The sequence below is a fragment of the Podarcis melisellensis genome, assembly GCF_964234715.1.
Source record: "Podarcis melisellensis genome assembly, chromosome: 7".
Taxonomy (NCBI): Eukaryota; Metazoa; Chordata; class Lepidosauria; order Squamata; family Lacertidae; genus Podarcis; species Podarcis melisellensis.
In genome coordinates this window covers 76,528,980-76,959,645 of record NC_138539.1, presented here as the reverse complement: position 1 = coordinate 76,959,645, position 430,666 = coordinate 76,528,980, and the positions used below count along the sequence as shown (strand labels likewise).

Sequence of the window (430,666 nt, the reverse complement as noted above, 5' to 3'; positions counted from 1 at the left end):
ATTGATTGATTGATTGATTGATTGATTGATTGATTTATGAATGAAGAATGAGCGGAGAACTGTTTACTGACAGAGAAACCCTGAAAAGTTTGTTTACCAAAGTCTGAATCCCATTTGGCAGAGAATCTGGGCTGTTTCGCATGAGTTTTATTATTACTTATCTATTTCTTTTATTAAATGTCTATCCCGCCCTACCTCACAAAGGAACTCAGGGCAGAAAACAACAAGCAACAAAAGAATGACAAAAGTACAAAAGCTTAAGTTTTTAGAGCTACCAGAGTAAACATCCTAAATGACCACTAGAGTGGGTGTTTGAGAAGTAAATATCTGAGAGCCTTTCTGGCAAGTCTAGGACTTCCTGAGCCAGAGACAGCTTCTATTCACATACACAGCAATATACTTTGCTCTTTATATCAAGCGTAATCCTTGGAAAAAGTGGAACCATCATCCCATAACTGTTTTTTGTTGGGGGGTGGGGATTAGAAACTTGCCTGGGCGGGGTAGGAAGAAAGAAAGTCAATCAGTTGGAAGTCCGCTTCCTGGATGCTTGCAGCTGCCTGCCGAATCACGAGATGTAAAGAGCCCTGGGACTCCTTTAAGAGGGAATTGAGCCACACCTCCACATTACCTTCTGCCATGACGGGCTTTTCCAGCTCAATTGTCTCACCTTCCCGAGAGGAGATTGAAAGGATCCGATCATAAACCTGAAAATTATACACCTTGTGTGACAAAGTTGCACGGAACCAGGGATAGCAATTGTACCCTTCCTGATGTTGTTGGAAGAAGAAGAAGAAGAAGAAGAAGAAGAAGAAGAAGAAGAAGAAGAAGAAGAAGAAGAAACAACAACAACAACAACAACACAGGCGTACCTTGGATCTCAAACGCCTTGGCTCCCGAACAAATCGGCTCCTGGATGATCGAAATCCAGAAGTGAGTGTTCCGGTTTTCAAATTATTTTCGGAAGCCGAACATCTGGCACGGCTTCCAATTGGCTGCAGGAGCTTCCTGCAGCCAATTGGAAGCAGCGCTTTGGTTTTGGAAGTCAAATGGACTTCCGGAATGGATTCTGTTCAACTTCCAAGATACGACTGTAATACTAACAACAATAATTTATAATATATATTTCGTGGAGCTTGGGTTGGCATGTAACAGTATCCATTCCAGCTTTGTGGGAAGGGAAGAGGAGTAGAAGGGATGGGTCCTGATATTCAAAAGGAAATAAAAATCAGTCAGTGCTGTTTTGTGCTCTGCATGACCTGAAAAGCCAACCCCCCTTTTCTAGCCTAAGCTCAACAGAGGAGCGAGAACACAGGTGAGACCTGAGCAGCCAGGTAAGTGCTTTCATTAGGTTCCAAGATGGCTTCCTGTATTTTGGGTCCTCTGAGGTTAGGGCAGGGTGTATAAAGGACTGGCAAGTGCCCAGGAATTCAGATAACCACCGCTTCCTTTCTAAGAATTATGTTACCAGTTATGCAAACCTTTTCATGAAATTTCACAGACTTGATGTTATCAAAGACATTGAGCAAGTGGGCCTGTATTGTGTGAGAATCTGAAGCCTGGCCCAGGATTTCCAGCAGAGCAGGGTCTGACACAAAGAAGAAACGTGGAAATGAAAGCCGCTTTTTCTCCAGGTACCTGAATTTGAACAAAAACAGAATGAGCGTGGTGGTGAGTGGTGCAACACAGCTCTTGCCTGCCAAACTTCATCATAGCCTCTCACAGACCCAGATCTTCTCCTTACCCATTATAGACTTCCCTGTTAATGGCAGACAGTGAGTCTCACCTTGCTCCTAGGGACTTAAAATGCTTTCATCTTGCTGCCTGGTATTACAGACCATTTGCAACATGAACTAATGAAGGCTGCTGATCCCCAAGACATGCTTAATTTAAATGACGAAGAGATAGCAAGAGAAAGCCAGAGCCACTCCGCAGGAAGATGAAGAGGCAGGCAAGAAGGGATGTGGAGGTTGAGACAGCACAGCGAAGGAAAGCCCTTCCCTGTCAGACAGAAACACAGGTGGGATTCAGTTGCATAGTGGCAAATTCAGGTTGTACACTTAAAGTAGATTTGGCACTGTTATGCAGTGGCGTAGCGTGGGTTGTCAGCACCCGGGGCAAGGTGAGTAATTTGCACCCCCTAACCCATGGATTTGCGCCCCCTAACCCCCAGATGTTGCGCCCGGTGCGGCTGGCCCCCCCCTGCACCCCCCCATGCTACACCACTGCTCTTATGCAACAACCCTGCTTCACAAAAACAAAACAGCAAGCATTTTGCTGTAAGAAAAGTGATGAAGAAATGCAGTAGAAAGTGTGGGAATAGCTGTTTGATACAACATTGCAAGTCCCCCGCAAACATGCGAGAAGGAAAGCTCAGATAATCAGTCTGTGTTATATAATCTCCTTGCTAACTTTCTTTGAGCAGTTCAATAAACAGATGATCCAGAAGCAACTGCTATCTTGCTTCGCAGAGATTGCTGTGAATTAAGTTTTTTCTCTTAACTGTGACATAATTGCCTCAGTTTCTAGTTCTGACCATGATAATATCGACAGTTGCAGGCCTGGTCTTTTTCCGCCACTGAAGGGAACGGCAAGCAGTGGCAAATCCTAGTGGAATGCAAGCAATAAGCAGGTTTCAATTTCCTCTGTTGTAACTGATTGCCCAGAGCTGAAGGGTTTCTCTATAAGCAGCCTCACCCTGTAAGAGACTTTTGACAAATTTCCAGCTGATCCAACAAATGAGGCAGGAGCTGTCCCATGGTTTCATCTCCAACACAGCACTGGACCACATTGGGTATTTCGTGGGCTCGCGTCATAATCTTCACCCACGATTTGTCAATGTTGGAGAAACGCTTTGCTTCCTGTTTTAAGGAACAAACAAGGGAGGCATCAGTTTAGCTTCTCATGCTATTCTCTTGCGGCCACACTAAGTCCATGTTCAGGGGTGTGTTATGTTGCAAGGGACAATCCTTTTAAATACTCAAATTGCCCTGAACACATCTGCCGATTCCATCAGACAAAACAAAGACATTTACCTTGGGAAGCTGTTTGGCAATGTCTCCGCCTACAAAGACAGCCTCTAAATAGATCCAGAGATTCTGCACTGTCATCCAATTCTCAATGATATCAGTAGTGTTAGAGAGGTACTGTACCCACTTTTGTATTTGAGCTTTGAATGGTGTGTTGTACCTGAAATAAATGCATGCGTTTAGGCAGATTATTAAATATGATCACATAAATAACTTATCAGACGAGAAAAGGGGTCTTCCATATTACCTGTTACTCATTAGGGAACCCAAAATCATCAAGCTGTCCTCCATGCTTGCAATGGTTTCGGACGTGCTGTCTCCCCTCAAGAGCAGCTCCCCGCGAGTTTTAAAGTTAGCAAAAGTAAATGTTTTGTTGTCCCACTCTGCAATCACTTGTTTCAGCTTCTGTTCAATGTCTCTCTCCTTTACTGCACTGATGCAGATATCCTATCAAATCAATCAACATTTTTTTGCATAGAATTTAACAGCTTGTCATAGCATCACCCAATACAGCAGGACTTACCAATGAGCTCATCTCAGTACTGCCAGCATTATTCATACCTCAATTTCCTCTTTGTATTTCAACAAAGGTGCTTCCATGATGTTTCTCAGTTTGAACGACTCATTTTCAACATCGAAACTGTGATCAGTGAGATCGGTGATGCGCTTCCAGTGACGAGCCATCATGGCTTTATTGGACATCAGATCAAGCAAAGGGCAACATTCATTGAAGTCGTCAATTGTTTTCTTAAGGTCCAGAAATGCTTGCCACTCCTTCAAAGCTCGAGGCAGCTTGCGGCACCTAGAGACACACACAACAACCACCCAATATTTTAACATGATTTCAAATATTTCCACGGTGCAATTCAAACATTATGGTCCACAACTCCCATCATCCCTAGCTAGGACCACCAGGGGACAGGGATGATGGGAGCTGTAGTCCAAAAACAGCTGGAGACCCAAGTTTGAGAAACACTGACTCAGACAGAAACCCCACTGGGTTCAAATTCTTCCTAGCCTGCAATCCCATACAAATTTACCTGGAAATAAATCCCTCTGAATTCAATGGGACTTTTTCAATAATAATAATAATAATTTATTTATATCCCTCCCTCCCTAGCCGAAGCCGGGCTCAGAGCGGCTAACAACAATAAAATGATACAGCATTCTAAAACCATTTCATTATAAAATTAATTCAAATCAGATTCATGGCAACCAATTGGGCTACAGTTCTGTGAGGATTGCCAAAGGGGGGAGTCAGGCTGTGCCCTGGCCAAAGGCTGGTGGAACATCTCTGTCTTGCAGGCCCTGCGGAAAGATGTCAAATCCCGCAGGGCCCTAGTCTCTTGTGACAGAGCGTTCCACCAGATCAGAGCCACAGTTGAAAAAGCCCTGGCTCTGGTTGAGGCCAGCCTAACCTCTCTGTGGCCCGGGACGTCCAAGATGTTTTTGTTTGAAGACCATAAGTTCCTCTGTGGGACATACCAGGAGAGGCAGTCCCGTAGGTACGAGGGTCCTAGGCCATATAGGGCTTTAAAGGTTAAAACCAGCACCTTAAACCTGATCCTCTACTCCACCGGGAGCCAGTGCAGCTGGTATAGCATTGGGTGAATGTGATCCAGCAGCGAGGACCCCGTAAGGAGTCTCACCGCAGCATTCTGCAACCGCTGGAGTTTCTGGGTCAGTCTCAAGGGCAGCCCCACGTAGAGCGAGTTACAATAATCCAGTCTGGAGGTGACCGTTGTGTGGATTACAGTGGCTAGGTCAGGGTGAGAGAGTAAGGAGCCAACTGCTTAGCTTGGCGGAGATGAAAAAATGCCGCCTTTGTTATAGCTGCAATCTGCCCCTCCATGGAAAGGGAGGTGTCGAAGATTACACCCAAACTCTTAAAATAGCACTGGCAAAGAGGTATGACAACAATGTGGTGGGGACATCTCAAGAAACGTGTCTGCGTAAGGAGCACTGATACCACAAGACCCAACTTGAAGAACCCTTTATCGATAGCAGGGAAAGGGAAGGGGAACTCCAGCTCCCAATAGCCCCAGTCACACTGCCAGTGGTCAGAGATTATGGGAGTCATAATCTCTGGAAGGCTCCAGGTTCCATGCCCTCCTCCGCCAATAAGAAAATCCAGTTTATGGTTCTCTTAAGAAGAGGTAGCACAATCAATTTTCCTGTTTGTACTAAAGGCGCATCTGCTTCTCACATTAGGAAACAGTCACAACACCTTTATAATTATCAGAAGTGTTGAACACTTAATCGGAGAGCAACACCTCGAAAGATGAAAATGAAATTGGTGACAGATTCTGCCTGGCGAGTCAAGGACTAAAGAAGATTAAGTAAAAAAAACAATCAACTGAGGCTCAATGTTTGTTCCATTGCTCTTTCGGAGATTTAGCTGTAAGCAGCTAAATATTAGCACCAAATTTGAAGGAGTAAACAACATGGCCCATGTTTAATGCTCAATGCAGTTTTCTCACCTGTTCTGAAACTCAAGGAGTTCATTATTGATCTTCTCAATGTTCACTTCTGACCAGAGGATATCATAATAGCCATTTACTGTTTCAATGATATTGTTGTACAGGCTATAAAGCTTCTGCAACAAGTTCAGCTGCTTCTTTATTTCCAGAAGCTGAGGGTACTGCGTCACAGGCAAACCAAAAAGCTCTTCGCCCCCAGTGTAGGTGATGTATTTCCGATAAAGGTTATCAAATCGGTTCTGGAGTTTAAAATCACATTTGATCATACGGTGCTTGAAATTGCGAGAAATAAAACGAACACAGCTCAAAGAGGCCACTTATCTAAAATAGGAATAGTTAGCAGCTAAGGGAAGCAAGAGGTGTAAAATGGAATGGAGAAAGGACTCTGCAGCAGAGCTAAATTCTGCATGTGGAAGATCTCACGTTCAACCCTGGACAACCTCAGTTACAACTGGAAAAGATCCTGAAAGTCTCTGCCAATCATTGTAAACTTCTGACCTAGGAGAAGGTGGGTTCTTCTGAATTTGTCACAGGTTTAGTCTTCCTTCCTTGCACTAAAAATTCCTCTAAGTTCCCAAGAACATGCTAGTTTTAAGACACGCTGAAAATCAAGCCAATTTAGTTCAGGGCTGGTCACCACTGGGGGAGGAAGTGGGGTGCGGTGGGTGTGGTCCGTCCTGGGTGTCATCCCTGAGGGGGGACGACATTGCCGCGCCGCCGCCACCCCACCCCCGGGATGCTCGCCACGGATGGTACTTGCCGCAGGTGCCAGAGCAGCTAGCTTATGGATAGGCCAACTAAGGCCCAGGGGCTGGATCCGGCCCAATTGCCTTCTAAATCTGGCCTGCAGACAGTCCAGGAATCAGTGTGTCCAATGTGTCTTGGCTATCTAAAATGATGGAAGACTTTCATATTGCCGAACTAACAGGGATGATAAGAGCAGATATGGTACAAAAAGTGAATAAGGAGTGGGCTACCTTTAAGGAATGCATCAAAAGCTATGTGGAAAAAGTAGAACTTTTGACAGATACTGAGTGAATCCAGAAAACGATTAGAGTTAAGAGAGAAGAAGAGATTAAAGAAATAAGAAATGTGTTTAAGCCAATTGGAAAAATAAAGCAGCGTAACAAGAACGGCTGGAAGTCAAGTCACTTTGTGGGTGTCCGTGTGGAGGTATGTTGATATGTATAGAATAGGCAGGGGCGAATGAAGACGCTGTGACACCCGGGGCGGGGCGTCGCTACGTAGGGCGCATGTGCGGCGTCGCAACATACGATGCATGTGGCGTACGTAGCGACACCCCACATGCGCTGTACATAGCAGTTTGCCGGCGGCGCCACTCCAGTGCCATACAGACAGTGCTGGGATCCTCTGCTCATGGCTGCAGCCGCAAACGGAGGATCCTCACACTGCCACGGGGTGCCTTCTTGTCACCCCCCATACCCAGACATGGCACCCGGGTGGCACCGCCCCACCCCCGTTCGACGTCACTGAGTATAGGTAGGTGTTATATAGAGTGCTGTAGCTATGCGGGTGGCACTGTGGGTACACGATATTATTATTGGTAGGTATTATATAGAGTGCTGTAGGTACGCGGGTGGCACTGTGGGTTAAACCACAGAGCCTAGGACCACAGAAGGTCGGTGGTTCGAATCCCCACAACGGGGTGAGCTCCCGTTGCTTGGTCCCTGCTCCTGCCAACCTAGCAGTTCAAAAGCACATCAAAGTGCAAGTAGATAAATAGGTACCGCTCCGGCGGGAAGGTAAACGGCGTTTCCGTGCGCTGCTCTGGTTTGCCAGAAGCGGCTTAGTCATGCTGGCCACATGACCCAGAAGCTGTACGCCGGCTCCCTCAGCCAATAAAGCGAGATGAGCGCCGCAACCCCAGAGTCGGCCACGACTGGACCTAATGGTCAGGGGTCCCTTTACCTTTACCTAGGTATGCTTTATGTTATGAAAATAAGATATTGTGTTGTGTACATGTACTGTGTAAATGTAAATGTATGTGTTCTATATGTTAATAAAATATTTTAATAATAATAATAATAATAAAGATAGGGGCTAAAAGGTCAAAGAATACCTGGAACATGATGAGTCTGTCACTAGCTTCCTGAGGTTCAATACCAGTCACCATAGGACCATTCTGGAAGAGAGAATTGACATATCCTATAAATAAAAGTCCCATACATTTGTATACCTTTCAGAAAAAATACATATCATTCTTTGTTTTAAGAACCTCTCCATTCTGCCACCCCATTCTGTCGACGTCATAATTTTTTTTAAAAAAAAAAGTTTAGTAAATTTCAGATAATCTGTAGAACTGTTGAAAGATTATTAGCTTTATTTCCCTTGTCACATGTAGACAACTGCTTCAAAAGCTCCCAGATTTGATAGTGGAGTGGAAAAATCAAGATTTCCCTCAGTAAAAGTAATTATCTCTTTTCCCCACCCCAGGACACCCTCCTGCATTCCCCAAGGATGTCAGTCCCATAGATTAAGCTCTGGGCACATGGATCAAACTTGAAACCTGTACAGAATGGAGCTACAGGGTACTACAATAACAGTGAGTTACAGAGTGATGTTGGGAAAGATTGAGGGCACAAGGAGAAGGGGACGACAGAGGACGAGATGGCTGGATAGTTTGACCAAACTGCGGGAGGCAGTGGAAGACAGGAGTGCCTGGTGTGCTCTGATCCATGGGGTCACGAGGAGTCGGACACGACTAAACGACTAAACAACAACAACACTTACAGAAAGCTGGTTCGCACATACAATGGTGCCTTATATGAGGGAATGCATCCCTATAAATTGAACACTCCAACCAGTATGTTCGACGCCACTTCTAACACAAAGCTTTGCAACAGAGTTGGTTCACATATTTAGCTACAAGTCACCAATTGCACAGTAACCAGGTGTACAATACAGTGGTACCTCTGTTTTTGAACAGCTTAGTCTCTGAGCAACTCGGAACTCGAACGCTGCAAACCCGAAAGTAGGTGTTCCGGTTTTCGAACTTTGCCTCAGAAGCCGAATGTGCTCCTGAGCTTTTTACTGTTGTGCAGCTAATTTGAGTCCCCCCCCCCCCATGGTAATTAAGGCTTTTTTCCGCCCGTTTTTACCCTTGCGCAGCTAATTTAAGTCCCCCCCCCCATCGTAATTAAAGCCTTCCATTTCTGATTGCAGTGTTCTGAGGTGATATTTGGTGCTTTTGTTTCTGCTAAAAAAAAATGTGTTTTTGTTTCTGTGGCTTTTTCATTTTTGTGACTGTGGCCTGCATTTCGTTTTATGGGATTCTTGACTTGTGACTTCGTTTTTGTAACTTGTTTTTGTGACTGGAACCCAGTTCGGCTACTGACTGATTGGTTGTGTGACTGTGGAAATGGATAAAAGCCCCCCACCCAAACAATGACTATCACCACTACAGATAAGGGGGGGGGTTAATTTTTATCGTCTACAATACTGTGTTATTTATTTAATATTACAGAACATTGATTATTGCTTTCATTTTATGGATCAGTGATCTTGTTAGATAGTAAAATTAATGTTAAATAGCTGTTTTAGGGGTTGTTTTTAAAAGTCTGGAACGGATTAATCCATTTTGCATTACTTTCTATGGGAAAGTGCACCTTGGTTTTGGAATGCTTTGGTTTTGGAATGGACTTCCAGAATGGATTAAGTTTGAGAACCAAGGTACCACTATATACTATATGCATGCATATATGAACCAACCCTTATCTAAAATCAGGAGTGGGGAGTCTTTAGTCCTCCTGATATTGCTTGACTGCAAGTCCCATCATCTTTGACCTTGCTGGCAGGAGCTAATGGAAATTTGAGTCAAACAACATCAGAATGCCCACAGGTTTCGCACCTCTATCTTAGAACCATCTGACAATGTTAACCCTTCCCAAAGGCTTAAGAAAGGACACAACCCTATTGCATGACTTTGGAATACCTTCCCTATTAGAAACTTCCAGAGCCTGACCTGGAGATAAAAACATTTATATAGTTATAGTTTTGTTTGTCGGCTGACGTTGGCCTTTTAAGACAATGCTGTTTATGTATGGAACTGTTTAAATGTGTGTGAGTGCTTTGTTTTGTTACAAACTGCTTTTCCATAGGGATGAAAAGGCAGGTTGTACATTTTAAACACACACTATCAATTAGAGAAGGCTGCTTCGTTGCAACCCATTAAAAAGAAGGCACCCAAAGACCAAAAGAACCTAGCCAACCTTTTACCTGAAGTCTAGCTATTTTCAGTCCATAATCCAATCCCCTTAATGGAAATTGGTTTATCAACACCCATACTTGTTCTGTATAAAAAACAACAACAGCCTGAGATTATTCTTCAAGACAGAACATAGAATTGTGGAGCTCGAAGGGACTCCAGGAGGATGTATTCAACTAAAATATACTTTCAGTGTTTAACACTTGACGCCTTTTCAGGCAGCTTCCCAAAAAATCTATACCTTACAAATAACAAAATGATATCCCACCCCCCCACCCCAGTTTACTATGATCCTTCACCTTCTCATAATCCAAGTAGTACTGATCGCAGTCTTCCACAAATATCTCCACCGTGCTTATGAGCTCCCCTCTGAATTTGGGTTGCAAGGCTACTAATTCATTCTGCACTTCGTTTCCTCGAACCAGTACTTTCTCCCAGGTATAACGCAACGTATCCACCTTTTCCATCTCTTCCTTTGCCACCAAGAGCTCATACTTGTTTAACATTGCATAGGACTCCTGCCGGGACAAAAGGTGGTTATCTATGACCATCAAAAATAAATAAATCTGCATGTAAGTATGTACATAATGAAACATTCTTTGGGGAACTCAAGATCAAAAATGTAGCAGGTGGTCCTGCTAAAGATGCAAAGGAGCTAGGCTGGTGGAACAGGTAACTTAAAATTGACGGTGACATGGAATTTTAATTAGCTGTGCTTCTAGTTCGTCAAGATGGCACCAGGGATGCAATGGAAATCTAAGAATTTCAGTTCTGAGAGTGAATCGTATTTACAGCTACAGATATGTGCCCCAGAGGTACCAGGTTGCCCCCAGGATTGAGGGGGCCCGGAGCTCAGTGCGTGCACCTGATGTCACATGAGCCATACATAATTAAACCACCTCTCCCTCTATCAAGAACAATTTTCTGTTTATGATGAATGATGGGCATATGTAAAAATAAGAAGATATCCATGCCAAATGAATAGAGATATATAAATGGGCTTAGTACAGCTTAATATTGGTGTTGGTGCTGACCTTTAAAGCCCTAAATGGCCTTGGTCCAGTATATCTGAAGGAGCATCTCCACCCCCATCATTCTACCTGGACACTGAGGTCCAGCGCTGAGGGCCTTCTGGCGGTTCCCTCACTGCAAAAAGCCAGGTTACAGGGAACCAGGCAGAGGGCCTTCTCGGTAGTAGCACCCACCCTGTAGAACGCTCCCCCCCCCCATCAGATGTCAAGGAAATAAACAACTATCTGACTTTTAGAAGACATCTGAAGGCAGCCCTGTTTAGGGAAGCTTTTAAAGTTTGATGCATTACTGTATTTTAATATTTTGTTGGAAGCCGCCCAGAGTGGCTGGGGAAGCCCAGCCAGATGGGTGGGGTATAAATAATAAATTATTATTATATAATATCTCCATTTGCACAAGCAAGCAAAATAACCAGATAGTCTTCCATTAATGATAATTTCTCATTTCACTCAAATTGGGAAACAAGGGTCAATGGTTTCAGGACAAGGCAGAATAGTGTTCTAAACCCACTAACCATAGTTCCCCATTTGGGCGATATGGGACACTATAGTTTATGGTAGAGTGCTTGGTTTGTTTGCTTCGTCATGCAAAGGGAGGAACAAATGGAGTATGTAGACTGTCAAAGGCTTCTTAATATATGATTGTCTGAACACTAATGCTAGGAGGATCTGAAAGGATCTGCAAGAAATCAGAAAAACCTGCCTGTCAGGGAACTGCCATCAGTACTGGAGGGAGAGCGCAAAAGCCAGAGGGATTCCAGAGAGCGTCCAGGGATCGGGAGAAGCAGCCCATCTTCTGGGGAAGAGAATCAGCGTAGCACCAGTGGAGAAGGGGGGCAGGTGGGGGAAGTGGCGAGGCGGTCCCATGACTCCTTGCCTGGGACCAGCGGGGAGAGTAGGGGTCCTCCGTTGCCCATGCCCTCCCTGCGCAGAAGGCTTTTGCGCAGACAGGGTAGGCGGAGACTAGGCGTCAAAGAGCTTCTTTGCTGGAAGAAGTTTAAGAAACTCCCACTCATGGATTCTGCCAGCAACTGAGTCAGCCACGGGAACCCAGCCAGGTGTTTGCACCCAGCCAGGGAAATAGGTGCCTGCTTACGCACGAGCAACCCCTTAGAAACCATTACACTGCCCTTGCAAAAATTGCATATCCTCTCTTTTTTCTAGAGAAATGCACAAAGAATTCAATGTCGCTTTTCATCATCCACCAAAGCAAGGAACATTTTGCACAACCTGACATGTCACTAAGCAGTTAAATAGTGACGAAGGAAAAATCACTAACATATCATGTGAAACACTGTTGACCAAAATGATTTCAAGCCATCCTTTCGATGGACCCTGTACTACTGTGTTAGTTGAAGCGATAATGAGCCCCATCATAAACATACAATAGCAGATTAAGCCGTGGAGAAATATATAAAATACCTAATTTGTTTGTAAAATGGAGGGGAGGTATAAAGGAGTCCATAACTTTGCATCAACATCAGGTATGGGGAGGAAAATTGGTTTGATCAGCATTTAAATTTAATTTGTTTTTTTATGTGACATTTTATTATTTCGATGTTGTTAGCTGCCTTGAAATTTCACTAGGAGAAAAAGGCAGGATATTAAATTGCATTGGGGGGCTATATAAAATAAACAAAAGAGCACAGCAGACTGTGATAGGACCCTGAGTTGTGGGCCAGGATGGGGCAGCAGGGAACAGACACAATTCAGCACCAAAGATCACATCAGGAAATGGGTACAGGATCCCTTCCCAACTACCTCAATTGGTCCCACTTGGAAGTCTATGGGGATCTGTTGCTCTCGGATCTCTTTTAAGGCAGCCATTGCTATCCTTATGTCATCCAAGTCTTTAATCGGACGGTTCAGTTTCTTGCTGATTTCCTCTACAAAGGTAAATATGTTTTCCATCTCTGTCCTGTACTTCTTGTTACAGTGACGTCCAAACGCAACCATCCAAGCCTTGGTTTCTGTTGTTAGGGCCAATTTCAGATCCGCTGAGGGAACAAAAAATCATTCAGTGACAGCTAGCTAAGGAAGTAGTGACATACCCCTTCCTGAATCCACCCCTCCTCCTTTTTCCATTCCATGAATTTGGAGAGAAGGGACCAAAAACAAAATAGCTTTTATAATGCATTGTAATAATACAGTCATGGGAAGCGGGTGGCGCTGTGGGTTAAACCACAGAGCCTAGGACTTGCCAATCAGAAGGTCGGCGGTTCAAATCCCCACGACGGGGTGAGCTCCCGTTGCTCACAGCAGCCAATCAGAAGCCGTGCTTTGGTTTCCAAATATTTTGGAAGTCAAATAGACTTCCGGAACGGATTCCATTTGACTTCCAAGGTACGACTATACATTCATTAGAACCAATAGGTAGAGCAAAAGGAGTGACATTTACAACACAAATGCTATATATGAGTTCAATGGGATTTACTCTCGGGGAGGTGTGTGATGGATTGCACCCTTTTTGTTTTAAGCAAGATTCACAAATGCAAGGGAGACTAGCATGAATTTGATGGCATTTGAATATTAAATCACCATACCAGTAAATAGCGCAACTGTTCCCACGCATATGTATTCAGGCTCAGAGTTAATTTCGAGTTCCAAGTCTCTGTAATATAGAATTTGGGATTCAAATTCAGAGAGCAGAGGGCTTCCTTTGATGAAGTTTTCAATGGTTTCCTCTTTCTCTCTCTGCCAGATGTGATGGTAACATCTGAAGCGCTCCAAGGCTGCAAGGACTTCCTGAAACATTAACAAGTCACAAAGTAAGGCGGCTGAATAAGCCAGCTCCACTACAATGTTTTACCTGGTTCCTAGGAAAAATGTGCAGGAAGAGTTAAGATTAGAATGAAAACAAACCCAAAGAAGTTGTGAACCTTCAAAAAGGAGTATATTTAATTCTGATCAAAAGAAAGACTTTGCAAAAGAGGACTCAAAATTCAATATTACAATAATTCAAAATAATAAGAAATTGATATCTAAAACATATAATCTTTATTATATATAAAAAACATATAAAATTATTATCTCTTACTGGACTGGGAATTGATGGATGAAGAAGTGAAAGAAACAATGATTAAATGGGCCCAAGATGTCGGACATACTACTTATCTAGAGCAATGGGAGAAACTCTGGCGAGAAGATATTCGATTTACCGCCTCATACACAATCAAAGGAAATTTTGTTAAGATGTTCCACAGGTGGTATCTAACACTAGCTAGGTTGGCAAAGATATATAAACTGAAATCCAACATTTGTTGGAGATGTGGTAAAGAAACAAGAACAATAATACATATGTGGTGGAGGTGTGAGGAAATTAAGAAATTCTGGACAGTAATACATGAAGAATTAAAGAAGATGCTGAAATATCAGTAATTAAAATACTTAAAATAATTAAAATAATTAAAATATATCTCCTTGGATTGATGGGGAAAAGATACCACAGGGGCGGGGAGAATCTTCTTATATGCAAGCACAGTAGCTAGAGTAGTGATTGCTGCTAAATGGAAATCACAAACTCTACCTTCAAGGGAGGAATGGATTTGTAAATTAAATGTATACTTAGCTTTGGCAAAACTAACAGCTACTATAAGGAATCAATCAAATCAAAAATAAAAAAGGAGTGGAAATGTTTTGATGAATATATGGAAAAATATTGCTCAAAAAAAGATATGCTAATATGCCTAGATGAAAATGTAAAGTATCTGAGCGAATGTAAGTTAGTAAGGAAGGACAATAAGTATACATAGATGAACTGAGAAGCCTGCGGAATGCAAGATAAATGTAACAGCCCTTCCGTTCCTGGTGTGGTACAGAAAAGGCCTTCAGGCATGTACTGAGATAAAGCTCTTGATAGGGTGTTTTCCTTCACAATGTAAGGAAGGTCACAAAGCCAAAAGCAAAAGTACCGTATTTTTTGCTCTATAAGTCTCACTTTTTCCCTCCTAAAAAGTAATGGGAAATGTATGTGTGTCTTATGGAGTGAATGCAGGCTGCACAGCTATCCCAGAAGCCAGAACAGGAAGAGGGATTGCTGCTTTCACTGAGATTCAGAATATTTTTTTTCTTGTTTTCCTCCTCCAAAAACTAGGTGCGTCTTATGGTCTGGTGCGTCTTATAGAGCGAAAAATACGGTAGTTAAGCACCTATAGCCAATGAGATTTATTTGTTGTTATTTCCCCCATTTTGGTGACTGTGGAATTCTGCTAGCTCAGAAGGCTGCCCAGGTCAGACATGATCCTGCAATAGTTGCGTTCTGCCACCCTCTCGTCATGGAAATTCTACTCAATATTGATGCAGAGCACATTCCAACATATAGTAAAAACTTAAATATGTGGCAGGATTCCCAAAAAATAGACCAGAGGAAATTGTATTTAATCCAGTAGAGCTTTACTGGTACTGATGGCAAATGAGCACAATGGTAACAAATCTAATTCAATCAGGATTGGCACTGTCCGTAAGAAATCCATTTGCAGCAGACTTAACTTAAACTTACAATAACTTATAACAAAGCTGAAACTTAACACTAAGCATACTATATACAGAACACACCAGAAGGAAAGAGATAGGAAGAGTGAAAACTTCTGGCCTTGCAATTATAGTCAGCATGACATTGACAGAAGAGATAACAGGAAGAAGAAGAAGAAGAAGAAGAAGAAGAAGAAGAAGAAGAAGAAGAAGAAGAAGAAGAAGAAGAAGAATAGGAGGAGGAGGAGGAGTTTGGATTTGATATCCCGCCTTTCACTCCCCTTCAGGAGTCTCAAAGCGGCTAACATTCTCCTTTCCCTTCCTCCCCCACAACAAACACTCTGTGAGGTGAGTGGGGCTGAGAGACTTCAGAGAAGTGTGACTGGTCCAAGGTCACCCAGCAGCTGCATGTGGAAGAGCGGAGACACGAACTTGGTTCCCCAGATTACGAGACTACCACTCTTAACCACTACACCACACTGGCTCAGCATCTCTGAAGATATAACCCAAACATCATGAACCTTCTGCTTGTTTCTTTCACACAGAGAAGCTTCCAGAACCCTCTTAAATTAATTAGAATAGGAAAGATCTCTACACATTAAATCAATACTTTCTGCACTAAGAAATTAAAACTGACACTCTTAACAATGCTTTGCAGTCCCATTTTTCCACTGACTTCCGCCAATTCCTTCCTCCTCCTCCTCTTCCTCTTGCTTTCCATGTACTTTCCTCCCCATCCCTTTCTGTGACTCTTTTCTCTTCCCAATTTGGTTACTTCCTTTTCATCAGCCGCCTCACTTAAAGATCCCCTCTACACATTTACTTACCCTTTTGGTGGAGTTGATAGATGTGCTAAGAACGGACATCAGCTTAATTATTTCCTTATTCTCTGAAATGCTTTTGTAGTAGTTCTTGTTTTGGACAGAAGAAGGCAAGATCAGAGAGGCTGTATCTGAAGCAGTGTCTTGAGCAGGGAACAGTTGTAATCATCACATTAATACATTAGGCCTCAGAGACAAAATCACAAATCTCAAAACACATCTTCATTATATATTGTGCTGACCATTCTAAAAACTTAAGAGAGCCTAAAATTACATACTGATAGCTTTGCAGTATATTGATGCTAAGTTAAGTAATAGGATCTTGGTTCAATTGCTTCCTTGAGAGCATTTCAATCTTCTCCTGGCGATTCTGCTATCTTATTTATTTGTTAAATATGGATTCCAAATAAGGTCTCTTGACAATTATTTATTTTTTTACATTGACAAGCTACACCTCACTTCAGGCTTTGAGGGACTCCATACGTTATAGAATGTGGCAAAAAAAAATACACATGGGGACTAGTGCATCTGTTTTTGCTGATGTTTTAACATGCAAAAATCATCCTGAGTTGCATACATCAGCCTGCTTGCAGGATCCTGCTCATGAATTCCTCCAAAAATTATGTAGAACCCTTGTAAACTTCACTTGCTTTAGGAGATCTAAGTTACCATGAATGTTCCTTAAGTTTTAATAACAATTTTTAAAGTACGGATTTCTGCCAGTATATCTAATAAAGGCAAGATTCATACAGAATCGCTGCAAAGTATTACCAAGGATATTTCCAACTTCAGTTTGTTTCATTTCAGTCTCAGAATCGCTGTCTCCTTCATTTCGCAAAGCAGCCATTTTACTTTCTAGCATCTTTTGCTGTGCAAAAACAATGGGGAGAGGGAGATTATGTGGTACCCAGACCTGAATGTATGTTATCAGGAAAGTTATCAGAAACACAGAGGCGCCATACCTTGGATAGCCTCTCCTTGCTCCACTGGCCAACTCCTTTCATGACGCTTACAATGCAGTCCACAGCCTTGTTGAGAGTTTGCTGTACTTCCTCAAGTGTGGGCATCATAGCAAAATTTGGAATGGAAAGGATAACGCTAGCCTTAAAGATGGGCTGAGCACTCTGTCTCTGCTTGGAGGCACTCTCCTTATCTAAAAAGAAAGGCAAGTGTCAGGCTTCAGGGAATCAGTTTTCTCCCCCATGGCAGTAGATAAGCAGAACAAAGGAAAAGGAGTCTTCTTACCAGTTAGAAACTATAATAATCATAGCGAGAGAACAAAGAACACATCTCCTAGTAATGGCGGTGCTCCCAATTAAGGACTCCACCCCCTTCTGTCCCTATTAATCTACATCACTTCTCTATCTCGTAATCTGAGTTTATACCCTCTGTGATTTCTGTTCTGCCACTTTCTGAGCTCTTCTCGACTTTGGGGAGGGCGGTGGAGGAATGCTGTCTAGAGACTGTGAATCTGTTAACCCTCTCCCTTCCAGTTTTTCGCCTCCTAGCTGTTCCCCATCCACTATTTCCCAGCTTCTGCCTTCTGAACTATGTCCCTCTGCAAACCACTGTTCCAAATCTATACTGTCCTCCTGCTCCTGGCAAGATTCAAGATCCAGATCAGGAACAGGGGGAGGGAGAGGCTCCCAACATTCCTCCTCAGTGCAGCACTCTGCAGCACAGTCCCTGACAGCAAGACAGACAAACCATTATTAATTCAGGACAGTCTGCTGAAGAAAAATAAGAATCTCCCAGGTGTCAAGACTTCAGGGAACCCTATCCCTCCCCCAGGGGCAGCCAAAAATGCTGATAAATACAAAGAGTCCTTACTACATAATTTATTCAGTATTCACAGAGAGGGAGAAAAAATGTAGCCTCTCAATGATGGTGTTGCTCCAAGTAAAGTCCCACTCCCCTATGTCTCCCTTATTTGACATCACTCCTGCATCGGTTAATCTGAGCTTTCTGCCTCTGAGCTCTCTGTTCTAATACCCTCAATGCCCATCTGGTCTTGGGATAGCGGGGGCAGGAATTTTTCCCAAGGACACTGATTCTGTCAGCTGGCTCTCCCCTGGTGCTTCTCCTTCTTCCTGCTCTCGCCTTCCAGTATTCCCCAGCTTCTGCCCTCTGCAGCCTCTGAACTATGCCCTTCCACAAGCCACTGTTCTAAATCTATACTATCTTTCTGTTCTCGGGAAGGTTCAGGAGAAGGGGGCGGCCCCCACCATTCCTCTTCAGTCCAGTCCCTGACGCAGATGACTTGGTGACACTCCAAAAGTGTTTCCACTGGAGGTGCCCATGGTTCTGGTTTGGCTTGGGGTGCTGAACTAAAAAAAGAACGGTTCCTAGTAAATCTTTATATGATTTAGCAAAGACAGACCCTGCACACATGGTCCCATTATTCCAGCTCATGTTAGCCATGTAGCCTGAAGAGGAGATGACCACCATAACAATCTGACAGTGGATATTAGATGTGCGGCAGAAGCACACTCAACACCCACCCAATCCTCAGCCCTATAGACATTCCCAAGGCGTGCCTTCACTAGAACAAATCTGTATTGCTGGCGTATGCTAGGATTTGCAGCACTTGCGTTGTGGCCCACACACAGTGTCTCAGTGTGCTGGCAAACAAGGTTGCGTGTGGTGTCCATGCTGAGAGAGCATAAGTCTGTTCGACGCCATATCGTCTCTGATGAAACAGCAGCATTCTGTCAACGCAGACATCTAGGATTATTTAACCATGCTCCTCATCAAAACCCACAGCGGTTCATAAAGAAAGCACTAGCATGTATTTTCAATGCACTGCAGAACTTCAAAGCACCTTCGTCCCCAATCTGTCTGCATTCTTTCCTCCTTTTGCATGAAAGAGCAATATTCAGGAAGCTACAGTCCACCTCCATTAGCATCGGAGGAAGTTATCCCACTGACGTCAAGGGGAAGCAGATTGTGTGCCCTGGGACTCCTATCTGCTCTGTTTGATTGCTAAAGTCTCCTTTGTGCATAGACTTTGCTGTAGCACACAAGTCGGTGGGGAGACGCAGAGGATGGAATAATCAGCCTCAATGCTAAAAATTAGGACTTGTCCAGGAGGTAAGTCCATTGCCGGTTCTGGACAGGGTCATACCTCTGCCCCGTAGTAGACCCAGTCCTGTATCCTGTTGACCAGGGATGCTTGACTTCTGTTGAAAATGTCTCATGGAGCATTATTGACTGGTAACAAGTAACAGCATTTGCAAATAACAGCATGCAGCCTGTCCTGTATCCCCTAAGGCAGTGTTTCCCAACCTTGTGCCTCCAGCTGTTTTTGGACTACAATTCCCATCATCCCTTGCCACTGGTCTTGCTAGTCAGGGATGATGGGAGTTGTAGTTCAAAAACAGCTGGAGGCACAAGGTTGGGAAACACTGCCCTAAGGCAGGCTTCCTCAAATTTAGCCCTCCAGATGTTTTTGGCCTACAACTCCCATAATCCCTAGCTAGCAGGACCAGTGGTCAGGGATGGTGTGGATTGTAGTCTTAAAACATCTGGAGGGCCAAGTTTGAGGAAGCCTGCCCTAAGGTGACCTGCTGCCCTTGGGGGACAGTGAAATACAGTATGTTAGGGAAAATATTCAGCTGCCAGCCTAATGAGCTTTTCAACATGGAATTGGGAAGCAAGGCAACAGCTAGCCCTTTGCCTCAGGTGGCAAAATGTCTTGAGCTGGCCTTGGCTGATCTGGCAAAGCTTTAAACAAGACAAATATTGAACCACCCAACTGTGCAGTCTCACCTAAGACCACCAACAGCCAGTTCCATCAACAACAGCTTGTAAGAAGATGGGATGTTTGAAATTTTAACCGTGGTTTTGCTATGCCCAGCTGTTTCTGCTGAGCATGGCACGAGACTTACCTAAGAAGCTGAACATAGAAGAGGCTTGGATGCGCCTCCGCATGGCCTCCAGGGTGTTGCGAGTAACTTTCAGAAGAGCGTCCACGTTGCGGTGGTTGAAATGGGACAGCAGCTCTTGGGCTTCTTCCTCTAGCATTTCCATTTCCCTCTTCTTTTTCTTGGTCAAGGGGGAAGACAAGCCTGCTGACATCTGGCTAGCTGTGTGCGAGGATGCTAAGGGGTCTGATGGCCCGTCCTCCTCCGCTCCTGGGAACAGTAATCAGTGGAGTTAAGTCAGTAGCCTTCTGAGCAGCCAGTCCTTAATCTTGACTGTGTTGCACAGCAAAGGTGCCTGAGTCCCCAGTCGCACAGAAAGTTCTGTGTCAATATGAATAGAAACTTTATGCAGACCTTCCCTGTGCAACAAAGGGAGGGGGGAAGCACTCACAATGAAGTTGGGACTAGGCTTGCACATGCATCCATCCCCCTTAGAGATATTTTGTGTTCATCTGAACATGCCTTCTGTCTGTCTGTCTGTCTGTCTGTTTCTCTCACTTTTTCTTGTTGTCAACCACTTATGTAATTAGCCAGTTAATATGAGTCAGAACTGAGATACCCCATGTTATACAATGGATTGTTCATAATGGCTCTTAACGGTACTGTGATGCTTCAGGAGCACAGACAATCCACACACAAAATTGACCAGGTACAGAATTGCCTGAGAGCCTCAACTTTCCTTTCTCTTTTTAAGAACAATTTTTTTAGAACTTTTGTTTGCAGATATAGGCCTGAAAGTGTATGAGCAATGCCTAGTTCAGTTTCAGACAGGAATCACTACAGTGGTACCTCAGGTTACATACGCTTCAGGTTACAGACTCCGCTAACCCAGAAATAGTGCTTCAGGTTAAGAACTTTGCTTCAGGATGAGAACAGAAATCGTGCTCGGCGGTGCAGCTGCAACAGGAGGCCCCATTAGCTAAAGGGGTGCTTCAGGTTAAGTACGGACCTCCAGAACAAATTAAGTACTTAACCTGAGGTATCACTGTATTTCTTTTTCTCTTTTTAAAAGTTAGTACTATTATTTTCATTAAACATTACAAAGAGCAACTACAACTGCAAAGAATTATTTCAGTTACTAGCTTGTACAAAACACAGCACAGTACAACAAGGAAATTATCCATCAATGTCATATTATGAGCACTCTGCTCTCGTGCATTTTCTGAAATCTCAGTGCCGAATTTCTCTGCATGGGGTGCCCACCTGTCAAAATCTCTTTTGCTCTGATCTTAAAAGGCAAGTGGGAGGAAGCTTGCGCATACACTTTTGGTGGGTCCCCCACCCCATTAAGATCGGAGCAAGATCGGGGACTTAAAAAGGAAGGTGGGAGACTGGCAAAGGTGTATGCAAGTCTGCTCCCATTTGTCTTTTAAGTCCTTTTCCCTCTGAACTTCAGGGAGAGGAGACTTGCAAAAGCCTTTCTGAGTCTCTACCCTCACCCGTTTAAGACTCACATGCTTCTCCTGCAAATGGCAGTGACAACAATAAGGTAGGGGGTAACCTTTCTACCGACCACCGACCACCCACTTTCAAAAGAAATATTTGAAACCTCTTGTGTAATGTTTTTGTGAAGCATTTTACAGCAGCTTCCACAGCCCCATTTCAGCTGAAGAGACTGCAGGAGCTGCCTTAAAGCGCTTCACAAAAGTGCTGTTTGAAGCAGCTAGCACGCTTCTCCAATTCAGCTGAAATCCTGCTGCCTTGGCTATGCAATCCTCTTCTCTGCTGGGAATAGGGCATGCAGTGAATGCCCCATCCTCTCACCCCTCAGCTGACATCACTGGTGACATCAGCTGATGGGTGTGTGGGCGTGGTTGGAGGGGAAATAGCCTTGCAGGCCAAGTTAGAACACGTGGATGGCCAAGACTGGCCCACAAGCCAGAAATTTCCCATACCTGAAATAGACTATGAGTTAACATATGGTGGAATGCCAGTCCTTACCTTCATGCATTTCCTCACTGCTGCTTCCACCCAGAAACTTATTGCCAGAATCCCCTCTGATTTGCCCCTCTGTGTCCAGTAACATGTTGATAAGCTCATTTGCTGCTTCCTCCACCAATGAGCTTTTCAGGTGCAAAGTGCATGCTCCCTTCGTACAGAGTTCCTGCAAAAATGCCAATATCATTTAGATTTAATTTTTTTCTTTTTTTCTTTTTAAAACCTTCTTTTTTATTTTGACAAAATAATAATAATAAACAAATAAGAATAAATATATGCACCCCACCACCGAGACCATTCCGTTGTAACTATCCAACCTCGCAAAATTTCAACACCTCTTGCGATGGTTTGACCCCTTTCCGTTTTAACAGTACAAATTCTACAAACACCTTCCATATTTCCTCAAAATCATTTCTCCTGCATATCCCCTGTCTTATCTTAATGGCACATGTTAATTTATCATTAATTGAAGGAAAGCCTTGCTTCTGCACATGACTGTGGCCTGATGGGAAGTCTTGCTTCTAAGCTTTGCTTCTGCATATGATGCTGCACAAACCGTTCTAAGCTGAAACATTCCTAGAATGTTCAGTTCACATTGAGTTCGTACTCTGACCTGTTCTTAATGCATAGTGGACCACATCTACGGATGACTATTATATCAATCACTAGTAAAAGTTTAATAAGGAGGTTTACATGCCTGTCTTGTTCTGTGCTCCCTTTCCCAGCCTTTAATCTATCGGTCATTAATGCCTATATGCAACCCTTTGCTTTGTACTTGTGTTAACCAATCAGGAACAATCACGTATGTGGCAATGCTGTAATATTCAATAAAAGGGACTCCCCGAGACATGCTCGAGAGATGCCTCCCATATGACACCTGCTACTTGTCTGTCGTTATTTCAACCCAACAATTAATAGCCATATCCCACACCCCTTTATACCATTCTTCCATTTTATATTCACCTAGCCCCTTCCACTTCCTAGCTATCATAATTCATGCAGCTGTCAATAAATTAGGTTTAATTCTGGCTTAGCAATGCTAGCAACAAGACAGCTGTGTATGTAGTTCTCTTGAGTTACATAAACACACGGAAAGGAGCCAACAGTCTTTGTTGCATTTTTTTGTCTCATCGTTGCTCCAAGGATCTCAGGGAAGCATACATGGGACCACACAGACATGTCTGCTGTCACCATCCATTTCATCTTCCCAACAGCCCTGTGAAGCAGAGTGGCTTGAAAGATAGTGACTGGCCCAGGGTCACCCAATGAGATCTGCATAGCTGAGCAGGAATGATTTTGAACCCGAGTCTCCCAATTCCCAGGCTGGTATTCCTGCACCACACTCACTGTGACTATGTCATTTCAGCAGAAACAAACAGGCCAGTCTTCAGAAGGCATCTGCTCAGCTCTGATGAGGCAACATTCCAGGGTGAGCATTTCTGCCCCTGCTGGCTGGTCCCCTCTCAATCTTTATTCCTACCCTCAAGGCTCACTGTCCTTCCAGTCTCCTTACCTTCTCCTGTCTCATTCTCTTGTCCTTATACCCACCACCTGATTTCTTTATCTCCTTGGATAGCTCCATAGGTTACAGCATGATCCTGATAATGTCAAGGTTGCAGGTTTGATCCCCGTATGGGATAGCTACATTGCAGGGGGTTGGGCCAGTTGATCCCCAGTTTCCCTCCCAGCTCTACAAGTCTACGATTCTATAAAACACCTGCTTCAAGTGGATACCTCACAGTTCTTAGTAGCCCACAACTCCACTGCTTTTCTACGGTATCAGTACATGGCCGTCTATAGCACTTTGTTGTATTTAGAGCATAACAAACCATTCTTCCACTTATTTCCATTATCTCTACAACTTTTGGTGGCACTAGCTCTAGAGAGAAGCCCTGTACTGCTAGGGTGTTCCTGCCGACCCTCTCTTTTCCTCTTCTCGCCTGCTACTTTTCCAACAATATGCTATCGTGACGAGAACGACACAAGTAGCCCCTGTCCTTGCACAGTGCTATGGTCCATTTCAATGCTGCCTGCATGAAATGGAGAGACAGGCCATTGTGACCACATGATGATGCTTGCCTGAACGGGAGGGGCTAACCACTGTGATGTCATGCAAGTGCTGCTCACCTGAGAGGCAGACACTGGTCTCTATGCCCACCAGCAAATTGGGTACCAGCAACCTTACATGCCTTCAATCAGTAGAGAGCAGACTTGGGACTAACAGATACCCAGGAGAAGATATATTTTGTGGTTTCCCACTAAACAGCTAAGGTCTGCCCCTTCCTCTGGTTCGCTCGCTCTGTTCTCCCCCTCTCTTGGGATGCAGTTGGCGCTGTGGTCTAAACCACTTAGCCTCTTGGGCTTGCTGATCGGAAGGTCAGCAGTTTGGATACCCACAACGGGGTGAGCTCCCGTTGCTCAGTCCCAGCTCCTGCCAACCTAGCATGCCAGTGCAAGTAGAGAAATAGGTATCACTGTGACGGGAAGGTAAACTGCCTTTTCACGTGCTCTGGTTTCCGTCATGGTGTCCCGTTGTGCCAGAAGTGGTTTAGTCATGCTGGCCACATGACCTGGAAAGCTGTCTGTGGACAAATGCCGACTCCCTCGGCCTGAAAACGAGATGAGCACCACACCCCATAGTTGCCTTTGACTGGACTAAACTGCCCAGGGGTCCTTTACCTTACCCCTCTCTTGCACAAGGATGCCATGAAACTAGCTCCGATCATGTGGCTTTTGAATCCAAAGACATCATTTTAAATATGAAGTAACTGTAAGTAAAGAATCTTTTTAATTTATTTTTTACCAGTGGGAACTCTGTGTATTTTATTTTTCCTTTTATTCTTCCTCAAGAATGAGACAGAACAGGGGCAAGCACGAGTAGCTCCAGCATCAAAACTTTTTAACTCTGCTGTCTACATATATAAACTATAAGGCAACCAAATTTATTACTAAAACCCAAGATTTACTTGAATGAGAAAGGTGTCATTTGTACCCTAGATCAGACAGAAGTTTCATAACTTTCTTACTATCCCATTCTCCTCTCTTCAAGCAGGAAGGAACTACCATTCCCACCATGATTTATAGGACATACGTAAGAGGCCTGCTTTTTGCAGCTGGCGACCAGTGATGCATCTCTGTGCTTTGTTCACCTGCTGCCTGACAGTCTGTTCTCCAATATGTGGAAGCCACACTTTGAGGATGAGAAAGCAGCAGAGAGTCAACTTGAAAAAGGTGTCATATAGATGTCAGGGTGCTATCAGCGGTTCCCAGCTGGTTGCCCGGGGAAGTATAAAAAAAAGTTTCTTACAGTCCTTTTTCATTTCAGTCTTCACAGAGAGAGGCTATAGAACCCAGCCTCTTTAACAATAGCATTGTCCCGAGTGAATCTCCACCCCCCTTCTCTTCCACTTCCTCATTCAGCGTCATCATCACCTCCTCTACGGGTGCTGCTACGTGCTCTCTGTCTTTGAGCTCTTTGCTCTCCTACTTTTAAGGCTCGCCGGGTTCTGGGAGATGGAGGGTCTGGAATGCTTTCTAGGGTCAACATGTCAGCCAGCTGCTGCTCCGGCTCTGCCTAATCTTCCTCTCCCATTATTCCCCAACTTCCCCCCTCATCTGCCTCTGAGCTGTGACCTCCCTCAAACCCCTGTTGTAAATCTATACTGTCTTCCTCTTCCTCCTCCCTGGAAGGGTCAGGATGGGGAGGCAGTCTCCACCATTCCTCTTCTACCCAGTTCTTGACAATTAGTTTTCTTTATCAGTGGAAGCAGGTTTTCAGATTATATGCAGCTCTTCTTCAGGCTTTGATTATGAGAGCAAAAAATAAACATCCAATAGTCTAGATAGAAACAACTGGGTAGTCAGGCTGATGGTTACTTGGCTGCAGAAGTTTACTGGCCATTGCTGTTGGCCCGGAGATAGTCTAGGAGGCTGAATTCAAACATGCCATTCTGATGTCATGTGTGATGTCACAAAGGGGATATGCTTTAAGTCTTGGTAAAGCCAGAAACAGTTATGTCAGAGCCACCCGTCTGGTCCCAGCTCACAAGAGACCCAATTCCAATCCGGTTTATTTACAGAAAGTCTTTATTGAAGATCATGGTTGCGTTTACATTCCGTCTTTGTGACTCTACGTCTGTACCGTTAGATCGCTGAAGTACCCTCTGAATCTGTCCCGCCTCGGCACCAATTTAAGAGGCTTGTGCTGGACCACCTCTTCCTCTCCTTCCTTTTCCGCAGGGTCTTTCTGCCCCCCTGGGTTCCCCCTCGCCGGGACTCGCCCGAGGCTGAATCCTCTGACGCCTCCGCCCCCCTCCTTCTCGCTTTGGGGCCGGGCTCCTCCCCAGGGCTCTTCTCACTTCCGCGCGCCTCTACATTTGAACTTGGCGCGCGTACGTTGCTTCTGACCTTTCTCTCGACCGCTACACTGCTCCCGGTGCTACTCTCCACCCCTTCCGGCTGAGCGTCCTGCTCCGATTTTCTCCCCCTGTCTCCTTCACGCTCTGCTCCCTCTGACACCCTGGTAACTCCACCCCCTTCACTCCGTTCCGGCTGAGAAGCTGGCTCCTGTGTCCTACTCCTACTGAGGCTTCTCCCTTCGCTCCCCTGTTCCTCCCTGCTTCCCCCTTGGTCCCCCTTTGGTCTGACCAGGGGGGCTCCCTTCTGGGAGTCTTCTGACTCACTGGACAAACTCATGGACGATCTTTGGTCATCGTCATCCTCCTCCTCATCTCTCTGGGATTCTTCCCCCTCGCTCTCTGTCTCCTCCCCCATCTGCTCTTCTCTCCCTGAAACCCTGACAAGTTAACAGTCAGACTGCATCTCAGCCCTGTCAAGATGGATCTCCATAATAGGTGATGAATAGTTTTATTTGGGGGATATATTAACTTTTACTATTGGGAGAAAGTTTTACATTGGTTTACCAGCTTGTGGCCTATCAAGTTGAGGCCAATAGATATACATTCACAGCCCTGTACCCATCAAATAATCAACTATATGTGTGACTTTGGGACTGATTCATACAACCACATTTCCTTTATCCACTCTATAGCAGCTTTTTCTCTGTATTTGAAAAAATAACAAAGGAGAAGATAAGGAACCAGGAATAAGATTTGGATGAGTATGGTGAGGATCTAAGCTTTACATCTGAGGGGGCTAGGAAGATAGTTTTGTGGTCCAACATAGGAATGATGGGAGCTTCATATTATTGAATTCCTGTTCCACAAAGAAGAAGTCTTTGAACTCTTTGCTCTCCTACTTTTAAGGCTCGCCGGATTCTGGGACAAGTAGGGTCTGGAATGCTTTCTAGTGACAATGTGTCAGCCAGCTGCTTCTCCGCTCTGGCTGGTCTTCCTCTCCCACTATTCCCCAATTTCCCCCCTCATCTGCCTCTGAACTACTACCTCCATCAACCCCCTGTTGTAAATCTATACTGTCTTCCTCTTCCTCCTCCCTGGAAGGGTCAGGATGGGGAGGCAGTCTCCACCATTCCTCCTCCTCTGTCCAGCCCCTGACAATAGAGAACAATGGGAAACTAAAGTTAATTTTTACTATATTTTTGATTTTGGGGGAGTAGATAAAAGCCGGATGAGAATCATAATTGTAAAAACTAAAAGAAAGGTAAAAAAAAGAAGACTAAATTAAAATGTTAAGTCCTGTATACCCTTATATTCTCCATAATGACCACTTTTGGAATAAATTTTAGAAGCAGGAAAAACCTAGGGGTAGAATATGATTTTCAACATGCAAATCAAGTATAAAATTAGGTAATTGGCATCTTCATACCCACACCGAAATCAGCTGAACGTTTTTTATTGCACACTTATATTTCACTACAAAAAAAAATCCTTCCAGTAGCACCTTAAAGACCAACTAAGTTAGTTCTTGGTATGAGCTCATACCAAGAACTAACTTAGTTGGTCTTTAAGGTGCTACTGGAAGGAATTTTTTTTGTTTATATTTCACTATAAAGCCACCTCTTTGAGTCCCTGTCTAGGGAAAAGGTGGGACATTAACAACAACAACAACAAATTTCAATGGCCTGCAATCATTTTTTACTATGAGTATCTGCATGAATCCAAAATAACCTAGCTCTGTTCAGAAGGAACCTATGACTCCATGATCACTGCAGATGGTGTCAGCAGTCAGAAAATTAAAAGACGCCTGCTTCTTGAAAGAAAAACAATGACAAACCTAGACAGCATCTTAAAAAGCAGAGACATCACCCTGCCGACAAAGGTCCATATAGTTAAAACTATGGTTTTCCCAGTCGTGATGTATGGAAGTGAGAGCTGGACCAAAAAGAAGGCTGATCGCCGAAGAATTGGTGCTTTTGAATTATGGTGCTGGAGGAAACTCTTGAGAGTCCCATGGACTGCAAGAAGATCAAACCTATCCATTCTGAAGGAAATCAGCCCTGAGTGCTGACTGGAAGGACAGATCCTGAAGCTGAGGCTCCAATACTTTGGCCACCTCATGAGAAGAGAAGACTCCCTGGAAAAGACCCTGATGTTGGGAAAGATTGAAGGCACTAGGAGAAGGGGACGACAGAGGATGAGATGGTTGGACAATGTTCTTGTAGCTACTAACATGAGTCTGACCAAACTGCAGGAGGCAGTGGAAGACGAGTGCCTGGTGTGCTCTGGTTCATGGGGTCATGAAGAGTCGGACACGACTAAATGATTAAACTGTCAGGAGCTCATCCTATACTCAAGTAGGACCCTGGCAGAGACACATGCCCGCTGGCATGTTCTCTCCTTCCTGGTCGTTCGTTCGGGAGCTTCAAAAGCTTTCTTCTGCCCGAACATCACAGCACCTGATGCTAACAGACATCAGCACACTTAGGGATTCACAGAGTCTTCACAGCTTGTGTAACAGACCTCAGCAACTCAGCATTTTGGCTAATCTACTTTATTTACATATAAACACACACAGAGCACTGCAACATGGCTGCCTCTCTCTCTAGCATCAAACAGCAAAGAGAAAAAGAACAAAGGACAATAGACCCACTTCACGGAACACAGTAACACAAACATCCTGTCTCCGTCACTTCCCACTCTATGGAGTCAAAACATACACCGTCATGTGATAGACAAAAATCCCATGACTGCAATAATGGAGCAGGAATTCTAACAACAAACAACAATGACTCTGCAGTTTTATCTGAGGCCATAGTTCCGCACCTGATCTGTTACACCATACTGCAGGTAGGCATTCATGTGATTTGTAGACTTTATCATGCAAACAGTCCCTTTTTAAATGCATTTATGCATTTATGAATGCAAACCCCATTCATAAAACTAGAAGTAAGGAGGTGAGGTCTAATCTAGTCTTCTCCCTGACGCTTATTTTCTATGTGCAGGGAAATGTGTGTGTATATGTAAGGACATGCAATAATGCAAGCAGCTGAAAGCGGTGCAGCTCAGGCACAGGTTTAATTCCTCAGTGAAGGCTAGGTGTACATGATGACTATACCTTTGTCATGTGAAGGAATTGCTCGCAGGTCTGCGGATCGTCTTCAGGGAGATTGCAAAGGGGCACAGTGCTCATTTCTTGAAGAACAGCATTGATACGAAATTCTATTAGGTCATTTACTCGATCAAGCATCAGCTCAAGGTCAGCTTTAAGGGCAAGGAAGAGAATGAATATAGTTAGGCCAAGTACTTTCAGAAGCCACTTTCCCCTCCCTTTTAAGCATGAATGGACTGATGTGTTAGGAAATTCTTAAAACCATCATTATGGGGTTTAACGTAACAGCCAACTGAGAGGGCAGAGAGGGTTTTTCATCATCAAAATCTTGAAGAGGACAGTTGAAAAATATAAATTTTTTTTATAAAAGTATGGAAATGGTTTATTGAATATTTACAAACAAACTGTAAATAGATAAGAACATTGGCAGGATTGTTGTAATAACCCACAGTTTTATAAGAGTCTATATTTAAAGTAGATGAATAAATGAGTAAGTAAAGTTAATTTGGAATATGCAGAAGATATTAAAAATAAATTTAAGGAACCGCAGAAAGAGGGGAAAGGAAGTAGAGTTTTGAAATGTTGAAATGATTGTAAAATTATTGAAATGTATAAAATTAAATAAATAAATGTATAAATAAAAAATGTTTAGAAGAAAAATATAAAAACCAATCACTTTTTAAGAGTTTCAGAAGTGAAACAAAACTGCACACAGGCTGAGAATTAGACTTGGGACTCAGCTACACGGCTGCAAATACAGCGATGGAAGTGTATTGTAAGTGTATTATACAATTGTGACACTAGATGGCGGTGGTGAGCTAATGGTAAATTCCACATGTATTTTAAAAAACGTTTTTAAAAAGCATTTTCACAGTGTTTTTCACATATGTGTAGAATCAGCCATAGAATGGGTGACACTACAAGATGTGGAATGGCTGATGCTGCCAGACAGCAAAGCAATATGGGGAAGGTATGATTTGAAGAATGGAAATAGCAGGCAATGGATCAGGTCTTTAATCTATTCCTTACCTCTTTTCCCTACACACACACACACACACACACACACACACACACACACAGCTTTTCTCTGCAAATAAGATGCTTTCTTTATTGTTTTACAATGGTTTGGTCAACAACTGGTGTTCCCAGCCCCATGTCTTCTCCTAAATATCTAGTTTGGCTTTAAAAATAAAAAACCTATCACACTCTGTATCGTTATAATTTCCACTCATAAGTAAGAATAACTGAATGAGTAATCCAAAGAAATAGTGATAAGCTTCCTGAACTCCTTCCTGGAGTTCAAGATCTTTATCCTGGCACTAGAGAAGACAACAAAGATCAAACGAAAGAACAATTGTACAATAAGTCTAGCTGACCAAACACTCATTTCTTCTTAATGTCATTTAACACACCAATGAACGTCTGCTTTGCACCTAACAGTATACAGTAAGTCTGCAACTTACGTACATTTAACATGTGTGCATTCAGCAAAAAAAAAATCAATTACCGGTAATTTAAAAGGGTGGAAAGGAAAAATGACTTTGGCAATCTCACCCGCCATTGAACCTGATGGGTTTTGACTATACATGATTATGGCTTTGGGTGCGATCCCCAGAACATAACCCCTGTGTAATTTGCAGGCTGTACCACCAAGACCGAACAGATCACATGCAGAGTTTGAACCACAGTCCTGATCATTAACAAGGCACTGAATTTGTGTGCTTATTGGTTATAAGGGTCTTATTCCTAATGATAAGACTTACCAAGCTTATCCAAAATATTCTCTAAGTACTTCTCAATATTCAGGGATGTCCAGGTCAGTGTGGTCAAACCAGGCTGGATCGCATCATCCACTTTCGCCAAATGAGGAGCCATTAGCACATGAAGGGGAGTTTGGATTTTTGATTTCACTCTCTTGTACTCTGCCAGCATCATCTAAAATGAGGCCCAGGAAGAATTGTAAACATGCAGCATGAGGATGGCACTCAAAGGTACCAGCATCCCTTATGATACCCCCCAAAAATCTCAGTATGTGTGTTATTCCCACTGGTGGGTCATGTCCTCCCCATTTCATGCGGCCACCATTTTGTGTTATGCAGTACACCCTACGGCAGCCATTTTGTATTATGGCACACCCCACAGCAGCCATTTTGTGATAGGCACCCACAACACACTCTCAATATTCCAAATGTGCCTGCCGACCCAAAAAAAACCTTTATCCACCTTATATTGTCAAGTTCTACTCTACAGATTAAAGACATACTTGGACTATGCTCAACTGACTGGGTCACAAGTTGTCCATCAACCATGTATTGTGGCCTGGCAAGATAATTTATAACCATCTTATTTTTGCTGTCCTGGAAAAAGCCACTGTTGGGACTCAGCTACATTAGTAAAAATAAAACATTATAAATGTGTTACAACACTGTGACAACAGATGGCACTGTAGAGCTGAAATTAGAACTCTATGAAATTTTCCATTGTGAGCTTTAAAACCATTTTTTTTCAGAGCATTTTCAGGGTGTTTTTTATAGTTGTGCAGATACAGACTTTGTAAGCCATCTATATCTGACAGGGTGGGTCACAATATGTTAAGACCTGGTTTAAAGGCTATCAGGATGCAAAGAATATGACAATTTGCAAGGATACTCTTTTATTTTATTTTTTAAAATGTGGGGTCAGTTTTGCTGTAGTTCATCTCATCATTATACTTGATAAGCCTCCAAGTTTACTGGAGGGAACACCTAATCAAATTTAGTGACATATGAGGATATAGTTTGAGTTCCTAACTTGTAGTTTTATAAATCATTTAATGTGACAACACGAATAGAAGTTATGAATATTGCAGTTGTTGTATAAGGGATTATTATTACGACTGGAATGTAATGGAAATTAATAAGATTTTGGAACGCAGAAATAAAGCAAATAATCAAGCCATCAATTCTAGCACCTTATCTAAATTATGTAATTCAGTATTTGAACTATTGGTATTAATAATTGAATTATAAATTGGTATTGTTATAATGAGGCTGTTATTGGATTGTAATTGAAAACTAATAAAAATTATTATCAAAAAGAAAAAGAAAACTTTAGTGAGATATAGATAAATTCATTAGGAAAGACTACATAGCAATTTAAACAAGACAGGATTTCAACCTCCTGGCACATCCAGGAGATCCTTAAAAAACTGTTTTATCCCTAAAGAGTCATATGTAAGCAGCGCATGAAGTAAACTAAAAAGACTGCACAAGGATAGTTTATCCTGGGACATCAGTTATCTTCTTAAACCAGCGAGATGACTTAACCATAGATGCAACAGTTAGGTGGAAGAAATCCAAGAATACCTGCAGCTTATTGAAGTTCTGTTTGTAGGAGTCACGTTTCTGTTGAAGTGCAACGGCAAAGGGTGGAATGTCTAGTCCCATGCGTGACATGCACTCTGTTTCCCTTATTAAGGTGAGGATCTCGGGGTCAAAATTGACAAATATTTCTCCTGGCTCTGGAGCTTTCACCAATAACGAGGCCTGAAGCCCGGCTCTAGCTAGGTGGACCTGCAGACAAGAAATGTTACAGACATTACTGTCATCAAGAGGAGCTCACATCTGGCTTTGTCCAAAACTATCACCTTACACCAGAGGTTTTCAACCTTTTTGGGTCCACAGCTCCCTTGACCAACTGCATTCTTCCTGAGGCAGCCCTGTGGGGCTCAGGAGCCGGCAGCCCCTCACCCTTTTTTGAGCACCCTCCCTTGTGGGCTCAGCCTACTCTCCACTCCCCTCTCCTTGGGAGTCTTCCGGGCAGCCGCAATTGCCACCCCAGTCTCTAAACTGCCCCAGCCCCACCCCAAAGAGTGGTGCCTCCTCCCACGACCCCACAGGGGCCTGGGAAGCATTCCCTGGCCAGCCCCAGAGACACTATTTACCTGAGGAGCTTGTAGCCAGGGCTGGTGCAACAAACAGCTGTGCAAGCCTTTGGGAGGCAGAGATGCCAGAGGGCATCAGAGGAAGGGAGGGAAGGAAAGGGGGACAGAGGCCTGTGTTGCCCGTGGCTCCCCTGACCATCATTCAAGGCACCCCAAGGTGTCATGGCTGACTGGTTGAAAACCACTGCCGTGCACAAAAGAAGGGGCAGCCCAATCTAACCATCTGAGCAACTGGGATGCAACCAATCTCAGAATCCTGCTCTTCTAACTATCTGGAAGATTTCCATAGACTTTTGATTGCTATAGACTGGCTTGAGGATGAAGTTAGAAGACCCAACTAGTTGATGCCTTTTACGCTTTGCACTGGAGGAAGCCATCCTGCGTGGAAAATACAGCCCCGGAAGCCCTTTTCAGTAGCTTGGAACCGCCCAAAAAAACCCTAGAAGAATCCTTCATGCCCATGGGTGGGATTCAATGCTGTGCTCTTCCAATTGTTCTGTCTGCGCAAGAGTTTCAGATTGCCAGATGGAATGATTCCCCTCTCCTCCACCCGTGTGCTGCTATAGGGGTTTTCCCAACACACACACCCAAGTCAATTTATGGGGCCGTAGGGGAGGCGAGGGGGGAAACCCCATTGGGCAAGCAGAAGTCCTTGCATTGCAATTCCACCAATGGGGCTCATTAGGTGAATCCCACCCCAAGTCATGAAGCGGAGGCAACATCTCAGCAAGCTACCGGGCAGTTCTGTAGCTCTATGGTTCTAGCAAACTGCAGTTCAACATTCACATCCAGCAAGGTTGGAGAATAAATGGCGCTTGCTACACTTCATGGCGGGACGTGGATGGTGCTGTGGGTTAAACCACAGAACCTAGGACTTGCCGATCAGAAGGTTGGTGATTCAAATCCCCACAATGGGGTGAGCTCCCGTTGCTCGGTCCCAGCTCCTGCCAACCTAGCAGTTCAAAAGCACACCAGTGGAAGTAGATAGATAGGTACCACTCCGGCAGTAAGGTAAACGGCATTTCCGTGCACTGCTCTGGTTCGCCAGAAGCGGCTTAGTCATGCTGGCCACATGACCCGGACGCTGTATGCTGGCTCCCTCTGCCATTAAAGTGAGATGAGTGTCACAACCCCAGAGTCAGCCATGACGGGACCTAATGATCAGGGGTCCCTTTACCTTTACTTTATACTTCATGGCTACACGACAAGCCCAGCTCTGAACCACTGTTGATCTTGGTTCTCTCCCACAGTTCCTGAAGCAAGGAACCCTATTTCTGTGCTAGCTGTGCACATTCTCACATGCTTTATACTCAGAAACCTTTCACTGAATAACCCATGTGAACATGGGGGGGGGGGAATTATACTGAGTCAGAACACTGGTCCATCTAATCTTATACAGTTTCATCTCACTGATCATGGCTCTTCAAGACCTAAACCAGGAGTCTCTCTGTCCTGCTATCTGAGAACCTTTTAACTCAAGATATAAAAGACTGAACCTTCCACAAGCAAAGTTTATATTACATCACTGAATCCTGGCAGCAATAAACCCACCCAGATTAGTAAACAATCTAATATACTCATTTCTGCTGAGCATTTCACTCAATATAACACATTTTGTGTACGATTTTCATTAATCTACACATTAATGTGCCCACTTATGTCCACTAGACATTAATATGCCCATTGTTGTACATGCTACTCAGCTGAAGAACCGCATTGCAAAATTCAGAGAAGTGTAAATTTAAAGGGGACAACTGTCTTTCAGTTCATGTAGTGTTTCAAAAAGTGTGAATTGCGTCAGCTTGCCTTAAACAGGAACTCAAATTTCTCCCCATCTCTAGCATCAATTCATGCCACTTGAATTCTACTACGAAAACAACAAGGATGCCATCTTACCTGTTGAAGCCACGCCCTGTGGTAGACAACCTCAAACTCCAGAAGGACTTTGGCCACCCTGTTGTAGTTGCGGATTATGGACTTGGCTTCTGCTGTCTGCAGAACGAGGGGGTGCTTCTGGAAGAGATCCATGGGTTCCTGGATCCTGTGGAACAGCTGCCGAGCCCACAAGATCTTACCAGCCACGGGAGGAAGGTTGCGCCCCAGTGGTGGGTCGTTCTTTTGCTTGGAGTACAGCTTAGAGACCATCTCAATGTCGTGACCATAGTTTTGAAGGATTATCTTGTATTTCTCATCAATGCCAAGGTTAGGAATTCCTAGTCTGCAAAGAGAAAGCATCACCGTCCGGAGAGGTTTGTGAAGACGGAGTTCGTTCATCGGTTTCTCTTCATAGAATCATCGGACAAGGTTGCGTACCAAGGCACTGTCTTGCCAAATACAAGGTGGTTCTTACACCATCAAAACTTAACACAAGAAGGAGGGAGTGGGAAGGAACAGAGCCAAGAAGGGTAACCATGTTAGAATCACTACCTCCTAGTGATTCTTCCAATTGGTCTTCTAGTTGGGTTTTCCCATACTGGCACCCGAGCCACAAAATTCCCAGGAGAACAATAAAACTCACTGACATGAAGTATTTTGGTTTATGGCTTCAATTAGGCAACAAGTTTATTTATTACAGGTGTGAGCGGTTTGGCTTTGGCATTGGGGTGAAGCTAGGCTATATCTTGACTCTTGCCCATCTGCAATGAGTCCACCTAAGGGTAAACTACCAATAGGGGGCACCCTATGACTTATATCACATAGGGGCACCCCAAGGAGACCCCATAGGGGCTGTGACATGGCCCTAGCCCATGTCCAGGCTTCAGACAGAATTCACACCCCGAATCCCTTTAATGGGATACCCTTACTGAGGAGGGGCAGGCAAAGGCTACAACCTCCCCTCCATCCAAACAAAGGCTTAAAAAAGCTAAAGGACCCCTGACAGTTAAGTCCAGTTGCAGACGACTCTGGGGTTGCAGCGCTCATCTCACTTTACAGGCCATGGGAGCTGGCGTTTGTCCGCAGACAGTTTTTCCGGGTCATGTGGCCAGCATGACTAAGCCGCTTCCGGCGCAACAGAACACCAAAACCAGAGCAGCACATGGAAACACTGTTTACCTTCCCACCAGAGCGGTACCTATTTATCTTTTGGCATGCTTTTGAACTGCTAGCTTGGCAGGAGCTGGGACTGAGGAACGGGAGGTCACCCCGTCGCGGGGATTTGAACTGCCAACCTTAAGATTGGCAAGTCCAAGAGGCTCAGTGGTTTAGACCACAGCGCCACCCGCGTCCCCAAAAACAAAGGCTTACCCAGTGCCTACCTGCCACTCGAGCCCAACGCCCACCCTGAAAGCTGATTGGCTGAGGAAGTCCCACAGGGCGCAGACCCTAACAACAATAACAAGAGGCAGCATCCTTCTGCCCCCTTGGCCAGTAAACCAATGAGACCCGGCTGCCTGGCCACAATGCTGCCTACCGGGAACAGTGAGCGAACTTCACAAAACAAGTCTTATCAGTGGAAGCCCTACCTGAGGACTTTGGCTTGCAATGGGACTTTCCTTCCTCTCCATCCCTATGAACCCCCCAAAATTGACTCCAGGGGGCACAGGAGAACCCTCAGAACAGCTTACAGGGCAAGGAGGGGGTCATTCCCTCTGGCAAGCTGAAATGTTTGGGTAGACAGGACATTTGTCCTGGCATGACATTGCATTCCACCTACAGAGTTGGAAGGGACCACAAAGGCCATCTAAACTCTAGATGATAAACCCATACGCCATGGGAATTCATGTTCTTTTATCTGTGAGCAGCACCTTGAAAAAAATAACTCAATAATAAAGGATGAAAGGGTTACAGAAGTACTGGTAGTTTCACATTAAATGATTATAGGTAATCATCTTTACCTTTCGAACTTTGTCAGCATACTAAGGGCTCTTTCGGTGTTTGTGATCTTTTCAAAGGTAATATCCATAAATGCCTGTAATTGTTGCTGCAGGAGGAAAATATGAGGATGGAAGATGTTTATTAATTATATTCTAAATTAACTATCACAACCAAAGGGCCGCCTCTTTTCATATGAACCTACCCAGACCCTGAGATTATCTTCTGAGGCCCTCCTTCATGTGCCTCCTCCTTGAGGGGTCCAGAGGGTGGTAACATGAGAATGGGCCTTCTCTGCATTGGCTCCCAATCTGTGAAATGCTCTCCTCAGGGACGTTTGCCTGGTGCCTTCATTACAGTGGTGCCTCGCAAGACGAAAAGAATCCGTTCCGCGAGTCTCTTCGTCTTGCGGTTTTTTTGTCTTGCAAAGCAAGCCCATTAGCGGATTAGCGGATTAGCGCTATTAGCGGCTTAGCGGGCTTCGCGGATCAGCTGATAAGCGGCTTAGCGGCTTAGCGGATCAGCTGTTAAGCGGCTTAGCGGATCAGCTGTTAAGCGGCTTAGCGGCTTAGCGACTTAGCGGATCAGCTGGTAAGCGGCTTGGCGGCTTGGGGAAAAGGGGGGAGGGGAAAAACCCCGCAGGAACTCGCAAGACATTTTCGTCTTGCGAAGCAAGCCCATAGGAAATTCGTTTTGCGAAGCACCTCCAAAATGGAAAACCCTTTCATCTAGCGGGTTTTCCGTCTTGCGAGGCATTCGTCTTGTGGGGCACCACTGTATACACCTTTAGGCGCCAAGCAAAAACGCTCTTTTTTAACTAGGCCTTTAACTGATTTGATTGACTTCCTAGGCCCTTTTAAAATGTGGGGGTTTGGGGGCGGTTATTGGGTTGTTGTTTTTATTTTGATTATGTATTTTGTGGTTTTGTATTTTGATTTTGTTCTATGAACCGCCCTGAGAGCTCCAGGTGTAGGGCAGAATAATAATAATAAAAGTAGTAGTAGCAGTTAGGTAGAGATGTAACCGGGTATTTATTCTCAGTGACAAGGGTGATCAAGAAAAAAAATTGTGAGTATCAAACTTACATGAAGATCATCTGTTTGCTTGCAGAACTCTTCATAGTCTTGATCAAAATCAGTTTTCCTCTGATCTAAAAAATTGTACTGCTTTTTCTTCATGGTGGCAACAATACTCTAAATATAATTGGGAGTGAATATTGTTACAAAGGTGTATTAATCTCATCAGCATATGACTAAACATTTACTTTTTCTTCCGCCAATAAATCTTTCACATGGGGGTGAGGGGACCTACACAGCTTATATTTACAATAGTGTAGCTGATAATGCTAAAACGCAGGCAGCATTCATTAACTGGATAATAAAGTTTTGCACACAAAAAAGGCTCAACCCAATGAGTTCTCATTTAAAAGCCACATTTATTTCAAGGAAAATAAATACTCAAACATGCAAAAATGTGCAACACTTCTGTAGAACACACTCTGGTGCAATTATTTATTTTGACAAAGGATATATAGAAGTAGAAACATAGGAGTTGAAACACAACGTCCCAGTGTTATTTCCTTTCATTCAAAGGCCTCCAGGGAGAAGCAAAAAAGTCGTATTCATAACCACAAATCACAGCATTAAAAACCCTGGCGCAAGTTACCTCCCATTGCTCCTGCATTGCCGTGGTCTGTACAAATGAAAGTACAATAAGATGTCTTACTACATTAATAGTCAGCAACTGTAAGGGGGTGAGAGGTCTCTAACGGATTTCTCGACAACTTTGGCAAACTACAATTCCCAGGATTCTCGGGCAAAACCTATTACTGTTCAGCTGGTTGAAGACCAATATAAAATGTGCAGCAAGCGAAACACTGGATTTGGGTCTAAAAACCCCTCTTTGGGTCTTGTTCTCCCTCGGGTGGTGAACTATGCAATGCATCATGTTTTACTATGGGAGGAAATGACTGAGAGCCCCTTTATACAAATAATAACCAATTCCCATGTGAAAATCGGCCAGAGCAGTGTTCCACAGCACCCTGAGGTGCTTTGAATGATGGTCAGGGGTGCTGTGGGCAACACTGGCCTCTGCCCCTCTTTCTTCCCTCCCCTCCTCTGATGCTATAGCTGTCAACTTACAGATGTGAAAATAAGGGACCAGCAGCCTCAAAAATAAGGGATCAGCAGCCAAAATAAGGGATTTTCCAAGCACAGTTATGTTCAGCTTTTAGCCCCTCCAAGCCAAAGGCAGAAAGCCCAGCCAGCAGCCAAACGAAGCCTCAAGCGGTGGTTCCCACAGCGCAGCAACCCGGCAAAGGGGATGCAGCAAGGAAAACCACCGTCACCTCTCCGCTAGGAAGCACTGAGCAAAGGCAAGTCCTCAGGCAACACGGCCGATTTGATCAGCACAAGGCATGCAAGCTCTACCCCCCCAGTCATTCTTAGACTCCTTATTGGGTGAGCAACGCAGCCAAGCAACACAGTTGGAGCCTCCCTCCTCCCTGGCCAGCAGGGAGGGAGGGAGGGAGAGGAGCTGCTTCCTTTGAAACCTGGGAAATTTAAGGGACATCATCAATAAGGGACAGCAGCGGGACATGTGCTGGGATAAGGGAGTTTCCCACCAAATAAGGGACAGTTGACAGCTATGTCTCTTGTGTTTCTGCCTCCCAAAGGCTTCCACTGTGGTTTGTTGCAGTGGCAGCCCTGGCTACAATGTGCTCCCCAAGTGAATGGTGCCTCTGGGGCTGGCCAGAGGGTGTTGGTTGCCAGCCCTCGCTGCTGGGAATGGACAGACAAGTGGGAGGCTGGGCAAGGAGGCTGACCTTTCTTGTGCTTGCTGTGTGCATGGCCTACCTGGCATCCAGTGCCCGGTGCTGAAGGGGAGCCTTTCCACCATGCAGGCAGGGCAGTGCCCACCGCTGCCTCCCCAATCTTTGGCCAGTCTCTGTCAGGCTGCTAAGGCCCAGGCCCTTGTGGGGCAGTGGGGGGGCACCTCTCTTTGGGGCAGACCAGGGTAGTGGCGGCTGCTGCCCAAAGGACTCCCAAGGAGAGGGGAGAGGAGAGGAGGCCGAGGGAACCCCCCCCCCCAAGGGGAGGGTGTTCAGGAAGGGGCAAGGGGCCACCGGCCCTGCAGGCAAGGGGGGACATAACTGGGCTCCTGAGCTCCACATTGGTGCCTCAGAAAGAATGCAGTTGGTCAAGGGAGCTGTGGACCCAAAAAGGTTGAAAGCCTCTGGACCAGAAGCAAGAGCTCATGCCTAGCATTAGGGAATTAATGCATGGAGAAATTTAGACAGGCTTGGTGCCAGCTTTTGGCATACTTAGGCAAGTGCTTGGGTGCAGCGGTCCTGTCATGAGCATGACAGTGGCAGAAAGCTGGAAAATATGGCTCTATGACACAAACGTCCTGGGCTTGGAGGACTCGAAACCCAGCATGATGATCAAGGAGAATCAGGTGGAAGTGAGGCTAGAAAGGCCTTCCCTTATCCTAACAGCATGCTCTATCTAATCGCCTTGACAAAATGCGACCTTATCCTAAAATGCATTTTTTCTTAAATTCTGTCCCTTAAGTTGTACACCTGAGGATCTCCAGGTTTGTAGGTAGGGACAGTGCTTTGGGGAGGGGATGCTGATGACAAGAATAATAATAATGTGCCAGTACTCGAATGTTGATGAAAATGCAGTAGGTGCCAGCACAAAATGGCTGCCTTGGGCAGCGATACAAAGAGCTGGCTGTAGTGTAGGAGAGAGCGAGAGAGAAATGAGGTTGGGCTCAACTAAAGGTAAAGGTAAAGGGACCCCTGACCGTTAGGTCCAGTCGCGGACGACTCTGGGGTTGCGGTGCTCATCTCGCTTTACTAGCTGAGGCAGCCGGCATACAGCTTCTGGGTCATGTGGCCAGCATGACTAAGCCGCCTTCTGTTGAACCAGAGCAGCGAATGGAAATGCCATTTACCTTCCCGCCGGAGCGGTACCTATTTATCTACTTGAACTTTGACGTGCTTTTGAACTGCTAGGTTGGCAGGAGCAGGGACCGAGCAACGGGAACTCACCCCATCACGGGGATTTGAACCGCGGACCTTAAGATCGGCAAGCCCTAGGCTCCGTGGTTTAACCCACAGTGCCACCGTGTCCAACTATAGATGACTAAATCCATTTAGGCTGGCATTCTGCATACCTGGTATTTAGTGGCCATCACTTCTAGTCCTTCCATCTTGGAGTCTTGCAAAACTGAGTAGGTTGTGATGGTATCGAAGATGTGCATAATCTTAAGTAGGCGGCGGTGAAAGGTTTCAAATTTTCCAAAGATATACATCTCACTGAAATCGAACTGGCGCTCGGATGGACTCTGTTCCAGTTTTTGTTTGGTCTTGTGGAAACAGTTCTGGTACTCCTTAAGAACGTGAGCCAGGAAATAAATAAATAGATGGATAAATGGAATTGGGCACCATGACAAAAATGACATGCTTGTTTACGACACACATGATCAGCAGTATACTAGGCTGCTTTGATACACTGACTTTAGGTATTTCTTTGCGTAAGTCAGAGAGGCTCAGAAAAAGATATATCTCTTGATGAAACTACAGTGGTACCTCGGATTAAGACCTTAATTCATTCTGGAGGTCGGTTCTTAACCTGAAACTGTTCTTAACCTGAGGTACCACTTTAGCTAATAGGACCTCCCACTGTCGCCGCGCCATCACCGCATGATTTCTGTTCTCATCCTGAAGCAAAGTTCTTAACCCGAGGTACTATTTCTGGGTTAGCAGAGTCTGTAACTCCTCTGAGCCCCCACCCCACATTTTAAACTATTCTTATTCTTATTAGGTTTGTATTCTGCCTTTTATCCAAAGATCCCAACATTAAAAGAACATAATTTATGCAGCATAATAATAAAAGCATGATACAGAGTATTATAATAGCATAATAATAAAATAATCCTAATAACAGCCTTCGCCCCCACATTTAACAGGCCAGACTATTTAATATCCAAAGTCTTGAAGAAAAAGGAATGTGTTCACCTGGCACCTAAAGACAGACAGGCAATGATGGAACCAAGCGGGTCTCTCCAGGGAGAGCATAATGAATAAGGAATGATTTAAAAATAGTGGGGAAATGTCAGATAGCCTTGAGGACTGCAGTACTCTCTACACCCACTTTAACCCTTCAGCCACACCCACTTTGACATGTGACCCACGCAGGGTCAACCATGGCTCATTGTAACGGTTAGCTACCCTGTCTTATACCACGTTATAAGGTTACCTGCTTAAGTCGTATAGCAGCCTGTATTTTTTCCAGAACTACATCTTGCGGCTGATCCCAGATGGTTGCAGTGTTATTATTGGTGATATAAGCTTTGCAGGCAGTTATCATTTGATTTGTAACCTACAGGTAAAACAAGAAGCTTAGTAGTCTCAGTCAGCTTTTTTGTGAAATCAACAACTGTTGTTTTGGCTTGATCCAGGCCATGCATTTCGCTTAGTGTAAAAAGCATTCCATCCCCGGCTGCTCAGAAATATAAGGCTCTATCCCCAGAAAATCTGGAGGGTCTTGAAGTCATAATGATAAGGGAGGAGCCAGCCACTGGATACATCCCTCCCCCTGGTGCTTTCATGAGCTCCCTTGATGCCTCCCCAAACTACTAGGACAAAAAGAACACACAACAAGAGACATTTCACATGATAAGCATAGTGTGAAGCCATATCCAAAAAAATACATCTAGCTTCAGTAGGCTACAATGAAATAACATACAAGCTATTGAAAATTAGGTCTAAGAGATTTATCAGTGACTCAACGGATCTCCATCCCAAAATTGAACGGATCCTAATTTTGGCAACTTAGCTTTCTACTTTGCATCTTTTCGCATTATTTGTTCATATGCTATATTTTCTATTGAAAGAAAGCTCATTTATCCAGTCATATGATTAACTATGGCTGTGTTTGCACATAACCCTAGGCCACGGTTGCTTTAACCATAGTTTGTTCAAGAAACCATGAGTTGTTTCACAGAAAAGCAAACAAGCCGTAGCTTGTTTCTCAAAGTTTGGTTTCTTTTCCGGATGCTTTTGCCTTGTGCATCTGTATGCAAGACTGTTCGGTTCAGATATAATGCCATTGTTAAAACAAGTGATGTTCAATAACCAAGAGCAAGCCATGGTTTCACATCATGATGTGTTGCCGGAAAACAAACCATGGTTTAGGCATTCAAATCACATACACTTTTGCTAAACAAACCGTGGTTTAGCATTCTAAGTCTTTTAATTGTTCACAATAGCCAAACTTCAGTTCCCAAGAAAAAGGAAATAATTCAGCACAGTCTTTGTACCTACTTTCACAAACAAAGACGTTATCTTCTCTGAGGTGTTATAATAGCGTGATATACTGTGGATCATTTTGATAGCATGTATGAGTCCTGGAATAGCATCTACCATCGTCACCTGAAATGCCAACATGTCAGTAAGTGCAAATTCTTGTGTGTGTCATTTGGCCAAAGTGATCACTTAATAATATTATTCAACATGGACCAAGAGAGGTATCATTTTGAAGACACAATGCCACATGCTGTTAAAAATATAAGGTTAATAAGCAAAAAAATGTAATGTTTGTCTGCATTGTGTATGAAAAGATTTTGCAACGAGAAGTTTGCATTAGGCAGTAGGTTAAACACTAGGTAAATTTAACAAGGAGAAACTGGAGATTTTCCATTTCACTGAGTATGATACTGTAACTGATTACTAATTTCTGGAGGTGAAACTTGAGAACTCAGCATCACAGCAGGAGAAAAAGCCAGCAGCTGCAGCAGTAGGAACTTAGCTTGTTGAACAAGTAATAATAATAATAATAATAATAATAATAATAATAATAATAATAATTTATTTATACCCCGCCCATCTGGCTGAGCTTCCCCAGCCACTCTGGGCGGCTTCCAAAAAAAATATTAAAATACTGTAATACATCAAACAAGTTACTTCGGTTCTCTCTCTGGGAGCAGAGAGAGGCAATTATTGAACTGAATTAAGCACTTAAATAAGACTGGAATCCATTACTAGTATGTTTAAGAGCAATGTTTTACTTTGCATTTTTTTAAAGTTTATTTGTAACTATTGTAAGACTGTTTTCAGTAAAGCTTTGAAACCCATTCTTGTGGACAACAAATTCATTTTTCTACTCTGCACAAGGTCTAGATCAGGGATTTAGTTAGCAGTGATTCTATTTGCAAACAGTTTAATTAAATGTTAGGATTCACTATCATTCGCTTGTGGCCTGGAAACTCCTTTGCTATATCTTTATAACACTGATTTGTTTTTTAAAAAACTTACAGGGTCACTGTTGTATAGAGGGTCACAACATTTCTCAAGCGTATACAGATACTTCACATTATCTTTTGCTTCATTTGCTGCATCTGTGATCCGAGTGTCCAGCTCTCGCCAACTCTTTGAAAATTAAAATGCAAAAAATATACTTTAATTCAGAGAATTTCTGAAATGCTTTTGCCCTCAACAAAGAATGAACAGAAATCTCAGGTCAAAGAACCACAATAGCTCACCCTGTGAAAGCAATAAGAAGCTGATTCAGACCAGCCTCCCTCAATTTAATTCTTTTCACCTCTTTTGAACTACAATCCCCATCATCTGCAACTATTGGCCATGCAAGCTGAGACTGATAGGACTTGTAGTCCAATCCATGCGGATGGCACCAGGTTCAGGAAAGCTGCTCTTATCAACATATATTTACCCCTTACCTATGCTGCAGGTCAATTAGGTATAATTAGGGGTGTAATTTATTAGGCATATAATAAGGCCGAGGGTAAGGGACATGGGTGGTGCTGTGGGTTAAACCACAGAGCCTAGGGCTTGCCGATCAGAAGGTCAGCGGTTTGAATCCCTGCGACAGGGTGAGCTCCCATTGCTCAGTCCCTCCTCCTGCCAACCTAGCAGTTCGAAAGCACGTCAAAGTTCAAGTAGATAAATAGGTACCACTCTGGCGGGAAGGTAAACAGCGTTTCCGTGTGCTGCTCTGGTTTGCCAGAAGCGGCTTAGTCATGCTGGCCACATGACCCACAAGTTGTACACTGGTTCCCTCAGCCAATAAAGTGAGTTGAGCGCTGCAACCCCAGAGTCGTCAGCGACTGGACCTAATGGTCAGGGGTCCCTTTATTTTTACCTTTAAGGCCAAGGATATATCATTCATTTTATTATATCAAAGTATATATCAAGCATAAGGAACATTTAAGAAGCAAGTTAAAGCCTTTGTTTTTCAACAGGCATAATTTCCTGTGCTAATCTTCATGAATTGTACAGCAGTTTTATATACAGTGGTACCTCAGGTTACAGACGCTTCAGGTTACAGACCCTGCTAACCCAGAAATAGTACCTCGGGTTAAGAACTTTGCTTCAGGATGAGAACAGAAATCATGCGGCAGCAGCAGGAGGCTAAAGTGGTACCTCAGGTTAAGAACAGTTTCAGGTTAAGAACCTCCGGAACAAATTAAGTACTTAACCCAAGGTACCACTGTATATTTGTAGTAGTGCAATTGTTCTGTTACTGGAATGTTGTACATTATACTATCAGCTCTTTTACATTTTATAAGCTGAGCTGAAAGGCTCTCCCCTTGTGTTACTATATATACGTGTTATTTTTTTTATTGTTCTAGTCCTGAAATGTACATTTTATTACGAGCTGCCCTATGGGCTAACCCCAATTGAAAGGCTCAGTGTGTGTTGCTATATACAAGTATTAATTTTATAGTATTTTATTGTTCTGTTTATGGAACATGGCACATTTTATTATAAGCTGCCTTGTGAGCTTATTGGGTGGAAAGTCTCTCTCTGTATGTGTGTTTGGAAACAGGTATCGCCTTTAAAGAAAAAGGAACGGGGTTCTAAAGCTTATGAACACACCAGCAATTAACCAGCAGACTTACCTTCAGAAGTTTTGATTTAGCAGCCGTAAGCACTCCGAGCACAGCCTTCACATCTGAGGTCTTCAGCTGGTCCACCAGGTAATTAAACTTGGACAGACGTTTCTTCCAGTGATCCAGCTCTGCTCGTGGCCCCAGATCATCTGCTTCCTTCCGCAGCTGGCTATTTTCCGCAATGACCTACAAAGTCACACAGGGGGTTATTACCAGGCAAATATGGGAAAGCTAATTGCTCTCAGTGGACTGTGTGCAACCTGCTGGGCTTTCAGTGTTAACATCTTGAATCTGGTTGGATGCTGAGTCTTAATGCTAAGCAAGCTAGGAAGAAATTTACTTGAGAAATGCACTTTTCTCCTAATGAATTTCCATTAAAACTTCTGTCAGAAAGATACAAGCAGTCAGCAGTCAGCAAGGCCCTTAGTATCATAATGATGAATTATAGGTTTGGTTTTTTAATAATAATCATCACAATGTATAGTAAATTATTCAAACCTGGAATGCTGTGCCCAATTCTGGATACCACAATTTAAGAAGGATGTTGAAAAGCTGGAATGTGTGCAGAGGAGAGCAACCAAGATGATAAAAGGTCTGGAAACCAAGCCTTAGGAGGAACAGTTGAAGGAACTGGGTATGTTTAGCCTGGAAAACAGGAGACTAAGAGGAGCTATGATAGCCATCCTCAAATATCTTAAAGGGCTGTCACATGGAAGATGGGGCAAGCTTGCTTTCTCGTGCTCTGGAAGGTAGGACTCAAACCAATGGCTTCAAGTTACAAGAAAGAAGATTCTGACTCAACAAGAAGAACTGTCCGACAGAGACTCTCCTCCCTGGAAGAGAGGGGAGTGGTTGTGGGCGGAAGCCCGAGCTCCGCCTCTAGCAGGGGGCATTAGCCCCCGGCCTCCCACTCACCTGGCTGGCGCCCACGCCCATCGGCAGGCACCCAACCAGGTGCCTCCGAGGGGGCGTGTACAGCAGCCTAAATGCTGCGGCGCCAGCCCCTCCTCGGCCTCACTCTTCGTCGTCCCGTCGCGAGTCACCCACCCTCCACTCCCTTTGAGCTCAGGGTCTTAGTTTTTCTTGGCCTTGCTATGGACCTTAGGTTGGTCGTCCTGGTTGTCCGGGGGGCCTGGTAGGAATTTTTCCATTTGGCATTAGGATTTTTGGTTTTTTCGCCTACCTCGTAGCAATCGTCACAACTTTTGTGGTATTGGTGGGTAGGTTAGGCATTGGAATAATGTGGTGTGGTGTGCCTCGAAGGGCTAGGTGTGGCCATCGCCTATGCCTTCAATTTTTGGGTATTCCGTTAAAGGAATCTGGTGGTCGTGTATTCTGTCCGATGCCTGCTTGGCGGGAGGCCATGGCACGACCCTCGGTGACATCAGGGGAAAGCCTATAGTTGGATTAGGATCAACAGGCTCCACCTACTGGTGAATAAACCCCCCTTGTTTTAGACTCACCCCTCTCTGAGGGGGTGGAGTCAGCTGATGTAATCCAATGCCTAAGCCAATACCTTTTCACTTGCTGTAATCAATAAAGTTGTGGCCTTTTCTTGCCCATTAACCTTATATCACGTGTCCTTGTGTATTCATTCCACATTGCGGGGGTTGGGTCCTCGAACCACAACAAGAGCTTTTTGACAATGGAACAGTCTCCCCTGGAAAGTTATGGAGTCTCCTTCCTTAGAGGTTTTTAGTAGATGTTGGTTGGCCGTCTGTTGTGGATGCTTTAGCCGAGATTCCTACATTAAGTATATCTAAGGAGCGTCTCCACTCCCATCATTCTACCCAGACACTGAGGTCCAATGCCAGGGGCCTTCTGGCGGTTCCCTCGCTGTGAGAAACCAAGTTGCAGGGAACCAGGCAGAGGGCCTTCTCGGTAGTGGCACCCGCCCTGTGGAACGCCCTCCCACCAGATGTCAAAGAGAAGAACAACTACCAGACTTTTAGAAGACATCTGAAGGCAGCCCTGTTTAGGGAAACTTTTAATGTTTAATGCATTACTGAATTTTAATATTTTGTTGGAAGCCGCCCAGAGTGGCTGGGTATAAATCATAACTTTATTATTATTATTATTGTTGTTGTTGTTGTTGTTGTTGTTGTTGTTGTTGATGACCCTTGGGGTCTCTTCCAATTTTACAGTTGTAGGATTCTTCGATTCATCGAAACATCACCTGTTCAATTTGCTTAATCCACACTTTCATGCAGGCCTCTATCCGTTCCAGAGTCTCCGTACTATTTGATGCCACCAGGTAGTCTGCAGGTCCCTTGAGCGTTTTCAGATCATACGTTTCACACTTCTTCAGATTCACCTAAGCAATATTTTAACCAGTTATTTTTGTTCCATGTATACGTTCAGTAACCCATTCACCCAAGGAATTGTGGCTGTGCACAGACTCACCCCAAGGCTATTGTCTCTGCAAAACGTAAGACCCAGTCACTTTGAACTTCACACTGCCCTGCTCTAGACTTCAGCTGAATAAGGTGAGGTAAAGGTAAAGCACCCCTGGACGGTTAAGTCCAGTCAAAGATGACAATGGGATGTGGCGCTCATCTCGCTTTCAGGCCAAGGGAGTCAGTGTTTGTCCACAGACAGCTTTCTGGTTCGTGTGGCCAGCATGACTAAACTGCTTCTGGCACAATGGAACACCATGACGGAAGCCAGAGCGCACCAAAACACCATGTACCTTCCTGCCACAGTGGTACCCATTTATCTACTTGTGCTGATGTGCTAGCTTGGCAGGAGCTGGGACAGAACAACAGGAGCTCACCCCGTCACGGCGATTCGAACCACGACCTTCAGATCGGCAAGCCCAAGAGGCTCAGCGGTTTAGAACACAGTCACCCGCTGAATAAACTGCATTAGCAGCATACCTCTGCTGCAGAATAACAATGGGCTGTTGCCCACCTGACCTGCTTATGAGCTTCCCTGAGGCATTTGGCTGGCCACTGCAGAAACAGGATGCTGGACCAGACAGGCCTTTAGTCTGATGCCACAGGGCTGTTCTGACATTCTTAGAATATAATTTTCAAATGATGCTCCCAGTAAATGCTGGGAATGGACACTCAAGAAACCTTGGGAGCTTGTCCATTACTTAATTCAAAGAGTACAATACCATTGGTGCATACTTCACAACTATGTACTGTTTTAATAATAATAATAAATAATTTTGTTATTTATATCCCGCCCTCCCCAGCCGAGGCCAGGCTCAGGGTGGCTAACAACAATAAAATAATACAACATTCTAAAATCATTTCATTAAAAAATTACTTCAAATCAAATTGATGGCAACCACTGGGCTAGAGTTCTGTGAAGATTGCCAAAGGAGGGAGTCAGGCTGTGCCCTGGCCAAAGGCTTAGCGGAACAGCTTTGTCTTACAGTCCCTGCAGAAAGATGTCAAGTAAAGTCCCACAGGGCCCTAATCTCTTGTGGCGGAGCATTCCACCAGATCGGAGCCACAGCCAAAAAAGCCCTGGCTCTGGTTGAGGCCAGCCTAACCTCTCTGTGGCCTGGGACCTCCAAGATGTTTTTGTTTGAAGATCGTAAGTTCCTCTGTGGGACATACCAGGAGAGGCGGTCCTGTAGGTACGAGGGTCCTAGGCCATATAGGGCTTTAAAGGTTAAAACCAGCACCTTAAACCTGATCCTGTACTCCAATGGGAGCCAGTGCAGCTGGTACAGCACCGGGTGAATGTGATCTTGCAGCGAGGACCCCGTAAGGAGTCTCGCTGCGGCATTCTGCACCTGCTGGAGTTTCTGGGTCAGTCTCAAGGGCAGCCCCACGTAAAGCGAGTTACAATAATCCAGTCTGGAGGTGACCATCGTGTGGATCACAGTGGCTAGGTCAGGGCAAGAGAGGTAAGGAGCCAACTGCTTAGCTTGACGGAGATGAAAAATGCCGCCTTTGTTATAGCTGCAATCTGCGCCTCCATGGAGAGGGAGGTGTCAAAGATTACACCGAAACTCTTAACGGACAGTGCTGGCACTAATTGCGCCCCCACAAGAGATGGGAGTTGCCCCCTCAATCCCATATCGTCGCGGCCCAGCCAAAGGACCTCTGTCTTCGAAGGATTTAACTTCACCCGGCTCCCACATAACCATCCAGCTACAGCTTCCAAACATCTGATCAGTGTGTCTGGGGCCGAGTCAGGATGGCCATCCATCAACAGATAGAGTTGGGTGTCATCAGCATACTGATGGCAACCCAACCCAAAACTCCAGACAAGCTGGGCGAGGGGGCGCATAAATACCTATGCACCTTGCTCAGCTAATATTCTTCTAATACAAAAAGAAGAAAGACTACCTTCTCCATCAGGCTCTGCTGAGCCCCGGAAAGAACACTAACAAATCCCTCTAGAGAAGCAATGAAGTCCTGCTTGATGTTAGCCCCTTTCTGTGGTCCACTCGACTCTCCCCAGCCGTAGTTCATTGTCTTCAGAGCTGGGATGAAGATATCAGACAGCAACTGCTGGACACTATTCAGTAAACCCCCATGAGCCGTATCCATCATGTTGAAAGCCACTTCCTGCCAACAAAACAACACATCACATTGTTAGCTTGGGGCTTATTATACTACTGAAAAGAACACTGAGGACTGGAGCCTTGAATGTGGAGATCAAGCATGCAATCCCAGTCTGTTTTGCTTGATAAATGGCAAAGTGCAAATCAAACTCGAGGTGGACACAGGGCAGTTCCCCTACAGGCAATCATAAGTGCTCATGAATGCGACTAAAAAGCGGGACATACTCACTCGATTAATATTTTCCACAGTGATTGGTTTGGATGGGTTAGTTCTGATGAAGAAAACGCATATGCCAGTTAAAGCGACATCCTTGCCTTCTGTCACAAATAATTTAGGCCCTTTGCTCTTAGCCGAGTGAGGGATAGCTGCCGTAGAGCCTCCATGTCCTAGAAAATTTCAAGGTGGGGGGACAGTATCAGTGCAACCAACTGAACACTATGCTCTGGTTATTTCCTGCTTGGACTACTGCAATGCGCTGTACATGGGGCTACCTTTGAAGGTGACCCAGAAACTACAACTAATCCAGAATGCAGCAGCTAGACTGGTGACTGGGAGTGGCTGCCAGGACCACATAACACTGGTCCTGAAAAACCTACACTGGCTCCCAGTACGTTTCCGAGCACAATTCAAAGTGTTGGTGCTGATCTTTAAAGCCCTAAACGGCCTCGGTCCAGTATACCTGAAGGAGCGTCTCCACCTCCATCATTCTGCCTGGACACTGAGGTCCAGCACTGAGGGCCTTCTGGCGGTTCCCTCGCTGCAAGAAGCCAAGTTGCAGGGAACCAAGCAGAAGGCCTTCTCGGTAGTGGCACCCGCCCAGTGGAATACCCTCCCACCAGATGTCAAAGAGAACAGCAACTACCAGACTTTTAGAAGACATCTGAAGGCAGCCCTGTTTAGGGAAGCTTTTAATGTTTAATAGGCTATTGTATTTTAGTGTATTGTTGGAAGCCGCCCAGAGTTCCAGGAAGGAGATGGGGGGGAAGTCTCTTGATTCAGAGCAATCTCTAGATATGGATATGCATTTGGATTGTTGTAAATTTATATTTATATTTGTAAAATCAAATAAAAATGATTTCAAAAAAAATAAAATAACCTTTTAAAGAGCACATACTGTGTGTGTAAAGAGCTGGTGGGTTGTATCTTTGACTGCTGGGCAATACTTTCCCTACCTGTTTCCGTTGCTTCCATCTCTTGATAGTAGAACATGACGTGACGAAAGCCACCAGCAATGAAGAATTTATCAATACGCTCTATCTGTTAAAAGTTCACCATTTGTAGTTAACAGTTTAAAGTTAAATGTATATCAGTGCCTTGCTATGAGAAATAGCAAGAGCTAAACATGTCCATGTGCCAGAATATTTGCATACACTTGCAAAGAGTATGGAAATCAGGTCTTTCAACAACCTGCACATGCTTTCAACACCTTGGGGGCCTATCTGCTCTTTCCAGCCATGGGTCTGTGCTTAAAAGTTCTGTGCCCAAGCATTGCATTTTATTTTATTTGCACCAGAGCTTTCTCTGCAAAAACCCACTCTCTAGTGCTTCATCGGAGCAAACATCATGTTTCCCACAAATTGCCGTTTCCTCTGATTGAGCTTTAAAGAGCGGGTTTTCACAGGGAAAGCTATGAGGTGAAAAAGAGCAGAGAAAAGGTTAGTGGAGCCATGGAGCAAGCTGATCAGGCGCCTGGGGTGACACACGTGCCCTGCGCACAGGGTTGCGGCCAGCCGCCCATGGGGTGGGGCAGGCCAGGGCAGGATGTTCCGCAGGGCCAGTGGCGTAGCGTGGGTTGTCAGCACCCGGGGTAAGGCAAGTAATTTGCACCCCCTAACCCGTGGATTTGTGCCCCCTAACCCTAACCCCCAGATGTTGCACCAGGTCTGGCAGGCCCCCCCTGCACCACGCTACACCACTGCGCAGGGCCTCTGAGGAGTCTGCCTGGCTCCTCCCACTCAGCTGCCCTGCAGGTGGCAGGCGGACCATTTGAGGCAGTGTGCCTGCGGGCTCCCAAGCCACCATGTCACTCCCAGGAGAGACGTGTGGCTCGGGCACACTGCAAGCCCTGCAGTGACTGCCGCCCGGCATTTTGTCACCCTCCTCAATGGTGACACCCAGGGCGGACTGCCCCCATGCGCCCCCCTTCCTCCACCCCTGTGTGAACAAGCCCTGATAGTGTAGTTGAGCCTGCTGAAGTCTTAAGCTCATTCCAGGCACAACTAACTGCACATGGGTCAACGTTGCCCGATGGTGTGTGACCAGGAAATAATTGAGGAGGTCTGAGTTGCACTTCCCTGTGCTCTTGTGTGCTCTCATGGGAAGGAATCGTACCACAGGATCTCACAAGGAGAAGAAGACCTTAAAAGAGTGGTTCTCAACCTGTAGGTCCCCAGATGTTGTTGGACTGCAACTCCCATCATCCCTGAGCTCTGGCCTTGCTAGCTAGGGGTGTTGGGAGTTGTAGTTCAACAACATCTGGGGACCCACAGGTTGAGAAAGGCTGCCTTAAAAAGGTCTTGCCCACAAGGGTTTGGGACTGTTTTGACACCCAGGCTTCCCACTCACCCTTGGGTAAGGCCCTCACTGAGCTACTCAGGTCACGGGTTGATAGGATGTCAGAGACTGGCTGGATGAGGAAGAGCGGTGGGAGCCACCTGCCCAAGATGGCGACTTGGACCCCAGATCATGGTGGTGGAACTCTGAGGTGTGCTAGAAGCAGAAGGTTTGAGCAATCAAGGGCGTCAGGAGAAGGGCCTTCCAGGACAGGATTAGAGGCTGAAAGTCACAGTGTGACTGGCGACTCAGACAGAGAGCAGTCAGACGTTGCCCTTGCTACACAACACCAGGGCAGCCCCAGTTCCTGCTGGCTCTCTTGCCAGACAGGCCCACAGGGAGAGCCCACCGAACTCAACACAGCCTTCGTCTACTCAGGAGGAATCCAAAATGAGGGGCTAGAGAGGGAAGGGTAGGGCTAGTGGTCAATTTTAGCAATGTCCCAGTTAAATTAATACAAGCCGGAGGACTCTGCTGTGTTATTTTCTGCTAATAAAAAGCTAATTGCCATTTCATGCTTCCAGTTCCTTCCTGCCTTGTGGATGACCTGGGCTCGCTTGACAATCTCTCAACCTCAATTGGCACCTTAGAAATTATGGATTTTTGAGAGTGGTGCAGAAGAGTATTAATCCAAACTCCCCTTAAATATAACAAAGCCACAGCCCCAAGGAGCCTCAGTTGGCCTCGGGTAGCCAAGGTGTCTGGCTGGCTACAGCGAGCCATCCCTCTTGGAAACGGCTCTGTAGCTTTGTAACATCCTCACACTCACAATGTGATTTGTACCGAGGCATAAACTGCCGTCCTGGAATCCTAATAGGATGAAGGGTGATCTATAAATATTTTAAATTATGTTCCTGACTCACTAGGATCATCCGTTTCCAGGAAGATGACCCAGAACTGAGCAGGAGGAGAGGAGGAATGCTAAATCATCAGCAGAAGCAATAAACTGGCGTACAAAACATCTGGAGGGATTTTTCGAAAACCATTTTGCTCCATTTACAGTGAAGCGAGTGAACATTTGGCGCACACCAACTTGCATGTTCTTAAATGCATCCACAATCAACATGGCATTAAATCCGTTCCGCTCCCAGCAGGTTTCTGCCTTCTGAAGCTACATCCATTAGCCTACCTGATTTCCTTCAAGGATTGCATCTTCCACTTCAGCCTTCTCTAAATCCACGCAGGAAGCAACAATCGACAGGATATAATCATGCCTGCCATCCAGGTGAGCACGCTTGGCCTCTTTTTCCTCCTTCAGCTTTTGCTGGAAGGACAAAATTCCCATTAGTACCTTAGAGGGAACTTAGCGTTTCTTTCCAGGCCCTGCATTAGAAGCTCAAAAATTCCCGATGCTTGAAACTCCATGTGGTATTCTTGGGGGAGGGGGAAATCTCACTGTTCACTGGGTAGGGCTGCAGTCATATGTAAGTTCCTTCGGATTCATTCAACGGGAACTTTCCCCCAAGTATAAACGTGTTATGTTATGTACTGAAGTTCTCACCCTGGGCAAGCAGAGGGATACTGTGGATAGTTTTCACTCAGGTCCACATATGTAAATAAAGGATTGAAAGTGACGTTCAGTGATTGGACAGTTACAGAAAGTGGTTACTGTTGCGTTGTAGTGGAGCTCTATATAAGCAGGCTGGCTGAACCCTTCAGTTCTGTTCTGTTCTGTGAATAAACAAGAGCTGTTTGAAGAATCGCTGTGTCGTCTGATATGTTCACCCACAACTTAACACGTTATATGAAAGGCTGCCTCTGAAGACGGTTCAGAAACTTCAGCTAGTGCAGAATTCAGCAACCAAGTTGCTCACCGGAGCAAGATGGTTTGAGCATATTACACCGATCCTGGTCCGACTGCACTGGCTACCAATTAGTTTCCGGGCCCAATTCAAAGTGCTGGTTTTGACCTATAAAGCCTTAAATAGCTTAGGACCGCAAGGACCGCCTCTTTCCATATGAACCTACCCAGAACCTGAGATCATCTTCTGAGGCCCTTCTTCATGTGCCTCCTCTTTGAGAGGTCCGGAGGGTGGCAACACGAGAACAGGCCTTTTCTGCAGTGGCCCCCATCTGTGAAATGCTCTCTCCAGGGAAGTTCGCCTGGCGCCTTCATTATATACATTTAGGTGCCAGGCAAAAACGTTCCTTTTTAACCAGGCCTTTGGTTGATCTTTTAAAACGTGGCTTTTTTCGTGGGGCGGGGTGTTATTGGGTTGTTGTTTTTATTCTGATGTTGTGATCTTTTCTGTGAACCGCCCTGAGACCTCTGAGTATAGATCGGTATATAAACTCAATTAATCATCATCATCATCATCACATCATGTATAGAATTGGGCTCTGAAGCTGTCAAGGGAGTTAGGAATGCAGATGGACTCCAAATCCCCAGTGGCGGAGGAAGGGGGTTGTCCGCCCCGGGTTTCATCCCTGAGGGGGGTGACATTGCCGTGCTGCCGCCCCCGGGACACTCACTACAGGCAGCACACCCATGGGATGCTTGACGCTCACTGTGGGCAGCAGCCCCCTGGGACGCTCAACATGGGCGGCACCCCCTACGGCAGCTAGCCCCGCCCCCATGGTGGCTAGTCATGCCCCTGCAGGAGGCTAGCCCCACCCCTGGGTACACAGCATGTGCGCCGCACCAGGTGCTTGAGCAGCTAGCTCCGCCTCTGCAAATTTCATCAGCCCCAGCCAGTATGGCCAATGGTCAGAGGTGATGTGAGTTGTAGTCCAACTACCTCATGGTGCAATGAATCAGTGTGTCCGGCTGTTAACCGGAAGGTTGGTGGTTCGAGCCCACCCAGGGACAGCTGTGGGTAGGATTCCTGTATTTGTATTCCTGCAACCCTACGATTCTATACATCTGGAGGGCCACATAGGCTTTGCCACGTACCCACAGGAAGGGATTGGTTAGGCACTGTTTTCCTGACAGCTGAGCGGACAGAATGATTTCTTCGTTTATTTCCAACCGATTCCAAAACGCCTGCTTCTCAAAATGAGATCTAAGCGGGCTTTCGATTGTCGCCCAAATGAGCCATGCATCATTTGACTTCCTGAAAAGGTCCTCGCCATGAGGTTGGAAAACAAAAGCCAATCATTTGATAAAAGCAACCTGAAAGATGGAGAGATCTCATTTCACCCGGGCAGCAAATTGCCTTCGATCGTTTGACAATAGCAGCAGCAGCTGCCAGAGCTGCTAAGCAACAGGTTACCCAAGCTGCCACAAACAAAACATTACAAAGGGGGTGTGCCAGTCTCTAGTCTCAGGCTATCGTTTTCAGTCGTGGTCCAAGCTTCAGAAAGCCAATAGGGGTGACGCAGGGGGGTGTCTTTGCATTCAGAAAAACATGAGAAAGGATATCACATTTAAGAACTAACATACAGTTCCCCTCAGTGGCTGGCAGGAATCCTGTCAAAGCCCACAATCAGCAACATGAAAACAACAAAATTCTCTGTAGTTTTTTGGGTTTGCATTTAGTTACCATGGCTAATAGACCTATTTCACTTATAACAAAAGGAAGGGGGGGCTGCAACTCGCCAATGAAGGTACTGAGACAAAAAGCAATCCATCATGAAATAAATAAGACTGCAATATCAGCTCATGAATCACAAGATACGGTATTATAAGGATTCCAATATACACAGCTCACTCCATCATCTACGTTAAGTGTCTGAAAACAAGCCGTCATTCCATATCTAAAGACCTTCTAGAAGACACGGCGGTCTTTACGGCGGGAATTTTTCCCATTCAAAATACATAAATCATCAGAGCCCATAATGGGGGGAAGTTTAATTCATGAGGTAATAATAAAAAATTATGCACTAATAATGATCTGTCACTCTTCTCCAAGAAAAGGATTTTAAAAAATAAATAAGAGAAAGAGAAGAAGCTTCACGCAAGAAAACAACCATTTATCTGTTCTCCAGGAACTTTTTACCTCATGTTATAACAAGAAGGTTCTAAGCAATCCTGTGCTTTCTCTGTGTGTGCAATCATTTATCATCTTTATCGTTTTGAATCAATAAAATGGTTGTTTTGGGGTGTGGAAGGGTATCCTTTTGGATTCTGGATGTAGAAGGGGAGATTTAGGACTAAGAGGCCCAAAAGAGCATCCCTACCTTTTGCGATGCCCATCCCCCACCCCAGCTACTGTTTTTTGAAGAATAGGGGAGAAAATCACATGCCCATACTTCCACTTGCAGCTCATCCAGACCTGTGCTTTCCCCCAGGAAAACCCAATCTTTACTGCTGAATTGGAGCAAACACCAACTGGGTTTTCTGCATATTGACTCTGATTTAGCGCATGTTTTCTTCAATTATTATTTTTATTTGGACCATTTATATATCGCTTGTAGTTAAAGAAAACTCTTAAGTGGTTTACAGCATAGGTCTTAAATACCTTAAATAAATAGCAAATACCAAAACTAAAAAAGAGAGAATTTCTACGTTCTATAAAACTTAACTAAATAGAGCATCAAAATAAACATGGCCACATAAAAATCAGCTGCAAAAAAAAAAAAATGCTAGGAAAATCCATAGTAAAATCCAAGCATTCTCTAAAGATCAGGAAGCAAAATAATTAAAAATGAAAATGAGCTTAAAAGTATAAATTTCACCTTTTTAAAAAACAAAACCTGAGTCACAATGAAGCAAAAGAAAATCAAATCATTCTTCTCCACCACTATACGTCAATCAATCATCCAATTAAATGCTGATTATTCAGCATTCATCCCCATTTACTCTACTGTACTTTTCAGCACATTCCCCCCTCACTTTCCTTACTGCAAAGGATTCAGGGAGGGAAGTAGGTTTGTTGCCCAAGAGCACCGAATCCACTTGCATTGCACAACCAGAATCGGCTGGTATGCAATTCCCATCTGCAAAACAGCGAGGGTCTCTGGTGCTTACCTTCAAAACTCTGCTGATGCTTTGTTTCCAAAGTTGTCTCTTCCCACTTCTGAACATTTTGCTAGCTAAAGTTCACTAACAGTTAATCGGAAGCCAACATTTGCTTTGTTGCTCCAAGTCCCTTAGTCGAAACTTTTGGGGCACGAGGATCTCTGGCTAAGATTAGGTGCCTTGAAAATTGGTTTACATTCCTGAATGTGGCCAATGTTCACAGAGCCTGGCCCACCCAGAAAAGCCAGCAGGAGCTCTAGAACTCAGGAGTTTGAGCTGCTGAGACAAGCCCAACGTAGGTGTGGTGTTGTTATGGTAGTGTTGACTTCTGAAACTACACCACCAAATTTGCATAGCAATCTTAGCTGTCCCTGTTCCAGTCCTCTCTTTTCTAACCACACTTCATCTTTGGTCTTGTTTGCTCTATGGATCTTGGGCAAACACTTTCCCTTCTCTCTCTCTCTTTCTTTCTTTCTTTCTTTCTTTCTTTCTTTCTTTCTTTCTTTCTTTCTTTCTTATGCTCTGTGAGGCAAGACAGGTGAATGGCTGTCAAAAGATGTCAGACCTTACACTGGATTTAATTAATACAGCCACAAACAGAAGCCCAGTCTCTGACTCAGAGCTCCATGAGCATTACTACGATCTCTGGCCATCTGCACTGCCCTGAAATCTAATATGGTGAAATGTGGTAGATAGTTGTTTTTAACCAAGGAATAGTTCAGTCTTTCTTTTTTTAGGGGCGTTGCTCAGTCGTAGAGTCTCTGCTTTGCCTAAAGTAAGTCCCTTGTTCAATACATGGAATCTCTAGGGAGGGCTATCTCCACTTCGAGGACAATTCAAAGTGTTGGTGCTGACCTTTAAAGCCCTAAATGGCCTCAGCCCAGTATACCTGAAGGAGCATCTCCACCCCCATCATTCTGCCCAGACACTGAGGTCCAGTGCCGAGGGCCTTCTGGCGGTTCCCTCACTGTGAGAAGCCAAGTTACGGAGAACCAGGCAGAGGGCCTTCTCAGTAGTGGCACCTGCCCTGTGGAACGCCCTCCCACCAGATGTCAAAGAGAACAACAACTACCAGACTTTTAGAAGACATCTGAAGGCAGCCCTGTTTAGGGAAGCTTTTAATGTTTAATAGATTAATGTATTTTAATATTCTATTGAAAGCCGCTCAGAGTGGCTGGGGAAACCCAGCCAGATGGGTGGGGTATAAATAATAATAATAATAATAATAATAATAATAATAATAATAATAATAATAATAATAATTCCTTTTCTCAAGATGGATTCTTCCCTCAGATTCTCGTTTCTCAGTCTGTTGCTTACCCTGCATCATCTCATCTCTGGCCAGATGCCTCCCTGACCCGTTAGTTAGTTAGTTAGTTAGTTAGTTAGTTAGTTAGTCAGTTAGTTAATTTGTATCTCAGGGTGGTTCACAGCATAAAAATACAAAATGCAAATGCAAATATCCCCACATCCTGGGACTTCAGCCTGCCTCACAAAGCTATTCCCATTCCTAGTGACTGTGTGAAGTTTAAATACCAGTCAAACTGACAACTCTCTATCCTCACGGGAGATGGACATGAAACATTGACAGGTTTGTTCCCTGAGCTGTTGTAAGGTTTATCAATGTTATGTGCCATCAAGCCAGCTTAACTGATCAGTGTCAGAGAAGCGAATGGCCTTGATGCATTTTGGGGGGACGAATTCTACGTTTCCTGTGTTCAGAGACTACTTTTGCAAACACGGAAAAGACAGAGCCAATAGCCCTTAAGTTTGGATATAAAATTAAATTGGTTCATGCTGTGCAGTGCTGTGATAATATTGTGCCAGGACGAACAGCTCATTGCAGCTAAAACCAGCTTTCGCTTTAAAACACACAGCCAGCAGGATGCCACCTACAAAGCTATGAGAAGGCACTTGAAAAGGGGTGAGTTTCTCTTGCCCTGCAAAATGCAGAAAAGCAATACTGTGGTGCCCCCCAGTGGCAAATACATTGTATTATGTAAGCTGCAGTATAAAGAAACAATTCAAACACAGTTTAAGAAAATGATTTAATATTCCTTTGTGACATGAAGATTACAGCTTAAGCTTTCCATGAAAGTCAACAAGACTGTGCCAACACAAGAAAAAATCCTTGCGCCCAGATATGTGGTGAAACATTCAGAATTTTTGCGCCTGGGCATATAGAATAGGTAAGTTGAAATAGCAGGCTGGGTGTAAACAACATCATACCATGGTAGTCCTGATCTTTCTCTAGGGACAAGATGCATCAAACTCCCATTTTATGCCCAGTTTAGAATCTCTCCCTCATTATAACTGGGAGAGCATATGGATTCTTCTTCTTTAAGACTGGAAATCAAGTCACACTCTCTGGTTAATTAATTGATCTAGATATCTAGATTCATCACACTCTTGTCTCAAGGAGCTCAGAGCTATCTCCCACCCCCACCCTCACAAAAACTCTGTGAGGTAGGTTAGACCAAGAATTGGTGGCTGGCTCGACGTCACCTAGTAAGCTTTGTGGCTGAGTGTGGGTTCAAACCCAAATGTCCTGGGTCTACTACTATTAATCCTTCCCTGACTTTGACTCCAGTTTATGTTCCTGCTGGTTTTCAGCATCGTCTCTCAACTCTTATATGATTCCGAGCAGAAGAATTGCACTGAGGGCCATATGCTTGCTGAGTAATAAAAATTGTGGCCTCCTTCTCTCTCTCTAATTGAACTTATATATGTTCAGTTGCAAGGATGTCATGGGAGATTTCAACAATGGGCAAGATTCAAGGATTGTGGACATGATGGGTGTGGACCTCTGATAACATTTGTGACAGGATTTAAGAGTACTTATTGATTATTTCTTTAGGGTGGGATTCAGCTAATAAGTCCTGTCAGCAGAAGCCCTGTGCAAGGGCTTAAACATCCAGCCTACCTTCCTTAACTAAAGGCAAATTGAAATTTAATGCCTTGAAAGCCATTCTTCTTTTTCTTCTTTGGCAATCACTCGTAGCCAAGTAAGATTACCTTCCATGAACATGGTCTTAACAGTGAGTCCGTAAGTGACTGTGGAGGCTAATTCTGGATCCAAAACCCTAAAATGTATTTTATATAATTGACTTTTTATCTGTATTTCTATTCTTTATGCATCATATTTTTTTTTATTGCTATGGCCAATGACTGATGCAAATAAAGATTCATTCATTCATTCTGCATCCACACGTCCTTCCACAGTGGGGGCATAGGTTTCTGGGCAGGAGTTGATCAAGGTGGTAAAGGTAAAGGGACCCCTGACCATTAGGTCCAGTCGTGACTGACTCTGGGGTTGCGGCGCTCATCTCGCTTTATTGGCCGAGGGAGCTGGCGTACAGCTTCCGGGTCATGTGGCCAGCATGAATAAGCCGCTTCTGGCAAAACAGAGCAGCACATGGAAACGCCGTTTACCTTCCCGCTGGAGTGGTACCTATTTATCTACTTGCACTTTGACGTGCTTTTGAACTGCTAGGTTGGCAGGAGCAGGGACTGAGCAACAGGAGCTCACCCCATCGCAGGGATTTGAACCGCCGACCTTCTGATCAGCAACTCTTAGGCTCTGTGGTTTAACGCACAGTGCCACCCGCATCAAGGTGAGGGTTTGCCAAATGTGCCTTCCTCTTAACATGTTTTTCCCTTTCGTCTTGAATTTGAGTATCTTCAAAACCCAAGAAACCTTTAGTAAAGACTGTTCTCCAAATGGAGCACTCACAGGCCAGTGTTTCCCAGTTGTCTGTATTTATGCTACATTTTTAAAGATTTGCCTTGGGAGAGTCTTTAAACCTCTTTTGTTGACACCAGCATTAAGCTTTCCATTTTTAAGTTTGGAATAGAGTAGTTGCTTTGGAAAATGATCATCAGGCATCCACACAACATGACCAGTCCAACGAAGTTGATGTTGAAGTCATCGCTTTGACAATGGTGATCTTTGCTTCTTCCAGTACACTGGCATTAGTTGCCTGTCTTCCCAAGTGATGTGTAACATTTTTCAGAGACACTGTTGATGGAAACTTTTGAGGAATTGGAGATGATGTTTATAAGTTGTCCATGTTTCACAAGCATACAGTAAGGTTGGTAGCACAATAGCTTTGTAAACAAGCATACTGATTTCCCTGTGAGTGTCCCGGTCCTCAAACACTCTGCACTGCAATCGGGAGAAAGCTGCAATCGCAGAGCTCAGGCGATACTGGGTTACTCCGATGAAAATAGGAAAATCCTATTCCACACCCTCCAACGTTTCTCTGATGAAAATAGGGACATCCTACCATACCCTCCAACATCTCTCCGATGAAGATAGGGACATCCTAAGAAAAAGCGAGACATTCCAGGATCAAATCATAAACCAGGATGGCTTCTGTAAATTTGGAACTGTCCCTGGAAAATAGGGACACTTGAGGGGTCTGGAAGGCCCACCTAAAAGAAAACAAGGAGACAAATGTGCCTCCCTCCAACTCTATGAGTCTATGGCTGGCAGATCCACATCAATGGTGCCATCACTGAAAAGGCCCTGTCTCTCGTGCCTGCCAATCTGATTGTGCCTGCTGGTGGCTTGCTAGCAAGCCCTCTGCAGTGGATCATAAGCCCCAGGCAGGTTCACATGGAGGCAAGTGGCACTTCAGACAAGCTCCTTGCAAACTATCTGGGGCTTTAAAAGGCCAACGTTGGCCTTTTAAATTGAGCTCACAAGCAGTCAGGCAACCAGTGCAACTGATACAGAATGACTGTATCATTAATTATTTCATATGTTCCAAGGTTCAGCCATGGGACTGAATATCAGTTTCTGGGCTGAGCCCAGGCACAGATTCATAGCTGTTTCATCCGTGGTTTGTACTGGAGCTGATCTGAGCTTTCTCAAAAATAAAAAGCTCCCATATTTTAAAAAGAAGAAATGCAGTTTCAAGGAGGAAAAAAGTGAAGCCACAGGATCGACAGTATCTGCAAGAGGTCCTCCCCATTCCACTCCTACTTTTACCAGTGGCCTTATATTTCATAGAATTGTAGAGTTGGAAGGTACCCTGTGGATCATCTAATCCAACCCCCACAATGCAGGAATCTGCAGCTGTCCTGTACGAGGATTGAACCTGCAACCTTGGAGTTATCAGCACTACGCTCTAACAAACTGAGCTATCCAGCCTTCCACTATTTAACAAATGTTTCTCCACCGGCACCTGGAAATAATGTGGAATAGGTCAAATACAGGATAGACTTTTACAGGCTGGAAGCTAGCACACTGAAACGAGATCACAGTTAGCCAGGGAAACAGGGGGTACTTCAGAGCTCAACAGACCTCAGTGACATGAAAGTGAATGCCAGTAACAGATAATAATACATGTACCCTGGTCCAGTCGTGGCCGACTCTGGGGTTGCGGCGCTCATCTCGCTTTATTGGCCGAGGGAGCCGGCGTACAGCTTCCGGGTCATGTGGCCAGCATGACTAAGCCGCTTCTGACGAACCAGAACAGCACATGAAAACGCCGTTTACCTTCCCACTGGAGCAGTACCTATTTATCTATTTGCACTTTGACTTGCTTTCGAACTGCTAGGTTGGCAGGAGCTGGGACAGAGCAACGGGAGCTCACCCTGTCATGGGGATTCAAACAGCTAACCTTCTGATCGGCAAGCCCTAGGCTCTGTGGTTTAACCCACAGCGCCACCCGCGTCCCTTGCACCCTGGTTTACAGTAGTGGATAATGCACGTTGCCACCGGCAGACCTGATAATGAAATTGATTTGCACTCTGCATTCTTTTTTTATGAGCAATTGACTGACATTAGCTTAACAAGGGTGGCTTTTAATTAGAGGCTGTCGACAACTAGAGTTTCATGGCCATATTGCCAGATGCAACTCTAAATTTAAGAGGGCAGGTGGTCTTGTATGAAGAAGTGCTCAACAAACTGGGGGGGGGGAGAGAGTTGGATTTCTTGGGAGACTATTTCTGGGCTCACTCGTTAAGTGCAGTAGAACTTGCTCAGGGAAGAAAGAAAATACAGTGGACCCTCCAAATCTAGAGGTGCCACTTCTGCACACACACACGGCGCAATAGAGCGTTTCTGCACATGCGTGCACGGTGAAACCCGGAAGTATACACTTCCGGGTTTGCCACGTTTGCAACCCAAAAGTTATGTTACCCAAAGGTAACATTACCTGAGGATCCACTTTAACTTAATGCATTGCAAGGCAGCTCAGTGGCCTGACTGGCACCTTTTTTGTCCTTCAGATCTCTCCTCAAAACCCATTTTCCTTAAAGCATTTGTTTTTAACTCCTTAGACCCAGTTCAGGTACCTTTTGACCACCATGGAATCACTCCCCTGTGAGAAACCCCTGGGCATCTTTTGCAACTCAGACAAGATAATGCAGTGCTTTGAACCAACGTCTTCCCCATGGTGAGTGTGTTGTAATATACAGGTACTGAATCACACTTGCGTGCATGAAAGGGTTAATGAGCCCTGAGCTGAAATTACTAGAGTGGGTGCGGCTTAGCAGGCTCTCAGCATCCTCTGATCCCCAGACCTTCTTAGTCTCTTTCTCTGTGTGTTTCCTGGAACAAGCAAAGGAGCCATGCAGCCGTGGCTCCCTGTAAGTGAAATGAACCTCTACAAAATGAGATTTTATAGCCTGCACCTTTGCTAACCGAAAGATTGCACAATCCTTTTTGTAAGGAAATTAAGCACTTATTTTTTAACCTGTTTGGAACCTTTCTTCTTCTACTTTGTTTTACTGCCAAGGGATGGAGATTGTTTGATAAAACTTCTGGAAGCCCTGAGTTAAAATTAAAAAAAGCCTCACTTATTTAAAAAGCAAAGCAGCTGTGATTTATTCTAGCCTAAGTATTTCATGGCAAACTTTTGTTTAAAGGTGGATGAGGGCAGATGCGAATCTAATCAAGTTTTAATGTGCTTGCTGCAATCACCCTTGTGTTTAAGCCTGCAATGCGAGAGGTAGAGATCTCTCTTCCAAGCCTCTCTCTCCAGCAGAATGGACATGTGGCTCCTGTGACTTACATTATAGCAGCAACTCAAAAAAGGTTTGCCAAAGCGTCTTGTTTTGTTTCAGTGACCAAGGACAGGAAACCTTCAGCTAGAATAATTAGCAAATTGCTGACCCAGTCTGAGCCCTTAGAAGGTGGTAGGTTCATAACCAATCTCACCTAATGACTATCCTGCTCCCATAGTCAATTGCATAGGAGCCAAGAAAACACCTCAGTGAGGTCTTGGTTCTCATTCCAAACTACAGCAAGGACTAAATATAATGCTGAACTACAACTCCCATCAGCCCCTGCAGGCATGGCCAATGGCCAAAGATGATGGGGGTTGTAGTTCGGCAACATCCTCTTCTCACAGTAGCCAACTAGATGCCAACACTTCAGCATCCCAAGTCATGTGACACTCCCATAATCTTCAAACCACCATAAGTGCAATTTTACTCTCTTCCTTTTGGAATTATAGGACTTTGTGTCATGGAAATCTACTCAATATTGATCCAGACTAGATTCCAATATATAATAAGCATGATTCCCCCAAAAAAGACCAGAGGCAATTAATATTTCATCCAGCAGAGCTTTACCGCTACTGAAGGCAAATGAGCATAATGGTCACAAATCTAATACATTCAGGATTGGCACTGTCCATAAGAAATCCAGTTGCGGCAGACTTAAACTTACAGTAACTTACAGTAAGTCTAAACCTTAACACTATAGCATATTATGTATAGAATGCCACACCAGAAGGAAAAGAGTTAGAAAGAGAAAGCTCCTTCTGGCCCTACTTTTATAATCAGCATGACCTTCACAGAAAGAGATAAGAGAACCAGTTTAAACCAGCTGTACTCAGCTTCTCTGAAGGAATAACCCAAACAACATCAAGTTTCTTTCACACAGAGAAGCTTCCAGAGCCCTCTTGAATTAATTAGAACAGGAAAGATCTCTACACATCAGATCAATACTTTCTATACTAAGAAATGCAAACTGACACTTTGACCCCAGAAACCACAAAAAGCCACCTCACTTTTAGCCTGTATTGTCGATGCAACGCACTACCACTGCAGCACAGAGACCTGCTTTTGAGTCACCCATTTTTTCTGGTTTTGCTATCTGTACTGCCCATCCTATGCTCAAGTTTGAGGATCAAATCTTAGGGTGGAGCAGTCCCTTATCCTTGGAGTATATGACCAACCAAAACACATATTAATTCCTTACAGCTCAGACAAGGCTTCCTTAACTTATTTCCACACTCAACATTTGTACACTTAAGTTTAAATTCCTCCTTCTCCTCAATGACCCTATTGTTTCATCTGCATCGTATTGCAATTGTAGCACTGAGGCCTGTGACAGAAGAGGTAGCAGTAGGTGTAAGGAAACCTCAATGTTGCTGGAAATAAACTAAAATTGGAAAGGGAAAATCCCTAATGAGGGAAGCAGCCCCCCCCCCAAAAAAAGAAAACAAAACACAGAGAAAACTGTATGTGCTCAGTGCCCACAGAGTATTGATGAGGTGGGAGTAGAAAATCAGATGGGGAAGTGGGCACAAAGTTGTATGAGGGGACATTGCTAGTTGATAGTGCAGTCCTATACATGGCCACTGGTCCCATAACCTCCTGGCAAATAGAAGGGGAAGAAATGGAGGCAGTGAGAGATTTTACTTTCTTGGGCTCCATGATCACTGCAGATGGTGACAGCAGCCATGAAATTAAAAGACTCCTGCTTCTTGGGAGAAAAGCAATGACAAACCTAGACAGCATCTTAAAAAGCAGAGACATCACCTTGCCAACAAAGGTCTGTATAGCAAAAGCTATGGTTTTCCCAGTAGTGATGTATGGAAGTGAGATCTGGACCATAAAAAAGGCTGATCGCCGAAGAATTGATGCTTTTGAATTATGGTGCTGGAGGAGACTATGGACTGCAAGAAGATCAAACCTATCCATTCTGAAGGAAATCAGCTCTGAGTGCTCACTGGAAGGACAGATCGTGAAGCTGAGGCTCCAATACTTTGGAAACCTCATGAGAAGAGAAGACTCCCTGGAAAAGACCCTGATGTTGGGAAAGATGGAGGGCAGAAGGAGAAGGGGACAACAGAGGATGAGATGGTTGGACAGTGTTCTCAAAGCTACCAGCATGAGTTTGACCAAACTGCGGGAGGCAGTGGAAGGCAGGAGTGCCTGGCGTGCTCTGGTCCACGGGGTCACGAAGAGTCGGACACGACTAAACGACTAAACAACAACAACAAATACATGTCTCCTCTGAGGTAAGCGCTATTGATTGTAATGGGACATTATCCAGGTATGTGCAGCCTAAAACGCTAAACAGAAGCACTCAAACATTTTGTTGCATATGCCACTTGTGTGGGTGTAAAACTTATTTGGCCAAAATGCTCCTTCACATTACAGGTGGCTGAATCTTTGCATAAACAGTGCAAGAGAGGCCCGAGGCTCAAAGATCATTTTGCTTTGTCAACTATTAACCAGACTTGTTAACCTGCCTGCACTTCCTCCAGAGAACTCGGCAATAATTTTCTCCGATAGCTTGGTTTAACGCAGGGGTCAGCAACCTTTTTCAGCCATGGGCTGGTCTACCGTCCCTCAGACCATGTGGTGGGCCAGACTATATTTTTTTGGGGGGGGGAGGAATGAACGAATTCCTATGCCCCACAAATAACCCAGAGATGCATTTTAAATAAAAAAGCACACATTCTACTCATGTAGAAACACCAGGCAGGCCCCACAAATAACCCAGAAATGCATTTTAAATAAATGGACACATTCTACTCATGTAAAAGCACACTTATTCGCGGACCGGATTGAGAAGGCGATTGGGCCTTATCCAGCCCACAGGCCTTTGGTTGCCTACCCCTGGGCTAACGGATACGAGCTGGCTTTGCACCCAGCAAGTTTCATCACCAAGAATCCAACACTCCAGCCGCCACACAATAGCAGCATCCCCTTTTCACAACTCTGGCACATAAGCATGTGAGAGGGGGAGGGAGGGAGAGGGAGGGAGAGACAGAGGGAGAAAGAGCATGCCACAGTTTACCATCTGCATGCCCAGATCTTCTAACATTAGAAGCTCTGGATTCATCATCTACGGTAACTATTGTGTCTGCTTGATCCCTTTTAACCAAGCAGTCCACATCCAAATTACATCGTCCTTACAATAGCTGGGTCAGGGCCAAAGAAAGCGGGCTCTTAAATGAGCAAGAAGCTGTTCTCGAAAGTAAATAATGTGCACACATATTCAGAGGTATTTGGCAACATCTAGCAGTCCCATTGGCAGAAAAGGGTTGCTAGCCAGAAAATTGGCAAAGGAGATTGGAAACCACCAGCTCTGTCCCAATATCCAGAATGATGTACTAGGGATAGTTGGAGAACAGCCTTTACCAAAGGTGTCATGGGCTTTGAAGACACTCAAACTCAGAACGCAAGGGAGAACAAGGAAGGCACGCTTGGCAAATCCACACCGTGATCAAATCCCGCCCGGGAACCTATGTCCCCACTGTGGAAGGATGTGTTGATCCAGAATTGGCCTTGACAGTCACTTACGGACTCATTGTTAAAACCGTGTTTAGAGAAGATAATCTTACTCGGCTACAAGTGATCGCCAAAGAAGAAGAAGACTAGGGATAGTACACAGCTCAACTATAGAAATCTGTGTGTTTTTTTAAAAAAAATGGTTCTTCTTCTGCTTTTAAGTAGCCACAGACAACCTCTATCAAATGGATTTGTGGGAGGGGGCTTTCAAATCCCAAAGTATTATTTGCAAGCAAGTTTAAGAGATAGCGCCTCTCATTTTAAAAACCAAGCACTGTTTAAAAATTAGAGCCAGTAGAGTGGTCAGGTTATTGGAACAGGGTTGGAGAGTGCCAGATTCACAGAATCAGAGAATTGTAGAGTTGGAAGGGAACCCTGAGGATCATCTAGTCTAACCCCCTGCAATGCAGGAATATGCAGCTGTCCATACGGAAATTGAACCTGCAACCTTCGCATTATCAGCTTCATGCTCTGAACAACTGAGCTATCCAATTGGCAAAGAAGAGATCCTTTAGGGATTGAAACCCACAAGGCAAACACCACAGAACAGTTGCCTTACCACTGAGCCACAGCAGCAATCAATGGGAGTTCCTTCAGATGACCAACTTACTGAGCATTAATCCTGATTTGTTTGCACCAAGCTTATGCAGTGGTTAGACTACATCTGGTCTTCACTCAGCATTTATTTTGTTTGTGGGGTAATCATATAACAATGTGCATTCATCCTGTTTAAATTGCAGGGTGTTTACACATCCTTCCACAAATAATTTGTTCATTCCACACTTTTCAGTACATTTCCCCTTTACTTTCCTAACTGCAAAAAGTCCATGTTGTGTGTGTGATACTAGTTTTAACTTGCACTAGGGCAACAAAGCACTTTATTCCATAACTGTTAGCTGCACAAATCTAAACTTCTGGCATGGGCTTCAGGCCTTTCCACAAAATACTTGGCAGTCTTGAGGCAATCTGGGGCCCTTGATCTAGTCACTCACTCATTCTCAGCTTGACCTAACTCAAAAGATTATTGTGATGCTTAAAAATAAAAATAAGAAGTGGGGTGGAGGGAGAGAGTAAGGGCTGCTGTCTTGAGCTAACAGGGTTTCCCAAACTTGGGTCGCCAGCTCCTTTTTGGGACTATAACTCTCATAATCCCTAGCTAGCATGACCAGGGGTCAGGGGCGATGTCCAAAAACAGCTGGAGACATAAGTTTGGGAAACCCTAAACTAGAAACTAGGAAGTGGGTGGCGCTGTGGGTTAAACCACTGAGCCTTGGGCTTTCCAGTCAGAAGGTTGGCGGTTTGAATCCCCGCGACGGGGTGGGCTCCCGTTGCTCGGTCCCTGCTCCTGCCAACCTAGCAGTTCAAAAGCACACCAGTGCAAGTAGATAAATAGGTACCGCTCCAGCGGGAAGATAAACGGCATTTCCATGCGCTGCTCTGGTTTGCCAGAGGTGGCTTAGTCATGCTGGCCACATGAACCGGAAGCTGCACACCGGCTCCCTCGGCCAATAAAGCGAGATGAGTGCCGCAACCCCAGAATCAGCCACGACTGGACCTAATGCTCAGGGCTCCCTTTACCTTTAAGCTAGAAGAAAGGTTAGATACAGAAATGAATACACTAAACTCTAAACTCCCCAAAGTTCCTATAAGCAGTTGGGAAAGATATGGCACACAGCAGAGGTAATCACCCTCAGGGAAATAGAGTGATCAAATTTCAAGGTGCTCTTGCGCTCAAAACAGGTCAGAGCTTCTCCTTACACGTTTCTGGGCAGATTGTGTGCAATACAGCATATGGGACTCTTCCCCACCCGACATTGCCCGAAGGCAGTCAATATTCTTCAACCACCTTCTCAAATGCCCGTTTCTTTCTTTGCATGTTGTTTCCCAAGTTCCCGGCCTCCCGCCCCCCACCTCCTTCCTTGTGAGTACATTTCGTAGCGAGGCAAAGTTTGTTCTCGCGCAGCAAAACAGCACCAACTCCGAAGAGGTATGGGGAGAAGGAGTTTCTGCGGGTGCAGCTTCTGGCGCCCTGGAATGTCAAGCAGCTGCAAAAATAAAAATTAAAAAAAAAACCTCTTTCCCAGTTCTAATAACAAGAAGAAATCCCTACCCTACACGTCCACAGTTGCAGATTGCCACCCGGGAGGAGGGAGCTGTATCCCCAGAAATCCCCTCTTTTTGCATGCTTTGTTAAAGACCCCGGAACAAACTCGGCTAGGAGATCCGGGCGCAGAAGCAGCTTCCCCGCCCCTGCGTCTCCAGGGTCCCCCTGGAAGGATCTCCTTCGCGCAGCAAAAGCATCCCGGAGAGCAAGGAAGGACCAGCGCGAAGATTCTCACCTGCATCTCTTTGATGTTCTCCATCGGCGCGATGGGCTGAGTCGGTCTGGGATGCTGCGCTTGGGAGCCCAACTTGCTCGCGGCGGTGGCGGCGGCGGCCGACGCTTGGCGACCCCCTTCCCCCTTCTCCATCTCCGGCCTTGGAGAGAGAGAGCGCAAAGCGCCTCCTGCCGCTGCCCACTTGGCTGAAGCGCCAGCTACCCGGGCCTGTTTGCTGCCGCTGCTGTTTCCATGGTGAGCCTTGAATCCTCAGACACTTTGCAAGGCTGCTGCTGCTGCTGCTGCCGCTCTTTCTTGCTTCTCCCCCAACCCGCTTTTTTTGGCCTGCCTCTGAGGTGCCCCTTCCAGAAACATTCCTAGTGAATCCTCAAAAAAGGCCTGTCTATCAAGTGCAACCTTCTTTTTTAAACGCTGCTTGCACACACACACCCCAACAAAAACATGCAACCTTTCTCGATTTCTTATTACCCCTTATTATCCCTCTGAGCTTTTTCTCTCCCCATCAGGTTGCTAGAGAACATACAGCCTGGAAAATGGCCTGTTCTACCAAGTGTATCCATGTGTTCTATAGATGATAGATTGGATAGATGATAGATGATAGATAGATAGATAGATAGATAGATAGATAGATAGATGATAGATAGGTGATAGATAGATAAATGATAGATAGATAGATGATAGATAGATATAGATAGATAGATAGATAGATAGATAGATGATAGATAAATAGATAGATGATAGATAGATAGATGATAGATAGATAGATAGATAGATATAGATAGATATAGATAGATGATAGATAGATAGATAGATGATAGATAGATAGATAGATAGATAGATAGATAGATAGATAGATAGATGATAGATAGATATAGATAGATAGATGATAGATAGATAGATAGATAGATAGATAGATATAGATAGATAGATAGATAGATAGATAGATAGATAGATAGATAGATAGATATAGATAGATAGATAGATAGATGATAGATAGATAGATGATAGATAGATAGATGATAGATAGATGATAGATAGATAGATAGATAGATAGATGATAGATAGATAGATATAGATGATAGATAGATAGATAGATAGATAGATGATAGATAGATAGATAGATGATAGATAGATAGATAGATAGATAGATGATAGATAGATGATAGAAATAATAATAATAATTATAATTTATTTATACCCTGCCCAGCTGGCTGGGCTTCCCCAGCCACTCTGGGCAGCTTCCAAAAAAATATTAAAATACTGTAATACATCAAACATTAAAAGCTTCCCTAAACAGAGCTGCCTTCAGATGTCTTCTAAAAGTCTGGTAGTTGTTGTTCTCTTTGACATCTGATGGGGGGAGTTCCACAGGGTGGGTGCCACTACCGAGAAGGTCCTCTGCCTGGTTCCCTGTAACTTGGCTTCTTGCAGTGAGGGAACCGCCAGAAGGCCCTCAGAGCTGGACCTCGGTGTCCGGGCAGAACAATGGGGGTGGAGACACTCCTTCAGATATACTATATCTATATCTATATAGATAGATGATAGATGATCGATAGATAGATAGATAGATAGATAGATAGATAGATAGATAGCTGGATAGATAATTTTTATTAAATTTTCTGTTTTTTCACTATTTCAAATACTCATTTTACATCCTTAGGCTGTCAAGAACTTCCCTTCTTCTCTTTCCATGGTTCATTTTACATACCTTAAATCTCTGCATATTTTACAAAAACTGTACCATTCAGTAGTCCATTATTGCATCCATCAAAACTTATTTACACTGTTTAATTCATCTTAATGCTGCCAGCATTTTCAGCTGTGCACAATTATTTCCCATATATATTCAATAAACGTCACCCAATCTTCTTTAAACGTATGTTCTTCTTGTTCTCTTATGCTGTATTGTGAAGTCTGCAAGTTCTGCATATTCTGTCAACTTATACCAAGTGCATCCATTGCTTCGTCCACAGATTTGCAAGAATTCCAGCTATGCGCGTGCAACATTTTCATGCTGCTTCTGGCCACCACTACAGCCCACCCCATTACAAATTTGCTTAGCAACATCAATGAGATTTCAAAGTCCTGACCAACCCTTAGGAAGCTGCAGGTAGAGGCTTTGAAAGCGACCTACCCCCCACCCCCAGCTCTCCATGTACCTTCTGGCCTGGAACTGGAAATACAATCCAGCCGAGTAAAACTTTTCATTGATTTGTTGGGATCAAAAGCGTGTGTTTCAGTCTCCTGTTTTTTAAATCAATGCACACTTCATTGGGTTCTTCACTTTTCCCAGAAGGAAGGTGTGAGCCACAGAGTAGGAAGAAAGAGACAGGGAACTTGCATACCTCCTTTGGAAATCATAACATGCAAGATTCTTCAAAGCGCTGTCACCAGACTAAACAGAAAGCAGCATTGAAAAAGAAGATTAGAAGACTCTGGAATTTAATCCTTCTCTCCTAACTTTTTTCATTTTGGCAGGATGAGGGTCCACATTGATTTGCTGAAGAACGAACACACAAACGCACACCACAGGCACTAGGATTCGTGTGCAGTGCAGAGGATTTGCTGATGTGTTCCAGGCCACATTTTCAGGTCCTATGACTGATAACTTAACTGCCCCAGGGTAGATCTCTCCCTGTCAAGTGGCAAAACTGTGCATCAGGTGGAGATGTCTAATAGTCCAGCTAAGGAGCACCTTACATCTGATGATATATTGTGCCATAATAAATATATACTAGCCATCTATCGTATTATTAATTATTATTAATATATTATGCCATAAGAAATGTGTTTAATATAAAAAGGATAAAATAAAATCATTAATTTAGAAAAAGTTTAAAAAAATACAATTTAAAACCTTTTTTATAAAAAGATCAACAATTGTCAGTAAAGCATGAGACTCTTAATCTCAGGATTGTGGGTTTGAGCCCTCCTTGGACAAAAAGATTCCTGCACTTGCAGGAGTTTGGACTAGATAACCCTTGTGGTCCTTCAAACTCCACAATGCTATTATTCTAATAAGCTAAAAACCAGATGAGCACTAGTGTAAACATTCTACATGTCTTCGGTACCAGGCTATTTTGTGCCCTGGAAAAAGCTAGCTACTTGCACACACACACACACACACACACACACACCAACACACACACACACACACACCAACACACACACCAACATTTGCTAATTTCAATTTTCAAAAACAGGTGTCTTGTGGGGGGGAATGAAAAGGACAAAACTTGAGACCACTGCATTTATTTTAAATTGCAAGAATAAGTAATGCAATTTGTAATGTTTGATTAGCTTTCTCAAATACATAACAAAATGTTTTAGTGCACCAATCGTTTTGAATAGCCTTGTGAATGGTGATGTTAAAATCTAAGTTTCTTAAAAGTTTTAATTTCAGGGACATCAAAATCTCACTTTGTGTGCCTTTTCCTTTGCAATTCCTTCAGTTCAAGCGCTGTTGCTTGGGCATGTTAAAGATCTGTTGAACCAATGTGGGGGGAAACTAGTTGCTTTCAGACAATACTTAGCAGCATCTTTAACTACAAAGTTTAAAGAGTGTACATTGCAGGGTCCCAAGAAGGAAAGTGGGTTTATGTCCAGGGCTCTCTTTTGTACACCACTCGAATTCAACTATGGGGTACAGAGCTCATCTCTGCTTTCAGGCCGAGGGAGACGGTGTTTGTCCACAGACAATTTCTGAGTTATGTGACCAGCATGACTAAACCACTTCTGGCACAACGGGACACTGGCACAACAGAGTGCACAGAAACGCCATTTACCTTCCCGTCACAGCGGTACCTATTTATCTACTTGCATTGGTGTGTTTTCGAACTGCTGGGTTGGCAGGACCTGGGACAGAGCAATGGGAACTTACCCCATGACGGGGATTCAAACTGCTGACTTTCTGATTAGCAAGCCCAAGAGGCTCAGTGGTTTAGACCACAGTTCCACCCGCCTCCCTCTCCTCTAGCCTGATAGAATGGTTGCAGTAGATGGCAATGACAACGTAGACAATTTCAGCTCCAGGGAAGGTCTATGCTTTGCAGCCTGCAGTGATACATCAGGCATTTGTCAGCACCTGTCAATCCCAGTGCAAGCTCACTGAGGAAAACTAAGCCCTCTCCCTCCAAAAATCATCTCTTTGCCCTTCTGTTACAACAAGCATTGACACATCCGACACAGTAGCTCGGTGTTTCAAGGCAAGCTTCGGAGTCTCTGAAGGCAAGTTCACGCTACCTAGCAAACATTTGGGGATCCCTAAATTGTGCCTCTTAAAAGCCTGGTTCTCAGGTCCATCTAGAATGGCAACAGAGCCTATGTGTTTTTAAAAAGCAGTGTTACAGGAGAAACTCTTAATTTCAGAGACTTTGCAGAATAACCACTAGAGGGAGAAGATCCCAGCAGGAGAGCAATCTGTCGCTATGTCACAATTCAACACCACAGTTCCTGATTTAGTAGCAATAGTAGCCCTTTTCTGCTGTTCTTTCAATGGGGGGGGGCAGGATTTGACTCACTGCTGCCTTTCCTGTGTTCATTGCAGGAAAGGAATAGAACCTACTTGTATACAACATGCTTAAAAAGGTAAAGGTAAAGGGACCCCTGTAAACAGGATGCTAGATCATAAACAATTGAGCACCACTAAACTAGATAGAATTAGGAGGACAAGTGAGATTGAGAAAACATAAACCTTTCGGAGAATTATTAGACTGTAAATTAAGTTTGTGGGACATAAGAATGTAAACAAGATGACAAATTGCTGGTAAAAATTTATAAGGATGAAAGTGGGAGCGGGAGACGTGAGGGAGTCCAAAGAAGTTGTGAAAATATGTTATGATATATGTTATACTGTGTGTTATCTATGTACCCATATTGAAAACCTTAATAAATATTTTTTTTTTTAAAAAAAAAAAAAGGTAAAGGGACCCCTGACCGTTAGGTCCAGTAGCGGATGACTCTGGGATTGCGGCACTCATCTCGCTCTATAGGCTGAGGGAGCCGGCGTACAGCTTCCGGGTCATGTGGCCAGCATGACTAAGCCGCTTCTGGCGAACCAGAGCAGCACACAGAAATGCGGTTTACCTTCCCACCGGAGCGGTACCTATTTATCTACTTGCACTTTGACGTGCTTTTGAACTGCTAGGTTGGCAGGAGCAGGGACCGAGCAATGGGAGCTCACCCTGTCGCGGGGATTCAAACTGCTGACCTTCTGGTCGGCAAGTCCTAGGCTCTGTGGTTTAACCCACAGCACCACCCGCATCCCTTCTTTCAGTTTAATAATAAGTTGTAATTCAGCAACTTCTCTTTCAAGTCTATTTCTGAAATTCTTTTGTAATAAAACAGCTGCTTTGAGATCTTGTATTGAATGTCCTGGGAGACTGAAGTGTTCTCCTGGTTTCTCTGTCTTGTGATTCCTGGTGTCAGATTTATTTTCATTTATCCTTCTGAGAAATAGCCTACCCCACCCTCCCACTATATATAAGGGTCTGGTGACTTCTGTTTCAGAGTATCTGAGTCCATGCACACAAAAGCTCATACCCAGAACAAACTTAGTTGGTCTCTGAGGTGCTACTGGACAATTTTTTTTTTTATTTCAACTGCGTCAGACCAACACAGCTACCTACCTGAAAGTATAAGGCAGAATCAGATGGAAGACATCTGTCTGGAGATTATTGTACTTGGCCCAATTGAGGAGTAAAAGGTCTTGAGCACTGTTTTAAGGCGATGCCACAAACTCTTAAGTATCATCGATGAGCCGAGGGGATGGTCCTGCCTTTGTTGCTTCCCTGATGTCTCTTGACAAAGAAGGCATGCCGTTAATGGCAGTCATGTTAAACAAGAACGGGCCTGGAGAAGCGAAAGCTTCTCTGAAATGGAGCTCATAAACTGCTAATTTGCTTCATGGTTTCCCCCATATTCTGCATGACATTAACACCGCGTGGAAGCTGCCAAGAGAAACCAGTGCTCAATAGCTACTCAAGCCTTTTTGAATTATAAATATATCAGTTCGTTTTTCAAATTGGACTGAGCTCATCCGGAAGGAATGAGACTCTTCTGCCTGGTCCAACACTGCCCTCAAGAGGCATTTCCTCACCCTTATACCGTTTGGAATTTAAAGCTGTTCTGCTCAGATGTTTCTGGGGAAGGCTGCTCAGGGATGGGTGTTAGATGGATGCAGTCGCTTTGAGAGCAGTTGTTGTTGTTGTTGTTAATTAAATTTGTATACCGCCCTTCATCCGAAGATCACAGAGCGATTCACATCCTAGAGACACAAAAATATATATTAAAACTGTTACCGGAAAAATCCGAGGGCTCCCTTGGACAAAAAGTAAAGACACCAACCGGAGTAAATTAAAGCAAATCAGCAGCCTGTAGGCTTGGTCTTTATTGAAGAAAGACTGTCGCGACAGGGTGTTCCCCTCACTTGCAGGTGAGAGGAAAGACACAGAAAAATGGTGTGCAAGGTCTTATAAAAACTTTTGGAATTCCCATCCTGTAAGTCAAGCCCACCCCCAGAAACATCATGCATACATTACAGAAAGGAGGGGTTGAGGGAGGGGTGGTGGTGGTAACCTGAGTGTCCTGTCACATGGCTGGTTCCCTTCTCTCCCCCTCCCCATGAGTCACTTCCAGGAGACAAAGGGGAGTTGGCAGTTTCCTGCCCCCAGAGGGAGGATCTGATAATTGTCCTTTGTTTCAGTGTGTGAGTGTGTGTGTGAAGTTTGTACAAACTGGATGATGGGGGGGGGGTTCCTGCTACAAAACAAAAACAAACCAATAGCTTCCCTCATATTCCTCTGCCCCTGTATGATTCATCCTAAAAATGAAATGATACTACCTATTTTTATTTATTTATTATGTGGGCCTTTGCCTGCCTTAGCCTCCTGGAGAGCCCTGCCCGCTGCTCCCTATGCCTCAGAGCCCGCCATGTTTGTGGAGACAAGATACCTCTGGCTTTGGTGATGGGTCCTGATGCTCTGGTTCCTGTGAGCTGACCCCCATCCCCTCGTCATCCTCCATCGCCCCATGAATACTTCCTACACCAGCTTCTCCTTCTCAATCCCCAGATTGCCCCAGTGTGCTCCAATCCTAGCCAGGATGCTCTTCCTCCTCCCCATTGTCCTGCCAGTTTGTGACATAAGCCATGGTTTAGTGTTATAGGAACAAGTGTGCACACGCCTTGGCCCCATGCGCTGCCTCCTCTCGTTCTTAAAACACATAAGGATGAGATTGAAAGCTTTTGTTTCCACCTTAGAACTAAGCCCTTTCCCCTGTGAATTGTGAGCTCTGGAAACAGTGGCTTGTCATAATTAACAAACCAGGGTGTCAAACTATGATGTGATCCTGATCTGTTTTGGCTACAAAACAAACCACAGTTCCCTGAGTCTGGATATCACAGGGAACAATGGTTAGTTCTAAAGTTGGATGTTTTTGGTCTCCTCTTTACACAAATAAAGGGGATGGGGGGATTCATAATGCCAAGACTCATACTGCACAGAGGTCAGCAAACGTTTTCAGCAGGGGGCCGGTCCACTATTCCTCAGACCTTGTAGGGGGCCAGACTATATTTTGAAAAAATAATAATTATGCAGGAGCACCACGAGCCCCAGTGGCTGCTTACAATACGATAATGTTTATTGTCATTGTCCCATACAGAACAACGAAATTGAAAAAATCTACATCAGATATTCAAAAATCAACAAGCCTGCTATCCCAGCTATCCCAGCCTGGTTAACCCCCTAAAAACTCTGATAACCCATAATTAAATACAATATTTAATTATTGCTAGAGACTACCACAGAGACTACCTTACACTGCGTTTAAAACAAAAATCACATTTGGATAAAAACTGTTTCTCAGGCAGCTAGTCCTAGTCTTTAGAACCCTGTACCTTCTTCCAGAAGGCAGGAGCTGAAGGAGATTATTTCCAGGGTCTTGCGAGCGGCAGGGGCTGGCGGCGGTGGAGGGACAATGAACGGCGCACGAAAGGGCTCCGGAGAGGGGCTGCTTAAAATGGCGGCCGCTTGAGCACTGCTGTTGCTGGCACCAACAAAGCCCAGCCCCCTTCCTCCTCTAGGCAGGGCGGGGAGAAGCCAGGAGGAGGGAGGGAGGGAGGGAGGGAGGGAGAACATGCCGGCTGGCCATCCACACAGTGATTCCCAGACCATCCGCAGGCCGGATCCAGAAGGCAATTGGGCCTGATCCGGCCTGCAGGCCTTAGTTTGCCTACCCATGTGCTAAACCATGTTATGCGTCAACCACAGCCTAAGGAGTTCTATGCAGTTGATGGGTTGTTCATTAAACTACAAATAAGCTTGCTCACACCCACATAGTTTAGCATAATACTGGCTCTTGAAGAGTTGCACTCCTGCCAACAAAAGTGGGTAGCAAAATCACATCAATATGCATCCTCAGCCTTTATGCAAGGCACGGCTTCCCAATTCTAATAATATAACTTAGCAAATTCCTATATGGCCTATGACTGGAACTGTTTGAGCTCCCTCCTTCCATCTAGAATGGAAGTAGCTGTTAGTAGCTGGTATACAGACATATTAAATGATGTATTCTATTTCTTTGCTATGTGTTTTATGCTGTTGGGAGATAAGCCAGTTTGCTTGATCCTCATGTGATACTGAAGTACTGGCTTATTTAAGAGATAGACCAGGTACTTTTCCCCTTTCTTTTTGTGTGTTTGGTACATTGCAAAAGGCGGGTGGTGCTAACATGAAATAATTTGATGGAACAATTGCAACAGTATGCTTAAAAAAACAGAAAAAAGCAGCAACTGGTTGTTGTACCTGCGATGAAGGTTTGAGCATCCTGAAAAAGATTCCTGTGGGACATTAACTCTTTAGACATACTGTGGGAAACTGATTATTAAATGGTGAAAACAGACAATGCACTATTTTGACAAGTAATTTCCTCCAGCAATCCCAGAACATCCATACAGCTTAGATAAGAATGCTACGTTTCAGGCAGAAAGGACAGAATGATTGCTCCCGTATTCTTCATAACAAGGCAATCTGCAGTAGAATATCCACTCAACGACTGGAGCAATGCACCATGTTGGAGAGTCCATCACATGCCCCACATTTGCCACATTGAGGGCAAGGCACTTTTCAGAGTGAAAAACAAGGTGTCTTAATGTGACTACATTTCAAGTACAGTTGCAACATTTCTATTATTACCGTATTTTTCGCCCCATAAGACACACTTTTTTCCTCTTAAAATCTAGGGGAAATGTCTGAGCAAATGTGTGGTCCCTGGGGCACGGGGTGGACCTGGGCTTCCCTCGACAGCCCTGACAAGCTCTGGGAGCAGTGGGAAGGCTGCACACAGCCTTTCCGCTGCTCAGTGACGTAGCGTGGGTTGTCAGCACCCGGGGCAAGGCAAGTAATTTGCGCCCCCTAACCCATGGATTTTAGCACTCGAGCCAGGTAGGGGCAGAGAGCTGTGAGTGCAAGTTGCGCCCGGTGCGGCCGACCCCCCTGCACCCCCCACGCTACGCCACTGCCGCTGCTACCCGACCTGCTCTTTGGGGCTGGCAGTGGCTTTCATGGGGCTGGCAGTGAGGGAAGCTCGGCTTTCCCCACCACCAGCCCCACAAGCGAAAGGAACCTGAAGCTATCTGGAGAGTGACCCCTCTCGCTCTCCAGATAACCACCTGAAGCCTCTGGAGCGCGGTGGGAGCTCCAGAGGCTTTGGGATGCCTTCTGCTGAAGCCTGGAGAGCGAGAGGGGTAGGTGCGCACCGACCCCTCTCACTCTCCAGGCTTCAAAGATAGCTGCCTGAAGCCTCCGGAGCGCAGCGGGAGCTCCCGCTGCACTCTGGAGGCTTCGGGTTCCTTTCGCTGAAGGGTAGGTGCCCCTTCAGCTAAGGCACAGTGCCCTTCCAGCTAAGCAGGAGGAGAAATGGAAGGGGCTCCGTTTCTCCTGCCGCTTCGCTGAAGGGGCGCTGAGCAGAGAGGGGGAGATTTTTTTTTTCTTGTTCACCCCCTCTAAAACAAGGTGCGTCCTATGGTCAGGTGCATCCTATAGAGCGAAAAATATGGTAAATTCTAGCAAAGGGTCCATTGGGGACCAACTCTGCATATTGCAGATACTGTGTTTTCTTGGGGAGGGAGAGGTGATTATTAAATAGCATTCAGAAAGGGAAAGACAAGGATATGTGGCTGCCAACCAGTCTTTCCACTCCTCCTGTGCCTTGAACAGTGGCTCTATACAAGGTCCAGCTCCAATGTCCCTCCTTTCGCTTGTCTGTCACAGAGCTTATTACCAGGCCACAGGAGCCTGCCTGGAAGGAGGGAACCATCAGCCCCACAGAGACAAGGCCAGAGGAGAATTCTGTTTGGTTCACATTTTGAAGCAAACTGACCTAATTCACACCTCCCAGATGAAGACACGGATAAGAACATAATTATCCTCCAGATTTCACACGTCTCCAAATTTTGTGATGCAATTCTCAGCTCAAAAACATATCCAAATTGCCTGTTACATGCCGTACTGTTTTTGTTAAAACGAATAAAACGTTGCCTTTTTTTAATCAAAGAAAAAAACATGCAAAAATGTGTTGTTGTTTTTAAAAAGCATTTTTTTAGGATAAAATAAGGCTAGAAATGAATACACTGAAATAGAATGTGCAAATAATAATTGCTGTGTGCGTTTTCATAATCTGCAGGCAGGATAGAAGGAACTTATAAATGAATATATGTGGAATTGGTATGCAGACAAAGAAACCTGGAAACTGTAGTTTCCATTCGTGTACCTCCACCTTCGCACCTAGTTTCGCATTGTGAACTGAGGAATCATTGATTGCGTGTTCAGACCCAGAGACCTCCCCCCTAAATAAAATCACACATGACTCAAATTTTAGTTTTGGTTTTTGGCAGAATTTAGGCCACAACTTTGTTGATTACAGAATGTGAGTGGTTGCATAAGCTCTGGTTCAACTAGCTCCCTGCACCCTTGCAGGTAGTGCTGACCCAGAGCTCTATCATAGGTCAGCCAAGGGTGAACACCTGGGTAGGCGAAAAGCCAAGAATAGACTATGTTCACCACCCAGATGCCCCCCTGGACTCAGGCACGGGCACAACCCCCTCTCAGGGGTTGACCAAACCCAGTTGAGTACCTGGATTCCTTTAACGGAATACCCTTCACATAGGGATGGCGAGACCACTCTCCCATCCCTATCACACGAACCAGTGCCTATCCGCCACATGAGCACCGCACTCACCACCAACTACTCACACCTGAAACCAATCCCTTAACCCCACTGACACAGAGGTCAGCCACAAATCATTCCCAATTACAGACAGATGAACCCCATCAAGCCTGTAAAGGGACGCATCACAGAAGGTAATGTCCGGGTGACGGATCACCAGAACCTTCTTGGCCACTTTGTTCTGGACGCGCCTCCATCTCTACGCCTCTTCGCCCTGCGTTTGGAGCGATGACTCCTCTGCCGCTTGCCACCAGATGAAGGGACTCTAGGCACTAGGAGATCCTCCTCAGAAGACTGGACACTGAGTGCCTCCCTCAAAGGTACAGACCGAACCTGCACAGAACTAAAAATATGTGAGGAGCTTGGCTGGGAGAAAATTCCCCCTCCCACAAGCTGTGCTGGCTGAGGCCCTGAGCTCCCAGAACCTGGGGGTGCTGACTGCGAATGAGGTAGCCTTGACCGAAAGGTCTGCTGTACCAAAGCACCCATACTCCTAGGATGACCCCTAGGACTCTATGGGACTTGGATTCTGGAAGGCTGAAATTGGGAGAGCAAGGCTCCAAAAGGGTCATAAACGTCACTCCCTTCGCTCACATCTGAAGGACCATGAGCCCCAAAAGCAGTAGAAGACATGGAGGGGCCCGGCTGAGCGTCAGGCTGCCTCCCAAATTGTTGGGCCAACAACTCAAGTTCTGAATTGAACCTAGTCATGGCAGCAGGGTCTGAACCAATATAGCCATAATTGCACTCAAGTGATCCAGCGTAAGCTGAGGGACCGCAGGGGCCGGCGCTGAACGCAGTGACTGAGACAGGCCTCTAATCAGCCTCTTAGAAGGGAGAGCAGGACTGGGATTCCTTTTAATAGGCATCGCGATCCCTTCCTTACCGGGTGGGGGTGTACTAAATCAACGTTCACACAACAGGACCCAGGCCATTAAGATGGCGCTCCCGTCAAAACAAGATGGCGCTCCCATCAAAACTAGGCAGGGACGAACCTGTCCTTGCAAAAGGAACCCAAAATGGCGGCTGGAAGAAAAGAAGGCGGATTTCCCACCCTTAAACAATACCCAACCAGGCTTATTCAAAAGGGAACACACAGAAGTCGATATTGCAAGGAGAGGGAACTCTCAATGCAGCGAAACTACTCAAAGCGCTTAACGAAAGTGCCCAGAGAGCGACAATCGCAAATTGCCCAAAGTTGCGTTAACTAAAAATCCCAAAGCTGCAGCCGCAGCCAAAGACACCAGCTGCTGCAAGGAGAGCTGAGTAGGTAAAGATCAACAGGCAGCGGCAAGCTCCGCAACCGGGAGTGCTCAGGGACTGGAGCCCCTGTGGGGCAAAGCCCCATTAGAAGGAAGGGAGGAGAAGGAAGGGGGGAAGAGGACAACTCAAAAAAGGGGAAGAATAAAGAAAGCAGTAGTGAAAAGGGGGAAACAACAGAAAGAAATCACCAAGCCGATCCGTCTCTCGGCTGCACAGAGAACACGCTGTTAGCTTGTTCCAAATGCACGAGCCAAAAGAGGAAGCTCTGGGTCTCATGCATGGGTATATATAGGTCCCTCGATCCGTTTAGACTGCACCTCATTGGCTGGATTGAACCCAACATTGAGGAACCTACCAATCGGGTGTTGTGGCTGACCTATCCAACCCACCCACAACACAGGGGGTCAGTCTCCAGGTCTCACTGCAACATGTGCCCTCTTTTTTGCTCATAATCATTGCTTAGTTTGTCTTGGGTAACCTATATAGGGTATCTTTTCGTTCATCTAGGTGTTGTGCAACTTAAAAGCTACGTCTTACGATTCCAAGGCTATAAGGAGTCTGTATGAAGTCACCATGGTTGCCTTTCTCCCTTTCACAGCTGGTCTTTCTGAATAATGTGTAGCTAAATATTCCTCTTAACACCCCAAGTCTGTATGACTCTTTCTATAAGGGTGAAACCTTGGAAGGCTGGAATTCCATTATCTGAGGATGCTTAGCCGAGAGAACAAACCCAAGCTTGATTGTCAGATGACTGAGCCCCTCCAGTCAGCGACAGCATTTTGACAAGAAGAACTACATAACCACGTGGTTTAATTTTTGTGGCGCCTGGAAGCTTATGAAAAAAGAAATGTACATATTCATCATGCGGATGATGACTGTTCTGCTAGGTTAGGAAGCAGAAGTGAAATCGCCGTGTGCTTCCAATTTTACCTGATCAGAGATTATATTCAAGAATTTTAAAATTCTGGCCGCTTTGCTGTTGCATTCCAGTGTTGAGTGTATAACCAAAGAGGCAAATTAAAAATGAATTGGAGCTTTCAGTTCCCCCTCCTGTGTAGCTATCCCAGGTGAATTCAAGTGGAAAAATGAATAAACCTCTATTTAATGAATGCTGATCTAGCATGGAACGCTTTAGCAGTCTGGTGCCATTGGATGTTCGGATTTCTTTCCTATCCGCCACCCGCCCATGGGTTATACAAGAGCCAGTCTGCTGAGGTTCTCAAAACATTGCTTTGAAACCACAGCAGCTGCTTGACCTGAACATCCAATCCTACAGTGAATATTGTAAAGAAACAGACACGCACCGCTTCCTCTGGGAACACTGAACACTGAAGGGAGTCATTGAAGACTTCCTCGCCAGAGTGGTGCTTTGTATTTGGCAGATTCAGATAGGAATGGAACGTTAGAGACCCAAACGGTAGACATGGTTATAGCCCTATTCATGTAGTACACATCTAAGTCGACCTTCAGGTTACAGGTTGGGAATTGGTTCCTCTACATTAGAGAAGCCCTGCAAGTAGAAAAGGAGCACAGCAGGGAGACTGCTGTCTGACATGCTCACTCCCTGTAATTAGGCTCCTTTTATTTCATCTTGGTTTCCTTAGAATTCTCTTGTTGTTGTTGTTTAGTCGTTTAGTCGTGTCCGACTCTTCGTGACCCCATGGACCAGAGCATGCCAGGCACTCCTGTCTTCCACTGCCTCCCTCAGACTCATGCTGGTAGCTTCGAGAACACTGTCCAACCATCTCATCCTCTGTCTTCCCTTTCTCCTTGTGCCCTCAATCTTTCCCAACATCAGGGTCTTTTCCAGGGAGTCTTCTCTTCTCATGAGGTGGCCCAAGTATTGGAGCCTCAGCTTCAGGATCTGTCCTTCCAGTGAGCACTTCAGAATGGATAGGTTTGATCTTCTTGCAGTCCAGGGGACTCTCAAGTCTCCTCCAGCACCATAATTCAAAAGCATCAATTCTTCGGCGATCAGCCTTCTTTATGGAGAATTCTCTTAATTTGGTTAAAAATAAGCTGATTTATTCCCCCTTGAGAAGTACACAATGGGGCAAAGTTGAATCACTCACATCATTCGGGGGCATGTACAGAGTTCCAGCCAAACTGAGCTACTCGGTAACACAATTCGCTCTGGGAAGCAGCCTCTCTGTAATGAGTAGATCATGTCTCTCAATTCCCCAGAACGTGACGATAAAGCAGTGATCATTTGGACAAGATTGTCAGACGCTAGGCTCTCTGCCATAGCGTAGAGGCACAGATGACACATCAGTGTAATGACAAGAATTCACAGTAGACAACAAGAGGTTCTGCTAGAGGTTATATGGCAGGGAGTGAGGTCTTTGTAAATCTGGGTTTGAAATTACACTCCACTGGGTAAGACCGAACCAGTAAGACTGCAAATTCAGAACTGTAGCTGAAACAAATTAAACAGTTTGTCGAAGCACAAATGCTTGGTACAGAGACAGTGGAGGAATTACAGTGTGACTAAATAATCTATCATTTCTATTATCTCTATTTTATTAAATAGGCATTTGAGTTACAATGTTGAGTCACACGCTATGATTTCTCTACTGTATCTGCATTGAGCTTTCGGCTTCGATAAACTGTTTAATTTGTTCCAGTTACAATTTTGAATTTGTGATCTCTCTCGCTGGTTCAGCTTTGCCCGTTTTGCAGTGTAATTTCAAACCCAAATACACACAAACCCAAAATACAGACTCAGGGTGGGTGGGCAAACCCCTGGAAATATACAGTTGGAGGCATGCAGATACCATGAGGTTGGGACAGAGACAAACAACACCATTTCAGTCACATCCCTACCAAACATGTGGACCAGAAAAACCCCTCAAATCCTACTGAGGTGTTTATCATATACTTATCTTATAATTAATTCCTAAATTTATATGCCACTTGATTGTTGTTGTTGTTTTAAAAACAAACAAACCTCAAAGTGTGTTAGAAAAGGGTAAAACAATAAAAAGTTAGAACAGAATTTTAAAACTCTTAAAGATGCATTGGTTTGAAATACCTGCAAAAGTCTCTACCTATTTTTTATATTTTTATTTATACTTTTTAAATTTATACATTTCATTAGTTTTGCAATCATAATTTGACTTCCTTCCCCCTCTTTCTGCGGTTCCTTCAATTTATTTTTTAATATCTTTTGCATGGAGTACCTGGCGTGCTCTGGTCCATGGGGTCACGAAGAGTCGGACATGACTAAACGACTAAACAACAACAACAATGACATCTTTTGCATATCCAAATTAACTTAATTTGCTCATTTATCCATCTTCTTTAAATATATACTGCAGGTTATTGCATACAATTTATCTGAAAATATTCAATAAACCATTTCCATTCTTTTATAAAAAGTATGTTATCTTGATTTCTTATTCTCCCAGTAAGTTTCGCCATTTCTGCATATTCCACAAGTTTTTGTATCCATTCTTCGTTTGCTTGGACTTCTGCTTCTTTCCAAAGGTGGTTCCTACCTACCCTCACACATGATGCAACTAGAGGTGAACCAAATTGGGATGGAAGTGAGGAGGCATCTGATTAAAAAAGTAGCTTGCTGAAAAATGTGGCCCTCAATTTGGGGGAGGGCAGGCTGTGAAACAGGACAAACATCTGCATCCAATCAGATTGAGGACAAGAAACACTGCCCTCAGTCTGATTGGCTTTTGTCACCATGATATCATGAGTCGTCCATCTCAGTGGTGGCTGAAGCCTATTGGGAGAAGGTGGAAAGCACTGATAGGAAGACCAACAGAAGCTGTCACCAGATCCATCTAATTCTAGTTTTGTCCCCATCTGTCTCTCTGCTGAGTTACAAGAGGGGAATGATGAGGCTAAAGAGAAGAAAGTTGATATGTAATTCCACTTCCTGGGCTGGTTGTAAGAAGGCAGGCTGAGGGCAGAGTTGAGATTGGTGGGGCAGTGCCCCATTCTCCTTAATGGGGTAGCCTCCACTGCTACAACTAGCTCGAAATTCCAAAATTAATGGTCTAATCCAATGGTAGTAAAGGTAAAGGTAAAGGGACCCCTGACCATTAGGTCCAGTCATGACCGACTCTGGGGTTGCAGCACTCATCTCGCTTTATTGGCCAAGGGAGCCGGAGTACAGCTTCCAGGTCATGAGGCCAACATGACTAAGCTGCTTCTGGCGAACCAGAGCAGCGCACGGAAATGCCATTTACCTTCCCACCGGAGCGGTACCTATTTATGTACTTGCACTTTGATGTGCTTTCGAACTGCTAGGTGGGCAGGAGCTGGGACTGAGCAACGGGAGCTCACCCCGTCGCGGAGATTCGAACTGCCGACCTTCTGATCAGCAAGTCCTAGGCTCTGTGGTTTAACCCACAGCGCCACCCACGCTCAATCCAATGGTGTTGGTGTTTTAAACAGCACACAAAAATAACCTTGCACCCAAGATGCATTTTTTTCTTTATTGCAGCTAACACCAGCTTGGCCACAATGGTGGGTTGTCTATTTGTGCCCTCGGGGAGCTGTATTCATCAACTGTACATGAGAATCAAGGCATTTTAGCAGATGGGGCTGTCTGAAGATATCCAGGAGGTTGCATGTGCACCAAATGTGGATGAATTCTGGCAGGACTCCTGCCAGAATTGGCCAAACAGCTGCCCAGTCTTAATTTACATGCTGGTGCTTTCATCAAACCCAGGGAGAGTCGCAAACACGACGGAAAATTATTCCTGAAAAGCAGAGGAGAAACTGTCAATTTGTAAGATCAGGGTTAGCAGTAGTGTAGCATCTTTTCATAAACTGTTTTACAGGATATACATGTCAAGTTCATATATAATCTGTTCTTCAATATGAAAAAGCAACGAGATGGCTACATTAAATTAAAAGCCCACACATTTGTTGACATGTCTTCTTGTGCCAATAATGAATAAAAGTAAGCAAATTCCCAAGTGATTCATTATTGCCTTCCATCTTTTGACTTAATATGGAGGCAATTTCAACAGGATGGCATTCAGGGAGTTTAAATTTCAGCATTTTATGTAGTTTACCGTGCAATATTATGCATATTTTCTCCGACGTCGACTGAATTCACTGAGACTTCTTTCCAGTTGTGCGTAGGACTGCAGCATTATTCTGGTCATGTAGGAAATAAATTCCTTAACATGAATGATATAAATTATATACAAAATAAAGTCAGGATAGCTACAGGAGATTGTGATTAGAGCAACAAAAATATGAGTGGATCTCAAGGATTCTTTATCACTGTTAACCTAAGAATGCTGGGTCAGACCAATGGTTCATCTAACAGGGTAGGCAACCTAAGATCCGGGGGCTGGATCCGACCGAATCGCCTTCTAAATCCGACCTGCAGATGGTCCAGGAATCAGCGTGTTTTTACATGAGTAGAATGTGTGATTTTACTTAAAATGCATCTCTGGGTTATTTGCGGGGGGAAAGGAATTCATTTCCCCCTCCCAAAATATAGTCCGGCCCACCACATGGTCTGAGGGACGGTGGACCAGCCCATGGCTGAAAAAGGTTGCTGACCCCTGATCTAACCAACATCCTGTTTCTTAGAATGACCAGCCAGATGTTTTTGAAAAGTCCATTAACAGCTTTCTCTGCTGTTTGTTCCCCATCAACCAGCATTCAGAGATGGTCTACCTCCATACATGGCTATTCAGTTTAGCCAACATGGCCAAAACCTGTCACAACATGAATTTATCTTCTGTAAAGCCATAAACCGGCAGCCAATCAGTACATGATAATAATAATAATAATGTATTTATTATTTATACCCCACCCATCAGGCTGAGTTTCCCCAGCCACTCTGGGCAGCTCCCAATCAAGTGTTAAAAACAGTACAGCATTAAATATTAAAAACTTCCCTGAACAGGGCTGCCTTCAGGTAGGATAGCTGCTTATTTCCTTCACATCTGAAGGGTGTTCCACAGGGTGGGTGCCACTACCAAGAAGGCCCTCTGCCTGGTTCACATATTTGGACAGTGAATTCTGGGCATCAATTACATCTTCGTGGGAGGGGGGATGTACTTTTTCCCATCAGTTCTGAATCTACTTTCCAATATATCTCATTTGGGTGACCCTACGTTGTAGGGTTATAAGGGGAGAAAAATGTTTCTAGTAACTTTCTCACATTCACATCATTATGAGTGCCTGCTATGTACCAGTTTATTCATCCCTTTTTCTAAACTAAAACAGGTGGAGACAAGAGAGCGATCAAAACTGTCTCCCATCCTGGACTACCTCTACCTCTGTTTTATCCCAAGTGTTTAACAAATTACTAATCAAGAGCATGTACTTCTAATACTTTATTTATAAAAAAAGTATTACAGTAGTATCTCGGGTTGCATGTGCTTCAGATTACATACGCTTCAGGTTACAGACTCCACTAACCCAGAAATTATTACCTCAGGTTAAGAACTTTGCTTCAGGATGAGAACAGAAATCGTGCTCCAGCGGCGTGGCAGCAGCAGGAGGCCCCATTAGCTAAAGTGGTGCTTCAGGTTAAGAACAGTTTCAGGTTAAGTACGGACCTCCGGAACGAATTAAGTACTTAACCCGAGGTACCACTGTAATTTAAAATATCAGCTGGAACGGCTGGAAGTCAAGTCACTTGGTGGGTGTCCTTGTGGGGTAGGTGTGTAGGTATGTTGATATGTATAGTATAGGTAGATATTATATAGAGTAATGTAGGTGTGTTTTATGTTATGAAAATAAGGTAGTGTGTTGTGTATGTGTATTGTGTAAATGTATATGTTTGTGTTTTATATGTTTAAAAAAATAAAAAAATAAAAATCAGAACAGTTTGTTTGTGTGTTTTGCTACATTCATATACCACCTTTATCTTCTAAGGATCTCAAGGTTGCTCTCCTCCTCCCTATTTCATCCTCACAAAAACCCTGTGAGGTAGGTTAGGCTAAGAGGTGGTGATTGGCCCAACGTTACATAGTGAGCTTCATGGCTGAGATGGGATTTGAACCCTGATCTCCCAGGTCCTCTAGTCCAGCATTCTATCCATTAAGCCACGCATTGTTGTTGTTTAGTTGTTTGGTCATGTCCGACTCTTTGTGACCCCATGGACCAGAGCACACCAGGCACTCCTGTCTTCCACTGCCTCCCACAGTTTGGTCAAACTCATGCTGGTAGCTTTGAGAACACTGTCCAGCCATCTCATCCTCTGTCACCCCTTCTCCTTGTGCCCTCCATCTTTCCCAACATCAGGGTCTTTTCCAGGGAGTCTTCTCTTCTCATGAGGTGGCCCAAGTATTGGAGCCTCAGCTTCATGCATAAACCCATACAATTAAAAAAAACCCATATAGACATTTTATATTGCAAACATACATTCCACTTATTCTAAGTAAGGTTTGTAAATTAACAAAAGTCATTGTTCAGTTTCTACATCGGTCTTTTGACTTATCATGTGCTCATTCCATTATCCCATTGTAAGGCAGTCTCATAGTACAGTTCAGTATCTGGCATAGCCAAACCTTCTTTTCTAGCATTTAGCGTAGCATCACTTACCCTTCCGATTTTCCTAGGAAGAGCTTAACAAAAACCTGCCTGGACAGGCTTTTATACTTGAACAAGTTAGCAGAGGTAAAGAAACTTGTTCCGCAGGCTTCTTGCCAGCCTAAAGTAAGTGATATAGCTTGTTAAGAGCAGCTATGTGGAATCTATGCATTTCTGCTTGGTAGAGTTCGGTCCTTGTGGGATTCATTATTCATTGCTTTCTGCTGGTAAAATTGTCACCGTCCCACTGAAATTATGCATTCCATTTTGTAGATCGGGGGGTGGGGGGTTGAGTATAGTAATTTAATTCACTGAAATTGTAAACGCTTGTATGCATTACTATGTGTTTAAATTTGATTGGTCGGTAACGAAATTATTATTATTACTATTATTATTGTTCAGTTATGCTTTATTATACTTTCTTACAGCTGTACAACATAAACTAAAATTCATTGTTACCAATAAATTAATACATTTTAAAAAAACACAAAAAACAAACAAACAAAAACATTTTGACAATCAATTTTCTTCCAAAGAACGGAATTCTAGAGTTCTCGTGCAGGCTGCCGCCCCAAGCCTCGCGCACCTGTCGGGACCTCCCGCCGGGCGCGCGAGGCTTGCGGACACTCACCGGGGCTGCAGGCTGCTGCCCGCAAGCCTTGTGAGCCCACAGGAACTCCCACCGGGCTTGCAAGGCTTGTGGACAGCTTCCTGAAGCCTGGAGAGCGAGAGGGGTCAGTGCGCACCGATGCCTCTCACTCTTCAGGCTTCAGCGAAAGCCTGCATTCACCCCATAGGACGCACACACATTTCCCCTTCATTTTTGGAGGGGAAAAAGTGCATCCTATGGGGCGAAAAATACGGTACCTACTTTAAATATATACTCTTAGGAAACTGCAGGTTATTACAATATTTTTATCTGCAATTTATCTGTAACTATTCAATCAACCATTTCCATTCTTTTATTAAAAGTTTGTTATCTTGATTTCTTATTCTTCCTGTAAGTTTCAACATTTCTGCATGTTCCATAAGTTTTTGTATCCATTCTTCCTTTGTTGGGACTCCTGCTTCTTTCCACTTTGGGGCAAGTAACATTCTTGCTGCTGTAGTAGCACACATAAATTTCTATACAATTTAGGTAGTTCTGCCCTTATAATTCCCAAAAGAAAAGCTTCTGGGGTTTTTTGTTTTTAAGAAAAAACAAAAGCTATTTTGAACATCCCTTTCAATTCATTGTATATGATTTTGGCAAGGTTTATTTTTGAACCGTTATTGTTCTGGTAAATGAAGGGTGGAGAATTGGATCTGGCCGAAGACTGGATTTGTAACACCCCCATGGACCAACTTTGACAGATGAAAGCAGCCATTACAATCAGCTCCTCTGAAGTCCACCTGCAGGCATGGTGTGATGGCCTGGGATTCGGACTCAGAGGCTGAACCTGAGGGATCCCAGCCTGCACAGGATTCCCTGCCTCCAGAACCAGCTGAGCCGGGGCTGGGGCATGAGCCTGAAGGGTCCTCACCTGTGCTGGATCCTCAGGTGCAGTCTTCAGCTGAGTCTGCTTTGGCTCCTGAGGGGATGGAGGACCCATTGCCTGCAGGTGCTCCACTCTCAGCCCCATCAGAGGAAGCTGAGGTTGCCTCTGGGTCTGGTAACCCTCCAGCCTCTCCTGAGCTGCAGAGGCTCAGGGCAGAGAGGCGAAAGGAACTAAGTTCCCGCAGGAGGAGTGCTCGCCTCCAGGTCAGGAGAGGCGAGTCACCAGAGGATCGGGGCGCCCTATGCCTCGGGGCAGATAAAAGCCGGCCAGCCCCAGTCCCAAGTTGCGGGAGCAACATTGTTGGTGGCTAGTTCCTGTCTGAGCTCCTGACCCACCTTGGCTTCCTGCTTGCATGCCTGTTCCTGACTTCACCTGACTCCCTGCCCCGCATCCAGCTTCAGCTACTACGGACTGCCTCCATGTTGTGCCTTTGACCATGGACCGGACTTGGACCTTGCCTCAGGTAACCCACGGGACCAGCACATGTGCTTTGGATTCAAACTGCACCTGCAAATGGACAAAGCAGAACTTGTTGACAGCGCAGATCAGCTGACTGGCGCTGGCAGTGAGCTCCCTTGGCTGCAATGGAGAATTCCAAATGGGCAGCTCCTTGGTGCAGCCGATACAAGTGGAGCTTGCTATTGAGGAGCCCCATTTTGTTTGTTTGCATGCGTGGGTGGTATGAATCCAAGCCACCACTGCAAAGGGATTTGCTGTAATTAAGTTGGGAGTTACTTAATACAGCTCATCCTTGCATGTCGAGGTCCCCAAGCCACCCCCTAAATAAATCACAATTCACACAGAAATTTTTGCTTAAGGTTTTTGTTTTTTTATATATATTTTTATTAGTTTTTACACATATTAATAACAATACAAGACAAACACAAACATCAAAAACAAACAACAAAAATTGACTTCCCCATGCCTTCCCTTCGCCACATCCTTGTTTTACCATTTTTCGAGCAACTCATCAATCAGTCTTTAGTTAAGTCCCTTTTAAATTTCCTTGAAGTTTAAGATTTACAGCTGTAGTTCTTTGTTTCATACCCCTTAACATCTTATCAGTCCACAATTTTACAGTAATTTTTTAGATATGTTTTAAATTTCCCCCAGTCCTCTTCCACTGTCTCTTTCCTCTGGTCACGGATTCTGCCGGTCATCTCTGCCAGTCCCATATATTCCATCACCTTCGATTGCCATTCTTCCAGAGTAGGTAATTCTTGCATCTTCCAATACTTTGCCAACAGGATTCTTGCTGCCGTGGTTGCATACATAAAGAATGTCTTATCCTTCTTTGATACCAATTGGCCGACCATGCCCAAGAGAAAAGCCTCCGGTTTCTTTACAAATGTCCACTTAAGGACTTTCTTAATTTCATTATAGATCATTTCCCAGTAGGCCTTAATCTTTGGGCAGGTCCACCAAAGATGGTAAAAGGTACCTTCAGCCTCATTACATTTCCAACATTTGTTATTGGGCAGATGGTAAATCTTTGCAAGTTTGACTGGGGTCATGTACCACCTATAGATCATTTTCATTATATTCTCTTTCAGGGCATTACATGCCGTAAATTTAACACCGGTGGTCCATAACTGTTCCCAGTCGTCAAACATAATGTCATGACCAATATCCTGTGCCCATTTAATCATAGCTGATTTCACTGTTTCATCCTGTGTATTCCATTTCAGCAGCAAATTATACATTTTAGATAGGTTTTTAGTATTGGATTCTAACAATTCTGTTTCTAACTTTGACCTCTCCTTCTGAAAACCAAGTTTCCTGTCCTGCTTAAACATCTCATTTATCTGACGGTAGTGTAACCAATCTCGAACTTTATGCTTTAGCTTCTCAAAACTTTGTAGCTTCAGTCTTTCGCCATCATATTCTAAAATTTCACAATACTTAGGCCAATTAGAGTCCATGTTAATTTTTTTCACTGCTTTCGCTTCCATTGGTGACAACCACCTAGGGGTTTTAGTTTCCAATAAATCCTTATATCTATTCCAAACATTGTACAATGCTTTCCTGACAATATGGTTCTTAAAACTTTTATACACCTTTACCTTGTCATACCACAAATATGCATGCCAACCAAAACTATTGTCATATCCTTCCAGATCAAGAATGTCTGTGTCTTCAAGAAGTAGCCATTGCTTCAACCAGCAAAAGGCTGCTGATTCATAATAAAGTCTTAAGTCTGGCAGGGCAAAGCCCCCTCTATCTTTTGCATCGGTTAAGATCTTAAATTTTATTCTGGGCTTTTTGCCCTGCCAGACAAATTTAGATATATCTTTCTGCCACCTCTTGAAACAGTCCATTTTGTCTAGAATCTGTAGCGTCTGAAATAAAAACAACATTCTTGGCAATACATTCATCTTGATAACAGCAATTCGGCCTAACAAGGAAAGTTTCAGCCTAGACCATATGTCTAAATCTTTCTTAACTTCTGTCCAACATTTTTCATAGTTGTCTTTAAATAAGTTCACATTTTTTGATGTCAGATTTACCCCCAGGTACTTAACCTTTTTTTCTATTTCCAACCCAGTTTCACTTTGAAACCTATCTTTCTCCTCTTTTGTTAGATTTTTTTCCAGCACCTTTGTTTTCTGTTTGTTCAATTTAAATCCTGCGACCTGGCCAAATATCTCCATTAATTCTAAAACTCTTTTGGTACTAGCTTCTGGCTGTTGCAAAGTTAGCACCAAATCATCTGCAAATGCCCTTAACTTATATTGTTTAGATCCGACCTGTATTCCTTTTACCAGCTGGTCCTTCCTAATCATGTTTAATAAAACCTCCAGGACCGATATAAACAGTAAAGGGGATATAGGGCATCCCTGTCGTGTACCTTTCTCTATTGGTATCTCATCCATTACCACATTGTTCACAATTAATTTCGCTCTTTGTTCAGAATATATTGCACCTATACCGTTTTCAAACCCTTGACCTACCCCCATCCCTTGGAGATTCTTCTTCATAAATTTCCAAGAAATGTTGTCAAAGGCCTTCTCCGCGTCCACAAAGATCAGAACTGCCTTCCTATTAATGTCCACCTCTAGCATCTCCAAAATATCTATAATGTTCCTCACATTTTCTGACATATGTCTCCCTGGGAGAAAGCCTGTTTGGTTCTTATGAATCTCCTCCATCAGAACTCTCTTAAATCTTTTTGCTAAAACATCTGCAAAGATTTTATAATCCACATTCAAGAGTGATATAGGGCGGTAGTTTTTAACTTGATGTTTCTCAGTTTCTGTCTTCGGTATAAGTGAGATAAATGCGTCTTTCCACGATTCAGGAGCCTTTTTCCCCTCTAGTATCTGGTTGCATACTTCCTTCAATGGCTGTATTAGCCATTCTTTAAGATCTTTGTAATATTTTGCAGTCAAACCATCTGGTCCTGGTGATTTCCCCAATTTCGTATTCTGGATGGCACCCTCTATTTCTTGTTCTGTAATTTTTTCATTCAAAATCCTTTTATTTTGTTCTGAAATCTTTGATAGTCCATATTTTTTGACAAATTCTTCTATTTCTTGTTCATTTGTAGGCCCTTGTGCATAAAGTTTTTTGAAGAAACTTTGAAAACAGTTGCTTATTTCATTTGGTTTGTTGATAATTTTCCCATCTATTTCCAGGGTTTTTGGCATAATTTTGGCCACAACTTTATTAAAATACATAATGTGAGTGGTTGCTTAGGCATTGGTTACGACTATCTGTCCCCCCCGACTGGGGACAGAACTGACTTCTGGATTCCAGCAAAAGCTAGTAAGGGAAAACAATACTGGGGAGAGAATGGGGCTGGGCACCATACCATCACCCCTCCCTGCAAGCTCCCAGGGGCTTGCACGGTCCTAGCCCCTTGCCGGGGATACGGAGAAAAGTATGGCAAACCCCTGGATTCCTTTAACGGAATTCCCTTGCAGCAGCAGGATTGGAGGGGCAGGCACAGCCAACCCTTACCCCTCCACCAACCAATTTATAACCAATGCCTAACCGCAACCTTACAAGTAGTGACAATTTGCTACGCAGTAGGCAAAAACCAAATGGCACCAGCCAATCTGCCAAATGGACAAAATTCCTACCAGGCCCCTGCCCCCAAAGCAGGCGACCCCATGACAGGCATAGCAAGGTCAAACGCAAAAGCCCTAAATTAGGGAGGGTGGGCGGGCGATCTGATGCACGCAGCAAAAGAGACTGAAAAAACTGTGTGCCAAGAATATAAAACCCTCAGGCCATCCCTCTAAATGGTAACATCAAAATCTCCCCATCAACCCAAATTGGCCCGATCACAATCATGGCCATCCAAACAGTCCTGCCCAGTAACCAAGGGGGGGGGTGTCCTGTTAGACCCCACTGCAACACGTGCTCTTCTTGAAGAAGACGCTTTGTATGATCACTGACTAGTGCTGACAGCAAGCTCCCTTGGCTGTGGTAGGGAACTTCCAGTTGGGGAATTCCTGAATGCAATCAATTCCAGTGAGGCTGATTGGTGCTACTGCAAAGTGATGCTTACAAAGGAACCAGACAGGCCAAATTTGTGGGCCAAATTCGTACTCTTGTTGGGCTCACCAGTTAGCGGTTCCTTACCCCTGCAGTATATATTTAAAAAGGGGGAGGGTAAAAGTGATTTCTCCTTTGAAATTGGCACAGGACACAGTATTGCAGCGAGTATAAAATAAAGGAAGGGGGAATTAGCAGCAGAACAAATATAAATTTGCATTATGTGGACCACATCTTTAAAGTATGGCATGAGAAACAACATTGTACATATGAGCAGGAAAGCTCCAAAACCACAAGGTGGTGTTCTCAATGTTCTGTGGCAAGCTGGTCCATCAATCTGAAAAGTTCTTAAATCAGAAGCAGAAATGGAGCGAGTACCGGCAGTGGATTCAGTTCTGTTTCCCCACTGAAAAGGCACAGCAGGTAACCACAGGAAATCTGTTGTGCATCTCTCTCCATAGCTACACCCAGACAATGTTCCTCTTAATGTTGCATGAGATCATCTACAAATAAAAATGTAGTAAGGCTGCCATATGGTCTGGCTCTCTATATGCAACATAATAAATTAAGATTTGCTTTTGTTCTTTTTTTAAGTACAATTTTACAGCTTGAACAATGAAGACTGAAGAGACCTGTGTTCTGGAAAGCTGAATTTGTGTGAGAGAGACATAAACAGTATAAGCTAAACAAGCTATAGTTTGGGCCCCACTCACTTGGGGGGCCCAAAAGATTTAAAGGGGGGGACTGGATGTACATTTCCAAAATAGAAGATAAAAAAAAAACCTACATACAGCAACAGTGTTTTGTGTTGTGTAGGCTCCTATGATGTACGTAATGGGCCCCGCCTGCTAGCCTGCTCCCTAAAATATCACTGGTTTGCTCATTTCTATATATAGGGTGCTTACATTCTGCATGGACTAGTTGCATGGCAACATGTGCAAATGGCTTTAGATACCTATTGGGTCCATAAATTCCATCTAGCATATATTCAACACAAAAACCAACGACAATTTGTTGTTGACAAAGGACAGCTGGACATATAAAGCGTCCCATTACCTTCAGTAGCTATGGGCCTCATCAAACCTAAATCTGGCCCTGACATGGGCCAGCTACAGTTATCTCTTGCCTTCAGGCTGTCAACAGTTGCAAAATGCTTTCTCTGGTAACTCCCATGGATGTAACACAGTTTATCAGATCTTTATATAATTGATTTAATGTGTCATTCCTCAATACAAGTACCTTATACAGGGTATAAAATTGGGAGCTGCTCCCTTACGGCCTGCTGCAACACCAATGAGAGGTGCTTAAGGTAAAGGGTAAAGGGACCCCTGACCATTAGGTCCAGTCATGGCCGACTCTGGGGTTGTGGCGCTCATCTCGCTTTATTGGCCGAGGGAGCCGGCGTACAGCTTCTGGGTCATGTGGCCAGCATGACAAAGCCGCTTCTGGCGAACCAGAGCAGCACACAGAAACGCCGTTTACCTTCCCTCTGGAGCGGTACCTATTTATCTACTTGCACTTTGATGTGCTTTTGAACTGCTAGGTTGGCAGGAGCAGGGACTGAACAACAGGAGATCACCTCGTCGCGGGGATTTGAACCGCCGACCTTCTGATCAGTAAGTCCTAGGCTCTGTGGTTTAACCCACAGCGCCACCCGTGCCCCCATGAGAGGAGCTTACTTTGAACCAAATAATAAAGACATGTTGTACCCTCAAGAAAAAATACTCAAGAGAATCTCTAAAGATCAGCTTGTAAACAGACACATGCGAGGACCAATAATACATTCTCAAACCCTGTGATAATAATTCTAGCGAAAGAACATATAGGTGACCATTTCCACCATAGTCCCATTATAAGGGCAACCAGTGCTTTTTTTCTGGGGGGACACAGGGCTACACATACCCCTAAACATTTTTATGAATCTTTGTACTTTTGTCCATTTACTGTATTTATTTTCCCCCATTTGAGCTATAAAATGGTGCTTTTCTTGAGTCAAAATGAGAGTACCCCTAAACATTTTTAAAGGGAAAAAAAGCTGTGAGAACAACATCTGAAGGAACTCCAGCAGCAAATCTACAACCTAGAAGGTTTGAAGTTAAACCATTAAAATGGGCCAATATTTAGGTACGGATTAAAAAACATTGAGACATGTATTCAAGAGTAGACCCAAGCCACCCCCTGTGACTGCCATATATGACCCATTGGTTAATGTGTTTAGCTTCTGCAAATCCCTTGTTTTAATTTTCTCTTTAGCTATACAGTGGTACCTCGGGTTAAGTACTTAATTCGTTCCGGAGGTCCGTTCTTAACCTGAAACTGTTCTTAACCTGAAGCACCACTTTAGCTAATGGGGCCTCCTGCTGCTGCCACGCCGCCGGAGCACGATTTCTGTTCTCATCCTGAAGCAAAGTTCTTAAGGTAATAATTTCTGGGGTTATAATTTATTTATTTATAATTATCTGAGGTAATAATTTCTGGGTTAGCGGAGTCTGTAATCTGAAGTGTGTGTAACCTGAAGCGTATGTAACCCGAGGTACCACTGTACATTTAGCTTGCTTCAAATCCACCGACACAAACAAAAGGAAAAGGAAGCAAGGCATTTCTCCCTGTTAACTCTTTTACATGTAGACACTTAAGAGCCTTCCAACTCCCAGTGACTTGGAGGCGGCAGGAGAACAAATTCAGAGCCAATAATTAAGATATATCTGGGCCAAATAAACTTATATATGGATAAACGTATTTATATGTATACACTTATTTAGGCAGATAAATAGAACCCTCCTCTGTACCCAGCTCAGACCTGCCCTTGTGGTGATAGTTTCAAGAAAATATTGGAAAGGATTCGGGTATTCCACCTTACCTCTTCCTTCCAAGTCCCTATAGCACTGTTCTCCTTGCTATCACTGAAACACAGTGCTAAACACTAGGTTTCATATCCAATCTCTCAGTGGTTATCATAATTCCCTGTTTTGCTGTCTTTGCATCTCATGTCAGATCTCATGAGAAAGACCACCACAAGTGACCAGGACAGAACAACCCAGCATTGCCTTTTATAGGCTAAAGTCTTGTGATTCCTTTCTTTTTTTTATTTATACTTTTTCTTAAATTTCTGTTTTACATTCTAGAATATTCACGTAAACACCCTTAAAATATCAGTGACTTCCCTTCCTCTCTTTCCATGGTTCAGTTTGCACAACATAAATCCCTGCATATTTTGTACAGACCATTCGGTAGTCCATTATAACATCCATCAAAACTTATTTACACTGCTGAATTTATCTTAATGCTGCCCATGTTTTCAAATATACGCAGTTTTCCTCCACATATTCAATAAACATTTTCCAACCTTCTTTAAAAGTATGTTCTTCTTGTTCTCTAATTCTATATGTTTGATCCATAAACTGCGCATATTCCATCAGTTTCAGTTGCCATTCTTCTTTAGTTGGGACTTCGTTCATTTTCCAGAAGTCTTGTCATTCTTAAGATCCCATTTTTAAAATGCCAGGCTTTTCTCAGCCCTTTATCCTTCAGATGGAGGCCTCTGGTAGAAGCCTTTAGGTGCCATCGTCACAGAAGATTTCAAGGGACCAGAACACCCCCTTCTATATTTAAGTCACCAATTACTTCCCTGTGAACAAAAACTTCCCACCATAAAATGAGAGGCCCTAGCCATAAATTGGGCCTTTCGTTCCCTGCATTATTCTCCATTTAGTTGCTGACCACACCCCTCCTTCAATGGAGGAAAGATGCAAACCCCCACATTACTTGGTGGTATTTGTCATTGCAGCTCTATACTTTTACAATTGCCCATCAGAAAGGCTCACAACCAGCCCACTCCACTTGTCAAGGATCTTGGGATGACACTTTCCTGGCAGAGAACCAACACGGCCTGATGTCCCTCTTGTGTGAAGTGGTACCTTGGCGTACGCTGGCAACAGATAAACAGGCTGCCCCAATGTTGTCTCTGCTGAAGTTCCCTTGAGCTGGATGCGAGTTTGGCTGCTGCCCAACAGCAGGGGAGCCAGTTGTTTGACTGGCTGCTACGCCAACCCAGGAGCTAGGAAGGAACCCAGCTGCTCAGTATTGAAGAAGGGGCAGGGTTGCCAAAAAAGCGCAGCTGAATGCAAACAGGAAGCAGAGTTAAAGGAAGCAGTAGAGGACAGGTCTAAGGAATGCGGGTGGCACTGTGGTCTAAACCACTGAGCCTCTTGGGCTGGACGATCGGAAGGTTGGTGGTTCAAATCCCTGACAGAGTGAGCTCCTGTTGCTCTGTTCCAGCTCCTGCCAACCTAGCAGTTCAAAAGCATACCAGTGCAAGTAGATATATAGGTACCACTGTGACGGGAGGTTAAATGGTGTTTTCGTGCACTCTGGCTTCCATCGCGATGTTCTGTTGCGCCAGAAGCAGTTTAGTCATGCTGGCCACATTAGCCGGAAAGCTGTCTGTGGACAAATGCCAGCTCCCTTGGCCTGAAAGCGAAATGAGCGCCACAACCCCATAGTCATTTTTGACTGGATGTAACCATCCGGGGTCCTTGACTTTTCCCCCCCAAAGGACAGCCACCCGCCCAAGCAGAATGGGGAGAGAAGGAAGGGAATAAGAGAGTCACTGAGCCAGGAGCAGAAGAGGCAGTCTTGGGTGAAAGGGAGCTCAACATAAAATGCAAGAGGAAGGATGGAAAGATTAGAAAGAAGCAAACAGGGCTTAAGCTACCCTGCTTAGGACCACAAGCAAGGCACTCACCTGTTGCTGGAATTGTAGGAGGCTCCTCCCCATCTTAAGTACATAGGAGGCAGATGGGATACCTGCAGAGCCTGTGCAGAAAAGGGACGATGACTGGATGCAACGCCTCCTCAGGCAGTTAGTCCAACTTCCCATATGGACAACTTCCTCTGCAACACTTACAGGAAGCTGGATTAACTGCATGTGTTGTGGTAGGTGGCCCCTTCTCTGCACAGGCTTTGTCCACCATGGTCACTGAATGCTTGGATGCACCTCTGTTTGCTGACCACTTTGCAACAGCCAACATCTAATGCAGGCATAGGCAAACTTGGCCCTCCAGATGTTTTGAGACTACAATTTCCATCATCCCTGACCACTGGTCCTGTTAGCTAGGGATAGTGGGATTTGTAGTCCCAAAAACATCTGGAAGGCCAGGTTTGCCTATGCCTGATCTAACGAATTGTCCAATGATGAATTCTACAAGTCATGCAACTGGTTCTAATGCAGGAAATACGCTTGATGAGCTTTCTTGCCAATTTAAATTGCAACCTTCGCTGCCCCAATCTTGGTTGGAAGAAGAGCAGGGAAGGGGCTTCTGTTGTCCTCCTGATAGACTGCAGCCATCATCACTGACCCATTGGTCATGCTAAAATTGTAGAGTTGGGAGGGAGGGACCGGGAGCGTCATATAATCCAAACTGTGCAATACAGGAATCTTTTGCCCAAGGTGGGGCTTGAACTGAGAACCCTCAGATTAAGAATCTCATGCTCTACTGGCTGAGCTATCCACAGGGCTAATGGAAGTTGGAGTCCAACAACATCTGGGTGGCCCCAACTTCCGCATCCCAGTGTACAGATGTAAACACTCCCTTAAAAAAGCCACCGGACCTTTAAGGTGAAATAAATCAGATTAGCAAAGTGGGGGTTTTGGGGGGCCAGCAAACTGTGTAGATGACCTTTTAAGACTGATAAAAAGAGAATTGGGTTAATAAATTTTGGGAAGATTTCCGGCAAGCTGTCATCACTCCGCAGGTGGCACAATTTGTTAAGGCCGCTGTCGCTCCTCTCAGACTTTGCCAGCAAGTAGCTTGTCACTCTCTTTAATCTGCTTTACTTGAGGCTGTGATTTTTGCATTTCGTGTTAATGGCCCGTTGGCAGTAATAAACGAACTGCTACTTACTCCCATAATTGTAATTGCACACGTTGACAACTGATTCGAGCATCTTCCTCCAACGAGGCTCCTGCTAATAATGAAAGGTTAGAAAGCGGGGGAGGCTGCGAACACTTTCACCTTCCAACGCTCCTCACTGCTCTCGGCTTTAAGAGTTTCACTTCTTCCATGAAGGAAAGGGCACTTGACCTGCGGCTTCGCTTTATGAGCTCCCCTTTGAGGGGGTGGGGGAGGAACCACACCTTCCAATGGCCTCCCCAAGAGAGAGGGCGCGCTCTGCTCCCCACCCCCCTGCCATCAAGGCGCATTAAATGCATACTCCGGCGCCGAGGCATTAAAGGGGATTTCCCCGCTTGCACATAATGCACACCCCCCCGGGCCAATAGCAAAATGATCTTTCGCTCCGCGCCCCAACTGCCTCTTTCCTGTGCAGCCTCGCCGAGCGCGCACGGAGCTGCCCGGAACTTCCCGACAGGCTGCCGCTCCCCTCCCTCCCTCCTGCCCCGCTCCGAGGCTGCTTTCTCTCTTCCCCCAGCCAACCCCCGGCTTCCCTGGGCGGGGAATCGCCTCTCTTCCTTCCTTCGCTGTCCCCACCCACCTTTTGCAATGGCAAGCAAGATGGAGGAGCGGGGCGGCTTCGGCGCCCTCCCAGGGCGCTGTTGTTAAAAAAGCGCAGCTGCTCCCCAAAGGCTGCGGCGCCCTTGCTGCCCCCCCCAGCGCGCCCCGCTGCCCCCCTCTTCCCGGATTGCATGCCTCCCTCCCCACCCTCTCCCCCCATGCGCCCTCCCTCCCCTCCTTCCTGCAATTGTCTCTGCTTCTCCTCCCCCCCTATCCTGCATGCACCCATTGCTTAGGCACGCGCTCTCTGGAGAGGCTCTGCCAGAGCTGTGATCCCTCCACGCGCGCGCCCGCGCGCCTCCATCTATTATTGCGATCCTTTGGCTGCCGCCGGTGCAACCGGATCGATCCATCCACCCATCCAGCTGCCCCTTTCTTTTCTCCCCCCCCCCTCATTTCCCCCCTCCTCTCCCCCTCCCTCCATGCGCCATCGTCATTGCCAGCGCCGCCGCCGCGTTTCTTGGATGGATTTCTTCTTCCTGGGTGGTGGTTTTGCTGGAAGGTGAAGCCGGCGACCCGGGCCCCCCCCCCGAGGTTTTAGATCTCCTCTTCTTCCTCCTCGGACCCCCCAGCTCCTGGCTGCTGTCAGCGATCCAGGCCGAGAAAGGAGCGAGGAGCCCGGTCAGCGTGGCGGTGCCAGCGCGCTCGGGTCCGGAGGAGCCACCGACCGCGTCTCGCAGCCATGAGCGGCTCCACCGCCGCCTCCTCCACCAGCGGCAACGCGGCCGGCGAAGGGGCGGAGGACGCCGCCAAGGATTCCGCGGACATCGCGGCTTTCTTCCGATCGGGTGAGCGCTCCGCTTGGCCGGAGGGGAAAGGCGGTCTGGCGTTGGGGAGGAGAGGGTTGGCCTTTCCAAGGAGTTTGGAGAAGGAAGCGAGGGGGAAATCTCGGTCGTTCCGATTTGATTTCCCCCGTCCGGTGGTTTTGTGCGCTTTGGAGTGTCGCTGCTTTCCTTGCCCAAGAGCTAAAAAAAAGGGGGGAGGGGGGAGATATCAATCCTTGCTTCGGCAAGCCTCATATTTTTGCAGGATTTCTATGGCCGTGCGTTGAAAAAGGCCAAGTGTTCCCGGACCAGCCATATGTACCGCTGTATGCGTTTTACAGGGTCTCTTTAATATTTGGTCTTTGGATCTGGCTGTCAACTCCAAAGCCCCGATATAGATTCTCTTTTAGCCAGTCGGGGTACCTTATGTGCCCCATTCTTCAGAGCAGCCTCACCTCCTTTAAAGACTAGATTTCCCCTCCTTGATAAAGTCAATAGACTACAGAAGGCCAAGACTATCTGTGGACTGTAGCATGTGTCTGGGTGTCATAATCCACAGCCTTTGTCACTGTTTCTAGACAGCTGCTGTAACCAAGGAATGGCACCCAGCCGCAACCCCATCTTTCCCTTCCTCCATGGGGGGGGGGGGGAAACCGAGCATTTGTTTTCTTGTCTAGCTTTTGGCTCCAGCTCTGGGTGTGTGTTTATTTCTATTAAAATGAAAAGCTTCTCTCTCTCCATCTCTGCCTGCCTGCCTTTGCGGTTCGAATGCAAGTCTTGGAAGCGCAGGGTGTAAATAATCTACAGAGAGGCTAAGATAGAGTTGGCTTTGTTTGTCTGTTTTTTTTCTTTTCTGGGGAGCTGCATTTTAATTTTTAATACAAATTTGGCCTAAGGAGTGGACAGTTCGATTGTCTTTGTGCATTGATTTTGGTAGATGGTCGGATTTCGGGGGGGGGGGGAGCTGTTGGCAGAGGAAGACATGCATCTTGCATAGTTAAGCTGTAAGGGAAATACTTTGACACAAGGCAGGTGCTGGGAGCCTCTCCTTACATGGTCACTCCAGCTGTTGCCCAAACCTCCTTGTATCCTGTTACCCTAGGGTGGTAAAACTTTTATTATTATTATTATTCTCGTTATGGAGTGCTTGAGATGGGGTAATGGCTGCAGCTGGGAAACAGAATGGATAAGGCGCAGAAGGCAGGCGATTCCTCCAAAACAGAGCTTTTCCACAAACCCTACAAGTGCAGAAAGGTAACCTGTACATTAATGATGCCTGCCCTGTGTGTGAAACTGCCATGTTGCAAGGCTCCCAATGAATCCATTGCATATGGCCACAGGGACTGTGTGATTTGTATAAGACAGGAAGGGGTGGGAAAGGAGTAGTTAGTTGGGCCTGTATGTTTCTGGGCTTGCAGCTGAACTGAAAAACCGCTTTCTCCCCTTGGAAAATGGGGTGGGGTGGTTGTTGGGTCATATATGCAAGTCACAGACATCCCTTTGCTTCTGGAGCAAACGTACCCGGTTATGACAAATCCAAGTAAAAACGAGGAGGCTCTGTGGAATCAGGTGGGGAGGGATATCTCTGGAAGGAGGGAGGGAAAAGGCATGGGGTTGTCCCATCCAATGCCTGCCTGCTGTTTGGGGGGGGGCAGGGGGAGGAGGCTGAAGGGGAAGCCCAGCAGAAAGGCCCCCTTTAACGGCTTGCCTGTCAGACTTCTCCCGAACACTGCTTTAGACAGAAGCTCTCGCTTTGGGTTTTCCTCCCTCCTGCCAGAATTTGTTTGGTTCCTCCTCCTCCTCTGCTGCTGATATGCTGCTCAGCACCATCCTTCCAAGGAGGTGGGGAAGATAGGGCAGCGGGCTTCTTCGCTTGCCTAATCTGGATGCCTTTAAAAGGACCGAGCCTAGGAAGTGGGGATAGGTTGAGAGAAAGAGAAGAAATGCAGACTCATCTCTGGAGAACCGAAGGGGCGTCTGAGTTAGGTAGGTATTTTGCCTCTATTAGTGAAGGAGTAGACCATGAATGCTTGGAATAAGTGTTCGTTTGCTAGCGTTTGCCCTATTTGACGGAGAACTGGGGCAGTGGCGGGGGGAGGCATATGGAGAAAGGAAGGATGAAAACTGTCAGTTGTTGGGTCTCCTCTTTATTCTCCCACTCCCCGAGTTGGTTATAGTCAGGGAACTTGTATACAAGGGTGATCACAAGCTTCTCGGCTCACAGTCCCTTAATCTGGTCCAGATATGATCCTGGAGGGTGGTGGCTGTGTGGACAGGTGGCTGCTTTTCTCGTGAGCTTTCTTCTTGTTGTTGTTGGAAATGGGCTCCCAGGATAGACTGCATGGATCATGTTCCTCAGGAACCCATAATCCCTGTTGGACATCACTGCCGTGGTTATATTGTCTCGCAGTGCTGAGTTGCAGGGAGACCCATTCATTCTGCATGGCTTCAAGGGTGAGTGTTTTGCTTTCCTGGGCATTTCTGGCGTCATGGGAATTGGGTGAGTTGCTGCCCAATTGAGGCTGCTTTCCTCTAGGTTTGATCTGTGCTGCGTGACAAAGATGTTCTGGTGTGTGCCCGTTGCGAGACATAAGTGATTTTTTTACTGTTGAAAAGATTTTCTGCACTGGGGTTATGTCAGAGCATTCTGGCTTCTCTTCAAGACAGGCTTTCAAATTCGTCGGCAAAATTTGCTGGCCTTCATACCTGTCTATAGATACTTGTTTGGGGCTGTATCCACTGTCCTGGGGATAAGACTGTTGAATTCAGCAGGATTTGAAACCTGACAAAGGCAACATATGATTTCCCTGCCCTGGGCTACCTTGAGTTGATTCTTCTTGCCTCAGAGAAGGGACTACAGTATTTGCAAACCTTGTTCAGAATGTGTTATCCCATGGTGGTTCTGCTTCAGGTTTTACGTGATTTCTGATTCACCTGTGTTGTTACCCACTTTGAGCCATTCTGCAGTGAAAGCATCCCTGAGAATATTGGTAGTGAGAAGACTGGGAGAATTGGAAAGGCTGTTAAACAATAAACACAGGAGCTAATCATTGACAAATCCTTCTCTTTAGAATCCACTTAGATCAGGCATGCAGAGACACACACCGACTTGGCCTGTGTGTTAGATTTAATCCCACCTAAATCATGTTTTGGGACGCGGGTGGCACTGTGGGTTAAACCACAGAGCCTAGGACTTGCCGATCTGTAGGTCGGCGGTTCAAATCCCTGCAATGGGGTGAGCTCCCGTTGCTCAGTCCCTGCTCCTGCCAGCCTAGCAGTTCGAAAGCACGTCAAAGTGCAAGTAGATAAATAGGTACCGCTCCGGCGGGAAGGTAAACAGCATTTCTGTGCATTGGTCTGGTTCGCCAGAAGCGGCTTAGTCATGCTGGCCACATGACCCGGAAGCTGTATGCCGGCTCCCTCGGCCAATAAAGCAAGATGATCACTGCAACCCCAGAGTCGGTCATGACTGGACTTAATGGTCAGGGTCCCTTTACCTTTACCTAAATCATGTTTTATTTTTTTTATTTTATTTTTTGTGAAAGACCTGATTTGGCTTTCTTTGTGTCGATTAGCCATTGACTTTGGCAAATTGGGAAAGGCATTCAAATAAATACACGTCTCTGTAGGAAAGTCCTGGTGGTATGGGTAATAATAGACAATGAATGGGGTGGAAAGTGCAGCAATAGGAAACAAAAAGGGGGGGGGACTGGGAAGAACAGGGATGGGTGGATGGAATACCATTATGGCGTTTCAAGCATGCAAGTAGGAGTTTGGGCGGGCACCATGACTGGTCTTCCAGGACCGGCAAAGAGGGAGGGGGCTTTGATTTTGGAATGGTGCAGCTGCTATGGAAGAGTATCTCTGAGTCATTGGGATGGGTGAACTTTTTATGGCGTGGAATGTATTAACTGTGGACTGCTGGTTGCTTCCACTGGACAAACAAATCAAAATAGGTCCTCGGAGCCTCGATGCTGAGGCCTGGAGGTGCTGTTGAATAGCTTGAGGACCTATTAAGATAAAGCCTGAAATGGAATGTGGTGGGGCTGGGATGCTGTACAGTGGCTGGTTTGGTGCAGTTAATAATGGTACATCACTCCCATGATGTTTGCTTGTTGCAGGAAGTGGGGAGAATCCAAAAAAGCAACTAAAATCATGCTTTAAAAAATAAAAAAATCAGATGGCTGTGTTGCATATTGGAGGTAGGAATGCCTCATTCCGCCTGTAATATAGGAATGACCTTTATATTTAGCCTTAAAATGTTGGTCTCTTGAGCTATAGGAACTACAGACTTTGTGACCAAACTATATGAGATGCTCTCTGATTAGGTTTCCATAAATGTTCTGGGGAAGGTGGAAAATCCTCAAAATTGGATTCTTGGGGAGAAGGGGTTTCTGACTTCCTTTGCCCCCTACCCAGTCTGTCTCCAGGGTTAGAAACTCAGCTATATAAGCTGGGTGCCAAATGGATCCTTAAACTAAAACAGAATGCCAAGCTGCCGTTTTGGGGCCAGGTGGCTCGAAAGTTGTCTTTTTCAGTTCGACTTTTGGGTTCCTGAAATTCATTTAATGTTAGCTGCTCTGAGCCTGGCTTCGGCTGGGGAGGGCGGGATATAAATAAAAATTATTATTATTATTATTATTATTCCAATTGTGCAAATAAAATATAATGGATAGAATTCCACAGGGTGTGTCGCTAGTGTGTGGAAACAGTCAAGATCTAAGGATTTCCAGGCATGCACCTCCAGATGGTGTAGATGTCAGGCCTCACGCCCAGGCATCTTCACTTGGTCGCAAACGGCCAATAGGTAAGGTAAAGGGACCCCTGACCATTAGGTCCAGTCATGGCCGACTCCAGGGTTGCAGCGCTCATCTCGCTTTATTGGCTGAGGGAGCCGGCGCACAGCTTCCGGGTCATGTGGCCAGCATGACTAAGTCGCTTCTGGCGAACCAGAGCAGCGCACGGAAACGGCGTTTACCTTCCCGCCGGAGTGGTACCTATTTATCTAGTTGCACTTTGAACTGCTGGGTTGGCAGGAGCAGGGACCGAGCAACGGGAGCTCACCCCGTCGCGGGGATTCGAACCTCCGACCTTCTGATCAGCAAGTCCTAGGCTCTGTGGTCTAACCCACAGCGCCACCCGCGTCCCTTTAAATGGACAGGTGCAAAATGCGCCTGTCGAATTTCGAGCATGGTTTGCTGCCTGTGGGAAGCATGTGTGATTTTCCCAGCTGGGCAAATAGCAGATTTGGCATTGTGGAGGTGGGCAATTTATTGATCAGGATAGTGGCACGAGTGGAAAAGGAATAGCTCCCCTTCTTCCCAGTGCCACAGCCCTGGTCCAGCGTGGCTGCTTTGTATAGATCAGAGCTCTGATCTCAGTTCATCTCCGTTAGCTTTCCAGTAGTAGGCCGTGGTACCTCAAAAGGAAAGAAGCACTTCAAAGCAATGCAGTGCTTCCTGCTTTCTTGGAAAGAGTAGACGTATTTCTCAGCATGCTGTAACTTGGGTGGAAATGTTTCCTTAATGCTTGAAATAACAGGCACAGTAACACTTTTGGCCCAATCCGATACGCACACTTTGAATGGATGTTGTTGCGCTTGTGGGCTTAATACTTTGGCATGCGCGCCGTTCCTGCCACTTTCAATTTCCTTATTTTTATTGGCAGAGATCAATATTGGTAGCATGATACTGCCCTCCGTATTAAAAAGGCGGCGCGAGGGCCTTTCATGCATTGACTTTTCAAGCCTCATATACACTGCTGTGATGTAAGCGGGACCAGGAGAAGCGAAGACTTCCTGTGCTCTCGTTCTCCCCTCGTTCTCTCTCGTTCCCTGCAATTATATAACTGGGCCCACTCGGTTTGATGTGCAGTATAGCACTTCGTGGTCTACATTTTTTAAATGCCTCCTAAAAATAGAGGGAAGGGATGACTTTGAAACAAACTAGATCGAGGAAGTTGTGTAACGCTCAGAGTTCTTTTGCTATTTCAGTGGGTAATTTGAACTACTTTGAAAGCAGGGTTTTCCCCCTCTTGGGGAGCCACATTCTCTTGCGGGGTAATCTATTTGGGGCCGCATGCTGGCTGCGGTCAGAGCTGCTCCCATTTCTCTCCCCCATTTCTCTCCCTTTTCTTCCCCAACTCTTTTGGTTGCACACAGAAGGTCAGAGGTTTGAACTGAGAGTTTGCGGAGAGCTTTGTCCTTCAGTCCATTTCTGTTTTGCTTCCTTTCCACCTTCCTTGTTTCCCTCTGGTTTTTCCTCACCTGCATGAAAACAGGCCATTTTAACGGAATTAGTATATTTTTATTAAACCTTTTAAAAAAACAAACAAACCTAAAATGCCCAAACTTTTGAAATACACAGTGCATTTCAACTCTTGTTTGGATTCTTGATTCCTGGATATAAAAGTAAATATTTGCCCGGACACTTTCTAAGCCACTAGCAATCCAACTTCCTACATTCAGATAACATTAACTTGTCTCAAATAAATCCTGCATATTGCTGAGAATTCCAGTATGCCCAGTTGGATTGAGTTGCAGCTGGTTCAGAAATAACACCAGACCATAGTGCTGTGTGGAAAAAGCAACCAAAAAATCCTGGACTCCTCTTCTCAGGCATAGTAATGATTCCCTATCTCTTTTCCTGTAAAAAAAAAAAAAACAGCTATAAGTAAAGTCAGAAATTAAATTGCTATAACAAATGGGGAAAAAACCCACTATGTAAAAATCAGATTTGTTTTGGTTTTTTTCCTCTCTGGCGCCATTTGGTGTTGCATGTTTGTAGCACATTCGAAACGTTGTGTGTGGGGTTTTTAATATACATATAACTAATGTAGCTGAGTCCCTGGTTTTAAGGCAAAACACAGTTTACTGTTTCATCCAACCCAACAACCTACAGTTTGTACTTCTGCAAACCATAGTCTGCTAGTTTGGATAAAATGGTAAAGTATGCTTTGCCTTAATCCTGGTGTGTGAAACCAAGGCTTCCTGACTGCTGATTCACAGAACACAGAACCATGGTTTGACATTGCACCAGAGTTCTTTGGTTTCACTGTCTTTCTGTCCTAGTCTTAAGGTGGGGCATGCCAGGAGCACAACTTCTCATTTTTATGGCTTGATATCTTTTCAGATAAGAGAGAGAGAATGAGAGAGAGACTACCAACAGACAGAAAAGTAAGAATAGAGAGAGGAAAAGGGCAAAAATGTATGGCAAAAATGGTCCAATCTTTCAGGCTGGGGTTAAACGTGGATCTAGGAAAGTTTAGATATGTATTACATTTGTATACCACCCTTCCTTAGTCTCAGGGCAGTTCACAACAAAATAAAACACAAAATGAATAATAAAAATAAGAGCAAAACACCCCGCAGCCGACACATTTCAAAGGACCTAGAATGTTGTTCAGCCAAATACCTGGTTGAAGAGGAACATTTTCACCTGGTGCCTAAAAATATAAATAATGAAGGTGCCAGGTGAGCCTCCCTGAGGAGAACATTCCACAGGCGGGGAGTCACCACAGAAAAGGCCTGTTCTTGTGTTGCCACCTTCTGGACCTCACGGAGGAGGTGCATGAAGAAGGGCCTCAGAAGATGATCTGAGAGTCCAGGTAGGTTCATATGGAAAGAGGCGGTCCATGCGATATTGCAGTCCTGAGCCATTTAAAGCTTTATAGACCAAAACCAGCACTTTGAATTGTGCCCAGAAACTCAATGGTAGCCAGTGCAGTTGGACCAGGATTGGTGTAATATGCTCAAACCGTCTTGCTCTGGTGAGAAACCTAGCTGCTGAATTCTGCAGTAACTGAAGTTTCCAAACAGTCTTCCGAGGCAGCCCTAAGTATAACGAGTTGCAGTAATCTAACCTTGAGGTTACCAGAGCATAGACTACAATAGTTAAGCTATCTCTGTTCGTATAGGGGTGTAGCTGGGCCACTAGCCAAAGCTGATGAAAGGCACTGCAGGCCACTGAGGCCACCTGAGCCTCAAGTGACCGCAAAGGATCCAGGATTATCCTCAAGCTATGAACCTGCTCCTTTAGATGAAGGATAACCCCATTAAGAACACGCAATCTCCCAACCATCCGGTCTGGTTCTAATATGTAGAATAGCAGAGTCTGGGACGATTCCTACGGAGAGAGATGGTCCTTGAGGAATAATAATAATAATAATAATAATAATAATAATAATAATAATAATAATAATTTATTATTTATACCCCGCCCATCTGGCTGGGTTTCCCCAGCCACTCTGGGCAGCTTCCAACAGAACATTAAAATACAATAGTCTCTTAAACATTAAAAGCTTCCCTAAACAGGGCTGCCTTCAGATGTCTTCTAAAAGTCTGGTAGTTGTTTTTCTCTTTGACATCTGGTGGGAGGGCGTTCTACAGGACAGGTGCCACTACCGAGAAGGCCTTCTGCCTGGTTCTCTGTAACTTGGCTTCTTGCAGTGAGGGAACTGCCAGAAGGCCCTCGGCACTGGATCTCAGTGTCCGGGCAGAATTGCGGCCCTGAGCCATTTAAGACTTTATGGGTCAACACCAGCACATTGAATTGGGTCCAAAAACTAATTGGCAGCCAGTGCAGTTGAAGACTGCTACTCAAGATACACACAACATTTGTCTGAGGTTACTTGTTGCAGGCGAAGTTCGGTGGTTCTGTGCAAAGCTAAATATACTTCTTGGGTCATTTGCAGTCTTCCAGATGAGTAAGCTTCTGAGAAACATTGGGGTTCCCAGAAACTTTGAAAGCCACTGCTTGTGAATGGAGCCAACATGCCTTCTGATCAAGGAAGGAAAACCTTTGGTCTTCGTTTTTTCCTAGGTTATTTCCCCAGGACATCAGTTCTGTGGCCAGATACTGGCATTCTTTTTTGCTATTTCAGAAACTGTTATTTCTTGTTCACCCTTCATTTCTCATCTTGGTTATCATCATCATCATCATTTTTAATTTGTATACCATCTTTCTATCTTACAGCGGTTTACAAGCTGAAGAAACAAAAAATGTACATCTTACAACAATCTAATGCAATACAAAAATGTGATAATAAAACATAACTTTAAAATAGGCAACCAACAACAAAAAAGTAACATTCAACAATCCTTAGAATAGTATAAAATAATAATATCAACATATAAAAGGTAAACAGAAATCCACTCAACAGTTACAATAAATAATATCTAAACTGTAGTCAATAAAACAACGGCAAGCCACAGTACATAAAACAATACAATATACATTGAGAAGCAGAGACTAGAGGGTAGACTAAGGCAGGTGGAAGGAGGCCTTGCCTGATGGAGTCTCTTCCCTCATGATTCTGTTTTTTTGGGGGGGGGGATGACTTCCTTCCTCAATATAACCTTTTGTCCGCAATTCTGCACTTTGTCCTGCTCACCATGAGATGCTGCTATTAACTGTTAATATTACAGTGGTACCTCGGGTTACAGACGCTTCAGGTTACAGACACTTCAGGTTACAGATTCCACTAACCCAGAAATAGGACCTCGGGTTAAGAACTTTGCTTCAGGATGAGAACAGAAATTGTGCGGCGGCAGCAGGAGGCCCCATTAGCTAAAGTGGTATCTCAGGTTAAGAACGGACCTCCAAAACGAATTAAGTGCTTAACAAATTAAGTGCTTTACCAGAGGTAAAGGTAAAGGGACCCCTGACCATTAGGTCCAGTCGCGGACGACTCTGGGGTTGCGGCGCTCATTTCGCTTTATTGGCCGAGGGAGCCGGCGTACACCTTCCGGGTCATGTGGCCAGCATGACTAAGCCGCTTCTGGAGAACCAGAGCAGCGCACGGAAACGCCGTTTACCTTCCCGCTGGAGCGATACCTATTTATCTACTTGCACTTTGACGTGCTTTCGAACTGCTAGGTTGGCAGGAGCTGGGACTGAGCAACGGGAGCTCACCCCATCGTGGGGATTCAAACTGCCGACCTTCTGATCGACAAGTCCTAGGGTCTGTGGTTTAACCCACAGTGCTACCCATGTCCCATTAACCAGAGGTACCACTGTATTATTAGTTAATAATAGTTTAATAGCTGTCCTCCACCCTAACTTCCAAGGGTAGGTTACAACAATTTAAAGAATACAACACAAAAAATGGTTTAAAACAAATTACAATCACAAGAATAGGGTGGGTTCTAAACATTTATATTTCAAGTCTTTTTGGGTAAAGAAGTGTGTGTGTCACTCTCATGTCACTTCCCTCTTTTATTCTAATCACTGGCATCCAGTTTTGTTTTGTTTTCTTCAGTTTACATGGTTGCGCCCTGCCTTTTAGAAATTCCCCACAAAGCAGCATTCTCGCATTCTTTGATTCAGCTCCCCTTTGATTTCTCATTAGGTTTCAGTTTTGACTGTGGCTCTTTTCTTGTTAAGGCAAAGATCTCATGTTCCACATCCTTTTTTCTCTGGCCTCTTCCTGTGCCTAGAATGGTTGTTCTGAACATATTTTCCCGTATTTAAAAATGACGTTTCCAATTTATCCAAATCGAATCTTTTTGAACATGTCACCCTTGATACTGCTAAGAAATTAAAATTACCAGGATGTCATAGATCCACTCTGCCATCAAATTCCACTGTTGAATATTAATACAGTACATCATTTTGCAATCTGCTGATTTATTCCCTTCTAAACTACAAATGGAATTTTCTACTTGGGCCAAAAAAGCAGAAATTAACCCGCCCAAATAAGAAATGCAACCAACACGTTATCTGCCGTTCACTATGATATTCCTGTCCTTGCAACTCTTCTGAGCTTTTGAGCCTTTTTGGAGATAAAGGGTGGGCTTTTAGTCACAGGACAACTTGGCGCTTGGTTACATGAATTCTAGGGGACGCGGGTGGTGCTGTGGGTTAAACCACAGAGTCTAGGACTTGCCGATCAGAAGGTCGGTTGTTCGAATCCCCGCAACGGGGTAAGCTCCTGTTGCTCAGTCCCAGCTCCTGCCAACGTAGCAGTTTGAAAGCATGTCAAAGTGCAAGTAGATAAATAGGTACCTCTCCGGCGGGAAGGTAAACGGCATTTCCGTGCACTGCTCTGGTTCTCCAGAAGCGGCTTAGTCATGCTGGCCACATGATCCGGAAGCTGTACGCCGGCTCCCTCGGCCAATAAAGTGAGATGAGCGTAGCAGCCCTAGAGTCCGCAACTGGACCTAATGGTCAGGGGTCCCTTTACCTTACTTGAATTCTAGAAGAGATTTCAAAATCAGGAAATTCTGAGAAGGTTAGAGTAGGGTGCCATATGTCATGCTAGAGTTCTTCCTAGCACGTTATAACGAAAGGCTGCAGGTGTGTGAATAATGCTGGAATCTTTCTTGAATGTGCAGGGAATTTTTTTTGTATATCAATGGACATTCTAATGGGATGTGCTAAGTGCAACCAAAAACGATAATTCTCAAGAAAGAAGTGTCCACGAAATGTCACACTAGTGCGAACAAATTGGGGATTTCTAGTAAATGGTAAGAAACCAAAACTGCTGTTGAACAAGTCTTGAGAGATTTGAGGTGGTGGAGCAATTATTTTGATCAATCGCAGCTTCATGAACCATGGTTTATGTAGTGGGAGACAAGCATCAGGACCAAGTGCTTCTCACATGATCCTCCACCTCATGTCCTGGAACTTTATCCCTGACTTTTATTAATCCAGGGTTGCTGTTACTATCTGAACTGTGAATTATTGCTTAATCTTGGGTAGCAAACCAGGATAAGTCAGCCGATATGCGAGTGAAGGAGAAGAGCACTTGAACCCAAAATTTGTTCCTAGCTTCAGGAACGACACTTAATTGTTTTGTCAACGCAGACAAAACACATACCGGGGAACTAATTGGTTTGTGAAGCTGGGAAAGATCACCCAGACGATACCAACATGTGATTTTGTAAGAAAACTCTGGCAAGAATTGGGATGCGGCTGTGTTAGACCTGTGAAGGCAGCCCCAAGTGTACCACCCTAAACTATGGAGGAAGGGTGGAACAAAAAAGCAGTGCCATTAATCTGGAGTGTAAATAAGGTCACTGGGCACCTTGTAATTTTACTTTTCCAATTCCTGAAGTGAGGAGAAGCCGCCATCTTGCGGGATTTCTGTCCTCCAAGGCTACGCTTCTCATGAGTAGAGCCAGATTGTCACCTGAACGGGCTCTTTGTGGCAAAAGGGATGGGTTGGGAGAGGAGCTATGGGAAAGCATAGCCTTCTTTTTATGAGCCCAGTCATGTGACTGTTACATCACCATGTGGAGTTTTGAGCCTAGCCATGTGGCTGTTGCATCACAAGAGGAGTGGGTGGGGCTACAGCAGGTTGAGTTTTTCAGCCATCTTTCTCTAGCCTAGTGAGCACTTGGTCACTTGCTTACATTGGGGTGAAGTACCCCCATGTGATTCACCACTCCAGCAAAGGACCAGGGCTACTGCTGACCTGATACTCGGGGAAGACACCAAGGAACCATGTACTTCAATGAGGGGTACATGCTTTTTAGGCTCAATTGCGGACATCTCTGTTTAAAGGCACTCTGGAAGTGGGAATGGGCAGAATCTGTTCCTGAAACCTTGGAGGACTGCTTCCATTCATAATAGGGTAGTACTAGGTTAGGTGGGTCATTGGTTGAAACTCTACGTAGATCAGCTGCTTGCATGCTTGGTTTGCAGTCATCTTGCGCAACTAGAGAATGTGAGTATTGCATAGTTTATTTCTAACCTCTCTTTTTCTTCTTCAAGGAAAGGCTTGGATAGCTTTTTGAAATAATTCTAAATGGTTCTTCATCCCAACAGATTCCCTCAGTGGTGAACAATAATAAGTATTCAGTAGAAGCAAAATGTGATTCATCATAAAACAATAAAAGCTAAAAGGCAGCAGCAAAAAACAAGCACTGTGTGCAAGACAAATGGAGCACCTTTAAAATGCCCGAGTAAGCAAGAAAATCTTAACCTGGCATCTAAAATATTGTAATATTTTTGCCAGTTGAGCCTCCAATGGGAGAGTGTTCTAGAGTTGAGGTTCCATCTCAGGAAAGGTCCTCTCCTTTTTGGGAACGTATTGCAGTTCAGCAAGCGATGGAACCTGGGGAAAGGCCTTAGCTGAACATCTTAATGCATGAGCAGGACAAACATGGGATGAACTATATGGATCCCAAGCTGATTAGGACATTAAAGTGAATGATTAACACTTTGAATTGCTCCTGGAAGCAGATTTGCACCCAGATTAATTCTTTGAGAATTGGGGCTACACAGCCCCATCTATGCACAGGAACATTTGGATGGACTGAAGCTTTTAAGCCATCTTCAAGGGCAGCCCCAAGTGTATTACATTACAGTAGTCCAACTGAGTGGGCACCAGAGCATGGCTCACCATAGTTTAGCAATCCCTACCCAGGAAATATAAGCGTACACAACTGTTCAGTTCTGTCGGTGACTGTTGGTTACAATAGTCCCAAACAAATACTGTACTTTTCTGTCTATAAGGTTTTTTCCTTCAAAAATCATGAGGTTTTTTCCTTCAAAAATCATGCTAAAAATTGGGGGTAGTCTTATACATGGGTGGTGCATTGGGGGACGTGGAATTGGTGGCTGCAACGAGTCAGAGAATGTTATTGGTGGTTGCATCAAGGGGCTGGTGTTGATTGTATTATTATTATTATTATTATTATTATTATTATTATTTATTATGTTACCTTACGAGCTTCTCAAGGAAATCTTAGCAAGGCGCTCTATCTAGAGTCATACAGTGGGAATTAGTGTTTGATTCAGCAAGGAAATTCTAAGTTCTAAACAGAAATCTAAAGCCAGTTCTTTTTGTGTAACTTTTATTATTTAGAAAGCTTGAGGTGCTTTCCCCCATCCCTAATTAAAACAGGGGTTGGTGTGCGAGTCAGAACTGCGAGGGGCAAAATATAAAAATAAAATGGTGCTTCTGTTAATGCTTCTGAAACGACAAGTTGTGTTTTACCAGAAATCTCCTGCAGAGAATTATTAGCACTTCATTTTTATATTTCTGGGAAGTGTATATCTGTGTGGATGCCTTCCAAAAACATTAACTCTTTAGGAAGAAAAACCTGTTGTGGTTTTCATTACCAATATGGGAAGACATTTTGGATCTTCAGAGCAGAGCTTGGGCCTGTTTCTTACTGTGAGGGGTTGCCACGGTGAGAAGGAGGGTGCTAGGCTAGTTGTTGTGATCCATCTGGCTCTTAATGTTCATCCGCATCCTGGTTCTGGTCTTGTATGTCTTCTTCAGCCTGAAAGTTCTCACATCCCAGAATGTTCCTCCACATGGAAAATTGCTTCTTGCTTTTTCTTCAGGTGTCTGCAGAGGGTTCCTCCTGGGTGGGAGAGCTGTCCAGAGAACAGGGGCCATAACAAAGACCCGCTTCCATGTTGCTTCTAGATGGGCACAGTTAGCAGAATCTCCTTTAATGATCTGGGTGACCACAAAGGTGTCTCTTGGGGAAGGTGGTCCCACTCAATCACCTGGTTCCAAGTTGTTCGTGTGTGTTATTAGCAAGAGATGGAAAGAAGATAAAGTCCCGTCCGGAGAAGAATGGCAGATTAAGTTGATGGATTATGCCGAAATGGCAAAAATGACCGGAAGAATCAGAAATCAGGAAGACTAAAATTTTAATAAATGATAAATTATTTCCCCATTCTCTATCTTAAAAACCATTGTAAACAGTTAAAATTGTCAGTAGAATTGGAATAACACTTGAAGTTTAATGGTGGATTTTGGATATAATGATGTAAAAGATTTGGATTATTATAAAAGATGCAGGAGGAAATGACTAACAATAGGACCCACAAATGGGAGGAGGGAAGTCCAGGAGATCCTTTGGAATCTTGTTTTTATGTTGTATGTTGAAGATGTGATTGTAAAACTAATTTGAAAAGCCACTGCATTCTGAACTAGCTCTAGCTTCCAAACCATGCTCAAGAGTTCATTACACTATTCCAGTTGCAAAGTTCTCAGTGTGTGACCACAGTCACTAAGCTCTCTCTGTCCAAGAAAGGGCGGTTGATGTGTCAACCAAAGGTGACCATCTATTCTCCTTTCCTAATGACAATAGTGGAACCTGGAGAACGCCCCCCCTCCCCAAAGTATGGTCATCGGGAAGCTCTCTAGCTCATTTCTTTGTGTGCAGAAGTTCCAGGTCCAATCTCCTTCATTTCTAGGTATCAATTGAGGTCACGCATAGCGGTTTGGGATTCCGATGTTACAAGTAGAACTGGTTGTCATCAGTGCAACGTTCGAAATTCTCCAGGCACATTTTGCACTTAGCCACTTGCGACCAAGTGAAAGATGCACGGTGTCTGACTCCGTCTCCACCATCTGGGGATCGTTGGATGCTGACTGTTTTCACACATTAGCAATGCATCCTGTAGAATTCTACCCATTATGTTTTATCTGCACAATCAGAATGAATTTCAGGAACCAAAAAGTATTGAAAAATATGATTTTCGAGTCGTCCGGCCCCAAAATGGCAACCAGGCATTCCATTTTGGTGATTGCAACCCTGATTTAAGGAGCCATTTGGCGCCTAGCTTATATACCTGAGTTTCTTGCCCTGCATCATTATACAGTGAAACCTTGGTTCTCAAGCTTAATCCATTCCAGGAGTCTGTTCCAAAACTAAGGCATGCTTTCCCATAGAAAGTAATGCAAAACGGATCAATCCGTTCCAGACTTTTAAAAAGAACCCCTAAAACAGCAATTTAGCATGAATTTTACCATCTAATGAAACCGTTGAGCCATAAAATGAAAGCAATAATCAGTTCACTGCACTATAAAATAAATAAGGCAGTATTGTAGATGGTAAAAATAAAAATTGTTATTTTTTCTTACCTGCACTGATGATAGTCATTGTTTGGATGGGGGGCTTTTATCCATTTCTTCAGTCACACAATCAAATCAATCAGTAGCTGAACTGGGTTCCACACAGTCACACACAAAAAAATTAACCAAAAAAGTCTCAAAAACAAAAGCGCAAAATAAATAGCAAAAACAAAAGCGCCAAACTTAATCCGTTCCGGAAGTCCGTTTGACTTCCGAAATGTTCGAAAACCAAGGAGCAGCTTCCGATTGGTGCAGGCGCCCCGGAAACAATAGCCGACAGCTGCATTGGACATTCAGCTTCCGAAAAACGGAGTTTTCGGTGTTTGGGAACCAAGGCGTTTGAGAACCAAGGTACCACTGTACTCCAAATTTTCTAATGACAGCTCCCTGCATCTTAATATTAGATAGCATCTGAGTTACAACAATGCAATACCTTTAACAGCCGTACTGTACCATCAAGGTTTGTATTGGCTCCAGTTATCCCTCTTTGCCGGTCCCCCATCCCTCTTTCCTTGAGAAGGATGGGGAAATTGGCAGTCAACCCATTGCAAGTCAGAACTAAAATTTAGGAGGGGTTTAGGCTCAGTTTATAATGGGACCTCCCACTTCCAAAATTTGCCATCATCTGTACTGGCAACTGTTTTCTTATTTTCCCCACATGATAACGTCTAGTTTGAGTCTTTCCTATGGATACTTTGCTTACTGGCAAGTGACCCAATCAAAAGCATTGTGAAAATGAAGGATTCTGTTGCATATTGTACCGTTTTTCTCAATGGGATGCAAAAAGAAGAAAGTGTTGTTGTTGTTGTTTAGTCGTTTAGTCGTGTCCGACTCTTCGTGACCCCATGGACCAGAGCATGCCAGGCACTCCTGTCTTCCACTGCCTCCCGCAGTTTGGTCCAACTCATGCTGGTAGCTTCGAGAACACTGTCCAACCATCTCATCCTCTGTCATCCCCTTCTCCTTGTGCCCTCCATCTTTCCCAACATCAGGGTCTTTTCCAGGGAGTCTTCTCTTCTCATGAGGTGGCCAAATATTGGAGCCTCAGCTTCAGGACCTGTCCTTCCAGTGAGCACTCAGGGCTGATTTCCTTAAGAATGGAGAGGTTTGATCTTCTTGCAGTCCATGGGACTCTCAAGAGTCTCCTCCAGCACCATAATTCAAAAGCTTAAAGGTACCCATGCCCGTATGTGTCAGTCTTGACAGACTCTAGGGTTGTGCGCTCATCTCACTCTAGAGGCCCGGAGCCAGCGCTGTCCGCAGACACTTCCGGGTCACGTGGCCAGCGTGACAAAGCTGCATCCGGCGAACCGGCACCAGAGCAGCACACGGAAACGCCGTTTACCTTCCCCGCTATAAAGCGGTACCTATTTATCTACTTGCACTTAAGGGTTCTTTCGAACTGCTAGGTGGGCAGGAGCTGGGACCGAAAGACAGGAGCTCACCCCGCCGCGGGGATTCGAACCGCCGACCATGCGATCGGCAAGCCCTAGGCACTGAGGTTTTACCCACAGCGCCACCCGCGTCCCTTAATTCAAAAGCTTAAGGGCCCTCAATTTTTGCCCTCCCTGCCCAGCCTGTTTTCTCTGAAGCATAGGTAGGGAGTTCTCTGACGCAGCAAAACTTGAAGTTCTAAATGGAAGTAGGTAGGAAGAAGGACTGTGATTCAGTTTGCTCCAGCCCCTGGAAAGCTGAATCACTTTGTTCAGGAAAAATGCTGCATGACTAGGAAGTGATTCATAGTGCTGGTGACTTCCTTGCAGCTCTGGTTTGGATGCTCACTGTTATAGAAGGAGAAAAGGGGGGACTGGAAGGGGAGGAAAACCTGGGTTGAAAAAGAGACTCCAGTTTGCACCTTTAGACTGCACGAGCTATTCTGTTTTTTTGTTGCTGGGGGAAGTGGGCAACGCTTTCTTTCCCACGGGGGTGGAAATGAGTCAGTGCACCCAGGTAGGGAACATGCAAGCTGACTTTTGGCTAGTGGGAGTGTATCTGCGACACCAGCCCACCTTTCAATAATATGAGTGTCTTAAGAACTGTGATTTTTCCAGACCAGATGGCTTTTTGGGTTGGGCTTTTATTATTACACGTGTTTCAGGCTTTCTTTCTTTTTTAGTGTTTGTGCTAGGTTAGGGTGGGTCTTAAATTCCACTAGCTGCAGTGCTTTTGTTCTAGGAAAAAATGGTGGTGGTGCTGTGGTCTAAACCACTGAGCCTCTTGGGCTTGCCGATCAGAAGGTCGGCAGTTTGAAACCCTGTGATGGAGTGAGCTCTCGTTGCTCTGTCCCAGTTTGAAAGCACACCAGTGCAAGCAGATAAATAGGTACTGCTGTGGCGGGAAGATAAATGGTGTTTCTGTGTGCTCTGGCTTCCGTCATGGTGTTCCTTTGTGCCAGAAGCGGTTTAGTCATGCTGGCCACATGACCCGGAAAGCTGTCTGCGGACAAACGCCGGCTCCCTCGGCCTGAAAGCGAGATGAGCGCTGCATACCTTTAGTCACCTTTGACCGGACTTAACTGTCCACGGATCCTACCTTTACCTTTTACCCTTGAGTACCCCCAGAAAAAAACCACTGCAGCAAACACTCTGTGAGGTGAGTGAGGCTGAGAGACTTCAGAGAAGTGTGACTAGCCCAAGGTCACCCAGCAGCTGCATGTGGAGGAGCAGAGACGTGAACCCAGTTCACCAGACTACGAGTCCATCGCTCTTAACCACTATGCCATGCTTGGCCTGGTTGTTGGGTCCTGCTCGCTCCATTACGTGATTGTGATAACTTGAGGAGATAATGACTGAAGCTCCTTGTAGAAAGGGCAGGTTAGGAACAGGATACATTGGTACGTGTGCGTTTGTCTGCTGCCCTTTTTGCATGCGACGAAAATGTCAGCATTTGGTCTGACTAAGAGGAACATAATGTATGTCTGGCTTTAATCTGGTCGCTCATGTCAGAAAGCAATTTCTTCACCAGGTTGGCTGCAGATAGGAGCAAACTACTGTCCTGGGTCCATGAATTAAAGAGTCTGGCTCCAACTATAAAAGGGCGGTGTGGGGAAAACAAAATAGTTTCATAGCTCCTACAGCTAAGTGCCTACTCAGTCGCTTTGACCATGGAGGTGGAAAAGCCAGGTGAGATGTGGTCCAGGAACGAGCCCCTTTGCCTGCCTAAGGGCAGGTCTTGTTCTCTTCACCCCTTTAGGGGAAGTGTTGAGGTAGAACTCCCTACAGTGATGAGCTTTCTAGGATCTCTTCCTGATATATTGATCCGCTGTGGGTGGGAAGACTGTTACTTGCCATGAGCTCTTCCCTGATGTCTGGAGAGGAGAGTGCTGTTGCACTTGAGTCCTGTTAATGGACTTCCCGTAGTCATCTAATTGTCCTCTGTGAACTCAGGATGGGCCACTTTTCTGATCTGTCAAGCAGTTCTTACATTCCACTTTGCAGCAAGAGACATGGAGGGCTCCAGATTCGAGGTGCTGATCTTCCTAGGACAGAACCCTTCCATCCTTGATTTCATGTCCCTTCTGGACCACACAGGGGCCTGTGAATGTCCTCAATCAGCTTGCTACTGGTGAATATGTCTTTTAATCTGGCGAGATGAGCTCTGTGCAACATTGGGCAGGGCTAGGCGATTTCTGGTTTTCAACATTGCGATCTATCACCAGCTAAACATCGCGATACACTGATATATCACAATGTTTGAAATAAGGATGGAGCTATGTAGACGCATTGTCTGGCTTCCTGATTCGCGATATATTGCCAGGTCAGGAATTTCGAAACCGATATCAGGATATGGACTTCAGACCAGTTTTGGGCGATATATTGGTGTATCGCCCAGGCCTAACATTGGGCAGAGTTCTTGTCCTCAAGACTTTGGAGAAAGGCAGGGGATCTTCCTTCCAAAATAGCAATGAAGTAGTGAGGGAGTTTCTAGATCTCAGCATGGCATCTAGGGGGAAGACTTTGTCCCCTTCTCAAGTGGTGGGGGGGAGGTGGCAGGCTTCGTGATGAGCGTAAGTTTTAGCGGACTACCAGGGCCAGCAACTCATTCTCCATACAGTAAGACAAATCTGTGTTCAGGAAGCTCAGACCCAAGAGAAGGTAGGTCCCTGGAGATTTAACTCCCCTACAGGGATCAGTCTGTCTCAGTGTGAGAAATCTTCTTTCCCTGCCACAGTGTGTGGAAAGGTTTTCGCCGGGTAAAACATACCATTTAGGCTTGAGGAATGAAAATAGCTACTAAGGTTTAAAAGGAGACGAGGATTCCTTGAACTTCAGCTGTTAGCTCTGATTGCTGTCCTTTGCTTGTTATGTGGTTCAGAGCGCACAAATGGACTGAGGAATGTAGAACGAAAGCATTAAAGGCATTGGGGGAGGAGCTTCTGGAAAGATTAATATAATAATATTATTAATAATAATCCCACAACCCACCCACTTGCCTGTTAGATGTCCGGGAGAATACCTACAGCAAGCAAAAGGATTATGGAAGATGGGCAGTGTTTTACCGTGAGATGAAAGGTTTAAAGAGATAAGATTCTGAAGCGACCGGCCTTGTTTATCCAGGCTAGTCCCTATTAAGTTGCAAGCCCATCCATTAGTGCGATATGTCCAGTAAAGACAACTGTATGGGAAGAATGTCTCGGATGCTTAGTGTGCAGTTTAGGAGACAATATAGCTTTTGTGTGTTAATGGCTTTCGGAACTGGCTTGCCAAATAGCTACACGACTAGAGATGAGAGTGTCTGGGGGAATAAAACAAAAAGAATACCAGGATGCTTGTGTGTGAGAGAGAGAGAGAGGGAGGAGGGGGCATGCCTGTCTGCTTTCTCTGCTTACCCCTACCTCGCGAACCAGTGTTTGTAGAAATTATTTCACGTCACGGAGAAAAGAACCTTTTTTCTGGAACATGACTAATCTCCAGGCTTACAATGTGTTTTTAATGCACTCACCATTTATGTATGGAATACAGTGGTACCTCGGGTTACATACGCTTCAGGTTACAGACTTCGCTAACCCAGAAATATTACCTCGGGTTAAGAACTTTGCTTCAGGATGAGAACAGAAATCATGCTCTGGTGGCGCGGTGGCAGCAGGAGGCCCCATTAGCTAAAGTGGTGCTTGAGGTTAAGAACAGTTTCAGGTTAAGAACGGACCTCCGGAATGAATTAAGTACTTAACCCAAGGTACCACTGTAAGTTTTAGATACTAAAACATTACTTTCCTTTGTTATTGAAATGTTGAGTGTCTGGTGCTTGCTGTGTGGTTTTGCTCCTGAATCTATAAAGTCCCATATACACCGACGTAGTAGCAGTCATACAGAACAGGCACCGAATGCTACAGGTTTGTGACTGGGGCTGCAATCGTAGCCCGACCTACCTGGGAATAAACCCCATAGAAATCAGTGAGACCCACTTCTGAACAGCTGTGGCAAGGAGTAAGACTTGTGCTGTAAGCTTAGTCTTGCTGTAAAATAGTCCTTTTTTCTTAATTTGATGTGAGCAACTCCCTGGCATATGGGGCAGGGGTGTGTGTATGTCAGACTTGGTACATCTCTCTCCCATTTACCCCAATGGCATTATGACTAGAAGGTAGATCCCATTTTTTATTCTCTACCTTGAAACGGGCAAAGCCGTTGGGTTCCCCTTTTGAAATGGTTTCTGTACTTTCCTGAGATATTTCCCTATTTCTAGAAAATGTATTTCTTGTTTCAGTATTCTTTAGTAGCTAACCAGTTCTTTAAAAATGCCCACTCATCCTGCACCTGGCTTCCTCCTAAGGAACTAGAAACGTGGCACATCATTTGAAATGAAATACACCATCTTCTTAAGCTCCTTAGCGTAGCTTAATTTTGACAAAAGCTATTTATGTATGACCTTACTGCCCCCTTTTTATTCCGGAGGGAGGGAACTAGAAAATAATGGCTTTCCCATGTCTTCTGGGACAGATTTGCCCTGTTATCTATTGACTCGCACTGTTTGGCCGTGTAAAAACTAGACTAATACTGTGATTTTCACCTTCCTGAAGTTACTTCATCTTTGTGAACAAACAGAAAATCCTGGGAATTTTCTACCCCATTCCCAGTTCTGAACCACAGTAAGGAGAATGTGATCCAGATTCTTGGTATGTTCCCAGTTGATGTCAAGGAGAGACACTTGAGGATTCTTTTTGGACCCCATTCAGTTATTTTTGGCTTGTAGTTTTGCTGCTTCTAATCAGATCAGAATCCAAACTTCTGTTGTGTTTTAAAAAATGGAGGGGGTGAAGCATGCATACTCTCATCTATATTTTATGTGCTTTGTGGGTGAGGTACATAAACGCTATCTGGAAACTGAATTACCTTCTTTAGGTTACTTTGACATGCCAGTCTGGATTTAGCTGGTATTAAAACTGCATGGGGAGGTGGGGGAACATTATGGCTGCGTGGCAACACAACATCAACTGTGGTTTAGTGTTAACATGAACAAGCCTAAGGCTTAGGTGCTCCTCCATTCCTCTAGTTTGCCCACAACAAGGATATTGAAAGCTTTTGTGTCTACTTTTAATTAACTTCAATTCTGTGTTATGTCCAAACGTAGACAAAACTGTGGTTAGTATTTGCTTATGGCTTACTGAAACAAGCCAACTTCAAACTAGGATCTACAGAGTTTGGCTTGTTTTAACAAACCCTTGTTAATATTAACCACAGTTTAGGGTGTAACAGTAAACTGTGGTCAAATGAAAACACCACTTGTGGTTCCACCAGAAGAACAGAGAGGGTGGAGAGCACACAAGCCAGAGACATAACATGAAACAGCAGCTTAGCATCACATTCGAATCGGGTGATTGAGAAGACTTGTGCTGGAACAAAAGTTCCCCTAACAGTAATCTGTATCTTGGATTATGACTTTGGCCTGCCTACATAAATGGAGCATCATATGAAAAAAACTGTTCCTGTACCACTTCAGAATGCAGATGTAGGATGTATATTTAAAAACTGCTTTATGGAAGAAGCAGACAACAACAGTTTCCTTATGGATATTTATATTCTGTAAATGGCCCTGTAAGCTACAACTTAAATTTCCTAAGTGGGTGTGTGGTGGGAGGAGGAAATTTAAGAAATTGGTGAGGGAACAGGAAATGAGCAACTTCACTTACACCATATTGAGATTTGTTGAGTTTGGGGAATGAATTTCAGAAGTGAAGCCCTGCAGGCCTGGGATCTGAAGGTAAAGAGTATTAGAAGTTTCCAACCAGAAATGTATCACCAATCCTTTGATTGCCTTGTTAGCATGGAACGAACGCCATTCGTGATTGCTGTTTTGCGATAATTTTTTCACAAAGTGGTTATGTGCCGATTGCGATTATCGTCACTTTTGTTTATATGTGTAAAGTGGTACCTTGGGTTAAGTACTTACTGTAATTTGTTCTGGAGGTTCATACTTAAACTGAAACTGTTCCTAACCTGAAGCACCACTTTAGCTAATGGGGCCTGCTGCCGCGCCGCTGGAGCACACTTTCTGTTCTCATCCTGAAGCAAAGTTCTTAACCCAAGGTAATATTTCTGGGTTAGTGGAGTCTGTAACCTGAAGCGTATGTAACCTGAAGCGTATGTAACCTGAGGTACCACTGTACTGGCCTTCGTACGAGAGGAAATACTGAGGCGTTCTTCTCAAGACGTTCCATGTTCTGACTTAGTACATTTATTTAATTACTGTTTCGTCTAACTCAATAGCCTGAAACCTGAGGTTTTGAGGGTGGTTCTTCCTGTTCACTGATGCTATTGCTTACTGGTTTGTATGAAAAAGACCATTATCTGCCTTCCTCTGAAGATTTTGGCTGATTTCATCATGGCTGAGGACTGTTGTATTCTTTCATTTCCTTTTGGGCGTTGGGAGCGTTAGTTTGTTATCCAGCTTTGCCCAAACAAACCTTGTGCGTTGCTAAAAATAGGACACTCCGGGTGCCAACTTTCTCTTTGAGTCATGTCCTACACAGGTCATTCAAAAGAGGGAAGCTTGTGTGAGAGAGAAAGGGAGCAGCTGCAACTGTAGACTAATGACTTTGACATCGTTCTTGAACGCCTAAGTGTAAATGGTGTGCATCTGTTGGGTGTGGCCCTATTTTTGTAATCATTCATTGATTTAGTTATAAAAGGTAAAGGTAAAGGACCCCTTGGCGGTTATGTCCAGTCAAAGGTGACTATGGGGTTGCAGTGCTCATCTCACTTTCAGGCTGAGGGAGCCGGCGTTTGTCCACAGACAGCTTTCTGGGTCATGTGGCTAAACCGCTTCTGGTGGAATGGAACACTGTGATGGAAACCAGAGTGCACAGAAACGCTGTTTACCTTCCCGCCACAGCGGTACCTATTTATCTACTTGCACTGGTGTGCTTTCGAACTGCTGGGTTTGCAGGATCTGGGACAGAGCAACGGGAGCTCACCCCTTCATGGGGATTCAAACCGCCAACCTTCTGATTGATAAACCCAAGAGGCTTAGTGGTTTAGACCACAGCGCCCCCCTTTTCCCATGTGTGTGATAAATAGGTACTGCTGCGGCGGGAAGGTAAATAGAGTTTCTGTGCACTGTGGCTTCCGTCACGGTGTTCTGTTGCGCCAGAAGCAGTTTAGTCCTGCCGGCCACATGACCCAAAAAGCTGTCTGTGGACAAACGCCGGTTCCTTAGGCTTGAAAGCAAGATGAGCGCTGCAACCCCATAGTCGCCTTTAACTGGACTTAACCGTCCAGGGGGTCCTTTATTTAGTTATATACCTCGACATCAAGGAGATAGGATGTTGTGGTCACAAATGCCCATTGCTGGATCTGGATGCTGGCCTTTTAGATCAAGAGGCAATTGTTCTTTCAATGGACTCTTAGAAGTGGGTACATTAGCTGTAGATCAGGGGTCAGCAACCTTTTTCAGCCATGGACCGGTCCACCGTCCCTCAGACCATGTGGTGGACTGGACTATACCGTATTTTTTGCTCCATAAGGCTCACTTTTTCCCTCCTAAAAAGTAAGGGGAAATCTGTGTGTGTCTTATGGAGCGAATGCAGGCTGCGCAGCTATCCCAGAAGGCAGAACAGCAAGAGGGATTGCTGCTTTCACTGCGCAGCGATCCCTCTTGCTGTTCTGGCTTCTGAGATTCAGAATATTATTTTTCTTGTTCTCCTCCTCCAAAAGCTAGGTGCGTCTTGTGGTCTGGTGCGTCTTATAGAGCGAAAAATACGGTATTTTGAAAAAAACTAATGAATGAATTCCTGTGCCCCACAAATAACCCAGAGATGCATTTTAAATAAAAGCACACATTCTACCCATGTAAAAACACGTTGATTCCTGGACTGTCCACAGGCTGGATTGAGAAGGCAATTGGGCCGCATCCAGCCCCCAGGCCTTAGGTTGCCTACCCCTGCTGTAGATTATTTGTCGTTAAAGTGGCATCCTGGGGTCACTTGCAGAGAATCCCCACACTAACAGCACAATGATCCACATTTGTCTTTATTGCACACCTGGGACAGCAATAGTACACCTTTGCTGGGAGCAACCAGTGCTCATCATCTGCAGCCCAAGCTTCCTCGGAATACATTTTAAACCTTATAAACCTTTGCGGGGCAGAAGCATCTGTTCCCCACCGAGGTTCTTCTTCTGCACCTTTCACTTCAGTGCTGTTCTCATCAATCTTCCCCTCACAGTTTTGCTTTCAGCCCTTCTGCTGGCTGGCAGGATAGGTGGACATGGGGTCATGTAAACCTCACAAAGTGTGTGCCATCCAATTCTTTCCTGTGGGGTAGCTTCAGATATGAGGGTCAGCACCATAAACCCCTGGCTAACAGTTTAATTAGATTAACTCGCTTTGATCACTCAACCGGGGGTGAGTTTTAATTAGCTTTCAATCCTCTGTGTGTGCAGTTGTTTTGCTGTTCCCACACAATTTGTCTGTCTTGCCCTGTTTCTTGCCCACTTAATTCTCTGATGCAGATTGTCAAACCAGTTCTGCATTAAATCCATTTTTTCTCTTAACACCATGTGCCTACTGTTCTGTTTTTACTGGAATGGTTTTACTTGTTCCTTTAGCTGTATTTTTTATTATTATTAATTACTGTACAGTGGTACCTCAGGTTACCTACGCTTCAGGTTACATACGCTTCAGGTTACACACTCTGGTAACGTAGAAATAGTGCTTCAGGTTAAGAACTTTGCTTCAGGATAAGAACAGAAATCGGGCTCCGGCGGTGCGGCGGCAGCAGGAGGCCCCATTAGCTAAAGTGGTGTTTCAGGTTAAGAACAGTTTCAGGTTAAGTACAGACCTCTGGAAAGAATTAAGTACTTAACCCGAGGTACCACAGTATTATATTATTGCAACCTGCCCTGAGACATGATGATGAAAGGCAGAAAAAGACATCTTATCTATCCATAAATAGGTAGCTTTAAAACTACATTCTCTCCTTTCCAGGCTATCTGTTTTGCAATGGAAACTTTGGAGGCTGACTTACCTATGTTACTGAATGGGCTTGAAAAAAGGCCGCAGGGAAAGGAATTGGGAGAAAGAGTTTTTGTAATGTACTGAACTTGCTGTGACAGCAAAAAACCCACTTCTGAGAGTACGTATGGGAGAAGCGGAAGATGGGACAATTCCATCCTGACTGAGAAGACAACATTTAAATGGGACATCTTCTTTGTTCCCTTCATGCCTTCTCTCAGCCATCACAAAATATGGTGATGGCCCCAAATTAGATGGCTTTAAAACAGGATTAAACAGTTTCATGGAGGATGATATTGTCAATAACAACAAGTTCCTCTTGAGGCTGAGAAGCAGTATGCCTTCAAATTCCAGTTGCTACAGAGCAGGAAAGTGCTATTGTGACCATATCCTGAGACACCTTATGGGTCACTATGGGGTGCTGGGCTAAAGAATATCTCATCTGATCAAGCAGACCTGCTATGTTGCAGCATGGTGACTGAGGTTTTAGTTCTGTTGATTCCTGATTAGAAGCAGTGGGTTCAGTTGTCTTCTGAGACTTAGGTTGGAGCGAACGGGTTTGAATTTTTTATTGTTATTATTAAAAAAAGTTGGCGTGATAAAAAATATTAGCTTTGGTGTTTAACTCTTAGAATCATAGAATTGTGGAGCTGGAAGGGACCCTGAGGTTCATAGAGTCCAGGGGTGAGCAAGCTTTTTCAGCAGGGGGCCGGTCCACTGTCTCTCAGACCTTGTGGGAGGCTGGGCTATATTTTGAAGAAAAAAAATGAACGAATTCCTATGCCCCACAAATAACCCAGAGATGCATTTTAAATAAAAGCACACATTCTGATCATGTAAAAAAACCAGGCAGGCCCCACAAATAACCAAGAGATGCATTTTAAATAAAAGGACACATTCTACTCACGTAAAAACATGCGGATTCCCAGAGCATCCATGGGCCGGATTTAGAAGGTGTTTGCAGTGGCGTAGCGTAGGTTGTCAGCACCCGGGGCAAGGCAAGTTATTTGTGCCCCCTAACCCGTGGATTTGCGCCCCCTAACCCCCAGATGTTGCGCCCGGTGCGGCCGACCCCCCCTGCACCCCCCACGCTACGCCACTGGGTGATTGGGCCGGATCTGGCCCACGGGCCTTAGTTTGCCTGATCTAGTCCCAACCCCCACAGTGCAAGAATATGCAGCTAGCCCATACGGGGATCGAACACACGAACGTGTGGTGCTACTAGCACCACACTCTAACCAAGTGAGCTCAAAGCACTTGGTATTCACTTCAGCCATCCTTAAAACAGCCCTGCAAAGTAGGTCGCTGTTATTCTCAGGAGACTGAATAGAGGGATGAGATTGAATGATGGCTTGCTTGGCATCACCTGGTGGCCCAGAAGATGCCTCCTTCTATCCCTTTTTTTTGAAAATATTTTACAAAAACTAAATCATTCAGTACAGTGGTACCTCTAGTTACGAACTTATTTCGTTCTGGAGGTCTGTTCTTAACCTGAAACTGTTCTTAACAAGAGACGTGCTTTCGCTAATGGGGCCTCTTGCTGCCGCTGCGCCGCCGGCACACGATTTCCATTCTCATCCTGGGGCAAAGTTCTCAACTCGAGGGAACTCTTCCAGGTTAGGGGAATTTGTAACCTGAAGCGTTTGTAACTCGAGGTACCACTGTATTGTATTATTGCATCCATCAAAACTTGTTTACACTGTTGGATTTATCTTAATGCTGCCAGCGTTTTCAGCTGTACACAATTGTTTCCCATATATTCAATAAACATTTTCCAATCTTCTCTAAACGTGTGTTGTTCTTGTTCTCTTATTCTATATGTTAAGTCTGTGAATTGTGCATATTCTGTCAACTTAAGTTGCCATTCTTCTTTGGTTGGGACTTGGCTCATTTTCCATTTTTGGGCTAACAAAACACAGGGCACAGTAGTAGCATACATAAACAACCTTTTTTGGCACCTGGGGATTTCAGTCTGAATTATCCCCAACAGAAAGGACTCTGGGTGGTTTTTTTTTTGGGGGGGGGGGAGTACTTTTAAACATTTTCCAGAAGACTCTTATTCCTTCTGCGGTTCAAAGAAACAGCACTCCCAATCTTTCCATACTGTGCTCCAGGGTGGAAATACTTATTTATTTATATCACCCTTCCTCTCACAGAGGGGTAGGTTGGGTCATGCAGTAAAAAAACCCCAGTTGCAGTGGTACCTCAGGTTACATACGCTTTTGGTTACAGACTCCGCTAACGCAGAAATATTACCTTGGGTTAAGAACTTTGCTTCAGGATGAGAACAGAAATCGTGTGGCGGCGGCACGGCGGCAGCAGGAGGCCCCATTAGCTAAAGCGGTGCTTCAGGTTAAGAACAGTTTCAGGTTAAGAACAGACCTTCAGAACGAATTAAGTTCTTAACCCGAGGTACCACTGTACGGTGAAACATAATAATAAAGAAATCCATTGCAGCAACTAAGCTAACAGTAATATTTCAAACCCTGTGTGTGTGTGTGTGTGTGTGTGTGTGTGTGTGTGTGTATACCCGTATTTTTCGCTTTATAAGACGCACCAGACCACAAGATGCACCTAGTTTTTGGAGGAGGAAAACAAGAAAAAAATATTCTGAATCTCAGAAGCCAGAACAGCAAGAGGGATCGCAGCGCAGCGAAAGCAGCAATCCCTCTTGCTGTTCTGGCTTCTGGGATAGCTGTGCAGCCTGCATTCGCTCCATAAGACGCACACACATTTCCCCTTCCTTTTTAGGAGGGGAAAAGTGAGTCTTATAGAGCAAAAAATACGGTCGGGGTGTGTGTGTGTGTGTGTGTGTGTGCGCGCGCATGTGTGTACACACACACACACATATATACACACACACTGTTCTGGAGGTTCCTGCAACCCTCTGGAGTAGATTTAGGGAGGTTGTAGGAAGGGAGATCTGTTATGCATGCTGAAATATTGCATTGGTGGAACATCTTGGTTGAATACCACCCATGAGAGACAGTTTTTCTTGCTGGGGGAAGAAATGGCTGATCTGGAACCCCAGACACCTTTCAGAAAACCCTGGCTTACTCCTTTAATTCACAGCTGGGTTCTTAAATCATAAGATGAGAATATCAGTGAAGGCCCTAACCCACCAACGGTCCATTTCTGTGGTGAGGAGGAACTGCATCCATGCACTGAAAGCTTGCCCTTAACTTGTATTTCTCAACCAAACGTGAGGCAGAATCTTTCCTTACGACCTCTGGAACTTGAAGCAGAAGTGAATTCCGAAAAGGCTCATTTGCTGCCTCTAAAACGGCCGCCTTCGTACACTTTGACCTGTCGCCTGACTTCTGAGTCTTGTGTTTTGGGGAATGGGTGGAGGCAAATGACGTTGGGCTTGCCGTTCGATAAATAGAAGTATTGAGACCCGGCCAAAACACGGGTCATAAGGGAAGTACTGAATCAGAAGCTCATTTCTAAATAAGGCGTCTGTTTTTAAAAACACAAACCTTTTGCCTCCCGTATCTGCTGCTCCCTGAATGGCTGAATTGCTCGTTTTTATACATGAGTAAAGTGTGACTGGTGCTGTGAATCATCATTTGTTAACTCTCCATATCTGGTCTGTGTTGAAACTTTGCTTGTAAAGACCTAGAGAAAGTCTTTGTGCCCGAGATTAAAAAACAAAAATCAAGCCCATGCTCAAAACTCTCCCTGTTTTGAGTTGGTGAAAGAATCTTTCTTTTCGCAAAATCCTCTGAATCAATAATTGCTTATTTGCCTTGCTTCTGCTCTTCCTCATAAAGACGCATTGTCTGTTTGGCATTTAGTGAAATAATCAATGCTGGGTATGTTTGAGTATCTCCAACGAGGCGGCACAATTTGACGAACAGCCGTAAGGAAAACGGAAATATCAAACTTTCGGCGTAGCATTGCTCTGAAAAGGGTAGATTTTGATAATAACAATGAAAGGAAGTGTGCTTGTGTATGCATGTTTAGACTCCATTGTCCGTTGGTGGCGTTCAGTGAAGTCGGTGGGTTCTGAAACTTTTTGGGAAGACAGCAGCATTGCGTCCAAGGGGAGATCTTGAGTCTCAGACTTTTCTTTCGTGGAAGCACCTCCCACGAGTCAATGAGACAAATCAGGTTCTACGAGGGATGGGAACCTTTTTGACTTGAGGGCCATGTTCCTTCATGCACCCATTTCTGTGGTGCATTGTGGCCAGAGGCAAAGAGTGGGTTGAGCAACAGATGCAACTCCTCCTTTAGGTGACTTTCCAGCTATGCAGGAGTCAGATATTTCTACAGAGAGACACATCTCTCCTTGCCCTTATCCAGGCAAGCTAGAAACATGTTTGCGGTTCAGGGATGCATTCCTGGCAGGCAAAAAACACTTGAGGGCGGGTAGCAGGGCTGATGAGTATTGTTATTATTTTCACTGTTGCATTATCTCGTTATTTCCTCCAGGAAGTTCAAAGTGGTGTGTAGGGTGTCTTCCTCCCCATGTTTTCTTCACAACAGCCCTGTGAGGTCGGTTGGGCTGAGAGACAGCGATTGGCCCAAGGTCACCCCAGTGAGGGATGTGGGAATTTGAACCCATGTCTCTCATGTTTCTAGTCTAGTACCACCCAGTTTGTGTTATCTCTGAGGAGATGGACCCACTGACTTGGAGGGTTTCCTCCCCTCTTCATAGTAAAGGTTCTGTGTGTGTTTGTGTACGAATGCAACAAAAACTAGGTTAAGATGGGTAAATGTTAAATTGTAGGTTTAAAGGTGATGCAATGAGATATGGGCTGCTTTTATGAATTGCACAACTAATATCTTCAGTATCTCTTTGTTAGGTATAACGGACACTAATCGGTTGGTGTCTGATTTGTAATCAGTGTTACCATGTACTTGGGTTTAATTTCTTTGGAAGAACTTGTATTAATTCATCTTGTATTTTTATGCTGAGATCTGCGGATGAAAATATCATTTAATACATAATAATATCTCATTTAATATAATGAAGATGATATAAATGGTAGTAAAATGCTTGGGCCCTGATCCCGGTGAAGTCAAGCTCCTGTCAGCAGCAATGAGACTTGAATTATTTTTATTTTTTAAAACAAATTTTATATATACCACTTGATGGTAGGTAAGACAACCTCTAAGGAGTTTAAAATATATTAAATGCGTACTGCTGATGCTTAAAGCTGCACGCTAGGCAGCAGAAGGACGCGGGTGGCGCTGTGGTCTAAACCACTGAGCCTCCTGGGCTTGCCGATTGGAAGGTTGGCGGTTCGAATCCCCATGATGGGGTGAGCTCCTGTTGCTCTGTTCCATCTCCTGCCAACCTAGCAGTTTGAAAGCAAACCAGTGCGAGTAGATATAGAGATACCGCCCTGGTGGGAAAGTAAAAGGCATTTCGTTGCAGTCTTGCTTCTGTCACGGTATCTCGTTGCGCCAGAAGCAGTTTAGTCATGCTGACCACATGACCGGAAAGCTGCCTGTGGACAAACGCCGGCTCCCTTGGCCTGAAAGCGAGATGAGCACCGCAACCCCATAGTCGCCTTTGACTGGACTTAACCATCCAGGGGTCCTTTACCTTTATTTTTATAAAAAAAAACCCACAAACAAACAAAACCTGCTAGGCAATGTGCTTCTTCAACCCTGAAGCATTTTCTAAACGTCTCGTTTCCCATGTTTTATTGTAAGCCTTTGAGTTATCTGGATTCACCTTTTCTGTGCTCCTAGGTTTGTGATACACAAGCAGTTGGCACCCTAATGCATTCCTGAAATATCTTGGTGTAACCAAGGAAGCTGGATGGGTTGTCAGCCGCTTAATTGTGTGTTGAGTAGCTTTTGCCCATTGCCAAAGGTCTTTGGCTGCAATCCTAGATGCACTTACTTGGGGGTAAGTCCCACTGAAGTCAATGATGCTTCCTTCTGGGTAAGCATACCTAAGGTAGTCCTACATTACTTAACAGCAGTCGGGAACTAAAAAGGGGTGGGGGAGAGAACAGGATACTTGCATCATTTGGACCGATGGCACTCCTTCTGAGAAGCTATTCCAAAATCAAAAGCAATCTGAAAAACAATTTGGGTGTAGCCAAAGCTGAGAGGAATGAGTTAACCTGTTCCAAATCAGGAGGTCTCTATAATATTCTGAGCCAATCAAGGCTGCTGATCAATGAAAGGTGGCAATTTTTTCTTCAACAGGAAACATTGCATTTTCACTTGACGCTGCTGTGCTGGCTTTTGCACACGTGACTCCTAGTAGCAAGAAAATTGCATAGCTTGGCATTTTCTAAGGATTCGCATTAGTAATTGCCCCCGATTCGTAATTGCACTGCAATTCACTGGCTCAATTGATTGTAAACACACTAAAAACAATACTTCCCCACATCCCAGTTGCCAGTATAGCACCTTGCCTTACAGGAAAAAAATGCCTGAGGGGTGTGCACTGAAAAATTACTCCCATTTAAAATTTCTGAGTTGAGCATATGTAAGAATTTTGTTCGAGGAAAGTAAATCTATCTTATATGTAACATAGATTGACTTCAAAACTGCTTCCTCCACCTCCCCCCTCCATTTAACTGTTGTACAGTGTTAGGTTGCCTTTGATATCACGGAATCAAGGTTTGAAGCTGGTTCCAAATCGTGATTGATTGATCGATTGATTGTACTGCCCTTCATCACAAGATTTCGGGCTGAAGTCAACAGTTGTGTTGGCAGAGTGACCCTCCCTGAGGCACAAGCCTAGGCACTGTGTCTGGAGGTCCTGGACTGCCCAGATGACAACACCCCGTTCCAAGCCTCGCTGATGTGGTCCACAGGAAAGCAGAACAACACGTTTGGCACCTGCTTGGCCACAGGAGTTGGCGGAAGGAGACATACAAGGTGCCTTCCAACCGTCTTAGATATTCTGCTTTGGATTTCTGTAGGGTTTACTTCTTCTCCTTTTCTTCTCCCAAACATATCCCTTGCAAAGCAACAGAGATTTAGGGTCAGAGTTTTCCTTCTCTTAGATGGGCTGCCTTCCCAGGTTGCTGCACCTTACTTTCCTATACAGCATGTGCAGAAACTACCTTTGTGACCCACAAATGGTCCTGTCCACTCAATCCGCCAGAGCCTGTCTTTGTATGCAGAGCGAGTCCCTAACTTGGCTATCCTGTCCTGGTTTAGCTGCCCGGTTGAAGCCATTCCTGCGCTGTGGCCGCTGTCACATGCTGACAGCTTCTAGGAGCCTCAGATGAAAGTTGAATGCAGACTGTGGACCAAAGCTGGACAAAGTACCCCAGATGGAGAACGACATGTCCCCCACCAGATTTAGTATCCCCCTTCTTCTTTCTTTCTTTGGCAATCACTTGTAGCCGAGTAAGATTGTCTTCCATGAACACGGTCTTAACAGTGAGTCCGTAAGTGACTGTGGTCACTTCTGGATCCACACGTCCTTCCACAGTGGGGACATAGGTTTCTGGGCAGGAGTTGATCAAAGTGAGGGTTTGCCAAGCGTGCCTTCCTCTTAACACATTTCTCCCTTTTGTCCTGAGTTCAAGCATCTTCAAAACCCATGACACCTTTGGTAAAGGCTGTTCTCCAATTGGAGCGCTCGCAGGCCAGTGTTTCCCAGTTGTCGACGTTTATACTACATTTTTTAGATTTGCCTTCAGAGAGTCTTTAAACCTCTTTTGTTGACCACCAGCATTACGCTTTCCATTTTTAAGCTCGGAATAGAGTAGTTGCTTTGGAAGGCGATAAATAATCAGGCATCCGCACAACATGATCAGTTCAACGAAGTTGATGTTGAAGAATCATTGCTTCGGCACTAGTGATCTTTGCTTCTTCCAGTACACTGGCATTAGTTTGCCTGTCTTCCCAAGTGATGGAATCTTTTGAGGAGTTGGAGATGGCGTTTTTAAGTGGTCCATGTTTCACAAGCATATAGTAAGTAAGAAACGGCTGGTTATCCTATTCCATTAGAACAGTTTCCTGCTTTGCATGGATACATAAAAGATAGGAGTGAGTCTAATAATCTGAAAGTGGCTGCTCAGCTCTTAACAGGTGGCACTATAATATCTGTATTGCGAGAGATTCTGTATAATGCGCCGGTTACTTAGGAACTGGGATATTGCTTCTGTGATTGTGTAAACTAGCTTAGAGAACATGCTGGAGAAGAAAAACAATTGTTTTTGGTAGCGTACTCCTGCTGGACTGCCGTTAGCTCTGGGAAAGGCTAATTGCAGGAGCAAGAAGGCTTCCATGGGAAACGATATTCTTTTAGGTATGTATTCTGGACCTGAAGTGTTTAGACCTTCAGTTGAGCAAGGCTGTCACACCACCACATTTCAAATATTCTTCGACACAGAGCACATTGCAGTTATTTAATTTAGAGGTAACCAAAGGCATGTCTCACTGTGGCCAAGTCTGATCTTCTTAGCAGTGGGTTTATTTAGATGCTGGACCTAAGCATCTCTGGCCATAACTTCTACTGGAGTATCCAAGAGCACTCCCAGACCAGAAACGTTTAATTTTGAGGGGAACACAATGACATACAAGACAGGCTGAACCTCTGCTTCCAGATCAGTTGACGGCCTTTGTTCTTCCTGATTAGGCTTCGTTTTGTTAGTCTTCGACCAGTCTATTTTTGCTTCCCAGAACTGATTCAGAATATCAGCAGCTTTTATGAAACTGAGAGAGAAAGCCTTGTTGGGTGTATTCATGGGAGAAGGTCACGTCCATTTATAACAGCTGCACTGGCTTCCAGTAGGTTTCTGGACACAATTCATTAAAGACCTAAAATGCTTTGAGCCCAAAGTAGCTAAAGGACCAGCTCCTCCCATATAACCCTGCCTACTTTTTAAGACCTGCAGAGCAGGGTTTCCTCCACATCCCATGATTTGGGGAGACACAGCTGGCTGGGGCACTAGAGAAGACCTTCTTTGAGGCAAATTGATTTGGTCCCCTTTCTTGGCATTATATTTGCTTCCCTCACCAACACACCAACCTGTCAGTGCACGTTCTCCAGACAGATGACAAATGCTGGGGTTTGGTGCTTTGTTTTTGAAAGTTGAATATTACTTGCCTCACCGGGCTTTGATTCTCCACCACCACCACCCCACCCCACCACAAACACATACATAGGCTTTCTTATGAGAAACAGGTCACTTAGTCAGTGCTTCCTGGTCAAATAAAACAATGTTGTGACACAGAAACTGGCTTCATGATGACGCCAGTTCCACAACCGTAGCAGAAACACTGCTTTGAACCTGTTTGTGATGTCTTTATGATGCTGCAACGAATACACCTGGTTTTCAAACTTTCTGTAGTGTCTCATATGCTAAGGACCCCCTCAAGCATTGCAGGGGATTCTGGGCAATTCAGACACATATCATGTGGCAAATTGGCCAGGCTTAGGCCTCTTGGTGGCCTTGTGTGAGGATGAGCACACACAGTTCTTCCTGCCATATTTGCATTGCAGATTTTCAGTGGTGGGCAATGTTTCTTTTTTATAATTTTTTATTGTTTTCTGTTTTACTATTTAAAATACGGTACTCTTTTTATATCCTTAAGATATCAACGACTTCCCTTCTCTTTCCATGGTTCATTTTACATATCACAAATCCCTGCATATTTCACAAAAACTTGAACTGGTGGAGGTGGAGTGTTTGCTGCAACTTCTCCATAGGGCCCAGAACTGGAAATAGCTGCCCAGACACTAGGTTGGTGCATGTAGCCACCCAGAGCTATAGAAACAACTGTGGTGTCTTTGACCATAAAGAGTTAACTATCTGCCGTGTGCATTCCTTAGCTTCAATGCTTCAGGTGAAATACCTGAATTTCTGTGCTTGGAAGTTCAAGTTAATAAGGAAGCTGAGCCACTGCTGCAAAGGAGGTGAAAACGTCTATTCTAGTACAAATGTTTTACTAGGAAGAAAGAGGGGGGGGGGAATGCTTTCGGATACCAAATACTCCAGTAGAAAGCGCCACTTGATGACTTTATTTCCTTAACTTGGTGTAGGCTGAGATTTCAGAAATTGCCTTTGAAATCTGGTGAGAATATGCTTCTGTGTAATAACAAAAATGTCCTCCAATTGCTTCCTCTTGCATGCTCTGTAACCTATCATTACCAGAAAAAAATAGTTTTTTTTTTTACTGGTCAAGCTCATCTGTCTGTAGTTAGGCGGAGAAATCTGTACGCCATAGATGAGTCATTTTCAGCACTGACTCAGATCCTTTTCTCGACTCTTTTGGAAGGAGATGCTCACTTCAAAACCTTCTGGAACTGAAGGCTTGCCTGCCGCGTTTGCCTCTTAATAATGTGCCATGTGAGCAGAATCCGCTTCTCTTCCTGAACAGGCCTCTAGGGATAGGGAGTGGAGCTCCCTCTCCCCTGAAGCCAAAATGGGCAAGGATTGCTTTGGGTCAGTTGTACTGCTTTGCATTGCATTTTCTTTAGGTAAGAGCAGGGGTCGGCAAGGTTTACCTCGCCTGGGCCGGTTCACTCCAGCGCAGACGCCTCTGTGGGCTGGATCGCACGCGTGCCCCCAATTTCCGGCGCCCTCGCAGTCGTGATTTCTGGTGCCTGCGGAAACAAGTCCCTGCGCTATGCTGTGCCATTTTAGTGCAATGCATGGGGACACGCCAAGCAGGTGGCTCGGTTTGGGGGGCGGCTCGTGGGCCGGTTAAACAACCCCCGTGGGCCGCTTTTGGCCCTTGGGCCTTAGGTTGCCGACCCCTGGGTAAGAGCATAAGGAACCCCCCCCCACACACTGATTCAGTAGTGGTGAGGTGTTGTTGTTGCTGTTGTTGTTTAATCGTTTAGTCATGTCCGACTCTTCGTGACCCCATGGACCAGAGCATGCCAGGCACTCCTGTCTTCCACTGCCTCCCGCAGTTTGGTCAAACTCATGTTCATAGCTTCGAGAACACTGTCCAACCATCTCGTCCTCTGTCCTCCCCTTCTCCTTGTGCCCTCCATCTTCCCCAACATCAGGGTCTTTTCCAGGGAGTCTTCTCTTCTCATGAGGTGGCCAGAGTCTTGGAGCCTCAGCTTCAGGATCTGTCCTTCCAGTGAGCACTCAGGGCTGATTTCCTTAAGAATGGATAGGTTTGATCTTCTTGCAGTCCATGGGGCTCTCAAGAGTCTCCTCCAGCACCATAATTCAAAAGCATCAATTCTTCGGCGATCAGCCTTCTTTATGGTCCAGCTCTCACTTCCATACCTCACTACTGGGAAAACCATAGCTTTAGCTATACGGACCTTTGTTGGCAAGGTGATGTCTCTGCTTTTTAAGATGCTGCCTAGGTTTGTCATTGCTTTTCTCCCAAGACACAGGCGTCTTTTAATTTCGTGGCTGCTGTCACCATCTGCAGTAATCATGGAGCCCAAGAAAATAAAGCACCCGCAAAAGTGTTCCATGAAGCTGCCACCCTATTTAAATGTTGCTTGCTGTGGGTGCTGGGCTACTTGCTTCTGCACCGGTGGAATATGCTCCTGTGACCCAGGCAGTCTGCATGCTGCGCCGTTTGTGTTGGACAGAGCCTCTTAAAGTCTTAATAAGACACTAGCTGTGGGAAACAGCTATAGGATTAAGTTCTTTCTGCATTTGGGCTCCATCTGCACGAAGCATTCAAAACAGCATCGTACCACTTTAAATGGTCGTGGCTCCCCCCGCTGCCGAGTACCCTGGGAACTGTAGTTTGTTAAGGGCGCTTAGGGTTGTTAGGAGACCTCTGTTCCCCTCACAGAGCTAAAATTCCCAGATTTCCCAGAGGGATTTATTGTTACACCACTCTGGGAACTGTAGCTTTGTGAGGGGAACGGGGGTTTGCTAATAACTCTCACCTAGTTCCCCTACCCGCTTACCAGGCAGGTGGGGTATAAATCATAAAACTGTTAGAATTATTATAATTTTTATTTTGCCTTCTTGGGGCATTTGGGACTCTGCTCAGATAATGAACGGAGGAAGTCTATAAGGTAATCTTGGCGGTTTTGCTACTTGCCTTCTCTTATTCCTTCAGTAAAAATGACTTAGTACCAAATGTTTAACTTTCTCCCCTGTCCAGGCTTTGTTTTAAAACGAGCTGCTTAAACCAATGTGTGTGTGGTTGTTGGTTTTTTATAGTACAGGTCCAACCAGTCTGAACCTTCCTGTTTTATGTAGCATTTTAAGGATTGTGTAGCTTAAGATCCAAATTGTTCTGAAATTGGCAACTGCCTGGCGCCCAGGCCTTACTGGGAGGGGAGTCTGCCAATTTCCTGCAAGTACCTTATAGCAAAGTCTCCTACGTTTACTGTAAATCACTCTAACGCTTGCTTTTAGAAGCTGTTTTGCCTAACATGAAGCTGCATGTGGGGAATATATATATATATATATATATATATATATATATATATATATATGCGCTTTGCAACTAATGCAGGTCCACTTGAGACCACGTGGAGATCTCTGAATACCACTTTGGTGACTAGGGAAAGCAAAATGTCACTTAGAGAAGGATCTGAAATATTTTCCTTGAATTAGTTTTATTCTGGATTGTTTTGTTTGATTTTTTTTCTCTTTATGTGTTGCAAACTGCTTTGGGATTTGTTCTTTAAAATATAAAGCGGTATAAAGATGGAATCTAATAATAATAATAATAATAATAATAATAATAATAATATCAGGGAAAGGGGAACAGTGTCTAGACCAGTGTTTCCCAACCTTGTGCCTCCAGATGTTTTTGGCCTACAACTCCCATCATCCCTAGCTAGCAAGACCAGTGGTCAGGGATGATGGGAATTGTAGTTCAAAAACAGCTGGAGGCACAAGGTTGGGAAACACTGGTCTAGACCATGGGTAGGCAAACTAAGGCCCTGCGGCCGGATCCAGCCCAATCGCCTTCTAAATCCGGCCCACGGACGGTCTGGGAATCAGCATGTTTTTATATGAGTAGAATGTGTGCTTTTATTTAAAATGCATCTCTGGGTTATTTGTGGGGCATAGGAATTCGTTCATTATTTTTTCCAAAATATAGTCCGACCCACCACAAAGTCTGAGGGACTGTGGACCGGCCCCCCGCTGAAAAAGTTTGCTGACCCCTGGTCTAGACTTGCCATTGTGGCGACTGCAGCCCAAGTTTAAGGTGCCATTTGGTGATTAGATTTTATGTCTTGAGTTTCTAACCGCGTGTGTTGGTGTGGCGCTGAATAAAGCATGTACTGTTGGCATGCCGCGGGTAGATAAACACTGACCAGAACTCTTTTCCAAAGCAGTAATATTAATGATAACCGAAAGTTTTAGCTTAAGGCAAAGCATTAACAGCAGACCAACCAGTGGGTAAAATGTTTGCATGCATAGCCCTCTTTAAGTTCAGCGCACACAAATTAAACCTAAGCGAGTTTATTTCTAGCATGTTGGTTAGCATTCTTAATTCCTGCAATTCAGTGCTTCTGTCGGTAGCCCCTCTTTCTGCTAAGATATACCGTATTTTTCGCTCTATAAGACGCACCAGACCATAAGACGCACCTAGTTTTTGGAGGAGGAAAAAAAAGGGGGGGGGAATCTGAATCTCAGAAGCCAGAACAGCAAGAGGGATCACTGCACAGTGAAAGCAGCAATCCCTCTTGCTATTCTGGCTTCTGGGATAGCTGCGCAGCCTTCATTCGCTCCATAAGACGCACACACATTTCCCCTTACTTTTTAGGAGGGGAAAAGTGAGTCTTATGGAGCAAAAAATACGGTATTTGCAGCCCTTTCACTACCCCTGTCTGGGACCTTTCCCTATAGCAGTACTGGCCATGTCCTGTCGTTAGCTGTGAACAGTTGCAGCTTGGTATTACCAGGGGATTAAAAGCAATCATTGCCAAAGCCTATTTGGTAGCAAATCCAGTCAAAGCAACTGTTGAGCAAGCTGACGTCCTCACAGGGTCTGGGAGGAAGATGTCCAAGCAGACGTCGTGCGCCGGGCTATGGGTGTCGTGAAGACCCCAATCTTTAACGCACAGCCATGGTGGAAGAAATACTGTATCTTCAAGATCTGCTGTTTCAGGAAGAAAGCAAGACAGAAAGAAGGGGAGGTAATTTAAGTTCAGCAAGAATTGGCTTTGGCTAGCCAGACGTTTGGCGCTGACCTAGTTTGTGCTTGCATTGAAGCAGTGAATTCCTAGAACCTGAAGCTGCCCTTGTCTTCCCTTTTTAAGAAGGGACCGTTTTGTTTTAGCAGTGAGCTTCAGGGTCTATAAGCAAGTATATTGATTTTTTTTTTAATTAAAAACCCCGTTTTTAAAGTTGTTGCTTTGATTATGCTTGAGATTTAGCCCTGTACTCAGCTGTTGCGTTTAGCTTCGTGTGTGTGTGTGAATGCTAATTAGCATTAAAGGGCTTGGTATAATTTCCTCTCTCTTAGAAATATGTGACTCTCTTTTTTTTTACCAAATGGAAGCCAAAGAAAATGGAGGGTTGGTGATACTCGAAGAATGGCAGGCTGGTTTGTTGGTTAATAGTCATGTAGCTTGCTGAACCTATAAATGTATTTAGTGTTTCATCATTTATTCAGTTGCAGCCTAGGATCCATTGTCTTGGTGATTTTCTGCAGGTGATTTTATAATATACCAAATAGCAATGGTTCATTCCTATATGCTGTATAGAACATGCTCTATATATTATAACAACCTTATTATTAATTGAACAGTGATTCATTTTGATGAGCTGTTTTAAAAAATATATAGTGCTGTCAATGTACAGGTCGTTTTGTTGAGTACCACAAGCCAAAACCCCATTGAGTTTCCAATTTAAGTGTTGACAAATGGAGGGGGGGCAAATGAATAAATGCCTACATCATTTCCAGTTTGGTGCAGGGTATTTGTGTGTGTAACTGTAGAGACCATACAAAGCTTTGTTGTTAAAAACGTAGAAAAAAGAGAACCCTGGCCCGGTGACGGCATTTGGTTCGGCCTAAGAGGTGTCAATGCGCGTCTAATTTTAGAAGATGGTGGCAGCATTCTTACTTGACACTGTTTCCTGGTAACCTTTTTGTTGATCCTTTCGAAAGGCATCTGAGAAGGAAAGTTACGCGAGAAAATGCCTGGTATGTGACCTCATTTTCCATTTCTGTTTCCAGATGTAACACTGTAGAGTCTCTTGAAAAAATAATAATAACGGGACTCTGGTCGTGTGATGGAAATGGCTACAGGTTTAATAATCTGATATTGCAGGCAGAAAAGAGCTAGGAAGTAATCAAGCCTATAAATGGCTTTTTTCGGGGGCTGGCATGATATGTGCTTCATCTTTGCCATCTGATAACCTTCTATGGATATTAAAAGCATAGGTCTGAGAAAGAGTAATACAAATGTGATCTTTGTTGGAGTGGCCACTTATGCCGGAAAATTCCCAGCCAAGGAGACTCTTGGAAGATGAAAATGCTGAATAAAAATATTGACTTTGCCACTAGGCTGCATTAATGCGATTTACTTTTTAATCTTTTCATTTTGAGTCCCGGCCTTAATACATATTATAACATGCAAAACTGCAGTCGGGATTCCTGTGCTAAATATTACTGGCATCAGATGCTGTGCGAAATTTCTGCGGCTTTCACAGTCAGGTCCTCGTCTTTTTCATGCGTGTGTTCCTGCCTATCGACTGATCTTTAGCAGCTCTCCGCTCTTCTTTACTGTCTCATTATGCAAATATTTTCAACTGAACATAGATCTTCAGACAGATTCCCCCCCTTCCTTTCCCACCTTCCTTTATGCATCTGTATCTAGGCCAAGCATTGTTGGACTCCAACTCCCATTAGCTGTAACCAGCATGGCGAATATTCAGAGATGTGTGCTAAAAAGCAAAACAAAACATGCCACTGCTGGTTAGGAGGAATTAAAACTATTTCCTCGTCTAGAAGAAGGAATCAACTTGAAGATGCACCACACACTTGTAGGTGGCGACAAAACAGAGCTATGCTTCCGTGCTTGTGGTCAAATGTTACCATGATTGGAGTAACCTCAGGGCTTTCCTGATAGTCTCCAAAGTGATTGCTTGAAAAGCAAGCTCAGGTGGAGGATTCAAACGTGTTTTAATGATAATTCAGCTGCTCCTGTTAAATGCTTAGCAAGCAGCAGCTGCTTACAGGCCCTGCCCATTGTTTGATACAGGGCAAGGCTTTCTCTTTATGTTGACTATCGGTGCAGCCCAGCAGCACGGTTTGCAAGCATTTGTTTACCTGGTAGAAGGTGAGGAGTTTGCTAAGTGATGTGTGTGCAACTGTTGTATCCTGCTTTGGAAAGTGTACTTCGAACTTTATACTTTTCAGTTTGCCCCACCCCTTGCTGCAAAGCCACAGGCTCATATTGGTGATCTCAACCTGTTGGTTTTTAATGTTGCTTACTGTTGTGTTGTGATTAAGAAGCTGTATGCATCTGTACAGACACAGCAAATGAATTTGGGGGCATTGGCTAGTACTTTGCATCGGGATTTGAAGTTCAATGGGACCACCAGGCCTTTTTAGTGAGCGCTCGTCTCTTTCCTCTCATATGGACGGCATATTTGGGGGTCCTTTGAGTGATGATTTAACCTGCTTCCTTTCTGTTCCGACGTTGGGGGGGGGGCAAGAGGTGTGAATTTTGCTTCTCTTTGTGCTATTACAGTGGTACCTTGGGTTACGAGCTTAGTTCGTTCCGGAGGTCCGTTCTTAACCTGAAACCGTTCTTAACCTGAGGCGCGCGTTCTCTAATGGGGGCCTCCCGCTGCCACACGATTTCTGTTCTCCTCCTGGGGTTAAGTGTTCTTAACCTGAGGTACTACTTCTGGGTTAGCGGAGTTGGTAACCCAAAGTGTTTGTAACCCGAGGTACCACTGTTTTACACTTGACGGTAGCGTGCATATTTTGCTATAGTGAATTGGCTCTGCAATTTTGTGTTGTTGTGGATTAATGGCATCTGATCTTACACAGTGTCCTTAACTTTTCTATTCTGAGTCTTTTTCCATTGACAAAAAGGAAGGCCAGAGGTCAGGTTAAAGCAGCCATCGTATACAGTGCCCCAGACATTAGCAGTAGTATTGACACATAGCTTATGTTTGGTTCTGGACCATGTCCCCAATGTCTTGATTGTTGCTTTCCTTTTCCTCCTCTCCGATTGTTGGACATTTAGGTAGCTAGGTAGTTTTCCTTTTCATATGACCTGGCAGTTCAGCCTGGCTATAGTCATTCCGATGAGCAGGCATAGCTGCCAAAACTTCTTGTCTTGCCATAGTCCTATAGCATCACTGTGCAGTTTACCTGTTGCTTGGTAATGTTAGCTGTTGCCTCTTTTGAGTTAGGTCCACAATCCACTCTCTTTTATTGTGGGTAGAAGTACAGTGGTTCAGCAGTTTCCAGGTATTTGTATACTTTTGGAATTAGACATCTGCTTCCATTGTTTATGATCAAAGTTGTACTCTAGTCTTTTTTAAAAACATAAACAATAGCTCCTTATAGTAGGTCTGGTCTCCATTTTCACTGTAGTACAATTGCCAATAGCTTCCAGTATGGATGAGAGATGCTTTGGGCTGCATCCATTTATGACAACTTAATGGTCAACATCTTAAAAAGCAGAGACATCACCTTGCCAACAAAGGTCTGTATAGTTAAAGCTATGGTTTTCCCAGTAGTGATGTATGGAAGTGAGAGCTGGACCATAAAGAAGGCTGATCGCCGAAGAATTGATGCTTTTGAATTATGGTGCTGGAGGAGACTCTTGAGAGTCCCATGGACTGCAAGAAGATCCAAGCTCTCCATTCTGAAGGAAATCAGCCCTGAGTGCTCACTGGAAGGACAGATCCTGAAGCTGAGGCTCCAATACTTTGGCCACCTCATGAGCAGAGAAGACTCCCTGGAAAAGACCCTGATGTTGGGAAAGATTGAGGGCACAAGGAGAAGGGGACGACAAAGGACGAGATGGCTGGACAGTGTTCTCGAATCTACCAACATGATTTGACCAAACTGCGGGAGGCAGTGGAAGACAGGAGTGCCTGGCATGCTCTGGTCCATGGGGTCACGAAGAGCCGGACACAACTAAACAACAACAAGAGTTGGAACGGACCCTGGGGGTCATCTAGTCCAACCCCCCAGTGTTGCAGGAATCCGCATGTAACTCACAGGCTCCGCCACTGAGCAAAGTCCCCCATTGAAACACAAACAAGAGTGAATAAGTCTCGCTACTCACTGCTGCATTGGTCCTAAATGGATTCCATTTGGGAGACGTACCAACATAGGCAAACATTTGAGTTTGTTGGGTATGGGGCTCCCCAACAAGGCACCCTTTTCCTTCAGGATGTGACAAACATTTTTGCTTGGTTTGGGATCAGATTGCATTGCCTAAAAGGAAGGATTAAAAGAAGCTTTTTTAAGCAGTGCTGTACAAGTGAAAAATATGTTACCTTGGCACTATAGCAATGATTATTAGCTTGGTTAGGAGTTAGTATCAGGGTGCTTTTGAGCCCCAGAGAGAGTTCCTGGATTATCAGTTAACAGGAAAGAAAGCTTATGCAAGTTCCTGTGTGGCAGGTGGTATGGGATGGATTTCCCCCCTTAAAGTAAGGTGAAAAGATGCTCTTCTCAGACAGGAGTAATAAGCAAGCTCAGAAGAAGTTTTCTGCCCTTTCCAAGAGACGTTTTCAGCAGTCTTTCTTCCTGTTAAATGTTAATCCAGTGCCCCCAACAGACTGTGAACTTTCTGTGGGAACAAACCTAACCTCCTTCCTGGCTTTTGCGTGTTCCCCTTTTCTTCTCCGATGCTGCTGTGAGGAGGAGCTCAGCTGTTTCTCCCTCCATTTTTGATTAACCACAGTTTGTCCGAACCCAGAGAAACCATGGTTCACCTTAACTGCTGTTAGCGGAGACACGCTTATGAAACTGGCTTGTTTTCATGATGATTACCCACCGGTTGCGGCGCACCAAACTGCGCTTAATCTAAAGGAGGTGCTTCTGGTCTCCCTGGAGCCCTTTTAGAAGATGAAGAGGGGAACAGTTGAGCCTGGGATGGAGGCTCCATCGTTGTAATGCTGAACTATGGTTTAACATTTGCATCTGAAGGAAGCTGCCAGTGGGAGGCTTAGGGGTGGGGAGGGGAATATGGTTACAAAGCATTAGAATAGTAGGAAGCAAGCAGTGTTAGAAACTCAGGTGTAAAGCTAGAGGGCACATGGGTCCTTAAAACAAGGTCACAGTCACCAATACGGAATGTCTAGTTGCTGTTTTTGGGCAAGATTGTTTTCAAGTCTTATTTTTCAAAGGATGGACTGACTGCGATCGATTCTGAGTTAAACATCTGGCTAGCTCCGATGACAACCTTGAGCTAGGTTAAGAACTTTGAGAACTTAAGGAAGAAAAGTCACTTTATCCAGGGAGAGTCCACACAAATATTAGCCTATTCCTACCTCTTAATGGTAGGACACAGGTGGTGCTGTGGGTTAAACCCACAGTGCCTAGAACTTGCTGATCAGAAGGTCGGCGGTTCGAATCCCCGCGACGGGGTGAGCTTGGCCCCTACTCCTTCCGGTCCTCCTCTCTTGGTCAACGCCAGCTACCTGCTTCCAACAGCATGAACCAAGACATCCTTTGAACATAAAGAGAATCAGAGTTTCTCAGTTTTCTGAGAATTTTAGAAGGCCATATCCTCTCAGCACTAGTTTTGAATTTACAGAGTAGTAGCATAGTGAAATGCCCCGAGATGTAATGGGACGCAGGTGGTGCTACCGTCTAAACCACCAAGCCTCTTGGGCTTGCAGATCAGAAGATCGGCAGTTCGAATCCCCGCCATGGGGTGAGCTCCCGTTGCTCGGTCCCAGCTCCTGCCCACCTAGCAGTTCGAAAGCACATCAAAGTGCAAGTAGATAAATAGGTACCGCTCTGGCGGGAAGGTAAACGGCGTTTCCATGCGCTGCTGTGGTTCGCCAGAAGTGGCTAAGTCATGCTGGTCGCATGACCCGAAAGCTGTACGCCGGTTCCCTCTTGCAATAAAGCGAGATGAGCTCCGCAGCCCCAGAGTCGGTCACGACCGGACCTAATGGTCAGGGGTCTCTTTACCTTTACCTCTTAATGGCTCCACAGACCATTCAAAACGTAGGAATATTCTTCACAACTGTGAGCAAGGTATTGGGGTGGGGTGGGGATAAGTGACGACAAGCTGCAACAATTAACTACAGTGGCACCTCAGGTGAAGTACTTAATTCGTTCTGGAGGTCTGTTCTTAACCTGAAACTGTTCTTAACCTGAAGCACCACTTTAGCTAATGGGGCCTCCTGCTGCCGCCGTGCCGCCGGAGCACGATTTCTGTTCTCAACCTGAAGCAAAGTTCTTAACCCGAGGTACTATTTCTGGGTTAGCGGAGTCTGTAACCTGAAGCGTATGTAGCCCCAGGTACCACTGTATAACGTTCCCGGCTTCTGCTCAGGCCGCACAGAAGCAGCATTTTGGTTCCCGAAATGCATTCTGATAAAATATAGCTGATAGACTTCTACAGGATGTGTTGCTTGTGTGTGAAAACAGTCAAGATCCAGTGATTCCCAGGCATGCACCTCTAGATGCTGGAGACATCAGGTACCATTCTGGCACCTGGGCATCTTGGTCGCAGGTGGCCGATAGTCAGGTGTAAAAAGCGCCTGGCTAATTTCAAACACCATTAGGAGCTGATAATTTACAAAGTAATTTACAAAGCTGACAGTTGTGGCTGTCCTCACTTATAGTCAGGGCTGCTGTGGCTTTCCTCCCTCTCTTTGCTGTGGAGCGGGTCATTCACATATTTTTAGAAGAGAGCTATATTTCTATCTATCGATCTGTTATTATAGCTGTAACTCTTGACCTAGTGCCTAGCAGACAAAGGTCTCCAGACATTTATGGTTGCTGATGATAACCTAAGAGGTACAAACAGAGGCAAAACGGTGTGAAAGTTTTGCAGTAGGAATGGTTCATAACGCCTGTGTGTGTGTGTGTGGTGCATTCACTCGTGAATAACGCAGGAAAATGCACACAGACTATTTCATCTCCAGACAGTGCTTTGCGTAGCAGAGGTGGATCTTAAGAAACTAGCACAGACCATGCAGACCTTATAAGAGCCACATGGTTAAACAAAAGGTAAGCGCTGCATTTTTATACTGATGAGAGGGCTGATTTGTGTGTTCTCTGAGCAGGGAGCTGGCTACAGCCGGCTGAATTCAGGCAGGCAGCAAGAGCTTGGAAAAAATGGGTGTTCCCTTAGTGTGGCTTATGTCACTAGTGTTCGCCACTGGACAGAGCGCTGACTTAATAGGCAAAGCACAATGTGAGTGAAGCAGCTGGCTGGGCTGAGCAACAAAGGGAGTTGCCACCAGTTTTTGTGTGTGTGTTTTTTTAATGCACATCTGGGGAAAAGAGTGTTTAGTGCAGTGGAGTTGCCTCGCCCTTAGGAAGGAAATTTGTTTTTTTGCTTTTAATGACAAATGGAAAAGGGAGTGACCTTCCTGTCCTCCGTTTACAAAACCCCACCCTTTGAATTTGTCCAGAAATCAGGTTGCCGTCCCAATTTTGCTTTGAGTTTAATGCCATCTGTGGCTTCTTGCTTGAGGTTTTTAAAAGCAGGTTTCATCAGATTGCTTTGTTTGGGGTGGGAGAGGGAAAAACAGGTGTGTGTTTTTTTTGTGAGCTGAGTTCTTTCTGACATCTGGAAGCCCACGTAAAAAGAGGGGGATCAGGGCAAGGTGGAGATCTCTCTCTTTATTTTATTTTGTGACATTTTCAGCTCCAAAGGTAGGAGGAGGCAGGTGATAACTGCAGGAGCAGAAAGAGGCAAAGCATCTCCATCTGGCTGGGTGCTTTTGGTTTGAGCGTATTCACTGGCTCAGCTCTGCAAAGCGATGATGTAATCCGTTCTGCTGCAAGCGCTGCTGACTGTGGGTAGATGTTCTGTTGCTGCATTTTGCACGGATACCCGTGGCATTGTGCTGCTTCATTATCCAGAGTGGTTTCTGAGCTATCGTAAAAGGCGGCAGGTAGATTTTTGCCCCTTTCCCTTTGGAGTTTTGAATGATCTCCAGCATTGCGTTGCCTCTGAATTCTAGCAGGGCTGTGTTTGCTTATTAGAGAGGCGAGGGTTATCCCATGTCCTCACAACTTGGAATCTTTGGGACATCTGCCTGGGGAATGGATACTGCCCTTATCCTCGGCTTTAGGGTGAGGCGGGGGAAGAAAGATGGGTTGCTCATAGCAACCACTTGCCTACATAAAAAGTGCATTTTTTTTCTCTTTTGTGTGTAGCTCATTTTTCTTGGGATCTGAAAACATGTCACATATGGGTTTACTGCAGGAAAATCATGGATTTTTTAAAAAAAATTGCAATAAAAATGTGTTTTTCTTTTAACCAATGCATTTTTTATGGGGATTCAGATGGTGCCTTTTGAGATAGGGATATTGGGGTGGTAATTTTCCAGGAGTGGTTTGAAAGGAATTCTGCAGTTTAGCACCAAACCTTTGTGCACAAATGCACAGCAACCAAAACTCTCCAAATCGGAGCGGAGGGAAGCAAAAAACTGATAAGAAGGAAGATGAGCTAGCGCAAAATGAGCAAATTGGGGGAAGAGTTCAAGCATCAAATTGGGTTTCTTTAGAATTGAAATCGGGGTGGAGGGCTCCTTAACACAGTTACATGATTGTGCTTCTCTTACTCAGTTTTGCAATTGCTCTTAACCATTCTCAATATCACTTTCAGTAGGGTGGGTTTTTCCTAAAGCATTATATGGGGGAGTTGGCGTTTCTCCAGCAGAGCTGGCACACTGACTTAGAATCAAAGAGTTGGACCTGAGGGTCATCTAGTCCAACCCTCTGCAATGCATGCATTTCAGCACATGGTCTCCCATCCAATTTGAAACCATACCGGACCCTGCTTAGCTTTGCAAACGTGCTAGCGGTTTTATCGCTGCACCGCTTTTGGTGGTTTTATAAAAATCTGACAATGCTTCAACCTTCCCCTAGTCAAAAAAAGACAGGATGCTTTCCTTTGGCCCTTATGACAGAAATAAGTTTTTAATTGTTTGGACAGTGTCTGGTGAAACTTCATAAGCAGGGAGCGGCATGGCCAGCAAGCTTTCTAGTGATTGGAGAATGAGATGTTATTGTCCACCTTAGGACTTAAAGGTAAAGGTACCCCTGCCCGTACGGGCCAGTCTTGACAGACTCTGGGGTTTTGCGCCCATCTCACTTAAGAGGCCAGGGACCAGCGCTGTCCGGAGACACTTCCGGGTCACGTGGCCAGCATGACAAAGCTGCATCTGGCGAGCCAGCGCAGCACACAGAAACGCCGTTTACCTTCCCGCCAGTAAGCGGTCCCTATTTATCTACTTGCACCCGGGGGTGCTTTCAAACTGCTAGGTTGGCAGGCGCTGGGACCGAGCAACGGGAGCTCACCCCGCCACGGGGATTCGAACCGCCGACCTTTCGATCGGCAAGCCCTAGGCGCTGAGGCTTTTACCCACAGCGCCACCCGCGTCCCATCACCTTAGGACTTAGAGACGTATAAAAGAAAATCACAAAAACTAGGAGGGTAGTAATTTACACTATTCATTGTTGCAGAACTGCACTCTTCTTGGTGTGGAATTCCAGGAGCACACAGCCCTGATGATTGGGAAAGGATTGCCAGTTATGTAGCTGGAGGTCACATAAGAAACATTTATAGTTAGAATTTGAACTCATGAATTTATGAAGTGTGGTGTTTATAATTATCTGGGTTGCTGTGTTTTGAAGTTGGAGCAAACATGGACCCCTGACACCTGATTCATCCCCTTCAGATGCTCCAAAATTTTAGTTATGTGTCAAGTAGGATTTAACTTGTTCACCCAAGACCCAGTCCCTTGCACTATTCTCCACAAAAATTTCACCTAGAACTATAACTCCACTTCTTCAATATCCCGTAATCTTTGACCTGTTGATGTGTTTGCAATTTCTTTTTTTTAAATAATATTTTTATTAAATTTTCAACAAAAACAAACACAACAACCACCACAAACAAAGAAAAATATACACAAAAACAATATCAAATCCATAAAATGAGATTCTCTTGGACTTCCCTCTCCCCTATTGTTAATCATTTCCTCCTGCATCTTTTATGATAATCCAAAATCCTTTACCTCTCCATTGTGTCCAAAATTCACTATCAAACTACAAAATTCACCATTTTCAAGTGGACCACCCGGGATTGCTGGCTGCCAGGACTCTTGCAATGATTGCTGGGCTGGGTGGACCTTAATCTGACCCGTTGAGGAACTCTTTATCATGGTAACAAAGAAAGCATGTGAAGGAACATTTAACACTGATTACCGTATTTTTCGCTCTATAACACGCACCCGACCATAACACGCACATAGTTTTTAGAGGAGGAAAATCTGTAGGCACGCCACCCGTAGGCATTCCCTCCATAACACACACAGACATTTCCCCTTACTTTCTAGGAGGAAAAAAGTGAGTGTTACGGTGCAAAAAATACTGTAGTTGTGCCTTCAGTACTTCGTTGTTGTTGACATCCATCAGTCTTAAGAGGGTGCCTCCAAGGGTGAGGTCAAACCACTAGATTGGCAGTACTGAAGTGACCTTCCATGGTACGCAAGGCTGATCAGTGTGTCTGGAGGTCCTGGGATGCCCAGATGGCAAGGTCCTTCTCTCTGCCTCGCTGATGTGGTCCGCAGGAAAGCAGAACAACATGTTTGGCCCCTGCTTGGCTGCAGGAGTTGCCAGAAGGGGGCATGGGGGCATCGTATTAGGGATTCCACTCTGGATTTGTGTATGATTTACTCCCTATCTTCTCCGGAAGATATCCTACAAGGCGACAGAGGTTTACTTTACTACTAAGGGATAAGAAAATAAGAAGAAAAGGTAAAAAGGTAAAGGACCCCTGGCCGGTTAAGTCCAGTCAAAGGCAACTATGGGGTTGTGGTGCTCATCTCGCTTTCAGGCCAAGGGAGCCAGTGTTTGTCCACAGACAGCTTTACAGACCACGTGGCCAGCAGGACTAAACCACCTCTAGTGCAACAGGACACCATGACGGAAACCACAACGCACAGAAATGGTGTTTACCTTCCTGCTGCAGCGCTACCTATTTATCTACTTGCACTGGTGTGCTTTCAAACTGCTAGGTTGGCAGGAGCAGGGACTGAGCAACGGGAGCTCACCCTGTCACAGGGATTCGAACCGCCGACCTTCTGATCAGCAAGCCCAAGAGGCTCAGTGGTTTAGATGGTAGCGTCCCATTACATCTTGGGGTATTTCACTATGCTACTGCTCTGTAAATTCAAAACTAGTGCTGAGAGGATATGGCCTTCTAAAATTCTCAGAAAACTGAGAAACTCTGATTCTCTTTATGTTCAAAGGAACTCTGTCTTGGTTCATATGTTGGAAGAAGGTAGCTGGCGTTGACCAAGAGAGGAGGATCGGAAGGAGTAGGGGCCATTCTCATTGTTTCCCTTGCCCATATTTAGATGAAATTAAGACTATTAGGATGCGGGTGGCACTGTGGGTTAAACCACAGAGCCTAGGACTTGCCGATCAGAAGGTCACGGTTCCAATCCCTGCGACGGGGTGAGCTCCCATTGTTCGGTCCCTGCTCCTGCCCACCTAGCAGTTTGAAAGCACGTCAAAGTGCAAGTAGATAAATAGGTACCGCTCCAGCGGGAAGGTAAACGGCGTTTCCGTGCGCTGCTCTGGTTCACCAGAAGTGGCTTAGCCATGCTGGCCACATGACCTGGAAGCTGTACGCTGACTCCCTTGGCTAGTAAAGCGAGATGAGCGCTGCAACCCCAGAGTCGTTTGTGACTGGACCTAATGGCCAGGGGTCGCTTTACCTTGTAAGACTATTATAACTGGATCTAGTTTGCTGGATCCAGATTTCTCCACCTTCTTACCTGGTAAAATGGGAGCTGCAGTTTCGCTGATTATTATCCAGGGGATGACTGACAATCCTCAAAAGTTTGGTAGGGGCTTGAAAGAGAACAATTTTTTTAAATTGCCAAGATTTTCTGGTAAATGTCAAATGCATTGGTAGTTTCTGGGGGTTTGACGGTGAAAAGGACTGACTGCAAAACTGAGGAGTGGGCTGGCTCTATTTTTGGGTGGGTGGCTTCCCCCCCCCCAACCCTCCCTCTAATCCGTCTGTGGCCCACCAACCTGTTTTCCAGCTAAGGTAATATTTAAAAGGCTCTGTGTATCTACTTCATAGTGGGTGGAATTTTGTGTGCCTTTTATACAATCTGGAACCAAATGATCTCATCCTAGTCAGATGCTGCATTACGAGAAAGCATGCTTTTATCCTGACTTTCAGATGAGCTAGGATTATTTTAAATATTATGCTTGGTGGGGTTTTTTGTTGTTGCTTTTGGCAGTAGTGGTCTCCTTGGCTTTTTTTTTCCTCAAGAAGAGTTGGAATGCATCCCAAGTTTGGATTGACTTGCATGTTACGTTACGTTAATTTGTTTGAGGTCGAGATGGCATCATTCACTCAGATGGCACAGTTTAGTCTTGGTTTTCTCTTGTATAAATCACGAATTTGGAATGACTGACTCTCTGCAGCGATGCTCCTTAGGAAGGAAAGTGGGCAATAAATCAGCATTTGGGGCCGTTCTGTGGACTTATCTTTACATTGTGGCGATTACAGTAATTGACTGATAACAGGAAAGTGTGATGCTGTGGTCCCAGTGCTACTGGTAAGCTGAGCATTTCCTCTCGCTAAAGCAAGCAGGTTTGCAACTTCAAAACTCCTAATGTTGATCTGGCCATTGCTGATTGGTTTGCACAGCCAGCAAGCTAGAAATAATATAAAGGGCAATATGGCGGCATACTCAACTGCTAGAAACTACAGTCCTTTGATATCAAAGTGGGGAGGAGATTCACAGGAACTGCGTGTACCAGGCTTCCTCACACTTGGCCCTCCAGATGTTTTTGGCCTACAACTCCCATGATCCCTAGCTAGCAGGACCAGTGGTCAGGGGTAATGGGAATTGTGGAGGGCCAAGTTTGAGGAACCCTGTCGTGTATGGTGCAATATCCTCATTGCACATAAATAAGAACACCATGCATTTAGACAATGCATATTCAGCTCCAGGAAAAGCAGAATGTATAATTTTTTAAGCACAGTGGGGTAATTTTACATCCTCACTTTGCATAATCCTGGTTTTGGTAGCTCTGGGGAGATGCAAGGAACTGTGCCAAGATGCTTGCCTCTTCCCTCCACCCTTCCATGTGTGTTTCATCCTAAAGTTTTTGTATTTTGCTCCATTTGTAAAGCGGGCACGTATGTGCTGTGCCATTGGCTCTTGCTTAAATATGGTGGGTCAGTCAAGACCAGAGTCAGATGGGAAGTGAAGATTCTGTCCATAACAGAATCTTCATCCGAACCAGCAGCCTATTGGAGCTAGCGATTCTTTGCAGATTCAACCTTGCTGCTGAATATAAACCTGGCTAGTTCTGATTAAGAGACATCTTGTTAACAGCTGCCTAAAGGTTATCTCCTCCACCCTATCCCTTTGGCTCTCCAACTTTGACTCCAATTCTTGTGTGGAGCCAGGGCAGCCGTCCCAAGTTGCCATCTCTCTCTTTTTGCTTAGGAAAGCTTGCCTTGCCTGTAGATTCCTGTCCCCCTTGTTGATTCTTCCTTTCCTGCTATCACTGCTACTTTCTCTTCCCTGCTGGCCACACCTAGTCTCCTTCTAGTCAAGCTTGTGGCTATGTGTTGAATACAAGTTGTGTAATAGTCACACTGAGTACTAGTAAATGGAACTATATATGGCAGCAGGAATGCAGGCTCCTGGAGGTTTTTGTCATCAGAAAAAAACTGCTTCAACCCAACCTAACAATATGCTGGACTAACTTTGAGCCTGATCCTCAAAGTGTGATACTGATAGCTACTTGTATGCAAACTAAGTTGCTGCGCTTCTGTGGCTTTTGTGACTCTTGAAGGAGTTTGGGCTGTAGTATCAAAGTTCAAACACCAGTTACACCATCACCACTTTATGTCCTCTAAGAGTCTAGGTAGCTGAAATTGTTTAAAGAGTTTGGGGAATAAAGGCAGCCAAGCAAATTAAAACTTTTTTTAAAAAACAGAGAAATTAACTGATTAAGAAATCCAATTAATCATATTTTCCAATCCCTTGTCCCCGATGTTCCTTCTCCGCCGCATCACCATCAAAAATGAAGATGGGAAAAAAAGGCTGGGGAAAAAAAAGACTTTTCTGGCATGAGTATTCCAGAGTTGGTTTCTGTTAGGGCTGGTTAACAGGCAGAAGACGACTTTGGGTGCCCCAAGAAAATTTGCAGTGGTTATTTGTCCTTCCCTTTTTCAAGTTTTAAATTACTGTACTTTTCCGTGTATACATACTTTTTAAATAAAAAAGTATGTTAAAAATTTGGGGTCGTCTTATACATGGATTGTCAGTGGCTACTTGGTGTGCTATTGGTGACTTTGTCAAGGTCTTGTGTTGATTGGCTGTCGCTGCGGCAATAGGGCGGGCGATTGGTGGCTTCTGCCGGCGCGGGGACAGACGATAGGTGGGTTTTGAGACATGTATCAGTGGCAGTGTAGGTCAGGCTGGTGAGCGATTTTTGGCAATCCCCCCTAAAAACCCTCAACAAATCTGGGCCACCCCTGCAAGAAAAAGCTCAACAATGCTGAGCAATCTCCCCCTATTTTCTTAATTTGGAGTCCCCCCCCAAATAGGGGGGGGGTTTATACACGGCGACGTGTTATACAAGGAAAAATACGGTAAATCGTTCAAATTCAACCGAGCATATCGGATCCAGTCCATACCATCTACTCTCAAGAGTATGTTATTGAAAATGCACCGACAGAGCACCCAGGATGGTGATCTGTATGGCTATCTCTATGTAGCTTCTTTGGAGTGGTTGGACATTTACCAGAGAAGGTTGTAAGGTGGGGGTATGAGTTCAGTCCCAGATCCAGAGTGGTGAGTAAAATTAGGAAGTGCTTAACTGGAGTTCGCAAGAAGCCCCTGCAAAGATCTCATAGAATCCATCCATGATAAATTGGAAAAAAATGTTTAAAAGTACTTTTCCAAAAAAACTGCACCAACCCAGAGTCCTTTTCATTGGGGCTAATTCAGACTGAAATTTCCAGGTGCCAAAGAAGGTTATTTATGTATGTTATTACTGCGGCCCATGTTTTGTTAGCCCAGAATGGAAAACAAGCAAGGTCCCAACTAAAGAAGAACATTGGCAACTTAAGCTGACAGAATATGCGCAGCTTGCAGACTTAACATACAGAATAATTCTCATGGGGATCTGGTGGCCACTATGAGAACAGGGTGCTGGACCACTAGGCTCTTTTGGGTGTTTTTGTTTTATTGTGAAGTGGGGACACTGCCCTCCATTAGGGCATCACTGTCAAGATGCTCAGTGAACTGATACAAAAATAGGGCATGACTTTTCTAGATGGTTCAATAAATTCAGTATTTGGTGAAACTCCCAAGTATTGTTCTTAAAGGCTTTCTCCTAGTCTTCTTCTTAGGTTAGTCTTGTTTCATACCATTATTGCAGCTTGTAAAGGTAAAGGACCCCTGGATGGTTAAGTCCTGTCAAAGGCGACTATGGGGTTGTGGTGCTCATCTCGCTTTCAGGCCGAGGGAGCCGGCGTTTGTCCACAGACAGCTTTTCGGATCATGTAGCATGAGTAAACCACTTCTAGTGCAACGGAACACCACAACGGAAGCCAGAGCACACAGAAACGCCGTTTACCTTCCCGCCACAGCACTACCTATTTGTCTACTTGCACTGGTGTGCTTTCGAACTGCTAGGTTGGCAGGAGCTGGGACCAAGCAACGGGAGCTCACTCCGTCACGGGGATTGGAACTGCCAACCTTCCAATCCGCAAGCCCCAGGCTCAGTGGTTTAGACCACAGCGCCACTCACACTTATACCCAACAGTGAACTGATTAGGGTTGCCAGATTTCTAGAAGTAAAATGGAGCTTTTGGGGGGAAATGAAATTCAAAGTTGTTGAACTTTTTTAAGGAAAAAATTCTGGATGTATGGCAACCCCTGTACTGATGGGATATTAAGAATTACAGTGTTAGTGGCTCACCTCTGAAAGGTACATCGGATTAGCATTGATTTCATATATCTAAAGGAGATTATAGCTTTATAGATCTTAACCTTTTCCTTTTAGTTGTCTGAAAAGCTTTGAAGACCACCACAGATGGGTTAAATATTTTTGCTGATAGTTTTAGTTGCTATGGCGTGGCTGCACATGCATGGGTGCCGCATTCATTCACATAAAACAACAACAGGAGATTCATCTATGTAGGTGAAGGATGTATGCTTGAGTTTGGCCACTGAAATACTTCATTAGCGGAACGGAAATGTTAGTTCATTGATTATATTTCTATCCTGGTTTTTGCAGGTGGGCAGCGAGTTTGCCTCTCAGAACGGCTTATGACAATCCAAGCGCTAAAATGCATCTTAAAAAATTATAAAATACCCAACAGTAGTAGCAAATCAACAGTAATAAAAGAGGAAAGATTGGGATCTGACTGGTTTAAAACAGTGGAGATAAATGTTCATCTGCTGTGAGTTCTTGGACATCACAGAATGGTTTCTCTGCTTTTTCAGGCTTGGCTTCTTAGGGGATCCTCATTTTGAGCATCGGCTCATCTGTCTTTCAGCGGAAGTGACTAGTATTTCAGAGAGTTGAGTGTAGCACCCTTGAAGTACACCTGGCTTGAGAGCAGTACATGTGAGTCTAGGAGTCTTGGTTGACCACAAACTTGACATGAGCCAACAGTGTGACGCGGCAGCTAAAAAAGCCCATGCAATTCTGAGCTGCATCAATAGGAGTATAGCATCTAGATCAAGGGAAGTAATAGTGCCACTGTATTCTGCTCTGGTCAGACCTCACCTGGAGTACTGTGTCCAGTTCTGGGCACCACAGTTCAAGAAGGACACTGACAAACTGGAACGTGTCCAGAGGAGGGCAACCAAAATGGTCAAAGGCCTGGAAACGATGCCTTATGAGGAACGGCTAAGGGAGCTGGGCATGTTTAGCCTGGAGAAGAGGAGGTTAAGGGGTGATATGATAGCCATGTTCAAATATATAAAAGGATGTCACATAGAGGAGGGAGAAAGGTTGTTTTCTGCTGCTCCAGAGAAGCGGACACGGAGCAATGGATCCAAACAACAAGAAAGAAGATTCCACCTAAACATTAGGAAGAACTTCCTGACAGTAAGAGCTGTTTGACAGTGGAATTTGCTGCCAAGGAGTGTGGTGGAGTCTCCTTCTTTGGAGGTCTTTAAGCAGAGGCTTGACAACCATATGTCAGGAGTGCTCTGATAGTGTTTCCTGCTTGGCAGGGGGTTGGACTTGATGGCCCTTCTGGTCTCTTCCAACTCTATGATTCTATGATTCTAAGTATAGCTTCTCAATTGCAATTGCACCTTTCTTCTCTGAAATAGAGATTTGACATGAGATGTGATGAGTAAGTTTTAGAAATGAGTCCTTGGAAAGTGCATGCAGTCATACCTCAGGTTAAAGACGCTTCAGGTTGAGCTTTTTCAGGTTGCGTCCTGTGGCGACTCGGAAGTAACGGAACGGGTTACTTCCGGGTTTCGCCGCTCATGCTTGCGCAGACGCTCAAAATGATGCCATGCGCAGAAGCAGCAAATCGTGACACGCGCAGACACGGGTTGCATTCTGCTCAGGTTGCAAATGGGGCTCCGGAACGGATCCCGTTTGCAACCAGAGGTACCACTGTAGTTCAAAAAGCAGCCAGACCCCTGAAATGGAGGGTAGAGGAAAAGCCCATGCACAGTTGTTGTTGTTGTTTTTAAAAAAAACAAAACAAAACCAGAGGCCAGTCCATCTAGTGTAGGCATAGGCAAACTCGGCCCACCAGATGTTTTGGGACTACAGCTCCCATCATCCCTGACCGCTGGTCCTGTTAGCTAGGGATGATGGGAGTTGTAGTCCCAAAACATCTGGAGGGCCGACTTTGCCTATGCCCGATCTAGTGCCTAGAGTGGATTGCTGCTTCCCTGCTCTTTTTGTTCCTCCAAACTTTGGGCTTGGGAGGACAGTTTTGCAGGTGATGGAACTTGAAAGAGGAGAAGCCAGCCAAAGGGGTGAAAAACAAACAGGATATATGCTATAATATTGTATGGGAGCAGAACAAAAACATCTGTAAAGTGATGGGCAAGGAGATTATCCATGCTTCCTCCAGGTGCTTCCCTGTGCTCAAATCCTCCTGAGATGGCAAGGCAAATGGACAAAAGAATTATTATTTTCTTGGACTTTTATGTCCAATAACATTACTGTTGTGATATATGGACACAGTGTGTAGAGCGAAGCTTAGAGGGCAGTTTATTCCATTTTCACGACTTTTCCCCAGCCTAGCTGTTAAGTTCCTCGTTGTATTTGAGGTTTCACGTGACGTAAAAGCCACTTCTGGAACTGTAGTGCTCATTTCCTTGTTACTTGCTTCCAGAAGCAACCCATTTGCAAATAGTACAGACATGCGTGCTAAACATATTCCACTGTAGTTGCAGATAAAATGTGGAAATTGGAATAAACTGGCATGTGAATGCAGCCTTAGAAAATACTGGCTGGAGAGGCTGCACTGCATTGTAGGACTCTCTTAGCCAAATCTTTTGCAGGATGCTTAAGGAACTATTATACCTGCATTTAATGGTAGATAAGAATGTCGTACTAGAATGTTGAAATTGCTTATAGAGAACAGATATGGGTGTATGAAGGAATACTTTTTGTGATTTTTAAAAATGTACGTGATGTTCAAGGTTATATGCATTGAACAGCTCAGGACCGCAATACCTCCTCTTTCCATATGAACCTACCTGGACCCTGAGATCATCTTCTGTGTGTGCCTCCTTTGTGTGCCTCCTCCTCAAGAGGTCCAGTGGGTGGCAACAAGAGAACGGGGCCTTCTCTGCAGTGGCTCCCCGTCTGTGGAATGTTCCCCCAGGGAAGTTCGCCTGGTGCCTTCATTATACACCTTTAGGCGCCAAGCAAAAACATTCCTTTTTAACCAGGCCTTTGGTTGATCTGATTGACATCCTATGCCCTTTTAAAATATGTTTTTTTTGTGAGGAGGGGCTATTGGGTTGTTGTTTTTATTTTGATTGTATATTTTGTGGTTTTATATTCTGATTTTGTTCTGGGAACCGCCCTGAGACCTCCCCTCCTTGGGTATAGGATGGTATATAAATTCAATAAATAATAATAAAATGGTAACGAAGTGGGGACGAAGTATCAAATAAGATCAAACAAAGTTTGGATCGTTTACGGGGGGCGTGTTGCCTAAAAGTATTATTCCTTGCCTACAGTGGGGTTTATTATCTTGGCTATTTATAGCGGAGAGTTTGTTATCTGTGACATTTGTGGTTTGCGAGGATAAACAGAAAAGAAGCATTGCAAAAATGGGCTGTTCTCGCCACACTCGTGAAGCAAATTAGTTGTTTCATTGTTCCTGCGGAAATCTTGTGGCCCTGTTAAATTCAGGCTTGTCAAAGCATAAACGACGGTGCTTTGTTAGGTCAGGTAGGAACGACGTGAAGCCCAGTTTGTGAATCGATACGGTTCAAGCGTCTGCACGGAATAATGAGAGAATAATTTCCCTCCCGTGTGCTGCGTGCAGGCGGGATTCAAATAAGGGAGCTCTTTCTGAGCTCCCCAGCTCGGATCTCGGCTGCGCTGCCTTGCTCTCTTGCAAATCCGGCGAATACTGCAGGCATTGCAGTGGCAGCAGGGGCTGCAGACTGCCCTGATTTTGAAAAGATGACATCATCTCTATTAATGTGCGGTGCTGAGGTTGCTGGAGGGAGGGATGCCGAGCCAGTGTGTGAGTAGAGATGGATGCAGATATTTATGGATCTGTACACGCATGCAGCAATTTTCAGAAACCCTCCTTGTTCAGACCTCAGCTATAGATGTTCTGGGGTTATTTACTTTAAAAAAAAACAACCTTGTAAATGGCTGGTGCTTGGCGTGAATTTCATGGCACACTTAGAGGGGGGAAAGAGGCACAATTTGTTTCTGGGTAAAGAACCAACAATGAAATGCGGACTACTTTATTTGGTAATTGTTCCTGCTCACCTGGGCTGGAATCCATGCTGGAGGGAATCATTTTAAGGCAACCTTTTAAAAGACATGGAGTGTTGATATATTTATTTTATTGTTGGAATTTAATGAAAGGGCATCCACAAAACCACCCCCTCCTTTCCCCTTCAGCATGTGTAGGACATGTTAATTTGGCCATAAATGGGTATTCTTGTATTTTATTAAGGCATTCCTCCAGAGTTGGCAGATACTGATTTCTTTGGATATCTGGAATAAACGAGCTATATATTTAAAAAGGGGTGGATGGGGACCGGGACTTGCATGCTTTTACCAAATGTAAAAAGCTGGTCAGAAGAATTGCCCACAAAAATGCAAGTATGGAAAAGCTGCTCCCTCTCAGAACAAAGGAAGCTGAGAGGGGGAATGGAATTAACAGGTAACACTGAGAGTAATGCAGAAGGGAGGAGAGAGGTGTGTAGATTTAAAGCTCGTTGGTTTGCAACTCCAGATAGTTGGGTGGAAGGTCTGAAGGCTAGGGGATGGTGCAGATGAAGCATTTGTGTGTGTCCCCCCCCCCCAATGATTTTCAAAGTATTTCCAGCGGAAAAGTCTGAAATTCTTTTGTGTGTTGCATAAACGTATGTCATTCTGGGGTACAGTGGTACCTCGGGTTAAGAACTTAATCCGTTCTGGAGGTCCTTTCTTAACCTGAAACTGTTCTTAGCCTGAGGTACTGTGGGTTAAACCACAGAGCCTAGGGCTTGCCGATCAGAAGGTCGGCGGTTCGAATCCCCGCGACAGGGTGAGCTCCCGTTGCTCGGTCCCTGCTCCTACCAACCTAGCAGTTTGAAAGCACGTCAAAGTGCAAGTAGATAAATAGGTACCGCTCTGGCGGGAAGGTAAACAGCGTTTCTGGGTGCTGCTCTGGTTTGCCAGAAGCGGCTTAGTCATGCTGGCCACATGACCCGGAAGCTGTACGCTGGCTCCCTCGGCCAATAAAGTGAGATGAGCGCTGCAACCCCAGAGTCGGTCACGCCTGGATCTAATGGTCAGGGGTCCCTTTACGTTTTACCTGTACATGTGGGAACCTCCCAGGCTCCTTTGCTCACCATTTCAGGGCACCTGGAATGTGAGAGGCAACGCCTCATAAAAGATATTACACGGTGCAGGATTATTCGTGAACAGCAGCTTCATACAAAGTCAGTCTGGATGGATCAATTTTAAATCATCGGCAATTTCCATCCGCTTCTCGCATTTCCAAACTCATACATTATTCCAACAAGCATGAGTACTAATTGGCCGCTAGAAGAGTTGAAAACTATTTTCTTGCAGCTAAATAAAGCATGGGTAGCTACCAAGGAGCATAATTCGGAACATCTGGCCGTGTTGCCCGTTTCCCTTTTGTGCCTTGGAATGAATGTGTGTTGGAATTGATGAATTGATATAGAATGATGCTGTTGCTATGCAAGCACTCGCCCCATCATGGGTGAGGCCTTGTGCAGGGCTCAGGCCGGCAGCTATAAGACAGCCGAGCTTTGATGTTGCTTTGACGGAGCAGCAGTCCTCTCCTTGTTGCCAGCTCCACCTTTACTGAAAGGTGTCCCTTCAGTTAGAGGAGCCCAGCTTGCTCCAGCAGTCATGTATGTTAACAGAGTGAGGGAGATCCTGGTGGCAGTGGGGCTTCTAAGATGGAGTTCTCTGAGGGATGGCAGTGTGACATCCTTGGGCCAGAGGGGTGCACTAATATCATAGGCTCAACTCGCAGATGTGGCCGCCGAGATCATATAACACTGGTCCTGAAAGATCTTCATTGGCTCCCAGTAGGTTTCCAAGCACAATTCAAAGTGCTGACTTTCAAAGCCCTAAACAGCCTCGGCCTAGTATACCTTTAAAAAAAAAAAATTAATTTTCCAACACAATTATACATTTTTATCCAAATTTTAACAAAATAACCTCGGCCTAGTATACCTGAAGGAGCGTCTCCACCCCCATCGCTCAGCCCGGACACTGAGGTCCAGCTCTGAGGGCCTTCTGAATGTTCCCTCCCTGCGAGAAGTGAGGTTACAGGGAACCAGGCAGAGGGCCTTCTTGGTAGTGGCGCCCGCCCTGTGGAACGCCCTCCCATCAGATGTCAAGGAAAGAAACAACTACAGTGGTACCTCTAGTTGCGTTCCGCTCTTGTTACGAACTTTCAGCTTACGAACACAGCAAACCTAGAAGTGTTTACTTCCTGGTTTGCCACGCACACATGTGCAGAAGCGATCTGCACGCTTCGTGCATGCGCAGAAGCGCTCGGTTGTGCCGCACACATGCACGGAAGAGGTGCTCTAGTTGCGGACTTTTTGGGGTGTGAATGGCACTCCAAAACGGAATAAGTCCACAACTAGAGGTACCAGTGTACTTGGCTTTTAGAAGACATCTGAAGGCAGCCCTGTTTAGGGAAGTTTTTAATGTTTGATATTTTATTGTGTTTTTAATACTCCGTTGGCAGCTGCCCAGAGTGGCTGGGGAGGCCCAGCCAGATGGGAGGGGTATAAATAATTCATCATCATCATCATCATCATCATCATCATCATCATCATCGGGATTGCCCCCATTAGTCCTTAGTTTCATTCCCTGAAGAAAGGCAGTCTGCTTCCAGGATCATGACATGCACATTAGCTTACAAAATAGGTGAACTGTACAACCTTACCACCAAACAAATTAACAAGCAAGCAGAGGTTTTAAAAAGCAAATTACACAACAGAAGATTGAAGGCGATGGGATTGCACTCTCCTCGCCTTCCCTGGCTTTAGTTTATCCTGCCAGCCGTAACCAGCACTGTTTGTTTACGGAAGTAAATGTGAGATTAAGAGGTTGTGTTTTGCCATTCTATAGGTATCTAAGGACACTAAGCAAGATCACTTACTCGCACACTAAAGGACCGAAAGTTTGCATGAGGAAAGGCTGTTGGTTAACTGGGCAGTATAATGTGCCTGTCGTGAAAAATAAAATGTCCACGTTGTTTTGGATAATGATTTTAATCAATTATCTGCACTTTCTGGAAACAGTTGAAGACATTTTGTTCTGACAAGCTTACCCAGCTGGATAAAAGAGTTTTTACCACCAGGGTTTTAGTCTTGCTTTAAATATACTTGTGTTTTAACTGTTATTAATTATCTTACCTGTAAATTGCATTGAAAAGGTGATTTATAAGGGAATTAATAAATGTAATTATAATAATAAATAACAATTTTGCAGCCTACCCTGAAGAGTGTCACACTGTCTTCGTTGGTGTTTAGCTCCTATTAAGTGTGTTTTTGGATTGCAGCCTAAATATTTGCAGCACAATGATAAATACGTGGCAATACTTATTGTGTCATACTTATAGTGCTTGACCTCTCGGCTCATATTTTGGACCTGTTTATGTTCTCTTACGGGCTTTTAACTCAAATATATGTGAGAGGATAATGGACTCAGATTTAAGATTTTATAACTGCAGTTGTTAGAGTATGCTTTTTTGCATGTAGATGACATTTAAACTAAGCTGGTTTTTTAAAAATCTGATTTTAGGGCTGCTGTTCTACTACAGCTGCATTGAATAGGGTAGAGTTTTTCATGGGGAACTGTCCAATAAGCAGTCTTCTTCGCTCTCCGCAGTGTAATATGAAATGGTACAATCCATAAAAAAGCTATACCATGAAATGCTATAGTCCCAGAAACTTTTGTCTTTGTTGAATATGTATAGCTCAGTTCTCTTCTGGGAAACGCATATTGATTTTAAAGCCAAATAACCTCCATTTTATTTATTTCTTCAGGATTTCGTAAAAATGATGAAATGAAAGCTATGGAAGTCCTGCCAATCTTGAAGGAGAAAGTTGCATACCTGTCAGGTAAGGCGATGCATTTTGTGTACAACCCTGATCTGTATTTCATGGATATTTATTCAGTGCTCACCAGCAACACAATGTTGTCCATTTTTACTCAGCAGTCAGGCTCAGTTGGGTTAGTTGAATTTACCTGCATGGGAACGTGTGTTGGGCTTGCAGTCTAGGACATCCTATCTAACAAATATTATTTGTCTTTCTTTGTTTTGAGGTAGGGGGTGCATTCCAAATACTCATTTAAGAGTGGATCACTCCTGCATAAAATTGCTCAGGAATTTTTAACTTAAAAAAAGGATATATATTTTTTGTTTCTCCCGATATATATACTCCATAGAGCTACCTCTGAGAATGTCCATTTGGGGTAGCCATTAGGGTTTTAGACTGGAACCTGGGAGACCAGGGTTTGAATCCCCACTCAGCCACTGGGTGACCCAGAGCTTGTCTGGGTATCTCAGCCTAACCCTATGGGGAAACACCATCTTGAGCTCCTTAGAGGAAAAGAAGGGTGTAAATGTAATGAACTGTTCTTCATTCCTCTGAATCTTCTCTTTTTAAGAGAGGTTAATAGGACAGTCTCTTCTGTATTCATTTGTTGCCTTGGGCTTATTAATCCAAGAGCCAGGTGAGACATCCTAAACAGTTTCTGATGGGTTTGCCTTACTGGTAAAAAAGAAAGAAAAAGGTTAAGGACCCTTGGAAAGTTAAAGTCCAGTCAAAGGTGACTACGGGGTTGCGATGCTCATCTTGCTTCCAGGCCGAGTGAGCCAGCGTTTGTCCACAGAGAGCTTTCTGGGTCATGTGGCCAGCATGACTAAACCGCTTCTGGCACAACAGGACACCGTGATGGAAACCAGAGCTCACGGAAACGCTGTTTACCTTCCCACCACAGCAGTACCTATTTATCTACTTGCACTGGTGTGCTTTCGAACTGCTAGGTTGCCAGGAGCTGGGACAGAGCAACGGGAGCTCACCCTGTTGCGGGGATTCGAACCGCCGACCTTCTGATCAGCAAGGTTCAGTGGTTTACACCACAGCACCACCCACGTCTACCTGAAGCTGTTATGACATTTCAAAACAGGCTAGTTTCTAAATCTGTGGAAGAGCGGGAACTGAAAGCCAGCTGGTGAAAGAATCGGACCCTAAACATCGAAATGAGCTTTCTACGGCCCCATACGTCGCTAGGTAGCTTTCCAGAGAGCAGCATGCAATGTGCTTTAATGGTTTGCGGCTGTTAAATAGACTACGTCTGTGACATTCTTTCAAGTTTAAACACTTTAAAAGCTGTTGGGATTATCGTGGAGCAGTCTTTTTGCCCACAATCCCTAAGCAACTGACTACTTAAAAGGATGTGTTCTGCCTCCCAGCTCTGTTTGGTTTAGCGGTGTGAAATTGCAGAATGCAAAAAAAAGGGTTTTAACTCTGTCCTATCGCCGCGGCCCAGATTTGCTTGAAAAACCCACTTGCTGGGCTCAAAACAGCACCCTCCCCTTTGACGCATCCCAACAAAAAATAAATGCGAATTCTGCTTATATTATATTATTGTGCTTATAGGAATACATTTAGCGCTGTATAATGCTTTTCAAACTTGGAAATATCTGGTTTGGGTCTCATCTTAGCCATAAGTAGCCTGAGGAAAATTCCAAATCTGAGTTATGAGGATAATTATTCTGATTAGAGACATGAAGCTCCTTTTTTGAAAGGGGGGGATGCAAAAAATAAATAAATAGGGAACCCCCCCTTCCCCTAAAAACTGAAAAATGTTGGACTATGACATATGAAAGGGTAGAGAAGCTTGTTTCAGTCTGGGCAAGCCTTCAGTTGTATTATTATTATTATTATTATTATTATTATTATTATTATTATTATTATTATTACTGCCCTTCATCTGAGAATAACAGGGTGGCAGGGTGGTTTACAATAATACACAACAAAGTAACAAAACCAGTAAGACCCTGCCACACACACAATTTAAAAGGACATAGATTGTGTCAATAGCCAAAGGCCTGAGACAAGAGGAGTCCTAGAAATCCATGATTAATATAACAAATCTGAAGAAGGAGAAACTGAACGATAGCTGAGGAAAGGGGACTGATAATATTTCATGTAGTATTCATTGAGTCTTGGTGTCCCCCCTTTCTTCGCAGCTCTTTTTATGGAAATAAGTGCTTTATTTCTGCTTGACACTTAGCTCATGGTGCCCAAGGTTAGTAAGGGTCACGTGTTCCATGTTCTGCCACCGTGAGCAACGGCCCCGACACGAGTTACCACCTTTTAGTGGAGGAGAAACAATAGAGAAGATTTCTGAGATCCCAAATTCAAGCATGATTTATCTGACCGTTGCGCAAGAGCCCAGAAAAGCACTGACGCCGTAAGTCAAGACACACACACTCCCTCCCAACCCCATAACTGTACTTGGGGGGGAACTCAGAACCTTCAAAGTGCTACATGATCAAAGTTAGCTCCATACCCCAAGTTTGCGGCTGGCAGTGGGGTATCCGATTTGTAGACATTTTGAGTGTTAGGAATATGGTTCCGTCTTTCTCGGTTTCTAAAAGTCAAGGTGGCGTATAATAGCCATTTTTGTTGACCTTTGTTTTACTCCAGACACTGCTTGTGTGTTGGTTAGGACAAGCCTAGACTTGTATGGGCCCTCAAAGTGTGAGATAGAAATTTCTCTATAAATAAGTCAGTCAATCAGTCTTATACCAGTGAACTATTCCCAAATCAAGCGGAGCTCTCAAATCAGCCTACACACACACACACACACACACACACACACACAGAGTTGTACCTCAGAAGTCGAACGGAATCCGTTCCGGGAGTTCATTCGACTTCCAAAACATTCTGAAACCAAGGTGTGACTTCCAATTGGCTGCAGTACCTCGTTGGACATTCGGGTTTCAAAGAACGTTTGCAAACCGGAACACTCACTTCTGGGTTTGCGACAGTCGGAAGCCAAAACGTTCGACTCCCAAGGCGTTCAGGATCCAAGATACGACTGTACAGCCTAGGCTTTAGTCAGGGTAGTTTATGGTTAGCAGAAGATACGCGCCCTAGATTCCATGTTACATCTTTCACCAAGATGGACCTCGATTTCTTACTCAAAATGCCTCCTTTTGCTAGAGATCTTCTGTAGCTGCGTAAGAGGCAGCCTACCTGCCTTTTATGTCAGCCGGTGAAAGTATATGGAGCTAGAACCATTTTTCTCTTATTGTTTCTTGGGCTGCAGTTCTGTGGTTCTTTTGTTCATTGTCCTAGGTTAAACAAGACTGTGTTTTCTCATCCAGGAGAGTCTGACTAAGCTCAACTCGCCCTAGGTGTAAGTCTTTCTCTGCTAAGCCAAGTTAACAGAGCAGCTGGGTAGTTAGACTTTGGAAGTTTAAAGTTTCGCTTTGTTATCCTGGTAGTGCCTCTCATGATATATGAGTCCAACAATTCTTTAACCCCTGTAAGTGTTGGTATCTATTGACAATGTGTCCCTCCTGTGTTAGAATATCTTTAGATTTGGCAATAAAGCTGGAATAACTGAGCACCCATCTAATCTGGGCTTCTACATGACCCCTGGAGACCCCAATGGGTTCTTTCTGTTGTGTTTCAGGGCAGAGGTGTTGTTGCCCTGTGTGTAAAACTGGGTGACACCATTTTTTCTTGGTTTACTGTACCCCAGAAATGTGTGAATCCTAATCAGAGATGACTGTCAAAGATTAGTGCTGGAGAGAGATCAATATCTTATTGGGTTTGGGTTCATTAACGGTTGCACATTCCTTTTCTCCCACCACCAAACCCACATTCCTGGAGATTATAATTTTGCAATAGTGTTAAAATAAAGAAGAAAAATACCCTTTCCCCCTTTTTTTTAAAAAAGGCTGTGTAACAGTATAGATAGGTTTGTTTAATTTAAAACATTTATTATGAGCTTTTCATTGCAAATACAACTCCTGAGCAGGTTACAAATGAAAGCAGTTTAGTACCTGGATACAGGTACTAAAAAGCAAGGCAGGTGGTTAAGAAACCAGCTGAAATAAACCTCAGCGATGGCACCAAAGTCCACAAACTGCTGTGTTGAATAAGCAGGCCGTCATCTGGTTTCGAAAGGCTAAAGTAGTGGGTGAGTCTCCATGGCAAATCTCTACAAATAGCATGGATGTGCCATAATTGATTGGCTAATTTAACTAGAGTGAGCTGGAAAATTGTCCTGGGGGAGATAAGAAAAACAGGTAAAGTTGCGCAGTTGTGGGAGGAGTTGAAACTGATGAGATTGCTTTTTGTGCCTTTGCTCCACTGCAGTAAGTCCAACAAAAATTGTCTTCTGGCATTGCTTCTAAGTCATGGGTCGGCAACCTAAGGCCCATGGGCCAAAGGGGCCCACAGGGGTTGTTTAACCGGCCCCCGAGCCTCCCCCGAACCAAGCCGCCTGCTCGGCGAGCCCCCACCCGCTGTGCTAAACCAGCGCAGTGACTCGCTTCCGCGGTGCTGAAAATCGCGCATGCGCTGACACTGAAAATCGTGTCTATGCAGACACTGGAAATTGCGCACGCATGATCCGGCCCACAGAGGGATCTCCGCTGGAGTTAATGGGCCTAGGCGAGGTAAACCTTGCTGACCCCTGTTTTAAGTGGTATAGTAATACTGATGTTAGTGATGGATGCCTCTACTTCCCCATAATTGGATCTTAAGTTAAGCACGTAGCATCACCAGGAATGCAAATACTCCCCTGGACGTAAAGGAAATAGTCAAAGCAGTGGCCACAGACTTTCCATGTCAGGTTTGGCACATGTCCTTTGTCCTTTCTCAAAAGGGGGCCAAGGTAGGAGATGAAGGAATGTCTGATGAGGTCATAGCCAGTTCTGGCTCCATCTCATTTCTCACACTGTGCATGCAGCTGACTCCGCCATGTGTTCATTGCTGCTCAGTGTTTTGCTGTCTTTTGCAAATGCCTCAGCTTCTATCTCTTGTAGCCTTCAAGAGCCCCAGTAATGGAGGCAGAAGGCGCATGATATAGTTGCTGCTGTGAAGCTAAGGTTTCCGGGATCTGGCCAGTGTCTGCATGGAAGACTAACTGGGAACTCCATGCAGCCTTCTCTATAAAGTCCTTGGAAGTAGGGATAGGGTTGTTGGTTTTCTGGCTTTGAAGAACAATCCTGGTCTGCATGTTTTTGTAGTGGTCATGTTGCTCCAATGAGTAGCTTTCTGTTCTTGGCCTTTCCAAGTGGTATGAGAGGCATTGTAGAGTGTTATTAGGAGTACCAGTAATTGTATCTATCAGTGTAAGTGTGCAAAGTGGTTTATAGACTCCCAGTTAGCTTGCCGTCGAGACTGGCCAGTGGGGATGGGAGGGAGAGATGGAGGGAGCAACAGAGGGGTGTGGTCAGGGACTGGCTGGACAATGAGAAATTGTAGGAGTAGCCACCCTAGGGAAGCTTCAGAAGACGACACGGTGGGACAGATCAGAGGATGAAGCGGGGGCAGAATGGCTGGATGCTGAACAAGTAACAGGCTCGAGTGAGAGAGAGGAAGAAGAGGCAGAAAACACTGCAGACGTAGGACAGGTAGCTGAGGAGGAGGCTGAGGCTGCAACAAATTCACAGGAGCCTGCCAGTCCTACTGTACTCCTCTCCGCTCCCCTCTTGTCTCCGGGAAGTCGGAGACTTTTGCATGTAGCAGAACGACGAGCACAGAGGTCTCAGTGCCCCCTCCCCGTAGGAGTTTTAAGACTGCAAGGAAAACAGCCGGACAGGGAGGAGACTTAGGGGAAAGTGGGAGGCTGGATTGTCAGTTCTGGCACCTGCTTGCCGTAGGTTTCTTTGTATTCTGTTTCCTTGAATAAGGAATCAACTTTACTGCTCTTCTTTTAGTCTCCATTCTAACCTGCAGCTCACAGGTGTGAGCAATAGATAGTGTCGGCATTGGGAGTGGAAGATCTGGGTTCAAATCTCCATTTAACCTTCCAAGCTTATTGGTACAAGGTCCCAGGGTATGGTTTGAAGGCACATGAGGCCACCACCTTGCTAAAAACTAAGAAAATTGTAGTCTGATCCGTGGCTGGATGGGTCACTGCCTGAGAATCACATCTACGCTGCCTTTGGTTCCATGATGGAAGGAAGGCCAGATACAAATGCAATAAAATAAAGCACAAAATAAATGTTCTGGGTTGTTTGGGGGAATTAACAAAGGGTTGCTCTCTGAATGCTTCTCGAGTCCTGGGACAAAGGCTGGAATGCCAATGTGATCAGGTAAATATTAAATATTTACTTCCAGCATGTTCAACATGGTTCTTGTAGACCTGAAAACAAGACCTTTTGTAAACTGCTTGTCCCCTGGTGGTGTGTGTGTGTTTTTGTTTTCAGCAAGATCTTAAAACATATTGGCAACATCTTTTTATTGAGCCAAAGCCACGCTTGTAGAAATGAACATGTGTAGAATCCCGTGCTGTCTTCTCAAATGCGTACTGTCAGATTTCATCCCTCCCCTGGGCAGAATCTCTTATCGCCAGTGCACACCGCAGCCTGCAGTTGGCACTCAATATGTTTCTTTTTCAGGTGGAAGAGATAAGCGCGGAGGCCCCATTCTAACATTTCCAGCTCGCAGCAACCATGATAGAATACGACAAGAGGACCTTAGGAGGCTCATTTCATACCTAGCTTGTATTCCTAGGTAAGGGCATCTTCCCTGTATTATGATTTGAAGGTGTGCTACTTTGCCTCGCTGTGTCAAAACACTTTAAAAGGGAGTCCTGTGTGGGTTCATACCAAGTTCATGTTCCTCTAACCTTCCAGTTGTTTGAGGAGATGTAACTCAGCAACCAGGCATGCCGCTCTGCAGAATTCAGAATGCTCTCAAAGAAGAAGCAGATCGCCATAAAGTTGGAGTAAGGTTGTTTTTCTGCACCATCTCGCCCTGAGCGATCGAGGCTGCAATTAACGACGACAACAACAGCAAATGCATTATTCCAAGAGGGTTGCCCTTAACCAGGAGTGCAAAGTGAATTGTGGCGTGCAGCCAAAGTCTGAATCACTCTTGCTGCATTTGCTAGTGTTTTTCAGGTTGCAAGACTAGTTTATACAACTTGTGATAAATTCAGATGATAAAAACAAACCTATCCTTGGACTGTACCACTTCCTGCAGCGGGTTTGTGGTAGGGGGCACTTGTCTCTGTGCACGCGTATGAACATTATTCCACATTTACACACAGAATGAAAACAGCATGTCAGGGAAAGAGTTCACCCTAGTCATCTCTTTGACGTAATTTTCCCTGAGGGGTGGGAGAGTGTGTGTGTCTGCTGCCTGAAGTGGCAGAGTCCGGGAAAAGCTTTACCACTCGATTCTGTGGATTTATAACCTATTCTGAATTTATGAGCTTTCTGGCAAAGGAAGAAACCAGTGTTCCAAGGAACAAGGGAGAAAGTGGCTTTTTGCGAACCGTAGCTTCTTGAGGACCAGCCTTGTTGAGAGTTATTTGTGACTTTGGCCAGTTTCGGTGCTTTGGCAAAGTGGCAACACTTAAAAGATGTTTTTCCTGGTTCACACTAGGCCGAAGCTGCTGCTGCTGCTTTTTTAAAACTGCCAGTTTCACAGCGGGAGGACATTTTGTTGAACCGACTATTAATTCCAGAGTAAAGTTTGCACCTTATAAATGGTACTGAACATGACTCTGCAAGACTGCTCTTCAACCCAGAAATAGCTCACATCTGAGCTGGCTGCCTCTCCTTCAGTCGGTCAGAATAATATTGAGTGAAGTGTAAATTTCCTCCTTAGGGCCAGCTGGCCTTACTGTATCTGGTTATGCTTTCAGAGCTTTCCAAAAGACTTGGCGTGGACCGAATGCTAGGCTGACTTTAGGCACTGGTAGCATTTAGGCACTGGTAGTCAAGCACACAGCTCTTTGTTTTTTCTTTTGTTTTTTCTTGGACAATGGGCAAGTCAGCAAGGCACCTTTGTGAAGGAGAGGGCATTGTGGGTGCATAATGGCTGACGAACATTAGAGAGTAGTTTTTGTCAGCATTGGAAACTTGGGCAGCTGGTTTAGCCGCTCATTTGGAGGCAGCTGATAGCTGCTAACTCGAATGGCTTTAAAACAGGGTTAGGGAGATTCATAGGATTAGGCCAGCTCCTGTAAGAACAAGATGCTGGACTAGATGGGCCATTGGCCTGATCCAGTAGATTCATCCTAAATTGTTGCATACTCAGGATGAGGTCCACTTGCACAACCAGACCTCCCTGCCTCCTTCCCCTCTGCCCCCCCTCCACCCCCTGAATCTGCTCTTGAGGGCTGGAGGGGGAACTCAGAACAGGATTAGCAGGGCACTTGGATAAGAAAGGGAGGGGGAAGCCCTGCTAGACTAGTGGAAACCCCTGCGTTGGATACAACCCACCCCTCCGCCTGCACGCCTTTTTAATGCTAAAAAGTAGAGCATTAACATCGTTGCTGCTTCTTTGGCGATCATTCATAGCAGAGTAAGATTGTCTTCCATGAACACAGTCTTAACAGTAAGTCCATAAGTGACTGTGGAGGTCAATTCTGGATCCACACGTCCTTCCACAGTGGGGACATAGGTTTCCAGGTAGGAGGGTTTGCCAAGCGTGCCTTCCTCTTAGCACGTTTCTCCCTTTCGTCCTGAGTTTGAGTGTCTTCAAAGCCCGTGAGACCTTTGGTAAAGACTGTTCTCCAACTGGAGCGCTCGCAGGCCCGTGTTTCCCAGTTCTTGGTTTTTATACTACATTTTTTTAGATTTGCCTTGAGAGAGTCTTTAAATCTCTTTTGTTGACCGCCAGCATTGCGCTTTCCATTTTTAACTTCGGAGAAGAGTAGTTGCTTTGCAGCTCTGCCTTGACTGATCTTTAAAGGAGGAACATCAACCACGAAGCCAAGGCCCTATAGCAGATGGCTGAGAGAGTTGAAGCAGTAGCAAAAGTCTGTGGAAACAGCTTGCGAGGCTGCCTCTTCCTCCCGAATTCTTCACCCAACCAATATAACATGGAGGGGTGATGCAGAGGGAGGAAGGCACGAGAAAGCAAGACCTTGTTGACTGCAAGCATACTTAGTGGTACCCCACTAAGGGAGCATGGGGAATATGAGTGCTGTCACCCTGGCCTAGGGGACGAAACGTTGCAGTGTATTTTCAGCCCTCGCAATCCCAGAGGAGAGATAAATAGGTTTTCAAGGAACTAGGACAGTCCATCAACAGACAATTAGTTTTTTGTTTTCTGAATCTCCCTAGGCTGAGTGTCATCAACATTCTGAAGTCAATAGGTCCTTGTTAGACTATGTAGGAAGTGTTTAAATAAGAGGGCATCTTAACAAAACAGAACTATTGTCTCACTGATATCTGGCTCTGTGACGCTACGGTTGCTTCTGTGCTGACTTTTAAATGAACTGTTAAAATTTTACTGAAACCTGTGTTGTGCTTTATCCACTAGTGCAGGAGCACTCCAATAATAGAGGTAAACTAGGCAGGTGCCTGGGGAATCGTAGAGTCATAGAATTGTAGAGTTGGAAGGGACCCCAAGGGTCATCTAGTCCAACCCCCTGCAATGCTGAAATCTAAACTAAAGCATCCAAGACATATGGCCGTCCAGCTATGAATACCTGTTGCATACGTTCAGATGTTCTGCGGAAAGAGGGAAGAGAGTGTGCCTGAATGTTTGAGGAGATGCACTGAGATATCTTGGCATCTGATTGCCTGGTTGATGTACATTATGTGTAAAATGTTCATTCATCTAGGGCTGGCCGTGCACTAGTGCTTAATCCTACCAGGTTGTGTAAAATTCCGGTGAGATGTCCTCCTTCTGCAGGTGAAGCTCCCACCGAGTTGACGGATGGGAACGAGAGTAGAATTGGCAGGCAGAGTAGCCAGGTTGGCACCTGGGAACCATTCCTGCCTCTATTAACTGTTGTCTTGTTTGCTTTCTAGTGAAGAAGTATGTAAACGAGGTTTCACCGTTATTGTAGATATGCGTGGATCTAAATGGGACTCTATTAAGCCACTTTTGAAGATCTTGCAGGAATCCTTTCCCTGTTGCATTCATGTTGCACTGATAATCAAGCCAGACAACTTTTGGCAGAAACAGCGGACTAACTTCGGCAGCTCCAAGTTTGAATTTGAGGTAAACTTCTCAAAAACCAACGTTGGGTGCCCAAAGTGCTGCAGGGAAACCCGCCATTTGAACAATGTTTTGGGAAATGTTGTAAAAACTAGCATTTGGCACATTAAAGCCTTCCATTTCAACGTCGCTGAGGAAACTTACGGAGCATAAACTCCTGTACTCCTCCATTGATGCTCAAGAGGGCAGGTGGGAAAAATAACCCCAAATGGCAAAACAAACTAGAAATAATTCCTCAGTGGCCCTGGGAATGCTGGCTGTGTCAGCGATGACTGTGTCAGCAATGATGCCCATCATAGCTGTCATCGGTCCCTTATTTGGCGAGAAACTCCTTTATCCCAGCGCCGTGTCCCGCTGCTGTCCCTTATTGATGATGTCCCTTAAATTTTGTGCGTTTCAAAGGAAGCAGCTACTCCCCCTCCCTCCCTGCCAGCCAGGGAAGACGGAGGCTCCAACTGTGTTGCTTGGCTGCATTGCTCACCCAATAAGGAGTCTAAGAACGACTGGGGGTGGAGCTTGCATGCCTTGTGCCGATCAAATCAGCCGCGTTGCCGGGGGACTCACCTTTGCTCAGCGCTTCCCAGCGGAGAGGTGATGGTGGTTTTCCTCGCTGCATCCCCTTTGCCGGATTGCTGCGCTGTGGGAACCGCCGCTTGAGGCTTCGTTTGGCTGCTGGCTGGGTTTTCTGCCCTTGGCTCGGAGGGGCTCAGAAGGTGAACATACTAGTGCTTGGAAAATCCCTTATTTTGGCTGCTGATCCCTTATTTTCGAGGCCGCTGGTCCCTTATTTTCAAATCTGTAAGTTGACAGCTATGATGCCCATATGTTGCTCACACGTGGAAGGAACCAATGAGCTCAGGTTGCTATGGACACATAGCAAAACTCCCTCTGCACCAACACATACTTATGACATCATAATGCCCACCAGACCATCAGTTTCAGTGGCCCAGCCATGCCAAAGCTTAGGTGATCCCTACAGGCAGAGGTTCAGATCTCTTTACATGGTTAATCACTGTGATTTGGGGGCACAACACAGCTCCCCCATAGCTCCCCGGAGTTTCGTTTAATGGATCTGTACAGTTTCCGGCGCTTTAAATGTATCTTGTCGTGTGGTTAACCTTTAACCGTTGCTGCTTTTCAGACCAACATGGTGTCTCTGGAAGGCCTTACCAAAGTTGTCGACCCTTCTCAGTTAACTCCCGAATTTGACGGCTGCTTGGAATATAACCACGAGGAATGGATAGAAATCAGAGTTGCCTTTGAGGATTACATTAGCAATGCCACACACATGCTCTCCAGGCTGGAGGAGCTGCAGGACATATTGGCCAAAAAGGACTTGCCTCAGGACTTGGAGGCGGCTCGGAGTATGATTGAAGAGCACTCTCAGCTGAAGAAGAAGGTCATCAAAGCGCCCATTGAGGACCTGGACTTGGAAGGGCAGAAGTTGTTGCAGAGGATACAGAGCAGCGAGACCTTCCCCAAAAAGAACTCTGGGTCTGGAAACGCGGATCTGCAGAACCTCTTGCCCAAAGTGTCCACCATGTTAGACAGGTTGCACTCGACGCGACAGCATCTTCACCAGATGTGGCACGTGCGGAAGGTGAAACTGGACCAATGCTTTCAGCTCAGGCTTTTTGAACAAGATGCAGAAAAGGTAAAATGGCGGCAGGGGGTGGGGGTGTTTCTTGGCCAACTTCTTAAGTTGATGGGACACGGGTGGTACTGTGGGTTAAACCCACAGTGCCTAGGACTTGTCGGGGTTCGAATCCCCACGACGAGGTGAGCTCCCGTTGCTCAGTCCCTTCTCCTGCTGACCTAGCAGTTCGAGAGCATGTCAAAGTGCAAGTAGATAAATAGGTACCGCTCTGGCGGGAAGGTAAACAGCGTTTCTGTGCACTGCTCTGGTTCGCCAGATGCGGCTTAGTCATGTTGGCCACAAGACCCGGAAGCTGTACGCCGGCTCCCTCGGCCAATAAAGCAAGATGAGCGCCACAACCCCAGAGTTGGCCACGACTGGACCTAATGGTCAGGGGTCCCTGTACCTTTATGTCTCAGCACCCAGTGGCACTGTGGGGGTCCGCAGGGTTCTTTTCCAAGGAAGGGGCCAAGTAAACCAGTCAAAGGATACTTTCTCAGAATAGAAATGTGAAGGAGAATGTCTGTACATTTTGCCTCGCATCTCAGGTTCTACAAATGCTAGAAACTTTCTGCTTTTAAAAAATGAAACCTGGGATTGGTGGATTTTGGTTCATCAGGAAACGGAAGAGAGCTGTCCCCTGTGTACTCCTCACCCTGCAAATACCCATTGATTGCTCTGTGCAGTGGACAGCTGTTGGAACACCCGGTACGGCTGGATGTGTTCCCCTTTAAGAGCCTTGGACTTAGTGTCTGTGTGACCGCTCAGGCTTGAGGAGGAGCTCGCTGCCCCTGTATGGAGCCAGTGTGATGTTGCCCAGAGCATAAATTGGTCCTTTAAGTCATGCTAAAATGGAATTCTGAATGCTTATATTTTTTAAAAAGGTAGGGGGGCAATTGGCAAGTGTAAACTAGCTTCCAGTTTTCATAGGCGTGAAGCCTCAAGCCTCACTATAGTCGTTGAGACCTTTCCATGCTTAATTTTGGATTGGCCCTCTTAGACTGCCGTCATGCACTTTGGGATGTAAGTCCAGCTGAACTCTGCATGCTTCAACTTCCAGATAAAACACACACATAGGATCTGCCCCTAGCTAACCGTGGCGTTGTGCAGTTTCATGTTGGTGGCCTCTTTTTTCCAATTCCGTAATGACTTATTTAGTGGGACGCGGGTGGCGCTGTGGATTAAACCACAGAGCCTAGGACTTGACAATCAGAAGGTCAGCGGTTCGAATCCCCGCAACGGCGTGAGCTCCCGTTGTTCAGTCCCTGCTCCTGCCAACCTAGCAGTTCAAAAGCACTTCAAAGTGCAAGTAGATAAATAGGTACCGCTCCAGCGGGAAGGTAAATGGCGTTTCCATGCGCTGCTCTGGTTTGCCAGAAGCGGCTTAGTCATGCTGGCCACATGACCCAGAAGCTGTACGCCGGCTCCCTCGGCCAATGAAGTGAGATGAGCGCCGCAACCCCAGAGTCGGTCACGACTGGACCTAATGGTCAGGGGTCCTTTTACCTTTACCTAATGACTTATTTAATGCAGACACATCTATGATTTAGGCAAATTAATCGTAACAACTGGGATTTGAGAGAGATGCTTTACGTGCTCACACTGCTTTTCAGCGCAGATCGGCTTTCGAAACAAATAACAGTTAAAATCTGGCACGCAACAAACAAAATCCTAATAAAACAGCAAGCCTCTCAATGCAGTAATTGTGGTTTACATCCCATGACCCCAGACTCCTGGTTCTAGTTTTTACCAATTTCTTTTAACTCAACTCCTCTTTCACTAGAAGGGTTGGGGGTATGCAGGCAACTGCAAGCAACACCTTTGACCTGAGTCTTGAGAGAATAAACGAACCAGAGGTCATGCCCTTTCCCTAGTTTGCTCCTAAAGTGACGACCACATAGGTTGTTGCTCCTTTGGGGTGGGGTGACCTGCCACCCTTGGTGGGCCCAGTGTAAATAACCTCTCTGGAAGTAATTGCAGAAGCAGATGTTACTTACAGCAGGGGTGGGGTAGGGCAGGCCTTCTCTTCTGCCATGATATTTGCTCATAGTAGACCACATAAGCGGCACACAAGACACTACCGAACCATTCTACGTTCTAAAACTTACATTAAAAATCCAAAACTCAAGAGGACAATGTACAAGATCTACTACAGAAGCCACAAGCAGAAAACTCATTCAAGGTAAAGGTAAAGGTACCCCTGCCCGTACGGGCCAGTCTTGACAGACTCTGGGGTTGTGCGCCCATCTCACTTAAGAGGCCAGGGGCCAGCGCTGTCCGGAGACACTTCCGGGTCACGTGGCCAGCGTGACAAAGCTGCATCTGGCGAGCCAGAGCCGCACACGGAAACGCCGTTTACCTTCCCGCTGGTAAGCGGTCCCTATTTATCTACTTGCACCCGGAGGTGCTAGGTTGGCAGGCGCTGGGACCGAGCAGCGGGAGCACACCCCGCTGCAGGGATTCGAACCGCCAACCTTTCGATCTGCAAGTCCTAGGCACTGAGGCTTTAACCCACAGCGCCACCTGCGTCCCGAAAACTCATTCAAATTGTGTCCAAAAGGAAGATTCAGTCTTTAAAGTTCCTTTAGCCAGGCTCCTGTAGATATCAATAAAGGTAAGTTTGATCAAACGAAGCATCGGCTATGTTGTGCTCAAGGGTTAGATATCAATGAAGATAAGTTTGATCAAACGAAGTGTTGGTGATGTTACGCACAAGAATTAGACAGGGTGCCGGCGTTTGTCAACTGTTTCACCCATGAAGAGTCTCGGGCTTCTTCAGTAAATTCTCTCTTATGGTTTTGATATATTTATAAACATTCAACTTCATATGATAAGTTCTTTCTTGACTTAAGCATTTATTCATTTACATAAACTGGCAGTAGATATCACCACAGCATCAACGCTGTAGTGTTCTGGATTTTCATGCCACTTAAGTTGTAAGTGTCAGCGCTGCTTGTCGCCGGAATGATGTACGGATTATTTAGTAAGAACGTACGGACCACCCTGCTTGTCACAGGAACAGTTCAAAGATGGAGTTAACTCTTTATTAGCAAAAACACGGTCTCTGCAGACTTGGCTGAGTGTCAGGCCTAATGAGCAGAGCAGCTCATTCCCATTGATGATCTTCCATGAAAATCACTTGCCAAGACTGAAAGGCCCCATCTCCTCGGGGCTTTCCGCAAGCAAGCGGAGACTGTGCCTGTAGGCAGCCAACCTCCCCTCCACCCTTTTCACGCCTCTCCTGGTTCTAGGTTCATTTTGCCTTCCTGACTCATCTCTGCCTCTTGGCCTCCCTCCTCCTAGTCTCCTGCTTCCACTTCTGCCTCTGATTCTGAACATCTCTCTGCCATAGACTCTCCCCGCTCACTGAGCCCTGTTACCTCTTCAGCTTCTGATACCTCTTCTTTCCAGTCCTCTGACCACTCATGGTTGTCCCACCGCCAATCCCCGGGCTCTGAACCTTCTTCCCTTGGTGGTTCCTCAGCTGGTTCCTCCTTCCTCTGCTTCCAACCAGTCCATGACACTGTCGGATCTGGCCAGGGACCAACCAGATGCCCATGGAGAAACAGAACCTAAGCACTACATGCTCCCCATGTGCAACTCTGCAACTGGTTTCATCGCTAGTAGCCATTGATTTATGTCTCCCTGTGCCAGGCTGCGTGGGTACAACTTCTGCGCTGTTACTGAACATATGTAGTCAAGGATGAGTCTAGACCCCCCTAATCTATCTTGATTCCCACCATGGCTGTGCAAGAGGCATTTCACTAATCAAATAGATCCCAAGTAAGTTGTAGATTAAATAAAAGCCCACGTATATTTGACAATGACTCCAGTTTAATATTGAAACATGGAATTGCGCTAAGCTTTATTGCTTTATGTTGCAGGGTTACAACTACATAGGGATGGTATCAAGGGTTTATAATAGCCCCCAAGAGTAATTCCAGTGGGGCCTTACTCATACCTTACTCATACATTTTATCTTCCAACTAAATGGTACCTAGAGACAGAAATTAAAAACATGAATAATGCGCATATTTCAATTTTTATTACAAAAAAGTAGGTATTGTGGAATGAATGGGGTCATTTGGACCTCAAGTCATTTAGACATGTAGTTTTTAATTGCGCGTTTTCTTTCTGTTGCAATGGGGGTGTAAATGCTCACAGTGCGCTCTCCTTAGCGAAACCCTCAAATTTAGGAGGAAGCCAAACGATTGGCTTCTTTCACCGTAAAGTGTGCATACACCTCAGATGCTTGGGAGGGTTTTAAAAGGTTAAAGCTGAATATTGTTCAGAGCTCAGGCCTGCTTTTCTAAGGACCAGTTCCAAAATCAGAAAGCCACCTCTCTCTTATCTGTATGCAATTGGCGAGCCTCTGAGGTTAGAACCCTGGACATTTTCACTTTGCTTCTGCTGCAGTTAAAACGATGACTGGCAGGGGATTTCCTTTTGCAGAACGCTACGAAGCTATAACACTTCCTTTGGGCTCTTCCTGCAAAGAGAGTAGAGTTGAGAAGCTCCAGGTGTACTCATACCTGTTTTGCAGCCGAACCCGCGGGGAGAGCTTTTCCTCTTTTAGAATATGCACATCCATCTAGCCCTTCCGCCCAGCCAGTGAACTCCCCCCAAGATTTAGGGCTCAACAGGGGCTGGGAAGCAGCATATGGAAATAAGAGATTCGTCCTCTCTGCCAATGACAACAGGAGATGATAACAGGAATCGGAGCCAATTCTGACATCATATTTTTCCCCCTCTAGCTGAGTACCCGTGGAGGATTAACTATGAGAAAAGAAAGTTGCTAGAATGGAAAATGCATGTGGATTTTACTGTTTTTATCCTAAACGAAAGCATGTGTATATACAGTGGTATTTATATCGAAGTTTTGCTTACTAGTTCGGACACACTTCATTAAGTTGGGGATGCGAGGGCCTGATTCAGTGCCTGTCCGCCCCGAGCAAATTGTTCCTGCCAATTGAGTGCCATCCGTTTTTGCAGTGGTTAAAAGCAGGGGGAAATTAAGTAGACACCGTACAGAGGTGGGTGGAGTACAGCGCAAATTATATGCAAATCACAGGGAATCGGAGAACACCCTCTTCCGCCCAGATCTCTCGGCTGATCTGCACAGATCACCTCAGGAAGGGGGGGGGACAGTGTGCCTGGCCTGTGTGTGTATGACAGAGATCCTTTTTCGGTCTACGCATACATTTCAAGTTTTGTCCGTAAGCTTCTTTCACAGGTGTTTAAGCCATCTGCAGGACCAGAGTGGTGATGAATAATAAAGCATGACTAAAGACCAACATTGGCAAAGGAATGAGACAGATTCTTTCACACAGGGGGTGAGGAATCTTCTGACAACTGGTCTTTCAACGTTTTCCTACCTTCCATGTAGCTATAGATAGGCTCTGGCGATCAAGACATACATACATACATACATATATATATATATATATATATATATATATATATATATATATATATATATAATTTTATTTATTTGGTTTTTCATATTAAAGTTTTACCATCACATATCCAATATACATCATAAAAAGAGGATTCCAGAGAATCTCCTGGACTTCCCTCCTTTGACGGTCCTAATGTTAGTTATTTCCTCCTGCATCTTGTATAATAATCCAAATATTTTACATCTCCATTCTATCCAGAATTCACCATTAAATTACAAGTGTTATTCCAATCCTACTAACGATTCTGTTTACAATGATTTTTAAGATAAATTATAAATTTCCCCCATTCCTTATTAAAAATTTGGTCTTCCTGATTTCTGATTCTTCCAGTCATTTCAGCCATTTTGGCATAATCTATCAACTTGATCTGCCATTCTTCTCTGGTCGGGACTTTATCTTCTTTCCATCTCTGGGCCAATAACATCCACGCAGCGCCTAAAATTCCTAAAAGAAAGGCTTCAGGTTTTGGTTTATGTTTTAGAAAAAGTTATTTTAAACATTTTTTTTCAATTCATTACACATCGTTTCCCAAAATACTTTTACAACCTTACATGTCCACCACATATGATAAAAGGAGCCTTCTTTTTCCTTACATTTCCAGCATATATTTGACCCTGTTTTATACATTTTTGCTGGTTTACCGGGAGTTATATACCAACGGTACATCATTTTCATATAGTTTTCTTTCAACGTACAGTGGTACCTTGGTTATCAAATTTAATCCATTCCGGAAGTCCATTCCAAAACCAAGGTGTGTTTTCCCATAGAAAGTATTGCAAAATGGATTAATCCGTTCCAGACTTCTAAAAACAACACCTAAAACAGCAATTTAACATTAATTTTACTATCTCATAAGACCATTGACCCATAAAATGAAAGCAATAAACAATGTACTGCAGTCACACAATCAGTAGCTGAACTGGGTTCCACACAGTCACAAAACAAAACAAAAAGAGCCGCTTAAACAAAAACACAAAATAAATAGCAAAAACAGACAGACCTCAGCTTAACACTCAAAATGGAAGCATAACACTCAAAACGGAGCATGTTCGACTTCCGAAGAAAGTTCGCAGACCTGAACACTTACTTTCGGGTTTGCAGTGTTTGAGTTCCAAGTTGCTTAAGTACCAAGGCGTTTGAGAACCAAGGTACCACCGTATAACATGCTGTAAATTTTAAATCTCAATTCCGTAACTTATTCCGTGCTGTAAGTCCAACCCTCTTAAATGCATGGGCTGCAGATCTGTTTAGAATCGAAGATCAGATTGCAAGCCTTCTCTCTGAAGTGCTACGTTTTTGTGACGTGAGGGCACTTGCAGGCAGAGTCTTTGCTATGCGAACCTTCTTTCTGGTATAGGCCTTGCCTAAAGACTCTACCATCTTAGAGCTGGCTGAGATGTCATAACATCTAGGAACACTGAGAGCATGATGGCACCATGATAACTCCACACGTTTGCAAGCAAAGTGCCGTAGTGATCATGCCAGTGGGGTTGGGGAGGAAAATTCACGAAAGAAAGCATCGCTTGGCAAGTGTTGTCTTTTCCGTTCAGGGATGTAGACTTGCTGTGCGGAAATGAGGCCCTTTCTAGACCGGCTTTAGAAAGAGCGCTAATTAGTTATGGATTAAGCATCAACATTGCTCACTTCAGGTGAGATGGAGTGGTAAATCTCAAACCCAGATAAGGGATCTGTATCAGAGAGTTTTTGTGTTAGCCTGCTTGTTGCTAAACCATACCAAAAAAAAGAAATCAGACAAATAACATTGGAGTTTTGTAGTGGAGCTCCAAAGCATAGTGAAGGGGAAGAGCCGGCCGAGACAATATAATTGGATGTTTTATAGAACTCTATAAAATTGCAGCTGTGCCATCTAAAGCGCACTACTGACAAAGAAGCAAATGTAATTCATTGACTAATAAATAATTGCATCTTTTTACACAGACTGTGTTTATTCTCTCCCCCACCCTCCACCCCCATTTCTAACTAGCTGTGCCACTGTTTCACATGGGATTATCTCCCTCACTTATAGCCAGCCTATACAATAAAAGGCTAAAAGCCAAATTAAAACAAAGATTAATGCCTAAGATGGATGCGCACGCACAGGGAATCGTAAGGTTGGCTTGTTAAGCGGAAGCGTCAGTCTCAAATTTTCGCAGGAAGCGGAGTGCATGGAGCTTAGACGTATCTAAAAATCACGATTTGATGCCCTGAAGATTTCACTTCAGATCTGCAAACTTCTTTATTTTTATTTTTTTAAAAAAACCTGGTGAACTCTGAAATGCCGTGAAGTAGATTATTAAAAAATCTAAATTGAAAATTTCTCAAGGGCTCTCTTGAAGCCAGTCTTCCATGCATGCTGTTTGTTAAATTACTCTTCTTTAACGCAGGCAGGAAGAAATGATGTTTTGTGACTGAAGGAAATAGCTAACCCGTTCCTTGCCAAACTGTACCAATTGATTAAGAAGGGGTTTTTTGGTGGGGAAGATAGGGCTAAATAGGCCTTCCAATTTTGCCTGCTGCAGAAGGCACAATGAAATACTCGAAGGAAGTAACTGATGCCCAAAGAGTGCAAACTATTAACGATGGCGGTGCGAGGGGACCATTTGTGCTTGGGTTTCAAGCAGCGAAATGTCTCGGGCCTGCATCTGTGCTGGTAGCGAACATATTGCTCCCCATTAATTAGAGCCGAAATGTTTAATCAAGCTTAGCTGGGCCAGCTCTGTTGCTGGGGGTGGTTGCCAAACGCCACCGGAAGCCAAGTTGGCCCAGAAATTTCTGTGTTGTTTTTTTTCCGTCCGCCATTGCTGCTCCCCGCTTTTCCACGGCGGATGGAATTGGGAGTGAGCACGGAGCTCAGCCAGGCTGGCTTTGTTTTTCTGCCAGTCCTAGGGGCTCCTGGCTGCCAGGCAAGGATGCAGCTGCCTTAGGTTTTCTGTAGGTAGTGCCACAAGCGCTCACCTTCCAGCTCCCCAGTCTCCCGAGTTTGCACCATTCACAGATGTACAAAATAAAACGAGGGTAGGTTTCTTCCTTTGTGAACGCTCCATTCCCTGGTATCTGGACCAGACATCAAGAAACAAGCTGGTTGGCTAACCCTTGTGATGTCGCCAAGAAACCCCTCTTCTGCCCCCCTCCAACCCTCTACATAATATTGTTTTTTAGCAAGACGACAACTTGCATGGACACTCTCTTAAAAAGCCCAGAGCAGACGGCCTGTCCAAAGCATGTCGGAAGAGGCAAGACTGACAGCTGTAGCCATGCTCGGTTTGATGTACGCTGGTCTGTCATCTCAGCTGCAAAACTAGTAAATGGACGTGCTGTGACCGGTCCTTTTTATTTTGCAGCTTGTCTTCCCTCCGTATCTCAAAATGCGGAGAACTGGATGTAGCATTCCAGCTGTACTTTAACTACTGCAGTTTCGAGTGGTCCGTGTGAACTTTCATACTGTGTTCATTAGCAATTACTTGTTGTGGCCCTTTCAATGTACACAGTTGCCTCACAGTCCTTACGACATTTATTTCTGTGCTGGCCTCTGAGATGTCTTAGAAATGTTATATCCAGTGCAACTGAGGCCTCCTTTGCTTTTCGAATAGTTCTGATGACTGCTGCTGCTATTATCCTGAGTTAACCTAGTCCTTGTTGGTAGTATTCCTGCATCATTGGTTCGGTCACTGTGCATTTGTTTAATGTCCTTCTCCCTGCCTCTCTTTTTGCTGTAGGTTTTTTTATTTTTATTTTACATTAATCTCTTCTTTCACTCAGTTTTCAGCCCAATTTTCCAGTTTATTAAGAATCCTTTGGACCCTGTCCTAACCCTCAGTTGTGATAATGGCATTTCTTCCCAGCTTTGCGGAGCGCTTGGGGAGCGCGTGTATGCTCCCTTTCAAACCAGAGAATTTGAAATGTTGGAACAGGATAGACACCCCTAAGGCCCACCCTAATGCTTGCCCCTGTTGTTTTAGTCCATTGTTGAGCAAGTTGAGGAGTGTGGTATCCACCAAATAATATGGCCTTCTTCATTGTGTTTCTCTGTTTTTACTTGTGCTTTGCAAATAGGTACACAATGGACATTACTAGTAGTCCAAACAATGTCTACTTGCTTCACTAGTCAGTCCTATCATTTACCATTTGGGGCATGTCGATGGCCGAAAAGAGCCGACTCATTTCTTTGCAAAAGCTTGTCCCAGCTGGTTGCCTGGGGGCAGTTCTTCCTCGCCACAGGGGACTAGGCAATTGGTTATTTACAAGCCCGGCTGGCAGAACTCTGTGCTTAAAGCTTTGCTAATTTGGAAAGTCTTTGCTTGTAAACATGCAAAATATGTTGTTGTTGTTTAACCTGGTGCCCTGTCCTGTGATGAGCGTTAATTCCCCTTTTCTTTTAGATGTTTGACTGGATCACACACAACAAAGGCCTGTTTCTGAACAGCTACACAGAGATTGGAGCCAGCCACCCTCATGCCATGGAGCTCCAGACACAGCACAATCATTTTGCTATGAACTGTATGGTAAGAATATTGGAACTTGCAACGGCACTTTGTATTTGGCAAACATCTTGTATTTCACAGTGCAGAGAAAGTCTGACCCCAGGTGCTGGCCCTGTCAGTATGCAGTGTGCTGGAGAGGAAAGAACAGAATCCAATCTAAATAAACAAGGTAGGAGAAGAGAAGGGAGGAAGAGAGACTGAGAGCAACAGAGTTGCTTCGGGTTTTGCAGAACTATTACAGCTGCCATGGTAGCAACTTGCAGGCGACATGCGAACAGGTCCCCCTACCCAGAGGGCCTGTAATCTTCTTATTCAGTGGAGGCAGGGAGTAAACCGAGAGAAAAATAACTTTGTACATTACGGCATGAGGACTAGGGAATTGTGCCCAAGGCTAGTGAGTCACGCTGCATAGAAGTAGCCAGATTATAACGTATATGGACTCCTTCCAAATTCAGCGAAAGTTGGAGGCCTCATTCCTGTGTATGTGTGCTTTTGCCACAGGGATTGTGAATGGCTGTGCAGCGATAGATTAGCTAATAGTAATAATTCCGTAAGTTGCGAAACTCCGCTGAAACAGCTCAGCTTTCAGGAACTGTGGTCCAGGCTGTCATTTTTAAATGAGGGTAGGTAAATTAGAGCCTGATGGAGTTTTGTTTGCACTCAAGAGAATGGGGACAACTACATCACACACAGACACACAAACACACACCCTGATTATATGAAGGCACATGACAGTGTTACATGGATAAAACGAAACCAATCCTAATTTGATCCATGTTTGAACAGGGGCCAGCAGTGATAGAAGAGACATTGGCAGTTCTAAAAAACAGTTTGAAATGAACTAATATACCAGTAAGCTAGGATTTGCTAAAGCTTTTGTGGTTTGGGTTTGTCCTTGCTTGCATTGCTTTTGGTTTCAGATTAGGGATTCGAATGCGGCCTATTTTGACATCGTTTTCTAACGTCTTAATGATAGCGGTTCGTTGCAGAGGCCTGCATGGGCTTGCCTTTTATCAAAAGGCACTAATTACTGAAGTTAATTAGCAATTTGGACAGTCTGAGCCAAGGATAGGGATTGAGATCGAGATGGAAACAAATGCTGACATGTCTGAAGAGTTCGTTCTAGGTGAGGGTTATGCAAAAGCCGAGCATTCTGCTTGTGTTTCTGGCTTGACATTCAGCCCTTAGGAGTCCAGTGAATAGAGGGGCCAAGCAGTCACTTGCCCAGAAATGTTGTCACTAACAAATCGCAGAGCAGGAGTATTCATCAGTCCAGCAGGCCATAGTGAACTATCTGTGAACCAGTGAAGGCAGTGAATGTCCTGTGTGAGTGTCTGGAGGTGCTTGGAGGATGGATGGTGGCTAACAGATTGAGGTTGAATCCTGACAAGATAGAAGTACTGTTTTGGGGGGACGGGGCAGGCGGGTGTGGGGGACTCCCTGGTCCTGAATGGGGTAACGGTGCCCCTGAAGGACCAGGTGCGCAGCCTGGGAGTCATTTTGGACTCACAGCTGTCCATGGAGGCGCAGGTTAATTCAGTGTCCAGGGCGGCTGTCTACCAGCTCCATCTGGTACACAGGCTGAGGCCCTACCTGCCCGCGGACTGTCTTGCCAGAGTGGTCCATGCTCTGGTTATCTCCTGCTTGGACTACTGCAATGCGCGCTATGTGGGGCTACCTTTGAAGGTGGCCCGGAAACTGCAATTAATCCAAAATGCAGCAGCTAGACTGGTGATTGAGAGTGGCCACCGGGACCACATAACACCAGTCCTGAGAGATCTGCATTGGCTCCCAGTATGTTTCCGAGCACAATTCAAACTGTTGGTGCTGACCTTTAAAGCCCTAAACAGCCTCGGTCCAGTATAACTGAAGGAGCGTCTCCACCCCCATAGTTCAGCCCAGACACTGAGGTCCAGCGGCGGGGGCCGTCTGGCGGTTCCCTCACTGCAAGAAATGAGGTTACAGGGAACTAGGCAGAGGGCCTTCTCAGTAGTGGTGCCCACCCTGTGGAATGCCCTCCCACCAGATGTCAAGGAAATAAGCAGCTATCTATTTTAAAAAGACATCTGAAGGCAACCCTGTTTAGGGCAGTTTTTAATATTTAAGGCTGTATTGTTTTTAACACTCGATTGGGAGCCGCCCAGAGTGGCTGGGGAAACTCAGCCAGATGTGTGGGGTATAAATAATATAGTATTATTATTATTATTATTATTATTATTATTATCATCATCATCATCATCATCTCCCAGGCTGCGCACTTGGATTCAGCTAACCAGTCCTATCAGCAGAAGCACTGCTCAAGGACTTTCACTTACACAATGAAGCTTCCCCCCCCCAGTCACACACACACACACACTTGGTGCTGCCCCTGAAATTGGCTCTCAGTGAGTGGCAGGAGAATGCCCTAGAACAGCATGCAAAGCAATGGGAGGGACATGTCATCTGGCAAACAGGAATGCTTGCACAGGTGGCACAATTGAAAGAGTGAGGCATTGAAATGGACCCAGTAGTCTGGGATGCAGCTCTGCCCTGAGAGTGAGGAGGAAGTTCTGTTCAGAAAGCCCTAAAAACGGGACTCCTTTGCTTTGAATAATAATAATAATAATAATAATAATAATAATAATAATAATAATATAATATACTGTAGATAGTTCAGGTCCACATATGCAAATAAGGGATTGAAAGTGACGTTCAGTGATTGGATAGTTACAGAAAATGGTTACTGTTACGTTGTACTGGAGCTCTATATAAGCAGGCTGGCTGAACCCTTCAGTTCAGTACTGTTCTGGCCTGTGAATAAACAAGAGCTGTTTGAAGAAGCGCTGTGTCGTCTGATATGTTCACCCACAACTTAACAAATAATAATAATAATAATTTTTATTTCTACCCCGCCCTCCCCAGCCAAGGCCGGGCTCAGGGCAGCTAACAAGCAATAATAAAAACAAGTTGAATGAATACAACTTAAAAACAAGATTAAAATACAACATTAAAATATTGAAATATTAAAATGCAGCCTCATCACAGGAGGAGAAAGAAAAAAGAAAGAAAGAAAGAAAGAAAGAGGGGGAGGGAATCAAATTGGCTCCAAGCCAAAGGCCAGGCAGAACAACTCTGTCTTACAGGCCCTGCGGAAAGAAATCAGATCCTGCAGGGCCCTGGTCTCATGAGGCAGAGCGTTCCACCTGGCCGGAGCCAGTGTTGAAAAGGTCCTGGCTCTGGTTGAAGCCAATCTAACTTCTTTAGGGCCCGGGACCACTAGGGTGTTGCTATTTATGGACCTTGAGGCTCTCCATGGGGCATATTGGGAGAGGCGGTCCCGTAGGTACGAGGGTCCTAGGCCGTGAAGGGCTTTAAAGTTCAAAACCAGCACCTTAAATCTGACCCTGGTGGGTTTATATAGTATCGGTCTATAAGGTGGTGTTGTGGCCGATAGTTGGTAGCCTCCTTGGATTTGAGTGGAAATGCTAAGGTAAAATCTCACATCCTAGCAATCTTATTTGGATACAGCATGAAGCAATGAGGTCAGATAAGGTAAAAAATATATATAGTCCAAGAATAGGCAGTAAGAAGTTCTCCCTGACCCCTGCTAAAGTCCCTCCCAGCTCTTCTGAAGGCTTAAGGTTTCTTTTTCTTTCTTTTTAAAAGTTCTAAGGTTCCCTTTTAATTCACAAACCCGTCAGGCTGATTTAATAAGCTGTTTTTAAGCCCTCCCAGAGTTCCGTTTGAGGCCGCAGCAAACAAAAGTCACAGTGTTAATAGAAATCTGTGTAAATGAGATCAGTCCAAGGTACAGGGTGATTTTGCTGTTTCTGCAATGTGCTTTACTTGATCAAATAAAAGTAGGCTTTTGCTCGAGAGAGAGGTGCTCATTTTTCTGCCCTGCTTTGAAAACATGTCGCGGCAAAGGGCTTGGAGACAGCAGTGCTGGCAGGATGGCATTTCGCTGTTGCTTTCCAGAAAACAACAGGGGGTGCTGAAATTGGGAGCAGTCAGTTGCATCAGTCCCTGATGGAGTAGCGAATGCTGCTTACCTGCTAAGTGCACACACCCCTTTCTTCCTGTTTTTAAAAGGGAATATAGGAAGCTGTGAATTCTGCCAGAAGCCTTGGAGTTAAGAGGGGCTGTCTTGTGGTATGGCTAATGGCTAGAAAAGAAACCTTCTCCAACCTAGTGCCCTTGCTGGCTGAAGCTGATAGGAGTTGTTCTCCAAAACACCTAGAAAGCACCAGTTTGCTAACTTTTAGCTACCTAAACTGGTGCTTTCTAGGTGTTTTGATGCCACTAAAATGTATAGAAAAAGAGAAAGAAAATGTTGGAAATGTAAAAAAAGAAGATGGGGATTATTTTCATATGTGGTGGACCTGTGACAAGGTTAAAAAAAAATTGGGAATCAATTTATAAGGAACTCAAAAAAATATTTAAGTATACTTTCCCCAGAAGACCGGAAGTGTGTCTATTAGGTTTAGTAGGAATGGAAATCAAAATGGGAGACCAAAATTTGTTCATGTATGCTACGGCTGCCGCAAGAACCCTGCTGGCCCAAAAATGGAAAACACAAGACATACCAACCATCCAGGAGAGGCAGGTGAAGTTGACAGAATACGCAGAACTTGCCAAATTGTCAGGGAGGATGCGGGACCAGGAAGACCAAAGATACCAAAATAATTGGAGTAAATTTATTGAATATTTAAAGGAGAATTGTAAAGAGGTCAAGACACTAGCAGGATTGACAGAATACCTTCAATGTATAATAGTACTATTGTGAGAATGATGTGCGTGATAGAAAGGGGTTAAATATATCAGTTGCAAGGAGGGAGGGGAGTTGCGACTCGGCAGAGTCAAAGGGAATATAAGGCATTAATATGGTTTGTTGGAAAAGAATATGTAAGGAACACAATAAAAATTTACTTGGAAAAAAAATATAGAAAGCACCAGTTTGTGGAGCCTGCAATCTTAGTCCATGGTGTTCTCTGAAGAATACTTCTCATGAGGGATTGCTGCCCATTTGACGTTCCCATTCCCCATAGCCCTTGCGTTTCGCCGGGCTTTGGGAAGGAAGTATGGTGTCTTGGACAGTATCCCAGAGTCCTCCTTCCTTCCCAAAGCCTAGTTAGCACTTGCCCAACTTGAGGAAGGAGATGGGAGGGCTCTAGGACCCTGCCAAAGCCTCGTGCTACCTTCCCAAAGTGTGGTACCTCATTTATCCAGCTTTGGGAAGGCAGCATGGGGGCTGGGGAATTTCATGCCAAGGTGACAACCCTTGTGGTTCAGTGGGTAGCTAGGGAGCAGCAGTAAGCCATGTTTTCCTCTGTTGTAATTAATTTGCGTTTAATGAAAGTTTAGATTTAATATTGCCCGTGCAAGCTCTGAATATTGCACCATCCGAATATTTAGCATCCTTCCAGCCTACTTGCTTGTATTTAAAAAAATAATAATAATAATGGATGTTCGGAGTTTCCCGGGATGTCAAATTCAGGATACTGAATTCTGAACTTACACAAAATGTGCATGGCCCTGGTTATCACAGTATAAGGATACGAGCGAAAAGCTGGTTTGCAACGCGATAGACTCTTACTTTCTCAGAGAGGTCTGCAGCATGCTTGGCATTCTAATAATAATAATAATAATAATAATAATGTATTATTTATACCCCGCCCATCTGGCTGAATAGTAGTAGTCCAAGCAGGAGATAACTAGAGATAACCACTCTGGCAAGACAGTCCACAGGCAGGTAGGGTCTCAGCCTGCATACCAGATGGAGCTGGTAGACAGCCACCCTGGGCACAGAATTGACCTGCGCCTCCATGGACAGCTGTGAGTCCAAAATGACTCCCAGGCTGCGCACCTGGTCCTTCAGGGGCACCGTTACCCCATTCAGGACCAGGGAGTCCCCCACACCTGCCCACACCCTGTCCCCCAAAGCAATACTTCTGTCTTGTCAGGATTCAACCTCAATCTGTTAGTCGCCATCCATCCTCCAACCGCCTCCAGGCACTCACACAGGACCTTCACCGCCTTCACTGGTTCAGATTTAAAAGAGAGGTAGAGCTGGTATCATCTGCATACTGATGAACACCCGGCCCAGACCCCCTGATGATCTCTCCCAGCAGCTTCATATAGATATTAAAAAGCATGGGGGAGAGGACGGAACCCTGAGGCGCCCCACAAGTGAGAGCCCAGGGGTCTGAACACTCATCCCCCCCTACCACTTTCTGGACACGGCCCAGGACAAAGGAGCGGGACCACTGTATAATGTGTTTTTGTCCTTGTCTAATGTGTTTCGTTTCCTCTCTTTCCAGAATGTGTATGTAAACATAAACCGCATCATGTCTGTAGCCAACCGTTTGGTGGAATCCGGTCACTATGCCTCGCAGCAAATCAAGCAGATTGCTAGCCAGTTGGAGCAGGAATGGAAAGCGTTTGCTGCAGCACTGGATGAACGAAGTACCTTATTGGACATGTCGGCCATTTTCCACCAGAAATCGGAGCAGGTCAGTAATTCCGCACAGCGGCGACAGCAGACTGAGCATGCACGGTCTCATTTAATCTGGAAATGGGTTTTGCCTCTCATGAGCCCCAGTTTGTATGTTTGCCTCTTAAAGGGGCTTTGGGACAGGGCAAGTTCCTGGTTTCTTGTTTCTTTGAGAATAATTTTTATTAGTTTTCAATTACATCCTAATAATAGCCTCATTATAACAATGCCAACTGATAATGCAATTGTTAATACCAATAATTCAAATACTAAATTATAAGATTTAGATAAGGTGCCCCCCCCACGAGCTAGAATTGATGGCTTGATTATTTGATTTATTTCTGTGTTCCAAAATTTCCATTACATTTCAGTCATAATAATAATCCCTTACACAACAACTGCAGTATTCATAACTTCTGTTTGTGTTGACACATTACATGATTTATAAAACTATAAGTGAGGAGCTCAAACTATATCCTTGTTCTTCCTCTGTGTCGCAATTATCTTGTCCGTGGTGTTTCCTCCTGTCGTTGTAAGATGTTATGTCTTTCTTTCCCCCGGTTGTTGCTGTTATCCGTCATGCCTTGGGCGAAGCTGATATCCCATTGTTGTTCCAGTTCTTCTGTTGTTCCTCAACCTGCTCCAAGTCCGTTTGACTTGAGATCCTTGCTTTGGACAAGGGACGAGGGCCATCGCTCCTCAACACATCCTCACTGTAGCCGTAACACCTCCTATATTTTGCCAGAAGGAACAAGGAAATCCTCGTCTTGATTTTGGTTTTTCTTCTTCCCTCCAGCAAAACACACACAAGCTGCATAGGTCTGCCCGGTCGTCCTCAAAGCATGGGCAAGTAGAGGGATCTCATGGCAAGCCTGCCTGTAACTGCTTTGGGAATTGGTGGTCACTGCAAGCTACAAATAGGGACGCGGGTGGCGCTGTGGGTTAAACCACAGAGCGTAGGACTTGCCGATCAGAAAGTCAGCGGTTCGAATCCCCGCGACGGGGTGAGCTCCCATTGCTCGGTCCCTGCTCCTGCCAACCTAGCAGTTTGAAAGTACGTCAAAGTGCAAGTAGATAAATAGGTACTGCTCTGGCGGGAAGGTAAACGGCGTTTCCGTGCGCTGCTCTGGTTCGCCAGATGCAGCTTAGTCATGCTGGCCACATGACCCGGAAGCTGTACGCCGGCTCCCTCGGCCAATAAAGCAAGATGAGCGCCACAACCCCAGAGTCGGTCACGACTGGACCTAATGGTCAGGGGTCTCTTTACCTTTACAAGCTACAAATAAGCTTCTTTTTTTTTAATGTGATGCCTTGTTAAGAGGCAAACGTACAACGTGGTCTTGGAACTCACCTGCTGGTGAGTAAAAAAGCATAAGCAAAAGCAGTTGTTTGTGCCAATAAAGTTCCAGCATCTTGAATGGCATCGTGATAGTTCCACCGTCTACATTATCCATCAAACGTTTTGCAAGGATTGTAGAGGATAACTAGAAAGCTGAGGACGCTGAATGCAAGATTAAAATTAAAAGTTTAACCTGAGGCAAGCGTTTGACTAGGGTCTCTAGCTGCAGGCGTTCTCGGCTATTTAAAGTAACAGTTCTAAGTTATGCGTAGCCACAAGTGAATTAAAAACCTGATTTAGTGAGAAGCAGGCATAAATGTTCCTCTTATCCCCTGGAGGGCTGTCTCTATAAGTAGAGCGTGTCTTCCTTAAGGGAATGAGCTGCTCACTTGCAAACTCGGCTTTGAGTTGCCCGTCAGTTTTGTTTCTGTTATAGTTAGTGGTGTTACTTAATTGTCCTTTTATTTAGCTAAACGAAAGAGTGAAATATACGGAACGGCTCTCTTTGACTTGCTGCGGCTGAAGTTTTGTATTTGACTCTCTAGATGTGATTTTTTAAAAATTCCATTTTACAATTAAGATTAACATTCAAATGAAAATCATAATCATACACTTATAAGATTCCCTGAATCTTTGGGCTTCCCTTTGCCCCTCCCTGGGTTCCATTGTAAGTATTTTTTCAACTGCGTTGAATAATGTTCTCCATTTATCAGTTAACTTTCATTTTTATCACAGTTCTTGTTACGTTACAAGTGTTGTTAAAATCCTGCCAATGTTTTTAATTGTTTATGGTGTTCTTTAAGGAAACTTATAAATTTCCCCCATTCTGTATTAAATTTGTTGTCTTCTTGATTTTTGATCTTCCCGGTCATTTTTGCCGTTTTAGCATAGTCCATCATCTTTATCAGCCATTCTTCTCTGGTAGGGACTTTGTCTTCCTTCCATCTCCAGGCCAAAAGTAACCTCGCAGCTGTTGTTGCATACATAAATAGTCTTTTCTGCTCCTTTGCTATTTCTGCACCTAAAATTCCTAACAAAAAGGCTTCTGGTATTTTCACAAAAGGTTATTTTAAATATCTTTTTAAATTCATTTTAAATTATTTCCCTGAATGCTTTAGTGATCTTGCACGTCCACCACATATGAAAGAAGGTGCCTTCCTTCTCTTTACACTTCCAACACGTGTTTGTAGCAGTTCTATACATTTTTGCTAGTTTAGTAGGAGTGATTAAGCCCATCAAACAGCGAAGAGAACTATATGAAATATTGCAGAAAAGATTTATGAGACTGGATTTTAAGCTATGGGTTATTAGAAGTAATAGTTAGGATAACAAATGGAACCGGGTTGATTTTGCTTGTGGTGGAGCAGTGGCTAATAAGAGATGGAAGACCTAGATTCAAATCTTTCCTCACCTAAAGGAAAGCCCTGAGCAGGTACACTATCTCTTGCAGAGAGAACTGAGGTCCTGAGTTCAGATATCACAACCTGCACAGGGCTGCTGTATGGGGATGGTGATAAATGCTAAGTATTTGGGGAGGGGTCATAGCTTAGAATACACGCTTTGCATGCAAAAACCCAGTTCCTGGGGTCTTTAGCAGAAAAGCTGACCAGACTGGGAAAGAGAGAGACCTTGAAGACAGCTGCCAGTTGGGATAGATGGTATTAGACTGGACCCAATGGCAGGTTCTTCATCTTACATCCTCAAGGGGTTTAGTGCTTACCTACATTGTGAGTTCAGATATTGCCAATGGGTTCGGTCTACCAGGAGGCAGGTTCCTCCGTAAAGCCAGTCAATTTCCCCTCCTTCTGCTGGAGATAGTTGAGGGTTTTATGATCGTGTTTGCTTCCCAGCTCTGGGCCACGATTACTGTATTTTTCGCTCTATAGGACACACTTTTCCCCCTCCAAAAATTAAGGGGAAATGTGTGTGCACCCTATGGAGTGAATGCAGGTTCTTTGGCTTCAGCAATAGCAACCCAAAGCCTCCAAAGTGCAAAGGGAGCGCTCCCTCCGTGCTCTGGAGGCTTCGCATTGCTTTTGCTGAAGTCTGGAGAGTGAGGGGGTTGGTGCGCACCAACCCCTCTCACTCTCCAGGCTTCAGGGATAGCAGCCTGAAGCCTTTGGAGCGTAGCGCGAGTTCCCGCTACGTTCTGGAGGCCTCAGGTTCCTTTCGCTGAAGCCAGGAGAGTCTTGCTCTCCCGGCTTCAGCTAAAGGAACCCAAAGCCTGCGGAGCGCAGCGAGAACTCGCGCTGCTCTCTGAAGGCTTCAGGGATGGCTGCCTGAAGCCTTCAGAGAGCAGCGCGAGTTCCCGCTGCGCTCCGCAGGCTTTGGGTTCAGCAAAAGGAACCGGAGGCCTGCGGAACGCAGTGGGAATTTGAAAGGAACCTAAAAGGAATTCGAAAGGAACCTGAAGCCTCCGGAGCCCAGCAGGAACTCCCGCTGCACTCCAGAGGCTTTGGGTGAATGCGCCTTGACCGCACCTTGTTTTAGAGGGGGAGAACAAGAAAAAAAATTCTCCCCCTCTCTGCGCAGCGCCCCTTCAGCGAAGCGGCAGAAGAAATGGAAGGGGCTCCGTTTCTCCTGTACTGAAGGGGTACTTTTTTCTTGTTCTTCCCCTCTAAAACAAGTGCATCCGATGGTCGGGTGCGTCCTAAAGAGCGAAAAATACGGTACTTGGCTACTGCTGCTGCTTTTTAGTAGATCTTACTAGATTAAAATAACACCATAAGGAATTTGGGTGACAGGAATGCATGCCACTTAGGCCTATCAGGGATGCATATGATGGTCTGCATATAGCAGGGGTCAGCAAACTTTTTCAGTAGGGGGCCGGTCCACTGTCCCTCAGACCTTGTGGGGGGCCGGACTATATTTTTTGGGGGGAAATGAACAGATTCCTATGCCCCACAAATAACCCAGAGATACATTTTAAATAAAAGCACACATTCTACTCATGTAGAAACACGCTGATTCCCAGACCGTGCACGGGCCAGACTTAGAAGGCGATTGGGCCGGATCTGGCCCCTGGGCCTTAGTTTGCCTACGCATGGCATACAGCCTTATTTCTCATTCCCAGTTTGCATTATAGTGCTTACCTTAAGTTCTCCCATTACTAATGCCAGTTTGAGCATGCTTCTGTTTCACAAGAAAAAGTTGGCATTGCGTAATTTCAGAACAAAAAGGGTGCATCGCTTGCAGCCAACTTGCTATTGGACGATGCGTCTACGGTCCCCCAAGTGCACCTGGTCGTTGTGGCATAGGTGCCCAAATAATTAAGAGGGAGAGACTTTCTATTTTCTTTCAGTGTTCTCTGTGTAAACTTGAGGAGAAATAAAAATAGAACATGTAGGCGGAGTCTGGGACTAATTGAATTAGCCTTATTAATGCATCGTTCTGCTGTGTGCTTAATTGTAGTGCTTTCGCCACAGGAAAACAGGCTACGAATTATAAGCTAACACCATGACTCTGTATGTTAGGGAGCATGTTAACAGTGAGGATGATCGGGCTGCCTGATCCGACAGGATTTTCTGCTGCCAGAAATTGCAGCTGAACCCTTTAAAGATTTTTGGATGCATTTAGAACTGTCCTGTTTCGCATGTCAATTGAGGTTTGGCTTCGGATTGTTTTAGTGCTTCCATATGTGTTTGTTTCCTCTCTCAAGCCCCTCCACAGCTTAACAAAAGAGCTCTCATTTTACTCAAGCGATGTCCCCCCCCCTTTCTTTTACAACTGTCTCTCCGTTGCAGAGGATAGCAAAATAAACGTGTAATTCTTCTTACTTCTTTTTTTCTGAAGGCATCCTATTCTTTGATCTGGATTAAGCAAGGGCAGAAACGAATCTGAATTCATGCTAGTAGCTAGCCGAAGAGGTTCCTAAGGCATTCCTGCTATTCCTCATAGACTTCAGCATTTTCTGGATAGAAGAGCACGGGGTTTTAAAGGCAGGCGGATAACAAGCTTGCCTTCAGGAGGGCTAGTTTGCTCCTTGATTCACCCTTGTTTGTCTCATGTTATGCACGAAGCCTAATGCAATCTCTCAATTTACGTTCTGGTGCAAATAACTAGGATTTTCTTTCCTTCCAGTACATGAGTAACGTGGATTCCTGGTGCAAGGCCTGTGGAGAGGTAGATCTCCCCTCAGAACTTCAGGACTTGGAGGACTCCATCCATCACCACCAAGGAATATATGAGCACATTACTCTGGCATATTCTGAGGTAGGTAACACCGCTGCCCCTATCTTTAAGTGGATTGTTTGTCGGACTTAATCTGATGCAAGGACTGCTTCACACATTTTACTTTTTAGCACCGAAAAGCAGCAGTTATAATAACAGTTATAAAGGCATAAGCTTGTGGGGACTGGCGACTCCTTCATTAGATACGTGTAGTGTTATCTTCAGTCGACGGCACGCACACGTGAAAACAGAGGTACTCGAGGCAGAGGAGAAGTAATATGTCCGCTGTTTACTTCTCTTGTACAGTGGTACCTCGGGTTAAGAACTTAATTCGTTCTGGAGGTCCGTTCTCAACCTGAAACTGTTCTTAGAGGTACCACTTTAGCTAATGGGGCCTCCCGCTGCTGCAGCGCCGCCAGAGCACAGTTTCTGTTCTCATCCTGAAGCAAAGTTCTTAACCTGAGATACTATTTCTGGGTTAGCAGAGTCTGTAACCTGAAGCGTATGTAACCTGAGGTACCACTGTATATGCAGGCAGTGACCATAGGTATTGTTTCAGCCTTCATTAGCATGAAATACTGGTTTGCTCTTGGTTGATATTAAGAGTGGGTTTTTGTTAACGCCGTTTCCTGTTTTGCAACTGTTGATTCATTTTCTTGAAATGTTATTAACTTTTATTCCGCATGTCACTGTGCTGCATTGAGCATGGTTCTATCATTATCATTATCATGGTTATTATTCATTTCTATACCACTTTATATTTTTAAGAAAAATCTCAAAGCGGTTTACAGCACATTAAAACATCAATAAAACAATCCAGAATTAAACTTCACTAAAGAAAGTAAAATATGAAGCATACAGGTTCAAAGCAACATAATGAACAGGAAACTAAAATATTAAAGATTTCGAAATAAAATGTTACAAAGGAGGTCAACTACAGAATACATATTTAACACAAACATGGTTCTATCAGCGTACAAATAGACTCATGATATTAATAATAAATACAAACGTGTTAGAGTAAGGTTACCAGATTTTTTTCAACTTTTCAACTTCAGTGGATTTTGTTTGGGGACTGATTTGTAAATCTGGGGACTGCCGTCTGATAACCTTACGTTGGAGAGTATTCTGCTGCTTTTGCTACGACAGATTAACCCCGCTTTTCTTCTGGAAATGTTTACGCTTTTTAAGTGTACACAAAGATGCTTTAAGTGTACAGTTTCAACTGTGCAGTGCAAATGTCAGGCCTACAGTTTGCAAACGTGTGCGATACGAATTTGCTGATTTGGGAAGGAGCTAGGATTGGCTGCAGCTCCCTGTTGAGAGTGCATCTGTAGCAAAGCCAGATTTGCTTCTGTGTGAAAGGCCCTAAGGGCTGAATACTACTAGGGACATTTCATGCTGTTTTTCTGTGGGCTGTGTGCAAGCATAATGCCATTAATTAATTTGACTTGTTGCCTCATGGATGCAGCATTGATTTGATCATTCGGTTTGGGCCTTACAACAAATGCTGGCTTTGTTTCACGTTATCTTGGCGGGGAGGAGGTGCTATAGTTGTTAGATATATTGTTAGATCAATAAAACAGCTGACCTGTGAATTTCACTGCATTTGTTGAGGTGATGGGTGCACTCAGTCTTTACCCAGGTTCCCTTCCTTGCTAGCGGATGTTGCTGTTGTTATTACTGTCAAAAATAGATAGATAGATAGATAGATAGATAGATAGATAGATAGATAGATAGATAGTTTCCCACTCTTCACCATAAGGTCCTAGGGCAGATAGAAGCAACGAAAACAGTACTAATTCCAGGTGGGTCACAAATACTTTTCAGCTGTCAAAGGCAAGGGTAAAGAGATATGAAGAAAGCAGAATGATGATGCTAAATGAACCTCTGTAGGCAGTAAATTTCACAATTTGGGGGATACCTGAAAGAACCCTCCTTCTGGGCTGCCCCTCCTTGAACTTCTGAGATTGGTGGAGATATGAGGACAGCTTCTTCTGCTGAGCTTCACAGCTAGGATGGCCTGTAGGAAAATCAATTGGTCTTTTGGGGAAATGTAAGTCTTTTCACTCTTCCTGGCAGCCTTCAGTCCCCTTCCCCCTGCCGCCCCTTACAATGTGCTCCACCTTTACACTTGGAAAGCTTTCCATTCTGTGCTTTTTCTTTGCTAGCTCTTGACTACAGAACATTCTTTGCATTTTTCTCTTCCCTCCACACCCAACTGCTTTTTCCTAAACCTTCACAGTAATTGCTGTGGAAGCCTGAGAAGAGGCAAGTAGAATGATAGTTTTGTTCACGAATTGGGTAGTTGTGAAGTGTCCCTGATCCTCTTTACCAACTTCAGACACCCGCCAGCTTATTAGTGTCCCTCAATATAGTTTGACAGTGATAACCTTGAAGACTTGTTTTAGTAAAGTATTGGCCTTGTTCTGTATACTGGCCAGAGGAGGCATAGATCTAACCTCACTTGCTTATCCTTTGAGGTTGAAATGTTCCCGTCAATTTCTTTCAGTCTCCATCTTGCCTGCCTTTCGATTAACTTCAGTGTGTGGGCAGGAACACTAAAACAAGTATTTTCTGTGCTTCAATTCTCCAACCGTTATATTAAGCAAACAAACCTGTGAGAAAACAAAAATAATGTGTCTAACATCCACCCTTATACCCAAGAGATCCAGAGCAGGAGAAAAGCAGTTTCTGTTTATCAAGAGTCAGTCAGATTGTTGGTAAATACAAATGTGACATTTCACATTCTTGTGGGATAACGGCTCATCATGACTCCACCTGTTCTCAAAAAGCAAAAAAATGCACCTAAACCTGAAGGAAGGTGGGCCTTGGCCTTCCTCAACTCCAGCCCATTTACTGCCTCCTTAAATTTGTCTTAGTCCTTGCTTCTTGCGAGTTAGTAATGTGACCTCTCACATTACTATCTGCATGCAGCAAAGGGAGTTAGGTGGGAGTTTGCAATCTGCTCCCGATCTCAGAACTCCTGGAGGCTTTGAAGAGTAGGGAGAGAATTGGCATCTGAAGGTGCACCAAAAATAATCCCTCGTTTTGCTCAGTCAGTCGTTGCCATCTGTAGCTGAAATATGAACGCTGCACCTTTGACTCAGAGCTATCTTGGCAGAGAGGAAAAAGGACACTTCTTCTAACAGTGCATGTTGATACAAACTGAAGTCATTTCCCCCCCTCTAGAGGAGGCAGCCAACACCTTAAATGAGCCCCGTGGCCACTTTTTCTCTACTAGAGTCAAATGATGGAGACGCAGGAAGGAATTCAGTGTTGCACTAAATCAGGCTTCCTCAACCTCGGCCCTCAAGATGTTTTCGGCCTACAACTCCCATGATCCCTTGCTAGCAGGACCAGTGGTCAGGGATGATGGGGATTGTAGTCTCAAAACATCTGGAGGGCCGAGTTTGAGGAAGTCTGCACTGAATAAACATACGTTCCTTCAATGCAAGCATTTCTTATTGACCTCCCCGCCCCATGTTATGTTCTGGGGGTCCTCCCAACCCCCTAGAACAAATTGGGGTGGCAGAAGAGGGGAGAAAACCCCACTGCTTTTGTGAAAACCATTGTAGTGGCTCCTTCTGGCAGAACTACTTATTTGAACCTGGCCCTCAAAATCCCAGCCTTTTGGGTGAACCAGTTGCTGTTCCTTCACCCCCAGTGCCAGAGATTAAATCATAGCTTTCCTATAGTTTCGGTACATAAATGCGCTGTGTGCCGACGGCTATATGTGGGGGTTTCCAGCAGTTGCTGTCCAAGAAGCAGCTCTCTGTAGTAAGCTTTCACAGCAAGAAGACGCTCTAGGGCAAGAGTGTGGAAACCTTATGTCCCCCGTGAGCCAACTCTGACAAGTGGGTTGTTGCCCCGAGTAAGTAATGAGGTTTCTTAAGAACCTACCCAATACAGTTACAAAAGAATAAAAGTTTCCTCAAGGAGAGTATGTAGCTTTGTGTCCCTTTAAGGTTCCTGACTAATGCGGAAAAAACAACAATGAAGAGAGATGAGGCGAGGGAGCAGGATTGGGGAGGCAATGGAAGGGCGATAATAAAAATAATAATTTTATTATTTGTACCCCACCCATCTTGACTGGGTTGCCCCATCCAATCTGGGTAGCTTCTAACAGATATAAAAACATAATAAAACGTCAAACATTAAAAACTTCCCTGGACAGGGCTGGCTTTAGATGCCTTTTTAAAGTTGTATAGTTATTTATCTGATGGGAGGGCGTTCTAAAGGGCGGGTGCCACTACCAAGAAGGCCCTCTGCCTGATTTCCTGGGATCTCGCTTCTTGCAGTGAGGGAACCAGAAAACCCTCAGAGCTGGATCTCAGTGTCCGGACTGAACGACTGGGTTGGAGATGCTTCTTCAGGTTTACAAGTTTGATTGGGGTTGGAATGATCTTCCCTCATGAGGACTGAACAATGAGGTCTCTTGGGGACAAATAATTCAAGACTTAGATTCCTGAGGGGGAAGGGCTATCTGAGGCGATAGGTGAATTTGAATCTGGCCACTCATAGGGAAAGGGGATTTTCCAGATGCACTGAGTCACACAAGGTATGGCAATCCAATTTCCCCCAATCACAGATAGAGAGGGTGGTCTTAGAGAGCCAGAGGCAAGAGCCATGAACCAATTATAGTAGTGGACCCGACATTTGTACCATCCTTGGAACTTCAGTGCCGAATGCAAAATGGCGGCCTCTGTGTACAAGACAGATGAAGAACACTTAAGAGATGCAAGCGGCTGCTGAGCAGTTCACTGTTAAGGCAAAGTCACTTAGAAGGGAATGTTTTCACCTCCGAAGCCGCCATTATTTTATTGCAGTTCTTTTTAATGCAGAGACAAAGGAGCGAAATAAAATCTGTACTAATTGTGCACCGCATCTCCTGGCTGCTAGATTTATATTTAAAAGCAAAACAGATATGCTGTGCTTTTTAGCTGGATAAATATCACATGCAGCATCTTTAAAATAATAAAGTGAGAGTCTTGTGAAAGGTGGGAAGCGTCAAGTCTCTAAAAATGTTTTCAAACGAAAACCCAGGATATTTCTGAAATATGGTGGTGTCGACATCTTGCCATATGGGCTGGTTAGCAGCTAACCTGTATTGAGGACACTGTTTTTCAACTTGGCATTGGCAGAAAGGCCAGAAATGTAAGCTCTGCCCACTCATTCACACCTACGCAAGCCCAGGCCCAGGCGAAGGGCTTTTTAATCCCATCTCTCTGTGTGTCTACAGCAAAAGCAGTTTGGGCAGAGCTCTCCCCTTAATCCACACATCAACTGCTATGGGCTTGAACCTAGGAATGGGTAGCACATTGTGTGTAATTGGGGGCAAAAAGATGCTACCAAGGTGCTTAATTGAGCTGGCACTCTTGAGTATGCTCTTGATCATTTAGCTTCCTTCAAGAGTAGATGAACCAAGAGAGAGAAGGCTTTGACAAATGCACAGGTGCTAGTGAACCCTGGCATATCTTAACTATCCTCATTAATATCAGGCACACTTTCCCTCTGTATCTGAGAGGGGGAAGAGCTCCAGATATACGCAAATACCCGACTCGGCACTCTTTATCAGTTTCCCTACTGCTAACAGGACATCGATTAGCCCTGGTGTGAAACTTTGAATTGGCAGTCCCACACAAATCAGGCTACAGTGGTACCTCAGGTTAAGTACTTAATTCGTTCCGGAGGTCCGTACTTAACCTGAAACTGTTCTTAAGCTGAAGCACCACTTTAGCTAATGGGGCCTCCCACTGCTGCTGCGCCACCAGAGCCCGATTTCTGTTCTTATCCTGAAGCAAAGTTCTTAACCTGAAGCACTATTTCTGGGTTAGCAGTGTGTGTAATCTGAAGCGTATGTAACTCGAGGTATCACTGTATATCATTTCAGCAGGCAGGAGGCAATTACGATGGCTGAGGGTGTAAAAAATAAAATTAAACATGGGAGAATGGCTATGGTCCACATCTTCCCCATGCCATTCCTTGCACCTTTAACAACATGGTGCCCTCCAGATATTCTGGACCGGGGTCAGCAACCTTTTTCAGCAGGGGGCGAGTCTACCGTCCCTCAGACCATGTGGTGGGGCGGACTATACGGGGAGGGGGATGAACAAATTCCTATGCCCCACAAATAACCCAGAGATGCATTTTAAATAAAAGGACACATTCTACTCATGTAAAAACATGCTGATTCCCGGACCGTCCGCGGGCCGGATTGAGAAGGCGATTGGGCTGCATCCGGCCTCCAGCCTTAGGTTGCCTACCCCTGTTCTTGACTACAGTTCACTGTATCTTAACACCTTTTTTTATTGTGCATGAACATTCAGACATTTATATCACCTAGCTACAGTTTTTAGTGCTATTATCCAGTAATAGACTGTAATTTCTCTCAGTATTAAACAGCTATTTGACATTGCTCTTTCAGTCATGTTAATTTGGGAGGATTTCCCCCCAATTAAAAACAAAAACTCCCAAGAGATACGAACATTGCGTTGAAAAACCAATTCTTTAATCTGTTAGAATGTGTTTCAATAGGGAGGGAAGTAAGCAAGCTTGTACAGTCAGGATACAGAGTCGGTTATTGTCATTGGCGTGAAGCGAGAAAGAAATTAGACCCCATTTCTACATAATGTAAAAAGGAGCTATGAAGATTAAGGCAACCATGTTTTTTTCCTTGTGTTCAATAAACTTTAATAAATTGTAACTAAAAGATGTGTTCACTCAAGCATCAGATTGATCACTGAGTGAAAAATTACTGCTGCCACCACTGTCATACTTCATATTTGGCTGTTCTTTGAAGATAGATGGGCAAAGGAACAAGGTTTACTGAAGACTTTCCATTCTTCAGACAAAGCCACTGCAAGCACTCAACCCGATGAGGCTGGAATTCTCAGCTAAGCAAAATGCATTCAGTTAGTCAAGCTAGATGCCGATAAAACTTTTCAATGAAATCAGTTTAGAGCAGACTTAGTTCCTGTATGGCTTCAGAATTCAGATAGAGGCAATCTTGATTCTTGACATTCATTGCCAATTGTGTCTTAACGCCCAGGCCTTAAAAGCCCACCACGCAGTCAAAAGCCTCCAGGTGCCTGTAGCAACTTCTGTTTTTGGGAGGTGTTCGTCAGCTAGAAGGCCTCATTTTTGTGCCTCCTCTCTACTTTTTGTGTGCTGTTTCTCATCTGTGATGCTGCATCTAAACCGCAGCCTGCCTGTTGCTTCTCAGACTTAAATATTATGTATTGAATGTAAAGTATTGACTTGCTGAAACTAAGGCCCCTTCTGCGCTGTAGATTTAAAACACTATTATTGCACGACTTTGAACAATTTTGGCTTCCCCCAAAGAATCATGGGAACTGTAGTTTATTTTAGGGTCCTGAGAGTTGTTAGGAGAGGCCTGTTCCTCTCACAGATCTACAATTCCCAGAGTGGTTCGACAATTGGTACCTCTTCCCAGGGAACTCTGGGAATTGTGAGTGGAATAGGAGTCTTAGAAAGGGCCTGACTCTTCCACTGTATCTACACCCACCCCTCTACTTTTGGATCCGCTTCAATAGTAGATGAGATAATTAAATATGACCATTACCTTTTAACAAATTATTTAAAAATGTCTATAAAATCATTTGTAAGAGGAACGCTATAGGATGATAACCATATTTCGTGTTCCGTAAAGGGGGGGGGGGAACCCTGCAGTTATTTAAAAAAAAAAATCAGCAAAAGTAAGGTGACAAAGCTATTTGTGTTTGAAAAGCTCTGGGTTTTTAATGGTGCCTGCTTTTATACAACTGTACTCAAGAGACCATATGTTGTTGCTGCTAGTTAAATTTGTATACCTCCCTATACTCACCGGTTTCAGGGTGGTTACAACATAAAATCACAATATAAAAACACAAAATACATAATAAAAACAACCCAGTGCCCCACCCCATACTCCATAGACCTTCCCCTGCAGCTTGGGGAATCTTTGAGAGCAGGAATGGGGAACCGGTTGTGGTAACAACAACTATGATTATTATTTATTCATTTATTCATTCATTTATTTATACATACCCTGCCCATCTAGCTGGGTTTCCCCAGCCACTCTGGGCGGTTTCCAACAGAATATTAAAAAAACGATAAAACACCGAACATTAAAAACTTCCCTAAACAAGGCTGCCTGTTATTACTATTACTGTTATTACTATTATTATTTAATATCTTACCTGCCCTTCACCCTAAGGGCCCAAGCAGGATTGCAATGCTTTAAAACCCAACATTTAGACAACTTACAATCACAAAAATAGAGTGGGTCCTAAGATGATGATATTATTATTATCATCATATTCATCATCATCCAGACATTGTTGGACTATAACTCTCATCGTCGGGAGTTGTAGTTCGGCATCACCTGGAGGGTTGGGTCACAGGTTTCTCCACCCCTGCTCCGGAAGAAGAATTTATTGTAGTGAATGGGACTGTGGCTGAAAGAGAAAAGCTGTGCTCCCCTCCTTTGAGCATAGTCGCCTTTTAATTCCATCCATAATAAGTAACGCCATGCTTCCTGTTCTTGGTGGAGGTATTCTCCTTCATGGTTAGATGGGTAAGCAACTGTGAAATTCTAGTGCCACATCCTGGAAATTTGCGTAGCCTGCAGGTGAGCTCTTAAATTCTTGTCTCGCTGAACAGGTGAGCCAAGACGGGAAGTCGCTGCTCGACAAGCTGCAACGGCCTTTGACTCCTGGAAGTTCAGACTCCTTAACCGCTTCCGCGAACTACTCCAAGGCGGTGCACCATGCCCTAGATGTTATTCACGAAGTGCTGCATCACCAGAGACAGCTGGAGAACATCTGGCAGCATCGAAAGGTCCGCCTGCATCAGCGGCTGCAGCTGTGTGTCTTCCAACAGGATGTTCAGCAGGTCAGTTCGTGGCTCCTAGGGTCGGGAGATGTTCTGTTGCAGATGCTTGCAAGGGGTTTTTATTTTTATTTTTTACACAACCACCCGTCTCCTATACGTTGCCTTTGACTAAGAAAAGAATTGGGGGAAAATTAGAGTTCTCAGCCAGTGTGCTTCGGATCCCCTTTCAGTTAGCCAAGGGCGCTAGATGCAATTAAAATGATTATTGGGGGCGTGGGTGGCGCTGTGGTCTAAACCACTGAGCCTCTTGGCCTTGCCGATCAGAAGGCCGGTGGTTCAAATCCCCGTGACGGGGTGAGCTTCCGTTGCTCTGTCTCAGCTCCTGCCAACCTAGCAGTTCGAAAGCACACCAGTGCAAGTAGATAAATAGGTACCGCTGCAGCAGGAAGGTAAACGGTGTTTCCGTGAGCTCTGGTTTCCATCACGGTGTCTCGTTGCAGCAGAAGTGGTTTAGTCATGCTGGACACATGACCCAGAAAACTGTCTGTGGACAAATGCTGGCTCCCTTGGCCTGAAAGCGAGATAAGCGCCACAACCCCATAGTCACCTTTGACTGGACTTAATTGCCCAGGGGTCCTTTACCTTTTACCTAAAATGATTACTGACGGTTTATTGAAAACTAAGCTAAAATTGGAAACCAAGGCCGAGAACAAATATTAAATTTCCAGTTGAGAAGAGAGAATATTACTGCACACTGTTGATGGTTGGGGATATTTGGCACTCTCTATACAGTAAGCCATTAGTGCAGAAAATAAAATGGCGGCCGATTCTGGCTGAGTGTTTCGAGGCCTACAATCTGAGAATCTTGTGCATCCTCATCGTACTTTCATATTGCAGAACATGCACATGAATACTATACTTTCCAAGTTGTGTGCAGATTCAGCGGCAAGGCATGTATGATGAAGGCAGATTTGGTTTATATTTAATGGAAATTGTAAAAACAAAGAACAAGTGTACACCTTGGCTTCCACAGAAGGCCTCGCGTTCCTCCTCTCCCCAAACCTTTCTCAGAGCAAGTAACTAAATTTTGTGTGGAAAATTCCAAGCACGCTCGGTTGAAGGAAACCGGGATACTTCCAAAAGGAGGGTGCATATTAAAGGACTGAGCTTAAACTTTCAGTGAGGAGACAGTTGATTCCCAGCCAGGTGACGAAAGAAAAGCCTAGCCAGGTGTTATGTACTGAAGTTCTCACCCTGGGCCAGCAGGGGGATAGTGCAGATAGTTATGCAAATGAAGGATCGAAAGTGACGTTCAGTGATTGGATAGTTTGTATGCAAATGAAGGATCGAAAGTGACGTTCAGTGATTGGCTAGTTACAGAAAATGGTTACTGTTGCATTCTAGTGGAGCTCTATATAAGCAGGCTGACTGAGCTCCTCAGTTCAGTTCTGTTCCAGCTTACAAATAAAGAGCTGCTTTGGAAGAATCGCTGTGTCGTCTGATATGTTCGCCCACAACTTAACACCAGGTATCTTGCATTTGGGTGAAGGGGGAGATCACACGCAGAAACACACCTCTGTTCGCTTTTGGTGATGTGGTGGCAGTAGAAACTCTCTACCTCTCAACGCAAGTTAGTGGAATAAATAGGAAGATGGCATGGACAGGACATGTTTGACTGTTAAGTAAAAGACTTGAGCGTCAGCCACCAGAGCTGGACTGACAGAGGAAGAAGCAGGACTTTGAGAACCTGTCACTGCGTCGTCCTTACCAGCCAATCTCCCAGGACCTTCCAGCCTCTTCAAAGTAAGTGAGGCATGTCTAGGGCTCTCGGTGGAGTATGGAGGGGAAGTCCCTATCATGCTTGTCAGGCAGCTTCAAAAGATCCCTGTAGGGACCTATTCCCCAAGATCATTTGTTGGCGCCATGCAGCCTCTGACAATTATAAAAATGACTAAGGTGACCCACTAACCTGAAATGCCTTCTTTCCTTGTTCCTTCCCCAAGCCTCACTGGCTTTCGTTTACATCAGGAGCCCATGCTGTATCTATTCCCTTCTCCCACATTCTCACCTGCATTTCCTACTGGTGGATTAAAAGGGGGGTGGGGAGAGGAGGAAAGGAAACGGTTTTATTTTGTCACCAAATTGACAGGTGTAATTTTGAAAGTGGCACTGCTGTCATATCGTTTGATCTGCACATACCAGTTTGTTGAAAGCAGCGGTTGCCTGTCATCTGCATCAGTGACTATCAGATGAATTAGGGTGGCTTTGAATCCATCAAAAATTGACCTCCCGAGGAATGCAGAGACCCAGAGTGATTTCACTGTTTGGGCAAAAGCGTCATCTGTTGTAATGTTTTGCCACTTTCTGCTCCCATGTCTACCCTACATGAATTCCCTAGGTGTGAGAGTTTCATATCCTCCTTAAATACACATACACACACACCACTTGAGCAATTTTTATCTGGCCTGATAGCTCACCAAATTTTAATCAAGTTTGCCTTACATTCTCACCAACTGCAAATAGGTTGCATCTTCTCAGCATGTAGGATTTAGCAGAAATGATAAGTTCTTCCAGATCTAGCTTTCAAGCACCGTATCTTTTCATCCTACAGCCAGGGACCTGTAAAGTAAAAAAATCATGAAACAGTATACAAAATAGTTGAAGCTTAAATTGTACGTGATGAACAGGCTTTATTTTGCAATGGGTTTTTCTGTTGCCTGGTCCCTAAGCAAATGATGTCATCTGGCTCCATGTTGTTGGAGAGCGAATGTGGCTTAGAAAACTAAATATAAGTTCCAATAGCTATTCAGGAAGCTGCTGAAAATGCTCATAGCAAGGATATTTAAAGGTAAAGGTACCCCTGCCCGTACGGGCCAGTCTTGCCAGACTCTAGGGTTGTGCGCTCATCTCACTCTATAGGCCGGGAGCCAGCTCTGTCCGCAGACACTTCCGGGTCATGTGGCCAGCGTGACAAGCTGCATCTGGCGAGCCAATGCAGCACACGGAACGCCATTTACCTTCCCGCTGGTAAGCGGTCCCTATTTATCTACTTGCACCCGGAGGTGCTTTCGAACTGCTAGGTTGGCAGGCGCTGGGACCGAACGACGGGAGCGCACCCCGCCGCGGGGATTCGAAACGCCGACCATGCGATCGGCAAGTCCTAGGCGCTGTGGTTTTACCCATAGCGCCACCCGCGTCCTAAGGATATATACACACTCATAAAAACTACCTCTGTTTCTTTTGAAGCAATGGGGAATTCTTAGGTGGAAGGATTTTGGGGCAGACCAGGGAGACCTGCTGCTAATATCTTAACAGTGTTGATTAGTTAGGAAATTCTGGTTAAGAAAGAACCAGGGTTAGTCAGAACGCCAACAGCAGCCTTAACAATGATTTAAAATGCCAGTGGGAATTTCTGCACGAGGAGAATTTCTGCATGGCTGTTCCATACACTCCTGACCTCGTAACCACGGTAAAGAGACCAGGTACTTTATTTACATTTGCACTAGTCTTTTTGAATCGTCATAGAAAACCACACACTCAATTCAAAATTATAGTGCAGTGTTTGAAGACATCCTTTCTTCCTTTGCGCAGAACTGCTTCCTTTGTTCTTCATTCTTCCTCCTTCGCAGACCTGCAGTGCTCTCTTTTTTCCTCTAATTTGAACAATGGTTGAACTTCTGGCTAATGCTCAAGGCTTTTGCTATAGTCAACCAGGGAAGAATCTGTAGAATGAATGTTTGCCCGAAGGCTGTATAATATCTCTGACTAATATAAGCAGAAGCGGAATGTCTGATGAATGAGGCTTCGCTGTGTTTGCAGACTCCAGGGTGGAAGTTGGCTCTTAACGTTACATGCAATTCCTGAAAATATTACTTGGACGGGCTTGAATTAAACTTTGCTTTTAAGGAAGAGCTCTTCAGTTGCACTGGAGCCTGCCAGTATGATGCATCTGTAGAGAATTTGTGGAGTAGGGGAACATCTTGCTTTTGTTACCGTCTTAATTGCAATAGCATTGTGATGTGTCTGTTTCCTTCAGAACCCAAATGTTTAGCTGCTGAGTAGATTCTGATTAGTAAAAACTTTGGGGCCCGATGTGTATTGAAAGCAGAGTTCTTGCCCGATGAGACAATTAAAGCCCGACATTTGATGGTTAGATATGCAAAGCAACATCTCAGGATAAGATACAGTTCTACTTAATTTCACTGGTTTTCAAATGTGACGCCTACAGGGAATGCTTTGTATGAACTTGTCTGCCAAGCAGGCCTTGCATATAGACCTTGGAGTGTGCAAAGGATTCTGGGGAATGTTGTAGCGTGCACATTTAGTTCACATGAGATATTTGTTGGCAAGGCCTGTTACACCTTGCCATCACTGTATACAAAGTGTGTGTACGTTTCGAAGGGCAATTAGTGCATCATATCAGTAGAATGTAGTGTAGGTGGCCACAACAACAAGCTTATGAGATCTCTTAGGAATAATATGGACATTTTATATGAATTAGCAGTTATGCAGTTAGTACTCGATGGGGCCGTTGCCTTCTTGCTGCTTCACGAAGATCCAGCTCTCACTCTGTGCAGCATCTATGTGCCATGGTCAGGCCACACCTGGAATGCTCTGTCCAATTCTGGGCACCACAATTTAAGAAGGATGTTGACAAACTGGAACGTGTGCAGAGGAGGGCAACCAAGATGATCAAGGGTCTGGAAACCAAGCCTTACGAGGATCGATTGAAGGAGCTGGGTATGTTTAGCCTGGAAAAGAGGAGGCTGAGAGAAGATAGCCATCTTCAGATATCTCAAGGGCCATCACATGAAAGAGGGCACAGCTTGTTTTCTCCTGCTCTGGACTTGAACCCATGGCTTCAAGTTACAAGCAAGGGGATTCCGACTAAATGTCAGGAAGAACTTTCTGACAGTAAGAGCTGTTTGGCAGCGGAACAGTCTTCCCCGGGAGTTTGTGGTCTCTCCTTCCTTGGAGATTTTCAAGCAGAGGTTGGATGGCCATCTGCCATGGATTCTTTAGCTGAGATTCCTGCATGGCAGGGGGTTGGACTAGATGTCCCTTGGGTCCCTTCCAACTCTACAGCTCTATGATTCTATGTAATTGAGAATCCTGGCATGTCTGGGGGATTTTCAGTTATGGAAAGTACATTTGATTGATTGATTGATTGATTGATTAAGTTCCTTTTATATTACCTTTCAGGATCATAGATCATCCCAAAGCAGCTTAGGAAAAATCAGCCATTGCCAACCTCATGCCCTCCAGATGTTTTAGACTATGGCTGTGCCGCCTGGGGACTATAGGAATGACAGCCCAGAACACTGGATTCAGCAGCTCAAGCGGCACCTAACCCCATAGGAAATATTTTGCTTGCTTGGTTCTCAAACCCACCAAGGAGCATCTCTCCCTTTGGAGACTTGACAGTCTGAGGTCCAGTGCGCACGATACAGCTGCCGCATTATACCGAGTCCATGTCTGCAGCAGCTTCTTGCATGGCCAGTTGACTCACTGTAGAGTTTTGAGATTATTATTTTTTGACGTCACTGCAGACTTTAGCCAGAGAATTGCCACAAATCTGTGTGGTGAACTTGTGTAGACAACCACTTGGCGGATCGTTTTTAATGTAGCCTCTATGCAGCAGGGTTTTTTGTATGTGCAGAGGCCCGAGGCCAGGATTAATCTGAATTGGGATAATAATAATAATAATAATAATAATAATAATAATAATAATAATAATAATAATTTATTTATACCCCTCCCATCTGGCTGGGCCTCCCCAGCCACTCTGGGCGGCTCCAGCCACTCTGGGAGTTTTAATAATCACTAGGCTTTAATTTGGGGACGCGGGTGGCGCTGTGGGTAAAACCTCAGCACCTAAAACTTGCCAATCGCATGGTTGGCAGTTCGAATCCCCACGGCGGGGTGAGCTCCCATCGTTCGGTCCCAGCTCCTGCCCACCTAGCAGTTTGAAAGCACCCCTAAGTGCAAGTAGATAAATAGGTACCGCTTTATAGCGGGAAGGTAAACGGCGTTTCCGTGTGCTGCGCTGGTGCAGGCTCACCAGAGCAGCTTCGTCACGCTGGCCACGTGACCTGGAAGTGTCCTCGGACAGCGCTGGCCCCCGGCCTCTTAAGCGAGATGGGCGTGCAACCCCAGAGTCGGTCACGACTGGCCCGTACGGGCAGGGGTACCTTTACCTTTAGGCTTTAATTTGATTTTTACTTGGCTTTTATTTGGATTTGGATATAGATCTATATACACAAAATGTTGCCTGTCCTGGTCTTTTGGGATATTTTGGGGGGAAGGAATTTAGATAAATCTGGAACTTGATTGTGGTTAAATTGATCTGCCCTGTTCATTACAGCAGCAGTAGATGCCATTTGAGCCGCGTTGTAAGCATATAATTGGGATTCCTTCATGCTGATGTTTTCTTGCAGGTGCTGGATTGGATTGAAAACCATGGAGAAGCTTTCCTTAGCAAACACACAGGGGTTGGTAAATCGTTGCATCGAGCCAGAGCGCTGCAGAAACGCCATGAAGACTTTGAAGAAGTGGCACAGGTAGGACTCACCGAAATGGAATAGTTTGGAATTTTGGCTGATATATCGTGCAAAGAGCAGCAGTCCCCAAATCTAAGCGATACTCCGATTCATTGTCTGAACCAGCATGTCGTTCACATCGCGAACTTTTTGAGCTGCTGGTACATCGCGGCTCCCCAGCCACTACACCTCAAACCAAGAAGTTGCAGCTGTCCGTGATTTTAAAATTGGCTTCCGAATCCTGGCTTGTTTGGGAGCCGTTAAAAGTAGTTCCCTGAACAGGAAGCTACTGCTAACGACATCACAAGCAACCTAGCAAAAAACAGATCTGTAAACCGCTGATCATCTTTATTAAGACAGAGATTTACTTTTGTGGTCCATTGAGTTTAATCAGAACTGTTTGTGTTTCAAATATAAAGCACTGGAATTCAGCCAGGAATTCGGCCAGTTTTGGAGTTCCTTTCTTTCATTCTTGATGTTCATGGTGGCGGTGTGGAAGAACTATTCATCTAGGATTATGTGCCATTGGCATCCCGTCAGTTTGGAAATAGCTCTTGTCAGTGGGTTCTAAGTTCTGTGCTCCTGGTCTGTGTCTTGTGTTCTCCACAGAGATTTGTTTTCCAAATTGCTAGGCCACCTTTCAGAGCTGACCCTCCCAAGGCAGCTCACAACATTGTAAACACTAACAATTCATAATACAGTCATACCTTGGAAGTCGAACTGCATCTGTTCCGGAAATTCATTCAACTTCCAAAACGTTCAGAAACCAAAGTCTGGCTTCTGATTGGCTGCAGGAAGCTCCTGCAGCCAGTCGGAAGACACGGAAGCCCCATTGGACATTCAGCTTCCAAAAATAGTTTGCAAACAGGAAAAGTCGCTTCCGGGTTTGTGGCATTTGGGAGCTGAAACATTCAAGAACTAAGCTGTTCGAAAATCAAGGTACGACTGTAATAGATTACAATCCCTACAGTTGCAATCTAAAAATGTCAGCCGAATAAAACACTATCAATATTAAAAAGTATAAATAAAAAATATAAAAACAAGCAGAGTGGAATAAAAAATAGAAACAGCAACCAGGAGCCCTTTGAATGTTGAACGGCTGTGCCGTGCGTTGGGTACAAAAATTTAGAGGAACTGAACAAAGTTAGCTATGAAAATGACAAACTTCAGTGGATCAGGTGCTTGTGGGTTGTTGTTTTTTTTGGTAAACCTGGGGGAATCTCTTCCTACAGATGTGTTGTAAGATTATGGTTGAGATTACCATATTTTTCTGTGTATAAGACTAGGTTTCCCCCTAAAAAATAATGTCAAAAATTTGGGGGCATCTTATACACAGATACCTCTCCTACCATTTTCTTAAATCAGAGTCCCCCAAAATTGGGGGCGTCTTACAGACAGAAAAATATGGTAAATCCCTGAAGAAATCACCTTTTTGCAATAACCCTTGCCCTGGTTTTTCTGTAGAATACATACACCAATGCAGACAAGTTGCTAGAAGCAGCTGAGCAGCTAGCGCAGACAGGAGAGTGTGACCCCGAAGAGATTTATCAGGCGGCACACCAGTTGGAAGACCGGATTCAAGATTTCGTTCGGCGTGTAGAGCAACGCAAGATTCTCTTGGACATGTCTGTGTCTTTTCACACTCACGTTAAAGAGGTAAGTATGCAGCAAAGTGTATACGTCAATGATAGTTCTGGGATCATAGTTTAATGTAAGCCAGTTTCAAACTGGCTTGGGCAAGGATGACTTCAGATTTGATGGAGTCCTTGCCAACTGTCCTCTGGCGGACCTCCTCTTCTGACTGTGCACTTTGGCAAGCTAATGCTTTCCCTGGGCCTAAGTTATATTTCCCGGAGCTAGGGGACTCGTTATTTTTATTTATTATGAAATTATATCCCACATTTCTGCAAAAGTACACAGGGCGGCCTGGGCAAAGTTGAGACGGTGCAAAATATGACAAATATGCAACCTAAAAACCTTCAACAGTTAAAAATGAACAAACTGATCACGCAGTAGAAGATTGGGAGTTGTGGAACTGCAATCGTTGGCTCCCTCCGCTGGCTCCCAATATCTTTTGCCACCCTTAACCAGGGTTACCTTTTAACTGAGATTTGAAGCCAGGTACAGAATCTGCTTCCACAGTTCTGATCTCTGATAACAAGTGTGTCAGGAAGAAGCGAAGGCTCTCAGCCGAGGAAGGGCCTGGCGCTTTTCACAATTCCTGCCTGACCAGGATTTTCAGCTCGTTGTCAGAAGCACTCAGGCTCTTAGCGCTTGTGTTTTGTTTTATCCATTATGTATTTGTCAGCTTCTTTGTGTGGGCATTCACCCCGAAAAGCGGCCTGGAGATATTTTAAGGAGGAAAACCGTTCTCAGCAAGCTCATAAAACCTACCATTGCTTGAGGCAGTTTGAAGCCATGCCATTAAGTTTGTAGCAAATATCTGCTCATCTTCTGCATAGAGTATGAATCTTCAGTGCAGGGCTGACCCAATGCATTTTCTTTTTGCCTGAGGTGAAGGCCAAGAAATCCCTCATTCCATGTGCAGAAGTCAACTGGACTGACAGTTGAATATTACTTCATTGTTGGTGACAGAAAAACATCCTCACCCCCACCGTACCTTGGAAAGCAGTCTAGTTTTGGAGGCGCAAGGCAAGGCATGTGGCAGCTGCCTCACCCTGCCTAATAGCAGAGCTGGCCCCAACATAGGTGAAAATCTCGCTCTGTGTTCTTAAACTCCAAAGTCAGTTGTTTTCAGCAGCCTTAATCATAAGGTTTACTGTATGGAGAAAAATGTAGTTTCCCTTTTTCCAGGAACAAAATCATTGTTCCCATTGCTCTCCTGTGCCTCTGAGCTGCAAATTAGGCCATTTTCGAAGTTCAAATGCTTCCCCTTGGCACTTGAAGCTACTTTCTCTTACCTCATTACATAGCAACTTCCTGTCTGTCGTGTTCTCACCCCTACTCTGGATGTAACACGCAAACAGCAAGCTTGGCTCTGAATCAGAATGGCTTTTATGATCTCGGTGTAGCATTGCTCGATTTGTTTGCCCCAGAAAGCGTTGTCTGTCTTTCCATTATTTGCGAATGGCAATCTCCACTTTGAGGCGGGAAGGTTTCTCTGTCGTTTGTGGCGGAGGAAATGTTCAGTTGAATTTGGTTTTATGGTGTCCGTTTAGGCTGTATTTTGGCATGTGTGCATTCACATGCATGCAGCATGCGTGTACAGTGGAACCTCATGTTACGTACCGTCCTCCTTGTGAACGCTTTGGGTTACAAGCTCCTCTAATCCAGAAGTAGATGCTCCCGGTTGTGAACTTTGTCCTGGGACACAAGCGGAAGTCGCACGGCGGCAGCGGGCAGCGCCATTAGCGAAAGCGCGCCTCATGTTACGAGCGGTTTCCGCTTAAGAACGGACCTCCGGAACTAATTAAGTTCGTAACCAGAGGTACCACTGTACATAGATGTGTCCCTGCCTTCCTGCAGACTTGGGAGAGAAAAGCTGGGTTTCAGTGGCAACTAAAAGTAGATGTCTGCCTGTGTCCATATCTGTTAGTGTTTGTTCTAAGACATAAGTTGTTCTTTGGTTCTGAAAGGTTTTGCAACTAATTCTGGCAAGAAGGCATTGATTGAAAGGAGCTCGTGCCGTGATGAAGGTCACCTGCCAGAAGGATCTTAAATAAAACCTTAAGATGTACTACTTGAGTAAAAATCGGAAGCGGCTTTGATGGAGGCTACAATTAGATGTGATTCATAAACGTTGGGAAGCCAGCGCAGATGTATTGGAATGGTGCCTAGCTTTCCTCCAGTGCAGAGAAATAATACCCTGGCTTCAAACCTGCCCCCTCCAATTTCTCCGCATCTATTCCTTGTCTTAGTTATGGCAATATTCCATGGTGTGTTAAGGAAACATTCTATCTAACCTACCAACAGTGCAGCTGTAATTTAATGTGAATTCCTGGTGCTGTTTTTAGCAACCCCTGTGATAACTGGAATGAGTATATTGGAGGTGGATCAGGGAAGCTTAGGTTTGAATCTCAGTTCAGCCATCAAGTCCACAAGGGGATCTGGGACCAATTTGTCTGTCCCAACCTAACCTTCAAGGTGATCGTTGGCAGTAGGGGGCAACCCAGTCCTGCTTTGAGCTTTATGGAAGAGAAATGGGATACAGGTGTGGTTGATAAATAAGCAACCAATCAGCAGGCAGGAACCTGAGAGGAGGATAGGATAGCCATCTTCAAATATCTTAAGGGCTGTCACATGGAAGATAGAGCAAGCTTGTTTTCTCCTGCTCCGGAGACCTGAACAGATGGAGTCAAGTTGCAGGAGAGGTGATTCTGAACGAGCATCAGGAAGGGCTCTCTGATGGTGGGAGCTGTTTGACATGGATCAGACTGTCTTAGAAGGTGGTGGACTCTCCTTCATTGGAGGTTTTCAAACAGAGACCTGTGTTGCAGGGGGTTGGCCTAGATGACCCTCAGGGTCCCTTCCAACTCTACAATTCTAGGGTTCTGCGCATATTAAGTTGTGCTGAGCTGAGGTAAGGCGTGTGAACTTGGTTTGAGTAACTATCGTGGCATTGTTCTTCCTGCTTGATTGCAATACAGTGGTCCTTCGGGGTGCGAACGGGATCCGTTCTGGAGCCCAGTTCGCATTCTGAACAGAACATGACGCGTCTGCATGTGCGCGTTTCGCCGCTTCCGCGCATGCGCGTGACATCATTTTGACCGCCTGCGCGAGCAGTGAGACCCGGAAGTAACGCGCTCTGTTACTTCCAAGTCGCCGCAGAGCGCAACCCGAAAATACTTATCCTGAAGCATATTTATCCCGAGTTATGACTATAAGATGGTTTTGTGCCATGACCAGGTGTTGCAAGAAAAGTGATGGCACCCTGTGGTGTCATTGGGAAAGATGGCAATTTGCACCTTGCTGATTGGAGGAGACGGTGATTTCTCTGCACCAAGCTTGGATATTATCAATGGAATCCATTTGCATGTGCAAGTGGGAATCACACACGGACCTTCCCACATCGGTGAGGGCGGCCCATCCTGTTTTTGCCGCCTGAGGCGAAACGAGAAGGTACCACCCTGTTTGCGTGCCACCCACCCTAGCCTTGCCACTATAGTTACTCAAACGAGTTCACACGCCTTACCTCAGCTCAGCACAACTTAATATTGTACTACTGCCTCAGTAAGGCTGTGTGAGGACTTCGTGATATTTCACAGGATTCTCGCCAAGGTCTTGCCAGAACCTGGAAGCCTCTGTAGCTGCGTCTCCTCCTGCAGAGACGGCCCTTGGATTCTGCCGCCTGAGGCGCTTGCCTCAGTCTGCCACATGGGTGGGCCAGTCCTGCACATTGGCAACAACCAGATTAATAGTGGGTGCCATTCCCAAATGTTCACAGATTTGTGTTTCTTGCAGTGTTCGTATCAACCAGGCCCCTAATTCCTCGCCTCAGATGTGGAAGGTGAACTTAACTTCACAAGTAACTGGAGAGCCAGTGTGGTGTAGTGGTTAAGAGCGGTGGACTCGTAATCTGGTGAACCGGGTTCGCTTCCCCGCTCCTCCATATGCAGCTGCTGGGTGACCTTGGGCCAGTCACACTTCTTTGAAGTCTCTCAGCCCCACTCACCTCACAGAGTGTTTGTTGTGGGGGAGGAAGGGAAAGGAGAATGTTAGCTTCTTTGAGACTCCTTCGGGTAGTGATAAAACGGGATATCAAATCCAAACTCTTCTTCTTCTTCTTCTTCTTCTTCTTCTTCTTCTTCTTCTTCTTCTTCTTCTTCTTCTTCTACTTAACACTGATATTCGTTGAATGCTCAGTCGCCCAAAATTATAACCTGGAGGCAAAAGTTCAAAGCATTTTTGCGAGCAGGCTCACAAACCGATTTAAACCCAAAACCCAAAGAAAAAACCCTGACCTTTCATGGGTGGTTATTCTTTCAGCTTCAGTGCTCAAATGGATCGTGAACTGAGCATCTTGCAACGTGTCTGGCTTTGCCTTGTGCCTGTAGTTAGGAGCTGAGTGAGAGACTCTGTCTTGAGCAAGATGAGTAGGAAAAGGAGTCTTGTTTACAGCAACAGTTGCTTAGATGGAAACCCCAGGGCAGGGATTAATGGCAGAAAACCTTCGGCCATTTCCCAGAGTGCCGCTTATCAACATTCCCTGAGTAATGCAAAGTCGGGATGGGAGGTTGTTCAAAAAGTGCTTTGAGTAATGTCTGCATGTGTCTGCGCTCATAACGTTTTGACTTTTAGCCGTACAAATGTGCATTTAAATAACTCCCTTTCCTCCAATGGGAAAAGCTGGAACGAGCGCTGGCCAGGTGTTTGCGCAGCGGTGCCAAAGCGCAGGGAACAAATCAACTCTGTCAACTCTTTGTGGAAGATTTCAGCGATGGACCCATAAGTGCCTTAATATTTTTTTCGTGGCAATTGGTACACCACACTCCTCGGTGTCTTGTGAAATGAGATTCCAAATACTTTTTGTGTCAAACTGTCTGTAGTATTTAGAAAGCCATGTCGACTACTTTATCGGTCGTTGGTGCAAGTGTCTTCCTCCTGATTTTCTGCAGAAGTCCAGACTAGATTGGAAGAATAGAGGCCTTTATTGGCATTAGATGAGGATTAGCAGGCATGTTCCAAAAGAGTCTGAAGCTTTCGCAGTCTTCAGAAATGAGACTTCACTGCAGAAAGCTAATACAAATTTATCATTTGCTTTTCTTGCCACATTTTCTGTGTTTGTGTCACTCGCATGCAACGAATCTCGTGTGATTTTACAGCTGTACAATCAGAAGGGTTTTTAGCACTTTGAGAAAAAGTGCTGTGCCAAACACAAAGCAGTCTGTTTCTCAATCCGCTTTTTTGGGGACATTGCTCCCCTTTTGCTTTACCTTAAAGATGCAAATGGAAAACCAGAAATGGCGCATCACTTTTGCAACGTCAGAATAGTCAGGGTGAAAGACAGCCACATGGAACAAGTGTCTGCTCTCAGATTCTTTATATCAAACTCTTGAACACTGAGTTAGGGGAAGTAACTCTGAAATGAATCTTAAATGGCTTTAAATTCAAATTGCTTCTGGTGCTTTGATTCCTGAAAAGAGATGGAGGTATTCTGCAAAGTATTCGGTTACATGATTTTACGAACAGGTGGCATGCTCTCTCAGCGAGGGCAGCATGCAAATTTAATTAATTAATAACAGCTCATAATCTTTACAGCCTCAGAAACACAGTAATATAAGTAACACTAGCTCAATATTGCAGGTGGAGGGTGGGGAACTGGAATTGAAAAGCACTGGCTAGCCTAAGGCTCCCTAATGTGTTGAGACTGAGGTGAGACTTGAACTGGGGACTTTATCTGGCTCACACTCGGAGCCACTATGCTCTACCAGCTGTGAGCAGGGAGCTCCAGTTTTAAATCTCGGCTTTTCCTGAAGACTCGCTGGGTGACTGGAGGAGAGCCGCCGTTTCCCCCCCCAACGCTCCTCTCCCATCTGCGGCACAGACTGAATAATACTCAGGGGCTGTATAAATGCTAAGTAGCATTATATTCACATCGCAACCAATTTTCCGTAAACTGCCAACAGGAAAATGGCAAAGGGAGGGGGGCTGGGAAACCCAATTTGTTTCCCGGTTTGTTTTCTTCAAGCAGGCTTATTTCTTTGCTGATTTTTCTTCTTCCTCCCGCAGCTCTGGACGTGGCTGGAAGAGCTGCAGAAGGAACTGCTGGACGATGTCTACGCGGAGTCGGTGGAGGCCGTGCAGGAGCTGATCAAAAGGTTTGGGCAGCAGCAGCAGACCACGCTTCAGGTGACGGTGAACGTCATCAAGGAAGGAGAGGATCTGATACAGCAGCTGAGGTAAGAGGTTGACTCCCCTGGAAAGAGCAGCCCTGCGTTGTGTTCTGTGCCGTTCCTTCTGTAATGCGCAACCGAGTGCCTTTCATCTGCTTCAGCTGGTGGGGCAGCTGCATCCCTATCTGGACAGGGATAGCCTAACTACTGTTGTCTATGCTCTGGTAACCTCAGCATTGATCCAGAGCAGACTCCAGCATATAGTTAGCAGAGTAAAACCTTAAACACACCACAGGATTCCCAGAGGCGATTAAAATTTCATCCAACAGAGCTTTACTGCTACTGAAGGCAGATGAGCATAATGGTCACAAATCCATCACATTCAGGATTGGCACTGTCCATAAGAAATCCAGTTGTAGCAGACTTAACTTAAACTTACAATAACATAATAAGTCTAAAACCTAAACACTAAGCATACTATGTACAGAACACAAGAAGCAAGAGAGATAGAAAGAAAAAGTGAAACCTAGGCTCCTTCTGGCCTTACTTTTATAGTCAGCATGACCTTGACAGAAAGAGATAAGAGAATCAGTTTAAGTCAGCTGTACTCAGCTTCTCTGAAGGAATAACCCAAACATCAAGCACCTTCTGCTTGTTTCTTTCACACAGAGAAGCTTGCAGAACCCTCTTGAATTACAGTGGTACCTTGTCGAGCGTCCACTTCATCGAGTGCCTGTTTTGTCGAACGTCCGTGGCAAACCTGGAAGTACCAGAATGGGTTACTTCCGGTTCGCCACTTCCACACGCGCAGAAGCGCAAACTGCTCCACCCGCGTGCAGAGACGCGATGCTTTGTCCAGCATCCTTCTTGGCCAGCGACTGGGGCTCTGGAACGGATCCCGGTCGCAAAATGAGCTACTACTGTAATTAGAATAGGAAAGATCTCTACACGTCTGATCAATACAGTGGTTATGAATGGGATCTGTTCCGGAGGCCCAGACGTTTCTCGAAAACTTGATAACCGGAGGCGCCCTTCTTCACATGTGCGCGGTGTGATTGAGCATTTCTGCGTGTGCAGTGCACTTCTGTGCATGCGCGCATGGCAAAACACAGACGTATACACTTCTGGGTTTGCTGCAACCTTAACCCGAGGATTCCGTAACCTGGAGGTTACGCAGCACAAGGTACCACTCTAATTTATGCACTAAGAAATGCAAATTGACAGACCCTGTGCCCACCCTGCCTTTAGGGACATTCAAATTCCAACGGCACCCTGTGGGAGCCCAAAATGTTGTACCCCAGCCCACCTCCCTCTTTCCATTCTGCTCAATTCATTACATCATAGTTGTGGCGCTGAAGAATCCTGTGAGTGTGCTGAAGAATCCTGTGCTAGACACCCAAGCTCTGATTCCTCAGCCCTTGAGGAGACGTGGAAAGGGTTTCCTGAGGGAAGAGAATTTGGAAACCAATGGCAAGGGCTGGCTCTTCCTCTTCGACTCCCGCAGGACAAGAAGGGCAGTGGAGACTACTGTTCACGTACACACGTTTCCTTTCAGGTCCTGTTTTCCTACTTAAAAGTTTTTCTCCCCCCTTTTTAATAGGGATTCTGCCATCTCAAGTAACAAGACCCCCCACAACAGCTCCATCAATCACATAGAGACGGTCCTTCAGCAGCTGGATGAGGCCCAGTCACAGATGGAGGAGCTGTTTCAGGAACGCAAAATAAAACTGGAGCTCTTCTTACAGCTGCGGATATTTGAGAGAGACGCCATTGATGTGAGCTTTCAATTTCTGCAGAAATGTTGTGGTTTTTTCCTCCTTTCTCGCCGGAAGGGTGGGCTGGGTTTAAAATGGGGTTTTTCTCTAGAAGAGCAAAAATATGAAGCTGTTGGTTGTCTCCTCTGATTGATTTGGTTTCCTTTAACCCCCCACAGAAAGAGACATGACTGGGTACTTAAGGATTGTAATCTCAGTGCTAATGCAGACAGTTATAGCCCTGGGAAAGTTCAATCTATTTTGCTGTCAAGGAATCTGAATTTACAGCCAGCCTCTACCTGTTTTTCAGGAATGTGGTGTGAGTGAATAATGAATATATCTGTTGAGACCACAGAGAGAGAGAGAGAGAGAGAGAGAGAGAGAGAGAGAGAGAGAGAGAGAGAGAGAGAGAGAATATAAGTACTCCTTACAGGTTGCTTTGTTAGTTATCTGCTCCTTTCTCCTATGTACGTCAGTCTCTTAAGTATCAATATATTTATGTCTGCAGGACGTGGGTGGCGCTGTGGGTTAAACCACAGAGCCTAGGACTTGCCGATCAGAAGGTTGGCAGTTCGAATCCCTGCAATGGGGTGAGCTCCTGTTGCTCGGTCCCAGCTCCTGCTGACCTAGCAGTTCAAAAGCACGTCAAAGTGCAAGTAGATAAATAGGTACCACTCCAGCGGGAAGGTAAACGGCATTTCCGTGCGCTGCTCTGGTTCGCCAGAAGCGGCTTGGTCATGCTGGCCACATGACCTGGAAGCTGTACGCCGGCTCCCTCGGCCAATAAAGCGAGATGAGCGCCGCAACCCCAGAGTCGGCCACGACTGGACCTAATGGTCAGGGGTCCCTTTACCTTATTTATGTCTCCATAAGTATCTCTGATGCTCCATATGTTTTAGTTTTGGAAAGCTCCACAGACATTGGCAGTTCTTCATTCTGTTGTTTTAAATTGCAAGCACAAAACCTTTAATGCCATGCATTGTGCAGCACCCATTTTTAAACTGGTTTTAGTTCAGTCCCTCTTTCACAATCCATGTTCAGAAACGGTGACTTGCATAGATTAGAAGAATCTTTATTTGCATCAGCCACTAGCCATAGCAATAAAACAAAACAAAATGTACTACTGAAAATAGAGGTAAAAACTTAACAATAGAAAATACATTTTGAGGGTTTACATCAATAATCAAATAATAGGTCTTATTCTAATTGCCCCCGCAAAAACCTCTGAGCAGATGATCCCCAACCACATTCTCAATGCTTCCCATTAAATCCATTTTAAAACTTCAGCTGAGGCGAGTGTGAAGTCTGTCTTCCTCCATCCGATATCAGTGTTGCCCACCAATTCTGCCTCTGTTCTTCAGTTCATGTCCCTTGATTTGTGTTCCAGCCAGCTGTTGAACATACAAATGAATGCCTCTGTCCTCCTTCAAACATTGACTGCAAACTAAAGTCTTCTCCCTATGAGTTTATGAACAGCCGCTTTGAGATAGATGGCTTATATAGACTTCAGGTCTGGTTTTCATTTGTCAGCTTGTCATCAGCCCCTGTCCTTTAAACTGTCCAATCTGTGTGCTCCATGGAAGTTCCCTCGGAAGTGAAGTTCAAAATGTCTCTTACAATCTTTTAGTGCCAGCAGTCTGATTCCAGTTCAGGGAAACCCCACCTTTTCAAATACAGTTTCTCCTGTCCCAAAATGCTACCCAAAGTCTAAAAGCTTCTCGTTGACCCATCAACCCCTTTCACAACCTTGAGACCTTAGTCTTGTTAACCAGACCTGCACATGAAACAAGAACCTCCCATCTAATAATCTTGGTCGGATATCTAGGCTTCTTTGACTACAATTCCCATAGTCAAAACAAAAAAAATTCCTTCCAGTAGCACCTTAAAGACCAACTAAGTTAGTTCTTGGTATGAGCTTTCGTGTGCATGCACACTTCTTCAGATACCATGCACACGAAAGCTCATACCAAGAACTAACTTAGTTGGTCTTTAAGGTGCTACTGGAAGGAATTTTTTTTGTTTTGACTATGGCAGACCAACACGGCTACCTATCTGTAACTACAATTCCCATAGTCTTTGGTATACCACATACCATGGCTACCAACTCCTGCCAAACGTGCTTGGAAAAGGACAACGCCTTGTTACTGTTAGTGACTTCCTACATCTCATGATGATGGTCTCCTGTTCTCAAGACATTCATTGTCCACAATGTTTGCGTCTCTCCAGTGTACCTGAGATTCTCATGTGGGTTCCTTAGTTCTCTTGATCCCCAGGTGTTACAAAAAGCAAACTTGTTCTTGGAGAGTAGACTGCTTTGTTATTTTTTAAACCAAGTGATTGATCCCTCTGATGCCTTTTGAGTTCCACTGGATAGCCACAGCCTTTGTTGTTCTTACTCATGTCCTCAGTGTTTTCTTCTTCTTCAACTTCTCCCGCTTTAGATCATTTCAGACCTTGAGTCCTGGAACGACGAGCTCTCGCAGCAGATGAACGATTTTGACACCGAGGATCTCACCATCGCTGAGCAAAGGCTCCAGCACCATGCGGACAAAGCTTTGACCATGAATAACCTGACCTTTGATGTCATCCACCAAGGGCAGGATCTCCTGCAGTACGTCAATGAAGTGCAGGCTTCTGGTAAGATGCATGCGTCCCACCTTAACCAGGTTAATGGATTTATAGAGATTATCGAAGCTGATTTAGGGCACCTAGGGCTCCGCTGACTCTTGAACAGAAAGAATCTCTGAGAATTAGGACGCACCAGCTTCTGCACATTAGAGGGGGAAAATACCTATTTATTAAAATACATTTCATTATGGATTAACACATATTCTGTTTTTAAATATAGACAGGCACGGTCAGGGCTTTTCAGCTGAGCGGTTTCGGCTACTAAGCTCTGCCCTGAATAAGTTCCTGGCGAAAACGTTAACTAAGGTAATCTTGAAACTGTAAGCACAGAGGATATGATCCATTGTGCCCTTTAGTGAATCCAATAGCTTAAGCACACCCTGCTGCTGCTTTTTAAAGGACCTCGTATGTTTTAACAAATGCCTTTTGGATGTATCCCATTTCCCTTAAACACCCCCCCCCCCAATTCAAAAGCAGTCTGCCATTTCTTGTTGTGATTTGCTGTTGGCAAAATAGAAGCCTACAGTAGTATATTTTTGCAGAGTTCTGAAAGGCAAGATTGACCCTAAGGAAAGAATTTCATGTCAGACAGTAATAAAATATTTTGGGCACTTAAGAGACCCTTTTCTCTCTGGTTTATTCTTGCATTCATTGCCTTCCCGCTGTGTTTGGTTTTGTGGTATCAGCTGGTTAGTCATAGGCACAAAGGACAACCAAGCCGAAAGCCAAGGGGAGTATTGCTTATAAGCACCAAGACCAGAAGTCAAGTCATGTCTCTGTTCAAAATAATGGTGGTTAACAGCAAAGCTGATGCATTTGAGCGTCACCAACATAAAAATATTGAAATGATGCTCAATCTTTTGCTGTGTGAGTTTTAATTGCAGGAGCTTCCTGCAGCCAATAGGAAGCTGTGGCTGCGTCCCGGAAATTAGTCCCTGTGCAGAGCAACTGGCGCAGCGTGGGGACTGACTGAGCGGGCAGCAAGGGCCGGGGGCCGGTTTAACGATCCACTTGGGCTGTATCCGACGCATGGGCCGTAGTTTGCCAAACCCTGGTATATAACATCACACCAACACAAAAGGCCCCCAACTTTCACTGGCACCTAGCCTGATCAAGAACCAGATTTTACAACCTGTATAAAGTAGCATCTTGTTTTCTGCTGTTGATAGGGGCAAGGTTTTAGGTGGAGCTCCGAAGCACCACAGCAGCACTTCTCCCCTTTCCTTGCGCTGCTTCCTTCTGATATGCCAGCAAAAGTACCCACACAGGTGGCGCTGGGGTCTAAACCACTGAGCCTCTTTGGCTTGCTGATCAGAAGGTTGGCAGTTTGAATCCGTGCAAGGGGTGAGCTCCCGTTGCTCTGTCCCAGCTCCTGCCAACCCAGCAGTTTGAAATCACGCCAGTGCAAGTAGATAAATAGGTACCACTCTGGCGGGAAGGTAAACGGTGTTTCCATGCACTCTGGTTTCCCTCACGGTGTCCCGTTGCACCAAAAGCAGTTTAGTCCTGCTGGCACACGTGACCCGGAAAGCTGTCTGTGGACAAATGCCTGCTCCGTCGGCCTGACAGCAAGATGAGCGCCGCAACCCCATAGTCACCTTTGACAGGGGTCTTTTACCCTTGTTTTTTTACCTGCACTTATCCAAATCCAATTTTTCAGGCACTAGGGCTACGCACCCACCTCTAAAAAGCCATAAACGTGAGATATTATGCACACAAATAAATGTGCATGGTAAAGTCAAGGCACTGAGAGAAAGAAGTATTGGGAAGTCCCAAAATAACTGCTGCAAAAGAATGGGAAATGTTGTAATTGTAAAACTGAAAACTCAAGGGGGGAGAGAGAGAGATTGCTGTGTGATGCTGTGAAGGAACTTCAAATGGCACCTGTGTTTGCCGAGGTGACATTTGCCAATGGTGCTTGCAGGTGTCGAGCTGCTCTGTGACAGAGACGTAGACATGGCAACGCGGGTTCAAGACTTGCTGGAGTTCCTTCACGAAAAGCAGCAGGAGTTGGACCTGGCGGCTGAGCAGCATCGGAAGCACTTGGAGCAGTGCGTGCAGCTGCGCCACCTTCAGGCCGAAGTCAAGCAGGTACGAGGCAGTGCTGCGCTACGTGCTCATCTGTTCGGTACACAACCTTCTTCATAAAATGGTCACGGGGATAGCGGTTGTAGAAGCCTGTCTGAAGAAGCAGCAACCATGACACAACAGCAGTTCCTGTTAATCATTCCACTCTCAAAATCAAATACCTTTCTGGGTCTGCGTCCCTATCCTACAAGTACCAAAATACCATATTCTGTGTGGTGATTTTTTTTGCTTAATTTTTTTTAGTCCAAAATTGGGGAGCGTGCTAAACACGGATGTTCAAAGCGCGGGGGTTAAAAACGAAGCTGCCTGAATCGGCAATCTCCCCCTCAAAAGCTCAGCAACTGTTTTGCGAACTCTTCCCCTCCCCCCCAAAAAAAAGCTCCTCATTTTTGGTTCAGAAAATAGGGGTCATCTTATACTTAGGGGCATCTCAAACACAGAAAAATACAGTACTTTTTATGTACAAAAACATGACACTGGACTCTATAAAAGATACAGGAGTGGTCTGTAGAAAGCTGCCCCCGGGCAAGTTCCATCGAAATGAATGGGAATTGTAGCATAGATGATGATGAATTCTTTTTTTATATCGCCCTTCATCCAAGAATCACAGGGTGGTTTGCTCTATGAAGCCATAAAAATGGAACAGCATAATAACAAACAAAGCAATACCCCCAAAACAACAACAACAACAATACACAAGTGGTTTGAAAGGCCATAGATTGTTTAAATAGCCGGAGGTTTGGGAGAAGAGAAGCGTTTTCACCAGGCGCCTAAAGAAAAATATAGACCTCCCATTTCTGTAACTGAGCTATGCTGTCAACCAGTGTGGCAGAATGAAACCAGAGGCAACTGGCCAGCCACTGTTAGAAGCTGAACCTGTGGCTTTCAACCAGTGTGCCTTGGCACCCTGGCGTGCCTTGAATGATGGTGGGGGGTGCCGCCAGCAACACTGGCCTCTGTCCCCCTTTCCCTCCCTCCCTTCCTCTGATGCCCTCTCGCGTTTCTACCTCCCAAAGGCTTGCATGGCTGTTTATTGCAGCAGCCCTGACTACAAGCTCCGCAGGCAAGTGGTGCCTCTGGAGCTGGCCAGTGGGTTCTGGTTGCCAGGAGCTGAAGCAGCTGTGGAATAGGCAAGCAATTGGGTGAGGGAGCCCAGCCAGTCAGTCTTCCAGCCCTCGCTGTTGGGAATGGACAGATAAGTGGGAGGCCGGGCAAGCAGCCTGGCCTTTCTTGTGCTTGCTGTGTGCAAGGCCTGCCCGGGAGCTGAGTGCCTGGTGCTGAAGGGGAGTCTTTCCGCCATGTTGGCCACTGCCTCCCCAATCTTTGGTCAGTCTCTGTCGGGCTGCTAAGGCTGGGGGCGCATCCTCGTCCCAGGCCCTTGTGGGGCAGTGTGTGGGGGCACCTCTCTTTGGGGCAGACCAGGGTAGTGGCGGTGGCTGCCCAAAAAACTCCCAAGGAGAGGGGAGATGAGAGAAGGCCGAGGGAACCCCCCACAAGGGGAGGGTGTTTGGAAAAGGGAGAGAGGCTGCCAGCTCTGCAGGCAAGGGGTGACATAACTGGGCCCCTGAGCCCCACAGGGCTGCCGCAGAAAGTATGTGGCTGGTCAAGGGAGCGGTGGACTTGTAAAGTTTGGAAACCTCTGAGCTGAAGAATTATGGCAGTGCAGCGACTTTTAGCTGAAGGGATCCCACAGAGCTCTGCCTACGTTCTTAAACTTTACGTTGGAGCTGTTCTCAGCAGATTGCTTTGCATGCACCATGGCACCGAAATTGCCTTACTCTTTTGCTTAAATTGCTGCTCTTAATAACTGCTGGGATAGCACTGTATCTCATCTTATCCTTCCTGCGAAGTCTTTTTGAGTGGTGGTGTTTTTAAAAGAAAAGTTTGTTACTTATCAGCCGGCCAGCTTGAGCACTCAGGACATCTGAACATATATGCAGCTGATGCATCTGGTAAATTTTGCCCCCGTTGTCAGAATTATTATTATTATTATTATTGGCATTTTGATTTTGCCTTCCTGCAGATGGGTTTGAGGCAGCTGACAAAAGCTAAAAGTCATCAGTATAAAATAAAAACCAAATGCCAAAAAGCAACAGCAACCATTACTACCCTCTATGAGTGTAATCTGTAAGGAAAATTCACTATAAACTTCAACATGGCCAGCAGAGTTTCCATGTTTGCTCCTTCTCAAGAAACCTCCTTCACGGGGGCTCTGGTGGAAACTTAGATTAGGAAATTTAAAATAAACTAGTCAAGTGTTTCACATTTGCATTGTCTCATAGATATGTTCCATATTCATGTTGATTTATCTCAGTCAATGTGCTAAAAGCTCTTAAGTTACTGTTTGCATTGTGAATTTAAACATATTAAGGAGTTGAGGCCAAAATACTTCTATTTCCCCTCTTTTATCAATTTGCATGAAGTTGGATTGGTGGAATTTACTCACAAAAGACCAGTGAATTAGAAAACCCCCAAACCAGATACATTGATCCCAATTCTGTAGTCTTCCCAATGAAAAGGATTCCTGAATTGAGTTTCTTCTCCACAAGTCTTACGTTGTAAGCCTTTTGGGGGGCAGAAAGCTCTTTTTTATCTGTTGACATAAGTGACCTTGATGCAGAAATACACATTTCATTCTTAAGCCAGGAAGGAAGATGTCTTGCTGTTTTTCCTCTGAGATAGAAAAAGCTTTGCAGCTCGGCAGGTGTTCAGCCAGACAGAGAGAATCACGTGTTTGCTGTTTGTTGTGTTGGCTTCCTGTGGCACTTGATCCACAGTTCCTTTAGCTAATGACCGCAACTTCCTGCCAGATTTGCTGCTGCTGGACTAGGGGACAGAAGGATACTTTCTTAGTTGGTTACACCAAACTTTGGCTTCGCTAAAATGGCGGGTGGTACAAATAATCTGATGAGACATGCATTACTATTTTTTAAAAGTTTGCTGTACAAAGATGCAGGTGGTTGATAGTTGAACACTTTGTATTTCTGGTGTGACATTTCCCTCTGTTCTTTGTGCCCTTTAAAGCGTGTCCCTAACTTTACCCTTTAAGGCTCACGATTTTTGCAGGCGTAATTTCTTTTGAATTAGGTGTCTTCTGTGCAGTCAAGGTAAAAGCAGCCATGCTCTGTAAATACAACAATAATAGTACGGTTTCTGTCTCCCTTGGACGTTTTTCCAGACAGTCTATTTTTAATGTTAATCTTACTTTAATAAAGTACATATCTGCAGTTGGTGTTTTATCTCTTACCAGAAAAAAATGCAGCTACATGTTGAGCTGCCACTAATAAGAATGTTGTGGCTTTGTTTTCTAGATAGTGCTGAGTTTATCCAAAGCATCCATTAACAGGACACAATGGGATTGATCTCCTTTGTTCTTTTTAATCTTCCTTGCAGAGAAAAAGGATCTGTACTTTTGCGACCATTATTGTAAAATGGTGATCTGTGTAGCACTTGGTCCTTCATTGCGAAGGTGCATTGTGCTTTCAAGATCTAGTGCAGTTGCCACACTTACTAGCATGGAGTGATCAGGTGTGAACCAACTCACCCTGCTCCACCCTTGCACATCGTCTCCCTCCTCTGCTAGGGCGCCCTGTGATACTGAAAAATTGTTAACCCTGGCCCACGATGCACCTTTTAGAATCCTGATTAAATTTCCATTCATAGCAATCAAATGTATGGTAAGCCAGGATTTGAGGAGGCGGGAGGAGGGATGGGAGTCCACAGCCCCAAGACATATAGTCCCAACCAGGAAATATGCTGTTTCCTCTACGGAAAAGAACAGAAAACCAAACTACCGTATTTTTCGCTCTATAGGACGCACCGTCCCATAAGGCGCACCTAGTTTTTTGGGGGGGAAATAAAGGGGAAAAATTTATTTCCCCCCCAGGCGCGGGGCTGGGGTGGGGGAGGCCCGCCTGAGCTTCCCCCGACCCCAGCCCCCAAACAGGCAGCTCTCTGCAAGCCTTGGGAGCCCAGTGCTGGCTCCCGCTGCTTGCGGAGAGGTCTGCGAAGCCTGGACGCGCTGAGCTCAGCACGCGCAGGCTTCAGCACGCAGGCCACTCTCCGCAAGCAGCGGGAGCGCTCCCGCTGCTTGCAGAGAGGTCCACAAAGCCTGGAGAGCGCACTGACCCCTCTCGCTCTCCAGGCTTCACCGTATTTTTCGTCCCATAGGACGCACACATATTTCCCCTTCATTTTTGGAGGGCAAAAAGTGCGTCCTATAGGGCAAAAAATACGGTATATTTGATAATAAGCTGGTGAGCTTTGGAATGGTCTGATGTTGGCACCATTGTTAACATTGCAGCGTGAAACAAATTCCCCCATCTTTGAGTATTGCTCTTTAACAATAGGAACGTTTTCAGATGTATTGCTCTAGACCAGGGTTTCCCAAACTTGGGCCTCCAGCTGTTTTTGGACTATAACTGCCATCATTCCTAGCTAGCAGGATCAGTGGTCAAGGATGATGGGAATTGTAGTCCAAAATGAGCTGGAGACCCAAGTTTGAGAAACTGCTCTAGACGTAAAGAGAACGTTCTAAACCAGCAGTTCTCAAGCTACCCCCCTCCCCCAGGCCACGCTTTCAGAATAAGAATTTGCTTTCACCGCACCGAATTTTATGTTGTTAAGAAGTACATTGGCAAACCAAAAGAAACAATTCCTAGCGGTGCTTGGTTTATAACATAGAGCACAACTACTTTATCATATGATCGCGGGACATCAAGAAAGTATAAAACAATGCAGGTAGATAAGAACATGTATCATTCCCAAAATATAAAGATAAATGAGTTTTATTCAGCACACTGTTAGAATGGTGCTTCTGGATCACAACTGAAATTGTCTTCAGTATCACCCATCCATATTCTGCAAATAAATAAATACAGTGGTACCTCTGGTTACGTACTTAATTCGTTCCGGAGGTCCGTTCTTAACCTGAAACTGTTCCTAACCTGAAGATCCACATTAGCTAATGGGGCCTCCTGCTGCCGCTGTGACGCCACCACACAATTTCTGTTCTCGTCCTGAAGCAAAGTTCTTAACCCGAGGTACTATTTCTGGGTTAGCGGAGTCTGTAACCTGAAGCGTATGTAACCTGAAGCGTATGTAACCCGAGGTACCACTGTACTCTGATACTATATTATTCTATATGGAAATGTTTAAATGTTAGGTTTTCCTGGAATATTCCTGCCACCCCCTTTGAGAACCACTGTCCTAAGCTGTGCTCTCTCCTCCTGCATTTCAGGTATTGGGCTGGATCCGAAACGGAGAGTCCATGTTAAATGCCGGACTGATCACTGCCAGCTCGCTACAAGAGGCTGAGCAACTTCAGCGCGAACACGAACAATTCCAGCATGCAATAGAGGTAAAAGTGTTTTGGGCTATTACTCTCGACTTTGCGGTCCAGCAGAGCGTGCAGAGATACCTTTCGTTCTCTTTTTGCACTTACACTAGAGCAGGCTTCCTCAACCTCGGCCCTCCAGATGTTTTTGGCCTACAACTCCTATGATCCCTACCTAGCAGGACCAGTGGTCAGGGATGACAGGAATTGTAGTCTCAAAACACCTAGAGGGCCGAGTTTGAGGAAGCCTGCACTAGAGGAACAACTCAGTTTATAAATTAAATTTGCTGGTTTCTTTATGGATCGTGTGTCAGATTGATAATGTTTAAATCTCCCAGTGCCTGTAGATAGCTTAAGAAACAAGGCGGTCCTTGTCTGATTTTTCATGAGTCTGCCGCTAACTATATTTTACACAAGAGGAGAGATGTTCGTCAAACGCCTGTTTGCCTGTTGATGTGTATCAGCCAGCAAAAAAAATGACTAAGGTATTTGTCAACATGGCACAACAATCTGTGAAGGGTTCCTAAAGATGTGGAAATAGTATTTTGGCTCTTGCTTAGTGAAAGTCTTCATGCAGAATGTCCCATATTCAGTCCAGGTCTCCAAAAGACTCCTTTGTAAAATGCTAGAGAACCGCGGCCAGTCAAGGTGGACACAATATTGAGCCTGATTGCTTGCTAGTCGGACTCTGCTTAAAGCAGCTTTCCTGCCTTCTTACGATAGCGTCAGCCCTCAGCAGGACAAAATGGAGACTAAAAACTTTGTTCGTAAATTTGATTTCTGGTTACCTCTTGAGCAGCATTTGTGGCTATCACTGTGCATTTCACCGGGTGGAATTCATTGCTGAAGATTTATTAACCAAGAGATAGTTCATTTGCTATGGGGACATCATCATTTTCCATTGCTAAATGTCACACACTACCATGAAGGAATAATGTGGAAAGCCCTCATGCCACTGCTAACGTGCATCTTAATTTAATGTGCTTCTTTAGTTTAATACGGCTTCCAGACTGGCGACTGGGACCAGCTGCCAGGACCATATAACACCGGTCCTGAAAGACCTGCATTGGCTCCCAGTACATTTCCAAGCCCTATTCAAAGTGTTGGTGTTGACCTTTAATGCCCTAAACACTTTCGGCCCCGTAAACCTGAAGGAGTGTCTCCACCACTGTCATTCAGTCCTGAGGTCTAGCTCTGAGGGCCTTTTGGGGGTTCCCTCACTGCGAGAAGTGAGTTTACAGGGAACCAGGCAGAGGGCCTTCTCGGTGGTGGCACCCGCCCTGTGGAATGCTCTCCCTTCAGATGTCAAGGAAATAAACAACTATCTGACTTTTAGAAGACACCGGAATGCAGCCCTGTTTTGGATGTTTTACCATTTGTTGTGAGTTGCCCAGAATGCCTTGGGCAACCCAGTCAGATCCGTGGCATATTATTCTTATTCTTATTCTTATTACTACTACCACTACTACTACTAATACTACTACTACTACTACATGACCAGCAACAACCAGGGTGTTCAAGTAACTTTTAAATCCTGTTCTAATCTTCACCTTACTTGGGATAGGTGTCTTGACTAAAATAGAGACACAAAGCATTGAAAACGACTGCTGTACGGTTTAACTTTTTTTTCTGGTAATACGTAGTGAGACGTGAGTGCTTAAGATTGCTAAAAGTAAAATCCTTTGCTTTTATCCATTGGGAAGCTTTTTATTTTCAGAAATCCTTGGTGCTACAGTAACTGCCTTCTGTTCTACTGTCGTTCTGCGGAGTTTTCCGTTTTCCCTTTCTGTTGTTCACAGTTTGCAGTGTCTGTCTCCTCACTCTTGGCAGCTTTGGTAAATTTTCGGTATAACATTCCTTCCCTTTAGAATCTGCAGTGTAGATATTTGTCCTTTTAGGGGATAAATGTGTAGGAACTATAACCAGGGGCTACTTTGGTAGAATGCGATAGAGCTGGCTATATACTGGTTATACTTAAGGATTCCAGAGCAAAGTTAGATTTCAAACCTGGAAAAACTACTTTCCCTCCAGCACACCCTCTCTGCACCTCCTTTTTATTTATGCATTTGTTTTCTAACGTTCCCCTCTTTTCTTCCATCAGAGCCCAGGGTTTTTTACGTGAGTTTTCTCTAAAAGCAGCAAATGTCTTAAGTCAAATAAGGGGTCCAGGAATCAGCATGGCCACAGAGCACTTAATAATAACCTGTAGCAAAACAGTTCAGTACGTTTATGCTCTGCTGCAGTTCTTAAACAAATAGCTACTCTTCATTGCTGTAAAGAAGTACCTGGTTACTAATGCCGGCCTATCTCACAGGGCTGTGGTAAGGATACTGTGAAAGTATCTGATAACCACTTTGAACACTCAACAGTAATAGAATTGAAGCTTGTTTGAAAAGTGATATTTAACATTACATAATAGCAGTAATAAGGGATGCGGGTGGAGCTGTGGGTTAAGTGTCCCACGTAGAGGGTATAAAGAGGTCCCCTTTTTGCAGATATGCCCGCCTCGTATAATTCGGGCAAGTTGCTCCAGGTGTGGTGCTCTGGTTATGGCATGTGAAGCTTTGCGAGCACATAAAAAGGCAACCAGTTACTCCCAGTCTCCTGACGCTGCTTGGACTGGGATCCAGTATGCGGAGCAACAGGGGCCTGTTGCCTAGTGCGCTCTGCTTTCCCTACCTACCCAGTTTAAGGGTGTGCGACCATTTATTACTCTTCATTTGTGTGCCATATAGACCCAGACCTAGACCTGGAATCCTTAAGTATAATCAGGTGAGAGTGCTCTGATTTCTGTCTCGTGGGGCTTGCTTTCTCGCGCTGCTGTATTGTTGCAGCTGTGTGTAGACTAGATGTAGATTACACAAAAGGTGTGTGCTGAGAGCCTGGCTTTTAGGGGAGGTGGTGGGGTGGCTGAAATATGAATCCTGTTATCAGCTTCTCAACCATTCCAGCAGTTGCTTTCCTTCCCTGTTAGAAGAAGCTACACAGAACCAATGGAAAGAGAAATACTTGTCTCCGTGTAGTTTCATCAGTCATAGGTGACCACTCCCTGATTTTCCACCAACATTTCAGAGGTTGCCTTGCCATTCCTGGTGGGAAAACACCCCCTCTCGATGTGAAAAAAGCCTATCATCTTGCACAATATTATCAGAGAGCTTCTGGAGCATCTTTTCTGCTTCCCTTGGGGTTTGCTATATGCAAAGAGGAGATTGTGTTCTCCTGCCATGCCTCTGTCTCATGGCTTCTGCCAGCGGTGCTTTGGCTTGGCTAAGGAAGACTGACAGAAAGCCTCAAAACAGGAAACACCCACCAAGAAGAGAGCCTTGCAACTAACCTCATTTCAGAGATTATGGCGTTTTTTGCGTCGCAACCTCCTAATTTCTCCTGCAAAGTTACCCTTCAGAAAGTGGCCGCTCTCCCACCGATCCTGAACTATTTCATTCTATCTGAACGCAAGAGACCGTTCCGGTGAAATGTTCTGGATTCCTGTGGGACAATGCTTGGAATTATTTGCAGCTATCATTCCATGTGGGAATGCTATACACATAGCTCAAGGGAGTCACATGAATTATTATTGGTAAGAAATAACTCAGCCACTATGTACACAGTGCTTTTTAGAGTAACATAAGTAATGGGGGTTGGGGGGAACATGGGTTGGTGCCCCAACAAGCTCACAGTTTAAACTACTATAGCAAGGGAAAAGGTGGGGTTTTAGCAAGTTTAATAAGGCATGCTTGGTTCACATTCTTTTGTTGGAGATGAGGTCAAGTGCTGTGGTCTAAACCACTGAGCCTCTTGGGCTTGCCGATCGGAAGGTCAGCGGTTCATATCCCCGTCATGGGGTGAGCTCCCGTTGCTCTGTCCTACCTTCTGCCAGCCTAGCAGTTCAAAAGCACGCCAATACAAGTAGATTAATAGGTACCACTTTGGTGGGAAGGTAAATGGCGTTTCCGTGCGCTCTGGTCTCCGTTACAGTGTTCTGTCGTGCTGGAAGTGGTTTAGTCATGCTGGCCACATGACCCAGAAAGCTGTCTGTGGACAAACGCCGGCTCCCTCGGCCTGAAAGCGAGATGAGCGCCGCAACCCCAGTCACCTTTGACTGGACTTAACCGTCCAGGGGTCCTTTACCTTTATAGCTTTGAGAAGGATTTCTAAGGCAGAGGTAGCACCTAGAAGTCATTCCTAGGTTCTTAACTGCTCTGGCTCATGGATAATTCTTTAGTAACACTTGTGGACAACACATACAACTGATGTCACATTTTAAAATACATCCACAAGGATAGCCCCAAAAACCAGCACTTGGATACAGAACGCTACATCGCTGGGTTTGCTTCCTTGACCCAAAGTTGGCCAGAGTTAGGAGGAGAGAGAAAGAGGAAGGACATTTCGCTTGCAGTTGTCACATTAATGAGCATTTAGGTGGTGTGACAAGAGGAGGGCGCAAACCCGTTTTGAAAACGTGCGGAATGCTTTTCACGAATTAAGTGGCGTGTTCTGTTTGTATTTGATCAGAAAACACACCAGAGCGCATTGCAAGTACAGCAGAAAGCTGAGGCGATGTTGCAGGCAAATCACTACGACATGGACATGATCCGGGACTGCGCAGAGAAAGTGGCCTCTCATTGGCAGCAGCTGATGCTCAAGATGGAAGATCGGCTCAAGCTTGTAAACGCCTCTGTGGCCTTTTACAAAACATCGGAGCAGGTAGAGGACAATGGCTCGCTGAGCCAACGGTGTGGCTGCTGGTAAATGGTTTCAAGGTCCGGTTTCACGACAGATTGGTTTTAAAGCCCAAATTCACTCAACTGGGGTTAATAAGGGAAACCAATTCCATTTTACAGACTTGGTTCATTTGCTTTTCTCTGTATGTTGCCATCTAGCATTACAGTCACAATACTTGAAAATGGAAACACGTTCCTAGGTGTAACTTGAAAATGAGCATGATCTCTGTGTGTATATTTTTTGTATAAAACAAAACACACCATTTCCTGAATGGACTGGGTTTCAGGTAGTAGGTGTATAAGTCCTAAAGCCTGCTTTCTAGAAGTTTCTCTACCACTCTCCCTTTAACCTTGGTAGTTTATTGATTCCAGTTTAAATTAATCTAAGGCCAAAGCTAGACATTAGTGAAGGCGAGAGGGTCCTGTTGCTACCCCTGGAAGCAGAATCTCCATGCCTTCTTCTTAGGCTGCTTAATTTTTCAAAGAGCGAGCCTTAAAAGTAATTGCAGCTCAGGAGCAATTAAGCCGTTCCAGTGCTAAAGATGGGCTTGCTCACATTACCAAGGGCTTACTAACAACTGCTTTGTTCACTTGGCTTTAGCAGAATGGACCTGTGGTATTGAAGTAACCTCTGTTTGCAAACCACAGGTGAGGGAAGCTGGGAGTAGTCAAGAGACGTAATGTTGACCCAGTGTTTGCATTGTGTGACTTCTGAGAAAGCTGTCAAATCAGGTTGTAGATGTGAAGTGAATGCCAGTCATTTCAGTCGTCTTCTTCTTCTTTGGCAATCACTCGTAGCTGAGTAAGATTGTCTTCCATGAACACGGTTTTAACAGTGAGTCCGTAAGTGACTGTGGAGGCCAATTCTGGATCCGCACATCCTTTCACAGTGGAGACATAGGTTTCTGGGTGGGAGTTGATCATGGTGAGGGTTTGCCAAGCGTGCCTTCCTCGTAGCACGTTTCTCCCTTTCGTCCTGCATTTGAGCATCTTCAAAGCCCATTAAAAAATTGTCCAGTAGCACCTTAGAGAACAACTAAGTCTGTTCTGGGTATAAGATTTCATGTGCATGCACACTTCTTCAGAAAACAGACTGTTAACGACTGCAGTTAGTCCTACAGGAAAAAGCAAGGGATAGTATGCAGATGACCAAAAAAAGTCAACAGGTTTACCATATCCATTGAGTCAATCACCCATCTCCTTCCACCCTTCTGAAATAAACCCCACCCCACCCTCCCACTATATATAAGGGTCTGGTGACTTCTGTTTCAGTGTATCTGAAGAAGTGTGCATGCACACGAAAGCTTATACTCAGAACAAATTTAGTTGGTCTCTAAGGTGCCACTGGACATTTTTTTTAAAAAAAAAATCATTTATTTCAGCTGCGTCAGACCAGCACGTCTACCTACCTGAATCTAGATTTAAGGCCCATGACACCTTTGGTAAAGGCTGTTCTCGCAGGCCTGTGTTTCCCAGTTGTCAGTGCTTAGACTACATTTTTTAAGATTTGCCTTGAGAGTCTTTAAACCTCTTTTGTTGACCACGAGCATTACGCTTTCCATTTTTAAGTTCGGAATAGAGTACTGTATTTTTCACTCTATAAGACGCACCAGACCACAAGACGCACCTAGTTTTTGGAGGAGGAAAACAAGAAAAAAAATATTCTGAATCTCAGAAGCCAGAACAGCAAGAGGGATTGCTGCGCAGTGAAAGCAGCAATCCCTCTTGCTGTTTTGGCTTCTAGGATAGCTGCGCAGCCTGCATTCGCTCCATAAGACGCACACACATTTCCCCTTACTTTTTAGAAGGAAAAAAGTGAGTCTTATAGAGCAAAAAATACGGTAGTTGCTTTGGGAAAAGTTAATCAGGCTTCCGCACAACATGACCTTGCAGTATTGATGGGTTAGCCCTCATCCTGCAACAGAAACCCTTACTCTGTCTTTTCTTGTCTGTTGGCCAATAGGTATGCAGCGTACTGGAAAGCTTGGAGCAAGAGTACAAGCGAGAAGAAGACTGGTGCGGAGGAGCTGACAAGCTGGGCCCCAACTCGGAAACAGACCATGTAACGCCTATGATAAGTAAACACCTTGAACAGAAGGAGGCATTCCTGAAGGTAACAAGGAGAAGTTCGTGTGCCTATGAACACTATATTTCAAGGCTGGGTTTTGCAACCGTGCATATAAAACGGGCAGACAAGATTGCCTAATCCATGGGTAGGCAAACTAGGGACCGTATCCGGCCCAATTGCCTTCTAAATTCGGCCTGCGGATGGTCCGGGAATCAGTGTGTTTTTACATGAGTAGAATGTGTCCTTTTATTTAAAATGCATCTCTGGACCAATGGTACGAAATACTATGGGAAACAGCCCTACTAGAAAAATTAACCAATAAACTGAAACTGACACAGGGACAAACAGAAGAAGACGCCTTTACCCCAGTATGGCTCCCCTTTATCACATACACAGCCCAACAAGACAATGGCAATAATCCACCAACAGCATAGAAATCAATATGGCTCACCTGATCCAAAACACCCACCCACCCCACTCACACACGAAAACAAAGATCACGTCAGCCAATCACAAACAAACAGCCATACCCTAGGCCAACCCCAACGTCTCTCACCACCAAAGAAGCTCAGATGAACAGCACGAGCAACGCTGACACCAAACCCTACATACATTAAGCAAAAAAATTTGCATCTCTGGGTTATTTGTGGGGCATAGGAATTTGTTCATTTCCCCCCCAAAAAATATAGTCTGGCCCCCCCACAAGGTCTGAGAGACAGTGGACCAGTCCCCTGCTGAAAAAGTTTGCTGACCCCTGGATCATCCATTACGGAAGGATTGCCTAATTTGTGAAATTCTCTCCCCCTTGAGATAAGCCGTGTCCTTTTGTTTTATTTGCTTTTTGACACTGCCCCAAACCCATACCTTTCCACCTAGGCTTTTTGGTAGAGTTGTGCAAATGCTCCACTGCCTACTAGTGATGATCTGCTGAGATCTAATTATTATATCTTTATCTTAATGTGTTTTAGCTGATGTTTTAATGTTTTAGCCCATTTAAATTTTTGTTATTGTATGGTCTTATCGTACACTTAAGTTGTACCTACTGTACCCTATGTTGGTATTATTGGGCCGCATCCAACCTTAGTCATCCTTAGGGTAGTCCCATGGGAATCAATGGAGTTCACTAACTTGGGTCCATCATCCTAAAGGGAAGGTGCTATACAGCGTGGAATCCTGTTTGTGCTCGTGGAAGGGTTTTTGACCCTGCTTCCTCCTAAAGAAGAAAAGGAGAGATTGTTTTTGTCTCTTTCTTCCTCTCTGTGCAGCCCTCAACACCCCTGAAAACTTTCTATATTTTGTTGGGGGACCCTACAGAGAAGGCGGCTGGAGGAAGGGAAAAACAGCAAGAAATCACCTCCCCTTCCTCAGCCATTAGCAGCAGGTGTCCATCGAATCAAAAGCCCATCTATAAACTGAAGAGCACCAATTGGATCCTACCTAATAGAAAATTCAAAAGTGGGTCCCTGGTGTGGCAAAGTTGAAGCCAGCGGCTGTCAATCCGTTCTACTGTTTCTGCAGAGAAAAGGGACAAGGAAAGATGGACTGGAAAGCTAACGGGCGGGCGCAGGATATAGAAGAAGGTTTGCGGCTTCTCAAAATAGCAAATAAAAGCTGTCAAACACAGTGCAGTTAGTTAATTGGAGCAGAAGGCTGAAGAAGCGAAGGAAGCACAAGGACATCAATCTGCTTGATTGCCCATTTAATATTGAAGCAGGCTCGTTTTTTGCTGTTTCTGGCGGCACTAAAAGCAAAGCTTACGAGATACCTTGCGAAAACAGCAGAGTCTTGCGGCGGTTTTCAAAATTAATAGGTTTAATTGTGGCATAGGCTTTTGTGGACGAAAGTCCGCTTTGCCCATGAATGTTGTTGAATGAATAAGAAGTCTCAGGCCAACGTATAAAGGGCTTAACATAGTGACTTGACCGGATCGGGGGCTTCCAGCTGTCACCTCTGCTACCACTTTTCCATTTTTTATTAGTAATCTGTTTTCAGATATCAGAAGCTCATTTTTAGAGAAGAGAGAGAGGCAGGAAAGGCTGCAGTGGTTAAGGGGAGTGGGTGTTCTGTAGTGTAAACTGATTGCTACTTTGTCCATTTAGGTGAAGGTGACCAGAAAGTGAACCTCAATTCGTACCATGCATGAAATGCAAAATGCTTCTCTTTATTTCTATTGGCTTTTCAGCCGCTACTAAACATGGTTACTCAGATGTGAACCTCATTTGAGTACCTAAATCTACATTTAGGGCTGCAGCCTTTATTATATCAGTGGGCACCTCTGTCTTCTGCCTCCGATATTCAGTTAGTCTCCTTGATTAGTAGCTTCAAGGGAGTTCAACAGAACTGAGTGCTGCTTGGTTTTCTTTTATGTTAGAGCTTGTTTTATTCTTTTGCCTGCTACCCGAAGAACTCCAAATATTCAAAACAAGCGCTCTTGCTCTTTGGAAGGTGGTATAATTAAGAGATTTTTGCACTTATGTCCTTGTCTGCTGGTGCCTGCACAGTGATCGTGCTCCTAGATTATAATCTGCAGATTATGAGTCCTAGCAAATAATGTAATAATTGAGGGCAGCTGGTCACATCAAGCATCTATTTCCCTATTAGTGTTTAAGTGCAAAACACAGCATGAAAATGCTGTGAAAGGATTTAATTCTGTTCCTGAATCCTGAGTGTTGGCGGCCTGCTTAAGGAAGAGAGCGCTTAACCACAGTCTCATGTTTGGATGCTGCACTAAACCAGACCTTGTTTTGGCTGCCACAGCATGCTAAAAGACTCCAATCACTGAGGTCCTCGGATGGGACACTTCTAGTGGTTCTCCACACCCCTGAGGTGCCTTTGGTCATCGCTAGGGACCATCACCTCCTGGCAAATAGAAGGGAAGAAATGGAGACAGTGAGAGGTTTTACTTTCTTGAGCTCCATGATCAATGCAGATGGTGATAGCAGTCACGAAATTAAAAGACGCCTGCTTCTTGGGAGAAAGGTGATGACAAACCTAGACAGCATCTTAAAAAGCAGAGACATCCCCTTGCCAACAAAGGTCCGTATAGTTAAAGCTATGGTTTTCCCAGTAGTAATGTATGGAAGTGAGAGCTGGACCATAAAGAAGGCTGACCGCAGAAGAATTGATGCTTTTGAATTATGGTGCTGGAGGAGACTCTTGAGAGTCCCATGGACTGCAAGAAGATCAAACCTATCCATTCTGAAGGAAATCAGCCCTCAGTGCTCACTGGAAGGACAGATCGTGAAGCTGAGGCTCCAATACTTTGGCCACCTCATGAGAAGACTCCCTGGAAAATACCCTGATGTTGGGAAAGATGGAGGACACAATGAGAAGGGGACGACAGAGGACGAGATGGTTGGACAGTGTTCTCGAAGCTACAAACATGAGTTCAACCAAGCTGTGGGAGGCAGTGGAGGACAGGAGTGCCTGGCGTGCTCTGATCCATGGGGTCACGAAGAGTCGGACACGACTAAACAACAACAACAAGAGACCAAGCTTTTAGTGTGCCAGACCCTGCCCCGTGGAACTCCCTGCCACAGTAGAGATTCAACAGGAAGCATCCCTCCCTTACTTCAGACAACTTCTGCCAATAAAGCGAGATGAGCGCCACAACCCCAGAGTTAGACTGGACCTAATGGTCAGGGGCCCCTTTACCTTACTTGCTCATAGAGAAGCATCTGTGTTGTGCAGCCCAAGAGGAATGGACCAAATTTGCTTTGTTTGTTCAAGCCATTACACGCAGGCTGTAGCGGAATTTAAATTTCCACTTGTAGTGCCTAAAACGACAAGGTCAGTTAGCATCACCTTGCGCATGCCTGCCCTGATGTGTCTGTCTGTGGTCTCTTCCAGGCTTGCACGCTGGCTCGGCGAAATGCTGATGTCTTCCTGAAATACCTGCACAGGAATAGCGTCAACATGCCAGGGATGGTGACTCACATCAAGGCCCCTGAACAGCAGGTGAAAAGTAAGCATGCACGATGGGCTGGCTATCTGTCGATCTTAATAGAGTTCAACCATTCCGTTGGTAAGGCGGCGATACAGTTCTGGCTTATTCGGGTGGTACCCACGAAGCACACACAGAAGAAGGGTACAAATCAGCTGTGCATCGGCTGCCCCTGTTAGCATAGCAAGCCATGCTAAGAGCAATAAAGAACTCCTAGCTGTGGTTGTCACCAGGTAAAAAATAAGGTAGTTTTTTGAGGGAGAAGCACAACAGTGGAAGTTTTGGAATTTTTTGCAACTTGAGATAATGTATTAATAACAAATGACAACGGTGCCAAACATTTAAGCATGTTTCCTCTGTTTGTGTAAATTATACACTTACCTGTGCCTGCGTGTGAAACAGTGTTTCTTTTCCCCCTCTTTTTGAATAAATTTTATCAGGTTTTATAAAGAGAGATACAAAGATGATAATCAAATATATTTTTTGTCCAGGCTAAAACTTTATTATTATTTTTTTCCAGGTGAAATATTTATCAAAGTTTTACAAAAACATGAGTACAAAAATAAATGAAAAAAGAAAAGAAAGAAGAAAAACTTTAATCTAGATCAGTGGTTCCCAACTTTTTTTTGGCCATGCATCTCTAAAATCCTGATTCCCCCCCCCCATGACATATACCATATCTTTTGCTCCATAAGACACACTTTTTTCCTCCTAAAAAGTAAGGGGAAATGTTGAGTGCGTCTTATGGAGCGAATGGCGCTGCGCAGAGAGGGAGAACTGCGCAGCGCCCCTTCAGCGATACGCCTGTCCTGCGAAGCCAGAGGAGGAACAGAAGGGGCTCCTTCTGTTCCTCATCCCTCCCAGCTCTCGCTCTCTGCGCGGCGCCCCTTCAGCGAAGCGCCTCTCCTGGCTTTTGCCGTAGCCGCACGGAGCCTCTTCAGGCAGGGGGAGCCTTCATCCTGCTGCCCTGAAGAGGCTTGACGCAGCTATCCCAGAAGTCCGAACAGCCAGAGGCTATCCCAGAAGCCAGATCCCTCTTGCTGTTCTGGCTTCTGGGATTCAGAATATTTTTTTTCTTGTTTTCCTCCTCCCAAAACTAGGTGCGCCTTATGGACTGGTGCATCTTATGGAGCAAAAAATACGGTAATTCTTATTATTCAGAAAGTGAATGCCTATTCACGTGGACAAAGCCTAAAAGGCCATTCACTGTTAATAACTCATTCTCAAATTGTCCCCCTTAAAAATCCAATTGCCCCCCTGTGGGGCATGTGCCCCACGTTGGGAACCACGGATCTAGATAAAATGAAAACATTAATTGGGCGGGGGGGGGGGAAGAAGAGGAAAAATAGAGAGAACAAGAAAGGAATAGATAGCATTAAGAGGAGAGGGGGGGGGGTTAAAAACTAAGAAACTTCAAATTAATTGTCTGTCAGCTATATATAAAAATACACAGATTTTCTAAATATTTCATGCAAATAAAATATTCCATAATCCCGGCAGCACATTTATTTATTGCAAACTGCTAAATAAAACAAAATAACAGCTGTAACAGAGACATTAACACAGAGAAAATGATCAAGACCTATCCTTAAAATAAGCAGAAATCAGAATGCACAAAAATAATGAAATCAGTGTCCTATGTAGTGCTTATAAAGCCTTCTATGAAGTTAGTTGGTGGCTGCATTTTAAAGCCCTACACAGCTTGGCTGACGTGGGTCCCCAATAAAACATCTGTTCCCACAGCAGCCTGACATACACTCCAGTTGTTTTCAAAGTCCCTCCTCTGAGTGGCCACACCATTGGAGGTGAGGCAGGTGATGACTGGGGAGAGAGCTTTTTCAGTTGTGGTGTCCCATTACTAGAATGCTCTCCCTAGGTGAGCTTGCCTGGCACCTGTGTTAGTAACTTTTTAAGTGCATGGTGAAGAATTTTTATTGCCCTCTCCCCGGCCAGATTTTTAACACCTGGTTTGTTTGGTTTTTTAAGTGATTGGTGGCTCTCTTTTTTTAATGCTTTTTCTGCACTCTGTTTTATTGACTGTTTCTTTCAATAAAAAAAGATGGTTGTAAATTGAAGGGTGTTACAGAAATACCTTAAATGAATAAATAGACAAATTAATGCGTTTGAAAACAGAAAGCTGAGGACCAGTTATGAGTATGGTGAACACTCTGGAGTGCGAAAATAAATTGCAGATCTCAGTGAGGAGCTGAAATGGCAACACTTTGCTTCATTTATTTTATTTTATGTGTATATACATAGCTTTGTATTTTTTTCATGCTGTTCTGCTGATCTGCCATGATTTCTGGGACACTCAGTGGCCGCCTTTGGATGATTGTATCTCCATTTAATAAGCCAAGATACAAATGGATCTAGTATCTGTGCACTTCTCCCTTTGTGCAAGCAAATGAACACGCCAAGAAGTCTTCAGTTAACACTAGGTTCTCATTAGGTCTGAACTGGGACGCTATGGCCAGTGGTTTCAGAACAAGCCAGGATATGAATCCAACTCTAAACTATGATTTCATATCCTGGCTTGTTCTGAAACTGTCGGCCTTACATTCCTAGTTTGGATGCAGTGGAACACATCGATTAATGATAGGAAGATTTGCAGACTTGTTTGTTCACTCACATAAGGGGAAGTGGATGTGTGCAAGGGTACTAAGCTTGTTCATATCGCAGCTTATTAAGCAATGCAGTCATACCTCGGGTTACAGCCGCTTCAGGTTGCATTTTTTCGGGTTGCGGACCGCCAAAACCCGGAAGTACCAGAACGGGTTACTTCCAGGCTTCAGTAATCACACATGCACAGAAGCACCGAATCGCAACCAGCGCACGTGCAGACACAGGTTGCGAACGCTGCGCATTGCGAATGTGCATCCCACATGGATCACGTTTGCAACCCGAGCGTCCACTGTATATGATAATCCAAACACAGTTAGATACCCTGATATCCCAAAAATTCAAGCGGGCAGCACTGGGTGTAGAAGTTATGGCTTGTGAGAGTTGTTTCATGCATTGACCGCTTGCTATAACAGCATAAAGGCCATATTTAAATGTAAGGCACATATACACTTTAAGGATGTGGGTGGTGCTGTGGTCTAAACCACCGAGCCTCTTGGATCAGCAGTTCGAATCTGCATGACAGAGTGAGCTCCCATTGCTCTGTCCCAGCTCCTACCAACCTAACAGTTCAAAAGCACACCAGCGCGAGTAGATAAATAGGTACCACTATGGTGGGAAGGTGAACAGCATTTCCGTGCACTCTGGAATTTGTCACGGTGTCCCGTTGCGCTAAAAGCGGTTTAGTCATGCTGGCCACGTGACCCGGAAAGCTGTCTGCGGACAAACGCCAGTTCCCTCGGCCTGAAAGTGGAGATGCGCGCCGCACCCCAAAGTCGAATTCGACTGGACTCAACCATCCAGGGGTCCTTTACCTTTACCCTTTACACCAGACACAGGAGATTCAACCTTCCTACAGACAAAGAATCCTTAATTTGTATTGCAAGAGCAACATGTGAGATTTAATGAAACTTGTTGTTCAGTCTATTCTCTTGCCACTGCCGCTTGTTTTCAACTATTGCTGATGTATGCCTGACTTCCTTATGTTCATTTGAGTTACCTCAACGGCTTGCCAGATATATCAGTTCCATAGGCCTTTGCTTTTTGCTCAGTGCACCGATTGATTTGGCTTCTTTATGATCCGGCAGATATCCTGAACGAGCTCTTCCAGAGGGAAAACCGTGTCCTACACTACTGGACAATGAGGAAAAGACGCCTTGACCAGTGTCAGCAGTATGTGGTCTTCGAACGGAGCGCCAAACAGGTCAGGGCCTGTATTTTAAGCAGCCTTTTCTTCCTTGCGCTGTTGGATTGGAATGCCCATGTTTGCTTGCAGCCCTTCTCCCAACAGGCAGCCGAGAAGCAAGTGGCATCACGTCTCGCTGATTTGTATAGCCTGTGCTAAAAAAATGCCCTCTTGTCCCTTTTCTCCGTTGTGGCAATGCTGAATTTGCTTGCGAGTGTGTCGGCACTCTAACCGCTAGTCCTTTTGCGCCACAAGGAGTTTCAATCAGCACGATGATGCTTGTGAGGAGGCCATAGTGTGTGAAGTGCTGAACGTACTAATAAATCCCTAAATATAAATGACTTGGGACGCGGGTGGCGCTGTGGGTTAAACCACAGAACCTAGAGCTTGCCGATCAGAAGGTCGGCGGTTCAAATCCCCGCAACGGGGTGAGCTCCCATTGCTCTGTCCCTGCTCCTTCCAACCTAGCAGTTTGAAAGCACGTCAAAGTGCAAGTAGATAAATTCCGGCGGGAAGGTAAACGGCGTTTCCGTGTGCTGCTCTGGTTCTCCAGAAGCGGCTTAGTCATGCTGGCCACATGACCCGGAAGCTGTACGCCGGCTCCCTCGGCCAATAAAGCGAGATGAGCACCGCAACCCCAGAGTCGGCCACGACTGGACCTAATGGTCAGGAGTCCCTTTACCTTTACCTTTATAAATGACTTGCTTTTAAACTACAGTAGGTTGTATGCTGGTGGCCCACTAGCAGAAAGTTGGAAGCACATGACTAGGATCTAAAGGGCCAGGCGCAATCTTCTGCTTTGCAGCCTCAGAGGTTTTAAGGTCCTACGCATCTCCCGAAAAGGGACCCGCTAGCATCTTTTGCAGCAGCAGGGAATGTAGACTGCCAGCGACTCTCAAGCTGGAGTTGGCTGTTGTTCACCCTAATTGGCTGAGTTTACTACAGCCGCCAAGGCATGGCTAGAAGGATCCAATGGGCTGGCTCTGGAGATAGCACAGGTAGGGAAGGAGATGCAGGGACCAAGCAGCCTCTCACACCAACCTTCCTTGACCCAGCTGCTAGATTTTATGAGCCATATACAATAACAACAACAACAACAATTTATTTATACCCTGCCCATCTGGCTGAGTTTCCCCAGCCACTCTGGGCGGCTTCCAATCAAGTGTTAAAAACAATACAGCATTAAATATTGAAAAACTTCCCTAAACAGGGCTGCCTTCAGATGTCTTTTAAAGAGAAGATAGCTGCTTATTTCCTTCACATCTGAAGGGAGGGCGTTCCACAGGGCGGGTGCCACTACCGAGAAGGCCCTCTGTCTGGTTCCCTGTAACCTCACTTCTCACAATGAGGGAACTGCCAGAAGGCCCCTGGCGCTGGATCTCAGTGTCCGGGCTGAACGATGGGGGTGGAGACGCTCCTTCAGGTATACAGGTATACCACAGAGAAAGGAAAAAGCGAAGGGCAATGTAAGAGCGAGTATGTACTGGTGCCATAGAAAAGATGGCCCACTTGATTGAGTAGTTCTATGGGGATAGAATTTTGTATGTTGGAATTCACCAGCTAGAGTGTTTCTCAGAGTGCAGGTTCCTAGTAACTTTATTTATCACAATCTAGCTTTTACGAAGTTTTCTAGGTAGCCTGATAGTTGGGAGTATCCATTTGTGGCTGGATAGGGTTGGTAGAGATGGAATGGAAAAGTGTACAATAACCCAGATTGTCTTTTATATATTTTAATATTATACAGTTCAGTCACGGCAAAGAAAAAGAATGTAGCATTAAGATTAATGGCGTCATTTTACATAGTCTTAAAACATTGGCAGTCCGTATAGATTCTCCATGGACATGTTTGGGAGGCTGGTGGGAGAGGTTTCCTTTCTTTCCCCCTTACATATGAAAAAGGGTTTGGTCAAATGCATTTTCCTTTATAACCCCACTTGCCGCTCTTCTAAGCCCAGTTAGTTTCTTCTCTTTCTTTTTTCTTTCTAGACATCTTTATTGAAAGTTCAAAAAAGTACATAATTATATTATATGAGTGCTAAACATGGTGAGACATAAATAAAAGAGGAAAAAAGAAACAGCACCCATGTATAAGGGGAAATAAAGGGGGGAGGGGGAACAACCCAAAACTGTATACTTTACAAAGCTGTACCTCGGGTTACATACGTTTCAGGTTACAGACTCCGCTAACCCAGAAATAGTGCTTCAGGTTAAGAACTTGACTTCAGGATGAGAACAGAAATTGTGCTCCGGCAGCGCGGCAGCAGCAGGAGGCCCCATTAGCTAAAGTGGTGCTTCAGGTTAAGAACAGCTTCAGGTTAAGTACGGACCTCCGGAACGAATTAAGTACTTAACCCGAGGTACCACTGTATACAATAACCCAGATTGTGCAGTTTGCACTCTGCAGCTAGTGGCACATTTTAACAGTGGCTTAATAGGGTTGTATCCAGCACTGCACAATTCCATCCATGCAACAGAACGGCCCCCTCCTCTCCCCTGCAGCTTCCCACACACCCTCCAAATCTGGTCCAGAGTTTTTGGGGGAACACTCTAGAGGAGATTTTGGGAATGTGCGAGGAGAGGAGGGAAAGAGGAAGTCCCATTGCATCCAACCCAATGAGTCGTCCTTCCCCTTCTCCAAAAGAACTCTAAAATAGCGTTTTTGTTGGTGTGCTAGGAGTAAAGATGTAAAGATGGCCATTGCCAGCACAACGGTAAAAGAGGGTTGAAAAGCATTGCTCTCAAATTTGGTTGAAATGGATTCAGACATGTGATTTAAATGTAATGTAACATATTTCTAAAATGAATGGATTTAATACAGCTGTAGGGACTCATTCCAATACTATAGAAAACAAGCTTTCAATAAAATATAATAAGACCAAAATAACTACATACACAGAAAAGTGGTGGGAGGTCAGGCTTTTTCCAGGCCGTATCAGTGGTGGTTGGTCGGGCAGGTTTCAATAACTTTTGTTTCAAATGAGGTACGGATCTCTGCAGATTTTCTCATCTCTCTGATCTCTTAGAAAATGAGCTATTATTTATTGAACTGCTGGTCCAAAAGCTGCTGTTCTATTCTCAGCAAAGTCCTGCTGTTTCATTTTTGTAAAATTATGTGTTTGAACACTGATGCTCTCAACAACCAAACTTATTTGATGGTTGTATTCAGCTCAGTTTAGCTGGTAGATATTCTAGTGTATAATTTTTGGTAGCTGGTATGGAGCTTCAATTGCAGTGTAAAAAGTCCCCTGACGCCTAACATCTCTTTATATAATTCTCCAGAACATTGTATTCTGCCTGTCGCATCTCAAGTATTTCTGACCTGGAACTAGCTGTGCTTTGTGCATTTTTAAAGTGCTGATGTAGTTTCATCCTTGAAAAATGTTAAAACAGAGCAGTCGTAACCCTTTTTTACTAAGAAGTGAGTCCCACTCAGTTCGATGGGAACTACTTCTCAGGGACGCTGGTGGTGCTGTGATCTAAACCACTGAGCCTCTTGGGCTTGTCAATCAGGTCTATACGTGACCGCTCCTTGATTTTCCACAAACATTTCAGAGGTTGCCTTGCCATTCCTGGCGGGAAAACACCCCCTCTCCCCAGTGTGGGACCCCTTCTCGATGTGAAAAAAGCCTACCATCTTGAACAATATTATCAGAGAGCTTCTGGAGCATCTTTTCTGCTTCCCTTGGGGTTTGCTATATGCAAAGAGGAGATTGTGTTCTCCTGCCGTGCCTCTGTCTCATTGCTTCCGCTGGTGGTGCTTTGGCTTGGCTAAGAAGACTGACAGAAAGCCTCGAAACAGGAAACACCCACCAATAATAGAGCCCTGTAACTAACCTCATTTCAGGAATTTGGGGATCTGTGGCAATTATTGCGTTGCAACCTCATAATTTCTCCTGCAAAGTTACGCTTCAGAAAGTGGCCGCTCTCCCACCGATCCTGAACTATTTCATTCTATCTGAACACAAGAGACAGTTCCAGTGAAATGTTCTGGATTCCTGTGGGACAATGCTTGGAACTATTTGCAGGTATCATTCCATGTGGGAATGCTATACACATAGCTCAAGGGAGTCACATGAATTATTATTGGTAAGAAGTAACTCAGCTACTATGTACACAGTGCTGTTTAGAGTAACATAAGCAATGGGGGTTGGGGGGAACATGGGCTGGTGCCCCAACAAGCTCACAGTTTAAACCACTACAAGGCATGCTTGGTTCACATTCTTTCGTTGGGGATGAGGTCAAGTGCTGTGGTCTAAATCACTGAGCCTCTTGGGCTTGCCAATCGGAAGGTCAGCGGTTCATATCCCCGTGATGGGGTGAGCTCCCATTGCTCTGTCCCAGCTTCTGCCAATCCAGAAGTTTGAAAGCATACCAGTGCAAGTAGATTAATAGGTACCACTGTGGCGGGAAGATAAATGGCGTTTCCATGCGCTCTGGCTTCTGTCACAGTGTCTCGTTGCACTAAAAGCGGCTTAGTCATGCTGGCCACATGACCCAGAAAGCTGTCTGTGGAAAAACACCGGCTCCCTCAGCCTGAAAGAAAGATGAGCACCACACCCCATAATCACCTTTGACTGGACTGAACCATCCACCCTTTACCTTTTACCTTACTTCCCAGAAAGACTGGTGTCCAGTTGGTGCCCTTGCAGTTACAAAGGGCTTTTAATAGAATGGCAGAGTTGGAAGGGACCGTGATGGTCCCTCCTGCTGTGCAGGAAACTTCTGCCCAATGTGCTCCTCAAACCCCTGATCCTGAGATTAAGAGTCTCATTCCGTACCGACTGTTCTGTCCCAGATACGATCTTCACAATATTTGAGCAGTAGTATATTTGAATGGAGAAGAAGGAAATCTCTGAATTGTAGAAACCAATGGCTACATCTCCCCACCACTTAACTCCAGGCCTTGATGTTCCAAGGATCGTTCACAGGTTCTAATCTGTTTCTCTCTTTGCAATTTGTGGTTTGTGCCATCAAAGGCTGCCAGAAACCTTTGAGCAAGTATCTCTATTCAAAGCACATTCACTTTGATTTTGATCCAATGGATGCCTCCGCTATTGGAAGGAGGAGGGCAATCTCCCCTCTCCCTCCCATCCTGCAGCCTCCAGTTTTCCCCAGGAATTGGAGACCCGCTGCAATAGGGTGACATGTGGCAGGATGGTGTTACAGGAGGAAGGACAAATTGGCAAAAAAAGAAAAAGAAAACCATTTAAAGCTCTTCCATGAACAGAAGGGCATCGATTGAGTGCATTTATTTATTTATACTTGGTGCAATTGTACCCCGCTGTTCAGCCAAAACAGACTCCCAGAGTGGCTAAAACGAAAATGGACCCTAGAATCTAAAAGACACGGCACATAAGGAAAAAGGGACGGGGAGGGAAAAGGTGTAAAAAGCGATTGCTGGCTCCACTTCTTGAAAGTTATATACAGTTCTTAAAGTGACCAGCTGAAAACAATTCAGGAGTAGGAACTGCCTAATGGAGCTGATTTTTCAGGAGAGGTGACGCGACGAGCTCAGCTTATCATCTCTCCCACTGAGGCAGCCTGCTTGGATAATGTTAGGAGATGCCTGGGCGATGTTAGGACAAGCCCAGGAACAGGTGACCTGAGTTTCGAATGGGATTCTACACCTAGGAAATAAGTTGCCTTTGCTGAAAGGTAGTCTAACTCTTCTTCTTCGTGATCTGTTTCTCTCTTAGGCTCTTGAATGGATCCATGACAATGGAGAATTTTATTTATCTACGCACACTTCCACCGGCTCCAGTATCCAGCATACTCAAGAGCTGCTAAAGGAGCATGAAGAATTTCAGATTACGGCCAAGGTAAATTGCGACGGCAGTTAAGGTCCCCTGCCATTTTCTTGCTGTGTCTTGCGCCTGTTTTTATCTCTTTGGGAGAAGTGGAGCCGCATTGTTGAAAGGGTGCAGGGCAGGCAGATATGTTCCCTCTCCCCAACCACATGTAGTCTCTGCACCTGGACTGGGGGACCCTTTTCTGTCAAAGGCCACTTTTCCTTAGCATGCAGATGAAGGATGGAGCCAGAGACAAGTTACTGAGCAAGTTTGCAGAGAGCTTTCTCCTTCATCCAGGTTTAAGGTGCTGGTTTTAACCTTTAAAGCCCTATACGGCCTAGGACCCTCGTACCTACGGGACCGCATCTCCTGGTATGCCCCACAGAGAAATTTACGGTCTGCAAATAAAAACATCCTAAAGATCCCAGGCCACAGAAAAGTTAGGCTGGCCTCAACTAGAGCCAGGGCTTTCTCGGCCGCTGCTCCAATCTGGTGGAACGCTCTGTCACAAGAGACTAGGGCCCTGCGGGACCTGACATCTTTCCGCAGGGCCTGCAAGACAGAGCTGTTCCACCAAGCCTTTGGTCAGGGCGCAGCCTGACCCCCTCCTCTGGCAATCTGCACAGAATTTTGCTTGATGGTTGCCATTAATTTGATCTTAATTTGATTTTAATTAATTTTATAATGAATGTTTTTAGAATGCTGGACTATTTTTATTGTTGTTAGCCGCCCTGAGCCCAGCTTCGGCTGGGGAGGGCGGGATATAAATAAAATTTTTTTATTATTATTATTATTATTATTATTATTATTATTATTATTATTATCCTCCTTACATCGCCTCATCTTTTGGGGATTTCTCCACCATGATTTCCCCCTTCTTTCCTCCAGCCAGGCTCTGAAATTGAATTGAAGGGTGCATGTGACCCTTAGCTCAGCGGTTGCCTACCCCTCCTCTACACACTACTACTACTACTACTAATAATAATAATAATACAGTCATACCTCGGGTTACAGACACTTCAGGTTGCGTTTTTTCTGGTTATGGACCACTGAAACCAGGAAGTACCGTAACGGGTTACTTCTGGGTTTCAACGGTCGCGCATGCACAGAAGTGCTAAATAGCGCTTTGCGCATGCGCCGAAGCGCCGAATTGAAACCCGTGCATGCGCAAACGCGACACTGCGGGTTGCGAATGTGCATCCCGCACGGATCATGTTCACAACCCGAGCGTCCACTGTAATAATAATAATTTTTTATTTATACCCCGCCCATCTGGCTGTGTTTCCCCAGCCACTCTGGGCAGCTCCCAACTGAATATTAAAACCATGATAAAACATTGAGCATTAAAAACCTCCCTAAACAGGGCTGCCTTCAGATGTCTTCTAAAAGTCAGATAGTTGTTTATTTCCTTGACATTTGATGGGAGGGTGTTCCACAGGACAGGCACCACTGCTGGAAAGGCGTGGTTCCCTGTAGCTTCACTTCTTGCAGAGAGGGAACCACCAGAAGGCCCTTGGAACTGGACCTCAGTGTCTGGGCTGAATGATGGGAGTGAAGACGCTCCTTCAGGTTCCAATGACTTCTTTGAAATGACTGTGTGTTTTGGGGTGCTGCTGCTCTACTTTGCATTATGCGTCTTGCCCACTTGTGCCAAAGTTTCTTGTTAAAGGGGAAAAGAAGACGGCAGCAACATCATTCGCTCTTTTTGCTTTGTAACAGGGTCCTCTGTGTTCTGAAAGCATAAAGTGTTGGCTAGCTAAGCATGTAGGGATGTGGGTGGCGATGTGGTCTAAACCACTGAGCCTCTTGGGCTTGTCGATCATAAGGTCGGCGGTTCGAATCCCCGCGACGGAGTGAGCTCCCGTTGCTCTATCCCAGGTCCTGCCAACGTAGCAGTTTGAAAGCATGCCAGTGCAAGTAGATAAATAGGTACCACTCTGGCGGGAAGGTAAACGGCGTTTCTGTGCGCTGTCTGCGGACAAACGCTGGCTCCTTCGCCCTGAAAGCGAGATGAGCGCCGCAACCCCAGAGTCATCCATGACTGGACGTAACTGTCAGGGGTCCTTTACCTTTAGCTAAGCATGTAATGAACAACTCAGCACTTGACCACTAAACCACATTTTGCTTATATAGGAGCAAGCAAAGATTTTGTGTGCTTTGTAGTTGCAGGTATTTTGTACCTACAGAGTCAATTCCACAATGGATATGCATATTTGAGCTATGTTGTGAAAAGAACGCAAGAATACATTTCACTAGTTGATAGTGGTATTGAAACAATTTGAGTATGGTGTTTATCAGTAATGTGTTTCAGGAAATGCAGGTCCAGAGGAAGAACTGTGCTTGAGAAGTAAATGAATTATATTTTATTTTATTTATGACCTGTGTGTGGTGCCTCAGAGCATGCCCTCAGAGCCAGTGTGGTGTAGTGGTTAAGAGCGGTGGATTCGTAATCTGGTGAACCGGGTTCGCGTCTCCGCTCCTCCACATGCAGCTGCTGGGTGACCTTGGGCCAGTCACACTTCTCTGAAGTTTCTCAGCCTCACTCATCTCACAGAGTGTTTGTTATGGGGGAGGAAGGGAAAGGAGAATGTTAGCCGCTTTGAGACTCCTTAGGGTAGTGATAAAGCGGGATATCAAATCCAAACTACTACTCCTCCTCCTCCTCCTCTTCTTCTTCTTCTTCTTCTTCTTCTTCTTCTTCTTCTTCTTCTTCTTCTTCTTCTTCCTCTTCCTCTTCCTCTTCCTCTTCCTCTTCTTGTAGTAAAGAATTTCAACAAGAATCTTTGCTGGTTCTGATACTGGATCCCACCTTTTATGCTCTTAGCTGTGCCACTGAAGTTTGCTTTAAGTTGAGGCTGTGTCAGAGAGCCAGTCGCTTAAAAGACAACACCAACATCACATTTTATATTCTTCCTATTCCAATTCTTGAGATTTAGGCCATCTAGGATGGTTTATATAAGGGGGGCCATAAACAATTGGCATGTGATGAGCAGGAAGACAGGGATTAGTTTGGGGGTTGTTTAGGAGAAAATGGAAATTGTAGGGGGATATAAATATGCTGGCTGCGAGGAATCCTCCTCCCTTACTTCTGCAAACCTATTGAGATATTCCTTGGCTTTCCTCTGCCACCATGATAAATTCTGCTTGTCAAATCCTGACTTTGTAGGACCCCGAAAACTCAAAATAGATGGTTCCTCCTTTAAATCGATGGTTTGAAATCAAATAACAATCCTGATTTTTTTTGTGTTATGGCAAGAGCAACAGAGAGCTGTTCAGACATGGCCTCGTCTGTTTGCAAACCATCTGCTAAATCACTTGTGTGGATGCTTTTTTTACTGGATAGGTGTTGTTCTGTCCCAGTTCTACCTTTCTGCCTTTTGTGTTTCCCACAGCAAACCAAAGAGAGGGTGAAGCTGTTGATACAGCTGGCAGACGGCTTTTGTGAAAAGGGCCATGCCCATGCAGCGGAGATTAAAAAATGTGTCACAGCGGTGGACAAAAGATACAGGGACTTCTCTCTGCGCATGGAAAAATATAGGACCTCTTTAGAGAAAGCCCTGGGGATCTCTTCGGATTCCAATAAATCGGTAAGTGCTGCGGGGTTTTGGGGGTTTTTGTTCTTCTGCTAGCAGAAACGTGGGCTGGCTTAGTGCGGCGGCTTAAGCTCCTTACTAGACAGCTGCCTTTTCTCTTTCCCCTCTGCCTCTGCTAATTCTGTTGTCTTCCCCCTCTTAATTCAGAGTAAAAGCCTGCAGCTGGATATAATCCCAGCCAGTGTCCCTGGGTCAGAGGTGAAGTTGAGAGATGCTGCTCACGAGCTTAATGAAGAAAAGAGGAAGTCTGCCCGCAGGAAAGAGTAATGCAGTGTTTTCCGCACTCTATAGAAATCTTTGTGCATGGTTTAGCTTCGTGTGTGGTTTGATATCTCCCCCCCCCCCCCATTTGTGCTTTTCCACTTCCCAGTACCAGCCTTACACGTTGAAAGGAGCAGGCTTTTTGAGTAGATGAAATGTTTTGTTTTGTTTGTTGGTTTAAAGCTCTCTTCCTATATAGATGGTAAATTTTAAGTTCTGCTTTTGGAAATTCTCCATATAAATGACAAAAATAAGGACAGTAAACCACGCATGGTGTACAGAAGAAAAAGGGAGAAATCAAAGGGTTCCAAAAATACATGGTTTATTATTTTTTTAGGAATCTGACTTCAATCTGGAAATCCCAATGCTTTCACTTCTCACTCTTTGTGTGTATTCTTTGGATATGCTTGAAGTGATTTTTTCCCCTGGTTTGTTCACTGACTTTACAGCAGAGTTCCCCGGTTCAGACATAACGGGGAACCCTGGCTTAATCCAAGCTACCATCTCCGTGCCAAATCTGTACCAAAGCTGGTGCTCAAGGGGTGAGCGAGAAGTCCTCACAAACCATGCTTTATTCAGTCTTGACCCAACGTTGTCTCTGCTTAAGAATCGGCAAAAACAAATAAACTCCTTCCTCCCCCCCCCCTTGTAATTACTTTGTGTGCTGGACCTCTGTCCATCTTTTCCTATTCACAATAGAAAGCAATGGTTCATCAAGAAGTGAGCGATGTGTGACAATTCCAGCATACTGATGTTTCCTTTCTGTTTCAAAGGTTCATTATGGCTGAGCTTATCCAGACAGAGAAGGCTTATGTGAGAGATCTCCGAGAGTGTTTGGATGTAAGTGTGTGACCATGTGGGATGGGTCTCACGTAGAACCTTTGCAAACTGTAGAATTGAAGGGCCAATTTGTTCCATCTTGCATCTTAAGCAGACCTGTTTGTCAACTGAATTGTCCTAGGCAGCCATTGTTGACTTGGCCAGCATCTTGTTTTGCTGCTGCAAAGCTCCTATGTTAGCTGGACATGGGCACAGTTTGTTTACACTTTTAATTTTTTTATTTTGGGGGAGGATTCACTGTGAGCGGATTGCTGCCTTTGTTTACGCTTTGGTGTTTTCTATAAAAGAGATGATCCTCTGCTAATGCTTCCATTATGTGTATCGCACATTCGAGAGCTGGCTCATTCTCTTTGAACAGAAATGCCTGTTCATTGTTAAAACCAGAGAGGAATCATATTCCCGTTGTAGCTATTGCAATGCTTGGATTTTAAACTCTATGACTTCATGTATGCCATGAAGTATTTTGCCTACGGTTAGAATTTCATTTGTATAAAACCAGACCAGAGTTTACAATAAAAGCTAAAGTGGCCATACATTACAGATATTGGTGTGATCTTGTATATCTCTGTTTGCTTTTTGAGTTGTTACCCTCAAGCAAATTCACAGTTCACCCTTTTTGTCTTGTGCTTTTGACCAGACATATCTCTGGGAAATAACAAGTGGCGTTGAAGAGATCCCACCTGGTATTGTCAATAAGGAACATATTATCTTCGGAAACATGCAGGAAATCTACGAATTCCATAATAAGTGAGTAAGAAGACCTGATGTCAGTAAAGACTGACTTAATGCATTCCTCACACTTGTAAAGAAATATATATGGTTGTTATTTGCCCGTAAATGTACCGAGAGAGTATGTAGCTGCAACAGGTGAATCTTCAGTTTCTGTGGCACCCACTTTTTGTTAAACAGCTGGTTAAAATAGACTTTAAATCTCTAGGCCAGAACGAAAGTGCAAAATGCCAGGTTGTTCAGTCTGGTAGAGAATGAGATGTTCTGTATTTCTTTTTCTTAGCAGATCTGCATAGTCCATAAACGAACGAGTATGACATTTCATTTTTCATTTATGGGGTGATAGCTGCAGAAAGCTCTTTTCAGATATCAGTAATGGTGAACTTGCCATAATTGGAGCGCACAGCCTGAATTCAGGATTTGTATGAAGCCTCATACTCAATAGAGGTGCAGAACAAAGAGTATTTGCCAGGGAGGTGGGAATATAACTGCACCACAGTGCACAAAAATCACGCCTAGGCCTCCTGTTAACAAGATACCAGTATCACCTGCTGAGAGGAGTTCAGGAATGTTAGTGCATTGAGTTGACAAAACGATGTTGCGTTTCTGTTTTTTAAAAAACATTCTCACAATTTCTGAAGTGCTGCCCTGAACATAAGAACAAATACAGCTCCTGTTACCAACCAGGCCTTGCAAGCAAAACAGTCATCTGATGCACACTTGTGTGGCGGAGGAGCCCTATTTCATGCAAGATTTATCTTTGCCAATTCTGCGCAAGCTGGAAGGTCAGGAACGTGCTTGTGCCGGGGTCCTCTGTGTGTTTGGAATGGAGGGCACCAGAAACAAGCTCTGTGCCACCCAGTTCTCTTGCCCTCCTGCACCTTTTAAGGAGGGACATTCAGATCTTAATGTGACCTGTGTGGAGACCTGTCACGGGACTGCCAAGGAATGCCTTTGAGCTGGAGGAGAAGAGAAGAGTCAGGGCAGGAACAGTCAGAAGGAGACAGAAAGGAAGTGACGGAAGGGGAAGAGGGAGAGAGCCAGGAGGCAGAAAGGCTCTCCGATACTGAGGCAGAGCCCCAGCACTGCACAGGAAGCTCAGGTACAGATGGGGAGCCTATGCCTGTGCCTTCGGCACAGGAAAGGAGAGGATTAAAGCGCAGGGATCAGAGATGTCTCATGAAGCTTCCCCGCCTTTTCCGTTGGAGGAAAAGCAGACGACCACTCCTTGAATCTGAACCAGAAGATGCAGATGCATGATTGTACTGTGCTGCTTGTACATATGTAAAATAAAGAACTGTAAATATTTCTCTGAGTGAGCAGAGGGTGCTTATTGCGAAGAGCATACACAAACCATCACAGCACCTCTGCTCTGTGTGGACATATACAGAGATTTGGGGCTGTCTTTAGGCCCTATCTTGGCTCCTCAGTATGCTACGCTGGATTATAGCCAAATCAGTTCTGAGTATGTAACTAGGAGTCTGTCATTTGCTCATCTTCACTGTTGTGCTGAAACTAGATCAGGATGGGAGATACAGTGGTACCTCTGGTTACGAACTTAATTCGTTCCGGAGGTCCGTTCTTAACCTGAAACCGTTCTTAACCTGAGGTACCACTTTAGCTAATGGGACCTTCCACTGCCGCCACACGGTTTCTGTTCTCATCCTGAGGTAAAGTTCTTAACCCAAGGTACTACATCCGGGTTAGCGGAGTCTGTAACCCGAAGTGTTTGTAACCCAAGGTGTTTGTAACCTGAGGTACCACTGTATATTAATTGGGTTTCCACAGTGCGCCATAATTTCTAACTCTGTTATAACCCACTGTGTGTTCAAGGCCCAATTGGGGGCAGCTTGAGTTAGCCCTTCGTGGTAGAGTAGAAGCGGGTTTTATGAAGTTTGGCTGCTGCTGTCGTCACACCTTTCCTGTAAAATGTTGATTGTGTGGTCCAACCAAAGTAAAGCAATTTCGAAGTTGCATTTAGTTCTGTGAGGAAATCCGTAGCACGTAGCATCCTTTTAATTCTTCTGTTACTATTAAGGTAAAGTTAAAGGTAAAGGTACCCCTGCCCATACGGGCCAGTCTTGACAGACTCTAGGGTTGTGCGCTCATCTCACTCTAGAGGCCGGGAGCCAGCGCTGTCCGCAGACACTTCCGGGTCACGTGGCCAGCGTGACAAGCTGCATCTGGCGGACCAGCGCAGCACACGGAACGCCGTTTACCTTCCCACTTGTAAGCGGTCCCTATTTATCTACTTGCACCCGGGGGTGCTTTTGAACTGCTAGGTTGGCAGGCGCTGGGACCGAGTGATGGGAGCGCACCCCGCCGCGGGGATTCGAACCGCCGACCTTTTGATCGGCAAGTCCTAGGCGCTGAGGCTTTTACCCACAGCGCCACCCGCGTCCCTATTCTGTTACTATTAGTCGAACGTAAATACTTCAGCTGAAACTGGATTTTACAGATAATTTTACACGGGTATATGTACGTATATGTTTATGGCCACTACTTAAGATTTTTGGGTATCCTAATGAAAATCTGGCAAGGACTTTGAAAATAATTTTGTCACTTTGTTGTTGTTTTACAGTATATTCCTGAAAGAGCTAGAAAAATATGAGCAGCTTCCTGAAGATGTTGGTCACTGTTTCGTCACTTGGGTAAGGGAGCTGGTTTTTTCTATAGCAAATAATCAGTTATGAGTGTGTGTGTGAGAGAGAGAGGGGGGGGTGTTGTTAAAAAAACAACAGCCCTCTGTCCATGTGACACCACTGTCCTAAAAAAAAGTCAGATTCAGAGACATGATACCTGCGTTATGAGAAGCTGAAGACTAATGGGGTCCACCAGCTCTATAAAGAGCCAACTTAATTTTTTCCTGCTATTTATTTCTATTGATTTTTCAAATTAATACAAATAATTGCCAAATTGATGCAATCTAAAGAGCCAATTCTAAATGGTGTTGGGGCATAGAAAATGGTTTGCAGAATGCGAATAAGAATTCTGTGTTTCAGTTTTAAAGAAAACAAAGAGGCACAAAACAGGATCAAAATGCAGCAACATTAGAATGAAATTAAGGCAACTCATGGTGGATCCTTGGAACTTATTGATGCAGAATAGATTGATGGTTAGAATCTTTAACTGCTAGACGAACACACGTTTGTTAATAACATCTGAATGGATGAGTGTCAGAGGGCCTGATTCAGTTTTAACTTTATATTCTGACTTTTCTTTCCTCATTAATTGCTCTTGCAAGTTTCCTTATCCAGCTGAGTAGGATAAGAAAATGATCCTTTGCAAGATAAAGTTTGAATCAGATGTAATGTTTGGAAGAAAACGCTCAAAATTTGTGTTTTTGCAGGCAGATAAGTTCCAGATGTACGTGACTTACTGCAAGAACAAACCAGACTCTACCCAGTTGATACTGGAACACGCAGGTTCTTATTTTGATGTAAGTACCAGGACCCTTGTGCTTGAATTAAATTTCTCGCCCTTTTGAAAGTGCAGTGGTACCTTGGTTTATGAACTTAAACCATTCCGAAAGTCCGTTCTTAAACCAAGGTGTGCTTTCCCATAGCAGCGGGGGACTCAATTTGCAAATAGAACACACTCAACAGGAAGCGAAACATGTTCTGCTTCCAAGGCAAAGTTCACAAACCAAAACACCTACTTCTAGTTTTGCAGCGTTCTTATTCCAAGTTGTTCATAAACTAAGCTGTTCTCAAACCAAGGTACCACTTTATGTTTATGAATGAGACACCTCTGTGTCCCCGTGTGTGTGTAGTTTTTAGACAGTAGAAGTTCATAATGAGTTGAACAATATCCTATTAGTTGTTGATCATTTTTTAAAGTTACCAGCCTTCAGACTTTGTGATGCCTTGTCGAAAGGGGTGCTGCTATTATATTGTAAAGTTATTTAGCAACCATCAGCTACAGAACTTCTCTGTGAGTGGAATTATAAACTGCCCTGTGGTCATTCTATCCTGGACATTTTAAAATAAAATAAAAACAACTCAGCAAGAATATAATCAGTGTCCCTAGTTGTGTACACACACACAGACAAATATCAATATGCTGTTATTTGAACAGCTGGAGCAGAAATTGCTTTTAAAATAGGGTGCTTTGTTCCTCTTTGAAATCATCAACTGTATTGTGTTTGTAGGATTTGCAGAAATAGGACAAGGCACAGTATATCTCTGCCAGGCATAAGTGAAAGAAGAAATCTGCTTCTGGGAGAGTTAACGGCTCAGGAATACATATAGGGGCTTAAAACATTATATTCTGAGTATTATAACTTAGTCTAGCTGGTATAGAGTGAACAGATCACTATATTAAAAACCCCTACCAATGTGTTGTATAAAGAGTAGTGAAGAATGAACACAGATTTTAAAAAGGCATAGAATGTTAATCAGATCAACCAAGGTAAAGTAAAGGTAAAGGGACCCCTGACCATTAGGTCCAGTTGTGACCGACTCTGGGGTTGCAGCGCTCATCTCGCTTTATTGGCCAACGGAGCCGGCATACCGCTTCCGGGTCATGTGGCCAGCATGACTAAGCCGCTTCTGGTGAACCAGAACAGCACACGGAAATGCCATTTACCTTCCCACCTGAGTGGTACCTATTTATCTACTTGCACTTTGACGTGCTTTTGAACTGGTAGGTTGGCAGAAGCAGGGACTGAGCAACGGGAGCTTACCCCGTCGCGGGGATTCGAACCGCCGACCTTCTGATAGGCAAGTCCTAGGCTCTGTGGTTTAGCCCACAGCGCCACCCGCGTCCCTAGATCAACCAAAGACCTGGTTAAAAAGGAACGTTTTTGCCTGGCGCTGAAAGGTGTATAATGAAGGCACCAGGCGAACCTCCCTGCGGAGAACATTCCACAAATGAGGAGCCACTGCAGAAAAGGCCCTTGTCGTGTTGCCACCCTCCAGACCTCTTGTGGAGGAGGCAGATGAAAAAGGGCCTCAGAAGATGATCTCAGGGTCCGGGTAGGTTCATATGGAAGCAAACTTGGGTGGTCAAGTGCCTATTACTTTGGACGTAAAATGGCTCCACCCACATATAAGGTAACAGTAGCTCCTTAAGTATGCAGAAGTGTGTTCGTTTTTAAATTAAAAGCAAAGGAGCAGGTGGGATGGACCCTAGAAGCCCAATGAAGGTCTCCAGGAAGTATGAAATGGCACCAGGAAGGGAAGTTCTTGAATTGTTTTGTTTCAGCCCCCAACAATTTAATACCATCTTACAGGTTTCCCACTGTGAGAACAGGATGCTAGACTAAATGGACTTTAGACTTCACATGGGCGCTTCTCTAAATGCAACCCACCACATTCATGCATTATTCTATTTGTTTTTGAAACTCATAGCTCCCTCTGCTGGCTTTCAGGGTCTTATAAAAGAAAAGAAAAACGTCCTCTCTGGTACAATAAGCAGTCCTTAAAACGGCAGATCGCATTCATAGGCTGTCGCCCTCCCATCCAACTCCCAATGTTCCCATTTCTGCAACCAGAATAAATACTGTAGAGGAATGGTTGATTGTATTTCCCCTTGGAATGGATGAGAATACGATACGGCATGTAAATAAAAATAGTAAGCATGCGGGTGGATGTTGGATTTGGTATATCGTATTTTGTGTGCGTTTTCTTTAGGCGTGTGCGTGCTTAAAAAAATCACTTCATTAAAAAGAAATTAAAAGGAAGGTAATCAAGGAGCTTACAACACAAAAGACAGAGACTGCAGGGTACCAAGAGAGCAAGGGGCTTTTGGGGAAAGAATTTGAAAACTCATGCTTGGTTCTCATCATAACTGCAACACGTCTGAACATTTCCGTGTTACGCTGATGAAAAGCAAGTAACACTTGCCTTCTGTTAACACTACCCAACTTTCATGGCATTGCACTATTAATATATTTATTATTTTATTTATTTATTTATGTATTTATTATTATTATTATTATTATTATTATTATTATTATTATTATTATTATTTGTACTGCTCCCAACTGATTAGGTTGGCCGAGCCAACACTCTAACTCTACCAAGAGTTGTGTGTATTATTTTTTTAGTTGCCTATGTCTTTTCTCATCCTGCCCATGGTGGGAATTCTAGTAAATAACGCTCTTCATAATGAGTGGCTTACTTGCCATCCATAATTCTGTTTTGTGTGAAAGAGGTTACAGTCCTGTTCGCACTTGGATAACCCCCATGGAACTTAGTGGTACTTGCTTTAACTAAACCAATGTAGACTCCACCTAAAAATTGTAAACAGACTTTCGATCTCATAATACAGATGCATAACTACTGTGAGATCTGCTCCCGTTCTTGAAACAGAGAGTGCTGCTGCAAACTTTCTAAGTTGGCTACTACTCTCATATATTTTTCTTTCCAACACAGGAGATACAGCAGCGGCATGGGCTAGCCAATTCAATCTCCTCATACCTTATTAAACCTGTCCAGCGGATAACAAAATATCAGCTTCTTCTAAAGGTAAGCACCATTTTCTTATTGGCATAGCCCCCAGATGTGTGGGTGGGTACCCTTTACACTCAAAAAGATGCTGCTTCAAACATCTTATGTATCGGAGTGTGGATATTGAGGTACAAAATAGGATTATTGTGTCAGTTATGAAGGACATAAATCCTTTACTCTTTAAAAAAAGGGTGATAAATTGTCATAGGGTTCTTTCAGAAAGTACATTTCTAAAGTAAACTGCTGCAGTCTACACTTCATGCAGGCAACACGATTCCTACAACATGCACAGCAGTGCAGTTCTACATCTTGTACATGAATCCAGGACACCTGTCCAAACAGTGTATGCATGTATGTCTTCTATAGGTTATGTACTGCTTCCCGTTTTGCAAATGTTTGATGGGATGTACCAGGAAAAACAGAGCGGTGACGTTCGCCATGTGAAGCATGTGTTCTGTGCTAAGTGGATTTTCAGGACCACATTTAGATTTAGGTTTTTAATGGCATTCAATTAAATGTTTTTAAATAATATATAACTTTTTTTAAAGCATAAGTGTTTGGGGATGAGGAAGATTAAAAGTCTTTAATGAATAAATGAGGAGCTTCAATCCCATGCAGTTGTACTTTGGTTGAATTCTGACCCAAAGGGCCCCACTTGAAGCAATTTACAGCAAACCATAAAATACAAATTTAAAACAACAGTAAACAGTGTAAAATGTTCAGCAGCACAAAAACAAAACCATCAGTGGGCAGAGAGCCAGACAAGGGTCTGATCAGAGCAAACAGACCATTGAAGCCATTATTGAACTTCCTGAAAGATGCTTGATGAGCTTCTGGGGGGAGGAATTCCCAGAAAGCCTCCCCCCCCCCGTGCCGCCCTAGAGATCCTGTTCCAAAGAGCTTAGTAGGTAGGGAGATAGGATCAGGCGATGCTTTAAATGTGGTGGGACCCCTGACCATTAGGTCCAATCATGGCCGACTCTGGGGTTGCGGCGCTCATCTCGCTTTATTGGCCGAGGGAGCCAGAGTACAGCTTCCGGGTCATGTGGCCAGCATGACTAAGCCGCTTCTGGCGAACCAGAGCAGTACACGGAAACGTCGTTTACCTTCCTGCCGGAGCGGTACCTATTTATCTACTTGCACTTTGACGTGCTTTCGAACTGCTAGGTTGGCTGGAGCTGGGACCGAACCACAGGAGCTCACCCCGTCGCGGGGATTCGAACTGCCGACTTTCTGATCGGCAAATCCTAGGATCTGTGGTTTAACCCACAGCGCCACCCGTGTCCCTTGATGCTTTAAATACTGCAGCCCAAAACCATTTAGGACTTTAAAGGTGACATCCAACACTTTTGAATTTGTCTCAGAAACAAGCCAGGAACCAAGGCAGATCAAATAATGTCAGAGTGATGTGCCTTTGGCACCTAGTGTCCTCACTAGCTTCAGTCTCCAGCACTCTTCAGCCCCATGTGCAGCCCCATGTGCAGAGCATTGCTGTAGTCCAGCCTAGATGTGGCAGCGAGTGCAGGCATCTGATCTCCATTTGGGGCACAGTCTTTCACCCCCTTTTAACACCTGCCAATCAGCATGGTTACAATGACCCCTGGGGCTGCTCCCACACTGGCCAGTGTGAACACTTTCCTAGCCATGCAGCTCCTCTTATTACAGTCATACCTTGGAAGTTGAACGGAATCCGTTCCAGAAGTCGCATTCGACTTCCAAAACATTTGGAAACCAAAGCGTGGCTTCTGATTGGCTGCAGAAAGCTCCTGCAGCCAGTCGGAAGCTACGGAAGCCCTGGCAGACATTCAGCTTCCAAAAACAGTTCCAAAAACAGTTCCAGGTTTGCGGCATTCAGGAGCCAAAATGTTCGAGAACTAAGCTGTTTGAAAACCAAGGTACGGCTGTATAGTGTTTTGGGCATACAGGACAAAGGACCCATATTGTCAGACATGAGGCTAAACAAGCTGCTAAATGAACTTCAAACGTTGTTGTTGTTGTTTAAAAAAATTGTATACTGCCCTATATTCATGGTCTTGGGACAGTTCACAATATATGAAGCACAAAATACGAAATAAAAATAATCAAAACAATAGAACAGTACTGATGTATACACACTTATAAACAACATAAAGGTCAGGGACCCCTGACCATTAGGTCCAGTCATGACCGACTCTGGGGTTGCGGCGCTCATCTCACTTTGTTGGCCGAGGGAGCCGGCGTACAGCTTCCGGGTCATGTGGCCAGCATGACTAAGGCGCTTCTGGCGAACCAGAGCAGCGCACGGAAACGCCGTTTACCTTCCTGCTGGAGCGGTACCTATTTATCTACTTGCACTTTTTGGCATGCTTTCAAACTGCTAGATTGGCAGGAGCAGGGACCGAGCAACGGGAGCTCACCCCGTTGCGGGGATTCGAACCGCCGACCTTCTGATCGGCAAGTCCTAGGCTCTGTGGTTTAACCCACAGCGCCACCTGTGCCCCTTATAAACAACATACTCCCCAATAAAAGCTCCTAAACAATACTCCAACCTATGGATGGAAAAACCTAAATTAACATATAACATTTAACAACAATTTAAAACAACCCAACCCTCCAAATAAAACAACACCCACGCAAGTTAAATCCTCATCCTTGTTAAAACAGTAATTTTAACACAAGGGGGCTGGCCCCACACCCTTGTTCCACCCTCGAAGTGCTGCCACCACAGAGACGACGCTCTTTGGTGTCTCCCCTTTGGCGGCGACGGCCCCACCAGGAAGTTTTTACTTGGCAAGCAGCCACAGAAAAGTCAGTTACTGTGTCAGTCAATTCATGCAAGGAGCGCCTTGCTTGGCAAGGTTTCGCCTGGTTTGTGAAGTCGTCGGGAGGAAAAGTCAAGGAAGAACTGGGGTTCATCCCAATTGGCCTGAGCGTACGAAATCGAAAGGAAAAGTGCCCTTGTTTGGCTCCTGTTGCCGCCTGGACAAATCAGTGTGCCTAATAAAATCTAGAATATGTAATTGGAGACAAAGGGGAACGTGCTTAGCGTATGTGTTACTGCTCTTGCTTATTCACAGGCACTTCACTTTATTCATAAATTAAGTCTTGTTGCTTGCTTACAGTCTTGCCCCCACCTCTCTTTTGTGGTTTTAATTAAACATGTTGCTTACCTTCCCTTGCATCCTTCCTTCCTCTGTGTAGTCAGCAGCAGAGAGGGATCCCGTCTTTCCAATATGCTTCAGAGAGCAAGGTTATTGCACACCTGCTCAGCAGAGTGTCCAGGGACCCCAAAATCCATTAAAAGCAATTAAAGGAGGCTTGGCAGATGGTAGAAGCTGTGTATGAATAACTAGGCAAGAGACTTGAGAACCTGCCCATGAATGAAATTGTCTACCAAATGAAATTTGTGACATCCAAGCAACTTTTCTGTATTGTATTAGATGCACTTAATCCATCTCCTTTGAATCCCTTTTAAGTCTCACAGTGGCGGGGGGGACCCCAAAGTAATCTAGTTTTTTCTGGAATACAGTAATCTAGTTTTTTCTGAAACAAATTAATAGCCTTTTGAGAAACCTCAGGCATTCTTTATACCGAAAGGCTAAGGTAGTGTTTGCTGAAGTTTTTATACTAGCCTCTTAGATAAAAGCAGTGGGGCTTGTTTATAATTCAATGATGGGGCAGAATTCTAAATGTGGGGAGAAATTCAGACCCATGGTATAGTTGAGTAATTTGAAGACTTCAGGCTTAATGTCCGCATTCATTCATTTATTTATTGGAGAGTGCTTTTTAGATGGCAATGGGTATCGCTTTGCTTGCTTAAAAACATGGTAAGATAACCCTGCCGTGCTTTCGGTCCCCTGCTTCTTCCATTGAGTGAGTGGGGTCCTGAACTTCTGCCCCAGAGTCCTGCTCCGACAGGACCACTGCTTCGCACATTGATTTCCTGACATCCAATGCCCCTCTCCATCTGGTCCAACCAGGGTCAAACTCAAATCCCTCTGGGACTGACCTACCAATATCTGAACAAAAAAAATTCCTTCCAGTAGCACCTTAAACACTGTGTATCTGAAGAAGTGTGCATGCACACGAAAGCTCATACCAAGAACTGACTTAGTTGGTCTTTAAGGTGCTACTGGAAGGAATTTTTTTTGTTTTGACTATGGCAGACCAACACGGCTACCTATCTGTAACTACCAATATCTGACAACTGAACCAGCCTTACCTGCCATCTCTTTTTCCCTAACTTTTTGAGACACTTGGGGTGTTGGCACAGCATGCTGACATCCAGGCCCTGAGTTCTGGGAGTTCTGGGAATGTGGTTATATGCTCATAAATAGCATTCATGCAAAGCCTTGCCAGTAGCGTAACATTGCCCCATCCTGCTGTTCTCCATTTCCCCAGTAATTTGGGGAACAGCAGAGATCACATTGGGCTCTGCAGTAGGGACCTGATATGCTCCAGGTCTTCTTTGGAGAGTAGGTGAGTTTTCAGTTGTCTTGACATTCAGAAAAGCAGTCTGTGCTTCCTGAATTATTTCCAAAGGGTGCTGGGGGCAGGGTTTGTACATAACGCTGCTGATTTTCGTGCCCCAGTTTTTTCCCTTGAAGTTTCCCCTTTTTTGACGGTTCTCAGGTGCTAACAAGCTTTACTGTTGGTTTTTGTGAAAGGAATAAGTACCTCGGGTTAAGTACTTAATTCATTCCGAGGTCCGTTCTTAACCTGAAACTGTTCTTAACCTGAAGCACCACTTTAGCTAATGGGGCCTCCCGCTGCCGTCACGCCGCCAGAGCACAATTTCTGTTCTCATCCTGAAGCAAAGTTCTTAACCTGAAGCACTATTTCTGGGTTAGTGGAGTCTGTAACCTGAAGCGTATATAACCTGAAGCGTATGTAACCCGAGGTACCACTGTAGCGGGAGAGCAGAGTTTCCAATACTTAAGGCTGTTTCTTAGCCTCCTCTGAAACCCTGGACATTGTGACCTATGGAGATGAGCCATAGCTGAGCAAAAGTGCATGCTTTGCACTGATAAAATCCCACATTTGAACACTCGTATCTCCAGTTAAAAGCTCTTGGGTTACTTCCACTGGGAAGGATCTCTGCCTTGAGGTTCTGTACAGTCATTGCCAATCAGAGTAGACTGACTGACAGCATCACAATGGGGGATTGTGATTCCATCTGACATCAGACAATCTCCATCCCCTGAAGGTTTCAAATGGGCCTTGAAGATTTTAGTACAGCCTTTAGCAGCTTACTTTATCTTGAGTTTCAGAGCCAGTATTTTCACCTGATTTTGCTAATTTTATATTATGTTAGATCAGTGTCCGTCCTCTTGTCACACAGTAATGTTCTGAAATCTGTTTTGAGATTCACATGGTGGAGTTTCTTGTATTATTTATTGAGGCTTGAATTGTATTCTATTGTATGTTTGATCTGCGGCTTGTAAACCACTTTGGGAATAATTTTTCTTGAAAAGCAGTATTTGTTGTTCAGTCGTTTAGTCATGTCTGACTCTTTGTGACCCCATGGACCAGAGCACGCCAGGCACTCCTGTCTTCCACTGCCTCCCGCAGTTTGGTCAAAATCATGTTAGTAGCATCAAGAACACTGTCCAACCATCTCGTACTCTGTCTTCCCCTTCTCCTTGTGCCCTCCATCTTTCCCAACATCAGGGTCTTTTCCAGGGGAGTCTTCTCTTCTCATGAGGTGGCCAAAGTATTGGAGCCTCAGCTTCAGGATCTGTCCTTCCAGTGAGCACTCAGGGCTGATTTCCTTCAGAATGGATAGGTTGGATCTTCTTGCAGTCCATGGGACTCTCAAGAGTCTCCTCCAGCACCATAATTCAAAAGCATCAATTCTTCAGCGATCAGCCTTCTTTATGGTCCAGCTCTCACTTCCATACATGGGAAAAATATAGCTTTATATGGACTTTTGTTGGCAAGGTGATGTGATGTGATGTGATGTGATGTGAAAAGCAGTATACAGATTTGTAAAAACAGAGAGATCCAAGCGTGATAAGCACTGTAATAAATGATGCTGATGTCTTTGCAGGAGCTGCTCACTTGCTGTGAGGAAGGTAAAGGAGAAATTAAAGACGGCTTAGAAGTGATGCTAAGTGTGCCAAAGCGAGCAAACGATGCCATGCATCTCAGCATGCTGGAAGGTAGGGTCCAGGGCATTCACTTTCCTCTGTGAAAACTTCTTTCTAAGAACTCAACAGCAGCTCTGGGTAAAAACCTATTTGCATGACCGCCTGTGGCAAGCAAACATCACCTCCAGGTGACCAGGGAAGGTTTTGTAACCTGGAAAACAGCTTTAGAAATTGTGCTTGCCATTGCTCCAACCACACTGAAATAGTCTGCTGGACCATGAGGTTCCACTTCCACAGTCTGGGTTCAGGTTGTTCATACATTGGTAATAGGGAAGGCCTTTTTATTGTACAACTCATTTCTTACCAGTAGAGGGATATGCAACCAGATAATAAGAGATCAGGCCCACAGTGAAATCACTAAGCAGCCAGTTTGTGGCACACAGTCCATTTATATTCAAACAGCATCTTGGTTGTGGTAGAATCATCGCCAAATTACTTCTTTGAGGTGAATTTTGAGGGTTCTGCGGAGGAGAAATTTATGTAGGCATTTCATTGGTCAATTAAAATATTTGTTATAAGTATCAAAAAATGTGTGTGATTGCTGCTTTTTTCATCTTTTACAATGACAACCAGTTGAAGGGTTCTGTTTTTAATAACGTACCTGGTCAATGCTTTCTAGAATATTTCATCTTAAATCTTTATTTTGACCTTCCCATAACTTGAGTTCCTGCTTAAAAGATGTCACATGTTCAGTTTTTTTAAAAAAAACTGATGGCGTCTGATTGAAAAACCAACTTTCGCAGTTACATTTTATGCCTGTCTGCATGCTTAGTTTTTTAGTTCAAAAGTGAACTTTTTTGGAAACCTTTTCCTCAATAAACAATCACTTCCCTAAGTAAACCTTTTATTCTTGCTTTCATGGTCTGTCACTTTGCACAGTTTCTAAGCCCTGAGTAATTTATATCAGTAGTAGTTTGTGAGGCCTTTACTACCACATATTTAAGCAGAAATGTTGCAGTGACTATGAAATCTAGCATTAGTAGTTGCCTTGTCAGGAAGCATGTGGGCAGGCTTTATGGAATATTCCAATATTTCTTTTACACAGGTCAGCCTTTTAAACAAGCTCTGTTGAACATTTGCATAGTTGACATGTTGACATCTCAAGTGAAAGCATTTCCTTTTAGGAGCTGATTTCTACGGCTCCAAATCCATCTGTTGATACTTGTGTCCTTTGATGGATTATATATTAGACTTTATTAAAGTGAACAGTTCCTTACTACCATATACATACATTTTCAGTTTGGCGAGGCAGGGATGGATGTGATGGAAATTGTGTTTCACTATTTCAAGCCGGCTCTGTCTTTGGTTGATGCTCTTTGGAAAGTATAAAAAGCTTCAGCCACGTTAAACCATTGGCTTGTGTCTTTACTGCGGACTGAATACCTTTTATATGGAGCTAATAAATCAAAGCATCTCCCACTTAATAATAGGGAATGAACTTTTAAGTAATCATGATTGATTCCCCTTATTTTCACAGCTCCTTTATGGGTTTGTAAATTCAAGGTAGCAGCTACATTCCAAATGGCTATTTGGGAGACACTAGTTTTAAGAACTGCTACATGAAGCCATATTAGCTTTTCTAAAGAGGCATTGTATTTATGCATGCAGTCCATCCCTAGCAGGTTGAAATGAAGCACAATTTTGGAAGTTCTGGAACCATTTTTGGTTGAGAATCAGTTGAGTCAAAACTGTTATTAGAAATGTCCATTGCAAAGTAGCTTGTAATCACATTTTGGGGGGGGGGGAGGGAGAGACAACTTCATTGAAGTTTTGCAAAATGGAAATAGTGTTTAGTGTGAAATTAAATGCTAAATAATACATTAAAATATGTTGGTAGCTTTATTGAGTACTTACGAGACTGTAACAAAGTATTGAGGCAGGGGACTTCCAGGAAAACCCCTGCAAGGACATGTTCATTATGTAGATTACTTATCTTAGAGGTAACTAGCTTGTCCATCATTAATAACCTTGTCATGGGGGGTGCATTAAAGGCTTCTGAGGAAGTCCAGTGGTTTCCCAGAACTAGTTCAAAAACTGCTAAGGTAAGAGAGTGTAGGAAGCTTTGTCACTAAAATAGAGCTTTTTGGCTCCCCACCAGCCTCCGTTTCTCTTTGCTTTTTTCAACTGTTCCAACTTTCTTCCTAGGTTTTGATGAGAACATTGAATCTCAGGGGGAGCTCATCCTTCAGGAATCCTTCCAAGTGTGGGACCCCAAAACTCTCATTCGTAAAGGACGCGAGAGGCACCTTTTCCTCTTTGAGATGTCGCTGGTCTTCAGTAAAGAAGTGAAGGACTCCAGTGGGAGAAGCAAATACATCTACAAGAGCAAATTGTTTGTAAGTTTGAAGCGAAAACCCAGCCAAATCTAGTTATTAACGACAAGCAGATGGGCTCGGATGTTGCAACCATGCAGAGCTTTTCGGTATAGTGTGTCACTACCCTTCCAGGCTTTCCTTCCAGGCTGGAGAAAGGAAAAGAGCCATTTGAAGGTTAACTGTTTGCTGTAATAGGGCCATAGTACTTGGCAGCTGTAGAGAAAATGACAAATCTTGCAAATCCAAGGGGAAAGATAGCTGAAGGAGCTCAGATCCATTTCAGAGGCCTAATTCTCTGCACATCACTGACACGGACTGGCTGGCCCAGTTGCTAGCCAAACACTTGGTTGTGGCCGCTCAAAGCCTGGCCAATTAACTTCAATCTTCATTACTCCAGTTTTGAAGCTCAGACACATGGTGCTGTCCAGACGCCATTTTGCCTCTAAAGAATCAACAGCTTTTCAAGGAAACTTTCAAGCTTTTTAAGAGTGGAGCGATGGATGTGAGAAGAACCTGGGCAAAAGGTGTAGGGAGTGGAAGTTAGTTATTTGCAGTCTCCTCTAATGGACTGATGTGGAAAGGGAGTGGCTTCTGTTTTTCTCCTTTTTTTGCAGATCAACTGAGAAAACTGGGTATTTTAGGGTCTTTCTCTCTCTTATGTTCTGATGAGGATTCCTACTTTTTTAGGGGGTTCCATACAGACAAGCTATAACAGAGCAGGTGGAACTTTGTCATATCGTTTTAAATGTCCAGGGGTGGAGAGGTGGTGCTCTAGTCCTCATCTAATAAAGTGAAAAGCTTTCCAAGTTTCCAAATCCAAATAACAATTCTTCCTTTGTGGAAATCATCAGTTTTGCAGATCCAAGGCAGGTGTCTATTAAAAGCTACATTAGTTCTTCCTTGTGCATTTCTGACAATTCCAGTGTCAATGGCTGCTGGCTTTCATGGAAAGTCTTTCTCCAATGGCCATTCCAATGCACAGATTCCCCCTTGTGGAAAGGCCCTTTAAATGTACCTATTTAGAAATGGGTCCCGTATTGTGATTCTTAATTGAGAAGATTGTGGGCGTCATTCCACATAATTAAAACACCTCAAATTTATTAATAGTTGGATAATTTGAGTAGTACACAGGTATTTTCAGAGAGGGCCCCATGGAAAACATATGGCGGTTTATGCCTTTTTATTGCAAAAGGAACTAATATTAGTGTCGGAAGCCAGAATGAGGGAGCTGAAATACACTGAAACAGTCACATATGCACCTCCTAGCATGGTTCTACAACTGTGACCTAGAAATAGACCCAGCATTAGACAGAAGAATAACTTCAGGGCACAGACTGCCAGTCACGCCAATTTGCGTGAAAGCTTTTGACTGATGCAACCAAACATGATAGCTTTTGTCCTAAACCAGGATTTGACCTAGAGCTTTCAAAGGAAGAGACTCACAAATTTATTGCACTGAACCATGTAAAGTGAGAATGATCTACAACCGATTGTCAACTGCATCATGTCAAGGAACAAAATCCAGACATGTCATCTTTTGGCTTTTGAAATTATTCCAGTGTTCTGCTTTATGTCCAGAATTATTGATAGAGCCTCTCTTTGTCCTGTGTAGAGTTAAGATCCTGAACTACTTTATTCTGCAGCATCCTGTTTGACAACTGAAACAGAATGCAGAAAAAAAGTAGAGAAATAAACATTCCTAGAAGGAGGCTACAGAAATCTTCTGAAAATGCCAGAGTACTGATTGACACCCACTCTCACGAGAGAGAGAAAATACACTCTAACAGTTTTAAAGCTAACTATAACTGTGATCCTAATATGTAACTACTCATAAATAAGTCCTATTCAGTTCACTGGGGTAAGCGTGTATATGATTGCAGTCTAAACCGAAGCATTTTTGGATAGTCTTTGTCCCAGTAATGACAAAGTAGATGAGAAAGGAAGGTAATTATTAAAGCTTACTGTAATACTCAACCTATCATAAAACACCCTATAAATCAGTACTGACATCACCTGCTCATTCTTTTATCTCAAAGTAGCAGGATTCTGAGATTAGCAATTGGAAATTAATTACTGCCGATCAATACCAGTGTCAGGTTTAACGAGCTGTAGCCTTCCCAAAATCAGCAACCTCTGTCCATTCAGAGCATTCAAAAATACAGTAGAATTTTAGCAATAGCTTGGTCAGATCGCAAAATACTTTTTATTTAAGAGTATGGCAGAGCAGACATTAGAAATCACTTAAGAAGTATTTAGTGTTCTTGACTAAGGGGGGGGGGAGGACAGACTGGCTGGGGAGACTCAGCCAGATGGGCGGAGTATAAATAATAAATTATTATTATATAATTATTATTACTGAAGGTTGGCCATGGAATATGGATAAAATACAGGGCTGTTGTCAACAGGAAACCAGTCAGGGAACAATGGAACCAATTGTTGTTTGTCTGAAAGGGCATTGACCAGAAGTATGCCTATGACTATTCTAAAAATCTGAATTATATTCCTCTAATCTCTTCTGATTTTCAGACCTCAGAGCTGGGTGTCACAGAGCACGTGGAAGGTGACCCTTGCAAATTTGCACTCTGGGTTGGTAGGACTCCTACTTCAGACAACAAAATTGTACTAAAGGTAACTGGGGCGTGTGCAGATACTCTTTAAGTGTGTGTGAAATCATTTTTGAATAACTGTCCCCCCCTTCATCCGGCCTGTAGAGCACATTACCAACAGTTCTGAGCCTTACACATGAATCTGGGGTTCAGAAAGATGGCTTCGAGAGGAAAAGAGCAAGCAGTTGAAATTATGGTTTAACTGTCATTGAAATTCTACTCAATATTGATCCATAGCAGATTCCAGTGTATAGTTAGCAGAGTGAAAACTTAAGCACGTTGCAGGATTCCCCAAAAATAGACCAGAGGCAATTAATATTTCATCCAGCAGAGCTTTACAGCTACTAAAAGCAGATGAACATAATGGTCACAAATCCACTACATTCAGGATTGGCACTGTCCATAAGAAAACCAGTTGCAGCAGACTTAACTTATGCTTACAATAACTTACAATAAGTCTAAACCTTCATACTATGTACAGGACACTACACCAGAAGGAAAAGAAGTAGAAAGAGAAAGTGAAACCCAGGCTCCTTCTGGCCTTACTTTTATAGTCGGCATGACCTTGACAGAAGAGATAAGATAACCAGTTTAAGCCAGCTGTACTCTGCTTCTCTGAAGGAATAACCCAAACATCATGCACCTTCTGCTTGTTTCTTTCACACGGAGAAGCTTCCAGAACACTCTTGAATTAAGTAGAATAAGAAAGGTCTCTACACATCAGATCAATACTTTCTGCACTAAGAAATGCAAACTGACATTAACTCTGTGTGCAAACCAGGCAACCGTATGAAGTATAATATGAACATCTCTTTTCACAACTACTGTAATATGATTAAGAAATACCATTTTGCAAATCTAAACCATGAATATACTACTGTAAATGGCACAACCAGGTTTGCTTCATCCCTCCTTCATACATGGAGTCGACTAGTGAAGGTAACATTTTTAAAAAATTAAATATCTGCCCTTTTTTTCTATACCAAAACAAGTTGCTTATTTTGTCTTAAAGGCCTCCAGTATTGAAAACAAGCAAGACTGGATCAAGCACATCAGAGAAGTAATACAGGAAAGAACGATTCATCTCAAGGGAGCTTTAAAAGAGCCAATTCATATCCCCAAAACTGCACCAACAACAAAACAGAAAGGAAGAAGGTTAGTAACTGCAGAGAATGTCAAGGTATACACTTCCAGCCAGTCATTCATGATATTTGTCTTAAATGTATGTAAGGCTGAGCTCTTTGGGAAACATGTTTTTTTTTTTTATGTTGCTAGTTAGATCTCAGTACTGAACTGTAAGTTCTTCAAATAATTACACAGCACAGAAACTTGAGCACGTGCATTATTTTGTTGCATGTTATTCAGACCCTTATTTTAAAAGTTGCTGTGCTTGGCTTTTGAAGAAGTTGACACATGTCAGATGTACTAAACAAACAAGCAAGCAAGCTGCTGACACTGTACTGAAATGTATTGTATAGCAAATTGCAGTCACCAAATGTCTGGCTCCGTAATTTCAGAATGCATAGGTTTAACACATTAGCTCCCTTTATTTTGGAAAGTATTTGGGGAGGGGTTTGAGTGGGGTATGGCTTGAAGAATGTGCATAAATTGTCATACTAAACAGGGAATTTTGTGCATTTCCCAGTTCATAATCTCCTGATATATAGTAGTCAGTTTGTGCTAAAAGTGATGGACAAAGGAATTTATTCATTTCATACATGCCAAGATCAGTATACTCTCCAGTGAGCATTGTAAAAACAAAACACCTCCTCCCTTAGGCTCACTATTTGTATGGATTTTCTGTACCTTCATGTGAACTTGCAGTTGATAGTGTTTGTGTACATTCTTTATCCAGTTTGCATTATCCATACATTATATATTAACCACAATCGATTTTAAAACTAAGTGATGTAACTAAAAGTACAACGGCATGTTTGATTTCCTTCTCTTGGGTTTTGTGTAGCATATTATTGGCCTCCTGTTTGAATGTCACTGGTCACGGGTGGCACTGTGGGTTAAACCACAAAGCCTAGGACTTGCCAATCAAAAGGTTGGTGTTTCGAATCCCCATGACGGGGTGAGCTCCCATTGCTCAGTCCCTGCTCCTGCCAACCTAGCAGTTTGAAAGCACGTCAAAGTGCAAGTAGATAAATAGGTACCGCTCCGGCAGGAAGGTAAACGGCGTTTCTGTGCGCTGCTCTGGTTCGGCAGAAGCGGCTTAGTCATGCTGGCCACATGACCCAGAAGCTGTACGCTGGCTCCCTAGGCCAATAAAGCAAGATGAGCACCGCAACCCCAGAGTCCGTCACGGCTGAACCTAATGGTCAGGGGTCCCTTTACCTTTTACTATTTGAATGTCTGCTTTTGTACAAGGAGATGAATATTAACATTACCCTACACAGAAAATGTTTTTCCAGCTAATGACTCTTTAACTTCCTATGTTTTTAGAGATGGAGAAGACTTGGATAGTCAAGGAGATGGAAGCAGTCAGCCAGATACGATTTCAATTGCGTCACGAACCTCCCAGAATACACTAGACAGCGATAAGGTAAGACAAAAGTATAATTAGGTTTTTGGTAAAAGTTTGCTTATGCCTTTTTTTCTATAATCATTGGCAAGTGATAGCTGTGACTGGTTTTACATTACCTCTTCATATTTGGGAATCATGCATGGTTTTTTCCTACAGTGGGTCAAAATTCCACATGAATGGGCGCACAGAATTCATAGGCTCGAAATCCGATCTTCATCTACCTAAGAATGGAATTGTATGTTTGCTTTTCTTGCTTTTATATCCTGTTCTTCCTCAAAGTAATGTACAGCTGCTTACATATGGTTCCCAGGTGGTGTGCTGTCCAGGCATTGCTCATGGCCCCAACCCTTTAGTTTCAACAGTCAAAAACCATACAATGGTCTTCACACCATTCCCTGGGCCAAGATAATGATCTGTGCAAAAGGACTCTAGCTACTCATCTTTTAATAGGTCTCGTGGATGCTTTCAGTGCAGCTGTATATAAAATATAAGTGGAAATTTTTACATTCTCCAGTAAATCAATTCCTAAGTTTCTCTAGTTCATGGTTTCCTTTTGTTCAGCTTGGGCCTTAGCCTAGTACAGTCGTACCTTGTTTTGCAACCAGGATCTGTTCCAGAGCCCCGGGCACTAGACGAAAAGGATGTACAACAAAGCGCCACTCTGCGCATGCGCTCGGAGCAGTTTGCGCTTCTGCGCATGCACGAGCTGCAAATCCGGAAGTAACCGATTCCGGATGAATAAATAAGATACTTGCTAACTTGCGGTTAAGAAATATTGTTCAAAGCATCATACAATAAAGAATAAAAACAAGAGTCTTACAATAAGTATAATCTCCTTAACATCTATTAACAGATACCAAAACTCCCTTAGAAATGTATCTAATTATTTTCAGGCCCATAGTACTAAGATGGGGCTGCCCTGATGACGACTCAGGCCTTTTTATCATGCTTAATGGCACAGACCTAGTTTCCTCAGGAAGGTGGTTAATTCCTTTTAAGACCCAGATTGGTTCGGTTTATGAGTTTCGCTTTTGATGGGGGCTAGATGCATTTAAACTGCTATTTTTATTTGCTCCGCAGCAGCGCTGTGCTTCAGTTTTGCTTCCCTCCTCCTTTCCACTTTCTTTATCGCGACTGCTTTGATGTTTTATGAAACTTCGAAGGCCATCTGTGGCAGAAACGCAACACACACACACACTTTGTAGATTAAGTCAAGTGGTGGGAGAGCCTGGATGAGGCATGGGCCTGCGAATGGCGGTTAAAAAATAAACTGTTCGCCACATGCTAATTTGAGGAATGACTCTAATAGTAAAATGTCAGCATCTTCCAAAGGGCGGTGACGCTTGTTGCCTTGTAAATTGGCAACTCAATTTGTTGCTTTTTTTGTAATAGTTTTTGGGACTTCTCTGAAGTGTTGCCTTATGCTGCTTCTTCCCCCCCCCCCCCCCCCCCGGTTTGGTAAATCATACACAATCCTGAGCAGCATGCCTTGGGTAATCTGTGAGACAGGAATTTTGAGGTCTTAGATATATGGTAATGTTCATAAGTTACCAACCAAGTACATACATAGATCAGCACAGGAAGACCGAACTGGAACCATTTTGATTCTTAAACTGAGTAAAGGTTTTCTCTGCAAGGTCAAAGTGGGAAACCTCCCATTGTCTTTTCCTTCACTAATCCTGTCTTAAGGGCACATTTAAGATATGAATAGGGTGTGAGCCTGCAATGTGGCCCAGGAACTATTTATTTATCATTACAAAGGACTGGCCAGGCTACCCAGGCAATCCAATCAAGTAACCTGCCAGACAGGAGATAAACAAAGACAAGAGAAAAACAACATTCAAATTTCTGTTTTAAGACCACCTTTTCTGTGATGTAGATATGATGTAGATATGACTTCAGGTCCAGTGTTGGACCATTTCGATCGGATACTCCCTACTGATGTAGATAGATTCCTCCAAGTTGGTAGGCCCACCACCTGCCTCCTTGATCCGTGCCCGTCTTGGTTGATTAGGGAGTGTCCAGATGTTGTGCGGACCCCCCTGGTTGAAATTATCAATTTGTCCCTTGACACGGGGACATTCCCAGGGGAATTGAAGGAAGCAGTGGTGTGTCCACTCTTAAAAAAAACTTCATTAGATCCCTTAGACCTATCCAATTACCGCCCAGTTTCAAATCTTCCATACCTGGGTAAGGTAATTGAGAGAGCGGTTGCTGAACAGCTTGGTAGGTTTCTGGAGGAAACATCGGCATTAGATCCATGTATGGTGTGGAGGAAGTGAACAGAGGGAAGATTTATCCTCTCTCACAGTGCTAGAACTCTGGGCCAACCATTGAAGTTGAATGTTCGAAGACTCGAGACAAACAGAATGAGGCATTTCTTCACACGGCACCTAGTTAAAATACAGAATTTACCAGCACAGGAAGTAGTAATGGCCACTGTTGGACTTTAAAAACAGCCCTGTTTGGGGAAGTTTTTAATATTTAATGCTGTACTGTTTTTAACACTTGATTGGGAGCCGCCCAGAGTTTTATTGGGGTTGGACAAATTTAGGGAAGATAAGCCTATCAGTGGCTAATGGCCATGATGACTGAATGCTGCCTCCCGTGCTGGATGCAGTAGGCTGCTGGAAACCAATGGTTGGGGAGCAGAAATGGGCCGCCCCACTTGCTAGCAGGTTCCACAAGGGCAGCAGATCTTGCCTCCAAGGAATGCGTCGCCCACTGCTGCCACCGCCACAGGATCAGTAATGGCTGTGGCCTGTTCCTTGGAGTCAAGATCTGCCTCCTCCTTGACAGCCTTTTGGATTCATCAAGTCAGATGGATCCCCTCTTTTTCCTGATGTAGATCTTCACTCATCCCTTCTTCCCTGGTGGAAGGGGCGCCATTTTGTGGTTCTTCTCAGGTGCCAGGATGGCCGGGCTTCTAATAGTCTATTTTGAGCACTGGTCGTGGAACTAGGTGGATCTTTGAGCTGATCCGGTAGCACTCTTCTTCTTTTGCTAAATCCTCAGTGGTTAATAGTGGAGAGAGACGCAGAAGCTGTTAAGCACCTTAAAATTGCACTTCCTGAGCTGGATTCCCTGCCCTGGTGCATTTTCAATGCACTTCTATGCAATTTACTCGTCAGTCAGTCCTGCTGTGCTCCATGAGGCATACTCCCCAGTGAATATGACTGGGATTGCAGATTTCCGGTCTTGAACCCTTCCTTCTCAAACCCCAAGATGTGAGCAAGGCTGGGCTTCCATCTGCCCTCCCAAATACCTCTTAGCTAAGTCATTGTGCTTTGCAATGCACTGTGAAGAGCAAGCTTTTATCTTTATGGCGTTTCCCACTTTGATACAGCTTCCTCAGGAATGAGCATGGTATCTCTGAGGCAACAAGAAACACTTTGAAATGCTCTTCAGTAAAAAGGCTTTCATAAGTATGTGTTTAATTTCCTTCTGTGTTTAAATTCCAGCTTGGCTGACTGACTACCTTGGGAAGGCTGTAAACAGGCAAATGTTTCGGTCAAGAAAATAGGATAAAGTTAATAATTCTGTCACGATTTTTGAGGTGTGCCTTTCACTTAGATAATTATAGAGCATAGGTTCCCCCCCTCCAGTTCCTGCTAAATTATCAAAGAATACCAGTAGCACAGTAAGGTTCCATAATCTGGAATATATTCTCTCACACAGAATCCAGAAAATATATTTCCTTCTTAAAGCAAGCTTCCAGTCCTTATGATTTTTTTAAAAAGAAATTTGAAAAGGCTTTAGCAAAGCAAAATGATACTGCTCATGCAAATACCCTTCCGCTTGCTCTACTCAAACCTCTGCCATTGCTTAAAACTGCCATTTTCTTCTCAGTATTCCTCCCTTGTTGTTGTACTCAAAGCTTCAGCTCAGCTGCCTTGTGTGAGAGAGAGACAGTGGGTGCAGAACCCTCAAATATTGCACAATACTTTACTCAATTCATTTATTTCTGGAAGGGGTCTGTGTTTGAGGGAAAGTTGAGGGAGGGAAAAGGGAGCTGAATGTGAAAATGGGGCTTGCAGAAAAGCAAATAAGAAGCAAAGGACTGGGTGTGAAGGTGGAATCGAGTGCAAGAGAGGCTGCAGAGTAGGAGACAGTGGCCTTGTAACTGGGTGGAAGTTGAAAGAAGGTCTTAGTAGTTGCTTTTTTAATTTTTATAATAATCTTTTATTAGTTTTCAATTGCAGTCCAATAAAAGCCTCATTATAACAATACCACTTTATAATACAATTATTAATACCAATCATTCAAATACCGAATTATATAATTTAGTTAAAGTGCCCCCCCCCGTGTGCAAGAATTGATGGTTTTCTTTATTTCTGGGTTCCAAAATCTTATTAGTTTCAATTACATTCCAGTCATAATAATAATCCCTTCTACAACAAATGTAGTATTAATAATTTCTATTTGTGTTGACACATTAAATGATTTATAAAATTTCAAGTGAGGAACTCAAACTAGATCCTTGTTCTTTCTGTGTGTGGCAATTACTCTGTCCTTGGTGTTTCTTCCTGTCCTTGTAAGATGTCATGTTTTCCCTGATTGTTGCTGTTAATCCATCATGCCTTGGGTGGAGCTGATTTCCCATTTTTGTTCCAGAAAGTTCTCCATCACTCCATCATGTGCTTCATTGTTTTGCACCGAGAACTGTCCCAGTAAATAAGCTGTTTTCACCACTTTTCCTCTCAGCAAGGAGTGGTCTGTGGAACTGCAGATGACTCAATAAAGAACCTTATCAGTTCCTTGGCAGCTCATAGATGCCTTTCATCCTTCCTTCCAGCTGAAGATATATGACCATTTATCCTTCCAATTGTATTAAATTCCAAATCCTCTTAGCATTATACAGTTCACATCATAGATACAAAAGGATGGGGAAGAGTCAGTTCTAAGTTTCCATCGTAAACCTTTTGCAAAATAGAGCTTCCCTCCCTTTTTCCTCTCCCCCCCCCCCGTTTTTGCACACACCGTTCCATTTGAAGATATATTCCATATTTATAATCCAATTTCCTCCATCCTCGCTTGTACAATTATAATTTGAACTAACATTCATAGGAGGGTTGCCGAATCATAAATGTAGAGAAGAAAACTTTAAATAAAGTAACCGTAGACTTCCCTCCCCCCACCACCACCTTTTGCGCCGAATGAAGTCTTATCTCAAATTCAAACCTTAAAGTCCTTGCAGTTGGTTTGTTCCGCAGTTTGTGATCTCATCTGTTCTAGCATGTGTGTCTGTACATTAGTCCAAATTAAGCTCTAATTAACAAGAGAACCTCTGCTTCTTAATGGCGGCATTGAAGGGTTTTCGGCAGGAAAAGTGCTTTTGCACTCAGCGCCTCCCTGCCCCCCGCATCCCATGCCAGAGCGAGAGCCAGGTACCAAGACAAACTGCGAGTGAAGTGTGTTTCTCCCATCCCCAGGGCGGAATTTGCAAGGATGATTTACCCTCAATCATTCTTGTTTTTCCTTCGTCAACGATCTCCTGCTGTCGTGGGGGCTGCCTCCAGTAAGGCCTGGAGGAACCGGAAGCCCTGGTCTTAGACATTGCAGTGTGCAGTAGGAGGAGGAAGAGGCAAGAGATTCCCATGGGAGTGGTCTGTGTGCAACAGGGGTGTAAAGCAGGGCTGCAGAATACAAGATATGGCTTCAGAAATGGAGTTAAGAAGTGGGAAAGTGAGTGCAGTAGTTGAATAGGGTTGGAGGCTCTAGGGGGTTAATTTAGGGGTGATTGTTGAGTGGAGGAAACAGGGGTGCACCCCCTAGTTATACATACAAAGGATCTGCCCTAAGTCCTCCCTCTCCCTTCCATCCTTGTTTTTCGTTTGCACTGCTTGTTTGGTTTAATACACCAGCGCCCAAACCTGCAGGAACGCCAGCTTCCCACGTGGAGACAGATGTGTTCCAGACACTTGCAGGTTATTTGAGCCTTGATCCTCCATGACAAAGCTGGTAGAGCCCAGTTTTGAATGATCTGTTATTCAGGCTGATCTTCAGAATGTTCTGTTTGCAAAGTTGTCGGTGTGCGTACGTTTGAGGGAGGCCTACGTTTTGACGTTTTGTGGTCAAACTCTAAATCAAAAAGGCCCTTTTCTCAGAGCCTTCGGGCATACAGCTGTTTTCAATTGTTCCTGACTCCTATCTAGGGAGAGCCGTAAAAATAAATCAGTGCCAAAAAAAAACTCGAGAGCTTTCCTTTGCCTCCCCCCTCCAGCCCCTCTCCCAGCCTCCCTTTGGCATAATTTTGAATGGACTGAGAGCAAATATATAAGAGAAGTAGGCTTGAGGTGGGAAAGGGCACCCCAGCTCACATTTAACAAGCGAGAAGGCAGCTTGTTTCTGAAAGTGTGCACCTCATAACTTGAGTAGAGACTGTCCAGAGAGACTTAAGTAGGAGCAGTATGATTAATTCCTGCCTGTGTCTTGACGGGTTCATGCTGATTTATTTTACTTCATTATGAGAAACATAAGGCTTCTCTTTACCTCCCCTCTCCCCCTCTCCCTCTTCCAGAACTAGGATTTAGGAAGCAAGACTGGCAGGCAATGGTCATGGGAAAGCTCTGAGAGAATTGCAGACATCCTGAATAAAGTTGTGTCACACAGAGTGTGGAAAGGAAAGGAGGAATTGACCCAACTTTTTTTTAAAAAAAGTGACTCCGCAGCAGATAGCTTCTTACACTTTTCCTTAGCATGGCATATCAGTGTCCTTAATAACCAAATACATTTTCCTCACAGAATCGCCTGTGCCTTTCAGAGTTCAGAAATGACAGCAACCGGTTTAACGAAATTGGCACAGTAAAATCACTTTCCTTGCAATGTGTTAGAACGTGGCCGAGAATTGCTTTTTTGCCTCTGCTTGTTTTATGACCATTGTAAGAAATACTGAAAATATATTGATGTGGGTGGCATGCCCCACCAGAATTCGTAAGCCTACGGTATTAAAAATTTCCCTGTTTTGTTGGCTTCTTCTGCAGCTCTCTGGTGGGTGTGAGTTGACCGTGGTCATCCACGATTTCACGGCATGCAACAGCAATGAGCTGACAATCCGCCGTGGTCAGACAGTGGAGGTTCTAGAGCGGCCACACGATAAGCCTGATTGGTGCCTAGTACGAACCACCGACCGTTCCCCAGCTGCGGAAGGACTTGTACCCTGTGGGTCTCTCTGCATTGCTCACTCTCGAAGCAGCATGGAGATGGAGGGCATCTTCAACCACAAAGGTAGGAGAACGAGGACTTGGAAGTCATCTACCCTTATATTTCTCCATGTTTTGTTTATCAGTGCTCTGAGGGGGTCTTTAGAAATTGGTGCACGGCTTAGGAGTTACAGGGGTTCATGCCTGTTAAATGACCATCACCTCAGCCCTGCACATGTATTTATTATTATTTTTATTTTTAAGTATTTTTATTAAGTACAAATTAGAAAACATACATATTCACAACAAAAGAAAATACATCTAACCAAGGGGAAAAAATTAGAGAATATTTTGTCTCTTTTCATATTTACAGTTATTTATACCTCTATAAAATGCTATTAACAATAAAGCAGTGAAATGAAAGATAAGATATAAGAAAAAAGAACAAAGAAAGAATAAAGAAGTAAAAGAAAAAGATCATACGTGCAGCCCTGCACATGTATGATGAGACTCTGTGCATCATGTTTTGTAGATTTTGGGTTGTGACCTTAAAGTGGAGCTTCACATAATTGTTGTCCACACTGAGTATTCCAACAGCCCCATGGGTGTGACAGATAAAATATGGGTGGTAATTTGGCTGTGCTTGTTGAACAGCCCTATTGGAGTGGTTGAAGAACTGTGGGACGTACCACGTGACTTCTCAAAAAATTGCAATAGTTCCACACAACTCCCAAATGTAAAAGCATGTATTGCCATATAGCTAGATGACTAGGATCTACAAACCGAGAACCCTCCGACAGCTGCTAAGATCCCCTCTCCCAGTTCTCCCCTGTGAATTGCGGAGGAAAGGGAAAGGGTCTATTCACAGGTTTGCTCGCACAACACACTGGCCAGACCTTGGCTTAACAAGACTGCATGAGTATGTGAGCTCCCTTCTCCTTTTTGCAGCCAAGCCATATTGAACCAAGCCAAGGTTTAGCATAGCCTGTCATCCAAATTGAGTCTGGTGGTAAAGCTCTCTCCTCGCTAGCCGTGAGCTATATAACCAAGATCTGGGTTTAGTTAAACCTTGTGGCTAGTGACGAGGGTGGGTAACAAGCCCTGATTTGGTTGACATGCTAATCCAGACTTTGGCATAGTAGCCAAAAGGACCAGAAAGGAGAAAATCAGCTGTGAGTTCCTCTCCAGGAGCCCATGCAGTCTCACTAAGGGGCAAGGTTTGACTGCACCTGGTGAAAACCAGGCCAGTGTGCCAGGAGCGAGAGAGCGCAGCTCCAACTCCTCAACATCCACGTTGCCCAGAGAAAACTTTGGAAGCTGATCAAGGGGGTCAAGGTTCGCACTGGTCTTTGGAGAAAGGAGTGGTGAAAGAGATTTATACTGCTTTTCTCCTGAGGTCAGCACAAAGTGTGAGAGAGATACTCCCACCTTGAATGCAGCAAAGAACTTGAAGGCGCTGGGTAAATAACACCCACAAATAATGCCTGTTAACACCAGCGTGATATTTGTGGACCCTTGCGCATGACAATCTTGTGCTTGACAGTCTGAGGGAGTTAGAGAAGTTTCAGGGGAGCGCCGTGTGTTTAGAACAAACCAAAAGATATATTGTATGTACTTGTAAAACAGACTTACCCAGTACAAACTGCTTCTTAAAGTCTGAGCCGTTTGTTCCATACTTAATTGGTGTAAGACATCCGTGTACTCAGAACTGTCTCGGTGTTCTGTTTAATGTATTTGTCAGACTCTTCATAACAGTTTGAGCTGGAGAGAGAATGCAGCCTTCAAGAGTCTCACCACCACAACTTTCTTATATGCACTAGGAAGAGCTTGCAGAGTAGACATAGTAAACTGGTTTTAGATACTTAGCTTTGAATGTTTTCTCCGGTTTTAGAGAGAACCAAATCATGGAACAACTTATCATTAAGTTGCAATTGTTAAGAATTTTTCCCGGGGGGAAATAAACCTTAGCATATATTTAAGACCGTGTTTGCAGCCTATCTGCTAAGCAAATGAGCTGTGAACCAAGAACTCCCAGGTTTTAATCTTGTCTCTGGCCTGAGTATCCTTCAGTAAGCCAATAACTCTGAACCTCGCCTGCAATCTGTGGATAATACTTTAAGGACTGTTGGACAGTTTACTGAGAGTTTATGAAGTGCTTTGAATGCTCACATCTTTGAATGCTTATTATTGATAATGTTATTATTACAAAGAAAAACTTTTACAGCTAAACCTTAGGATGGTTAAAACACCAGTATGCTAGGCTTTGTTTATTCTGCTCGCTTCTTCTTCATCAACCAAAATATGCAAGCTGTCATATTGCTGGGGGCATAGTTCTGTACAGTATTGGTTTTTAATAGCTCTCAATAAAAGGCTTTGTGTGAACACCGGGCCTATCGCACACACTTAAATATACAATTGGTTTGAGTTCCTGGACGACACTTGACCATGCAGCCAGATGTGTTGTTGGAGTGAACTCAGGTTGTGTATGTGACAGGATGGCTACATTTGCTTCTGTCTCTTTCTAAAGTCATTTCAACATTAGCAGAGAATGTTCTGAAATCAGCGGGTGTCAGGGCCACCGGATTCTGATGATGTAGCAACAGCAACTGAATTGACTGGTGTTCCTAAAAATCACGGTTGATACGCCAGCCCATGATAAACAACTGCCTCTCAGGCCTTGAAGGACTTGATTAGCTTATGATACCCTGTTTTAAGTCAACTATGTCAATGTATTATTTGTTTCTTATCAGGTTTATACCTTGTCCTTCTGCACTAGGCTTTCAAGGCAACTGACAAAAGGACATAGCAATACAGTATAAAAAGAGTTATTAAGGTGTAGGAACCACAGTCACTACAGAAGAACAATAAATTGTTCAGCTGCAGAGAGAAGGTCTTTGTGTGCTTGCCCTGCATCAGATTGTTCTTGCTTCTTAAAGTAATTTAGGTGATAAACACAGCATTTCTCAAGATAGCTTAGTGAATTTATTTTGCAGCTGTTTGGGACTTCTTGTTTCCGTGTTTGTCCACAAACACGGAAACAAGAAGTCCCAAACAGCTGCTTTGAACATTGTGGCCAGTCTTTCCTTGGGCGTGCAATTAATTCCACGTGCCACTAGGCCGCATGACAAACTGTTTCTGATGTTATCAGGACTTTGAAAAGCAGTTTGTGATATAGCGTTTAAGGGCTTTTATGGATTAAGAGGACTTCCATGATAGCACCTGAGTGTCTTCTAAACATAAATTTAAAAAATCCATAACAAACTTGCAGAAAAATGGCAAGCAGTTCAGTTTTAGTGATTCTGAGTCTTGGGCAAATGGTGTTGCAAATCTCTTGCAACTTTTGGGGTTTCAGTAACGTAAGTAAGCTTATTCCTGGCCAGCATTTACCATAAAACATAACTGAATCATCTGGTAAGGCAAAAGGATTTAGGTATTATCTATGTTGGTTTATTCTGTATTTCCTTGACAGTGCCTTGAAAAATTAAAGCAGAGTTGGGGATCTGTATGCTTGAGTCATAATTTTGCCAGTAAGTGTTCTAAGGCATGCATATTCAGAAGCTCAGGATTTTGCTTCCAATTAGTCGGCTAATTAATTGCTTAGTTGTGAATTGCCACACTTTCACCGCTCAATTTTGGAGCTCCTCAGAGAACGTGAATGGGTTAAATGAAATCCTAGTTAGTCATAAATGTGGACATTCTGATGTCTTGCTCAGGGTTTTTTTATTATCTCCCATTGTGCTAATGTCTCATTCACTTGCATCAGTTTTGGCAAGATTTGTAAAGTCAGGCGAGCTAGAAGCTGAGACGCATTTGCCACACCTGAATGTTCCTTGTTCCAGCTGTGGCTTCATTTAACAGTCCACATTTGAGCAGTCACTTCTTTTTCACAAACAACAAAAGTTAGAAGGCGGAATTCTTTATGCAGTCTTTTTGACCACCTTGAAGCAATTCCTGAGCCTTTCAGGCCATCTCCCATCAATTTCGAAAAGGCCTTTAATAGGATACTGTAAAGAAAGCAGAGCTGTTGGCTGTGTCTTGCAGGCAGGGGGGGGTGTGGGGTGGAGATGCAGTGAATTATTGAGCACTTGGAAGAAAAGGCCTTTGGGCCATTTGCACTCAAATGGGTCAGCATCTGGCTGACCCAGTAAAAAAAATTGCTTTTGTTTGCAAGGATGCAAAGCTACATGAAATAATACCCTAGATGTTTTCCAAAAGAAACAGTTTTCTAGTCATTCAGTTCCTTTGCAAACTGGCTTTTAAAAAAAATATCTGTGGAGTAGAAGGAACCGCGAGAATTCAATGAACAGGGCAATCTTTGTGTTTATAACTTAAGAAACCAAAACCCTACTGGGTGCAGCTGTGCTGGTAGTGCTGAAACTGTAGGCACATTGTACAGTAAAGGCAAGAAGAACTGTGTCCAGAATTTGTTATAAAGTCACATTGTGCTTACCCAGAAAGTATTGACCCCCCAAATGATTTACTGAAGCTTTCTTGTTGGGGAAGATTGTGCAGCTTTTTTGGCCGAGGCCAAGGTAGTTAAGGGCGGAGAACAAAGATGAAACTGGCAGGATGGAATGATTCTTTGCTGCTGAGTTCATGAGCAAGCACTCCCTGCCTCTCTCCTTACAGGAAATGTGTACTGTAAATAAAATTCCTGGTAATTTGTGTAACTTGCGTTTTAATCCAAGCATTGAACAGTTGCGGCCTTATGTTGGACCTTTTGACTTTTGGGATTGGGTGGCCTTGCGTCCTGTGAGTTTGAGCAATTCAGCATGATTTCCAAGTTGCATTTTGCCAAAATGACAAATTGTGATTTATAAGGCTAGGGAATTATTGTAAAGTGCGTAACAGAGAGAAATTTGTTCAGTAGTTCAGAAGAACTCCCACACCAAATGCTCCATCTATTAATCCCGTATTCTCTTCAATATAAAATCCTCAAAAATGAGGAGCAGTATTCACAGTAACATACATCAAAAAATCAATGAAAGCAGGAACTTAAAAGCAGGCAGAGGGACAACAACTACTAAGCCAATATTTTAGCACGGAAGGGCCTGCATAAATAAGGAGTCCTTGGAGCCTTTATAAAACGCAACCACCCACCTAAGCTTTCTTACACAACCAGCTTTAATGGGAAGGGTGCAGGAGGGGCCATACTTAAAAGTTAGATTCTGCAATTTCCTGCGGCTTTCATGGACATAATAATTTATAGAACGTCCTACGACTATGTCTTACAATAAAAGAAGAAAAGGTGGGTTTTGCTGGCAAACCATGTTTTCTTGGCAAGGTGGAAGGGCCAAGGAACAGAGAAAGGCCTTTTTGCAACCTCCTCTAAATTCCCAGCTTCTTCTTGCCATAGCGTGTCAGGTTTACTGCATGTTGGCAAAGTGTTTGTTGTATAGATCGGACCAGGGGCAGCCAGCCTAAGGCCCAGGGGCCGGATACTGCCCAATCGCCTTCTCAATCCAGCCCACAGACGGTCCGGGTTTCAGCATGTTTTTACATGAGTAGAATGTGTCCTTTTATTTAAAATGCATCTCTGGGTTATTTGTGGGGCCTGCCTGGTGTTTTTACATGAGTAGAATGTGTGCTTTTATTTAAAATGCATCTCTGGGTTATTTGTGGGGCATAGGAATTCCTTCATTTTTTCCCCTTCAAAATATAGTCCAGCCCACCACATGGTCTGAGGGACGGTGGACCGGCCCACAGCTGAGAAAAGTTGCTGACCCTTGGTTTGGACCAAAGGGGCTGTTGTCTCTGACCCCCATTGTCCAATACAGTTACTTTAGAAGGGAAGACTCTGCCTTCCTTTGCCCCCCAAAGCAGCTGGTGTGGGGAAGGATTTCTTTGCTGTAATTTATAAAAGAAGGCCTAAACAATTACCGGTAAATTGCAAAAAGAACATCAATCACATTGGCTACAGGAGTTGCACAGTGATAATACTTTGTAGCCATTATGACACTCAAACTAAGATGAAAATGTCTTCAACAAACATTTTGTGATACTTCTGTAAATATATAGTTGCTAATGGCTGCATCCTGTTTAAGAAGGTAGAGCTTAAAAATAGCACCTCCTATTGGCCACTGTCTTCCCACACAGATATTCCATATATACACACAGAAACGCATATGTATGTGATGCTATATTTGACAGTGTACATACAGGCTTTCTCATAATATTTGAAGAGACCTTCGCTAGTATAGGAAAAGTTCCCAAGGAATGGCAGAATCATTTCTGTATCATAAAGTGGTGTGGAACCATTTTTTCCCTCAGTTCTAAACATTCACTAGAATCGAAATAGCCAAAAATATATGTGAGCATTTACACTAACCAATCACACACAAAACAGTGATATGTCGTGGCATTTTCTCCCTCCCTTTTGGCAAGTAGCTTCTGGTGTTTATGATTGGGATAGCCATAAGTTGAAAATTAAGGTAGCACTGGAAAAGAATGCCTAACTCATGATTTTCGAGCTTAATTTCATGATACAGCAATGTGCTTTTTATTAGCTTGACTAGGAGAAGGCCTTACTGCTGGATGGGCTGGTCCCTTGCTTTTGCATCGTGGAATTAACCATCCACGGTCCTTTCTGTTCGCTGAATTGCACTCCAGCCTCCCAGAGGGACCGAATGAGCTAGTTGTCGGCGGAGCCAAGAATTTTTCTTGAACTTCAGTTAGGCTAGTTACGGTAGAGGGTAAGCCATCGCATCTGGCTATTCCCACGTGTGAGCCTAAAATCTGGAGCTGCGCTGTGCAAGTGAGTCAGAGGAGAGCATCCCCTGAAGGGAGTCGCTGCACTGAAGCTACGACAAGGGGCTTTAAAAGAGCTGTTATTCTGCTCTCAGTTCTTAGCTAAGGAGTTCTCAGAGGGAAGGAGGAGGAGGAGAAGGAGAAGGAGGAGAGCACGGTGTGTGGAAATCCTCTGCAGGACTTTTGCAGCAAGCAAACAGTTTGCCATGTCAAACGGAGTTGAGCAAATTGACACCCTGGAATCTCTTCATTCGCCGTACTGTGGAAATGGGCAGCCGGGCAGCTGCAAATACTGGATCCTGGACTTAGGTACAGATGGCAGGCAAATATTGGTTTGGGCGGGAGGAGAGCAGAGGGTTGCTTCCCCTCCTTTTCCGAAGCAGATGTGTTTAGGTGAACAATATAGCATGCTGTGGGCTTAATACCAGCAAAGGGGAGACCAAGTGTACTTCAAATAACTTCTATCAGACTCTTATTTCTAGAAGATACAAGCACAGCGATGCTATTCTTTCCATTCCTAAATTGCTGTAAAGGGAGACAGGGGGGTGGGGGTGGAAATGGGGATTTGCAAGCCAGAATGGGGAAGAGTAGCAGAGCTGTTCCTGTCCAATAGTCTGCCTAAGAATATTTATCTGTAGCAGAATGAAGCCGCTTTCCATTTGCATGAAATGAAGGTTGATGCGGGGGGGGGGGCAATGCATGATCTAAAATGTCATTTATCTTATGCAAATTTTTGAAAACCTTCAAGGGGAAAAAAGATTCAAACATCTACAAATCAAACATTTCCAATTAAATATGATCAGGCAAGTCAGGAATCAAAAAGGATACAGTCTATTAATACATCAATGCTAACTGTGTGTCTTCTATACACTATCACAAAGATACACAAACCTATCAGGGATCAGATTTTTCTGTTTGCCTGTTGTACCAGACCAGCCATCCAACAAATGGGTTGATTGGCTCTCAATATTATCAGATGTCATTATCTGTTCCAAAACAAGTTTTATCTTCTTCTGTGGCTTGTTTAGTCTGCCGGCATGAGCAGCCGTTAACTTAAATCTAACCAGGGTAATAAATTTTAAAGGTCTCTGTTTCTTTGGGTGAAAGGAATGGGATACTTGAAAATTGCTTGATGAATAGAAATTACAAGGATTTGCACTAGAGACTGTTGAAACCCATTGTCATAGAGGTTGATTAAAATGTATCTGGATCTTTATGTTTCCCTACTTATCTTGAATGTAATCTAAATGCAGCCACTGGCATTCTAAGGGTCTAAGGCATTCTAATGTTCATGTGCAGCCTGATCCTGTTTATAACTTAAAGATAAAGGTAAAGGGACCCCTGACCATTAGGTCCAGTCGTGCCGGACTCTGGGGTTGCGGCGCTCATCTCGCTTTATTGGCTGAGGGAGCCGGCGTAGAGCTTCCGGGTCATGTGGCCAGCATGACTGGCAAACCAGAGCAGCGCACGGAAATGCCGTTTACCTTCCCGCCAGAGCGGTACCTATTTATCTACTTGCACTTTGATGTGCTTTTTAACTGCTAGGTTAGCAGGAGCAGGGACTGAGCAACGGGAGCTCACCCCATCATGAGGATTCGAACCGCCGACCTTCTGATCGGCAAGCCCTAGGCTCTGTGGTTTATAACTTACTCAGAATCAAATCCCACTGGCTTCACAACTGCTTACCAGTTAGGATTGCAAGCTCAAAGTGAATTAGGAACAGTTTGGGTAGACTGAACCTGGGGCATGCATCTGGGCTGAAGGAGTTTCAACTGTGGAAAAATTACCGCAAGGTACGGCTGATGTGTGACAAATGTCTGAAATGAATTGGAAACAGCATGGAACTGTGTACCTTTCATGTCCTTCGTAGTGGAAGAGTTCGTGTGCCTTTTGAAAAGTCTGTAGATCTCACTGTGCTGTTCATGATAAATTCCAGCTCCAAAGATAGCATAAACTTCTCTGAGGAACATCTGACAACCTCCCAGATGCGTTACTTAGCAGGAATGTTTCTCAGATGCCACAGCCTGCAGTGTCGTTCGGATAAATGCTGTACCAAACCAGGTAGATAAAGCACATTGCATTTGCCTGCTTAGGCTCATAGAGCATGATCACGCTGGGCACAAGCAGCAGGAAGTAAGTGCACCTGGCTAGATGGCACATTTTTAAAAGCATACTGGACCTGTGAGCAACCTAAGAGGGAAAACATGAGGCAGAAATGCATCATAAGAGAATTTTGCTTTCATGCAAGAATCTGATTATCTCAAGCTCATGTTTGTGGCCAATGCGCTATGCATGCTGATGACTATCTAAAAATTAAGTGAAACTATTACTTCCATGCATTGGCATTTAGGCTTATTCATTTTTCCTCTTTTCGAGGTCTGTCAAAGCCTCCCGACTTTATTAATCATTGTTGCACATTATAGGGCAGAAATCAATCTTTCCAAGGCCACCCTAATGTTTTCCCACTTACGCCTCTAGTTAAGAATGGCTAGCAAATGGCTTGCATTCCAATGAGCTGAATCACCTGGCAGGAAGTCTATATAGTTCCTGGGTGTTGTGCAGTCCATTCTGGTGTGTGTTTTTTTTATCCTGTTTCCTTTTGGTCTGTGTAGAACTCCTCACATTGTTCACACCTATATAGGATGCTCTGGGGGCAAGTCATCAGAAATGACTGAAATTGTATAAACCGAAACCTCATTAATTACCGTTGTACATATTGCATGTCTGTAAATAAGAACTGAAATTTGTAAGATTCAGCCTCCTCTTTGATATATGGTCACTTCTATTTAAAATAGACAGACCCCTTTCAATATTGATTCTCCTCCAGGCATCTATAGTTGCTATATCACACTTTGCAGTACTGGGATGTTGGCTGGGCAGCAAGCATGCTTTCCCACCAAACTTTTTCTTTGAGTATTGAAATTCATACATGTTTTAAAAGCTAGATTAAAATCCTTTGTGTTACTACATCATAATGCCTTAAAAACAAAACAGTCGACAAGTTGTTATAGAGAAAGTCTTCTCCCAGGAAGAATGAGAAGAGAAACTGTTACCGCATTTTCTGCCCCAATGTAAGATTCTTTAGGGAAATGTAACAGGGAGAGATTAGAGTAAAACAAAAACATCGTTATCTACAGATACAAATTTAATAAATTAATAATAATAATAGATTTTTTTTCCACTGTAGGGAGCAGTGGAAATGTACAGTCATACCTCGGTTTACAGACCCTTCAGGTTGTGTTTGTTCAGGTTATGGATGCTCTGAAACCCCGAAGTACCGGAACGGGTTACTTCCAGGTTTCGGAGGTCGCGCATGCACAGAAGAGCTAAATCGCGCTTTGTGCATGCGCAGAATCACTGAATCGCAACCCGCGCATGCTCAGACGTGCCGCTGCGGGTTGCGAACGCTGCGGGTTATGAACGTGCATCCCGCACGGATCACGTTCGCGACCCGAGCATCCACTGTATATTGGATTGTGTAATGGACACACTTGATTTTTATTTTCAAATAACCAGAGGCATACCTTCCTACTTCCTTAACAGATCATACGAAGCCATGTTTCCCTGGTAAATTTCAAAGGTAACATGGAACAGTATGGATGGAAACCGAAAGAAACATGAGACATGTTAATGCATTCTGTAGTGTAACAGGAAATAGTGGGAGGAGGGTTCTATTAGTTTTGCCTTTTAGTTATTAAAAAATCCTATTAACCCTAATCAAACATGCGCAAATGGAGACCCATGAAAGTAAGCCTGGGCTGCCCTATGTTTTCCAGAGCAGAAAATGCTCCATTCTTGGCATGAGACTGCACACACTGAGTATTGCCAAGCACTGCAAGACATGTCCACGTGGGACTATCATTTTCGGGGAGCTGTAGCGCAGATTCAGCGCATCTGATCCCCACGATCCAAATGCATTCTGATTTTCCACTTCATTTATCTGTTTATAAAACAGACAAAACAATTATAAAACAAAATCATCCCAAATGGAAGAGAACAGTATAAATTGAGGAAAAGAAACAGGTCTCACAAGTCTTTAAGATCCACAAGCATGAGACTCGTAATCTCGGGATTGTGGATTCGAGTCCCACGTTGGGTGGATGGTTCCAGCATTGCAGGGGGTCGGACTAGGCGAACCTCCCTGGTCCCGTCCAATTCTACGAATCTTTGATTCCGTAATCTGGACTGGGGCATGTGTATCCCTTTCTGTGGGGGCACCGCTTCCTGTTGTGTGCGTTTTATCGCCCTGCAGAGAGAGCTTGTAGCTGCTACATAAAAGGTAAAGGGACCCCTGACCATTAGGTCCAGTCGTGACCGACTCTGGGGTTACGGGGCTCATCTCGCTTTATTGGCCGAGGGAGCCAGAGTACAGCTTCCGGGTCATGTGGCCAGCATGACTAAGCCGCTTCTGGCGAACCAGAGCAGCACACGGAAACACCCTTTACCTTCCCGCTGGAGTGGTACCTATTTATCTACTTGCACTCTGAGGTGCTTTTGAACTGCTAGGTTGGCAGGAGCAGGGACCAAGCAGCGGGAGCTCACCCCGTCGCGGGGATTCGAACCGCCGACCTTCTGATCAGCAAGTCCTCGGCTCTGTGGTTTAACCCACAGCACCACCCGTGTCCCTTCAGCTCCTACATAGAGAGGCTGAAAAAGAGTGGGGTTAGGTGTTGCTCACGTAGGGCTCTCATATTTGTGCCCAGGATTTGTTGCCGTAATTGATTCCGGCTGTACTTCAGGTAAGATTTATGGCTCAAATGGAACACACGAGATTTCCTCGTTAAGTACTTAAAAAAAAACAACCGAAAACATTCACATCCAGTATCACGATGGTGCGTGCATGTAATATATCTCTCCGTTTCTACTTGAGGGATAGTGTTACCGTGAGGCGGTTGCTGGGAAAGGGCGCTCAGGAAAAGAGGGTGAAGGCTGGAATGCAGTAAAGTATCCAGTGTAGCTTGCAGGGTGGTGTAACTCTTGGACGCGAGCCAGTTCTGAAAGAAGTGCGTAGCCCTAGCCTTTGTGGCACAGATGGAAGTTGTTAAATGTGTTGCTGTCGACCCTCGCCAGAGTCGGCCAGAACAATGGGCTGCAAAATCTCCCCTGGAAGAGAGCACATCTGGGTGCTGTGGAGAGGCATGTCTGTCGGCTAATGCACTGCAGGCCTGTGTTTCCTACCTTCTCTCAGTGCGGACCGTCTCTCAAGCCTTCTTTTGTGCACAATTCATAAACAGGAAGTTCCAGTTGAAATCTCCCTTTTAACGAACTTGAAGGTCTTTTTTTAAAAGGGAAAAAAAAACCTATTTTCACGTGTGCCCATGCAGAGAGGAGGAGGGTGTCTAAGGAAATAACAATTTGCTCCTGAATGGGCTTTTGTTAGCTTGAGTTTAGGGGCACAATTTCTGCCTGTGATGGATGTGGTCTGAGGTTCGAATTCTTCCAAAGAGCTTTAGAAGAGACGGGGGCCGACCCTCATTGCATGTAAACCACAATAAGGTGAGAGACCCCCATCGTTTTCTTCCCACCCACTTGCTCCTTTTAAATATCAGTTCACCCTAATGCAGTGTTTCCCAACCTTGTGCCTCCAGCTGTTTTTGAACTACAATTCCCATCATCCCTGACCACTGGTCTTGCTAGCTAGGGATGATGGGAGTTGTAGGCCAAAAACATCTGGAGGCACAAGGTTGGGAAACACTGCCCTAATGTATTGTAGGGCTAATTCATGCATGTTAGGTTCATAACTTGGTGGTAATAAAAAAAAAAGGGAAGTCGCATAGGATTTGAGCCATCGCAAATCAAACACCATTTGCATTGCAAGTCAAACCCAGTGCTTTTCTATGCAGTCAGTTTATGTGTTCTGCATCAGATGGTCACATTATGTTCATGTATGTGTGAACTAGCTGGAAGCTCCTTTCTGAAGGCCATTAAAGGTGGAAAAACTGGAGGGGGTTGTCAGAGCTAATAACACCTTGGCATGTGAATGTTGAGGGTGCATGAATAGGTAGGAGAGAAACATATTAAAGCACCATCTCTCTGAGTTTCACTTCCTTGATCCAGCTAAGCTGAACTGCTAAATAGGGGTGATTTTAAGGGTCTAGTTTTGACCCATAAGCAGTGGGACAATGTTCTGCCCTCCATAGAATGGGGCTTTTTGCATTACTGATTGGGAAGCAGCTCTGTGGCGACTCTCAGTGCTACAAAGCTGATTTGAGAAGGCTGAACCTCTCAAAATTTGATGGAAACCAAAAAGGCCAAATTTCTTGGGGCTGAAAAGGTCTCTGATGAACCCCAAAGAGCCATCCCATCAGACATCTAAACCCAGCTGTTCACCTGCCTAGCTCTTTCATGAATCTTTCTATGAATCTTAGTCATAGCCTTCAAACCACTTCCTCCGGATTAGTCCCAGTGACTTCACTATGACTACTCCAGAATAAGTGTGTTTGTGGGTATGTTGGTTCTTAATATTCCCCTTGGTTTTGAAGTGGATACTTTTGTTCTATCATTTCTTGTAATGTCTCAGGAAGGGGAAAAAACATATACTTACATAATTCCTAAAGAGCCTTCAAATCTTAGTTACTAATTCATCAGGCAAAGACATTTTTTTTCTATTTTATGTTATGCATTACTAAATGCATGTGTTAATAAGCCAACATTGTATTATTACATGATCATGAACTTGCCTGCGAAGCATTTTTAGTTATGCCCTGCTCTCTCTCTTATTTTAATACGCAGAGAATTGTAAGTCTTTGTTAAGCAACATCCATATGGATACCTGGGGTACAGTTTTGACTTTTCGTTTTCTAGATGAAAATTGGTGATGCCCTTGACACTTGGAAATAGAGAATTTCATACTCTTGATAAATCCCAGAAAAATGGGTAGACATCATCATTGCAAATGCATAATAGTCATTAATAATGCCTCCTATCATCTTGCTTTTCCCCTTTGTCTTGTGACTTCTAGACTGTAGTGATGGTTCTGCGATTGCCCTGCACTCATCAGCTGTGAATACCAGGAAATCCTGGTATATCCTTTGCCTCTTTCAAGACGATATGTTGGGACAGAGATGTTGGCTCAATGCTTTGGGCGATATAGTGTTGGGTGCATCTAGTGTAGTACTTTAATTTTTCAAGATGCATTTCAGCCCCTCTGGCTGAACACATTGTTTGAGAATCAATGCCCTAGCTATGAAACATGTTTGCTGCAGAATTCCTATGAAAATTGGTGAGGTTTTGGTGCTGGAGCTATTTGCTGTGCAACTGTGATTTTACTTCATACTCTCTAAGGAACATTACACACATTGCATAGCAGTGAATCAAAGTTTTCTGCAGTGCGTTCACTTTGTGCTGTAGTTCACACATAATACTAAGCCATGGTTTGTTTAACAAACCACAAGTTTTTTCTACAGCTGGTCAAACAACCCAATAGCTTGTTTCTCCACAGTTTGTTTTCTTTCCAACTACTCTTAAAATATGGGTAACTGAAGTTGAAGAAAAGTGGTGATGCTTTTTGACTTGTGTTTATCCTTTGGGATGCAGAGAAGAGCAGTGGCAAGTTGTTGTTAATGTTTTTGTTGTTGTTGTTAAAAATGGATATTTCATGCACCTAGCAGCAGCTTTATTTCATTGACTGATTCATCATTTTTTCATTGAGATCTGGAGCAAAAAGAGCTAAGAAACGATTCAGTGGCAAGAGCTGCAGAACTCCCCCCCCCCCCCGCTTCAGAACACTGTGTTTTAATCAGAACTTGTCATGACCTTGGAAGTGCAGAAAACCAGCCATACCACAAAAATATATCGGTTGAAACATGGAACTCTTGGCACTCATGCTAAAACAAGCCCCACAGCACAGTGATGGGTTTTTTTGCCAGAAGAAAGCCCTTAAGTAATATCCGTATAAATCCGAAACCTCCGGTTTTAATCTAGAGAGAGGGCTAAAGTTGGCTCTATTAACTGCATCACATAAAGTGATGCCTGATTCAGTGATGATGGGATCCTTTGTTCTTGGCTACTAACAACATGAATGATACTTTTCCTTTTGTAGTTTGGAAAGCATCCTCGTTGGAGGGGAAAGGAGATTTGAGTCCCGTCTTTGGTTGCGGTCGAAGGTTAAGAACTCATAAAAGTACATGTTTGGGACATGGCAGTCACTTTACAGCATATTAACATGTACGGTTTTCCAATTCTCCTTGTCCAGTTGTACTGTGTCCTTGCTTGGCTTCACTGTTGGGCAGGGCAAAGGCGGTATATGTAGGTTGAATGCTGTTAATGCCTGGTTCCAGGATTAGGGCAGTCAGCAGGCAAATGCAATGCCCATGCTCAGATGCAGAGCAGCATGCCAGAGATCCAGCAGGGGGCAGTAGTCTGTTTTCCTTTGCACTTGTCCTTGTTCCCAAGCAATGGAGACCGACTCTGAGTAGGCTCCTCTTGGATCTTGCAGTACAGATGTTCTCCACCAGCCAACAAAGCTGATGGGAGCTGTAGTCTAAATCAGGGATGTCCAACAGTTTGGTCATAATCTACTGGCAGATCCCCGAGAAGTTTTTGTAGATTGTGGTCGATCTCTGGCTCCCTTTCCTTAGCGTCGCTAAAACTGACTCCTGCCCTACCCCTTTGCCCTGCCCTCCATTGTTGTATGATCTCTGGAAGGAAAGATGGGAGCTTTCTCTGTGCTGCTGTTTTGATCCATAGCGATCTTTTTGTGAGTGACTTTACCCCCTTTGACCTTTGCCTTTAACTCCCCCCCCCAAAAAAAAATAACCCCTAAAAAATGGGGCTTTTCTCCTCCCTAAAGAAAGCTCAACAACTTTGAGCTGAACCCCCCAAAAACGGGTAGATCACTGCCTGGTTTTAATTCTGAAAGTAGATCGCAGTCTCTTGAAAGTTGGCCACCCCGATCTAAAATATTTGGAGGGCACCAGATTGGGTTTTTAGCTGTCAGATCTGTTCATTCACCATATTTTAAGTGTTGAGAAGAACCGTCCACTGAAAATGTGTAGCAAAAATGTTACACGATGGGAAATGAGCATCAAACGGCTATGCTAGTTGAGGAAACAATATTGGTTCTGACTCTTGGTTGTGTTTAGTCACAATAGCAAACCAGGATTTGCTTTGTGTGATGTGTGAAATGGCCCTTCCTTGTTGTTGCACCTTCCCCGTCCATTTGCCAGCTTCAGTTATCCTTCCGTGGCCATTGACATGTGGAGTGCTCCATGCTTCTTATGTCGATAGCGTGCTCTGTTGGCCATAAATTATGCCTCGAGGGGATACACAACCCACTGTCTCAGTAGTAGCATATGTGTCACATCTGGCTTTTAGAAAGCATACCGTGGAGGAATTGGGCACTTCTGCTTTTATGTCTGCCTTGAGTGGAATGCTAGGTTGAAATTAAGGCCCCCCCTTTTTTAAAAAAAAAAAAGAAAGCTTTTATCCTTGGGCTTTTGTTGAACCTTATAGCATAATATTTTCCTTGCTTGGAGGACCATACCAAAGATCCACTTAGCACAACAGTTGTATCCTTTCTAACACGCCTGAGAAACACTTAAGCTGGACTTGACTATCTCTTGTTTGACCTCAGCATCTGGTACTCGGAGGTACAGTATATCTGGAAATCAATTTAGCCACCTTTGCTAATAGCCATGGATATGTTAGATTTCATGTTAGCTTTCGATCAGTCTTTAGTGTCCTTTTATTCACATAAGTAGGCTGGAAATTATGATAGGCCCTGGAAGGTCTAATGAAAACTGTCCATCTGTCTGCATGCGTAGGGAGCACTGCCTTGGCCCTTGAGCCTTTGGAATATGTAGGGTACAGATGTGAGTAAGCTTTGCCACAACCGAGCTCCTTAAGTCAGGAGAAAAACATAGAATAAGCTTGTACTAATGAGATTCCCCAAATCATGGCGTGCCCCAATAAGAATTTTGTGCTACTTAAATGATGGCTTGCTGCTTTATTTTATTAGATTCTTTAATTCTACTTCAAGGAGGCCACGTCAGCTTCCATACTCATTCTCATTCTCTCTCTCTCTCCCCTTCTCTCTCATATACTCAATTTTGTCTGCAAGGTAGGTTTGGCTGAGAGGCAGTAATGAGGCCAAGACCACACAGTGAACATGAATAAGGATTCTAACCTAGGTCTCTATGCCCCATCGCAACACACTATTTACTACAGCACATTTTGTCATAGAATCATGGAAGGGACCCAGATAATCATCTAGTTCAGCCACCTGCAATGCAGGAATATGCAGCTGTTCCACCTGGAATCGAACCTGCAACCTTGGTGCTATCAACACCTCGCTCTAACCAACTGAGCTATTCAAAAGGTGTCTGTAACCATGGGAAGGAGAGAAAATGCTGCAATGAGGTAAAGAAGCAAACACCTCCGGTGTTCAAGTCAAACCTTCAATTTAGTATTATTATGACTTGACCGGAAAAAGAGCAATTTCATAGGAGTTGAGAAATGGCCTGTTTCCCATATCAACAAGAAAGGAAATGACTTCAAGTTGGACTCTTTCCAACACAGTTTGACTGTGAGGGACTCGGTTGTAGCCACAACTTTCATTGGTTTCCCTTCCCTACAGGTAATCTATATGCAGAACTTCTTGTGTGCTTAATCACACACACACACACACAAATTTTCAAAGCACTTTATATATGCTGTCTGTAATTTCTGCTATGGTCATGTAAGGTCTGCCAGTAACATTCTGCATGTCACAGATGGGGGCCTGAGAATATGCTAGGTGCTTTTTGTGAACTATAATAGCTATATTACTATGCAAGAACATACAGGTGGGCTTGATTGACAGCAGGGCAGGCAAGTGGAACATGCCCTTGGGGAACTAATTTGATGTTGAATTGTAACATTTCCAAACAGGTTAACCTGTGGCCAGTAGAGTCTTTTACACTGGTGTGCATAGTCTGGTTACAATGTGTTGCTTTAAGTTGTGGGCTCAATCCCATTGAAACCCAGCAAGGAACACGCACGGCTCTCTTAATTATGGAACTTATTGTCTACTGCTTAGTTGCCTACGTTTGCACCCCACCCTTTCTCCAAGGAGGTCAGTGCAGGATTATAACCACATAGCATCACAGTGTGTGTTAGATTAAGTTCAGATATCTTGATTTGCAAAGGCCCCTGAGGAGGATTCCTAGCAGAAAAGCCTTCTTGGTGTCAGTCCAGTTTTTCTCTGATACTCCACACGAGCGTGTTGTATGAGAGGCAGCAAAGTGACACAAGCCCTCTGCTTCTATTTAACGTATGCTCTCAACTCGCAAGACTATTGCTGTTAAAAAGGAACAAATGATCCTCATTATGTCAACAGCGAAAAAGAAAGGGCTTCCACATAGTGATTCATAGTAAAATATTTCATAAAATGGCACAGTGGCCATTTCCACTGATTACCTAGAACAGAACAGCCTTTTGTACCTCTATCTGTACTCTTAGATACAGATATTTGATTATTTTCCCCCCTGCTGGCTGGTGGTCTAAATAGCAAGAACTGGGAACAGGGGCTAGCTCTGTTCATCTGAGAAAGCCTGTTGAAACTCTGTTATTTTTTGTCATGAAAAAAACAACACATCCACTAGTCAGTCACTCAGGAATGTAGATTCACTACCTTAGGCACCAGAAATAGAAGGGCAGCTTTCTATGAGTACTGTAATGGGTTCATTATTTTGATTGCTGGTGTTGTAACGTTTAGGGTTATCTGACTTTAGACAAGTAGAGACTTACATAGAGGTATTTTTTTAAAATCTCCATAATTTGTCATCCATGTGCTTAGCTGAAGGTGATGACTGCTGCTGTCGCATAATAGGAAACCTTTCTCAGAGAAGTACATTTACGGCCCTGTTCTCTGACAAGTATATAATAAAATGTGTCCGTAAACAAACATATGTCACATGAATGCATGACATTACTACATAGAAAGCATCTGGGGGGAGTAAAAAAAGAACCTAGAAGCTCCATATATGTAATTGTACACATGCAAGTGAGGCCTTCCAAGAAATTGTTACAGTGTGGAGCATTCATTAATTCCAGTGTGTCTGGTCTAAGTCTTCTTCTTCTTCTTCTTCTTCTTCTTCTTCTTCTTCTTCTTCTTCTTCTTCTTCTTCTTCTTCTTCTGCGATAATTCGTAGCCGAGTAAGATAGTCTTCCGTAAACACGGTTTTAACAATGAGTCCATAAGTGACTGTGGAGGCCAATTCTGGATCCACACATCCTTCCACAGTGGGGACATTGGTTTCCAGGCGGGAGTTGATCACAGTGTGGATTTGCCAAGCATACCTTCCTCTTACCACGTTTCTCCCTTGCATCCTGAGTTTGAGTACTGTATTTTTCTTCCTACAGGACGCACTTTTTCCCCTCCAAAAATGAAGGGGAAATCTGGGTGCGTCCTATGGGGCGAATGCAGGCTTTCGCTGAAGCTTGGAGAGCGAGAGGGGTCGGTGCGCACCGACCCCTCTTGCTCTCCAGGCTTCAGGAAGACATCCACAGCCTAGGCAGCCCTGCGGGAGTTCCCGCAGGGCTCCCCACGCTGCGGATAGCAGCCTGCCGCCCGGCGCGAGAGACGCCCGGGCAGACATCCGCAATGTGTTGAAGCCCTGCGGGAGTTCCCCGCAGGGCTCCCCACGCTGCGGATAGCAGCCTGCCGCCCAGCGCGGGAGGCACCCTGAAGCAGAGGGCCCCTCGCACCGGGCAGACATCTGCAACATGGGGAGCCCTGCGAGAGTTCCCTCAGGGCTCCCTATGCTGTGGATAGTAGCCTGCTGCCCAGAGCGAAGGGCACCCTGAAGCAGAGCACCCCTCGCGCCCGGCAGACATCCGCAGTGTGTTGGAGCTCTGCGGGAGTTCCCCACAGGGCTCCCCACGCTGTGGATAGCAGCCTGCCGCCCAGCGCGATGGGCGCCCTGAAGCAGAGCGCCCTGCACGCCGGACAGACATCGACCAGCCCCACAAGCTCGGGGGACAGCAAGGAGGCGCAGCGCCGCCATCCCGCTGTTCCTCGACCTGGTTCGGGTTCCCCGACCTGGTTTGGGGGGGGGAAATAAAGGGGATAAAAAATCCTTTATTTCCCCCCCAAAAAACTAGGTGCGTCCTATGGGACGGAGCGTCCTATGGGACGAAAAATACGGTATCTTCAAAGCCCATGACACCTTTGGTAAAGGCTTTTCTCCAACTGGAGCTCTTGCAAGCCAGTGTTTCCCAGTTGTTGGTGCTTAGACTGCATTTTTTAAGATTTGCCTTGAGAGAGAGTTTTTAAACCACTTTTGTTGACCACCAGCATTACACTTTCCATTTTTAAGTTCGGAATAGAGTAGTTGCTTTGGAAGACAATCTTCAGGCATCCGCACAACATGACCAGTCCAGCGAACCCAAGCTGAATACCACCTGAGGAGTTTTGTACATTATGCTGGAAATAGCAAAGAGAGGAAAGGGAGAGAGAATGTGCTTTTGCATAGGTAGATTTAGAAAGCAGGTATTTCATCTCTGGACACCAAATTGTCTATCCCAGTATTGATCCTAAGTGGACATACAGTCGAACATAATTGTGTAGTAGCAAGCGTCAGCTCTACCCTATATGAAGTGCACATTTCAGTTAAAGAAAGGGGCACTTGGATGTGTGTTTTGTTTGGCAGAGGAAAATTAAATATATCTGTTTCATGGGAGGAAATGGGTTTTTTGTTGCCTCTGGCCGCGTCTTAAATATTATTAAGTTGTCTGGAGCTCAACAGGAAAATCTGAGGCAGATGCCTTTCTTTCACCAAACAACAGGGCATGATTAAGGAGATTTTACACACACACACACACACAGTGAGCTTGCAACTTTAGTGCATTTAACTTCTACGCATTCACATTTACGCGCATGGCAAAAAACTAGAAAGGGTGTAGGATTCCCGGAAAAATGACTTTGGCAATCCCACCCACCATTGAACCCAATCGGTTTTGACTATATGTGATTTTGGCTTTAGGAGCGATTCCTTGAACGTTACCCACATAAATTGTCATACAGATAAACAAGGTCTGATACCTTGGCTTTGGGTTTAGAATGAGTACTTGGCTGTAAAATTTTGATTTCCATCTTTTGTTCTAGCTTAACTATTCTGCTTTCTCTTCAGTTCCTTTGTTTTGTTGTATTAAATGGACTTTGCCTCAACTCTGACCTCCATTAGCAGAGGTACATATGGAGCTGTACTTCGAGCTTGTGGAGAATGTAGTAAATTATCCCTTGGAGGGTTTGTGGCTAGTCTAAACAAAAGTGCACCCTTGAGATATTTGATAAAAGCGAGTCCCAAAGGCTAATCTGGTGTCTGTATTTATGATTAGTTTTATGAACTTGGACAATACCCTTGACTAACTTTGGTGAAATGTGAGTTACATTCATAGACTTAACAAGCAGGATAAATATTTATCATCTTGTTATTGGAAGATCTGGGAGACTAGTGGGTGGACATCTTCTTAAAAATTCACAGGACATTAAAATGGATGCAGACGCAGTAACTAATCGGTTTCTTAGCAAGTTTTATATAATAACTGAGGGGCATTTTTTTACAATATAATGTAACACCACTATCCACACACCCACACATGCAAAAAAAAAGAGAGATAATTCCCTCAAACAGTATTAGGACTCTATGTGTTAAATTGCTCCCTGCTGACATCCCTTTGACATGTGAAGATGTCTTAGTCCAGCCCTTTAGGCAGAGACGAGATTTGGTCCTGAAGGGATATTACTGGTTTTTGTCCACCCACTGCATTTTAGACTGTTTTTGAGGTTTTATGTCTGTGTAATGTTCTATATGTTTTACTTCGGAGTTATTGTTCGTTTTTTGCTAGGTGCGCCACGGCCTAGAATGGTGAGGGCAAAATTAATACGGCCATGAATAAAAACTCATAGAACGCAATATTGGCGCACAATTCAGTTCCGTAGGAAAGGGACCTCCCCCCCCCTCCTTGCAGCTTCTGCCCCTTATGAATGTGGAGATAAGGGCTGCATAGTTTATAATTTCAGAATAATTGTGAAAGTGTAAAATGAATTTTGTAAGATAGGTTATGCAGTTGTGCTCAGTTTGCCCAGGTTGTGTGAGTCCTGAGTACAGAATTTTTATGGTTGAGTGCAGAATACACAAAAGCAGCAGCAATTTTGTGCCCCATGTGGAAGTGCCAGGTATAAAAAGCTAGGCTAGAACTTGTCTTCCTCATCTGGTAATCGGATCCAGGGAGGTTTTTGTGGTTTTGCGGGGCAGGGTTTAATAGAGAGGCATGCAGTCGCATGAGCCCCAACCAGCAGTCTAACATAATGCAACCCAGGCCTGGGTTAACAACCTCAGTAATGAGGAGGCCTAAAATAAGGTAGTGTTTTTATCCCTGTAACTTGTAATTCAGATACTAGGCATTTTGGGGGTTGGTTGCTAATCTGTCCCAATCCAGTGTACAGCATTATTTTCACCCCATGTAGAATACAGTGGTACCTCTGGTTACGAACTCAATTCGTTCCAGAGGTCCATTCTTAACCTGAAACCATTCTTAACCTGAGGTACCACTTTAGATAATGGGACCTGCTGCCGCGCCGCCGCCGCACAATTTCTGTTCTCATCCTGAGGTAAAGTTCTTAACCCGAGGTACTATTTCCAGGTTAGCGGAGTTTGTAACCCAAAGTGTTTGTAAGCTGAGGTACCACTGTACACTTAAGTTTACACACCAATATTCACTGAAAATCAGGCACGATTGTCAAATACCAAGGCAAAGCATATATAAACTACATTATGTGTCTGGGTAGCCTTGTTGAAACAAACAAAGAAGGGTTTTAGCAGGAATCTAAAAAGCATAGGGTGAGAGCCTGCCTAATGCTAGAATTAGAAAAGAACTTTGCAAAAGGAAAAGGAAAAATATAGCTTGCATTTTTTGTGGGGTGGAGGGGAGAGAGACTTGGCTAATCAATATCAGCTACTAGTAATGTCAGTTTTATGCATGTGCTGTTACAGCACGGTTGCTGGTTGTGCTTGGGTGGAGTTCATGCCACAATATTAGTACCTCAGGCTTGGTCGATGTTGTACAGAGTCCACACACTGACATTATATCTACCTGGGAGCCAGCAGTTCTGGCGTGGAAACCCCTCCTGCAATCCAGCTGGCTCACATGGTTGCAGCAGGGAACCCTCCGTACAACAGCTGACATATCATAGTGCCTATAACTGAGTTTTGTGTCTGATCCATGCATACGACAACAAATAGCAATATGGTGTTGCACAATGACCAAGGTTGAGTTCACGCCAGTTTCCCTGCATTTGGATAAATTACAGAAAGCGGCTTCGACGTTGCAGTTGTTACCTGTTGTTCTCGCCGTTCCTCACATGAAGTCAAGTCTACCCAACGGGCGTGGTTGCTGATAGATCTTCCATTGATCATTCCATTCCCTTCTCTGTTTCAGATTCTCTTTCCGTTTCCAGCAATGATGCCAGCCCTCCTGCCTCGGTGACGTCGCTCCAGCCCCATATGATTGGGGCACAGAGTTCCCCAGGTCCAAAGCGCCCGGGTAACACCCTGAGGAAATGGCTCACCAGCCCAGTGAGGCGACTTAGCAGTGGAAAGGCAGATGGACATGTCAAGAAACTGGCCCACAAGCATAAGAAGAGAGGCGAAGTTCGCAAAAGCGCTGATACTGGCTCTCAGAAGGACTCCGATGACAGTGCTGCTACACCACAAGATGAAACTATTGAAGAGGTGTGTGTTTTCCAAGTTTTTCTTTGAATATTATATAGGCACATTCAGTTGAAATAGGAGTGTCAATTCAGGTATTATTATTTTTGGGGGTGGCACTGTGGGTTAAACCACAGAGCCTAAGGCTTGCCGATCAGAAGGTCAGCAGTTCGAATCCCCGGGACAGGGTGAGCTCCCGTTGTTCTGTCCCTGCTCCTGACAACCTAGCAGTTCGAAAGCACATCAAAGTGCAAGTAGATAAATAGGTACCACTCCGGCGGGAAGGTAAACGGCATTTCCGTGAGCTGCTCTGGTTCACGGCTTAGTCATGCTGGCCACATGACCAGCTGTACGCCGGCTCCCTCGGCCAATAAAGCGAGATGAACTCCGCAACCCCAGAGTCGGTCACTTTTACAGCATCCTGGTACTTTTTGTTTTGTTCTTGGCCACACTGGGAGAAGCACCACTGCCTGGGTCTGGGTTTTTTTTATGACCAGAGAGATACTTCCTTGTCTTCCGGTGCTGCCAGAATCCTTAACAAACAGTTTGTTTTCTAAGTCTTCCATGGCACTCTTCCATAAACAGCCGCATCTGGCTGTTTTCATTCCTCAAAATGTGTTGCCTCATTTCTCTTCACTATGTTTCACTGCAAAGAGAGGGAATCTCACGGGACATCTTGACCATTCAGAAACATCTATGCTTTGTGATTGCCGTCCTGATCTGTACTATGTGATACATTGCACTCTGATCCTGCAGAGTTAAATCAGACAGTTGTAAAAAAATGACTCTTAACCAACATTGGCTAACAGTTTAAGTACCAGCAAGATATGATCTCTGATTGAGGTTTACTATATGTGTTTTAGCCCCTTCCCCCTTAGTGGTTTTAACATGGAAGCACGAGCCCAATATTGCTATATTGAAAAGACATACTTGCATGTGTCTGTAGTGTACTTTCAGTACACAAACGTGACCATTCTGGTCCAATTCAGACATACTGATCCCAGTTTGATGACCCAAAACCTGTGAAACTGGGGTCAAGGTTTGTGCTCAAACGCCCTTCTTGTCCCCTTCCCTCATGCTCCCAGCTTGAGCAAAGTTATCTGTTTCTTAAAACAAAGTGTCCCACGATTCCAAAAAAGGTACCTGTTTTAATGGCTTCCTATAAACCAGGCTATGAGGTCAAGAATTCTAGGGAACAGGTGTTTGCTCTAGTGTGAAATAACCAAGATTTGAAAATGCAGTGGGTTTGTTTTAAAGTGGAAGCTTAAATTCTCCAGGGAGGGGAAGGAGGGTGTGAGCCCAAGATTCGGCATGGCTTCTTCCATAGCACATAAATCATGGGTTATTTGCTAGTCTGAGCTAGGACATAGTCAAGCCCACTTGATTTTGAACCAACATAGGGTTGCTGTTTTTTTAATGATATCAAACACCTCTTCACAATCCAAATTCAGTAACAGAGTGAACTTCCATTCTATTTTGTATGATGGGCTTCCAGTTAAAATTCTCATTTGTTATCAGTACTGCTGCCATTGCAGGTTTTACTGTCAATTGACATGTTTCTTAAAAGCCCATTTTGGGGAGGCTTGTCTTCTTTCACCAGAAGGTTAAAATAAGCTGAACTCTCCCAAAGGATATATGGATAGCGATGGGGTCTATAGAGTGCTCTTGGGTTTGATAATTTTCATGGCATATTAGAGATGGAGATGAGACCAGTTTTTCACAGAGTGTAAGAGACTGGGCTATGTACCAGAAATTCTGGCCTTCAAACATTGTAAGACTGCTGTAAGAAGACGAGGCTCTATGAAGTATTTTCCATATTCTGAAACACTATATAAATGCTTAAGTACTGTTAACGTTGCATTTGTAGAGAGGGCGTAATGAGGGTTTGAGCAGTGGCACGCTCTCCAAATCATCCTCGTCAGGCATGCAGAGTTGTGGAGAGGAGGAAGGTGAAGAAGGGGCCGATGCTGTTCCACTCCCCCCTCCAATGGCAATCCAGCAACACAGTCTACTCCAGCCAGATTCGCAGGATGACAAGGTAAATAAATGAAAGGAGGGAGATCCCGTGGCAGAACGGTTTGACTGAAATGATTTGTGTTTGGTAATCAAAGCTGATCAACGTGCAGTGTGTCATGTCAAACCCGAACATTTTGCAGAGCAGTGTGGGCTCCCTGTGAACAGACCAGGAAGAGAGTAGTAGGTGGCTCATATCCAGAAGCCTGTGTGGTGGTGGTGGTAGTGGTAATAAAATCCCTGCGCCACAAAAGTTTGAAGTCTACACAGTTAAAAACAATAAAACAGCAAGCCAGACCCACAGCACAGAGTAGAGCAACCTCAGTCCTGTTTCTCAAAGGCCTCCCTGAAGAGGAACGTTGTCATTGATCTTCTGAAGGTCTGGGGAAAGAGTTGGTTGGGTATGCCTCCCTAGACCTTCAGAACATCATCATGCCTAGCTGTTCTCATTCCTGCATCTCGCCCCTCCATCACTCTGGCATGCGGAAGTTCCTTCCATCTTTTTGGATGTTTGTCTGCCTTTGTCCTTCGTTCATCTCAAATTGGAAGGCTTTGTCAGCGCAAAGTTTTGCTAAGCGACCTGATTCTTCACATGTTGCATTTTACTCGACGTTCTGCTGCTTTCAGGCTTATCGTTTGAATTTTTAAAAAGGACACCCACTCGGCATAATTTATGCCTTCTGGCATAAACAAAAATTTACGATTCACACCTAACTTTTCGAAAATACAGATTTTGTTTTTGTATGTATAGTTTTCTCACGGATTTATCTCTGCACCAAATACTTATTTTCCAAATGCACTTTTGGAATACCAGTGACTTTGCTTTTTAATATTTTCCTCTTCCTTTTTTGAGGGGCAGGGTATTTTTTTATGTGAGATCATGGCTATGCTTTCTTGGCAACAAGCCACCATTCTGGGCAAAGCAGATGTTTTCAGCATTTGGGGGTTTCCTACCCCCCCCCTCCACACCCTTGTGGTTTTCTTGAGGATCTTAATCATTGTTAAGGTAACCACATCCTGACTAGCAGTGGGAATTTCCTGCATGCTCAGTAAAATTGACTCCCACAGTGTATAAAAGCATGATAGAACCCAAAGTGAAATGTTCCTAGAGATGGACAGGAAGACCTCAAATTCCTCCTGTCCTTAGAATAAGTTTGATTCTTTTGCACATTAAACATTTGAGTCCCTACCCAGATGCTATCGCTGGGCTCCAGCCAACAGAAGGAGCCCTACCTGGGTCAGAGCTTTCTCCATTCAGTGAGTTGAGGAATGCCGTGTCACAGAAGCTGCTAAGAACTTCCATAGCATTGGAGGCCCTGCTGCTTTTGGCTGAGATGCTAGCTCTCGTACTAAATGTAAAGCACCTAAAATCATTTTGTCACCCTTGGGAAGGATTTTGCTTCTGTCTCTCATCTCTGTGCATGGGGAAGTCTGGAACAGACCTTTAAGGTTCATGTGCTTCCATCTAGACCCTTGCTCTCCTCACCATTTGTATTGTCTGGTGGTTTTAAAATAGGAAGTGTTAGAGGAGATCTGGAATACAGTGGTGCTTCGCAAGACGAAATTAATCCGTTCCGCGAGTCTCTTCGTCTTGCGGTTTTTTCGTCTTGCGAAGCACGGCTATTAGCGGCTTAGCGGCTATTAACGGCTTAGCGGCTTTAAGAAAAAGGAAACAAACTCGCAAGAACTCGCAAGACGTTTCGTCTTGCGAAGCAAGCCTATAGGGAAATTCGTCTTGCGGAACGACTCAAAAAACAGAAAACTATTTCGTCTTGTGCGTTTTTTGTCTTGCGAGGCATTCGTCTTGCGAGGTACCACTGTACAGTGGTACCTCGGTTTTCGAACGTAATCCGTTCCGGAAGACCGTTTAACTTCTGAAATGTTCAAAAACTGAAGAATTTACTTTTGGAAGCAGTTACTTACAGAAAGCTCAATACGTTCAACTTCCAAAAAGTGTTCGAAAACCAAAGCAGTTACTTCTGGGTTTTCTGCGTTCGAAAACTGAAACATTCAATTTCCGAGATGTTCGAAAACTGAGGTACCACTGTATTAGAAACACAGGAGCTTCTGTCTTTTTGGAGCCATGTTCTGTATGCTGTGAGAGGACTGGGGAAGAATATGCATGAGCCAGAGACATTGTCTCAGTCTCGCCATACATAGCAGCGTGAAGAGGGAAGCAGCACCTGAACAGTCCTAAAGGTCTGGAAAGTAATTTGACAAACCATTAAAAGTTAATTTCCACCCATTCCTCCACATTTCTCCATTCTGGAGTCCCGTGTGTCGTATAAACTTGACAGTGCTAGAGGGTACAAGTGTCAACTACTTTTTAAAGGGATTTTTTTCTCACAGGACTTCTCTGTGCACCAGTACAAATGCCAGAATATAAAACCCACCATCGGTTGCATGCTTGTGTTTTGCTACAGGGCAAATAGGGCTTCTGCTTTGGCCCAGTCATTGCTCACACATTCTCTTAGAATATGGTGAGAAAAATACATGCATGATGCTTGATGGACACCATGTGAGCTTTGTGATTGGCTATCCATGTCACAGAATCACAGAAAAAAGCAGCACGGGGTTTGGAAATGCATCTCAAAACTTCCTTTACTTTTTTTTTCTAATTCATCTGCTTTCCTAGTTGGGTAGACACTTAGATGATTTGACATACGTATAAGGCAATATTAAGAGTTCTAATCACAGTTTATTGTGCCAAATGGCTTTTCCATTCTGTTAAAACACTTGCCCAGGCCTTTTTATGGCGCAGGAGTGGCCCAAACCTGCATGCACGCTCATATTTGCACACGCATTTATATCACAGGGTGCTCCAAACTGACACCCACACTCATGCTGACTCATAATCGTACGTGTGGTTTGTTCCCACTCATCAGAAGTCTCGCATACCGGGTGTTGGTGTGATTGGGTGTTGATGTGAAGCACCCAGTTCATAGCTGACATCATTGCACAGAGGAGGGCTGAGGGAATCGCTCCTCCTTCGTCTAAAGTTCTGGGCAACCATCTGAACTGAGGCTAGAATCTAATGTGGGCTTTATCGTTAACCCTTCAATCGCCAGCACTGATACTGTTTTGTGACTCTTGATACCCCACTCCTTGCGCCAGTCTTTTAACCTGAAATGCCATCTTTCGTAGGCCTGCTAAACAGTCGTCCGGGCTTGTTCTCTGTCTCACTGGAGCCAGAAACACAGAAAGTTCATTGAAAAGTAGCTTAGGGTAAGAGGCCAGCCTCTTCCTACCTCTTCGCAATTTATTCACTGCCCCTCATTACCCTCACAACCAAGAACTCTCGTTGTGCCATAAACCCACCTTGAATTGCTATGTCCCTAGCTAAATCGTCAGAAGCACAAATGAATCACATCCCATTCTCGCCCCCCATTTTCTCCCGTAGTGATTCAAAGGGAACTTGTGAAATTTCATCCTGATTGGATTTAACCCCCCCCCCCCCCAAAAAAAAAATGTGGAAAGCTCTAGTTGACGTATTCAAGCAACTAGGTTTGGCTGAGTTTTCCTCTCCCTGGGCTCAGTAATTACACCTGAAATCTTTTATTATGTACAAAAAAGCTTTTGCATTATAAATATTTTGCTCTGTTCCATTTGGAAAAAATAATACTAAATATGGGAAAAACTAGTAAAAGGTGATAAGATTACAGAGAATCTTTTTCTTTCTTTCCATATTCAATAGGTTGACCATAAAGCATTTCCCCTATTTCCTTAATATTTTTCACCCTGATAGGGTGAAACAAAAACAAAAACAAGCAGGTCTGGCAGTCACATATTTCCTGATTGCAGCTTTATTGCAAGATCTGAGATAATAGTATAACTGTTGTAACCTGTCCAGTTCTCAGGTTTCTAGTTTCTTACAATGCTTAGGAATTCAACATAACCTTGCTGTTCGGACTAAAGCAACCAAGAATGTCTCTACCACAAGGATTACTTATAATTCCCACCATCTCTGGATCAGTTCTCACAACTAGGCCTAGAGTCAAGGTTTTCCTCTTCAGATTCCAGTCAGGCAACAGGCGAAATTAACAATTATCTCAGCTCCACCTTCAACATGTGACAGCGTTCAAGTTGCTTGAGCTTCTCCTTTTCCTACTTTTGTAATGTTTGTACCATCCCTTAGTTTGAACTCCTTAGGGCCATGGTTTCAAGCTGTGTTCCAGGGAATTCTGGGATTCCTTGGAAACGTCATGTAGGCATTTCTCAAATAGAAGATCAGTAATGGCGAACAAGCTCTCTGGAAAAAGGCTTCTTTGCAAGTACAGTACTGATCTTCCCCTGTAATGCATGCGTAGCTACATAGCAGTTTTGGTCATGTTCTGAGGAAGTCAAATCTCCGTTCTCATGCGGCTATGGTGAGGCCCACAGGCTTCGCCAGTGTATCTTATGCATTGCCTTGTATACTCAGGAACATTTCCCAGAATTCTCTACAACTTGTGAGGGTGCCTTGGCAGCCAAGCTGATGTGGGAGGAAATCCCTGAAGGAAATAATAATAATAAAAATAGTGATATATAGCAAATTTCATCTGGGCAGGAATGGGCATACTCTAGTCTCAAGCTGTAGTGGGCTGCAAGGCATATGTGCCAAAGAAGTGCATGTTTTGTTGTAATATGTAGCCATTAAAAAGACAATTCACAAGTAAGTATGCACCTCACATTTTATGATGGTATTCCTGTGGGAATTAATCCTTCTCCTCCGTTTTGGTGCTACACAACCAAGCTGTTAATTGCTTTTTAAAAAGAAGAAGGTATCTCCTGATTTGTATTTCAAGTCAGTCATTGTGAAAGAATTGCCATTCTGATACACATCCAAGGTTTACCCAGTTGCAGTGAGCAGAAAGGAAGGAGACAACAACAACAATGGCTGCCTCTATTTCCCTTTCCCTTTAAACTTGCTCAGGGGACATCCCTGTCCAGCCACTAGCACTGTCAGGCCACCTTAATTCGTGTGTCACTAAATAACAACCACTTCCATTAGGGGATCGCAAAGATTTTTCAGTTTTCCAGTTGGCGGTGTCATTGCCATACATCATCATGAGTTGTGCGTAAATTGTAGCTTCTGAGTTTTCTTCTTGTTTTGGATAGAATTGCTAAGAGAGCTGCTATATTGCTGTATAACTAATCTTTTTTTTTGTTTTTGTTTTCCTTTGTTTCTTTTCTTTCTTTTCCTTTTACTCTTCCTTTAGCATTATGTTGATTTATGTTCTGTCTCTGCTTTGGCTCAGTTTCCCTACCTCTCCATTTAGAGTTTCTTGTGTGTTCTCGCATTTGCCCCGCTCCCAATGTCCCCTGTCTCATCGAAGCTAACTCTACAGCACATGAAATTTGCATATTATTATTATCACTATTCTTTAAATTATGGGAGCTAATCTTTCTGCTCCCATAGATGAGGTTGAACAGAGTTCCGTGTTCTGAAGCATTGTACCTGTTGGTTTAACATGTCCGTCCAGTGGTGAAGAACAACGTAACCTGTGTTTTGCATGCTGTACATCCCTGCTGGTCCTTGTAATATGAAGTGAGGTTCATATTATTGTGCCTTGTTTAGCTTCCAGTTAATGGTACATGTAATCTGCAAACAGGCTTGCATGTTTGCTAATTACTGAAAGCCAAATTCAGTGGCCACCAACCCTCCCAATATCCTTTTGCTGTCAACACCTTTTATCCTCAGTTGCAGCCATAAATTGGCATCTTGTAGCTTTTGAGGACAGAGATCTTCTAGACTCTGCACTTACCTTTGGGGGAGATGGATGGCACAAGGAATGGTGAGCAAAAAGACCCTGCTCCCTTTTAGAATCATCAATTGGCTCCTTGTTTAGTAGTATTAGCCTACTCTACAGTTGATTTATTGTTTCGTTCACTCGTTGCAGTTCTTTTCCCTGTGGCTTTATAATGTGAGTTGAATTGGGAGGGGTGGGAAAGGATCCTTAGATAATTCGGTACATCCGGCATTGGCTTTGCGTAGTAGCTTTGATAGGTTCTAGAGAAAGAAAAAGATCAAGGCTATCCAAAAAAATATTATCCAGCTGCAAGCGGAGCATTATGAGTTCCTATCCAGGTATTATAAAAGCATTAAATGGACACAGGCAGATTAATGTTTGTCAATACCAGAGTTTATTTAAAGCTTCCTTTGGTGCTTGTGTCAAATAGAGGGGTTTAAAAAAAAAAAGAAGTGGAAAGAGAGGCATTTTTTTCATTAGCAAGATGCCTCGGGGACAAATATTGATAGTGTGTATAGCCTCAAATTGATGTTGGGGATGCCTCTCCTCCTGCTTTTCACCCCCTTGTGCAGGCATCTTCCCGGTTATTGGTACGTCCTACCAGCTCAGAGACTCCCAGCGCAGCCGAACTTGTCAGTGCAATAGAAGAGCTTGTGAAGAGTAAAATGGTGAGTCTGCTTTGTTTGATGGCATGTTTTCCTTCCTTTTGGGGGAACCCTAGAGGCCCTCAATACGTTGTTGGACCACAACTCTCATCATCCCCAACCATATTAGCTGGGACTGATGAGAGCAGGATTCCCACAATATGCAGAAGGCTATGGATTCCCCAGCTGAGGTCCAGCTCCGAGGGCCTTCTGGCGGTTCCCTCACTGTGAGAAGAGAAGTTACAGGGAACTAGGCAGAGGGCCTTCTTGGTAGTGGCACCCCCCCTGTGGAATGCCCTCCTGTCAGATGTCAAGGAAATAAACAACGATCTGACTTTTAGAAGACATCTGAAGGCAGCCCTGTTTAGGGAAGTTTTAAATGTCTGATGTTTTATTGTATTTTAAATATTTTGTTGGAAGCCGCCCAGAGTGGCTGGGGAAACCCAGCCAGATGGGCGAGGTAAAAATAGATGATGATGATGATTATTATTATTATTACCCCTGTTTAGAGCAGCGTGGAATCCTATCGAAACATGTGGCTCTATGAGCCATACTGGGAAATCAGACCAGAAGTCTCCCCTGTTGTTTTGTGTCCAAGTATCTGGTATTCAGTGGTACACTACTTCTGAACGTGAAGATTCATTTAGCTCTGAGAGCCAGTCCAGATTATAGTCACCTAAGCTAGCGGCCGTCACCACTAATCGTGGTAGTAAACTTCACAAGATAAGGAACTTGTTTCATTTATCCAGGCTTCAGCTTTGATTGCTGATATCAGGCCCCTTCCTGGAACCCTGGACTTAGGCACAGTTAGCCTGTGTTGGTGTGGACCTGAAAGGAAACTGCTTGCTGGGTGCAGCACAGAGGGCTGCAGGAGGACCTTTGGTGCCTGCAAATGGCCACAAACATGGCAACACATCTTGCCACTGTTTGATTGCACCAGGGAAGGAGAGAGTTGTGAATACCAGTACATAGTTGACAAAGGTGTTAGAATAATAAATTATCAACGTGTTCTTAAAATAGATAAAAGTACAGCATGTAAACAGCGTTTCCGTGTGCTGCACTGGTGCTGGCTCACCAGAGCAGTTTCGTCACGCTGGCCACGTGACCCGGAAGTGTCTCCGGAGAGCGCTGGCCCCCGGCCTCTTAATTGAGATGGGCACACAACCCTAGAGTCGGACACGACTGGCCCGTACGGGCAGGGGTACCTTTATCTTTTTTTACAGCATGTGTATATGAAATAGATTGTGCTGATGGTGTTGCCCCAATCTCACTTGTTTATCCTTTTCCTCTTAGGCTCTGGAGGATCGTCCAAGCTCACTCATGGTGGACCAGGGAGACAGCAGCAGCCCATCATTCAATCCTTCAGACAACTCCCTTCTCTCCTCCTCTTCGCCCATAGATGAGATGGAAGAGCGGAAGTCCAGCTCTTTAAAAAGGCGACAGTAAGACTAGCCCACCAATCCCTTTCCCTTATATGCTTAAGAAGAACATCTGTCCTTTGCCTTCTGTGTTGTAAAATCTGTGTTATTGTAGACATTAGTTTTTACCTCTTTTGTTCAGCGAGTTAAGACTTTGATTATTTCAACTGTTGGAGGATTTTGTTGGAAAGCCAGCTAAATTGCAATAATTTCCCCTGTCTAGCACATTAGCCCCCAGTCTTGTGCTTGTAATGCTTTTAAAAACTTAGCAGGAAAGTTGAGAGTCTCAGAAACATAAAATGTTTACTTTGGGGGGCTCTTCAGTTCACACAAATGGTAGCTGCAACAACCAGTTAGGCCTTTAACAATGCCACTTTGTGGAATGTTGATTATATTAAATCCATTTGGCATGCACACTTCAAATTTCAGTATGAGAAACATTAGTACTTTTATAGCGATAGATATATTTTTTAAAAATCTCATGTTGCTTAGTCACACCATCTTTTACCCTAGTATTCCCTACTGTTGTCACATTATTTGCATGCATAGAAATTGTTCATATCGCAAAACGCCACCCTTAACTATTCTCACTTTTCGTAACTTTGCAGCTATGTTCTACAGGAATTAGTGGAGACGGAGAGAGATTATGTGAGAGATCTTGGTTACGTAGTAGAGGTATGTCTTTTTAAAATCAGTGTGCTGCTTACAGTCAGATAAGAAACACAAACTTCAGAAGGGTAAAGAGGAAAGCACCATTCCTCTCCATCGAACACCTTTGGAGGATGCTACCAGCAATGCTTGGAGAAATCTACTTTGTCACCTGTTATATTAGTCCCTTTTTAGCTAGTCATGAACTAGGTTAAAATTTGTAATTACTAGACAACAGTTTCCAATGTTATTGATGAGCTAGCAATAATTCCATATGTAAAGTATCTTTGAGAAGGCTCTTTTTACAAGCTGCCAACTTAACTGCATATGGACAGCTGAAAATGTAAATTCTGAATCCTGGCTGTAATTAGTTTCCATTCCAGCACGAGATCAGGACCGCCTGCTGTTTCTTGGCTCTTCTGTAAAATAAGCTGTTGAATCTTTAAGGCCAGCTTGGTAATATATTTGCAGCGAAGGGGCCTGTTCAGTCCTTGTGCAGGAATGTAGGCAATGGAATGGCTGGCAGCATTTCAGTTTTAGAACCGACAGCTGGAACACCTTTTAATAAACAGGCCTCTTAATAGATTTAGGAACAACTTCTGAACGTGGCAGCAAATTAAACAAGTACAATAGATGTACTTTAAAAATGGATTCAATTAGATTGCTTTGAGTTGCTGCTTCTGTTGTCCTGAATTTATGATCTGGAAAGAATCAGATGTGTGGGATCACGGGGCTCACTAGGCTGAGTTGCAAATTGTATTGAGTACCCCAGCTTCTGTGTTCCAAATTGCGTTCATTCGTGCAACCTAATTGAGCAGATTGTTGCCCACACCAGGGCTGCTCTACATTTAGGGCTTCTTCGCGCCCTTTATGGCACAGTAGACAATTTGTATGCTTGCATTCCTTGCACTTGCAGATCTACTTGCTCCTGCAAAGGCTTGTTTCAGGCTATTAAATCCCCCTACGCAATAATATACACAGGTTCATGATCAAACAAAAAACAGTTTGTATAAGCTGGGTGGTATGTGTAGTGAATCGTTAGCTGTTGCTGGAACGTGTGCAAATACACTCGTGGAGGTAGCTGTGGGTTCTGCGCGTGTATTATTCTGGTTCACAACTACCGTATTTTTCCGTGTATAACACACCCCTGTGTTTAAAATGCCGCCTATTTTGGGGGACTCCAATTTAAGAAAGTGGGAGGAGATAGCCTGAAGTTGTTGAGCTTTGAGGGGGGGGAGTATGTGGCGATCACACAGGGTCCCCGGCCGTTTGACTGTCTATTGATCCCTGTGCCACCACTGTGCTCGCTTTCCTGCTGCCACCAACCCGTTACTCTCGGGTACACACTGAGTCCAGACAGTTGTTAAAATTAAATCAAATAAACAATGAAATTGATTGTGAAAATTGACAGTTAACTTCCATTTACTGAAAATAATACTTCCACAGATTTTGGAATGCAGAAATAAAGAGAATAATAAAATCTAGCACATGGAGGCCACTTTAACTAAATTATATTTATAAAATTTGGTATTTGAATGATTGGTGTGAATAATTGCATTATAAATTGGTATTGTTATAATGAGGCCAATATAATTGGACTGTAATTAAAAACTAATAAAAAATTTATTATAAAAAAAGAAAATAATACTTGCACATGTATCACACAAACTGGCCCCCAGTAAGGCACATAAATCTGGATCCAGCATGAATTTGCTGTCTAAGATTCAGATTGATACTGTCCTTTTGCCTTTCTGAGCTGCTTTTCCCACAGACTTGGTCCTGTGAGTTGATGTGTCAAGCCAAACAAGGAGCAATGTAACATTATACATAAAGCACGCAAACTGATAATATGAAAAAGAGTAAATCGGGATTTGTTACTTCCCGTTCTTCAGTACTTACTTGACCACAATGTGGAAGCATGTTGGAAAGGGATTTTCAACTACGCTGTTGCAAAAATGTTTGGCTTCCCATTGGGTCTCTTGTGTTTTTTATGTTCTAAATAAGAGCATGGCTTATGGCAGGTGTGAGCAGAAGAGAGATAGTCTGGACCACTGGCCAACCCTGGTGGCTGTTGATCCTATCCTGCGAGGCATTTCTTAAACAAGAGTTCATACTCAGAATCAATGAATGCATATTAGTTATGCCATTAGGACTTCATCCTGAATACAGTGGTACCCCGTGTAACGTACTTAATCCATTCTGGAGGTCCGTTCGTAACAGGAAACCGCTTGTAACATGAGGCACGCTTTCTCTAATGGTGCCTCTCGCTGCTGCTGTGCCACTGAAGCACGACTTCCTCTCATAACCTGGGGCAAAGGTTGCAACAAGGGGCATCTACTTCCGGGTTAGCGGAGCGTGTGACCCACAGCATTCATAAGGGGGACGGTACATAACGCAAGGTACCACTATATGTATTTTCAGCCACCCCCCTAGATAGATAGATAGATGATAGATAGATAGATAGATAGATAGATAGATAGATAGATAGATAGATAGATATTATTAAAAACACATCAGCCAGCAGGGGGATTTTGGGGGATGGAGGAAGAATGATAAAGGGCCCAAGGTGGTACTCAGCAGTTTGCAATGTTAAAAGTAATAAAAAGGTGAACAGCGGCACTCATGTCCATTTTTCTTACTAACTTACTCCAGGGTTACATGGCACTCATGAAAGAAGATGGTGTTCCGGACGACATGAAAGGGAAAGACAAAATTGTGTTTGGCAACATTCATCAAATATATGACTGGCACAGAGAGTATGTATGTTTTTGTTTTTGTTCATAACTGGTTTTCTTTCTGGTTCTCATCTCGCATAACCAGCTGAAGAAGTGGACAAAAACCACCCCAAGCAGCATAAAAATATTATACTGGAAAAATTGAGTCGAGCATGTTGTAACAATTGACATAGAACCATAGAATTGTAGAGCTGGAAGGGTCCCTGAGGGTCACCTAGTCCAACCGCCTGCAATGCAGGAATCTCAACTAGATCATAAATGACAGGTGGCCATCCAACCTCTGCTTAAATATCTCCAGCGAAGGAGAGTCCACCACCTTTCATGGGAATTGGTTCCATTGTCAAACAGCTCGTACTGTCAAGAAACGTCTTCCTGCTGTTTAGTTGGAATCTCCTTTCTTCTAACTTGCATCCATTGGTTCGGGTCTTATCCTCTGGAGCAGGAGAAGACAAGCTCGCTCCATCTTTCATGTGACAGCCCTTCAGAGACCCTTTTCCAAGTGTCAGGCAGGGAGCTACTGGATAAGGGGGTCTTTTCTCTGGAGGCACACAAATTATGTATTTTTTTCAACCAGGCATCCACCTCTGTTAGGTTCCAGGCAAAGGTTGTCCTGCTGTCTTGTGCTTTTTGTAATGAACGGATACTGTTGGAAGGCCATTCCTGGAAATGTATCTGGTGCCCAGTTTATTTCAGTAGAAAGAAATTACTTTGGTTTTTACCACTTGGGGGCAGTTTCCAATTTACAGCATGCCACAGGTGGAACTATAAGCCAGTTATTTCCAGCACTAAGGTGGTTTAGCTGTGCCTTGTTTCAGATGGAAGTCTGACCTCTATATTGCAGTTTGCTTCTTAACATTTGGACATCTCTGGTACCTAAGGATGGAGCCTAGTCCTAGTTGTTCTAGTAACAGGGATGCCCTTGATTTAATATAACTTTGTGGCTCAAGAACGTGGTCTCAGCTGAAAGTTTCAGATCCCTTCATTTCACAATTGTGCACAGTCTGCCATAAGATGAGATCTTAGATTTTGGTTCTGTTCTATCTGAGCAGCAATTGCTCCTAGTGTCTGGGAGTCTTATATTTGGAAAGTCTACAGACAAGAATAACTGTCTGGTGGACTATTTGGACTATTGCAAGACATTTCTGAATGGATTCATTTATTTCTGCAGAATCTGTGGATGGAAGGCCTACATTGCAAACATTGTTAGGGCCCCGCAAATGGCCTTCTGTGTCTTCTATCCCTTTAGTATCTCTACGAATGAGTGGTGGCAACTACATAATAGACAGACCTTGGATTAGAGCCAGTTCCTCAACTGCTGGTGCATGTTCATGTAACATGATTCATCTACACTGGAATTTCCCTTATCCCTAGATAAAGATAATTTTGCCATTTGCTTTTGCTCAAGTTTGGAAGTAACATGAGTGCATTGACATGCAACTCTACACACCGTGTTCACTACTCAGCTATTTGTCACTGTGATGAAGAAGACATGGCGTATGTGTTAGTAGAGCTCTGATTCAGAGGAATCCCAAGTTAGGGCAAAGCTTCCTTGCTGTTGCTTGTTAACTTTCATTTCGATGAAACCCTACGCTTTTCCCAGATGTTCTTCGCCTGGGCTCAGAATTGTCCCAGGAACACAGTCAAACCAAGTGGCTGGTTGAGGCAATTATAATTTTATGGGAACTTACTCAGCAGTGTCCAAGCTGAGAGGGGCACCCTGGGATTTCTTGCAGCATTTAATTGCCGGACTGGACATAATACTGGGGTGATGTGATATGGCTGCTGGCAAATGACAAAAGTGTCTTCAGCCAATCCACTGATGCGTCTTCCACAAACCTTTCTATTTCCTAAAGTAGATGCCTCCCACAGATGAAATGCAACCAAACTGTTGTCTGCTGTTGAATCAGTTGTTTGTTGTCACAATGAGGCTAATAATAAATATATTTTTGTACTGTTCAGTTTCTTTTTAGGAGAATTAGAGAAGTGCCTTGAGGATCCAGAAAAATTGGGATCACTTTTTGTTAAACATGTAAGTATGCTCCTCCTCTCCATTGCATATATAGAAGCTGCGTCGATCATAGATCTGGATATTTGACAACATACAAGCAGCCCTTATATCTTCACCCATGTATTCTCCATTCTGTGCCTTTTTAAAAAACGCATGGACTTGCTTTGCTTTGCTTCTTTGCCTTCCAAAATGCTTAGTTAGAGTGGCAGGAATAGTGAACTTGGGGGAGATATCAAGAAATTATGCACAGAGCAGATTCCAGAACTAACGCCTTCCGTTCTCTCTTAAATGTGTAGGCAGTGACAGAACATGCAATCTGTTACACTCTCACTTAGTTTCCTGATTTTTCTACTTAGCCAGACTTTTGTGGCTTTCCATATGTACAACGAATCTGAAATATGCTCTTAAAGAACAGAGGTTATTTCTTCACTTCTTTATTTGTACCATGACACATTTCCTCATGGTGGGGGCGGGAGTCTCCTCAAGAAGATCAGCCATGGTGGCCACACTTCCCGAAAGATGGAGTTGTTCATTACTGTCATTTTAGCCCTTCAGAGCACACAGCCAGAGAGGAGTGTTGGACCTTGCTTTGACTCAAAGTGTGCCCTAGAATGCCCACAACCTTTGAGTACACTCCAGAATTCTTTGCAATATAAGGAGGGTTCGTGACTGGCTCTGACAGTTCCTTGGCAGTGGGAAGCAGTCCCTGAGGGCACAAAGTTTTGGAGCAGCTGCACTCATGCACAAGCCTGCATAACAAATGGGTTTATTAATTTGGGGGCAGCAGGGAGGATATGCCTTGACAGTAATGTGGGTCATAATCCTCTGCCAAACGTCTCTGGGCACAAAGTGTAGACTTGAGGCGAACATAGATATGACCACCAGCAGGCTAATTGTGTAAAAGGTGCTCTCCGTCAGTTGCAATTATCGTTGTTGGCTGTGTTCGTGTACGGCAGTCATGGGGAACCTCTCAAGCTCCTGCTGTTGCTGAACTGCAATGGCCATCACTTCTGAGCATCGCCCATGCTTTCTTGGGCTGATGGGAAGAGTCATTCAGCAACATCTGAAGAGCCAGAAGTTCCCCACACCTAGTCTGTTGCACACTTGATTTATCCAAGCACTTGTGAGCATATGCAAGGAAGAGAGTAGGTGAGACAGTATGGAAAATGCAGTATCTTATATGGACCATTATATTCCTGTAGAATATGGTAGCTTTTGTTCTAATGATCTGTGCTACTCTGGTCCGTGCCAAGTATGCTTTACGTTTTCATGAAATACAACATCCTTGTTCTTTTCCCTCTGCTGCAGGAGAGAAGATTGCACATGTACATAGTTTACTGCCAAAACAAACCAAAGTCTGAGCATATTGTCTCGGAATACATTGATACTTTTTTTGAGGTAAGTGCCAAAGGCAGGGGGGGGTTGGCTGTCTCTTTCTGGACAGAAGAAATATACTCATAATCTTTTCCAAAAATTATTGTTCTTTGCAGTCTCTGAGACATTATCTCTCTCAGGATCTGTGGCTGAGATCGAAATTAGTTTATTGTTACCAAATGAATAAACTCTCTCCCCCCCCCACCCCCCAATTAGCTCTAGGGTTTAATAATTCTGTACATCAAATTCTGCTTCAAGGTGAATTACAGCATGGAATCGGGTTTTTTTGTGATTTTACCATACAATACGTGTGAGACATCAGGAAGCCGAGTGACATCGACTCATTTAAGTGGGTGTTAAGATGTTTTCATAGCAACCTGAATTCAAATCACTAGCTGCTTTCACATACCAAGCCAAAGACATTCAAATGAGGGGGAAAGTTTAAACCATTGTTTCCCAAGCTTGGGTCTCTTGCTGTTTTTGGAAGGTGCTCCCATCATCCCTAGCTAGCAGGACTAGTGGTCAGGGATGATGGGAACTGTAGTTCAAAAACAGCTGGAGACGTACGTTTGGGAAAACACTGGTTTAAACGAAGAGTAATAGAGACTACTACTTATTCAGATGTGGCTAAATCTCTGTTTACCGTGTTGATTCTGTCAGCTTGAAGGTACAAGCAAGGATAGGTGTTGGTCCCTAGATATGTATGAACACATGCTGCCTCTGTATTGACTGAGCATCAAGTGTTAATAGAAAACTAGTTTTAGCCCAACAGACAATCCAAGGGAATAGTTTACTTTTGCATCCTTCTTTTGCCAGCCAATCAAAGCCTGGAAAATTAAGTAGGGCCAAAATGAGTCTTTCTTGTTCCCAAGCTGGCCTGAGGTTGCTGCCACCATCATCTCCCTTTCCTATTAAAGTTTAAGCCCCCAGGTTATTAAAATGTAAGCCCCCCAGGTTTGGCATCCATAGATGGTCTGGCTGTGTGTAACTAAGAATAACTGTCGTCCTTTAACAGGAGGGATGATAGGCCCAGACAGGATAAAGGGGATGAGACTCAACAGATTTCTTTGGGATATGGATAGAATGAAGTCAGGGAAGACGTGAGCCCTACTGAAAAGCAAACTTCTTCTTTTTTAACAGTTCATTTTGCTAAGTAATTTAGAGAGTTAATCTAAGGGAAGCTGTTAGGAATCCTGAAGGGAAATCTGTATTAGAGTGGCTGTCAAAACTAGCTTCCTTGATGATATTTCCTCTCAAAATAGAGAGTTACAGGATCTGCTCTGATCTTTTATTTTACTACTACTAGGACCTGAAGCAACGTTTGGGTCACCGACTTCAGCTCACCGACTTGCTGATAAAACCAGTGCAAAGAATTATGAAATACCAATTGCTACTAAAGGTAAGGCACTTTGAATGCTCTCGGTTGGGAGTTTTATTGCTGTATAGCATTTGGAACACTTAAAAAAAAAAGATTGCTTTGCATCTTATAGATATAGGCAGATATTTCTCAGACAGTACCCACAAATGTTGTTTGTTTTTGTTGGAGCACTGTGTGTCTGCTAAGGTAGTTTACATAAGTATGCAACAGGAAATAGTAAATAACTAGTGTTAATTCTGATCTGAAAACATTTCATTTCCTCTGTTTGCCAATTTCAGAGAAAGCAGAGCCCTTTGTGGGGATTTAGCTACTTGTGAATAAAATAATATTTGTTTTGCTTTGTTTGATTTCTTACCTCACTTATAACATATGGTTACAACCATAAAATATACAACTTAAAGCACTTGCCCATATAAAACAAAAACACAGTAAATATGCAAAGCAATTGAAGGACAGTCAGGAAACACACTTTGTTTTTACTGTTTGATTTCTTCGCCTAAGCATTTTATTTCTGATATGCTGTACATCAGGGCTTCCCAGAAGTCCCAAAATGGGATGGTAGATAAATGCACATTTTATTATCATCAGCAGTTTCTGATCATCAGGACTTCCCAATATACCGGTATATGCATACACATATATAATTTTAGTAGAAGATGTCAACTCATAGTTCTTTCTTTTTCTTTGCAGGACTTCCTTAAGTACTCCAAAAAAGCTAATCTTGATACAACAGAATTAGAGGTACTTAGAAATACTGTTTTCTTTAATATTTATGCCAGCATCAAGACAGCTGTTGTAGCAGAATTATAGCACTCTTTCTGTATCTGTCTGCAGTCTGTGGACCTCCTTCACACAGATTGTTCTGTTTTTGTTTTTCCACATTGGATTTATTCTGGAATTAATGGTTAAAGCAGCAGTTCCATCACTTTGGGAGAATTCGTCATGGAGATTACAGGAAGGGGCAGGTTGTTCCCAGAAGCAGTCTCCCAACAAATTTTATTATATAGCCTGCCTCTTCGATATGTGCAATCAATCTTGGTAGTGGCACCTTAGAGAATCTGAAAAGAATAACTAAAAGGCATTGCACAGTTGACTGTTCTAATCTCTCTCTCTTTCTTGATTCAATAGAGGGCTGTAGAAGTAATGTGTATAGTCCCAAAACGGTGCAACGACATGATGAATGTTGGTCGTTTACAAGGATTTGATGTAAGTCCTTCCTTGGGTTTGGGCACCTTTTTCTTCACAAACAGCATCCTCCCATTACAATCTGGTTTTGAGTTACCTGGAAGCATTTTAAGAATAAGTGCATGTATTCTTAACATTTGGACTCATTTCAGCTTCAAAATTACTCCTAAAATCCAATTGAAGTACCTTTTTTCTCGTTAGAGGTTGAAAACAGACCATAGGGAAGTAGCCTTCTTGCTCGCTTGCCCCTGCTAGGTCCCTAAACTGTAATGCTGGCAGGAGGGCAAAGCATAAGGATAGGAATAGTACAGGGAACTGTGCCCCTGAAGGCTTGCACCCAAACTTAGAACTCATGACCTCTTGTCCCTGCTCTTTCATCCTCCTAGAGCAGCTGGGCTGGATCTATACTGATGGAAAATGCTATTAAAAAATAGCTCCCAGTGCAATTTCCCATTGGTGACACATCGCTACTCTACAGCTACCTCTGGTGTTACATTTTTATAACGCATTTTTAACGTTATAACTCACCAGTGTAGATTAGTCCCTGTTCTCATCTGACATATGCATGTTGGATGTCACAGTTGTTGGAACAAGAGCCAGAATATAATGTGCAGAGATAATGCAGTGAGCCCGAATTCACATGGTTGTTGTGTAATAATGGCTCAGTTGATATACATCAGGTGGAAGTAAGGCATAGCTGTCAACCTTTCCCTTTTCTTGCAAGGAATCCTATTTGGAATAAGGGAATTTCCCTTAAAAAGGGGAGGAAAGTTGACAGCTATGGAGGTAAGGAGCTGCATTCCTGATCCCCGCTAAATTGTACATTTGCTAACGGGTGGGGCTGCTTGGTTGTGACATTTTGAGATGTGGCCCAAAGGAAGTGCGCACACAACCCATGATCACGTGGAATGGGAAGAGGCTTCCTGATGACCATGAGAGAGTGTGTGATTTTCTTTCTATGATCTTAACTGTATTGATACCACTGTTTCTGCCATTTAGTTGTTTTTAATCAGTCACATGTCCCTTTGGATTCCCAACTTCGGTCTTCTACAGGCTACAGTCCTTCGGGGATAAATTTAGCAGAGCACCGTAAGAATGTAGATATAGTTTGAATCGGAGAGCAGCACCAATTCTCAGTAACATAACCATGTGGAATGTAAAAATTTTGTTAGCCATACTTTCTTTGGTAATATAACTACTTGTTTCAGCTGGAACTAGATCCAGCAATGGGGCAAGTTGATCTTGTGCCGCTCAGAGAGGAAGGAATAACAAGTAGGGAGAGCACCCAATTAACTCTAATTGCAAGAACGGTTGAGCATATCTTCCAACAAATTAGAGGTATAGCCTCTCAAATAACCCAATTATCCAAAGAGGTCCACAGTTTATCAGTTAATAACAAGCAGGCATTAACAGAACACCATAGTACCAAAGTGAACTGGCAACAAGAGGAGACCCCGAACCTCAACATAGAACGTGCAGAGGCTCTTAAAACAAACTCTTCTTATTTAATCTTCCAACCAAAAAAGATCTGCATGACAATTTGTGGAAGGCCAGATCAAACTCCTAACTGGAAAGGTACCCAGCGTTCCAAACGACATTTATCAGACTTGTTTCAGCTGATGGACTAAAAAGGGTTGACTCAACTTGTTCTGGCCTCTCTTTTTTAGGGTAAAATTGTTGCCCAGGGTAAGCTGTTGCTGCAAGATACGTTCATGGTCACAGATCAGGAAACGGGACTCTTGCCGCGTTGCAAAGAAAGGCGGGTGTTCCTGTTTGAACAGATTGTTATATTCAGTGAACCACTAGATAAAAAGAAAGGCTTCTCAACGCCAGGATTCTTATTTAAAAACAGTATCAAGGTAAGTCTTCTGCATATGTTTTTTCTTTTAGTTATGCAGTGGGCTTGAGGGTTCAATTCCATTTTGACAACAGTTTCTAATCCAACTGTGCTCATAGACTGTTTAAAGGGGGGTGTCCCCTTCCTCTGGGATTAATCTCCTGATTCTGCAAAAAACACTGAGAAAGGGTTTATTTCAAAGCTTAGTGAAAATATACCAATGATCAGGAGATGAAAGGCTAGCTGTGGGTTAACCCACAGAGCCTAGGACTTGCCGATCAGAAGGTCGATGGTTCGAATCCCCCAGCCCCTTCCGTTTCTCCTACCGCTTCGCTGAAGGGGCACTGCACAGCTTTCCCTCTCCAGCTTTCCCTGCGCAGCACCTCTCCAGCGAAGCGAAGCCAGGAGAGCAAGAGGGATCGGTGCGCACTGATCCCTCTTGCTCTCCTGGCTTCAACGAAAGCAACGCGAAGCCTCCTGAGCACAGTGGGAGCGCTCCCTCAAGTGACTGGGTTTTAGAAAATGGTTTTCAGAGAAATTAAGTGAATTACAAAGCAGGAATTAACTTCTGTTGCCTACTTTGGCTGCAGTACAAATGCTTATTATAGCCAGAAATTGGAAATACTTGGAGCAAACCAGCCAAAAGGCCTGGAACACAGTCAGGTGTGGTTTCTCTTAATTATGGGGAAAATTGCAAAATGCAGTTGATTAGGAGTCAAATTTTAAAAGACTATTTCTCATGTGTCTGGCAAAGCTTTATAAGTTAATAATATCAAAACTGTTCCAATCAGGTATGCCAGCATTTAGAATGCTGGACCACCCCATAGTAAGTCTGGAAATTGTAGATGGTGTCTTGTGAACGATGTGCCTCTTCTAAGAACCTGTCTAATGACATAAAGAATCTTATTGATTTATGGCAACATAACATTGCTCAACCCCATACGTCAACAGCAAATGATTGTTGTACTTCCCTTTACCTGTTTTCTGTGCTGGTGTGCTTTTCCAAACCCCATTTTATTCATGCACATTCCCACTGTTCATCTTTTAATATCAGATATAAGTCAATATCTATGTTTATATTGAAACTCCATGAAGGTTTACTCCATGGAGCAGTGCGCCATCCTCCCCTTTGTGTGTCCATAGCACACATATTGTGATCAGGCCCCTTGACCTCCCTGCCTTTTTCAGTATGATTCACTTTTATCTCACCATACTTGTAAATGTGCGTTTTCCCACCAGGTGGCCTCAACAACTCACTTCACAAACTGGATGTGAAGATGTTGTATTCTTTATTGGCTCATCTGTTGGAACGACTTCCCGAGTTTGATTTCTGGGTTGTTTGTTCACACTTGAGTCAAGATCCCAAGCTGTACTTGGTCACTCCAAAAATTGCTGCAGAGAGCTCTTTAGTCTGTCAGCAAACTAACCTGGAATGGAATTTTATGAATCCCTCCCTTCCTCCAGGGAGCACAGAGTAGCAATTTATTCTCACCAGTGCCCTGTGACGGATGTTGGGTTGAAAGAAAAACGATTCAAACAAGGTCACCGCAGAGAGCTTCATGACTGAGTGGGGACTTGATTCTAGGTTTGCCAAACCCAGCACTCTAGCCATTGCAGCACACTTAATGCAAAACTACTTTGTGCTTCAGCTGAGCTAAGAGGAGCAGGTGCAAGTTGGCAAGAGGCCTGTTGTTAAATGTTAACCTGAGATGAAAGTTGGACTGAAAGAGGTTGTTCATAGTTACTGGCAGCATCTTGTATTGTTTTGTAGCTCAGCCTTGCAAAAGAGCCCGCACAAGTTACTGGCCTGTGCAAAAAAAATATTAGTATGCTAAGAGACTAGTAGCCTGTTATTTCCATGCTGGCCAAAGAGGGAAGTAAGCATGGAAATACAGGCTAGTTTTAAAAGTTGCCTTCTGCCCAAGAGGACTGGTGGACTCCACCGTTTCCTTGCTGATCACGGAAGAGGGAACTATCCCTCTTCTGTAGCCAGCACAGAAACCAAACTAGCTTGAACAGAAGGGATGGCATGACCGCTCCCTCCTTTGCCATCATGCTCACTTAAAGGTAAAGGTAAAGGGACCCCTGACCATTAGGTCCAGTCGTGGCCGACTTTGGGGTTGCGGCGCTCATCTTGCTTTATTGGCCGAGGGAGCTGGCGTACAGCTTCCGGGTCATGTGGCCGGCATGACTAAGCCGCTTCTGGCAAACCAGAGCAGCGCATGGAAACACTGTTTACCTTCCCGCCGGAGCGGTATCTATTTATCTACTTGCACATGCTTTCGAACTGCTAGGTGGGCAGGAGCAGGGACCAAGCAACGGGAGCTCACCCCGTCGCGGGGATTCGAACCGCCAACCTTCTGATCAGCAAGTCCTAGGCTCTGTGGTTTAACCCACAGCACCACCCACGTCCCTAAAGAGGAGCTGCTCCTACTTTGCTTGGGTAATGACAAATCTGTAGGGACACGTGGAATGCTGAGAATCAGAGGCACTGTCTCATTCGACTGCTCCCTGGTTTAGCACTTTTTCTCATTTCTAGGTGTATTTGAAGCCTTTCGAGCAATTCCCCCTCATCACTAACAAATTGATCAGGTGTCAAAGTGCAAATGGCTTCTTCTGTGCAGGGGCAAGTCAGAAATTCCCTTAGCAAGTAAGGAGGGAAGTTTTTAGAAACTTAAGAGAGGGTGCGTTTTTCCTTCTTTGCTGTCAGGCTGTTTTGAATGATTAACATAACACTGGCTGTCTAGGTAGGCTAGTGAAATTTGCTTGAAGACTTCAAATTAAGACATGACTATTATTATTATTATTATTATTATTATTATTATTATTATTATTATTATGTTTACCCCGTCCATCTGGCTGGGTTTCCCCAGCCACTCTGGGCGGCTCCCAACAGAATATTAAAAACATGATAAAACCTCAAACATTAAAAGCTTCCCTAAACAGGACTACCTTCAGAAGTCTTCTAAAAGTCAGATAGTTGTTTATTTCCTTGACATCTGATGGGAAGGCGTTCCACAGGTCGGGCGCCACTACCAAGAAGGCCCTCTGCCTGGTTCCCTGTCACCTCGCTTCTTGCAGTGAGGGAACCGCCAGAAGGCTCTCGGAGGTGGACCTCAGTGTCCGGGCAGAACAATGGAGGTAGAGACGCTCCTTCAGGTATACTAGACCGAGGCCATTTAGGGCTTTCAAGGTCAGCACCAACACTTTGAATTGTGCTGGGAAATGTACTGGGAGCCAATGTAGGTCTTTCTGGACCGGTGTTATATGGTCTCAGCGGCCACTCCCAGTCACCAGTCTAGCTGCCACAGTCTGGATTAGTTGTTTGACGCTTTGTGTGGGCTGGGCTATGGACAACATGGACTAGAAATGAGTGTTACATCCCCAGCTCCAGTGCCAATAGGCTCTGGTGCAACAAGTTCTCCAATTGCTAGTGCCCCTTCCGGTTTTGGCTGTGTATAGCTGTGACCAGCTCGCAGAGTGGTCTTTATTGGGAATTCCTCGACATGGGTGCTCCTGCTAGGTTACCGCATGCCATCTGATCAAAAGTAGTAACAAAAGGATGAAATTGGCATTTTCTGAAAGCTTTTCCCTTTTTCTCTTTAATGAAGGTGAGTGGCCTGTGCTTGGAGGAAAACGTAGACAGCGATCCCTGTAAATTTGCACTAACGTCACGGGCAGGTGATGTTATGGAGACTTTTGTTTTGCATTCCACCAGTCCAGGAGTCCGCCAAATGTGGATCCACGAAATCAACCAAATCTTGGAAAACCAGCGTAATTTTCTAAATGGTAAAGTGGACTTCATTTCTACTTCCTACTAAAGTTTCAGAATTAATCTAATTCTCCAGGCGGTTTTCTTTGTCTTGCTATTTTAAAAGTCCCCCTCTATCACGGTTCCATATTTTGAGTTTATTGACAGGGCTAATAATTTTGCTTTCCTTGTGGAAGCTTTTTGTCAGAGACTTTAGTTCATTCCCAGTAACCTTCCATGCAGAATCACACTGAAGCTAAGTTTTTAAAAGCCAGCCGTAATGGTTTGACATATCATTTTGCTTACCTTGCTTGTTAATTAATTATATTCGAGAGTGGATGTCCAGCTTCCTTTTTTTAAGAACTTCTGCTAAATATCTTGTCTAGCCCTGACTTCCTCTTTTTAGCACAGATAACCTAAATAATGTCCCACAATTTATTCAGTTTAAAACACCTAGATACCATAGTCTGATTTACAGATACATATTTCAGATAATCCCATTTTTTCCATCCACACAAAATTATTCACATGGTTGTTATAATCCCACTATTTCATATAAATAGATCATCAAAGCAAAAATAACCGATATGCTTTCACTTTGACATTCTTGGACAAATAAGAAGTTGTCCATAGTATGTCCATACTGTAATTCAGCAACTCACACAACGCAATGTTAATTTAATCACAGTTGTTTCATAAATAGTATTGTGTTCCTTATCAAATACATCAGAATTTTTTGCTGCCATGAATATATTTGCTTTAAAGTTGCTTGGCTTTATCTGGGAATAATGGTGTAAGTAATACCTGCCAAAAAACATGGCGATTGTGCAAAAGAAGATACAGTCAAACCTCGGTTGTCAAACGTAATCCATTCCAGAAGCCCATTTGGCTTCTGAAATGTTCAACAACCAAGGCGCAGCTTCCAATTGGTTGCAGGAGCTTCCTGCACTGAAGCGGAAGCTGCGTCGGACTTTCGGCTTCCGAAAAATGTTCGAAAACCAGAGCATTTACTTCCGGGCTTTCTACGTTCTGGAGCTGAGGTTCGACTGTACCGCTATTGGGGCAGTTGAATTTGAGACCCTGTTTGACAACTGGCTTTGCATTGCCTTCCATTTTTGTGTGAACCCCTCTCGCTTTTCTCAGCCTTGACATCACCGATCGAGTACCAGAGGAACCACAGTGGTCCTGGTGGCGGCGGCGGCAGCAGCAATAGCAGTGGCCCTAGCACCTGCCCTGGAATCCCCAGCTCCAGCCGTAGCAGGCCTTCCCGGATCCCGCAGCCGGTCCGACACCATTCCCCAGTCCTGGTCTCCTCTGCAGCCTCAGTCCAAGCAGAGGCAGACAAGATGTCAGGTATGTCCATTCACAATTCCTCCCTGCCTCCCCACACCACCACCACCCTAGAGGCTGGCCTTAGCCAGGCAGGCAGGCACCCGGTACCAAACGCTCAGCAGAACGGTCCAGAGAGAGAACCAGAGAAGATCCCCAAGATGAAAGCGATGGAGAGCCCCCGGAAGGCGTCGGGAAGCGCTTGCGGCTCGGCAGACGCGGATCAGAGGGAATTCCGCGGGAACTCGGAGGAGATCCGTTCCAGGAGCAGCGTGGGATCGCTGGCGCTGGGGAAACCGAGGCCCGGAGCCGTCTCGCCAATAAACTCTCCTCCCGCAATGACTTTCCCTTCTCCTTTTGGCAAGGAAGCCTTTCCTCCCAGCAGCCCCCTGCAGAAGGGCTCCTTTTGGAGCTCCATCCCAGCATCCCCTGTCAGCCGCCCCGGCTCCTTCACTTTTCCCGGGGACAGTGACTCCCTCCAGCGCCAGGTCCACCGCCACTCTTCACACAGCAAGGACACAGACCGCATGAGCACATGTTCCTCGACCAGCGAGCAGTCAGTACACTCCACCCAGAGTAATGGGGTAAGAGCTGGAGCGCTTCTATCCTGCAAGCTCCTCTAAAAACAAAAAAATCTTCCCATGCTCCTCCTCCCTTCCTGTGCGTTGCCATCATTCTCCGTACTAACTTCTGGCTCTCTGGTGCTGCACCGCTGCTCTGAAATAATAATAATCAGTCGCTCCCAGTCTTTCTATGCAAATCTCAGTAGAAACGTATGTCGCCTCTCTGTGTGTATACATAAGACATAAACTTGCAAGTATGTATACAGACACGAAGAAAACCTTTCTAACTCTAAATGTGACTTCCACCTCTGCTGGGAGGGGGAAAAAATCTGCTAGTCTGGTTTCTACTAACTTGCTGTTGGCTTCCTCCCCCCCCCCCCCCCAATCTAACACGAAGGCACAAATTAACATTCTGTGTACAGCTGCCCTGGTGGAGCTCAGTTTGCGCCTCACCTGTGTTTCCATAGGCAGTTTTGCTTAGGGATTCCTCTGCCGTTTACATACATGCATACAATTCACACCCCGTGCCACCCCAGCGAGACTTTGAAGAAAATAAGAATCGCCCCGCTGGATCAAAGCAAAGATCCATTCTGTTCCCAACAGTGGCCAGCCAAATGAACCCAAGATACCCACATGGCAGTACATGAATTCAACACTCCACTTCTCTCCCCTGAACTCTCTGACATCCAGGATTCAGAGAACATGGAGGTTCTGTTAGGCTGCTCTTCCTGTGTTTCGGTTGAGCTGAAGCATTCTGTTGACTTGCTGTCTTTTAAAAATCCGTACCTGGTCAAGGAATCTTACAGCATCACAAAAATATATCCTGATAAATACACTTAGTGCACACAAATAGAAGGCTACTGTAATCAAACCTCCAAGCTAAATACCTTCTGTTCTCTAAGAAGCGCTGCGCTGGGGCCACCTGGAGATTTCATTTTTCAGCCCGCTCTGCGAGGAAAGATCAGGTTGTCGGCCAGCAGACCTCGGCTCCTTTTCTTTAAAGCTGCCAATCTGGAAATGCAACATGGCAGTCAAAGGACACCTATTGTTATTTTCAGAATAATCATTCTTCATAGGGTTGCAATAGTTGCATCCTCAAACTCGACGCTGGTCTTAAAACCACACCCTTTTCCCCACCCCCCATCCCAATTTAAGTGTGTGGTACACTTCTTCAGCTCCTTTCACAGCTTCCGCACAACCTCGATCGCACATCACTTGGCCTTCAGAACCTTTCTTGAAAGCATGCACTACTTGGTTGAATTTTTTTTAACAATGTAGACCTCTTCTTATTTCCTCTTTCACTCACTGTATCATAGCTGTAGGGTAAGAAATTCCGCTTTGCATGTTTGTTCTGTTTCTGAGCTCCTGTTATATTTATTTGATTTGGCTTTGGCATACCTCCTTAAATTGTTTTCTTAGCTTAGGGAAATGTCAGCTTGGCAGCCAGCGTAAAGAAAAGCTTGCTCATTGTAAGGGATGGGGCTGTTCAAGGTAGTATTTCTATGTGTTCTTAATATGCTGCATGGGGGTGTGTGAAAATGCCATTTCTCCATATGGAGAAAATGTGCTGCAGAGGCAGATAGCTTCATACTAGGAACTAGCTGTCTTGGGTTCGAGACTATACCTATGCATCAGGCAAATAGCCAGAAGTGGCTTAAATTTAAAGCAAAACAAATCTTTTAAGAGGACTCGGCAGTTATTTGAAGGGAGATTGCCTTAATTTTTTTTAAAAAATGCTTCTTAGACTCTTACACATAGGGGGAATAATAATTGTCTCTCCACCACCCATTTACTAAAGGTGGATACTGTTCATTTCACCAGCAAACAGGAACATTTGAAATAGGAATCCCACCATTAATGGAAACACCACCTTCCCCTTTAGGCTTAGCAGTATATTTCTTCCCCAATTAACTTTCCTTTTCCAGATATTGTATTGGGATAAAGGAACGACATACTTCCCTGTATCAGTGGGTGAAAACATCTTGTCCCCAAGTCATTTTTGCAGAATCTGTGGATTTGTTAAATTACTGCCAATCTCCGATTTCAGCCAAATAAAAAAAAATTAGGTTTTTTTTAATAGTTCAGGCATCTGGTGTTCTTGAGCCCAGAATGGGTACTATCCAGTGCTTTCTGGACAGAATGAATTTAGCAGCACTGGGATAGGCAGGGCATGCAGCTTACGAACTCTAGAAAAGGCAGTGTAAGGTGACTTAGTGAGCCATTTCTGATAAAATGATCCCACTAAACCATAGCTTATCACACCAGAAGGTAGTGTCAGTCCCACACCACTTGTTACTCACCAGCTTTAACATGGCTATTTTAAATTGCAATTCCCTGTTGCATCTGAAATGGGAAATTGAGATTTAATGTTGGTTTACTAACCAGTATCTTAAGCTGCTGCTGGGTGCTGCTTTTAAGCTCCTGATGAGTAAACAGGCTGGTGCTTGTTTGTTTAATGGAAGGTTTACAGAGATTTTCTTAAGTCCAAACATGCATCCTTTCCTGTCTTTAAGAAAGGAGGCTAAATGATTAGTGCATGAACATAAAAACCATAGGTTCACACTTAATGATGGGGATATTAAGAACATAAGCCCTACTGGTCAATTTAATTTACTTGCTCTGTTTCTGAAAAATCTCAGTACTCATATGGTTCATGTAAAGGGTGTAAAGGTTTTATTTTAATACAAGCTTATTGAAATGACTATTCTTAGGCGCTAATGTCATGGAAGAGAGGCATTCTCTCCCGCTCCTCCCCGGTATTTTTGTAAACTGTCTCCTTTTTCCTCCTTGTTTTCCTCTCTCTACCTGATTGGTTCGCCGACAGAGTGAAAGTAGCAGCAGTAGCAATATCTCCACCATGCTGGTGACACACGATTATACGGCAGTGAAGGAGGATGAGATTAATGTCTACCAAGGAGAAGTCGTGCAAATTCTAGCCAGCAACCAACAGAACATGTTTTTGGTGTTCCGAGCCGCCACTGACCAGTGCCCCGCAGCCGAGGGCTGGATCCCCGGCTATGTCTTGGGGCATACCAGTGCAGTCACCATTGAGAACCCCGATGGAACAATGAAGTAAGTGTCTCAGGTGCTCCTTTTAAGGTGGACATTTTTGGTAAGATTGTTAGTTTGCCATGCACCCCAGAGGAGTGGCTGTGTTGGTCTGTTGCAGTAGGAAAACAGACACGTGATAGATTTGGCTGGCTGTCATAGACCGGTTGGACACAAAGGAATGCTGGGAGGAACCAGCTGAGGAACCTCCAAGGGAAGGAGGCTCAGAGCCTGGAGATTGGTGGTAGGATAACAGTGAGAAGACTGGGAAGATGAGATGTTCTGTGTCCAGGGCAGCTGTTTATCAGCTCATCTGGTACACAGGCTGAGACCCTACCTGCCCGCGGACTGTCTCGCCAGAGTGGTGCATGCTCTGGTTATCTCTCACTTGGACTACTGCAATGAGCTCTACGTTGGGCTACCTTTGAAGGTGACCCGGAAACTACAATTAATCCAGCATGCGGCAGCTAGATTGGTGACTGGGAGCGGCCGCCGAGACCATATAACACCGGTCTTGAAAGACCTACACTGGCTCCCAGTACGTTTCCGAGCACAATTCGAAGTGTTGGTGCTGACCTTTAAAGCCCTAAATGGCCTCGGTCCAGTATACCTGAAAGAGCGTCTCCACCTCCATCGTTCTGCCCGGACACTGAGGTCCAGTGCCGAGGGCCTTCTGGCGGTTCCCTCGCTGCAAGAAGCCAAGTTATAGGGAACCAGGCAGAGGGCCTTCTCAGTGGTGGCGCCCGCCCTGTGGAACGCCCTCCCACCAGAGGTCAAAGAGAAAAATAACTACTAAACTTGTAGAAGACATCTAAAGGCAGCCCTGTTTAGGGAAGCTTTTAATGTTTAATAGGTTATTGTAATTTAGTGTTTTGTTGGAAACCGTCAAGAGTGGCTGGGGGGACCCAGCCAGATGGGCGGGGTATAAATAAATTATGATGATGATGATGATGTTAAAATCTGAAGAGGTAACAGGGCTTAGTGAGCAGGGAGAGTTTGTGGCAGAAAGAATTACAGAAGCAGGGAGGAGGGAAGCCAGGAGGCAGAGATGGGTCAGGCCTGTGAAGAGTCACAGATGTTCCCCCCCCCTTTTTTTTTTTCTTCCGTGGAAAGGTAAGTCTGAGTCCTAGTTTTCACTGAGGTGAAGAATCTGGAGTGGTTGAAGCTAGACGCAGATGGGAGCCTACATAACAGTGTGCTTTCTCATGCAAAAATAAATAGATCTTTCCACAAAGAAAACTTGTGAAAGAGGAAGCTGAGCTCCAATTCTTCCCCCTGATATATAGTTTTCTATGGGAGAAAAGTTTTTGTATGGATGGAAAAAATAACTGAACCCTGCAGTCCGAAAGGATGCAGCCTAAACACAGGTTTACAAATGCAGCAAGAACTAGTCTCAGACTAGTTGTTCCTGTAAAAATGATCACAGAAATCAGACTCTTTGTGTCAAGGCCACCAGAAGATCCCATGTCGTTTCATCAGTCATTTGTTCGTATACTCACTGTTTGGTGGATTATCCGTCAGATGTTCCTCCTTCTGCATGTTCGAATGTTTTCCAAGGCAAGGGTCCAGCTAATCACAATGTTCTGGCTTCAGGAAGTCGTCATCTTGGCACACAGCACTCCGTCTAAGGAAGAAATCTGAGAAAAAAGATAAAGACAGCAAAAGGGAAGGCAAGCTGGAAAATGGTTACCGTAAATCTCGAGATGGACTTGCCAATAAGGTTTCCGTGAAGGTAACCTTTCTTCCTCGTGTTCTTAGTCGTTCTTAGTCTACACAGCACAACAAGTATCTCACTTTAACAATACTTTTTTTACTTGAAATACATTTGCAGTAGTGTTCTTTTCTACCTTTCATTACTAGAGATATGAAGTGCTGAAGACCTGTTTTCATGTTGTGTTTTAGGGCAACTGTATATAATTCAGATTTGAGTATCCCTGAACAGGCTAACCTACATACTGGAGAGTAAATCCCATTAAAGTCAGTCTTATTAGGACTGCACTGTAAATGTGATACCATTTAAAGGGGGGGATATCAGCTAGTAGGATTCTTGCACAAATATGGTGGGTTGCGCCTTCTGTATTTCAAAATCTGTCGTTAACACACAACTAGAGCCATGGTTGAAAACTTCACGTGGGGATAGGTAGTAGGAGTGACGGTTGAAGATTGGAACTGGGGTCAGGAGAAGGAACTCTCTGATGTAGGTATTCTCAGGTAAAGGGTGAAAGCCTGGGTTGACTATAGCAGTGTATTTTTTAATGTTTGGAGGTAAGAATGTGGGGAACGCTTTCATGAGGAAAAAAAGATGGCTGGACTCAGGAAAGGAGTAGGGGCAACAGCTTTTAAGAAAACCGTTAACAACCAATAAAGGTTTTGCAGCCTGAACAAGAAAAGTAGACACCTTGTAGTAGCTTTGTTGTTGTTTAATCGTTTAGTCATGTCCAACTCTTCGTGACCCCATGGACTAGAGCACGCCAGGCACTCCTGTCTTCCACTGCCTCCCGCAGTTTGGTCAAACTCATGCTGGTAGCTTCAAGAACACTGTCCAACCATCTCGTCCTCTGTCTTCCCCTTCTCCTTGTGCCCTCCATCTTTCCCAACATCAGGGTCTTTCTCTTCTCCTGAGGTGGCCAAAGTATTGGAGCCTCAGCTTCAGGATCTGTCCTTCCAGTGAGCACTCAGGGCTGATTTCCTTCAGAATGGAGAGGTTTGATCTTCTTTCTCTCCAGCACCATAATTCATAATTGTAGTAGCTACGTTTGTGCATTGCTAAGGACCTCATGTTGGAAAACGATAGGTGTACATTGTCTTATGGTTGAATTCAGCAGCTTGCCAGGCGAAACAATCCCCACCCCCACCCCCATCTGTCCCTGAGCCAATTTCAAGGGACACAGTGACAAGGGAGGGAGAAGCCCCGTTGTGTAAGCCAGAGTCATCTTTGCACAAGGTTTCGACCGATGGGGCTCGTTCAGTGCATTCTGCACACTGACTAGCTGCCTGCTTTTAACAACAAACCCCTTCCTTCCTTATGGAACAGCAAAATGCACAAAGAGACTGCAGATGGTACAGATAAAGCTTAGTCAGCTTTGTTCAGGGAGTTATATTACAGAGATGATTACTCACTTTCATTTTTTCTGGAGTGCATGAGTCAACTTTCAGAACACACAGGTTGAGCTCACAGGAAGCAACCGTTTGCTCAGAGATCAACAAATACTTTTGACCTGTTAGCAGTTTTAAGGCAGAAGTGCACATGCCCTATGTTGGCCAAACCGCCTTTAACATCAATCTGCAGTTCAGAGGTTAAAAGAAGCATCTTTTCTGAGTCCTAATTAATCCTTTCAGAAGCAGTAGTAACAACCACTTCCTCAGTGTATTGACAGTAATTTTACTACCATGAGTTAGGATATTAGATTACGTAAGAAGAGATAAATCATCTCTTTCCAGCAGAATTTTGTTTATCTGATGCAGCATCCATAACAGACCACAGGTGCATGACAGAAGCCTCCAAAAGTTTACAAAGCTTTAATATCAAATAGATCCCTTTGCCATGACTTCCTACAATAAATCCAGATCCATACTTCTACACCCCATTTTAAACATTTTCAGTACCCCCAAAAAGGGCAGTTCTCAAGTCAAATATATTATCAATATCATATATATATATATATATATATATATATATATATATATATATATAATCAAGACAAACTGTTATATAAATATCACTTCCATACAGCTCTAACAGAACAATAGATGGAATTGTTACTCACTTTAAGGGGGGGAGCATTTCTGAACCATTGTAGGTGAGAATACTTTGGGCTAGACTTGTAGTGAATAAAATTCTCTCTGTATAACATCATCATGTACAGTGGTACCTCTGGTTACGAACTTAATTCGTTCTGGAGGTCCGTTCTTAACCTGAAAGCGTTCTCAACCTGAGGTACCACTTTAGCAAATGGGACTTCGCGGTGCTGCTGCGCCGCTGGCGCATGATTTCTGTTCTCATCCTGAGGTAAAGTTCTTAACCCGAGGTACTATTTCCGGGTTAGCAGAGTTTGTAACCCAAAGTGTTTGTAACCCGAGGTACCACTGTATTATCATAGAGCCATCATACTGGCACCATGGTTGGGTGATGTCATAGATGATATTTGGTCACAATGGATCCACCAGGATTCTGAGCACTCAACAATTCCTGTGCTGAATGAAAAGGGAGTGTAAAAAGATTTTCAACCTGCCTGAATTTTACCTGGAGATTAGATCTTCAGAGGAGCAGGGGGCATTGCAATCTGGTACGTCTTCAGAGACCCAGCAAAGTATTAAGTTGTGGGTTGACATAGCAGCCGGCACAGCGATTTCTTCAAGTAGCTCTTTATTTTGTAAGCTGGAATAGAACTGAAAGGGGATATTTCTTGGTGGCGTTGTCAGTCAGCAATGTACTGCTTTATCTTTTCAGGAAACATTTTGGCATAAAAATCTCACTGCTGGTCTCTAAATGTCCCATTTTAGGGAATGTAGTGGGAAAAGCTTTGTTAGTACAAGTGCACAGAAAATACCACGTTGTCTGTTGATCATGATATGTTAAGTACACCTGGCTATGCTGATGATTGTTGACCTTACAACATCATTGAGCACCAACTGCACACAGTCCTCTATGTCAACAGTTGACAGATGTTTAGACTTCAGTTTTTAACCTTATTGTCCTTAAGAAATGCCTGGAGACTTTCGAAATGCTAACATTTTTCAACTTCCCTTTTCAGCTTCTCAACCCCAACTACATTTATGATGGTAAGTTGTGTTTAAGTTCACTGTTGCCAATAGCATGAAAATACATCTTTTCATTACAAAGGCAGAGGAAGTCTAAAATGCATTTAAAATGCGGCTGGTGAGCCTGCTAGGCCAGCAGAGGGAACTATCTGTGAAGCTGCAAAACGTCTGGGGAGTCGTAGATGCAATCCCTCTTCAGACATTTTCTAAATACCATAATGGCCAAACCAGTGGGCACCAGAAATGGTCCTTGGTGCTGAACAGTAGTCAGTGATGGGTGACCCACCTGATCTGACTAAAGTCTTTTCAGTTTAAATGTAGAGGTGTATTTTATCAGAGAGGCAATAGCGCTGAGATACAGTTTCTCCAATATCTTGGTTAAGTCATGAGAAACATTGCGTTGTCGCAGGAAAAGAGGAGTGGCTGCATTTGAGAAATAACATTTTTCCCTAGCAGAATGTGAGACACAGTGCACTAATTGTGTCCGTCCCCCTTGACTAGGCAGGAACCCACATGACGAGCTTTTTCATCACTTCCTCCTCTCCTCCTTTTGCTTTCAGTTAATTTCCATGTCAGAGCAAGACAGAGAAAACTGTTAAGAGGCAGCCTATAGAACCAGAACAATAAAGAGAAACAGAAACAAATAACATAAGACCTAAGGGTTCGTTCCTAGTCTCTATATAGGCCACTCACATCCTAATGAGCCTTAAGGCATATGCTGCCCTATATTTTTACCAGACTTAAACTGTACTGGCACTAACCGTATCACAGAGGTAACATGAATGTATTTAGGTGACAGAGAAGATGTCTGAATTAACTCTTTAATGGCAATGGTTTCCTTCTCTTCCCAGTTCCCCCAGAATTCATAATACCATTAAGTGAGACAACATGTGAGATAGGAGAGACTGTCATTCTGAAATGCAAAGTCTGTGGTCGTCCCAAAGCTTCAGTAACTTGGAAAGGTCCTGAACATAACACACTGAGCAGTGACAGTCATTACAGCATCTCATACAGGTACCTGTGGCTTCTTCATTTGCATGCTTTATACTGTGTCAAAAAGGGGGATTTGTGAGATAGTTGGCAAGAAAGCATAAAGAATATTTTGAAGGGACTAGATAAATACCAGTTGAGTGTTTATAAATCTCACATGTTTACAAATTTATAATATTTTGCAGTGATTTGGGAGAAGCATCTCTGAAAATCATTGGTGTGACCACGGAAGATGATGGTATTTATACCTGTATAGCTGCAAACGATATGGGTTCAGTTTCATCTTCAGCCAGTCTGCGAGTTTTAGGTGGGTCTATCTCTGTGGCAAGGAGGCACAGAATAAAGATAGCAATGCTTTTCGCATGTTAAATGCTCAATGTACATTATTTTTTCCACTTTTCAGGTCCTGGAAGTGATGGGATCATAGTCACCTGGAAAGATAACTTTGATTCCCTGTACAGTGAAGTGGCTGAGCTTGGCAGGTATGATTCAGCCTACTTATATAATCATAAATATTTTTGGAAAGAAATGACTTCTGTGTTGAGATGGGCATTCAGCTGTTCTAGCATACAGTGGTGCCTCGCAAGACGAAATAAATTCGTTCCGCAAGTTTTTTCTTCTTGCGAGTTTTTCGTCTTGCGAAGCACGGTTTCCCATAGGAATGCATTGAAAATCAATTAATGCGTTCCTATGGAGACCGCTTGCCAGGCTGGCGGTGCGGAGAAGGGCTTTTCTCCCCACCGCAAGCCTTCAGGACAGGTACGGGAACAGAGGGGAAGGCGCGCAGCGCTTCTCCTCTGTTCCTGGGGCTTGCGGTGGGAGGAGGATTTTTCCTCCCCACCGCCAACATTCAGAACAGCATTCTGAATGTTGGCGGTGGGAAGGAAAACCCTCCTCCCGCCGCCAGCCTTCAGAACAGCCATCCGAAGCCTGGCGCGGGGAGAAGGGCTCTCCGCCCCACCGCCAGCCTTCGGAGGAGGTCCGAGTACAGTGGGGAAGACGCGCTGCGTTTCCCCGCTGTCCCGGAGATTTCCCTATGGGCTTTCGTCTTGCGAAGGAAGCCCATAGGGAAATTCGTTTTGCGAAGCGCCTCCAAAACGGAAAACCCTTTCGTCTAGCGGGTTTTCCGTCTTGCGAGGCGTTCGTCTTGCGGGGCACCACTGTACATTCAAGGGCCCTGATAATGCAGAAATCAAGTGCTTTTTTGAAAAGAGTTTGCATGGCAAGAGTAAACTAAGCTTTTGGTGCTGGGGTATGAAAAGTAGCCTAAAACAATGTTATTACTTAACGTATATTAATTAAAACCTGAGTCATGCATTGGAGCAACTTCCACTAAGGAAAAATCATGTCATTCAGCTAACATTAATGTGCAAAAGCTACCAAACCAGAATGAGATCAGGCAATTGTAAAATCGCCTCCACACCATTTTGGTTACATATGAATCGGGCAAAATAAGCTGAACTTTGGGAAATCTTTGGACAGATCAATGTGCATTCAGAGAGGCTGCATAAAGCAGAAAGGAACCTGCAAGAAACATCAAGCCTTTGCTCCTCTTCCCTGTTCATTCATAGGCAGGAGAATTAGTTTCACTTTTTATGATAGACCTCTTGTTGCATGTGATTATGGTTTAAAGCGAACTCATCAGTTTCAAAACAAGCCAAACCCATGGGGTATGCAGTTGGCTTGTTTAACTAAAAAGAGCTTGCTTTAAACCACAATCTCTGCTTCACACAATGAGCCAGGCATTGTGAGAAATGAAACTTAATTCTGATGAACCCCTCCTCCTAGCCCAGAGGTAGGGTGGAACATATGAGCCCAAGTCTTCATAAGAACATCTTTCTACTCATGAATGTAGCTCTAAACTCTGAGTTTTAATTTTGTTCTTGTATTTCCCTGTTATAGCTGGCTCACATGAAAATACTGATACATACACTTATCATAAGAGCATCATATTTGTAACCTGCACACCTGACTGTCCAGAACATGAGAAACAGGCCCAGGCTGATTTAATATACTTCATATAAATAATAATTATTTAGTATTGTAAGTGTCTCAGAAATTGGACATCTGGTTGCATTTCAAAGGGAGAAAGTTTTAATAGTTCAAGACCAGCTTTGAATATGTATGTTTGCAAGTGTGGGGTGTGAAAATAAATACATCTCTCTCTCTTGTATTCCTTGCCTTGTGGAACTGACTTTCCTTTCACCATTTGATTTGCAGGGGCAGGTTTTCTGTCATTAAGAGATGTGACCAGAAGGGAACCAAGCGAGAAGTAGCCGCTAAGTTCATAAATAAGAAACTGATGAAACGAGATCAGGTCACCCATGAACTCGGAGTTATGCAGAATCTCCAACACCCTCAGCTTGTCGGCCTCCTGGACACCTTTGAGAGTTCCACCAGTTACATCTTGGTGTTAGAGATGTGTGTGCCCTTTTATGTTACCGAATGTTATGTTGTGGTTTATTTTATATGCTGCTTTTTGACCCAGACTCTTCCCAAAGTGGTCAAAAGAATATTAATGCAGAGGAAAAATGCTCTAAAACTACAATAAAACAACCAAAACAATATAAAATCTAAAGAAAATCCATATAATGCTAAAACATAGAAGGAAAAAATAGGCAAACTGTTCCCAGCGCCAGCCCCACTAACCCCCCAGCTCATCACCCATTATTCCAACACACAGCACAAAACCTCCAGATAAAAACATGGCAAGCCAAAGACCTACACCGTCTTAAAGACTTTTACAAAAACAACAAACCCATACTGACACAAGAAAAACAAGACATACTTGGAGACACTCAAATACCCTGGCTAACACACCACCAACTACACACCTTCTTAAACAATTCAACAGTAAAATCTGGTGCCACTAGGCCCTTGACCATCTTTGAAAATCTTCTCCTGACAGTTCCTTGACACAAAGTACAATGGGAGCATGACCTAGGCTATGAAATTAACCCCACCCAATGGACTAGAAAGTGGTCTAAACCTCCATCTCAGGTAAAAGAAAGGAACTCACACTGAAACTCACATACAGATGGTACTTAACACTACAGAAACTGGCATTGATATGCCCAGGAACATCACCAAAATGTTGGAGAGGCAGCGCCTCTACAGGCACATACCTGCACATGTGGTGGGAATGCCCCAAAATCCAGCCATTCTGGACAGCCGTTCTACAAGAGATATGCAAAATAACTGAACAGGTATTAGAACTCACCCCAGAACTTGCCCCACTAAACATTTTCCAAGAGCATCATGACTGCTCACATGATAAAGACCTTATAATCCATCTACTCTCAGCAGCCAGTCACGAGTGAACATGGACCAGTGGTACCAAATTGTATGGGAAACAGCCTTACTAGAAAAGCTAACCAATAGACTGTAACTGTCACGGGGACAAATAGAAGAGGATGACTTCACCCCAGTGTGGCTCTCCTTTATCACATACACAGCCCAGCAAGACAACAAAAACCCACCAACAGCATACAGAACAATCTGGTTAACCTGACCCCCCCAAAACACACACAAACAAATCTCACTACAGCCAATTAAACACAACCAACCATTCCTTGGTGCCCCCACCCAACCTCTTTCACTACCAAGGAAATATAATAAACAATCAGAAAGAGAACCTACCCAAATGATGCTGACATAAAAACCCCACATACAAAGTATAATAATATAGGTTTACCATTTCCCCACCTCCCACTAAGCAATAGTCCTGTTACTGCTACCTGCAGATATTTTGCTCCTACGTGAAATTGGTGATACATAAGACTCTCAACTTACACAGGGGTTGCATTCAAGGGATAGTGCCTAATGCCAAAATTGCTTATAGTCAAAACACATTGGGTTGAATGGTGGGTGGGATTGCGAAAGTCTCTTTTCCAAGAAGCCCGCCCCCTTTTAAATATTTTTTGTGTGTGCTGTTGTTGTTGTTGTTAAGCGCATAAAACTGAATACGTGCATGTTGCGAGTTATTCCTCGCTATTAACTTTTAGGAGGAAAAAAAATACATTCCTGTTTAGGTAAATGTAAACATTACTGTTTACTAGGGTATTTGATAGCTAAAAGTTCTGTCCCAGGCAACCCTGAAATTAATAGTTGCAGAGCGGGTGATTGCTTTTCAGTAGCTTTTTTTGGAAGGTACCGTATTTTTCGCTCTATAGGACGCACTTTTTCCCCTTCAAAAATGAAGGGGAAATGTGTGGGCATCCTATGGAGCGAAGACACCATAGCCCCGCAGCCCTCTCCTGGCTGGAGAGGTAACGTGCGGCTATGGCAGGAGCCTCCATTGCCGCTTGTCACCTCTCCAGCCGGGAGAGGTGCAGGGGGCTAAAGCAGCCCCCTGCAACCCTCTCCCGGCTGGAGAGGTGATGCGCGCGGCTATGGCAGGAGCCTCCATAGCCACGCGTCACCTCTCTAGCCGGGAGAGCGCGCGAGGGGCTAAAGCAGCCCCCTGCGACCCTCTCCAGGCTGGAGAGGTGACGCGCGGCTATGGCAGGAGCCTCTCCGCTGCGCCTTTCCGCTGCTCCCTGACCTGCTCTTTGGGGGCTGGTGGTGGGCTTCCCCCCGCCAGCCCCAAAGAGCAGGTCGAAAGGAACCTGAAGCCTGGAGAGCGAGAGGGGTCGGTGCGCACTGACCCCTCTCGCTCTCCAGGTTTCCAAGGTAGCCGCCTGAACGCACCTTAAACGGCACCTTGTTTTAGAGCGGGAAAACAAGAGGGGGGAAATTCTCCCACTCTCTGCGCAGCGCTTCCTGCCGCTTCGCTGAAGGGGCGCTGGGCAGAGAGCGGAAATTTTTTTTCCCCTTGTTCTCCCCCCTCTAAAACAAGGTGCGTCCTACTGTCCGGTGCGTCCCATGGTGCAAAAAATACAGTAGTTTAAAACCATTTTTAAAAGATGTTTTAATAGCATTAGTATGGATACATTTGCAGCCCTGGGCTCTTTTGGAGGAAGATGCGGGGTAAACATCAAAGAAACAAACATTGCTCTAGCCTCTCTTGCCTCACACATCTGGTTGCTTGGCAAGCCACTCAGTCAGGATGCCAAACAAACCAGGATTACGCCTGGATCCTTGGTTCAGACATGATGACAAACCACATTTAAAGCAAGCTGAAACTGATAAACTAAAAGCAAACCACGGTTTCAAGTTATGGTTTGTTGCCGAAGAACAAATGATGGTTATTTGTGCATAATGTGTTTGGGTGTTCAGACAAACCATGAATTAAACAAACTATGGCTTAGCTCCTGTATAATGTTGCGAGCCTCTATCCATAGTTCTTCAGGCACTCTGTCCACCAAATCTAAATCCTTAAACCTGTTCCTCACTTCCACTGTGTATTCAAAAGGGATTTGATTTAGATTGTATCTTACCAGCCCAGTGGTTTTTCCTACTTTCTCCAGTTTAAGCTTGGATTTTGCTATAAGAAGCTGATGATCTGAGCCACAGTCAGCTCCAGGTCTTGTTTTTGCTGACTGTATAGAGCTTCTCCATCTTTGGCTGCAGAGAATATAATCAATCTGATTTCGATGCTGCCCATCTGGTGATGTCCATGTGTAGAGTCAGCTAAACAACAACAACAACAATGGCTTAGCTCTACATTCAAACGTGGCCAATATGTTATGCTCTTGATTTCTAGATGTTAAATGTTGAAGATAGGAAAATCTTACATGATTAGAATCTTACACTTATTTTGTGAGTACGTCTTCATAAATACACACCTGAGTTTAAATCAGGCTACATTTCTACTTCAAGTTAATCCTAAGAACAAGTAATCACAGAGCAATAATGGAGATTTCTCACTTTATGGTGAGATTTGTGTGGGTTAAAAAAAAAAGTTACCGTATTGTTTGCTCTATAAGACTCACTTTTTCCCTCCTAAAAAGTAAGGGGAAATATGTGTGCGCAACCTATGGAGCGAATGCAGGCTGCGCAGCTATCCCAGAAGCCAGAACAGCAAGAGGGATTGCTGATTTCACTGCGTAGTGATCCCTCTTGCTGTTCTGGCTTTTGAGATTCAGAATATTTTTTTTCTTGTTTTCCTTCTCCAAAAACTAGGTGCGTCTTGTGGTCTGGTGCATCTTATAGAGCGAAAAATACGGTAATTTATTTCTACACACACACACACCCCTCTATAATAGTTAGGACTAGCTCTATCATGCAGCAGAGTTAAATCATTCCCCCCCCCCAAATGTGGACATGATGATGATGATGATGATTAACATGACACTTATGCTTTCATAGTGCTAACCAGGGCCGCCTTCTGGACTACATCGTGCAATGGGGAAACCTCACGGAAGGAAAGATCAAGCTGTATCTGGGGGAGATTCTGGATGCTGTACAGTATCTTCACAATTGCAGAGTAGTGCACTTGGACCTAAAGGTGAACTGGATAACAGGTTTTTCTCCCCCCGAATACCGTCAATACCAGGATGTACTTCAGAGCACCCACACATTTCTGACAGACTAGCTGGTGGTCCAGTCTTGTGTATGGAAACAAGGTTCATCCAGGGGACGTATTATTCGCCCAGTCCTATCTCCTTACTGCACAAAGGTTGTAAGTGCTGTGAGAGCCTTGTGTGAATAGGAAGCCAACTCAAGGAACAATGTACAGTTGTGACCAAAGCCCACTTGGAGCCTGATGTCGGGAACTGGCAGGACGCTAATGAGTGGGCATCGGGGGCAGGCCAGCTGGAGTCCGAATCGGGAGAGGGGAGCAGTGGGTTGGGGGCGACCCATACCAGCCAGGGGGCAAGAATTGGAGGATGGAAGAATCAGAGGAGAAAGGAAGGTCAAGCAAGGGAAGGGCTGGGTGCTCCCTCACCCTCTCCTGCACCACTCTCTCCCAGAACCAGGAGAGAGATGAAGCGGGAAGAGCAGAGGCAAAACCTTCCACGCAGGCGTAGTCTCTGGCTACGTGTGCACCGCCTGTCAGGGTGAGGTACTTAAAGTTGTGGAGGCGGAGTGGTCCCCTGTTGCTACAACTGCTCCATAGGATGCAGACTCTGCATGTAGCTATCCCGAGCTGTAGAAACGACTACGTTATCTTTGACCATAAAGCGTTAACTATCTGTTGTGTGCCTTCCATTGGCTGGAAAGTGCCCTTGACAGCTGTGTACACATCCCTGTAAGCCACGGTTAATGCTTAGCATGATCAAGCAGCATTCTGCTCAGTCATGTTTGCTCTACTCATGCTTTGTTTGGAAAGAAGCAAACTGCTGAGTGTTGGTTTTTGTTTTTAAAAAAGTGAATTTGACTTTCTTTCTATATGCCGTACCTTGATGCTTAAAATAGGAGAAATTATTGTGACTTTCACATCTATACTTCACAATACTTGGTTCGCAGGATTCTTGACGTCGGGGGCAGCCTGTCTACGAAGTGGAAGGAAATTTGACTTTTACCCTCTCCAATTCCCTAATGCAAATCTCCCCGCCATCCCTGCAAAAGAGAACAGCAACTGCTGTTAGCCACAGAGGAGGAAACATAAAGGCTCTTGTATTATTCCTTTGTGTTTTCTCCTAGGTGGCTAACAGCAGCTTCAATAGGAGCAATTTTGATTATTCTGTAGCGTTGAGGGGCTACAGAACCGCCTAGTTTGCAGTTCTGATCACCCTCCACAAACGCTTTTCCCAGCAGCTGCCTTTAGCAAAATAAAAAGATGCTGCGAGATGCATTCAAATATTCCCCGCATCACATTTTAAGTTTTCCTCTCGTACGTTAAATGGGTAGTGTAGTCAGCACGCTGAGATACGTTCATCTCGTTTTGCTATACGTTTCATTTCGGAATCTGTCGAACGTTTAGAAATTGTGCCGACTTCTCTAAGGCTTGAAAGTACAAGTTATGTTGTTACGGGTGAGGATGTTTAAACATGTGGCGCTTTGCTTGGCGTAACAAGTGACAACTTTCCCTTCTTCGTCTCTTCCAGCCTGAAAACATTCTGGTGGACAAGAGCTTGGCCAAAGCAACGATCCGACTGGCTGACTTTGGAGATGCAATCCAGCTCAACACCATGTACCACATCCACCAGCTCCTTGGGAACCCAGAGTTTGCAGCTCCCGAAATTATCCTTGGAAATCCTGTCTCCCTGACCTCAGATGTGTGGAGCCTCGGAGTGCTCACATACGTTCTCCTTAGCGGCGTGTCTCCTTTCCTGGACGAAAGCGTAGAGGAAACCTGCCTGAACATTTGCCGCCTAGACTTTAGCTTCCCAGACGACTACTTCAAAGGAGTAAGCCAGAAGGCCAAAGATTTTGTCTGCTTCCTATTGCAGGATGACCCAGCCAAGCGCCCTTCGGCTGCACTGGCTCTGCAGGAGCAATGGCTACAGCCAGGCAGTGCCAAAAGTGCTGACAGCATTGACATAGCCAGACTGACTTCATTCATTGAGCGGCGAAAACACCAGAACGATGTTCGACCCATTCGTAGCATTAAAAACTTCTTACAGAGCAGGCTCTTGCCAAAAGTTTGACCTATCTTTGATGTGTTCTCTCATTCTCTTTCACCTGTCAGCTAAACTGCGGGTGAAGCTCTCCTGCCAATCAGCTGTTGACTTGAATTTGGGGTGAAGGAAAAAGAAAAAAAAAACAGAAGCCAATCAGCTGCTAGCGTATTCATCGTGTGGAAATGCATTCCAAGTAAATCTAAGCACGGTTGTACTTGGGACTAGCACTGCAAAACTATGTTGGGGTGGAGGACTGCAACATTGTACTCTGCAAAAGGCAATGAAGAACTTGACACTTACTACAGTATTTTAATTCAGGGTTCTGCAAAAAAAATAAAAAATCCTTTTTTAAAAACGTCTGATGAGAATTGAAATTTTGCAACCGATCTTAACTAGCGTTTTCAAGATTTTAGACAGAGGGGAAAAAAATATGCCTTTGTTCAAAGCACTGGTATTGAGAGACAAGGTACAGACACTGACACTTAAAAGACGACTGAACAAAATGGCTGCCCGTCTAGATGGTGTCCGTTTTGACCCATCTGATTTTATTTTATTTTTTTGGACTTGGACATAGAGCTTTCCAGTTGCCTCGCCTGTGTGTATCTTGCATAGCAGTGCACTGAGATCAGACTCTGCTTTTAAGTGCATCCAACCTCAAGATTTTTGCATACAAATAGAATGAACCATTTTGCTCTGATAAAATGTAGGCCTTACTTGTAAATAGACTGTTACCTGCCTTCAACCTGTGTCTCTTTAATTTCCCCCCTCTTCTCCTCTCCCTATAACTCCCCCCCCCTAAATGGTGGTGAACCACTGTGTGGGTCTTCAGTTCAGGTCAGCCCTGGCTTGACCTATCAGAAAAGAACTCTTGGGTTTGGTGTCCTTAAGCCAACCTCTTATCGTCAAGCAGTATACAGCAGGAAGAAAATACTGTAAATGCACTCACTTTGGGATTTTTGTTTTGTTTTGGGTTTTTTTTTAATTTCATATCATGTGCAATGTTGTGGCTTTAACATTTTATGCAACTATTTATGAGGACCCCTGTTGTAACTGTAATAAATATATAGAAAAAGCACATTCATAGTATGGCGAACTTTATGACTTTTGTGTTGGGGATTTCCAGGGCTGGGTTGGGGGGACTGGGTTGGGGTTTTATCACTGTGTCATGAACTTGAGCCTTAGCTTAGGACCTAGGACCTAGTTCGGAAGTCTTGCTGGTTTTAAAAGGATTGTAAAATTATTTTCATTTCCTGAAATGCAAACTGGATAAGGAAAACAAGGCGACATTTTCAAAAGACGGTTTGTTTTGTTTGTTCGAGATGCCAAAGTGTTATTTCACCCCATAATCGATCTCTACTTTTTAGAATTTTCAGATTTGTCTATTGCTTTCTGTACAATAACAGTGAATGGTGTGTGGGTTTTTTTTCCTCTTTGAAGAAAATACTGTCATAAATTGGACCGGAACCTGACGGAAAATAACTGTCTGCTTTTTTAAATGAGTTCCAAGACATAGGCAATATGTGAAATATTAAGTCATTGATGGTTTTCTGTGCATCAGTGAGCTAGCATGGATGTTCAGCCATCCATGTTTCTCTTTGTGCTTTATGCCTGTTGAAACAAACCTAGCCTACATCCCTTACAAAATAGACATAGCAGTCTGTCTTAAGCCATAATCTGGCTTTGGTTTTAATTTTAATAATTGCAACTTCCATTGTAATCTATTTATTTCTCTTTTTTGTAAAGTTGTACAGAAACTTTTTAAACAAAAAATTAAAATCAAAACTGGATGGATATGTATTCATACCAACCATAACTTTTTTTTTGCTTGTGAATTATTATTATTATTTCATTCCTTATTTTAGTTGGATTTTTGCTTTATTTTGCATGTATATTTCTTTGTACAGCAACATTGCGTGTTTACACAGTATGATGTGATGTAAATATTTTATTTTGCCATCAGTTATTTTAAAAAAATTAAACATATTTAACAGATGTGCCTGATTATTACTATTATTATTTTAATTAGGAGCCTCTAGTATATCGAGTGCTATAGGTTTTCATTATAAGTATTAGAAACGTGTTCAGTGTTTTAAAAAAAGGAAGGTAGCTTCTTTCTCTTTCATAGGTGTGTTCCTGATAAAGGCAGGATGCCCATTACAAATGATGTTTGCACAGAACGATAAGCCTTTGGCTTAATAAACCACACTGTGCACAAACAGTTTGTTGGTACACATAGCCTGATGTGTACCATTGCTTTGCAACACCAGGAAACTGGATATCTTAACATTTATGTCTGAACCCAGGGTCATGTTTTGTGTCTTCCTCCAAGACAGGATCATTAGCAAGCCTTAAATGCAAGTTTCATTGTTGACTTACCAGGGTGGATTTGATTTAAATCAAATCAATTTAAATCACGATTTAAATCCCAAGTCCGTAAGACTCGATTTAAAAAATCATCATCTTTTTTTCCAGAAAGACTCATTCTTGCTGGTATAATCTTACTATTTACAACCAGATGAAAGTTTCATTTTTGGAATAATAAATTTTCAGAATAGTTTTTACAGTTATATCCAAAATTACTGATTTGGTTATACTATCAGAAATACATAGATAAGTAATTATGAAATTATTGTGAGGGTTAGTAAGTTAACTTTATATTTCGGCAACTTTTCTGCTGCACTTAGTTGGAAGGAGAAAAATAATCATTTCCTTAATAACAATTTAAACAATTTATTTAACTAAAACAGACTTCCTCAAACTCAGCCCTCCAGATGTTTTGAAACTACAATTCCCATCATTCCTGACCACTGGTCCTGCTAGCTAAGGATCATGGGAGTTGTAGGCCAAAAACATCTGGAGGCCCGAATTTGAGGAAGCCTGAACTAAAATAATAACATTATAGCACATGTATCCATGTTAGTTAACTGATGTGGTTAAATGATTTTTTTTAATTAAAAAAAAAACAGACTGAGCTTTAGCACTCATGAAAAACTTAAAACAAATCCTTATTTCCTGGTGAATAGCCTTTCGACTATAATGTAACTTAAGTAGAAAACTATCTTTAGAAAGATTTTTCCTCCAAAAGCATTTTATTTTAAAAATCCAACTTAAATTTCAAAAAATCATTTTTTAAAAAATACAGTGGTACCTCGGGTTAAGTATTCGTTCTGGAGGTCCGTACTTAACTTGAAACTGTTCTTAACCTGAAGCACCAGTTTAGCTAATGGGGCCTCCTGCTGCCGCCGCGCCGCCAAAGCACGATTTCTGTTCTCATCCTGAAGCAAAGTTCTTAACCTGAAGCACTATTTCTGGGTTAGCGGAGTCTGTAACCTGAAGCATATGTAACCTGAAGCGTATGTAACCTGAGGTACCACTGTAAATAAAATCATTGATTTTTATCCACCCTGTGACTTACAAATCCTGGCTTGTTAGAAAGAAGCACACCATTATTCTGAGTTCAGACATAATGCTAAGCTATCCCCTTCCTGGTTCATTTGCTTGCTTTTGCAATGGGAGGAGCAATCAGGCTGCCTGCCCCAGCACACAGCCTGCGAGCACAGTGTTAGTGTGGTTGCTGCAAAGGATTCTGTTTATTAAGAGACCACAGAAAATACAGTTAGATGTATTTGTAACTGTGTGCACACAATCTATTTCAGGGGTAGGCAACCTAAGGCCTGTGAGCCAGATGCAGCCCAATCGCCTTCTCAATTTGGCCCGCGGACGGTCCAGGAATCAGTGTGTTTTTACATGAGTAGAATGTGTCCTTTTATTTAAAATGCATCTCTGGGTTATTTGTGGGGCATAGGAATTCATTCAGTTTTTATTTTTTTTCAAAATATGGTCCGGCCCACCACTTGGTCTGAGGGACGGTGGACCGGCCCATGGCTGAAAAAGGTTGCTGACCCCTGGTCTATTTGCTTCAGGTAGGTAGCCGTGTTGGTCTGACACAGTCGAAATAAATACCGTATTTTTCGCTCTCTAAGACGCACCAGACCATAAGACGCACCTAGTTTTTGGAGGAGGAAAACAAGAAAAAAAATATTCTGAATCTCAGAAGCCAGAACAGGAAGAGGGATCGCTACGCAGTGAAAGCAGCAATCCCTCTTGCTGTTCTGGCTTCTGGGATAGCTGCGCAGCCTGCATTCGCTCCATAAGACGCACACACATTTCCCCTTACTTTTTAGGAGGGGAAAAGTGAGTCTTATAGAGCAAAAAATACGGTAAATAAAAATAAATAATTGTCCAGTAGCACCTTAGAGACCAACTAAGTTTGCTGCTGCTGTTGTTTTAAAAAAGTGTATTGATCTGTTTTGTAGCGTAATTGTATTCTGCAGTTCAAACTGCAGTACAGTGGTACCTCGGGTTATGTACTTAATTCGTTCCGGAGGTCCGTTCTTAACCTGAAACTGTTCTTAATCTGAAGCACCACTTTAGCTAATGGGGGCTCCTGCTGCTGCCACGCCACCAGAGCATGATTTCTGTTCTCATCCTGAAACAAAGTTCTTAACCTGAAGCACTATTTCTGGGTTAGCGGAGTCTGTAACCTGAAGCGTATGTAACCTGAAGCATATGTAACCCGAGGTACCACTGTATCATGAGTTCCCAATTGAGGCTCACCTCACAACTTTGAAACTTGGTGCCAACTTGGAACAAAATATTGTGGGGGCCCAGGTAAGCCCCACCCTGCATAATCAATCACATGTCGTAGTGAGCACACACAATTTGAATGGGAATGCCCATCAACTTTGTGGGGGCCCGGCCCTCAATTATTTTATTTGGGGGGGGCAAAGGGCCCACAGCCCCTAGGAATTGGCTCATATGCAGCTTTGTCATTGGACAAAGGTATTTTACTTCTCCCCTGCACCCAAGCTTTTAACGTTCAATTCCAGGCTGTTTGATCCCTGTAGTTCTCTGGGCCCATGGCTAAAGAACTGAACTGGGGCATGTTTCCATTGCTCCACAAAGTTTACATAGAAGGTTTACTGGATGAAACTCTGGTGCGTGTATGAGGCAAGGTCACCCAAGAACTGCTTCACAGCTCAGCTGAGTAACATGCAAGCAACGTGAGCCGAGAAAGGCACAATTTGAGTTGGGTTTGGATAATGGGACTGAAGAAATTGCAGTTCAAAAATAAATGGAGAAGCATAGAATCTTAAAGCCCAAGTCGCTTGGTGGTGGTGGTTTCTTTTATTTTTTAAAAAATGGCTTGTTCCCAGGCATTCTGTTTTCGCGACTTAACGTGTTTTGCTTTCTCAGCCTTCCACGTCCCAGTAATCCCACGGTTTAAACAGCAAAGAGGGGAGCACCTGGGTATATCGTGCATTGTGTGTTATACTTTCTCCTTTAACTGGGTGATCAATTTTGGATGGTATTTTCAAGAAGCTTTTATAAGTAGGCATGATTTTCACAAGCTGTGGTATTTCCAAATATGCAATACAGTGGTACCTCGGGTTAATTACTTAATTCGTTCCGGAGGTCCGTTCTTAATCTGAAACTGTTCTTAACCTGAAGCACCACTTTAGCTAATGGGGCCTCCTGCTGCTGCCGCACCGCCGGAGCACGATTTCTGTTCTTATCCTGAAGTCAAGTTCTTAACCTGAATCACTATTTCTGGGTTAGCAGAGTGTGTAACCTGAAGCGTATGTAACCTGAAGCGTATGTAACACGAGGTACCACTGTACATATAAACAGTGCTTTTTTTCTGAGGGTACGCATACCCCTAAACATTTTGTGAATCTAAAGGGAGAAGAAACAAATTTTAAAAAGATCTTTAGTTTCTTCTCTAGCGTGGTGAATTGTCAGTTCCGTTGCTACCCCCGATGGCGGCCTTTTGTCCATTTACTGTATTTATTTCTCCCGATTTGAACTATAAAATGGTGGTTTTCTTGAGTCAAAATGAGAGTACCCCTAAACAATTATTTAGAAAGCACTGCATATAAAGTAGCGGTATGTTTGGAAGGTCCACTATTTGTGGCAGAGATGCCTGTAATGACGAGTGTGATGATGTGGAACCTCTCAACTACTCGGGGGGGGGGGGGAGTTGTTGGTCATGCAAGATTCATAGTCCCAATTCTGCTGCCCTAGCTGCTTCTCACTTCTCCAAAGGTGGAGGTCGCCTGTGGCAACTCCACCCTGCTCAAGATGACGGCCTCAGTCTGCCTCATGGTCCTATGAATTACACAGAAAATGAAGCCTTTTTCAGAGGAAGAAAACTTTCAACAAACTGGAGGACGGGGCTACAGCAACCATTTTGGGTTTTCCTTGGAGATTTAAGGAGTTCTTGTAATAGCCACTTCTCCCACATCCAATCTCCAGGGAGAGAGATACCTTGGTTTACAAACTTAATCCATACCGGAAGTCCGCTCTTAAACCAAAACCGTTCTTAAACCAAAGTGCGCTTTCCCTAATGAGGCCTCCTACCGCCGGTGCCCATCCACCGTTTGGATTCCGTTCTTAGACCAAGGTAAAGTTCTCAAACCAAGACACTATTTCCGGTAATCCAAATCGTTCTTAAACTGAGGTACCACTGTACTGTAGTTTTACACCTTCCTTTCAGACTCTTATCTTATTCCAAGCAACACGTTCTGCATCTCACTGTCCCCCCAGCCCTGCTTCTACTGTTTACACACACACACACACACACACACACACACACACTTAACGCATCCACCTTGGTTGAGAGACAGTAAATATACGATTCCTTCCCCTGAAGACTTTCACGCTTTCAAGATTCTAGAGTGGTCTCTGTACCAAGGAATCATATCCTGAACATCTCAGATCACAGAGAAACAATTTGGCCAAGCCAGTACTCTGGTACCATTCGCAAGAACAAGCAGTTTAGCGGTAAGGGGAGTACTCCAGGTATCTTGCAAAACCGTTTTAAAAAAAAAAATTCAACAAGATACACAAACTCTGACAGGAAAAATGGAGTCCTCTGATTTCTGAATGAATGCTAAACATGTTTGCATCCTATCTATGCATCATTTATTCTGCCACGGTCTTGGGTTCAAGCTCCAAATCAGAGGAGGAGCCAGCTGAGTCCAGGGTTGTTGTACTACCAAGTGGAGTGGGCTTCTGATGCTGATGGTTCAGTGTTTGAGGAACAGGAGGTTGATAGTTCAGAGCCCACAGAGCCTGAGCCAGGATCTGCTATCCCCAGAACCAGATTTTATCAAAGGATGTGCTTCCTGCACTAACACACCTGCCCAGTGGTGTAAGGAGCACACAGGCAGGAAGCCACAGAGAAGTAAAAAGCACTCATCCAGACTAAAGTCTTCAGGCCAAGGAGGTGGAGTTTGGGAAAGGGGGTCTCGAGGAAGAGACAAATAAGACCTCAGTTTAACTTCAGTGTTTGTCGAAGCAAGTTGCTTGCTCAGAGCTATCTGCATTGTCATCACCCCTAATCTGCCTTGATCCTGTGGGTATCTAATATGAACGGGTCAGAACACTCTGCTGGTTCTCCTCACAAGGAAATGTAAGGAGACACATGGGGCACTAAAGCCTCACCCTCTGACTTTGAAATTGTACTTAGTGGCTTCCTGATATTAACTTTTTCTGTGAGATTTAGGTCAGGAATTTTGAGGGGGGGTTGGTAGGGGAGGTTATTGAAAACAATTAGAGTGTTTAGTTACTTTAAAGGGTGTTTACCTAGTTGTTCCTATCATGGGGGACATGAGTGGCGCTGTGGTCTAAACCACTGAGCCTCTTGGGATTGCCGATCAGAAGATTGGTGGTTTGAATCCCTGCGACGGGGTGAGCTCCCATTGCTCTGTCCCAGTTTCTGCCAGCTTAGCAGTTTGAAAGCACGCCAATGCAAGTAGATAAACAGGTACCACTGTGGCGGGAGGGTAAGCAGCGTTTCTGTGCGCTCTGGTTTCTGTCACAGTGTCCCGTTGTGTCAGAAGCGGTTTAGTCATGCTGACCACATGACCCAGAAAGCTGTCTGTGGGCAAACGCCGGCTCCCTCAGCCTGAAAGCGAGATAAGTGCCGCGACCCCATAGTCACCTTTGACTGGACTTAGCCGTCCAGGGGCCCTTTACCTTTTTTACCTTTACCTTTTAATGCAGAGCGATGGCTTGTGAGAAGCCACCATTTGATGGGATGTATCCCATCACACAACCTGTGAAGGCCTCGCTACCTTCCTGAATTAGAATTCCACCTTGGACATAATCGCCCCTATGGACAAGGGCAAGTGCACAGAAGGCTCTTTGAATATTCCTGGTAGAAAAGCCTGATGCTGTTAATGGGAATGCAATCTTTTGTACACTGCTTCAATTTAGGACGGATTAAATTGAGCTCTCCTGCAGCCATCACAGAAAAGAGAAGCCTATGTTACGTTCAACTTCTTTTTGTGGTTTGCATCTGGAGAAGTATCTGCACAAACCATGAAATGTTTCTCGAGAAGTTTATCGGAAACGTAACAGGAAGCCTGGGCTCCTCGCTGTTCAGTCTGTAAAGATTATCTGTTTCTGAAAAGGTGGCTTTCTGTGGCAATGAGCAATTGAATTAAAGGGGGGAAAGAATTCTAGCTCGAAAGACCTTTCGCTCAGCTTCCAATTTATAGGATTTAGAGATGTTTTGAACAGTTGGACAACCAGGATAATGATACGGCAAGTAGAAGATGAGTTGACAAGAGTGAAGATTGTTAGTTCAGCAGAAAAAAAGGGGCGAGTTCCTAGAGCTGAAATGGTGTGTATGTTAAGAACTCTTAAGAATTTTAATCTGTAGCATTTCACAGTTGTTTAGGGACACATTTGCAGGCGAATATTACCATATTTGATGCTAAGGGTGGGTATGTAGTCCAGTATTTTGTACATAAGTGTAAAATTTTGGGTGGTGGTTTCTTCCCCCACCCCCAGGCAGAAGCACCATTGGTTATCATACAACACTATTTTTTGCTAGCCAAATGAAAGTCTTATAAGGCGGTTGAGATGCTTGTTGCTGAGTGCTATCAGTGTCTGCTGGCCAGCCTTGTACTGGCTAAGAAACTCAGGTTAAAAGCTAATCACCATAGTGGTATTGAGAGATGGTTTTGTGTATGGATGTATGTACATGAGTGTTGGGGTGCGAGGATATATTTTGCCTTCTCTTGGTAGTGCAGCGCGAGGTGTTTGGTAAGCTGGAAATAAATTAAAAATTGTTGATGGAAAAGCATTCTTCTCATGTCACTGAGAGCTAGTTTAAAGAGAATCAAGTGGTAAACCCTTTCCTGGCTTTTCCTCATGCCCTGATCCAGCAGCAGGTATGCATGTACCATTTCAGAAGGTACATAGAGGATTTCATGCTTAAAACTCCCCTTGCCCAAACAATAATAATACAAAAAATACTACCTGCATGTAGAAAACGAGAACACCAAATAAGTATTTGCTAAGCCTTCTCCTTGGTTGGCTGGTTTAGAACGTATATATGCTACCCAAAAACCTAAGCTGTCTCAGCTGCTTCCAGTCAAATTTTTAAAAATGATCATATTTTTTTTAAAATGATCATAAAATCATAGAAACTAATGCTGCATACAATCCAACATAGTCTAAAAACAGCAGGAGAAAATAAAAACAGGACAGTTAAACTCACAGCAGTCCCAAGCAGTTATTTAAATGCTATTTTAATAGGTGCACTTAGGACTTTCATATCTATGTGGGGGGTGGGTTAGTTACCCTGGAGTAAGAGCAAGCTTTACCCCTTGGTCTTTAGTGAGAGCCCTCCCACATTTGCCGCTTCCACCTCAGTGGCAGAAAAGACAGGGCGGCTTGACACTACAAATAAGACTTTTGGGGAAACCTCCTCCCAAGAGAAGCTCACCAAAAACATTCCCTTTTTCTGTCAAGGCTGTTGAGCCCCTTAGAGTTTATTTTCTTGCAAACAGGAAATCGAGGGCAGATCCTGAATTGCTTTTTTAAAAAAAATGATTTAAAAAATAATAATTCTCAAGATGTTGGTTTTGCTTTGCCTCACTGTAAGCCGCAGTGGCAGCCATGTAGGGTAAAGTTAATTATAAATCTAGCTACATCAATCAGCTGCGCAACGTGTTTGCACCAGCCCTGAAAGCCTCGCCGGCCACCTTTTAATTGCTATTTGATTCCACTGGCAACAGCTCATAAAAGCAAAATGTGAGCATGTTGTTCTGTGCAGGAGTTACTTGGAAAATAAATCTTGACCTGGAAGTCTGTGTTTAATTTGTACATTTTAGCTACATAGATTTGCATGTAATGTTTCATAGTGGCTGCCACACTCCAACTTAAGGGAGCAGTGGGTTCAGACTAAAGCAATGCCTCTACAATGAGCAACACTTCCATTTTCTGTCTATATCTCCAGTGTCCCAAAAGTTTAACTAGTATCTGGGCCACAGTGACTTGAGAGCAAATGATGATACTCAAGTTTCACCAGGCCTGAAACACTTCCGTTAAAGATTTGTCTTGAAAGCTCCCGACAACTGAAGAGATGGTTATCAACAAGAATTGTAATTTCTAGATCTGGCTGTGAAAAACCTTCTAGGCTTTTAACGCTGATCAGTACCTGCCCTACTGTGAACTAAGGTGGGATTTTGAGCCACTATTGGAAGCAGCAAGGTAGAAGCCAATGATCTGTGTTGCATCTTACTGGGAAGTTCTTGTGCACTCATTCCAGTGAACTGGAAGAACAACTTAGGAAAAGCACAGCCAAACTTCCTGATCGTGACAGAAGTGGCAACTGGCTGATCTTCCAGTCTTTCACAGGTGAATATTGGGACGCTCTGACAATTGGAAGTTTCCAGACTCCCTAAGAAGAGACAGTACTCTTTAACCAAAGCTGTGGCAGAGTAGATAGATAGATAATTTATTATGGTCAGAGACTAGCTTATAAAACACACTTGGGGGTACTATCCCAGAAGGAAAACAAACATTTAAAACAATGTACAACAATAAATTTAAAATTTATAAATGCGATAAGCATATAGACACCTAAAACTTTAAGATACGCTACCACAGAAAGATGACCCAGAGTCACCCATGGAACCGAGTTTGGGGATTTTCTTAACAAACTAGTTTGGGTTGGGGGATGGTCTGTGCCTACAGATCTGTACACAGAATCTGGCAACCATCTGGGTGGTCTTATGATCTTTGCCTAACAGGAAAAGGTCAAATTTTTGCTTTTCCGGGAGGTCAGCGAGCCTCACCAGCAGGGGATCAATGGTCTCACTTCGTGCCTCTTCATAAAAGGGACATCTAAAGAACAAGTGCTCTGAGCTTCCTATATCCCCCAATGAACAGGCGCAAAGTCTCTTGAGCATATGCGATTTTTTTAAAGGATCCTTCCAGGATCAGCAAGGGCAGAGCCAAGCTTCTGGCGAGTGTAAAAGCCCTTCTTGTATTTTTGGATACGAGAAAGAAGAGATATGCTGCTGGTGCGGCTATGTCTCTCTCGATTTCTCCAATTTTATAGTCAGGGCACCTTGAGCAGTCCTGTTGTCTATCGGTGTCTATGATTCTTTGCCTGACTGTAGCTTTTGCCTGGCCCAACCCGAGACTTAGAAGGGCTTGAGGGGCAAAACCCAGTTTCTGAAGGGTGTTCAGGACTGCTGTCTGCCAGCCTGACTGGAACTGGTTGCAGAGGATCAGTGGGGCTATTCCTCAGGGGAGCAGATTCAATGTCAGCCATTTATAGATTGATGTTAGGTGGATATAAGCCTCCACTCTCATCATCCCTGTTTCTAGTCTAACCCATGCGTTTGAAACGCATCTGGGGACTTGTAGGAGAGCTCTAAGGAGTTTGCTGTGGCAGAGTATTTTTTAATAATATAGACCTCTGAGGATTCAGAGGTCTATGTGTATGTGCGTGTGTTGATTTTTTAAAAAGCCGTACCTTGCAATTTGTTTATGGAACAGATGCAAATTATGGCCTTTCCCATAGCAGTACATGTAAAATACTGCATTTCCTGGAAACTAATTTCCATAATCAAATATATAGCACAGGGATGAAGAACATGCTTTCCTCCAGTTCTGTTGAGGCTGTCAACTCCCATCAGTCCCAGCTGGTCTGGGATGATGGCATTTGTAGTCCATCAACATTTGCAGGGCCACAGATTCTCTGCACCTGACACAGTGGCTAACATTTGAACTATCAAGCATTCTATTGTTATGAATTGGGGGTGGGGGCTAAACCCTAGGAATTAATAAATGGTAGGATTTTGATTATTTTGGATGTGAAGGGATAATAGAAGCTGCAGAGGAATTCCTGGGCTAGCTGTTGCAAAATGACCTGGCCAGGCTAGGGCCATTTAAAGCAAAATACAGGGCCATTGAGGGCCACTGGCAATGCAAGAGAACTGTCCTTCCCCACTGGCTTGAGGTGTGAACAGAGGTAGCAGATTTGGAGAGTTGCCAGGATAACTAGGTGTGGAGTCACAGGAAGAGTTTGGGGCTTTTGACAGGAGGCTTGGAATAGCTGGAAAAGGGGCAGAACCATTTTGGCTGATGGCAGGTTGGGAGAAATGCTTTGAACTCCAGTGTTGCACTGCTGTGGGGAACAAGCCTCACTTGAGCGGACCATGCTGTAAGATCTGGACACCCTCGATGTAGACTAAAGGTGTAGATACGTGTAATTAAAACAGTTTCCACCATGTCTTGATTCTCACAGCAACACAGACCCTTGGTGAGCGCCTGGAATCTTGCCACATGTTGAGGGTGGAGTCCAACTTTTGCAACACTATTTTTTCAATAGCTACCAGCCAGATACAAATGCACCCGAGAAGATAGGATATTGCATTGGATAAAATATGAGGTTTCAATGCAACACAAGCTATATAGATGTATATTACAGCCATACAAGGGACGCGGGTGGCGTTGTGGGTTAAACCACAGAGCCTAGGACTTGCTGATCAGAAGGTTGGCGGTTCGAATCCCCGCGACGGGGTGAGCTCCCGTTGCTCGGTCCCTGCTCCTGCTAACCTAGCAGTTCGAAAGCACGTCAAAGTGCAAGTAGATAAATAGGTACCACTCTGGTGGGAAGGTAAACGGCGTTTCCATGCGCTGCTCTGATTCGCCAGAAGTGGCTTAGTCATGCTGTCCACATGACCCGAAAGGTGTACGCCAGCTCCCTTGGCCAATAAAGCGAGATGAGCACTGTAACCCCAGAGTCGGTCACGACTGGACCTAATGGTCAGGGGTCCCTTTAGCTTTACCTTGCAGCCATATAAACCAGAGGCCAATTTCAAATAACATTTCCCACCTCTGAGACTGTTGTTCTTAAATCTCCATCATTCAAAAACCAAGAAGTTTAGGTCATTCTGCATTACTTCTGTGCTGCTTTTTTATGGACTACTGAAGCAAATGGTTTGGCAGTTATTTCCTGATGAAAATTATTTGGGCTGCTTTTTGTTTGTTTGCTAAATTATCAGCATGTACAATACGCACGGGGGGGGGGGCAGTTGCCCCTCCTGGATTAGCTATCATCTCTGGATTCCCAGATTTCTTAATGAAATGTTTTTTAAAAAGCAACTCTTGCCATCATAGAACCTAAAATAATTGGCAAAATATGCAAGAACTATTATGCCCATTCATTTTGTAACAAACTAACCTATTTCCCCAAGTCAATGTGTTTACCCAGTGAATGAAATCATGGTAACAACTGATGTCAGGAAAGCAATTGGCCAACTAATCACTTGAACAAAGAGAGGTTGAGAAGGACACACCCATTCTTCCAGAGAAGAAACTTATTGACTCATTTTATAGCCATTTTTGGTCTTCCCTGGTAAAGTAATTGCTGCAATCCAACTCGTGTTATTACGCCACTATCCCCAGCTAAACAGGTGCACAACACAGTCCTGAACTGTAGTCCAGTATTGCTCTGTGTCCAAATTTGTTTTAGATGGGACAATCTGGCCTGGCTACTGCTTAGCCTCCAGACCTACCAGAAATGATAGACCTGTTATCTGATGCTTGTTGTATTTGGTTATGTATTTGAAGTATTTACTTATTCCTCCACCCTGCAAAAAGGCAAATCCTGGGGATCCCCCATAAGCATATTGCCCAGAGTGGCTCTTTCTGCTATAACTGCAGACTCTAATATAAGCTTTTCTTCAGATCAGGGCTATGAATTGTTCTAGTCACCAGTTGGCCAGAATTCACGTAGGCCCTTTTCTGCTAAGCAGGCTGTGTTTTTAGAAGTCTTTGAGCTGTTGTGTGCATTTTTTTCTGAAACTGCTGCAGTAGGAACAAAATAACTTTTGACTGCTAACACCTTAAGGCTCTTTCTCATCTTGCGCAACGCTTTCAGAATGTGTATGTCAAAATAGTACCATGCAGTGCATTTCACAAAACCTAGGCTCATTCCTTTTTTTAAAAAAGGCTTTTCAACATGCTGTGTCCAGCAGCCTGTCAAACCCAACACAATTTTTTTTTTTTTGAAAAGGAAGGCGGGGCTGGTGAGGTTGCAGTATGGTTTGGATGCAGTGCGCGATTCTGCCTTCACAAAAATTGTGCAATACCTCCCTTCTCATGCCTTACTTCCAAAACACGGCCAGGACCAATTCAAGAATCAATGGCAGTCTTTCCTCTCTTGTTTCTCGCTTCCTTGCCCTTACATCTACTTGTAACCTCGCCTTTAAAATGCCCAAGTGCGCTTCGACTCCAGCAGCACCAAGAGAAAGGGAGAAGGGAAAGTGGGCTGTTACTCCGCGAGGGCTTTTCTGGCGATCGGGGCGTCTCTCCTGCCCGGGCCGCCAGCCTCCAGAGGCGTGGCCGGTGTGGCCTTTGTGTCCGCCAGCAGCGGGCGGAGTGAGGCTGCTGTCGCGCCTTCTCCCTTCCTTTCTGCCGCCTCCACTCACCCGCGCCCGCCCTCTGAGTGCGCCGCAGGCAAGAAGAGGCCCGAGCAACTGCGAAGGCGGTAAGGAAAAGCAGTCCGCTGTCAGCGGCTCTTCTCCGAGAGCTTCCCCGGAGGCGAGACCCGGGGTGAGGAAGGGGCGCTGGCTGCGCGCAATTACGCAAACAGCGGAAGGCAGCGCTTACTTCTCTCTTTCTGCACTTCCCTTCTCTGTCTGGCGCGCCCAGCTTTTGGGCTTCCTTTCCCCACAAGCAGATGTAGCCGAGGGCCCCGATTCCATACTTCCTCGGCAACTCCCAGCCAAGTCCCCCACTTTTTTGCTGCCTGACCTGTGCGCTGGGAAAACTCGAGAAGCGCCTGTTTTTTTGCCCGCGCGCAAAAGCGCTCCAGGCAGAGACTTTTTACGCGTCGCCTTTGTGTATAGGTGCGCGGTTGAGTTTTGGATAAGGAAGGGGAGGGGTGGGTGCGTTGCTAGGTTTTTATTTTATCAGATTGCATGGGGGAGGGGTGGGAACATTTGCTTGTAGACTCAAGAGCGTTTGGCGTTATGTGCCAAAAATGGAAAATAGGGAAAAGTTCAAGGCCAGAGACATCCTTACTTCTCATACAAGTTGGATGGCTCAGCTGGTTAGAGCCTGGTGCTGATAATGCCAAGGTTGCAGGTTCGATGCAGCTGCATATTCCTGCATTGCAGGGGCCTGGATCCTCAGGGTCTTTCCTAACTCTTATCATTCTAAGTCGGCAATGAACTACACCTCCTCTTTACAGTAGAAGTTAAGACTTGAGGCAGGGGTGAGTGAAAAAAGCAGACTAAAAGGCATTGTGGCTAGAGCATAATCCTCACACATTATATGTGTGATCGAGGATGCAAATGTCTGTGGTATCCTAATGTGGGTCGCAATTGCTTATTACATTCTTTTGCGCACTCACGCTAGCAGGGTAGTGTAGAGCAATGGCTGGCAGCAGAATGGGTACCTGTTATATTTCCGCCCACAAGTAAATAGCAGCTTCAGGTGGTGGTTTTAATTGAGAGGGGAGAGTTAACACTTCCCCCCCTTCATTTCCCAATCCCAATCCTGCCCCATGCAGTTGTTTTCAGTCCTTAAAAAAAATGTGGGAGATCTCATTCACAGATATTCTACATCACATCTGATTTGGCCTGAAAGAAAGAGCTGTATATTATGAAGCTGTTTGCTCAAATTCATCACTATTGTTAGATTATCATTTTGGAATCCATCCCAGTAAGTCTCAAAACTCAAGTTTTGCTCAGAGCTCTTGTATGGCAGTGGGGTAGAGTGCCAGCCAACCAGAAAAACAGGCTAGCCCCTCATTGGTTTTATGTTATCGCTCTGTCAACAGTCAGCCACCATTCCGTGGCACACTCATGCTCAGCCCTCATTGCTTTGGTTTGGAATCCCCCCTTTTAGGGTACTTTTTCCATAAAAGTTTTTAGTATGCCTAGAAACCTTGAAGGTTCCGCCAAACCTGCCTGAAACTTCCCTCTTGTGTGTGGCTAGTAGGATTTTGACTACATTTGCACACTTGGATAATTGAGTTTGCTATTAGTACAGTGGTACCTCGGGTTACGCTTCAGGTTACATACGCTTCAGGTTACAGACTCCGCTAACCCAGAAATATTACCTCGGGTTAAGAACTTTGCTTCAGGATGAGAACAGAAATCGTGCTCTGGCGGTGCGGCGGCAGCAGGAGGCCCCATTAGCTAAAGTGGTTAAGAACGGACCTCCGGAACAAATTAAGTACTTAACCTGAGTTACCACTGTATACAATAAGCCCGCAACTTATGTGGGAGTTACGTTCCAGGGATCGTGCCTTAAGCCAAAATTGTGTATAGTAAAAACCTATTGGGTTCAATGGCTGGTGGGATTGCCAACATCATTTTTCACAGAACCTCACCACTTTAATTAAAAATAAAATAAAATTATCAAGGGTGTAAAGCTGAATGCACACAAGTTAAATGTGCATATGTTACAGGCTTATTGTAAATGAGGATGTAGCACAGTGGTACCTCGGGTTACATATGCTTTAGGTTACATACGCTTCCGGTTACACACTCCGCTAACCCAGAAATATTACCTCGGGTTAAGAACTTTGCTTTAGGATAAGAACAGAAATCGGGCTCCGGCGGCGTGGCAGCAGCGGGAGGCCCCATTAGCTAAAGTGGTGCTTCAGGTTAAGAAGAGTTTCAGTTTAAGAACAGACCTCCAGAACAAATTAAGTACTTAACCCGAGGTACCACTGTACTTTATACCATTGCCAATGCCTGGGCTGTCTACTCTGGCAGTGGCTTTCCAAGGTACCATTCAGGTCTGCACCCTCCACCCGATCCTTTAGCTGAGTATTGATCTGGGACCTTCTATATAAACAGCATGACCTCTGTCACTCTAAGCAACAACCATTTCCCCAAAGAGATTCTGCAGAACTGTGCCTCGATACTATCAGTTCTGTGTTATGCTGCTGTCACACAGTGGAAGAACTCAGAGTTTCCAAAATAAGGTTAATGTTGTTTGTTTACAAAACACCTTAAAATAAAACGGTAGTTTTCAATGCAGTAGAGGTTGTCGCTTTGAACTTGCCTTGCCATATGCCAGACCCAGGGGTAGCCATTGTGTTGGGTTATTAACTCCCATCATCCCTGACAACTGTTCGTGTTGCAGTTGACAACATCTGGAGGAAACCACACTGGCAATAAACGTTTATACAGTGGTACCTCGGGTTACATACACTTCAGGTTACAGACGCTTCCGGTTACAGACTCTGCTAACCCAGAAATATTACCTCGGGTTAAGAACTTTGCTTCAGGATGAGAACAGAAATCGTGCAGCAGCGGTGCAGTGGCAGCGGGAGGCCCCATTAGCTAAAGTGGTGCTTCAGGTTAAGAACAGTTTCAGGTTAACAACAGACCTCAAGAACGAATTAAGTTCTTAATCCGAGGTACCACTGTAGATGCTTCTGGCACAGGGACATTCCACACAGGATCAGCCCATGCAATTGAAGAAGAGCTACAGAATATTGCAAGTTTGAGTGCTGGAGCAGAAAATCAGCCTCAAGGGCAAGAAGTGAGGGGGGGATATTGAGCCCCTAATATGAAACAGCTGCAGGATTTTTAACAGACTTTTTAGTGGGCACCTTATAGAAGCCTTTAAAGAAAAGAAGTGAGCTTGGGTGTAGCATGCAAATGCTCAGTCAAAATAGGCAGGCTTTTGTAGTTTCTGTTCCTCCCTTCTGAAATATCAGAATCCAAAGTCCAGGCTTTCTAGACCGCTCCCTTTCTGACAGGTGTACCTAAAGCACCTCAGTCCTGTGCATATCCCTCAAAGACAGAGATAGGGAACCTGCGGCACTCCCATTGTGATTGGACAACAGCTTCCATAGTACTTGGCTATTGACTGTGTTAGTTGGGGCTGATAGGAGTTGGAGTCCAACAGCATATGGAGGGCCACAGGTCCCCCCCATAGGAACCAACTCCTGGAGGCCATGGTCTCTTCACCCACCCCCAATAAAATATTTGAGGGGGCTGTGCCCCCCCCAGGTTGACTGGCACTGACATTCAGATGGTATGTGTGCACACCATGTCTTGTGATCAATTATGTACCAATATTTTTTTCAAGTTACCGTATTTTTCGCTTTATAGGACACACTTTTTCCCCTCCAAAAATGAAGGGGAAATGTGTGTGCATCCTATGAAGCGAATGCAGGCTTTCGCTGAAGCCTGGAGAGCGAGAGGGGTTGGTGCGCACTGACCCCTCTCGCTCTCCAGGCTTCAGGCAGCTATCCGCAAGCCTTCGGAGCGCTCCAAAGGCTTGCGGACAGCAGCCTGAAGCCCGGCGAGCGCTGTGCCAACTCCCGCTGCGCTCGCCGGGCTTCAGGCAGCTATCCGCAAGCCTTCTGAGCGCGGTGCACAATCTTGCTGCCGCTCCTGGACTGGGGGGATGAATAAATTTCCCCCTTTATTTTCCCCCCTAAAAACTAGGTGCACCCTATGGTCCGGTGAGCCCTATGGAGCGAAAAATACGGTAGTGCCCCTGCTTCCCACCACAGCTCAAAGATAAGGCCTCTTCTGAAAGCCTGAAAGGCAATGCATATATTTTTAACCCGATTTATCAACCTCAACACATTACACACAGTTTGAAATTTAGGGACTCCCCAGACAGCCTTTCTATTCTACACTCATAGTGATTTGTGTTCGTGATGATGTTAGAGTCATTATACATGATCCTGCCATTTGAGCCTTCAAAAATTTTGGAATGGGCATACTACATTTCCAATCAGTGCATGCCCTACTGAAACCCTGGGGACTTTTCATATGGCAAACGTTCTGGTGTTTTGCTTGGGTTTTGTCCTGCTTTCACTGCACTACAGAGAAAGAGCACCTCCATCCAGACAGAAACCAAGTGGTAACATTGGGGAAGCGTCGCAGGACAACTAATAAAGCAGAATGGGTGTGTGGACAGTCCAGTATGAGTCCACCCTTAATGCACCAGGACTGCATCAATAAAGACGCCCTGATTTGAATGATTTACTTCTGCTTTGCCAAGTTAATGAGGCAAGGGAAATGCCGTATCTCTTTGGAAGAGCACATGCCTTGCATTCAAATGTCTGAAACCCCAGAGAGCTGCGGTCCATCCGTGTAATGAGCTAAATGAACCAATGGCAAAACTTTGCATAAAGAAACCGTAAGACTTCTTTTGGCAAGGCGTGCTTTTGTCGCCCTATATTTAGACAACTGTTTTATAAGCAGGCAGCTATCAGATGATGCTGCTTTTTGGAACATTAGCAATCAAGACAGGCATTTGCATATCCAGCAGTACAAAGGTAAATGTAGGTATTTCTTCTTCTGTCAGGTACAATCTGACCTTCTGCACTGATGCCAGCAGCGAAGCAAACTTACTGAGGGGAAACATGGTTATTTAAAGTAACCCCTCGATTTTGTTTAGAGTGCCTGTCTTAAAGCCGGAGGTCATTTCTCAGGAAATGGAAGGGCAAAGGGGCTAGAATGAAATGTTTAGAGATGATGATGAGCTTCCTTTCTGATTTTGAGTTACCTGGAAGTGATGGGAGGCAGGGGAAGCAACCAGATGAGCTTCTCGCAGCCTTTAAACATTCCACACTAGCAACTGTCTCCAATTTGACCTTTCAGCTGAAATGCCTGATGGTGGTCATGGGGAGACCTAAAATGTGAGATCTGAGAAAAGCAGAGCTAAGGAAGTCCTTTCCCAAAAAGAGGCCAACACTAGGCTTGCTACCTTCATTGCACAGTGGTTCACAGAATCAGAACTGTAGGATTGGAGGGGAACCCAAAGGTCATCTAAGTGCAACCCCTTGCAAATACAGGAATCTCTGCTAAAGCATCTGTAACAGATGGCCATCCAACCACTGCTTTGAAACCTCGAAGGAAGGAGAGTCCACCACCTTCCGAGAGAGACGGTTGCCCTGTTGCAAGCCGTTTCTCAACCTTGTGGTCAGTCTTTTGGCTGGTTGACTTATTTCAGTTTCATGACTTCTCAGTCGCAGGTACAGGCTTCTTTTTCCACTTTTTGTTTACAAAATGGCATGAACTGCCAACAGTAAATCGAAAGATTTCCTTTGCACCATTTTTCTTTTCTTTTCTTATAAAAAGGGGACTGGGAAAATCTGAACAGGGTCCCTGATCTGTAAATACTGCTTCTGTTTTCCTGACTGCCTGATGTTTCATTAGGGCCTGCAAGACAGAGTTGTTCCACCAGGCCTTTGGTCAGGGCGCAGCCTGACTCCCTCCTCTGGCAACCTGCACAGAATTTTGCTTAATCGGTTGCCATCAATTTGATTTTAATTAATTTTTATAATGAAATATTTTTAGAATGTGTGATTATTTGACTGTTTGATTATTTGATTGTTGTTAGCCGCCCTGAGCCCGGCTTCGGCTGGGGAGGGCGGGATATAAATAAAAAATTTTATTATTATTATTATTAGTTACGAATGTGTCATTAATATGGTGGGGCAGGGCACGGGGGTCCATTGCTGTGTGCTTTCTAGGAAGAAGTGAGGGTATGCTGTTGTATGGTAGGGGACTCTGAAATGGTTGTACCATTGCATTGATAATACAGTAATACTTCTGCAAATGTCCACCCTGTCGACCGTCCATTTCGGCGAACGTCTGTGGCAAACCCGGAAGTACCAGAATGGATTACTTCCAGGTTTGCTGCTCACGCATGCGCAGAAGCGCTAAATGGCTCCGCGCACGTGCGCAGAGCGGCGCTTTGTCTAGCGTCCGGGGTTCCGGAACAGATCCCGGACTCAAAACAAGGTACCACTGTAGTGCTGCGAAATTAATAAACCTTACATTTTAGAAGAATTACTTTGTCAATATATAAAAACAATGAAGGTTAATAATTCTTTTTTTTCCTGTTTTTAGGATAGAATGATGTACCCTCTTAGATCAGAGCTGCCAATCACCCCTACATGTTGCAAGCCGTAAAGGGACAGTTTGCATTAACCATGACTCTTCTTGCTACTGCTCTGTGGTATTGCAGGCAACTCTATACATATATTGCTCATTTGCTAAAATGGTAGGTGTGATGGACTAATTTTTCCTCTGAAGTGCCACTGGCCCATGGTTAAAGTCAATGGGTGGGAGGGAAAGCACAGCCAATGGTCAGTGCAGCCAGATATTATGGTGGGCAGAGTTTGCAGGATTGCATAGTTTTCCTCTGTGTCATCCCACCCCATCGCTTTTCTATCTCTCATGTGTGCACACGCATAGAACCATGGAATTGTAGAGTATTATTTAGACCAGGGATATCCAACAGGTTGATCGCGATCTACCTGTTGATTGCAGGGCGTCCCTGGTCGATTGTGGTCAATCGCATGATCCTTATTGATTGCACACACCACCCTGCAAAAAAAACAACAACCCTGCTCCTTCCCCCCCCCAAAAAAAAGCTCAACAACTTTGGTCAATACAATGGGTGCCTGTTGTTTTTTTAGCGGGAGCAGATCGCAGTCTCTTGGAAGTTGGACATCCCTGACCTAGACAACCCCATGCAATGTAGCTGCCCCCCTACATGCACATACAGACACAAAAAGAGGAGACAATTACCAATTGGAGCAGTCTGGAAAGCTAGAAGTTGGGTTTGCAGTGTCCAGAGATTCAGATGACGCGGAGGGCTGCATAAGTAGGTTTTTCCAGCCCAGCATTAGAACCAAGTAACAGCCTTGCTAAAACAGATCATGAGTCCTTCTGGTCTAAGAGCAGGGAACCAGGTATCTCTGGAAGCTTCTAAGGTTTGGTATTCAGAGATACAAGACGGACCAACATTGTAGCGTGGATTGATGCTGTTCAGCAGTCCAGCTACTCTGCTCCATTTGATTTCCCTCTCAGCTTTCCCTCTATTTTTTAAATACCGTAGTTTTCTGTGTATTAGATGCCCCCATGTATAAGACGCCCCCTGTTTTGGGGGACTAAAATTTAAGAAAGTGGGGGGAGAGGGCACAGAGTGTTGAGATTTTTTTGGGGGGGGTTACCCAGGGTTGTTGAGATTTTTTTAGGGGGAATTGCCAAAAATCGCTCACCCACATGCGGGGCACTTCCTTTTGTCTGTCCCGTCGCTGGAAGAAGCTGTCAATTGCCTGCCCAATTGCCACATCGCCAGCAAATCAACACCAGCCATTGACGCATCAACCAATAACACGCCCAATAGTCACAGCAGCAACCAATCAAACGTCCACCCTATGCACTACCCATGTATAAGACGACCTCCACCTTTTAGCGTAATTTTTAAAGAAAAAAACCTAGTCTTATACACATGGAAAAGTACAGTACTTCTGTAAATATCAAAATTCCCCCTGCCCCAACCTCTAGTGAGCTGCCATTTTGGGTATATAAACAATGGTCCTCACAGCCTGGACATTTGAAATAGAGAGCATTGGGCAGCCTGAATAGCAGTAGCAGAAAATTCCACATGGAGATTCCATTTTGCCATCAGGGCAAATACTTCTTTATAGCGCTTTAATTTTTCCTAATCCTTTCTGATGGGCCGTCTAAGCTAGTGGCCATTTACCATATCTTGTGGTAGCAAACTATATTTGTTTTTGCGTTACACAATGAAGTACTTCCTTCAGTCATTCACAAATCTCCTGCTCACCAGCTTCCAACAGTATAAATTATTATTATTATTATTATTATTATTATTATTAAACTTACTTGATGCAGACTTTCTGACTACTGTTCTTGTTGTTTGGCTTTCAGGTGGAGCAGATACCTGCAGAGAAAATTCACAAGTAATATATGCTGTACTGTGTTAATGTTCCTTTTTTTTGGGGGGGGGGAATTCATATAATCTTAAACAGATTCATTTTATTAACTGATACCTGTGCTTATACTTAGATAACCAAGGTGTTTCAGCTGAAGCTGATTTGCTTGGCTACTGTGCAAAAGAATGGAAAGAAGAAACAGAGCAGGCCAAACACATGAGAAAGGTAAGACTAAGAATGAGAGGGGTGAGATACTAATACGGAAATGGACACACTGCAGGGATGGCTGAGCTAAGTTCAGCTTGCTTGTTTGGCCTTTGGTTTTGTATATTTTTAACACAGAATCTCTGCTAAATGCCCGAGATATCAAGATGAGTTTGGGCACCTGCATACAGAACACAATTCCCTGTTGCAAATTAAAATTTCAGCTTGACCGACCCCTGTGCCATTTTCAAAGCAGGGAGGAAATTATCTATTTATTAAGTTTTCCGTATATACTGGCCTCTCATTCGAGGATCACAAGGCAATTTACAGTGTAAAGACACAAAAATATGTAACTTAATAAGAAATGAAGCAGTACCCCCCAGTTTAAAAGGCCACAGGTTGTTTAATTAGCCAAAGCTCTGGGAAAAGAGGAAACGTTTTCACCCGGTGTCTTAAGATATGTACTGAAGACACCAGGTGAGCCTCCCTGGGGAGCGCTTTCCACAAGAGAGGAGCCACCACAGAAATGGCCCAGTCTCATGTTGCCACCCTACAGACTTCTCATGGAGGAGGCACACAAAGAAGGGCCTCAGATTATGATTGCTGGGTCTGGATCAGTTCATATGTGGGGAGGCGGTCCTTGGGGTAATATACTGCAATGGCTGTCTAATGGTTAGTTCCCATATATCGCATTGCAGTGAAGGAGACAGAACACAGGAGAAGGAAAATGAAACATTCTCAGTGTCTGGAATCTTTGCCATTCAGGTACAGTGCTACCTCGGGTTAAGTACTTAATTTGTTCCGGAGGTCCGTACTTAACCTGAAACACCACTTTAGCTAATGGGGCCTCCTGCTGCCACTGCACCGCCGGACCCGATTTCTGTTCTTATCCTGAAGCAAAGTTCTTAACCTGAAGCACTATTTCTGGGTTAGCGGAGTGTGTAACCTGAAGCATATGTAACCTGAAGCGTTTGTAACCCAAAGTACCACTGTATTAGAAAATTTGATAAGGTGTGCTTTATCACAAAATAGACACAGAGCTAAAATATTTTATTATCTATTAACTCCCACTCGCCCATATTTCCAGCTGCTGGCATGAGCTTCTTGATGTGATGATGCACATATTTGATGCATACATATCCGCTGGCTTTCAGTTTTGAAAAGCAGAAAATTCTGTGCCCCCACCTCTTCTGCCACCGCCATACCTGCCTCCTTTTGTTTGCCAAAAACAAACATATACTCCCACAAAGCTAAAATTCTGCACATACTGGAGGAAGATTCAATCAATCAATTCAGTTAATAATAAAATTTTAATTTTTTCCCTACTAATTAACATGGTGTACAATCCATTGGGAAGCTCTTCTTCACAAGACTCACCGAAAATGTGTTGGTCTTGTGTGAAACAACAACTGTGCTGCTGCGCAGCTCCCATTTGCTTAATTGAGAATTGAATTGGAGGAATTTCTCCCCATGGGTTGCGTTCCAGTGGTCAGCTCTGACTGCCACCCATTCGGCTGCTCTTGCTGATACCCAAAATTTAGCCCCTGACCTTACCTCATGGTAGAGCTGCTTGTGGTGTTCTCCTTTAGAATGGTCCTCGATCAACTGCTCCAGCCAATCATTTGTCCCCATCCAAAATTCAGGAAATACCATTCCTTGTTAATTTGGTATTTTCTCTCTTTTTCTTTTAAGGCTTATGAAGAGTTGTTTTGGAGACACCATGTGAAATATGTACGGCAGGTCAGGGGAGATAACTACTGTGTGTTGAGAGCTGTGTTGTTCCAGATTTTCTGCCAAGGTATTCCTCTTCCATTGTGGACAAAAGCAACAGATGTCCTAAAGGTACATCCTGAAACAAATGATTATATGCAAAGTGAATGATTTTCTAGTATATTAGTTCATTTCCAAGCACAATTCAAAGTGTTGGTGCTGACCTTTAAAGCCCTAAACGGCCTCAGCTCAAGTATACCTGAAGGAGCATCTCAACCCCCGTCATTCAGCCCGGATGCTAAGGTCTAACTCCAAGGGCCTTCTGGCGGTTCCCTCACTGTGAGAAGTGAGGTTACAGGGAACTCGGTAGTCACACCCGCCCTGTGGAACGCCATCCCATCAAATGTCCAGGAAATAAACAACTATCTGACTTTTAGAAGACATTTGAAGGCAGCCCTGTTAAGGGAAGTTTTTAATGTATGATGTTTTATTGTGTTTATAATATTCTGTTGAGAGCCGCCCATAGTGGCTGGGGAAACCCAGTCAAATGGACACACACACAGTGGTACCTCAGGTTAAGTACTTAATTTGTTCCGGAGGTCCGTTCTTAACCTGAAACTGTTCTTAACCTGAAGCACCACTTTAGCTAATGGGGCCTCCTGCTGCTGCCGCGCCGCTGGAGCACGATTTCTGTTCTCATCCTAAAGCAAAGTTCTTAACCCGAGGTATTATTTCTGGGTTAGTGGAGTCTGTAACCTGAAGCATATGTAACCCGAGGTACCACTGTGTGTGTGTGTGTGTGTGTGTGTGTGTGTGTGTGTGTACATATATTATTATTATTATTATTATTATTATTATTATTATTATTAATGTAGTATACATAGTTCTTCCCCTTTCTGTTTTATCCTCACAACAATCCTGTGAGGTAGGTCAGGCTGAAATCAGCTACTTAGCATTATTGCCGAGTTGGGATTTCAACCCCGGGTCTCCCAGGTCCCAATCTGACCCTGTACCCAATGCACCATGCTTTCATTCAGCCTGAAGTCCTAAAATTCCCATTGAACTCCTCTATTGGCTATGTTCTCTTCTATTTCAGCTCCCAGAGAAACTTCTTTATTCGCAAGGCTGCAACTGGATCCAGCAATATAGTTTTGGATCAGAACAGTACACGGGCTCCAATACATTGGGAAAATTGCGTAGATGTATTGAAACGTTGAGAAGTCAGGTGAGTGCGAAGGTATCAGCAGGATGGATGGATTGCCCATTGTCACTATAAACTATCACTGTGCTATGGATGAAATATTAGGGCCACAACCTTACATATCAGCCCATTGGTCTATTATTAAACTATTAAGTTGTGGGTGAACATATCAGACGACACAGTGATTCTTCAAACAGCTCTTGTTTATTCACAGGCCAGAACAGAACTGAAATGAAGGGTGCAGCCAGCCTGCTTATATAGAGCTCCAGTACAACATAACTGTAACAATTTCCTAAAACTATCCAATCACTGAACGTCACTTTTGACCCCTTATTTGCATAACTATCTGCTGGCCCAGGGTGAGAACTTCAGTACATAACACCCCTCCCCACCGAGATAAGGCGTTAGTTACAATCGTAATGGTTTCCTTATATACAGCACTACACGTAATGGTTCATTTAGGCACAAAAGCATATCAGTTACATTTCACATACAGTGGTGCCCCGCAAGACGAATGCCTCGCTAAACGAAAAACCCGCAAGACGAAAGGGTTTTCCGATTTTTAGCGGCTTCGCAAGACGAATTTCCCTATGGGCTTGCTTCGCAAGACGAAAGCCCATAGGGAAATCTCCGGGGACAGCGGGGAAGCGCAGCGCGCCTTCTCCTCTGTTCCTGGACCTGTCCTAAGGCTTGCTGTGGGAGGTCCGGGAACAGAGGACAAGGCGCGAAGGGCTTCTCTCTGTTCCCGGGGCTTGCGGTGGGAGGAGGGTTTTTCCTCCCCACCGCCAACATTCAGAACAGCATTCTGAATGTTGGCGGTGGGGAGGAAAGCCCTCCTCCCACCACAAGTCTTCAAGACAGGTCTGGGAACAGAGGAGAAGCGCTGCGCACCTTCCCCTCTGTTCCCGGACCTGTCCTGAAGGCTTGCGGTGGGAGGAGGGCTTTCCTCCCCACCGCCAACATTCAGAAGGCTGTTCTGAAGGCTGGCGGTGGGAAGAAAAGCCCTTCTCCCCCGCAAGCCTTCAGAAGAGTTCCTGCCTAGGCTGCGGATAGCAGCCTGCTGCCCCGTGCGAGGGGCACTCTTAAGCAGAGCGCCCCTCACGCGGGGCAGACATTCGCCGCTTGGGGAGCCCTGCGGGGCAGCAGGCTGCTATCTGCAGCTTGGAGAGCCCTCTGGACCTCTTCTGAAGTCTTTGCTCCCCCCCCCCACCTGCCTTCAAAAGCCGTCCGGGAGCATTTTAAAATTGCCCCGGGACAGCGGAGGAATTCTCCGCTGTCCCAGGGCGATTTAAAAGCCCCCGGGAAGGCAGGCAGGGGGGACAAAGACTTTTGCCCCCCGCCAGCCTTCAGAAGAGGTCCTGGCCGGCGGGGGGCAAAAGTCTTTGCTCCCCCCTGCCTGCCTTCCCGGGAGAGCGGAGAAACGCAGTTTTCTCCAAGCGCGAACTGGAGGTGATTGGGATTGAACCTGGGATCATCATACAAAGCAGATTTCCTACCACTGAGCAAATGGGAAAGAGGCAATTGAGGTGCAAGGATTAGTGGGGGTAATCTAATTGGAGAGGGTAAATTTAATATTACAGGCCTGCAAAATAGAATTAAAATACACTTTTTGATGGGATGGGGAGTGGTGTTATTCTTATTACTTCACAGTTACTGAAGAAAACGTGCACACCTTTTTACAGAACCATAGTATCTCAAAAAGGCACCACATTGAGTTACAGTGATGTGCGGATTTATTGAACCGATGTGGTTTTAAAAAGCGGGAGATTAAGTGCATCAAATAAAGGCTTGTCTCAAAGGGTACAGTTTGTTTTTAAAGCTTGATAACCCACCTTTAAGGACAACTACTCAGAGCAGTGAATGGCTGAGAACTGAGTGGCTGAACCACAAGCTACCTTTTACACCTGTGAATCACCATTATCTGTGTGCAAGTGAGACCTGTAACAAAATCTTGCAAGGTACAAAATATTTACAGTGTTCCTGCACATCTCACAACTGGGAGGGGTGGCTAACACCCCAGAGGACAGGATCACACTTCAAAACGACCTTGACAGATTAGAGAACTGGGCCAAAACAAGATGAATTTTAACAGGGAGAAATGTAAAGTATTGCACTTGGGCAAAAAAAATGAGAGGCACAAATACAAGATGGGTGACACCTCGCTTGAGAGCAGTAATGTGAAAAGGATCTAGGAGTCTTGGTTGACCACAAACTTGACATGAGCCAACAGTGTGACGCGGCAGCTAAAAAAGCCAATGCAATTCTGGGCTGCATCAATAGGAGTATAGCATCTAGATCAAGGGAAGTAATAGTGCCACTGTATTCTGCTCTGGTCAGAGCTCCCCTGGAGTACTGTGTCCAGTTCTGGGCACCACAGTTCAAGAAGGACACTGACAAACTGGAACGTGTCCAGAGGGCAACCAAAATGGTCAAAGGCCTGGAAACGATGCCTTATGAGGAACGGCTAAGGGAGCTGGGCATGTTTAGCCTGGAGAAGAGGAGGTTAAGGGGTGATATGATAGCCATGTTCAAATATATAAAAGGATGTCACATAGAGGAGGGATAAAGGTTGTTTCCTGCTGCTCCAGAGAAGCGGACACGGAGCAATGGATCCAAACTACAAGAAAGAAGATTCCACCTAAACATTAGGAAGAACTTCCTGACAGTAAGAGCTGTTCAACAGTGGAATTTGCTGCCAAGGAGTGTGGTGGAGTCTCCTTCTTTGGAGGTCTTTAAGCAGAGGCTTGACAACCATATGTCAGGAGTGCTCTGATGGTGTTTCCTGCTTGGCAAGGGGTTGGACTCGATGGCCCTTGTGGTCTCTTCCAACTCTATGATTCTATGATCTCTTCCACACATTTCATTTCATTCCTTCTCCCCACAATTTTCTTTTCTTTACCTCTGCAGCCAGTTGGCATTCCATGACCACTGAGCATGCTCAGTCCTCACTGGACCATTTTGGGATTTATTTACTTTTTTGCCACCTTAATAGTATGTTATTGTATTGGTATTCTGCAGACCTTGGGCTTCACTCAGCTTGCTGGTAAATTGGATCAGAATTCAGAGAATTTGAGTTTGCTGTTAGTATATACAATATTAAATACTTAGCTAAAAATAAAACTGCTACAGTACTTGCTATTTAAGTGTTTTATTCCTCAAGCTAACTTTTTGCCCCCACCTCTTCTGCTTTTTGTTGTTCCATGCATTATAGTGGATGGAAGTCAGTAGTATTAAAGACCCATATGAAAGAGGGAACTTGTGCAATACCCTTTTTGCTGACGAAAGTTTGGAGCACAAACTGTACGAGGCCGTAAAATTCATCATGCTCTACCAAGTAATAGAAGCCTACGAATGCTTGAACAACAAGCAAGAGTGCATCCCAAGTTTTTTTAACCAGCTTTTTGTACGTGATACTTCCTTGGACCCTTTGAGCTACATGATGAATCATCTGAACGCCATAGGGGAGAGAAGAGGCCTCGATCAGGTAAATATGAGCTGGAAAAACTAAATCCAACAATTCTGTAGCATTCAAGAAAAGCTTCAAATACTGCAGTACTTGGATGTGTTCATGAGGTTAATGCATCTTTGTCTACATCAAGAAATCAAATAATAGGGCAAGCTGTGTGCAGTAAAAAAAACAAAAAAAGTTTTTTTTCTTCAAGAGACAACCTGAATTGTGCTTCTGCTTCCTCTATCTCTACTAGTCACAAGGAAGGGACAATAAATATATGGGCCCTGAAGCTTCATCTGAGCAGTGAAAACCTTATTTGGCCATATTTATTTTATCTGAGATTTCACAAGACATCTCCCATGCACTTTCAAGCCTATTTGGCACATGGATCAGTAACTGTTTTCTAAAATGAAGGAGCTCATTTTCTTTCTTAAGAAATTGAATTCTACTCTTGCTAGTTATCTGAAACATATATCTCCATCTTTACCTCAGGAAAGCTTACAGAAGCTAACAACAGAGTTAGAAAACCATAAATTAACAGTTTAAATCACCCCTTGCAAGGAAATAAAAGAATATAGCAGCATTTTTAATTGAAGTCCAGAGACAGTTAAAGCTACTTCAATAAAACAGCAATTTACAACCCTAATGGAATCTCACCAAACCTTCTTATAATGCTTATCATTCACATACACGTTTTTTCTCACATCAGATTTAAATTTCCAGAGGTATATCAGTCAGTTTCATGAGGTTTAGTAGATATTCCAGATATAGAATACCACCCTACATGTCACAAATAGAACAAAACAAAACAAAAGGCTTGGGGTCACTCATCATGAAACTTCTATTCATGGGTTCCCATTTGTTTTTATATGGTACTTTTCTTCACTGCCTTTAAATGTCTGAGTTAATTTAATTGCTGACATGACTCCAAATCAATGTCATGTTCACACTCAACAAACTCAATTTATTATGGTTTGCTAGTGTGTAATTCTCATTCTTTTCTGCTTAACAGGCCGAACTGTTTCTCCTTGGGCATTCTCTTGAAGTCAAGATAACCGTTTACAGGTTGTGCAAGTTTAATCCAGCCGTTTCCCAAGAAAGCTACACAGACGTGTATCAGAGGGACTGGCCAGAAGTCTTTCTTCTGACTGAAGATGACCGTCACTATCACATCCCTATTATCAGGATGTAAATCTAATTTCTGGGGATGCTGTCAGAACTGCCTGCCATCGGATCCCCCTGCTGAAGAACCATAAAATATCCAAACTTTTTTTTAAGAGTGACTCTAATGCCTGGCTTAAAACTATGATCCACGGCATTTCTCAGCTTAAGCTGCCTCACAAGTTGTGAGGGTAACATGTTATAAGCCCATATATTTCACTCTCAAGGTCCCACCAGCAGCATATGCCTATTGATAAACATCTTTGGTAATGGCACAAATTGGATGTGCGGGCCAGTTCACACAATATTGGTTTTGTGTGCTTTTTAAGATCAGATCACATTGAGTGTATCACATAGACTTGTAAACTAATAGCCATTCCTTTTCCCCAAGGAACTAGCTCTGTGAGGGAAATGGGAATTTGACACATAATTCTCAGCAATATCACCCACTTAAAATTTGCAGGGAAATCATATAGTGGCATTGGTGTAAAGCCGGTATTAAGTTGGTAATGTAAATGGGCGCTGTGAGGCTATGATCTATGGACAGCTCAGTTTTACTTATATCAATCAGTATCGATTGATAACTATACAATCTCCAGGGTAGCCAATCTTGCTTATTTAACAGAAATAAGGCCCTGCATTGGGATTGCTGAAAGCAATAGTATATCAAGTCCTTCAGAAACATCACAGTATTGTTTAAAGCCACTTACTTGCTTTGCAGTTAAAGGACCTTGTTATACATCCTATTGTAAAAAATAAAGGGGGCGGCGGTTACCATTGACTATACTTTGAATCTTGTCTCCTTAGCAACCAAAGTTGTTTGCACATGTATTTTCCACATTTACACCGTTCATTCTGTGCGAAATAGTCCACATGCAACAATTACATTGGCTCACAAAAATATGGCAGACAGATGTTGGGTTGCCATCTGACAATAAAGATGCTGGGAAGAGCTATTTGTGTTAACTCTGCTCAAGAACATCACTTCCACTGCCTATAGCTGACCCAAAATGCCATGGGATTTGATAGGTCATTACTGCCAGGATGGTTATGTTGTAGTAGTTTTGAATAGGATGCCTTAGAATATCCTATGTGGTAGAATTCAGAGCATTGCATTCAGCCGTCATCAGAGCTGTGCATATGCTCCACATTCAATGCCAAGAAAAGGAAAAGCCTACCACCTAAGTAAATTTGCATAGTTCTGTGATTTGCACTGTACTGCATACTTTTTTCTGGTTTTGCCTGCCATTTAGAAAGCCAAAGAGTTGTGCAAGGCACTGCTGCCATATCGGTAGCCAATGGAAATCTTATTAAACTGTCCCGGTGACTGCCAAAATCTCACCTGCAAACTTTCAACATACATTCATAGCCATAAGGATTAGTAACCTACTCTTTATTATTCTTATAACTTTGAAAAAGCTGAGATTCTCATGCTGCTGAATTATCCAATCAATGCCCCTTTTTGCATTCCTTGCAGTCATATAGAGTCACAACATATACAGAGCCTAGGCCGTATTCTTTTTTAGAAAGAGTAATTGCGACTATCTCAAAGTAATCACTGCAGTACCCTATTCCTCTCAAAATGTACTTAAATATTTTCAACTTGCATTTTTGTTGAAAATGTTAAGCCTCTGGCTTTGTAATACTGAACAGATTTCATATTGATTCATTTCTTTGAAGAATGGTTTGTAAATCACTTGTGATCTTTACATCAGTGTTGTTTAATCTTCCTAAGAATAGATCATATTAAGCACTGTGTGCTTCTGGTAGCAGAGGCTAAATTCGTTCCGTGTTGTAGAGCAAATTTCTCTTTCTAGTTTGTGTATATATGCGTTGCGCAAAACCGTAATATCAAAATGAGTTGTCGAGTATTGTAAGTAAGCTCCGGGAGTTGTGTTGATTTGATGTCTTCTGTGACTTTGCAAACTTCAAAACAAATCTAGAACCCTCCACTTGCTTAAATAAATATATTTATTACTACAGCCTTCCACTCCTCACGTTGCTCGCTAACTCTGCCAACCCCACATCTCATTGACTCCACTACCACAACTCTCTGCTACATTTTGCCCAGAAATCTGACCCACCCAGTTACTTGCCTTGCCTTACTCTGTTGTGTGTGCATGCAAATAGGCAGGCAGGTGGTGGTGATGATCATGGGGAGACTGTCTAGGCCACCTGCCTGCTTCCTTGCTCTTCTAGCCTGCTTCATGATGGCTCCAACCTCTGTTGTCCTCGTACAGTACATATTGCTGTGTAAAGGTAACGGGACCCCTGACCATTAGGTCCAGTCGTGACCTACTCTGGGGTTGCGACGCTCATCTCGCTTTACTGGCCAGCGTACAGCTTCCGGGTCATGTGGCCAGCATGACTAAGCCGCTTCTGGCGAACCAGAGCAGCACACCGAAACGCCATTTACCTTCCCGTCAGAGCAGTACCTATTTATCTACTTGCACTTTGACCTGCTTTCAAACTGGTAGGTTGGCAGAAGCAGGGACCGAGCAACGGGAGCTCACCCCGTTGCGGGGATTTGAACCGCCGACCTTCTGATTGGCAAGTCCTAGGCTCTGTGGTTTAACCCACAGCGCCACCCGTGTCCCATATTGCTGCCTACTGGCAGCCAAAACAAAATAAAAAAATATTCCTTCCAGTAGAACCTTAGAAACCAGCTAAGTTTGTTCTTGGTATGGGCTTTCGTATGCATGCACACTTCTTCAGGTTGGCTTCAGAAGAAGTGTACATGCCCATACCAATAACAAACTTAGCTGGTTTCTAAGGTTCTACTGGAAGGAATTTTTTAATTATTTTGTTTCGACTATGGCAGACCAACACGGCTGCCTACCTGTTACTGGCAGCCACAAATGACCATTTCCCCCCTTACAAAAACACTGCATAGTAAGATAAATTTACACATTCATTTGCATACTTTTGCTAATACTACACTTCTGTTTTGTACTTGATCACTGTAAACTGTCTAGCTAAAACCCGACTTAATACGAGGAAGAAAGGGAAAAACAGAACTATACTTATTTCCCCTCTGGAAGGCTTGAGGCATGTAGCAAAACTCCACAGATGCACTTTGGGGTTTGTTTGTTTTTTAGAACACCCCACAACAGAATCAAATTTCTCTACCCATTGAAGTTAATGAACATAACTAAGGTTCATTCATTTCAATGGCTCTAATTTAGTGATACACAACCCAAGATACGAACATAGATATATACAGGTAATTCACATCTTTTGTGGGGGGTTATCGTGTATATAAGCAAAATTATGTAAAGCCAGGAAGCCCCAAGACTGCTCCCCAACCCCTGCAAAATGGAGGGAAGGAGGCATGAGGGCTCTTGAGAGGGTCCCAAGGCCATTGTGCCACATTTCCAAAACTAGGTAAGCTTCCGATTGCAGCTCTGCAAGATGTCGGGGGAGAAGAGAGATAAATAAATGGAGAGTGGGTTTCTCCACTCTTCATTTATTTATTTCCCACCGTCACACATGCAAATCTGCGGTCGCATAACTAAAATAAACAGAAGTTGAAAGTTACCTATTCGTTTCACAGTCGTTAGTTACATGTATTGACATAGGACTCTTGTTACGATTAGCTATAAAGCCTGAAACAATGGCGAAGCAGCAGTATCAACATTTTGTATCTCAATTGATGGCCTAGTTTGTAAATCTGGGTATAATCTGGGTATCAGCCAACCAGTGAAGAGCAAACATGAGGGAAGTAACTCTTCCATTTCTGACAAACCTATATAGCTTTCCTTCCTTAAGCTGAAAGCGTTTAAAAACCCACAAGTTTTGAATTTTGTCTGTCTGGAATTCCAAACATTCAAATTCACAGCCTTCTTTACCTCCCAAAGCTTACCTCCTAGGCCCTTGCCACACCTTTTTGGGCTACTTGGTTTTAAATGGCCACAGTCCCTTTTCCTTCTCTCAGTACTTTTTCCTGTGGTCACAGGTTTGTTCTGTCAACATCCACCACAGTTAATTCAGAAGTGGGTTGTTTGCCCCCCACAGCAGGAGACAAATCAGCAGCATCTGCCTCCTACCATCCACACTGAGCCAGGTGGGCCTTGAGACACCTGTCCTGTTCCTCTGTCTCCATGGAAACCAAACTCCCCACATTATTCCATACAACCTGAAGGTTCAGGGCCCAGCTTTAAGTGGGGAAGGCAGTAGCAGCTGTGAGGCATTTAGTAAACAGGGCAGGTGATGTCTAGGAAAAGAGACGAGTTAAAGGGCAATATACTCAATTCTCCCTACTCTCTGTTCATTATTTAATTTATTTATATCCAGGCTTTTCCGCTGAAGTGCTCCAAGTGGCTAACAGCACTTACAAAACACAACAGAAGCACAAACATGCTGAACTGAAGCAGGCCCTAGTGCCCTTGCCTGCCAGCTTTCTCCCTCCTCCCTTTCGTTTCTCACATTTTTACAGCTTTCTTTTGGCCCTCCCGACAACACTTCAGCAATCTTGTGCATTCTGGTTGCTATCTAAGTGCAAAGGAAATGGAGTGTTTTCCCACTTTTAACTATTTCTTTCGACATTCCTCTGTAGGAGTGCATTTCTTGTCCCGTAGTCAAGAATGGCACCATTTCAACGTTAGAGGGCAGCAGACAACCGCCACATAAGGAAAAACTGGGTTTTAAAAAGATAGTTTTTGTACCTTTTTTTTGTTGTTGTTCCTTTTAGCAGCCAGAAGTAAAATCCTGGTTCTGGCTGATGTAGCTCAAAGGTAAAATAATGGCCCCTGTTCCTTTAATGTAGCCAAAAGGTAAAATGGGAATATATGAGCACAAGTATCTAGCTATGAATATATTTTCACAACTAGAGTAATAATTTGCTTGCTGCACTTTTAATGGCTAGGCCAGGGCTTTTTTTCAGTCAGAACCTGCCCCTTTCAAGTAGGTGCCATTGCCATTCAAAGAGAACAAGGGAGGTGTTCATTGTGAGCTCTTTTTCTAGAAACATGGCACTAGGCTAGAGGAAACGGCAACAGCAGGTGTTTTTTTTTAATGGGTATAAATTGGTGGCCCCCTGTTGACCATAACATAGCTGTCAACCTTTCCCTTTTCTTGCGAGGAATCCTATTCAGAATAAGGGAATTCCCCTTTTAAAAAGGGAAACGTTGACAGCTATGCTGTTGACTCAAGAAATGGGGGAATTATATAGAAAGAAAATTCTTCTGAAATCAATGCCTTCTTTAAGTTGACCTCTTAGCAGTGTGGTCGGAATTGCTGGGAGCAAACACTTCAAGTCTGGAAGTAGAGAGGTCACATCATTTAATTGCTCCTCCATTCAAAAATAAATAAATTATCCTGTGGTGTATGTGTGTGTAAACATTGAGAATCATGCTGGCAACTAATTTTCCAGGCTGCCCTCTCCGAGGTGGTGATGGCAGGCAAAGCTTCTATTACTCCAAGTGACTTGGGGTGGGGTGTATCTAGAGAGACAACTGATGTAACATGCATTTAGAGCAGTGCAGTTGAGCTGCCTTTGATGGAGGCTGAGATATTGAGAGGTGCGATGTTGGCAGGAGGAGCACAGTTGTCAGCTAACCCATTGGTAAGTTCCCTGATATGTGCCCCATGCTATTTCTCTTCAGAAATCAGGTTTATTCTTTAACTCTGCACACACTATACATTTAAAGCACATTTGAAGCACTTTCTTTCACTCCTAAAGAGTTCTGGGCACTGCATTTTTACCCCCCGTGAAATTACAATTCCCAGAAACCCTTAGCAAACTGTGATGCCCAAAATTCTTGCAGGGAGCAGGAATGTGCTTCGAATGTGCTTGAAAGTCATAAGGAACTGTGATAGTAAGTACCAGGAGTACCAACTTTGCCACGCAAACATGGGTGTTCGGGGCCATGAATGCCATGAAGTGAGCATGGCCCTAGCACTAAAATTTGTGGGTGCCTGGCCCCTTAATGGGGAATTCTGTGGGTGCTCAGGCACCCAGAGTACCGGAGAGTTGGCACCTATGGTACAAACTGCATTTTCAAGGGCAAATGGAGCCACCAAAAAGTATTCCTCTAGCCAGACCCTTTCCCTGCTGTATGACTGGGCACCAAACACTAACATCAAGGCAAACTTCCCACTATTTTAGGTGGGCAATTGCAACGTAATTCAATATTTACCCAGGTGAGCTGTGATTCAATTTCAATCTACAGTTATTATGCCCAGCTGTTAGTCCTCTGACTGTTCTGAGAAGTTTATTCTCATCAGAAGGCAAGTTTAAGGCTGCAGTCCTAAGACACGTACTGGAGTAAGCCTCATCAATACAGTGGAATTTGCCTCTGAATAAACACACATAGGATTGCATTGTAAATTGCTAAAACACTTCTTAACTGCTTTTCTCCTGCTACTACCCCTTTTTTGTGGTTACTCCTTGTTTTTCTACTCCTCCTCTCTTGGAAAGCCTAGTCCCAGAAACCAGTCTTCAGAAACTCTAAAAAGACAAAACTTCTTTGCACCAAGAAATAAACTGTAGGGTCTGGAAGACTAAGCGTGGAAGTAAAGATTATGGGGCTCTTCACTTTAACTCACTGTGCCTGTTTTAAAGATCTTCTAAAACACAGCGATCTTTCTCTCTTGTGTACTCATCTTTTTTTCTACAGCCAACCCAAGATGTATTTCCTTCCACCCATGTTACCAGCAGGAACCAAAGCATGTTATTAAGCAATTTGCAAATAAAACACGCCTGTCTGCAAACACGCCCACTGCGTGGCCAGGTTTGAAAATGCAGCACTCTATTTTTATTCAGTGTCTCTTCTCCTGTTAGGAACCTTGGGGTTGTTTTTTTCCTCCTCCCCCACAGACCTAAAGCTTCAGCATCAAAGCCGAGAAATGGACAGTCTTTTGCCATAGGTTTGCTTCCTCGAATGGATTTAGCATTTCTACTGATGCTCTGCAATGAATGGAAAACTAGTAAGGGCAATATGGAAGAAGTCTTAGTAAAAGTAACAACGAGACAAGGTGTCCTCAGCAGAATTATAGTTAGGAATATCATGAGTCATAGACATGTAGCAGGGAGGAATTTGTGGGGAACGCGGGTGGCGCTGTGGGTTAAACCACAGAGCCTAGGGCTTGCCGATCAGAAGGTCGGTGGTTCAAATTCCCGCAACGGGGTGAGCTCCTGTTGCTTGGTTCCTGCTCCTGCCAACCTAGCAGTTCGAAAGCAAGTGCAAGTAGATAAATAGGTACCGCTCTGGTGGGAAGGTAAACAATGTTTCCGTGTGCTGCTCTGGTTCGCCAGAAGCGGCTTAGTCATGCTGGCCACATGACTCGGAAGCTGTACGCTGGCTCCCTTGGCCAGTAAAGCGAGATGACCACTGCAACCCCAGAGTCGTCCACAACTGGACTTAACAGTCAGGGGTCCCTTTACCTTTAGCCCCCTCAAGGATATTAGAGACCCTTTCCTTTAATTTCCAACTTCATTAAATAAAAAAATGTATGTTTCCAGCCCCTGTCCTTGTGTGCAAGAAGAAATATTGTTCACTAAAAACTGGCGCTTCCTCCGTTTGAAAGGCCACCCACTACTAATCCAGTTCAAAGATCATAGAATTGTTGGAAGGGATCCCAAAGGCCCCTGCAATGCAGGAATCTTGGCTAAATAGAATCGTATGTAGGAAGAGTAGAAGCTGTCTCTAAGTCACCCATCAACAGCAGATTACCCAGTGGATCACTTGGTCTGAGTCTTCCTCATTATAGTGCAATGGATTGTACAATAATTAAATTTGCATCTATCTGTATACATAAATGAGCATATGCAAATCTTTGTCATCTTCTTTAGCAATGTGGAAAGTGCTCCCCCCACACCTGTATTTTGGTTTTGGCTGTTGTATGTTGATCTAGGATGCCTCATGATCCCTTCCAGCTCAACAGTTCTATGATTCTATTATTCCAGCCTTGCTACCACACTTTTCGTGTTAGGGTAGGGCTTCCCCTAACATTTCTGGGAGCAACGTGATAATGACAGCTAGCGGTTTCCAATTCTGAAACATCTCACTCCACAGGCCTGATCTCTGCTACAGCTTACCCAACCTGACATCTCTTACGACAACTCACCTTTCTTGGTATCTGTACTGAACCCATACTCTCCCACAGAAATGTTAAGAAACAAAACAATCTGATTACCTGAAGACCTTATGTATCTGCTACAAGCAGCTAGATGGGTGACTATCAACAAGCCTGCTTTGCGGATTTAAGAGTAAAGTATGCAAGGTTTTTGTGTTTTGTTTTGTGTTAATGATATCGGAAATGCCAATAACGGCTGCAGGCTATGGAAATGCAAACCCGGCTGTAATTGGCAAAGTTACCCGCTGCTGTCAGTACTTATGCTGTTAAGTACTGAAGCATGTTGCACTGATAAAGTCAGACACATACTTTACTCAGCTCAAAAAGGACATAATTGTTTGTTGATGTCAAACTGTCAAACTGTCTAGAACTCTCGCGGTGAGCTGCATGCACATCATTTCCAAACTTATAAAAGTGCAATGAATTACCCTAAGGGTAGTGCCAGTTTCAAGATTGCACAGCAAGTCAAGCAGCTATAGTTACCGGAAAGGACAAGTAAGTAAACTGTTGTATTCATTTGGCTTGGAGGAAGGAAATGGGCATTGGGTGGGTTCTAAGAAGCCTTTTTTTTTTTTTACTTTTATAAAAATGTACTTACTATAAAACAAAGTTTACATCTCTTATCTAGTGCTTTTTTCATTCCGTGAACAAATATTAAAATTACAGTTTTCTAATGACTGGGGAAAAAATACCATCAGCAGGATCTTCATAAGTTTTTTTTAAAGAGCAGCAGAACACAAAGTGTCAAGCAGTGGCAGATCTACGTTTGGGGGGCCCTGAAGCTTGAACGGTCATGGGGGGGCCCTTCACAACCACCAACAAGGTCTGGGTAACCACCTTTATCTTCGTCAGTGGGGATGTTTCATGCCAGATCATCACAATTTTTTTTTTTAAAATAGCTACTATATCTCAGATTTTGATTAAAATTGCTGTACAGTGGTACCTCGGGTTAAGTACTTAATTCGTTCTTAACCTGAAACTGTTCTTAACCTGAAGCACCACTTTAGCTAATGGGGCCTCCTGCTACCGCCGCGCTGCCAGAGCACGATTTCTGTTCTCATCCTGAAGCAACGTTCTTAACCCAAGGTAATATTTCTGGGTTAGTGGAGTCTGTAACCTGAAGCGTATGTAACCTGAAGCATATGTTACCCGAGGTACCACTGTACTGGATTATCTCACACATCAAAGTCACAGGTGTAAATAAAATTTCCTCGGCCTTACCGTTTTTGAGTTATTAGTATGGGGGGGGTGAAAATTAGGGAGAGATTGGGAAATGTTATAGATGTGCATAGTGCACTGGTGTCTGATGGGAGCAGGTGCTCATGACAGAGAGTCCTCATGTGAGGGCATCAGAAGTCCTCATACAAAAAAAGCTATAAACACTTAATGCTCAGGCTCCTGGGGCAATGTTGCCACTACTTCTGCCACCAACAGTACTAAGAAATAGGGGATTCAGCTAGCAGACCACTTGGGGCCAGTTCTGATTCATGAGCTTCTGTTCACCGCTCTTTTTTAAGTGTTCATTGCCATAGGCGCCGACTCCATGGGGCTTGAGGGGGCCCGAGCCCCCTCAAAAATTCGTTTGGGGGGGCTCTGCCCCCCCAATAATCTCCGGCGCCCCTCCAGCAGAGCGCCATCGCCGCCCCTCCCCCAGCCCAAAATGCACAGGGAGGGGCGGGCTGCATGCCTCCTGCCCTCCCTCCCGAGCAAAAGCTCCACCCAATTTCCTTTGGAGCTGATTAATAGGCGCAGCACGCTCTCCCCTATTCGCTCACGAGGAGGCGGCGCCACTTTATTTGCATATTCATGAGCTTATTTATTATTCATGAGCTTTCCCGGGCCCCCCCAATATATTTTATAAGTCCACGTCCCTGTTCATTGCTCAACAACAACAAAACAACCCCCTCTCCCATCCCCTCACAGCTCACCCCCATTCCCACACTCTCCTTGTCATTGCTGCTTCCCTACTCTCAGCGTCCTGAACCCCTGGCCTACCTGGTGTCAAAAGCCAACATGTCAAGTCCCCAGTCCAGGGTCAAGCCACACGTCCAAAATCCAAACCGAAGCAGAGTCCCACAGAGATCTAGGGTCCATCAACGTGGGCAGTGGGGCAGACAGAGCACCTCAGCTCTGCTGTCCTGTTGGCCTTTGCATTCTGGTTGCAGCATCTGGGCTTGATAAGGCAGGTGACCCTCATCTGTTCCAAGCCTACTTCAGCTGAGGAATAACACACCTGCTCCCAGAGCTAGCGAGCCCCACCTGGCCAGCTAGGGAGCTGGGATGTGGGCCCTTGCCTGCCTCAGCCCTGCCTGCTGCTCCCTATGCCCCAGAGCCCTCCATGTTAATGGAGACAGGGGCCCCTCTGCCTCTGGTGATGGGTCCTGCTGCTGTGGTTCCTGTGCACTGAACCCACCCTCCATCCCTACACCAACATAAATAATAATTTAATTAAATATCTAATTAAATATTAATTAAATATCTAATTAAATATTAATTAAATATTAATTAAATATTAATTATAAATAATAATTTAATAAATAAATAATAATTTAATAAACAACTTCTCCTTCCCCATCCTTAGCTTGCCCCAGGGTGTCCCCGGTCCCAGTTACACCCCTCGCTGGGATCCTCTTTCTCCTCCCCGTTGTCCTGCCAGGTCATGACGCTCGGTGGCAGCAGCAGTGGTGGGGCCAGCAGAGAGAAAATGCCTGAGCCACTTACCTCGCTGCTTTCTTCCTCTATCCACCTGCCTGCCTGCTTGCCTGCTTGCTTGCTCACTCCACCAACTTGCCCAGGGCTTCCCGTGCTTCTCTCACCACTTTAACTAGGCTGCACATGCACCTTTGGTTGGCGGTATGATGACAGGGTCTAAACCACAGAGCCTATGACTTGCCGATGAGAAGGTTGGCAGTTCGAATCCCCGCGACAGGGTTGCTCAGTCCCTGCTCCTGCCAACCTAGCAGTTCAAAAGCACGTCAAGGTGCAAGTAGATACATAGGTACCGCTCCAGCGGGAAGGTAAATGGCATTTCCATGCACTGCTCTGGTTCGCCAGAAGCGGCTTAGTCATGCTGGCCACATGACCCGGAAGCTGTAGGCCGGCTCCCTCGGCCAATAAAGCAAGATGAGCACCGCAACCCCAGAGTCGGTCACGACTGGACCTAATGGTCAGGGGTCCCTTTACCTTTACCTTTATGATGACAGAGAAGTGAAAACATAGTACAGAGCAGTGTTTCCCAGCATTGCATCTCCAGCTGTTTTCAGACTACAATTCCCATCATCCATGACCACTGGTCTTGCTAGCTAGGGATGATGGGAGTTGCAGTCCAAAAACAGCTAGAGACCCAACACTGGTCTAGAGAGAACTTCTATGCTGCAATCCAGATAAATTAAGTTGCGCTTAAAGCACATTTAATCAATTGTGAAGGCAGTCATGATTAACTTGTCTGTGAGACTTAAGTGTACTTGACTTTGCCCAAAAGTGGTTAAATGAGTAATATTGGAGCAGGGGCGGATTTGGGTTTGATGAGGCTCTAAGCTAGTGAAGGTAATGGGGCCCTTTATATGTCCAGCTGTCCTTTGTCAACAAATTGTCACTGTTTTTTGTGTTGAATATATGCTATATGGTAATATATGTATCTAAAGCCATTTGCACATAACAATTAGGAGTCTACGCAACACAAAGCACTGTTGCTGTATGTAGGTTTTATTTTATTTGGTTTTTTTATCTTATATTCTGGAAATGTACATCCAGTTTTTTTCTCTTTAAATATTTTTGGGGCCCCCAAGAGAGTGCGGCCCTAAGCTATAGCTTGTTTAACTTATATGTAAATCTGGCACTGTATTGGAGTCCCATCCTATATGTGGTTGCTTGGAAGTAAATTTCACTGAGTTAATGGAGGCACACTTCCAAGTAAGTGCACACGGGATGGCTATCTAAGGTGGGTAAAGTTGCTTTATGGCTGAAGGGAGGCAAAAATGTAGTACTCTCACTGTGGCCGGCATCTGTTCTGGTACACATCTGTTTGCAATCCAGACAGAAACAATATGCACTTTTATTTTGGGGACAATGAAGGAAGTTGTCTAGAAGTTTGAGAGGAAGTGAGGAAACGATAATTCTTTCAATGTGATGTTTCCAGTATTTTTACTGTGGCTCTAAGCTCTGCAAATAGCATGTTAGGGGAAGGCAAAAATAAAAATGCTTGCGAATTGTCATATAAAAGGCGCATGGTGAGGTGGAAATAGAGTTGTGACACCGTATTCTTAAAAAGTAATAACGAAATAAATGGAATACTGAGGTTCACTGTGCTCCAGAGCCTACTCTACCCAATACCACATGTTTAGTTTATGAGAGTGAGGCCACAATGAATCTGTCAGTCTCAAGGTGCCCGAAGCTCCCATTAGTTAGTGCGGTAACTGCTTTTCTGAAAATACAGATGTTATTCACTGCTGCTGCCAGAGTATTGTTTTCAATACATGAAAAGGATTTGGAGACGAAAGCTATAATAAGCTGTTCTGTTTCAGGCTCTCTTTCATAATGTGGTAAAAAATGATAATGCGTGAAAACATCATGTAGGAATCTGGGAGAGATAAGGCAAGATGTGTCCAATATATGCTGGAAAAGGTAGCCATATACTTTAATTTAAGCCAGATTTGCACGGGGGAAGCCCTTAGATAGAGGACACCTTCAAAGTGAGGGCTGCCTTCTGACTGCCCTTCAAAAAAGGATGGTGCTAAGGCTGAGCCTCACTGAATTATAGGGATGAAATGGCAGCAACTCATCTCCCAAATTCCACTTCACGGTGTTGTGCCCTAGCAACCGAGGCAGGCTGTGAATCAACATGCCAAAGGAAATGCCAAGAGGGATTTGTGTTCCTGAGAATGCTGAATGATTTAATTCCATAGAAGAGTAACACTGAGTAATGTTGTAAACCTTGTTTTTGGTTTTATTAGGCAAGGTTTGTAATACAGTGGTACCTCTGGTTGTGAACGGGATCTGTTCCGGAGGCCCGTTTGAAACATGAAAAGCCCGCAACCTGAAGCGCTGTATCTCCGCGGGTGCGCGGTGCGATTTGGTGATTGTGCGCATGTGGGATTGGCGAAACCAGGAAGTAACCCTTTTCGGTACTTCCGGGTTGCTGCGGGACGCAACCTGAAAAAACGTATCATGAAGCAAACGTAACATGAGGCATGACTGTACTAGATAAGGCTCAGGATCATCAGGAGTCGAACAGGGCATTTTATATAAAATAAAGGAAAATGCTTTTCCAAATGCAGAATTATCTAATGACAAGGGGCTAAACTACACTATTTAAATGCTTTATAATGTCTGGCTTCCCTTCACTGGAATCCTGGGGGTTTTCCCCCCCAGTGAAATTGCAAAGAGTGTGGCGTGATTGACTACTGCAGAATAACACATGGTGTGGCGACCACTTCAAATGTTTTTGTAGTGGAAAAACCATCTACGACACACATACCATCCACAACCATGGGGGCCTGCAGTGTAAGTAAGGCTCTCAACACGAGCATGAAAGTCCGGTTCACGTGAGTCTTCTGCTATTCTGTGAGGGAGGAGAGCATATTGCAAATGAATACTTCATGGGATTGGGCATTATTTTGTACAGAGGACCCCGCTTACTCTGCATGTTATGTCTCCTGGAAGGAAGGGACTCCTGTTCAGGCCTTTAAGGCACAGGCTCCTGACACAAATTTGCTAAAGATAAGAAATGCGGATTTGTATGTATAGATGCCTGCCTCTTGGAATTTAAGATAGTGGGTGTTAACGGAGGAATCCGAAGGCTCCCTTGGGCAAAAGACAAAGACACCAACCATGACAATTTGGAGCAAAACAGCAGCCTGTAGGCTTGGCCTATATAAGAAACTGTTGCGACAGGACTCCCACCCACAACAAGATGAAGCAAAATGGAAGCCCAGAACAAAAGAAGACCCCAACTTTTATTAGTTACTAATCCCCCAAACTACACCCCTAAGACTACATCACAAAAAGGAGGGGTTGAGGGAGGAGTTGTGGAGGTAACCTGAGTATCTTGTCACCTGGCTGGTTCCTCCTTTCCCCCCCTCCCCATGAGTAATTTCCAGGTGACAAAGGGGAGTTTGCAGTTTCCTGCCCCCAGAGGGAAATGCTGATCATTGTTCCAGTCCATGTTGAATCCACTCCCATATGCAAGTTCTTTGTGACCTTGATGGTCTTCTGTCTAGGACCATCAGGGTTGGCATAGCAACTGGGAAGGGCTCCTGTGTATGTGCTGGTATGCTCAGGGGATTATGGCTGCCCTGTATCAAACCTTCCCCATTTTGTAGTCTTTCCTTCATGGAGTAAAATAAAAGTGGAATGGTACAAATCCGATGTATGGTTGATTTTCTTTGAATTTGTAACAGAAGCGTAGCGTATGTAGTGTGTGTGAGAGAGAGTGTCAAGTTTGTACAAACTGAATGATTGGCAAGGGGTTTCCTGCGTCAGTGGGTGACTTGGATTTCACCAGCATTGAATTTTGCAGTTTGCCCATTTGCCCTATCAGCAAAGGGATTTTGGTTTGGTGTTTAAAAAAAAAATAACGAGGAAGAAGGAGCAAGAAATCTAGTGCATGCTGCAAAAGACCCGAGGCTTGGGGCACCCCATACCAATCTTTCGCCCCACAACTTATCTGCTCACACTGCTCTTTCCCACTGCTGTTGTAGCACTCGGTTCTAGTGGAGTGGAGCATCGCATGTTTTTCCTGACCACAGTTTTCACCTTCTTGGCGCAGCTATCTCACACGTTGTTTTTTCCTGCAAAAGAAAGCAAAGTAACAGATTTCTCACTCTGTTTGGAAATGGAGAAGAGCCCAGCCCATGGTAACATAAAGCAGGACAAAATGAATTGAGGCAAAGAGACACACCGTATCCTAGAAAGTCCTCTGTGAGTGCAAACCACAAGGAGGAAACAGTCTGGCTTTCTGATATTTTTATCCTGAATTGTGGCTGCTCAACTCAACTAATCTGACCAGGACCAAATGTCAAATTCTAACGAATTGTCATGATTAAACTGTGGCGGAAGAACAGCAGGACAGCAAGGCCACTAAATTGCAACCATCTGCTTTCCCTTCATCCCTGTTTTTGCTTGACCTTGGCAGATCCTTCCTACGTGAAACGGGACATTCAGCCCATAAAGCCGAATAAAAAATATTTTTAATATGTAGAAAAGTTTCACTGCTGTTACTGACAAACTTAACTTTGTAGCGGTTGTTGTTGGTGGTCCTTGTTAAACCTGCAATGTCTGTTTAACCACAGCAAGGCAGAAGAATGAGAGAGAATATCCTGAGCAATGATGCCTGGCTATAAGAAGAGGTTCTGGAACATTCCTGCACATGGCTGTCATTCCCTGCAAATTACCTCTGGCTGTTTTTACCTGTTGAGGCTTATGTCCAGAGCACAGCTAGGTGTGGGTGGGTGTGTAGCAGAGCAGGATTAAAAATTGGTGTGCAAGTGTTAAGCACCCTCTCCGACTTGCTGATTTCCCCCTACAAATTATATTTCATCCACATCATGAGGGACCTTCAGTAATAGGAAGCCCAATCTGAAATTCTAATCCATTGTTATTTGTTCTTCTTTGACAAGTAATAAGAAATAATCAAGAATAAGAAATACTTTGTTGTGGCAATTTCTTCTTTGTATCTAACGTCAGCTGCTGAAATGCAAAAATGAAAATGTATTAGGTAAATCCAGGGCCTGGTTTAGGTTTGATGAGGCCCTAAGCTACTGAAGGTAATGGGGCCCTTTATATGTCCAGCTGTCCTTTGTCAACAACAAATGGTCACTGTTTTTTGTGTTGAACATATGCTATACGGTAATTTATGGACCTAATAGGTATCTAAAGCCCTTTGCCACTCTTGCTGTATGTAGGTTTTATTTGTTCTTTATCTTATATTTTGGGAATGTACATCCAGTTTTTTTATTTAAATTTTTTGGGGGCCCCCAAGAGAGTGGGGCCCTGAGCTATAGCTTGTTTAGCTTATACGTAAATCCGGCACTGGGTAAATCCAAAGGACTGATTCTCATGGAAGAATTCCATCTGCTGAGATGCTCCGTGTTGCTCTATTTTTGTTTTTTGCTCAGTATTTCAGTCTCCAGTGACCTGTTTCTTATTGATTTCTTTGACAGAGTACATTACTGCAGAACAGCTATTTCTTTATTTCTTTGTTTTCACAGTCCGTCACCCTTCACAACTACTTTGGGGAATTAAGAAAAATAGTTTAGCAAACAAGATTTATCTGAAGCAAACAGAGCACTTGGGTGGCTGTGTGGAATTCATTGAGAGGCAGCTTACATGGTTACATACAACCAAGACAACCCTGTTTCACTAAAGCTTTTGCAGAAGGTCTGCATTCGTTGCATCCTTATCTTGAACAAACTGTTTGCTTTAAGTTGGTCCCAAGTCATCTCACTCAGAGCAATGCCAATTAGGGATCTTGTTTTTGACAACTGATGATTTTGACAACGTGAATAGGCCTTTTGAGAGACCATCTTGCCCTGAGGGGAGAAGAGAGGAAAGAAGACCTGTTGCCACACAGCTTCCAGCGGTGGATAAATGCTTCTATCCAAGCTTGAAATTGACCTGCATTTACTCTACCCCTGCAAAACGACGAAGACTTCCCCCTTCGGTTGTTACCTTCTGGGTTCATTCATGAACCAAATTGTTCCATTGCTGTCCAACTCACAGATGACATCTGTGTGAACAGGAGAGCCTTCCATATCTGTGTGTGACTCCTGTATGTTTTAGAACTTTGTTTTCCAGGCTTGCAAAATAGATTGGGAGCTCCCACAGATGCAGCAAGCTGTCTGCTCCACACAGCTGGCCTTCAAATGGAGAGCAGCAGAGACAATTATGGAGTCTGGCACAGCTGGTATGTTTGCCACACAACCCTTGCATGTTTTCTGAACCCAGAAAGGTAATACCTGAAGAGGGCCATAATTGGAGGGGGAGGAAAGGTGGGAAGTTCCATTGCACAACCAATATGCTCTCCATTTCAAAATATATATAAATGTTTGTGGGGCAGGAAAGGGCTTCTGTTGTTTTTTTTTAAAGAAATATTTATTAAAGTTTTACAAAGACATAAGTACAAAAATACATGAAAAAATAAATAATAAAAATAAAAGTACAACATACAAAAGACAAAAAGAAAATAAGAAGAAATTAAAAACAAATCCGTTTTTTATAACTTTAAACTGATTTGCTTGTTTCCTTGACCTCCTCTCACCTCCCCTTTTTGTATCCCATTTACATAATCAAATCAGCAAATCCTTGCCCTCATTCATTTATCTTAACTCTATATCTTAACGTATTATAACTCTATATTTCCATCCATTATCAATTCATTTTTGCATATTCTTAATAACTTTGTTGCTAATGCCACTTATTTTCAATCCAACATCATTTTAACATTCATTAATTTTACAGTGTTTCTGCAAATAGTCTTTAAATTTCTTCCAGTCTGGGGCAGGAAAGGGCTTCTGGAGCCAGCAGAGAGCATAAGCAAGAATGCCTTAAAGTGAGCGCATTATATTATAGAAATATAACATGCAGGGTTGCTACTCTGAAAATCAGAGTTGCTGTGTAGTGTAATAACAAAAAGACATCAGCAATCTGTTTTTCCAATAACAGGACCATGTATCTATTATTAGTTCCAATAAGACCCTTGGTGTCCTAATTACTTTGCCTCACCCATGTGCTGAATGGCTGATCCTTCCATAATCTGCCATGTCAAAAGGTTGGTAGGCAATGTGCATTGCATATTTGAAATATACTTTGGAGAACCGTTTTGTTTTTGCTTAATTCCTTATGTTAGACTGAGGGCAGTGGAAAAACTGCTCGCTTGTGGTCATGAGAGGGAACTAGCTACGAGCAATTTCCTTAGCTGTGCTCCTCTGAAAAGTCAATAATAGATGACACATTTTCCAAGGAGGAAGTTGCAGACTCACTTGTTGGCAGTCTGGGCAAAGTGCAGGGGCTATTTGGAAGTGAGTCAGCACTCCAGGTATGCACAGGGTGCCCACAATCAGGATACAGTCCAGTCTTTTAAAAATTGTCCCCAAAATTAGCAGTAGCTGGATGTGCTATGACATCTCTTGAAATAATCAGATCATTGTGATATTACAAATTGAGCTGAAGCCCTTGTTCATGGTCAGAATTGGATACTATGATTGTGGCTGAAAAGGTGGCTTTGGGGTTGTATGCTTAAAATGTTTATATCCTGCCTTTTGCCTTCAGTTGTCACTGATGGCTCATAACAATAAAATCCACAATAGCAATTTCATAGAATCTAAACAGCAGCACAAAAGGATATAACCCGATTCTAGCCATTGACTTTTATATTTTTGGTCTTGTTCAAAACCATGAATTCAGTCTAATTTCATGCTGGAGGCAGAAGCTCAGGTATTTTACTGTTGGTGCCATAGAAAAGTTGACTTAGTACTTAATTGGAAATGTTTTCGGGTAAACTTTATATACATGAAAAAATAGACACTGCATGTGGCAGGAGGAAAACAGTTGTATTTCACACCATTTTCACAGTCCAAGATACAGTGGTACCTCAGGTTACAGACGCTTCAGGTTACAGACTCCGCTAACCCAAAAATAGTGCCTCGGGTTAAGAACTTTGCTTCAGGATGAGAACAGAAATCGCGGTGAGGCAGCAGTGTGGGGCCCCATTAGTTAAAGTGGTGCTTCAGGTTAAGAACAGTTTCAGGTTAAGACCTCCAGAACGAATTAAGTTCTTAACCGAGGTACCACTGTAATTCAACGAGGAGCTGGACTTTATGGATAGATGAGCTTTCTGCAAAATAAATTGCACACCTTTATTTCCTCCAGCATTTTTACTCAGCAGTGCAGAAGTAAACTCCCTTGAAATGCAGGAGAGCAAACAAGTCAAAGAAATGCAATCAGGTGATTTAAAGTAGGGTTCTTCCTCTCTATATTTAAAAAACTAATTGAAATTCCCCCCAAAAAAAAGTTATTTTGCTACAAAACTGATTGATAGAGAATAGGTAAATTTGAAGCACTGTAATATTTAAGGTAAGGGACACAGGTGGCGCTGTGGGTTAAAGCCTCAGCGCCTAGGACTTGCCGATCGAAAGGTCGGCGGTTCGAATCCCTGCTGCGGGGTGCGCTCCCGCTGCTCGGTCCCAGCGCCTGCCAACCTAGCAGTTCGAAAGCACCCCGGGGTGCAAGTAGATAAATAGGGACCGCTTACCAGCGGGAAGGTAAACGGCGTTTCCATGTGCGGCTCTGGCTCGCCAGAGCAGCGATGTCACGCTGGCCACGTGACCTGGAAGTGTCTCCGGACAGCGCTGGCCCCTGGCCTCTTAAGTGAAATGGGCGCACAACCCCAGAGTCTGTCAAGACTGGCCCGTACGGGCAGGGGTACCTTTACCTTTACCTTTAATATTTAAGGTAGGGTCTCATTTCCTATAGTAGAAACTTGGTTTCTAAGCGGTATTTATTTTTAGTAGAGGAATGTTGCATGCTTTTGACAGACACAATTATTGGACTATATGTGCAAGACTGGAGTCATCTTTTAAAATGTCTGCACCACGATCCCAGTCTTAATCAGCCCTTGCTTTGCTCCCATTTCAACTGCACTTACACCTATCACCCCAACCCTACTACAGACCTATGCAAGAACATATTTTGTTAAGTTGCTTAAAGCATAGCTTTCTGGAAAGTTTGGCAGTTAGGAAAGCAGCAAGATAATGCACTGAAAAGTATGGGTTAGGCAAATGACTAACAGGAAGATGCAGTGCTATTTCTCTAGAAAAAGAGGTGCCAGAATTCTCCATGAACACCTCCCTTGTTCTCTTATAATGGCAATGGTGCCCACCTGAGAGGTGCAAAAACTGAGTTCCGGTGAGCTCTGACTGAAAAACAACAACCCTGGGAAGATACATAAACAAATAAGCAAGCAAATCAGGATAAATTCAAGGTGATTGCTCATTTTTTTATAAGCTTCCCATAAATCAATCATGACTAATGCTCAATACAGAACAGACATGGTCTAACCTCCATGTTAGGTCTGTGCAAGCATATCAGGATAAATGATTACAAGGCAGGTCATGTGGAGCAGCCCATATCCTTTTTTCTCCCACTTTGAAACTGTTATGTACTGAAGTTCTCACCCTGGGCCAGCAGGGGGATACTGTAGTTTTCACTCAGGTCCACATATGCAAATAAGGGATTGAAATTGACATTCAGTGATTGGATAGTTACAGAAAATGGTTACTGTTGCGTTCTAGTGGAGCTCTATATAAGCAGGCTGGCTGAACCCTTCTGTTCAGTCCTGTTCTGGCCTGTGAATAAACAAGAGCAGTTTGACGAATCGCTGTGTTGTCTGATATGTTCACCCACAACTTAACAGAAACCCCCCTGCTTCCTTCAAAACGGAAACGTCGTTTACCTTCCTGCCGGAGCAGTACCTATTTATCTACTTGCACCTTGACGTGCTTCCGAACTGCTAGGTTGGCAGGAGCAGGGACCGAGCAACGGGAGATCACCCCGTCACGGGGATTTGAACTGCCGACCTTCTGATCGGTAAGTCCTAGGCTCTGTGGTTTGGAGAAATGTTGGAGGGTATTCTTCAGCTGGAGGCAGGATTGTCATCAGAACTACAGTGGGGTAGAAAGGGTTCAGCCCTCTTTCTCCATGTGCCCGAGCCTCATCCTGATTGGCCCTCTCCCATGACTGTATTTAGGGGGGACGAGACTTGGGGGAAATGCAATTAAAGTCATGTCTGGTTGGCCCTGAGTGGCAGTTCACTTACGTGTGAAACTGAAGGAGTGCGGTCAGGGATATCACCAGGCCGAAGAGAGGGCAAAGTACTGTACAAGCAATAATTTTCAGACCAATTTTAAAACATGTCTTTTGATCTATGAACACATTTTTCTCCCAGTTCAAGCATGCACTTCAACAGAATAACTTCAGTCAGCCACACTGAATTCACTGTTTCTAGATGACGTTTGTCAAAAGTGTCGATTTAGACAGGCGATCAGATTTATGTGTTGGTTCGGGGAAGTGCTCCAACAGTATATCGCAAAGCAATTTTGGAATTTCTGGATGGAAATGGGGCATCATTCTTGTGCCCAAGTCGTCTCTGCTCCCCCATTAGGCTCCTTTGGCTCACAGCTCAGCTGTGTGAAGCTGGTTACACTATAGTCAGGAGGCTGGTTTGTCAGAATCAGCAGAGAATGCATCACCATTGTGCATGATGACATGGTAATTTCCACCTTATGGAAACGCAGGTGATTGGTCACTTGACCTCTGAGTACAATGAAGCAGTCATAAGAGCCATCCCTAGTCAATTCCACCACCCCACCAATCTTTAACACTATTATATGTGCCCTTGAAGAGTAGCAGACTTCAGCAAGCGCTCCAGACTCCCTTGATTATTATCTTTGTGCCTAACTTTGTAAATATCTATTATAAAGGTAAAGGCACCCCTGACCATTAGGGGCCAACACTGGGGTTGCTGCACTCATCTCGCTTTATTGGCCGAGGTAGCCGGCGTACAGCTTCCGGGTCATGTGGCCAGCATGACTAAGTAGCTTCTAGTGAACCAGAGCAGCGCATGGAAACGCCATTTACCTTCCCACTGGAGCAGTACCTCTTTATCTACTTGCACTTTGACGTGCTTTCAAACTGTTAGGTTGGCAGGAGCAGGGATTGAGCAACAGGAGCTCACCCCGTCGCGGGGATTCGAACCGCCAACCTTCTGATCGGGAAGTCCTAGGCTCTGTGGTTTAACCCACAGCGCCACCCACATCCCTAAATATCTATTATACTCCATCTTTTTTAGCATGAGATTTTAGCTACCATTGCCAGCAGAAATGGTTAAGAATTCCAGCTTCCAATAAGAAATTTCTTTTCTTAAAAAGCTGCTGCTGGCCCTCTCTCCTGCTGTATTGGTGATGTGACTTCCTTGGCTAACCAAGGTGAAAAGGAGCAGCCGACTCGTGTTTTCATAATGAATCTCGTTGTTTTCACAAAACCTACTCAAGGAAGTCGCCCACTTCAGTGAGTTGACTTAAAACGTCAAGTTTCTAAACCTCTGAGCTGTAGGAGGCAAAATTCTTACAGAAAATGCACTGTAATGGTTCTGAAGGGTGGGGGGCGAATGGAAGAAATACAGTTTATAGACAGCTCTGTGCTGCTGGTAATCATAGTAAGTTAAATATTGTGGTTTGTCCAAGGTAAGTCGGGTTCAGAAGAGCATCCTGGTTTTTTTTTACAGGTGTCAAACAGTGTGTTTGTGAGACAGGAAGACGAGGAGAATATTCACATGAGGCAATTCATGGCAAGGTGAACAAAGGCTGTATTTTGCCTCGTTGTAATCTGTAGTATTAATAATCTCTTCTGCCCCTACCCTACCTGAGTGCTTACATCTGAATTGACTTCTATGGTATCTTTCTTGTTTATTTCTGTTTTGTCTGCATGCTATATTTTCTTCCAGTGCTATTTCTCTCAGATTGCACTGGTTTTCCTTTTCTAAATTAAACCATCAGATCTACACTGGAATCTGGTGCCCCTGTGGATCCTGCCACTGGAGGCAGTTACCTCAGCTTGTCTCAAGGGTGGGCCGGCCTTGATCGCCAATTTCCCTCATACTATTTTCCGATCAATTTTAGCAGGAAAATTGAGGCTCTCATCCAACAAGCGACTGTCTACGTGTATGTGTATCTTAAGAACTGAAGTTCTGATGAGACCAAAGCTGAGAAAGACCATCCTTTTGCAAACTACTGGAACTTCTTGGTGCAAGTTTTAGTCCTGAGTGTTTGCCCCGAACCATCTTTCTTTTGTGTTAGATTAGAGGAAGTTCGGTGTAATCCAGTGTGTTTCAGCATATCATAAGTAAATCACTGTAAACTCCAGAAATAAAGGCACTCATTATTTCATTCTCCATATACCAAATAGGACAAGCTGAATGTTTTTTTTTCCACACAGGAGATTCCAGTCCTACATCTTTTTACCACTGCTACTTAAAAGGAAGTTCTGGTTGCACACAACATGAGCTGCTATTCTCCTTGCCTGTTTCCTCTGACTGACCAGGACAAGACTTCCTTGCCGACTTTTGATCCGGTGAGGTTACTTTTACGTCAGCATCTGGATCCTCTTTATACCCCTGAAATAAAATCAGAACACTGTTTCTGATTCATTCGATAGTTGTTTTTCTCTACCAAAGATTTACTGAGCAGCCGTTTCCTTCTCTGCCTACCTACTTTTAATTTGTTGAGTCCACTTTAAGGCATGGGGGTTGGGAAGGAGATGTCCTCAAAGAGGCAGCAGGCCTTCTCGAGTTAAAATAAATGTGTACATAGCTAAGAGGAGAAGTGGAAAGCACATTCTGAATCACTGGCTTCCTGAGGTGAGCGTAAAAGCAATGAGATGTGAAGAGCAAAGAAATGCCAACCTTCCCACTGGGTGCCACGTGATTCCATCCCTGGTGGTTCTTTATAGCACCTAATTGGGAAGCTATGAAGTTTCTGCAGATGCTCTTCAAGTGAGATTAAAAGTATGGCTTTTCCAACCTGTGTTTTCCTTCCTCATATAACAAATGTGGGGACAGGTGGGCACTTGGAGAGGAGACTCACTGATTACTCCTTTCCCCACGAGCAGGTTTTCCCTACAAATGCTCACCCAGTTTATCTGAATCATTTTTGTGGGGTTTGCAGCCCAATCACAGATGCATGTTTTGCTAGACAAGCCCAGGGCTAGAAACTTCCTAGAAAGGACCCTCTGTGTGGTCACTTCCCCTCCCACCTCTGGGCAGGAATCCTGTAACAAAGGAGATGATCCTTTGTACTTCCTTTGGCCTCTGAGCATAGCTGCCAACTTTTCCCTTTTCTTGCGAGGAATCCTATTTGGAATAAGGGAATTTCCCTTAAAAAGGAAAAAAAGGACAAAGTTGACAGCTATGCCTCTGAGGAGACTCTCTCTCCACCATGCTCCCAATCTGATCAGACGTGTGTTGTAGGGTTGCCATATTTCAAAAAGTGAAAACCGGGATGCAGTTGTTGAGCTTTTGGGGCAAAATGTGTCCAGGCAAAGGCAGCCTATTTTGTATGTTGTATTTTGTACATGTTATGTACTGAGTTGAATAGGATCCAAAAGGCAGCAGTCTGATTGGTCCTAGAACAATAGGTTCCAGAATGCAGCAGTCTGATTGGTCCACAGGAGCCACCCAGTCCAGCTCCAGGTGGAAGGGAATCCGCAACCTGATTGGCCTACAGGAGAATCCCAGAATTAGCCAGTCACATAGGGCCCATTGTGTAAATAATGTATATAAAGCAGACATACTGAGAGAACTCCCATTCCTCCTCACCACTATGAGCTGAATAAAGAGCATAAAACCCACTCTCGACTCCGAGTATATTTCAGTACACGAGACATTTTCTTACTTATTTGCTATCTGCTAGAAATGTAAGTAAAACTTTTTATCTTACTCTGCACTGGAGGTGAAGAGGGGACCACAAATAAAAAGGGTGCAAAGGTGTGATGGCCTTATTCCTAAACTTTGGTAAGCTGCAAAACGTGTTAGTGTTTTACTCTGCTAAAAAGGCTTCACAGGACAATGGCTTTTTGTTTTTCTCCCACACAGAGATTTAATCCTCAATTGATTTCCTAACATTATTCCCCAGCCGAACCAAAAAAACTGGAAGCCCACCTGCAAGGAAAAGAACCAGGCTAGGAAGGACATTTCCAGGAGAGAATCAGTGGGAAGAGAAAGGTTAAGCATTCCTTCCTACCCACTGATTATCTCCTAACCTCCACTCAAATTTTTAGAAAGAGAGAGAAGGAGAGGGCAAAAGTGTGTGAAGTGACTTTTCCTCCTGCCATCTTTCTCTATTAATGGTTTATGCTGCAGTCACTGCCACAGTGAGAGGGTTCTATCAGAAACAATGCGATGGTTCTGACTCCAGAATCCCCAGAATACACTTAACTTGGCTAACACTGATTGCACCCAACCCAGGAGCAGAAGTTTCTGCAGTGATCTGCATGCCTGCTAGCAATCAAGTTATAGCCCAGAGCTATGTTTTCTTCACTGCAAGAAGATCAAACCTATCCATTCTTAAGGAAATCAGCCCTGAGTGCTCACTGGAAGGGCAGATCCTGAAGCTGAGACTCCAGTACTTTGGCCACCTCATGAGAAGAGAAGACTCCCTGGGAAAGACCCTGATGTTGGGAAAGATGGAGGGCACAAGGAGAAGGGGACGACAGAGGACGAGATGGTTGGATAGTGTTCTCGAAGCTACCAGCATGAGTTTGACCAAACTGCAGGAGGCAGTAAAGACAGAAGTGCCTGGCATGCTCTGGTCCATGGGGTCACGAAGAGTCGGACACAACTAGATGACTAAGCAACGACATGTTTTCTTCACCTGCAGCATTTCCTCAAACTTTCTTGTTGTGGATACCAGGATTTTAATGCAATTCAGCTGCTTTGCAGCGGTTTATTCCCCACCGCCCCAGACAGAGGTAACCTCAGGATGAAGAATAGGAAACATTCTGAAGGAACTGTTGAAAACCCATTGAAAGCGGACTTCTTGTTTGGCGATCCCTCGTAGCCGAGTAGGATTCTCTTCCATGATCACAGTTTTAACAGTGAGTCCGTAAGTGACTGTGGAGGCCAATTCTGGATCCTCACATCCTTCCACAGTGGGGACTTAGGTTTCCAGGCAGGAGTTGATCACGGTGAGGGTTTGCCAAGAATGCTTTTCTCTTAGCACGTTTTATCCTGAGTTCAAGCGTCTTCAAAGTCCATGACACCTTTGGTAAAGGCTGTTCTTCAATTGGAGCACTTGCAGGCCAGCGTTTCCCAGTTGTCAGTGTTCATACTACTTTTTTTTTAAAAAAAAAAGCATTACAGTGGTACTTCGGGTTACATACACTTCAGGTTACAGACTCCACTAACCCAGAAATAGTACCTCGGGTTAAGAACTTTGCTTCAGGATGAGAACAGAAATCGTGCAGCAGTGGTGGAGTGGCAGCGGGAGGCCCCATTAGCTAAAGTGGTCTTCAGGTTAAGAACAGTTTCAGGTTAAGAACGGACCTCCAGAACGAATTAAGTATTTAACCCAAGGTACCACTGTAGAGGGGACGCGGGTGGCACTGTGGGTTAAACCAGAGCCCAGGACTTGCCGATCAGAAGGTCGGCGGTTCGAATCCCCGCAACGGGGTGAGCTCCCGTTGCTCGGTCCCTGCTCCTGCCCACCTAGCAGTTTGAAAGCACGTCAAAGTGCAAGTAGATAAATAGGTACCGCTCCGGCGGGAAGGTAAACGGCGCTGCTCTGGTTCACCAGAAGCGGCTTAGTCATGCTGGCCACATGACCTGGAAGCTGTACGGCGGCTCCCTCGGCCAGTAAAGCGAGATGAGCGCCGCAACCCCAGAGTCGGTCACAACTGGATCTAATGGTCAGGGGTCCCTTTACCTTTACCTTAACACTGTAGAGCTTTTAAGCCAATAGCAAAAACAAAAAATGAAGCTGATTAGTGTTACATGCTACTTCAGCTGTAAGCAGTGTGAGATACCAGGAGCCCAGCTGCTTACCCAGGGTCCGTGATTCCCTTTGGAGGCACAGGGGAGACGGCAGTGTCTTTATGATTATTCATTAGGTTATCCATGCCGTTTCCTCTTGGCACAGGTCCCAGCTGAATGAAAAAGGAAGCGGTGATTGCAAGCTTGGTATGCATCCACCCACCCACAATGCCTTTGGGCAGGGACTGCCAACATCTGTTTTCAAGTGTGCACTGCAGTGTGAAGCAGAATCAATCTGCATTCGTAACAAACCAGTTTCTCGCAAAGCACTTTTCAGCGGCAAAAAATATGCAGTAGATCTAGATTGTTTGTAGACTACGTGGGTTGGGGGGCTAAGTGCTCAGTCTCCATTATTCTAGAACAACACGTTTGTTTGCACACAGACTCTATGTGTCAAGGTAAGGTTAGCCAGAGTTTTGCAGATTGGACAGCTGTGTATCTATTGCCCGACAACAACTACTTTTATTATTAGATTTATATTCCACCTAATGCCCAGATGGCTTCTAAAAGTGATTTACAATGGCTTATTTAAATAAACGGCCCATTGTACAAATTTGCTCAATTCACGATAATTTTTTAAAACATGCAGTAAAAATTCCCAGGTCAAGAGATCACGGGGAAGCCTTTGCAAACAGGTGTGTCTTCAAAAGCCAGTGGAATGCCATTACAGGCAGGGCCTCTCATATTTCACTGCATTCCACAACACTGGTGCCACCAGTGAAAATGAAAATTGCTCCAATAGCTAATATGCGGCTGGCCAATTTATTTACATGTGGCAAAATAGGATATAAAAGTTCAAAACTAGTGAGTAGTGCTGTGCCAAAATTATTTATTCAGTTTTGTTTTCACTGTTCTCCTTAAATACTTCCATTTTCCATTGTGCTTTTTAGAGTTCCCTTAACCTTTTCTCTACCTTTTAAATCTAAAATTAGGTCCCTACAGTTTCCTCAGAGCATGATATCCTGGAGGTATTTTTTTTCCGAGGGGGGGGGGAATCATTTTTGTGTAATGTGAAAGTATGTTTGACAAAAGATTCTCCCTTACTGCAAATGCAAATTTCAATCCCAAACTAAAACCAGATTAAACTGGATTAAAATTCTGTTCAGTCCGACTAGAGACATGTTTTTGAGAGATTGGGAGGGAACTTCTTTAGATTTTGGAAGAATAACATTTCTCTGTGTAAATACTTACAGCTCTGATGAGTTGGCATCAAGTATATGTCATAGAATCATAGAATTATAGAGTTCGAAAAGATCCTCTAGGCCAGGGGTCATTGAGTCCAACCCCCTGCAATGCAGGGATCTCAACTAAAGCATCAATGATAGATGGCCATCCAACCTCTGCTTAAAAACCTCTAATGAAGGAGAGTCCACCATTTTCCAACGACATCCGTTCCACGGTTGAACAGCTTTTGCTGTCGGAAAGTTCTTCCTGGTGTTTAATAGGAACCTCCTTTCTTGTAGGGATGCAGGTGGCACTGTGGTCTAAACCACTGAGTCTCTTGGGCTTGCTGATCAGAAGGTCGACGGTTTGAATCCCCATGACGGGGTGAGCTCCCGTTGCTCTGTCCCAGCTCCTGCCAACCTAGCAGTTCGAAAGCACGTCAAAGTGCAGGTAGATAAATAGGTACCGCTACGGCGGGAAGGTAAACAACATTTCCATGCGCTGATCTGGTTTTGCCAGAAGCGGCTTAGTCATGCTGGCCACATGACCCGGAAAAACTGTCTGCGGACAAACATCGGCTCCCTCGTCTAGTAAAGCGAGATGAGCGCCGCAACCCCAGAGTCGTTTGCGACTGGACTTAACTGTCAGGGATCCTTTACCTTTTACCTTTCTCATAACTTGAAGCCATCGGATGAAGTCCTACCCTCCAGAGCAGGAGAAAACAAGCTTGTTCCCTCTTCCATGGAACAGCCCTTGAGATATTTAAATATGGCTATCCTATCTCCTCTCAATCTCCTCTTTTCCAGACCAACATACCCAACTTCCTCAACTGTCCCTCATAAGGCTTGGTTTCCAGACCGTCAATCATCTTGGTTGCCCTCCTCTGCACACGTTCCAGCTTGTCAATATCCTTCTTAAATTGTAGCACCCAGCACTGGAAAGTAAATGGTCAAATAGTCTCATGAACCAATGTAGTCATGTTGAAGAGAACAACAAAAGAAGGTATTCAAGGTTTGGTTTTTGACCTCCAGCTCGTTCTGTACCATCTAGAGGACAGTGTCCAGGTTTTTGAGTTCATAACTGAGGTTTTCAAGGGGTGTGTGTGAAATAACATACTGGGTTTCTGAAACATGACCAAGCCAAAGTGACTGAAAATAAGTATTTCCTGGGGACTGTAAAACACAAATTGAGCACTGGTTCACTCCTTGTCCTCAGGATGTGGTGGCACTTTTGGCAACACCGTCTCATTTTGGCAATGATCCTGTGACAGAAGGGGAATTAAACAAAAGTCCTTTAAACCTTATTTTCCCTCCTCCTTTCTAGGGCTCAGATACCCTCATTCACCTTGGGTTTCTTCCTCCAGTACTCTGTTCTATACAAACACTTGTTTTTATCATGGAATTGAACCTGTGGCAAATTTATTTCGCTTAAAGTGAGCTGGATCCAGACTTATTTTCAGCAGGGATGTTTGCACACCGTAGGAAGGCATCAGCAGGAGCAGACTTTAGTAATATGGCGCCCCGAGCGAGGACAAAATTTGGTACACCCTCTCTTAAATATTTCTTATTTTCACAATAATCCCTTTTGATACCATTGCTTTTTAATGGCTCTTCTCAGCAGATACCCATATAAATATATTATTATTGTTGTTGATGTTGTTGTTGTTTTATTATTAATGCATCCCCTCAGCTCAGCACCCTGGGTTGGGGAACCCAGTGCATGGCCCTAAATCTGATGCTGGGAGCATGGCAGTGATTTTACCAACTATATGAGGGGAAAGAGACAGTGGAAGAGGACTGGAAGAAATTTAAAATATATCTTAAAAACTGTTGCAAAATTGAGGAATGTTAAGATGTCAAGGGGTAAGAATTAGAGAAATACAGCTGTAACTAATAAGTTTAAGGAAAATTAACGAAAGGGAATTAATAGATAAATGGACTAAAGGGTTGCTAAAGAATTGTAAAATAAGGATGCAGCGAAAGGGAGGTATGGGGAAGTCGGAGGAAAGAAGGGTTATGAAAATAAGATTTTGATCTAAATGTTTTTGTATGTTTTTGTCTTGTGTCTTGTTTGTTTTTTTTATTATGTGTATATAAAATGAATAAAAATTATTTTTTTAAAAAAAAGATTTTACCAACTATATGGTCCGCCTTCATTGCTGTTACGGAAGCCTCTGTTGGGTCCTGATTCCCTCTAGCAAACAGAAAGGGCATGTCTCTATGTCCAATGCATTAGATACACTAAAGCCTTTCTCCTGGGCATGGTCGGCCAATTGGTGCCAAAGAAGGACAGAACATTCTTTATGTATGCAACAACAGCAGCAAGAATACTCATCGCAAAGTATTGGAAGACACAAGATCTACCCACTCTGGAAGAATGGCAGATGAAGGTGATAGATTATATGGGACTGGCAGAAATGACTGGCAGAATCCAAGACCAGGGAAGAGAGACGGCAGAAGAAGATTGGAAGAAATTTAAGGACTATCTTTGGAAATATTACAAAATTAATGAATGTTAGAATGATGTTGGTTAGAAATTAAGTGGTTTTCAGTTGTAATGACTAAGATAATTGGGGGGGGGAGAAAGAAAGGTTGAAAATTAAGTGAAAATCAATGGTGAGGATTTGCTGAATTAATAATTTGAATTGGAATACAAAAAGGGGAGGTATGAGGAGGTCTGGGAAGTAAGTTATAAGAAAATAAGTGAATGGAATTTTATGTGTTTTTAAATTGTTTTCAGTTTTGTATTTTTGTTATTTTTTGTTTGTGTTTTTTTATTATTGTTTTTGTATAACCTTTGAAATGTTAATAAATAACCTATATAAAAAAAAGAAAGTTCATTTGTCCATCCTTACACCATTAACTACATCACCATAACAAGGCGCACCTGTAGATAAGTGTTGTCTATATTATAGACAATGGCCTCAGGAGAGATAGGTGTGGGCTTATATGTAATAGAATTGTAGACTTGTATAGTTGGAAGGAACCATGAGGGTCCTCTAGTCCTACACCCTGCAATGCAGGAATCTTTTGCCCAGCGTGGGGCTCAAATCCACTGAATTATAGGTGGGTTCCCACGAGGCAGGACACAGTGATAATAGCAAGAACCTTGCCAGAGTGGTGCATGCTCTAGTTATCTCTTGCTTGGACTACTGCAATGCACTCTACATGGGGCTACCGTTGAAGGTGACTCAGAAACTGCAATTAATCCAGAATGAGGCAGCTAGACTGCTGACTGGGAATGGCCGCGAAGACTATATAACACCGGTCCTGAAAGATCTTCATTGGCTCCCAGTACGTTTCTGAGCACAATTCAAAGTGTTGGTGCTGACCTTTAAAGTCCTAAACGACCTCGGTCCTGTATACCTGAAGGAGCGTCTCCACCCCCATCCTGTGGAACACCCTCCCAGCAGATGTCAAGGTAATAAAAAACTATTTTACTTTTAAAAGACAACTGTTTAGGGAAGTTTTTAATGTCTGACACTGTATTTTTTTTAATATTTGGTTGGAAGCCGCCCAGAGTGGCTGGGAAAATCCAGCCAGATGGGCGGGGTATAAATAATAAATTATTATTATTATTATTATTATTATTATTATTATTATTATTATTATTACAGTGGTACCTCAGGTTACATACGCTTCAGGTTACATATGCTTCAGGTTACAGACTCCGCTAACCCAGAAATAGTACCTCGGGTTAAGAACTTTGCTTCAGGATGAGAACAGAAATTGTGCTCCGGCAGCGCGGTGGCAGCAGGAGGCCCCATTAGCTAAAGTGGTGCTTCAGGTTAAGAACAGTTTCAGGTTAAGAATGGACCTCCGGAACGAATTAAGGTACCGCTGTATTATTAAACTACAGAACTGGACAACAGGGGCAAAGCAACTGCTTACGATATATACATTTCTGAAGGCCTGGGCCACTCCCACTCCAAATGTGATTGGCTATCTAAACTTCCAAACTGCGAATCATGACTCAGAGTTTAAGGGCCAATGGCAGAGGCCCAAATCCTGAAATGTTCTGTGATTGGATATCATGTATCGAATCAGAACACAGGGACACAGAATCCTTAGTCCAGACTCAAGCTCAGACCACTGAATACGGAACACCCACAACCCTGAGATGTACAGTCTCATGCTCTACCGACTGAGCTATCCCAGCAACATCTTGTTGGTGGTGCAAATCTGCTTCATTTTTATTTCGGTTTTTGTGTACCATCCAACTAACTGTATCCTCTGAGCAGTTCATAAATTAAAATCCATAAAATACAAATGCCATAAACTTAAAACGGTTAAATTCTGGGAATGGCACTCCTGTTTTTTTTTAAAAAAATATTTTTTATTAAGGATTTTCTTGTTTTACAGAAGTGTAGTGCCTCGGTTTTTTTTTCTTCTTCCATGTAACATTTTTACAAATCTGTTTCATTTGTTGAGGCATTAGGGGGAGAAGAAAAAAGAAAGAAAAAAGAAAGGGGGTGGAGAGAGGGAAGATGGATGGGGGTGGGGTTGGGTGGCGGTGTTTCTATTATGTTTAATGTATGTAGAGTTTGGTGTCAGCGTTGCCTGTGTTGTTCACTTGTGTTCCTTTGGTGGTGAGAGAGGTTGGGGTTGGCCTAGGGTGTGATTGTTTGCTTGTGATTGGCTGTGGTGATCTTTGTTTTCGTGTGTGAGTGAGGTGTGTGTGTGTGTTTTGGATCAGGTTAGCCATATTGATTTTTATGCTGTTGGTGGATTATTGTCATTGTCCTGTTGGGCTGTGTATGTGATAAAGGGGAGCCATACCGGGGTGAAGGCGTCTTCTTCTGTTTGTCCCCGTGTCAGTTTCAGTTTATTAGTTAATTTTTCTAGTAGGGCTGTTTCCCATACTATTTGGTGAATGGCGCTCCTGTTGTAGGAACATGAAACCAGTGTGAATCAACGTAAAGTCAATCAGAGCAGCGTGAAGACCTGGCGAGGGGTGAAATCAAGTAGTTATGTCCTTGTGTGTGTGCCACAAAGACCCTGTGCTACAAAATCCAGAGGCTATGTAGCAGACGTACAGGGATTCCATTGCAAATAAGTATGGAAAAGGTTTTCTGTGTGCAGGAAGTTGGAAAACCACTGCCAGAAGTGACTTAGAGATGTTTCATATATTACCAGCAGGATACAGGGGGAGGTTTATAACAGGGCTGCTCCCACACTGCTCCCTGCTTGAAGGAAATAGATCACAGGGTGGGTAATGTGGTTTCTTCCCTTTCCAGTATTGCTTTGTAAAGTATTAGTTGTCCTTTAATGGAGTAACCTGAGAATAGGAGGCAAATTACTTTTCCCCGCCTTGAAAGTAAAATCTTAAAATGCATACATTTGGACTGTCTAGAGCATTTAATGCCATGGCCCTACATTCACAAAAAGTTTAAATTTCCACTGCTCCTAGTACAAAGATTAATTCTCTAATCATGGAATGATAGATAGCAGCTAGATTAAAATAAGAAAATCTATCTATCTATCATCTATCTATCTATCTATCTATCTATCTCTATCTATCTATCTATCTATCTATCTATCTATCTATCTCTATCTATCTATCATCTATCTATCTATCTATCATCTATCTATCTATCTATCTATCTATCTATCTATCTATCTCTCTATCTCTCTATCTCTCTATCTCTCTATCTCTCTATCTCTATCATCTATCTATCTATCTATCTATCTATCTATCTATCTATCTCTCTATCTCTCTATCTCTCTATCTCTCTATCTCTCTATCTCTATCATCTATCTATCTATCTATCTATCTATCTATCTATCTATCTATCTATCTATCATCTATCTATCTATCTATCTATCTATCTATCTATCTATCTATCTTCTATCTATCTATGTTTCCAAATTGGAGGTTAGCAGAAAAAGAAGGTCAACACAAGTCTCTCTTTCTCTCTCGGTTTCTTTTTCATTTTAAAATCCCACTACGTCAGAACCAAACGGAAGACAACAATTAGGCAGAAACCACATGAAAATGGAAATGAAAACGTTTTTGAGTTTTGTCGCAGAGTGAGGTATACGTTGTCATTTGACGGTGATCGGGAAAGTGTAATGGGATTGTGGGTCTTCAGTACTATGTGCTTTTACTCTACCCACAAGCCCACACACTTCCTCTCAGTTGTTGTTGTTGCCGTCGTTGTCGTACTTTTGGACTTTATTCTTCCTGACCTGGTCTGTGAGACCAAAGGATTCCAGGAAGCATAGGATTGTGGGACACAAAGAGCCAACCGTATGCATCCACATGGGGTTTGACTCAGTTCACTGCGGCACTAATAATATATCTGGAACAGCCCATCATTTGCAAAGGTTTCTGAGTATTCACTGTCTAGAAGTAAATTCACATTCTGATGTGTGTTAGTGCTAGCTTCTCTGGTTCACTGCGAAGGAATCTCTGCTTTGCGGGGATCAAAAAACTGTGAACTAAATTTTGTGCACACATCTTCCTGCCTACCGTTTAAATTAGGGAGGGAACATATATCCAGGGAAAAAAGGAAGCTGTTTTTCTTCTCTTGCCCTGATTTCAAAGTACAAAACAACAGGAAGCAATGTGAGAAAAAACTCAGCGCAAAAATGCTAACTAATAAAATGGTACGATAATTGCTATTGATCATGCCAGCATTGTCTGCTCTAGAGAGCCACCAGCAATGGATCAAACATAATGTTAATAACTGATGTCCTGAATCTGAAAAACAACTGGAAAAAGGGGTGATTTATTAATCCTTAGATGTGCCAGTAACTTTGTGATAATGACATGTCCGATTTGAAGGGCAATCATTTGAAGATTTTGCAGGGTAAAAAATAAATAAAACCCACCCATCTGACTGGGTGCCCCAGCCACTCTGGACAGCACATATAAAAACATAATGAAACATTAAATATTTTAAAACTTCTCTACATAGGGCTGCCTCAGATGTGTTCTAAAGGTTGTATAGTTACTTATTTCCTTGGCTTATAGGTTGCATAACTCCGCACTCTACAATATTTGTCTGATGAAAATAGGGACATCCTAAGGAAACGTTGAGAGGGACATGGGTGGAGCTGTGGGTTAAACCACAGAGCCTAGGACTTGCCGATCAGAAGGTTGGCGGTTCAAATCCCCGCGACAGGGTGAGCTCCCGCTGCTCAGTCCCTGCTCCTGCCAACCTAGCAGCTCAAAAGCACGTCAAAGTGCAAGTAGATAAATAGGTACCGCTCTGTTGGGAAGGTAAACGGCGTTTCTGTGCGCTGCTCTAGTTCGCCAGAAGCGGCTTAGTCATGCTGGCCACATGACCCGGAAGTGGTACGCTGGCTCCCTCGGCCAATAAAGTGAGATGAGCGCCGCAACCCCAGAGTCAGCCACGACTGGACTTAATGGTCAGGGGTCCTTTAAGGAAAAGCAGGACATTTACGATGTCTTCTGTAAATCCTGGAAAACAAGGGCACTTGGAAGCTCTGCCTCTGTTTGGTCATTGTGAGAACAGGGTGCTGGACCAGATGGGCCACAGGAAATACCATCTTTCTGTCTCTTACTCTTTAGACATGTATTTTTCTTTGCATTCTGGTAAATGGTTTTAAATGCGGACCAGACAAGACCTTGGAGGAAAAGTCTACCAATGGCCGTTTCTCATGATGGTTATCTATTGCCTGCAGCATCAGAGGGGGTCAGTATGTTCTCTATAATCAGGTCCATGGAATGTTGGCCATGACTGAAGAACAGCAGCAGGAATAGACCTTTTGCCTCCTTGTGGGTTGTTGGGAAATTGTGTTGGCCACTGTAGGAAACAGGATTCTGGGCCTTTGGTGAGATCCAGCAGGGTTCCTCTTATGTTCATATGTGTGCAAATCTGGGGAGGGAAGTAGTGGTCAGGAGTACACTTTTACTGTAAGAAATTCAAGGTGTGTCTGTGTGAAGGAGACTGATTTGAATTTCTGCTAGAGCTGCAGCATGTGCTGAATTATAATGGTTGTAATGTGTTAACCAACAGATTGGTTCTGGGGGAACTTGTGCCTCCTCCTCCTCAGTTCCTCTCAGTATGTAGGTCCCTGTATGATGGTTCACCCTCAGCGCAGTGGCCCTGTGAAATATACTCAGAGTCGAGAGTGGATTTCAGCTCATTCATGCTCTTTATTCAGCTTATTCAGCGACAGAGGACAAGATGGTTGGACAGTGTTCTCAAAGATACAAACATGAGTCTGACCAAACTGAGGGAGGCAGTGGAAGATAGGATTGCCTGGCATGCTCTGGTCCATGGGGTCACAAAGAGTCGGACACAACTAAATGACTAAACAACAACAACATTCAGCTCATAGTGGTGAGGAGGAATGGGAGTTCCCCCACAATATCCACTTTACATACATTATTTACACAATGAGCTGCATGTGATTAGCTAATTCCGGGATTCTCCTGTAGGCCAATCAGGTTGTGGATTCACTTCCACCTGGAGCTGGATTGGGTGGCTCCTGCGGACCAATCAAACTGCTGCATTGTTCTAGGACCAATTAGACTGCTGCATTCTGAATCCTATTGTTCTAGGACTAATCAGACTGCTGCATTTTGGATCCTATTCAACTCAGTACATAACACCCTGGGAATATAGGTGTACCGTTCTGGTCGGGCAAGAAGACTGGAGACAATTCTCTTTCCTTGTGGAACAAAGATGCAACTGATTCTGCGAAGCTTGGCAGTAGAGATCCTGGGCTGCAAATCCTATTGCCCGAAATTGCGCTTATCCTTCCCAGCTTATCCGAAATTGCGCTTATCCTTCCCAGCTGAAATTGTTGCTAGAGTGGGAGGTTTGTGAGTTACACTCACATCTGGGAATCTTGCTTTGCACTTCCTATCAAAAGGAACTACGAGAGGCTCTTTGCTGCCACCTGCTGCTTGGAGTACAAGTTTGCGGTTCTTGCCACCTGCACAAACAGTAAATACTGCAACACTATCAAATGTTTGCATCTTTTGTGGAAGGTGCAAAGGAGCCAACTCTCTGACCGTGCCCTTAAATTAGGCATAGGCAAACTCAGCCCTCCAGTTGTTTTGGGACTACAACTCCCATCATCCCTAGCTAACAGGACAAGTGGTCAGGGATGATGGGAGTTGTAGTCCCAAAATATCTGGAGGGCCGAGTTTGCCTTTGCCTGCCTTAAACTAACCACGAGAAATGCCAAAGGGCGTAGACTTTCACTGGCATATCAAGACCATGGAAGGAGGGAGCAGTTCTGAATCTGAAGATGTCAAGTGGCTTTGTCCATTCATAATCTCCTGTTGATATTGTTGTATATATACACTGTTGCCTCGCAATATCTTGGGTTGTGGGGTTGCTAACTAGATACCCACATTGGAGACCCACATTTTCCTGAGAGGGAGCTTGAGGTTACATAGGGGTGTGTGTGTGTGTGTGTGTCTTGTGTGTGTGCAACATGGGTGTTCACACAGACCTTTCAAAGAACTGCAAAACAAAGAAATTAACAACAACAACAACAATTTATTTATACCCCGCCCATCTGGCTGGGCTTCCCCAGCCACTCTGGGTGGCTTCCAACAAAATATTAACATACAGTAATGCATCAAATATTAAAAGCTTCCCTAAAAGGAGCTGCCGTCTTCCTTTTTAGTGAGGTCTTTCTATTTACAAAACTTCACCCCACCCAAAATATTGCTGCTTATTATTAGAGAGCAGTGAATGATGTGAGAGCAATAGATGTTGTCGCTGCTGAGCAGACCTGATATTTGCTTGGATGTAACCACTGGGAGCCCCACATAAGCCTCTCTGAGCTATTAAAAGGTCTAACAAACACAATCATTTAATAGTAGTTTCTTTGAAATATTATTATCATCATTTTTAATTTCATTTCTACACTCCTTTATGTTTTTAAGGGTGGGGGAACCTAAAGCCATTTACATTAGAACATCAAACAAAGCAATCCAGAATGAAACATTACTGCAGAAAGTCAAATATAAAGCATGCATTCAAAGCAACATAATTAACAGGAAACTAAAACATTATCTTAAAGATTCCCAAATTAAATGTGACAAAGGCGAATGCACATTTAACACAGCAAAGTTAAGGAAAAAAACCTATCTTAAACATCTCAAAATAAAACATTACTAAAGGAAGTCAAATATAAAATGTGCATTTAAAACAGCATAAATGGGAAGAGAATACAGTACAGTATTATCATAAGCATATCTACTGCCAATCCTGCCAATGGTGGTTTCTGGCGGATGTGGAAGCTCAGGCTCAGTGACCTGAGTCTTCACTAAGAGAGCCAAGATGTTCTCTGGCCTCTTCAGCAGACTCAGCTTTTGTAGTTGGAGTCAGTCAGAGCCCCACCCTCCAGGCCAGGTGGGAAAAGGCCTGCAAGGCAGGGAGCAGGTCTTCCAGGACTGACAAATATGTGTGCTTCTACCTCCTCAATACGTAAACTCACTCTCTCATTTGTTCACTTTTGCAAAAAGTCATGGCAGGTGTGCCTTCTCACCTGTATTGCAAGCTGGCTGTGAAGACACACCTTATGCACGCTTTGAAACTCTGACAAGCATTTGACACACATCTCAAAGCCCTGCTTGCTGGGCAGTTGTGAACTTTGAACTACCGCTAAGAAAACATTTGAAATATTTCATATATCTAGGTCAATAATTCCATCCAAGTTTGTTTTGCACTTGACCCTGGTCAATCCCACTGCAGTTAACAAAACCACACTGGGTGTAAATGAAGGCCAAGTTCCGTCCTCTTATAATTTTTTTTTTCTCAACCAACTGCGAAGAAGTTTGCATCCCTGAGAGGAAGGGAAGCAAACTGAGGGTGGGTTTTAAAAATAGAACTGGACTCATTCAACCGGACTGAGAAAATGCACTGCATGACCCAAAGCAATCTGTGATGATTATGGGTGAATAAATGAAGGCATATTTGAGCAATCTATAGTTTGAATGGTTTGTTTATACAGGCCTACATAACCCACCAAACTAGAACCTAGTCAGTAAAGCTCTGGGACTAGGTTGGGAGAGGGCATGTGTAGGCAAACTAAGGCCTGTGGGCCGGATCCAGCCCAATTGCCTTCTCAATCCGGCCCATGGACGGTCCAGGAATCAGCGTGTTTTTACATGAGTAAAACGTGTGCTTTTATTTAAAAAGCATCTCTGGGTTATTCGTGGAGCAAAGGAATACATTCATATATTTTTTCAAAATATAGTCCGGCCCCCCACAAGGTCTGAGGGACAGTGGACCTGCTGAAAAAGTTTGCTGACCCCGGTCTAGAACCAGAGCTTCCAGTAGTTACACTCTATCCGTACCACCAGCACTCACTTACTAATGCAAACCTGGTGGGCTTCAAGGGTAAAGGTAAAGGGAGCACTGACCATTAGGTCCAGTCATGGCCGACTCTGCAGCGCTCATCTCACTTTATCGGCCGAGGGAGCCAGCATACAGCTTCCGGGTCATGTGGTCAGCATGACTAAGCTGCTTCTGGCGAACCAGAGCAGCGCACGGAAACGCCATTTACCTTCCCACCGGAGTGGTACCTATTTATCTACTTGCACTTTGACATGCTTTTGAACTACTAGGTTGGCAGGAGCGGGGACCGAGCAACAGGAGCTCACCCCGTCGCAGGGATTCGAACCGCCGACCTACTGATCGGTAAGTCCTAGGCTCTGTGGTTTAACCCACAGCACCACCCGCGTCCCAGGGCTTCAAGAGTACCATCTAACAAACATCTGTGCCTCTAGCCAGTTGACTGCAACCATGTTTGTCAACCCCAATTCATCAGGCCTACATTAGTTCATTTTTGGCCTGCCCTTCAGATCTAGCTTGTCAGACTGAGCAACTCACCAGGAGTCTCTAGACTACCAGCTGGTCTAGAGACTCCAATGCCTTCCTTCCCTTACCCCAATATTTGCCTTCAGTCATGACCCTGGTCAGACATTGCTCTCATATCAGTTTTTGGCTCTCCTGGCCTTCAGTTTCCTGCCTTAGATTCCGCACACCGCTTCTCAAGGCTTGATTTTGACATTTCTGTCTCTAAATACTTTCCTATCGCCCTTGAGTCCCTGATCTGACTTCTCTGGGACTTGACCTCTGATAAGTCATTTTCATTTTTGTTGCCTGTATAACTTGGGAAGAGGGGGAAGAATCACAAAGGTTTGCAAGCACCTGTTAAATCACATTATATTTCTTATCTCTTCTAAATTACTGATTTGAATCTTTAACTTCACAATTCTGGGAAGGTTCTATGGAATATTTGAGGGCTTCACATCCTGGATCTGCCTCACGTGAGGCAGCTGAGAAAATGGAAGAGGGAGAAGTTTTAAATAGCCATCTTTCCTTTCTCTCTTCTCCAACAGTAGCAGAAGTTTGAGTAAAGTGGGAGTGGAGCGACACTGAGATGAAAACTATGGTTTTCAACAACGTATGCATAAAAATGCTGTTGTATTTTAAAAGAGTAAATGTTTCAGAAGCTTTTAATATTTGATGTTGATGTTGTTGTTTCCTGGTATTTTCGTTGGAAGCTGCCGAGAGTGGCTGAGGCAAACCAGTCAGATGGGTGGGTGATTGTTGTTGTTGTTGTGTCAGGTCCTCCTTCCTCTCCTCATATCCCCTCACTCCAGTTCTTTCTTGGTACAACAGATTGCTTTTGAACTAGCTTTATTTGCTAGAGTTAGGGGAACACATATGAATTTCTTAAATTGGAATAAATTGAACCATATTTACAGAAAATGCTGTGGGAGTGAGTAGACTTACTAAGCTGTCATCCTTCTGGGAAAATCAGTTAGCTCAGACTCTAGTAGGAACTAAAAAGGAGCCACATCTCCTGTCTGCCCGTTTCCTGGAAAGAATGTTGTTTGCCTGCCATCTCACGTCTAGACAGCCACAATATCTTACCCTCCAGCCATATTGTGAGTTAGAACCAGACTGGAGTGGCCTAGTGAGCCATTTCCACCACTGACTCTTTAGTCAGACTTTATATTTCCTATCCACCCCTGTCTGTGCTGATTTGTAAGATCTGCATCGGCATTCAATAAGTGTTGCCCTTCACACCTACAGATGATCTTGTGGCCGGACAACACATGTTACCAGAGATCCAAGATCAGATCTGCTGATGCCAGTGCTGTTCTTCTAGAACAGGCATGTCCAACCAGTAGATCGCGATCTACCGGTAGATCCCCAGCTGATCCTGGTAGATTGCGGGACCCTTATCGATCGTGGGATTAAATAAAGTTTACCGAAAGTTAACAAATAAAAGCTGAAGAACTCTGGACAATCCTACCCCCCAAAAGCTCAACAATTCTGGACAATCCCACCCCATGCACGCTCCTCCTCCCTCCAATGACAATGAGTAGATCACTGCCAGTTTTTTTATACTGGGAGTAGATCACAGTCTCTTGGGAGTTGCACATGCCTGTTCTAGAAAAAGAGGTGCCAGAACTCACCATGAACACCTCCCTTGTTCTCTTACAATGGCAATGGTGCCCACCTGAAAAAAAAGTCCTACGTGATGCATAGGTTAAAACCCCTCCCCTCTGTGCACATTGACCTTTTGCAGAGCTGTTACAGACACTCATTGTTGTGCCTGCATGCCTTGTCCCCTGCAGCTCCAATTCTCCTCCAATTAAATTAAAAACAAAACAGGCTTTCAGCTGCATTCATATCCGGTTCTCTCCCACCCACGGACAAGTCAACACCCAAGCCCAAAGGCATCAACTGTAGAAATTCAAAAGACTCCTGCATGTTCAATGAAGGATCAAATTCTTACAGATTCTAGACAATCCGAGGAAGCTCACCCATTTAGACCAGGACTAGCCAGCTTGTGGTCCTTCATATGTTGAACTCTCAGTTCCCACCAGCTCAGTCAGGGATGATGGAAGTTATTGTTAAGTTGTGGGTGAACATATCAGACGACACAGCGATTCTTCAAACAGCTCTTGTTTGTTCACAGGCCAGAACTGAACTGAACTGAAGGGTTCAGCCAGCCTGCATATATAGAGCTCCACTACAACGCAACTGTAACACTTTCTGTAACTATCCAATCACTGAACGTCACTTTCAATCCCTTATTTGCATATGTGGACCTGAGTGAAAACTATCTACAGTATCCCCCTGCTGGCCCAGGGTGAGAACTTCAGTACATAACAGTTATAGTTCAGCAACATTTGAAAGGAAACCAGCACTAGACAGAGAAGTAGCCATTACTGATGATACCTTATTTATACAATTTTACTAACTGTACTTGGCGACATGGCCAAATATGTTTAGGCCCATAATCTTTTTGTAAACAGTTTATTCAAAGCCTATAGCTTAAAAAAAAGTTTCCAACATTCCAGCACACACCTTCACGGAGTCATACAAGTTGAGGAAACTTGAAGGATGTTGACAAGCTGGAATGTGTGAGCTGGGTATGTTTAGTCTGGAAAACAGGAGCCTAAGAGGAGATATGATAGCCATCTTCAAATATCTCAAGGGTTGTCTGATGAAAGAGGGAACAAGCTTGTTTTCTCCAGCTCTGGACGATAGGACTCGAACCAGTGGCTTCCAAGTTACAAGGTAAGAGATTCCAACTAAACATATGGAAAAACTTTATGATGGTAAGAGCTGTTTGGCCATGGAACAGATTCCCAGGAGAGGTTGTGCCTTCTCCTTCCTTGGAGATTTTTAAGCAGAGGTTGGATGGCCATCTGCCGTGGATGCTTTAGCTGAGATTCCTGCATTGTAGGGAGTTGGACAAGATGACCCTTGGCCCCCTTCCAACTCTACGATTCAATTATTACAAGTCCTTCTGTTCAAGATTCCAGCCACTCATATCCTCCTTCCTTAGGGGTGCAAGCAGGCCAGTTCACTCCTTCCCCTCCGCCTTCCCCAGTTTTCCATTTTTATTTTCCAAATGGCCCCAGCAAGTCACTG

At 44.3% G+C, this 430,666-nt stretch overlaps 4 protein-coding genes and 1 long non-coding RNA gene across 16 annotated transcripts in view; 3 read left to right on the top strand and 2 right to left on the bottom strand.

Moving 5' to 3' along the window:
* Positions 1-71,021, bottom strand: part of DNAH5 (dynein axonemal heavy chain 5) — a gene marked incomplete at its 5' end in the record, with an annotated part of 169,661 nt that extends 98,640 nt beyond the window's left edge. The window contains 33 exons of one of the 2 annotated variants that reach the window (XM_081919101.1): positions 492-704; positions 1,479-1,635; positions 2,695-2,858; positions 3,033-3,186; positions 3,274-3,473; positions 3,588-3,828; positions 5,507-5,745; positions 7,587-7,649; positions 10,031-10,249; positions 12,524-12,759; positions 13,306-13,507; positions 16,060-16,196; positions 16,825-16,921; positions 17,016-17,206; positions 19,941-20,186; positions 21,918-22,080; positions 29,388-29,533; positions 31,145-31,316; positions 32,726-32,932; positions 35,200-35,521; positions 37,140-37,225; positions 38,202-38,309; positions 41,296-41,511; positions 42,381-42,503; positions 43,448-43,555; positions 44,438-44,551; positions 46,042-46,218; positions 48,209-48,346; positions 50,340-50,561; positions 50,787-50,944; positions 51,731-51,815; positions 54,241-54,375; positions 70,890-71,021. In XM_081919101.1, coding sequence (XP_081775227.1) covers positions 492-704; positions 1,479-1,635; positions 2,695-2,858; positions 3,033-3,186; positions 3,274-3,473; positions 3,588-3,828; positions 5,507-5,745; positions 7,587-7,649; positions 10,031-10,249; positions 12,524-12,759; positions 13,306-13,507; positions 16,060-16,196; positions 16,825-16,921; positions 17,016-17,206; positions 19,941-20,186; positions 21,918-22,080; positions 29,388-29,533; positions 31,145-31,316; positions 32,726-32,932; positions 35,200-35,521; positions 37,140-37,225; positions 38,202-38,309; positions 41,296-41,511; positions 42,381-42,503; positions 43,448-43,555; positions 44,438-44,551; positions 46,042-46,218; positions 48,209-48,346; positions 50,340-50,561; positions 50,787-50,944; positions 51,731-51,815; positions 54,241-54,375; positions 70,890-71,021 — 5,571 coding nt within the window. Of the gene's footprint in view, positions 1-491; positions 705-1,478; positions 1,636-2,694; positions 2,859-3,032; positions 3,187-3,273; positions 3,474-3,587; positions 3,829-5,506; positions 5,746-7,586; positions 7,650-10,030; positions 10,250-12,523; positions 12,760-13,305; positions 13,508-16,059; positions 16,197-16,824; positions 16,922-17,015; positions 17,207-19,940; positions 20,187-21,917; positions 22,081-23,427; positions 23,532-29,387; positions 29,534-31,144; positions 31,317-32,725; positions 32,933-35,199; positions 35,522-37,139; positions 37,226-38,201; positions 38,310-41,295; positions 41,512-42,380; positions 42,504-43,447; positions 43,556-44,437; positions 44,552-46,041; positions 46,219-48,208; positions 48,347-50,339; positions 50,562-50,786; positions 50,945-51,730; positions 51,816-54,240; positions 54,376-70,889 lie in introns of those variants that run through there. The other variant, XM_081919100.1, reaches the window with a different exon arrangement.
* Positions 71,022-103,866: 32,845 nt separating this feature from the next.
* TRIO (trio Rho guanine nucleotide exchange factor) lies at positions 103,867-359,177 on the top strand. Of its 7 annotated transcripts, none has more exons than XM_081919102.1 (57): positions 103,893-104,231; positions 168,269-168,343; positions 174,877-174,991; positions 178,249-178,441; positions 179,580-180,092; positions 189,913-190,035; positions 196,314-196,505; positions 201,906-202,037; positions 210,660-210,890; positions 217,268-217,390; positions 218,834-219,025; positions 225,059-225,228; positions 226,763-226,937; positions 229,358-229,553; positions 231,469-231,635; positions 236,872-236,991; positions 241,480-241,671; positions 243,652-243,801; positions 247,606-247,720; positions 251,407-251,522; positions 257,201-257,323; positions 260,686-260,880; positions 261,034-261,149; positions 261,921-261,987; positions 262,625-262,734; positions 265,298-265,367; positions 266,066-266,155; positions 269,094-269,186; positions 275,197-275,308; positions 277,442-277,632; positions 280,138-280,239; positions 281,230-281,372; positions 282,666-282,765; positions 289,731-289,974; positions 313,059-313,351; positions 315,195-315,365; positions 321,642-321,737; positions 323,007-323,155; positions 323,740-323,806; positions 326,432-326,535; positions 328,474-328,543; positions 329,831-329,920; positions 331,203-331,295; positions 331,965-332,015; positions 332,403-332,480; positions 334,127-334,318; positions 337,908-338,085; positions 339,191-339,960; positions 342,764-343,011; positions 344,581-344,719; positions 347,742-347,769; positions 348,600-348,762; positions 348,924-349,045; positions 349,142-349,220; positions 350,959-351,159; positions 354,988-355,126; positions 356,670-359,177. In XM_081919102.1, the coding sequence occupies exons 1-57, from the start codon at positions 104,126-104,128 to the stop codon at positions 357,210-357,212; spliced, it is 9,216 nt and encodes a 3,071-aa protein (XP_081775228.1). In that variant the 5' UTR covers positions 103,893-104,125; the 3' UTR covers positions 357,213-359,177. The 7 variants fall into 7 exon arrangements, with proteins under 7 accessions (XP_081775234.1, XP_081775233.1, XP_081775228.1 ...); XM_081919103.1 differs by lacking the exon at positions 103,893-104,231 and adding an exon at positions 106,136-106,193; XM_081919104.1 differs by lacking the exon at positions 103,893-104,231 and adding an exon at positions 144,399-144,483.
* LOC309374297 (uncharacterized protein) lies at positions 339,967-382,122 on the bottom strand. 3 transcript variants are annotated; one of them, XR_014170489.1, is made up of 4 exons: positions 354,860-354,932; positions 354,117-354,598; positions 344,487-344,624; positions 339,967-340,950 (listed from the first exon to the last, which is right to left on the bottom strand). XR_014170489.1 is itself a non-coding variant. In XM_081919135.1 (4 exons), the coding sequence occupies exons 1-3, from the start codon at positions 382,087-382,089 to the stop codon at positions 344,557-344,559; spliced, it is 225 nt and encodes a 74-aa protein (XP_081775261.1). In that variant the 5' UTR covers positions 382,090-382,122; the 3' UTR covers positions 339,967-340,950; positions 344,487-344,556. The 3 variants fall into 3 exon arrangements, 2 of the variants coding, with proteins under 2 accessions (XP_081775261.1, XP_081775260.1); XM_081919135.1 differs by lacking the exons at positions 354,117-354,598; positions 354,860-354,932 and adding exons at positions 380,183-380,240; positions 381,991-382,122; XM_081919134.1 differs by lacking the exons at positions 339,967-340,950; positions 354,860-354,932 and adding exons at positions 380,183-380,240; positions 381,991-382,122 and having other exon boundaries at positions 344,493-344,624; positions 354,117-354,309.
* Positions 365,595-389,941, top strand: OTULINL (OTU deubiquitinase with linear linkage specificity like). Of its 3 annotated transcripts, none has more exons than XM_081919131.1 (8): positions 365,595-365,874; positions 378,395-378,548; positions 380,228-380,259; positions 380,366-380,457; positions 382,129-382,278; positions 383,243-383,371; positions 386,559-386,831; positions 387,811-389,941. In XM_081919131.1, exons 2-8 carry the CDS (start codon positions 378,442-378,444, stop codon positions 387,988-387,990), a joined length of 963 nt encoding a protein of 320 aa, XP_081775257.1. In that variant the 5' UTR covers positions 365,595-365,874; positions 378,395-378,441; the 3' UTR covers positions 387,991-389,941. The 3 variants fall into 3 exon arrangements, with proteins under 3 accessions (XP_081775257.1, XP_081775256.1, XP_081775258.1); XM_081919130.1 differs by lacking the exon at positions 365,595-365,874 and adding an exon at positions 371,894-372,045; XM_081919132.1 differs by lacking the exon at positions 365,595-365,874 and adding an exon at positions 371,947-372,110.
* A 19,417-nt stretch (positions 389,942-409,358) lies between these two features.
* LOC309374311 lies at positions 409,359-411,200 on the top strand. Its single transcript, XR_014170513.1, has 3 exons — positions 409,359-409,510; positions 410,314-410,381; positions 411,024-411,200. It is a non-coding gene; the product is annotated as an uncharacterized lncRNA (long non-coding RNA).
* The last annotated feature ends 19,466 nt before the right edge of the window (positions 411,201-430,666 follow it).

What these genes read in the sequence shown, in the direction of transcription:
- OTULINL (XM_081919131.1), top strand. Translation starts at nt 378,442, where the DNA reads ATGTTGCAAGCCGTAAAGGGACAGTTTGCATTAACCATGACTCTTCTT. An exon ending in ATTGCTCATTTGCTAAAATG is followed by an intron (nt 378,549 to 380,227) that starts GTAGGTGTGATG and finishes TTTGGCTTTCAG; the next exon opens with GTGGAGCAGATACCTGCAGA. An exon ending in AAGCAACAGATGTCCTAAAG is followed by an intron (nt 382,279 to 383,242) that starts GTACATCCTGAA and finishes CTTCTATTTCAG; the next exon opens with CTCCCAGAGAAACTTCTTTA.
- LOC309374297 (XM_081919134.1), bottom strand. Translation starts at nt 382,089, where the DNA reads ATGGTATTTCCTGAATTTTGGATGGGGACAAATGATTGGCTGGAGCAG. An exon ending in ACAAGCAGCTCTACCATGAG is followed by an intron (nt 380,241 to 381,990) that starts GTAAGGTCAGGG and finishes TTTTCTCTGCAG; the next exon opens with GTATCTGCTCCACCTGAAAG. An exon ending in AGTCAGAAAGTCTGCATCAA is followed by an intron (nt 354,310 to 380,182) that starts GTAAGTTTAATA and finishes GTTGTTGTTTAG; the next exon opens with CTGACTCTACACATGGACAT.
- TRIO (XM_081919102.1), top strand. Translation starts at nt 104,126, where the DNA reads ATGAGCGGCTCCACCGCCGCCTCCTCCACCAGCGGCAACGCGGCCGGC. An exon ending in AATTTCAGATTACGGCCAAG is followed by an intron (nt 257,324 to 260,685) that starts GTAAATTGCGAC and finishes TGTTTCCCACAG; the next exon opens with CAAACCAAAGAGAGGGTGAA. An exon ending in ACATTGATACTTTTTTTGAG is followed by an intron (nt 329,921 to 331,202) that starts GTAAGTGCCAAA and finishes TACTACTACTAG; the next exon opens with GACCTGAAGCAACGTTTGGG.